We start from the raw sequence: 576,716 nt of genomic DNA, 5'->3' as shown, positions 1-576,716 counted from the left end.
ATTTATAAGTAGCATAAATTACTTATGGACATTATGAAAATACGCCGTAGTGAGGCGTGGCCACGTCTTACGGGCGAAACTCAAGATAATTCGAGTCACAGAAAAATTTTCTTTCGAGCTTCAGGAAACTTTCTGACGATCAATAAATCAAGCTATAGTAAGTAAAAGCAGAGCCAGGAGGCCTGCTGGTTTTAAAATAAAATTTACATCCAAATATGATTAAGGCTTGATTGTTTTTAATAAAATTTAAATACAAATATAATTTAGGGCAATATCCATTGAAGAGATGCAAAAAAATTAAAAGAAAAAATATGAAAAATGTCACAAAATATTTACGCTACGAAACGCTCCTATGACCTTAAGGCAGTTGGACATGGGACTACATTGTGTTAAACATCTGTAACTTAAGCATATATTTCCATTTCAAGTGCTTCTCATGATGCCATGAAATGGAATGACAAAGCAGAATCTACCAGTCGCGTGTGTTTTACCCTGAAGGCAATTATCATGGCCAAATTTTTTAGCGACCGGTTTTATTCGCATTCACTTCGTTTACGGTGAGGGGAAGGTCTCTCGAGAAACTTTTTGGCTCGTGGAAACCGAAGGATAACATAGCCATGGAACATAATAAATGCTAACGATCTCTGCCGAATACACATCATTCTTTCATCGTCATTACCACAATCATGTATGGCCTGATATGCGTTTTGTGGTTTGTCAAATTCCCACGAAAGCCTCGTGAGACAATTTGGTAAGAGTAATGCATTAACCCAGGTTTTCGTCCTAAATACGTGCATGTGGAACCATAAAAACATTTTCCGGTTCCACAGACAATAATTTTGCGTCAAGGATAAATTTTTACAAAGTTACATGAAAGTCACGCTTAAAAAACGTTGTTGGTAATGCTTTCTTTTTTAATTAACATAAATTGCTGATGAAAATTGGATATTTGGTAGTGCTCTGTGAGTTCTTTGAAGTTAAAATTAAATATTAAATGGCATGATAAAAAACGTTCCCTGTGACACTGGCTCCAACAAGTCAATATTCCTCGACAAAAAAGAAGCATTCGTGAGCTAAGCAACGTGTTTTTTTTTAATGACCGATAAAGAAATCCTTTGGTTTCCCCATACCATAAATTTTCCCGATTGACGTTCTCTTCACCTTACGGTGTGAATGCGTTTGTAACCGGTTGCTTACAAATTCGGTCACGCTAATTGCCTTCAGGGTTATCACAAGCGGCTGGAAGATTCTGCTTAGTCATTCCCTTTCATAGTATCATAAGAAGCACTTGAAATGGAAATATATGTTTAACTAACAGATGTTAAACACAATGTAGTCCCATGTCCAACTGCCTTAAGGTCGTAGGAGCGTTTCGTATCGTAAATATTTTGTGATATTTTTCATATTTTTTCTTTTAATTTTTTGGTATCTCTTCAAGAGGATATTGCCCTAAATTATAATTGTATTTAAATTTTATTAAAAACAATCAGGCCTTAATCATATTTGGATGTAAATTTTATTTTAAAACCAGCAGGCCTCCTGGCGCTGCTCGGGAACGATAGCACACAGATAAGTTGGATTCTCGGAACGTGGAATTCATGGTCACATAGCAGGATTTTTATATTTTATCCATGATCGTATCGGGAGGCGTGTCTCGTTAGCAGGATGTCGAACCGCAGAAGTCGTATGGCGTGATCTAACAACTGGTAATGAGAAGGCGAAGCAAAGGACGCGTTGGACGCAAGCAAAAGTATCACTTCTGGGTTCTAGATCATGAGATATATGTTTGAGTAACACATGGTAGGTGAGACATTTCAACGCCATTATAATTCTTAATATGGTATCAAATACAATAAAAGAGCCCATTTTTATCCGATAATTATCCATTATATGTATCTAATGAACTAACAACATCCCACCTCTTACGCAGCTGCATACACGGCCGCCTAAGTATAGTTTAGCCCGTTTCCCTCACATTTCGGGTGAATACCAGGCCACGAAGCCATCCAGTAGGAGAAGAGCTTAATACATTATTACAAGATTCCTGAAATCAAGTTCTCTGACTTATTACCAGGCAAAAAAATCTTCTTTTCCACAGACTCTTTCACACTCCACTTTAGGCCAATACATACAATATTTCAAGGATAAAAGTTAGTTCCACGCAAAAACTTCTAAAAAAAAATACACTTCTACTCTTTTAAATTCACTTTTTTTGATGGAACACTCAAACATTTTACTCAATCAACGAACAAAATGGTTTAATATTGAATTTATTAAATTACCAAAGAAAAATTCACTTTTCCTCTTACCGTGTTAAAAACGCACGCCTTGAGCTCGCCGAAAGCGAGACATTTTTTATTTTGCTATAAAACTAAAACTTTTTAAATTTAGGACGCAGAAAATTTATGAGCATAACGTTGAACATCTCTGTCGCTGTAAATGATTGTAAAATGAAAATAAATGTTTTATTTATGTAAACTATTAATTGGACTCGTATATTACGTACAAGTTACAAGTTAATTTTGATAACTACGGTGAGCAATAACGATTGTAAAGTTAGAACGTGTGAAAAGTAAAGGACTACAGCAGTAAAGCTTAAAAGCCAATCACAAAATTAATACCATGAATTGAAATCTAGTTATCAAAATAAATTACATACCCAGCGATTAATGGAAAAAAAATTACACCAGACCTCTGTAATGGAATTGCATATTTAGTATTTTTCACTCTACTTAGAATTTGAAGGCTGCTTGGTGGTTTTCCCTTTCATTGAGTTCATAGAAACTTCAAAAACCGAATAACAAGTTTTTTTGTATCGATTGAAATGAATTTATCAAGATTGAGACGAAAATACTCAAAACGTTTAAAAAAATTTTCCAAACATAATTCCGTTTTTTTTTTTGAAACATTGAGAACATTTTTTCGCGCTCTTGTAATCAATGTCTGTTCATCAAGAAGAACATGAATTAAGTTATTTATCAGATGAAACGCCGGTTGTCACGGAAAACTTAACCTAAGAAACCTAAGAAGCCTAAGAAATAATAGTCTACGGAACGAGAAGTAGCTGCACACAGTGCTCAGTGGCGTAAATACTGGAAAAATTGAAAAGACGGTAATTAAAGGTGTAGTTTCAAAGCGTACCTACTCATTTGCGAAAAATTGTATTTTATATTTTATCCGTGATGGTATCAGGAATCGTGTCTCCTCATCTACATCTACATAAAACCCTGCGAGCCACCTCTAGGGTGTTTGGCAGGGGGTGATCAATCACCAGCATGCAGCATGCAATTGGACTCCAACATGCACACCACACAGTACAAAAAATGTCACGCATACTAACAAATTATACTACTATATGCTGTTAAAAATAATAATAAAATTAAGGAACATGCACCAAGTTTTAGATAGGTTAGTTGGCTACACCACAAGTCATGCAATCTATTTATGAGTTCTATCGCTGCCGTTATAATCTCTTATCGATCGTGGAAAAATTGACATTCTGAATCTGTCTGTTCTGCAATCTATCTCTCTTATTTTATTTATATGATCTGATCTTCCGTAGTATGTTGGCGTCCGTAAGATATGGTTAACTTCGTCAGAGAAGACACTGCTTTTGAATTTATCTAAAAGGTTTAGTCTATTTTTCAATCAACGGTCCGACAGAGATTCCCATCCGAGTTTATTTAAGAGGTCAGTTACATAAGCAAGACTATCGTAACGAATACCTGGCAGCTCTTCTTTGCACGCGTTCTAACTCTGTTATTAAGCCTTTTTCATGAGGGTCCCAAACCTTGGCAGCGTATTCCAAAGTGGTCTAACGAGGGAAAAGTAGCTAATTTCTCTCACTTTGTCGTCGCACTTTCCTAATATTCTTTTTACAAAACCAATTTTACGAATAGCTTGATCGGTCATTTCTCGAATATGTTTATTCCACGATAGATCATTATTGCGTCTAACTCTGAGATATTTCACGGATTCAACAGTTTCTAATTGGGTACCCCGAATTATATAGCTACGTTGTAGGGAGTTATTTTTCTTCCAGAAATTCATTACGACGCATTTTTTAAAATTTAATTCTAACTACCAACCATCGCACCACGCTTGGATAGCAGCAAGGTCATTCGTTAGTTCATCTATATCTCTGCTGGAACGGATATGTCAGTAAAGTACAGCGTCGTCGGCAAATAATCGTAACTTACTGTGTACCACTTCGCCAATGTCGTGTATGTAAAGAAGGAATATGAGTGGGCCAATGACACTACCCTGAGGGACGCCAGAAGTGACTCTAACCTCATTGGAGACTGCACCGTCTAATACTACTCTTTGGACGCGGTCGCTCAAAAATTCTCTTATTTCGAGCGTTTCGTATCGTAAATATTTTGTGATATTTTTCATATTTTTTCTTTTAATTTTTTGATATCTCTTCAAGAGGATATTGCCCTAAATTATATTTGTATTTAAATTTTATTAAAAACAATCAGGCCTTAATCATATTTGGATGTAAATTTTATTTTAAAACCAGCAGGCCTCCTGGCGCTGCTCGGGAACGATAGTACACAGATAAGTTGGATTCTCAGAACGTGGAATTCATTGTCACATAGCAGGATTTTTTATATTTTATCCGTGATGGTATCAGGAATCGTGTCTCCTTATCTACATCTACATGAAACCCTGCGAGCCACCTCTAGGGTGTTTGGCAGGGGGTGATCAATCACCAGCATGCAGCATGCAATTGGACTCCAACATGCACACCACACAGTACAAAAAATGTCACGCATACTAACAAATTATACTACTATATGCTGTTAAAAATAATAATAAAATTAAGGAACATGCACCAAGTTTTAGATAGGTTAGTTGGCTACACCACAAGTCATGGAATGTATTTATGAGTTCTATCGCTGCCGTTATAATCTCTTATCGATCGTGGAAAAATTGACATCCTGAATCTGTCTGTTCTACAATCTATCTCTCTTATTTTATTTATATGATCTGATCTTCCGTAGTATGTTGGCGTCCGTAAGATATGGTTAACTTCGTCAGAGAAGACACTGCTTTTGAATTTATCTAAAAGGTTTAGTCTATTTTTCAATCTACGGTCCGACAGAGATTCCCATCCGAGTTTATTTAAGAGGTCAGTTACATAAGCAAGACTATCGTAACGAATACCTGGCAGCTCTTCTTTGCACGCGTTCTAACTCTGTTATTAAGCCTTTTTCATGAGGGTCCCAAACCTTGGCAGCGTATTCCAAAGTGGTCTAACGAGGGAAAAGTAGCTAATTTCTCTCACTTTGTCGTCGCACTTTCCTAATATTCTTTTTACAAAACCAATTTTACGAATAGCTTGATCGGTCATTTCTCGAATATGTTTATTCCACGATAGATCATTATTGCGTCTAACTCTGAGATATTTCACGGATTCAACAGTTTCTAATTGGGTACCCCAAATTATATAGCTACGTTGTAGGGAGTTATTTTTCTTCCAGAAATTCATTACGACGCATTTTTTAAAATTTAATTCTAACTACCAACCATCGCACCACGCTTGGATAGCAGCAAGGTCATTCGTTAGTTCATCTATATCTCTGCTGGAACGGATATGTCAGTAAAGTACAGCGTCGTCGGCAAATAATCGTAACTTACTGTGTACCACTTCGCCAATGTCGTGTATGTAAAGAAGGAATAGGAGTGGGCCAATGACACTACCCTGAGGGGCGCCAGAAGTGACTCTAACCTCATTGGAGACTGCACCGTCTAATACTACTCTTTGGACGCGGTCGCTCAAAAATTCTCTTATCCAGGAAATGACATCTTCGTGTAGACCATAAGATTTCAGTTTCATTATTAGCTTTCCGTGGGGTACTTTATCAAATGCCTTTTTGAAATCAAGAAAATCGCGTCTACTGGAATGTTGTCTTCTCCGGAGACTAAAATATCGTGGGCGAAAAGCGCTAACTGGGTTTCGCACGATCTGCTTTTCCTGAATACATGTTTAGATCTCATTAATAAGTTTTGCGCGTCTAGGAGTTTCATTACCTAGCTGACTACGATGTGTTCAAGGATTTCGCATGAGATGGACGTTAAAGATATCGGCCTGTAATTAGATGGCTGTTCCTTGTCTCCACTTTTGAATATTGGCGTTACATTAGCGATTTTCCAGTCATTAGGTACCTCGTGCTGCTTGAAGGATTTACTGAATATAATTTGCAAGTATGGGGCAATTTCTGAGGCTAGTTCTCTATATACGCGAGAAGGGATTTCGTCTGGACCAGGTGATTTATTTGGACTGAGCGATTTCAATATATTTTCTATTCCGTGCGTACTACTGTCAATAGGCGGCATCTTTCGTATGCTGAGATTGTCAACGGTCTCGGGTGAGTTCTCGGTAGGCTCGGTGAACACGCTCTTGAAGTAGGAATTTAATAAATTGGCTTTATCGCAACTGCTTGTCTACACATCTCCATTGTCGTTTCTCAGCGAACACACGGCAGATCGTTTATCTTGAACTTCCCTAACATATGACCAAAATGCTTTTGGGTTATCCCGTAACTGCTCTACTAGTGTTTTTCTTTTAAAATTCGTGAATGCATTCCTGAACGCTTCCTTCGTGGCGGCTTTAGCCATCATATATTTTTTAATTATTAACTCGCGTTCATTAGCGGATAAATCCGTGCTGACTTTTTTCATTTTAGCATGACACGCTCTCTGTCGCCTCAATGATTTTCTCACTTCCGCGTCGTACCATCTCGGTTCACTGCCTTCTTTAACTGTTTTAATAGGGATGTAGCTATTTATTACCGAAGTTACGAGCGAAAGAAAAGCTTTCCAAGAATCCTCTACATTTAACTTTAATATTGATTCTTGAAACACAGGGAAAGCATTTTTCAGACGACTCTTAAACACATCAAAACCAGCTCTTTTAAAAATGAAAACTTTACGCTCTTTTTTAAAGTTTACAGCGGTATTTAGAGAAAACTTTGAAGTTACTACCTATGGTCACTTATTCCTTCGACGGTGCTAACGTTTATTACCTGATGAGGTATACTTGTCGCTAACAAATCAAGAATTCTTTCTCTTCTGTTTGGTGCGGATGCTATTTGAAACAATGCGTTAGATGTAAAAGTGTGTTATAAAGCTTCGCAAATCACTTTATCCCTCCCACCAGGAATGAAGCTATAAGTCTCCCAATCTATAGAAGGTACGTTGAAATCTCCACCTACAATCAAGTTTCTTTCAGGATACTTGGATGCTACGCTGTTTATTTGAGTTTGAAAATCCAACATTGACGTTACATCTCAGTTAGGTGGTCTGTAATACGGACATAATAAAATAGTTTTGAATTTTGGGCATTTAATCTAACACCACACAGATTCAACGCTGGTCTCAGTTATGATTATCGCTTGGCCTACGATTGAATTCTTTACAGCTATGAAAACTCCTCACCCCACTCGATTAATTCTATCTTTCCGATAAACAGTGCACGATTTTGGGAAGATCTCATTGTCTGAATCATCATCTGTTAGCCAACTGTCGGTTCCAAAAATAACTTATAGTTCGCACCATGAATTAAATGTTGGAATTCGGGAATCTTATTTCTTAAACGACGGCAATTAAGCACAGCCACGATTAAAACTTAGGAACTAGTATTATTGCGATTCGGGACTAATTCTGATTTGCTCTTGTCGATTAGACTATTTTTAGGCTCTATACCGCTGATAAATGGAAATGCACATGTTATTGTGTCACCATTAAAATGACTTCAGCCTTGACTGCCTTTGAAATTATTGCTCGACTGACGCTTCTCATGCTTAAATGTAATACCTGTATTATTGTAAATCGGTAATGCTGATTCTGAAACGCTGATTTTTCTTTCTAATACTCTATTCTCATTTCTGGAAGAATTTTTGCCTGTGAAAATTTTTGAATTTACCCCTTTATTTTTCAACCCACTATTATATCTACACTCTGCCCTACTCTCTACTCTAAAAAAGACCTACAGTGCTCAAATATGCTACTCGCTACACGACTAGCCGACTCGGCCGTGTAATGGACTCCCGAACGGTTCAGAGGGATCCGACACGATCGGATTTGCCGGCCTAAGGTCCACGAAGGAGGCTCCGGTGTCCGTGCAGAAACGACGCACAGTGGTCCGGATCGCGAAAAAGTTGGACAAAAATCAGATTTTCGATTTATGCCTTTGAAAATTGCTCTCTTTATGTTTTTTGGCATGCTATTTTCATTTATGTAGTTATTTTTGCGAAAAAACCATTATTTTAGGCGATATCCTGGAACTTTAACTTATTAACTGGCTAATTGTAACGCTGATTGCATAGACAAACGCAAATCATGATAAAATATGAAAATGAATGATAATTAGTTATAAAGTATGAGTTAATTATCTTTGAAACTAGTCAATAAACAAAAAAACGGCTAAAAGTAGGGTTGTTGGGTTCATTGACTCACGTTAAGGAGATGCGATTTCCAGATTTCTTGAGGTTCTTCTGTATGGACTAAAAGTAATTATTAAATAAGTGTCAAAATAGTATTTAAGTGACTTTTATTCTCATATTAGCATCGTTAATGCCTTAAAAATTACAATTATGTATCATGATTATGCATCATCAGATTCTTCTGAATCCCACCCGTCCTCCTCTTCGCATTCGCTCGTAGAATTTTGAGACTCTTGCAAGACCAAGAGATCTCGAACCTTCTGCGGAAGATCTTTAAGGCCCCGGAATTTGTTCAGTCAGTTCCTTATGTGCTTATAAAAGGGTCCGATGTAAGGATCGGTCTCCGAAAATATGTATATATGATGCTCGCGATATTTTCTAATATCTTTATTGCGAGATTCCTGGGCCTCCTGCGATAGTTCTCCAACAGGAAGAAGAGCCGACTCGATGACATCTGTACCATGTATTAATACTTTGTGCTCCGTGGGTGGCATGTAAAACCATCCATAATGTCTCACAAAATTTTCCGCTGTATCCAAGCAGAACTTTTTAAATTTTACCGGATAAATCAAAAACCCGCAAGACAGAGATCTCAAAATTGTTGAGAATTGAAAGATTAACTTTTTTTCTACTCCTTAAAATTAATTGACTTCAAGCAACTTCGTTTTCCTAATTTTGGAGCGCGAAGTAAAAAGTGGCCTACCCGTTTTTATATCGGAAGTACCTGTTAAAAAGTAAGACTACTAGACCAATATCCCAGGGGACCCCATGTCACCATTAGAATAATAGGAAAATACGAACCTGAGGTGCTTGGAAGGTTGCGAAATACATCATGGAAATCAACAATTTTGTCCAACCAGGTGCCATTCCTCTCCAAAAAGAGAGATTGATCGCGAACTAGCTCGCCATCTTCTCTCGTCGGAATAAAAAAATTTCATGTTCAAAAAATTAATAAGCTCAAGTTTTGCCTCCTCATCTCCGTGTACTCTGAAACAACCCTCTAGATATGCATTCAAATTCCTTTTTCGAGAAACTATGGTTTTCTCTTCTTTCTCCAGCATTTTTTCGTGCAGTTCTCGCCGCGTAAATGTCCATGACATTTTTGACAGTCAATAATAAAAACAGAGGTTTGTAAAAAGCTACAAAGTTTAAAAATCTTTTAAAAAAGTTTTAAGTCTTCTTTCTACAAAGTTTAAAAATCAAATAGAAGGGAAAATATGAAAAATTAGTTCGGTACCTCGTCTCAGACCAATTTTAAAAAACGGAAACTAGAAACGGTAATAAATGACACATAGTACACCTGCTCATTAATTCTTATTTCTGTGGTTGTCAGGAACTAATAGCTCGCAATTTGTTTAGCTATCACAACACTATAACGTCTTTGGGAGATGACTGTAAATCACAAAAACTGTAGCCAAAATAGGACTTCTCAATTAGCGATGGGTATGTGTTCACATCGACAGAAAAGGAGAAACTGAAGGGTACCAAAATGTTACGACCGATATTTAGACGGGGTTAAAAAGAGGAGAAATCTTCGCCCATGGAAATGTGGGTATTCTCCTGGATAACTTGTAGGAGTAGGGTTAGACCCCGTAAAGAGAAATGTGAAATGTTTAGATTATGTGTGAAAATGCATACTAGCGGCGGACCTGCAATACAACCCGTCCAAAAGGAGGCAGGTGGAGGGTAAAGACCTCATCTATTAACACGTGCAGCTTCACTTGCAGGTAAGACCGCCCCTAGGATAGCAATAAACTCAAGTTGGGTGGTGCACCAAGTTATAAGATAGTAAAATGTCCCAACTAAGGACCCCTTCCCACTTCCCTAAGCTCCGGCGCGTGTTCGGGTAACGGGTCTCTTGCCACTTCGGATTGAAAGAAAGGGAAGCTGGTAGTGGGTTTTCCCAGTAGCAGTGCATGTTGCCTGTCGTATTTACTTCAATGGATTACCAAAACGCGGTTGAAGTTTTTCAGAGAAGCGATCGAAGAAAATATTTTATCTCCTCTCCCAGCGTCCTAACTGCGCTTAACCTAATTCAAATTGTTCCGAAATTATTCTATTGGTCCACACACAGATAAAGTTTGGATGATTACAAAGTATAAAATAGGTTTTAAAATGCTAAAATTCTTATTTTTGTGATTCTGGCCCATGAAACATTGGGAGACACATTTTACCATGTGCCTACACTGCGCTGATGCCAGCGTGTCGACGCTCACGTCTACCGCGGCCAGGAACATAAATCGTTGTTATTCGCTGACTCGCACAGATTTGCAGCTGATTTCTTTACTAATATCTTTATAATACTGTACTTTATTGTCACCAATAGCCGAAATTGCGCAAATCGACGTCACTTTTTTTATAACTCAACATTTATGCGAATTTTTCCGAAAAAAATTACTCCTCTTCAAATAATTCTACAGCAATTATCAACATCTCTAAAAGGTTGAAATCTATATTTTATGACAGTGTAATGTCTATATTACTATACTGCAAAGTTAGTTTACGAATATAATTGGCGGCGTAAAGTCAAAAATAAATCTAAAATACGTAATTTTCGAAAAAAACGGAAAAATCGAGTTTCCATTAGAAATAGTGCTACTTTGACGCAATATATCTAAGCAAACAATTTTTTAAATAAAAAATTAAGCATGAGAGATGATACCCCAGACATATTACTACATAACTTGTATAGTCTAAGCGAGTTTCAAGAAAGTCGGAAAAATGATTTTTGTCCACCTTTTTCCGGATCCGGACCACTGTGCGACGCAGCCTCTGGTTTATGCCTTCCACTCGGCTCGAAACCAGAGAACCACGATCGATCCTCGGGACAAGAAAAATTAAGGACAAAATCGACCCTGCCAGGCATCGATCCTGGAATCTTCTGATCCGTAGTCAGACGCGTTATCCGTTGCGCCACCGGGCATCAGCAGGATGTCGAACCGCAGAAGTCGTATGGCGTGATCTAACTGGTAATGAGAAGTCGAAGCAAAGGACGCGTTTGACGCAAGCAAAAGTATCACTTCTGGGTTCTAGATCATGAGATGCACGTATGTACTAACTTTGGTCGCAAACAGTCCAGCCTAATGGAAACGCATAGCGGACAGACAGATATCCTCTTTTATATATATAGACGAATATCTACAGCTGGGTGATGATATTCTGGGTTAGCTTTGATTAATCGTCATCGTCATTGGTGAACTGTGGCGAAATTAGTTTGCGTAAGCTCTCCATTCATGTCTATTATCAACCAACCTCATAATTTTAACGCATTTCTTCTCATTTGCATTCATCGCCTCCTACTTTTAAATATTTATAATATATTATATTCTAACACACAATCGAGACCTTCGCCATATAACCCATACACTTCTTCTTCGTCGATATTCTTCATCGATCCATCATTTTTCGCTGTGTGAAAAAAATCAGGATTCAGGAAAAAAATTTCAGGATGAAAGCTCTTTTCTCTTCCTTGGTTTTCTTCATCACCAAGTGAAACCGTTGTTTGGTAATCATTCTTTTGTACCTCCGTTGGTGGTGCAACCGAAGAATGATGAGGATACAATGGATCGACCGTGTTAGTAATAAGGAATGCTTAGAAGAGTGGGAGAAAATAGAAGTCATCTAAAAACGTTAGGGAAGAGACGGGACAACTTAGCTGGTCAGATAATGAGACACGATGACCTGATGCAAGCAATCGTCGAAGGACATGTGGAAGGGAGGAGGGGCAAGGGACGGCCCCGAATGAGTTACGTAGGACAGGCTATACAGGATGTAAAAGAGAAGAAATACGTAGCTATGAAAATGATAGCAGATAGGAGAGAGGAATGGAGAGCTGCGTCAAACCAATCTTAAGATTGTTGAAAAATGATGATGATATCCCCGCTCTTCCAATAATTCACTAATTTGCTTGACAGGCTTTCAAAATTGTTTATATTGATTTGAAATATAAGTTTCGAAACGTTCCTAATATGTCAGAATGAAATTAAATTTGTTTTTCACCATAAGAAGTTTCCAAGGGTGAATGTCAAGAACATTCACCTTTGGAAATTTTCCGACGGTTATTTAAGTTGTCTCCCCAATAACCCCGGGCATCAAATATGTCTGTAATATGCGCATGGTCAACGAGTGAGTCCAAGGAAATAGGCAGCACGAGTTTCTGTGGGACAAGGTCACCAAATTTAGCGTCCGATTCTTGTGAAGTCATCTCCATGGGCGGAGATGCGTAGGGGGGAGTGGTGGGATGTAAATGTGTTTTCGGACGGTGAGAGAAATCTTGTCTCGTGGTCCAGCCGATAGAAAGGTGATATCGCAAATATCACGGGAGATTGCTCAGTCGCCCGGTAACGCCTAGAGGAGTACCTACTAGTGTATCCACAAAAACGCAGCGTGGAAAATTGCTTGAGAAGGACATGGATCGCAAGATACACACTGTCATCGGGACACTCTTTCTCCTGGCAATATTACTCAGCGTCAGCACTGAGGAGGTGGAGCACCACGTGGTCATCAAGTTAGATTACAGCGGCGTTCGCGGGGATTCTGTCGCTGGAGTCAAACCGGGAGCGTCGTGGGCGCCACCCATAAACTTTTCCTCGCCGGGGAAAGGTTTGCTTTGCACGAAATCCTCGTTTCCCAACCAGGACGCATACTGCGCCTTCAGTCACGGTTTCGAAAACATCACGTGGACCAACATTTTCGTGAACACGACGCACGGCTCGGCGGAAGACGCGGAGTGCGTCACGCAATTTGATCGCGTCGATCCCCACGGTGACTTCGGCGTTACGGAGGAGACGGTCACCTTCGCCCACAACTCCACTGTGTGCTACTCCACCAATGGGGTTAGGTTCATCTACTCCCATCTTCACCTCGTGAGGCACTCGGTGGAAATCGGCAAGGTGGATGCCCTACCAGACGTCGACGGTCTTAAGTTCGCCATGGGAGACGTGAACTACATCATGATCGAAGGGATCAAGAATGTCATCTGCACAGACAGGGTTATCTACCGCAGCGAGGAGATCGATGGGCAGCAAGTTGACGAAGATGATGTCCAAGTCGATGACGGCGCGGTGTATTTTCCCTGGGAAAAAGCCAAAGGCGTCTGCGGCATCGTTGGCGGGAGAAAAACGGTGGTCCAGAATTGCCGGCTCGATTCCAGAGGTCGTTGCCGTCCGGGAAAGTAGATGTCTGGAACACTTGGAGCCGGTTAATTGATAGATATTCTACAGAGTCGACGAGTGTAACAGTTGCGTGTTTTAGTGTGTGTGGATAATGACGCATGTCTAATATAAAGCCATAAAAGTCTAATATAAAGCCATATTGCTTCTTTAATTTTAAGCTTCATCTTCTAATTGCTTGTTACCTAACATGTATTAAAAGGTATCTAAAACTTTTGGATTGCGGGGAAATGTATAAAGCGCAAAAAAATCACGCGCCTTTCAGAATTTAAAACTTCATCTGCTTCATATTCTTATAATCTAAAATGTACTAAAAGTTATTAAAAAATTTGGTTGTCGGGAAAACAAATAAAGTGCCATATTATGGTGTTGCTAAAAACGTGAATTTTATTTAATGCTTAGCAAATGAGCCGAAGTCTGTTTCAGAAAGTGTCGAAAAGTGTCAGAAGGAGTCTAGTTGAGTCGAGAATCAGGACCCAAGGTGGGTCCTCTGAGGGTTACAACGAACCGGGGCCGGGAACCAAGCCAGAGACTTATACGCCCGCGCTCCCGGGGAGGGGTTTGGATGGGAAGGAAAATGGAAAGAGTGGTCCCAAATCGAGAAAAGCTGGCCAAAACTCATTTCTTCGACTTTTTACGAGGAATTTTTGAATTATGTATTCGGATTCTGCAGGATATGGCCCACAATATTTCATACCTGATTGGTCTGTGTGATTATTTTGTTAACGTGTGGGAATTATGGGCATGTTTAGCCCAAAACGCCTGACACATAGATATAGTCGATTTTAGGGAAATTGAACATAATAAATGACTGTTTTAATTTCATGGAATTCATCTGTGAAATTTTATACGGTAAGCTTTAATACTTTTGCACAATATAATCGTAAGTTTTGTTCGTTTCAGATTTTTTAAAAACCATATTTAATTTTTTATAATGGTAGCAATTTTTGGCCTATTTTTAGTAAAATGTGTCAATATAGTTTTGTGCTCCTCCGTGCTCCTCGAAGATTCCTATGCAGAATCCTTAAGAAGTGTATATACAACGAGACGTAGAAAAAAATTCTTGCCTATACTTGTCTATCCGACATCTAGGAGGTTTAAAATTGAGCGGTGAACCGCTCCGCTGAGGGCGGCTGGCCGCCTGCCGGCGGAAGACCGAGTGGCATTATCGCTCAAATATTCCTGTATCGGTGGTCGAACTCTCAATGTGTATACTAAACATAATTCTACATACAGTGAGATTTCATACTTAAAGTATTTGACGCCAATCGTATGAAAACTTCTCGTACGTACACTCTCCTTCAGATATTCATGAAACCAATGAGGGCTGAGACAAATTCGGAGTGATCAAAAGCGACTACTTAAGTCACTATGCGAGATCTTACAGTAACCACTAGATGCTTTTCTCTACAAAAATTTCCTTATATTTTTATAAAGAAGAGATCCCTCACATGCTATACAGCGTTGTCTGCACATTATTCCGAATATAAGGTCTTGGCGCAAGGAGAAATAAATGCTCCCTAATCCCCTTGCCGCCCCAGTGCCGCCCCAGTGCCGCCCCAGTGCCGCCAAGAATTGTACACAGGATCATTTCAACAGCTCGTAGACGTAGATAGGATAGGAAAAATTCGTCTAAACCCACCTAGGGTGCGTGCATCTTGTAGAGCACTTTTTTCTTATATAATAACTGGATGAGGATGATGGCCTTCCTCACCATGACCATTGCATGGATGTGGTGAATATTTCCCACTCAGTTTAATTTAATGATTTGCTTAGTGAAAAATTGATTAGCTCCGAACTGTGTTAACTCTGCCAACTCGAGAAGCTTCTCCTGCCCAGATAATTGAAGCACTTGGTTTGCCTTGGCATTCAAATTTCAGGATAAGCCGGAAAATCAGAGATAACTCTATATATGTCTGTATATATTTTATTCAATTTCAACTCATCATTTCCGATTTTTTATTGGTTAAAAAAATACAACTTTTAAAAATCACATTCATCGTTTCAACCGTAAATACACCTGCTAGATTTGAATTGTGGGTGCCGTAAATAGGTACCTTGCGGTGTACAAGAAAAATACAGACAGAAAATAATATTCATTAGCAAAAAGAAGGAATATGTCGTAGAATATTTGGTGACAAGATTTCGACTGAATGAAATCAATCATGCCAAAAATATTCTGATGCGCTCTATGCGAGGAATTTTTTCCCGAAATACCTGAGAAAATGGAATCAAAGCTCGAGGACAGATGAGCATATCAAATAGACGTTCAAAAGCTGGTTGCAGAAGAAATTGAAATTCCCTCCTGAAGTATATCAATATCTCCCTCTCACATCTAGTGAGTGCAAATGATTACCATGCATGCACAGTTAGCGAATATATGCAATGTGTAAAAATAATCATTAATTAATCTCAATCATCATACTTTTAACGGTGGAGTTTTAATTCAGGATTTAATTTCAGACAAGAAATTACGTGTAAGTTTAAAATTATTATAAATTAGTAAGAAATATTGGACCTGTTTCCATAATTTTGGAAACTCTGCGAACAAATACTTTAGATGCATGAAATGCAATTAAAAATGTGATTTGCAATTTTCATGACAGGTATCGATTAAAGACTTATCCTTCGACTTTCAGTGATATTTAAATCCCTATACCGGCTATGAGATAAATAATCAAGCCTTCAGTCATTATTGCATGGAAACAGCTGAGCTATACACCGAGCTATGTGGTTGGTATGACATGCCGCCCATGGTGCATAAAGTGGACATGGTACACTCATACATGGAACAGAAATTGGCAAAGAATCTTTTTTTCCAATTGGAGTTTTAGCGGGTGAAGCATTGAAGGCCAGGAACATAGAAATGAGGAAATTCCGAGAGAACTGTGAGAGAAAATCCTCAAGAATGTTAAATAATAAAGATATCTTTCGAAGACTCTGTGCGCCGCCGCGATAGGAGCCCGAGGACGCCTCTTGGGTAGGGATAGGGTTGGAAGGGAGGGACGGGATAAACACCTCTCCGCTATAGAAGCGACGAAGGCCCGCTAAATAGCAAAACCCGGCATCAACCATTAATGTGTCAACGAGTTTGGTGGATTTTCCTATTAAAAAGAAAAACCCATGGATCAAGTCATTGCATTAAATTAAAAGGCAGTGGTCTCATGTGACACTTTCGACTAAGTACCTGCAACGGAAGAAGCATCACGGTGTTATCATCAAGAAAAAATAGCTTCTAATGCCAACAGTACTGTCAGGGACGGATTAAGATCGAAATTTTGGGAGGAGCGGCTCATTACTTTTTGTTGGTATGCAATGCCTCGTAGCAGTAATTAGTCTGTGGCTTGATATGCGTATACAGGCGGCTTTTAGATTTTCATCGATTATTTTTAAGCATTACTCAGCTGGTGAAATAAAAACGTTATAATGTAATTGCCAGTGATTCTTCGTTTGATGAACTAAAAATATTTAGCGACGTAGAGGGATTTGTGCTTTCAGCAACTGCCCCCACTGTCGGTGTCAAAATGATGTGCCACTGTATTTTGCAAATTTATATATGGGCTTAATTGCATGCTAAAATAATGTATTACACGTCGTTTTACGGAACATATTATAAATTCTAATTTATGTTTTGTTTTATGAAAAAATAAATAATGTAGACACGCCTGTACAATAAATGACTGCGCGTACCGTAAAATTAGCCGTTTTGTCAACTTAGTTAACTTTACAACTCAGCCTAGGGAAAACTAATGCGTCTACAGCATTCATCTTCCACAATGAGTTGAAAAAATTAATTTAGCTCAATAAAATGGCTTTTTCGTATTTTTAGAACGAACACTTTGTTGTTAATTTTTGGAAGCCAAGGTGTAAAGTCATTTCTTTTTCCATGCAGAGATTGATACAGAAATTAGGTGTACACAAAAAAACGAGATCAGTCAGATATTTAGTAAAGCATTTGATTTTGCACTCGAAGTCAGCACAGAATTGAGACTCATTCGTGTCCCTTGGCAACCATTTTTTGTGTATTTCTTCAAAAAATTTACTTTACCTAATTCTCTTGGGAAAAAAATCACTTGTACCCCTTGGTTTCTCACCCCCTTATTTTTAATCATTAGCAATGCTGTAGTTGGGCAGGTACGGCGTACCCCCTAAAACCCAAACACGTTATAAGCGTTCCGCTTAGACTACCTTTTTAAACCTGTGAAAAATAGCCCTACTGTAAATTGTCCAATAGATTTCTGAAAGAATAATCGGAAATGATTATTTACTTTTTCAGAGTTATCTCGTGGCACAACTTGGAACTAGTGTAAGAGTTGGAGTTTGACATTTAAATCGCGGCCGAATGTATGATACATGTTCAGCTGTTGGCAACTTTTGGTGAGTACCGCATACATTTTTTCCCATCTACAGCCCCGATCATTAGGGTTGAAGTTCAGCTTTTCTTTGTAGTCTAAGTATTTACGAGGTGAGTGCAACACATTTTGTTTTCACGGCCAATTTTGGTTGAAAAAACCTGGTATTTCTTGTGGAACATTTTCAAACCTTCCCATTTCGTCTCGTCTTCGTATTGACTTCCGAAAGGTGACGTGCTATGCGGAGCTTTTAGAATGGCATCCGTAACGGAGGTGCGTTCTAAACAACGAGCGCGCGGTGATAGTTTCTTTTGGCGGAAAACCAGGGTACCGTAGAATGGGGCCAATAGGCTCAATTTTCAACGTAATTGTGCAATAACTTTTAGCCTATGTTAAGCAGCGCAGTGAGTTCAATGCCATTTTATGTGTCTTGGCCTATGTTTCCGATTCATCTCATGAGACACGTTAATATTGTTATTGGTGAGATGTTATTATGTTTTTAGTGGTCTGCAGGGCTATTCAGTAACTCTTTACGCGGTCGCGAAGACGAAAGATTCCGTTTACGTGGTTACGCCGCGTAAACATTCGAAGACGCGTAATTTGCTATCTGTAGATAAGAAAGGATAACTTTACGGGATAAGAGCTGGTAACAGGGTATTAAGACGACGGAAAATAAGGTGAAGAACTAAACCCCTCAAAATAGATAAAAATAAGAATCTATGTACAACGGACTGTTATCATTACGTTGCAACCCTGACTTCAATGTTCACAATTTGTATCCTGGCCTTAACATTTAAAGGTACGTTTTCATAGACGCGTCAGAGGCGCACGCGCGCGACGATACGCGTCACGTATTCGCGTGAACCGTTCACATGCAAGCGAAAGCGAACCTGCGCGTAGGATGTGCTTGCGCGACATCTACGGCAAAGAAGAAATTATAAAAAAAGAAACGACACGACCGTGGTTGCAAACTAACTTTCAGATATATGAGTTGGAGTGTATTTCTGCGAAAATATTTGAAGGGAAGAAATGGATGCAGTATTGCCATTGAATCCTGTACAAATGGAATGGAGGTTTAATGCCTTATTGGGCCTTGTTTTACTAAGAAGACGGCGATATGCAAGAAAAAGGTGGTGGGTTCGCCCAATATTTGAGGAACGCAGAAGGCAGGGAGACTACCATCATCTCCTCCAAGAGATGAGGCTTAACGACCGCGAGTCATTTTTTAATTACTTAAGAATGTCCCCAGAAATGGTTTAGTTAGAACTATCGAATTCTGATGAAATTTATCAAAATTTTCGGTCGTCATATGGCTCATTGCAAAATTTAGTAACAATTACCAATCCAATTTGATAAATTATATCAAACAGGTTTGGTAATTGATACCGAAATGGCCACAGCAGTTCGATAAAAACTATCAAAATCAAAAGATAATAAAACATACGTAGCGTGCACATGTGAAATATTTTCAATCCAGAAAACACTCTTATGATTTTAAATCACAAAATTAATAGTTAAACGTAAGTTTATGCCAAAAATATACATAAAAAAGTAAAAAAAAAAAAAAACTACTGCTATCAGCATCGAACGTGGGCCCTCCGCATGGTAGCGTTGGGCGCTAACCACTGGGCTACACCGGTTGCCATAACAAGTGCCTACACAAACACAGTAATATTTTATTAATGTTCATAATTAACCTTTGCGTTGAAATGTGAATAAGATGTGATTAAACTTTCCCTTTGTAAGCTTAAGAGTAATACTTGATGCACACAATTGTACTAAGTAGTTACTCCATATCCATATCTAGTGCATATGCGCAAGAAAACTTTGTTTGTACGCTTTTTACATCGATCTAGAGGTGATTTTAACGTGCTGGGTGATATCCTTAGCATGGATTGCGTCTAGTATGACGACTTTAATCACGTCATTCAACATGATCGCGAATGATTATGCCTCAAGAATACCTCCAATTAAGGTTTTTATGTGTCGTAATACACAAACATCTCCTAACAGCTTTAATATCCATGATAATACGCTGTTCAATCATTGTCTTTGATGCACCGGCTTACGGATAACATTGCAATGTAAAGCAGAAATAAACAGAAAAATGAACGTAAATAAAACTAAAACTTTATCGCCATCACAAATAATAAAAACAAAATCATTTCTACCAAATTACCCGGGTTTCCGAAATGATAACTTCATCAACGAAACCTCGCTGGTCGGCCATGTTTGAGATTCTACGCGTCCCACGCGTCGAAAGTTGAACATATTTCATCTCGGGAGACGCGAAGCTAGGCGAACGTACGCGATATCACACGAAGAAATCCGAGCTTCTGATTGGCTGAAAATTTCGCTTTCGCGTCGGTTCGCCTGAAACGCGTTCATGAAAACGTACCTTAAGAGTTATGGTACTGACGAAATGCGCCTCAACATTTGTCGCTAACTTATATAAGTACACCTAACTTTTTAGTTTAGAAGTGACATTAAGTTCATATTTTTATTGAATAAATTCAAATCTTCTTCATTTTGTAGTAGTTTCAATTTAAGAGATACCTTGGGAATTTTTAAATTATGAACAAAGTCAAGTGAAGCAGTTTCTACCTCATAATTTTGGATTCTTAAAAATCAATCACGCTATAATATTATATAGGTAGCAAATTTGCAGCATCTAAAGTAATCAGCACACCTAAAAATATCACTTTCTTACTACCGTTCCTAAGAAAAAGGAAGCACAGCCTGAATGGGTGGCAATTGATATAAACTGAGCTATAGTGATGACTGTTCTACTTTTATCCTGAAGTACCTCACAATCAAGAAGGTTAAGAGACCCAAGCAGTGATAATTGTTAAGGGAAATTTCTACCTAGTGAAAGACATTATATGTCTTATGCAAGTAACAGAAAAATGCATGAAAAAATAATGGATGAAACATGACCCATTCGTAATATTTCTTTTCTCATTTTAGACCATTCTGATGAGGTTGGTGGCAACTACAGGGTATCCCTTCTACGAGGGATCCCATGATTAATTTTAAGGTGGAAAACCGTAGTTTGACCACCAACAAAAGCAATGGTAGGGTATCAATTGGTAATTTACCAATGCATTAGGTAACCTGTTAATAATCGCTTGTCTAATAGTTCTGGCCTTGTTTAATATGCCTCTTCCAAGAATTAGGGACTCTGCAAGAGCTGGGATCTCCATAATAATCAGCCTCATCTGGGAAGAGAAAACCAGCCCCTACACACATATTATGAAGTACAACACAAGAATTAACTATCAATCCTGATTTTATTGGTGTACACTCCAGCACTCAATGTCTCAGCAATCATCTGAACCTAGAGTTAAGAACTCCCAGGCACCTCTCAATAGACTTTATAATTTGCTTATGGGCTTCAGTTTAATAAGTTTCAGGGGTACTTGGCCTGCCACATAGTATTCCAGTCTGGGGCCAGTGGTGGTGTGGGTTACCTAAGCCACCTATTATTCATTACACTTGTTTTAATATATGCGGTGCTTAAGGATACAGATATGATATAAAAATTATTCTTTCTTTTAGATGCAAGGAGTTTAAAAAAATACTTTTGCATACTTTAAAAAAATCAAGGTCATTACTTCCAATATATTATTAATATCATACAATGTATGCTAAATTATGTACCAGATGATTATTTTTCCAAATTTATACCAAACAATGAACACTGATATCCACTCTCCCAAGCACCTTTCATTTCCCTATGCATGGCTGATTGATTCCATATATGTATCGACATAACTGATAATCTGGAAACATTGATGCTTGCAAATTAATGTTAAATAAAATAGGAATGACTAAGAAATGATACTCTCTTACTTTATTTCCTTTGAGCTTACCTGTAATTATTTAGTAACTATAAAGAATAACGAAATGCAACCGTAGTTCTGGAGGTGGTATCAGTTACCATCACGTTTCAAATTGTTTAAGAGCTTGTTTCACAAGCATGTTATTAATATGCTTCTGAGTGGGTTTAGATAGCATATGGGATGAGAGTAGTTACAAGAGACTTGAGCTGTGGATGTAGAATGGGTTTCATGATATAGCGAATATGAATCATTTAATTACAGGGGGTGGGGAGCTGTAATTTGGTAAAAGTTTGTATTATGAATAGAAGAGTGGCATTATCACCAAATTCTTTTCAATGCTACGTTTCTGATCCCATACTAATGGAAACAGCCTAGGTAAAGTTGATGAACATCCAGAGCAACATCTCCATTAATCGGTTACTTACATCATGCCATATTATAATGCAGGAAATTTAACGAAAGGAACTGGATCCTTTATTGTGAATGCATAAATACCTATTAACTGTGTTAGGCCTATTTGTAGGAATACCTCGACTATCACCAATTAATTTGAGAAGGACTGGCATGTAAGGTAATGATGATTTAGAAATACTCAAGAGAATAATTTACAGAGTCAAGGTCTAATCCATGATAAATTATTAAAATAAATTACAATGTTGGTTTGATTATTCTCCAACAGTATACATTTGTTGGAAAATGCTATGTGAACAGTAATGGGCTCATCACAATTTGTTCCAAAAATTCATGGGCATCTACATCAGCAGCAATTCATGCTCAATTTTATATTACTCTTCTCTGCTCATTTTCTATTGATGGGAATTATATATCTTTGGTCAATATGGGAGGAGAATTCTATGCTTCTGTAACCTCCTCAACTTCTCTGCTGACAGAGGGATGGCCAAGTCCCAAATTATTGTCACTACCAGTAGCTGCCATGCCCATAAAATTGCAGTGCACAATATATCTAGATTTAGGCAGGTATTCCATGTACAATTTTCACTAACTTATATAGGGATAGTGGTTGATGTGGTTTAGTAATATACCTTCAAATGCATTCGTACTACAAGAGCTCTTTGAGCTGGAATCATGTAGGGACATAAAATATTTATTAGCTTCCAAGCTAAATCTTTATCCAATATTTTCCCTGAAATACTTCTTATGTTAATACAAAAGGGTCATATACATTCATAAGTTCCCTCACACAAGACTGTCTCTTTCATCTCTCTCCTCCTCCTAAGTATTTATAGGGCTCTCAGACCAATAATTTTCAATCAGATTCGATCGTTACATAAATTAACGATACACATTCAAATGAAAATAGGTTAGCCTCACCTCACCTTATGAGAACATTAAAATTGTAATCTCAGAAACAATAAATGGTCTCGAAATGTTACATGGAACAATATATATCTATAGCACATCAAGAAGTAATTGGCTGTCTTATTTCATAGATTTACAATTAGTCATTTCACATAAAAGCATAAATCCCTTAGCTAGGGTTCTGAGTGGCTAGAATGTGGGAGTCAATTCCTTTATACAATCATGATACTGCAGCAGGCACAAACAGGTATCTGGCTCTCAGACAATATCCTCTCACCACTATCCACAATCAATATAAATAAGATGATTGACTTGCCTCAATTCTTTAATAGGGACCATCACACTAATGGCCATTGAATAAATACTCTCGCTCTCTCTTCCATAATAATCATAGTCATGCCATGGACTCATAGGCTTAATCGAAAGGAAACATCCTGTATGATAGATATCACAAAAACGACACTTGTCCCCAATGTATATACTAACCATTTTGAACAAAACAAATCTCTTATGCCAAGAAATACTTACAGTCATCTTTTGTCGCAAGACAGATGACACTGAAAACAGTAGTATACTCAATAATGACAGATAAGGGTGCCGGTAGCTACAGAGGACTTTTCGTCCTCAAGACATTAAAAGAACTCTTTTTCCATCGTGCAGTTGTTTTTTGAAATAGCAGAACCACTAAGCAGTAAACTAGGGAAGTTCCATGGGCGAAACATTACAGCTTCACGCAAACAAAGTCAATGAAATAGATAGACGTAATATTACGTCCATGGCAATCCTCAGAAGGATTAGCAGGACGTAATATTATGCCCTTGGCACGCAAAGTGTTAAGACTATTTATAGAAACAATATAATTAATTTGAAAGCTTACAAATGTTAAAACATTCATAGTATACATGAATAATTGATATTTAATGAAACATGATGCATTGGAACGATTAAAATGATTTTATTCGAGTAGCGGTAGCTGTGTTCTCCATGTTTTATAATCACATTTTGTTTCAAGGTGCTACATTGATTACAAAACGTCATTTTACTACCTATAATTTAAAAGAAAACCACAGAAAAAAATATGTAGAGGTTACGAGCACGGTATTCAGAAAATTAATGGAAGTGGAAGGGGTTAATAAAATTCAACGGAAAGCTGGGTGAGACTCGTCAAAAACTGCTACGGGCGTAAAGCAAGCGTTACACAGATGTTAAGCGAATTAGGACGGGAGACTCCGAGGCTGCGCGGTCGACTAACATTTCTTGAGCGATTGAGAATAGATATCTTTAACGGCGACTCAGAGAACATCTTATTAGAACCCATCATATTTCAAGGTCCGACAGAAACGGTACACTAAGGCAGTGGCGCAGCGAGGGGGATTTTGGGTGATAAACCTTCCCCCCAGAACTCAGAGAAATTTTAAAATTTTATCCATTTTACTAATACTATTACCAATATATAAGTGCAAGGAAATATCCCTCATATCCCTCAGAAAGCCGTAAAAATCACCATTTTGAACCATTTATCTTAAAAAATTTCTGAGGGAGGACACCCGCATCTCCCGTCTTCGTACCCTCAGTATTAGTTGCGCCTTAACCCCCCCCCCCCCTCCCCAGCCTTCCTAACTGCGCGCCTGCATTAAGAGAAATATTTTGCCGAACGGAATGGGAGGCATGGGAATTTGTTTTCCCCCCGAGAAATAAACGATTTTAATAAATGCTTGTCGTAATTTCGTTAGAGCATTACCTTATTATACATAAATGGCTAGTGTCCCAATAAACCCCGCCACACGCCTTTTTAAGCGGCTTGTGGGGTAGCATATAGATGCACCGTTTACGGCACGGACGTGGAGCATTTTCAGCTCTCACCTTAAGGTCATACAATTGAAACTGGTTTGTGAATAGGGAAAATATAAAAAAATACACTCCACCACACGCCTTTTTAAGCGGCTTGCAGGGTAGCATATAGATGTGGATTTATTTATTTGATAGAAGTCGAGACGTCTCATACCGTTTACGGCACGGACGTGGAGCATTTTTAGCTCTCACCCAAAGGTCATGCAATTGAAACTGGTTTTTGAATAGGGAAAATAGAAAATAACTGAATAGGGAAGTCATCATGATTGCGGTTCGTTGACTTTTAATGTTAGCCATGAGTTGGCTCATTCCGATTACCTGCGATTAATATGCTGTAAACATGAGTTTGAGATAAATATTTTCTATCAGCGCCGATATGTTAAGCAAGGTAAGCGAGGAGAGGAAATTTCAATGGGAGATATTCATGGGAGACTGAGGTAGTAAGGTTACGCAACTACGAAGCGGGGAGTTGGTTTTAAAATCCGAGTGCTTAAGTGACTAGCAGTCCATAATGTGCTAAGCAAACCAGACTCTCTTGTCCGGTAATTTCCACAAATTTCCATTCCTGGGAACGACGCGTCGCGACGCCTCGGTGACTAAAGCTCTCGACCGGAAATCGGGGAATTTGGTTTCGAATCCTAGCATAGACGAATATTTTTCTCTGTGGTATTTTCGCACAATTTGTGCATTCTGGGTTACTCGGTAAATTTATCACCGTGGTTGGTCCCGGAATACTTTAAATCGATGCGAGTAATTTGTCGCGAAAAAAGATCGAATGAGGGAATTCATGGGTCCTCTTCATATCGCAAGCTCCAAATAACTGAGAAGGATCCAGGAATCACAAAGACACCTGGCGATCTCTTGGGAGGGCTGTTGAAGGGCAATAGTGTGCAAAAGCAACCTCTCAATTCGAAGGAAAGGCTAGCTATCACCTCATGCAACCATGTAGTGTTGGAAAAAGTGGCTGTCAAATCGATTTTTAGCCGTAATTAGCTTGACTATTTAAGAAAATCGAAATTTGGTTCGAAAGATCGATAAATCGATAAAAAAGACCATTGTTTTTTTTTATAAAACAGTTTGTACCAAATATACGTTTATTTTACATTCGAAAAACTCGAAAAGTACCCATTTGATATGTAGAAAAACACTAATAAATCTACTTAGGATTGAATTATTAATGGTAAAAAGAACTTCGACTACGCTCATTGCCTTTAGGGTAAAACCTCCGCGGTTGGTAGATTCTGCTCAGCTATTTCCTTTCAAAGAATCATTTTAAGCCCTGGAAATGTAAATATGTGACACCTAAACATTTATCTCTAACTGGGCGATTCTACCAGAAAGTGTCAATTTGAAGATGCTGATTTCACTAAAACTAAAACTGAGTAATTTTTCACCAAAATTTTTTTGATGTCAGATATGCAATGATAAAGACACACACAAAAGGAAAAAACAGCAAGTGTCACAGAACTACCAAAATTTAATTTTTTTACAGCGTGGGAATGAAATGTCTTAACAGGGGAATGAGAACTCGGTCAATGATGACACATTTTGCCATTATTAAGTCATTTCTTAACAAATTCTTTACTTCCCTTATCATCTTAATGCCCTGTGTTAATACCTTTATACCGTCTTATTACCCTGTGTTATTCTCATTCCCCTGTCACGTTTTTGGCAGGGGAATGAAAGCCAGGGGAATGAGAAATTTCTAGGTTAACTTAAATTTAGACAAACTGGAAACAGATAGAACCCTGTAACATATGACAATAAACAGATGTATATCAATGCAATAAATACATATCAGAGCAAATAAACAACTGTGCACAATTATCTGGTTGTTGTTGATAGGGGAATGAGACAGAATAAAAACAATCACAGCATTTATTCGACAAACATGAATACCAAAATTTTGATACTTGTCAAAATGGCCACTTGTGGAGTTACAGTTTCTGAGCACAAGCCATACAACAGTAATTCCCTCCCAAACACTACTAAATGAAGATTCTTCTTCTTCGAGCGGGAAATTCAAATTTGAACAGGGGAATGATATTTCCCAGAGGGACATTGCAAATATTTTTTTTAAATAACTAAATATGTAAAAAACACATAGGGAATATGAAATTAGTAATATTTATAAGTTATAAATCATAAATAAAATATGCTACAAATATAAAAAGGCTACACATTTTCTTTTTTGGACTTAAATCTGATTATATGATATAGGGACATGGCAGGGGAATGAGAATCAATGTACATATATGTATTTTAACAAATCAGTATATGATAAAATTAAGTAATAACTACATAAAAGTGTTAAAAAATATACCTTAAAAATAAATTTAAAAAATTTTGTTTAACTTAAGCAATTTCATTACAGATCTAGAGGGACTTGAAATTGACACTTTCTGGTAGAATCGCCAAACTTCTTTTGACCCGAAAAAATGGCGGGATATTCTCAGTATGTCGAATTCCGTGAAAATATTACCATTTTTCTATCCGTGCTTGACGAGAGATTTTAGCCACTGTTGAAAACTGAAGAAATGTGTGTGAAAGTTCATTTTAAGGGTAAAGCATTGCAACGAATGCACAAAATATAGAAAATAATTCTCTGGAAATTCTTAATCAGTTACAAACTAAATTTTTTAAAATTATAGCAAGTTATATTTTCGTTATCAAAACATTACTTAAACATCTGGAGAAGACTAAAATATCACCGTAATATATATTTTTTTTCGGAATATATCAAAGATAATTTCTTACTGAATACGCTGTGTTGTTTTACATTTGTTGCCATTTTGGTCGTCAAGGTTTTCAGCAAAGGGTCAATCGAAAAGTATCGCTTTTGAATGTGATGCTCGCTGTTGCATATATAGAATTGGTCTCAATTTTAAAATATTGAGGAACAAATCTAATTTAGCCCTATATCATCGCCAAGTTACATTAAAATCATAGTTGTAACAAATATTTATATTTTTACGGCCTTTTAATAAACTTTGGCCATGAGTTGACTCATTCCGATTGCCTGCGATGAATATCCTATAAACATGAGTGGGGATGAAATACTTTCTATCAGAGTCGAAAAATTGAGCATTCTTAAAGGTTAGGAGGTGAGGAAATCGCTATGGCAGGTATTCAAGGTACACTGAGGGTGTAGATGGCGAAAGTACTAATCGGGGAGCCAGTTTAAAAATCCATTTTCAAGGGGACAGTTAGGAAAGAAGAGAAAAGGATTCATAAATGGAATGCAATTGAGTATATATTACTTGAAATTAAAGAGAGAGATTCATTATGGGGAGGAGAACATGGGAAAGGCTATATTGATTCTAAAAAAATTCCAAGTTAACCTGTCTTAACCGGTACATTAATAAAACAAATAATAATTACTTTCAAAGATTCTACTTTTCAAAGCACTCAAGTAGGAATAGAGTAACCTCTGAAATGTAATTGACACTCTATCGTTACTATTTTCCTATGAATTACTGAAACCGCACGATTCTTATATGATAACTCTATTTGGGAAACCTTTCCCCATATAAGTAGGAGTAATCGCCTTTTTTCATTAGTGGAACAATTCTTTCGGCCAGGTAGTGTGTTTTCTTTCAAGGAATTTCGTATTCAAATGCAAGTACAGTGAAAACTCTGTTCTGTGGCACCTCTGATCAATGGGCATTATTCAATTCCCCGGAAGAAGAATATGCATTTATGGAAGGATAGAAGCATGGGTGTACCCAGCGAGGGGCAGGAGGGGGCAGCTGCCCTCCCCCCTAGCAGCAGAAATCGCAAATGAATTCAAGGAAAATAATATTTCCTAGAAAAAAAGATCGGTAGATCGGGAAGGATCCGACCTCTCAGGCGGTATTTCATCCTCGGGGTCACGTGCAGGAGGGGGGAGAGACTTGCATATTAGCGCACAAACAGCGAGGGAGAAAACCAGTTGTCTTGCAACCTCAGTCGCCTGCGCTTCTTTGACCTCTGTTGACACCGGGAGATAAATTGGGGATAGCATGAAGTTTAAGATGGTGACTATTAACTCAGTACTCATACTGGTCGACCTACTCTTCGGTAATGCTGTAGAGGCGCAGGAATTACGTAAGCATGACGTGATTGTGAAGCTGGATTACAGCGGTGTTCGTGGGATAGCTCCCTCACGAGCTGAACAGGACGCTATCTGGAAACCTCCTGTGAACTTTTCCTCGCCAGGGGCCGGTTTGCTGTGCACCAAAGCTTCATTTCCTGACCAGGACGCTTTCTGTACCTTCATTGACTACTTCCCAGAAACCACGTGGAGTAGCATCTTCGTGAATACGACACATGACTCCACCAAAGACGCCGAGTGCGTCTCGCAATTCGACCGTGTCGAGACCGAAGGTGTTAGCTACGAAGCCGCAGACAATACGTTCATCTTGTCACACAACTCCACGTTGTGCTACTCCACTAAGGGGAAAAGGTTCGGAAACATCCATCTCAACTTGGTGAGAAGCAAGGTGGAGTCAGGAGAGGCTGAGTTACTTCCGGAATTCGACGGGATACGCTTCGCACTGAAAGACGTGAATTACGCCATGTTTGTCGGGAATCATGGGATCGGTCGGGATCGCCACGTGAGGTTTGGCGGAGACAGGGAAGGGATCAGAGTTGGCGAAAGCGCGTTGTACTTTCCGAGAGTTGAAGGGTTTATTGTACCATTCAGCTTTGTTGAGGGCAGGAACTTCTTGAAGGATAGCACTAACTGCGCTCGTGACTCCAGGAGAAGATGCCGACCGCAGATGTGAACGCGCTCCTAGTGTGACCTATGATTGCTGATTTTTAAGTGTTTGAATTGTGAATCGGCTCATTTTACATCTGTGGTATTTGTCCCTGGGCAACTGAAGACGCGAAGCTTTAAAAAAAAGGGTACCGGCAATTACAAATTGAAACCTAGGAAGTGAACGAGTGCCGGCCTCGGTGTCGGTGAGGTAAAGTCATCGCTCACCAAACCTAAGGTCGAGGGTTCGACTCCCACTTGGGTAAGTGATCCCTACCGGGGCACGGGTGTTTGTTTTGTGCATTCTTAGTGTTGGAAACAGCATTTTAGAAGAACTTAATGTAGTCTTTACGGGAAGGTTGGAAACAAATAAAGTAGAATCTTTGAAGCTTTATATTATTTGTTTTATTAATGTACCGGTTAAGATAAGTTAACATGGAAAATTTTTTTTACGATCAATATAACCTTCCCCATGTTCCCCTTCCCATAATGAACCTCCCTCTTTAATTTCAAGTAAGATACACTCAATTACATTCCATTTATGAATCCTATTCTCTTCCTTCCTAACTGTCCCCATGAAAACGGATTTTTAAACTGGTTCCCCCTTTAGTACTTTCGCCATCTACACCCTCGGTGTCCCATGAATATCTGCCATAGCGATTTCCTCTCCGCTTAACATTTAACAATGCTTAACATTTCGCCGCTGATAGAAAGTATTTACTCCCCACTCATATTTATGGGATATTCATCGCAGGCAATCGGAATGAGTCAACTCATGGCCGAAGTTTATTTTTTAGTATTAACCGGTTCCATTCGCATTCACTTCGTGTACGGTGAGGAGAACGTCTATGGAGAAAATTTATGGTTTGTGGAAACCGAAGGATAACCTCGTCTTGAAATAAAAATAATGCTAAGGATCTCTTCCTGATATACATTCTTCTCTCCTCATCATTTCCACAATCATGTATGGCCTAGTATGCGTTTTATCATACATCAAATCATAACTTAAGCCTCGTGAGACCATTTGGCAAGAGCAATGAATTAAACCAGGTTTTCGTCTTGGATACGCACATGTGGAACCATAAAACATTATCATGTTCCACTTTCATTAATTTTACGGCAGGAATAACCTAATAAATGTTTATCGAGATACATGAAAGTCACGCTAAATATATCTATGCAATGCTTGTTTTTGTTAACTAACATAAATTGCTGCAGAAACTAGAAACTTGGACATTTGGTAGTTCTTTGCGAATTCTTGAAAGTTTATGACTACGTAGATTTCCGCGGTGTTCAGGTTCCAATTTCTCCATATTTCCGGTGCAACCGCGTCGGTTTGTTGGTGATGCTGTTGTCATCACCAACAAACCGACGCGGTTGCACCGGAAATATGGAGAAATTGGATCTTGAAAGTTTAGTTAAACATAAAATGCTTGATGACAAGCTTTCCCCGTAACGCTGGCTCCAACTATAATAGTCTTAACTTAAAGTCAGTATTCTTCGGCAAAAAGTAAAATTCGTTTGCAGAGCGACGAGAGTTTTTAATGACCCACAACTAATTTATCTGATCTCCCCATAAGATTAATTCTCTCGATAGACCTCCGCGATACGATATTTACGACCGTTCGCGGGAACATCAAATTCCAAAATCAAATCGTACTCCAAGGAAAAACTCTTTTTTAATCGATTCTGTAAGAACTGCAGAGCTCTAAGATGATGATCGCTCCCAGAAGTATTCGTTCTTAAAATCGGAGGCAATTAAACCTGAATCACAAGATCATTTTTTCCGTCCTCTCAGAATGATATCTCAAGCGATAGGTTTTCATGGACGAAAAGAGTTATTGCTCGAGCCATCATTTTCTGAATCACTAGGTCATTCCCACCGTCCCTCTTTCCATCCCTTATTCCGTCATTTTCCGCATTTACAACTGCCATTCAATTAAAAGCCAAGCGTGGCGTTGCAATCGATGCTTTCGGCCGTGCGTTTGGATTGTTTGAAGGACGCCGCAAGTCGACCGGCGTATAAAAAAGGGATGGGATTTCCAACCCATCGAGGCATTACAGAAAATAATTTGCGTAAAACAGTCATAATTTCCGCCATCATTGGTGGATCACAGGGTGTCCAGCGACCGAGAAAATCGGAAATTTTGCGTGAATTTTTTGTCCCTATAATTATCCATGAACTATTCATGGATTTTTTTTCTCCAACCGGGATTTTCGAAATATTTTATTTCAAAGTCATTTCGCATAATTTTTTTGCAGTTCAACGCCCATTTTATGGCCTAAAATGTATTTATAATTTTAAGTACAGTTGCTTCGTAGAATTTTTACAACCGCATCGAAACGTGGACTGTCAGACAAGACAACAGAATCGAAATATCCAGCACGCTTGACTCAAGTAAGATTAAAAAACACCAAGGAATAGAATGCTAGGTGACGTCAATATTAGATATTGACGTCACCTGGCAGCACCTTATGAGGTAGAGGCAGCGTTTTGGCTTGCGTTGAAAAATTTTAAGTTTGAAATGCAATGTGCACTAACCTATTCATTGTCCTTATAACTATGTACATGTAATATAATTTATCATAACATAAACAGTATGTAACAAGAAAAGTATGAAAGTCACACTTGGTGTTTTAAAATTCTTATCTATCGCAGTAATCATGTAAAATTAAACTGGAATTTTGTAAAGTTTCTCTGGAAAACCGAGATTTATGCGTGCATTTTTCTGCTTTGATTTCCTTGATATCCTGAACACGCTTGACGAATCTTAACTTCTTCAAAGGTCTGCCAAAAATATTTCTTACATTTGTTCCCCACGATTAGTTGGAAGTTTATTTAAAAATTTATCCCGAAGTGGGCTGTCGATAATGCCATCAATACCCAATCTCCGATACGAGATCGTGGATGGGAAAGCGAAAGTTACCGCGTTACCGCATTTACGTGAAGGAAGCGAGGGCTCTCTCAACGGTGAGAAATTTCTCCTGCACGCATTCTTCTTAGACTTATATTTCAGTACATTAGTTGCTTTTCATAGAAAGGCCTCGGGATGTTTATGGATAATATCCCTCAGCCTCTTGTTCTCTCTCCCTGGCGTAAAACCCTTGCTCTTTTCTAAACATCAGAGGTAGAAAAGGATATAAGACGGGTTTGGGGTGTGACGAAAAGGGCCGGGTTGGGAGGAAAGTGGGGCGGTGCCCTTATTAGGCAGGGTAGTGGCAAGGGAGAAGACGACCCGACGCCGTTGTTGTTATTATTATGAAAAGAAGGGGCCCCTCGGGGGGTTTAACCACCCCTTGCATCTTCCTTGCCCCGTTTCCTGGCTTCCCCTTCCCTCATCCAACTCCGCCTCATGGCCCAGAGGCGTTTTTCCGGCATCTTTTTGACTTCCTTCAGCCTCAACGAAATGGTTAGCCGGAAATTAAAAGGCCTTACTCTCCTTCTCCAGGGAGACGTGAGTTTTGATCCGCGGCCGCGATTCACGTCTCCGGTCGTTCCTTGTCTTGAGAACATCGTAGGGCGAAGCGTCTGACGAAGAAAAAGAAGAGATTACGGCATTTCTTTTTATGAAGGCCGTTTGACACGTTCGAATCGAATGAAAGAAAATATCCGGTGAGAGTTATGGTATCGTAGGGAAGATTCGTAATGAGGATGGTCAAATCAGGCTCGGTGGATCCTGTTATGTCAGTATTCGCATTCGCTTACGCTATCATGTTGTAACTGGTATTTCGTCTAGATTTTAATTTTTACAAATATAAAGAAATTTAAATCTGAGAAAATTAGAGTATGAAAAATGTCACCGGTGCTGTTCCTGTGTAATACGGAATTATTTTTGTGGACATCTCTCCATTTCCAGGGTTTTCGCTGCGTTTTGTTGTCAGGGATGACGACGGTTTCGCCAGGATTCCACCTGGCGTCTTGAGGTCGAAGGGATGATTTCCGTGTTTTCGCCGCGTAAATATATTTCTCCTTCCTCGCAGCCGCGGTGTAATTGGCCGGTTACCCTTGCTGCCGCGCCGTGATTGGCCGGATTTCTGAGAACTCTCTTCCAGGCGTTGGTTATGTCGAATCCGTATTTTCTATTGAAATTCTCGGGCGTTTTAACGATCTCTATTGCCTCCCTTATCAGCCGTGGGTAACACCTCTTCCCCTTTGCGATGATTTTAGCTCCGTCAAATATTATCGGTGGAATCCTGCCGAAACTGTCGTCACCTCTGACAGCAAAACGCGGCGAAAACCCGAAAAACGAATTTTGAACGCCACGGAAGACTACGAGTATTATTTTTGGGTTTTCCAGAGTCATAATTGGGAGGGTCGAATATAATTGGAAAAACCGTGAAAATAATCGTATAGGTGACAGAGAAGATTGATTATGAGGAAGGGATAGTAATATAAAGGAATTTAAATCTGATAAAATTAGAGAATGAAAAATTTCACCGGTGGTGTTCATATGTGTAATGCAGAATTATTTTTGGGTTTTCAAGAATTATAATTGGGAAGGTTGAATATAATTGAAAAAACGTGAAAATAATCGTATATGGAGCAGAGAAGATTGATTATGAGGAAATAATAGGAATATAAAGAAATTTAAATCTGAGAAAATTAGAGTATGAAAAATTTCACCAGTATTAATCATGTGTAGTACAGAATTATTTTTGGGTTTTCTAGAATTATAATTGGGGAGGTAGAATATAATTGAAAAAAAAACGTGAAAATTATCGTATATGGGACAAGGAAGATTGATTATGAGGAAGCTCAAATTACGCTCGATCGGCCGGTTTTGTCAATATTCGTATTTGCTAACGCTATCACGTTGAAAACTTGAGGTTATATCGACCGCAAAGTAGTATCCTAAAAAATATCATTCATGAGATTCACGTTTCCGTCCGTTCGTTGTCTTGAGAACATCGTGGGGCGAAGCGTCTGACGAAGAGAAAGAAGTGATTACGGCCTTTTTTTTATGATGAGACGCGCTGCGGAAATGCGTTTGTTTGGCTCGTGAAAATATTCGAGTGATGTGGGATGGGTAGGTAGGAGGAAGTTAGAATCCGATGGAAAAAAATACCCATGAAAATTATCGTATCAGCGTCAGAGGGGTTCGTTATGAGGACTCGATCGGCCGTGCTTTGTCTACATTCGTGATTGCTTACGGTATCATGTTGAAAATTGAGGTTATTTTATGTGGTATTTCGCCTACATTTTTATATACAACAAATAAAGAGAAATTTGCATATGAGAAGTTCAGATCATGAAAAATGTCAAAGATGGTATCCGCGTGTAAAATAAAATTATTTTTGGGTTTCCCCGCGTCAATAGGGTGGTTTCCTATTATTTTTTATTGCCTAAATCGAAAGATTATTACTCCTGGAGTACGTATTTCACGCTTTTAGATTTTTACATGACGATATCCATTTTTCGCGATTAAATGAAAAGTGAAAAATTTCAAGCGCGCGAAAACGCGACGCGTAAGTAGGAATGATGGATGCATGCATGCATGCATGCATCCATCATTCCTACTTACGCGTCGTTCCATTCCTATCATGCATGCATTGGTAACCTCAGACGATGTATAACTCCTATCCTTTCGTGTAGAAACTAGGTCCCTGTGACGTCACGTGGAGTGGAATCGCATGGACGCCAAACTGGCCTTTTTCAAATGAGGATAAAATTTGACCCTTGCCATTCCTCTAAACTGGAATTTCAAAAACCAAATAATTTGTGTATTATGAATGCACTAATGGTGGGTAACGAATCGCAATCAATACCTTTCGTTTTCTTTAATGAAGGAAACTACCCTATTGTGAGGACGGCCAGCGTTTCATATCCTATTCCGGAGACCTCGTCAGGGATCATAATATCGCCTATTTTGAGCATAAATAAGCAAAGTAATTTATTTATCTGATAAGTTGTTCACAAACAGAACTTATGACAATTCACAGTGAATCAGTAATATGATAATAATGGATATAAGTAAATAAACAACAACAAAACATGAGCGAGACAAAATTGCAAAAATACAAATAAAAAAATCAACGAAAACACGAAAGGAAAAGATATCGGAGTCCAGTGCGGGAGTTCGAATTTGGAAAATGATTTAATGGCTCATTTATTTTTCATCGTTTCAAGCTAACTTATCTATGTAATTAGTTTTCTTGGGAAGTGTTGCACTTAGTGGGTAGAGCGCGTGGCTCGAAGGGTTTCTTATTTTTATGTGGGGTCAAACTTCGGGGTTCCCCTGTATTAATCTTCCCTTTGCGAGGATGCACAGGAAGAAGACATAGCTCCGCACGTATAAAATCATTACAGGCTTCACTTGGTGGAAATGTTTTCAATTTTTCATCATTGAAAATGACAAAGAAAGCCAAAATCATGGTCGGTAGTGGAGTTTTATGCTAAAGTGTGTATATTACCATTTGTAGTTTTTATCATGGATACCTACTAGCTCCGTACACTTTACGCATGAAACTAATCCAGCTATGGTTATCTCTGGGGTGAGCTCTACTCTCACCTATCGAAACTAATCTTCGGGTTAAAAGGTCTGAGTGTGTGAAATTTTCTATCCCATCTTGATGCAGTGCCTTTTATATTCAAACCTTCACCAGATCTTGAATCACAATAATTCTCTTTATTACCCTCTCTGATGTGTGAATTGGGCATTTTCTCGCAGGAAATGATGTTCTCCACAGAGAATAGTAGGGCACATAGCGCGGAGAACATTCCAGACCCGATGTTTTTGAAAAAGCCAAGCACCTATTCGGTTCTCAGCAACTCTAAATGTGAGTTTTGGCGGGGGGAAAGCGAGTTCCAATTAGATTTCATTCAAACATACGACCCTGCGTAGCCATTGTGTATGGTAATGGGGTGATAAGTGTGGCTTGCTTCCCGGAGCGCTGGGGTATTTGGAGGCACTCCGCGTGCTAAAGGCTTCCTTATTGACCATTACGGTCTGTGGTAATGGATTGTTGGAATTCTGAAGATAGAGGGTATAACCTTCAAGGAGCATGTATCAGGCCATTCCTTTGACTGTAATGGTGGCCTGAACATTGAGTTAGCTCCGCCACTCCCCAAGTCTATATTATTTAGTTCTGGTCCTCGCCCTTAACCCTCCAATTGGTAGTCTTCCCTCCATAGTTCCATTGTTGGTCGGCAGGGCTGCGCCGTATTTCAAATACAAGTATTTTACAATATGCCCAAACACACTCAATTATTTTGGCCCCATGCCTATGAAGGCAAACCCAATCCTTGTGCACTCATTTCTACAACCGTTGTTTATTTCGAGGTCCGACAGAAACGGTTATATATTATATAAGACACACTTTCCGAAAGGATAAGTTTGGGGATTTGATTTTTCTCTGTAATGATGAAGTAATTTAATAAATGCTTAAATGAATGTGTGGGGTAAAAGATATAATCAAGCGGACTGTATAAAGGGAAAAAAAGACAATTCCCAAATTTAATTCGGTTTAGCAAGTTAAACAAATAATGAACAATTAACATGAAAAAAACAACATATAAAAGAAGCCTGAAAATACAGGTCAGGAGAATCGGAGCAGCGGTGAGAACGCGTTGAAAACCGACGAGCAGCATGCAGAGTCCGGCGGAACACTATAGCTACGCCGGGTAGGGAGAATAGCGAGACTGCCTCTCGGGCCACTTATTCGTCAACTGTACTGGTTTTGTGATGAGTCTCCGCGAAGGAAGACGCCGGAAGACTACTAGCGCCTTCCTCGGGAACACGGGGAAGCGTACAGCAGACGATAACAACTGAATAGAGAAAACTATGAGAAATAATACGCAATAGAATGAACCCACGCAATCAAACCTTTCAAAGTACTCACCTATCATTTCTTCTGTATTTTTGTAATTACGGCTGCTGTCCTGCTACGCCTCTATTGAGGTGGCTCGCGGGATAGCGTAGAGTCGTAGATTTTCTGCACTCATGCTAGTTGTAATTAGTTTCCCAATGCTGTCGTTATGTATTTAGCTTAAAGAGAGTGCACGTAATTTCCCTCGTTTATGGAACACAAAATGCAGGTCCCTACCGTAATATCATGTAACATTTTAATATATGCACTTAGAGTTCGATTAATACTTACTAATAAATGTCCGTATTACCAGAGATGAGGACGTAACCCCACCTCCAGGGCTGGGTAGCATTTCAAACACAAGTAATTTAAAGTACACATTTGAAATACATTTGTAATTTGTATTTCAAATTCATATTTTTGGTATTTTCCCATTCTTAAATAAAAAATACATCTGTAAAATAATTATGAAGTGGCTCTGATAACACCTCTGTAACATTATGCTTCAGAGATTACATCTTTTCCGTTATAATAGTTTTCTTCAGGTGTGCAACTATCCATAACGTGCCAAGGCATGTTATATTTTTTTTTAACATCTCTTAGTTTCCAAAAAAATGTAATTTGTATTTTAAGAGGTATTCTAAGTACTATTTTGTAGGTTGTTTTTCAAATACCGAAGTGAAAAGTATTGTGTATTTTGCATTTCAAATTCATTTAGAGCGGTATTTTGTATTTCAAATACTCCTCTGCCTGTATTTTACCCAGCCGTGGGTGTTGGGTATGGTATTTGGAAGAAGAAATTGACATCTGAGGTGTTTACCGTTCCCATATATAAAGGAAGAAAAATAAATGATTTTCACGATAAATATGGGATTGAAGGATGTACTTCTGTCTTATGTGGGAAAATTTTTAGTATCTAGAGCGTAATGGTACATCCCTTGTAGTACATATTTGTATGTAAATGCTTCAAAGCTCCGTCCATAATATTGGTTTTGGCTAACATAGTGCACTTCAGGAGTGCAGGGTTCATATGGTTTTCTATTGCTAATAGCAGCGAATATAGTAATACAGGGTGAGCGTAAAGTATTTCCCTGATTATAAACGTTTATTACAGAATAACTGTTTGACATAATAATTTAAATGGTTATCAAGGACCGAGTCTTTACCACACCAGTTGCTGACGTCGACGGACTGGAGGCTAGGATACAAGCTGCTGTGGGTACTGTGACAGAACGCATGTTATTAAACACCTGGCGGGAACGGAAATACCGCTTCCACATTCTCCAAGCTACCAAGCGGGCACACTTTGAAGTTTACTAGCGTAAGTGGTCTTAAAAAACTAGTATGTAACAGCATCAAATTTAAATTGTTACGTAAAACGGTTGTTCTGTAATATTTTTTTATAATCAGGGCAAGAATTTATGCTCTCACTGTAGATTTATTGATATTTCTAGTAAGAATGGAAAATTCTGACGAATATTTCGCCGGCACTATGAATGTTCCTTAGAATATTGAACTGTTCCCACATGGTCGCGCCAGCCTTAAAGGGTTGATCAGCTTTTAGGTTTTGAGTGATAAAGTGGAAGCGCCAAGTTTTTCCGGAGACGCCCTTGATGCAGAGGCTTTTGTGAAACTTGAGCATATAGGAATGAAGATTGAGGGATACGTGAAGGAAAGGAATGATAAATGGAAGCTTTTTTTCGGTGGAAGTAGTTTATCAATCACTTGGTAGTCAATATTGGCTTACGGGAAGATGAAAATTTTTAAAATCTTCAAGCTTCATTGCCATTTTATCGATCATACGCCGCATAACGGTTCGTTAGACTACTAGTTCAAATCCAGTTCTATTTATGTTTTTGTTTTATCTTAGACTTCATTACTGAATTTTGTAATTCATCTTCTTGGCAGGTAGTTTGTTCAAATGATTTGTATATATAGGATACCTGCACCCCCGAGAAAATTCTGATGAATGTATGTTAATTATGTGAAGTTAAATCTCATGAGCAACGCATTTTTGTGCTTACTTTTCCTCAAAGTTTTATTTTTCTATTTATATTTAGCCTACCATTTTTTACAGACCCTAATTTTCCTTAAAAGGCATTGCTGGCATAATGAATAAATTCTGAATACATTCTTCATGAAATCGTATTCCATTGCCGTTATTCACTCTTCGTTTAAATGCGTTTAAGTAAAGGATCTGATTTTGGAGACACTAAAATGCTAGAATATGCTCAAGAAAATCCTTGACCTGGAAGATTGAGGCACCGCTCCAATTAGTAAGAATGATCATTTGATGAAGTAGGTTAATGTCTATTAAATTCACCGATTATAAATTTATAGCAAGAGTAAATGTTCTTTCTGAAAGAAAAATATTTCCGTGGAGAAAACAAAATCTACGACTCCTGATCACCTTTTCACGTCGGTGTATAGAATTGCTGTTTCCTTTAGAACTATGGTTGAAGCCTTAAAGAAAGTTTTTATTAACGTCGGTCGTATTTTTCAGAAAAGCATTGTTTCTACAATTTGAATAAATAAAATATTTACTCGCCAATTGGCATGCATGTGCTGTGAGCTGTGAAGTGGCATGTAGCTCACTTAAGTTACCTACGCCCGAATAAGTTACATAGGACAGAGTTCACTAGTCATTCTTAACTGTGTGATGTACATCTACATCTACATAACACCCCGCAAGCCGCCTAAAAGGCGTGTGGCAGGGGGTGTTAGGACACCAGCCGTTTACAGCTAAAAAAAAAATTAAGTGCTCAAACGAAGTTTGGACTAGCGTTTATTAAAGTCCTTTATGGTTCGGGGGAAAAACGAATTCGCATATCTATCCGTTCGGCAAAACATCTCTCTTAATTTATCACTTCTATCGGACCTGGAAATATAGTGTGGCTCTAATATTATGTTCTCTGTGTCGCTCATAAAGATATCCATTCTCAATTGTTCAAGCAATCTAAGCCTAGCGCGCAGCCTCCGAGTCTCCAACGGCTCCCAGCCTAACTCGCCTAACATCTGGGTAACACTGTCTGTACGCCCGTAGCAGTATTTGACGAAACGCGCAGCCTTCCTTTGAATTTTATTCAGTTCGCGGATTAAGTCTTTCTGCACCGGATCCCATATGCTCGCTGCATATTCAAGGTGCGGTCGGACGAGAGCGAAATAGCACCTTTCCTTTACTTTCTCATCCGAAAATCAAAACGATCGATATTCCACTATAAGGCTTCTTGGTAGTTAATTTCTCCTTATAACACTTAAAAGAAGTAGTAGAAGTCAACTACCAGGAAAATACATTGGACAGGTCGAAAAAGATGTAAAAGAGAAGAAATATGTCGCTATGAAAAGGCTAGCGAATAGGAAAGAGGAATGGAGAGCTGCGTTAAACTAATATTTGGATTGTTGACCTACGTAGATTATGACTAATGATAATGATAGAAATGAGGAATTCCACTGAAAATGGATGATTATGCGATAAAAAATATCCTTCGTGCTGAAGGTTACAGTGAAAGCAGTTCTTCCCTAACCTGCGTATTATTCGTAAAATTCCACTTTGAAAATTTTATAGTAATCTTGCGCTCCAAACGACCCGTCGCCATGTTGGCTGAGCGTGACGTCAGAGCCCAGTAAACGATACGTTTAAGTAGTGCCAGTAGACTATTTGTCCCAGTTTTAGGGAAATCTATTTATCTCTCAGTACAATTAATTTTTTCTTGGCATTATATGGTAAATTCATCATCAGCCATGCGTAATATTTATCCTGAATAATTGACAGGTGTTAAGAATGTATGCATACTGGAAGATGCAGCACAGTCTTGACAAACAGCGGTCATTACTTTTTCATCCTCCTCATCTACGGTGATTTCCACAGTATGAGATTATTTTTATCACTTAATATTCTGGTGTCTCCTTAGCTCCAACAGTGCAAACGATCAAATTTAATAACAGTTAAACCTAACAAAATGCTGAAACACCGTATGTCTCTCTTCCAGGCCTAAAGAATGCTAAGTAAATCCGCCTGAATATGATCCGTTGTATTTCTCCAAAACGTTAGCTTCACCTATTCCAATAATGCACCAAGAACACATCAAAAGCAATGAGCAAATGACATTGGTTAAATGAGAGACAAACCCAGCCTTAGATTACTAGCAAACGAGATTATTGATTTAATTTATGTTACAATTCAATTTCGCGGCCTCTCAACTCCGCGCCGAGAAATCTTCATTACTGGAGAAGAAATAAGCGTCCATGAATTAATCTACCTTCAGAATTTTCCCAGAATGCGTCTTTACGAAGTCGGAGTCAGCCATTGCGCAACACACGCACCATAAAAACTTAAACTGTTCACAACTGTTTTTCACCCACCCTTTAACTTATGAATCAGTATCATGGTATATATTTTTTGCCGTCGTTACTGTCTGTTGTCTGTTTACTCGCATTTTGACGTTACTGGGCGTTCTTGTAGCGCTTAAGAATTTAGTAATTTTTGCGAACTCAATTGCTCTGTAGAAAGCAACAAGAATATTAAGAATTATGAAGCCATATTTTTGCATACGTTAATAACTTTAACTTACTTATCTAGACATGGAAAAAATTACCTTTTCAATTTTATGAGAGCACCCCATTGTATACAGTAGTGATGGAGGTTACTTACTCGAGGATTAATCTTCGGTAATTCTCCCATGTTACCATATTAGAATACAATGACGCTACAAAAATGAGGGAGATGGTAACATTGTGAGAAGAGCTAATATATACCGCACCAAGATGCGATCATAGCTGCTATCGTAACAGCCAGATGTATGACGATTACAGGACAGAAAGACGTAGCTATTCTAGAAACCCTGGCAAAACGTGTTGGAAAAGTGACTGTTTCCTATATCTTGAATCGCACGCGATACGCGTACAGTAATGTACTTACTAAAAATATCAGAAACCAGTGGCGGATCAATGGGGGAGCCAAGGGGGCTGTAGCCCCCCCCTTTGGGTATCCAATTTCCACTATATAGATTGGTAATTTTGTTCGGACCTCCACTACTACTGTGAGGTTACCCAATTAGTTCCTCCCCCTTGTTCCTACCCTGGATACGCCACTGTCAGAAACATCCAGCGTCCTACCTCGTTCAATATTTCTCATGATGCAATATCAAAGCTTCACCGAAGTAAACGTGTGAGGTGAACATGCTTTGGGCTTTAAGGCTGTAATAGGTTTAAAAGCGGGATCATGAGCGGTATAAATTCTCTCTGAAGAAGCGGTAATAGAATAATTGGATTTTTATCTCATTTTTTCACCATTTTTTGCAGGGTAGTTACCCTATTCTGTTGGCGAATTGACAATTGAAAAGGAGAAGGTGGTGATATTATGAGTAGAGCTAATTCTCACCACTCCGAGATGCGATCGCAGTTACCGTTGTAGCAGCCAATTATGTGATTATGGCAGGACAGTGGGAACGAAACCCTTAGGGCGGGCTCGCGGGATACACTCCTGGAGCAGGGACTATAAGCGATCAGCTTTTTTCCTCTGCCACCAGAAGGGGAAGGACGGGAAGGAACAAGGAAAGGAGGCGCCGCCGCGATGAGAGCCCGACGACGCCTCCAGGGGAAGGACGGGGAAGGAAGGGAGGGGACGAGGAATCCTGCACCGTCACAAGGTGGGCAGGTCCTACCATCAGCGAAACCAAGCTTATGCAATTAATATGCTACCAATTTTAGTAGATTTTCCTATGAGGAAGAAAAATCTATCGATCAAATCGGTAGAATTATGGCAGGACAGAAAGACCTAGTCCATATTATCCGCATGACTCTTCCTTTACGGCTTATGCACAATGTTGCCTACTTCCATATGTTAGAAGTGAGCCCAAGGGAACTCCATTATAGGAGGCCCAAGAACATGGCGGATAAGCGTTATATCTGCTGTATGACTAACGCCATTAACCGTGGCGGAAGTGGTCTTTTTTACTTGACAATCGTGTCCCATGCGCTGAATGTGTGGTTTATATGATTTATTGTCTCAGTTACATATTACTGCCGCGTATTTTTTACGTGAAAAGTGGAAATCGATGACTAGTGGCGCCGCGAGTGGCGATTTTGAAATCTGATTTTAATGAGAACGAAGCGGCAATAGCTCTAGGGGCGAACTTGAGAATCAGTATGTAATATTCGCGAGTGAGCCGTGCATGTGAGGCTCAGGGTTCAGCCAAGTTAGAGAGAGAACATACGTCCTATCGACTCTGGTACATCAGCGGTCAACTTCTCCTTGGAAGGTGTCCCTCTGGGAAGAAAATGAATGGGTCAAGCGGTATATATATCCGGCCCCAAGAAAGAGCTGGGGCATTTTCTTCGGTAGGTGGTGCCGCTCCACCCATCGAAGCCGCTCCTGGTCAGCTTCATCGCCACCGGTACGTAAGCTTGGGATCCTCTATTCCTACCACCCCTGTTTCAACATATTTGCTCCCTTCAACTCCCTCCTTGGTGACGTAATGCAAGTTAACCTTATTTTGTTAATTAAATTTGCTTGTTAATTTCGTTTAGGTCTTTTTAGTTCCTTTGCGGTTTTATTTTCCTCCTTACTGCCGCTACCCTTCCCGTTGCGACTGTTGGCGACACTAGGCAAAGTAGGCATGGGCGGTACTTAAAAAAGTACCGGTATTTTTGCGATGAGTATTAAAAAGCAATAATACTACTCCCCCGGTAGTACCGGCGAAAAAATACTGGTATACCGGTACTTTCGTGAATAATTAAATATATTAATAAGTTGACAATAAACGTACGCATTACCCTAAGTATCCGGTATTTCGGCAAATTAGAATACCAGGTAGAAAGAATACACTGAATAAGTCAAATATTAAATTACTATATTGGAGGCCCGATTATCTGATAGTAAGAAGGGTGATAGCGACGTAGTTGTCGTCGAAGGCAACGTCATGCAAATGATTTCGGTGCATACGTTTTAAGCTTTGGTGTTTTACTTGTGTATTATAAGTGTGAAGTTCTCTCGGGAACGCCATCAGGTGAGTGCTTCAATTCATTTCAAATAAACGCTGTCGAAGTACCGGCCATACCAGTATCGGTATTTTTTTGGTACCGATACGGTAGTACCGCTTTTAAATACTGGCTGGTACTACCGGAGTGGAAAAAAATAGTACTCGGTACTACCGAATACCGGTATTTTTTGCCCATCCCTAAGGCAAAGAAGGTTCACCCTGGAAGATCATGTTCAATCAAGCGTTGGTTACATATCCTTTGCGTGTCTCTGCATCTTTTCCATGCATGTTATTTGGCCCAAGGGGATTTTGATAATCAGCGGTACGTTCAGAAGGTTAACAATTACCGTCTCTCGACGGCAAAACCCGCGGAATCCCACGCATTTTTTAATGTCACGTTACTGACCGCAACAGCAGCTCCGGCGCCGATTTTAAGCAGGCGAAAGGGTCGGCTTTGGGCGTTTAATTATATCGGCTGCGGGGTTCCAAGGGTCCATCGCCCGAGTAGACACCCCTTTCAGGTATCGGGGAAGGTTCGGGGATAGGGTCGTGGGTGGAGCGGGCATCAGCATTGGGAAGTGTATGCCTGTTCGATAGGGGTACTACAGGGATGCTACCATGGGCCACATCGCTTTCCCGCGGTCATGTGCCCCAGGGCTTCCGAGGGATTTGCACTGCCCCCTTTTATTTCTTCGGAGCGGAAAGTAAAGGGACAGGCTTGACGGGAAAAGGGTCAGGGGAGACGGTTAGATGCGAACTGTGGAATAGGCCGGGACGTAAGGGTCTCGGGGTCTCCACTTTTGCCCCCCTTATCCCTTTAGGCTCTCGGTCCACCTTGGCTCCCATGTCCTTTGGGAATGTCCTTTCTACCTTTAAATAAATTACGTGGAATACCGTTGACGTGGGGATTGCGGGCTCTGGCCTTCATTTGTTCTCTCCCCTTCACTTATCCTTCTCTTCTTCTTCGTGTGCCATTGTGTACGCGTATTCTTCCCTTTCCAACTCCTCTCCTTTCTTTTGCATTCCTCGCCATTTTTCTCCTCCTATTTTGCACGTTTTATCAGAGCCTCAAGCATCCGAAGAGCCGTTGTTATCCTTGGCATTATTTTATTTAACGCTGTCCTGTAAATTGTCTTTTTAGGTGGTTTATACTCTAAGTAGTAAGTTGATAAAAAAGTTTTACCTTGGAAATTTCTGCTACATATTTTCAATAGTAGGGAACTAATTTACTCATACTATCGATTTCTTTTTAAGAAGAGCTTTCAAAAACGGGTTACTAGAGGGCGAAACGATAACTTACAACTCCCCATCCACCGGACTTGTACCTTCAATAGGTTCTTCGTAGTAACTGGTAGCAAATTATGGAATGCCTTATCTAGTGAAATACTTAGTTCCAAATTAAGCCAAATATTTCTCCCGCATAACTTGATAATAAAGATACGGTGATATCACCGATAGAAACACTCCACCTCGCTTTTAAACGACCGAGTTGTCCGCGTTTGAATGGCCTTAACAGAGAATTATTTATGTTGAATAGAGAAGATCGTGTCACACAACATGTATATTAAGTTCATTAAATTTTTTTATAATGCACTTAAAAATTATGGAACCTACTTTTTCATCTCAAACAGACTTGTGGTATTAGATATCGTATAGTAAGATGAGGGATTTAAATAGATAAAGGGAAAGCTGTAAAATAATTTTTAAACGTCAGTTATGAATATTGTAAATGCGATCTCACAATGAGATTAAATTCAGTATGATTTTTTTGTCTTCATACGAGTTTTTCGTAATTCCGGAGCGTATGTAACTGAAGTCCGTTTATTTTACGAGTAGTTATATCTTTCATTGTTTTTGCGTTACATTCGGAAGTGTTGTCGAACAGGAGTGTCATTTTTAATTGGGATTTTTGTGTGGATATTAATGATCGTTTTTTTGTTTTGCCGCTTATTTGATTGTCTGCTTGGTGAATTAATCTTTGTTTCGCTTGATTTCGATAGCTTTGATTCATTTTTATTAATAACAGCAGTCTCAGAACCAATTTGAGGGCATATTAATTCGCTTCCAGCTTTCATTTTGTTTTCTGATTCATTAGGGATACATTTAATGATCCCAATTCGATTTTCCTCACTCGAACGAATTTATAATATTCTGATTATATGTTCGTTTAGTTTCTATTCATAGTATTTAAGTATTTTTTAAATCTTTCATCTGATTTGTTTATTTTGTAAACGGTCGTAACTTTTGTCTAAGGTTACTTTGTTTTCCTTGTCCTCGTATGTCATTGATACCCGCGTGACTCTCGTAGAGTTAATATTGATAACCATGAAATATTATGTTAGCTGAATTTGTCCTCTGATTATTCGTTTATTACGGCATAGAAATATATTTTTTTTTATTTTAATAGTAGCAGTCATTAATCATAGCACCATGCAAAATTAACTTGATGACGTAGATCCTGAGTGGTATTTGAATTCACTTAAGAATAAAAACTGAAAAAAGTAAATCGTTTTTCATCAGTAACACATTGTGTATTAAAATTATGATTTAATTCATTTGAATTATATCATAAAATGTTGGAATATCATAAAATCGTTAAAGAGTAAACGTTATCATGAGCAATTTTGATGATGTTTTGTTACACAGCCAGTGTTCTGCCCGTAAATTATGCGTAGAATATCTAAATAGATCTTTTTTTGAGTTGTTATTTTATTTATTTTTGATATTGAGAGTTATTATAGAGGCAAAGTTGATTTTATTTATGAAAAATTATTCTTTAAAAAAATTGGAGATTTTTATGGAGTTTTATTTTGTTTTATCCAATAGGATGTACACTGTCCAATTATCCGGAATAAATCGATGGGAGCACGTGCAGACTCGTAACTTGTTTAAGTATTCATATTTAATCACTTTTATTCTACGCATCTATGCCTTTTCCTTTATTCATAATTGAGTGGTTAATTTTTTTTTCTTCCTGCTTCACTGTAGCGTTTAATGTACTTAGAAATAAATTCTCCAACCAACAGAAATTAATTTTTAAACAATTTTTATTTTCGTGTATAGAAAATTAGTGGGTGGTTGCGAGAGATATTGATCGAAATTAAAAGGTCTCAGAAATCTTTTTCAAATTCTGAAATACCCGGCAGCAGACTTGTGAAACCCTTTATTAATGAGGAAATGGTAAAAATCGAGATTCCCAACCCGTAAGATAATGAGTCTGAAAATTTATATGCTTGCCTTCGTTAAAATTGAAAATCATTATCAAATTTTCGTCCCTTTTCCAAAAGTGTTAAATGTATCCAATTAAATCGAAGTATAAATTATCCCCACTTTTGTACCAGTGCAGTTGCCACCATGTTTTACGCATAGCTTTTGTGCGTAAGCGGTGGAAAAAAATTCCATAACATATTTTCCATTCAATAGTTATATCGAGGCTGGTAACGTATTATGGTTATCAGTGGGTGGGAGTCGTTGAGAATTGTCCCGGTAAATTCCTAAAACGTTCGCACGAGTAAATTTTATTTTCTAGTTTTCCTGTGCGTTGGCCGCGTGAGAAACTTCCTGAGGTCAGGGGGCCTACCAATACCCCTTACGGAGGCTTATTTCGTTGGTAGGTCTACTATTTTAGCTATTCCCGATTGCATATTCGTCGTTCTTCAGCCTTCGTTCCGTATTATACGCTATTAGATTTTTAAATGACGATATCTAATCGACGAGTCAAACTGCTGAAAATCAAACTTCGGATTCACTAACAGAGGAGGAGAGGGAGAGAATTATTTCTGACAGTGTCAACACCAGATCTCATACAAATTTTTCTAGGTGATAGGAAATGAATACAAATGAGGTGTAGTTTTTGTTTCAGCAGCCAACGCTCAATACTTTTGGAGACATTAGCGACTGGAAAGTACCAGTATAACGCCCAAATGTATGCAACCCATAGTGCAGCAATACACCGATGCTCTTCAGCTTAGCAACGAATTATCAGGGCCTATTGTTGCGCTGCAGGTTGTGAGACGGGAACCACGACAGACCACAGTGTCTTATACTAACAACGAGTCGATAGGCGCTTGATTTCATCAAGCGGGTTCGAGAGGGGGGTGGGAACATGTTTGTGTCACGCGTATTCGAGTATTGGGTCCATAAGTTGCTTAAAAACGGAAAGAAAACACTTACAATATCGTTTTAATAGATGAAATAGACGGAGGATACGCTCTTTCGCTCTCAACGATACTTAACGTCGTCTTAGTAACCACGATGCGTTACGACCGACTTAGCGTTAAGACCGTTTTGAAAAGAATATTTACGTAATGGAGAGAAATATAAAATTAACGACGGATGCACTTGTGAAATATCTCCGATTTTTCGTATTTTGACCCTTGTCCTAGAATTGTAGCTTTTCTCTTTCTGATTATGAAGATTTGAACCCAACATACTTAAAAAAATATAACAGATTTTTTTTACTATCGGACTAAGACCAATTCAATGCACCAATACCCAGCCGATCAAGTTAATTTCGAAGACAGAAATCCAAAAAGCGCGGATCTATTAAATGTTACCACCTTTCAACCGAGAGAAGCTCAGACGCTCTGTCCTCAAAAATCCAGCATTCGCATATTCCTTGAAGTTTATTTATAAAAATTCGACAATTCATACACATCATAACTGTTCATCTATTCTTAAATATATGAGCGCGGAATAATGTGAAAGATAGCTATCGCCTGGCCTGTAAATTATTTTCACACACAGCCATAAAATTAGCTATTCTAAAACCTGCTCTTATTTGTGAGGTGGGAGATGGCAATATGAACGCAAAATATAGGCACTCAAAAGTATAAATATATATATAACCATGCACGAAAGTTTTTGTTATTAACAATACACATGGAAATAGATATTCTAAAATATATTTTTATTATCACTGTATAGATGGCGCAACCAACGCAAATCAGCGTAACACGGCTTTCATAACAGGTCGCGCAAGATTTTTTCATAATCATTACATATTCACAGCAAATTATCTTCGCCGAATTAACACAATTTTTGGTGATGGCATTCATTTGTCGTGACGCCTTACGCGAGCTTTATTAGATATCGATTCCCGACTACTTGAATCCCACATACTGTAAAACATTCTTAAACGATGAATTACGTGAGGGTGTAGTCTTCGTAACCCCAAATTTCAGCGTTGGTAAAGAAGTATGCAACAGGCATAACATATAGGCCCTACGTATGCTAGAAAACGTAATTAAAAATTTTAATAGCAAACTATCCGTAATTTCGTGTGGTTAAATAACCACGGGAAAAAGCAACCCTGGTATATAATGGTCAATATTACCGGTTAATATGATTGTAATTATTGCGCACATTAGGCAATCAATAATGCCACTGAAATGATTTGATGAAAGAATGGGTAAGGATGCGCCTTGAATATTGAATTTTTCGTATTTCAATGATGCATAATGTAGTATGTAATTTTGGAAAGGAGATACATTATCAAAGGGAAATTAAAACTATTCAAAACAATCAAATATAAAAAATACATAAATACAGTTAAGCATTTTTAAATGGTGTAATGCATGCAAACGTAATTGAAAGTAAAAAAATAAGTCAATGTTTAAACCAAAATAATGAATTGGTAACGCTTCCGTGCAGTAGAGTTGGTTTACCAGACATCAATAATCACTTCCAGCCTTAGCAACCACTTCGAAATCCTGAATGAAATCGTACGTAAAAACGATATGAGTGTATCGCCATTTACTTTACATTGAAATTAAATGTCGATATAAAATGAAAACTATGGTTGCCATGGAGCCTCAATTATAAAGAAACATTTATATTGCCAGTCAGGTACTACCCTGAAAATTACGAACAGTTACGGTCAATAGCAAAGGAGAAAATGAGGCCTATCGATATAATTTCATATCGATATATTTTCATTAGGAATCGTTACCCATCAAAATTATTTGCATGTGTGCATAGAGCATTTCTATCTTACCAATATATTAAAATTTATATGCCCGTAACTATGTAAATAAGTCTAAAAAAGGGATCTATCGAATGCACACTTGGATCGATAATTACTTCGGCTCTAATCATTCGATCCGCTTGATTTAACTTTTGTCGGATAAAACACATTATCAGCTTTTATATATTTGACTTTCATATTCAAAACTTGATTAACAAAAAAGTTATTAGCGATTAAAGCGTATCCAAGGAGATTGGTATCGATATAACTCGCACATGAATCGATCGAGCGGAATTATCACCATTGCAAAAGTTGACCATTTTAATGATGCTATTACCCTGAAAATTTCATTCATCTAGCTGAAATGGTTGCTAAGATATCAAAGAATGTATGCTCCACAAAAAAATGGCGACAATGATTATCTTGCGTTTCAAGGAATTTGTCCTGCGATTATTGCAAGTTGGTCAAAAAAAATCCTAACGTAGTGCCATAAGAAAAGCATGGGGCACTTTCAAAAATTCATAAAAAATAGTAAATATCAAATCATCGCAATGACAACCACACCAAAAAATCAACCAAAAAATCCAGTTTATGTCAAAGGAATCTCATGTTCCTCCCATATTTAGAAAAACATTATAAAAGTGAAAAAGTTTTAGTCCCATAAGGCTCCCATGTTAATTCAAGTCGATATATCTCGAAAAGTAATCGACTTTTTAAAGATTTCAGATTTTTCCTCCCGATGAATTTTTTTTTACTTTTACGTCCAATATTCCATTTAGCCACACATATCACAGTTTGGGCTACTAATTTGTATCAATCACCCAATCAGTGAATTAGTTTCTAGCTATATAGGGACTTTAATGTAGAGGGCCCAAGCAGACTAAAGCTTGGAGTTATTTTTAAACAAAATTGATAAAATACTCCACAGCGGATTTGATTGTCGGGAACTTAAAATCATCCCATTTAGAAGAGCGAATATTGGTCGAATCTGCCAGTTTAGGGATGCAACAATCATGTACATAGTAGTTATACAGATATTACGATCATCATCATGGTATATCGTGCGTGTGGTCTTTCCCAGTTGATATTTTTTTTTTAATTTGACTACTATCCCTTTGAAACATACCATATGGAAACATACGGAATGATAATAAACGTTAAAAAGAGCTTGATGGCAGGGGAGACTCCCAGATTGCTTCTCGAATACTCCAAGAAAAGCTACCTTAATCGGTAGAATACAATAAAGGTAATAAATAATTACGAATTCACCAATACAAGCATACTTAAATGACTCATCCATTATATTATCATGAGAATAGATTCCAAACTAATCAGAAAATGTTGAGTTATCGTAAATTGAAATCTAAAATAGTACGTAATCGCCTTCGAAAGCTTTTGCTGTCACTTCTCTTGGGTGCAACTCGTTCCTACTGTACTAGTTTCTTCCTGTTACTCTTTCCTGCAAGTACAGTATTCCTGCTAAAAGTTCAAATCCAAACAAGTTGAATAAATTTTTTCCATAAAATAACATCCATTTTATACTTTCCCGGCGGATAAAGACCCACATCACATCGACGCGAAAATATTATTTCCCGTCTTATTAGCTTTGAATATAAAAAAAACAAAAATCACTCGCGTAAAAAGACTAGTAAGTAAAGAAATACTCATTATAATGTTGATTGATCAAGTAAATCCAGTCAGCAATAGTAAGCCTTTAAATCCAGTCCACCGCCAAAACAAAGCAATAAATAAATAACGGGACAGAATTAAAATCCCTTTCTTGGCGAAATAAAATCGTCAAAAATTATAATACATGTGCAATGTTATGAGTTTGATTCACAGAAATCACAATCAAAATTTTTTATTAATAACTAAAACGCATAGACAAGAGCATCAGCAGTCACTACTTTCTTACCTTACGTACACTTTAACAACAGTTTAGCCTCACTTCCTCTGATCTCTCAGTTTCCTCAGCAAGACTAGGATATGATCGCCCATCTTCCTTACTATTTTCTTAAAGCGCCGTCTTCAAGCGAGTTATATTTTCGCGTGATTTACGATTTCATTTTTTCCGTAATTTTTTTTGAAACAAGGAAAGACATTATGAAATATTATGCGATGGAAAACGAGCCATAGATATTGAGAAGGAATTTTGTCGAGGGTAAAAGAAAGGCGGGAGCAGGGAGGGTTGGGAAAAGACGGTGTTCCGGGGTTGGAAAGATACCCGAGAATTGGGGATGGGGGACTGCCAAGGGAGACGGTCGCAAAGATAACGAGCAAGACGAGAGGAAATTACACTCATTGCCCGGAAGTTAAGAAAAATATATTCCACGGGCGAACAAGCAACAAAGGCGGACGTAAACCATTAAGGCGCCCAAAAGGGCATAGGAAAGGGGAAATAAAAAAAAATAAAGCTGCTTACACGAATTTATCCTTTCGATTCAAAGATGGTTACCTTCCCCATGCTTTGGTTTCATGGTTGATGGGTTGCTGGAGGGGCCAACGTAGAGTTAACAGTACATAGGAATTAAGTAACGCCTAAAACGATATTGTAATCATCTAATGTTGTAATATTTTTGGGTACCGTACATGAGTAATTAAAACCTACCGAGAAGGAGATTTTTAACTTAAAAACACATACTCAGAGCACTTAGAGGGGCGATTACACAGGTCAAAAGTGGTTTTGGTGCCGGAGATTTTAAAGCTGATTTAAAGTATTATTGGGGTGCTGAATCCAAGTATGGTATTAGTTTTTTCCTATCAGCTCTAGTTTTCAAGATACAGACATGTTGTTACTTACGTAAAAAAAATGTTCAATATGATGATATGGGATAATTGCATAAATGATAAAACCATCAAAATATAAAGACTTGATTTATTTATAGGAATGTTAAATCACCTACAATTACAATAGTTTTACAATACAATTGAATACAAATAGTAACATTTTTACTAAAATAAAACACTTTGAAAAGAAAAAAAGACGTCACTCAACACTACGGAAGCTTCTTTTGCGCGATTTTCTTGAGTGTACTTAGTTAAAACAGTCTCGTTTTAAGCACCAGCAGCAATCTGCCGTCATATCCCATCTTCCATGGTAGCGATCTTCCATTGTTTTAATTTCCTGGTGAAATCTTTCATCTTGTTTTTCACTTGTGTCACCTAAATTTTCAGGAAAACAGTCTAAGTGACTGCGTAGGTAGTGAACTTTTATGCTCATATTACACCCAAGTGATTTAAAGTTAGTGAGCATATTGTTTACTAGCTCGAGATAATTCTCTCTTTTGTGATTTCCCAGAAAAATTTTTATTACCTCAACAAATGAAAGCCAACTTTTTTTTTCAATCTCATTCATTGACTTGACAAAAGCAGTATCCTTTGTAAGTTGTCTGATATGTGGCCCATCAAAAATACCAGCTTTAAGTTTTTCTTTACTTATCTGCGGCATTTTTATTCTTATGTAGCCGAAGCATGGTCCATCATTGTCAAGAGCCTTTACAAATTGCTTCATTAGGCCTAGTTTAACATGAAGGGGTGGTAAGGTGATTTTCTCCCGTTAAACTAAAGACTCAGCAATAATGTTTTTTACCCCACAATTGAGTTTTCTCTCTTTGACCACTTCTTCTTAATCCAGTGGTTTGTCTGTCCGTGCTATCACAGAGGCACAAGAAACAAGGATATTTTGTGTTGCCAAATTACTGCCCAAAAAGAAAGTTCACCATTTTTAAATCTACACAAATCACCCAGCGATGTTCCTGGTATTTTATCTTCTGTAAGACCAATACTATTCTATCATATTCTTCTTTCATTTCAGTTGAATGAGCGATTGGTATTGAGCCAAACTTGTTAACATTGTGAAGAAGACATTTTAAAGTACGCTTGGAGCTATCAATGAACAAACGTCAATTACTAGCTTCATATTGCGGTGGTCCCATTCCTTTCAGAAGACTTCTAGCATCTAAACAAAGTACAAGATTGTCTTTTTGAGAGAGAAGGGTAGCAGATCCTTTTCCCTTGTGCGACAAAAAATAATTTTTGTACCTTCTTCCATTAAATTCTTTTCATGCATCCTTGAAGCTAGTAGTTAAGATACTTCCTTCGATAAGTTCAATGCTCTAACAAGGTTGCTTAGTTCATCTTGATTAAAAAGTTGAGGATTTGTTGATACTGCCTCGTAGTCACTGTCACTATCGCCAATAGAATCAGGAATGTGTTCACATAGCTCATGTTCATCCTCACATACATCTGGTAATGTCCGAAATATTGGGACCGGGATTTCTTCTGAATGGGGTACCGGGCGTCTAGCTGAAGGCAAATTTTGGATATGTCCACTTGTGGCGATTGTCTCGATTTCGGTTCTCTCCAAACCATTGTCACACCAAACTTTAAACTTTTCCTATTAACCTGTAGTCCACTACCGCTGATGTTCTGTACATGTTTTACACACAACATGCGGCGCCCATTTTTTACCTTAGTCACCAAGCTGAACACCAAAGTATACCATGTATGCACGTTTCACAAAGTCTGTAATGTTTTTCCTATTATCTTTTAATATATATTCCCCACAAATGTAACTGTTCCGTAAACAGAGGTATTTAGTTCATGCAACTGCCACCGGAGGGCGTATTTGTATTTTGATGCTCAGTTTTTGTGTGTGTGTGTGTGTTACGACAAGCCGTCGTCTGTTCTCGGTGTGTGTTGAGTGTGGGCAGTCAGCGAACCAAACCCAAGGTGAAAGGGTGTGGTGCCAGCAGTTGCCCCGACCACTCCCCCGCCCCCCAAGTGTGCGCACGTGTTGGCAACGACAGAGGAGGATTTACTGACTGACTGATGGGTGAAGTTGCCCCACTATTATACTGAATAGTGAAAATTATTGTTATTCATTGCCCTTTTGATATTGTTCCTTTTTGAGAATATATGTATTTTTTGGAACGTTCAAAAACAGTGTTTCTCTGGTCCTTCGGTTGAAAGTTGAAGGAACATCGTTCCTTTTGTCCCGCGACAGTAACAAAACACATCACAATGATTTACGCAGCTTCTTCGAATTGAGCTCATTTTCAGAGTTCGCTTTTCAAAAACTTTGAGAATTTGACCATTTGTTTTCGGGAATCCTTACTTTACTCCCGCATCTCCATTTTCAAAGACACGCTCTCTTTTTACCCTATCACTCTATTTTTTACTCTTCCCCCCCGTTTTCTGTGATTCTTCCCACGTGTCGTTATTCTACAGTTATGACTATGGTCCTTTTCCACCGTGGATTTCCCACATCCCTTAGTTGTATCTTTTCCCACTGTCTCCACTCAGTACGCCTGTCTCCCCCTTCTTCAAACACGCCAAATCCTCTCCAGCCCCTTTCTCAAAGGTATAAAGGTGATTTTATAAGTAAACACTGCAAAGAGGTTATGAATTAGTTTACTTACAGATTGATTTAAATTTGAAAAGTATTTTCTGAAATATATGAAATATTTAAAAGAATCTAATCATAAAATGCGCCGTATCTAAAAAAGTAGAGCTGTTACATAAAAACGGATATCATATTTGGATTCAGCACCACACATATTGTTAAAATCAGCTCAAAAACTCCCGGCAACAAAAAAAAAACATTTTTTTGGTTGGCCTGTGTTATAGATATGAAGGAAAGGTGCACTTTTCATTTATATCTATAATTTAATTAATATCTATTTTTAATTTCTTTCAATGCACGTTGCATTTAATTCGTACACTACGTAGCGTACGAATTAAATTATTGTAGAAAAGTAAAACCACCTTTCATTATAAGATGTCGAATCTACACTAAATAACGCCTGAATCGATCCAACTTGGACGATTACAGAGTTTAGGCCGACAAACTAAGCGTATGTACTTATCGTGAAAATTAAAAACTTATTTCTGTTTTTACGTACTTTGTTCTTCTTTTCTAGCGGCTATTGGCCACAAAAATGGTCCTCCCTTACGATATTTTTGGGAATTATTATCATTATAGTATTCCACCGATTAAGGTAGGTTTCCATGGAGTGCTTAAGAAGTAATCTGGGAGCCTCCCTTTCCTTCCAGCACTGCCTTATTCAATTCACTTTAAGGCCTACTCTGTTTCAATCTATCTTAAAATCCTATTCTCTTCCTTCTTCTAGGAATAAGCATCTAAAAATGCGCATCATTATACAGGTTTTAACGGCGATACTTATCATAGCGTACAAAACTTTATATTGATGATGCAATTTTCAAGTAATTATAGCAAATGAACGATGCGTTTGTTGCTCCTAAATAGTAGAGATAAATATAAAGCGTAAGTTCGTCATCGCACTCTAAATCGTTAACAAATAACTGCTGCAACTCGAATCAAATAAGAGAAATAAAAAATGGTTTTAGGTACCACTCAAATAGCTGAAACATTGTTACTTTAAAAATATACGGATTAATAGTGTTTCGATTTAGGCAATTAAAAAAATAGGAAACCACCCTATCATTCCCTCTCTTTCCGTCTCCAAAGAGACGCTAAGTAAGGACCGAAACAATAGTGCGTGCTTGTGTTCAATATTGTTATGCATCAATCGGCCACAAGAACTTTCATGCGTGCTAGATGGGACACACGTTACTCAATCTGTTTACTAGTATATTGCTTAAAACAAGATTTCCTATGCCCTCCCCTGATATCTAGAAATTTTGATATGGATAATATTAGCAAATACCCTTGCCTACCTCTCCTCCCAATATGGAATTCCCTTTTCAATTCACAATAAGGCAAACTACTTACTTTCTTACTAAAAATCCTATTAGTTCCACTTAGACCGATAAACTATTTTTTGGATAATTTTTCCCCTAAAGTAATAAGGGGCGTATCTGTTTACGTAACCATGATCTAAAAGGCGAAAGAAGGAGGGTGGAGGTAGGTGGAGAAGAGATTCCCATTAATCTCGCCCGCCTGTCCTCTGTCCGTTTCCGCCTCTCCTTCCTCCCCCTCCGCACTGTCACTCTGTGTCGCGGATATATCGATCTCAAATGCGCATTTGCCGTGGATTTGCCCTCTCACTATTCACTCTCCTTTTTTCGGTTCTTTCTACGGTTTTCTTTTGTTCCGCATTCGTCTCCCGTATCCGTCTCTCTTTCACTCCGCTTTTCTTATTTCTCCAGTGTTTCTCTGATATATTTTTTCTGCCAGGAACTGTGTTATTTTTAAAGAATTCTACCGATTAAGGTGGGTGTCCATGGATTACTTGAGAAGCATTCTGGGAGCCTCCCCTTCCTTCAAGCACTTCCCTCTTCAATTCACTGTAAGGCCTACCCCCTTTGGAAATTCACGCACGATTTGGACTGCTTGTGGCATCATATGTTCAACAGTCTATACCACCTTGTCCGGTGAAGTCCTTAAATTTCCAACGGGGAGAAGGATGTCTCAGTAGCTTAACTGGCTAAAGCACCTGACCGGTAAACGGAGGATCCGGGTTCGAATCCTGGTATGGGCGAATGCGTTTTTCTCTGTGGATTTTTCGCAAAGTTTGTGCTCTGCGGGTGACTCCGTAAGGCTATCACCGTCGCTAGTCCCGGTATACTTTAAAAACTTCTTTACCCTTCATTATTTTTTCTGGTCGCACTTCATTCTTTCACTACATATATTTTGCAAATAATCTCTCAGTAGTTTAAGGGCATAAGGAACTGCAGTAGTTGCCTTGCGCGTGGCTTTGAGTTCTGAAAATATATCCAGGGAATTTTTCTGAGTATATAAACGTCTGATACATTAAAGCTTCTCGTCTTCCGATTATTTTTCGGGAGTTGCATTTGTGAAATGACTTTTCTTCTTTCTTTTCCCGTCTCATTGTCTTTTGCAGTGGCTTTCTGTTTTCATTAGAACCTCTTTTGACCCGCATGACACAAAGCAAAGGCTTGAATCGGAGTCGGTCAAAGGATTTTGAAGGAGGCCTCTTATTGACTAGGCTACACGAGCTTGCAACACCGCCGAGTTGTAAAGGGATATTCAGCGGTGTTTTTTTAGCAAAGGATATCTGTTGCGGTTACGATGTGAATACTTTGTACTTTCTCTAACATTTTTTTTACCTCTTCTGGAAGCATCGTATCCAGCGTATTATTGCTGCAGCTTTTATCCATGTTCAAGGTTAAGTTGCGAATGGTGGCTTGAAATAAGAAAATGCAGGTGATTATCATCCTGGTAGTTTCTTACTTTTGGTTGCGTTTGGATGGGATGGAATTACTCTTTAATTCTTTGTCTCTCCTAAATTTCTACATTGTATTTTTGCCTTCTTACCGAATCTGTAGTTTTTATCCTTATAATAAGGGCACAATTGCTGAAGAGAACACAAATAAATAATATTATCCATTTGTGTGATCCAATCTTGGAAATCTGTGATTGAAATTAGTCGAGGGGTGAACAATAATTGGATTGCACTCGCAAATTTCTAGGATACATTGACAAAGCTGAAGCTATATACTAGTTAATTGATAAGTTTAAGATTTAAAAGTCAAAGAACGGTTGAAAAGATAAGTTTTGACCTAAGGAACAGTGAAAAGCATAATTTGAAATTTTATCTGCATAGCGAAGCGTCTAGTATGCTGTAAAATAGCGCTAAAATATGCGAACGACACAATTTTTGCGATTACATTTACTAAACGATACATTAAGGGATAGAGTATGAAGTTACAGTATAAATAAATAATGAAATAAATTCATAAATCGACTGGATGAGTCTGCGAAAACCCAAGAGATACGAAACATTACAAATAAACTGATTAAAAATGTATAATATACGGACGGCTTCCGCGTAACCGTCTTCAGTACAAGGTAACTTTTAATGAAGTTTCTATTACGCCTTCCCTTCTGGGTAGTGTCTCACTCGCCTGTGACCGGGTTGGAATTACATCCTCTCCCTCTATCTCTGCGAAATTTCCAAATTTTGATTCTCTTGACAGCTCAAGTCTCGCGTTTTCCCTTCGCAATACCCGTTGGATCCCAATCTCATCCTATCCAATATCCATACCAGTCTTTCCTTTTCGATTTTCGTCCGCGGAAGCTCCAAATTTCCTCTGTTTTTTCAAATCATTCCACAAAAAGCTTTACGCGCGAGTCCCAAAACGCTCACGGGGAATTCCCGCGTGGCTTACCAAAACCGGGACACAGTGACTTCCTCTCTTTTACTTTAATGTTTACACGTGTGGTGCGCTGCGAAGGCCAATGCGGTGTGGAAGGGATTGTGGGTAATTCGATAACTGAATTGAATTTTTTTTGTCTTTTTTTTTGTTACCGTAGTGAAGGTTGGAAAACGGTTGAGGGTCGCCACAATTTCAAACGTTTATTCCGTTTGCTGAGATTGGTTCAACATCAAGGGTTCGAATTTATTTTCTCCCTCTTCCTTTTTGGTAAAAAAAACTCGCTCCGAATCGTTAAAAAAAGCTACTTAGTTGCAGATATCTCGTAAAGTGTACGTGTATAAAAAGCCACTTCGATGCCGATATGTACGTGCGTAATATTCTGCCTTTCGTAACATTCGAGTCAATATTTGTGGAATGGATGTTTTATAAAATCGCGAAAAGTTTTAAAAGCTACACTATGCAAGATGATAATGAAGTTAAGTGTATCACATTGCAATGTCTTCAGGGAGAATATAAAGATGTAGCGGATTTTTGGGCTTATTGGTGATTTTACATTTTTGATAAAATTTAACTATTTGTATTACTCACAGCATGGTGTACTCAGTATTTTATTTTGTCAATTTTCTTTCAGTTTTGTTTACCAAATTAATTATTGAATTAAATTCATCATATCACGTAACACTTTTGTTATTGGAAATATTGTTTGGACGATAAGGCAACCTTTTATGAGGATCCCAAACTATTTTGGAAATGTGTAAAGCGTAAGAAAGGTGGCCACTGCTTTCTCGCCTCGATTTACTTAGATAAACGTAAAGGCCTTGACCACGAATATTACAAAAATGGAGGTGTTTTTTTGCTTGACAATAGTTTAGCATGCATTAAATCTGTGCTGTTTATGCTTCATTGTCTCTGTTACGTATTGCTGCCGTGTGTTTCCTTATGAAAAGTGGAAATTGATAGCGGGATGCGCCGTGAATGGTGATTTTGAAGTCTGATTTTGTATGCGACAACAATTCTAGCGGTGAACTTAAGAATTCTTTAATGTAATCACGAATTTTACAAAAGATAGGTTCTCAAGTCGGTCTCTAAATGTGTTGATACTCATCGCACATTTAAAAGGGTTTACCAAAGTCGCCACTAACGTCGCTGATGGATAAATTGATCCGAGTTTCACGGGGAAATAAGGTATCATTAGGGTTGTTAACCGAAATTTATATACATGATGATGTGATCTATCAAATTCATAACTTTTCAATGCTATTCCCAGCAATTGCAAACATTGTAATGCGAAAAATTGAAAAAAAAATCGGATCGCAATGCACTCATCGCCGCGCCGCGAAAATTTTTGTAAACCGATTAAAATGTGACGGAAGTGGCAACAGAAATCAGCAGTATATCGGATGGCTTTTGGCCTCATCTATGCAGTCCCCTTGGCCCTGACGATGAGAGTCTGTACACCATATTATCGGAGCATTTTTCTAGCGTTTTTGATTTTCCAAGGACACCTCAGCTCAATATTGACGTTACAAACCGCCCATACTTGACTACTAATACATTGGACGCTCTGTGAAACGAAAATTCACCATGGCGTAGCTCTTCAAAGTGCCCTAGAGATAGGCATTCCGGAAAAGACCGTGTGGCTAAGCAACATTCAAATTCTGGGACCTATCTATACACTAGCGAAAATGATTATGACTTAATCCATCCACACACCCTGTAAGGGTGACCTTGTGTGGAGTACTGTACAATGTTGTCGTGTATTAAAAATGACAGATTTGAATGACATCGCAGAAACGAAATTCTGAATTCTGATGTAACTTATTACATGACTGACTTCTGTGATATTCAGGTTTTTTTTCGTTACCATTTAATATTAAATACTTTGCACTCTTTATTCCTTCATTTGCGATTAGAATGACTCACATTTTGGTGATTATAAATCCCTAGTAACAGAGCGTCCGGGACTTAAATCGCGTGTGAAACGTAAATAACACGTGTGACCTCAGAAGTAAAACTTACTTAGCGCTGTTTTTTTTTAGGAATTCATGTTTTTTTTAGGAATGTTTGTTCAATCAGACCTGTAATCGCAAACCATTGAACAATGTTAATGGAAGGCAAAAATAATTTAGTACGAAAAATAAATCCTCCCTATTCAACCATTCCCGTTTCTCATTTAAATTCAAATGAAGGACATACAGAAGTGTACGCCTGTTTTTATGAGTTTTCAAATTAATTTTTTAGATTTACAGAGAGATAACCACATACAGCAGCGTTGCCATTTTACATTGTCCAGGTGGTAATGCATAAATTTGAGGACATACAAGTATTTTAAAGTTTTTAAAAAATAACACAAAGATGGCAATATTCCACAGGTTTATTTTCCGTACAACGCGTTTCGACCGTTAGGTCATTATGAAGTAGATAATAGTAACTTGATAATGATCTAACGGTCGAAACGCGTTGTACGGAAAATAAACCTGTGGAATATTGCCATCTTTGTGTTATTTTTTAAAAACTTAAAATGTCATTCCACTATATAACGCCTGCTTCTGTTACTTTTTAGACATACAAGTAATATAAAACGAAGAAACGAGAAAAAAATTACAAAAGAGACGATGAGAATCGGTAGGAACAAGCTAGTTAGTTGACTGTTGGGAGAGGACAGGCTTATAAGTGATTTCAATGGAGTTCCAAAGGTATCAGTGCGTGGAGGGAGCAATTTCAATTGATAAGCAATGCGGTAGAAAAACGAGCGTTTTGTTAGTGAAAGTCTAGGCCTCTGGGTTAGGGGATGAGGATGGGTGGGGTGGGGCGGAACTTTGAAATTGATAAAAGGGAGCAATTCAGGGCAGACGATGTGGAATTGAGAATCTTATAAATAAGTTTTAAATCTGCTGTGAATCTCTGGGTAGTAAGTTTAAGGATGGAGAGGGAGGAGAGAATAGCATTGGTGGATATGTCATGTAAATGCGGATATCTATGTTTGACTTTTGAGTTAGTGACGTCATTAGTTCTGTTTGATATATTTCTTCAGAGAGAGCATTTTACTAAAGGGAGGAATCCCTCAAAAAAGATAAAAAACAACGAACTACGGGAGGGCCTTGCACAAGACGTCAAAGTAGCTGAGAAACGGTGCCACGCTAGACATGAGCTCGTAACGTCAACAACTTGCCTGCGAAATGGTTAATGAAGTCGTCAATATTTCGCCGCGGATCGTTCGAGAAGAATGCGACGAATCGAGAAAAGGAAATATTGTTATCCGGCGCAGAAAGACTTAATCCGTGAACTTAATAAAATACAAAGAAAGGCTGTGCGATTCGTCAAAAACTGCTACTGGAGTACAGAAAGCGTTGCACAGATGTTGAACGAGTTAGGTTTGGGGTCATTACGGACTTGGAGGCTGCGCGCTGGCCTTGGATTGTTTGAGGCATGGGAGAATGGATATCTTTAAGAGCGATACGGAGAACATGATATTAGAACCCCACTTTATTTCTAGGTTCGACAGAAACGATAAGTTAAAAGAGATATGTTGCCGAACGGATAGGTATGGGAATTATTTTTTCCCCCGCACGATGTAAGACTTAAATGAATGCTAGCCGTAATTTCGTTAGAGCATTTCCTACTTATGTGTAAACGACTGGTGTCCTAACACCCCCGCCACACACCTATTCAGATAGCCTGCGGGGTAGTAAGTAGTTGTAGATTTAAAAAGGGGTCTCATTATTTTTCTGGCTTTAATCACAAAGGGTAGTGTACACAGGAGGCCCAATTCTACCCTATAGAGGGGTGATTTATGTTGCCGCTTCGGTCGCATTTTAATCAGTTTTCAAAAATGTCCGCGGCGCGGTGATACCCGCAAAGCGATCCACTTTTTTCCTATATTTTGCAGTATGGTGTTTGCAGTTGCTAGGGATAGAATTAAAAAGTTATTAATTTTGATAGATCACATCATCATGAATATATAAATTTCGGTTAAGACCCCTAAGTATACCTTATTTCCCCATGAAACTCGGATCACTTTGTCCGTCAGCGACGTGAGTGGTGACTATAGTAACCATGGTAAAATGCGCGGTCGAAGACTACACATTTAGATGCAGACTTGATGATCCTCTTTTGCAATACTCGTGGCCATCAAAATGTACTGTAAAAAAATGGAAGGAGCCCATAGTACAAAATTGCGTTGATATCTAAAAAAAGTTGAATGTTGAAGTTAAACGAAGATATCGTATTGCCCACAATTTATTGACAGATTACTACTCGTGTTTCAGTTGTTACACAATCATCCTCAGGTACTGATAGAAACTACAATAAAAACGAAATAGAATGAGAATAACATTGATGTTTTCATCTCCATGTATAATCGTGTACTTGTCGGAAGCCTTCAGTGCCCGTGATAAGCGCGTATAAGAATAGAAAACCTCCTAGCGTTGATGAGCGGCGGACGCGGATGCAAGTAACGTAGGCAACATTATTACTGTGCCCAGCGGAATTTTTCCGCGGTCATTTACGAATATTTATGTTATTTCTTGCTTTCAAACTCTTATTTAAAACTCTATTTCTATATCTACATCTGGGAAAAGTCCTTTGGGAGACACGCAGCCAATTACCCGATGGAAAAACAGATAATCCTTTCTGCACTTAGAGTGGGAAAACTTGTGCTCTGGGGTTTGAAACGAATGGTATGCACTGAGCTTGTAATCATGAAAACAATTTCAACATTCAAATAAATCAACTTTCTTAACAGAGATGTCGTGGAGCAACAAAGCTTACTGGAAATAAAGGAATAAAACTTTGTATGGTTCACTATTACATTAATATGGGCACGACCCAGGTTTCGTAACGTAGTTACATCTTCAGGTGGATGAAACTCTGAAGATGTAACTACGTTACGGAACCCGGGTCGTGCCCATATTAATATAATAGTGAACCTTACAAAGTTTTATTCCTTTATTTCCAATATGGAGAGGTTTCACAAAGTAAAGCCTGAAGTTATCAGTTATACATAACTAACGTTAAACGAAGATATCGCATTGCCCACAATTTATTGACAGGGTACTACACGTGTTTCAATTGCTATACAATCATCCTCAGGTACTAGAAACGGCTTTTGCCGGTTGTAAATGAGTTTCATCCACCATCTCCATCCACCTCATCCAAGGGAGAATTACCCGGTGGAGAGCCCGAGAATCTGCAAGTGATGATACTCCGAGAAAGTCTAAGATCTTACATTTTCCGCACTATTCTCAATTTAGGACGATAAATATCCCCCGCCCGGGGTGGTATGGGGCGGGGGGGATTTGGAAGGAGGGGTAAGGCGGCTCATGCGTTGCAACAAACGGCTCCTCGGCAACGCGCCCCCTTCCGACGCGAGAAATATATTCAAGGCTCATTCTTATTCAAAGAGATTTCTCCACTGCTCCACCAATCTCTTCTTATACTACAACCCTCCCCCCACCCAACGAACCACCCTTATAAAAAAGGAAGAAATGTGTATAAAAAGAGAAATATATATATTCTTGCCATCGGAAGGGAGCCCGGCGTGAGGAGATGGTGAGAATAAACCCTTTTCTCCAATCCTGTGCATGCATCCGACTCCGAATTCAATTCCACCAAATTCCGGATTGATTGTTCGGTCTTAAATAAAAAAAAGGACGCCTCTCAGCTTCCCTTCCTGCCGTGCACTAGGGTATGCAAGCATCGTGGGCGTAAAAACGATCTCGTCCGCGCGTGGCATATACGGGCACTAAAGAGGATTCCATCGTCGGGTGGTTCTTTCTTTTCGAATCCACTTCATGGGGTGCGGAGTGAAAAAAGGCCTGACTAAGCCTCCTTTAGGTGGTCGAAAAGAAGTCGATCGCAAGATTTATCGTCTTGTGTAGAAGTCATGTGGCGAAAGGGAGGTCGGCAGGGGGTGCCAAGATATTATTATTACTATTATTATTATTACAGTATTCTACCGATTTAGGTTGGTTTCCATGGAAAAATTTAATTATACCGGGACTAGTCAAGGTGATATCTTTACGTAGTCAGCCGCAATGCACAAATTTTGCTAGAATTTCACGAAGAAAAAATCATTCGCCTTGGCCGGGATTGGAACCATCTCGCATTTTCCGGTCGAAAGCTGTAGCCAATTAAGCTACCAAGGCGTTATTTTCGCACTAATTGTGCATTGCGGGTGATCCCGTAAAGATATACTGAAAAATTTCAAGATCTAACACCTTTGTGTTCGAAGTTCGGGCTTTGCTCTCCGGCTGTGTCGCAGTGTCCACGACATTGACTGCTAGTCGCATTATATGCTTAGTAGACCAGACCATCGTGTCCGGTTTATTCCACAAACTTCCACAGAGTGAAATAACGCCTCGGCAGGTTACCTGGCTAAAGCACTCGTGCACAAATTGGGAGATCCGGGTTCGAATCTAGGTCAAGGTGAATTTTATTTTATATGTGGAATTTTCGCACTTACTCAATGGAGTACCTACTTAATGTATGTATGATAGAACCGAGCACCCTCCCCTTTTTTCACGCACTTCCCTCTTCAATTCACAGTTAGGCCTCCTGCCTTTCATTCTATTCAAATTACTATTCTTTTCCAAGGTCTCCCTCGTTTACCCAAAAATATACCCTCTAACACTATTTTCAACCCCGCATCCCCTCCCCGCTAAGTACTCGCTCCTCCCATACCTTCTGTCTCCTCCGTATCTCATTCAAAAGCTGCCTCTCGTAACCCACCATGTCCAGCGCTTCGTCGTTCCTCCTCCTTTTCATCCACTTCACCTTATCTATTCTTCTCCATACCCACATCTCGAAAGGTTCCAGGCTTCTCTCGTCCTCCTCCCTAAGTGTCAACGTTTCCGCACCGTAAAGCGCTACACTATAGATCAGACTCTTCACCAACTTTTTCTTTTAACTCTGACGTTGCTATCCTCTCAAGAGCTCCTTTCTGTTCATCAGGATAAAGTAATAATAGTTCCTTCTTACCCAGTTAGTGATGGTGGTGGTCCAGTTGGTTGTACGATTGGCTGCTGATCGAAGTTCTTGAATTAAAATCCCTGAAGGAGAAGCATTGGTTCACCATGATGCTAAAAGCCCTCGAAGTGCGAGGTAGCACAAGGGAAGGATTTGGCCCAACCTTTAGGCTCTTGCTATTGTTTTTTTATGGGATTTTTGATTTCTACCTCTTAAAATATGCTATGGGGTGCAGAATGGATACCCTAAAAACTTTCAGCCCGGTGGTTTAACATTTATGGTTCACCCAAAGAGCATAAATAGGTACAATTACATTAAATTTTCCCGATTCGAGGAAATAAAATCATATTCAAGTACTATCAAATTCTAGTTTTAAGTTTCTCTTTCTCACAAACAACATTATACTCCAACAAAAGAACACGTGTGTCATTGTAATTATTATTGGAAACTGGCTGGTTGGGGTGAGCCACGACTCACCGGTACATCTTTTATGCCGTGGAAAGAAACTTAAACGTCATTGTTAATTTTGGTTCCTACGGGCATCAGCTCTCCAGGGTTAAAATTTCGTGACATAATTTTTCTTCACGCTGTATTATCTAATTTAAGTGATTCCATACACTCACACCTAAGTTTCTGCAAAAGGAGAAGGTAATTCCCTTAGAAGACAAGCTCCCATCACGCTTTTTACTTTCATATCGTAACGCAAAAACCTTTGAAGAATCCTCCAACACTTCCTTACGATCTTCATTATCCTCTTTGATACAGATAGTATTTCCAATCATTCGCTCTTTTCTTCTCTACGCCACCTCGTAAGCCGGTCCCTCAAGGTATTTGGAAATTATACCTCGCTGCAATTCGTGGTTTAATTAGGTTTCGTAACGCTCAGGTTTAAAAGTCAATTACTGGTGACCTATTTCTAACCTCTTTTGTCACTTCAATTGGGTAATAATCTTCTAAGGATGGATAACAGATTGAAATTGGTAGTTTTAATCAATAAAGAGCGTAAAGAAACACTTCAAAGAGAAAAAGCCCGTCAAAAGCGTTTTCAGATGATGCACTGAAAATCCTCTCAGCGAAGGAAATAGTAGAAGCCACCACGTACTTCAACGAGAGAGGAATTTTCTGCATGACTGTAGCCGATCATTCTTTTAAGAGCAGGGATGAGAAACTGGTGGCCTTGTACCCTTTTTTGGCATTAAATTTCAAAGGAGTGCGTGGTAAAATAGAGTGGCTGAATTATGCTAATAAATGAATAATTAAATTAAAAAATAAAGATTAAAGAAACAGTAGTTAAAAATGCATGCACCCGAGAACCGTCATATGAATAGAGAATGCATTTGGTTTATTATAAAAGCTTTTCTACTGCTCTGGTGTTCATAAAACTCGGCGAATGAGTCTACATGGTGTATCTTAACCTCTTAATCTTAAATATTGAATCAGGCCCTGAATAGCATTTTTAATCCACTATACTTATTTCTTTTCTACGATATGGTAAAACATATGTGCAGGCTCCGAGCTTCGCATTTAGTGTATCATTAAATGTCATCTGCCAGGCTTTTATTAGATCAATCTACAATGCATAACTAAGTACCAACCGTACGGAATGGAACAACAGTCAATACTTTTCTCAACAGTTTATCAGTGATATTCAGCTTCTGAGTGGTGAACAGGCAATTCCATTTCATGGTATATATGATGCTATGAAAGAGAACGCTAGACTGGAAATAATGGCACGACCTAGTTGTTGTACTAATAAAGGCGAAAGGAATAGAATAAACTAATTAGGTATCTAATATACCAACTGAAAATACCCTATTTCAACAGGAATAGCTGCTTCCTATAAAGATTCCTACTGCGGCTGTCAAAAAGTTTGAGGCTGAAAATCTTATGGGATAGATATGGAAATGTCAACGAAGTCAATTCTACAACAAGGAATTCGTTCTTCATCTCTAAAGAATCAAAAAAATTCACCGAGAAAAATTTCCTTTAATAAGGCTTTCTGTATTTCAAGAAATTTGACCGTTCTAAAGTAGCTACTACGTATACTACTTGTATATTTGAAAGTATTCTGAAAAAAGATCACTCCCGTACAATCACCATAAAACTCCTTAGATGTTTCGGGCTAGCTACAGTGCTGCCATCCAAGCGAATAATTTCTCATCAGCGACGATAGCGACGACATATGATGCTTTAAGTGCCCAGTCATGATTATTTTAAGTCCGTGATCTTAACGTATGCACTATTCCGTGACTATTTTTAGACACACTATAGATGGTCAAAAATGATATCGAATTCCAAGGCCCAAGCGGTGAGCCTTGGAATGATACAACACACCGGGGCCGGGATTCAGTAATTCAACTGATACGCCCGATCACCCGGGGGGGCATGGGAAGAAAGAAAGGATAGGAGGCGCCGCCGCGGTACGAGCCCGTCGACACCTCTAGGGAGAGGTTAGGGGTGGAAGGTAGAGGATAGGAACAAACCCGCGTTGCCATGGGGACAACGGGGCCCACCGCTAGCGAAAGCATTCGGCTTACTGTCGGCGTCAAAATGATGTGCCGCTGTACTTTGAAAATTCATATCTGGACTTCAATGCATGCCATAATAACGAAAGAAAAAATAAAATTGATAGAAGCAGTTCTCAATTAATTTTTATATGATCCATAATTTATACAAGTATTTATATTTGTGAATTTTAATAACTTCTATTAATGCCATGTTGTCAGACGGGTCCGCGCCGGGCCAGTGCCGGTCAAGGCGATATCACCTTGAGTGCCGGTTACTGGGAAGCAAAATTTCGCGCGCAAGACGTGGCAACGCGGCATTCGTTCTCTCCGGCGTATTTTTTAATGACCATATTTAATCTATACTGCATAATAATAATGTATTTTCGGGTCATATAAAAATAGCAAATAAATGAAGAAGTGTTTCTATCAATTTTAATTTTTCTTTTGGGGTCAACTGTAGGGCTAGATAAAGTTTAAGTATTTTCGTTATTTTACAACAAAATATGCATTCTAAAAATACGCAAAAGCCATTTTATTAATTTAAATTAATGTTTGCAACTTACTGTGGAAGATGAATGTTGTAGACGTAGTAGTTTTCCCTAGGTTGAGCAACAAAGTTCATGAAGTTGACAAAACGGCTAATTTTATGGTGCGCGGAGTCATTTATTACATTAGCGTGTCTACATTTTTTAATTTTTAATAAAAAAAATGAATTAGAGTTGAAAATAAAATTTCCTTTAAAATGACGTATTATTTATTATTATGGCATGTACTGAAGTCCAGATATAAATTTGCAAAGTACAGCGGCACATCCTTTTTCACGTCTACAGTAATTTACGGACGACATTGGTAGATTTTTCTGTGAGGAGATAAATCCCAAGATAATCTCGTTGGATAGGGCAAAAATTAAAGTATGATTCGCAGGTAATGCTATGATTTTGGATTGTGTGGGTAAAGTTTGAAACCATTTGTTTTAAGTGCATAAAAGCAATACCGGTCCTCTCTAATGTCTATCTCAAATCTGGGCCGATAAATGTTAAAATTGCCATATTCTATTAATTGAAACAAATTTACCGTTTAAAAATGAATTAAAATTTACTATTATCTCCCATTTTTTTTCTTCGAATCTGTGTGTTAAAACTTGTATGATTTCATTTGAAGACTTTTCCAAGATTTTTATTGCGGCGGTTAAATTAATGAAAAATTATAATTAGAACAGGAAAGATCAAGAACTTGCGAACGTCCAATCAAACGAATACAGCGAAAAGAATTAGGCGCGTAAGGAAGCAAAAAAACTCTCTCATGGCATATTTTTCTCTGTCTTCAGAAAGTCTCGAATTGATTGACGGACTTTCTTAATCATTTAAAAGTTAGTGGATAAAGTCCTCTCTGGATGATGGCCGTGAGAGAAATTCGGAAGCCGACGTTTCGTTCACTTGCTATGGCATCTCTATCAAGAATGCGACGACATTGCGAAGCACGTGCCACTCGTTCACTTCTCACGTCGAACACTTAAAAATATATCATCAGCGTGGGAAGAGCGTTGCAGCTTGTCTATTAAAAATGTGTGCCAATAATTGTGGAAGGCACTAAATTATATTAATTTTAACGCATCTACCAGGATAAAATAAGTTAAATTTTATATTTGATTCACAGTTTTGTTCTTAAAATCTGCATAGAAAACCATGTACAGTTTCAATTGAAAAGTTTTCCCAGATTTTTAATGCGGTGGTTAAATTAATGAAACCTTTTACTTATGATAGGGAAGGATAGCGGTGTCAATTACATATTGTAGGTAGAACTCACAATCAATTAAAAATGTAACAGCCGAGAGCTGCCGGTATTACCATTCTGCGATTAAAATGAATGTTTCAAACTGAACACACACAATCCAAAATAAATGCATTATCTGCAAATGTAGAGATCGATTTTCATTTGTGTTTCTAAAATAATAGCAAAAAAATTAATATCATATGATCAACTTTTTAAAATTTATTTTAGTAGCATAATCATCTAACACACAATGTGAAAATTTCATTGGAAGACTCCTTTGCGAAAGCTTTTACCTTGCTTTAGGTATATTTCCATCAATTTTATCCGAAATATTTTCTTCTTTATCATTGAATTCTTTTGACCTTAATTGCATATTATTAAAAACCTCAAATTTGCTATTGATCCCTATGTTGCATTAATTTTGACCGCCTCCAAATTACCTTCTATGGTATTCGTCGGCCTCAAATATAGGGTGATTTCCTATTACTTTCTATTACCTAAATCGAAAGATTATTACTCTTTGAGTACGTATTAGATTCACACTATTAGATTTTTAAATTACGATATCTATTTTTCGCGATTAAATGAAAAGTGAAAATTTTCAAGAGCGCGAAAACGCAACGGCTAAGTATGAATGCTGGGAAAAGCCCGTGGGACGTCATTCTGGTTCTGGCTGCCTCTGTGTGAAGACACCTTGGTGCGAGGCTATGAACGCTGATACGATGCAGGCTGCTAGCAGGTAGCTGATTAAGTATCCTATTAGCAGGTAGCGTTTAGCTTAAATAAGGACTATTAATACCCTATCAAGCTAAGGAAACTTTCCGACTATAGGCAATTTTAATAGGTGATTATTAAGAGATGTTTCTCTGAGCTCTGCGCCACATGCATGCATTGGTAATCTCAGACGATGAAAAACTCCTATTTACTCGTATAGCATCTAGGCCCCTGTGACGTCACGTGGAGTGGCATCGCATGGGTGCCAATCTGGCCTTTTTCAAATGAGGTTAAAATTGACCTTTAACATTCGTCTAAACTAGGATTTCTGGAACCAATTAATTTGATTATTATGAATACCTACACTAATGGTGGGTAACGAATAGCAATCAATGCCTTTCGTTTTCTTTGATGAAGGAAACTACCCTATTCTCATGTGATTGTAATCCCGTGAAGACTACATCCATTTCACTTCATGAAGTCCAGTTTTATTTTTAGTTTAACAGACTTAAAGTTGGTAGTACTAGCGGAAAGTTTCAGCGTAAATTTAAGAATTTTGTGTCACTGTATAAAATAACATCATGTGGGCTTACCGTATTCGGTATCAATGTGATTTATTTTTTACTAAAAAGGAAGTATTTGTTGGTTGTAATGCTTTAAATCATTGGATATGGGATAAAACAGATTGTATAATCTTAGTATGATTTTAAGATCGGTCTACGCTCGAGCCGATGTATCGGCTTGTGGGACTCGCTGCCTTGTCGCTTGTCGGACTTAAAATCCTTAAAAGACCGAATTGAGTTACAAACTGATTTTTATCATAATTTTTTATATCCTATTTATTTTTACATCTAATTAAGAGATATTATGAAAGAAAACCCAGGAAATATTTTTAATCGCGTTTTCAAGCATGTTCCCAAATGGGAACACTCCACAAAATATTGTTATTACTAGAAAAATAAATGTACACTATACCAATAAAATAAGTTTAACAACGTAGAATATAATAGAATAGAAATGAATATTTTTATTATGCTCTAGGTAAAACCTATGAGATCAAAAAATGGAAAATACAGGAAATGTTCTAAATCTTAACAAAGGCATTTTGACAAGTAGTTGATATTTATACAAAAGATGTAAAATATTCAATACTAATAACACAGAAGTATATTTTTTAACTGAGACAGTAATAAACACACACATACATATACATATTTATGTAGAAATTTTTGTTAACATTACAACTTTAAGATAATAACTCTAATGAGTTTAGGAGACTGAATTAAGCCCGGACTTCAAATACGAGTACAGCCTTCTTTTAAACGACTGATGTGATTGTGACGACTTTCTTGATGTTTTAAATAAATGAGCGTTTGTTCCTGGAGAGCGAGTTTTGGGAAATATATCGAATAAACCGCACACTCACAACAGAGTTGATGAAAACAACCAATTTTGATAATGTATAATTAACGACCAATGAATACATAAGTCATTCGATTCATTAAAAAATACTTCCATACTTTATTTACACAATAAAAGCTAAAAAAGTAATCACAGATACGATGTATAATTTTCATGAATTTTAATAAATCTGTTTCCAAACGGGACCATTGGACTATAATTGGTTAAAAACGGGATTAGCTGTCCTCTGCAAACTTGAGGTCGAAAGGAAAAATAATCTTCCCGAGGTCGAAACGAAAGGGATCTGCGTGTGAGCGAATGGTAAAGAACCGTCGCGCCGAGAATAACCAGAACGCGGGGGTGCCCGGTTAAAAACCCAGGTTCCGTGGCATCACTCATTTTCGCTCCCGTAGAAGTTATCCTTCTCTTAGCGGGTCATCAAAAAAGGAGCCCTGTCATTTTCGAGCTAAAATTACAAGGTATCGCGAGACCAGCGATCGATAAATACTGGTTTGGATTCGAGGGGGCACCTCCGTCACTGCCGCGACGGGTATCCGGCTGACACGGAAGGCCACTCTGGCAGTGCCGAATGCGCCAATGACCGCAGTGTGTAGCTCTTCCCTTAGCCTCCGCCCCCTCGTGACTTCAAAACGGAGAGGTCGGAGGATTTTCCGGGAACAAATGGAATATCAAGCGGTGGGAAAAAAGCCAGTGACATCGTTATCAAGAATTCACCATCCGAGGATTGAATGTAGGGAATAGAGTCGTCATAATCATCGTTAGTCAACAATCCTAAGATTGGTTTGACAATTGATAAGCTAGCAAACACAATTCCTCGAACCTACTCTTCTCAAAATGGAAACACGGAAACAATGGTACTGAAATGACCCATAAGAATCGTTCGGGGAATAAAAATAAAATTGAAAATGTACATCATAGCTAATAGTTATTCATCATCATCATCATTAGTCAAAAATCCTAAGATTGGTTTAACGAAGCTGTCAATTCCTCTCTCCTATCCGCTAGCCTTTTCATAGCGACGTATTTCTTCTCTTTTACATCCTTTATAACCTGTCCTATGCAACTCAATTTAAATTGTTTAATTGTCCTATGCAATTCGGGGCTTCCCCTTGCCCTTTTTTCCTTCCACTTGTCCTTCAACGATTGTATTCATCAGGCCATCATGCCTCAAGATGTGGCCAACTAAGTTATCCCGTCTTCTGGTTAAGGTTTTCAGAAGACTTTTCTCTTACTCTTCTTAGCACTTACTCCCTCGTTACTTACGCGGTCGAATAGAGTTCTACGGAGTAAAATTGATTTCTAAAAGCGTGCGGATTTTGAGGAGGTGGAAGGGGGGATCGGGGGCACGTGCCCCACCCCCCCAGACGCTGAAAAAAATTGACAAGATTTTAATATGGTTATCATTACGTTCGTTTTGTTTTGTATATTATGGAGCCTTAATCATTTAATTTCATGTAAATATCTTTTATATTAAGGTAAAGAGAATATTTCACATATTAATTTTTGTATGTTGTTTTAATCTCAAGTATAAAATGGCTTGTGTCCCCCCCGAGAAAAAGTTGGTATCCGGCCTTGTCTAAACAAGTTAAACGTTACCAAAAAAGGCAAAATACGACCGGTACACAAGGAGTGATACGTCCTCTTAATGGGACACAGAGGACTTGAAAGTAAAATGATCCACGTAGACTAAGTAGCCCAAGCGGCACAATTAAAGAAAGAGGTACACCTTGCATTTGATGAAGCAAATATGAAATTTGGTGCTGTTGTTCCTTGGATAAATCTAAGCGTTTTTGCTTGAAGAATTCTTATCCCCACCGGATAGGAGATGGATGGGGAAGGGTATAAGGTGGAGTGCCGATAAATTATTTTTTAAATCAGATTTTCGCAACAGAATTAACCCAATTTATGATTTTAACCAGATTTTCACATCAGACTTAACTCAGATTAGTGATCCTCACCGGTAAAGCACTTTTCAAATGAAGACTCAAAATGTGTAATTATTCTGCATGCCACTATGGGCAAGAGCACCGTGTGTTTGGCATCGCCGGCATAGGATATCACGTCCCCTCTGGACCTGAGATTGGACCAAGACTGCGGGCACACCGCATCTATAAGAGACGGAGGCCAGCGACGCGGGAGAATCAGTTGGAACGGCGGCGAGTAGGTCAACGAGGGCATTGAGGGTCGGAAACGCCTTCCTCAGTTGGCTGCTGCTGCAAGCGAGACAGAGTGCCATCTGCATGGAAATTGGGGAATTAGGAAACGGGCGGTTCTGAGGGGGTCGGTAAGGTGGAGACATAGGGGGCCACGATAGCCGCCTCTTGTACACCCGCCCACTATTGGTCAATCACCTCAGAGGGCCGACTAAAAAAAGAGGCGGGGTCTCGCTATTTGTCATTGTCCCACTTCGCCACAACGATGCAAAGAATAAATTGGTTGAGCTGCGGTGACTTTCGGAGGGTACACGGTTATTGGCCTAGAAAGTCAACTCCTTCGAAGAAATACATATTAACTTTTCCTTTTTAAACAAAATTAAATCGAAAAATTCTCTCTCAATACAATAAGTAATTCTACTGATATTAACCTATTATATTATTAAAATGTTTTCAATAAAATTCTGCGTGGAAAACCTCGCGCCCACCACGAAAAATCCGCAACACGAAAAGTCATTAGGCTTGATCTAGACTTGAGTTCATCATCATCACTGGTCAGCATATCTTAAGATTGGTTTGATGCAGCTGTGCACTCAATCCTCCCATCAGCTTGTCTTTCCACACCTACGTATTTCTTCTTCTTCACATCTCTCATGCCTGTCCCATATATTTTATTGGAAGTCTTCCTTTTCCGTTCTTGCCATCCACCTGTCCTTCTATGATTGTCTTCATCAGGCCATCATGTCTCAAAATGTGGCCTATAAGGTTGTTCCGTCTTCTAATTAAGGTTTTCATGTGGCTTTTCTTCTCTTTTCATCTTCTTAGGACTTCCTCAGGTCGGTTAATCCTTTTGATCCTCATCATTCTTCTGTAGCACCACATTCCGAAAGTCTCTATCCTTGCTTTCTCAGCTGCTGTCATTGTTCATGCTTCACTTACATATAGGAGCAGACTCCAAATGTAGGTTCTTATTAATTATTTCATTGCTTCCATGTTTATGTTTCCCGCTGTAAGCAGCTCTCTCTTTTGGTGGGTTGCTCTCTTTGCTTAGGCCACTCTGCTGATTATTTCTTCCTTGCTTCTCCCGTCGCTAGTTATGCTGCTTCCACAAAAAAATAATTCATCCACCTCTACCAGTTTTGCTTCCCTATTTTAATGTTAGTTTTGACTTCTTCTCTTCTGCTTCTTACTAATATCTTGCTTTCCTTTCTGTTTATTTTAAGCTGATATTTTCCCATTATCCTACCCATTTTGACCAGAATATTTTTAAAATCCTTCTCTGTATCTGCTATTACGGCTATGTCATCGGCAAATCATAGCATGCTAATTATAGTAGTCTCAAAACTTGTGCCATTGGCTTCAACTCCGACAATCATATAGGATACCTAGGCAGTAGTAATTCAAACAGCTGTTGTAATTTCATGATAGAGATAGCTCTTGATAATGATGTGTAAGCATTGAAAGCGATCGAGAAAATTTTTAAGTGTGGGAAATTACTGCAGCTGTTTGAATTATCTCTATCCAAGAACATCCACAACGTCTTCTCAACAATCAATCGGATACCTAGTCGCTGTATTTCTTTGAGTATTTCCTTTGACTTATTCCGTAGAAACAAATGACAGCAAACATCAACTTGATAGGTCACAAAAGAATGTAAAACTCCAGAGGCGATCGTTCTCCCTGGTGATAGAAATCTTTGGACAAAGGATCAAAGTGCCCGAAAAAGGCAAGGATTCGAATAGTGTGTGTTTAGTGCGGCTATAAATATTCTTCGAATGGATAGACGAACCTCCCTGCTATCAAATAGATTTCCCTAATTTTGTGGTGTCATTTCAGTGCCACACAGTAGGTCTCATTAATTGTTTCATTACTTCCATGCATATGTTTCCCGTTGTAAGCAGGTCTCTATTTTAGTTGAATGCTCTCTTCGCTTGGGCCATATTGCTGATAATTTCTTTCTTGCTTCTCCCGTCGCTAGTGATCCTGCTTTACAAATAACAGAATTCATTCACCGAAAGAGGTAGGTTTCTCAAAATGTTGTGAAGTTTGCACGCAATTCTCAAGTTGAAACTTGATCAATAAAAATAACAATTAATCAATGCAATGTTCAGGCCGGGATGCTGAGAATCAAAGATGGTGTATTGATGTAAAAAATAAGAAATGCTTGGATTTGTCATCTAGCGTAAGATTCGTAGGCAGGAATAATGCTTTATACAAAAATTAAAGGAAAGGAATACTTGCATTTCCCCTCATTAATGGTTCATCCTTGATTCCTGTCTCCTATTCACCTAAACCAAGCAAGAAAAGGAACAGCTTCATTTCATTGGAATTCTGTATCTTATGCTGCATTGTTCTGTTAACCTCAACGTCCACACATCCTTCTCTTATTCTCAAGTTTTTGAACATGCCTCCGCACCGGTCAATACCAACTCCTGCCATTTATTTTCTGGACTCTTGCCAGGGTATTCTTGTCCCCCGCCGCCTGTCTACTGTCTAGTCCTTCCTCATGCCTTGGCGGAGGGTTTCAAATGAAGTGGTACCCGGAGTATTATGATGAAGGATGTCATGGCATACGTAGTAAGAAGTTGTAAGAATAGTGTGGTGAGGTGGATCGAACAATCGCCTGGGCCGACGATCTGTGATGTTATTGCATTACGAAGAGTTTAAAGATTTGATTAATTTGACGTTGGCTGTTTTAACAAAGCATTTCTAACTTCACCATTCATTATTACATAAAATGGCACAAAATTATCTCAATTGACCGATAGTGGTGGTAATGATAAAATGACAAATAATTAAGGATGAATAATTTAAAAGCAAGTTGCAAATCATGCCATGATTAAGTCAGTGCCACTTCAAGTAAATATAAGTTTATAGTATGGGTGAAATGAGTTTGGAGGAGAATGGAGAAGGTGAAGTGGACGGAGAGGAGGAGGAGGAACGACGAAGTGATGGACATGATGGGCGAGGAGAGGCAGATTCTACATGAAATATGTTGGAGACAGAGGGTATAGATGAGCGAGTACTGAGCAGGGAGGGGATGTTGACAACTGTGGTAAACGAAGGAGAGAAAGGAAGATAATAGGATTTTTAGATAGAATGAAAGGAAGTAGGCCTTATTATGAATTCAAGAAGGAAGTCCATGAAGGGAGGGTGGGCTGCCAGAATACTACTTAAATACTCTACGCAAAATATCTTTATTGGGTGAAATACTTTCAGTAAGAGTAAACTAATTATAAATCAAAAATCATATAAAAACTTCTTAAATTGGAAATGAATATTGATACTATTTTATTTTTTTATCTTAACTAGTCTCTTGATGTGCATACATTCCACTTTGACTCTAGTTAGGAAACGTTGTGACACCGTGAAATATCTAATGATGTGCAGGATTTTCAATCCGGCGAGATGTTTTAATGGTTAATGACGAAAATTGCAAAAAACAGCGAGTATCAGTCATGCTAAAGATAGGTACTTTATTATGTGTAAAATTCCTTTGCGTAGATATTTCGAGAAATACTTATTTATATTTTTAGCTCAAGAAAAACCTAATCTAACACAATATTCCAATCCTTGGCTGTGTATATGTGTGCCTTGTACTCTGTGAACTTGCATTACTGCATCACTCTGCCCCATAGGCGAATAAAGAAAGCGGAATAAATTTTCCCGGGGTGAGTTTTATGTGAAATGTGAAAGTTTCGAAGTACTTGATGCTGTTGTGGTAATTAATTAACCCCGATATAGCTGTTGTTTTATGTATGGCACATTACCTAAAATTCATAAAAATTAATGAACCCCATTAAAGCTTGCAACATTTTAGAGGCAACGTTACGAAATCCTCGTTGGCTTCCGGAATCTCCTTGTTTTACTTTAAAAGCCGGAAGTTACGCACATTCTGGAGAGTCGAATGAAGGGAGCCACACGTTGAGGTATTGCTAACCCATAGATTTAGCTTGTTATCTACCCGTTTCAATGAAATTACCCGTGTAGCGATGGCTTTATATCGCAGGTTTTTCATGCCCCCTTCTTGTGTGGGCGTTTTCCAGCAGAGGGTTTTTTTTCCAATAAAGACGAAAGTGGATATTTTCCCACGGTTGTTCACATTTTTTTTTACACTTCGTAAATGGGAACTCTATTAACTTATAACTTTGTTTGTTGATTGAAAAGCGTAGAAGTAGTTTCTATGTATCTTTTGCCGTAATTGACTGAATGTAATTTCAAGAGCAACTTGACAACGTATTTTACTGCAAAAATGTAATAAATGACGAGGAGTAAGATGGAAGATGGAAATTTCTAGTCCCAATCTCGCCCAATAAAATCTATTTATTATTATTATTACATATATTCGTGCTTGTACCAAGCTGTGGGATAATATCTGAAAATTCACAGCTAGAGGTTGTCGACTTTGGGTTCAGCATCAAAGATTTCTGTTTGTGCGGCTATAACGCTGGTATCGCTAGGCGAAAGCTCCTGAAAACTTTTCCGAAATCATCTTTGGTCCTATACAATTCGATAACTTGGCTTAATCAAAAATATCATTTTTTAATTGATATTCAGAAACATTAAGTTAGTGGTTGGTTGCCTCGTTTTTCCACTTTTTTGCGAAGAACCTTAACAATGCCTTCAATCTAAAAATATTCTGCTCTAAAATACTAAATTAATTTTTCATTGCTTATTGTCCACATTACGAAACTTAAATTATGTATTACGTAATAATTACAGATATTACGCATGTGACTGAAAATATGAGCTGCTTCGGAAAAAAATTTCATCCATTACGTTATCTCTGAACAATTGTTTTCTACCTTCGTGAATTGATAGAATTCGGTCACATCTGTATGTATTACTCATCTACTTGTAGAAGGTTTACGAGGATTTTAATCTGGTATCATTTCTGTGTAAGAGAACAGTTCTTGTCAACGAGAGAGTAATTTTCAAACATAATTAATGACTAATAGCTTCTGTAGTCTCTGTTGTTAGACTGGAGTAAAATGAATAATATAGAAATGAAATGAAATTTACTCACGGAATAAAACGCGTACACCATTTCCTTCCATGGTGATCCAACGAGGTTAAAGATTTTCATGGCTGAGATGGCTTAGAAATTAATAAAAAAAAGTAAAGGGATAGTTTTTGTAGAAAAAAATTGAGGAGGTGGGAAAACTAAAGCTGGCAAAGGCATTCTTTTTTGCTTTCCTGAACCATTTTATTTTGCCAAATCCCTACAGATGTACGGATTCCTTGGAATCCTTACTATATTTTACGGATGATTTGTCACGCCGGAATGGAGAGATGATATTTATGGTCCTGTGTACAGACTTATTAGGTTTCATGAAATACGAAATTTAAATTAACATCCTGGCACAATTGCAAGCTCGACTGACCTGGATAATATCCGATTCTCTTTCGCGCCGTCCAGTTTTCGCGTCACAGATTTTTTTCCAAGGGATCGTCGCTAATTCTCGATCCTGCGCTTTTTCATACATTTTTCATAGATATTTCGAAGTAAATCTGTCATCCATAATAATCTCTTACCGCTGTAGCGAAATAATACAACTTCACGCCACGCTTCTGTCTCCGTGGAACGAAAATGCATAATCTGCTTAGAATAAAATCTTTCTACCCTTTTCCTTTGAATACATTTCTGGCAATTCGATAATTTTGCTTAGTCAAAAATACCAGTAGAACTAAATTAAACGAGAGTTTTGTGCGAGTATCAACAATGCGATTGCGCAATCTCACCCATTTTAGTGTCATTTTTTCAGACAGTTACAATCGCACATCTACGTTTAACCTTAATTATTTTATGCCCTTTAAAATACAGACTATTAAATAAAAATTCGAAAAGGCCGACTGCCCAAGAAAAACAGTTTTCATGGTAACTGTAAGGTTCATCCAAAAAATGTTTGCGTTGCCATAGCTCAGTGACTACGGAGTTGCGACCCAATGTTTATAGGAAAAAATGCTTAAAATTTTCTCCCCTACCACCTTCTGAAGTATTGCAGATTCCACCTGAAACACCTCTCATAGAGAGCATACGCCTCGACGCTATTTACCAATGAAACTTTCGATGAATATTGAAATTTAATGTAACAAAATAAGGGGACAACTAATGCTTCTAGATAATTACTACCTGATTTGACAACCTCTTGAGTTCGATCGGCTTCATGTGGACCCGGGTTTTGGGACAGGAAAGGGTTTGTACATGTCAATTTTTTGCCTCGCGGTGACTCAATAAATTCTGCGAGGTATTGTGAGACCTTGAAGAAATTGCGCCGTGCAGTTGAGAATAAAAGGCGAGGAATGCTGAGTAAAGGGATCGTTTTGCTGCAAAACAATGCCTGTTCACATGCAGCCAATGTAACTCAAGATCTCATTTTATCATTTGGTTGGGGACATTTTAATCATTCTCCACACAGTCACAACCTAGCGCCCCGTTATCACAACGTTTTTTTCCATCTGAAGAAACATCTAGGAGGTCAGCGTAGGTCAGAGGTCAGAGGTAGTCAACTTAGGCGGCAATTCTATGTCGACGGTGTTAAAAAATCTTGTTTTTCGATACGATGAATGTCTTAATATTAACAGAAATAAGGTGAAAAGGTAGTTAAAAGTGTAAGCTCTTATGCAGAAATTAAATTGTTGCAACATTTTTGCTAGTTTTTCTTAAATTTCTGAACGGTACTTTCTTTAAAAAACGCGCCAAATAGTAACACATGAGATGTATCTTTCCGGGTAAGTTGGAGCCTCTATAGTCTTGGGAGGACAAGTTATTCCTTTTTGTGCGTACGTCCCACGGATATTACAAAAGAGGGTCCACAATTAGGCCACTAAATATGTCGTAAACCACCGTGCATTTATATGGGTTTACAAAACTCGCCACACGCGTCGATGACGGACAAAGTGATCCGATTTTCACGGGAAAATATGGTATAAATACGGGTGTTAACCGAAAATTATATATGTGATGATGTAATCCATCAAATTAAAAACCTTTCACTGATATTCCTTGTAATTACAAACATTATAATGTAAAACATTGGATAAAAAAGTGGATCGCATCATGGGCGTACCCAGCGAGGGGCAGCTGCCCCCCTAGAAGCAAAAATCGCAAAAGTCTTTAGGCAAAATCAGAACTGAATTGAAACGAAAGTATTCAACAAATTTTCTTTAAACCCACGAAAAATGATATGTAATAGTATAGGTTACTAAAAAAACTATTTTTTCAAGGAAATAATCTCATAAACTAATAAAGCGCTGTCATAACTTTCTTAAAAAATGTGTTTCATTCACCTTTTTTCCTAAAATGTCAAAACTTAGCTTGCCCCCCCCCTAGATCATGGCTTGTCCCCCAACCCCCTACTTATGATACTGGGTACGCCCTTGGATCGCATTGCACAAGGCCATACAGGTGAAGAAGTACATTCTATGCTGAGATACGATGCATTGCGTAATTAGGTGTACAATCGACAGTATAAAGTCATTCATTCTATGGCTAAAAGAAATTAAACCATATCCTTGGCGAGTAATATGCGTTCACGTACATGCAAACATCGTCCGCTTCAGGAATCAATATGGCCGCCGGATGAGGTTGTCAGAACCTTACACATATATGGCCTTGGCATTGCACTCATCACAGCGCCATGGACATTTTTGGAAACAGATTAAAATGCGACCGAAGTGACAACAGGAATCAGCCATCTATGGGATGGATTTGGGCGTCCACTTTTCATTCTCCTTGATACGTCCCTCCAAGTTCTTCCATTTCAACTTTTCGCTCGACCCTCTTCTTTCCACTTCTTTCTTTCCCGCGTCAGGCCTTACCTTCATATCTTTTCCTCAAGGAGGCACCCACTTCCTCATGTATCAACCCCCTCGCCTGTTCTCCGCCTCTCCTCCTTCAACGTCTGCTGGTGAATATATAAAGGGTCCACGCTGAAGCAGAATAAGGTCGTTCTTTCATCAACTCTACCATCTTTCCTGAAGTTTTCCCCTCCGGAAAAATTGAAATATAGCATCTAGTAGCGACGATCGAGACGCAATGCATTATGGGAGTTTCCATATCACCTGGCGCCTTTCCGCAGAAAGTATTGACTTAAAACTCTGGATCTCTTCCTGTCTAATACGATGGAAATATACGCAGCGGAATCCCATGGGTTAAAGTACAAAGTCGAGACGGTTTCATGCTATGCATGTCGAAGTAAGACTTTCATGCCTCCATATAAATCGGAATGACTTCGATAAAATGCTACGCCTTAGTTATTTTAAAAATCGTATTGTGGTAAGTGTGGTCATGAAATAAAGTGGTATTATTTTATTATAGCCAAATACTTAATAAAAAACAGCATTATAACATATCTCCACTCGCAAAGGGAAGGAGTTTCCGGCACCTCTAGCCCACTCGACTTCCATCCGATCGGAAAGCCGGCCGATAGTAAGTGACGTAGAATCCGCGTCAAGTCTCCCGATCCGCTCGGAAAGGGAGACTGAAACACCCTGCTGGATACGTCCCTCCAAGTTCTTCCATTTCAACTTTTCGCTCGACCCTCTTCTTTCCTAGTAACGCTGAAAATAACAGAAAAATTGGCATGGTTGGAGCCCTGACTTCTTAAAGCTCACTCTATTTGATTACCTCTTTATAAGCTGGCTCATCTATCAAAGTTATTTTATTGTCTATCGCTAAACGTGTCATCAGTTTTATTCAAAACTATTATTTTTAATTTCCTCGTAGAATTCTGATGTGTTTTCTCGTAAACTACCGCAGGAAATGCACTTATTTCCAGTTGAGACGGGAAGATGCACAGTACATCAGTAGGCGATATATTGTTTCATGCAGTGGGTAATGAAATCGTGCGTTGAAATCCATCGAAAAATGAAGTAATTTACGAAATGCAGACAAGGCTTTTACCCTTTAATCTAGGATACATCATAATTAGTGACTTTAAATTGTCACTAATAAAGTTCTTGTAAAAGATTAAGTGCACCAATTTTACTAGATATGAGGAATTATACTTGATTTTATCACTGTAAATAATATGGCAGCATAGCAGAGTTATTTATTCAATTGTACGCGAGCTGACGTTGTGGAATTTTTCTCATGGTTAAATATAAGAATGTAATGATAACTTTTTCTATTCCACGCACTTTATTTGGTGCTCCTCGACCGGTTTCAATACTACCATGTCATTTTATTAACGGAGTTTATATTTCGTCGCACGTACTTTCCTTCATGCATGCGATAGACTGTCTAGTTGTTTCGGCCAATAGATTTTGGTTTTGTTGGTAAATGATTTCATCATCATCATCGCTGGCTAACAATCCCAGGATTGGTTTGACGCAGCATTCCACTCAATTCACCCATCATCTAATCTTTGCACACCTACGTACTTATTCTCTTTCACAATCATTTTTTACCTATTCTCTATATTTAGTTCGAGGTCTTCCTTTTCCGTTCTTGCCATCCAATTGTCCCTCAACGATAGTCTTTATCAGGCCATCATGTCTAAAGGAATGGATTTTTAAGGTTGTTCCGTCTTCTTACTAAGGTTTTCATGAGGCATCTTTTCTCTCCTACTCGTCTTATGACTTCCTAGTTACTAACTCGGTCGATCCATTAGATTTTCATCATTATTCCGTAGGACCACATTTCGAAGGGCTCCATCCAAGCTTTCTACGCTGCTTTCATTGTCCATGCCTCACATGCCTGTATAGGAGCATACTCCAAATGTAGGTTATTACTAATTGTTTCATTACTTCCATATTTAAGTTTCCCGCTGTAATCAGGTTTCTCTTTTGGTGGAATGTTCTCTTCGCTATGGCTATTCTGCTGATTATTTCTTTCTTGCTCATCCTGCTTCTAAAAAAATCGAATTCGTCCACCTCTACCAGTTTTTGCTTCCCTATTTTAATATCATTAACATAATGGGTTCCTCTGCGACTGCTATGTCCTTACAGTTTTTCTTTCCTGGTGTGTACCTGTTCAGCCACGCGGACCTGTATTTACTACGATCTTTGAGAGAGTTTTACACCCTGTGCTGACTTGTTGCACAGCAAATAAGGATTGAAAAATGGGATAGTTTGCATTTGATGGGAAGACTGGTCAAAAGCGGAAATTGGGCTTTTCTGTGGGTTATATTTTATTAGAAATAAGGAAGCGAAATATGCATAGATATAGACTAACCAGGGGCCCTTCATGTATTACATAAACTCATTTTTGGCCATTTATCTTCCCCATGTGAGCAAAGATAAGTATTTGCCATACCCCTCCATCCAGCTACTTGCCTACGTAAGAGTTTAAGATTTTTCTTTTTTGATTTATGGTGAGAAGCCAAAAATACCATAATAATGTTGAGATATAGTGAGATTTTTTTAACTTCGTCATAAATACCGGGGAATGCTGAAGATGAAATGGATTGACCGTGTAAGTAACGAGGAAGTGCTAAGAAGAGTGGTGGAAAAGAGAGGCCTCCTAAAACCCTTAAGCAGAAGACGGGACAACTTAGTTGGCCACATTATGCGATACGATGGCCTTATGAAAACAATCATAGGAGGACAGGTGGAAGGGAAGAAGGGCAAGGGACGGCCCCGAATGACTAATATGGGACAGGTAATGAAGGATGTAAAAGAAAAGAAATACGTCCCTATGAAAAGGCTAGCCGATAGGAGAGCTGCGTCAAACCAATCTTAGGATTATTGACTAATGATGATGACGATGATGAATAACTATTAGCTTTGATGCATATATTCTGTTATTTTTACTTCCCGAACGATTCTTATGGATAATTTCAGTACTATTGTTTCCATGTTTTCATTTTGAGAAGAGTAGTTTCGAGAATGTGTGTTTACAAGTATGCCTAGCAAATCAATTTTTCTCGCCGCGTGGGAGTCCGTCGCGGAAACAATTCGTTAGAGGGCATCATGGGTACATTGGCAGTTTGGACGAGGGGACACCAGGTGCGCCGCGGACGCACCGGCCGTTTCGATTGAATCCTTAAACCGCTCGAAGCGGAGAGCGAATTAAAAGCCATCGGGCGAATTCATCGCGGTGATTTGCGGCAGCCCGTATCCACGCGACCAGTGGAGCGTGGGGCTATTTTGATGAGGCACGGCAGCGCTATCGGGGTCCTGGGAATCGGATAAATCGAGTCCCTCGCGGTACACTGGTATTCATCGATCGATCAAAATGATTTCGTATTTCATTTCCATTCCTGTAGCCTTTTTTACCACAGTTATGTATGGATTCATCCCGCTGGCCTAAACGCGACTGTAATCCACGCAAGTGCTCGTGGTTTACGCCGGGAACCTACTGCTACTGAGTTTGTACACTCGTAAAATCATGCGGTTGGGCTCCACGTGAATTAGCCCATCCGGCAGGAAGAGACGATTCGGATTCGTGTGTGCGCGTGAGCATGAGATTTGTATGAACAAATCGCGCCGGAAATGGCTTTCACTTGTCGGAATGCACCTGTGGAAATCGTGGTTCAGCGTCATGATCCGTAGATTGTAATCCATGTCAATCAGTAAGCAAATCATTGCAAAAATGCCCGAAAGAAGGCATTAAAAATATAACGAAACGTTTGCCAAAAACTTTTTATATCATTCTTAGACCTATACTCCGAGACGCTTATAAAAATATAAAAAAATCAGGAGAAGAGAAAGAAAAAAAATCGATAATCCGTAGTATGATCTTACTATTGTGGGGATCTACAGCATTCTTCCAAAATAAATGATTGAAATCCTGAAAAAGAGACTTCATTTTGGTATGAATGCGATAGCTAATCATTAGAGTACGTATCACTCCCTCTTGACCTATCTTATTTTTTATTTTTTTCCGACAAAGTATTTGTTTAGAACCAACGCTATGTCTTGATTGTTTCAAGGTTTGTGTATTAGGTCGTTGTCGACAATGGGCTGTATCTAAAATGTAAAACAAATTAAATATGAGAAAATGATGTTGTAAAAATTTCAAATTCAGATTAAGGCAAGAGTTGGAAATAATCTACTCAATGCACTCTGAAAATTTCGAAGTGACGAATTAAGTTTTCTGCGAGTAATTGGTCGCGAAAAAAGACGTCGAGCGGAGGCGGCACTTCCCCTACAAGCTCATCGCTTACTTATAAATTTTCACACTTAATTATAAACATTTACTTCCATGAAGTATTTCAGTTATGTATTTTGAATTTGGCTTTCCTTTATGGTGAGGTTACAATTTTTTGTTATGGTATCCCAGTATTTTGATAAAATTAAGTGAATCAAGGGATAATATTGAAGTTCGAGGTGTACCGCATGCATAATTCATCATATTATTCGGAATTCGGAGCCCGTAGAACTTGTTTGGAGATGCATACGCAATCAATTTCGTGGAGCAAAGGTAAGCGAGGCTTCTTCCGGGCAAGTGGTTGACTGAGAACAGCGCTTACTGAGAACATAATATTAAACACTCAATGGGAGCTGAGTGAAGTCTTCTCACACCGTGTATTGAGCGGAGATGTGTGTTCCCATCAACATCTGTCTTTACATCCGTTGAATTATGCATGAAACACTTGATTATGCTTAGCGGGGCGTGTTGTATTGCTCGGTAGAGATATGAGTTTCTGGGTTCCATTCGGTAAGAGTTCTTAAGACACTCCCTCGAGTTAATGCCTTGAAGTGCGATCATAGCTGACTATGAAAATCCCGATGGGCTACGGAGCTAAACTGGCCGTTCTTTCATGAATTTTTAATATTCTCTTGCCATCTTTCATTTCGTGGAGTACCATTTGCTCCCTGAACAAAGCAGCCCTATAGGTCATATATACTGGCTGAGAGGGAAACTTTTGCTAAGTAAAAGATAAGAGCTTAATGTAGAAATGTGTTTCTCAAGTTAATGTGGATAACCTCATTGTGGATTGTTATTATTTTAATTTTTAAAGTATACCGGGACTAGCCGCGGTGATAACTTTTACGGGAGTCACCCGCAATGCACAATCGCGCTAAAGATCCACAGAGAAAAAAAATCATCCGCCTTGACCGGGATTCGAACCCGGATCCCCCGATTTCCGGTTCACAAATATCCACAGGGAAGAATGACGCCTCGGTAGCTTAACTAGCTAAAGCATTCGACCGGAAATCGGGGGATCCGGGTTCGAATCCCGGTCAAGGCGGATGATTTTTTCTCTGTGGATCTTTCGCACGATTGTTATTGTATTGTTCTCAAGCTAATGAAAGTAAATCCCCGATTTTCATGTTTTTTTTTTGGTATGAGAGCATATCAATAATGCAGCTGGTTGCTACCCAAACTTTATTTTTCCTTCTAATGCTCGAAACGTTTTCCTCGCACCGGTTTTTCTATGTTAACTCAGGTCCTGAGAGCATCTCTCACTTTTCTTTCCACTTTACCCCTTGTTCGACCAGTTGACTCCGGCGTGCTCTAAGCAGAGCAGATTCTAATTCTAATGTAAGAGGTACCTAGTCTTGTTATGTCAATCACATGTAACCGCTGTGCAACAAAATTTATTTCTATCAAAGAGGACTACAAAATAAGGTTCACCCTTCAACCCACGAATACTACAATAGAGGATCTTACAATCGGCCGTTACATAGATAAGTTATCACCCATAACGCATTTAAATTTGCCACTCACGTCACTGAAGGAAGAGCGACCCGTATTAAATGGGGACACAAGCTAAAATTAAAGATGTTAATCGCAATTTATATTCCTGACGTTATCATCTATCAAAATTTTAACTTCCAATGCTATTCATCGCTATTGCCAATATTGTATAGCATATTTTTAGAATATATGGATCGATCTATACTCATCGTATTGCGGCGGACATATTTCAAAACCGATTATAATGCCCCCGAAGAGGCATAAAAATCCGAGCTTTTATGTAATAGGCTCTGGCTTCATTTATGTAGGAAACATAATGAAGACACACTTTTGTATGTTCCACAGGAGTTTTAATTACCGACCCAGGTTTCGACAGTACACTATGTCATTATCAAGGTTTGACCTTAATAATGACATAATGTACTGTCAAACCTTGATAATGACATAGTGTACTGTCGAAACCTGGGTCGGTAATTAAAACTCCTGTGGAACATACAAAAGTGTGTCTTCATTATGTTTCCTGTCACCAAGTATCGCCTTCCAGCCTTAAGTTGTTCATTTATGTAGCCTCCTAGATACCTTATGTCTATCAAATGTAATTCAGCAGAGAGCCGCATATTTTTCCATACACTCAGGGTAGGGGTATAATTCCTTTCCCTGACTATCCTCAGAAGTCAAGATTTTTTAAAATGGTTATCTTAAAGCTTCACACGGGAGGAGAACACGAGAACCTCCGCTCAGTAGCCCAAAACTTTACCTACGGGCCACAGGTAAATTGTGATTAGAGTATAGGCCAGAAAATCGTTCATCCATAAGCTTTACACTTTCGCAAACTTAATCCTAAACAGTTAATTCACTTGGTATATCAGGAATGTGAATGGCATTGGTTTTGCCTCCGATTTTAATCAAAGCGAGGCGTCAATAGTTTTGACTTATCTGTGTAAGCATTATCCCTCGTAGTTTTTAGGCATTTTCAATGCAATTCATCCAAAAACATCGTCTTGAAATTGGCATTGTGTGCCGAAACGTAGGTCGGTGGAAATAAATCGGTGTAGAAAAAGACAAGTGCTTCCATTGTGTTAGTTATCAAAGATTTCCTCCGAATTACGCCGGAGGATTTTTCACGGTCATCTTTTACTTCACTTGCCTGTGGAGGTCGCTCTCCCATGTGAGTAGTTTTAATATTAGGATCTTCTTACGAAGCCATACAGTTGATTCATATGTGTAATTTAACACTTTCCCGCTCAATGGAATGAATAAACTTCTCTCGGGTTTGCGCGCTAGGAAGAAACTTTAATGATGATTGGCTGCCTTCATTTTCCTTACCCACGCTTTAACCCGAGAGAAGTTTATTCAGTTCATACCTGATTCTTATTCTTTCTGCTTCTTATTTGATTGCGTTTATTCCCTCTCTTTCGTTTCGCAACCTTGGACCAATGGCGTAGCGAGGGGGGGGGGGGGAGACGTCGCACAGTGGGGCCAAACACCACTTTAGACGGACAAAAGTACAAAACTTTTACTAACAACCCTAAAATATTCTTATATATATTTTAGAGACTGCCTTTATGTAATCCAGTATTAAGTTTTCAATATTTTCTTGTTTTTGCTTTTTTTTCAATTTTAATACTTTTATAATTTGAAAACTAACGTGATTAGTTATAAAAATAGATTAGATATAAAAATTTGAACTAATAAAAATTTAAAAAATCACTTCAATAATTCTAGTGGACGAAAAAAATCTGATATAAAATTTGCAAAATTATTTTAACAATATCTTTGCAAAAACTTTCATGCTTAATAGAAAAATAAAGATTTGCTCATAAGTTTGCATGTATTCATGGTACCATTTTTCAATACACAAAGAAATAAAATACTACATGGAATAGGTAATTTTAGCTTTCAAAAATAAAATACAATAAAATATGGTGTATTGCGCGTAAAGAGTGAAAAAGTACTAAATTGGCATTCTGGAATTGAATAAGTACACCTCAGTTGAACGGAAATAACCTTTTCGAGCACTTCATTCACGATAGGGTTGGATCCTCGGGAATGTCCTCTCTACATTCCAAAAATCTCAGCCCTTGTGTAGAAAACTTAGCCACTTGTATCTATGAGTCGACAAAATATATAAGGCATGCAAATTTGATTTATTACAAAATAATAATATCTTAATGGACACTGTTTATATTATAGTTTACCCGTTGCTATGCGGCCATAGCGGCTGGATGGATTCCTTATCGGCTTGACATGCACAGCTTATCTTTTATCGTAAAACTCTTTTTGCAACTCGATGGCAGTTGATTTCTTTTTCACTATTTAGCTCATTCTTCAATGAATAATATATCTAAAAATCACGTTACGATTCCGTCCGATTATATAACTTTTCTCTAATTAAATAAAACATTTCATCGTGAAAAATCAACGACATTTCCATTCATGGTAATTAATTTATCCACGGCTATTTTCTCCAAAATATAAATATTAAAAGCAAATTTATATTTGCCATAGTTATTCCGATGGATTGAAAGATTAAATAAATAAAATCAAAAGGACCATTGTACTGTAACCTTAGTTTAAAATCGACCGTCCATTTAGGCGTCTCCGTCTACGGGACCAGTGCCTCGCTTTTCTCTCATTTTGACACTCTTTTCTACGCGCAGGTGCATACTTACCGACCTGTGAATAACACTGTTATGCAGTTTAAACATCCTATTACCCAACCTAATATTTAAAAAAACCCATTTCAAACTTTCATTTTTGGACTTTTGTTCACTTAAAGTGGGGTTTGGCCCCACTGTGCGTCGTCCGGACCTCCCCGCGAAATATAAAAACACAGTTACTTTCCTTCATAAAAGAAAACAAAATATTGAAAAATCACCAATTTACAAAAGATTTATTTGACAAATTAAGTTGTTTCGATTATGAAAAGTGTTAAAAACTGGTTTAAAACCCTCTACTACAACCAGTACCCTGTTTTTAAAAAATTTACCCCTGGTTTTGGCCCCCCCCCCGAACGAAATTCCTGGCTAAGCCGCTACCTTGGAACAGCTCCTACCTTTTGCCTTTCCATCATTCTCTCGGTGGGACCCGCTGCCTCGGGCTCGCCATAACCATAACCGAATCAATCCCCGCCAACCCCATCTGGGATGGAGTGTCGACATCGCCACGGTCATCGCACGGAATACGATGGACGAAACAGACGACGCATTAAAGCGTGCGCCAACGCGAAGGGGGGAGGTGTAATTTCTCAAGGAGAGGGTTACTCTCGCAGTGACGAGTGGAAAAATACGCGAATCTCTGCTGAATTACGTTCGATGGACGGAGAGAAACAAGGGAACTACGTAGTTGAGAGACTGTCCCGTAGAAACACTGTAGGAACAAGCGACTTTGTACGCAGTCACGCGCACTACACAAACTAACAGTTATACAAAACAAGGCTCTAAGGACAATCACGGGCGCCCCCTGGTTCGTCCGCAGTCAGTACATACACGACAATCTCAAAATTAAAACAATCACACAATGCCTACACGACATAGCCAAATCCTTTGAGCACTCTCTGAACAGAACACACAACACGCTACTAACACCACTATGGAATTATGACAATAACCCACACTTTGTATACAACAGATCAAAAAGAGCCATCACACACCCAATACGTTAAATCAAAATTTTCACAATTAACCACCTAACACATTAACGCCAAATAACATAAACACCAAAACACCGATTATATTTCCAGCTGATGCTGAACATCGAGAAATAACTGTACACAGTTACCAAAACAGCGTAGCGTAGCACGGGTGCAAAGTTAAATACACCAACGGATGAATCTCGCCATAAAAAAATAAATGACTTAGCCGGCATTCGAACCCGGACCTCCCGATTGCCGGTCAGGTGTGCTAACCAGTTCCACCACCAAACCATTTTCTCAGAGCGAACTTCGGGATGGGTTTTACCGAACAAGATGTTGACGTCACAAGTCCACACTGTGGCACATGTGGCGAGGGTCGTGTTTACTAAGCCACTGTCGGGGTGAAAAACCCTTATTTTGTCTCTGGTCTGCGACGACGAATTTCAAAGCACTGCAGGAACAAGTGACTTTGTACGCAGTCACGCGCACGGGTGCAAAGTTTAATACTCCAACGGATGAAGTTCGCCATGAAAAATTCAACACACTTGACCGGCAATCGGGAGATCCGGGTTCGAATTCCGGCTAAGTCAAATATTTTTTCATGGCGAACTTCATCCGTTGGTGTATTGTCCCGTAGAAGCTTGACTCCTTCAACCTATTTGAATTTTCTGCCTGGTGACAAGTAATGAAGACAGCAATCCAAAGTAAAACTATTTTACCCGAGTATAGGTACAAATGTCTCAATGACTGCTTATTTGCATTTCAAATTAAGTACAATCAAAACTCATTTATTTATGGGTCAACTGATTGTAATTATGTATCCTTGATATGAGCAATAATGCCACAGTACGCCTGTAAACTAAATGTCAGTGCATTTTTCTGGTGCTGGACGCATGGATGCATTTGAATTGGTTTTAAAGTGAGGAAATCCGAACGGTCTGAAAATTGGTTCCTCGACGTATCATGTGGTCTAGGTTCGAAAAGTGACGTTTTTGAAAAATAAATTTTTTGACCCCTAATGCCCCCATAAAATAGAGGCAGTTGGTAACACTGTTATAGAGAAAATATTTAGTGTTCCGACAAATTTCCCAAGCGTTTTTAAGACGATTTTAAAGGGTGTGGATTCTATGATTTTTTTCGTTTCTCGTCTAGTTCACCCCAAAAATTTGTACGAATAAAATCCGCTCGAAACATTCCGGTCTTGCGCGACTGGACTAGTCGCAAATACAAATGAAAAAGGATCACTGGGTCCTGTGAGTAGGGCACTAAATATAAAATATTCCGCCCGTCCGATGAAACGTGAAAAAAACGTCGTGGTCCCCTGGGTGGATTTCAGTAAAAGCTCGGTAAAAATTATGGTTCGCCTTCTCTTTCTCACCGTTTCCTCATGGCAAAAATAAACTTAGTTGTCGTTCGTCTTCTTCATAAGTCGAAGGGTGTATTTCGTTGGAAACTTCCTGAAAGATAAATTACTAGATATCCTTGCTTACCATCGCCGTCCATTTCACATGTGTGTTAAAAGGAGTATACGTTTAGGATGATAATAATTTTTAACGCTCCAACTCCAATCCAAACCTGAATTACGTCATGCGGTTCGGTGGAAAAGGATTGCGGTATAGTGATTCATGGATTTAATTATATCCAAGTTAAAAATTATCATGAATAACAATTAAATGATTTATACTCACTGTAATGTAAGTCCCTCAGTTGGGTAATGGAACCTGATACTTTGGATTCGACATAAAATTTGGAGGGGGGTTCACGACCTAGGTTCGGGGGTTATGGAATATCCCTCGGACGTAAGGGAAGTTATTTAAATACTAATTTTTTTTAGCAGGAGAGAAGAAGCAATTTTTTTGGAGCCCAAAATTTCATTTTTATCCAAAACAACACATGAAATTGAACAATTTTAGACATTTAAGGATAAAAAGCAATTGAGCTAATAAAATTTTAAGAGATTGGATATAATATGAAGTGGGGGGGGGGGTTAATGACCCCTGTGTCCATTAAAATGTACTTGACCTTTAGGGGATATTTCCTCCCTAATTAGTGCATCTATCCATAATAACGAACATATACCAAAAAAGTTTTGGAATGAAAGATAGCGAAACGGCTTTGCAAAAAATTCCATTAGAACACATAAATGAAAATAGCAAAAATATATTTTCCACGAATCGGGAGAAAAAACTGTGTGACTGAAAGGGTTAAATCAGCCTCTTCGTGTGTTGATCTTTTTTTTTTTTTGAGCGATTAGATCACTTTTCCTGATTACTGCGGAAGGTAGGTATACTAAAGAGCCGAGGAGCTTTCAAAATAACGTGAAGAAATAATATCTGCGGCGAACCCTTTTTATGTCGATCACTTTGACTCGGCACGAAGATGCTCAGTCGGCCTAGCCTGAGCTCGGTACACATCTTATTTAGTTCGCTTTAGCATGAGCCAAGGGGGCTTCATTAAAAGGATGCTCAAGAACATGGTAATTAAGCGTTATATCTGTTGCCATTTCGCTTTGCATTTTATTCGGGGGCGCCAATAGTCTGCGGTATCTCGTTTTCGTGTGACCACGAATATTACAACGGAGGATCCTCAAGTCGGCCTCGAAATGTGTTGTCACCCACCGCGCATTTAAATCTGTTTACAAAAGTCGCCATTTGCGTCGCTGACAGACAAAGTGATCTGAGTTTCACGGAGAAATAAGGTATAATTATGGGTGTCAACCGAAATTTACATCCAGGACGACGTTATTTATAAAATTCATTACTCTTCAACACTGTTCCTCGCATTTTAGAAATCCATACTGCAAAATATTGGAAAAAATGGATCGCATTGTACTCATCACCACCCCGCAGACATTTTCGAAAACCGATGAAAATGTGACCGAAGTGACGACAGTAATCAGTCATTTATGGGATGGAATTGGCCCTCCTCTATGCAGTACCCCTTGGATGTAATATTCGTGAAATGAACCATGTCTTTCGGAACCGTTGCGCCGGGACTCCCTGCGCGAAGGTGTTGCTGTCCGAAACTAAAATGAGACGGTGGATGAGTGTTTTTCCGTTAATCCGTGCGGTAGTGAAAAATAGTGTGCATTTCATTCGGCGCGTGTGGTGATAAAGAATAAATTACGATTTACCTGACTGGAAAGTGCGCCAATCCATTATTTTCATTATTATTATCAAATCCATCGGCGAACGTTGTGTGTTTCAAACAGTATTCCGTTGGCATTTGAGGAGGTCAGGACGTATTGCGAAAGCGCACAAATCCGCGGCTTTTATCAACAAGAATGAAGAAAGAGTAACTTAATAGGAGTAATCCAATTATTTTGTGATATGTTTAGGGGGATAAGAGGTAAAGCCGACTCCTACCCAATCTCATGTCGGGGATAAGGGGCGTCCTGGCAAATATCACGTATTTTTTCCGCAAGAAACAGTGTAAAATTGCGATCTTAGTAATCTTAAAATAATAGTTTTAATTGATTTTAAGTATAATTAGGCTTTTTTTTAAATAAACACAACGCAATGAAGCATAGGAAAACGTATTTACACTGGAAATACGCAATTTGAATACGCTCACGTGAAATTAGAGGAAGGGTTCGAGCCAAATCTCACTAAGGGGTAAGGGGGATCCAAAAATCGCCCAAATCGCCTCACGTAATTAAACGATGACCCATAATGCATTCGAGAAGTTTGAATTACTAGAAATGTAGGCGAGAGATTAATGATGGTGACGGTGATTTTTGTACGCTAAAGAATAGGGTAGTTTCCTTCATCAAAGAAAACGAAAGGCATTGATTGCGATTCGTTACCCACCATTAGTGTATTCATAATACACAAATTATTTGGTTTTTGAAATACCGGTTTAGACGAATGGCAAGGGTCAAATTTTATCCTCATTTGAAAAAGGCCAGATTGGCGCCCATGCGATTCCACTCCACATGACGTCACAGGGACCTAGTTTCTACACGAGAGGATAGGAGTTATACATCGTCTGAGGTTACCCATGCATGCATGAGGCACAGAGCTCAGGGAAACATGTCTTAATAATCACCTATTAAAACTGGCTGAGGTCGGAAAGTTTTCTTCGTTTGATAAGGTATTAATAAACCTTTTTTAAGCCAAGCGCTACCAGCCAGCAAGGTACTCAGCTACCCGCTAGCATCCTGCGTCCTATCAGCGCTCAGAGCCTCGATCAAGGTCACCTCACAAGGCGGGAGGGGGAACCAGAAATGCGTCGCACGGACTTTTTCCCATCATTCCTACTTACGCGTCGCGTTTTCGCGCGCTTGAAATTTTTCACTTTTCATTTAATCGCTAAAAATAGGTATCGTCATTTAAAAATCTAAAAGCGTGATATACGTACTCCAGGAGTAATAATCTTTCGATTTAGGCAATAAAAAAATAATAGGAAACCACCCTATTGTAGAGGTGCTAAGTGTTCAGTGGAAATCCACCTCAATATGTAGACAACTTGATCTCTCATCATGGTCGTTTTTTTCTCCTAATGGTAAGATATTGGCTGTATATTTATGTTGGCCATCGATGGAGGAATTTTATCCCATCTAATGACTGAGGAACACTATGTGCTAAAGGTGTTTCACATTGCTAATGGCTGGCAATAAGAGAAGAGCAACATCTTATTCGGTTTAGGAGGTTAGTTTGAATTGATAGGAATTCAGTTTAGAGATTATTTGACGGATGTGTTAATTTGTAGGCTTTAATGAACAGTGGGGATGCTGATTATTCTTTGAAAACATACCTCAAAATGTGGACCACTTTTCCGCGTTTTGAAAGAAACACTTGCAAATTTTTACGATTTAAAACTTTTATTCCCTACCCATGTTTTGATGTTACTGCATCATATTCAAGGTACAGAGTGGTTGCCATTTCCTACCTTGAAGATTATTTAGCTACATCGGCACCTAGATCGGAATTAAAATTTTATAATGGTGGAAAATTGCAAGTGGTTCTTTTAAATTGGAGAAAATACCACTCCATCACGTTAGTTAGTACTTCTGATTTCATAAATCTTCAACGGTTCATGTTGATGGGCGTTGTCTTTTGCGTGAGAGCATATTGGCTGTGCATTTGTGAGAGCCATCGCTGGAGTGGCCGAAACTTACCTTAATGGCTGCTTCATGCATATGTTCTTTACGGCAAGGGCTCATAAATTGCTCTGGGCGAGGCATGAATGGAAGGAGGAGTATATAGGCGCATATGGATCCTCAAATCGGGGGAGGGGGTGTGCTCGGTCATCTTGGTCCCCTCACTTATACGAGGGGACACTCAGTCTGAAAATTGGTTTGGCTCCAATTGCAGAGCGTAACCTCGGTGACGTGAGGTCGATCGATGCAGTCAAATTACCTCGGTAATTTTCGTGAAATTCAGTTCGGCGAATTTGGCCCTTCGACCTTGCCTCCCTCTATCTCTCGCGGGTACATGGGCTAATCGTGCTTGGCAATAGGGTAGTTTCCTTTATCAAAGATAACTAAATGCAATGATTGCGATTCCTTACCCACCATTAGTGTATTCATAATAGACAAATTATTTGGTTATAGAAATACCAGTTTAGACGAATGGCAACGGTCAATTTTAACCTCATTTGAAAAAGGCCAGATTGGTGCCCATGCGATGCCACTCCACGTGAAGTCAAGAGGGACCTAGATTCTATACTAGTAGATAGGAGTTTTACATCGTCTGAGGTTACCAATGCATGCAGGCACAGAGCTCAGGGAAATAACAGCTTAATAATCACCTATTAAAATTGCCTAAGGTCGGAAAGTTTCCTTCGTTTGATAGGGGAATAATAATCCTTATTTAAGCCAAGCGCTACTAGCTAGCAGGGTACTCAGCTACCTGATAGCAGCCTGCGTCGTATCAGCGCCCAGAGCCTCGCCCCAAGGTCACCTCACTTTGCGGCAGGGGGAACCAGAAATACGTCACACGGACTTTTTCCCATCATTCCTACTTAGCCGTCGCGTTTTCGCGCGCTTGAAAATTTTCACTTTTCGTTTAATCGCGAAAAATAGATATCGTCATTTAAAAATCTAAAAGTGTGAAATACGTACTCCAGGAGTAATAATCTTTCGATTTAGGCAATAAAAAATAATAGGAAACCACCCTATTATTTAAGGTGATCGACTGATAACAGTAGGGGGGAGGGGTCAAGATCAATGGGAATTCCCACTCATTTATGTTAAGATCACCCAATGAGATTTTAAAATTATGTAAATGCGAATGCGACTGATAACAGTAGGGGGGAGGGGTCAAGATCAATGGGAATTCCCACTCATTTATGTTAAGATCACCCAATGAGATTTTAAAATTATGTAAATGCGAATAATAAAATATCGGACGGATTTTATCTATGAATGTCGTGGCCAATCCCTCGCGCATGATTTGATGCTCTAGTTGTGGCAGTGAGAAGCAAATGGGTTGTATGTGACAATAATTAAAATGTAGAGATAACTATATCACAAGATAGTCGAGAGCCCACTCTGTTTGGTGTCAAAGAGATGTTAGTGGTAGATTTGACTGGCGCTGCTATTTTGCGGCATTTGAAACAGCTACTTCGTAAAAACTGTATTTTGTTTGAACTTTAAACCAGTGTCACACAAAATCTAGCTTTGGCCACTTATATCTCTTTGCTTTTCTCTATCTCAGTTCTAAATACGGCATAAGTCCGTAATTTTTATTTTACTGCCTTCATTTCAGGGGGAAGAATGGAGAAGGTGAAGTGGACGGAAAGGACGAGGAACGAAGTGCTGGACATGGTGGGTGAAGAGAGGCAGCTTCTTCATGAGATACGGAGGAGAGAGAAGGTAGGGATGGAGCGAGTGCTTAGCGGGGAGGGCATGTTTGAAACAGTGTTAGAGGGTAGAATGTTGGTTAAACGAGGGAGAGGAAGGAAGAGAATGGGAATTTTTTTATAGATATAATGAAAGGGAGTAGGCCTCATTTTGAATTTAAGAGGGAAGTCCATGGAGGGAGGGAGACAGCCAGAACACTAAGTAAATACTCCATGCAAACCTACCTAAATCGGTAAAATACTGAAATTATAATAATACTAATTTCTTGGGAGGTGGGTCAGTAATTTTTAGTAACCCCCTTTTTCTCATAAGAACCTCAAAGAGAACCTCATAAGAGAGAGACTGAGCGTATGTGGAAGGTATCAGTATAAAAGAGGCTTGAGGTTGTGGGAAATGGAAAAATGGCTGCTTTGACAGAGAGAGCCGTGCGAGACAGATAGCGGGGGAGAGAGAACGGTGCACAGGCGGCTCTCCCATCGCTCCCCTCCCGCGCAACGGCGCCATTAAACTAGGCGGGAATGGAGGCGTCGCGTTGGATAGGAGGAGGAGGTCGCCCCATTAAACCGTCGAAGCGGTCGTCATACACGAGGACGCGCGTAAAACGGGGCAGTTAACCCATAAAATGGCGACGGTATCCCTGCGTTGCTTCTCTCTCTCTCTGTGTTCGTTGGGGAAGGAGGAGAGGTTATTGGTGAGGGGGTGAGTTTTTGGTTCTCTTAAGCGTGGGGAATGGGGTTGACACTGAGGAGTCGGGGAGGATTCGTTCATGCAGGATACGCAAGTCGGGGGGGAAGTGATGAGAATGGAAACCTTAGGTCGCGAATGAGGCAATTTTTTAAAAACTTTTTTCCCCTCCGAGACGTAATGTTTTCCTCTACATTGATCTCTGAGAGCATTTTCAATCGCCTTTTCATTCTCCCCCCTTCCCCGTAAGGACCTCCTCCCTTCGACGGCACAAAGTTCCGCTCTTCACTACCCTGGCGCTGATAGGTCATGAAATCTCTTTCTACCCACCCCAAAAGTCTTAAATCTTCCATCTCTTTCCTCTTTCAAACGACCATCGCCTTTCATTGACTGAGTTGAATGCTGTTTTATTCTTCTTCATTTATCATTTGGACGCCTTTTGCGTTGATAATTTTTTTAAACTCGTTTTTCTCGGTGGTTTCTGGATCTTGTAACTCCAAGAATGGAGGATGAGCAGCGAGATTGAGAAATTTGGGGCAAAATCTGCAGTTGATTGGAATTCCTGCGGAATCCTCGGGTTATTCATTTCCTCCGAACTGTTCGAGACGAGATTTTCTTGAGGGGCGTGTCTCCTAAAAAGTCGCGAAATGACTAGAGTTTGTGTCTCCTCTTTGCGTATCGTTCTGGACATTTTTGAGGCAACTTGAGGAGACAGTGGGCTTTTCGTGCCTGCATTTAATGATTTCCGTCTTGTATTTAATCTCTTTCCCGGAATTCCCAGATCTTATTTTGAGTGCCTTTCTCCCTAATAAAATCCCCAGCTTAAGCCACGATGATTATATTTTATATTGGACCATCAACAGACCTAATTCCTTATTTAACCGAATCCTTGCTATTTTTTTGCTCTCGCTTTTATTCTTCGCCAATTTTAGTCTACCATAATCCCAGCGTTTAAATTGAATCTGTCTCAGGCAACGCGAGGGGGGAAAAGAGGTGTCTAATTTCTCAAATGAGTAGCATTTTACAGGGGACTTATGGTTCCAACCTTTCAAAATACGTCATGAAAAGAAAAGATTGGTATTAATTAAGTATTCGCGGATGTCTTTATGCCAGTTAAGTAATGGGTTGCGGAAGGAAATGAAGGCGTCTCACAGTGGGCTGAAATCGACAAAACAGGCAAAAATCTAAAAAAAAAGATTTTTTTAGGTAGGAAGTTGAAATTTCGCATGAATATTCTCAAACAAACTGTGTATAATTTGCCTAATTTATTCTTTCCTGTGCCTTCACGTTAACAATTTATATATATTGAAAAATTTTAGCGAAAAACGACCACCCTCAAATTTTTCTGTTTCTCTCAGGAACATTGTTAACTTTATCATTGTCAACTTTAACCTCTTGCAATGGTTTCATAAATTGATTAATGAAGTGGTCATTATAAGCTAATTGAAAATTGTTTCTCTTCCGTTTGGAGGGTTTTCAAACACTATATTTCATTATTAACCATAGTTAAATGAAAAAATGGCGGAGCCTGTTTTCAGCAAGCTTTTCGTCACGACAGTGACATCCATTGTCCATAAGTACGTAGGTAGTGCACAAAAATATTCTTGTGATACCGTTTTAAAGGAGAATGTACAGCATGAGAGAGAAGCCAGGCATGTACTGTGAATACATACGTGCGATCGAGTGCAGGTGTTTTGGATGTTAAAATCGGACATCGGAATCGGACTAAATTGATTTCTTAAGCTGAGTCATTACTTATGATGGGACTGAGGAAGAATGTTGAAATTAAAATCCGGCAGGTACCTAGACAAAACCCTTGTTATCCGCGAAGTGGAAGCAAACTTTTACCTCGTCCAATATGACGGAAAATATTTTTTGAGTGTTGCTGAAATAGAAATGAAGTCTTTAACTTTTTGGTAATTGCTTGAGAATGAGCTATGGCATCAGAGCTCATGTCTCAAGGGATTCATATAACGCATTTGCAGTGTAATAATGCTCTCCGGAGATATTTTCGAGCATCCTATTTGTGCAAAAGAGGTCATTAGCTGTGGAAAATCGAGAAACTATGTAAAATATGCTTTTACTAGTAAACAATGGCAGTATTGGTTGAGTTTCTTACTGATATTAAAGATTTAATACCTAATGCACTGTAAGATTATTCAACAGAGGTTTAACGGGTGGATTTTTATCGTAGGTATACCTGATTCGGTCAACCGACGGACGATTTATTCAATATGAGTTCTGGGTTTATTTATGAATGCGGCTGGTATGACTCGTGTATACATATACATTGCTATACATAGGCGATTCCACCCAAATTCGATCAGTTGTTCCTCCCTTCGGTCACCGCTTTCGACTAAATTCGGAAAATCGTCTCATTTTGATTAGGAAAAAATCAAAAAAAGATATTTATAATGAAAGCAACGGTTAGCTCGATAAACCAATTCTGTTTCACTGCAATTTTACGGTGGCGTCATAACTTCGGAAATAAGTAACTATAAAAGCATGCAATGTCTCATATTAATGTTCTTGATTTGAGAAAGGTTATTAGTATATATTTTATGAAAAATTAACAATTAAAAATATTGTTTTTACAAATTGTTAATTTTCAAATCAATTTTTGACGACGAAAGCCTTCAATTTTTCGGAGTGTGGCAGGGGCGTGTGGCAGGGGGTGTCAGGACTCCGAAAGCAATATAACCCTTCTAAACAGACAAAAAAATTGGCATGGGTAATATGTCATTTAAGAGAGAAGGAAAATTTTTGAGTGAAGGCATTACGCAGCGGCGTAGTGGTATCAGTGGGGAGTTCTTCAAATTAGACGCCATATCTCCATTTTCTAAGGGACATAAAAATACATGTAATGTCTCATTCTAAAGGTTTTGTATCGAAAAAGATATTTAATTTGTTAATTTTTAAAAAAATATACAATTTACTGAAAATTAAAAAAAAATTCAAAGCTTCCAATAGGTTTTTGACGATTTAGCTACCCCGTGGATTATCTTCATTTCTTCCTGCCATCCCATATTCCTCAAATACCTTTCACGTTCTGAAAATATATCTATACATACATTCTTTCTAAACTTCTGTTAGAACTAAGGCATTATTACAATTTTTATATCAGGTTAGATAAAAAATAGCTACAGAATAATTATCTATTAAATATTTTTAAGACCAGTGCCATTTATTATTCCGAGGCACCTCATTATCTAGATGTTCTGTTGGATGAGTGATAATTTTTCTTTAGGAAATGAGATTCATTTTAGCTTTGGTTTGGTGTTTGAAATGAAAATCTTGTCACTCCTTTAAGTGGAGTTTCCATTTTGACTGCTCTTCACGCCTCTAGTCTGTATCCGTTGTACTTCCTCTCACATCTAATTTCAAATTACAACCCGAAAAATGTTTGATATACATTTTTGATTATACTATATAAATGTTCGTAAAATATTCATTTATTGACGTGCGTGATTTATGAATTAATAATTTAACAGCTGAAAATTTTTAGTGCGTGGTGTCTAAATAATCACGCTATTTTCCTCTTCCTCTTTTGTGTGGATATGGTGTTGATATAGTATTTCATTAGCTAAACATAATGCTGATTTTTCTGTTGCGAAAAAATTTAAAATTGAGTTCTGAAATATCCTAAATGCTATTTACCATTTCCGAGTGGTGATTTGAAGAGATAAAGTCATCACGATCTTCTATAATATTTATACTGTATAGATACCTTTTTCTCCACTTATACGCAACTAAACTCTACAAATGAGGTATCAAAATGCACAGAATTTATCAGAGAACATGCGACGGCATACCTTACTTCCTAAATATTGCTATTGTTTCCTAAAATTGGTTTTTAAATAATTAAAAAAACGGTAAATATTCCTGACGTTGACGGCGCACAGACTGATAAATTTGTTCATTTGCAACAATATCTCGCATTCTTTAAATAACTTTTATCAAAATGCGGCTGATTCCACATTCAAGTCTCCTGTTGATACGTAAGTATGAGTCATCATGTGCGTTTAACAGAGGATAGTGTAATTAATTCCAATTTTGTATTTAAAGAGATCCTCTGACCTCAATTTGTACATGAACATTCCAATTAAATTTGTACATAAGACCCTGCCTTTTTTTTCTACTTTTTAAAATTAGAAACGCGCCTATCCCTCTGTGGATCTGCATTGAAAAAAAGCGGGGGAAGCCCGCTGGGAGCGGGCGCTGCACGCTCGTATCAGTTTATTGCTCGATTGTTTGAATGGGATCCACCAAATCTGAACCTTTGGTATTGTGGCGAACCGAATATTTGCTCACCGGCGAAGAGGGGATCTGCAAATTCTCGAAATATTCCAAGTTGATGGCTTCTTGATGATCAGGACCGCTATTTTCGAACGAACGCTACACTCGCGGGGATAAAAAAACACACATCGCCGAATACGTCTGAGTCGAATGATTGGGAAGCTTTTCGTAATGCGATTTCGATCAATCGTCGGGAGATTCGCAAAGTAGGGCAACTGTTGTTCGCTCTTAAACTTTTATCCCCCGCCGCCGTTGGCGTGAGCAGCGCTGAACGATGCCCGTAACCAGAATGCAAAACAGCCGGAACCGTCGTCACAATGTCCCGGTTTACCTCGCGGAATTATAAAAAAAAGACGAGGAATCACATATGTCCTTGACTTTTTATCGGACGTAGTCCGTTGCAGGAGGGATGCTATTAAAATATACGACCGGGTTGCTCTCTTCCGGAATATTTTCTCGTGATGTCCCCAGCACTTTTCATTCCGTATATCTCTGCTATCCAGCGCTCTTTCTCTGCGAGTCATTGCGGTGATTTCCGCTGGCCACCTGGCTGCCCAATCAGAGCATTATAAAAGGTATTGTTTGGATAGATCTTTTTCCTCGATTGTGAAGGGATTCACGGAATGATTGGGCCGTTATCCATTAAATCTTGGACTGAATAAAATATAATGATGTAAGAAATTGCTATTTATTTCTGTAAGTGTGTATCTTTAGAGGGTTTCACGTTCTCAGGCCCAAACAGTTACTCTCTTTATATATTATTCGATACTACGGTTAAGATCAGCAAGATATTTTTAGGTTAAAAGTCCTTTTCATTATGATCTACATACTAGCCCGCTAGCCACTTCAATAGTCGTGTGGCGAGGGGTGTTAGATCACCAGCCGTTCTTGCATAAAAATGAAATGCTCTAACGAAATTACGCCTAGTATTTATTAAAGTGCCTCATGAAAACCTTAACAAGAAGACGGGACAACCTTAAAGGCCACATCTTGAGACATGATGGCCTGATGAAGACAATCGTCGAGGGACAAGTTGAAGGCAAGAATGGAAAAGGAAGACCTCGAACAAAATATATGGAACAAGCAAAGAAGGATGTGAAAGAGAAGAACGTGGGTATGAAAAGATTAGCTGATAGGAGAACTGAGTGGAGAGCTGCGTCAAACCAATCCTAGGATTGTTGACCAGTGATGATGATTTATTAAAGTATAATATGATGTTCCTCGTGTAGCTCTTAAAGATCTCCATTATCAATTGCTCAAGCAATCTAAGCCTAGCGCGTTGCCTCCGAGTATAGCAGCTGCCAGCCTAATTTGCTTAACATCTGTGTAACGCTTTCTGTACGGCCGAAACAGTTTTTGACGGATCGCGCAGCTTTCCTTTGTATTTTATTAAGTCACGGATTAAGTCTTTCTGCACCGGATCCCATATGCTCGCTACATATTCAAGATTTGGCAGTACGGGTGCGAAAGAGCACCTATTTTTTTACTTTCTCGTCCTGAAAATCTTCCCACAATACGCTTGACGAATCCTAGCTTCTTAAGGGATCTGCGAAAAATATTTCTAATGTGTTCCCCACGCTAGGTTCGAATTATTGTGTATGGATCGATCTTGTCCCTCGATTGTGACCGAATTCATGAAATGATTGGGCAGTTATCCATTGAATCTTGGAATGAATAAAATATAATGATATCAGAGATTTCAGTTACTTTCCTAAAGCCTGTACTGTATAAGAGTTTTACGTTATCGGCCTCGAACTGTGATTCCTCTTATCTCTTATTCGATACTGCCCAACAGATCAGCAAGATTTTTTTTAAAAGTCTTGTTGCTAGTTTTCTGCGTAGTATTCTACGTCTTCATCAGATTATATTCCACAATAATCCGGAATTCATCTAAAGAAGGTAATATTAGGCGTAGAGTTACAAAGCTATTAAAGGAATGGCGATTCTTATCAAATTTAAATAATATTCCTTTTCTTTTGGTAATTATAAATCGGAATGAGGGGAACTCAATGCATTTCTTATTGATTTGCTGAAGTGATATGTAAATTTTCATCATCCATGTTTACTTTTTTCATTTTCCTGCTTGTATCTCATGTACCAGTTTTTACGGTGAAAAAACCGCGTAAATGTCATAGAAAAATTCAATTTCATGTCTCAAACCCTAATGCTTACACAAGTTTTACGATTCATCATTAGGACTAAATATTTTGCATATCCCTTCGGCTGCTTCCGATTCGTTTTAATTTAGCATCAAATGAGTAAATGATAATAGAGGATTGTGAAGAGAAAAGAATGATAGGTTATTTTCGGTCTTTATTTATAAGCGCATCATGAAGTATTTAGTATTTGGTATAAGACATCGATTTGACAACCTGGTATTGCAAAGTAAGATCATGAGGATCAATTCGAAAAGAATTGGCAAATGACCTATAATTATTCATAATTAATGCAGCACGAAGAGTTGATTGAAATGTGCTGATTTGCATGTAATTGTGGGCCAGATTTTCGATATGTGAGTATTTAGTAGAGATTAGGTTAAGGTGAGATAGGCGGAGTGAAGATAAAATAAATTAGTCATCGGCATAATTGGTTAGGGGAACAAGTCATTGGATGAGATAAGGATAAAGCTGCGTAAGAGCATTGAGTAGTTTGTGATAGGGATATATTCTGAAATAAGTAATGCAATGTAGGACACTGTGTAAAAGGCATCGAGTAGAAAGGATAAAGTAATACACTTAGCATAGGAATGGGGTGAAGACATCTGAGAATATGTTTAACATAATAGTTTGAGAAGTGTGTAGTTAGCAGCCGTAAACCTATGTTAAAACTGACGTGTTTCACAAGACGATAGAAATTTATCTAAACATAATATCATTGATATTTCTTCAGATTGATATGAAATCTCTAATATGGCTAGCAGTTTGAAACTAAAAATGGATTTTTTTGCGATGCTACCAATCAGATAAACGAGGATGCGTGACAGATTCTTTAGTTAATTTGTATCAGTGCTTATCAAATTTTTGGCCGTGAGTAAAATTTCTGTTAAGCATTAACTATGCCTGAACAATTTATACTATGTTTATTTAGCAATTTATACTACTATTCTTAAATAAATTATGCTGGACAGGCGCAGTACTGAGGAGTAGAGTGTAAAGTTGCCCTACTCGTATAATAAGCAGAATTTAAGTTATCGTCGAGTATTGAGCCTTTATTTTATTTCCTCTTTATTAGTATTTCCTCTATGCTTTTTCTTGACGTTGAAAATTTTTGTTTCTTTTTCGTTTTCTGGACGTTGACGTTTTCGTATAATAAACACGTTTTGATTTCTCTGAATTTTATCGTATTTGATTTTCGTCACATTATTAACGAGTAAAAAAGTCCACTCATAGTATATGTTGTACAAGTAAGATACAGAGGTAAAATCCATTTGACATAATTGAGGGGTTACAGTGAGAGAAACAGATTTTCTTGTTAATTTGTCATTATCCCTGTTTTCCTAAGTAAATATATAGAGCAAAGTAAAAAAATGCCTTGAATAGAAAGAGCACTTCGAAATTGGGATTAGATTCAGCGTCTCAAAGGGAAATAAATGTTTCTTTAAGATCACGACTCGGTTAATCACGTGTCCTGCTTAGTGAGCCGACTTAAGAGACATCCCGGGAGTTAGTACCGAAGCTTTCTCTCTCTTTTTCTTCTTGCCCTCTGGTTTCTTACGCGAGGGAGTTCCGACCCTTGAAGAAGAATCCAATGCCATTAAAATGGAGAGGCAGGGGAAAGGCGGGAAGAATCCTTTTTAGCGGGAATGCGCGCGCAGGCGATGGAGCCGCGTAATTCCGGGACGCGCGCGCGCCTTTCTGTTCTTCCCCTGCGGAGCGGAAGCGAATCTCGGCTTCCTTTGTTGTCCACTTCCTACTCCCCCTCCCCTCCTCTCTGATCCCATTGTCGAGCGCTCTCTTCCACAATGGCTTCCCTTGAGCCACGTGGTATCGAGTTTTGGAAGTCCTTCCTGGCTTCCAGGAAAACGCTTCAAGATTAGACTAATTATTTCGGAGTTGCTCTGTTGAGTTAATTCGCTGCCTTTTTGTTTTCTCCTCTCTATTGTGCTTCCGTCTGCGGGGCTTAAATCGAAATGGAAGTTTTCGCTTTGAATGGCGTACATTATTGCGTCTTATTTTTTTTAAACAAAGCTCTCTCCGGCTTACATGAGCGAAGTTGGCGGATATTTAATCCTTTAAAAATAGAGGAAAACGACTTGGGAAACTTCGTGACACTGCTTGGGAAACTAGAGTGCCGGGGAATTTTTATTGCCCGCCTGTGAATCTAGAGAAATCGTTAGGTTTGTGCCGTTTGCGATGCATTAGCTCCAAGTTTCCCATTCCGAAAGCGCGCGTGCGTCAGTGCGTCAGTTGGTGAGGTATTATTCTTTTTTCTTTTTATTCTCTGCAAATGTTCAGTAATCAATGGCCATCTTTCGTGATACAGTTATTTTACAAACGCTGAGATGATAATCCATATTTAATATTATATTGCGTATTCATTGGTATGTTATTAACCAAAGTCGGTGCTTTTTTCTGAAATTAACCATTATCATAATTAACTGTCTACAATTCCAAGGCTAGTTTTACTCAGCTTTCCCATTATCTAACCTTCTTGCATTAGTCATCCGATTTTCATTCTTCATCGCTCACTCCATATATCTCATCCGAGGCTTTGATTTGCCGTTCTTTCCTTTGACTTGCTCTTCACCAATTTATTCCTTCAGACCACAGTGTGTCATGATGTGGTTGAAGTTGTCGCATCTTCTTCTCAAGGCTTTCAGAACACTACTCTTATCTTATATTATTCTTTTAAATTCCACATTACTCCCACGATCAATCGATTTGATCTTCATCATTCTCTTAATCATTATTCTATGACACCAAATGCCGAGATCTTCTAACCTTAAACTTACTGCTGCTGTCATCGTCCATGTGTCGCTACCACGAAGTAGCAAGCTCCAATTGTTATTTCCAATGAATCGCTTCCTTACTTCAACGCTTATATCACATCCTTCTTCGAGATCTTCATTTTCCATTCTTGCCTTGTACTTGTCCCTTGACAATTGTCTTCTTCAGTGAATCATGTCTCAGAGATAAATTGAATTAAAAGACCAATTCGAACTTGCAATTCACCTCACATTTGATCAAAGAATTGTACATGTTATATTGGAGAAAATTTAGAGAATTTTAGAGAAAAGTTGCTTAATCCTCGGGAATAACGGTCAAGGCCATCCACGCATTGTTGACTGCATAGCAAAAAAAATCATCGAATACTACGCATAATGTTTTGAATGCCTTTTTTCACTGCCGAATACACTGAAGGCCAATCAATGTGGCAAATGACTCGTAAGGTATGTTGTTCTGTCTTCTAGTCAAGGTTTTCATGAGGCTTCCCTTCTCATCCTACTCCTCTTAGGACTTCCTCAATTCTAATTTGTTCGATCCATTTGATCCTCATTATTCTTCTGTAGCACCGCATTTCGAAAATCTCTACCCTTGCTTTCTCCGCTGCTGTCATTGTCCATGCCTCATTTCGGAAAAGAGGCATACTCGAAATATAGGGTCTTATTATTTTTTTGAAGTGAAAACTTCTTTAGAGGCGTTAAGCACTTTTGCGGGATGGGGAAAAAGCATAGAATTCGCGTGAGCGTCCCCGACCCGACACCGCGATCGCTACAGCGAGATATACATTTCGGTCTTAAAATTCGTCTCTTAGTATCACATCCTCGGTAGTATAGAGGTCAGTAACCCCGCCTGTCATGCGGGAGACCGGGGTTCGATTCCCCGCCGGGGAGGATTTTTTTCTCAATCTCATACAATTAAAAAAAAAATTACAATGGATATTAGGTATAGTAAATGAATTGACTAGGTATGGTAAATAAACTTTGTTAATATATTGTTAATATATAGATTGTTAAAGTCTTTTTGTTTTATAAGTATTAAAATTGAAAATAAAAATCTATAGTGTATATTGTATAAGTTCATTAAATATAAAGAGCTCGAGCATGAACGTGCAGAAGAGTGTAAACGCTATAAAAATACAGGTCAGTACAATTTAAGGCAGTTTCTTTTATGTGCATAGTGAACAATTATAGGTTTAAAGCGTATTAAATAAAAGAAATAAAAGCAAATTATATTTAATATATAAATGATATTACTTTCTATTCATACACATCGTATTTTTAATATATATTTAATAATAAACAGTTTGCTGAGAAAAATAATTTAAATTTTTGTTGAAAAATGAGTATTTCTGGAAAAATTAGTTCTTTAAAAATATTAAATCTATATAAAAAATAAATGGATAGTAATTATTTCAGTTTTCACTTCTGTCGGCCAGTCCCACGACTGCCGACTGCCACGACTGCCCCGTTTTTTTCTTTACTTCCATGTTTAAGTTTCCCGCTCTCTCTCAATCTCGTTATGACTTCTTCGTTACTTACTCAGTCTATCCATTTGATTCTCATCATGGGAAAAATATGGCTACTGTGGGGAAAAAAGAACTGAAGCATCTCCGGATTCCGTAGACATAATGTGAGCGGTGAGCGTCTTCTATGATAGGAAAATAAAAAAATAAATGAAGACTCACACGCGCTTATCAGTTGCCGATCGATAAATATCCTCCCATTTTCGCACGTGGGTGCGAAAAAGAGTCGGGGCTATTATTTTCGCCCCTCGTATTCGATGACTCGGCAAAAGCTAACTAAATAATTGATCCTGTTAATTTTCAGTATCGGAAAACGATGCAGGGGAATCGACCAGTAAGCGTTTCGTGGAACCCAATTCTTTTCCTTTTTTTTAATCCAATGAAGCCGAATGAATGCCCAGGTAGGCAACAAGCCTTCTTTTCCTCCTTCGGGCAAACAGCAAATCCATAAAAAATTCAAAACCTTTAAAAAATTTATAGTTTTTATGGAGTGGACAAAAAATTGCCTCACCGTCGAAACTTATTAATGGCCATGAGTTTTTCAGATAAAATAACGGGCTAGTAGCTTCCGTCATTCAGGCAATCAAAAGCTCCAAAGCAGGGAAACTTAAATCATGCGATAAATGTATTTACTTATTGCCATATCGCCTGGGTGATAATGGCCAATAACTCTATCACAGTGGTCAATGCCACACTCACATTAGTCAATATTTTGTTCCGTGTGATCAGGGCCGGATTTTCCAAACTAGGCTTCTGCCTTGGGTCACGATATCAAAAGGAGCCAACACACACGAATTGTTAGCTACATAAAATTTACTCTATCCTAAAAACAGTGAACACTATTATTTATTTTTTATAAAATTCAGTACCATTCACATTATGTTTCATTTAACATATTCATAATGATGCATTTTATAATCTCTCATTTAATTTACAAGCTTGAAAATGGGACATGTAAGGGCCTTATAAGTGGAATAGCATAGAGCCTTTTTTCATCTACATCAGACCCTGGATGTGATCATAAATTAGCTACACTCTTTGAAGAATAGCAACCCAAAATGAAGACACTACAGATTACAATTTTCATCATTGGTCCAGCATGCAAACAGAACAAAGTCTCTCTAGTGAATAAAAGATACAGTGTCCGGCGTGACACGGTGGAAATCTTTGCTGTTCAGCTTAGTAAAACCACTTGTCTGTTTCCACACACTTTTATTTAAATACAAGTGTGTGGAAACAGACAAATGGTCTTACTAAGCTGAATCTCTATAGTGAATATTCCGAGGGACACCATTTTAGAAAAGTATCTGTACGTAACTTCTACCAGAAATTCATAACACTCCTTTTCCATTAAGTTCACGCAAGAACGTTCTAGCGATGTAAAATAATTGCTATCCACCTCTTCTTTCAAGTCTACAACCGCTAATGTCCTCTTTGATATTGCTCGAGAAATATTTTACGGCCCTTACCCCTTTCCATAGTTCCAGGCTTTCTACGCTAAGCTCTTGTACATATTTTCTGACGTGCATGTTCTCTTCCTTCTAGCATAATTTGCCTAGCTCAACTTCATTAAATCTGCAGTTACACAGTACCATCTCCGCTGCGTGTCTTAGATGTATATTCTACAATTCTTTAAATTCATTTCACAGGCCATCTCTGAATCTCTCGCATGGATACTTTATCTGTATCCGTACTAAAATATTGATTAAACCATCTTCGCCTTTGACTTGACTTCCTTGTCTGTTATCTTTTATTGACTGCTAGTTTATTTAGCTCTAATTTTACTTAGCAAATAAATTATGATAAGGGAACCAAATCCCAAAGTAGCGAAACACCAAACAAAACAAGCTTACATAAAAGTAAGATGACACAAGGCAAATTATAAACATTCGTACCCCTAGATGTAGGCATTCTACGAACTCTTTGAAAACTTGAACAGATTATCTGACCTGCATGTTCTCATCCTTTTAGCGTAATTTTCCTAGCTCAATGTCATTAGCTCTGCAATTACGCAGTACCATCTCTTATACGTGTATTAGATGCAAATTCTACGATCCAATCATTCTCGGATTTTAAATTTTAATCTCAAACACAAAATATTATGACATCGAAACAACATTTATAGCCTATTGCTTATCTATAAAGAAAATTAGTTTCTCATTCATTCTGAGTTGGAAATAAAACACATTACTCGTTGTAGAAGGCATAAAAAGCCACAAAATAAATTCAAAATGGATTGATGCCATTATTAAAAATACGTTAAAAATTTTCCATTATATTAAAATAGGTTAATTGAACTTGGTGTAAACATATGACATCTATACCCTCAAACACCAAAAATTATTAAAATATTTCCAGAATATTAAGTTTGCATGTGAACAGGAATATTTGCCGACAGTTCAAATCGGAAATGTTGAAGGCAAGAGTGATTGAAGTCCAACATGAAATTTAGGCAGTGGGTAGGCGTCAATAATGAAGATTATATAAGAAAGAATGACGTGTAACAAAAAGCAGCGAGACTGAAAATCCATGGCAGAATATACGTTTTTAATGTAATTTTAAACCATCCCTAACATAATAGAGAAGATAATTAACGTTGATAATAATTACTTACCCACATAATGGTCCCACGCAGAGCCCCATATCACCCATGCATAGAATGGATTTCCTTTGTAACGCGGAGAGGATTCTGCACTTGTTGAACACCTCAGCCTAGAAAAAAAGTAAATACTACCGTCCATCAATTAGGCTTTTGATATAAACGTTGATGGTACTTCTATGAGTTTCTAGTATCAGTAAATAAAATCGTTGTCCAATGAAATCTGTAGTCAAAAGTACGGGTAAGATATTCTAATTAAATATAAAATGACAGACATGAACGACGGAATTCGTATCATTTTAGGTTTCAAATTTCATTCACATGGATAAACCTGCTCCTAATATCAAATGCACAAATTTTACTCATAGCGCGATGAGAATGAACGCTGATGATTATAAGAGTACTTTTGGCCTACTCTCAGATATTTAAAAATTCCGGATGAAAGAATTGAGGCAGGTAGAAAATAAGAACCACGTTCACATGAATAAACAGCAAGGGAAAATTATGTTAACGTTAAGGAAATTTTGGTCAACAACTTGGTGATCAAAAAGAGAATATTTCAGCATAATGGCATGCGAAAAAGGAGTCCTAGTGAATATTCACCAATAAGGTTAGCATTAGGCGCGATTGAACCTCCTAAGAGCAAATGCACAAATTTTGCTGATAACGTGATGAGAATGAACAATGATGATGACAAAAGCACTTTTTGCCTGCTATAGGTAGGCTGATACATTTCATATCAAGTCTCTGCAAGGTGTATAACATGTGTAACTGTTCCGCATTCAGATGTCTTCAACATTTTGATGTTTCCAATTAACTTGGTTTCAACTGTCATACAGTAATTTTCAAAGGCGCATGCGTAATGTGTAATGGCGAGAGTACTTAAACTGCACTTAATTATGAATTACGCACACTATGAACGACAGCATGGGCACCCTTTTAACTTCGCGACAGGTGGGAAACATTGCTTGAAAAACTAAGATGCTATAACTCAAATGGATGAGAGTGAGTATTAAAATAAATCAATTTCCAAACTCATAGGGAAAACGTAATAAATAAAGTCAACACTAATGGTGGCTACTCAAATATCCAACTAAAATTCCCTGGCTTTTCCTAATTTCTCAAATAACTTTGAAAATAGTTTTGGCTTAAAATACGCATTCGCCCAAGTTTTTACAGTACCCGCAGATAAACTTTTGTCGAAGAGTAGAAAAAAAATATCCCAAAAATTAAGCAAAATCAGAGTATAGAAATGAATTTTTACAGTTATGGAACAACACAAGAAGGTCATCTTATAGATAGAACATTCCAATATGAATAATATGTCAATGAGCTAGATGAAGAGCAAAGGTCGCCATTTCATTTTTTAAGAAAAAACGATAATTTCCAATCTTTATGCCATTTAGTCTCACAATACATGACATTTCCGACAAATTTCGATCACTTTCCCGGGATTTCCATATTTTCAAGATGCGTGACCACTCTGATCCATCCTGGATCTTCAATATTTTTAAGCTTGCATTAACTTTATTTCAACTTTTGCGCAATAATTTCATTGTGTAATCGCAAGATACATACACTGTTCTAAAGTAAGAATTATTTACGCTAATAACAACAGAATACTCATGGATACGCTTACAAATTATGAACATAACACTTTTAGCCTTATGTGGGGCAAATTGCATAAAAACTAGGTTGCTATTCTTAATACTACAACATTTAACGAAATGTAGGTAGATATGAAAAACAAGTCCTTCCAAGAGAGCTTCCTGTCCCATTTACAAGCTTGGATTAAGGGCCTCCTCACATAATTATCCTTTTAAATATACGTCAGTTCCGTAAAACCCAATTGTTTTCATTCTAATATTGAAAAAACTCTCGAGTAGAGAAAAATAAGAAAGCGTGGTGGCCTAGAGCTCTGAAATTCAGGAGCCTGATGCAGAGGTTATTTTCCCAAATTGATCACCATTAAAGAAAATTCATCGAAGAAAAAATAGGTCCAGAGAACGTATAAAATCGTATCCGGCTCGAATTTGTGGAATTTCTTAATATCCATGATAAAAAAAGAACACAATGGTATAAAGAAGGATGTGGAAGAGAAGAAATACGCGGGAGTGAAAAAATAGGCTGATGGAAGAAATGAGTGGAGAACTGCGTCAAACCAATATTAGGCTTGTTGACCTGTGTTGATGATGATGAGTAGAGATGCGTGAAAATCGCAAATGCGATGAATGCGATATAGATGCGATGTGCGCAAATACATGCGACATAGATGCGATGACTGAACTGTTATGATATTTTTACGCAAATTTGCCTTTTCGACGGCAAAATTCGTACATTATGTACCGAGCGCAGTTTAAATGTTCCGCCGACACTCACCGCTTAAAGCATGTGAGCGACTGGCCAGCTGCTAGTTGGCTGGGACTCTACGTGGCCGCGAACTACAAGTGGGCGCGGGCAAGCTACACCTCCGTCACTATATGTCTTATTCCTTAATGTATTATAGTTCTACAACATAATTAGTTAAAGTATTCTGTATTTTTGTCATATAACTGTTTTACTTCATTTTATCATCATCTACCTCATTATGAAAATAAAAAAATAGACGCTATAAAATGCGATAAACTGTTATTGAAAGTGCGATAAAATAAAAATGAAGGCGCGATTTTCACGTATCTCTAATGATGAGTAGTCTTAATGGCTACATCCTACCATACTGAGCATGTTACGCCCCTGAAGAAAACCCGCACTCCTTTTTGCTGTCAAATTGCCACAAAAATATTCTTGAAGATTGCAATATCTCAATCCTCTCATTAGTTTATTTTTGAAGCCGGTCGAAATAAGCGCAATGACGTAAAGAGACGGGTGCGAAACGGAAATTCAACATGGACCCCTACTGTCTGTAAATTACGTTTTTTATAAAGTATTCTACCGATTAAGTTAGGTTTCCATGGAGTGCTTAAGAAGAATTCTGGGAGCATTCCTTTCCATTTCTTTCCCTCTTCAATTCACAATAAGGCCTACTCCCTTTCATTCTATCTAAAAAACTACACTTTTTCTTTCTCTCCCTCGTTTACCTAACATGCTACCCTCTATCACTGTTTTCAACATCCCCTCCCCGCTAAGTAATCGCTCCATCCATACCCTCTGTCTAATCCGTATCTCATCTAAAAGCTGCGTAAATTACGTACAAGTATAAAAAAGTAAGCAGAAAATGGAATTATATAGATTATTTTAACGTTTCTTCACTCAAAATTATGCTTGCCAATATGATTCATCCTATCAAGGTTACTCACATAAATTGAACAATATTAGATTCTGGCCTCGTTACCACCCAATTTAACTAAATGGCTACGGGTCATCGTGAAGGAACCAGTTGATGCATCATCCAAACATTTCACTGGATTCCTTAAGATGACCGTCGGAGGTATGTACCTAAATATCTTCACAATCGTAAGCAGAAAGTTATCTGGGCGTAAATCTGTTAATTACACACTTATTGATGACCCAGTGAAATTAGGAAGGAGCTCATATCCCTTTCCATTCATTTCCCAGTTTGATTATGGAAGAGTGTTATTTTGGTTATCGAAATTGCGACGATTATGCATGATTTATTTGATATTGTGTTTCTATTTTTAAATATTAATTCTGAGGAAGAATCTATAATGCGATGCGTAGTAAAATAGTCCTAGACCACATCCATCAAAAATATGAATTTCGCCTATTCCTAAGTATAGCTTATTTTACCGTTAAATTCGGATGACTCTGCTTGTCAGCGACGCAGGTGGCGACTTCGGTAAACCAAAATAAACGTATAGTGGGTTTCAAATCCTTTATAGGCCGTCTGGATTATACTCTATTTTAACATTCATTGTCAAAAGCCTCATTTGTGATGCTTTAGAATATGCGACTATGTATACGTAAACAAGTAGATTGGCGGAAACCATGGCATTGATCAAATGTGGATTATAAGTACCCAATTTTTACGAAGTTTGAAGCCCTGGATTTTGATACATCACAAGCGGACTATCAATCGCTCAAGATATCACTCAAACTTCATTTCCATAAAAAACAAATGTTCAAAAGGGCGTGTTTTATTCATTAAAGTAGAGCCTATTTCAGACGCGAGATAGATTAATATCGTGATCTGACGAAGTGATACAAATTTGTGCCTGAATTGAAAGAGCCACTCACATGAAGGTTTCCATCCGCGAGAGGCGCTAACTGAATTCAAGATTCCGGAAATAATTACGGCTTTGGATTTTGACGCTCTGAAAACTCCTCTGAGGGCAATAGAACCTGTGAAAATCGTTGTGGCTGTAAGTCGATGCGGCGTTGATGAGAACCGACAAAATTTTGGAGCTCTAGTTCAGCGAGCTTCGTAACTTAAATAATGAAATTAGTCGTCAGCTCAAGGAACACTAGGAGTGTCACTAGATTGAACAGCAATGCCTTGAACCGTCGCATCCTAAAATATACCGAGGCTAAATTTATAATCTCGGTGGTAATTTATAATATATTTTGGTGGGAAAATTAGTCTAATATATTATTACAACTTATGCGAAAACTATGGTTATACAGGAGCGTGCATGCTGCGTAAATGATTTCCTAGGTTGTTAAATTCAAGCTTAATCATTACTGTAGTCAGCAGAATAACTGTAACAAAGAGGATTTAGTACAAAGAAGAATTTTCTTACCGCTGAGATTACAAATATAGGAGTAAGGAAATAAAATTCTTCAGATGCTACATATGGAGTGTATTTCTTTATTGAAACGAGGTTTGGGCGTTGACAGCAGTAGAGAAGTCAAGAGTGGAGGCATTCGAAATGTAGAGCTACTGAAGAATGGTGAAGATAAAATAGATCGACCAAGTAAGTAATGAGGAAGTGCCGTGAAGGGTGGGAGAACAGAGAATTCTCCTGAAAACCTTACGAAGAAGACGGAAGAACTTTCTTAGCCACATTACGAGACATGACGACAATCGTAGAAGGACAGGGGGAAGGGAAGAAGGGCAAGGGAAGGACTCGAATGATTTACATAGGACAGGTTAGAAAGGATGTAAAAGAGGAGAAATACGTCCCTAGGAAAAGGAAAAAAATAGTTACGTAAACCAATTTAAGGATTGCTGACTAATGATGATGATGACCACTGTATTAAGGCACTGTTAAGTCTTCCTCGCTGATTATTTGTTACTTCATCGAATACCTTCAAGTAAGATCGATTCAGCAAATGGATATCTCTTATGCCATTAAATCTAACTGCACACATGGTACTATCTAGGGTTTATGAGTTAATAAACTATTATTACTTCTTTACTGTAGGATTTAGTGCGCCAATGTGTGAGGGTAATACCTTATTATAAAGCAGCGTTCATAAAGTAAATGGGATAGCAAGAATCGACTGGTGAGGAATTGATTCTTTGAATATAATGTCCAGCCAGAAGAAATTCGTCGCTATGAAAAGGCTAGCGGATAGGAGAGAGGAATTGAGAGCTGCGTCAAACCAATCTTAGCATTGTTGATTAATGATGATGAGAATGCGGTATTGTCAGTAGATGTGGAATCAACTCTCGCTCCATATCGACTACGAAGTCGGCTCGCTAAATACAGCCGAAACCCGGTACCTAGAGCTAGAGATTTTTCCTAGTTCACTTTGGTCCCTTTTCCATCAAAATTTGACGGACATTTGATTAAGGCCGTCTGAATATACATTGTGAACTGAATATATATTGTGGCATGAAATCTAACTGCCAACATACATGGTGCTATCTAGGATTTATGAGTTAATAAACTATTATTACTTACTTGTTTACTGCACGCCACTGTGTGAGGGTAATACCTAATCATATAGTAGCGTTCATAAAATAAATGGGACTGCAAGCATCGAATTGTGTTGAATTGGTTTTTGGAATAAAAGGTCCAGCCGAGTTAATTGGCTCTTTGTAAAATCAATATACTTTGTGCTCGCTCTAACATTTGATTAGTTAAACATTACCCATAGATGTGTTTAATCACTGCTCATGTATGCCACAGCAAAAGAAGTCAAGTTGTTAGTTGTTTATTGTTAGCTCCAATTTTTCCGTCGTATGAAGAAATTGAGGTCATGATTAAACGGGTAGAAAATAAAAGTATGGAGGCAAACCGGCTTGGAGAGAATATGCATTTTTAACTATAATTTCTTTGAATATCACCGTATTATGTTGGGAATTCGACTTTTGATGCATATTCTTTGAATGACTCGCATTACTTTTATACATGATGTTAAATACGTTATCATTCTTTTTCATTTCATGAAGTTTATTTTTTGTTTGTTTTAGTTGATTATTGATTCTTTAGTGTTTTGGATTAGTTGGTACCTTTGTGGCTGGGGTGGAAATAAATGAGTTGTTGTTATTATAGAAGTCATACTGAGATGTAAGGAATAAGGAAAAACCGTAGTGTCAAGCAATATTGGAGTTTTTATAATGGTTTTGATACGTTAGTGTGGATTTCAATATTTTCTTTTTGATCATCATCATCATTAAGCGCTGTTCCTTAAAATGGCCTGTTTATTCAAGTTTCTTTTCCCCTTAATTTTTCCCATTCCTTTGAATAACATTCAGAAGTGCTTTGTCTTCTCAGGCTCCACTCATAATGTCTTCATTTCTCAGTAAATCCGGCCAGCTCACTTTCTCCAGGCATCCCCACAACCACATCTATAAAGCATTTATTCTAGAACTCTACTTCAGTATTGATATGTATGGCCCTCCTTGTCTGACGTAAAAGGTCAGCCAACCATGTTCATTTTATCCGTCAACTAGACACTTTATTTTAAAAATCCCTCGGAATATCACCTTGTTTTTGTGGGGCATTCTACTCAACTAATCCTTACGCCATTCAACCACCTCTTGCCCGTTATTATTTTGACTCTTCGGTTACAATTGTTGTGCACTGGCACCAGGGGCGCACTAGGAATTAAGGCAAGGGGGGGAGGTTTAGGCGCAGCTAACATTGAGGGTGTGGTCTGAGGGTGTGGAATACCGGCCAGGGTAAGCGGGATAGTCGGGGGCCATCCCCTAGAAAATTTTGCAGATAAATGTCTCAAAATGTCGAGTTTTACTGCTTTCTGAGGGATATTTTATTAAACCTTACACTATTCTATATGTAATACTAATCCAATTAAGGGAAATGGATTAAACATAAAAATTTCTCTGAGCTCTGGGGGGGGGGGTGGGGGGGGGGGAGGTTTATCACCCAAACCTCCCCCCTCGCTGCGTCACTTACTTGCACAGTATCTTGAAAAAGAATATTACGAAATTTCACGGAGGAAAAATCATTCACCTTGACCAGGATTCAAATCCTAATCCCTGGATTTGCGGTTAAGTCCACAAAAAATGAATAGGTACCTCGGTTACTTAACCGGCTAAAGCACTCGGCCAAAAATCGAGGGATCCGGGTTCGTATTCTGGTCAAGGCGAACACTTTATCCTCCTTTGAAATACGCAAATTTGTGCATTGCGGGTGACTCCGTGAGGTTATCCCCGTGACTAGTCCCGGTATACTGGTTTATATTAATAATTGAAACAAGGAATTAATCAATTGTAATATTTTACTAAATATACTTACTTTATGTCCCTTTTTTCCCATTCTATTGTCCTTTGAATATTTTATATGAGGGAGTGAGAAGTCGAAGGGTACAAGTGATTTTGTTTTCTAAACAGAGTTAGGTATAGAAATTAGGCAAAGAAAACAAAAATAAGACAGTTGGTATTTAGTAGTTCCTTTGATTTTCCACTCGATATCATCACAGAACAGATACTCACACGTATACCTCGGTGATCAAGTTTTTGTTAATTTCTTCCATTAATTTCAGTACCTAGCTCTGTTCAGGAAAAAATTACTTGTACCCCTTGTCTTCTTACCCTCTCATATGTAAGAGAATCGTGAATTTCATTGGAAAAGCAATGGAAAAGTGAGGTGATTGTAAATTTCATTATGCTGGCTTTCCCGATCCTGCGGATAAAGTCAAACCGTGTTTATTATTTTACCCATCCATAAATCCTGAATCACACGATCATTTGTTTAATCCCATTCGAGGGACAGCTGCAGCGATCGCTCTAATGATGGCGGAAAAAACGACCATTCTACGCAATCATTTTCCGGATTGGGTTGAGGGTTGGATAGCAAATCTCTTTTTCAATCACTTTGCATGTCCCAGACTTCATAATAAAGAATGCGTGCCTACGTTTTACGGTATGTGGTATGATTCATAAAATGATTGGTCGAGCGATCATTTCATTGGTCTCTGATTTCGCTGTTCATGTATTGTACTTATGATTTATAAACTATAAACATTTACTGGCAACTTAACTCAATAGTAAAGAAAACAATGCACCACTTGCATCATATTTAAAAAATTACTTTTCCCAAAATAAGTTACCTATGGAGAGAAACACACTAAATTTTGATGAAATTTGTGAAGACAATTTTTCTTTGGGCATTAATGGGTTGAGACTATATTTTTAACATCCCTCCGAGAATTCAATCTTCTTTTTCCCCAACCACCGCACGGTCGTTATTGTTTTGGATCGTCGACGGTCAATATTGTCGAGAGGTATTTTCAGGGATGGCAACAGCCCTCTAAAAAGACTCGGAAGTCAGAGGTGCTTTGTAGCGGTCTCGGGGCAAAAATAAATACGGGCCAATCGTAAGTAATTCAGTTAGATTGAGATTTATGGTTTGGAGAGTGAAAAGTGGGAATTGGGGAAGGGAGGAGTCTCTCCAGCGGCTCGTGTGTTTCCCTGTGGGTGTATCTCTCTCCTCCATGGGCTCGACTGTCTTTTTTTTTCTCTCCCACACCTTCTCCCCTATCAATGTTCCGACCCTCCAGAAATCAATCTGCCGCAGAAGTCATCTGCGGACTGACCCAACTCCTCCATCAACCCTGGATTACATCTACACACTAGCCCGCCAAGCCGCCTCAATAGGCGTGTGGCGAGGGGCTTTAGGACAACAATCCATTACATAGGCGGATTTTGGGGGGGGGCACGTGTACCTCCCGGACGCTTAGAAAAGGGACGAGATTTTCAATTCAAATATTAATAAATTTTATATCTTTATATAAAAGTTATGAATATTTACATATTAATATCTTTTATATTGAAATTAAGAGTATCTCTCGTGGAGTAATGGGGTAGTTTCCGTCACGAGAGAAAACGAAAGACATTTATTGCGATTCGTTACCCACCATTAGCGTATTCATAATATACAAATTATTTGGTTTTAGAAATCCCAGATTAGACGAATGTTAATGGTCAATTTTAGCCTCATTTGAAAAAGGCCAAGTTGGCGCCCATGCGATGCCACTCCACATGACGTCATAGGGACCTAGATTCTATACGAGTAATCGGAAGTTTTACATCGTCTGAGATTACCAATGCATGCATGAGGGACCGAACTCGGAAAAACATCTCTTAATAATCACTTATTAAAATTGCCTATGGCCGGAAAGTTTTCCTCGTTTGATAAGGTATTAATAATCCTTATTTAAGCCAAACGCTACCTGCTAGCAGAGTACTCTGGAACTTGCTGGCAACCTGCATCGTAGCGGCACTCATAGCCTCGCATCAAGGTGGCCTCTCACCGCGGCAGCTGGAACAAGCTTGACGTCACACGGGATTTTCCCAGCATTCATACTTAGCCGTCGCGTTTTCGCGTGCTTGAAAATTATCACTTTTCATTTAACGCGAAAAGTAGATATCGTCATTTAAAAATCTAAAAGCTTGGAACACGTACTCCAGGAGTAATATAATCTTTCGATTTAGGCAATTAAAAAGAAATAAGAAACCACCCTATTGTTGCATGTAGTTTTTAATCCCAAATATGAGAAGGCCATTTGCCTGTCAGACCCTTGTACCCCTCCATAAAAAAATCCTGGATGCGGCCTTGACCCATTTTACATAAAAAGTAAATGCTCTAACAAAAATGCGTCTACCATTTATTAAGGTCTGGTTAGACGCTACATTAACACGCACAAGTTAAAGTCTAAATGTATGATGGCGTGAATGAACACGAAAATGCACTGTGTGACCACCCAACTTGTGCGGATGAATTAACGGAAAATAGAACCTTTTCTAACTTGTTTCATGCATTCGCACATGTTCCGTTCCACTCCACAAAAATCGTTCATCCAAACACGCATTAACTCGTACATATTGATGTACCGAGTAACTAGGTCTTTGAAGTCTTTTATCTTACGGGAAAAAAGCGAATTCTCATACCCATCCGTTTGGCAAAATATCTCTTTAATTTATTGTTACTGTCACATCTGGAAATGTAGTTGGGTTCTAATACGATGTTCTCAGTGTTGCTCTCAAAGATACTCATTCTGAATTGCTCAAGAAATCGAAGCTGACGTGAGATGAATAAAATAAATAGAAATATGTTTTATATACGCCATGCATAAAGTTTGCCATTTGGCTTTTTGACTTTGGCATTTGGCTTAACCGAGATTCGAACCTTGATCTCTCGATTGCCGGTCAGGTTTGCGAGCCATTTACTCCACTATACCTAGCACGCCTGACCGTCAACTGGAAGATCTGCGTACGAATACCGTATAATCCGTCAATAAAAAATCTAAATACTTGGAATCCGTACTCCAGGAGTAATAATCTTTCGAAGGAAACCATCCTATTGTTGCATGTAGTTTTTAATCCCAAATATGAGAAGGCCATTTGCCTGTCAGACCCTTGTGCCCCCCCCCAGAAAAAAATCAATCCTGGATGCGCCCTTGACCCATTTGACATAAAAAGGAAATGCTCTAACAAAAATACGTCTACCATTTATTAAGGCCTAGTTAGACGCTACCTTAACAGGCACAAGTTAATGTCTAAATATATAAGTACCGATATTTTAATCCGTGAAAGCGTAAAAATTCACTTATTTGATGCAGCGCTTTTTCATCCATTCACTCGAATAAATAGGTATATTTTGATAGTGGAGATAGAAAGGGATATGAATACATGACATTAAATTGACGAGGACAACGGTGAATAAGAAATTAGTAGAGGCCGAAAATCAAAGGGCGAAAATGTGTCCTGCCTGGGACTTGAAACCGGAACCTTCCGACTGTGAGTTGGATCAATGTAGATTCATCTCATTCTCACTCTCTTTTCTATATTTTTAGTTTGCACCCTTTTCCCTAACAATATTCGGGCCTCTCGGAAATCAATCTGCCGCACAAGTCATCCGCGGATCCAACTCGTACTCTTTCTTTTCATCTTCACCTCTAGGTAAGTGATATTTCGTACATAAACATAGCAAAGATGTATCAGAGCCCGATGTTTGTGAAGTAAACCGGTTTTACAATGTGTGATCTGTTAAAATAATCAGCGTATCTGCCTTTGATATCCTATTTTGGGTTTGAATTTAGTTCCGATATTTTATTTCTGGGAGGAGAATTTAAAAAAATGATTAAAGTAGAAGAGAATTAGTCAGTAGTATTCCAAAAGATTAGATCGTATTTATCTAGATAGAAAACGTCAGTTACAACGTAATTAGTGATTCATTTATGAGGAAGATTGTTGAAGGTTTTTGTATCGATAGTAACTTCATATGGACGAGAATAGGTGGAAGAAAGCTGGGAGCGTGGTATTAGCATAGGTTGACGAAAGTCGGGTGGGAAATAAGAGTAGATAGGTGTTGGAAAAAGTAAAGGAAAGCATTAACGTAAGAAATGTCATTCAAACAAGACGTGGGACATTATTCGGGCATATCCTTTGTCGCCGTGATCATTTTCTTTTAAAAATAATTGAACATCAAACAAACAGCCAAAAAAATGCTCAAAATGGCTGGATGAATAGAATGCCATGCAAATGTAAATCAATACAAAACACTGTATGGAAATTGAAAATAATATATGCTATCAGTCGACTTGGCAAGTGATTACTTTCATGTATTCAACAACTGTCGCTGATAACGCAAAGAATAAAACACTAAATCTCTTTTTTCTTAATTCTATTTCTTTTGCCTCTCTCGTGTGTCGACCGCGTGTGTTATTTCGAGAGCGAAAGCGAGTATCGATGCATGATGTCTACCCCTGTTCTGGTTATCACTCTCTTTTCCCACTCCCTATCCCCGGGTGGATCCAAATTCTCTCTCTTGACTCCTTCTCCTGAAAATGAATCATACATACAACTGTTTGGTGTGAACGAAACGAGATGCTACAAAAAATTCAAAGGATCGATCCCCTTTTAAATCGTCTGAAATACTAGAAAAATATATTCAAAACACTAAATTTTGTGTTTCCTATATAATACAGGGTTCCCATTTGTCTCTAAGCCTCTCCTTTTTGGGTAAATCTGTGGGCCAAAAATAGATTTTTCAAAAATGTTTTTTTTCCAATCTAGACCATTTGCTACGCCGAGAAACCAGTTTTCGAACCGAACGGAACTTTAAATTTTGTCCAAATCGTGCAATTTCACTATTTAAAACGTCATTTTTCGAATCTAGACCAAGAGATACGACGAGAAACCAATTTTCAGACCGATCGGAGCCCTTTAAGTTCAGGCCAAATCGTGCAATTTGAATATTACGTAAATTTATTCACCGAGTTCACAATAATATGCTTACTTTCTGGAGGATGTTTCCGTAATGTAAATTAAGGATATTCTGACACCTCGTTAATATTTTATTTTCAAAATGACTGAAATAGGATATTTCATCATTAAAAAAAGGACGTGTTTTACAATATTATTAGTTTTCCGCTCAAAAATGGAGGGATATGCATTGTTGCGTCATAGAGTGTGGCTAGAAAAGGCACTACAGGCCTTTTCCTGGGGGATTTCGGTAGCAAAATCGAGTATCGATGCGTGAAGTCCATCCCTATTCTGTATATCAGCCTTTATTCCCCACTCCCTATCCAAGGGTGGATGGATCCGAATTCTCTCGACCCCTCCCCCCCTGAAACAACACTGCGGCCCTCTCCCCTTCTATGCCTTTCTAAGCGAGATTAATGGTTGCGGGCCGTTTCGCGCACCGCCATTGGCTCACACCCCGCGACCCCAGCATCAGTCGCCGGCATCCATCGTCCTTCCTGTCCGTCTATCTTCCTCTTCTCTCCCACCCTCACGCACTCGCTCGTTCGCTATTCCAATGAAAGCAACTCGTTTTGCGTTATTGGTCGGGAATAAAAAAAAGGACTGTAAAAAAAGTCGATCCTTTCACTCGCGTGGAGGAGGAAATAAAAAAGACGTTTTGGAAGTGGCCAGGAGTGAAAGTCGTGGTTTACCTTTGCTCTTCGTTATTCGACGCGTTGAAAAAAAACTCATGCTCCGAAAATTTCGCGTCTCGAGGGGACGGTTGGGAGAAGAAGCTTTATACGGAGTGGTGAATGGTTGTCCATCTGATTTCTGTAATCATCACTTTCGCAATAATGTGCTTACTTTCCTGGAGGAAAATAGTGTTATTTTAGAAATTGGTAAAAATAGGATATGTCATCATAAGAAATTTATTTTTTTGAATTATAATTCCTTTTCCGTTCAGATTAAATAGTGGTTTTATATAGCATTAAAAAATTCTAGGCGTTTAAAAAATTAATATTCTAATAATAAAACCGCCATACAGATGCCGCTTCGTGGTGATGTATTTTCTACCAATATTAAATGTAGTGGTAAATATTAGTGTAATAATGAGTATAAATATATTCCAAAATGTGAAGCCGGATGTTATTAAACATATGAGTTGCAATTATTGCAGTTTATTATAGTTAAAACTTGAGTTAAATTATATTATGTGAGGTCTATCTATGTGCCGGACAAGAGAGAACGTAATGGGAGTCGTTATTAACTGCTTGTGATAAAAAACCCTGGCTTCATTGAAATTTTCAGGGTGTTATTATTATCACTGGCATTATGAGGAAGATTTTTTACAAAAACAAGTAACAATGGATGGAGTTACCGTAGAGGAAAACAGAAATAGAAATATATGATAAAAGAAGGCACGATCGTGGAGAGGCTCTTCAGTTTTATTATTTTTACTATTATTAATTTTCTATTACTCTTTAACAGTCATTGAGGTATATTTCTTATTTATACTGCTAGAGCAAATGCTTAACGCTGTTAGGAAAGAGAAATTTCCTAAAAAAACAAACTTACTCAGGTTCAAAACTGTTTGTCGCAAGTGTAAGAGTAAAGCTTGTTGGACTCAGTGTGGCTCAGATAATTAATTTAGAATGGAGTGGTTCAGAGTCCGTGAAGTAAAAGAAATAAGAGAAAATAAGAGGTATTAAAAAGATTTGCCCTTAGTTATACGCTCTCGTACATTTTTAAAGTAAAGTACATAAGTGCGCACCAAGCATATTGGGCATAGGAGTGAACGTTACAAAAGTTTGCCTATCTTTTCTGTTGTGCCTCTATTTTTTTTTTCAATTCCATGTATTTCACGCTTTCAATCGGTGATCTTAACAGTGATATAAAATACGGTAAAAGCAATTTATTTACTTCGCACTTCCTCGCTTGAATTTGATGATTTGATCCGCAAAATGTTTTTTATTTATGCGCGGTTCTATTTCAGATTACCATTTAGAGGACACTTAAAAGTCCTGCGCTTAAAAAAGGTACAAGCATAGGCGGATCTAGGGTAGTGGGGTGGCACGGGGGCACGTGCCTCCCCCCAGACCCTTAAAAAATATTCAAGATTTTTAATACGGTCCCATTATCATTACGTTCGTTTTGTATTACGAGGTATCCTTGTGCCCCCCCCAGAACAAAATCCTGGTTACGGCCTTGCTTGTGCCCCCCCGAGAAAGACATCCTGGATCCGCCCCTGGGTACAAGGTACAATTTGGGTGGTTTCGAAATATTTTATAGACGTTTTTTAATTAATTACGTGACAGTATATCAGCTGCAACAAATTTGTTCTATAGATGAATTTGGGATCGATAGTTCTGGGTTTTAATTTTTTTTTCCGCCTCGAATTGCATGAATCTCCTGTTTTCCCTTTCCACTGTACGCTTTGTTACTATCGTATTATTATTTTCCTTTATTATCTTATTGCCATTCATCTTTCTATATTATTTTTCTATTAGTTATACTTAAGTATTTTATTTCTAATGGTTTCCTATTCAATTTTTTATGAATTGTTTTTGTTTAGAAAAGTCGTCCGAAAACGTTTTGTGTTTAAAACTTGATCAGTTCTTGTCACGCATTTTGGACCTTTGAATTTTTCGAGGCTGTTAAAAATTCAGTAGCCCTAAACATTGGTCAAATCAATATCCATTAAAATTTACTAACAGGGCTATGGAGTTTCCGTTTTTAATTATTTTTTTACCATGCACGGCAACGTCATTACGAGTCCCTAATGGCTCCGCCGCCTTTGTAAATGAATAGCGAAATATATTTGCGCGTGAGAGAGCGAGTGGAATTCTGATGTGTGTGCGTTACAAAGGAGTCACCATACCCTTTGCGGGAACTGTTAGTCTGCTCGCGTGGATTCGAGGTATCGTATTCATTTCATATCTTCTTTGTTCTCTTATTTTGCGTTTTGCGCTACAGAGGTGAGTGGTCGAACAATCATCGATTGAATTGGTGATCAGTATTCTCACCTTGCCCGCCAAATGTTTTCCAATCGAGTTAAATCATTTCCTTTTTTCATCGCTGGATACAACGTGAAGTGCGTACGCCCACAGAAGTAATTTAAAGTAAAAAGAGCGCCTCGGTAAAAGTTGCACGAATTTGATGAAAATTTGGTCACATATATTCTATGAAAGACGTTCGAATGAGTCAAGAGAAATAGGATTTCCCACGTGCCTTTTTTGAATTATTTGACGGTATAATTAGGGTAACTTAACGTGGGCTGTAATGGAGAAATACGGTGTTTTTGAGGTATCGAAGCTGTTTGTTACAATACGTTGTTGAGACGGCACTCATTAGAAGCAAAATTTTGTGACAAATCTAAATAATAAATGTTTACGGGAAAGTTTAAGTTCATGATAAAATAAAAAAGATTTTTGCGAAAAACTGCCTGTAACTGGCAAGGTGGCGGGGAATTTCTGGTACCAACATTGCAAAACAAAAACCACTATTCCGACTTCCCCAAAATTACGCAAATATTATTAGTTTACCGGCTTTTACATACGTGTTACATATATTTTCTTTAGAAGTAAATATGTTTCTATTGGATTTGCCTCTTAGATTGCGAATAATATGTCAAAAGTGCCACCAACAGTTTAGCGTGCAAAGGTTGGAAGCAGTGTTGAAAGTAGTGAAGTTTACTACTGTAAATATCTTTAAAAAATCATTTTTGACATTTGCGTTGTGCTGAGGCGCAAAATTGCTCTCAAATTTCATTCCTAATTTTGTTTTCTTTTGTTGAAAATTTTTAACCACTTTTTTGCGTAAATTAGAGATAGCCCTTAGGTCAACTTCAAACAAACATCTTTTATGCAAATATGACTCCCAAATAGGCTTTTGCGGAGATTATGAAGTCAGGCAGCGATTCTTCCGGCTTTCCTTCCTCGTTCATATATTTTACTGGACAATATTTCGCCAACGTTCCAGTTGGCTAAATATTGGCAAAACGTTGTCGAAATATTGGCGAAACGTTGGCGAAATATGGACCAGGAAAATGGATAAACGCGGAAGGGAACTCGGAAGAATCGCTGCCCTCTGACTTGAAAGATGTATGAATATTTTTTCCAAGTTTTGTTTGGCAAGTATTTTTTAAATGAGGAACAGGGTGCGACAATTTTTGTTAACGATATGAAGAAATAATGAGGGTTACGTGATAATGGAAATGGATAATGGACGCGAAATAAAAAAATCAGAGGGTATTTTAAGAAGAATAGTGGCGTTTGGTTGTATGCGTCGTCACTCCCGATGGTTCGGCCTAAGCACTTATTAATTGTGTGTGTAAAAAAAATTGTGAAGTAAGGTAGGTGTCGTCGCACCCGATATTCTTCGTGAGTAATACCCCATGAAAATTGTGTTTAAAATCAGTGTTAATTTGATTTGTAAAGTAAAGTACGTGCCATTGCTTCCGATATCTTCGTGGATAATTGTAGGTATGCTTATTTGATTTGAAATGCCTATACCAAGTGAATATTACAAGGATTAGAATAAATTCTTCGAGTCGTTTACTTTTGAACTAATTTATTTCAATTTCAACACGGGTAATGAACTCCATTTCTATAAATTTTAAGTTAATTCGTTTTGCATAAACCATGGGTAGAGAGTTTCAAATTATGAAACTACTATCGCACGTTTATATGGTTGGTATTGGTGATGTTACGGATGTATTTTCATGCGAAACATTTTCAGTTTAATGAGTGGTGAAACGTTATCAACTTTACCTAATTTATGTCCAATCGATCCACATTTGTTCCTGGAAATTTCTCCATTTAATTTGTATGGTGTGTTAATACTGGATTTCGTGTGCAATTGACATGGATATCACAGTGTTATGTTGATTAACAATATTTTTAGCCGACCGTGGTATTTTTATTTTATATTTAAAGAGCTGCAAACGGCACCGCCTTCTTTCCTACTGTCTGTACTGGTAACCAGAGTCCTCTGGATAGCCGATAGTACACTATATAGTGATAGAGTTATGTATAACCACGAAGACTAAGCATCTATATAAAAGCTATGAGAGTAATAGCTGTACTCTCGGACATTACTTAATTTGTTTAACACTAAAATATAGTAAGTTTTATATCCAAAAACACCTCTCGTGAAAAGAATCAAAACTTGACTGATGCGCGTTTAATTTGTATATTTAACGATTAAAAATCTATACATTATTCGTAAAATGTTCCTACTAGGTCCAGAATGAGTTGATTAGAATTTCATGATCGCCCGTAGTGCTATGGTAATTGCGTATTTGTGAAAATCTAAGTTAATCTCACTTTCCCACATAACACTTTATAGAAACGTAGGAACAAAGATGGCGGAATTCTCTGTTCCCAAAGTGGAAATGTATGCGAATACTCAATTTTATGAGGAAGTAGTGTAGAGAAATGCTATCCAGAGGACTCTGCCGGTAAAGAATGAAAACACGGCGTGTTTCCTAATTCTCTGGGCCTCTCTTACCTTGACCGTGCTGTGATACTCGCTGAGTGTTCACGGGTCACACTACCCTTCAGAATGTAGCAGAAATATGCTGTTGGAAAAGTTTTTCGAGTTGTTTGGTCCAAGTTATAATTGCGTCGAGATTGAGAGAAGAGAAAATGAGGTCTTCAAATGGAGCCTTGCTTCCATTTAGCTACATTGTAATGAAATGTGCAAAACTATTTGCATCATAATGGAACGTATTTAAAGATACTCGGTTAATGGATGCTCCGGATATGAGCTTTTGAAATGTCATCATTTATTTGTTTGCCGATACTTGGTGCATTCAAATAAAGAGACCAGACTATATACTCTGGTATTCTGTGCAAAGGATGAGTGAATTAAATACGGAAGCTAGATTTTAGTACGAGGAGGTTACTTCCAGGATACAATCTAAACCTTTAATCAATAGTAGCGGGCGTAACTTGGTTGAAATCCTTAATCGTAAGAATGGAAGGTATAATTGCTTTGCTATTTCCAAGGTAACATTGACAATGTTACGCTGTAACGAAACCATGGTCGATGTTCAATAAATTGCCATGTGGAAATAGCAAAGTTATTATTCCTTCTATTCCTACAAACTATACCTATAGAAGATGATGTCTGTTTGTCTATCCGCTATGCGTTTCCATGCGGCTGCCCGGATTGTCACCAAAGTAGGTGCATCTCATGCTATCAAACCCTGTAGTGCTACTCACGATTGCGTCTGACGCATCCTATGCTTTGTTTTCTCATTAGAGTTTGTTACGTCACGTCATGTAACTTCTGTGGTTGGACGTCCTGTCGTGTAGGCACACCTTTTCACCCTCTCAAAAGAGAATTACTTCTTGAGAACCTAACAGATATAGCATCTAAAAAGGAAAATTAGATAATATGTAAGTTAGGTGTTTCTTGTGTTGAACACGTGTTATAAAACTTCGAAGTCCATTCGTACTTTTCATGAATTTGAGTCGCTAGAAGGAAATAATGTACAGACAGTCCTTTATCGATTTATTTGAAAGTATTCGGCTGACTATTTTTATTTCACTTTATGTTAATTTTAGCCATTATTTGTATAAAAATTACTACGGATAGAAATTTCTTTTAACGCCTTTGCTTGATTTTCTTGTTTCCTATATGGAGTGACGCATCTTAATTGCAGCCGTTAGGGAAGATTTCTAATGAAAGGCAGTTCTTGTTTTACCCTTACTTATTCTTCTTTTTTCCTGTATGAATTTGCGCTTCTTAGTCCGGCCATGATTGGTGTCTAAACTTAAAAATCTTTGATCCAGAAGTGTTAAGGTATAGCTTCATGTTTCTATTATTAATTTATTTTGTGTGAAACAGATAATATGTACGCGGAATAAGCACTTGGGAACATCGGTAAAAGATCTAGGAAATTTATTTAATACTAATATAGGTAGCGATGTAATTTTTAAAAATACCTTGAGGAGTGCTCATCGGTAATGAAACGGAAGTGCGAAGATGAGTTTGGAGTTCGCTTTAGCCTCTAATGAGATTGATTCCGAAAAGAGGTTGTGGATAGAGATGTAAATAGTGTTGCAGGTGTTCCAGGATCCCATTCCTTATCGCCCTCTCTTTTCGAAGCCCTTCCTTCTCTTCCATTGGAAGTGCATCATCCTCATCCCTAACCTCCACCTCCACTCTTTCCGTCGCAAATTAGATGCATCTATATCCATCGGAGACTATTACATGAAGCTGTCGCGTCACGGGGTTGTTTTATCGCACACGAAAGGTTTGCGATGCAGGGCCGGAACTAGCCTGACATTAGCAGACGAAAATGGAAACAATGAGAGACAGAAAACCAAATGGAAAAAAAGGAGAAGAAATGAAGGAGAAGGAAGAAATAAGGCAAGGAAAATCCCGCCGAAATGGGATTCTAGGACAGTGAAACGAAGCAAGAATTACGGATAGTGCGAAAAGATTGAAATAGTGAGCCAGTACCTAAGACTCGTCGTTGAGGATTGAGGTGGCTGTTATAGAAGAATAGGCGTGTATCCGGTTGGATGAACAAAACTATACCATTCCATTTGGAGTCCCACTGTACTTGTGGATTGAGGCATTAAACACTACGGCATCTATTAGGAACAGATGCCCCTCATGTGCTATTAATGGTAAGATTCCTTAGGAAATTTGGAGGAAAGAAACTATGTCTAATGATGAGTTAGGTAAGATGAAAGTGTCCGGTTGTCAGGCAAGGATAGCAATTGAAAATGGGAAACTAAATCCAAGAGGAGTGGAAGGTGTATTTGTCGAGTATCCAGAAGGAATTGAAGGTTATAGGATTTTGAGTTTGTGCCAGAAGCGTGTAATTATTAGTAGAGCGTAGTGTTGAATGAAATGGCATTTCTTCCTCAAAACACTAAATATACGGAGATTGCTTTTTTTTACATTTAGCTTCGCCGAATTCCTCATTCCGATGTCTGTCCTCCCGTTTGAACGTCGACGAGAAAAAAAAAGAAATGTCCTTCTCGACTGACAAGCTGTGAGCTTCGGTAAGAGAATGCGATTTCTGCAAGAACTCTGTCCCTGAAACTTGTAAAGCGCTCTCTACATGCACAAAGACAAAAGAAACCGTAAAACCATGACAGGCGGGAAAACTGAAGACAAGAGGGAAATTTAAACCTATGAGAATGGAATATTAAATGAGAATAGATCCGTTCCGGCCTGAACAGAAGTCTTTCGTCGCGTGGAATAGTTAGTGACATCTCTCTCTTCAGTAGAATTATTCATTTGTGCGACTTGAAGTTTTTTTTAGAATGATTTCAGTTTCACAAAAAATAAAATTACAAAAATGTATTCAATTATAAAAATTACTACCAATTGTGGGAATATCAAAATGATGGGTTCAAAATTTTCGGAGCCACTTAGGAAATATTGGAAGGAAAGATGGCGAGATGCCAAAAGTGTAATTCAGGTTGTTGATTGACGTGTCATCCTCGACACAAACTCACATTTTGGAGATCTTGCAATGATTTAAGATCTAAGATCATACATTAAAATTAGGATTTTAGGAAATAAGTTAAGTTTTTTTTACGTATTTCATGTTCGGATTTCCTGATAGTCTGATAATGTTTACGATCGTGACTACGGCTACTTCCGACGTGACTGACGGATTTTTTTCTAAAATATATCGTCACTAACACTTCAATTACCTAATCCTATTACTGAATTCTCCGAGTTGAAAACTGCTTATAATACTCTTAGTTTATACCGTTTTATGCAAGAACTGTAAATTTAAATGTCCCTCATCTTGTAATCTTAAGTCGCCCAAATTCAGTTTAAAATCCATTAAACGTAGTTTAAGTCAAGTTTCAATAAAAAAGGATCGAATGATATTTTTTTCGGTAACATTATTTAATTATGTATAATCAGAAGCTATTTCATCTCTATGATTTTCGAAGAAAACCGCTCTTTCCTTAACAGTTTTGTTTGGCTGGCATGCCAGCGAATGTTCATGGCATTAGCATAAAAGTCAATAATTTACTACAATTTTTTTATAATTGCCACTAAATTACCAGTTCTTACCAAAAAACATTATTTTCTTATGTATTGCACATTTTTTCGATTTTAGCCCACCTTGCGACGGATAGAAAACAAGAAAGGTTTTTATATTTTGTCAATTTGATCACGATCAACAAACGAAAAAAATAGTGATAATGACCATCATATACCTTGGTTAGATATTTGTCTATTTCCAACCTGTCTATTACACATTCTTTTGCGTAACGACTTCCGTTCTTTTATTGCACGCAGCAGATTCTTTTACCATGGCAAAATTCTCTACTCCCGTTCGTCATTAACGGCTATACGTCGCGAATTATGGCGTGAAAACATGATAAAAAAGGAATGGAGAAAATTAGCCTCATTTAATACCATCCTTTTTCTAAGTATTTCTGATAAATTGCAAGTTCCTACCTCAAAAAACTTCTTTTTCTATTTTTTCATTTTTTCGATCTCATCCCACTTAGTAGTAGAATGGATAGAAAAACTGAAAATCAAAAGTTTTTCTACTTTTTGAATTTAATCACAAATGACAATGAAAAAACAGTGACCATCATGTAGCATGCGACATTTTCTTTACCCGCCTGTTCTATTACATATTCCCGAGCGTTACGATTTCGATTCGTTATTGTGAGGTGTACACAAACTTGAATGTTCGAGACAAGAGAATCTTTTACAAAAGCAACACTCTACTCTCTTTCGTCATTAATGGATATTAATCGCGGGTCATGGCGTGAAAACATGAAAAAAATGAATAGAGAAAATTAGTTTCATTAAATACCAACAATTTGTTATTGTTGGTGCTAAATTACAAGTTTCTACCTCGAATAATGTCATTTTCTAATTTTTACATATTTTTTCGACTTGATTCCATTTCTCGACGGATAGTAAAACCAAAAATTGAAGGGTTTGCCTACCTTTTCTACTTAATCACAATCGACAATTAAAAATAAATAGATATCATGGCCATATTGCTTGGTACAAAATTTGATTTTATCCGCCTTGTCTATCATTTATTACCCAGAGTAACGACATCGATCCGCTATTGTGCGATGTAGGCAAACTCAAATGTTCGAGATAACGGATTCTTTTACAATAGAAAAATCCTCTACTCTCGTTCGTCATTAATGGATATTGATCGCGGATCATGGCGTGAAAAAATGAAATAAAACAAACGAATAGAGGAAATTAGTTACATTAAATAATTTTATTAAAATTATTGCTCCCTAAGTACAAGTTTCTACCTCGGAAAACATCATTTTCTAATTTTTACATATTTTTTCGACTTGATTCCATTTCACGACGGATAGTAAAACGAAAAATGAAGGGTTTGCCTGCATTTTCTACTTAATCACCATCGACAATTAAAAATTAATAGAGATCATGGCCATATTGCTTGGTACAACATTTGCTTTTATCCGCCTTGTCTATCTCATATTCCCCAGTGTAAGAACTTCGATCAGTTATCGCGCGATGTAGGCAAACTCTAATGTTCGAGATAACAGATTCTTTTACAATAGAAAAATCATCTACTCTCGTTCGTCATTAACGGCTATACATCGCGAATTATGGCGTGAAAACATGATAAAAAAGGAATAAAGAAAATTAGCCTCATCAAATACCATCCTTTTTCTAAGTTTACTGATACATTACAAGTTCCTACCTCAAAAAACTTCTTTTTCTAATTTTTTCATTTTTTCGATCTCATCCCACTGATTGGTAGTATGGATAGAAAAACTGAAAATCAAAGGTTTTTCTACTTTTTGAATTTGATCACAATTGACAATAAGAAAAACAGTGTTCATCATATAGCATGCGATATTTTCTCTACCCGCCTCTTCTATTACCTATTCCCGAGCGTTACGATTTCGATTCGTTATTGTGAGGTGTACACAAACTCGAATGTTCGAGGCAAGAGAATCCTTTACAAAAGCAAAATACTCTACTCTCCTTCGTCAATAATGGATATTGATCGCGGATTATGGCGTGAAAACACGAAAAAATGAATATAAAAAATTAGTTTCACTATATACCAAAATTATTTTTTATTATTTCTGCTAAACTTCAAGTTTATACCTCGGAAAACATTATTCTCTATTTTTTTCGACTTGATTCCATTTCTCAATGGATAGAAAAACGAAAAATGAAGGGTTTGTCTACCTTTTCTACTTAATCACAATCGACAATTAAAAATAAATAGAGATCATTGCCATATTGCTTGGTGCAATATATGCCTTGTCTATCAAATATTCTCCAGTGTAAGGAGTTAGATCCGCTATTGTGCGATGTAGGCAAACTCAAATGTTCGAGATAACAGATTCTTTTACAATAGAAAAATCCTCTACTCTCGTTCGTCATTAATGGATATTGTTTACGGATCATAGCGTGAAAAAATGAAATAAAACAAACGAATGGAGAAAATTAGTTTCATTAAATAATTTTTTTAATTATTGCTCCCAAAGTACAAGTGTCTACCTCGAAAAACATCATTTTCTAATTTTTACACGTTTTTTCGATTTGATTCCATTTCTCGACGGATAGAAAAACGAAAAATGAAGGGTTTGTCTACCTTTTCTACTTAATCACAATCGACAATTAAAAATAAATAGAGATCATGGCCATATCGCTTGGTGCAATATTTGCCTTGTCTATCAAATATTCCCCTGTGTAATAACTTCGATCCGTTATTGTGCGATGTAGGCAAACTCAAATGTTCGAGATAACAGATTCTTTTACAATAGAAAAATCCTCTACTCCCGTTCGTCATTAATGGCTATAGGTCGCGGATCATGGCGTGAAAACATGAAAAAAAACAAACGAATGGAGGAAATTAGCGCGAGTCCTGCACTTCGTGCCATATCCCCTCCATGTCTGTTTTGCTCTCGATTCGATCCTGCTTCTCTCCCTATAAACTCGCGCAGCCCTTTTCGGTCGACGAGCGATGAACGCGCCCCGCCGTGCAAACAGTAGTAATTGGAAGTTCCAATTACGCTCCTCTTCCGCCCAGGGAACGAGGTCAGTCAAATGAATGAAACCGGTGAATGGCAATCCCCCAGTCCTTACTCTCTAGGTCGCTCGCGTCCTATTCAAGTCTTCGCATCCCAATTCCCCGCCACGCTATCTTGTGTTTCTGCTGTACTCCTCCTACATTTCGTCCCCTCTCTCATTCTCTGTATGTATACTGGGTGTTTCATTTCAAATTGCGAAATGTTTCCTAGACTACGCCACCTCGCCAATAATGATAATAATATATTAATTTATTGTTCTAGGAGGGAACGTTGGAACCGTTTAAGAGGCTATTAATCAAATGAATTACTGACGTCTATTAATTAGGAAAACAAAGTTTATATTTTTGTAGATTTTTTGCTCGTTCCTTCGATATAAAACTAATACTATTTTCACCGTGCAGCTAATTATTGAGAAATCGGGAAACGGAAATTGGATAGGTTGGTGAATTGGATACAGTGGCGGGTGAATTTTTAAGAAAGATTACACCAGCAAATTGCGAAATATTTCCTAGAATACACGACCTTGCCTATAATGATAATAAAATATTTCTTGATTGTTCTAGGAGGGAACTTCTTTGGAACATAGCATTGATTAACAAGAGTGCTCATTACTGTTAATACGGGATAAGCCAATCAGGCAAAGAAGCTAAGGGAAACTGTCCAGGGAATTGTTAGTAAAAGGCATAAAAGTGGCAACGTTATCATTCAACTATCTGAAAAAAGGTCTAAATTGCTCCTTGTAACTCAAGAAAGAACATTAAACACATCAATAATCAAATAAATGAATTAACTTAGTCAGTAACAAGGTAAAAAAAACTCAGTAACAATAACAAAATTCAGTGACAAAGTAACAACGTAACAAAGGTAATAATATTGTCATTAAACTGTGAAAAAATAACAAAGTAATAATGTTTTCACTCAAGAATTTGTAAAAAGGAGTATATCGTATATAAAGAGTATTCAGGCGTTTTCAGGAGGAATTTACTGTAATTCAGGCGGTGTTTGGGGAAACACTTTTAAGCATTTTTATCCTATAATCATGGCGTCGTAACTCCTTAGTTACTGAGCTATTGCAACCCTACCTTTTTTTTTTGGATGCACTTTGCAGTTACTATGAAAACGTTTTTTTTGTATCCAAACCTTTCGGCATTTTATTTAATACTATTGAGTAAATTATGAAGAAATACTATTAGTCTTTGAGCTTAACTAAACGAGAGTGTTGGATGAGTATCAACGACACTATTGCGCAGCCTCTCTCATTTTAAGATTAATCGTTTTAGTCAGTTATAATCGCACATTTTCGTCCAATGTGAATTATTTTATTCAGATTTTAAAAATTCAGAGCATTAAATAAAATGTCGTAAAGGTTGATTACCCAAGGAAACCGTTTCTATGGTAACTCCAAAGTCATCAAATAAAATATTGACGTTGCTCAGTAGTTAAAGTGTTACGACTCCATGTTTATAGGACAAAAATGTATAAAATTGCCTCCCCTGCCACCTCCTGAAGCATTGCAGGTTCATCCTGAAACACCCTGTGGGTATAGATTAAAAAAAAACATTTCTACCTTCTTACGGTTCGTTCCTTTGGGTCCATCCTTCCCAAGGTCTTGATCGATAATCCTGGAGGAGTTTTCCCGCCCTTGCCCCACGCAAATGTCTGTTTGCACACGAAGGAAAATGGGTCATGTTGCACGTTGATTCCGGGACCGTATCACAACAATCGGCGTGAATGTGGGTCGTTAGAATATCTAGGCAACATGAGAGATGATGGGGAAAGGGTAGCTGTTTCTTATAGAAATGACTTCAGGAGATTCGTGCAAATGCTTGACAAATGAAATACAATTTTGGAAAGGAAGTATCAGCATTAATGATGTTATAAATCGAAAAAAAATCCCGACTATGACTTGGACAACATAAAGTGGAGTGTCGGGCAATACAACCTTCGGATGAAGGTATACGTAACTTAGGATTTTCCTCATTATATATAACTGACTATGCTATTTACATAAGCCGAACAATTCCAATTATAATTTGATTACTCAATCGGTTCGTCCTTTTCGGAATTTAATCCCAGGTGCTGGAAGCAATGCCAAAAATTCCAAGTGCTTTCTGCTTTATTTTGCCGAAAAATCAGCAGTTGTCCGGTTACGTTGCCGAAACTACGGTCGGGAGCAAAGATTTACAGTGGAATGTACAAAATTAATCTTCATTTCCTATTTCATATTCCGCATAGTAAAGATAAAACCTTTAAACTATAGTCTTTTGTTTTTATTCTATAAATAGGTTTCGGCTTTACTAGTTTGAAATTCATGGCTCATTGTTTTCTGAATTCATATCGAAAGGCGATAGAATTATTATTCATGTTGACGAGTCCGTTGCCAAAAACAAAACTAATTTCTATGCTGGAATTTCAAATTTTGCTACCTAACTAGAAGCGATCGAGCCGTAAAATGGAATATAATAAATTATTTGAAGCTAACGTACTGTTGAAATATTTTCTGGAATTATTCTGTTGAGCGCTGTCAGTAAGATACCTCGTACTCATCGTCTAAGAAGTTTGTGAAAACGTGAAAAATATAAATATGTAGCGCCGAATGTCTTCGAAAATTAGGAAACGGGCATTATTCTGGATCGCGTTGTTTCAACGGAAGTATAACTGCTAACATTTCGGTTTCAGTAGAAAATGAGAACAAATTAAGGATATATCTTTAACGAAATACGCAACTGCTGACAAGTTGCATATTATGCTATGGCTTAATTTATTGGAAAATTAATTCACCTTACGCAAGCTAATATTACTTACTGAACCCACCAATGAGACATATAAGAGTTAATTCATGAGCAGGATATATATTTAGTTTAAGGGTATATTCTTAGTTTAAGTAATTTGTTCATACTTGAACATTCTGTGTATCTATGTCATATCGGATGGGCAAGTGTGAAACCGTATAATAAGGTTACTTAATGCAGTAACCTTATATTATGGCTTTAGGTTTTCAAACGAATTAAAGGAGAATTCATTCCCCATAATCTCGGAAGTAGTGGAAACCATCTTAGAGCGTTTCAAACTTTAATATAAAAAAGATTCTGTACACGAAACGACCAGGCTTTTATCTCGTAGAGTTAAGTGTTCATAACAGCGGAGCCGCAATGCAGTTTTTTTTATCAGCTTCGAGAGGAGAGTGAGCACTCAGAACATTGTCCGTCCAACACACGCTACTGTTTCCCTGCCTCCCTGGAAAATATCACGTCCGTGACCGAGAGACGGAAAATAAGCCCTAGTGTTTTCCTTGTTACTTACTAGCGCACACTTCGTGGCACGAGTCGAAGCGGAAAAAATTCAACGGTGTGAAAAAGTTTTCTGTTTCCCTCCTCTAGTGAGCTCGTGTTAGGACAACAGTGGAAGGATGGTCGTTTCTTATACGTGTTTGTGGTCATTATACAATATTTTTCATGCATAATTTTTTCTGTGCTACTGAATTTGTTTCCACAGGAAAGCATTGTTTTCTTTCTGGTGTGCTCAAATCTCTGAACGGTTGTTGTTCATTTTTTCACTCTGTGAGGCTGTACCCTAGTGATTTGCGGGGATGAATTGAAATTGTAAGTATGATAACAGAATGTCTGTTTTCGAGGGGTTGGTATCCCAAAATTGATGGTTCCATGTCAATACAGAAACGGCTATTTCGAAACCGAATTCTCGTAAAAGGACAGTTCGTAAACATGACAACTCGTAACCACGACAATTGGTAACCAGACAGCTCGTAGCTGTCTATTTTGTAAACGCAACAGTTCTTATAAAAAAGGTTTTGTTAACGGAAGTGGTGAAATCAACATGGAGAGTATGAGAAATACCAAAACTACCAAGTGTCCAACATTAGCTTGAAATTGCGAATTTCAGATTTTTTTTCTATCCTATAAACACGTGTTCGATAGGGTTTTCAGTTTATCGTTGTCTCAAGCGTTTATTAATGAAGAATATTTTCTCGGGTTTTCCACCGGTTGATGTTCTCCATGTCTTCCGACGTTTTGAGCAGCGACTTGCTGTCCATCCTCAGGGGATCTTCTGAATGCCGTTCTTCAAAATTTGATAAGTATCCCCCATCCAAGTAAGACCCCATCCATGGTCAGTACAGTTTCAAAAGATCCCCTGAAAATGAACAGCAAGTCGCTGCTCGAAACGTCGCGCGACATGGAGAACATCACCGGTGGAAAATCCGAGAAATATTTCTGCATCTGATACGCCGGGGAAACCTAAGATCATACATCGTTTACTAGTGGAGTTCTTGATCCGCTGAAGCCGAATTTATAGTTATTTTTCGTTAATCTTTGACAGTTACTTTTATGCTGTCAAATCATTTAAATAATTGAATGCTTAAAAATTTTAAATATATTTAAACAGTATATATACATCAAATTGATTAGGTATATTCAGGGGGGTGGGTAACCAATTTTACATTAAATATTTGTGCCCGTATTCCATGAATTAGGCCCATGGAGAACTCATCATCTTTGAATGAATCCGTCCTCCAGTAAAACTCGTTGTTCAACCTAAATCTTGAAATCGTCGGTTAAATATTTCATTCCGCTACCTATGGCGTAACTATGGGGGAGATTGTTCCCCAAAAAGCCTATGAGAATAAAAATATATTTAAAAATATTGTCTAGTTTTGACTTATAATAACTGAATATGCTTAAAGTTAAAGCTCATTTTATTTTTTCGTCAAGATCACGGCAGTGTGAGGAGTCGCTAAATACCAACCGGTGAATAACCCCCGGACCCTCCGTACCTCCAGAGTCCCCCCATCCCCTCCGAAAGCACATTCCTAGTTACGCCATTTCCACTACCTAATAAGGGTGAGTTCACAAGACCATTGTCAGCACACATGAGAATTGAGTGTAGCGCCACCCCGTAGACGTCCAACGAACTTTTCACATGCATTTATTAAGTACCTTCCAAGAAATCGTTCGTGCTCATTCCATCGTGTGCGTTTTTTTACATCCTAGAACGGTGAGTATGTTCTCAGGGCCATTTCTAATGGTACAAAAAGCGTAAGTAACTAAAGAGAGAGGGTTGACATTGCTTCGTAACCTGGGCCGAATTTTTGCTATGTAAGACCCGTGTTTGGAGAAAGAAGTTTAGCCATTGCGAACGGAGCTAGGCATTCGGGCTCTTAGTGGAATCATATGGTCTGTACCTCGCGCGGGAGCACAGTCCTTCCAGTAAAGCTTCCCAGAATTCCGTTGCGGAGAACGACGCCTGGGGAGCTTAGTTGATTAAAGCACCCGGTGTGATTAAGAGGGGTATTGGAGGCGAATCGAGGTCTGAAGGAATGGTTTTTAACCGATGCGAATTCCAGCCGGAACTACTTCGCATATCTCTCTCCTAAAAATCCCGATCATTTTGAACTGCATGAACTTTGTGTGGATGTATATGTGGGTGTGTTTAATAACTGCAAATTCGGCTTCAGCGGATCAAAAAAAAGTAATAAACAGAAGTTTCAGACAAGGATAAAGTTAAAACAATGTCGAAAACGTGTTCAGTGGATGGAAAACATTCTGATATTCGCAAGTTCAAGCAAATGTTGCACAATTGGTAGTTTAAGTGCCTATTAATATTTTTCATATTCTCCATGGGTTGATTTCATTTCTTCAATATTTCGGATAATAAAAACGAGTGGTGCTGGAACTGATTCATTAACAGATTGTGAAATCATAGTTTTCCAAATCCATGGGGTACAAATTATAAAGATCATATTTTTCCATATCTATGGGGTACTGGCACAGATATTTAGTGTACAATTTGTTACCTACCGCGATGGATAAACCTAACTAATTTTGTATCATTTCAATACCTAGGCGGCTCGAAGTCATTCATATAAATAGCTGTTTTAATATATTTTGTTTTATAAAACATTCAATTGTTTAAATGATTTGATACTATACATGTAACAGTCAAATATTTAACAAAAATTAATGCAAATTCGGCTTCAGCGGATCAAAAATATAATAAACAAAACTTTCAGGCTAGGATAAAGTTAAAAAATGTCGAAAACGTTTTCAGAGGATGGAAAACATTCTGAAATTCGCAATTTCAAGCTAATGTTGCACAATTGGTAGTTTGAGTGCCTATTAATATTTCTCACATTCTCCATGAGTTGACTTCATCTCTTCAAGTTGCGGAAATTTTTCATACAAACTGTTGCGTTCAAGGTTCACGCGGACGAATCACGATTGACGTATTCACGTGTAACCATGAATTTTGGGTTACCGACCCATCAAGAAGCAGGCATTCAGTCATCATGTGGGTAAACTCTTCTCGGGATTCCCACCGCATATAATTTATTAGAATTTAATTTTAAATATTAATAGGCACTTAAACTACCCATTTTAGAACGGAGAATTTTACCCGGTTTAACGGGAATGGCGTCTGGGAGCTTAGTTGATTAAAGCACCCAGCGTGATTAAGAGGGCTATGGAAAAGCGAATCGAAGTCTGAAGGAATGCTTATTAACCGATGCGAATTCCAGACGGAACTGCTTTGCATATTTCCGTCCGAAAAATACCGACTGTTTTTAAATGCATGAACTTAGCGTGCATGTGTATATGTGTGTCTTCGCTTGAATTTAGGCTACACAGTGCGAAATGCATAAAATCATTGCAGCGCATTTTCGGAAAATGGACATGGCAGTTAAAGTACCGGGTAGGGAGTAATTTCGCTTGGAAAAGAGGCTATTGTAAAGATCATTGCGCAATTATGATACAGAAAATACTATGAATACTATGCGAAGTTCACAAATTTCCTCAGAGGGAAAATACACCTCGGAAATTTATCCCTTTCTAATCCAGAGCTACTTCTGGGAGACATCAAATTTCATGATTTCTCATATTAATAATGTGATAATTTTCTACTCAATCATTACTGTCGTGGCAGCTACATATTCCACCATTAAACTTTACAACATAAGAAACGCGTAGCTTTTATCTTTGCTGAAAATGTTTACATGTTTGATGTTACTTTGAAGCAACATTGGGTTATAATGAGTTAATGTGCTCTTAAGTGACAGTAGCTCGTAAGTCCGGGACCACGCCGGGTGCATTCTTCGTGTTTCTGTGTTTCAAGTAGTGATTAAAAACGAGAAATGGAGGACAGATGGGCTTTCGAATCAAATATAAAGTTTGTTGAGTTATGCAAGGACCAAACCAACTGATGAAATTGTTTGGATCCTAATAATAAGAACAGATATTTGCGTAAATTTCTCGTTTCGCTAGAACACATTCGCATGGAATTGAGTTTGAATCGTCATTGAAACTATGCTAGTGCACACGTGCTGTAACTGTCTGCTTTCACGCCAGCAACTAGAATTTGTATGACCGGGCGCAGCGAGTCGAGCTACTGTAATGAGAGTACTCAGGTCCAGTCGCTGTCTACTGTTAGGTCAGCAACTAATATTGTGTAACCGCGCCCTTAAAGAAACATCTGCACCTACTGGGTCTTGCAGACTCGGACATGCGTAGATGTTGCGAGATGGGAGAATAAACAACTGCCCAGCTGATATACGAGTGCCCCGCAATCATGAGGACTCGATATGGACACTTGGGCTCACCTTTTTAGAGCCCAGAGAAGAAAGAGATATTCCTAATGGGGAGCTCTTGGCCTTTACTAAGGACACAGGCCTCTTTGTGTGATAAGTCAGCGGAGGTTGGCACAATGGACTCTTAGGTCCTAGTGCCCTGGGAGCCTAGCTGCCCAACTTCTTATTGCAATCAATCAATTTATCTCCCAAATCATTGAATATTCCAATTAATTTATTGATTGTAAGGCTCAGCGCTAAATAATTTAAAGACGATAATTTGGGAATAATAATTGTGAAATTTGGGTCTCATTTTGTGAAAATGGCGGGCCAATTGATTTCAAACCCAAAGGGATATTCGGAGCTCGCATTTTGTTCGCGTATCTCGAATATTGCCTCCGGAAATTACCACGAGGAACTCAAATGCGTCAGTGCTACTGAAATTGACCCAGGATATTACCGTGTGAGTTATCTTTCCACCTTCTATGGGTAATTAGTGCATGTTGATGATTATGTTTACATTACTTTTCACATTATTATTACGAAGTGTGGATGTAATTTCATATATTTTCATGTGAATAAGGGTCAAATAATTGTGCTTCCAAACGATAAAAAGGCAAAAACTGTAATTAGTCCTTGAATTACTATAACATTTAATTGAGCAACCATAGCAATTTCTGTATTAATTAATGTAACCTTGGAGTATAGGTCAGGGAAATGAAATGCAAAATATTTGCCGACGTTTCGATATTTTCTAATATCGTCATCAGGGCTATGAATAATGGTTACAATAAATTAATGCACGGAGGTAAGGACTATTTTTAAAATGTCTTTTTCACAATAATATGTAATAATAAAAAACTCATTCTATTTTACATAAATCCAAACAAAATTCAAGAGTTTTCATATACCTTACTAACGTCGGCAAACATTTTTGCATTTTATTTTCCTGACATTTACTCAAAGACTATATAAATTATTATAAAAATTGGGGTCATAAAATTGAAATGGATTTATAGCAATTTATTCGAGGACAAGTTTGAGAAAGAGTTTAATACGTTGAAAAGTTATTCCAGTTCATGAAAGAGTTAGTGAAGAGCATTTTACAAACAATCTAATAAAAAATTTAATTAATATTACACGGCTACTATGATGAAATTATGCGAGGGACTAATTACTTATGCTAAAATGGGATAATTTCAAGCATTAATATGCTTAACCCATTTCATATTCTGGTTGCATTAAAATAATTGTCCCTTATAAGTTAAGTTTTTATTATTTTTATCCAAGTATAATGAAGTAGATAGAGTTGTTTTAGTTATATATTATGTTTCAAGGCTACTATCCCATCTCCTTTTTGGTGGTAACCATAATGTTACAGTCATAAATAAATAATTTGGGGCGGAAATAGAACACACACTCTGGAAAAATGGATGCAGGAAAATAGCTTTATTGGTCTTCCATTTTGAAAAAATTCATCCTGAAGAAAACTGTACTATATTTTTTACATATAGATAGATTCTATATATGCATATATTAAATATAGGTATATATAATATAACAGTATGATCCATGTAAACTATCATTGACTCTTGATGTTCATTTAATTTCCTAGAAAAAAATATAATTAAGCCATGGAAGTGTACTTAGTTTTATATCCCTTTTAGCGAGCCATGCATAATTGTATGATCCCCTTGGTTTTGCGTACCTCCATGCACCAAAGCGGTGATTGTGTGATTTGTTATCCATGCTAATGCTTCTTATCCAGACAGCGACGTTTTATGATCTATTCTGCTACCATATTGTAGCGCGAGCGCCAAATCCAGGAAAATATCTTGTTTTACGTTTCTAGCCTAGCATTGGTGATCGATGGTAATTTCCACGGAAAAAAGCTTCAATACGCAAATGTAAACCCCAATGGATTGCTTTTTAATGTTTCATAACATTGTGCGGCACAGCTGTCTGAAAAACAGTGCATCGTATTATACTGGCACTGCTGTTGCCCGGCTTAAAACTATCGTGATATTCTAGTTTAGGGGCGCAGCTAGGAATTAAGACTGGGGGGGGTTAGGTGCAAATATTACCGGGGTGTGTGGGGGTATGGAATACCCACCAGGATAATCGGTAGGTGCGAGATTAATAAATTGCGGAATTTTAAGATAAACGGTTCAAAATGGTGGGTTTTACGGCTTTCTGAGGGATATTTAATTAATCCTTACAGTATTCTATTAGTAATATCAATCCAATTACGTAAAAGTTGATTAAACTCAAAAATTTCTCTGAGCTCTGGGGGGAGGGGGGCTTTTAACTCCAAAAAAAACCCCCTCGCTGCGCCACTGTTCTTGCTAACCTATAGTGTGCAAATTATTTTGCATGAGCAAAAAGAGTCTCTCGAAATTGTGGCCTGGTATAAAACGTTTTTTTCGACAGGCTGATTGTTGCATGCTTATCAGGAAAACTTTATTATTTTAGAGGAAAAACTTTGCAAAAATAATGGCATTTTCCGTGTAAAATTTGCACGATTTCCTTGCAAAAAGGTTGATGTTTTTTCGCGAACGAAATGGCCTTCTCGAGTTCTTATTTTCCTGACATTTTACCTTTTGGTGAGCTGGTTTCCGTGCCTTCCTCAAGAAACACATTTGTTATCGCTTTCAGCGTTTTAAATTATGATAAGCTGTAACCTTCAAAGTACGCAGATATTAGTTTGCCTTAAAATTACAATCTAAGTGGAAGTTCGCTCATTGAATAACTCATGCAATATTTGGAATTCGTTTGAAATTAACACTACTTAACACGGAAGGAATAGCCTTCATTGACAAAAATCGAAAATACATGAATTTATCAAAAATAGCACAGAAATCAGTTAACCAGAGGGTTATTAACGGCAATAATTTGAAAACCTTCAAATAATCATAGCAGAAATGGGTTGGGATCATTTTCGCCCGTGAATATTGGCCTCTGACACCAACTGTAACATACGTCTTTTTTGGCAGCAGAAACTTCTTTGCTGCAAGTATACGCCATGTTGAATGTGCTAGGATAACCGTAAAAAGCTTTCAGATCCGGTGGGAGATATAAGTAAACATACCCTGATAAGTAATAGCATTATAAAGATCTCAGAGTCAGCTGATTGTTTTTTTATTCAAATAAAGAAGTCGAGGGATTGCTACACTTAAAGTAATAAAAACGAATGATTTTCAAAACACTGCATGCAAATAGTGACTTAATTAGCAGTCATGCGCACGGGTTTAGATTTTCAACAACGTTTCAACTAGTGATGAAAAAAATTATTCGCCTTCGCTGAAAAGCGAACCATAGTTTTCCGACTGACGGGCAGGTGAACTACATCTAGTTTTCGACCTATTTTTAAATTCACACATGGAAGAAGATGGATTGGTGGCTTAACTGGTAACCTGACTGGCAATCGGCACATCTGGATTCGATTCTTGGCTAAACCAAATGATTATGTAATGGAAAACTTACCTCTTGGTGTACATGACTATCAAAACCATAGTTTACAAAAAGGTATCATGATTTAAAAGTTTATTGTTAGAAAGGAGAATGTACTACTTATTGTGTAGTACATATTTATATTCACCTAATCACGTTATATAAACTGAGGATTAAAGCGCAATAATAGGCCAACGTTGCTCAGTAAGATATTTTTTGGTTACCTCCTCTACCAGACAGCAGTCTACTGAGTGTTGAAAATATAACTTGCACTTTTGAGCAGCCGCATGAAAAGAGAATCCTTCCCATTGGTTGCGCTGAATATCCCCTGAATGAATTGATTCATGTTTTCTTCCAGCATCGCCTCACCATCTCAGTTGCTGCCCTGTTAGCGTGTCGCTACATTCCCTTCCATTCCCAATACCGTCTAATTTCACTTCCGAGTCTAATTTATTACCTATTTTCCTGTCTTTGGGTTCCACTGTTATTGAGGACACCTCAACTTTTGTCGTCTACTGATTCCATTCATGAACCATGCCCTCTTCCTCTCCTTTCCAGCTTGATTTCCTTCTTTTCTTTTCGCATGATGCGGCCCTGGGAAATAACTGGCCTTTTTACTCGAAATTTTTGAAGTGAAAACTTCTTTAGCGGCGTTGGGCACTTTTGTGGGATGGGGAAAAAGCATAGAATTCGCGTGAGCGTCACCGACCCGACACCGCGATCGCTACAGCGAGATATACATATGTATAGTGTGTATAGTGTATACAATGGCATAGGTTGCGTCACCGCTATACTTTTACATACTGAATACTGGCATCTGTCTGCTTCTAGTTCTATACTGTACATATGTACTTTTTCTATACAGTGCGTATTATTTTGTAGACTGTTAATAGAGATTAATATATAAACTTTGTTAATATTTTGTTAATATATAGACTGTTAAAGTCTTTTTCTTTTAAAAATATTAAAATTGAAAATAAAAATCTATTGTGTATATTGTATAAGTATAGCATATTATATTTTAATATATAAATGATGTTACTTTCTATTCATACACATCGTATCTTTAATATTTATTTAATAATAAACAGTTTGCTGAAAAAAATTATTTAAATTTTTGTTGAAAAATGAGTATTACTGGAAAAATTAGTTCTTTAATAATATTAAATCTATATAAAAAATAAATGGATAATAATGATTTCAGTTTTCACTTCTGTCGGCCAGTCCCACGACTGCCCCGTTTTTTTAATTCATTAGTCTGTGGCGTAGTTAGGGGTGAGCTCTACCCTCAACTATCAACCCAGCTTTCGAGTTGATTCACTCTGAGTAATATGAGCTTTCACTGCAGTGTGAAGTTAAACTATACACGTTGAAGAACTAGCGAAAAGAGCAGTACATATTTTTTGGCTGAATTATTTTTTATGCTAATATTTTTCAACATTGTCAAGGTGATTAAATTGATCATGAAAGTATCACGAGTAACAACTCTTGGTTTCGAGTAATGCATTCCGTTGGACAATTTTTGACCACCAACGTATTGTTTTCGAGTACTAAGAGGCCGTTAGCACTTAAAAATAACTTTGTTTTTGTCGTAACAAGTCTTACCTAATGCATTTCTTGTAATATTACTATGTGATTGGATTACAAAGGAATTTGATTTTAGGCTTTCCCCGTGAACTACTTGAAGAAATTCGACTCGGGCAATCCACCGGGTCAAATTACCCAATGCCACGTTTCGATGCTGGGTTTGGGAATCGTCATCAGGGCAAACGAGGGTCGAGTTGAGGTTTATGATCGCCTAATACTTGTAAGCCAGGAGGCAGGTTATTGGTTGATGCAGTGGTTATTGGCTTCTTGGAAGCTAATCCGGCGTTGGGAGTGTCCTTTGAAGTGTCAGTGCTTTCAAAACGGCTTACCTGGCATCGCTACTTTAGAAACCTGTGCCCCCATTAAAATTTCTGTCATCCATTATCCAGGACCACATTATGCGATTCGGTGACACAAAAATTGTGACACAATCCTACTTGGAATTGTGTCAGAATTTTGGTATCACCAAATTGTATAATCTTGACGACTCTTAAGACGCCAATAAAGCAATGGAAATTCGACTGGAAGGCTGAAATCGATGACAATATGCCCTGATGACGATGCTCGAGTTGAGCATGGAAACTTCTGCCTCGAGTACTTTTGAGTTTTCTTGGGTATTACACTATTATTTATACCACTTCTTTTTTACGTAGCACGACCCGGGTGCAGTTTTATTAATGAATTATCATCATCATCTTCTGGAGCAATTTAGGATCTTACTCGAAATTAATTTCGAATAAAATGATTATATCATAATTTCCGCCTGAAGATGATGATAATTCATCGAAACTCGGGTCGCGCTATGTAAAACATAAGTGGTATAAGCAATAGTGCAATATCCAAAAAAATTATAATGGAATACCACAAAGTTAATAATGAGCTAATGAATCTTGTTCGAGTACATTTACCCGGTGGAGAATCCGAGAAGCAAAACTTCAATATTAGGTACCGTATGTTTTTTCAAATGTAAATATCAATTTTTCCACAAATTCTACTCAGGCTGGGCATGTTTCACCCTTACCCTTTCCCTTCCTGCCGGGTGAGGGATATCCTCCTACCCCTCCAGAGACTCAAATGGGCTCTTGATGTTTGGTTTCATATACATGCACATCTCCTCTTTCCTCCTTCCCGTATGGGCCTTCATCACCATCATCATCATCAAAACCGATACCCACAACACAGCATGCCACCGCTCCCGCCTGTTTCAACTCCCACCCCAGAATACCGACGCTGCCAAGTCTACCCCGTAGATGCCGTCTTCCGATCTCTTGGTGAGATGTTGAATCCTATCTGTGGATGAAAGTAAGTCCATAAAAGAGAGGTTATGACCTCAAGATTATTGGTAGGGATTAGAATGGGTTTTTACGCGTGTAGTGTATTATACAGATTGTTTCAGGAGGAATCTGCAATACTTCAGGAGGTTGTAGGGGAGACAACTTTTGGCATTTTTTTCCCTATAAATATGGAATCGCAACTACTTACTCTCTGAGTAATGTCCTTTCAAACTTTTTTGATACACTTTGCAGTTAAGGCAGCGAAGTCGGCAAGGTTCTCGAGGCCGTCAACATGCGAAATCCTTGCTGAGACTTATCAGCAGCAATGAAGAAAGAAGGAAAGAAAATGTAGAGGAGGAGTAGAGGAGGATAATCTTGGGCCGGGGATATTAAATTCGGAAATAGAGAGAGCACTCCGTGATATGAAGGCTAGGAAAGCAGTAGGCGTGGACAACATCCCGTGTGAGCTTCTGAAGAATCTAGGGAAGGAAGGTAAGAAAAGGTTTTTCGCACTAGTACGCAGGATCTATGAGGAGGGATGTTGGCCGAAGGGTTTCGTGAAGACGGTTTTAATTCCGCTACCAAATAAGAAGAAAGCTGTGGAATGCGGAAATTACAGGACTATTAGCCTAATATTGCACGCGGCGAAAGTGGTACTAAGGATATTGAACAGAAGAATGGAGGCGGGGGCAAAGGAGTAAGTATTTGGGCGAAGATCAGTTTAGTTTCAGAAAAGGGAAGTCAACTCGTGATGCAATAGCAGTAATGAGGTCCCTTGTGGAGAGGAATCTAGAACATGACCAGGACGTGTATGCTTGCTTCGTGGATTTTGAAAAAGCATTTGATAGTGAACTGGGTAAAGTTATTGGATATTCTCAAGAAAACTGCTATAGATTGGAGGGATAGGAGAATTATTCGTAATCTCTATCTCGTGGCCTAGACGGCGCAAGTGATGATAGCGACGGATAATCTGGGTGAGCAAGAATTGGCTGAGGAGTGAGAGAAGGCTGTCTTTTATCGCCGCTGCTTTTAAACGTATACTCTGAGGAGATGGTAAGAAAAGGGTAGGATGAGTTGAAATCTGAAGTAAAAGTGGGAGGAATGATGTTTAAATTAGTGAGGTTCGCGGATGATCAAGCGTTGATTAGCCAGTCAGCGAAGGGATTGCAGACTCTAGTGGATGCTTTAGAGGAGCGTTGCGAGGAGTATGGGATGAGGATTTATCACAAGAATATAAAGGTCATGCGGTTTTGTAAAGCATTGCGAGCTAAGAATGTGAGACTCAAGATAAAAGTAGGTAGGGAAAAAACTTGAGCAGGTGAAGCAATTCAACTATTTAGGCAGCACATTATAGGAAAACGGAAACAATAGTGAGGACATCAGGAAGAGAATGGCCATGGCAAAGGAGGCGTTCATGAACAGGAAGGAGCTTACGAGAGGATTGTTTTGTAAAAGTATTAAGAAAATGTTAGTGAAGACTCTGATCTGGAGTGTAGCTCTTTACGGTGCGGGAACATGGAGACTTAGGAAGGAGGACGAGAAAAGACTAGAGGCATTCGAGATGCGGGTGCGGCGAAGAAAGGAGAAGGTTAAGTGGAAGTTTTGCGGTTCTTCCATACAAATTTGAATCAACGGACCTGATTGCTCGCATCTTACGAAAAGCCAACGTTAATAATAGGTTAGGCACAATGAAGAAAATCAAGGGCTACCTTCTATCCGCCGTAGATGCTATTCCTTTGTTCCTAACGGAAGGAGCATACGAAAGTCCGTGCTCTTGTGGGTCTATTTAAATTAGACAGACCAAACGGAAGATTTAATCTGGTTGAAAGAGCATAAAATGGGCACTAGATGCAAGATAATAGCAGAATTTAAATTTGTACGATCAATCATGTCGGGACCAGAGCATAGGATCCTCCTGGATGAGGCCAAAGTCTTTGGAACAACATCTACGAATTAGAGAGGCAGTCGAGGTATCTAAACGAACTTCAAATATAATTAGGGATGTCGCCTATCATCCTTCTTTCTGCCCATGCATGGGTGTGATGAACCAGGGTTTACTTCTATAAGGAATGGCTGACGAGTTTACTCGGTCGAATGTTTACGGCATAGTGATAAAGAAAATTCTATTATGTATCCTGTGTATTCCTCAAATATATTTAAGACAATGGTCTGAAGAGACCGAGATAGTCGTCTGAAATATTTTCTTGGAACACAGCAACATCATTTCATGGTCGCGATTTGTATGTAAATATTTGCTTACTGAGCTGCTATGTTTGGTAGTGGGGATTGACGTCATATTTATTTTTTTAGGGACATTGCGCCCAACGGCGCCTACCTTGATAGCATAAGGCAGCAGGTGTAAGAAGAATGTTATCATCACTCACCTGGAATGAGCAGCGCGAATGTGATTAAATGCAATTGTCTCTTAATCACTGCACTATCTCAGTCTTCGGGGTGAAGCCGCGTCGAGTTGTCACTATTTACTTACCTAGCAGAGGTTTCGGAGGCGATATAGCACTCCATATTATGGGCTTACCAATTGATCGCTTGGTGTGCCCAGAAGATGGAGTGCTGTATCGCCTCCGAGACGTCGGCCAAGTATGTGAACAGTGATAACTCGACGCGGCTTCATCTCGAAGACCAAGATAGTGCAGCGATTAATTTCAACCGCGGAAGCCTGCCTTTAAGAAGTATGTCTCTTTGGCCAAGGAAAGCGCTACGCTGAGCGTCGAATTACTAACCAGCAATGGTGAGTATCCTTCTATTTATTTTGTGTGTGTTTAACTTTGTGCTATCCTAGTTTGCCGATACCTGCGTGCTCATTGTTGTCATTGTGTTGTGTGCCGTCATTACTCAATACCGTGTATCCTGAAGTCACAGCTGATCAATCAACACCTATACCTGCTAGTAAAGTTACAATTTTTTGCACGAAGGTGCATGAGTAGTTGCTATCAGCATATACCGTGCCGTAATTCAAATAAATATAGCATTTGATTTGCTTTGAATGGTAGATGGAAAAACGCCAGAAATCAGAGGGTAAAAATGCGACCTGGGACTCGAACCCAGAACCTCCTGGTTGCCGGCCAGGTGCTCTACCATTTGCGCTACCAGGACGCTAAGATTTACCGTGATTTCGGCGGGGGTTTATGCACAGGAAACTCCTACGATCTTGGGGGAATTGGTTGCATAAACCCCCGCCGAAAACACTGGAGATAAGATTAGCCTGGATAGCTCGGTGGTCTGAGTATCTGCCAGGAAAGAAGAAGGTCCGTGGTTCGATTCCCGGTTCAGGGGAAAATTTTCCATGTGTTTTCGGCCTTCATTCCATTTCCACCACACTGTGTCATCGTCCTGTATTTATGTTTCTGTCTCTTTGTTTCAGTTTCTATTTGTTATTATGATTGTGTATTCGCCTGTGGCGACTTGTGTGAATGTGAATCTGAATTTGAAATAAATAAATAAATGTCAGATATTATGTCAGAGAGTGAAAAAAAATAATCAGGAGATTCGTAAATTGACTATCGGGGTGACGTTTGGCTTAATATCCTCATTAAAGGTTTATATAGTTTTACGTAAGTAAAACAGTTAGGACATAAGTCAATGTGAGGGAATGTATGGAGTGGAGTTGTTTCCATATTCAAATTGTATTTTGTCGTCTGTAAGCCAAGAAAAATAGGGTTTCCGCGCAATAACTTGGCAATTTCCATTGAAAATCTGCCTAATAACTCAAGTTCTCAAGGCGAGTCCAATAACGTTAATTACCTGAAAAATGGCACTACTGTCAGCTTTCATAGCTGTAAAATAATATAACTTAATAATATAGGGGTTGAAGCATTAAAATTCTTTTTTGCAGTGATTTTTCTTTTTACTATCATTGGATTTCGCCTATCATTGGAAAGTCAAGTTTTCATTTAATTGGCGAAAAATATTTTTTTGTGAATCGCGCAGGCGCAAACCATCCTTCTTCAGGGGATACTAACCGCCCACTAGACGGTTATTTTTGTAAAAAATTACTCGTTTGAAACTCACGAAATTTATAGTATATATAAAATCGACCCTGCGCAACATTTTCAAATATTTCAAAGTGGAAAATTTTATCTTACTATGTTCTGAGATTTTTTGTTACTAAATTGGACCATGCACCGCTTTATGAGTTATCCTCAAACAAATGTTGCATTTGAAGTCAAATAACGTTAATTTCCTGAAAGTGGCCGTACTGTCAGCTTAAATAGCCGTGAAATGTAAAATCAGAAGAACTAAGCGGGATGGAGAGAAATTTCTCCATATTGAAGGAAAAACTTGCAATTTTCCACGGCTATTAATCATGATTATGCAGAAACACTTGCAAATGTTTTTTTTCAAAGCTGTGAAATAATTTAACTTAATCACATAAGGGTTGAAACATCCACATTCTGTATTCAATATGTATCTGTAAAATATTTTACACTTGAGAAACAGGAAAATGTCGAAAAAGCTCTACTCTATTTCCAATGAAAACCGGAATTAGCGTAAGAACGTGAATTTTATTACTTGCGACTTTCACACATCAATTCGAAATCGCCCACTCCTTCGTAATCACATCCAGAGAAGGACTGTGTCTTCAAAAAAGAGTCACTCGAACTAATGTTCATAGCACTTCCTCATTGCTTACGCGGTCGATCCATTTTATCTTCATCATTCATCAGTAGCACCACATTTCGAAGGATTCTGCTCTTGACTTTTCCCTATTTGTCGACGTCCAAGCCTCACTCCCAAAGAGAAACATGCTCTGTATGCTATGCATCAAATATCAAATATGCCTTTCTCCCAGGCTAACTTTTCTTCGAAGAGTGTTTTCATTAGACCATCTTGCTTCATGATGTGACTTAAGTTTTGCTGAGATAAGTAATGTGGAATGTTGAAAAGTTGGTGCCCATGTAATCCACGTTATTTTTAAGGCGACAAGATTTTGTGGCGGCCAAGTGGAATAAGCACACGGGAAGTTATTTTGGATATCGTTCGACTGCTGCGTGATTGGATTGGAATTGATATTATGCAAGAAAGTCAAAATAACGAAAGTATAATTTGTGGAAATTAAACAAAACTACATCATTAAGAGGACGCCTATCTCTCTCTTACCTCTCTCGTACCTCTCGCTTACCTCCGTCTGGACGGCTTTTTTTAACCTCACAATTTTCTAAGATGCGTATTTTCATTCCGAGAAACAGAAAAATGTTGAAAAAGCTCTACTGTTTTACTCTGAAAATTGCAAGGTATTTGCACTAGTGTAAAATGAGTAATCCGTCGCAAACAAGCATGATCTTGATGGAGACCCTAGCGACATTCACTCACCAATTCAAAATGGTCCATTCCTTCGAAATCACCTCCAGAGAAGGACGGTGTGTTCAAAAATGAGCCACGATGACTGGTGTAGAATGTGTGAAAGTAACGGTTGCCCCGGTGACGGCGGTCTCCCGCTCTTTTGCCTCGGAAACCGAATGTTTGAGACTTCTTCTCGGAGCATGTGTTCGCAGACGGGTGTTTGGTAGCCTTTGCCTCTCTCACTCACGAGGCGTAAGAGGCCCGTTTCCCAGCCTCTCCGTGCAGGCGCACTCGTATTCCTGGGGTCGTAAATTGCTCCTTTGGAGGCCCAGCCACCCAAACAACCGTGGAAAGCCTTTAAACGGGTCGCGGAGGTTGAGGGGAGCAAAGTTTTCAAAGTTTCAAAACGCACTCCGAAAGGGTTGACATCCGGCGGACTGCCTCGGCCTGTCAAGAGCAGAGATGCCGCCGCTCTTATGCCCCCTCCCTATCCCCATGCGCCCCGGGCGTGAAAGGGGAAGGGAAACTTCTCCAAGCATTTTCTTCCCTCCCCTTTCAGTCTGACGGTTTTGCCATCCACAACACGACCAATCCAAGACCTCTTACACTCACTCCTTTGCCTGAAGACGATCTTCACAAGTTTGCCGCCGTCGAAGCTCGAAGGCAAAATATTGTTTCCGAAGATGCTAACCATTTTTTTATTTCAAACGTTCCTCAAGTTTACCCTTCACCGCAGTGGGTAAAATGGTAAAATTCGAAGCTTGCCAACGCCAACGGATTATTGTGGTGCTGTTTTAGTGCTGCAATGCGGCGGTAATTTTTGTACTCACATGCATTGTACTGTGAAATTATATTTTTTTCTCCCTGAGAAGCGTATTGTAGGAAATTTTTTTGACGAGAAAGTGAAAGAGATGTGTTATTTAACACTCGTCCGGCTACACCTTGAATATGGGATCCGGTGCAGAAAGATCGAATCCGGTAACTCATTAACATTCAATGGAAAGCTTCGTTTAACACAGATGTTAAACGAACTAGGTTGGGAATCGCTAGAGACTCGTAGGTTAGGCACTCCGGTGATATTTCAAGTGCTGAAACGAGTTGAGTATTACAATTATTGTGGAATACTGTACCTCCCGTTTTATTTTATGTGAATCTCTATGAGATGCAAATTCCTCTATTATTTCACAGTGAAATTTTTCACGGACCTCCGGTTGTGGCTGTTTACTAGAGCCCAGACGCCTATGAGTTGGCATTTCTCGCGTAGGCGTCGTGGGCGCCTTCACGTTGTCGGCTTCTGCTCCTGGCGCCCTTTAGGCCTGTAGTGGACGCACTGAGGCATGGCTCCCGACGGCTGTAAGGGGTTCGTCTCCCCTTCCAACTCGCACGCCCAACTGGGAACTAGTGATGCGTGTTCGACAGATCCCATCAGCGAAGACGCCCTCTGCTCGCCTCCAGTCGACGCTGCCAAAGCCATGATCTTTTGATCCACGCCCCCAATCGTCAGGAATTCTGGCCCGTGTAACTCCAGAGCCGTCTTTTCGATTACACCATTATATGTTCCAATATTTGATCGTTCTATCCACTTTGAAGTATTTCTTTCGTGGATGTAAATTAAACAACGAATTCAATTTATATGATCCTAACGATACATCTACCCGACAAGCCGCCTAAAAGGCGTGTGGTAGGGGGTGTTAGGACACCAGCCTTTGCACATAAAAAGGAAAGGCTTTAACAAAATTACGAATGGCATTTACTGAAGTCCTTAATGGTTCGGAGGAAAAAGCGATTCGCATATCTCTCCGTCCGGCAAAATATCTCTCTTAATATATCACTTCTGTTGGATCTAGAAATATAGTGGTGTTCTAATATTATGTTCTCCGTGTCGGTCTGAAAGCTATCCATTCTCAAATCGTTCGAGCAATCTAAGCCTAGCGCGCAGCCTCCGAGTCTCTAGCGGCTCCCAGGTTAATTCGCTTAACATCTGGGTAACGCTGTTTGTACGCCCGTAGCAGTTTTGGACGAACCACTCTGCTTTCCTTTGTATTTTATTGTTTTCGGATGAAGTCTTTATGCACCGGATACCATACGCTAGCTGCATATTAAAGGTGAGGCAACGATAAATGTGAGTTAACTTACACATATTCAATTATGAACCTGGCGAAATCCTCGATCTTATTCGGTACTTATCAGTAAGTTATCCCGATAGTTTCCGAGCCGTGTAGCTTTTTCATTTTGTAGCTGTCATTCTTTACTAAAAACTGGGACGATATTAAGGTGTACATATCATTCAAACTCCTGCGCTGCCTTCTCGATTACACCATTATCAGTCCCGATGTTTGATCCTTCTATGCACTTTGCAAAAGTATTTATTCGGCAAATGTAATGTAAATAACGAATTTTTCTCATTTGATGCTAACGATAAATGTGTGTTAGCTCATAAAAATTCCAATGTAAATATGGCGAAATCCACAATTTCTTATTCATATGCATTTATTTCATTCATATCCATTTTTCAAATGTGTTGATTTTTGTTACTGTTGCTGTTTTTCTCCATCGCCGTCTTGTCGATGACGCCATTATATATTCCAGCATTTGATCGTTCAATAAACTTTTTAAAAGCATTTATTCCGCGAATATAAATTAAACCACGAATTCAATGTATTGCATCCTAACGATAAATGTGTGTTAGCACTTAGAAATTCAATTATAAATATGACGAAATACTCGATTTTATTCGCTAATAAATATTTGAGCTTAATTAAATGAGATCTATGAGCGGTTATCAAAAATATGACGGCGCAATCTCTCTCATTTTGAGATTAATTGTATCAGGCAATTATAATCGCACGTTTCTGTTCAATCTTAATTATTAAATGTCCTTAAAAATACAGAGTATTTAATAAAATGCCGAAGAGGATGGTTACGCACGAGAAACCGTTTTCATGGTAGCTGCAAAGGGCATCAAAAAATGTTTGAGTTGCCATAGCTCAGTAACTAAGGAGTTACGACCCCATGTTTATGGGACGAAAAAATGCCAAAAATATGTCTCCCATACCACATCCTGAAGTAATCCAGATTTCTCCTGAAACACCCTGTATACATTTATAACTGATTCATTTGTATTCCTTTGTTAAAACAAATATTTTGTACCCAGTGGCGTAGCCAGAACTTGGAAATGGGGGGTGGGGGTTTACCGTAGATTTCGGAGCTCTTCCGGGGTGTATGAAAAACACTCTAGGGCATTGAGGGATTTTTCATGCATTCCGGATACTTTTGGGATATTTGATATTGAAAACGTGATTTTTAGGACTAAAACAGAATATATGTTATCGTTATATTTATTGAGGCCATCTTACTCGTTTTTGGCGTCTCTCAAAGGCTCAAGGGGGGGGGGGAGGATCAAGGTTCTAACCCGAAAAAACCCCCTCCCCGAGGCTAAGCCACTCTACCCCTCCAACCATTATTTATTTGTTTATTAAATCATTCAAAAACAGCCAAAACAGCTTTAACATTGAATAGATAAATTAAAATATTCAGTTTTAACAAATATAAACTTTTAGCTAAGGAGTGCCGATACTTCCCAAGGCAAATCAGGGAAGCAATAGAAATTCAAAAAACACCATTGAATTTCAATAGAGAAGATGGATACTTCCTTCACAGCGCGTGGAAAAGAGTAATCCAAGAGAGAGCCAATCAGATAGAAGCGCCCAGTCAAACAGCCAATCACAATGCAGCTCCCATCCAGCCTACGGTATATAAGCGAGGCAGAAACCGACAGCCGACACCTTCGACCTGAAGACGCTGGCAGGATAGCCAGCGAAACTGTTGTCTACGAACAATCTGACGCGGAAGGAAACCCGGAAGAAATGCAGAGATATAAAAAAAACTCTAAAAAGGATATTAAAGAAGAATAAGATTCATAAGATGGCTTTTCGAAGCTGCCTCTTGAATGATCTGATGGGCATTGAAAGATCCAGGGAAGGGTGAGTAGTCGAAATGGTATTGAAAGAGGTAGGGAGTCTGTAAAGAAGTGATATCAGAGAGAGAGGAAATGGAATTGAGGTTGGTATAGTAGGTGGTTATTACGAATGGAGCGGGTGGGAATGTGGAGTGAGAAGAAAGGCAGTATTACGAGGATGGGAATTATTAATTATCTCCAAAATTATAAAAATTGCACTTGAACCTCTTGGCTTACGCGTTCCTCAATTTTTTGGTCTTTTTTATGCGTTAAATAACTTTGAGAGGGTCATATTGCATGATATTTAGGGCGTTTATTTTAGTCTTATGGTGCGTATTTTGGTCTAAGTTACATTTCGATGGAATCTTATCGAATGGGTTTTGGGTATCATTGTTGAGCATGAGCGAGCAATATCTCTCTTTGGGTGGAATCTCCGGCATCGATCGGAAACGCATCAGCAGTTGAAACGCATACTTGTATGCAGGTGTTCCATTCTCCTCCTCGTTCGCATACCTACCTTCATAATTTCTCCTTCGGAAATTATGCATCGGGTATTTAAAAAAAATTAAAATTAATTTCAATAGTATGATCTTAGGTTTTCCCGGCGTATCAGTCGCAGAAAAGTTTCTCGGGTTTTCCACCGGTTGATGTCGTCCATGTCTCCCGACGTTTCGATCCGCGACTTGCTGATCATCCTCAGGGAATCTTCCGAATGAAGAAGATCTCTTCGGAAGGTCCCCTGAGGATTATCAGCAAGTCGCGGATCGAAACGTCGGGAGACATGGACGACATCAACCGGTGGAAAACCCGAGAAACTTTTCTGCAATTTTAATAGTCTTTTATCATATTTACTATTGCAGAAAGGTCATTTTCTGTCATTCGTTTATCCTTCGTCAATACGGTACTGTACCTACAGTGATGAATGAAGTATCATTTTAAACGCTGAATCACCGAATTCCGACGAAAAATACAATCTTAGCCTCAAATTTCTCTAATTACCCATAAATTTGACTTAAAAGTTTCGATTTTCCATATCAATAACTCGCTCGAAGTAATTCGACTCCACACATTTTTTTATTATGAACTTCAAAAATATGTTTGGAAGCCCGTTAAATCCGTAACTAAACCAAAGACCTGTAACTTAAGCCCATTCGATAAGGTTCCATCGAAATGTAACTTAGACCAAAATACACACCATAAGACAAAACTAACGCCCTAAATTTCATGCAACACGTCCCTCTCAAAGTTATTTGATGTATAAAAAAGACCAAAAAATTGAGGACCGCGTAAGCCAAGAGGTACAAGTGCAATTTTTATAATTTTGGAGACGTATTTTGGTCTTCCTTGCATTTCAATGGAGCCTTGTCGGGTGGTCTTCGGGCACCACTGTTGAGCGTGAGTGGGCAATATCTCCTTCTGGTTGGGATCCCCGGTATCAATTGGAAACGGATCGGCAGTTGAAACGCATACTTGTTTGCAGGTGTTCATTCTCCTCTCCTCGTTTGCATATCTACCTTCATAATTTCTCCTTCGAAAATTAATCATTGGGTAACTGCAGCTTGTAAAAGAAAAATTAATTTGCATGGTCTTTTATCATATATATTATTACAGAGATGTCTTTTTCTATAATTCCGTTTATGCTCCGTTAATACTGTTTCTACAATGATTAATGAGGTGTCATTTTAAACGTTTGATAACCGACTTCTGGCAAAAAATACAGTCTCAGTCTCAAATTTCACTACTTACCCATTCATTTGACTTAAAAGTTTCGATTTTTCCATGTCGATTACTCGCTCGAGGTAATATCGTCTCCACACCTTTTTTTAAATTGTTAAATAAAAAAATAAATAGAAACCCGTTCAATCCATAATCAAACCAAAGAAGCGTAACATAAGCGTGTATTTTGGTCTTACTTGCATTTCAATGGAGCCTTGTCGGATGGTCTTCGGGCACCATTGTTGAGCGTGAGTGAGCAATATCTCCTTCTGATTGGGATCCCCGGTATCAATTGGAAACGGATCGGCAGTTGAAACGCATACTTGTTTGCAGGTGTTCATTCTCATCTCCTCGTTTGCATACCTCTACCTTCATAATTTCTCCTTCGAAAATTAATCATTGGGTAACTGCAGCTTCTAAAAGAAAAATTAATTTGCATGGTCTTTTATCATATATATTATTACAGAGATGTCTTTTTCTATAATTCCGTTTATGCTCCGTTAATACTGTTTCTACAATGATTAGTGAGGTATCATTTTAAACGTTGGATAACCGACTTCTGGCAAAAAATACAGTCTCAGTCTCAAATTTCACTACTTACCCATTCATTTGACTTAAAAGTTTCGATTTTTCCATGTCGATTACTCGCTCGAGGTATATCGTCTCCAAACCTGTTTTTAAATTGTTAAATAAAAAAATAAATAGAAACCCGTTCAATCCATAATCAAACCAAAGAAACATAACATAAGCGTGTATTTTGGTCTTACTTGCATTTCAATGGAGCCTTGTCGGATGGTCTTCGGGCACCATTGTTGAGCGTGAGTGAGCAATATCTCCTTCTGATTGGGATCCCCGGTATCAATTGGAAACGGATCGGCAGTTGAAACGCATACTTGTTTGCAGGTGTTCAATTCTCCGCCTCGTTCGCAGCCCCTACCTCCCTTCATCAATCCTTCTGCCATTCATCTCTCCTGGGGCCATTTCGTACTCATCCTCTGTATGCCGGGCATCACCGGATCCTCGCTACTTCCTCCCGAAATCGCTTCCCGCTCAAATGAAAGGCTCCGCTCTGCTCCCACGTCATCCTGCGCCTCTGTCTCTCGCCTATCTGCCACGTCTTACGGTCGGCGTTCATTAGCGTCTCATCTAACGAGACCAGTCTCCCGTTGCTAATGACCCCCTCCACCCCCTATCGTACCTGCCACCCCCCGAAAATGACTGGCCTCCACCTCCGATCTCCGTGTGCTTTTGTGATAAAGCCCTCCTTTGACTCGACGTTAACCTGCGGACGCACTCAATGATACTCACGCCGTTTGCGTGCTTCCAAAGTGAATACGAGCGGCGCTCCGTATATTGACGTTGCGTGGACGGTTAGTGTCGAGAAGGATGTCCGAAATTCGAACACTTCAGTGATTCAATCTTAAGAGGACTTATCACTCGTGGTCAAACTTTATTTTTACTCCTGATATGCCAACTTAAAGTATTACTTGTTTTTAACTTAAGCTCATCATCATCAGATTCATCATCAGTCAACAATCCTAAGATTTGTTAGACACAGCTCTCCTTTCCTCTCTCCAATCCGCTTTAGCCTTTTCATAATGACGAATTTCTTCTCTATGACATCCTTTATAAACTATGCTATGTAACCCATTCGGGGAGGTCCCTTTCCCTTTGTCCCTTCCACCTGTTCTCCTTCGATTTTTTTTATAAAGCGTAGGACAAGTGGAAGATAAGAAGGGCTAGGGACGGCCCCGAATTAGTTATAAAAGGCTGGCTATAAAGGATGTATAAGGGAAGAAATACGTCATTATGAAAAGGCCTGCGCGTAGGAGAGCGGAATGGAGAGCTTCGTCAAATGATGGTTATGATGATGATCTTTAGTTAAAAACAAGTAATACCTCAAGTAAATAGAGCAGAAGCAAAATTACCAGGTTGATCAGGAGTGATGCATCCTCTTAGGATTGAGGTATTCCAGCTAGCCCGTTGAATTTTTAGGCATGAAAGAGTACATTTTAATTAACAGTTTCCTGTATCCAAGAAATTATACCTCATGTAATGCATAAAATTTTGAAATGTATTCGGAAACCAAATCACCACTAGCGGCGCTGTCGTCGCTGACGTCATAATCCAAAATGGCCGTCAGTCCGGGTATACTTCTCGTGAATAACAACACATTTCAATTGCAATCTCCGTGATTCTCCTTATTGCTGTGGATTCGATTGCGCATATCGGCACCGTTCCTCGTTTTCGGACTAAATTGTATTCTAAGGAACATGAGTAGCAAAGTTTTTGTGACCTACTAAGAAATTGTGCGATATTTGGGTGGATATTGCAGCCAACGAAATATCTTTGAACTGGAGAGCGTTTTAAACGCGGGTTTGGTGATCACTGTGGGGCTTCACCAAGGAAATGGCTGTGAATTAAAAATAATGGCTCTTGTTCTTCAAGCAAGTGGCCTTACCAAGGAACCGCTTCAAATAAACGGTCTCATTAGCCTAACAATTGCTGAAAAAATCGAGATCCGGAAGTTTGATTGTTCTCGCAAAGCGGGAATTATTTAGGAATAGGTAGAACCCATTCGTAGACAACCCAGTTACATTAGTAGCTATTAATGGTTAATCATTTTATGCTACATTAATTTAACCTTTAGTATTCATGAATAATAATGCAAAAAAATGCCAATAATTTATTACTAGTTTGTGGATGTGTTGCAGTGTCCATCAAGTCAGTGGCAAGAGTACCATACAATTATGGCAGAAGAAAGCTAATATGAAGGAAAGAAATTTAACAAATAAGCAGTCATAAAGGAGAAATTTCAAGCTTCTTACTAATTTAAAAATAAATTAAATTTACATTAAAATTGTTTTTGTTGGGATATAACTGAATGGAGAAAACTTTTGTGTCAGGTACCTTAAAGAGGAGCTGTTATAACCATAGACCACGACCACTTTGGGCTACACTGACCTCTTTCTCTGGTACATATCCTTCAATTCTCTATCCTATGCCTCGAATAAAAAAAATAAATGGAGTTACAGCTTCGATCAAAAACTATAATCAAGCCGAAAGATAATTAGTTAGTTAGGTATTACCTAAACAATTCACTGGTCGTATACGACTGCAATTATACATGTAAATACTTAGATTAAGGATTAAAATTGGGCCCACTGAAAAATGTACAGAACTAACCTACCTGTATGAAATCATCAATTCATCATAGATGACAGCAATACAACCACATACCTACTCATAGGCGGATTTATCCCCTCCCTCCCCAGACCCATGAGATACCAGCAGCCCCTTTAGCTAAGACCAATTATACCCCCAAAGGTTAGACCAATGCTTTTCCATAATGGCATCTGTTTCTCAGAAAATATGTGCAGATAAAAAGAAATTCATATATTTTATGTACGCCCATTGTCCCTGCATGGAATACGTACCTTCTTCCCTCAAAAGGAGTATGGAGTGAAAAGATGTCATTCACAGTAAGCTACATTGAGAACATAAGAAATACATTCTAACATGCGAAAGACGTAACCTTGGTGACATGGACAGCAAGCAACTGGGGTCTTAAAGGAGTTAAATAAAACAAGATAACAAAATTTATATCAGTCGATATATGTTTTCCAAAGAAGTCGGAGACATCAAATGGGAGATATATACAAAGATAATACACAAATGACATGATTAGCATTGTCAACATTATCATTCATGGTACACTTGATGCGGAAGTACGTGGTTTAAGTACATTACGAAACCATGGAATAAAAAAAATATAGTACAAAGCAATACAATAAGTAAAATATGCCCAAGTAGTGTAATATCCAACAGTTGTAGTCATATCTTGGATATTTTACAATGTTCAAACTAGATTTAGATTTTAATAACAGCCAGTTTGCAAAATGGAATTAATGATATTTATCCTTCTTTATAAGGAAGGCAAAACAATGCAAAAAAATACACTTGATATGGAAGTTTGTGGTACATTAATGAAGGCAGAATGAAAAAATATATAATACAGTGCAATACAATAAGTAAAATATGTCCAAGTGGTGTAACTCCCCACAATTATACGATGGTATTATCTGGGCTGATTTACAATGTTCAAACTAGATTTAGACTTCAATAACAGCCGAGTTACACCATGGAACTAATGTCATTCATCCCCCTTTTTAAGGAAGACAAAACGATGCAAAAACAAATAAAATTACGCTTGATATGGAAGAATGTGATACAAGTACATGATGAAGCCATGGAATGAAAAAAATTATTATGTACTGCCATACAATGTGTAAAATATGTGTCAGCTCGGCAAAGGATAAGTTTAGCTTAATTTTCATGAGCGATAAAATTATTTTGCACTTGTTGTTTAAGAAGTACCTCATATTGTCAGGCTGAAGTTCCGAAAACAAAGTAACTAAACTGGCCAATTGCAGAAAGGAATCGAGGCCAGTCATCGTGTATAGGTTCCTCTCACTGACGATCATGTCAGCCACCGTCGAGTGAAAGTCACCACTAGTTACCTGGCACCCAAAATCCCTTGTCTCAGTCATACATTGAGTGCCAATACTGCATTGTACACCCCTAACATCTCCATTTCCAATGGATATCAGGGCCTCAGCAGCTGCAACCTCTTGAGTTTCCATCGAAGAATCTTTAGTGGGCTCATCAATGGGGCTTGCAATAATCTGGTGGATATCGGCCTCATCACACTCAGCAACTGCCTCCACAAACCCTCCACTTTGGATCTAAATAAAAAATAACCAGATTACAATGATTCAAAACTGTACTTGGCATTGGTAGAAAACAATAACACGGAAAAGATCCCTCACAGAAGAATGGTAAATGAAAAATGTCCTCAGTGAAACTCTTTCCAAATCTCTATGAATTCGGGCAATTGAGACAACTAAAAAGATGAGGCCAAAACGAAAAATTTCCTGTTCCCCTTCCTCATTGTTTAAGGTAAATGACGCTTTAGGGACTTTTAAGTATAAATTCCATAAAATTAACAAAAGCTTTCAATGATCATCACTTATAAGTAGAACTGAGTTTGTTACTGTGAGACACATGAAATGCTAACCATCTTTCAGTGCTGAATTTGGTAATACTTAGCTAAGATGGACCAAAGAAACGACTGAAGATTTAGTTCTCTACAGTAATATGTAAACTGATCTTTATCCAAATTATAAGAGATAAAACGATAATATAATATATGAAAACATTTTTTTAATCCGATAAGTTGATGCCATAGAAATTTGGCCAATAGGTAAACAACCAAGTGTATGGCCTTAGTGGAAACTTTATTTTTGAATAACCATAAATACCATAATTTGTTATTTTTCTAACAATTTCTCTAGTGTTACTCACGCAATAACTCAAGATTGACTGTTCCCATATTTATCTAAATTACATGCCTGTAGTTGTAAACCTAAAATATCTAAATATGGTGGTGGACTGCAAGATTTCAAATCCATATACATTTTTTTCAATAGCTGCATCACATCACGCTGATATAATGCAACCTTTTGCATGATGTATGCACTTTTATTTTTCGGCAACGTTTTTAAACATCTGTAAAAAAATAGGGCTGCACTTCCAAGCCACAATTCTTTCGAAAAAATCACAACTTACGTAGTGTCCCAATATACTACCACAACCACTAAATACGAGAAAGATAGCAAGTTCAGCACTCTATAACCAAAACAGCTAATAACCACTTCCTTGTTACTACCCAGTTAGACAGTTGGCCCACCTATGCTCGCATTAGTTTCAGCCTTAACTATGGTTGCTAATCAATGAATTTTGATTTTTAATATACGGCTGAAAACTACAAGATTAAATAATACATTCCTTTGAAATACCTACCTTAATTGGCTCTCCTCGTCGTCCATGCCGTATGTGTACTCAAACTGGAGATTTTTCTATCAACGATATTGGTAAATTCATAGACGGGACAGCACATCTCTTCAAAAATCGATGTCTTGCTGGAAAATCTATTGAGAAAGAACACGTTAAAACATAGATAGATAAACAAGGAGGTTAACATTCGCATCGACTTCACAACGTGATCTCAGCCACGTTTAAACAAATTAAGAGAAAAAAAGTGAAATAGAAAACTGTATACGTACCCGGTAATATATAATCGTTCTTTATGAAGTGCAAAGAACACACCAGCATGCTCTTCGTCACCTTTTCCCCGATTTTCAGCCGGTGGATCCACAAATTCCGTCGATCGACCTTCTCCATCTCACCTCAATCATTCCTGCGATAGAAAACATCGCCTGGATTTGGAAATTCGTGAAATCGAACTACGGTGTCCCTACAGGCCTTGGAAGAACACAGTGGCACACAGCAATTCTTGTTAGATTTCCCTTTTCTTGGAGAAAAAGTCATCGGAATATTCTCCATGGCAAGCAAACGACACTACTTCTCCCCAGAAGAACCTTTTCTGAATGAGCCGTGCGTAAAAGTATACCCGGACCAGTGATTCTACTTTCGCCCGGTAGTTGGCGTGTAGTTGGCTGGAACCACGAATAGTACATATAACAATTTGAAATTATTCCTCATTTTTCCAGTTATATTTTTTCCAGTTTCATTTGTTAAATATTATATTTTTGGCTCGTTTAAATGCTTACAGGTCTACGTTATGTGCACTGAAAATTTTAAGATTGTATCGTAGGTTTGAAGGGAGCAATACGTCACGAAAGAGGACCGTACGATTGGCTGATGAGGAGCGATGCGTCCTGGTAAACTTGCTTTCCCGTAACTGAACACCTCGAAAAAAATGCTCTTTTGCAAATAATATTTCGAACAGAGTTTACCTCGGCAGATTTTTGAAAGTAAATTTACTGAAGTTCAAAATATCACATAAATTTAATCACACACATTTAATAAGTGACTTACAAAATTTTTTGGGAAAAATGGGAGATATTTCGTTCTATCTATGAATGAAAAAGTAATGGAGTACATTGTTACTGTTTGGAGGATTGATTCCGTGGAAAATATTTGATTTTCATGTCGGTGACATATATATAGCCAGTGCGCCTTATTCGGCGTCCAAACAATTTGAAATTTTCATGCTTTGAATGTCGCAATCGAAATTGGCTTTGCGGTATTTATTACCATCATTAGTGCGCTCTTTTAAAAAATGAGCGCGATATTTCTGCTAATTATGTAATTTGTGTCGCAAGAGTTGCCTCTTTAGCGAGCGCTAACCGTGTAATTTCGTTTTGACGGGGGATGGAACATGATAATGCCGAGGTTCTTCAGTGCTAAAATATCTGGAATTACTAACGCTTGATTGTTGAATACACGATAAAAATGTTTGATGGCAATTATTTTTTAGTACTTGCTCTGTTCATGCGAACATATCAGCAGAAATTAAAAGGTTTTCATTCATCTAACTTGATTGATCTAATTTTTATCACTACTCTCCGATTCTGGTAAATATACTGACCTCTTTTATCGTTTCATCACCGAACCCATGAAAATAAATATTACCCGATTAATTTGAATATTTTTTTTGGCAATCAGTTAAAAATGACAATGATTAGGGAACCTGAATAAGCTCATCTCAATAATGATAACATATAATTACCTATCATAACCATCAGGGGAATAACATATAATTATTACAAAATTCTTATGAACCATAATCCTGAAAAATTCACTATCAAGTACCATTAGAGGAATGGTAAGCATCCTTAGAGCATTTTGGATTTCATGCAGGGGACCGGGGGGTGGATTCGCGTCGTCCTTCCCACCGTATCAAACTCGTGTTGTCCGTGCCTCTTACGTGCCCACGAACATGTGTTCCATCCAGGTGCGACAGCGTGCCAACAAGGTACCAGACCATTCCAGCGGAAAAGCGGCACCAGCTGGTACCGCAAGAGCCGAGATTGGAAAGAGGAGGCTTGAGAGGGGGTGTTGCTAAGCAACGCACGTCCTCCTATTTGGAAGGACGTGGTCATGTAGATTGTTATCCTTTACATACTCTTTATATACAAGATGTTTCAGGAGGAATCTGCAATACTTCATGAGGTGGTAGGGGAGGCCATTTCAAGCATTTTTTGTGCCATAAACATGGGGTTGCAACTCCTTAGGTACTGAGCAATGGCAAAGCAATTTTTTTTTTGGATGCAGCTTGCAGTTACCATGAAAACTGTTTTTCTTTATAAACCACCCTTAACGATATTTTATTTTATACTTAAAATTTAAAGACGTTAAATAATTAAAGTTGGACGAACATGTGCGCTCATTGTTGTCTGAAACAATTAATCTTTAGCATAATTAAACGAGGGTTTTGAGCGAGTATCAACAATACGATGGCGAAATGTCACCCATCTTGAAATTACTTGTTTCAGAAAATTGTAAGAGCACATGTTTGTGCAACCTTAATTATATCTTGTCCTGAAAAATTTAGAGTATTAAATGAACTATAGAAAAGGCTGAATAACCAAGAATAACCATTTTCATAGTGACAACAAAGTGCATCCAAAACAATGTTTTCGTTACCATAGCTCAGCAACAATTCATGTTTATGGGACAAAAAAATGCTTAAACTTGTCTCCCCTACCATCTTCTGAAGTATTGCAGATTACTCCTGAATCACCCTGAATACTCTTTAGTATGTCATACTCTTTCTTCACATTTTTGACTGACAAAGTCATTACTGTTCTGTATTTTTTCTTTTAAAATTTTTGAATGACAATGTTGTAACTCTAGTTATGTTGTTATTGAGTTTTGTTACGTTGTTACTGACTGAGTTAATACATTTCACATCTGAGTTAATACATCAACTCTATGACCTTTGCCCCCACTGTGACCCACGGAGGTCAAAAAACCAAGAACACGGACTAATGACTATGAATTGCCTAACCGACTTTGGCACACTTCAAAACCTATGTTTGACACGTTGGTTGTCATGGTGACCCGACGTTTAACTCCATGACCTTTGGCCCCCATTGTGACCCTCGGAGGTCAAAAAACCAACAATACGGACCTATGAACTGCCTAACCGACTTTGGCACCCTTCAAAACCTATGGTTTGACACGTTGGTTGTCATGATGGCCCGACGTTTAACTCTATGACCTTTGACCCCCATTGTGACCCTTGGAGGTCAATTAGTGAATAATACTGGTATTTGGACAATACCAATGACTTGGGCACCCTATAAAACCCATGGATCGACACCTTTGTTGGTATGCCATTCTTTTTGTCACCCTTATGACCTTGACGGTAACCTTACTGGGTCAACGGTAGAATTTTCGTCAATAAAAGTGTTATTTTCGGGTTTCTCGGGTCCGAAACCCGAAGAATTGACATCTTGGTCAATGAAATTCAGACATTTTTCTATCTCGATTTTTTTAACATTGAAACCCCATAAGGCAAATTCAAAATTTTGGTTTGGACCCAAATTTTGAGGTCAAAAGGTCAAAATTGTAAAATTTTGCTTACACTCAACAAAACTTAGGACCTTTACCCATAAGTGCGCCAATTTTCATGAACATTGCTCTATGGAAAGTTACTTAAATTACAAGTCAAAAATGACACACGACCGTTGGGACAGTCTGTATTCGTTTGATCGAGAAGCCACCGAGCATTTCAGCGAAGCTTTAGAAACCATATGATACCACTTTTACAGATTTTTTGGAGGAGGCGACCGACTGCTGAGGTCAGTTGTGCCGTGAGGGACTGATAGGTAAAGAAAGGTGGAGAGAAACCCGGCGTCGGCATTAGCCTGCTCTTAACAATAGACGCCAAGGGGACCACGGCTTAACGTCCCATCCGACGGACGGAGTGTGGCGTTTCAAATGCCCTTAATACAAAATTCAAGCAGGGATCGTGCAGTATCTGAAAATTCTATACATACTCAATAACTCAATATTATGAAATTGTTCTGGAAATAAAATCGGCCAGTTAAACTAGGATTTTTTTACGATAATTAGAAAGCCAGCTGAATGTATTTAAGTTCTTAGAGCCTTATTATGAAACTGTATTGGAGCGAAATGGGCGTAAAAGTGCATTAAAAGTCCGCAGTGCAAGTAACTGTGGCAAATAACTTACCGCCGCTGATGAGCTACCAATTAAACGTACATCATTTTCAATTTACGCGGGGAGTTGCCCAGGGTAGCAAGTTTATCTCTCACCATGTCTTCCTATCATTCCTCTCTATGTCATTTTCAAACATTGCAGTAGTGGATGGAGGATAAATCTATTCCATTCCTATTCATTTGTAATTCGTATAAAGTTTCTTTTGACACGTAAAAACTAAAATCATCGCATTAAAATCGTGAGCTGATTTCGTCTTCTTTCCATGATAAAGATGGAATTTGGTAGCGTTTCTAAGAACAATACCAGTAACTCAATACCGTATATACCTCAATATAGTATATACCTCAGTACCGTGGATGTATGGGACAAGCATTCCAAATATGCATGGAAAAAAGTATAGCGTTCAGGATACATCCTAGGTTGGCATTCCCTTAAATTGTATTAAGGCATTTTATGGCCTTGTGCGTTTGCTGCAGCACCTTTGGAGATGAACTTAAATTCCTATGTTATTATGATATGAATAGTTTAGATTCCCGGGTTATTGGAAATAAATAGTTTTGCATTATTACTCCGTGCAATACATTAAAATATTTGTTTCATAGATCTTTTGTGTAATAATATGTCTTTAATGTATAAATATCAATGAAAACCAAAGCAAACAAAAGCAAAGACCAATGCAAAATAAAGCCTAGTTGGATAATGTAATATATTTCTTATACGGTACCGAAGTCTAGGAACCAAATTTTTGTATTTGAATTATTTCATTCATTTCCTTGTAGAATGTGGCGCGAAATTCAATATAATATTGGATATTAATTATTCCAATTATTATTTTATATTTGTTCTCGAATTTATGGAGCTTAGTTTTTGCTGCCATAAATAAAATAAATTTTTAAAATCCCATATCCCCTACCGCCTTCTCTCTACTCAACTGAATTGATTTGCCGCCCGCCGGGGCCCTTGAATAGCTCTGCAATATTACGTGATCTGTTGAAAGAGCTTTTATCCTGTTCACAGTGTAAGTTGCCGTTGAGTTATAGTTTCGTTATAAGCAGTTTTTACTTGATTAACTTCTCGCTTTGCAGAATAATAAGACTGAAAAATGATTTCGCTTGCTTTGATTTGAATATTTTCCTCGAATTTAAAAAGCCTGTTTGTTTTTCAAAGATGCTCGGATTTTTGTATAGCGAATCATAGATTTCATTGTATCGGTTGTCGGGTCACAGAGTCCGCCTAAACGTAAGCATTTTCGTATCCAGTTTTACTGAACTACATTCTCTCCTAATGTCGCTACCGCATGTCTACCGCAGATACTTTTATCAGTCTTGAAGGTAACCTTTGATGTATCGGAAACGGCACTTTCATACATAAGCGTATTCATTATTACTTCATTCAATAAGACTAGCAGAAATAAGAAATGAAATATTTTATTTCTTAACAGGAATTGTTCAGACTGGAGGAATAGTTTCGCGAAGACAATAAATTAAAAAATGAGTACATATTTATGATTCTAGATTCGGTAAAATTTTTTTAGGGTCATTTAACATTATTTTACGTAGATAAGGATAGAAGGTGATATTTTTTCCTCTTAACCTATTTAAACGCACATTTTGGTTGACTATTTTCGAGACGATTCTTCATAGTATGATGAATTTCAAAAAAATGATCATGAGTTATTAAATTTATGGCTGATATTGTTTCAAAATTTTATGCGGCTGATATTTTTCAACCCTAAATAAAGATATATATATTCATAGTAAATTTTCAATTTCACAATTCTTATATGCCTGGATATTCCCTCGATGAGCCCTTTTCGTAGATATTAATACGTTAACACATGTATATTCAAATATGTTTGTGGTTAGCAATGATAACTTATATTTGCTTTTATCGGCAGGTATCGGCAGTTTGAAAATTTAATTTATTTATTGGTCAAAATTTCCCCATGGATAGTCGAAGGATAGCCCAATGACCACCAAAAGAATGATAAATATTTATGATAGCAGTTATTAGTTCACATTTTTACATCAAGTTTCTCAGAGCTAATATTTTACAAATACAAATTGGAAAGTTATTTTATCGGAAATATTCCTCACTCTCGTCACTCGATTTGTAAATTATTCCTTCATCGAATTGCCAATAATTAATTAATTATTAATCGTATCTGAAGTTTTATTTCTGGTGAGAAAGAGGTTGATATGATTTGGATGCTGGTCTTTTTTATTTGGCAGTGTTACTTTGTTTCGTTGTAGCATGGCGTTACAAATAATTTTAACGTTAACAAAAAGTAGATAGAGCTGATGTCTTTTACGATGTGGATATTACTCGTCAAAAATTCACTATTGTCAAGTCACTGGAGTATTTCAGGTCCCACCTCACTGATCAGCCCTTAAAATGGTATTATTGCTAATAATTAAAGGCTTTGTAAATTTTAGGTGAATATTTTCATCATCACAGGAAGATTAATAAGAAAATCATTATTAACTATAGGGATTATGATATCTATTTCTCCAGCATTATTTCGTGAATCGAAAAGCCTTAAAGTTTGGTTACAGTGATGTTTTCCTTTCATTTTCATGGTCACTCTGAAGTCGATGGATAAAAAAACGATTTGAATTAATAAAGGCAGTTGTCAAATTCCTCCTATCATTTGGAGATTTTCCCCAACAATGGTATTGTCGTTTTTATCACAATGCTAACGACCGTCGACTCGACTATGTGTAATAATTCAGTGTCGTTGATTACATAATACATATCTCTGAATTATTATATATTTTATAAATTTTTTAGGTCATTATTAAGGTTGGTTTTTTAGTGATTTACTTTATTTGAAGGCAATGTATTGTTGAACTACAGCACTGTTGCTGAATAATTGCCGAATACTGGTAAAAGAATGCTTACGATGTTACTCTGGTTATCGAATGTAGAGGAGATCAAATGGATCTTTTGTGTTGCGTAATTTTTTATTTACGAATTTATACAGTTGTCAGTGATTTTATTTACATACTTGTTCCTACACCTATACACATTGCTTAATTTACTCGGCAATTTTACGCTATTTTTTCAGTAAGTGACAAAAAATATGTTGAACATCAATGACCCAAATCTTTGATTTTACGTTTTTCCACTAGACACAGAGCTAATTTTTAAAAACTAACATCGAGAATGTTATTTTTCCTCAAATTTCCACGAAAGCCTAAAATATATATTTTTTTCGCTTTTGTGTCACTTTTACAGCCGCTATAATATTTCTTTATAGTAACGTGATTTGTTAAAGCTTCATTTGTTGGTTAGCGATTATAATTTTTATTGCTCTTTTCTCATTTTTTGTCGAATAATTTCGCGCTGCATCGCGGTGATGCATGTTTTAATTTTCCATTTTTTTCTCCGTTGCGTCTGACTATATTTTTTGTCCCCAGAATGAGTGTGTTATTTTTGTCAAAAATTTAACCCAATCTCGTCGCTCAGATGCATCGATTTTGTGCTCACTGGAGCCCCTTTCACCAAATTTGATAATTTCGGATCGTTGGCGGCATAAATTAAGCCACTTGACGACTTCCACTTGGCCAACCCCCTTTCTCTCTCAAACCCTCTAGATAACATTTTATTTCGGCGGTGGCAGAATGGGTTGAAAGCATGGCCTCGACAGATACACCTGAACACACATGCTTACAAACGCGCAGAAATGTTTCCGGGTATTCATCCGCGTCGATTCGTCTTCGTGGAATTTTTTTGTCGGGGACATAATGGGTTCTCACACCGTGGGCTTTGGGTCAATACCCGACGATGGCTGAGAATTTTCAGATACTGCACGATCCCTGCTTGAATTTTGTATTAAGGGCATTTGAAACGCCACACTCCGTCCGTCAGATGGGACGTTAAGCCGTGGTCCCCTTGGCGCCTTTTATTAAGAGCAGGCTAATACCGACTCCGGGTTTCCCTCAACCTTTCTTTAGCTATCCTTCCCTCACGGCACAATTGACCTCAGCAGTCGGTCGCCTCCTCCAAAAAACAGCAAACAAACAACGACATAATGGGTTGAAGGCATAGCCTCAGCAAATACACCTTAACACAATCAAACAGGCGCATAAAGGTTTTCGGGTTGTAGTTCAAGTCGATTCGTCTCCGTGACGACGTTTTTGTCGGGGAAATGATGGATTGAAAGCATGGCCTCGACAGATACACATGAACACACATGCTTAGAAATGGATAGATATGTTTTTGGGTTGTATTCCTCGTCGATTTGTCTTCATGACGACATTTTATGCCGGGGAAATAATGGGTTGAGAGCATGGCCTCGACAAATATATATTAACACACATGCTTAGAAAGGGAGAGAAATGTTTTTGGGTGGTACTCCTCGTCGATTTGTCTTCTAGACGACTTTTTTTGTCGAGGAAATAATGGGTTGAAGGTATGGCCTCAGAAAATACACATAAACACTCTAAAAGAAGGAATTTGGAAATTGGATATTCTATTTAAAGGTTTTCTCTCTAGAGGACAACAGAACATTTTTCATTCGATTTTACAGCACTAATGATTTTCTAGAACTCTGTCGTTTTCCCTTACATTGTCTGACATAAGAGACACAATGACATTACTCGACATTCCAGATTTTCCAAAAGAGTAGTCAGATAATGCTCAACATTCCTGACAGATTTTTTGAGTTTTTTTTCATAAATTGTAAGCTAGGATTAACACTATGCGTAAATATCAATGCGAACATTATGTAACTTATCGAGTACTATATATGTGTTCATCAATGGGACATTTGACCTGAAAGAACTGTCATATGACGAGTGTTTGAAAAGATGTGACTGTTTGTGTAGTGTGATGGGGGATTAAAGACCTACCTTTTACTCGGTAGGACATGAAAGAATGCAAATATTTACTCCTCCTTCACACTACCCAAACAGTCATATCATTTCAAACACTCGTAATATGACAGTTCTTCCGAATCAAGTTTCCTATTTATTAACTTAAATATTGAAATTGATAAATTTAATAGCGTTTGTAAATAATTTGTAATAATTTTTCGTAATTAATTACGAACGCTAAGTACCTTATTGGGTAAAAATTTTTTGTTCATAAATAGGGCACTTGACCCGGAAGAACTGTTAAATCACGACTGTTTGGATAGTGTCATGAAGGTGTAAAGATTGCATTTTTTTCATAGTCTTTCTTTTTTTCACCATTCCACGTGCATTGGTCCGCCACAGCTTCAGCCCTCAGTTTCGTGTTGGAGAAGGGCTCCTTATAACATGAGGCTGCTCCGTCACTCCGTTACTCTCCGAACGGCTTTGAGTCCCCACTTTGCGGGCCAAGTGCTTGCTTCTTTTTAACGAGAGGAGGAGGAGGCGAACCCGCAAGGCGAAGCGTTGAGTGTTTGTGCGCGCGATGTTCTGGGGCTCTTCTTTCGATCCCGCCAGAGGCAGGAGCGTGGGAGGTTCGTCTCCATAACGACCCTTTTCCAGGGTTCAACTCAGCCTCTCCTCCTCCTCCTCCAGTTCAACCATCCCTCCCTTCCCCGTTTCTGTGTGTGTTTCGTCGTATTACTTCCGAGCGCGCGTCAAAGCGCTTCTTCTAATTTGGGACTCGGGAGGCGTGATTCCCCTTTCGCCCGCCCGGCGGCGTTCGAGTCGCGGCAAAGTGGCCCAATTGACGCGATGCACATTAGCGCACGCGTGAAGCGGAACGCTGCGCGACCGTCTCTTGTTATTTCTCTCTCTTTCTATCTCCATTTCTCTGTATTCATCCACGCCACAAAACAAAATAGGGACTAAGGCGAGGAAAATACGGATCTTTATCGCTATATTCTTGTCCTGGGGCGAATATTAGCGTTAAGATTTTTCTACGCTTTGGTTCCATGAGTGATTACGAGAGCCTCTCCCCCATTTTAGTCTCTTATATGAATTTCATTAATGTCCTAATGGATATAAAATGATTAAAGAGTGCAAATTAATTTACCCGTTAATTTTTTCAAATCAACTTTTCCTCAGAAATAAACGTATTAGAAGTTACAACTTTTGCCTATTTTATATAGTGGGTTCTATGATTGATCATCTATGATTCTACATGTAATACCAAAATGTTCGGGTTTTCCAGATTAGTTTATATATTATTCCGGAATAAATATCTTATTACGAGTAACAATGTACACAATTTGTTACACACCTTCCATTGTTAAATTTTTTGCAGATTTCTTTTCTACCTAACATTGTATCTTTGCAAAATGTCCACATTATGAATGCGTGAGAATTATTCAGTATTTGATGGAATATTAGAAAAGCTGCGATGTAAAGTACTATCCGCTTGAAGAAGATGGCCGTACACTCGTTTATTATCTCTTTTCCTCTCTTTGTCTGTGTTTAAATGCCTAGCATTCGATTCAATCCTCTCCTTATGTACCTATCTGCGTTAAAAACGTATAGAAGTGTGTACAGAGGGGACACTATGAGATTCTATCATTATATTCTTGCAACCAGATGGTCACTCTTGAAAAGACTTGAATTTGAATGAGATTCATTAAAATAAGAGCACTTCTAAGGTTTGGAGTAGAAATGTAATAACCTACTTGTCCAGAGAAAATTGGGGCCTCACAGTGTCCTAAATAAGACGTATGTATGTGTGATGTATCCTATGATGTACAAAATACAATTGAAAGAATCATCATCCAATGATGATGCTTTTTCATAGAGGCCTAGGTCATAATTTATTATTTGAGTGAATATTGTGTTTTTTATGTTGCGTATGAAATGGAATTCCGAATAGCTTCAATAGGACTTGTTTAAAATGCATTTGAGTCTGCAAAAGTGGTTAGCATCGTTTCCTGTATCGAAGTATTTCGCGGATGATTGACCTAATATTGATTCTCTCACCATTGTTTCGACTAATATTTTTGGAAATACTTGTAAAGTAGCCTGCTGTAAACCTTTGCTAAACTACCTGTAGGTGCTGACGAATCATGGAATCATCGCAGAAAAATGGAAACCTTTTTCTTGTCCTGTATTCAATGTGGACCCTCGGTTTCGCATCAGGTATTTTATTACCATCGGATGAAGCAAATGGGTTTTCTCAATACGGACTGATGTGATTGATTTTTCCGCTTGGTTTCATTTCAAGAAAACTTTACGAAAATTAAATTCAGCTTATAGTCATTTGGGATGTATTGTCGTTGCCAATGTTTAGTGGATAACCTAATTTTAGAGAGGAATGTGCTAGATTCATTGGTGGCAATGGAATGAATTACATGCTTGAATCTTTAGTTAAGTTTTCCAGGTAGAAAAATTTATAAATCTTCGGTAAATAATTGCCTTGATCACGTAAGAATGAGAGGATTGTATTTTTCGTGTAACGCATAGCACATATATTACTGATGCATGAAGTAAAGCTGCAACTGCCGTTATAAATGCAATTCTTTTCTATTTGATCAGGTTCTTGTTGGTAATCATATCGTGAAGTCATTTTTACCTTAAATAGCCGGCCAAGGAATTAAGTTGGAAGTGAAAGTATTTGTTTCAAGGTTTTGTTCCTTGGTGAAAGTGAGTAAAATAGAAGCCTTTTCGATTGGGTTGGAATGAAATATTCCTTAAAACAAATCAGTAAGAAAAGTTGAATGTCGTTCTCAGTAGTTGGAAACTGCCATACATTTATTATACACATCTGAATGGAAAATGGAACAATAAATTTCATTTCAATGTAATTAGCTACTTTTTAAGACATTAATGCAGGGCAGTAGTGATTGTTGATAAATGTCAAGGTATCTTGAAGAGTAGTATATTCGATATGACTGTAGAAGTGAGGTTTCCCTTTGATTTTGGTTGTTCATTTACTCACTGCGAAGAGCAAAAGTCTTTTGCTAAATATTTGATTTAGAGTTTTAATGCTTTACATCTTTTAGAGAAATAATTGTTCAAAGCCATTAAGTATCTTTGAATAAATGATATTAATGTGATATTTTTTTTACACTGGATAATTAGTACTGTACCCAGAAACGTTGACATTACGAAATTGTTTTCTTGCTGCCCTGTGCTGCTCGTAAGATAAAATATTAAGTGACTCGTGTCTTATATCCACGACCTCAGGTAAAATGATCTGTATAGCTTTAATACTTGTGCTAACAATTAGTTACGTCCCAATATTTTTCACTTTTAATGAAAGCTTATGTGAATATTTAATGTTTTCTCTCACCCAAGATTACGCGTATTTTTTTAAAATGTCCAGTGTGAACTTATTGGAGACGATCCCAGGTTTAAATTTGAAACCTCCCGGTGCTGTGCATAATCCTTTGAAGATATCCATAAGGTTAATACATTCGCTATAGCCCGTTATTACGCTGTTAGTGTGTCCGAAATGCGAGGCAGAACGTGTGCTCCTGCAGGTTATGCGGCAATCATTTATCTTCATCAAAGAGAGCTCATGATTCATATGCTGTAGCTTTGGAAACCGCCGCGGACGGGGAAGCAAAGGGGACACTCCAGCCGGATATGTGAGCACCTGTCCCTGGCTGTTAGCGGTCGCTTTGAAGATCTGGTGGAAGGGTCCCTAGTGGAAATGAGTAAGAGGTATGTTCCGAGAGTGACTCCTTAAGTGAATAAATGAAAGAAACCTGGGATTGGTCTACCCCCCCTTTAAGACTTAGCGACAGTGACTTTAACCTTTTCTAACCCAAACCTGCTTCTGAAAGAAATCAAATTTCATGATTTCTCATATTGAAGATGTGATAATTTTCTACTCGAACATAGCTATCGTGGCAGCTGCATATTTGAAAATTAAACACTGCAACACAAAAGAACATGTAGTTGAAATCTTTCCTGAATATAGTGGGAAATGGTTTCATGCATGAAGAAAGAAATACTTAGAAGCACCATTGGGTTACAATGTGTTAATGTGCTTAGCTAGAATGTTTAAGTTTTGTGAAATCCATTATGTGTGATATATCCATAAAGTGACTATGAACAAACGTATTGCACGTGAAGGTCAGTTTTACGTGAGTTATGTATTGTAAGTTTTGATATAATTCCTATTCGATCATTCTTTTTAAAGAATTAAAATCTTCGATTCCAGACGTGGCTATCGTCGAGTGTGTCGAAAGATATCTTCAGCATTAATTCATCACTTCGAATCGAATTATATATCGGGCAAACGATAAATAGAATCTGATGAAGATTTTACCACAGGAGCGTAAGAAATTTAGGAGATAAAGAACAGACTCATGGAATCGAATTGACGTCGTGTTCGTCGTGATGCGGAACAAAAACAGTTGGGAATTCTCTAATTGTCACGTTAGTACAGTTTGAAAGGGATAATTTTCTTTAATTTGTCGCTACAGATTCTGTAAGAAATTACGTATTTATAATTTTATCACCGTCCCTTATTTTTACGAAAACTTTTTTGTTTGAAAGATTGCATTTTGTTTAAAATTTGCTGAAAAGATAGTTTTCCATTGAAAGTAAAAATTGCGAGATGCTTCATGTAGGCTAGTATCTAGAACTTTGCATCGATTTCCTCATCCTATGGTGCCGTGAGATAGGGTATAATTTTCCCATTAAATATTATTTTGAAAAAATAGAAGTGCATGAAAAATGCAGTCCCGATCCTGTTAAAACAACTAAGCAAAATATCAAGTGTCTATCGAGATAGCTCTTTAAAAAATAGCAACCTTACTCAGCTCGCAGTTATTTCAGTTTATTAATAAGTATTACTAGGTTAAATTTATTTGCTCATTTATGATTGCAATAAAATTATGACTTGTGTATTATGCCCACAGCTCTACAATATTCTGATTCTTCTCTTGATAAATAGAAAATTTATCACTACCGTAATTTCCTATGCATTCTGTCAAACCCTTGAAAATCAAAGTTTCTAAAAATCATACTTTTTCACTCTGTTCTTACCAGTATATAGTGATTTTTAAAGAAATTAGGTGAAAAGAGATGTAAGAAAATATGGATAGTTTCCAGTAATTAGATTAATTTATCGGCATTTTAAGTGAGTGAAAAGTTTTTTTTTTCGTTTGACCATTGATGGCAATGGAATATATTCATAAAATACGATGTAATTATTTCGACAGTGGGCTCATATACTTGGCATGCGTGGAATACCATTTGAAGAGAATAAAAAAATGATCGATTCCTAGTTTTTTATTCAATTTCCCAAGATTTTTCCGGCCAATCAGGAGTAACAGGATTAAACGTATTGTTATGATCGTTATAGATATTGGTGGCAGACGATGATTTAAAATAGTATAAATCATTCAAAAACGACTTCAACAAAATCCGTTTTTGTGATTTAAGTGCAACTCATACCCATAATTATCAATAATAATCGCACAATTTACAATTCCAAAACTCAAACTCTTAAATTCACTTATAAAGAACGGATAAACTAATAACAACTTAAAGGGATTGGAATTGTGGAATCTAAATGCAAACTAAGCTATCCCCGTGCGTCTAGTAGCATGGAGTGCTCCTTTATTCGAGTTGATATTTGCGTTCTCCCGTGACGTGTCGTCTGAGTATTGACCCACTTACGGGAGTGATCTCAAGATTATTCGCCTAAAGTCGGTCATGAGTCGGGCGTCTACTTTATGGGTTGCGACGACGAAAGACGTATTTGGCCGTGAGAGGGCCTCGATGCATTTGAAAGTGGGTGGGAAATGAAGGGGAGAATAAAAAAAAGAAGAATCAACCGGCGGCAGGATAAGAAAAAGTGAGCAGTGAGCAGCGGTTGGCGGCAGATGCAGAGTGGAAGTGGAAGGGTGCGAGGAGGGTGCTTTGTGGTATCGATTGCACGAGTCCTCATCGAACCGTCCTCTCTTTATTCTCTTCTGTCTCGCGCGCTGTCTCCCGAATCATTATCTCATGCTTTTTTACTCGATCAAATCCGCCATTCCAAACTAGTGAGTCGTCATAAATATATCATCATCATCATCATCATTGGTCAACAATCCTAGGATTGGTTTTACGCAGCTCTCCACTCAGTTCTCCTATCAGCTAATATTTTCACACCTACGTATTTCTTCTCTTTCACATCCTTCTTTACTTGTTCCATATATTTTGTTCGAGGTCTTCCTTTTCCGTTCCTGCCTTCCACTTGCCCCTCGACGATAGTTTTCATCAGGCCATCATGTCTCAAGATGTGGCCTATAAGGTTGTTCCGTCTTCTTATTAAGGTTTTCATGAGGCTTCTCTTCTCTCCTACTCTTCTTAGGACTTCCTCGTTGCTAACTCGGTCGATCCATTTGATCTTCATCATCTTTCTCATTAATATATACGCCCTTTTTAAGCGAAAGTTTTGGGAACCCAACGGGCGATTATGGCATGAGAGAACCAAAGCCTTTATGGAACCCCTGATGTAGGTTTTCGTGGCGTTCAGGTTCGCAGTAGGGCAGATTTCCGGGTTCTGTCCGCGTTGTCATAATGATGGCGACGTCTCATCCACTGTGCTGTAGACGTCCTAAGGCCAGGCTGAAGACTTGGCCTGAAGATTCCTACCGCACCGTAGGTGAAACGTCGCCATCAAAATGACAACGCGGACAGAACCCGGAAATCTGCCCTACAGCTATTTTTGATTTGGTGGTACTTGTTTAAGCTGAAAGAAGGTATTGATACAGCGATAGAATACGTTTTCTACAACATTGGTGGTTATACTGAGCTATAACTTAAATATACTGCACTATAAATGTATGTAATAATGAACAATCGAAAATGAAATAGATCTTTATATAAAGTCAAATACTTCATACATTTTTCCTCGCTCAATTACGCCATTACAAACAAATTAGTCATTCTTATTTCATACACTCCTTTTAACTTAATTTAAAATTTTGGAAACGGAATGGTTGCTTAGGATATTAGAGCATCAAAGCTATTTTTGGATATTTAAACGGAAATAAGTATCGGTACAGCGATATAATCAGTTTTCTACAACATTGATAGTTATACTTAGCAAGCACTGTATGTAAAAAAGAACGATAGAAGAAGAAATAGCTCTTTATATAAACTTCGAGTACTTCATGCATTTCAACTCGATCGATTCCGCCATTCCAAGCTAGTGAGTCGGTGTTGGTTTATACGTTTTTTTAAAGTGAATTTTAAAGATCATCTTCTGGAAACCCAATGGGTGCTTAGGTATGAGAGTATCAAAACTATTGTTGAATGTATAATGTTTCAAAGCCTGCCGCACGAACGGCGGTGAAATATAAAAAAATTGTCATTTGAAAAAAAGTGAAATTCTTCTGGAATTGGATACTTCGATCGAGATTTATTCTCATGGCAATTCATTCCTAATCATCGATACAGCGATAGAATTGGTTTTCTACAGCATAAGTAATTCTACTTAACTAGTACTGTATGTAATGAAGTACAACCGCGAAAGAAATAGCACTTTGTATGAAATTTGAGTACCGCATGTATTCTTACTCGCTCGATTCTGCCAATCCAAAATAGTAAGCCATTTTTAGTTTATGTGCTCATTTTAACTGAATTTTAAAGTTCAAGATTTGGTAACCAAAAAGGGTTCTCCGGGCATGAGACTATCAAAACTATTTTTGAATGTGTGAACTGAAAAGATTATCGATAATGCGATAGGATAGGTTTTCTACTACATCGGCTGTAGTGCAAAACTACCAAAACCTGGAAGATTTTGCCTTCTCTGTTTATATTTCAGTGCGTCAGGCTGTGAGTCATCACATGAATAGAAAAAGGAATAGTTCTTTATTTTACCTTCGAGCACTCAATGCAATGCAAATGAAAATTTTATCACATTTCCAACTCGTCAATTTACAGAGAAAGCGGTGACATTTTTCAGGTAAACCATTATTAAAAAAAAATACTAAGCGCAGAAGAAAATCGATAAAAAGAAGTAACTTCCTTTTCCATTTCGGAAAAGTGAATTTTACTGATGAAGGTCAACTTGATTTTTTGGATTAGTTTTAATTTTTTTTCTCTTCTGTATTTTCTCCAATGCTGTCATTTCATAAATTTCTTACTGTGAGGAGTTCAGATAAAATTTTTATTTCCGCTTCATTTGCGTTCATAAGTAAGCGTGCGCGTTACCTCTCCACGCCCCCTCTGCCAGTACTTCATCTCAATTCGCCGCCGATCTTAGGTCGCCGCGAAAACGGCGCGGATGTGATAATTGAATTCAGTCAACCACGGCGGGTGAAGCATCGTATAATTCATTTCTTGAGTTCCTTTACTTGAATGGGAACATCCTTGAGGCGCTCCGATGCTTCATTTTCTCCTCCTTTACCTGAGACTAACGCATTTTCAGAATCGTCGACTGTGACTACATAAGTAAAATGCCTACCAGGAACGAAAAATTTCGCAGCGACCTTATTTTGCTTTCCCCTTTTCTTGTCATCAAAATTTAATATTAAGATGTTTCGTTTCCACATTTTTGTCGATTCCGAATCCGATTCGGATCGGCTCTTCTTATCGTTCTTTCTCATACATAGGTGGTGTGAATATGTCAAGATGCATGTAAATGTTCGTTCATCAATTAAGTGAGGGGATTTTGGCGATTTTAGGACCCCCCTACTCCCTTAGTGAGATATCGTAAGACTTGGCTCCATCCCCTCCCTCTTATCTCGGCATCTTACGTGAGATTTTTCAAAATGTCTATTTTCAGTGTGGATACATTAATTTATGCTTCATTGCCTTGGATTTATCAAAAATACCTTGCGTTGGATTTAGTATAAGTTTTCTATTATATCGGCAAATGTTTAATCATTTTCATTTAAGAATGGCTTAGACTAGTATTTCAGATTATTAAGATGATAGTCTAGAATCACATTTTCCAATGTTTCTTGACGAAATAAATTATGTGACTCTTGCTAGGACCTCCCTCTCCCCTACGTGAGATTAGGTGATAATCGGCTTGACCTTAAACGCCTCACGTAATTAATAGATATTCCTTAAATCACGTGGATATGAAGGGCCGGGCGTACTGACGTCAGTAGTCAAGTGTCTATAAGATTCGTGACTGACCGCGATTAAAAAATTCTTGAAATTCAGTGGCTTGTGTCACTAAATGCGTGTTTTGCTAAGTTTAATTGTCATGATAGCATTATGAAAGCTGATAAAAATAATTCATCATGTTATCTCACAAGTGGTTGGTTCCTTTATATCCCTGTATTTGAAGTATGCAGTAGAAATTATGCTCGTGAAATATTTTCTTGCTTGGTTTTGGGCAAATTGTAAATCGGTACTGATCACTTTTGGCCTCTGTTTTGATTCAAGTCATAAGCTCTAGAACCGATGGAACCGCAAAGAAGCGTACCAATCAATCCTTTAATGTAATTTTATTGTTTAGGACGGTCACTCCGGCTTTACTCCGGCACCTAGCCCATAAGCAGAATTTTCTACAAGTTACAAGTTTCATTATTTATCGACCATTTGCCCACTCACGTCAATGCGAGTGAGCAGTAGTACCCATAGAAGTAGAAAACTTGGAATTCATGGTCACATGGCTGGATTTTTTGGTAAAGGAACAAAGAAGGTAAGATTATGGTATACATATGTAACAGCAATTAATGGGAAAAACGATTTATGTATACCGCGCATAGTATTAGCTGATATCCTGCTCCAAAACATTGATCATTACTTTTATCCGTATGTGCACATACCAAAAAAGTCATGTGAACTCAAACCCCTGCAAAACGGTTTGCACCAAGTGTATGTTAAATTTAGAATCCTTTCACTTGTTTCGCTCTCTGAGCTTGTAAAGAGGTGTGCCTACACGGTAGGAGGTTTCAAACGCACATGTTGTATGGCGTGACGTAACAAACGGTAATACAAAAACGATGAAAAGACCCGTCAAACATATCCTAATTTGGCACTGCGGGGTTCACGAGCATGAGGTGCACCTATGTACTAACTTTGGTTGCAATCTGTGCAGCCCTACGGAAATTAATAGCGGACAAACAAACGGACATCCTCTTATATGTATATAGATAGATTACACCGTCGCTCAATACCTGCGAGTCACGAATGCGGCATTGGAACGTATCCGAGGAACGTACGGTGCACAATGGCGTGAGTTATCGTGTTTCCGCCGCGCAATTATCGTGCTTGTTTACGACATTATGTCACGTAGCATCGTTCCAGCTGGAGAGAGGCGGAATAACGTCCTATTATGCCAGTCCGAATATCTCTACCCTTTCCCTCCCTCTCCTTGGCGGCGCCAGGAATGACTCGATGCCTGCTTCGCTCGGGCGATCTCGATGTGAAAGGTCATACCCAAATTGGCCCGCGCCAAAAGTTCTATTTCGCATTGTGACCGGGAGGTCACGCCGAGGGAACAAATTACCCGCAAACGATGAAGATGGCAACCAGCACTATACGTATGCGAAATTCCCCATGTGTGCGGGATCACTGCTGCTTTCGAGAAACAATCTCCTTGGGTAGTATATCGGAGCTGCTTATGGGAGGTCCGTGAGACGTTATCGTACGGAACTTTATGGAGCCAATGGGCATGGGATTAATTATTTTGGGGCAGCGGCGGAATCTCCAATCCAAGAGTAGGTCTCATTGGTATCTTCTTCAGGTGGACGCTAGAGTGAGGACAAAATTCAGTCAAGGCAATTCATCAGGCAAGGTCGTTAACTCTGTCCCTTAATCTCAATTAATTTAACGAATTCGGTGGATGAGGGAAATATGGGTAACAACGAATAAAACCCTCATTCAACCGTGATCTCATAAGTTTAAATGAACAACGTGAAGTTGTAGTAATCGAAAAACTGGCGGCTCCTGAAGTGGGAAAGGTATGCTGCAGATTAGTGAAGGTAAATTTTTCGGTAGCCCAGCATATTTTTAATGGAAATTAATGATTTAAGATGTGATATAAATGTGAAATCGGTCGGCATCCAGTTCATGTAGAATTACGGGCAACGTTGAAGTTGACGCAACGGAATATGAAAATCATTTTATCATGTACACGTTACTATAAATATAGCTTAGTTATAGTTTTATAAAGATAGCAGCATGCTTAACTGTGTGAAACCTTACCGTTATGGTAAATAAAAAATAAAACTTTGTTAGGTTCACTAGCATATTTAAAAAGGCACGACCTGGATTTTATGACATAGTTACATCCTCCCTTTAATTAACACATTTACTCGAAAAATGAGAACTTTCACGTATCTGATTGTGAAGAAGGCTAACTTATAAAATTTTCAAATCCTTTATCCTTAGACTAGGATCAAAATTGCAAGCTTTTTATATAGCTAATCTTACTCCAGCCAGAGTGGATGCCATTCTTTTTCGCCGTCAATCTGTTACAATTGTTATCATCGCACCAATGCGAGGGATTAGTTCTGTCCACCTCACGGTCTGTAAAATATTTCACATCAATGGCAGGCTAAGCTTCTTACTCTGATTTACCTCAACAGCGACAATAATAACAGATCACGGGATGTATTACCTTTCTGTTGTATGGAAAATTTAAGTATATCATCTAATAGTCGGAGAATAGATGTAAGCTGTGAATCGTTGGCGAAATATATTGTTTTTCTACGACCATACGTTACCATGATTATAATGTTTAGGGTAGGTTTTCGTGCGAGCAATTCATCATCATCTTTATTAGTCACCTTCCTGTTGTATGGAAAATTAAAGTATTTCAACTAATAATGGGAGACTCGTTGGCGGAATATATTCTGTTTTTCTTTGACCAAACGTTACCATGATTATAATGTTTTGGGCAGGTTTTCGTGTGATCAATTCATCACCATCTTCATTAGTCAACAATACCACGAGTGCTATGACGTAGCTCTTCATTCCGCTAGCCTTTTATAGCGACGGATTTCTTCTCTTTTATATATTTTATAACCCGTCCCATGTAACTCATTCGGGGTCATCCATTACCACTTAAAGGTACTTTTGACCTGCTTGACCAAGCCTGGCTTGCATGGAGAAGAATACTCCCTGTGTAGCATCTGATGAATTGTTCCCTTTATTCTATGGTATTGTTTTCAGCTGTAAGAAGATTGTTCTGTTTGTAGAAAGCCCTCATCGCCTGTGTAATTCAACTATGTCCTTCTTTCTTCGTTCATAGTAAGTAATTCAGCTTCCTAGGCGAGGAAATTCTTTCACCTCTTCAAGCTTTTGTTTTACCAGTTTAATATTTGTGGCAAGCGCCATTGTAGACAGATTAAATTAAAAGGTTGTAAAATAAATTCTCGGGACGGGCTTGGCTTATGATGTTTTCAAATGTGATTGTATCGGCCATCAACCGAACTCGGAAAATCAGAACCGTGCGTTGAGCGTTCAATATTGCGTGGAACAAAGAGAATGCAGTTCTGTTCCGCTGTGAATGAAGGAGCTCATCAAATCGAACAGAAATATCCACTGTATTCCCTTTCCAAAATTCCTATTGTCCTGTTCCGTGCTGCTATTCCTTTGTCTTGGTCCTTCAATATCGTTGCATACCCGTTGCTGGCATTGTTGGTGGTGGGTTTATGTTTTCGTCTCTGGCAATACGAAGGTTTATTCATAAATGTTAGTCCGACTCTGAGTAAGGTATGAATTAAAATGACGGGGCTTGTATTCTAATCTGCATAGTCGAGGAATTTACGTGCATTCTTTCTAAGTTAAACACGTACCGTCTGCATTTCAAAACTAGCTATGACTAGCGTGTGTGAAGGTGTACAAAATGTACAAATACCCCGTGAGTTGCCTCAATAGAAGTGTAGCGGGACACCAGGATTGATTGTAAATACAAAAGAAATGATAGGTGAGCGATTTGACTGCCCGGGTTCATTTATTCAGGCATTTATTAAAATATTAGAACCCAGAAGCGTTGAAGAAATCTGTCAATCAGCGTCGCGGGTAACTATGAGTCAATTTCAGTATTATTTTAAACGTAACAATTAATTGAAATACGAGTTTCCCAGTTTGGTGGGGGATCAGAACCTTTTCGGCTTTGTGTTATTATAAAAAAAATTCTCAAGCCTGGTTGATGCAAAAATACCGTTAATTTTTTAAATATCGAAGCTTACCTATTTGAATAAATCCAAGGAAAATATTTTAATAGTGTAAAACGGTTTGGGATTAAAATAAATACGTTCCGTGAATATTGAGTATATGGGAGCTTTTCTTCTGTAGTACATCAGTCATTCCTCTGAGTACAGGTGAGGGGTGTTCAAGTTATTCATTATATCATTTAATGCGTCATTTTCTCGTACCGACTTCTCCTTCTCCTCTCCTCCCAATTTCATCCCCATCTCCTATTTCCACCTCTTGCTCCATTACTTTAAGCACTTCTCACCCATCGGGCCGCATAGATATCGCCCTCCATAAATATGCAGATAACATCTTTTAGATGTAGCTGTACCCTTGCCTGAATCACGTAATCTCTCTCTGATGTCGTTGATCGATTGTTTTGTCTCTCTCAGGGATATCGACCCGTCGCCCTTCTGGAAATTTCAAGTGGAAAAAACAATCCCTTTAAAATGGGTGTAAAGGCCGTTTTACACGGAGCACGGAATGCACGGGTTAGAACTGCATTAATTTCTAAAATGGCTCGGAATTAGGCGAATGCATGAACGAAATTAGAACGGGGTTTATTTATCATCTCACGTCCACACATTTTCGCATGTGTTCTTACATTTCACCGCTTTACACGACGCAATTTTGACTGCGCCTTCATACACACGTCAGATTGTGCAATACGTGCCCCGTGTAAAACGGTCTTAATAGTCTCACAATGGGGTAACGTATTTTAACAAAGGTTTGGCGCCCGATAATTATTATTTCTTCATAAAGATATAAAGGAAGGGCTTCAACGCTTAGCATAAGAGGGCCTCCGAGTTTGCCGTGAAATATATATCTTCGCTTAATTTTTCATGGAGTTGGTTTAATTGAAGAGGGTGGAACTGCAAAATACAACATGTTCTAGAAAAAATTTTCACATGAAAAAGGAATTATGACTTTTCATATATTTGCCTTCATGGGGATTTTCTATCTTTTAAAATTAAAAATACCATTTAAATTTCAATAATCCGTTAAAGTCATCTAGTTATTATTTTGTAAAATTTAGGCGTTAAGTAATGATATTTATTGCTTACAGGACTAGTCATTAACAACTCCGCTGCCCAGTTTTAAACAAGGGAAAAGTATCGTACCATAGCATCTAATTGTAATTCCGACGCTTCAATTCCCCGTTCAGATGTTTTTCTACTCTCCTCCTCTACTCGTTTATGATCACTATTCTCTGCTGAGCCAATGATTTGCTATGAATTCATTACCATATCCAACGTCTTTCCAATTCCCTTTTCTTTAGCAAGAACGACATTATCCAATATCATCTAATATCCATGTTTGTAAGATTCACAATTCTCTTCTATATCTAAGTACCATACTACTCCCTCCAATTTTCTCCATGTGCACTTACTTCTCTGGCGAACCATGAAAACGACTTTGGTCAACCTACAGAGTTTTTCTGTCTAATTAACTGCCCCTCGTAGGATTCACATTATGAATGAACGATTAAAAGCCGTATAAATAAAACTTTAAATATTTTAATGGAGCTTTTTAATAATAATACCTGTAAATTTATACGACTGATTTTAGCTGTGAGTAGGGATTTTATCACCTTAATCCCGTAACTATACCACTCTGTATCTACTTCAGATCCAATTTTTCCTTAGGACAAGGAAAGAGACATATAGTCTTTAACATTCACCCACGTACATGCTACAATCACTATGTGCATTTCGTACTATTTTCATTTTTGTTGTCAGTTCCCGCTGATAACGATAGGGTTGTCTCCTATTATTTTTTTATTGCCTAAATCAAAAAATTATTACTTCTGGAGTAAGTATTTCACGTTTTTAGATTTTTAAATGACGATATCCATTTTTCGCGATTAAATGAAAAGTGAAAAATTTCAAGCGCGCGAAAACGGGACGGCTAAGTATGAATGCTGGGAAAAGCCCGTGTGATTTCATTCTGGTTCCGGCCGCCACCTTGGTGCGAGGCTATGAGCGCCGCTATGATGCAGGCTGCTAGCAGGTAGCAGAGTACCCAGCTAGTAAGTAGCGCTTGGCTTGAATAAGGATTATTAATACCTTATCAAACGAATGCAACTTTCCGACGATAGGAAATTTTAATAGGTGATTTCCCTGAGTTCTGTGCCTGATGCATGCATTGGTAATCTCAGACGATGTAAAACTCCAGACTACTCGTATAGAATCTAGGTCCCTGTGACGTGGCGTGGAGTGGCATCGCATGGGCGCCAATCTGGCCTTTTTCAAATGAGGTTAAACTTGACCATTAACGTACGTCTAAACCAGATAATTTGTAAATTATGAATACTCTAATGGTGGGTAATATCAATAATGTAATACACTATATTATCAACAGGGACATTATCAAACTCTTGTGATATCATACTATAGGAGACCCCTTTTTATTGGAAGCGCTTACCAGAAATCTATAAGCTTCCTTGATGAAAAGGAACAGGACTTTTTCAAATGAGGTTAAAATTGACCATTAACAGTCGTTTAAACTGGGATTTCTAAAACAAAATAATTTGTATATTATGAATACACTAATGGTGAGTAACGATTCGCAACCAATGCCTTTCGTTTTCTTGGATAGAGAAAACCACCCTATTCTTGTACACTTTTAACACGATATTTTTCTTTAAATTCCTTACACATGTTTAATATTTTTGCCTGCTCATATTGCGTTTCTTTGGTTTCGTTATTTTATATGGATTTTACAGGTTTTTAAACATTTTTTATTATTTTAGAATAAAAAATGTTTAGAGTCGATATACCTCGAGCTAGTAATCGAGATGGAAAAGTCGAAACATTTAAGTAAAATTAATTTGTAAATAGGGAAATTTGAGATTAAGGTTGTATTTTTCATGAAAAACCGGTGATTTAGAGTTTAAAATGATGCGTCATTTATGACTGTAGGTGCTGTATCAACGATATACGAAATGGCAGAAAAATGCCTTTCTGTAATAATTATAGGATGATATTGACGCCCACATCGGTGTCCTATTATTATTGCTTTTGCTGCTGATAAGTACTCATTATTTGGTCCCCCCTGATATCGAATTTCGGTCCTTACAGTTTGGCAGATACCATTTTCATCCCCCCGATACATGCGCACAACATTTGCTCATTTTTTATCCTACTCAAAATGGTAGCCATGTCGAACGGGTTCGGGAGGCGAAATGAAGATAAGAGCTGAGATAAGGTGAAGGTAATTATACGAAAGTCAGATTTCAAGCGACTGGGCATCACAATTGGAGTATCGGTCTTTCAAATCTCAAATCGCTGAACATTATCCCCTTTATAGCATTATATTTTACGCAACGTCTCTCTCGGATATCACATTGAAATATTTAAAGTGTGCCTGATAGGGTTCAGTATCATTGCGATAATCACCACCCTAATTAATGAGCTCCATAGGTACCAATTAGAAGGGAAAATTTTCTGCGACAGCATAGACTAAAAACTGGGGCAATTATTCATGAACTCTACGTAATTAGCAATTACAGTTTTGATGAAGTTCATTTTTATTGTTATACTTACTTGAGTATTAGTGAAAAAGTCGTAGGTGAGAATGGAGGTCTTAGAAGAAATCCTCTTCTATGCACCGACATGCCTTTTCTAGAGTTTTAAATCATCTGAAGCACTGTGTCAATGGCATCGCGTATCATAATAGTATGCATTTACTGAAAATGTGAGCTATATGGCTCAGTAGAAACGCCATATATTTTTGTAAGCACATTGTTAAAAGTTGAATATCTCGCCATCAAAATATTGATACAATCCTGCTGTTCTTTCCCAAAAATAATGATCAATAACAGCCGTTGTACTATGCACTTCAAGTGTCTGTTAATTTTTAAGGTGGCATTACCCATGTAGTGTGTTTAGGTTTTCACGGTGGATGTCATAGATAAATTATTCACGGGTATTACACCGTGTTAAAAATCCCATAGTTGCCGACGATTCTTTAGATTACTTATCTGAGAACATGAATGGAATGATTGATCCAAAGGAAAAATATCCGCTGAGTAGGTATATTGAATTAGCTTTATTTTGATTACAATTATGGGCGTAGTTTAGACCTGCAAGGCTCTGCACATAAAATTGATTCACTGTGGCGTATATCATCCGGTACAGCATTGTCTCGTTCTCGAATAACACTTTGGAATTCAATATGGAAAAGGAAGCCTTCATACCTGAAAAATACGCCTCTATGTCAGGAGATCCTGGCCCTGGTCAAGGTCATCGATTTTTTCCATTGTGGAATTTCTCTTTTGATGTGCTCCTGCAGGGAGCCACACACAGTGGCGTACCCACGGGTTTTTTTTCCGGGTTACAAGCCCCCCCCCTTGAGCCTGTAAAAAGAGGCGTAAAAAACGAGTCAGATGGCCTAAATAAATAACTTAATTAGTAGTAATACAAAATTACTGGTTTTGAGTCCTAAATATGACGTATCCAACATCAAAAACCCCAAACTTTTCCGGGGAAGGACCCCAATTTGCTCTGAGGCGTTTTCCATACACCCCGGAAGGGCCCCGAAATCTCCGGTAAATTCCCCCATTCCAAAATTCTGGGCCCACTTAAGCATTAAACCACGACACTGGCGACACAAGCATTAAACTGTGTCTAGTTCTTTCTTGTTTATTAAAGTAAAGTGACCCATTTTAGTCATAGTCGCACGCCTTACTTCATACATGCATAGTGTTTCAATCCTAGAAAATAGTTTAATGCAGTTCTCCATTCCTCCCTTGTTCATATGAGCGTTTATTCTTTTCGTCCCCATAATATCCATGACTTGGATCCCGGTTCTTCTTGGGCGATTATCCATCTATTCTTCAGGTAAATATTTCTCCAAAGTAAAGTGATCTTTCAATAATTTTTTTTAATCATTAACTGTGATTGGGTATGAAAAATAAATATAATCGCATTTCTCCGTTTTTATGATCCTTCGCCTAATTTTCGAACTATTCTCTGCGGAAATTCGACGGCATAAAACCTTTTTCAGAAAAGATGGAAGCGTTTGGTACGATGGCAAAGCAGATCACTGCTTCTCAGCCACTGATCCTTCCCTTGCATCGGACTAGTGTGGTTCGTTGACATACAATTGAGTGATTCCTCTTATCAATGGGGATTTCTCTCTGAAAGATTTTTCCTCCCTTATTCAACTACTTGGCCATCATATTAGAGGATGACGGATACAGTAGTGACGATATCAGGAAGACAATTGCATTAGCGAAGGAGGCGTTCATGAAAAGGAAGGAGCTTGTGAGAGGATCGTTATGTAAGAGTTTAAAGAAAAGGTTAGTGAATAGTCTGATCTGAAGTACAGCGCTTTACGGTGCGGACACTAAGGAAGGAGGGCGAGAGAAGACAGGAGGAGTTCGAGATGTGGGTCTGGAGAAGGATGAAGAAGGTGAAGTTGTCGAGAGGAGGAGGAACGACGAAGTACTGTCCATGGTGGGTGAGGAGAGGCGGTTTTTGGATGAGATACGGGGGGGACAGAGGGTATGGATGGAACGAGTATTTAGCGGGGAGTAGATGTTGAAAACAGTGTTAGAGGGTAGAACACTGGGTTAGCGAGGCATAGGAAGGAAAAGAATAGGATTTTTAGATGGAATGAGAGGGAGTAGACCTTGTGCATTGAAGAGGGGATGTACATAAAGGAAGGGAACTGCCGGAATGCTTCTTTAGTACTCCATGGAAACCTATCTTAATCACTGGAATACTTAAATAATAATAATAGATATTGATGAAGATCTTGTACTCTAATGACGTCACAAACTCATGACAAATGGGCGGCAGCTTTCGCAATTATTTACTCAAAAAAAGCATCAAAATAGTTAAATGAGGGAGGTGTTTTTTCGTCGTAACTTATCTTTTCCTCCCATCTATAGGGTTATTTCAATGGTTTATGACCGCATTGCTCTATTGTATGAATTAGTCAATCCACCGAATCCTTTTTCTGCTTATGGTAGTCCACAATACTCCGGTGTACTCAGTATGGTAGTTCTCAGTGCAATTATGTTTGTAAGTTATATAATACTGGACTTATATGTGCTGAGGAACTCGTCGTGTTCGGAAAATATTTCATGGAACATTTGTATTTTTTGTCTTTTCCTGAAAGATCAGAGATAGAATTTTTTAGCAAAATTTATTATTATCAAAATTTACAGGTTCCGTTATGCTTGAGTACTCCGGTACAATTTTCTGATTTCATTTTGGTCAAACATTGCATTTAAAGTTGAAGACTTACACTCCAAGATTCAAATTTGACGTATAATATTTGTATTGTCGTCAATTAATGTGAAATAAAGGTAAATTATTTATGGTAGTAGACCTGACCGGAACATGATGTAATCGTTAACGCTATACTTTGAGGGATCGTATTAAAAAATTTAGCACTTAAAGCTCCCATGTGCTGATGGACTGTCCAACTTCATCGCACGAGCCACTCTGAATGGCGAACATCCATTTCTCGTTTTGATTGATATCAGCAGCTGTTAAATTGTAATGAAAGCTGTTATTCCGTTGGGTAATATCGGTGGCGTGGGAGTCGAAATGCGTCCCTGGTTTCACAGCGACGATTTCCTTTAAAGCCTCTTTACGTTGCCCTACTTTCTGGGGAGAGGCACAATTGGTCGATAGGGCCGTGATATTTGTTACATCTGCCCCGGAATTACTTCTTCCGTACGTCACGGCTAGAGCTCTTCCGAGGGCTTATATCTCGCGCTCACTAGACGGTGTTATTCGTACATTTGGGACGGCAAAAGAAAAATACCCCAGGGATTTTTGTATTCGTCCATTCAGGAATTCACTTTGAGAAATCTCACTTCTCGATTGTGAAGGGATTACTTGGGTAAGTGGATTCTTAGCTACTTACACGCTTGGGTTTCATTTAATTTGATGTAAAGATTCTGTTATTGTATTGGAATCGTTTTATGTATCTTTACGGGCCCCTTAATACTCTGATAATATATCATGCGAAAGGTTTTAATTCCAGATATTTTTTCCTGATGAGTCTTCTGTATATATCTTATTCTGCTATTTTGAGAACATTTTCTACTTACAAAGTAGCTGAATGGTATGGTATGTTATTTGGAGGAGGCGACCGACAGCCGAGGTCATTTACCCCATGAGGGAAGGATATGGAAGGAAGGATGGAGGGAACTCTGGTCTCCTTGGTGCCGGCATTAGCCTGCGCCAAGGAGACCAGAGTTTAACGTCCCTTCCGACGGACGGAGTGTTGACCTTGAATTGTCTTCCACAAAACACTCAAGCAGGGAGCGGGCAGTCACTGAGAATTCTCTTCTACTGTCGGGATTTGAACCCGAGCCCACGGGGTGGGAAGTCAAAACACTACCTACCACACCAATCCGATCCCCAAGTAACATAATCCTCTACAAGGAATTGTATTGTATAGCTTCAAATTTCCAGTTCTCTCAGTTTTCCAGTCTTACCCATTGCCATCTCATTAAGCTTCTTGAATAATCTTAATCTTACGTTAGTTATTTTTTTCATCAACTACTTTTATTTTTTTATTACTTTAGTTTAGTTCTTTTGAAGCCTTAATTATGTTGCTGGAAACTTGGTATTTCGAAGGGACACTTAGAATACCGTGATAATATTAAATGCACACTATTGATTCCGGGTGTTGCTCATCTAATAAGTCCACTGCACATTCCTTATTCGATCATTTTGAAAAAGTTTTTTGTGTCTAAAGTGACTCACTCATGTCTATTGGACTGCATTTACATTTGAGACTTGTTATCATTCAATAATCATAGTCATTAATCGGTTTAAAATTCAACTCTTTTCCTGAAGGTTGTTATACAGAAGGAAAAATCTGATCGGCGCAATGAGTGCTATTGATACAGTGACTGGATTAAGAAGCGGAAGCCTAATTACTAGAATACTAATGTTGGTCATCTATTTTAGTGCCAATTTTTCCCGTACCCGAAGTTGTTAATGCCCTTACCAAGGTAATTTAAGACCTTCACCCCCATGAAGCGGAAGTTGACTTAGAACATTTAATTTTCAGCTGCAATTTTTCATCATTAGGTGTCAGGGCTGTAATGAATGAGACTTGAGTTGGGTAAAAAATAAAATGGAATTCATTTTCTGTAAATATTTTGTAAACTGTCGTTGCTTTTTGCATTGAATGAACTAATAATTGTAATAGAAACTTTGAGATATTGTGTGCACATAACGTGTATTTAAGAAAGTCAAAAGGCAGTCATAATAGGTAGGTGTATACCTACTTCTGTTTATTGTTTTGTATCTTAGGTTAGCCGGATAAGTAATTTGGTGGACGAATCATAATCTTTTTTGAGTATTCCGTAATTACTTTCATTCCGATATGAAAGAATATTTACGCAATTCTACAAACTCTGGAAATTCAAGTTAAGAGGAGAATAAATTATTGAATGATGTTGTCAATGTACGGCATGGATATAGAACTGATTCAGATTCGAAATTCCACGGTTTTCTGCACCAAAATATCTATGAGGATTTTGAGGATCTATTTGTTGCATAATATAGTGACATATATGCTTATATCGTGACTGGAAATTAATATAGTTAGTGAGCAAAGGGGGTTTAACACTCGGCGAATGTCGGCAATTTTGAGACAGCTAAACGATGGAGATCATGAAAAAAAAACAATCGATCCATTAAAGAGTACATTGTTGGAGAGGATAAAAAATTAAAATAAAAGAACCAGTGAAGTGTGAATTGATTTATGACGTATTTGACGATTAATCAAGTGGTGAAGAGCTTAGTATTGAAGGGAAATGTTCATCCCTCGCGGTAGTTCGTTTGATTACCAGAAGATGAAGTTTCCGTTTTTCACTTCGACAATTCATTCATCATTCGTGTGAAATCCTCGAAGCGCTAGGTGACCCAGGGAAAAAGGAGCTGGCTCTCCAACCCTGGGTGTGTGAAATCCAAACGCCTATGGCGTATTTCGGGAAAACTCAATCTTCACCTATCCAAAGCTACTTTCGAGTTGAATAACTTTGTGGGTGATTCTTACCCAACCAACCCAGGTTTCCCATATATTCTCTAGCCATTAACAGGGTTGCTGATTATGTACAGTACCAATGAAAATCAGGTTTGTCTATATAAATAACACAGGCCAACTATGAAAAAAACTTTTTTTTTACCGAAAATACCTCATTCTTACGTTTTTTAGGTTGCTGAATCCAAATATGATGCTAAAAAGTTGTATCACCCAACATCTATTCATATTTTATAGTTCAATTTAATAAATCAAGCAATATTTTAGAATTTAATAGCTTTTTTATAGTTAAAAGTAAAACTGGAAAAGTAGGTCTATTGAACGAAGATGATGTAATAATATGATAAGTAATTTAATCGTAAATAAAACCATTTCATGATGTAGCACAGTGTTTCATTGATTTCCCTATATACCGTATAGGGTTATTATACTATATAATAAAATACATATTGCTTGGAAACTATGGGTGATACAAAAAAACAAAGGCCAGTTTTGGATTCGGCACATAAAAATCTATAGAGATCGGCTATTAAAATAAGAAGTTTTCAAACAATTTTTTTTTGACTGTGTAATCCGTGAAACGTCTGATAAATGTCACCAAATCTTTACATTTTCATGTCGGAAGGTTTTAAGTTTTTTTTCCGGTGGATACGTTGCAGATTATTATATTTATCGGGTTGTCAACTGAGTGAATTTTTAATCTCCTTGAGAAATGTAGAAAATCCTCTATGATTTTCAATAAAGTGAATGGCTCTCCCGGATATGGTCTGTGGCATAGTCAGGGTTGAGCTTTACCCTCACCAATGCAAACCAACCTTCGAGTTTGATTACTGAATGAGTGATTCTTACCCAAACCAACCCAGGATCCAGAATTATGGTGCCAATAAAAGCGTTGCTGTTCATTTATAGGACAATTAAAAATCAGGTGTGCCAATAAAGGTCTCTGAAACGTCTCATTAATGCTACCAAAGCTAACTATTTTCATTTCCCAAGATTTAAGGTTTTTCCTGTGAATACTTTCTGATTATCCTCTCGGGTTGTCAAGCGGGTGAATCTTTAATCTCCAGGAGAAACGTAGACATTGCCATCGTATTTTTCTATATGGTGAATGGTTCTCTTGGAGATGGCCTGTGGCTTAGTCATGGTTGAATTCTACCCTAACCAATCCAAACCAATCTTCCAGTTGGATCACTGAGTGAGTGATTCTTATTCAAGCAAACCCAGGATCCAGAAATACTGTAGCCATTAAAAGCGTTGCTGTTTACATGTAGGACAATTTAAAATCAGGCTTGTCATTAAAAATTTGTGAAACATCTCACATTCCTCTCTGGTTTTTAGTAAGGTGAATGGCTCTCCTGGAGATGGCCTTCGGCTTCGTCAGGGCTGAACTCTACCCTCACCAATCCAAATCAATCTTCTAGTTCGATCACTGAGTGAATGTTGCATACATGAACTCCATCGATCAATGACATTGGAGGTCAAAAACAGCAAATCAGTTAAGGAAGAGGTCATCTTTTCAGTTGATATTTGGGTCTGCAACACAACACCGCTTCTGTCGAGGTGAATTTCTGCATATTCTCTGCTTTCCCAGTCGAGTTGAGTTCATCCCTGCCCGTTGGTATTTACACCCACACTGTTTATCGCAATTCAAATGCACGCACATCCCGGCGATGTGGGCACTGCCTCGTGTGATAGACTCTGTCCGCCTTCTTCACTCCTGAGTCAACACCCACCCACTTGCTTGCTCGAGTTCCCTTTAAAATTATTGATCAGCGCTTACTCGACCTGCGTGAAGCAATAGAGCAAGCCGAGAGGCCTGTGGAGATATTTTTCCGAAGCTCAATGTAGCTCCTATCCTAAGCCTAATATCATAATTGCACAAAGTTCTTTCCTCGTGGCCAATGTATTTATGATTGTTGCATTTAAGCATGGATACCGTGTTAAGGAGATATACAGGGTGAGCATAAAGCTTTGCCTTGATTATAATAATTATTACTGAATAACCTTTTGGCATTACAATTTAAATTTAAATGACTATATCAAGAACATAGTCTTCACCGCATCAGTTGATTACGTCGACGAACTTAAGGCTAGGATGCATGCTGCTGTGGGACTGTGACAGAGTACATGTTACAAAAAACTTGGGGGAAACTAGAAATCCGCTTCGACATTCTCCGAGCTACCGAGGGGGCACCAGTTGAAGTTTAAGAACGCAAATGGTCTTTAAAAAACTAATAACGCTAACTTATGCAACATAATCAAATTTAAATTATTATGTCAAACGGTTATTCTGTAATAAATTTTTATAACCAGGGTAAGACTTTATGCTCATCCTATATGTCTGGCACTGTGTATTAGAGTTGTTTTTATCTTAACCACCTCAATTTCTGCGCTGATTTTAGTGAAAAAATTACTGTCGGCGCATTACACATCTGAATGTTGATTTTCATCTGACTTAGGCTTCAAAGTCCATTGGAAATGGTATGTGTACATGATTATAGTTTTAATAGCTGTGTTTCTTTCAAGTCACATGGTTAAAACATATTGTGAAGGATGACACGTAGCCTTGCAGTTTTCAAAGTTTACTCACACTCAACTGGCCGAAAAGAAGTCCTCCTATTTTTGCTACGTATATCATACAATGTATCATTAATTATAGGGTATGTGAATTTAACTTCAGATGAGAATTTGAAAGTAATTTGTTTTAATTTGGTAGGTTTTGTTTTGAAATTTAGAAATGACTTGTATCATTCCATGTCTGTGCCATGTCAGAAGAAAATTATTCATATACCAATGTCAATTCATATTAGAAAATGCCATTGGTTCACTTATGCCAAATATGCATGCATCCATTTTTTTGCTGTTTCTTATTGCATATATAATATTAGCATATTTCGTGAAAAGTTAAATCACATGTGTTTTCTAAGAATTTCTTATTTGCGATTTTTCAGGTATCTTAGTAGAATTTTACATTAACAATGAATGCCGTAAAATGATTACGAAGGCCACATAACTTTTAACTCGTGGTGGATGGTATGGGCAATTGTCGGTTAACTTTTTAGCTGCAAAGTGAATTGAGGATATTATACTAAGATTTAAATATTTTGTCAATTTTTCAAATATCGGTGATGCCGGCAATATCTATGTGATTAGTATAGACGTGGCAATTCCTTAAAAAAAATATGTGAATATTTAATTAATTTCACACGCATGTATTTTTGTGATTTTTATTATAGTTGTATTGACCTGCGTTTTTAACTGCCTTCGATAACTTGCATACGTGACAAGAAACAAATGGGTCCTTTTTACTAACAAAACGGAAATAAAACCCCTTTCATCGAAGATATAAATGTAGTAGGGAAAGTATTTCTCCCAGGTGTAGGCACGAAAAGAGAGCAGCGCTCAACAGATGGAGAAAAGAAATCCATGTGTTTCCTTCCGCTCGTTGGGCCAAAGATTTCAATACGAAAATCTTTATAAAGACCAAGGGCCTCTCTTGACTCACGCGAGTACCTTTTGAGAACGAAACCTGCGAAAATTTTGCTTTATGGGGTTATTTGCCTTTCCACCATTCATTAATAACACAAAGAGATTATTAAATAAAGACCGACGGGGTCTGGCTTGCAATGGGCCGCTCGAAAGCAAGGAAAATGCCCTCTGCGGCCCCGGTGCTTGAGTTTAAAGTGTACTCACGGATGCTAGTGGGGCTGGCGTCGCTATTCGTGGTTCATGGAGTGAACAATGCCCGTGGAGATTTTTTTTCGTGACGGAGTGAGCAGAGCGTAATGAAAAATGGATATCACGAATTGTTTACCTCGGCTCTATTCAAAATCTGGATTTCCAACGTCATCTCTCACCTCTTCATTCAAAAGGAAATATGAGCGTTTTCCACACTTTCATCTTCGTGGTCAATTCTTATCTTAATCTATTGCAATAACTGATTATTTTATTATTGTTATTAAAAATTTCTACCGATTAACTTAGGCTTTTAATGTAGTATTTAAGAAGCATTCTGTCAGTCTCCCCTCACTACATGGACTTCCCTCTTCAATTCAAAATAAGACCTACTCCTAATTTTTTAATCCAAAAATCCTACAGTCGTCCTTCCTATCCCTCGTTTACCTAATATTCTACCCTCTAGCATTGTTTTCAACATACACTCCCCGCGAAGTACTCCCTCTATCCATGCCATCTGTCCCCCCCGTATCTCATCTGGAAGCTACCTCTTCTTATCCACCATGTCCAGCACTTCATCGTTCCTCCTCCTATCTTACCACTTCACTTTCTCCATTGAGTCCGTGTTCCAATTGACTCCAATTCACATTATGGCCTACCTCCTTTCATTCTATCTAAAAATCCCATTTCCTTCCTTCCTCTCCCTCGTTCACCGAAGATTTTACCCTCTAACAATTTTCAACATCCTCTCCTCTCTCAGTACTCCCTTCATCCATACTTTCTGCCTCTTTTGCTTATCAATAACTAAATAATGAATGAATTTTGATCATATTTTGATTGTTTCAGTTCGGTTACGTACACGTTATCAGGCAATTATATATTATAAAACCGTATAAATTTTTCAATGAAATACTCCAATTACCCCGTGCTAGTTCCATTACATGGCGTTTTATTTCGGGTGTAGGATCATTACGTAGCCTTATAACTTTTTAAAATCTGGTTTACCATTTAAAATCGACTTAATAGAGCAGCAGTTTGAATTGAGCGTTTGAAAAGCCCTTGTAGTTACCACAAGGTTTTTGGAGATTTCAGAACATCGGAAAACAAAAATTGAGCATTTTTATTCTTGAATGTGTGAGTTAAATCATGGGAATGAACACGATAAGATAGGCTAATTGAATTGTTTTTTTAATAGCTTTTATTTTATCCACTGAATAAATTTTGATGTTTTATTTCAAAGCCAATCAAAATTATTCGTGGTATATGGTTACAATCATGATTGGTGAATATCGCTCGTAACAAATAAGTGGATCACAAGTGAGATCTTGTATATTTGGGTTCGAATCCCGGACAACAAGGGGAGTGCCACAAAACTGGGTCTCAGATTTCAATCAAACTTTTTAGTGTCGCAGTCCATCGGGAACTGTCCACGAATCACTCTCCATATGGGCTTATATAGCCAATAGTTTCAACAAAAAATGCAGTTAAACATTTACAGGTCTATTATATTCCCTTAGAAAGCGCTCCCAATAATTAGGACCGGCAGCCCGGTGGTCACCGTATTCAACTCCTATCCAGAGTCCTATGATGGATTATTGGATGGTGTACTTTTTTGACACTCCCCTTGTTATCCGGAATTCGAACCCAGATCTCCAAATTGCCGGTCAGGCGTGTTACCCACTTGCACCACCAGCCCATCTCCTCAGAGCCGACTTACTGACCGACTATTGGGAGATCCGGTTTCGAATCCTGTCTAAACCATATATTTTTTTCATGGGGAACTTTGGTGTATATAACTTTACAGCCGCGCGCGTGACTACGTACGAAGTCACTTGTTTCACACAGTGTTTTATACAAATGTTGCTTCTTATAATTTTATAAATAGCTGGTATTGAGTATTCGAAAGAGGCTTTTTGAAACTGAAGTGGGTTTCGTTGTTTCCACGAAGGATAACAGTCTGGCGCGTCGCAAGCGTTAAGGGATTGGATGCTGCGGAAGCAGGAAGCGGTGAAGGTTTTAGAGGAGCGAAGCCCCGCGCTGGAGGATAGGCATAATCTCCCGTGAATTAAGCGCCCTCTCCCTTGCCGAGGGAGAGAGGAAATTAAACTAGGGACTATCAGCAAGCCAGCTGCACTCGGAACTAACCCCGCGTGATCAGTGTTGGAATAATTCGTATCGGACTGGGTGAAGTGTGCAGAGCTTCCATGCTGGAGGAGAGTGGTTAAGGTCTCTACATTACTTTGACTTCTCTGAATTACGCTTGCTGTTCGACGGCTTTTATCTTTCAGTTCTCCTAAAAGTGTCACGTGATGTGATGTTGCCTTTGGCCACTTATGTTGCTTACTCTTGAGACTTCTATTGGGGTTTGTCCATAAAAAATGAATAGAATTATTTTCATTTCCAGAACGCTTTCGAGAGCAGTTTAGCATTTTCTTGGAAATTGTATATTTCGTTATTATATCAGAACAATTACGCTTAGTATCTAATGTTAACACTAAGAAAAACGCAAAAGTTGAGAGACTCCGCCTGAGGGTTGTCGCTAAATATTGAATAGCATTATTTTCATGGCAATAATGACTTCGGGATCAGTTTTGTATTTTCGTGGATACTCTGCATTTTAACAATTACACTTAAAAGTTAATGTTAACAGCAAGGATAAAACGCAAAATTCGAATGTCATCGTTACCGACGCCTTTATCGGTATACCCTTGTGCCTACGTTTTGGAATGGGTTTCAAATTGTTTCAAACATGAGCTCAGATAAAATACGTCTAGACGTGTCTAACTCTATGTCCAAGCTCATTTTGCTATCAGTTTTGTTGTTTTTTAGTTAAAAATGACATGAATATTCCTAACTCCTAAGTTTTTGTTAAGGAGATATCTAAAACGTGTATCAATATGGAAGTACTCCAATCAAATAATTTTCCTCTGAGTCTTATTGTGACCTCGTTACTCGTATGGTATACGTATTACTCATGATCTAAAATGCGAATAATATGAATAATCATAACATTTAAATATTTTTGACCGGAGAAGTGTCACTCATTATCCAAGTAAGGTACAAATTCAATCGAAAAATATATATTTTGATGAGTCTGAATGAGCATAATGTATCATCATCATCATCACTGGTCAACAATCCTAGGATTGGTTTGACGCAGCTCTCCACTCAGTTCTCCTATCAGCTAATCTTTTCACACCTACGCATTTCTTCTCTTTCGCATCTCTCTTTACTTGTTCCATATATTTTGTTCGGGGTCTTCCTTTTCCATTCTTGCCTTCCACTTGTCCTTCGACGATTGTCTTTATCAGGCCATTATGTCTCAAGATGTGGCCTATAAGGTTGTTCCGTCTTCTTATTAAGGTTTTCATAAGGCTTCTCTTCTCTCCTACTCTTCTTAGGACTTCCTCGTTACTAACTCGGTCGATCCATTTGATTTTCATCATTCTTCTGTAGCACCACATTTCGAAGGCCTCTATCCTTGCTTTCTCCGCTGCGGTCATTGTCCATGCCTCTCTTCCGTATAGGAGCATACTCCAGATGTAGGTTCTTATAAATTGTTTCTTGACTTCCATATTTAAGTTTCCCGCTGTAAGCAGGTCTCTCTTTTGGTGGAATGCTCTCTTCGCCTGGGCTATTCTGCTGATAATTTCTTTCTTGCTTCTCCCGTCACTAATAATCTTGCTTCCCAAATAACAGGATTCATCCACCTCTATCAGTTTTTGCCTCCCTATTTTAATGTTGGTCTTGAATTCTTCTCTTCTGCTGCATACTAAGATCTTGGTTTTCTTCGTGCTTATTTTCAGTTGATATCTACTCATTACCCTACCCATATTAACCAGAATATTTTTCAAATCCTTCATTGTTTCTGCTATAACGGCTATGTCATCGGCACATCTTAGCATGCCAATTTTTTCTCCATGGATATTCACTCCCAATTCCTTTTTTTAAATGTATAATCGAGAAAAATACTCTAGATGCGAAGGCATGAGAAGGCCGTTTCCTTGTTTCGTATGTGGACTCTGAATTTGGCTGCCGTTGAGTCGAAGGAAGAAGAGGGTAGAGCCAAGCAGGGTTTGGTGATATATCAAGGGAACGAGGGGTTGGGAGGTGGAGTAGGTGAAGGGAGGGTGGGAGGAAGAGTTTGAAGGGAGGGGGTGGGAGAGAAAAAAAGAGTACTGCAGAGCGATCGAAAGAATGCGCACGATTTCGTCATCGTCCTCTCTCTCCTCCTCTTCTTAATCTTTACCCTCTTCACCTCACTGCCTCTCCTCCGTTTCATCCCATTCATTCCTTCCCCATGCATCCATTCTCCTCGTCCTCCTATCTCCGTGGAGAGGGAGTGAATGACTCCAGTAAATGTTAATGGAATTTTTTAAAAACTGGGTTATTTTAAATGATGGACCCATTTTCAAGACATGGTAATTATTGGAGTACATATCGAAATGGACAAGCGTTTTGCTAATTAAAAGAGGAAGTTTCAAAGATTTTTTAAATATTTTATATTAATTTAATTGAATAAATTTAATAATTTTTAATGAATAATGCACATGAACTTTTGAAAATAGGTTCATCATTTAGGAAAACCCTGTTCCTATTTTTTCATTCTCATACCACCGGAATCACCACGCATTGACCTTATATATCGGAATTTTTCAACAAGATAACAACTATACGTGCACGAACAACCATACTGTGAATAGGGACAACCTACCCTGGCGGGACTTGAACTCGCAACCTCTTGTTTGGCAAGCGACGACTTAACCCGCCGCCAACGTGGGAGAGGCTAAAGAAGGAGCCGCAAATGAGATTGTCCTGGGACGTCGCCATGGCAACCAAACACCGTAACCACTACATTACGACATGGTTACAAATAATGCATGTTTAAAATAATGCATTTCAGTGGGTGCTTTACATTCGTTGATACCCGTAGACACAAGTCCACTTGTGTCGCGGTTTTTGTGTTCCATTCTGCGTGTCGCTGACTGTTGTGAAACATGTCAACAAACTATTATGTGCAGGAATTTGAGAGATAACTAGTTCCCGTGAGTCGACACTAGTCGACGCGCGAGTCGCATAATTGGAAACCATCCAAAGAGGACCACTGCAAAAAAAAAATGAATTTCAATAAAGAACGCGTGATACGCCGCCTTGGTCCTCCTTTCATGGTATAATGGCGTTCTTTAGTAATAAGTTCTCGGGTTTCCCACCGTATGTACAATGGATACTACACGATGTTTTGATGACACATTCTTTATTTGTCTTCATGGTTGATTATTTGCAATAGAAAATATCTTTAATTTACAAATAGTTTTGGCTGTAATTGGCCCTCTGTTCTCATGTTGGTTTTAACACTAGTTTTCAAGCATTGATCAGCTGTAAGCTTTTATCTCGCTTCTTAGCCTTGTTTTTCCAATATAATTTCTACAGCTGTTTTCATGAGCCGGTCCCGGTATCCTATGCTGGAGCTGATTTTTTTGTTTCCTGGGAGAGAGTTGTATGGTTCTGTATTTTAATATAATTTTCGTTGTCTGGTGAAGAGTTATGGTAAGTTAAAATTTATGCTCCAATCCCAATGATAAATGCATTTTAGTGTCGTTTATTACTTCAAAAATATTACTGAATATTTTCGCAATGACTTGCTGCATCGATAATTAAACATTCATTGAATAATTGATAGTAAGTTTTGATATGAGGTTTAAGTTCTTAATTGACTATTCGGGGATATATTTACACAACCTTTCCTGGGAAAGACGGGATGATTGGCTACTATTTGCAAGGAGTGCAGTGTATTCCTTATGCGTTATGTTAGAACACTAAGGTTATGGTTACCGTTTAGATTTTTCTCTAGGTATCGTATTTCGAAAGAGAAACGGTTGCCCTCTTTAAACCTTACATAGCCATAAAGTTAATCACTGGTGTGAATAATTTGTTCTATAATATGCGAAATACGTTGAATTTCAATGGCTACCCTCCGCTATAAGACGATGCCGATCATTGGGCATGCATGGAAGCGTGATCGATGTATTTGTTTCCTGAGAGTTATGCAAATTAAACACCTTAAAATATGCATGGTTGCTTATCTATCAAGGATAAATTCCGAAATGCTACGAATCCATGAATCAGGAAGGAAGGTATGTTGTCTAACCATTTTATCCTTTCTTACTTATCTTGATTTAGCTTATCATGTATTAAGAAATCACTATGTCCTTTGTAGAAATTTTCGGTACCTTTTTCAGTTTTCGATTGAAGAAGTCTTCCATCATTTGGCGGGAATGTACATCTTTCGCATCACATCTCAGAAATGCGTAGCCGTCGAATTCATTATTTTTACTGGAGAAATAAAAAGAGCCAACATATTTCTTTTGTTCATTCATTACATAATAATTGAGTCTTGGACTACCCAGAGTCGTCAGCGTAGGCCTGTCACGGTAGGTTTTACGCGTTTATCCTTGCCCTTGCTTCGATTTTCCCACATCTACGTTCACGCGTTTAAATATTCAATATCGGGGATATATTTTGTAATTTTATCGAGTATGGGTGGGGAAATGGAGGAGGGAGATTTTTCGGAAATATATTTTTCTCTCTATTTATCGAATTCATTCAAAACAGATCCGAATGAAGCTCTTCAATATGATTTTTCGCAGCCATACAAATTTCTTTAGAGGAAAATGGCGGGCAGTGCTATTATGGATTCCTGAAGTTTCCACGAGATTTTATCATGATTAGCGTCATGAATGTTGTGATAGCATCTCATCTTGATAGAGTGAAAGTAGGCAAATCCTGCAACGATGCCCGAATCCACTTCATTCTTGAGTGCCCGTGCGTGATTGGGCTATTGACAAGGATCTACTAACGTGGAAGATTTAATTTTAATTTTCATTGAGTTATGATGCGAGAAACAAAATCTGTTTTATCAAATCTGACTCCATTATTACTCATTAAAGTTTTATAGCTGGCCTAAGTAATAGGCGTGAATATCGGGCTTCAACAGACAGTTTGATTTTAATAATTGTTTATAACGCTTGTGCTGCGGAATTTTATTGTAATATGTGGTTTGTTTTCTCTACTAAATTACATTGATTTGATTGGTGGGTCATTTATTAAAAGATTTATAGGATAACTATTCAAATTTTATAATTCGTAAGATAATAGTCTATACTAAACATTTCAGTTTCTCCGTGTAAGAGGTTGATTTTTCGAGGGTGAGTTTTAACAGCACGCGCATGATGTTGCTTCTAAGAATTTCCCTTGGAAACGAATCTATTGACTTTGACAATCACAGGCCCCTCTCTGCGGACGACGGTGAGCAGTGCGCGCTTGGTATGTCGCCCGTGCCATCTAGTGCGCCGTGTGCTTTCCGCCGTGGCGGGAACGGGAGTAGAAGTAGGGGGTCGTGACGGTTGCCGCTGCGCCTCTCTGAGAGTCTTGTCTGTCCGTTTCTATGTCCGTGTGTGCGTGTGTGGTGTGGAGAGAGAGAGAGAGAGAGGGAGCATGTGCGCGCCGCCGCGAACGCAGCGCCGGAAGCTGTAGCGGCGGCCGCCCCGGGAACTACCCGTTCTTTATCGCACGCCCACCTCCACGGCCAGGCTCCTCGATCGGCCGCCGCTGCCGCCAGTTGTCGCTGCGGGAGGCGGGGAACGCGCTCCGGGGTTGCGCGGGAAAGGGAAGGCGAAGGGAGTTACGGAGTGGGGCGTAGAGGGAGAGGAGGAAGCGAAGAAGAAACGTCGCTCGTTGTCGTAGACGGGGCGAGCGTTGCGCCGGCAGCTCGATCGGCCCTGGCCCTGGGATCGGGGGCAGAGTGAGAGAGATAGATAGTGAGAAAGAGAAGACGGGTATTGAGAGAGAGGTGGTTGTCGTAGCGGAGAGAGACAGATATACGTCAGGGGACAGCCCGTGTCTGCTCACGAGGGAGGTTGGTGAAAGGGGTGTACCGCAAGGGTGCATCCCAGTGCCGTGCGAATGTGAGCCCCGCGCCGAGAAGGGATCCCTTTAAAGGGGACACCGTCCGGGGGATCGTGAGGGACACGCCGCGCTGTTCATCGAATCGTGTGTGCTCCATGAGGTTCCCTAAGTGAGTGTTCATGCTGTACACTTGGATATAGTGTCGATGCGACTGAGTATTGGTGTGCTTCCGCCCCACGAGAGTGTCCTGCGCTATTAAATACCGAGTTAATTACACTGTTCGCCACCGGGAAGCAAGTATCGTTCTTCTGAGTGGAGAGTACAGACACGAGGTTACCCTTGGATATTATTCTGTCGCTTCCCAACAGTGCCTCCCGTATGATTCCTTGTAAAGGTGGATGGCTAGCGGGTGAAGTTCTTGTCGAGAATATTCATTGACCTTCGGGTGTCTTCTCTTGCTCGCTGTGTCTTTTTGATACTCTTCACAGCAGGTTATTTATGATTTGTCAGTGACAGTAAGCCAAATGCTTTCTGTGACGTGATCACTTTAATCTAGTTCGCCCGCATTGTGTGGTTCAGTGAAAAGGTTTATCCGTCTGCTACGCGGTGCTGACGAGTTTTGCTCTTGTGTTTTTTCGGAAGATTTTTTCGAGGAAAACTCCACCTTTATTTGACCCTCATCAGCACTTTCGGAAACTGTTTTCTGTGGAGGAAAAGATGGTGTAAAAATATTCACCTATATTCACACTTCACCCCCAATAATCCAAGTTCACACTACTCGAAGTGAAGTTTCCTCGAGGGGTGGTCACACAATCGCCTGATACCTCCCTCCCCCGGAGAAAGCTTCACAATCTGCTGATGCGAACCTTTGCGTGATTTGGGATCCTCTTCCCGCTGCGGTAGTCGGTGGTGTCAGGCGACGGGGAACCCCCAGCAGAATTCCGGAGTCAGACACCTCACCCCTCCCCCCCGATATCGCGGCCCGGCTAGACCCGTTTCAGATTCCCCCCTATATTCCTCTCTCAGCGTATTGGGTCACCCCTTGTGTCTCCGCTCCTTTTCCTCCTTCACCTCAGCCCTTCCCGCACACGCTCCCAACCCTTTCTGCTCTCCGTGCACGTCAGAAGTCGGCGAATTGATTCCACTCGCGGCTGAAGACACGCGCCCGGCCTCGACTCGTCCGCTCTTAGGACGTCAACGAAAGTGCGCCTTCTTCTCCCCCACCTCGGCGAACAGGAAGGAAATCTAGGCCCCCCTTCCCGGCCCTACTTTTTTCAGGCCCTTCCCCTCCCGCGTGACGGACTGGGTACGGCACTGTGAGGAGACAGCGGCGCCTGGCGTGGATTCTCGTCTCCGCCAGCGAGCGGCGTGGGCGATCCGTGCTCCACTCTCTGCTCCCACTCCTTCGTCACCTCTCGTCTCCGTTGCCGAGGATACCGCAAACTCCTCCTCGCCACGAGTGGGGATCGTGATCTTCGTGAGCATACCTCCTCGTGCCCGCGGTCTAGTGATAGGCGATCCGTGGAATGATGTGCATAAACTGTTGGCAGACTGTGATGTCATGTACGTTCCTCAACTAAGCTAGATTCCCCTGATCCCTTACACGCACAAAAAGATGGTTACAAGCCTCGGTGTGTGAAGAAAAATAATCAGAGGAAGGGATTTGTTCGAAAGGCTCTAAGTGTGTGGATGTGTTTTGTGTTAAGTGCGCGTGTTTTTGTGTCTTGAGAAGCATTTATGATTCATTACCGTGGGGAGGATAATTCATATGAAAAAGTGAATTGAGTTCTGTGTCACAAAATAAGTTTGAGGTGTACCCCAAAGGTCATACCTGGAGCCACTATATTTCATAAAAAAGTGTAGAGGGATAGAGGAGATGCACGGTCATGTTAAATATGCATGCTGACTAGAGTATGTGTGCTGTCTATCGAATCTAGTGAGTGTTGCTCGGGTTTGAAAGGGATAAGAGAGAGAGAGAGAAAGAGAGAGGGTGTGGGGGGAGTGTCCTTGTGTACGGTTTGGAGTGGGTTGCAAGTGGTGTTGTGAACAGAGCGTCGTTTAAGGTCCTTTGAAGGAGGTTGTTATATCGAACCGTTGGTGGGGTGCACTTGCACATAAAAGGGGAAGAGATTCGGAGGGGGGGAAGTAAGATAAGGGCAAGGGGTTCTTCTTTTACAAGGGTTAAAAGAGCCAAGGAGGGAGGATAGGGAGAGGAAGGGGGGAAAAACCGCGGAGACAAAGCAGATATACAAACATATTTTTGTAAAGTTTTGCAAATTTTTGCGGGTAGATTTTTTGTCTTATTTCTTCTTTTCCTTCGTCGTCACCATCACTATCACCTTTTAAAAATATAAACCAAATCGACTATAAATGAAGTGTGTATCAAATGAAACGAGAAATTCATTATTCGGTCACTGATGCTCACTTATTGTTTTTCCCCGTGAATTCAATCCATTGGTAAAGTAATAAATAGGGAAGGAGAACGCGGCTCTAATTTCTATTCGACTCGCAAACTTCTCTGGGTCATTTCTTGCATCTTACCTCGCGCCAATTGCAGCGGCACTGTCTCACCCGCTCTGCGATTTTTCGCGTTGCGGAAAAGCGTGCCTATTAGGAGAGGAGAAGACCACCGTTAGCGGCCTCGTGTGGGCTTGCGTGATCGTCCAAAAGCTTTCTCTCACATCATCTCCCTTCCTTTTCTTCAAAGCTCTCTACACTCAGATTTTCCTCGGGTACTTGGATTTTCCCTCATCACGACTCTACTGTAGTGTCCGAGGTTCTTTCACGGTCACTGTTTTTAGACAAGAATGCACGGGTCTGAGAGAAATGTGCCCTTTTGTAATATACCTGAAGATTTCGAAAACCCCGACGACGATAAAAAGAGATTTATGTTTGGAATATTGATTTTTGAACACATGAAGCACATTCACCGCATGCTACAGTCATCAGATACCATGATGATAGATAAATCTATGTTTTGAAAAGTCTATGCACGTTACGTCTCACTGCCACAAGTCTGAATCCAGAACACTGTTCCACGTTTTCAGATGCCTTCATACACACAAGAAAACACAGGTGTAGGACGACTTATTGTGATTAATAGGAATTAATAATACTAACAATAATAGCTTGAAAATATAGGTAGATAAAATTGAGATTTTTTTCTTTGTAATTGAGTTAAATTGGGAAGAATTTTCTGATTGACCAAATAGTTTTTTCAAGGTCCAAATGAGAAACTTGAAATCATTAACCCTAGTGTGTTACATTAAATCAATGAGATTCTTCGGGTAAAAATTAACTTTACATAGGTATAAGGTACATCAAAACAAGAATTGAATTGTACTTTACAGAACAGTGAATGTTTTGAGTGGCAGATAAGAAACTGTTTCAACGAGGAGGCAGATATTTTAATTTATGACTTAATACCACCATTCTCTCTCACTCCACCTCAATAACTAAGCCTTGGTGTAACCTGGCTTTTTCTCAATTGTTGAACTAATTAACCGGCTTACGAGAAGAAGGTGTTGAATTTCTGTTGGCTACTTTTCTTGCATTTACCCTATATCGAAACAATAATAATTTAAAGCCCCCTATTTCCAACTTGATTTGTGAGTCATAAAGCCTTAACAGCTGTATTTCTATCCGGAAATGTTAATAAACCTAGAAGGATCCCGTAGATTTGTCTTTCACTGTCCGTGGATGAAATGTGTGGTCTGAGTGTAAAACCCATCCGTCGATTAGGCAAAGAATATTCGGCTGGCGTGGGATGACCCGCCGCTCCATTTTTAGTTCTGCCTTAAAGAGGGAACAATTTAGAACGTCTTGGGAGTTCTAGGCTCCTGGCGGGGAAAGAAGATGCCTTGGAGTTGGTATCGTGTTTATCTCCACAGTGGGCCAACGTTTTTAACGATAACAATATGGATAGGTTGAACTAAGAAAACAATTAAATATATATATATATATGTCCCATCATCCAATACATTACTTATAGTTTCCTTCACGGTTAAGTCAGTTTTTCGAATCTTTCACTGCAGTGTAACATCCATTTTTTCGATCTTAGCGTGTCTTCGGAGCATCTGTCTGCACTTTTGAACTCTCTTGCAATTATATTTAAGGTCGACTGTCGATTTGGTGGCTTTTCTTCTTTTAGATTATCTCTCTTTAGAAGTGGTGAGGTGTTCGTGATAGTTTCTAGAGGAATAGGTATTAATTGCTTAGCAACGATTCGCATCGGCAATTCTCTGAGCAGAGCAGTGCTGACGGGGCGAAATTAAGTTAGCAATCAATCGATTATCACTGTCTAATCCTCTCTATATCTAGTTTCCTCCATCGTTAATTCAGTTGATGCGATCTATCATAGCAGCATTGATCATTGGTACGCATTTTCCTCCCGCGGTTTGATTTCATCTCGCGTTTCGTGGGCAACATTCCCTTCACCCATCATTTGTCCGTATATTAAGGGTAAGCGGTTTCTCCTTAGGGTTTTGACTCGGTCTTTCCTAGCTGGTTCTTGACACAAAATCACTCTCATACCCTGATAAAATTTGTGATATAGGCACCGTTGCGAGGTTTGTGGTCAGAAGGAGCGCGTACATCTGCACGTTTTTCGTCAGAAGGCGGGTGTGTATACTTGACGCACGGTAGAGGGAATAAAGGAGAGGAGATAGAGGGAGGATTTGAAGGCAGATGGGTTTTCCTCGGACCGGAGCACGCATGGCCATCGATCGGGCTCCAAACTCCGCATGAATATACGCCTTTAGTACTCTCTTCTCCCTTCGCTGTTGCCACTACCGACTCACGCATTCTCTCTCTTCCTTTCTTCATCTCTCTCTCCCTCCCCTCATTTCCCTACCCTCTCACCTACTTCCCCTCCTTACGCACGCACTGTTGCCTTCCCCGCGAACCTCTCCCCCTCCTCCTGCTCTCTGACCCCTCCGTTCCCAACACTCGGCAATTTTGAGGCACGCGTGCTGAGAGGAGAGTATTAGTAAGGGTAAGGGGTGTGACGTTACTCACACTACCCCTATTTTCTCCCTCCATCTCCGCAACCCCCTCCAGTTCTTTCTCCTGTGTCCTCCGCATTCTGTTTTCCTTATTCAACTTTTTCCCTCCCGCTTATTTTTAAAAAGAAAAACTTGGCCTAACTCCTCCCCGACAACTTATTATAACCCATTGGTGTGCCCATCTTTCCCCATATTTTTTTCTATTGGAACTCCCAGTGAAACCGATTCTGCCCCCCAAAAACTACTCCCCTGCCACCCTCAGCCACTTCTGTTTTTTGTCGAAACAAAAATTAAACTTCGAAAAGGCAGCATAAATTTGTCGCGAGTCGATATTTGTCTAAAAGTTCGTCCTCTCACCAGGCTTGCATTCTGCTGTCTGGGTTAGTGCACGTCCCTGGATTTTTCTTCGTGCGCCTCCTTTCTAAATCTGCATCCATCACTTGGGTCATCTATGACATGTATTTTTATATTTCTCATGTGGTGACACCATTGACAGGGGTGAAACGTCATTTCGTTGCATCGTAACAGTCGAGAGAAAAAGAGAAGCAATAATATTTTATTTTTCTTTCTTCCTTCCTCACCGTATCCACCTGTTGGGTTTGTATCCATCAATGAAATGAAGATTACAAATCTGTCATTTTCATTCCTCTCCTTTTTATTAATAAGATGTTTGGTGCCATCTAAACATTACTGATGATCGATCACCACCCATACAGTCTTTACTCCTCTAATCACGTATCTCTTTTTGCATGCCGTGAGTAAAGCAAAGTCATCTATTTATCTATCTTTCTCTCTCTTTCTCGCACATCCTTTCGCACTCTCCTTGTGCCCGCGAGGTTGTCGAAACCTATCTGTCCAGACATAAGGGAAGGAAGAGCAAAATCGTCGTCACTAGAAGAGTAATAATAACAACCGAAGTAATTGTTCATTGAAATAAATAATACCTAATTGACTTTTTTCCGTAAAGGAAGGAGGGTGGGTTGAGGTCGGATCTCTTTGCTTCAATTCTAAGAATAGAATTAAATGCACTCAGTCGTATTTAACTAATAATAATTAGTCTCATTTTATGTCAAGGACAAAAGCGATTTACCAGGGCAAGCATGCTGTCGAAACTCTTTCACCTCAAATCTATTTGAAGTTTGGTTTTCTCAACCTTCTTTACGGACCTGTACTTTCTACAATTCAGTGAGCCCCAAGTTGATTTGTTGCGCCTCGGATATTCCGGTGTAGAAGTCTCTCTGCCCTCACAAGTATCTGTATTACTGTGCAAGCCCTTCTGTATCCCTCTTGTCTCTGTGCGCTCATGCACATCCTAGTGATTTTGGTCTCATAAATTTTTCATCTCCCGAAAGAACCCCATCCTTGTGACATTGAATCAATAAAGTTTTCATTATCCATTCCCATGTGATGGAAAATTCTTCGTACGCTTCTCCATGAGTGATCGTACCACTTGGAATATCGCTTATCACATGTGACCTCGTTAAGGAACAGAGTGATGGATTTCCCAGTGGTTTCTGACTTTAAGCGGGATGTTTTCAGTCTAACGCTGTGTTCTTGTGGTGTTGGATGAAGAAGTTTACCCCTTCACCTGAAGAACGTCCGTCGAGTGACTTGAGTTCCTCGAGGTTCGGCGCGAGGGGAGTTTGAACTATAATTTTTGAGATCCCCTCTCCACATCGAGTGATGTTGGTGATTTCCGGCCTATCAGTGAGTTCGCACGGATTGCATTTGTCTAGCGATTGTTGACGAGTGAGTGTGAGGGAATTCTAGGGAAAGTGAATCGATTCTTTCCTTTCTTTGCCTCTAATCCTGGCAGTGTTCACAGTGATACAAACAGAGCCTACGCATTGACCTATTTTCGCACGTTTTGTCGGTCTTAAATCCTGGGTCCAAGAAATTACGAGAAGAATTACCGACTATCGCGCGAGGTGGACTGCCAACCCATGAAATAAAGGATTACGTCTTGCGCAGAACTCTTTCCTATCGTGATCTGAGTGCGCATTCTGTGAAAGTTGATCTTACGTTCTCACTACTCAAGGCGAGGAAGGAGGAGATTTAAATCGGTTATTGTATCAGGGGGGATAAAGGACGCCTTCCCCCTTACTCAATACATCTGTGTCGTCTGCTGAAATCCTGGTCGTTTCGTACGCATATTTGGTGAAAGAAAAATCGGAGGACCTTAAGTGAGCATAGCAGAGGTGAAAAAGTCTTTCCCCAAGGTCCCTGACCCTACCCCGACCCCAAGCAATCCCCAAGGAGGCAGCTTGTCAACCCGCTTCCAATCCTTGCCCTCCTAGTCTCTGGAATTCCCAACCCTTCCGTAAGAGAGAGAGCCGCTCCACAAAGCTACCCAAGAAAAAACACCTTTCCTAGCCTCCCAACAATCACGACCTTAGAGCTAAGTGTGGCTAAAAGATTTAATTAGGTCATTGGCTTCGGTACTCAGCGGAGACCCCTTGTCGTACCTTCTAAGATAAATCCCGAAGAAATCTCCCCCTATTTGTTAATCCTGACTTCAAGTCGTCTAGATAACACCTTTTCTATTCCCCTGGCGTGTAAAACCTAGAAGAAGACCGCATTCTAAGAACGCTTTGAAACAGGACATTGCCACCTTAGAGACACCTTTCCTAGCTACTTTATGACATTACTCTGGAGCAAAGGACTCTTCCCAACGGACTTCGGTTTTCCTACAAACCAGTTTTCTTAGTCACCTTCTCCTAATCTCCTCACGAGCACTATCATAGGGTTGCAAGTGTGGTTACAAGAGGTACACCTTTTTCTGTAGCCAACGAAGACCCATTTCTAAAACTTCCATACGAATGCACACTTTGGGTACATCGTCGTTGGAATCTCTTAGAGAACAATTGCGCACTGTTTTTGCAGAAGTCTCGTGAAGTGTACCTTCTCTCTCTTCCTGGCAGGACAGTGACTCTACTCCACGCGGATCTTAAAGGAGAGGTGTGGGGGGTTTACCCGTGAAGACGACCGTTGTTCCTTATTGTCACGTCCGCCGCGGTGGAGGAGCTGGGGAGGCTGGGCCGCGAGGAGGACGGGGAGGAGGAGGAGGAGGTGGAGGAGTTCGTGCGGAGGCGGGGGGCGCCCCAGGGGGGCGGCGGCGGCGGAGGCGGGGGCAAGTGGTGGTGGCGGTGGCGGCGGAGCCTATGGTGGCGCCGGGGGCGGGGGCGGAGGATGTGCGCGGGCAAGGGGAGGATGAAGGTCCTGCCCCCGCCGCAGAGGATCCCATCTTCGCTGTCCGTGGCTACCACCGCCACTTCCTCCGCGCTGCACCACCATAAGGGAGGAGGGGGCGGCGGCGACGGGCCCTCCTCACCCCTCTCCCTGGTGAGCGGAAGGCGGAGGCAGTGCGGAGACCCCTCCGACGGCGGGTACTTCTACGACCACCTGGGCACGTCGCCCCCGGAGGAGGCGGGGGGCGGTGTTTACGACGAGGAGGAGGGGGGCGGAGGCCCCCGGGAGGAAGAAGACGAGGACGAGGCCCCGAGGAAGGGACTGAGGAGGCTCGGGGGCGGTGGTGGGGCCAAGGGAGGCGCGGGAACTTTGGAGTCCGTGTGTGTGGTGTCGGAGGGCGGCGGTTTGGAGGTGCCCGGGTCAAGTGCCTGGGGGCACCAGCGGCTGGGACACTCGGGAGTCAACAACGTCAATGGACCCCAGAACATCTCATATGGTAAGCGATCTTCTTTCTTCTTCACATCTTTACGCATCCTTTGTTTTTCATCCTGACTACAGTGAAACCTCAGTTGAGGACTCCTCAATTCTGTAGCCTCCTTAATTAGCGGCCAATTTGGATTCGTACTCATTTCCCAAATAAGAACTCACCTTCCTCCCCTATTCAGCGTCCAATTCCTTTTAGCGGCCATATTCCACATACTTTTTACACGTGTAAGAGAATAAATTAATTAAATATGCCCAAGCGGCTACCTCAAAAGCGGAAATACTTTAAGCGAATGTTGCCCAAGGAGCTACTCCTGATATGGGCTACTTTTTCCTGGATTCAAGCGTCTTTCTAAAAAAACCTGAGGACGGAGAGATCATGAGATAAGCTTGACCTAAATATGACAACATATTCTTAAAACTTAGTTATTAAAGTTAATTACCTTTATGGTTTTGTGAAAGTAATTACAATGAATCCATTTTACCATCAATTGGCCGTTACAATGACTGTGTTGGGGAAAATCACCACACACTTTATGAAAGCCGTATTAGTATTATTTAGAAATATATTAATCATTAATGCTTGTCAAGTCAGCATTCACATGGGTATTGGATGCTGTGAATAAAAACGGAAGAGATGTATTAAGCCGTGGTCTTCAGAGCGGAGCATTAGCTCTACATAGTACTCTGATGAAGTCGTGTTTTCAAGCATCCGATAAAGAGTAATTTTTTAAGACTGATACATTATTCGAAGGAGGAATAAATTTTCGTAGCAATACTTTTTACCATCGTTTCTCTATAAAGCTTAGTCATACATGCATTTAGGAATCCGTCACTGTCATCTTACGTAATCAATGCCTGCTGAATTATAAATCCTTTACGTGAAATCTTCAAATTGGGGGACAAATTTTCCTTTACAATGCTGAATAATACGTAATTAAAGTAGATTCTCGTCCATGGAATACGTTTTTTAAACAGTAAAATATTCTACGAGTATATTTAATATTAGGATCTTTTCATTCTGGTAGTTTTTAAAAATTGGGCATGTTCCGCATTCTGCTGGGTTTATGTATTCTTTTACTTTGCTTAGTTGAGTTATTTGATATGTATCGTATAATAAGAAAGTATCTTCTAATTTAAGGAGAAATATTTGAATATGGTGCGATATTTATGTATTCAAGGGAATAGGCCACGATTGCACCACATCTTCGCGTCCAAAAATGAGTGGCGTACGCTAAGGTGCAGAGAAAAGTCATATATTTACTTACCTTGGGCGTGTACAAACAGTGCTTCCAAGCATTTTCACTGTTCGTGAACGTCATGGTCGATTTGCAACCTACCCTCCCAATTTCGTGTCCTTTAAATTACTTTAAGTTAGTAATGAGGAAGTCCTAAGACAAGTAGGAGAGAAGAGAAGACTCATGAAAACCTTAACAAGAAGACGGAACAACCTTATAAGCCACATCTTGAGGCATGATGGCCTGATGAAGACAATCGTCGAGGGACAAGTGGAAGGCAAGAACGGAAAAGGAAGACCTCGAGCAAAATATATGGAACAATTAAAGAAGGATGTGAAAGAGAAGAAATACGTAGGTGTGAAAAGATTAGCTGATAGGAGAACTAAGTGGAGAGCTCCGTCAAACCAGTCCTAGGATTGTTGACCAGTGATGATGATGATTAAATTACTTCATGTTTTTTTTATGTAACACTTAAGCCTCTGATAGTGGGGTACCCAGGAATTTCGTTCGAGGAGGGTCAAAACCCACGGTGGAAAATTTTTGAAAAACAGGGTACTGAGTAGTGAATTTTAAACTAATTTAAACACTTTTCATTTCATTCATTCCTCAACTTCATTTGTCAAACGAATCTTTTGTTAATTCACGATTTTTAAATATTTTGTTTTATTTTATGAAGGAAAGAAATTGGGTTTTAACATTTCGGGGGAGAGGGGGGTCCGAACCCCCCGGACATCTCCCCTCGCTACGCCACTGACCTCTGAGATGCTACTTGAACTTGTAAGTTGGCATTGAACTGACACCCCTAATATTGAAAAACATAAATGTACCGGACCATTTGTAATTTTGGTGTTCAGTCTTATTTGCTGTCTTCAAATTCGCCGATTTTGATCGTAAACTGACGATTTTTTTAATAATTCCCGTTATTATTTTCAAGTTATTAGTTTGCAGAAAAAGAGAGGAGGCTAAAACAAACATCAACCTAGGAAAGCGTAAGCTTGAAGAGGTGAACGAGTTCTCTTACCTGGGAAGCCGAATTACCAGCGATGGACGGAGCAAGAAAGAAATACACAGTAGAATAGCTCAGGCGAAGAGGGCTTTCTACAAAAAGAAGAATCTTCTTACAGCTGAAAATACCAGCATAGAAGTAAGGAAACAATTCATCAGATGCTACATATGGAGTATGTTTCTCTATGGAAGCGAGGCTTGGACGTTGACAGCAGCAGAGAAGTCAAGAGTGGAAGCATTCGAAATTTGGTGCTACCGAAGAATGATGAAGATAAAATGGATTGACCGTGTGAGTAACCAGGAAGTGCTAAGGAGAGTAGGAGAAAAGAGAAGCCTCCTAAAAACATTAAGCAGAAGAAGGGACAACTTAGTTGGGCACATTTTGAGGCACGATGGTCTGATGAAGACAATCGTTGAAGGACAAGTGGAAGGGAAAAAGGGCAAGGGACGGCCCCGAATGAGTTATATAGGACAGGTTACAAAGGATGTAAATGAGAAGAAATATGTAGCTATGAAAAGATTAGCGGATAGGAGAGAGAAATGGAGAGCTGCGTCAAACCAATCTTAGGATTGTTGACTAATGATGATGATTATTTTAAATGACACATGTCGTTAAAAGCCAGTTTAAAGTAATGTTTTTTGGTTTGAACCATGATATCTTACCCTGGATTTGGTGTGAAATTGTGCAATCGCAGAATGTATTATCTTTATCAGAGGACTAGAGCAGAGGTGTCAACGCCGTTTTGGCACTGGTTAAAAAAAGGCATTAATACATGGTCAAATAACACTTTTAAAAACTTTGGTGCCTCAAAATTTATATTATTATTTATTCGTGGCCAAAATAAAAATATTTTTCAGTTTGTTTATTCTATATTTGCTGAAACAACTGAAATACACAGAGTAGTATTTCACTTGTAAAAAAAGTTAAGGAATGCGCGTTCCGGCACTGCTAATTTTGCCATGACGTCAGTGGACTTGAGACGTTAATCTAAACTGTGATAGCAATTTTTAAGGCATTGACATACTTGCTTTTAAATAATGGAAATATTTTTTTTTATTAAGTTGCCTTTAATTGTCCGAGGTATAATAGCTTGTTGGAATATTTCGTTTGAAAATTCCAAGTGTTTTCTTTCATGAAATTAAGCATTGCAAGCAGAGTATATTTTTCTTCAGTTTTCTTACTGTAAATCCTCAATTAAGGTGATTGATGATCTCATATGTGACTATTGACTTTTTACATAAGAGTGAATGAATAGGGTACTGAAATAGTATTAATTTTTCTCGTGTGTAGTGAAAACCAATGGTTTTAGAAAGCTTTTCCAAAAATGCTGAAACTCTGCGGAATACTAGAATCAGTGGCGTATCTAGGAATGTGCTTTGAGGTGGAGATGAAGAAGTCTGGGGTGATCTTCCAAGGAAACTGGAAAAGTTTTGGATAATGACATGCCTGAAAATACATTTTAAACTATTTTGGCACTTAAAATTGGAGTTTCAACCGTAATTCTGCGGGAAATCATCACAGCAGGGAAAACACTAGTATACTTATAAAATAATATGAAGATTTGCAGGGAGGGGGGAATCTATCCTCTCATCCCCCATAGTTGCACCACTGACAAGAATTTTGAATACTTTTTCTTAGTAATACTCATAACCATCATTTCTCTATAAAGTCTACTCGAATATATATGGAAAAATGTACGAATCAGTCTCTGTCTTCTTACCAAATCACTGCCTTCTCGCTGATAATTCCTTTGCGTGATATCTGTGTATTGGAAGACAAGTTTTCTTTTATAACGAAAATGAATTCTGAATAATTGGACATTAAATAAGTGCTCGTCCAGTAGAAATTTTGCAATTGCGGAAGTACTTGAAGCTGAAGTGAAGTCAAAAATACGTAATGTGCTTTTGATATGCACAATATGGAAACGAAATTGAAGATTGTCATCTATTGGCTAAGCTATTGGTGGTGAATGTACCGAAGATATGGATTCTATTATACTAATTTTGCTGAGTGTGGAGGAACAAGGAAGAGCTGAAATAGAATGAAATTTTACAGAGTCAAAAGGGACATTGTTCACATTGAATTGAAGCATATTCGGGCCGAATGAAAATGGAGATCAAAGGAGGTATGAAAAGCAAGGGAAATTGTGTTTCACCTTTGATATGTACCTGGACTGAGTGTCAGCGATACCTATCCATACTATATGCGTAATCAGATTGTAAAAAAAATCTCTCCGGGTACGGGCTGGATATGTTTTGCTTGAAGTTTAGCTGTGATGTATTAATATTATTGCATTTTCATATGACTCTCTCATTTTTATCATATCAATATAAAATATTTCAAAAGTTGGTTATATGCTTTCTATAGGGTATAAACAAATAGAATATTTTATTATCCCACGTCTTCTTTATTGACTACGCAGAGAGCAAAGCGATCCAAGGTTTTTATCTTTGAAGTTCAGCAAAGAACTGTCATAATTTGTATTTTCTCTCACCGGTGTTCAGATGAGAAAGGAGGTTTGGATGAAGGGAGTACTGCGTGGGGTGGGGTTGCTGGAAATGGTGTTAGAAGGTAGAATGTTGGGTAAAAGAGGGAGAGGATAGAAGAGAATAGGACTTTTAGTTAGAATGAAAGGGAGTAGGTCTAATTGTGGCCAATATAGAATTAAAGAGTGAGGTCCATGGAGGAAGGGGAGACTGCCAGAACACTTCGCAAATACTTCATGGATACCTAATTGAATTATTTAGAAATTTATTTAATTATTGAAGTAATCCATTGACAACATTCACAGATTTTTCTCTCCAGTTCTATTTTATTGGGTTCTTTTGCGCTAATCATATTTTACTGTTTCCGTTGTGGAAATACGTATCCTGATGAATATAAGCTTTCCCCGGAGAATAACTTGAATGAACTGCTCTAGGGTTTCCAACTAGGCCAGGGTCGACATGATGTTGACCGACGTTTCGTTGGGAGACTCTCCCAACATCCTCAGGACTAATGACGATGAATAAAAAAATATCTTCAATAACTTCATTCGTTACAGTCAATTGTATGTCATTGGTTTCTCATACATTTGACATAGATGCAAGAAGTTATGAAATATGTGATGTGATAACTCATCGAATGCCTCCACGATTCATAAATCCGTATTTATGAAGTGGTGCTTTTTGGGGGGGGGGGGGTTTCTGTGTTACAACCCCCTCCCCTTGAGCCTTTAAAAAAAGAGGAGCCAAAAAGGAGTAAGATGGCCTCAATAAATCAAACGATGATATACATTCTGTTTTTTAGTCCTAAAAATCACGTTTTCAACTTCCAATATCCCAAAATTTTCCGCGGGAGGACTCCCGGACCCCTCTATGTCCTGGGGTGTTTTCCATACAGTTTGGAAGGGACCCGAAATCTCCGGTAAAATCCCCCCATTTCAAAATCCTGGCTACGATACTGGCCACACAAGCATTCAACTGTGTCTAGTTCACTCTTGTTTCTTGAAAGTAAAATGACCCATTTTACTCATAGTCTTACTTCATACTTAAATAGTGTTTATTCCATTAGTGTTTCAATAGTGTTGAGAATGGATATCTTTAAGAGCGACACGAAGAACGTAATATTAGAACCGCACTATATTTCCAGGTCCGAAAAAAAGCGATAAATTAAGAGAGGTGTTTTGCCGAACTGATAGATATGAGAATTCGTTTTCCCCCCCGAACCATAAAGGACTTAAATGAATGGTAGTCGTAATTTCCTTAACACTTCCTTTTTATGTAAGAACGTCTGGTGTCCTAACACCCCCTGCCACACGCCTTTTAGGCTGCTTGCGGGGTATTATGTAGATGTAGAATCCTAGAAATAGTTTAATACCATTCTCCATTCATCCCTTGTCCTGACTACGCCACTAGGTGATGCTAACATTTTTCGTGACTGTCTCATTTAATTTTAAATTATTATAAATGGTCCCAATGTCCCCAAAAGTCTCCCACCGAAACATCGACCAAAATCATGCAGACCCTGACTTGACCCTTGGAAACCCGACAACAGTTCATTCAACACGTATCCTTCTCTTCATTACTTTCAGAGCTAGGTTTATTTATCTTCGTGTGATTTTGGGATTCACAGCTGTGTATTCGTTTCCCTTATTTCACAACTCTTGATTTTGCACTTGAGACGTCGGAAGCCGTAAGTTTGGATGTTTTTCGTGAGATTCAGTCTTCATGGACCCTCGGCAGAGTTCTCCATAAAAAATTCACCTCTGCCATCTTCTGCGAATCCTTGATATCTGATGCAGGTCATTTTTCAAGTCTTAAGTTATGTTTTTTCCCTCTTTGTAGTCATACACCTCAAGAGATCTCCGAATAGTGGATTTCGCGTTTTAAATATTTATAAGTTCATGAAAGGTATAACCGTTCCTTTATGTTATCCGTTCTCTGGATTTAGTTAAGGTTCTGCGCTTCAGTCTTGTACGTGAGATCAGGAAATTGCAAGTGGCAATGGCTACTCTGTGAAACCTTTCAAACATGTTCCTAAGCTTATAAACGGTTGTAAATGCTATAAAAAATCTGTTGAGTTAGTGATTTCAACACGAAGCTATCAATGTTTTGTGAGATACATATATTAGGGCTAGAAAATAAATTTAGGATTCATTGATCTTGTTGTGAGAAATAATATGAGTCTTTATAGGACTATTCAACTTCTTCTGTTTCATTTCGGCCGAAGAATTTTTCCATGGCACTTAAATGAACTTGATTTACATAATTCAAGGCCATAGGCAAGAATTTTATTGTAAGCTTTGAGGTATGGTCACCGTTTAGGTATTGAAATTAGAACACTATTTCACTAGAGTTATATTTTATAATCTTACTAGCTGACCCGGCGAACTTCGTACCGCCTAACAATCAATGAACTTACAGTTTACTTACACCATTTATAAATCAAGAGCGGCTGTATCGTTTTTAATCATGTTTAATTTATTATAATAAAATAAGGATACAAATTCAATAAAACTACGTAAATGAGTACCAAAATTGCTTGTCAGAAAGACATTTTCTTTAGTGAGTCTACATAGGGTGAATCGGAGCACGTTTACGCGGATTTTTTTCAACAAATTTTCTTACGTTTTAGCTTAAGAAATTTTGGGCATTGTGGTTTAATAAAGCAGTTCATGAAATAAAAATTATACGCATTCAGTTGTTGGCTATTTGCGTTATTAGCTGTAAAAAAATGTTTTTAGGTCTAAGTCTGTTGCAAACACTTGGCCCATTCAGGGGCCAGGTTGACACGACCCCAGACCGACGCTTGACTGATGCTCAAAATCGTGCAAGAAAAACCCCTATGAAGCAGCATTCGCATTAAATGACTTAAGGCGCGCCAGTTTTAGTATCTCTGTTTGGAAAAAATGCACTGCGTAAACGTACTGCATGCGTAAACGCACCACGGTGAGCCCTACACATTCGGGTTTAATGTCTTGCGTCAAGCACCTTCTGAGAAACAACAGTTTTTGTTTTGTTATCAGGTGCAAGATGAAGCGGATGAAGCTAAATAAATATAGCGAAGCAAAGCAGTGACGCAGCGAGGGGAGGTTTTGGGGGATAAACCCCCCCCCCCCAAGAGCTTAGAGAATTTTTTTATGAAAGATTTTGTTATTAATATTAGGGGGACGGATGGCTAACAAACAGAACATATTTAAATATTCACACAGCCACAAAACCCACTATTTTGAACCATTTATCTTAAAAAATGTCTGGGGGAAGTGCCCCCACACTTCCCGCTTACCTTAGCTAGTTTTCTATACCCTACAGACCCATGGTATTAGCTGCGCCCAAAACCCCCTATCCTAGCTACGCACTTGGCGCGAAGGAAGAAATACAGAGGATGGTTTATCGACTCGTGAACATAGCACGCTAAATTGACCATGAGAAAATCATGAGTTTTCATTAGCACATGACCACAAACAACACAAAAACTGAAAGAATGACCATGCGATTTTTTAATCGTTATCACGAATGCAACACGAATTGTAAATTGAATGCGTTTAAGCTCAAATGGGCATATGAGTTGAGATCATGGAATCTACGGAGTAAGGACTTCCTCACCTTTGAATTTTCCTTTGAGTAAAGTTGCGTGAATCACATTAATTACCAATTATTTTAATCACCAAACACGTTCCGTTGGGTAGTTATGGTTGGTTTAGGCTTCGAAAGATCATGAACACAGAAACTACATTTTTCTGTAAATCGTGCCTTGGTAAGCCAGGTACGTCCAAGGACTTAAAATATTCAGATAGATAGTTGGTTATTTCGTCTTCGTTTGTTACATATTTAAAAGATTCGAATTCATGCAGAGTACGAACTATTTGAATTTACCTCGTTTTAGTCATCCACATCTTCGTTCTTGCTCGCTAAATCAACCATCTTTGATTCTTTTGGTGATCAATCATATTCTGGAACTCTTTGTTGATGAGCTCACCTTTCGCTGTAACTAATTTGCAATCGAAATTTTCAAGGAAATGAGTTAAAACTACTCGATTCCTTGACAGGAACACGGACATTACCGTTTGTCAACAATTGCTTGGAGATTTGTTTACAAACACGGTAGTGAAGGGTCAACTCGAGCTGGGCCACGGCTGGGCTTACAATCAGCTCGAATTAAATTTAAAAAATGTAATTTCAATTTAATTAATATTTTGAACATATTTAGTAATTAAAATGTTATATTGTTACTAAATTCAGTTATTAAAGTGGTAAAAACATAACAAATTATTTAATTTGTAGTTTTGACCGACTTATCAATTGTTGTGTTACTATAACTCCTAAAAGCATGTCCCAAGGAAAGAGATGAATTTTTTTGGTGAAATTATCCTTTTTTTAATGGCCTATATGTTAACCCCGCCTGAGACGAATCCAAAGAACCAAATCTCATTGAAATCGGTGCAGCCGTTCTCGAGTTATAAGTGTTCTAACTAACACGATTTTCGACTTTCTTTTATATATATAGATTCCCTAAATAATTGACGGTAAATTCTTGATTCTGTGATAAGTGATAATCCAAAGAAATTTTCTTTGAATATTGATACTAAAGATACCATTTTTTACTCACCCTCTTATTTCCTCTAGATTCCGATATTTACGCCACCATATTACTAATACCAGTTTTCGCTGAAGAACCAGACCTCATATGCACGAATGCCTCCCATCTATATTTTTCTAGTTCTCGGGGGAGTTTCTTTCCAATCCCAATGCAAGATATAAAATTTAATTAGTCTATAGTCAAGTCAATCAAGAATTAATATAAGCATGACCAATGTTAGCACCACTTTTTAAGACGGATTTACGAATCTTGGAGGAATTCCGAGTTAATCGATGTGTTACCACGTCACGTATTTCATAATATCCGTCATCATTGTCAAATATATGAGAAACGGATGAAAGAAAATTGGCTTTTTGCGAATGAAAATATTGAAGACATTTTTGTCGGTATTTATTGGGTTGGAGACCATGAATCAATTTGGTCCATTACAGATAAAGCCACTGGTATGATAAATGGTTTCATTTCTTTTGTCAAAAGTGATATTTTGATTGAAAATAATCTTTATTGCAAAGGGAATTCAACTCCCTTAGAGCATTAATGAAAAATAACGGGCATCCAACAGCATGTGGAAGTGATGGCAATTGGAGCACAAATTGCACTGCAGTGAATCAAGCTTTCATACGAGAATTAACTGAAAATATGGCAATACTAAGCGAATTGTAACTAGCGAAATAAAACCCTAAATGAAGAATAGATCGCGGTGTTAAGGTTAAGCTGATAAGAGCAACTAATGTTGAAAAATTTAGAGCATATGTAACACTATTAAACTGGAGAAAATACTGGATGCCTTTGAAAATTTGTCCGCCATCTTTTTCAATGAAAAAATAAAAAGGCCGCTTCGGAAAAACAGCTTAAAATATGTAAATATGGTTGGATATTTATTTTTAATCACGAAGAGAAGTGACATGCTGATAGCAATGCATACCAATAAAATAAGAAAGTATAATAGAATTCCTGCAGTAACTGTTTCTAAGTGCCGATTTAAATTTTCACTCTTTTGAAAAAATAAAATTAGGAAAATTGATAAGGGGCTAACGAGGGGGCCACAGCTTAGCATCCAATCCGATGCACGGAGTGCTATTCTTGAAAATGCATCCGAACTTCGTGTGCCGAATATAAAATTACGCAACCCCATATTACATTTATACCCACTATAGACATTTTAGAGATGAAAGATGAAACATAATGAATAATTATTATTGTGTTCACTGTAATTCAAACTTGTACGATGAACCTCGCAGGCAGGAATAGCGTTCATGGCCTCGAGGCGATAATGCAGACCTTTAAGAAGCAATTGCTCTGATGGCGTCAGTTTGCTTTTCAACGTTTCATTGTAGTGTTGCGTTTGGGTAACCAGGCTCCTGCGCGCGACAAAACACGTCACGTAAAATCTTGGCCTCGGTGAAATTGCCGGGGTTGAACTGGTGTGCAACGTTTATCACAGCATTACACTACCATAAAAAATTGATAGGTAAAAGAAAAACATAGCACTACTGTTGAATGATTTATATATAGACTTTGCGTGACTTTGCGTTTATTAATTAAACAGTCATCGACGTGACACAAGCGAGAAAAGAAACAGTTAAACTTCATGAACACCAACTTATTTACTGGTTACCAACCAGACCGCACCGACAATGAACAATCGATAGTATCGATCAAAGGTATCAATACACCCAGTATCACAATTACATAGGAAATACATACATCACCAAATTTATGCATTCATATTTTCCAACAACTACCATAAAACATTGATAAGTAAACTGACGCCGTCAGGGCTGTTATTTCTTAAAGGTCTGTACCAACTGTCTTCACCCGCGGCCCACGGGCGCATGCGGCCTGGCGGCTAATTTGTTGCGACCCATTGAGGCTAAGGATAATATTTTATCACTCCACACAATATAAAATATACATAAACACACTCGTCAAATATAAGCAATGTCAGAAATCGTTAAATCGAAACTTGAAGCTTTTACGTGGTGGAAGGGCTCCATATTAATAATGAAATACACTTTGTTACTTCCACAAAATTCACAGAGTTTGTATTTATTACCGGTTTCGGCTATTACACCACTTTCAAATACATACATTTTGCATACAATGTATTTGAAAATGGTGTAATAGCCGAAACCGGTAATAAATAGAAACTGTGAATTTTGTGGAAGTAACAAAGCGTATTTCATTATTTTAAAAAAGTCAGAAATCGTTTTGATTGCTTAAACGTTTTAGCAAATAAAGATTATTGCACTTTGAAATTATGTTTTTTTATTTTATTGATGTTGTGATGAAGTGACATAGTGTATTGTGGCCTTCCGAACGATGAAAAATCGATTTTTGGCCCTTGCATTAAAAAAGTTTGAAGAACCCTGGTCTATACTATCGCCTTCTACAGCAGGGTTGGCCAACTCAATGACCGTCTTCATCGTTTTTTCCTGCCTGCCAGATTCATCACACGTGTAAAAATGACGGTGACACACAATAATAATAACTTTGTCACCCTCTCCCGAGATGAAAGTTGTCATTCGTCTGCTGTAAACGGTTCCGGAGCGGTAGGTGGAGGCTATTTCGAAAGTGGTACGTTCAGAGGAGCGGTGCGAAAAAATCGATGGTCGTGGGTGGGATCTCGCGGCATCAGGAGTTGTGATGAATGGGAGAGTGCTCGGCTGCCGGTGTTATCGGACACGGCGGCGTTCATTCGTCTCCGGATATACATATATGCGTCCGGAGCGGGCGATCGATATGTGCCTGTTTGGCGCCACGTCGGGCGAACGAGGAAAGCGGTCCCTGCCTGTGTCGTCCGCGTTGTCGTCATCTTTCCACTCTTCCCTTTTGCTGGGCCTTCGTAGGGTGAGCGGTACAATGTGCCGCAGCGAATGCGGTTGTAAATATCACTCAATTTTCTTCTTCATCATCAGCTCGAGTCAACAACTCTAACATTGATTCGATGCAGCTCTCCACTCAAAACTCGAATGAGATATTCTAAAGGCCATTTTACACGGGGAACGTCATTGCGCAGGTTAGCACTGCATTAATTTATCAAGCTTTCGTGCAATATTTGTCGCGCAGACTGATGTGTTTCCGCTTTACACGGTTCTCGCAATCAAGCATTCATTCACGAAATTTCGTTGTCTGTTAAGTGGGCGAGTAGTGAGTTACTTAGAACAAAGAACAGGGTTACTGGAACAAAGAACAGGATTACTAGAACAAAGAACAGGATTACTAGAACAAAGAACAGGATTACTAGAACAAAGAACAACGAAATTGTTGACATACTGGTCTGTTTCGTGTAAACAGTTGTTATTGCGATACCATAAATTAGAGTAATACCGTTTAAATAACGCATATCGTCACTCATTGTCAGCTCCTCCTTTGACTGCAACATCTATCGGAAAACGTTGTTGAAATTGCGAGAATGCGAGGTCGGAATTAGAGCAGGGGATATTTTGCCGTCTCGCATCCACGCATTTTCACATGTGTACTAGCAATTCATCGTTTTACGCGACGCAATTTTGTTTACGCCTTCGTATATTCGTCAGATTGCGCGATGACGTGCCCCGTGTAAAACCGCCTTTAGAACTCATAAGTAATTCAGTTCTCTCCATGTTTTTTTGGGTTAGCTGCGTCAAAGTTGTTAAAATACGTCGGGGAAACTAAAAGAGCTATCTAAATCCTAACCAACATCTCAAAATTCTCAAAAAGAAGCATTTTTAACTTTCAGCAGTGTCAGAACCTGTGTTATTGCCAAAGACAACCTTTATTTCGCATCATTCGAGAGGCTATTGAAATTGAAAAATCGGCGGAAAATTTCAATGGAGATGATGGGCATAGATTTAATACCACTTGGAAAAGACTCGTAAGAAAAAGCACAAAATCGGGGTCCTCGACGCTGATCGGTCCCGCAGCCGGTAGGCTACGCTGAGGATGGTATATATAGAGGGCCATTTCCATCTGTCGGCATTCATACCTGATCTGCAGTAGTCGCCAGCATAGGCCACGAAACTTCATTTTGAAAACAACCTCCACGCAGCTAACCTGAAAAATCATGGAGAGAACTGTAATCCAGCGCTGCGATAGCCTCAAGCAGAAATATCAGCATAATTCTTTTGCTTAACATCCCTCTTCTGTATGTATGTCATCCGAGGTCTGCTCAAGGGGACTGCATAGAGGTGGCCCAATTCCATACCATAGATGGCTGATTTCTGTTGCCACTTCGGTCGCATTTCAATCGGTTTTGAAAAATGTGAAAGGTGATGAGCGCAATGCGATCTACTTTTTACCAATATAATGCATAATAATGTTCGTATTTGCGAGTAATAGCATCGGAATGGTATGCATTTCATAGATCTCAATGATCGTATGTATAAATTACGATCAACACCCTTCATTTTACCTCATTTCCCCTTGAAACTCGGATCAATTTGTCCATCAGCAATGCGAGTGGCCACTTTTGTAAACCCATTTTAATGCGCGGTAGATGAATAAACATTTAGAGGACGATTTGAGGATCCTTTTCCTGTCATTTTCGTGGGCGTGCCTGTGCCGATCTTCCTGTACACCTGTCCAAGACGGCTATGCAGAGGAGGCTACAATTCATCGTATAGCATGTTTATTTCTGTTGCCGCTTTGGTCCCAACAAAAGAGTGCTGAGCGATCCGAGTTATTCCAGTATTTTGCAATGAAGCGATTGTAATTGGGAGCAATTATTGAGAAGTAATTTAGTGTCACAGAAGCACGAGTATGAATATCATTATAGCCCTAGTTATAGCTTATTTCTCCGTGGAGGATCACTCTGTGATGCGATCGGCGGCATTTTTTTGCCCATTTAAATGCGCGCTGGGAGACAACACATCCCAATTCGACGATTTTTGGTTAGAATGGCGCTTGATGTTCGAATTCATTCGAGAGTAAAATTCAATCTTTTCGCTTTGTCTGGCTGGCGTTTCGAAACCACTATCGGTTCGACAACACCGCCTCTCTAAGGACGTTCGTATCCTGCGCTCTGATTGATTAACTTCAAATCGCGAATAGCACGGAAACGGTACAACTGAACAAAATATTTTTAGTTAATTTGTTGTTAGGAAGAACGTACTCTATAACGTTTATGGTTGCGCATCAGTGAATTCACGACCACCCTGTGTGCATGTATGTTTTAGAATCAGCGGTTGGCGTTTCGAGCCTTCTTTGCTTCAGTCCTGCGGACAAAAGCCGCCGCATCGACCGCTGTCCGCTGGGTCGCATCACAAGGACCCCTCACGGCTCCTTCCGCTATAAGAGGCAGTGGAGGTCGGAGGCTTGGTGGCAACACACTTTAGACTCTCTAAGAAAACACGGGACTTTCTTGCAAGGAAGTTCATCCTCCCGCTGATCTCCTTAATATCCACGGGCCCCTCGGTTGGAATGCTTCTCTTTAAGAAGCCATTCCTCAGATGGAAGAATCATCAGTACGAGTTTGATCTTCCCTAAAGTAGTCATTTCCAAATTTGGTCAACGTAAGCCAGTGAGGGTGCTTTCATAGCTCCAGGTGTCGAAATTCCACCAGAGTTTTCTGAAAAAACTAAATTTCAATCGTACAAATGGGCAATGGCGTTGGTAATTAATTATTGTTGAGAACATCCGTGCTAGGATCCATAGCTAAGGGATCTTTCAATATTCATTCTTCGAACCTAACGTTTGGGATGCCTGGTTTCAGGAAGTTTATTTCTCTATAGCAGACCTAGCTACAGTAAAACAGCGGAATAATTTTGATTTTCCACGAAAATAAGTGTTTCTAAGGATAGATTCGTGCAATTTCTTGCAATTTGTAGGTGTTTGAAGGTAGGTCTGCCGCATTCTTTTTAATGCATTTTTTCTTGGTGGGATTTGTTTTCTTCATTTTCATTCCTGATTATTTTTCTTTCCTCGTTAGATGGCCCTTTTTCTTATGATGCTCCGTGCATCTTTGATATTTGAATTTTGCAGCTGGCAATCGCACAGTTATGCCCTCTCTCTTATCCTAATGTTGGAAAGAGTTTTTCCGTCACAATGAAGCTTAAAGTTTTGCCATTTATCTTGTGAATGCAACCATTTGACCGGTTAGCGATGGAATAGCGTCATTAAGGCAAGAGAACCTTGCATGAAATTAATCGGTTACATGTCGCTACCTTGGTTTGACAAGGTTCTAACTGACCATCAGCTGGTTTTGAGGAAAACCTTGTCAAAGTTTTAAACTGCTCTATTTCTATTATAAATTAGGAATTTATTTTTGATTTTTGGCACCTACACTAATGATCCACTAGATACACTAGTAATTATAACTTTAAGAAAATATGTTATTTTTTTATTTTTTACGTGTTTATACGAGTAATAAAATAAGTAAAATGCAGTTAGAACCTTGTCACACCAAATATTAGTTTTTTCTCCTTGCAGTTGGAACTTTGTCACTCTTCTAAATCTGTTATTATTTTACATAGAGGAATAAAAACCGGTGCAACACATAGAGAACCATAAACTTAGTTATCTTGAGTGAAAACACCAAATGTTGCAAAAATGTCAGTTAGAACCTTGTCAAACCAAGGTAGCGATGTGTCCATATATGAATTTGTAAAATCATGAGTAGACATTTTCATTTAAAAAAATCTATACCAGTTATGCACCCTGGAACTGAGGATAGGTATTTTGTTGGCTACCTTATTCCAGTGTAACTCAATGTAAATTCATCTGCTTTTCACTTTTTCCCTTAATACTTCCCCTTACGTTGTGTAAGCCCTGTCAATTAAATCTCCATTCCGAACAGTGAAATCAGTGAACAGGTGAATTTCATCGTATAATCATTAATTCGCAGTTATTATCCTCCTTCTCTAGCTGTTTAGAATAAACTGTAAGAATTGTTTTATTTAGTCTGATGCTAATTTTTAGAAAATATCTTTCAAAATTTTTTGATGCATCTCAGTGAAAATAAGTATTCATGTGTCTTACATGTTTATTCATGTCAAATAATATATGAACATGGCAAGATTTGAAGCATTTTTGAAGATATTTCGGGATAATATTTGAGTAAAAGCGGTGTAATTTTGAAAGAGAAAATTTTGCGACTGCATTTACCGGATGTTTCGTCAAAAATGAATTTTCAGCGATCTGTTTGCCAAACATGGCGTTAATGCTAGATGTTACGGTTTTTAGCAGCAATCATTTCTGGTTTGCAAACGATTAATATATTTGAGCGCAAGAATTATACGTTACTCTTGTTGAATAACAATTTTTACTGAATTTGAAAACGTTTTTCAATGGGTATTGATTGATCTGAATGACGTCATGGCCATCTCATTTCAGTGTAATTAGTTCTTCCCCTTCGAATGAGTCGAAGCTATGTTCCAATTTGACCCACCCCCCCGGGAAAAAGCGATAATTATTCAACCTGGTTTCCATTTGCTAATTTGTTCCAAGGGCGTTGATATCAAATTATATTTATGGAGTTTTATCTCGAATACTTTGACCTATTTTATCCTGACCTTGACGAATAATTCTTTCTAGTTGTTAATTTATTATTAATTTTGCTTTGTTGGAAAGTTTAATATCGTTTTTCTCCATACAAATTTCACAATTAAGTGTTAAGAGCCTGTAAAATGTTTTTCTCTCGTACCTCGAATAATTTGGGCACTGCATTCAGTTAAAATATTTGCTTGTCACTCCCAAGTTCATTAAATAAAACTTTAATGTAAAATAAATAGCCATTCATCTTGTGGAAGACATTGTTAACACTGGAATTCGGGATGAATGTCGACGGGGCAGTTAAACCATAATTCAAGTATGAATTTAAATATTTCCCTAATTAATAGCGGGGAGTACCGGGAATTTTTTAATTGGCCGCGTGGGTGGATTTCGCTACATCCGGGCCAAGCATTTCGTTCCCCCCACGGTTCCGTGCTCGTTCCGCTGTTTGGCATTCATTTGTTTCGTCCCAGCGCAGTCGCATGCTGAGAGCGCACGCGTTTGTTTTCATTTTTCCTTCCGCCGAAAAGGTTTTCGCTCGCATGATAATTTTCAACCTGTTGTTTTCCACGTCCCAGAAACCAAAACAGTTGACGATCGTATCGGATGGGGGGGGGGGGGAACTATAAATAAAGGGGGGAATTTAGGAGGGAGAGGTTTTGGATGGGGTGGGCGAAGTATTCAATTATTTCGTCAAAACTTTGGTATAGCACGTTTGACGTGTAGAGGAATATAACGGGAGAGCTCTGACCGGAACGGAATTGAAAAGACAAGGAGAATGCTTAGAGGAGGCCCAATTCCATTTTGTAGAAATGGTGATTTATGATGCTCTCCCGGCAAATATATTCGAAAAAGGCTCTTCGGGCTTCCATACGGGTGGTCTCTCTCCATTTTGACGACGTTTCGGAACACTAGTCGGGTTCCATCCTCAGGGCTAATGGTGAGTGGATGAAGTTTGCCAGCTTATGTAATCTTCATCGGCTGGAAGGTCTAACTTGATTGGCCGGGTGGCAGTCGATCTAAACTTGAAGTGGGGCCAAGTGAAAATTCTATGGCGTGAGACTAAATTCTGGGAAAGACTGATTAAGGAATCCATCGAGATCCGGCTGACAAGTAACACCCTCAACCGTGACGCCGGGTATTCACTAAGTAATGTATGGAGACCCGCACTTAGGAAAATTAGATTGGCTGCCTCCCGGCCAATCGCGCTAGATCTTTCAACCGATGAAGACTATATAAGCTGGCAAACTTCATTCAATCACCATTAGTCCTGAGGATGGAGCCCGACTCGTGTTCCGAAACGTCGGCAGAATTAAGAGAGACCACCCGGCTGGAAGCCCGATTAGCCTTTTCCGAAGATGATTTCTGTTCCCACTTCGGTCGCATTTCGTTCAATTTTCAAAAATGTCCGCGGTGCGGTGATGAGTGCAATGCGATCCAATTTTTCCAATATTTTGCAATATAATGTTTGCAATCGCGAGGGATAGCATTGAAAAATTAAGAATATTATAGATCACATCATCATGTATGTGAATTTCTGTTAATACCCCTAATTATTCCTTATTTCGTCGTGAAACTCCGATCAATTTGTTTGTCAGCGACGCGAGTGGCAACTTTAGAAAACCTTTTTTAATGCGCGATGGGTGACAACACTGTTATAGACCGTTTTGAGGATCCCCTTTTGTAAAATTCGATGGTAGTCGTTTGGGCACGAATAACATCAGAGGATTCTCAAGTCCGCCGCTAGAATTGTTGTCGCTCCAGGCGCATTCAAATCAGATTTCAAAATCACCACTTGCGGCACTATAAGTCATCCATATCCAATTTACACAAAGAAATACACGGAAGTAATACGTAACTGAGTCTAAATCGTATTAACCACTCATTCAACGCATGCGAGACGATTATCAATGAAAAAAATTCCACTTACACTACACATTCCACTTACACATAATGGCGAAGGTCAAAATGTAGAAGATACAGCTGCCCAGTGGCGCCGTCAATTAAAACGCGAGCGAAACGGCAGCGAATATAACGCTTAACCGCCATGTTCGTATACCTCCTTATATGGAGTCCCCTTGATTTTGGGGGTGGGGGAGAGTATTCCATTATTTCGTCGAAGCTTTGGTATATAGCACGTCGTTTGATGTTGAGAGGAATATATCGCGCAGAGCCCCTGACCCGAACGGAATGGAAAAGATGTCGTTTAGTTTGCAGGTCATATTTCTGGATTGCGCCGCGAGAGGGTGGGCTGGTGGTTGAGTTGGGGTGGGGAGGCTATCTCGTGACAAGTGAGCGCAGGTAAGCGCGCGCGGAGACAAGGCTATGGAGGCCCCTCTTCGCATTGTCTTCCGTCGATCAATCATCTTCGATCTCTTTTTCTCTCTCTATCTACCTTTGTCTCTCTCTCTGTCTCCATCAAAAGGGAATTTCATCCGCCGCTGTCCCTAATTTAATCTCCCAAATGGGTTTGAAAGCCGGCCACCGTCGTTTCATTTGTTTTTTTCTTTCAGTTATTATTTCTTCCACGAATACTCGCTCTGTCTCTCTCTTTAATCCTCGCGAAGATTCAATCGCCTCATTTTTGTAAAGTAGTGCACGTGTGTGGTTTCTGTCGGCCACATTCGCAATTAATCGACTATATGAATCGAACGGGAGTAATGCCCTAATACAGCTGGAATAAAGGAAGGGTTGTTTTGAAACAAGTAACGAGTGCATCGCTGGCTAATCATTCAATTTACCAAAATCTATTAAAAATTCAATTGATTGCGATTTAGCTAAAAAGCGATTCTTTTGATATCATGTTACAGATTGTTTCTAATTTACTCCAACCCTTTTCCAGAATGGCTATGTACACTAATTCGTCAGCGAAAAATATTATAGTTTGAAGAGATAAAGATAGTTTCTGTTCCAAGTGCAAAGGGATGCAAGAAAAATGGGTGCTCAACACCGACCTTTCAAATAATTTCGAGGTGTTTTTTGCTGCTAGCTGCTTATTTAAAATTTGTACTATCACATAAGCAAGCGATGTTGAAACCTTGTTTAGTCTCATGGTTAGCAAGTTTAAACCCACTGAGAGTCGTCACTAAATGTTCAAATAAAATAAATATCTGTAGCATTTTCTTTTTCTTTAAAAATCGCATGGAGGCATTTGCTAAGTTGTAGTTTGAACATATTTTGTCATCCAATAAATTATGATTCCACAGTTGTATTATTACTGCTGTCAAGTCATTTTCTATAATTAGTTACTTTAATAGGCCCTGTTAACTTTTTTGACACAGTTGATGTCAAATCATTAGATATTTAGTTTCAGTCCTTACGATCGAGAAATTCGTGAAAATTTTTGCAGATCATCAGCCAGCGATGCAATAGATTTACATTCTTGAAGAATACCGTAACAAAATTTCACATTCTTCCTAGATGATAATTATTACCAATTATTATAATAATTTTATTTATCTGTGGAATCAAAATTAAAAGCATATTTTGCATTTCAAATAAACAAGGATGCATTGGGAATCCCTTTTAGGCATTGCCTATATTGGGATACCTCATGACAAATTGAAATTGAAAAAATAAGTAAACTGAGACCAGATACGAAGCATAAAATAATCGTACTATCAACAAATGAAACATCTAGATTTTTACTAAAAATCTAAGTAATCATTTTTTACTCTTTTCAAAAAAGGAGTTTGACTATTTGAATCTCTTATACTATCTGAAAATCTAGGAAAGAATTTTGGCTAAAATCTAATAAATAAACGAGCGTTTGAACAGAGTCAAAAGCTTTGGCGGAATATACATTTTTGTAGAAATTCAGTTGTGTGCATTGGCTTTTGATTCTTTTTTAGGGGCTTATTATCACGTCTAAGGTTTAGATTTTAAAAATCTTGTTGAAGTTAATATCATCATCATCACTGGTCAACAATCCTAGGATTGGTTTGACGCAGCTCTCCACTCAGTTCTCCTATCAGCTAATCTTTTCACACCTACGTATTTCTTCTCTTTCACATCTCTCTTTACTTGTTCCATATATTTTGTTCGAGGTCTTCCTTTTCCGTTCTTGCCTTCCACTTGTCCTTCGACGATTGTCTTCATCAGGCCATCATGCCTCAAGATGTGGCTTATAAGGTTGTTCCGTCTTCTTGTTAAGATTTTCATGAGGCTTCTCTTCTCTCCCACTCTTCTTAGGACTTCCTCGTTACTAACTTGGTCGATCCATTTGATTTTCATCATTCTTCTGTAGCACCACATTTCAAAGGCCTCTATCCTTGCTTTCTCCGCTGCGGTCATTGTCCATGCCTCACTTCCGTATGGGAGTTAAGATAACGTAGCTATAATTCAACGAATACAGGGAGGGACGATTCAAATCGACGTTTTCAAGCAATCAAATTCACCATTGCATTTTGTAGAGTGAGAATCGGATTGATCGAATTTTTATATCCGTCTTCCCAACAGATTATCCCGTAATTGAATTTTGATCACACCAGCGAAATTTTATCCGGCCTCGGTGGCGGCGTGGGAAAGTACTCGCCTGTCTAACAAGAGGTCGCGAGTTCGAGTCCCACCTGGGTAGGTTTCTCTTATCCAGGGCACGGTTGTTCTTGTACGTTTGATTGTTAAATTTGTGGAATACTCTGATATACTTTGTATTTATTCAAAGTGCTTAAATTGTTTTTTGCCAGAAGTGGAAATATGGCGAGTGTAAGTGACAAATATAAATATAATTTAAGGAATGAGTCATTTATAGTTGCAAATAGACCCAAGTTAACTGTATATAAGCGCTGTTTTATTTAGATGGGGCCAAAATTATTTCATCTACTGCCCGCTAGAATTAAAAAAAATAAAACCACAAATGTCATGTTGAGACTTGCTAAAGACTGGCTCTTCTCGCAAGAAAAAGTTGAAAATTTATTTTGATGTTATTTACATAAAACTTAATGTATCATGTACTGCATTATTATGTTATTGGCATACATGTTGTTAGTTATGGTGGCTCAATTCTGGTCCTATGACCTTCGAGAACTCCTAAAGCTCCTTCTATTTTTTCATTGTATTAAGATGTAAAAAACAAATGTAGGAGTAATAAATTATTATTATTATATATAATGGCCAATATGAGCTGTGTTAGGTGGTTTGGGAATGAAATAAATTAAAATTAAATTAATAGCTTTAATAAATTGTCGGGGATATTTATTTCCAAGGAAGAAAAACTTTGCGTGGATTTGAGTCGCAACCCTTGTTCAGTCCAACCCTTGTTATCATCAGTGCATCAGTGTCTAACACCTCTGCACTGTCCTTCTACTTGCTTTTTCTCTTCCTATAATCCCTTCCCCACGTGGCCACCTAAAAGACTGACCTTCCTCTGTGATCCACTCGATGGCCTCTCGACCAGCGAGCGCCCTTGCGGAGGCGACAAGCCTTTTAAAGCGGCTTCCTCACCCGAGACTATTCATTCTGCCTTTACCGCCGTCCAAAGGACCTCTCGGACGGGCAGCCGTGCCTTTGATGGCATTTGTCAGGTCGGTGGGTTTCCTATTGTGACTAGAATTTATTCCTGTTGGAATGGGAAAAAGTTATTTGGTTGTAGTACTGGGACTTTTAACGGCTCTGTGCATTTCGATTAATTGTGACACTTTGAGAATGGTACACTTTTCCATAATCAAGTGCTAGACTTATTAATCCGAAAAATTCCGTGTATTATTTTATGGAATGGGGTTCAACCGTGCGTATAAAATGAGAATTCTGTTTGTTTGTCCGCTATTCTTTTCCATAAGGCTACACGGATTGCAATAAAAGTTGGTACGTAGGTGCATCTCATGTTCCCAAACCCCGTAGTACTAGATTCGGTTGTGTCTGACGCGTCCTATGCGTAATTTACTCATAATAGTTTGTTACGTCACACCATGCAACTTCTGCGGATGGACATCCTGCCGGGTAGGCACACCTCTTGACTCGGTCGAAGAGAAACAAAATCAAAAACCGTACACGTTCATGAAATCAAATTTCTAAATGTCCCATTTCTTTGGGTACCATCCTTCCCGCCTGCTAGTTCAATAATATATTTGAAGTTGATTCCTAATGCGGATATTTTGGAGAATTCATCCGAAGTGTTTGAAATCTTTGTTATCGATTTTGAATCCCCACTAAAGGTGTATCGTTATTCTTCTGTTGACTGTGTAAGTTAAATTTGGACACTGCCCCACGTATTCCGGTGCCGTGGGCAGGCAGTCAGCAGTAAGACGTCTTAGAGAATTATTGTATCCATTCGAGAGTTCTTCCTTTTGTTTCTCTATAATGCATCAATGTGATGTTAGCGTTTTAATTACAGTAATCCGACTGGTCCCTCGGAAGTGAATCTAGTACCTTTCGCATATATCAAGTGATGCTCTACGTGCTGCCTCAGGGTATATCTGTAACTTAAAGTACAAAAAGGCAACATGCTGAAAATAACACAATACAAATTGATACCAAATAGGAAACTATTTATAGAATAGAATAGAATAGAATAGGATTTTATTGTTCGAGGACTAGTGTCCTATGGAACAGGATTACAATTTACATACATATACACTTATATAAGTGCACTTTCTTATTAATACAAAAGGTAACACACATACCAGAGTATACCCAGGTAAACATTAACAAAAAATAAATTATACACGTCTTCAGAAAATGAATAGTTACAAAATATACCAACATAACATATATACACTTATTATTATACATTGGCCAATGAACCAGATGGTTTTTCATTAAGGCTTGCGCGGAAAATTTGATACAGGTGAGCTGTCATAAGCCTTTTAAACTGATTAATGTTATTAGCCTTAACAATATAATCTGGGATATCATTCCATATTCTCATAGATGTATTTAGAGGGGATTGCAGGAACGAGTTTGTTCTGCATTTTGGTATTTTAAAACGTCTCCGCGCCCTAACAACCCTGTCACAATTGCTAATGTTGACCATTATTCTTTCATATAAATAATCAGGAGTCTTGCTTGACAATAAATTAAACATAAAAATAGAATACTGTAACTTTTTTCGTTCTTCAAGTTTTAGCCACTCGATCTTTAAGTAGTAAGGAGTAATGTGTTCATGTAATGCCACATTAAATATAAATCTTACACCAGCGTTTAACAATATTTGCATTTTATTAGACAATTCATTAGTTAGATCAGACATTACCAGCGAGCAATACTGAATATGAGGAAGGTACAACGATTGAATTAACTTTTTGCGCAATTCAAGAGGTATTAAATGCTTAAAATGCTTAAGCTGTGCCAACGTTATATAACACTTATTTGAAATATGTGCTACTTGTTCCTCCCAAGTGAGTACATTGTTAAGAGTAACTCCTAAGTTTTTAACAGACTGAGAGTATTGAATTTCAAAGCCGTCAACACAAATTTTGGGTAATGCATCAAAATTAAGTTTATTAATAAATTGTGGGGCGCCAATTATAATCCCTTTCGTTTTTAGAGGATTAATTTTCAACAAATTTTCACGGGACCAATTACAAATACGGCTGATATCGTCATTTACTTTTTCAATGCCTTTAAGCAGGTGAATTGGATGGCAGCGGAGATATATTTGTAAATCATCCGCATATAATTGATACATAGAATGAATTAAGGAACAAGGCAAATCCTTAATAAAAATCGTGAAAAGTAGGGGGCCAAGGATTGACCCCTGCGGCACACCACAAGATACATTAGAAAAACTAGAGAGTTGGCCATCACTACCTTTAACTGCTTGTTTTCTCTCTGACAAATAAGATTTAAACCATTTTAGAACAGGTACAGAGAATCCAAGTTTTTTCATTTTGAATAGGAGGAGGTCATGATTGACACAGTCGAAGGCCTTGCTAAAGTCAAAGAGTACCAAAATAGTAACTTCCTTATTATCTTTGCCGACACGGATATCTTCTGTTACTCTTATGAGAGCAGTTTGAGTACTGTGGGTGCTGCGAAAACCAGATTGATATTTATCGATAAGATCGTAGATAGAAAAATATTCCGTAAATGCAAGTCTATTTGATACATTTGATTTGTCATCGATTTGATACACTGTATTAATGAAAAAGGCTGAAATTATGAAAAACTCAATAATTATGAAAAATACTTCAATAATTAACAACTATCTGAAAATGCTAGTCGATCTAATATGAGTGATATTTATATCGGACGATACGCATGGGAATGCACACGGAGTTCTTCAACAGCGGTATGGGAGACCGAGGAAAAGAATATGAACTCGGGATTAGTGAAATCGAGAGGGTGAATGTGCACAATTGGTTACCAATATTAAATAAGCTGCATATTCTCTCCTATGCATTGGACAAATACCACCGATGCGTTTACCTTTTTAATGGTTATTTTTGCATCGATTTACCTGGAAAAAGTTGAGACAATTTTTTCATTGCAATTTTCCCAACTATACTGATTCAGTAGCCTATATAACCGCTATCTACTGTGATTTTCTTTTTGACATGAATCGTAATTTGATTGGCGACTTGGTTCATTGTGTTCGAAGGCATTCTTGTCATTTCCGGTGTAGATGCTGCGTGGAGAGTGAATGTCTCATTTAAAAATAATATATGCACCATTTAACGCGAAAATTACCGATTGATGGATTGAAAAACTCATTTTAGATCAAAACCACAAAAATTGTTTAACTACAGCCACGAGTTGCGAAATATTTTCTTATTTTGAATTAGCCGTTATGGGTAATTTTTAGCATGTTGACTTTTTGTACGTGTAGATATATCTTGGGACCCTTAACGGAGCTCTTTAAGATAAATTCTCGGGAATATCCGTACTAGGAATTGACTTCAAATATATTAATGAGTGAACCTCATTCCCTTTAATCTGTATTTTATTCAGCATTTTGGTGGTGCGAAGTTATATTTCTCCTTTCGTGATGGCAGCTAATTTTTATGTTTCGGATTTTCCTGATTCATCATGGTTTATTTTATTTTTGTAAGTAATTATTATCATTATTATTTTTTTTCCTCTTCTATTCTTGACCTTGTTAAATACATTTTATATTATTTCTTGGAGTTTAGGTCAATGTAAAACAAGTTATAGCCAACGTTTCAATTTATTTAAAATCATCCTCAGGGCTATGAAAGAGAAAACATGAACAATATAAAATACAAAGATGACAACGATATACAATATTTTTACATAAAAATGTTACGATCGCGTTTTTTATACAGTAATATAATTTAAAGTATACACATATATACATAAGAACAGAATAGAATACACAAAAAACTTTGACATACCTCTTAACTTTGTACATATTTATTGATGTTGTGTTACTAAGGTATTTTGTTATTGGCCATACTTTTGATTTTGACAACGCCGACATTTTAGATCATGAGATTATATTGGAAAAAAGACTTTTCAAAGAAATGGTTCACATATCAAAAACAAAAAACAGTTGTAATAAAAAAACAGACATTGATAACCTCAGTAAAATTTATTTTTATTTAATCAATCAAAATTAATGTTAACTAGGTGTGGCAATACCTTAGTAACACAACATCAATAAATATGTACAAAGTTAAGAGGTATGTCAAAATTTTTGTGTATTCTATTCTGTTCTTATATATAAATGTAGCCCTGAGGATGATTTTAAATAAATCGAAACGTTGGCTATAACTTGTTTTACATTGACCTAAACTCCAAGAAACATTATAAAAAAATATTTTTGTAAGTATTTAATATTTATACATAATTCATTGCCAAGAATGTGATTATAAGATGTTGCAAAAATTTATGTTTTCTCAGATTAACTGGAGCTTTAACACGTGTCAACAGCCTAAAGTTGAGCAATTGAAAACTTTTTTCCTTCAATGGCTTCTTTCCCGGAAAGACGCCACAAAATACATTCCCACACACTTGGCCTAGATGGCGCACGTTGCTGGGGGTTATATTATACTTTGATGGTTACCAAGGTGGCTACATTTCTCTCTAACCAAAGGAATTATTGAGCGAGAGCTTTCGTCTTTCATCTCCTGAAAAATTATTTACAAGGTACTTAGAGTGGCAATTTTCCTGGATTATGCATTATCCTACGTCACTTTGAAGAGGCTAGATACGAGAGCGAAAGAGAGAGCTGCCAAACCCAATCTTAAGATTGTTAACTTACGGTGATGATGAGCGTATTTTCCTTAATTTCTTTTTGAAACTTTTCAGTCTAAAATTATGGAATTGTACTGTTCAAGAAATTATGTAGTAATTATTTTCCGTCACTTATCGGTTTTAAAATTGAGGAAATACGTTCCTCAAGGAATCGTGGCATATGCTTAAAAGAATGCCTGCTCAGGGATTGAATTTGTCGCCCTTCAGTTTTAAATAACTAGGCAATGAACAGCGTTTTATGATGCGTAATAGAACAGTAACCGAGGCGTGGTAGTCATATTATGACCTTGGTTTTTAACAGTAACAAAAAGTGATGTATGATCTTAGGTTTTCCCGACGTATCAGTTGCAGAAAAGTTTCTCGGGTTTTCCACCGGTTGATGTCGTCCGTCTCCCGACGTTTCGATCCGCGACTTGCTTGCAGATCCCCTGAGGATGATCAGCAAGTCGCGGATCGAAACGTCGGGAGATATGGACGACATCAACCGGTGGAAAATCCGAGAAACTTTTCTGCAGTAACGAAAAGTTTTAAGCATCTTCACTGAATCCGTAAGAGTGAGAAGAAAATACTTTTGGATCAGCGAGCGGATATTTAATGCGCTTAAAGAGCATTTCTTATAAGGTATGGTATTTGAAGTAGGTGACCGACTCAGGTCATTTGCGGTGGCTCAGGTCATTTGCGCCATGAAGGAAGGACAGAGAGAAACGCCGGCATTAGCTTGCTCATAACGAAAGGCACCAAGGGGAGCACGGCTTAACATCCCATTCGGCGGACGGAGTGTTGCGCTTGAAATGTCCTCCTCACAACATTCAAGCAGGGATCGGGCAGTCTCTGAAAATTCTCTGCCACCGCCGGGATTTGAACCCGAGCCCATGGGGTGGGAAGCCAATAACTCTAGCCACCACACCAACCCGATCCCCCAACATTACTTGTTTTATGTAATGAGGTAATTCAATGTCGTTGTCCTTTTTCTCTTGGTTGAAAAATATTAGAATTGATATTGAACATTGAATGGAAAACGTGTAAAAGTCACTAGCATGTAGGATTTTAAATAGGTATTAAGCATTCGTCTGTTTAATTGATCATTAACTGCTAAGCTGATAGAAAGTTACGCCAGGAGGAAGATGTTACTTTTTTGCTTCATTTATTAAATTAATTATTCTATAAAATTTTTGATTTTCGTGGGTGCTTCATCTTGGTCTGTCTTTCGTGGTCTGAGTCTATTCCTCACGTTTCGCTATGATTAATGTATGGTTATAGATGTTATGGTGTTCCATTGTTTAACCTTTAAATTAATGTCTGAAATTGTGATTGGTTGTAGCTCTTATTCATACGCGCCTGCAGTCAATATTTCATGCCAACTTATTGAATCAAACGAAAAGTTCAACTCTTTCGCTTCTTGGCTATACTAAGTCACCCATTAATGAGGAATACATATCGTGAAATGCGTATGGATTTGATCTGATTGGGATAGGACTGGACGATAAAAAAAGCAGTTAGACTTTCATTGACGGTGTATCATCTTCCATTGAAAATATCTCATAATGAACTATTCAAAACATTTTTCCTCGGAAGTTAGAGGAACGTTTTACATCTAATATTGCTTTAATTTGTCAAATTTTGTTATTGGCCATAAAAACGTACCCGTAATAAATTTAATTTTTATGTTAATTTAAATATCTATATGTTTTCATGTATTTTTCGTAGAATATTTCTTGTTTGGTGACGGTGCATCCGTTGACAAATGTTGTTATTATTAATTCTACTTTAAGGTTTGTCGGCTGCAAATTGCATTTTACTCTTATTACTTAAGTACCCTTAGCCTAATTATTTTATATTTTTTTCCGTGGTAACAAATGCATTAAAACGGATCAAATTAAGAATTCGCCGTTAACTTGGAATTAAACTGAGCCTCTGGTCTCCATAATTTGTTTTCGTGGATATCGAGTTGTGTCTCCTCGCCATATATAAATGGATTAGATAAAAAATTTCCAGAATTTATCGCATACATTTCGGAAATTCGTTGTAAGTCATCTTGAGATTAGCAACCAAGTGGATCGAGATATGTTATCTATGATGTGATGAAAATTCTTCGGGCTAATAAACACTTATCTCCGCCAAACACGCGATCAAGTGATCGATGGCACAATAAGCCCTTGGTAAACCATCATTCAACTTAAAATATTAAGGTTCTATATGATACCGAAAGTGATTCATGGCTCGTCAGTAATTATCTGGCGTTAAGGAATAACAATTGAAGTATTATTTTTTGCAATAATTCCATCACGATTTATAATCATCACATTAAATTGCTCCACTACTAACAATTTCATTTGATTCCCCGTTCAATTCTTATGAATTGGACTTGCTAAATCGGAAGAAAGTAAATTTGTACTTCCGGCCCCGGTGGCGGAGGGGTAAAGTCCTCGAGTGCCAAACCATAGGTCGTGAGTTCGAATCCCGCCTGTGTAGGTGATCCCTATCCAGGGCATGGATGTTTGTGTTGTACTTTGTTAATGTTGGAAACTCTCGTTGTAAAAGGCCGTTATGTGCTGTTTACGGGGAAATTGATAATAAATAAATACATGTCATATTTCATTGACTGTGAAATATAGTGTTATGTAACTCAGCAATAACAGGATTTTCAAAATCACAATTTCGGTATTTTTTTGGTAAAAATAAGAGAGCAGATATTAATTTGTTTTCATAGTTTAACTTGAATCACATGAAAGAGACTGATAATGAAGTTCTAATCGTTTATATAAACTAATTTGTTGGTGCTGGTGGCGGCTGGGTAAAGTTATCGCCTGCCAAACCGAAGGTTAGTCACCTAAGAGACAAATCTCGAGAGTTCGAGTCCCGACTGGGTAGGTTGCTCCTATCCTAGGAATGGTTGTCTAAGCACGTGTAAATACTGCCTTGTTGAAAACCCCGATGTTAAAGGCCAATGTGAATGGTATGAGAATTAAAAATAAAGTTCAGTTGACATTACTTAAAGGACATTGATAACACAGGCCAACAATGAAAAAACTTTTTTTTACTGAAAATACTTTATTCTTATGTTTTTAAAGTTGCTGAATCCAAATATGATGGTTTTAAAGTTGTATCACCCACCAGTTATTCACATTTTACAGTTAAATTTATGAAATCAAGCAATATTTTAAGAATTTAACAGCTTTTTTATAGTTATAATAAAAAATAAAAAAATAGGTCTAATGACGAAGAGAATGGGAATTACTGTTGGTACTTCACCGAGAAGTTCAGCAAGCGATTCATCGCATATATAGCTACACAAGAAGCTTCGAGGAAAAAAGGGAAAGAAAATGTAGACCAATTCCAGTTGACAAGTGAACCCTGTATTACCACGCTGTAGTAAATACAAACAATTTTATGATGTAAACCAGTGTTTCATTGATTTCCCTGTATACCGTATAGGGGTAGTAGACTAAATATTAAATACATATTGCTTGGAAACTATGGGTGATACAAAAATCTAAGGCCAGGTTTGGATTCGTCACATCAAAATCTATAAAGATCAGCGATTAAAACAAAAAAAGTTTTCTAACAAAATCTGTGTAATTTTTCTAGTCCCTTTATTTCGACGTTGGCGTCGCTCACCTAAAGCATAGGGTGACCACCTAAACTTGCCTCTATCTCAAATAAAAAAACAACGGAATATTATAAAATATTTGGGAATAATTTCAAAACCTGAGATCCAGTGAAATATTGAAAATGGTCTACTTTGTACAACATAGACATTTTAAGGTGATAGGATTACTTTTTAAAGATCAGACCGTGACGAAAAAAGGGAGATCAAGATGGAGCGATGGGTCATCTCAGGAAATCGACCGGTCAGCAGATCCGATCAGTGGTGTTTCGACTCCTAGAATGGAACACCAGTATCGTCCTATTTCATCCTCCGCTGCCGCCCCTTATCTCCCACTCCCTTCATTAATATTCGGGACGCAGAAGGGGGTGAGGGCGGCCCTATGGGTGTGGCTCCGGCGCGCGAGTCAGCCAATCGGATCGCCCGAGGATGTCAGCCAAAGATTAATCCCCCGCCATCTCCAGCCGGTCACCGAGGATAAGTCATTCCGATAAGATTATGGGACCTCTTGAATATTTTAGCGACCTCCTTCGTTGTGGCACGTCTCGATGAGGAAGGGATAATAATGCTAAACGGAGTTTCAAAGTTGAATAAAGTTTTTCCCGTCCCATTATCTTTGCCTCGCACGAATCGCTCGGCGAGGGGGTAGACCTTTCTCCTATGCGGGTAACGATATTCTGCTGTTTTTTTTTACTTCGTATCCGCCCGCCGGGACTGCATTGCGTAAACATGGACGGTTGGTGGACGCTCAACTCAGGGCACGTCGCGTCGCGGCCGAGAAAGCCCGTAGGGCTGACCGTGTTTTGACTCGGCAAATCTATGTTTGGGCTGTCATCGGCTTTTTTCAAATGTTTGACTTTTCCATGCTGGCTGCGAAGCGTCGCCTCCCGGTGTCGGATGTTAGAGACAGGTTTAGAATTGGTAATTTGACCTCGCCAGCCGCGCAAAAGGATGCGAAGTAGGGTGGCAAAGCGCTAATTACATTTTGAGGTTTGGACAGTACGTTCGGTATGACGTGAGGGGTCTACCAAGTGCACGGATTACGCGTTTATGCGTGGTTTAAAAAATAGTATAATTAGTTTTTTTTCCTGACCTTTATATTCAATATCAAATTAGAATCTAGGAGTGTAAATCTTTAAATAAAAATGCCTTTTTTTGCCGAAGTTTCGCTTTATTTATAAATCATCATCAGGGCTTGAAATGAAAGCGGATATGTATTTTTAATACGTAAACATAATAAAGGAATCCTAGCAATGTAAATGAATGGTTAGTTACCATTGTTAAACACTGAAAAGAGGTGTGTCAAAATCCTAGCATCTTCTTTTTTAATTTACAACTAAATGTGTATTTTTAACATATTATTATTTTATTATATTATAAAATTGTTGTAACCCTGAGAATGCAAATCTATCCAAAACGTGATTCAATTTCAGTGTGCAGAACTTGTGCATATTTATCGATCAAATAATATTGTAAAGCTACGGACCAGTAGATTCTGGAGATATTGACTGCATTGATACCAAGAGAGGAATTTCATCACGTGATATGGTTTTGAAATTTTAGTAATTTGAAAATTAGTATCGAGATATTATTTAAACCTCCTTATTTTCCACAAAGACAGGAAAATGTAATGTTTGCGGATAACGTTATAACTGAATGATACTGCCTTAATTTTTTTTGCAATCCAAGGAATTATTTCTGTATTATTAACCAGCAAAATTGTGAATACGCTAAAAACAAAACTAAAACTGGGTACTCAATGTTCATTAATCAGAGTAAACGTGAGCTCAAGGGCCGTTTTACAAGGGCCCGTAATTGCTCAATTTGACGTGTGTCAAGGCGCAGTCAAAATTGCGTCCTGTAAAGCGATGAATTGCTATAACGCATGGGTATGCGGTGGAAAAATAGTCCCTGTTCTAATTTCGTGCGTGTATTCACGCAATTGCACGCCATAATGAGAAATTAATGCAATTCTGACCTGCGCAATTACCTTCCCCGTGCAATGCGGCCTTGAAAGTCGTTATGAAATAGGATTTACCATGATGCAATGCAGGCTTAGGGAAGATTCTGTTGTGATTATTTTGGGAATACTTAGTTTAAATTTTTTTATTATTCGAAATATTTATCTATGTATTTTTCGAAATATTTATTTGTATCTTTCGATAACTGTAATTTTTGCGTCGCCAATATAGGCATTTTGGTTCACTTGTTCGGGATCGTATCTCTCGACTGATGAAGAAAAACCGACCACTTTGCATTTTCACGCGTCCTCCTGACTGCTAGTTGCCCTCCGACCTCGCATTTCCCGGCGGAAGGGATCAAAACGTGTGCCTTTAAGTTTGCTCGTAAGATACCGGGCACCCGTCCCTGCAAAACCTCGGCACAAACAAGAGACTGCCTCACGCCGCAGGTCTCTTTTGTTCTTGCGCTATTCCGTTAAACGCTCTTGGCTGAAGGCATGAGGTTTCCCGCGGCTATTGCGATGGAATCTGTTCCTATACCCTCGTCATGCATTCATTTGGGGGTATGCCCTATTTCCTTCGACGCAAATGGCGATTCCCCTGATTTGAGGACGTGATGGTACAAGATGGCAAATTTTCCTTGTCGGCCGTCGATGTTGTCATTGAGCTGTAGGTATTCGTCTAGCGTTTTGACCTTGCTCTTTGTGACGGAAAATGATAAATGAACTCGCTATAATCTACAATTCAGTGAAAAAATTAATCATCATCATACGTGAAAAATCCTAATATTGGATTTACGCAGCTCTCTTTTCCGCTTCTCTCTCCGCTAACCTTTTCATATCGTCGCATTTATTCTCTTTTATAACCTTTATAATAGGTCTCTGAACACCTATTTAGGTAAAGACGTTTCTGAAAAGTAGGTGTAATTATTAAGCTAAAAGTTATAACAATATGGCTGTAAAGTCATCTATTTTTTTATTATGAGCATTTAAAATACGTCTTACAAGCCATCAAGGAAAAACGTAATTCGCACCGCCGCCATCTTGAATGACGTCAGCTCATGCAATAGTGTTGTTCTTAACCACCTTGACCGTGCACATTATTGAAGTTTACAGCGGAGATATTGTGGTTATTACGCCGTATTTTTCGTGTCGTAGTTATTCCTCGATATGTCGCAGCGTATAGCTTCAAGTACTGCATTGTGCCTAAGTGCAGAAATACGACTAGAAATGCTCCAAATAAATATTTTCATACGGTCACCCAAGACGTAGAACGAAGATTGGTTCGGATGAGAAAGTGCCGACGAATGTGAATGAATGAAAAAAAAATAATTCTAATATTAACGCATTGTTTATCGGATTTGACACAATCCTATACCTACTCATCTTCACCAGTGGAAAGTTTTTTCACTAGCTGGCTTTATCCACTTCGAGGGGATCTCTGTCCGACACTTTTTGAAAAAATTGTATTCCTCAAGGAGACTAATGCAACCATATAGAGCAACATTTGAGAAGTTTTACTAAAAAAAAAAGAATATATATTTTTAAAACATACCTTTCTCGTGTACTATTTGTAACTATCCTTACGAGCAAAAACAGGTTAAATATTTTTTAAGATATTTTAGTTTCCATAAGGTGAGGTGGGGTAAGTGCGACTGCGGGGCAAGTGCGACTCCCCTCCAGGAAAATCGTATTTCCGTTCTCGAAGCAGGTGGCGGTCGTGCAACATATTCCACACATTGTTATGAAACCAGAGCGAACGACTTTGTAATACTTATCCCTTAATTTCTCGTTCCACATGCTTAGGAAATATATCTGTCCGTTCATCTCGTAGTCTTAGTTGGTTGTGTCCCTCTGAATCAACGCATCGGAGGTGTTAGGTAAGAACTATATCTTGTTTTCTCTTCTTCATGGATTGGTTTTCCTTGCTTTACTTAAAATTTAGGAACTTGGGTCATTATATTTAGTTTAGAGGGGGGTGGCACTTTCCCCGTCGTAACCATTCATTCCTACCTTCCGGGGCAAGTGCGACCCCGTTACCTGGGGTAAGTGCGACCCCGTTACCTGGGGTAAGTGCGACCCCCTGTCGCACTTACCCCAGGCTACGAGGTTGAAGTATGGATTGAATTTTTAGTTTCTGTCTAAAAGATCTTGCGTTAAACTTTTAGTTTCTGTTTGGCAGTTCTTGCGTTAAACTTTCTTAAATAAATGTTGCAAAACACCGAAGTTTATAAAACTAGGTCTTTTAATAGAGTCCTCTCATTAACTCTTATTTTGAAGGTTTATCTGATAAAGATAGCTTACTTCAGTTTGTTGATTGATTATGATAGGGCATGGGATATCATGTCTTCTGACGAGAAGGATGTAGACGACATGGTATTAATGCCTGAAACAAGATAGCATGAGTCGAAAAAGCTTAACAAGTTCGGTGACTAAATATTTTTTAAGATCTCTTAGTTTCCATAAGGTGAGGTCAGTGAGGTGGGGTAAGTGCACTTACCCCACCTCACCTTATGGAAACTAAGAGATCTTAAAAAATATTTAGTCACCGTGACTCCGTAACATTCAAAGTGGAGATTGGATTCTGGCTAGATTCAGCAGCAAAAAGTCAGTTGCTCACTATGTAGGGAAAACTCTGGAGATTAATGAATAAGGTGATGCCGTGGTTTGCTTTTTGAGGACATTTTTTGGAACAGAAATAAGTTTCACCTGTCCATGGAATGAGGATTCCAGCGAAATACCTAGGGAAGGTGTTTTAAAAATATTAACGAAGACCTCTGTCGGCCGTCGACCGGCCGGCTTACAAATGCTTTTTTTTCAAAAAGTATTTCAAATACTGTTTTAGATTTCAAACTCCCAAGTCACAGGTATTGTGCATTTCAATTTTGCCCAGCCCTACTTACACAATACTTGAACTGCTCTCAGAACTAGCTATGCAATCATTGCAAGAAAGGCTGTTAACTTCCACCTCACCGTCTTCCTCAAAAACTCGTGCCTCCACATAATAGGTTGTGCTCGGGGCACACACGAGCTCGAACGATACATTCGTTTTCATTGTGCATAATTTGCACGCAACCAATGGCAATCTGAACATATGTTTAGATTATGCGAATGGCGTCGTCAGCGTAATCTTCTCGTCCGACCCTAATAAATGGAATTTCATTGTTAAATTTCATAAACACACTTAATATGTATTTTACAAGAGCCGGTGATATTATATTTCCATAGCTATGCATATTCACTCCCCGGATTTCAGCATGCATGTAGCAATTTCTGTTGCTTATGTAAGTAAACATTGCTGCCGTTGTAATTTTCGGCTAGTTTCCGGTGTCAGCCTTGGTGAAACCGGGTTCCGAGGCGTTTGTTTTTTACGATAAAACCTCCGAAAGATATATAAGAAATAAAACCTCACGTTAAAGTCGTTAAATAAACCGAGAAATTCGGTGACAATGCGCAACGCCACTGGATTTCCCACACGATTGCATGAGCTGACGTCACTTCCCGGCTGGCCAATGGAATTACGTTTTGAAGTGGGTGTGTTTTTGGAACTGTTTCGGTCATTTATTTTCTAAATTCTTAAGAAAATATGTGAAATGAGTGTGTTAAAGTGGCCTTTATGACAATTTTACTATATTTTACGATTTTTAGTTAGTATTTGAAGGGATATTGAAATTTTGTCCAGAGACCTATTGTCCGATGTGACTCATTCGGCGAATTACTTGCCCGTATTCGCTTCCACCTCTCCTTCCACGATCGTTTTCATTAGGCCATCATGCCTCTTAATGTGTGGATGAAATTACCTGTGCGAATGCATATTGTTGGTATCCCAGGTTTTGTGCAGTGCACTGCAAATTTTCGTGTACCCCTACCAAAGTCTATTTATTTTACTTATCCGTTATTCCTCCTTGATTTTTCTGTTTTTTTTTGATCAATAGGGTGGTTTCCTATTTTTTTTATTGCCTAAATCGAAAGATTATTACTCCTGGAGTACGTATTTCACGCTTTTAGATTTTTAAATGACGATATCTATTTTTCGCGATTAAATGAAAAGTGAAAAATTTCAAGCGCGCGATAACGCGACGCTTAAGTATGAATGCCGGGAAGTCTCTCCGCGTGACGTATTTCTGGTTCCCGTTGCCGCCCTGCGAGGTGACCTTGAGGCGAGGCTTAGCGCTGATACGACGCAGGCTGCTAGCGGGTAGCCTAGAACCCTGCTGGCTGGTAGCGCTCGGCTTAAATAAGGATTATTAATAACTTATCAAACGAGGAAAACTTTCCGACCTTAGCCAGTTTTTATAAGTGATTGTTAAGACATGTTTCCCTGAGCTCTGCGCCTCATGCATGCATTGGTAACCTCAGACGATGTATAACTCCTATCTTCTCGTATAGAAACTAGGTCCCTGTGACGTCACGTGGAGTGGCATCGCATGGGCGCCAATCTGGCCCTTTTCAAATGAGGATAAAAATTGACCATTGCCATGCGTCTATACCGGTATTTCAAAAACCAAATAATTTGTATATTATGAATACACTAATGGTGGGTAACGAATCGCAATCAATGCCTTTCGTTTTCTTTGATGAAGGAAACCACCCTATTGTCACATTTTCAGGTACTTTCAATTTTCCCTCCCCTGTGGATTCCACGATTCGTATAACGATAGTAAACTCGCTGTGTTTTCTTAAGCACAATATCCTTCCTATTCCTATTCTTGCACGTACCTACTGGTTTGTCACTTAAACACTCCATTTTATTTTTTGCATCCTTCCAAGGCACCAGGTTTCGAAGCTATCAGTTTTTCTCTATATATGCGTTATATATTTCTCAATGATGATTTTTTCTAATCCTAATAAAAGCACAGAAATTATAGCATTGCATTGTTAAGGAAATTGTGCCATTAGCACTGAAGTATTCTTGGTCTGGAATTTTTCATGTTCCACTTGCCCTTTGCTTCAAATAACTAGGCCTTGAAGAGTTTTGAATGATGTCTACTTAGCAGTTATCGAGGTATTTTAGTATTTTGAAAAATATACTTTTCAAATTCTCTAGTAAGCCATCTTATTCGAGCCGAGTGTGAATGTTAGGATAGGAGCAAATTTTTCGGACCAAAGGCACGGTTTTTTGTGTGCTGAACCGTAATTTCCTTTCATAGTACATGCACTTGTAAGAGACAGAAACAGCAAACTCAACTTCCGGTCCCACCCTTTTCACGCCCCCAACCCATCACCTACACACTCCATATTTTTCCCGAGTCATGCGTTTCTGTCACTGCGAAGAGTCGAGTCTCTTTACGCTCGTCTTCCATCCTCCCGTGGGAAACTGCAGAGCTTGGCGAAGGAATAAGACGATGGCTGAGGATGGAGAATAAGGGGAGGAGGGGAGGTCAGCGGAGGGGGGCTGTTGAGAGGCGTTCGTCGGTAGTCGGACGCGTGGCGGCGGAGTATGTAACCGAGGACAATAATAAAATCATCTCTCCGTAGTCTATGAGTTTCCTTTCAAAAATCCCTGCCAATTGATCGGCGACACCCCTTAGAGCATCGGGGGTCTTACACACTTTTAATTACGCTAGGTAAATGAAATTGTCTTCGTCCGTTTTTTTTTCTTTGTTCTATGTTTTAAAAATATTCGACATGATATTTGGAATTGAAAACATGCACGATTCATCTGATATATTAATATGTCAGACCTTGAAATATGGCTATTTTCCTAGTGATACAGCTTAATCCAACAATCGTTTTTGGCATCAATGTTTTGGGCGTACTTAATGGTATGAATATGAATATATTGGTTAAAAACCGAATGAAGGGGTTGATGGGCAATAACATATCTAATGCATTGTCTGCGATTTTCTTAATCTATTTTGGTCTAATGACGAGAGACAGACAATTATCAAGGAATTATTGGGAATTCCTAATAATATTCATGATTTTATCTTACCTTTAATACTTATTTTAAGCTGAATTCTTGCATTAACGGGAAATAAATTGATGATTGAAATCATTAATACAAAAACGTGAACCTTTAACCACTGTCTGGGATTAGCTACTGTCTGTTTTTGTATCCATTCCTTCCAACCTCAAAAGTTCATCTGGTATCGCAAATCAGAATGGTTTGATTAACTTGATTTAGCGATCATAGTGATAGTGACTTTGCCGTGGTCTGTCGGCTGTTCTCACGGCGATGCGCGATCGTGCTTAAAGTTAAATCAAGATAAATATTTAAAATTATAATCCAGATAATGAATCTTGATTACGTTTATGTTTTAAGTTTATCTTTTTCCAAGTCAAGGCCTGCTCATTAATTTAAAAAAATATCGTTTGCTGCGATCTGAAAATATCTATTTGTAGTAAAGGTCACCGGATGTGTTTTTATGATCCAATTCCACATTTTCAGCGAAAAATATACTTCCGTTATATTGCCCGCGAGAGAATTTTTTTTATCGATATCCGATTTTATATTTTAGAAATCTTTCACGGAGATGATGTTGGTTTTCAATTTTCGTTTTGCGACGTGGTGTTCTCAGAATAGAAGCTTGCGTGCTGGTGTAATCCCGTGTTGGCGATATTGATGTTGGAGGGGCGTCCAATGAACTTCTGGTGTTTATAGGTAATATTTCCATCTTATTTTCCAATCCCCGACCTCCGCAACGTGGACAATTTCTTATCGCTCATCATATTACTTGGAGAGCGAAAATATACGTGAGATCTCATTTCCTATTAAAGATGGTGGCATAAAAATTTCTTCGACCAGCAGTTCTCTCCTCAAGGTTTAATACGAAGGTGTTGGTGAAAAATCCATGGCTGTAGCACGCAGAGACATATTATTAGTTACAAGTAGTATCAATAGCTTTACACTAACTCATTGGTTACCGTATTTTCGATTTTGATCCTAAAATTTTGAAACTTATGTTTTTAGAGCCAGCACCATTTTTGCAATATTTGGAGTTTTGTCTGACCTCTGTAGCACTAATGGTTCTAGAGATACAGAAGGTGATCTAAGAGGGACATTGGGAACAACAGTACCAGTAATGTAGTCTTATTCTTTCCAAAGTCTTAAAGTGATTAATACTGTATTGCAGCCCAGGCAGATGGAAGTAAATTTTGACCCTTCCTTCTTTTCAGTGAAAAATGTGATGTTGCTGTAAAGGAGGAGGGATACATTTTTGTCACTATATTATCTGTAATAAAAGCAACTTTTAATATGCGGTGAGCAAGTTAATGCTGACTTTTTTATTATTCTTTTTAATCCTGTATCATAACTTTTTTTAAAGTTTCAATTATTTTCTGCAAATATTAGAATAGGAAAATAGGGAATAATTTTTTTTACGAATAATTATCACCACCCGACAAATTGTCATAGTTTATTAATGAAAAATTTCTCCAAATTAGAACGTAAACTTGCGTAAAATCTTCGAAAAATAAACACAAATCGTGAGCACGCACTTCCAATCCAACGCTAACCGGGAACAGGTGGCGTTGAAAATATCGTACTCTATACGGGACGATGTTTCCATAAGGCTTTATAAATCATTTCTGACGGGTCTAAAATATTCCACGCACTTGTACCAACATGTTTTAAAAACAATTTTCCGAGACTTTTATCAATGTCCTACACGAGAGAAAAAAATGCGAATGTTGGTATGAACGGTCATGTAGTAAAAAAGCCAGGATCTCTCAGTTACGAATGTTGTAAGTAGTTTTAGATACGCCAATTAGGTCGCAGCATGATACAAACCGCATCATATGTACTGTCATCTATGTGAGACAAAAATAATTATACGTCCAGTTTTATTCCCGGGTCTTTTTATCTCCGTTTTAAACAACGTCATCTATATGGGACTATGGAGCGAATGGGCTGAGCGAAAATCACGGAATTAGGCAGTTTAAAAATTGCAATGAAAGTGTTATATTTTCCAAAGTATCCGTGGTATAGTCGCGTACAGGGTGTAGAAAAATCGTGTCACGAAATTTTAACCCTGTATAGCTGATGCCGGTAGGAACCAAAATTGCTAATTATTTTTAGGCCGAAAGTGCACTATTGATTAACTACAGAAACTTTGCCCCAAGCGCTCCGATTGGCCGCGAGTTAACACTATTGCCGGATGCTCTGGACAACTCATAATCTAATACACTGCCACTGAGCTCTCTTGAATACATCGTGATCTCTGGGAGGCAAAGTATTCGACGTCGTGAGTTAAGAGTTCTACAATTACTCACTCACTGTGTGCTTATACCTGGCGGTTGTTTTTAATAGGTGAGGGTGGAGTACACGAATTGTTTGCCAAAGAGGAATGAATTAAACCTGTTAGGGAAGTGGGCCATTTCCTTTGTCTGGGTTACCTCTCATTTCGAAGATTTCCTTTGGGAGCGTAGTAATACTTCAACTAGTTATTATCTCTGGTACTTTCTTGCTTTATGGATCAGCAGCTAATCACTATATACACCAGCCTGCAACGTTCCTCTTAGAATAACGAATTGACGCATCTACTTTAAAGCATGAAGATCGTTATGGTATTCGAAGAAGGCGACCGACAGCTGAGGTCATTTGCGCCATGGGGGAAGTGTATGGATGGAAGGGTGGAGGGAAACCCGGCGTCAGCATTAGCCTACTCTTAACATAAGGAGTCAAGGGGGCCACGGCCTGACGTCTTATCCGACGGAATTGTTGGTTGCACTTGAAATGTCCTCCACACAACATTCAAGTAGGGATCTGGCAGCCTCTGACAGATCTCTGCCACCGTATCCCTATTATCTTCCTATTAATTACTGAAACCGCACAATCCTCTTATGATAAACCTGAAGCATAAAATATTAGTAATATTATATTTGGAGGAGGTGACCGACAGCTAAGGACATTTGCGCTATGACGCAAGTGTTTGAAAGTAATGATGGAGGAAAACCCGGCGAGCCGGGTTTATTTCTACCTTGAGCTTGAAATGTCCTCCATACAATCTTCAGGGAAGGATCGAGCAGTCCCTGGAAGTTCTCTGCCACCGCCGGGATTCGAACCCGAACCCTGGGAAGACAACACTCTAGCCACCACACCCACCCGATCCCCTCATAAGGACTAAATTCCTTTGAACTAAGGGGTATAAGCAATTAGGAATATCAAGTAAATTGTCAATTTTTCGTCGGGACTAAATGTGTTTCGGCCGTCGTGCATGAGATATTTTAGCATTATCACGCAAGCGTTTGATTTTGATGCCGACAGCGTGATTGTCGGAGCGAAAGGGGAAAAAACGCGTAATTGCTGTGGACATCCCGGTCGCGAAACCAGTCACGGTTGGTTGCCAGCGTTCACGTAGTTTGCTCCTTTAGCGAACCGCTCGTCGATATGTAATCTCATTTAGTGTCGCTTTTTTTTTAACGAAGCTCGGCCGCGAAACGCAAACATCTGGGCGGCTGTAAACTGACGCGGTCATTTCGCGATGTCATTTTCTCCCTACACCCGCGAAAGGCGGAGGAAAATAGGGGAGAAAGGGGGACGTATATATGTATATATGTGTGTATGCATGTGTTTTGCTCGGTTGTAATAGTTGGCGTGCAACGAACAGATGGGCACCCTGGCGTGGTATGGTCCAGAGGAACGGAAGGGCGAAATTGCGTCCAGTAGTCCGGTCATGTTCATTGTGAAGAGAAGGGGAAGAGATGACCTGCAAAGCAAAAAAAAGTAAAAAAAAAAACGAATCCGAGAAAAAAAGCACAGCTCCCTCCCAAAAAATAAGTGGCGGCGTGCCGTAATTGGTACACGGGCCGCAAAGAGAGAGAGAGAGAGCGCGCCCTCTAACGGCAGAATGCATTTATTCATGTGCCATCTGTCGGCCAAAATTGGAAAACGTGCCCGACTGCATTTTGTTTTCCACCTCCTTTCCCTCCCTCCTACCTCTCTCTTGCGTCACGTTTCTCTTTTTTCCCAACCAGCCTTGCTCTCTCTCTCCCTTTTTTATGAGCCTAAAGATTAAAAAATGTCATTTAAACTATTGTTCTGAATAGTATCTTACACCATTCTGTAATCAATACGGAGGGAATTAGTATATATTTGTGTAGCTCCCAGCGCAGAGGTGAAAGGTGCATTGCAATTACATAGAAATTCACGCGAGAAAATAACCTAAATAATTGGTACACAGAATTTTGGTTTCGGCGTAGCAGCTCCCTAACTGTTCTGGTGGTTCTCCAACTCACCTCGTAAGCAGCAATCGTCTGTTTCAGTGTTTTAAACTTTTTATTATTATCATCAAAGTTCCAATTCTACCGATTGAGGTAGGTTTCCAAGGAGTGCATGAGAAGTATTCTGCTAGCCTCCCCCTCCTTCATGTAATTTCCTCTTCAATTCACACTAAGGCCTACTCCGTTTTATTTGGGGGATCGGTTGGCGTGGTGGCTATAGTGTTGGCTTCCCACCCCGTGGGCACGGGTTTAATTCCCGGCGGTGGCAGAGAATTTTCATAGACTGCCCGATCCCTGCTTGAATGGTATGTGGATGACAGAGACTATGAGGGTTCTAGGTGAACCCTCTTAAGGGTACAACGCACCGGGGCCGGGAACCAAGCCCGTGGCTTATACGCCCGATCACCCGGGGAGGGGGAGGACAGGTGGGAAAAAGGAAAGAGGCGCCGCCGCGATAGGAGCCCGCCGACGCCTCTGGGGGAGGAAAGGTGCGGAAGGGAGGGGACGGGGAAAAACACTTCAACGCTATAGAAGCGGAGAAGGCCCACTAAATAGCGAAACCAAGCACACGCAATTAATTTTCTACCAATCCTAGTGCATGATCCTATGAGGAAGAAAAATCCATCGATCGAATCGGTAGATGGTACGTGGATGACATTTCAAGCGCAACATTTCGTCCGTCGAATGGGACGTAAAGCCGTGGTCCCCTTGGCGCCTTTCGTTAAGAGCACGGTAATGCCGTCGCCGGGTTTTTCTCCACCCTTTCATCCATACCTTTCCCTCATGACGCAAATAGCCTAAGCTGTCGGTCGCCTCCTCCAAATACCATACCTACTGTCTCATTCTCTGTAAAATCATATTCTGGTTCTTCCTCTCCCTTTTTTACCCAAAATTTTACCCTCTAACCCTGTTTTCAATTTTCAATCCTTTTCGCGCCAAGTACTCTTGCGGATAAAGTTTGACACTTACTTTAAGGCGGGAGAAGAATAGGGGACATTGTGTCCGGGTTCAAATCCCCGCGGTGGTGGAGATTTAATCAGACACTTCCCAATTCCAGCTCGAGTGCTTTGTGGTAGGAACATTAATTACTGCTCTCCGTCTGTCGGAAGGTCGGATGCTGCTTGCCCTTCAGAGGGAATTTAAATGAAATACCATTACATTTTATACTCCCGGTGATAACGGTGAATACTTTTGACCTTAACGCTGTTTGCCGCCACTCCGTGCGTCGCGAAATTTACGCGAGAACGAAATGTGTCTTGTTGGAACACAAAATTTTGGTTTCGGCGTAGTTAGTGGAACAATATTATTCTTATTAAAGTATTCTAACGACTTAAGATATGTTTCAATGGAGTAACCAATAAGAGACTTTTTTAAGAGCACGCTGACACGTTATGACCTCCCTCCATTATGGTTCGAAGGACCTTAGCTGTCGATCACCTTCTACGAAAGCATGCCATACCAAGAATGAAGAAGAGAGACTCCTAAGTAGTTATAACACTTTACCAGGCTCCAAAATCTCTAAGGACGCCCCTGAGTTTTAGTATATGTTTGGTAGGGTCACTCCAATGGAGTAAAATCATGTTAATGGTGTACATAAATTAGCATGAGAAAAAATTAATTGATCTTGGAATCAAATGGCAGGCCTTAGGTTTCGTGGCTTCCGCCAAGACCACCACGGTATTCAGGATACATGTTATTTTTAACTTTTATCGGAGTTCATGCTACTCGGTGTTTCTTTCTTACATCAATAATGGTAGCGCAGGAGAGATATTTTTTAAGGATGGAGGCTATTGGTAATTAATTCAGCATGAAAATCATGCTGAGCTGGGTGATTTATCTCAATTCTTCTCCTTCAACACTGGTGCAAATAATTTTTGTGCAATTTAATGCACACGATACGATATCAAATTCGCAATGTCTCATGTAATTTTGCTGCAACGTTCCTTCACGAGTTTATTGTAACGATACCATTGTTTGTTGGACATTGGATTATTTCAGCCATTCCATTCACAACGATACTAACATTCATCTATATTCCGCGTCGACAAGGATTGTGAGATAAGCTTAGACCACAATCCAAGTGCTCCTTTTATTCGTTTCATTAACAAATTTTATTTTCCGGTCGTTGTAGCGATAGATGACTGTGGTTTGAAGTGACTGCGGTAGTGTGTTTTTTTGTTGTACGTTGCTGTCCCTCCGAAGAGAGACGAAATGGAATACCATTGCATTTTTTCTCCCTGTGATAAAGGTAAATACTTGTGACATCAACGCCGTTATCAGCCGCTGCATGCGTCGCGAAATTTTCGCGAGAATATAAGGTGTCTTGTTGAAACACAAAATTCCAGTTTCGGCGCACAAGGTGTGACAATATGGGCGCTTAGTACTTGAATCCAATGCGGATGTGTCGAGTCAATAAATTGGCTGGCACGCATGGTTTTTATTCTGTTGAAGCTTCATTCGTACGTTTCAAGGCCTGTGGAGCTGTGGTAAGGATCACATCGCGGTGTGTCCTGGAAGGAGAGGTAAATGATCATTAAATACTAGCATCAGTGGTGCGGAAACACAGTTCGATGTCTTTTGTTAACCGATGCGGGATTTCGGGATGCGGGATCGGTTAACGAAAGACATAATGGTCAGTCAGCCAAAAGGCATAACAATCAAACATAGTAGAATAGAAAACTTATAAATTCTGTTGCCTCAAAATTTCTAATATAAATATTCGTAACCAAAACAAAATTTTTTATAATAAAATATAAATGATAACCTGTAATAATAAGCACTGTGTAATATTTCACTTCTAAAAAAAGTTAACGAAAATGCGCTCCGGCACTGCTAATTTTGCCATGACGCCACTAACTACCACCGGCATTAATTGGGAAGGATAGTGCGCTGGGAAGTGGGAAAGTTGAACTTGGAATTCATTGTCGCACGACAGGATTTTCGTTTTATCTTTGAACGTGTCATGAGGCGGCTTGCAGGGCATAATGTGCACGTAAATGTACACAATAGGACAAATATTTTGTCCTAGCAATGAATTTACACTTTACATGATCGAAGTTCTAATTCTGTTGAACTGCAAGTAAAAACGACTGTAAAAGGTCTATCTCCATTATGGTTTTGTGAAAGAGTAAAATAAATGTTAAGCGTTATTTCGTTATATCATTTCTTTTTTATACTTTAGTGGATGATTCCCTTAACACCCTCCGCCACAAGCCTGTTTAGGTGGTTTTTGGGGTAGTTTGTAGATGTATACTTCCAAAGGTTTTCCTTTTTAACCCCTCCTGCACCCTTATTAGCAATCTGGGGCCCGCCCTCCTCCGGGCAAGAAAGCACAAGGGTGGCGGCTGGGAGGAGGGAGTAACCTAATCCCTTTATTATATTTACCCCAGGGTTTCCTTCAAGGGTTTTGAGGGGAAGATTGAAAAGGCAAAGAAAAGGAGGGAAGAGTCTGAATGAAATTCCAACCCATTTCTCCTTATTGCTCACGAAAAGCGTTAATCTCGGGCCCTCTAATACATAATTGAGAAGGGTTCCCCCCTCGAGGAAATGTTTTTTTTTTGTGTCCTCTAAGTGAAATAAAACCTCTTTTCAATCACGCTCCCTTAATCAATTAAATTTCACAAAATTCCTACCTTGTTAGTCTGAAGAACCTTTGAGTTATGCTAATATATTTCCAAGCCCTGGAATTATATTTCAAATGAAGAACTTGGAACTCTTTTGCGGACGAAAAATGAGGTAGGAATTATTTTAACTTTAAATTTTGAATGGTATGTAATAATAATAATAAATATTTAAACTTATTCTTCTTTATATATGTTCATGCTATACGTGTTATATGGTATGAACATAAGTATATGTTAACTTGAGATTTCTTAAATGCTTAAAATAAAAACTTATTGCCAAAACTACTCAATGCCTTGAAAAAATATTGAAACGTATATTGTGTGTAAAAATAAATTCAAAACTATACTGACTGAAAAATGAATAGCAACAAAGACTGTATAACGCGTACGGATTTAAGCATTATATATACAATACACTGACCATTTGCAATAACATTTCTGTATAACTTTATAAAGGCCTTCAATGTAGTCGCTAAACCTAACGTTTGAATTATTTGATCTGATTCCCCATAATTTGAGAGTTGATTTGCAAACAAACAAGTCCAAGGCTATGTCAGCAGCTTTATCCTAAGCGACAACTAAAGTCTTTGAATTATTACCGTGTAAAGAAAATATAACAGGACGAATGCAATGGCAAACGCTTGACATGCGCTCCAGAAAATATGGTTAGAAGAATCCTTATTTTCAACACCGATCCTGTGGATTTATAAAGTAAAATGAATTGAAATGCTCACATTATCGTCCTAAAAGGAACTGCTTCACTAAAACTAAAACCCTTGACATTAAAACACTGCAGAGGAACATTTTTTAATATAATTTATGAGAAACCCTTTTCTGCAGTCAAAGAAAAAAATTAATAATGCCACATCCTACAAAATCGTTTGATGGTACACCAACACTGAAACCTGCAGTTGGACATTTTTATTACGAAGATTATAGGAAGCTCCCTAACTCCTTACACACTTGAGCTCACTATTTCATTAAAAATTATTGTGGTAAACTTATAAGGATTCATTCCACCTCGTTTCTTCGAATATGATTGCAAAATTAAAGTAAGTTTGTCGGGAAAAAAGAAACGTTGACTAAACCGGTTTAATGATTAATATTTGGATGAGGAAGGGGCGTTGGAATAGCGATGGCAGACATCGAAGAAGAGGTGACAGTGGAATTTTGCGGAGAGAGGTGTTAAATGACATAAAGAGAACAAGATGGAATAGAGAAGAGAAATAAAACGAAGGCTTATTCCATATCTGTGTGGCGGAGAGAATACATTGTACCTGGATGAATTTCACAACTTTTTGTAAAACCAAAGAAATCGTATAAAGAAATATTCCATAATCTCTGTATTCATTCTGCTTCCCGCGTTAAAGCCCATTAAATATGCTCGCACTGACTGGAATACTACTTTTCCCCACCGTTTCAAGCATAATTAAAAGAAACACCACTGGCGTACGAGAAAGATCAAAGCAACGATGTCAAAGGAATTTTTACAAGAGAGAATCCTCTGATATGGATAGCATGGAGTCTGAATGGTATTTTGCAGCGTGACATTTGAAATCATGGACTTGTAAGGAGAATGTGCAGGGATGCAGGCAGGTGTCACGTGAAACTAAGTTTCTCTCGTCGACAACAAGGCTGCGAGTGTTTGTAAAGGGGTAAGAAAGTTTGACACGCACATCACGTCATGAATAGATGATATATCTTCGAGATCCCAACCGGCAGAGTTACAAAAGTTTTAGGTCCTCCTTTCTCAACAAAGGAAAACAAAATGGGTCATCTTTGCCTTTCAAAGCTCAACACGATAAATTGCTTGTAATTTGTATTGACCTACGAAGAAAGGCATTCCTGAACCGGCAACCGTAAACACTGCAACCATTAAATTGTGAACATTCATAACGTGGAAGTTTTATAATCAAATAGTGAGTGGAAATATTAATTGGGGCGAATAACGACCAAATTATCGTTTGCACCCCGAAAAAATCATCACTTATGGTCGCACATGGGCAATACATTAGAGATGGAGCTATCATTTCCTCTGGTAATAATGCAAAAAAATTCATTGTTTAATATTGAAATGGCTAATCTCCCATCTATAAAAAAGATGGACGCATTTTACCTCGAACTTTTTGTCTTCAATGATGAATACGAAAATCTATGTATGTAAAAGAGGATGTTTTTTGCCTGTCCGCTATCAATTTCCATATGGATGCACGTATTGCGACCAAAGTTAGTACCTAGGTGCATCTCATGCTTTTAAACCCCGTTGTGCGTCTTTCGTTTGCGTTCAGTGTGTCCTTTTCATTGTTTTCTCATTAAAGCTTTTTACGTCACGTCATACGACTTTTACGGTTCGGCATCCTGCTGGGCAGGCACACCTCTTGATGCGGTCGAGGAGAAATTATGAAAATCCTTTTATGTGACCATGAATTCCAAGTTCCAAGTTTCCCAATACTCTGTCTTTATCCTTCCCGAGCAACGCCAGGTCGCCTGGTTGTAAGTAATATTCATTTACCTATCCTTCGATGTGAGCCTCACCACAGCTCCACTTGCCTTGAAACGCAATAATAAAGCTTCAACGGAATAAAAACCATGCGTGCAAACCAATATATTGACCCGAGATATCAGCATTAGATTGAAAAGTAAGAGTAAGCATGTGAATTTTCCAGTTGTTAGCATGATGAGCGGTAGGTGGTTAGGTTTCGAACTACTTTGCTATGCATAGGTTCCATCCATTGCTTGTTCCATTCTTCCATTAGGAACTGGTTTCGAGACTGAAAGAGGAAGTCGGGCTTTCCCAGGTTTGACGGCTGTACCGAGGTTAGGTTTGGAAATACATGTCATGTTCTTGCTAGTGGTTGGGGAGTAAAAGGAAAAAGTCTCTAATAGAGCTCTTTGGATACTTACACGAACCCTCCCGTCTCTTCAAGGATTGGGGGGAATTTGCAGCGGATGCGAAACTTTAGTAAGTCGGTTACTTCATAATGAAATAGAGGTCCGGTCTTATTTCGTCCCTTCAACCCTCAAGTTCCCAAAAGCAGATGCTTTGCCCCCATTCAGGGCGTCCTAAGTGACATCCTTAATGGGTTTGGCGAGCGCTTTTGATGGACCATGTTTGTTTCTAACCCCCACAATATTTGCTGTCCTGGAGGAAATTTCATTGTACACATTTTTAATTCGTCTGTAATAATTTATAGCTATGAATTTTTTATGTGTCAAGAACAGTTCAGAACTACAAATCAATTTAAGAATCAGCTAAGACAAACGCGTTAAAAATAGGGAACTTGCATGAATTTTTTTTACTTAACAGACGGGCAGAAAATTATTTTCTGAATTCAACAAATAAAACCGCATGTAAATCTTAGTTTTCCTTCGCGAGGTAATGAATGATAAAAATAACGAATGTTAAAGCGCGCCGAAAACTCCCTACCCCCCAAGCCACCGCTGAAGAATGACGTCATGTCCACCCGATGACGTCATCCGTGCCGAAACATCGCTCGAAGCCGTCTACCGCTGAGCTACTAGTGCACCAACACGCGTGAATCAAGCGTACCTTATCAACCCAAACCTCCGATATTTAATAAGGATAACTAGATTTTTTCTCCGTGTCTTGACCTCTATTTTTTAATGATCATGAGTATCTTGGAGCTCAGGTCAAAATGGTGCAAAACTTTTATGCCGACGTTTAGGTTTATTTATAAACCATCGTCAGGGCTTTAAATGAAAAACGAGCGTACAATATTGGTACATGAACAAAATTAAAGGTTACAAACAATATTTTTTACGATAATATAATGATAAAAGGGAAGACACAAGAATTTGGATATACCTTATTTTTGCACAGGGTAGTTTATTGATAGTAACTAAGTTATTACCTAACTTAGTAGCCATGAATTTGGATTAATTAAATAGAATAACTACTAATTAGAAAATAAGTATAACTATATTTCCAAGGGAAAACTACAGCAAGAACGTAGATATCACGAAAAGTAAAAAAATACTTGGTAATTCCACATAAATTTATTGCTTTTCGACCTAGGTTTCGAAGTGGCACTTCATTATCTGGTGACTATCGCCATATTATCCATTCCACCTCCAGACATAGTTTTTCACAAACATTTATTTTCTTTTCCAGATGATTACGTGTCACGGTGAAACTTAGGTCATACGGAATAAAATATATGTGGAGTTACCAAGTTTTTTACATTTCATTTTGTTAAATCGATTCCATGAAGTCACATCCGACATGACGAAGAGCGGAGATTTCTGCGGTCTGCAACCGAAGAGTTCCTGAAGACGCTGCCAGTAATTCCAGCGAAACTGTTGTCGTAACCACAGCAACCGACGCGGTAGCAACCGAAGATGAAGAATCGCAAGACTATAATATCCACCTGGAACCTAGTGGATGGTCGAAAACGGAAATTTTTGTTAATATTATTAGTGACGCCAAAAATGAGTAAGATAGCCTCTATAAATAATTTTTAGTTAATACCCGTACAAAATTACTGTTTTTGATCCCTAAAAATCACGTTTTCAACATAAAAAGTACCGAAAATTTCCGAGGCAGGACCCCCATTGACCCGTGAGTGTTTTTCATACACCCCGGAATGGCCCCGAAATCTCCAGTAAACCCCCATAACAAAATCTTGGCTGCGCCGCCGTGTTTAGCCGGGATTTTTCGGTGCTGTTGGTGAGATAGACCAGATAGGAATTCGAATAACTTATAGCTTTGGTTTTACATGTGATAAATTGTTGTTAGCAAATAGGCACATATGGTGTTATAAGTTTGAAGATTACCACTATTAGTATTCAAGCACCGCGTGGAGATTTTAACTGCAAATTGTAGTAGCGTTTGCACACGTGCAGTGAAATGGGGACATTATTAATGTCAGAATTCGAATTATTTATACTATTGACTTTATATTGACTTTACATTTAAATACTCGTTGACTTTACATTTAAATCCTTGTTGCGAATAGGCGCATGTGATGTTATAATTTTGAAGATACCACGAGGAGACTTGAATCGCAATTTGAAGTAGCAATTGCACACGTGTCGTCCGTATGCACGTGTGCAATCGCTACTTCAAATTGCTAGTGCTCGTGCACGCAAAATGGAGACATAATTAAAGCCAGAGTTATACCCGGCATTGCAGGTTCAAAGGGTGATTTAAACAGCTTGCGACACAAGAAATGAAGCCAGTGATGAACTCCCATGAAATCTGAGGCTTTTAAGTGGATGATTAATGTAGCAAAAACAGGGGAAACCCTTTGTTCAAATAGAACTCGAATCACTAATTCCAACAGACTTCACGGAGCAAGTTTTTTTCTCCAGTTTGATGTGGGAATTAACTCCCTACTCTGCATATCGTAATTGCTTTTATCTCTCTCTCTTTCCCTGTACCAATCAGACCTTTGAAGTCTAATGCAAGGTCTACTTCACCGAAATAATTTATCTTCAGAAAAAGGTGATCAGCAGTTAAACATACTCGTAGACTGGGAATTTTAAGTCGTCTTTAAATAAAGATAACTAAGTTCTAAGCATGTTAACATATTGAGGCATTGAATGCGAGAAAATCTTATGGATACTACTTTAATGATTCCCTAAATTCTCCCACTAATTTATCCATCAATTTCGCAAGAGCTATAAGAAGCAATTTCTTATAGCTCAAAATACTGAATAAGTTTTAACTTTTGTGTTGCTTTAGGTCTTGACGTAAACTCATGTGGGAATTTATTCAGTATAGAATGTGATTTAAGGTATTATAATTGAATAATTTATTTTATAAATATCGCTTACAAAATGTTGCTCTTAATGAGTGCCGTCTTAAAAATTTCATGTTGCAAACAGCTTCGCTAGCTCGGGTAAATGGGAAAAAAAGGAGGAATAGATTAGCATTTAAGGAGAGAATGAAAATAGAATAGGCCCTCCTGGGAATTTAATAAAAATGTTTTGTATCAAATTTGAGGAAATTTATCAAAATATCAATAAATCAAGTATGAAAAATTTATGTAACATTTGATTTCTTCCAAGTTCTTCCGAAACAATTGAGCTTCTCATGATTCCAAATTTTTTAAATCGATAACCCCCCTTCCGTTATTTTCAATCTTTTATCAAGAGGTAATAGTTTTTTTAAACTCACCATTATCGTCAAGCTATCATGGCTGTTAGGCTCAGTTAACTAACAGTTTGATAAAATCGTCCACGGTTTGGCACCCGGTAAGGCTGTTTAAGGCAAAAGTTTCGGTGAGAAACTCCCTCATCGTCATCAGGGCTAAGACTGACAGTCATCGAAACGTTGCACAGTGGGCTAGAATCGAAAAAAGCTGGCCAAAACCTCAAAAACGATTATTTTGAGCTAGGAAGTTGAAAATTCGCATACATATTTTAAAATAAATTATGCATAACTTTCCCGATTAATTCTCTCCTATGTTTTCACGTTAACATTATATGAGAGGTCAAACTTGAACAAATTATGCGAAAAACGACCACCATCGATTTTTTCTGAAAATTGCCAACTTTATCCTCAGGCAGTGGTTTTATAAATAGTTTTATCGATTAAATTGTTATACCATCTTAATTGGCACTTCTTATTCTTTCATTTGAAGGGGTTTTCAAGATTTTGTTTTATCAATAACCATAGATACATAACAAAATGGCGGAGCCTGTTTTCAACCCATTTTTTTACATAAACGTAGAAAAAAAGTAGACATTGTCACCGGCTTACACTAAGTAACTTATATCATGTCGTTATTTGAAGCTTCTATATTGTGAATCTAAAGTCAAACCTTGCACCAATTTGCAACCCCGAATTTTAAATCGTTTTTTTCGAACGCACGGACGACTCCGGTTCTGGCCGGCAACGACGGAGAGTACGGCGACGCGGCGAGCGTGTGGATGCAATATGGTCTCATTCACTTTTATATGTGGATAATAGATGTAATAGTGATAGGAAATAATCAACAGAAAGTAAAATTAATAAATATTGCTACGAATGACTCTTATTATGCAATCACTGGGCACTGCAAGAGGTGCACTGCAAGGTTTCTTTCTTGGGGTGCACTCAATATACTACTACGGAGAATGGACTTAAATTGTTTGCTTAATGTAGGGAAACGGGCTCTTTTATCAACAAACAAACTCTATTTCTAGGCAATAGCCGATCTTTTAATTACACTTTTTTAGTGTAACACATTAAATTCCTTTGTAAAGAAATATTAAGTGCCTTCCCGGTGAATGGAATTCGTAAAATGTTCTCGAAATCGCCACCGGGTCAGGCACTACATAACTGCCGATGTTTTGACGTTCGACTCGGCCATCACCCTCAGGGCTGTGAAAGGTTTCACCCGACACTTACTCGAAACTCGTGACACTCGAAAAATCTCGCTCGACCCTCATAGTCCTGAGGACGATGGCCGAGTCGGACGTCGAAACGTCGCCAATTATCCAATTCTTGACCCGGTGGCGATGTCGAGAACATTTTACGAAAACTCCTTTGTATTATGAAGTAATTGACATCATAAAAATATGTTCAATGAAATATACAAGAAGGTACTGTATTGTGAAGGATACATGATTTTAAGTCTAAAGTCCAAGAGATGGGTTCGATAACTAACTCCCTTTATTTCTATTATGGATTATCTCCTTGCATTTCGTATGAATGTGTGCCTCGAAAGAATCATGATATATGGGAACACGAGTACCATCATTTCTCAATCAACGCGGTTTTTCGCGAAGAAGAGGCTTGCGTCACTGCGATGACAAATCCCTCAAAAAGTTTCATCGCTCACGGGAGCTTTGGCGGAGGCGAAACTTTATCGCGAAAGGGATCATTCATTTTGCCATCAAGGGAAGAGGGAAGAAAATGGAAAGTTTCCGCGCCACCTTGCTCCGAATAAGGAAAAAGCTGTGAGCCCAATATTGGAACAGTCGCTACGGCTCAAATCAGGATAGAATGGGAATCTCACCGAGTTATTTACGTCACACGGCCGTTCGGAGTTCATGTAAAAATCTCCCGGTAGCCCTCTCTCTGACGCGGCGCAGCGCCGGATCGAAGCGTATCGTAATATTTACTCTCTGGCGGAAGATAAATCCCCCTGCTCTGCCTCGGCGGAGATAAGGACGGCTCGTCTCTGACGCGGAAGGATTTATTCAATTGTTTTTTGCGCTTCGTTGGTGTTTGCTTTGCCAGAGTCTGCAAGAAAAAAAATAACTCGCGCGAGGGAAAAATATATGCGTGCAGATACCCACATGGGCAGTTTTGGCCTCGAGATGAAAGTGACGCCAAGGATGTTTACGGCAGTGTGGTTTCCTTGCCAACCAGTAAAGGATGAAGTAGGTGCATCTATGTTTGTACATCAACTTTCTCTCAAGTGTTTGGGAATGCAATTCTGTGACCTAGGGAAAGTTAGAGCGGTGCACGAAGATGTAAGTGCTTTGCGTTTGGTCAAATCTGGTGTTGTATGGATCTCTCTGTACAAAATACTGAAAAGGATAAATAGGAACTAAAAAGAGGGCAGCAGAGACTAATTACATTGTTTAAGTACATTATCAATATCAAATTAAAGGTGATGCATAAGTTTGAAGAAACCACGATATTTTCACACTACAAGTATGAAGCCATAAGTAATGTTACCATTTGATTTGTCCGAAGCAATTGAGCTTCTCATAATGCAAGTTTTATATTGATAAGACCCTCTTTGTTATTTTCAATCTTTGATCATGTAGTGAACTAAGTTTTTTTAAAAACTCATTGTTTCCGTCAAGTTATTATTATGCTTTTATACTCAGCTTACCAACACTTTGTATTGCGTGACACACGTGGACTGCCTTTCAGTATCCTGTTACCTTTAGGACTTCGCTGCATGGATATAAATGTAAAAAAATAAATGGCGCCAAGTTCTGAGGTGATTAGAACAAGCAGGGTTTTCCACATGGTCGGAGAGGTTACCGATCTCTACATGAGAGTTGGTAAATGCATATTTGTGTGTTGTGAATGCGAAAATTTAATGGAAAATGATTAACTTAAACTTTTAACGTTGGCGGCCGTAAGTTTTCACCAAATCACTGCATTAATTGATTATCACGTGTTCTGCTGCACTCTAACTCTTCTGCAGCAGCTTTAATTGCATGCTGATTTTCTTGAAGCTCATCAACGAATTTTTCGCGACTTGTTTTCGTAATGTAAATTTATTTTGTATTATTTTCTTTTTCATGTCTGAATTTTGCGGGTTAATTTTTTTATTGAGCTTATGACCATTACGACGATTCAACTTGGCATTATCATTGATTACCATTCATATGATCGCACTAAAGGGGTTTTTTAGTAACCTTATTGCAATTCCGAATAAAAATAAATCATGTTGACTTATATGCGTATTTTTTGCGGCTATGGGTATTCATTACGAACCATCGGATTTTCTGGCCTGGTGAGTAAGTTCTCCCAGCCAAACGGAACGTCGCGTTTTTGGATTCCTTATGGTTAGGTTTCGCCATCTAGGGCAAGGGTGTTTGCGATAGTCCATTATTTCTGTTAGATGGGTTCCCCTGTTGAAAAAGGCTTAAAATTAGATAACTTCTGGGAATGGTAGGAACCTTCAAAGACAATTTAGTATTTTTATCGATGTGTTTACATTTTATCATACTTAAGACTTAGTAGATTTCCATTTTCCCGGTTTGAAACTAATTTCGCCGGAAAGTTTTGTACTGCTGTCCATGTCCTGTAGGAGCTAAGCTGATAATTGTTTCTCAAAACCATTACAAACTTCTAGTCTTACTAGTAGTTACCAAGATACGCACCTTGTCCTCCTCTGAGTCACTATCTCCTGTGTTGGTAGCCATTTAACTTCCTTCCCTCTTATGTCCACTAATGTGCTTAAGATACAGTTTATTGGTGAAACGTTTACAGTCGTTAGCATCAAAATAATTTTTCTGATTTTTATAAGTATATATCCATGGTTCCTAGATTAAGTGCCTTTTTTAATAACTTCAATCTACTGCAATCGGTTTTAATCTTATTAGGCTCGATAGAATAACTTTTCTTCACCATAGAGTGGGGTCATTTAAGTGAATGCTTTAAGTGATCTAAATGTATACATTTTTAAAAAAGGTATTGCTTCTCGCGTTAAATATACCGCTGCCTACTCGTGGGTGAAGTTAGTAGATTAGGGAAACATATTCTTAGTAAGTTTTTAAAATATCTTTGTTATGTGTCCTTCGATTTGGACTTCTTATGCCATTTGCTGAATTACATTCACTTCTCAAAGCGATAAGGATGACATTAAATGTATATTTTCACTTGGTTTTTTTCGTACATAAAATCCGATTGATTTCTGTGTGGCTAGATTTATGTAGCTTATAGATGTTTGTATTTATCACTTTGTAAACTTGATATGTTAAATATTAATTAACTATTACTAACAAAAGATTATGATTGTTCGAAAAAAATCTGAATTTGTTTAATTTGAACTTTTCGAAATTTTTTTTGAAACAATTCAATTTACCTCGCAATATTACTTTTGCTTCATTATTTGCTGACATATATGGCTACAGAAAATTAGCACTTACTGGCAGTTTTCAACGATTTAATTTTCTTTACACGACCGGTTTCAACAAACTTTTTTTACTATCGTGTGGTAAATTGACATTAAGTTTGTTTTTCGCAGATTAGGCAGATTAATCGCAAAGAAACTATAAATGTAGGTAAATGCAATATAGGACTTCTTGAGTGGTAGGGCTTACCCTTATTGAGTTGCGTTTTGTGAAGTGAGTCTGTGACAATCTTATCCACATCACGAAAACGCATACTATGATATGGTATCCAGCATTGTCCCTCCTCTAGCCCTGGGTAAATTGCAGAGCCCCAGTGCCAATACATGGAAAGAGATTTTACTGATCCCAAGGAAAGGGAAATATGCATATGCATGTATGTACGTGTATGCGGGACGGTGTGACTGGAATGTAAGATGAAGGGCACCCTGAGCTCCTTCGATTAATCCAAAGGGCAAGGAGAAAGGCTCAGGTTTTTCTATCTAAGCGAAAAGGTATGGAGTGGGAGGGACATTTTGAGGTTTAAATCACTATCTAAGTATCAGTGGAAGGAGGTTTTAATAGGTAGATACAAGAAAAATTTATATACCGAAATAGGTCCACTTAGTAGCATATCTATGTGAATTTTACAAGCAAAGCATGTCGATTTCTATGCATAGTGGTACCCCGGGTTTTATATGAGGTGAAAATAGTCGCTCAAGACTTGAAATGAAATTATAGTGATGTAAATATTTAAGTGCTCGTGGTATTTTTTATTCTAATGGTACTGCTATCACCCTGTGGAGATGTACGAGATTTTCAAAATTAAGATTTTCAACGCTTCAAGTAGTCTAACGGGAACTTAGTAACACCTAATGTTAATTTTATGTTAATTTCAGGAACGAGTTCCTCTCATCACTCTTAAAATTCTTACATGGCCTTATCATTGAACTGAATATTTACCTAAACTCATGTCCTTACCATAATAAAACATCAACGTCAACTATGTTTTTTTTCATTATGCTACCAGGTGAAAAATATTTGGTATGTTGGTTTTTCCTATTTCTACCAATTACAACCTCGTTTCATTGAATGTTGATTTTAAATAAGCCAAAAATCATGCCCTAGCGATAATATAGCATTATTGTCAAGCATATTTTTCTCCAAAGTAATCCATAATATTTTGAATATCTATTTATTATATTTATACATTGCAATCCAGATACTGATTCAAAGTTACATAATTATCTGATAGTTTTCTGAGTAAAGTCCTCTTATACGACTAGCACTTGTGCCCCTTAGAAAGATGATTAACATGTAACACTTTTTTATTCTAAATTTACGTGTTCATTGCCATTATTTTGCTCTCTTCGAAGGGGATCCCTTTGATAATTAATGATTTGCCTAAGCTTCTACTACGATGAATAAGGTTATTTTTTATGACCAAAAATTAAAGTTATTATGGCATTTACCACTTAGCTGTTTCTGCATAAATGGAGAAGACCAGAATCCTGTGCGCAATATTTTTTTGTGAAATTTAAAGGTTGACGTATAAGAAAATGTGGTACCAAAGTACTAAACGAAAGGAAATGTAGTTATTTTCAGGTTTATATAATATTCCAAGCAGGAGCAGATTCTGCATCAAATTTGGGGGTGTCATCCTTGGGTTCGGAGTATGGAATATTCCCCGGAATTGAAGGGCATTCTACTGTGTTAAAGTAAAACAAACATATTTTTTACGTACCTATTTTGGACCCTAGAATTTCATTTTTATTCTTAAAAGCAGATAGAAATTGAACAATCAGGCACATTCAAGGACGTGAAAAACAATTAAAATGATAAAAATTGAAACCATGGCAAAAAGTATAAATGGTAATTTCCACACTGTAATACAAAACTCAACTACCGACCACGGTTTCGACAATGTTATGTCATTTTTATCCCTTAAGCTGCGGTAGTTCACGATTTTAGTCGCCAGTCATTGCAGAAGAGACCCCCTGTGCAGGAGGCACCGCCTGCCACGATGGATGGTCTGGTGGAATTAAGCCCCTCAGTCCCTCTTAAGGTGGGGGAAATTGTTCAAGTGCAAGATATTTAGGTAGCAATAAAAATTTTGGGTGAATTTCGCAGTCGGCGTGCAAAACGTATAAAAACGTTCCCGGACTCTAAGGCTTAAGGTGATGAAACAGACTTTCACTCATGTATTTATACCAGAGCCAAGGTAAGAGGAGGGAGTATATAGAAGTTTTGTGAGGGGAGTGGGAGGGGGAACAGTTTGGATGAACAAATGAATGATGGCCGATAACAAGAGACGGACTACAGTTGTCGATTGGGACCTCGATTAAACAGGGTGTCCAGCGACCGGAAAAATCGGGAATTGTGCGTGAAGTATTCGTGAATTTTTGCTTCAACCTGTAATTTAAAACTCTTTTATTTCAAATTCATCTCACATAAAATTTTCGCAGTTCAACACCCAATATCTGGCCAAAAATGTTTGTCGTAATTTTAAGTGCAGTAGCTCAGTAGAATTTTTATAACCACTTCGAGGCGTGGAATGTAAGACAAGTTTACAGAATCAAAATAACTAGGGAATAGACAGAGAAATATTGTATTCATAGCCACAGAAAGATTTTCTTGACTCAAGTAAGATTCAGAAACACGAAAAATAGAATTCTACGTGACGTCAACATCTACTTAGGAGCTCGAAGCAGCTTCTTAGCTTGCATTGAATAACCTATTGAGTAACCTATTCCTTGTCCTTGTAAATACCTAAGTATAATTTTATTAAAAAATATTGAAGTAATTTTGGGAATTATAAAAGGCTTATCTATCGCAGTAATCACGTAAGATTAAACTGGAATTTTGTATATTTTCCCTGGAAAACCGGGAATTATGCAGGAATTTTTCTGCTTTGATTGGCTGGACATTCTGTAAAAGCAAAAATTAAAAATGTTTGTTAAAAATTTAGGGGAAGTCATTACTCCTGTAATTCCACCACTGATTCCGCGTTGGCACCGCGGCCATTTTCCTAGAGACCATGCGGTCCGCAACACACTTAGGATGGATACCATCACAGTATGGGTGTGGTTGAGGCTGCAGGAGCATGATAGTTTAGAGGAGGATGGTGCGGAGAGATCGTTGGTACGCAGGCGTTGGTACGACTGCGACTCTGCGGAAGGCTATCATTTCGGAATCGGCAGATCGGAGGCGGTGGATGCACGCGGAATAATGATGAGAGAGCATCATAGGGAGCAGAAGAAATCGGGAGCACAGCGGGTTGCATTGTGCGGGAAGAAGGCGCAGCAGCGGTCGGAGTTGCGGAACAGAAATGGAAATGATAGCATTCCGAGTCAACACGCACAAGAAGGAGGACAATTCCGAAGAAACCATTGAAAATCACGCTTTTTCCAACGCGCATAGTCATGCATGATAGTACTGCTACTACACGAGTCGGGTGGCTTCGGATTCCCAGAGAGTATCCTTCCTACCAGATTTCGGTCGAATACCAAATTTCGTGGACTCCGAATTCGTAATCCGAATTCTATTCACTATCGAATACGAATTGTATGTTCGTGACAAAGTTAAGAGTTAACCCTATCGTTTTCATCAAATGTGAAGTTTTATTCTATTATTAAGATTTATTAATAAGAAATAAGAAGTATTTATTAATATATACTTCATCCCTCATCCATCTATTTAGAGCCAGTATATGCTAAACACTTGCTAACGTAACCATTATGAAGAATCCACAATCTTTATTTTAAAAAATCACAGTTTAATTGCTTAGCCTGAATATTTTTTTCTGCAGATTATGGTAGAGCTCATCTCGCTAAGCTACTAGTATGTGAATTACTCAAATTACCTTAGGTCGCCAGTTACTTTCCTTGAGTGTCCTTGCGGGATTTCCGTATTGGGGATGGCCAAAAGAGCTTTACTCGGGAATCGAACTCAAGACTGTTCGATCAGTAGCTAAGCGATATACCCACCAGGTTCCTGCGCTTCGAAATAAGAAAAATTTTAGGAAATGAACTTAGAAAAGGGATTGCAACGCTCTTAACCTTAGCACGAATGTATAGGTATTGAAAAATGTATTGAAGCCGTCTGCTGAACGCAAAAACCAAGAAAAAATGCTTGCTTGGTACATATCTTTAATCTTTTCAAAAATGAATGGCCTAGTTACCTGAAGCAATTTTTTCTGTCAGAAATATTAAGCCCAACATTTTGACTCGAATGGCTCGTGATTTTCTCAACACCCGCCAACACAGAGCAACCACTTATAAAAGATCTTTCTCGGTTGTCGAAGCACGATTATGGAATAGGGTTCTAAAGGATGTGAAAGATCTCTTTGTCTGTTTTCAAGAAAATACATTTTCGATACATACAGACCCTTGAAAGTAAAACTTATTTTGGTATTTCTTTTCTTTTATAATCCTATGTCATTTTTACCTGTACTTTCCTATTACGTATCCACCTATACTTTTCCATTTTAAATTCTTTAATCTGTCTATTGTGAGCCTCTTTGTATCGTCGAAGTTAAGTGTGTATCCATGCTCATGTTTTTTATGTTTTCTTAATTGAGAATTTCCAAGAATGATGAATCATATTATTATTATAATCATTATGTTGAGAATGATATGATAAAAGATAAAAGGGCTAAAAAGACTATCTTAGATATTTTTTGAATAATGCCAGTGGAAAGGCAAGTATGAGGAGAGGGAGATGTTGGAATGAATAGCCCACCGAAGGACAAGCGAAAGTTGGTATCCTTTGTGGGGAGGAGATCCTGAGCGAAGCGAGCAAGTGAATGTGCGAGAGCGTAGTGCATAATTCAAACGAAGAGAGATGTTTACCGTATTCTGATGTGAGCTGCGTAGCAGCGAACAAAGAACTGCGTTAAAATTCTTGCAACCCATAAATGAATGGATGAACAGTGTAGGACTACTTTTTTCCATTTTTCTTTGTACTGGCCGTGTATTTAAAATGCCTTAACATGATCTTATCTAGCTGTTAATAAGACATTCCTAAGTATGCTCTAAATGATTTTTATCTTTTCCTAATATACCATGGCTCATATTGTCTAATATTTCATTTCATTTGTTTAATTATTTTATCGTATTGCATTTAGTTCCATGAAAATGGTTGTATTTGCTTCCCTCCCTCTTTGTTATTAAGTCCAGCCATAATTTATCATTAGCACTAAATCATGTGCATACATGTTGGTTGCCTCGTAGACTGTTGACTTCATCCTCTAGCTGCTTTAAAGAACCTATTTTCAGGGAAAATATTTCTATCCTGCATTTTGTATTATCTGTACGAAAATTAAAATGTTTTTATTTGTGTCCCCTTGGCAGCTCTGGAGCAAAGATATAGGGTTAGAACTCTAGCCCACTCCTTGGAATTTATCGAAGTTCAAGTGTACGTTCGTGCGAATCTATAAGTGGTATGGCAACGAAGTGACGGAAGGAATAGTTTCTTAGTTTCATTAAGAACTATGCATAGCTGAGATCATTAACGATCGTTAGGACTCGTAGACGGAACGTTAAGGGAAGGTCTCGTAGGAAGGTCAAGGGGTTTATTGTAATCTTTCATAATTAAGGGACTCAAATGGGTCAAAGATATGCTAACGAGCTCGTACTTAGCAAACCAATTCATTCTGGTTATCCCATCGGGTGAGAGGAGAGGCGGATTTTGGTGCAGTCATCTCTAAGGGATAAGTACCGAGCACGCTACAAAGGTGGCAAAACCCTGTTATTTAACACCTCAGGGTGTGAATAGGGTCTCCTATTTGGAGGAGCCTTTTTTGTTTACCATCTTTTAGCACAGCGTCTCTGATGGTCATTGTGGTAGCTTGGTTAGAGACAAAGGAGACCCCTTCACAACTCGGCTAGCGTGTGAATTATCCCTCATTGTGCGGAGGGCCGAAGAAGAGAACAATTAGTGCATAGTTAATACGTAATTTAACCTATGTTTTTATTTGAAAATTGCTATGCTGAAAATGGTAAATGAAAAAGAATAGTCATCCAAATTTCTTGAATCGATGTTCGGTACAACTTAATCATGTTCCTTGTCTCCATTGTTTTCGGGTTAGCTGCTTTTACTTGGCTAGGGATGTAGACATAAGTATTATTAGCATTACTTCCCGGCAACAATAAACATGTGCACCCAATTTTTCGACTCGAGAAACACCTATCAACGTCTTGGCAGAACTCGCATTGCGTCCGGCTGTGTGACGAACGGTGCTCACATTGTGCACTATTGGGTTTTTCTGTAAAACCATTTGAGTTTCTCTTTCTTTTAGTGTAAGATTTATAGCTGTGAGTTTAGTAAAATAAATGTTACAAAGCGTTAAAACTCCACCATTCATTTGGAACACCCTGAGTAAAACCTTTTATTAATATAATTAAATATTGTATCTATTATAAGAAAAATAATAATTTATTAATGTATAAATAAATATTACATTTTGTTGTTTTTTGTGCTTGAGAGAGTAACATATAATATGCATATTGTAGGTTATATTATCAAACAAGGTTCTAAGCTTTGTCTTTAATGATACCACTTTTAACAGCAGTCATAGCTACTGTGGGGAAAGCCTATGATGTCACGTAAAGTAGGATAGGGCCAAATAGGAGGTAAACTACAAACAAGGAAGGAACGAGCGAGCTTGTTGATCAAAAGAATGGCTGAGCTGAGCTAACACTATCGTTGCTATCCTACGAGAGCACAGAGTACGCAGTTAATCCATCCGTTCTCATTTCGATTCTCACCCTCAACAGCGCCGATGGCAGAAACCTTAACTATTGGAAGCGGAAAAGTAAAGCAAGCGGATGACGGAGAATTGACGAAGCGTCGAGAAAACAACAAGGACTGACGACAGCAAAACCAACAACGGCTTTCGCTCGCGCTGTAAACGGGACGTCACTCGAGTTGTTCGCGGAAAGCACTTCGATCGCAGCGCCAATGGGTTGCGCGGCGGAAGGTTGATGCACTAACAATATCGGGGATTCTGGCTTGACGATCGGTCGGCCAACTCCCTTTTTCCAAACAATAACCGAGCAATAACCCAGCCACACCCGCAGCAATACGTAGAACGGAGTTTTACCTCCCAGTTTTTTTTGCTACTCTTGGTATTCATAGGCCGTCCACTCGTGGCCGTCAATAAAAAATGGCCGCACCTCGGTACGAAATACTCGCGATTTGTTTTCGAGAATAAACGACAAATATTAATTGAAAAATGGAAATTAAATGTCAATCTGAGAAGAGAAAATGTCGTCCTTGTACCTATTTTTGCACAAGGGTGAGAACCGAGGAACGCAGAATGAAGCGGTACACTGACTTCATAGCTATTTCCCACTGGGCATCATATTGAGGTCAAATTACGTGCATTACAGCAGGGACGGATTCAGCATCAAATTTTGGGGGGTCATGACCTCGGTCCGGGTATTATGGAATACCCCCTGGAGAAAGGGGCATTCTCCTGTGTAAAATTGTTTAAATATCTACGCTCTACAATAAATACAACTCAAACTACTCTCACCTTTGGGACCAGTAGCCATGCATTTGCGTATTCACTCCCTATAATCATTTACAAGGATACAAAAACTACAAAAATAATTTATTAAAGTATTCTAACGATTAAGGTAGGTCGCCATGGAGAACTTAGTCCTTTATGACTCAGAGCTGCTTCTTGGAGAAATTAAATTTCAAGACCTATCATTTTAAATATGTGATAATTTTGTACTCAATCATAATTATTGTAGCAGCTACATATTTCGCCATTAAACTTTACAGAACAAACGAGCACTTAGTTTAAATCTTTCATCAACAGAGCTGAAAACTTATATATTTGTATGTTACTTAGAATCAACATCGGGTTATACTCATGGGTTAAGAAATATTCTCGCAGCCTACCCATACTTCCTCTTCAATTCACAATAAGGCCTGCTCCCTTTCATCGCATCAACAAAATTCCTGTAACTCATCGTTTCTCTCCTCCGTTCACCTAACATTCTACACTCAAACACTGTTTTCAACATCCCCTCTCCACTCAGTACTCACTCCATCCATACCTTCCATCTCATTCGTTTCTCATCTAGAAGCTGCCTCACTTCATCCACCATAGCAAAAATTTAAAAATTAAATAAACTCCGGGGGGGGGGGGTCTTGACCCCTCCTGACCCCCTCTTAATTCCGCAATCGTGAGAATAAACGGCGCACCGAAGTCGCATTTTGCCGCAAAGGCTCGCAAGAGGTAATGAATCGCTTCGAAGGACAACAAAGACAAAGGCAAGTGCACTCGCTTCTAGGTTGGCGGTCGAGTTCATTTTCCTCTCCGCAATTACCCTTCCGCACCTTTGGAGGCCGCGGTAGTAATGCGCAGAGTGAGTCACGATTTCCACGACTATCAGAGCGGGATAAACGGCGCCGCCTGGTCATGAGTCATAGCGTACTAAGCCCTCAGAACGGCTCCTATATCTCACCGAAGGTAATTGCGGAATTGATTGGATCACGCATGACGTCGGTTAAGGGCACAGGTGAGGTACTAGTTAAGAGTACGGCATATGCCAGGGTTTTGGAATAAAATTATAATCACACTTAATGAACCAAATTTTACGGGAATGGCGTAGTAATGTAGATGAAGATTGCAATTTGTGGCTATGCATTCATCAATAAGAATTCTCCAAATGACAAAAAATGAGTGGTTAGCAGTAGCCGTATAATATTTACTTTCCTCCTACTCTGTAATTAACGGCGATTAGGGAATTTATTCATTGTAGACAGAGAAAACAAAGTGTTAAGTTTTTGCTGCGCACGAAATACATTCACTCTTTGAGTACAAAGAATCAGCTTCAAACTAAAAATATAAATTAATTAATCGTTCATAAATAATGAAATTTCTCCTGAAATTATAGGAACAACAAGGAACATTTGATGGATAAATTTTAGATTTAATCCACAACTTAAACAAGAAAATAAGCATCCGCATCTTTTTACTTCTAACTCTTAAATAAATGGAAGTATATTCTTAATATTTCCTAACGATGGTTCTAATTATTGAATTTAGGGTCACGGGAATGCTATGTGTTTTTAAGAGCAAAACATAGTTAAGTTGAGCGAAAAATCCACAGAAAAAAATCACTGCCGCATCATATGCTCAGGAGTCTATACCGCCTTATCCTGTATACTCCTCAACTATAACCTCGGTAACTTAACTGGCTGAAGGACTCGATCGGAAATCGGGAGATACGAGTTCGCATCCCGGTCAAGGCGAATATTTTTTCTGTGGATTTTTCCCACAATTTGTACATTTCTGGAGACTCCGTAAAGATATCACCGTGGCTAGTCCCGGTATACCTTGTCACATAGGCGGCTCTAAGGGGAGGCACGGTGGCACGTGCCAGACGCTTTAAAAATATGCAAGATTTTTAATACGGTCCCATTATCTTTGCGTTTGTTTGTATTACGAGGTATCCTTGTGCCTCCCCAGAACAAAATTCTGGATACGGCCTTGCCTATGCCCCGCCAGAAAAAATCCTGGATTCGCCCCTGCCCTGTTACCCGGTATACCCTATACGGTTAAGGTAATATACCCTGTGCCGACAGGTGTCATATCTAATAAGGTTAAGAATGATATATTACACAAAAAATGGCGAAATTAAAATCCAGAATTGAAATAATGGCATACTAAGTGACACATTGAGAGATGGCGCCACCCGAAGTCACCAAGATCCCTGATCAGTCGTCGCGTATGCTAGAGAACTCGCTCATTTTTTTCTCGTATTCCCCCACCACGAGTCTGGAAGTAACGAGTCATTGCGGGGCCGTGTTGCCTCGACGAAGCACGCAATATGAAGGCGGCAGGCACGAATGTCGCAGGCGGGGAACACGCAACGCGGCCATCAGCGGTAAAAAAAAATCGCCACATCCTTTGCTCAGTACAAGGGACGTCCAATGGCTGATTACAGAGGGCGGGTGGGTAGACGGCGGCGGCTTAAGGGAGCATAGACCTCACTTAACATTAAAGGTAGAACATTCGATTACTTGAATGATGAATCTTAAATCAGAAGTCGTGGTACTATTATCGTGCAAATAAAAAAATGAATTAGCATAGACATTTAAGTTGATTCTTCTTTATGCGGGTTAGGTTAGGGCATAGACCTCCCTTGGCCTTTAAGGTTGAACAGTTTATTACGAAAGATCATGAATCCGTCTCGAATATTTATCTTCTATCAGAAATCGTGTTACTATTTTCGTGCGCATAATTATATGAATTAGCATCCACATTGAAGTTAATTCTTCTTTGGGCGCGTTAAGTAGCTATATTGAAATTATAAAATACACGGTATCCGTACACAAAATTAAAAAAGCCTTGGCCATTAATAGCTATGAGTAGTAATTTGTATTTTTATTAAAACGTATTTTTTTTCTAGTATTGAAGTTTCTGACATTTTATAGATTGAAAATTATTGAAACATATCTTGTTGAAAACGGTACTTCATTACAATTCATTGAATGGGAAATAAAAGCATACATTAATGAAAAGTCTTCCACAATAACCCCAAACAAGTCGTAAACTTCCATCGGTAAGTCCCCAAGGACTGTGCGAAAATTCCACAGAGAAAAAATCATTCGCCTTGACCGGGATTCGAACCCGGATCCCTCGATTTCCGGCCGAGTGCTTTAGCCATTTAAGCTACGTTTAAAAAGCATTTATTGCTTACTTTGGCACAGTACAATATATAAAAATTTACATATTTACATATTTTTTAAATATGCTTTAAAATCACTTACAGTTATACAAATATTTAGAATAGTTATATGGCACACCTTTATACATGCATTTTTATAAATATTTATATAAAAAAGAGAGTGAAGATATACATAGGCAGCACTATATAATAAGAAAAAGAAAGAGAGAAATGAGCCAAAGCAGAGATCACTTACTTTTTTTTTTAATTAAAAAACATTTTGCAACCACTCCTTCTGTTCCTTTGTAATATTTACAGTTTTGTTTAGAAATCTCACTTTTTCAATTAAACTATACCTGATGTCTCCTCTATAGTGTTTGCTAAAAACATAAGCAGCCACAAGTTCAGTTAAAATCTTTTTCTTCGTGCATGGGAAGAGTTGGAAATTCAATTTTAATAGATCCTCATCGTTAATTCTTCCCGTGCCGAAAGCATCGAATTCTTTATATATGTTTTTCAACGTTTGCCAAAATACATCGTGCTTTTCTTGACAACCAAGAACAGTGTGCGGTATGTCGTCATGCCTCCCACAATCCGGACACTCGTCCTCTGCTCGTAGACCTAGTCTCTTTCTCATGGCATTAGTCACCAGGCAGTCCGAACATATGCTGAACATTATGCCCGCCTCCCTCGCACCACTTCCCAGCCTGGAGTAATTTTCCCAGGTTCTGCTTGACCTTGGGTAAGGAGTCGCTTCCAGCTCCTCCTTTAGCACGCGCTCGTATATTTGTTTAGTGGACTGCAGAGTATTGTTAAATGCATATTTGTTCCCGAAATTATTTGCTTCGTGCACGATTTTCTTAAAGTACCTCAGCCCCCTTGTTTTTTCCATGGAGTTAACCAATAAACGTTTTCTTTCGTTATCATCTACGTGTAAGATCTTAGCGATATTTTTAATAGCTATTATCCGTGCCTTTATTGCTGTGTTGATTAGGTTTAGACCACCCAGTTTTGGGGGCGCGTATAGCCTTTTCCTTGAAACTTTTTGAAGGAAGCCGCTCCAAATAAATTTGTTCGTCATCTTTATAACGCTAGCGTTTACTCTTTCAGGCATTGGCCAGACGTGAGCCACATACCATAGGTTTGGGAATAGAACTTCGTTGAGTAGTTTTATTTTTGATGTAATCTGCGTGTTGTATTCCGCATAGCCAAATATGGTTTTCCGAATTTTTGCGGTTGCCATGTCCCAATTTTTATTAATGGTGGCGGCAAGGTCTTTCTCCCACCATAGCCCTAATATATTTTGGCCATCGACTTTGTTCCAACCTTTTGTATCAGAAAACTCTATCCCTTTAACATGGATGAGAGCGGATTTGGACATGTTAATTCTCATGCCTATTGAGGTGTATTTTCCCATTATTCCACTTATTCTGTCTAGTTCTAAATTATTTTTTACAAAGACAGTGATATCATCGGCATATATACAGGATGCGTAACTTTTTCCACACCTCCTGATTCCGATGCTGTGTTTCAAGTCTATTATAAGTGGCTCCATTGCCAAAGAAAACAGCAACATAGACAACGGACACCCCTGCCGGACTGAGTTTTTAATCATAAAATGATCGGATAATTTGTTCCCTATTTTAATTTGAGATGTAATCTCATGATAAAGCGTTTTAATCATGCTTATAATTCCTTCTGGAAAATGTTTTTCTCTCATAATCTTAAAAATCCATTCTGTTCTGATGTTGTCAAAAGCCTTTTCTAGGTCAATAGTTAAAATATATAGTGAGTTTTCCTCTTCTGGCATGCTACTTAGAACAATGTCCCGGATTAAAATACAAGCGTCAATTGAGGATTTCCCTTCTCCCACTCCAAACTGATTCTCTAGGCCTGCGCCATTCATTATCATGGTCATTTTTTGGACGACAATATGGGCTAATATCTTATAGTCTGTATTTAACAGAGAGATTGGCCGAAATTCAGTAAGGTGCTTCGCGTTTCTCTTTTTGGGAACCAGTGTGATTAATGCATTTTTCATCCGCTCACACATTTCCCCATTTTTTAAGATGGCGTTAAAGACTGCACATAGAATAGGTTTCATTTGTTCCCAAAATGTGAGATAGAACTCATTAGGCAAACCGTCCTCCCCTGGAGCCTTTCCCTTTTTCAGCTTTAGCTTCACATCGTCTATTTCGTTTACTGTGATCGTTGCCTCGAAGCTCTTCGTGTTTTCGGGGTTGAGCTTGGGGAGGGGGGGGATAGGCGGCCCATCTCCGTCTTCCCATACCCCGTACTGATTATAAAGTCGACTGTAAAAGCTCGTCGCCTCCTCGAGCCGCTTTTCGGAGTCAACTAGCCCTCCCACTTCACCTCCACTCGCATTTTTGATTAATATCCGTATTTGTTCCAAAGTCAGAGCTTCTGATTCACTCGTATCGTACCCTCTCTCCCATTCCCTCGGGGCAAGCTTTTCCACCTCCCGTCTGTAAATTTCTTTTTTTAGTTCTTTAATTTCGAAATTTACACTGGGTGTCCTGCAATTTGAATCTATCAGCTGTTGAAGCACCTCTCTATAAAATGCTATTCCTTCATTTTTCTCTCTATAATAATCACTAGTTAGTTTTTTAAGTTTTTTTATAATACCTGCTTTAAATATCTGTTCCCACCAGGTTAAAATGTCTTTTTCGCTAAGAGCGTGGTTTGAGAGCCTTAATATTTCATATTCAACCTTTTTACAGAATGTTACATCTTTTAGTAAGTTGGTATTTACGCGCCAAATTTGTTCCTTCTTATTGTATGTCCTCTGTGTAACAAGGTCCAGTTTAATTTTAATGTGAATTGCGTGGTGATCTGAAATGGCAATAGGGGTCGTACTATATTGAATTAAATCATTTTTTAGTTTCTTTGATATAAATATGTAGTCGATTCTGGTTTTCGAGTGTGTACCTATTCTGGTAAATTGTAATCTGTTTTGAGCTGTATTTTTACCGGTGTCTATTGCGTCCATATTGCTGACTAGAATTTTAAATGTCTTGTTTATTGGGTATCGTATTTGCGTATTGTTTGCCGAGCTGTCCTCCCTCCTATATATAGCGTTGAAATCTCCCCCCATTATAGCCTTGTCCTTGAAAAGGCATGCGTAAGGCAGAATTTCGCTTGCCAGGAACTCTCGCATGTCCTTCCACATCCCACCTCCTGCAGGGGCATATACGTTAATAAAGTGCGTGTCCCCGATTTGCAGTGCAGTTATCCTCCCGGAGGCATGACGACGCACATTCGTTACCTCTAAAGACTTTTTAGTTAAAATTGCTGTACCTAGAGAGGAGCCATCAGTATTGCCAAATATACAGTAATGTTTGCTCTGCCAAGCAGTCGATTCTTTGTATTCTTGGATGAAGATGACGTCTGCTTTTAGATCATTGTACATAAAATTCTTAATAACATTGATTTTTAAGTTATTCGTAATACTGGCCACATTCAGTGACGCCACCGTTATCTCTCGTTTACTTGGAGAGGTACTCATTGTTTTATTTGAAAAAAGTTCTTTCTAATGTTGGGGAAACAAATAGAAACCGTTTGCATGACAGCTTCGGTATTTAAAGAAAAATATTCAAGAGAAAAAATGATCAAATTTATAAAGTAAGGAATGAAAGTAAAGTCTGGCCCTCGGCATGGTTCATATAAAACAACTCTGATTATCAAAGCAAGGGTTATTTGACAATTTACATGCATAGTTATAATCAAAGCAAAGCAAGAGCTATTTAAATTAATTAACGTTAGATTTACAAAGACTTTGGAGGAATTATTATCCATAATTTTTTATTTTTTTTTAATTGGACGATTTTTTTATTCCTTTTTGTGCTCACCACCCTGGATTCTGATGCCTCGTTTTCTAAGCCTGTCATTCCACTTCTTTTTCTTTTTCTGTGTGAGGTCCTTCCCAAATAGTTTTTTCGCGACTGCGGCTGCAGTTCTATTCGTTTCGTCATCCTCTGAGGGGGTGAGGGCCGCGTTATCACTAGAGCCCATCTCCTCGTCGTCTCGCTGCGACCACAGCCTGCTTGGACCTGGTTGTGTAAGAAAGGAAGAAAACACTCCCTCCCCTCCCACCCCCCCAACGGCCGAGGACGTTTTTTCTTCTTCCAGCACTTTCATATTGTCATCACAACCTCCCTCCCTCAAATCCATGATTTCGGTCGAAACCACAGTGCCTGAGGCATTCATTAGAACATTTCCTCCCTCCCCTTCACTTATGATTTCCACAATTTTACTATCGGGTTTTCCCCCCTTCACTACAACATTTCTCTCCAACACTACTGCTTCTTCCGTGTCCGTCTCGGTTGAGGAAACAAGCACATTGCTGTCGTTGTTTATGCCGTTGGATATATTTTTCTTACGTTGCCTATTTCTCTTTTTCTCCTTTTTCTTCACTTCCACCCCCTCTGTTGCACTCACAGCACTTTCGCCGTTATTTTGCGAAACATTGCCCCCACTTTCAACCAATTTGGGCGTCTCCTCCGCCACTTGTACTACCCCCCCGTCTTCTACTGGGATGTCCATCCTCTCCTCGTCGTTATCATCTTCTCCCCCCCCCCCAGAATTTTTAAGTGCATTAGCGTATGACGGTCCCGCCTTCGTTTTGGGGCACTGTAGCCTCAAATGATCTTCACTCCCGCATCTTGAGCACGTTAACTTTTGCCCGTCGTAATGAATGACAGCGCGTTCACCTTCAATACTAATGACACTTGGTATATTTTCAGTGAGGGACATCTTAACGGTCCTAGTGCCCGTCAAAGTGCCCTGGTGTAACCCATCGCCGGCCCACCTATTTTCCACATACGCGAATATTTTTCCATATTTGGACAATGCAGCTTCCACTTGCTCACGTGACACCTCGAAGGGTAGTTGACACACTTTAACGTATGTATATCTCTCGGAAATAGACTCGCACCACCAAGAGAACCTTTGGGGGCCCTTGGTCGGGAACTGGAATTTTTCACCCGCTTTCACCATAATCCTTTCGAAGGTAGTCTCTTGCTTCACTTTAACGAAGATCGACTTCCTTGCCGGACCCAGCCTGATTCCGTATATTTCCTCTGTCTTCAGCCCGAGGTCTCCACCGAGCAGTTGGTGGACCTCAAGGACTGATGGCGCCTCACTCACACTCTCTATGTTGACACGGAGAGTGTTCTTCTTCTCAACTGGCATTGTGACGGCTCGCTCTGCGTACACCGACACGAAACACTGTCCGCACACCCCTGGTACAGGGGTGCGAACCCACAAAAAACAAAGCTTTTGCCTTCAACCGAAAGGCAAAGCACTCCACCGGGAACGCAAAAACCACGTTCCCGGCGATCAAGGGCTCGATCGCCGGGAAAAAAAACCTCGGTCGCTGACTCACAGATAGCTCTGAAACACGTCCACTCCGTCCGAGCTACCGAGGCGACATTCTTCCCTGTGTAGCTTAACTGGCTAAAGCACTCGGCCGGAAATCGAGGGATCCGGGTTCGAATCCCGGTCTAGGCGAATGATTTTTTCTCTGTGGAATTTTCGCACAATTGTGCATTGATGGTGACTCCCGTAAAGTTATCACCGTGGCTAGTCCCGCTATACTTAAATTCCCCAAGGACTGCCATATTTCTTTCTTTGGCGTTCTGTTACTCTTAATCGATGATCATCGTGCGATCTGAAATAGTATTTATGACTAATTCAGAATATAAAGCAGTGTTCATATAGCAATCGCTATCTGTATTGCCCTTTTATCCTAACGCCAAATCATTATATCTGACGTCGCGATCCGTTTTCCTCACTGCGAATGCTTCATAGCAACTAAAGGGTGCATTTATAGTGCATAAAAAATTAAAAGAATAAACTATTTCTACGGTCAGCCCATTGTTATGCACAATATTATGTTTAGCACAATCTCATTTGGTGACAAAAAAATTTATACACTTAATATCATGCCACATTTTCTCTCCGTAATATACAGCAGCAGGCCATGCATGAGGTCTAACTAGTTTATAAAAAGTATAAAACGAATTTAGATGTTTTGAAAATTGAAAACAACTAAACTTCGCAGATATAATTTTTGGTTGTTTCCCGGCGAACAATTGCAGTGACGTTTTCTCGGGTTTCACACCGGGTCAGGTCCTCCATTTCTCCTTCCAACGTTTCGATGAACAACTCGCCCATCGTCTTCAGGGATTCAGGAATCCAATACCAATTCCTCAAATTCTCGGGGTATACATACATAATTCTGAGGTCGAGATTCTTATGTATATATACTCCGAGAATTTGAGGAATTGGTATTGGATTCCTGAATCCCTGAAGACGATGGGCGAGTTGTTCATCGAAACGTTGGAAGGAGAAATGGAGGACCTGACCCGGTCTGAAACCCGAGAAAACTTCACTTTAAACTTCGCAGAGATCATTCTATTCATTAAACGGAGCCGAGTCGCTGGAAAAAGGATCTGATTCGGGTGTGAAAGGGATGAAGTCCATGTCCATCATCTCTATTGAAATTGCATGCTACTTTTTCAATTTCAATTTCCTACCGGATGATGCGAGTGACCTCCTCCATGCAGGAGTCTTTCGCGAAGTTATTGTATTCATTATGCGTCGCGATAGAATTCTAATCTTGTTAATTGCGACGGAATATTTTCTTTGGACATTTTATGGTACTTCCGTTGTGTCGAATCCAGGGAAGCCTCTGTGCGTGTCCTTTGGTCACACTCATCCCTAATACTTTGCGTTTTCTGCTGCCAGGAATACCCCCACCCATTTTATCCCTAACCTATGAAACGCGTAGAAAAAATGGCCACGCCCAACCATGTCAAATCTCTCTGTCGACTACTGTTCGCTTCCGAGAAATAGCGAACCCTCCATTATCCTAATATTTATGTTTTTCATTCGTCACTCCAGGATCAATTAGGCGTTTAAGTAGGCTTTCATGTTCTCATCCGCGAGGGTTTTTAGGAAGAATATATCTGGAGTTTTCGTTCGTTGCTTCCCATTTGGAGAATAAGTGATGCCCTACCAACACTGCTGCGAAATACTTGCACATATTTTTACCTTATTTTGAACTCACAAAATTTTAAGCATTTCAAACTTTATTTTAAGTATATGAATGCAATTTTACCTGATTTTTTTAATAATCTGCAAGATATTTTATTGTTATTACATTTTTTTACCGAATAAGGTAGGTTTCTATGGAGTACATTAGAAGAATTTTGGCATCCTCCCCTTCATTCATGTATATTCCCTCTTCAATTCACAGTAAGCCTTTCTCTTCCTTCCTCTCCCTCATTTACTTATCATTCTATCCTCCAACACCGTTTTCAACATTACCTTCGCGCTAAGAACGCGCTCCATCCATACCTTCTCTCACCTCCGTATCTCATCTAAAAGCTGCCTCTCCTCACCCACCATGTACAGCACTTTGTTGTTCCTTCTTCTTTCCTTCCACTTCACCTTCTCATTCTTCCCCACACCCACATCTTGAACGCCTCCAGTATTCTCTCGTCCTACTCACTTAATGTCCACGTTTCTGCATCGTTATGAGCTACACGATGGATCAGACTCTTCACCAACGTTTTCTTTAAACTCTTACGAAGCGATCTTCAACTCTCACAAACGCCTCCTATTCTAATGCAATTTTCTTACTGATGCCCTTACTACTGTATCAGTTTTCCTCTAATTTGCTGCCCAAATAGATAAATTTCTCTATCTGCTCATTTTTCCCCACCTACCATTTTAATGTGGAATATAAATAAATATTATTTTCATACAAAAATAATAAGTGCTTAAAATGATAAAATAATGTAAACACCACGGATGAAAAAATATTTGGCTGAGCCGATATCTCCCCATAAGAGGTCAGGTATAGCTAGCCTGTTACACCGCCAAACCATTTCTCAGAGCTAACTTCACGATGGGTTTTACCGAACCAGGTGTTGACGTCACAAGTCATCACTGTGGTATTTGAATCAGAGGCCATGCTAACTAATTGTAAGACACTACCGGAGAAACAAACCCTACTTAGCCGCTATTCGGCGACGACGAATTTCAAATCACTGCATGAAACTGATGGAAGTTTATTATATATCCATGATGAAAGAACACAAATGGCAATTTCCACACTTTTTAATTCCAAAACTCAACAACCGACCGTACATCTACATCTACATAAAACCCTGCGAGCCATCTCTAGGGTGTTTGGCAGGGGGTGATCAATCACCAGCATGCAGCATGCATTTGGACTCCCACATGCACGCCACACCGTCCAAAAAACGTCCCGTATACTAACAAACTATACTACTATATGCTATTAGAAATAATAATTGAATTAAGAAACATGCATTAATTTTTACATATGTTAGTAGGCTACACTGCAAGTCATGCAATCTATTTACGAGTCCTAATGCTGCCATTATAATCTCTTATTGATCGTGGAAAAAATGACATTCGGAATCTGTCTGTTCTACAATCTATCTCTCTTATTTTATTTATATGATCTGATCTTCCGTAGTATGTTGGCGTCCGTAAGATAAAGTTAACTTCGTATGAAAAGACACTGCTCTTGAATTTATCTAAAAGGTTTAGTCTATTTCAATCTACGGTCCGACAGAGATTCCCATCCGAGTTTATCTAAGAGGTCAGTTACACTAACAAGACTATCGGAACGACCTTTCAAATACCTGGCAGCTCTTCTTTGCACGCGTTCTAACTCTGTTATTAAGCCTTTTTCATGAGGGTCCCAAACACTGGCAGCGTATTCCAAATGTGGTCTAACGAGGGAAAATAGCTAATTTCTCTCACTTTGTCGTCGCACTTTCCTAATATTCTTTTAACAAAACCCATTTTACGATTAGCTTGACCGGTTATTTCTCGAATATGTTTATTCCACGATATATGTTTATTACCGTAGTTTCAATACATTGTGTCGTTTTCAACACATTGTGTCTATAACTGTAATAACGAGCTAATTTGGTCAACTGCATCATGCTTTTTGACGCTATATGACGTTAGTTTCGGATTTTAGTCTTCGCGAACTTTCCCTCTCTTCTAGTATCTTATGTAAAACGGGTTTCAAAGGAGAACATGTTTACCCATTCCTGTGCGAAATACCATTTAACCCGTTAACGACTAGCGGTACCAAATGGTACCACCTGGTAGTGCAGTGCTAAACGTAACTTTTTTGTCATTTATCGTAATTTATTAGGATTTTTGAGAGTTTTAAATTGATAAGAATATTTAAAATAACATTTTTCCGAAAGGTTTGCTATTTTAAAGTTGTAATTGAAAATTGAAAACTATTGAAAATTGAAACATTGAAAATTATCAACTAGCCCAAAAAATGGAAGTTTTAGAGCAAGCATTTCGATTTTCTTTACTTACGCCTTATGTACACTTAATGCGAAGTTTTTAAAATGTAATTATCATTGCTATAGCATGTATATCTAATGTAAAGTATGGTTATTTAATGTGAGCCTAATATTGGGGATGCTATATTACAAAACATTTTGGTGTTAGCATATTGTACCGCTAGGCTTAACTATTAGTTGTAAAAGAATAAATTTTGCACCTAATGACTTAGAATTCCATTGGTATTTGGATACATGATTGCCACAAAAATTGCAGAAACCTTTTAATTCAGGCTCTACCGGGTTAAGCGACTTTTTCACTTCCACTTGAATGTTGTTTCTGTATCTCGTATCCCTCCCTCGTTCCTCCCTGCCACTCTTACGCCTCTTTCTCCCCACTACTCAACGAACTCTTCCCATCTACCGTTATCCTCGTCTCCTTAGTTTTCCAATCAGCGCGGAGTGGTCTTCCGGGAAGTGGAGGCAAGGTGCCCAGATTCCCATCACCCCAAACCCCTGCGCGCGGGATGCCTTTCTTCTCACCCCAGCTGGAACCCTTTAACCCTTCTCACCTCTCTCTCTCACCCCCAAAACTTCTCACCAGACCCCTTTTACCCTGAAAAAAAAAAACCTACGAGGAAATTCCCCAACCGCGATGGAGAGCCTAAACGATATAGAAGAGTCATCCATATTGTTCGAAATTTTGATCACATTACACACGGGTTATTCCACCTAAACGAACGTTTTACCCTCAGGGTGTTAGAGTTTGGTAAAGACTTATTTTTTGGGTGTAAATTCACTCCAATGTTACTACACGAAAACGGTTTCGCTAAAAACACTTCGATGTGATTTAAGTGTACCGGGGTGAGTCACGGTGGTCACTTTACGGAGTCACCCGCTTTGCACAAATAGTGCGAAAATTCCACAGAGAAAAAAAATCATTCGCTTTGACCGGGATTTGAACCCGGATCCTCCGATTTCCGGTCGAATGCTTCAGCCCGTTTGGCGCTACCGACACATTATTCCCCTCTGTGGGAATCGGGGTTCGAATCCCGATCAAGGCGAATGATTTTTTTCATCTGTGAAATTTTCGAACAACTTCTGTGCGCTTTTGTCCATTTTTTTCACGCATTCGTCAAATAAGTGTCTTAAATAATAAAATTCCGTATTTCATCCACCTGGTGGCCGTAGAGCCATAATATGACCATACTTGTTACAGATAAAAGGTTAATTACGCTGATAAATAAAGAGGGAATTGATTTTATGCTGTTTACATTCATTGTTTAATTTAAATGCATAAAGGACAATGAAGTAGCTTTTCTCAAATTTAATAATTGGACAGAAATTGTATTTTGTAATTTGTTTAAAGATGCCTATCTTAACTTTCCAAAAATTCATTTTGTGACAACTCAAGGTTACCCTTAAGATAATATTTACAAATGTTCACTTTTCTCCGGCACGTTGCTCCAACTCCTCTATTAGAAATTCATACAGTGTACAAGTCTATGGATGCTCTTTTGCCTCCGGAACGTGTCCGGGGCCTACCTAGTAAATTGACCTATATCTTAAATAATTAATTATGAGCATCTTCTATGTATTATTAACAAAATGCTTTCGTCGAAATTTACGCGAGAGCTAAGCTGAATATTTTGGTTTAAATTATGAATGCATGACGACATTGTAGTTGGCATGCAATAATTGTATAGGGTGCGTTCCGAAAGTAATGCAATTATATTTTAAAAAACATATTAACAATATTTTCTCAATCACTGTTAATAACTCGAAGTGCTGCCCTTGGGATCCTACGTATTTTTTTCCAGTGACTCTGCCATGACCGCTACAGGAAGAATTCTTCGGGGACCTATCGCAATGTCTTCGTCACGTCTGATTGTGTCTCCCCTAAGGATGAAAAATGGGTTAGTTTCAGGGCTGTCTTAATCTGAGCTAAAGGAATGAAGTCTGCTGGGACTATAATGGTTGGGGCAGCGTTTGAACGTCGTATTTTGCCAGGAACTCACGTACTCGTAGATCGTTGTGGCAAGGTGCTTTGTCGGGATGGATTTGCCAGGTAGTGGAGATGTCTTTTCTCGTCCTGATGACCATTTTTCGGCGTCTTTCCAGCGCGTACGTGTAATAGGCAGCATTAGCCATCTGTCTTTGATATAAATATTCCTTATGGACCACTCCTTTGCTGTAAAAAAAAACCATGAGCACTGTTTTCACTTTTGATTCGCTCATTATTGCCATCTCAAATCCCCCCCTCGCTGCGCCACTGATCACGAATGTTTGTTTGTCTCCTCAAGAGATATTTACAGTTTTGCACAAAACTTAAACTTTGCTCGATTGTCAATCCCATTATTTTCGTGACACAGGTGACGTGCAGAGGTTTACAATAACTGACGTCATGCCGGTTTCAAAGCTTGGAAAACAGTGAATCTGGTTTTGTTATATAGCTTAGTGTTAATCGCACTTACTCAAAGTTTTGATCCCACTCTAACCAAAAGAGCGGCGCAGGAAATTCAATTGCATAACTTTCGGAATGCACCCTGTATAAATACAAGTAACCAATCAGCGAAGGGGAATGTATGTTGGCATTGTGGTTTCCACTGCTATTTATGTAGCGACTACTCATCCATGGCTTGTAACTGCTCGAAAGCCGGGTATAGTCATAAAGGTTTTTGGCCATTAACGGAACACCCGCAATTTCATAGTTGGTTTGAAGGGACGCATAATGTTATATGCTTATTGATTCCAATGCTAAAAACAATCTACCATTAATAAAATCGTAATTCAAACTAATAGTAGATAAATCCTGGTCTGATGGAGAGAATCGTTGAAGGATAAGTAGATGGCAAGAACCGAAAAGTAAGGTCGCGGATAAAATATATAGAACAGGTAAATAAGGATGTGAAAGAAAGGAAATACGCAGGCGTGAAAAGATTAGCTGATAGGAGAATTGAGTGGAAAGTACGTCAATCCAGTCTTAGCATTGTTGACCAGTGATAATGAGTAGATAAAGCATACCTAATAAAACAGTAGATAACTTGGGACGCCTGAAATAAATCAATATTTTTATCGGAGGAGTTCAGGATGACGCAAAATAATAAACAAGTAACAATAATTGACGGGGAAGTCAGGAGAGTTAAGATTAAAAAATGGCACGCGAAGGATAAAAAAAGGACAAAAGTCGTGAAATAAAGACGGCAGGAAGCGGAGATTAGGCGGTATCAAGGTGACGAAAGAGGAACCAGTAATTCATAGAGATGCCAGGAAGCAGTAGTGTATGAGACCCGAAAGATAATCCCAGAAATAAGAAATTAAGGAGGGAAACATACCGCGAGCCCGTACTTGCAGCCGTAGAGGTGAAGGTAGATATCTAAGTGACCTATAAGTGTAGGCTTTAATGAGAATGAATGAAAGAAGTACATTAACCTGCGACACTAAAATTATTGCTGCCTGAAAAATGACGAAAATATATTGAAACTGGAGAATAGATATTAACATCATAAATTTGGCGCAATATGTCTCTAAAAAGCTCTAAACATTGGTGCTGCTCATGCAAAAGTTAATTTATCAATAAAGAGAGTGTTACACTATTTTTATGATTGAGCAAAGAGTTTTCATTTATGTGTTGTATAATTATAGCCATTAATCCCCTCTGCAAGGAGGTAAGCTCTTTAAGTGTTGGTGTGATAGCGAAGGTTTATTGAATTTGCTTTAAAGAAGATGGAAAAAAGTACCCTGGAGTTGGTTACTGAGGTTGATGTAGATTTTCATGAAAGTTATCACAGTTTGGTGAAATAAGCTACTTCGAGTTTAAAAAAAATTAATTCTCCTGATACTTAGATAAGGGTTGCGTGGTAGCTTAGTAATCAGAGCTCCAGAGGGAACCTGGGTTTGGATGACGACTTTGAATACTCCCAAATTAATTACTCGAAGTTTGAGTGGGCCATGGGAAAGAAACTGCTCCCTTCTACTCTGAATGCGTGATATTCAAATGTCAGTGGCTTAGTATCGGGTGACCTCTACCCTCACCTATTGGAACCTACCAACGTGTTGGAATACTGAGTAAGTGACTTCTAAATTAACAAAATCTATTATAAATGACACCATAGTAATACAACATTGAGAATAAAGCCATTTAATCAGTACTATGCACGAACAAACCAATGAGTGAAGAGAAAATTATTACATCACTGTTGTAATCGCTGAAAATGTTTCGAGTTTTTGCGCACTCCGGAATATTACACAAATAGTTATGCACACATTCGCTAACAGTCCAGCCAGTATACAGAATGCACTTTCATTCAAACGCTAACTATATGCATGAGATATTTCCTTTGCATGTGATGATGTCATGATACTGTGAAATTTAGTTGTGGCACTACTAAGAGCCATGAATCAATACAGCCTTGCAATTTGGCAACTTTTAAATACTGCAATGATTTTGTCTCAACGGAGAGAAACGTATTTGACACGCTATTAAGGGCTACATATCGATGTAAGTTTTAGACTCGGGAACTAGGTTTTGTCTTAGTGGAGTGGTAAAAATGAATTGAGCTTATTGGCATCCCTATAATGTGATGGTGCTTTACATTTTTTGCTTTTCTTCTATTAATTCTATTAATATTAGTCATGTGTGAGGAAATATTTCTTGAAGGAAGTGATTTAACCTTGACTGGCAAGCCTAATTATATATGATGTATTCTTGGAGTACTCTTGGATTGCTGATAAAAATATTTTGTTTCCCCTATTCGTAAATTTACTATCAAGTTACCAATGAAATATATATCTCTCTATCATATAATGGGTATTACAGAGTCGTGGGAACTCGTTGACCTATGTTGTGACATATGTGCTACGTAGATATTACATCGGTTTATAATTGTAATGTAGAGGTGGAGGACGGAATGTAGTTCAAACTGCGCTAAATAAGAACTTAAAAATACAGCATAGCAGTTTCCATGCAAATCGGAAATTTCCCGCGAAAGTTTATTTCTTCATGGAAAGGGTCAAAACTGAGCCGTAATCCTGAGCTCTTTGAGAATGGTCTCTATTCATGGAACTCTATCGTGGGTAATCCCCTCGTATCCCATTAATGTTCTTGGAAATAGCTATGGTGGGTATTTTTTCGTGTCGTGTGTTCTGCTACCTTGCCACGAAAATAATCCCTTGTATTCTGTGGGAATGGTTTAGTTGAGCCGCAGGACAATTTAAAAGTCGGGGAATATTGGGACTTGGCACTTCTGGAAAGTAAGATTATCTTTTTATTTAGTTCACGGAATTAACTTTTTTGACTCTCATTTAGCGTGAGGGAACTTTGTTTCTTATGGCTTCGCAAAATCCAAATTGAGCGTTCTTTGGTGGTCTTTCTTGGATTTCGCATCATGTTCGAATCAGCCCGAGAAAAATGCGAAGTACTTACTGAACGTGGAGAGCAATTGATAAAATTCCTAGAATGTAATTTAGTATGTGTTCTCGTTTATTTTCTGAGGAGAAAATTTCTGGATTGGGATGGGGTGCTGCAATGAAGTATAAATGAAATTTATTACCTCATGAAATATTTCGGTTAGTACAATGTAATTTTTTTAAATTATCCCTTATGCATTTCGTAAATCAAAATGTTTTGGGGGTAATGATGTGCAATTTTTCGAAAGTGGGAATGGACGAATTTACTTTATAAAATCAAATTTCAACACATCCCGGATTTCAGTACATTGTAACATCATGTATTCCCTAGAAGCCATTAATATCCTTACAACATTTTCAGCGTTAACATATTACATCCGTGCAGTATCCATGTTAATCCAGTTAATATTATATGGATATCTGTCAAATATACAAAGGAAACGCCAAACAACGTTGCAGCGATGTCGAACAATGGACATAGAGATCCATATTACAACATCTCTTGGATATCTTCTCATCATCTAATGAATGGATAATGAATGTGCATATTATGGGTTTTGGTAATCCTCATGCATACTAACAATACATCTGTGCTCTTCAATTCTATATTGAACATTTGCTACCTATGAATACTGCTTGCATTAACAATTTTTTAATTTCACGGATGTGACAACTTGGATATCTATACAACGTTGTGAAAATATTCATTGTGTTATAAAAACGTGTTTTAGATACATCAACCTTATTTAGATATCCGACGTCCACGGAAAATATATTTATATTCTTCATCATGGCGAGTTCTTTGATGGGTTAATGCTTCCTTAAAGCCAGAATGTTCTGTCACAAAATTCGTCGTCGTTAAGTTCATTTCACTAAAAGAAAGAATCCGTAAGAAATTTTTCAATTACATTGCTATTTCTATGAGTTATTTCTCTGTGCCATGCAATGATATGACATAAATTGATGAAAATGTCCATGAAAGTTTCATTAACTATTATTTTTCAAATTTTCATTCGTCCAGGTAATATAGAATGACAGTGGATATGGAGTCTTAAATTTGTAATTTTCAATGAAACACTGCATAAATACATCTGACGAATTTATAGAGTCATAAAATGAAACAAAAACCAGAAGATCGTATTCGTCTATATTCTTTTTTTTCCAGGAAATCCCGCCGGGAGATAGATAGCTTCTGGTATCAATTTCAGATTCTTGTTATGATATCATTTCCGTGATGTTTTCCCGTTTTGATTCCTGATAGGGTGTTATGGAAAAGGTCCCAAAATACACCGGAAACAGCTTAGTCTTGCCAAATTAAGCTCTGCAGAGACGTGGATTAAGCGGAGTGATCAATAAAGAGTGTATTTTTGGGAGTTTGCGTAGGAGGACCGCGTCATCGACCAGCATGCGGAGACCTCCATCCCGAACCTTAGAACAAAAATAGTGATCTCTTCATGAACCTCAAAGGGGCTTTGCAATTCCCGGGGACTCAAGTATTCATTTGAGCGTCGTTCAGCTAGCCAGTGCTATTTTCATTGGCTCAATTGTACTTTGCAATGGGACGTTACTTGCCAGGGAAATCGGAAAATTTTGATTTTAATGAAGGTTGATTTTATCACTTCCTATAATGGAACGTCGCGTCGTTATACAAACTGTCGCATTTACGAAATAGATACGAATAGTCTAGTTACCAATTGTCGCGGTTACGAACTGTGCGTTTGCGAAAATTTTACGAATATCTAGTTACCAATTTTAGAACGTAGGTCTCCACGGCGATGGTCTGATCTCTGCGATTCTTCAGGGTTTTCTTCCGCGTCAGCTTGTTTATAGACAACAGAGGAATGCAGAGATTAGTTACCAATTGTAGTGGTTACGAACTGTCGCCTTTGCGAAATAGTTACGAATTGTCTAGTAACCAATTGTCGTGGTTACGAACTGTCGCGTTTAAGAAATAGTTACGAATTATCTTGTTACCAATTGTCATGGCTACGAACTGTGCGTCTACAAGTTTTTTTCTGATTGACGCTTCAGAGTAAATCTTCCCTAAAGAATGTTTTCGAATTAGCATAGGGTTTCCATCAAGTTTTCCAACGGAGCGCTCGAAGCAAAAACATCCATCCACCTTGAGTTTTGCGCCACCTGAACCCCAATTGTAGTTTACAGAGAGCGCCGGTGGGCGTTGGTGATGCGGAGACAATCAACGCGGTCCCTGACCTGTTCCGGAATCCGAAAACCACCAATTGTCCGCGTTCCGTTCACTCACTCTCTCTCTGCCGCTATAGTTCTCCCTTCCCCGATCCCTCGAGTAAGAGTTGAGGGCCGTGGTCCATACACCTGTCCCCAGCACTCCGGGCACATCCATCACGCTCAGATCGCCTGCTCCTCCATCTACTCTCCGCGTCGAATGGATTTCGGCGGGAATGGTTCGGAGAGGAACTGTCGGGGGGAGTTGAATGGGGCGGAGGGATAAAACGATCAAATCTGGCGGACCCCGTTTGACACGTATCCACGGCGACCTTTTCATTCTGACAAGGATGTTTTGATTGTCCCCTTTTCCCGCCCTACTCACCCCCACCTCCTTTTCTTCCTGTCCTTCGAGGGGTGTGTGGAGGGGGGTGACTACGAAGGGAGGAAATGCCGATATGGAGGTTAGGGTTCACAGGGTTGAATGACGCCACCACAAAGACATCATTGTCATACACATTCCTGGCTACGAACATATATCCAGCGTGGTCACGTGACGATCGGGCGTTCGATAGGGACTTGCGTTATAAGGTGCCTTTTGTTCCGCATCACTTAGCTCTTGTTTTCGGGAGAACGTTGGGTCATTTGCCAGGGGTTTGGAAAGCTTGTAAAGCTTGCCTTAGAGCTTCTTATTTTCGTTGAAATATTGTGATATGTAAAATTGAACGAGCTATCATCGTGCTATCTTCAAACAGCTAACCAATTGAAATCAAAGATTGCCGAAGTTATCATCTATGGACATAAATACATTTTACCCATTAACAATCATGCATTAAAATTCTTAACATTTACGCGCCTAACGTATAAGAGAAAGAAAATTATTAGTAATGGAGGAAAATCAATTGAATTTATTCATGAAATATCAGATTAATCCTTTTTGGATACATGTTCGTGGAAAAAGCTGAAATCGATGACGGTAGTTAATCGAATTGTAATTAATTATTTATGTTTATGTTTTAGAATTAATACTTTCTGCGCTGAGGTCCATGCATTGTCATGCTTAGATGGACAGAAGTGGATAAAATAATCTTCATTTGGTAAAAAAAAAAAATTTTAAAATTTTTAATGTGAATTTAAATGCACAAAAAACAAAAGGAAACGGCGAAGATGCCACGAAATCATAAATGTGAGCATTTTGAGGTAAGGCTGAATTAAACTTATTTTGAATAAAAATTAGATTGAATGTGTAAAAAGTCGTAGAATTTTTAAAAATTTGTGCGTAAAAAAGTTCTGTGAGGTGAATGCTTTTCCCCCTTGATTAAGTTTAATCTCGATGAAAATACATTATCTGAAACAGCTTTTGGTAATAAATCCTTAAAAATTATTTTTATTTTTATTTAATTATTGGAAGGAGGAATTTATTGCAAAAATATTAAAGATGGAAGTATAGTAAAAGAAATTTTTATGTAATTTACAGTAAAATTAATGTCAATTTCCATAGACTTAAAATGAATATGAAACGTAAAAATTCTATATTTATCGATAAAAGCAGGTAGTATCGTTTTTCTAAAGGTAACTAAACAGAATGCTATTTTTGCTGCTAGTGTTAGTTAAAAATTCCATATTTATCTCAAATGCAGTTGCAAATTGAGGAGATTCTTATGATAAAAATTTCCGTGATATACTTTTATCGACATTACGAAATTGATGCTATCTAGAAATAGAAAGCTATTAAACCCCTTGCGCTGAAATGAAGAGTCTAGTTCGTTATGAACTCCCGGTGCCAAATCGCACAATGGCGAGTGTAGCTCGTCATCATATTTTCATAATTTCAGCTCTACTTAGGGGAACAATATAAATATTTTGAAAGTTTAACAACATTAAAACATCCATTTTATACATAAAGAACTCAAATTTCATGAAACATGATGCATTGGAGGTATTAAAATGATTTTATGCGAGTAGCGTTAGCCGTGCTCTCGATGTATTTAACTAGATAATTAACAATATGAAATAATAATGACTTTGCATTTCACTGTTATTCGTTGATTACAAACTACAAAATATCATTTCAATGCCCATCATTCCATTTGAACCCTATGAAACCCAGAGCTGCTTCTGGGAGAAATCGAATTTCAAGATTTTTCATCTTGAAAACTTTAAAATTTTGCAATAAATATTAATTAGCGTGACAGATAAATATTTCCCCATTTAAGTTTACGTCACAAAATAGTGCGTAGCTTAGATATTTCCTAATTATAGCAGAAAGTTCAAACATTTTTTTATGCTGCCTAGAAGCAAAATTGGGTTATAAAGGGTTAAAAGAACCACAAAAAATAAATAGAGGGTAGGATCACGTTGTTCAGAAAATAAATTAAAGCGGAAAGGGGTGATTCCAATTTAACAATTTTGGTGGTTTTAGTTTTATGTTGATTGATGTACTTGGTGTTGATCAATTCAGTACTTCCTATTGATTTCTCGATGTGTCGGGAACACAGAAAGCTTTAGTGGCTTGAGGAATTTGGTTTGACCCTGCGTATAGTCGTACATTTCTGAATCTGACACATATGTGCCTCGTATTATATCCAAGGTATGTGATATCTACCCCTGTACATATATAAATGAGCGTGTAGGTAGCCACCCGTTTCCATCGGTTGCCGAGTGCGGTTGACAGCCGCAAATATCGCGAGTTTTCCTGCGATGACGTCCGACGACAGAAGGGAGGGTTTGCCGGCGTGGAAGCGGGTTTCTACCCTAGGGAGAAGGGCGAGCCACGCCCTTCAAATGGTTTTCTCGTAAGTGGACCAGTGTCTGACGCCGTGTTGAGATGATTGAGGGCGAAGCGCCTCGAGAAATATTTCCTTAGTGTTCTCTTGAAGAATAATATACACAGTATACGAACTCTGTTACATTAATAATATGCGCAATAATATGATAAACAACGCTATGGCACTGCCCAATAATTTAATTTAACAGCTCTTAACACGTACGTATTCATCATTAGGTACTTGATGTACATTTATTTTGAGTGAATACGCAGGGTCAAATCGAATTCCTCCAGCCAATAAAGGTTTTTGCTTTGCGGACACATGGAAATCATTAGGCATTAACAAATTGATCAATGCCAAGTGCATTAAGGTAACAGCATAAAACTTCTGGCGGCAAAATCACGAGGTTGGCATTGAATATCTCGATATTTCTCGGTAACATCAATTTCGTTCTGCCGATAAAAATACAAAGCGGAATATTTTTAATCTCACAAGATCCTAAGAATAATCTTGATTTAACGACTGCATTTGAGATAAATGTGGACCTTATGATTAATACTAGCAGTAAAAATAGCATTCTGGTCAGTTACCTGTAGAAAAACGATACTAGCTACGTTTATCGATAAAAATAGCACATTTTTGATTAATTATTATTTGATGTCTCGATGATGATTTAAAGCAGTCGAAACACATGTTCTGATCTGTCAATTAAAATTAGTGGGTAGTACGATATCTTTTATTACCATTCGATAAGTTGTTCTACGATATATCTCCGGAAAATTTTGACTTTAATGCTCTACTTTTATTACAATTGCTCTTATTTTTCGAGTCCAGTAAATGTTTTACTAATGAATCAATATTTAGGACTTTAATCTATCTTTTTATGATTATTATTTTTATTCCTTAGTAAGCCAATAATTGTGGATGAAGATTTTGGTATTTATAGTTTTTGGCTCATAGATTCCAGTGTAATTTATTAAAATCCTGTATCTGGAAATTTTGCTGAAAAATACCATGTATGTGAGTCATCGCTCAGAGTATAAATATTTCCTTCGAATTAAAAACTCAGTTCAGTTTTGAAATCTGCGCAAGATGAAAAGCATATTTCATTATTAAAAAATCGTTTACATACATATGAAATAATTTAAATACCTATGTAATTAGTTGTAGAAGTCGCCTCCTTGATTAAAAATATTAAACGATTTTATAAATTATGTCCCGGCCAGGTCTGTTGCGTTTTCAATACTTTCTTTATTGGTGCTTCGAGTTAATAAGTATGTATAGGACTCAAAGCTATTTTTATTTATTTTTTTAAATTTTAGTACGGTCGAGGCAAGTAAACAATATAATTTTCTGTCAATGTGACACTAAAACACTGTGGTGAGCGCGGTGGAGAAGTAATATTATAGTTGTAAATATATAATCAAGAAATTGTAGCCACGATTTTTGGATTCAAAATTAGGGAATTGCAAGAATCGAAAACTATTACTCATCAACGAATGCGACTGTATTCTCTGGTTTATCTGGTTTAAATCCATTATTCCTCGATTTATGTTTTAGGCACGTCAGTTGTTGGGAAAATATGAAGTCGTTTCTCATTTACTAACGGTTTTATAATGAATTAATTTGGTACAATACGAGTGCAAAGTTGAAAGTAAATAATTTACCGCAGTACTGAATGTAGTGGTTCGAGCAATGGCAATTGAAGTTTTCGTTCTCAGTATTTACATGCTTTACCTTCAGAATTAGTACGCAATTGTATGTTTTTCGCCTTATATCGAATTTAGAACAAAGCTCTATCTAAAAAAAATCATGATTTATGTTTTTTTTTTTTAGTCTTTCAGTCCCATTAGTCATCAATATGAATTTTAACTGAAAACGAAATTCACTCCAATTGATTAAAAATGTTGGCTTGAGAGACTATTAAATACCATTATAGCAGGCAAATTCGTGAAATGTATACACGACACAGATATAATTGTCATGCTAATGAAAATTCAAAGCTCTCGCTTATTTTAAGCAATTCTGTATAATGAACGAGGAAAATGTAGCTGTAGGCCAGGTTGGGAAAATAGAGGAAGTGCTTTCGTTCCCAAAGCACCTCTGACCGTTTTTTGCAATGGAAATGAATTTATATTTATTACCATCAATATATGTTCATTTGCGAAAATTGAATAATTAACTATAAATCAGGTACGATGCGATTTTGCCATTGCGTTTCGGAGTTTTATTTTGTTGTCCTCTTCCATTCAAGTATCACCTTGTGAAACTCCCTGTTTAAACACGTTCTAAGGAATTCCATCAATTGGTTTTGGGAATTTAACCATTTAGTATCTACATCTATAAAGGACGCGTCATTCGTATAGTTTTGACTGACGTTGTACATCTTCATAGCTGAACCCATCATCCTGAAATTTTCAAAATATATTGAGTGGACCTTTTTGCACAGAGTATTTTGTATTGAAATGTTTCTTCTGAAAAAATACTTAAGAAATCTTATGTGTGTTACCAATTGGTTAATATTGATCTATTGAGTCTTACTCTCCTCCCATAATCCTGCTATTTTAAAGATTATAAAAAAAGATATTAAAAAATTAATTACGTTCACAAATTATTCGCCGTGAAATCAGTACTATCGAGCTATTTCTATCTAATGGAGCTATCAGAACTATCGAGAACTATTGAGAATAATGAGCTTGTTCAACAGGATCATAAGTATGCACTGGTTCAGGAGACCACAATTCTATTACTCACATGTGGAAGTAGAAGATTGGAATTTGGTGACGGCATGGATAATAAAATGCTTATTCATGTCCTGAACTTTGAATTTGATTTTGAGGTCATCTGTTTGGTACAAAAAATTGTCAATCCAGCTGAAATGTCAGTTAGGACTCAACAGTCATCATCATTAACCCTACTGCATGCATGGACATGTGTGGAAACAAAATTTGTTAATTTTATAGTAATTGGATTTTAATGCATTTATCTTAGGCATGTTTGTTTACAGTAAATCCCAAATCATGTATTTATACCCGAGGGAAAATGTTTATAATGGAGAGAAGGTAAAAAAGACCAGGGTCAATTATATGCTACCTGGGGAGTGCGGATGCTTGACGATATTATGACAATGAAAGTATGGAGTTGTCGTACGCTAAGACACCACCGGTTTCAACGTATTTAGGCCATTTTTTAATGGTAAAGTGTAAACTTTAATTTAGAGTTTGGATTCAACAATATGTATTTATTGTCATAATTTCAACATTATGACTTAGGTTTAAATTGTGAATTAATCAGGCATATTTAATTTCAAACAATTCTCAAAAAGCAAACTCTGGTGAAGATTAAGTGCTCTGAGCTATATTCAATTTTTTCTTCCTTTTGTATACCATCCTATCATTGTCTTTAATAAAAATAATTGAATCCTGTGGTAGTCCTTGGCGAATAATGCCGTTAACTATCACAGGAGGTGCGAAAAATCCACTGAGAACAAATCGTTTGCCCTGACCGGCATTCGAACCCAGATTCCCCTAATTTCCGGTCGACTGCTTTAGCCAGTGAAGCTAACGAGGCGTCATTCTTCTCAGTGGCAATTTGTGGACTAAACTGCCTATTCCGGTACATTCCACAAACTTCCATAAATAATAATGGCTCCTTGTAGCTTACCTGGCTAAATCACTGGACCGGAAATCGGTGGATCCCGTTTAGAATCTCAGTCAAGGCGAATGATTTTTTTCTCCGTGGATTTTTCGCGGAAATTGTGCATTGCGGATGACTCCGTAAAGTTATCACCGTGGCTAGTCCCGGTATACTTAAAATACCACATGAGGGTTTTCTGGTGTTTTGTTTGTTAGCTTGACAATTGGTGTCAGATTAAACGACAATTGGAGACCACTTTCTTTATCTATTATAATTGTCTTGTCTTTAATTTCGTTTGTATAAATATTTTTCTTGTGGAAGTACCTGAAAATATTTCTCTAGTGATCGGTCAAGTAGGAGATTAGTTAAGAGATTAGTCCTAAACGGTTTCGATAAAAAATGCCGCAGATAATCTTTTCTCACGGAGTGATATTACCGAGTAGCAAAGCAAATATCAATGAAACGTTACGTGCCTTCGCAAAAGTTCGTTTCATCCGAGCCGTCGCTTGCAGTTGGGGGGCCGCAGAGGCAACAGCCGGCGCGAATGAAACCATCACCTCGTATATGAAATCCGGCCGAGAGCCATCGACGTGAGGAAACTTTAGGGATCGAACCGTAACCCATGTTTCCTTTACTGCTGGCTGCGCCAGGGGTCCAGATTTTGACACCCGTTAATCAATATGCATAATTTCGTTTTTACTGGAAATATCAAATGCAATTGATAGGGATTTATTTTTGATTTTGGAGGTTTCTGACGGACTCTGTTTCTGTTTAATCTTCAAGTATTATTTTGACTATGAAATCGTCCTCGAACTGATTACGTCCGTTGAAGGAGCGTTGGAGCAGTATGGCTATCCCGGGCAGTGGCGCAGCTAGGGGGGGGGGGGTTAAGTTTCATCCATTTTACTTAATTGGATTGATATTACTACTAGAATAGTGTAAGGATTTATAAAATATTCCTCATAAAGCCGTGAAACTCACCATTTTGAACCAATTATCTGAAAATTCCGCAATTTATTAATCTCACACCTACCGTTTATCCTGGTGGGTATTCCATACCTCCACACACACCGGTATTAGTTGCACCTAAACCCTCCCCAACCTTGCTTCCTAGCTGCGCCCCTGATCCCGGTAGTGGCTTATGCTTATTTTTCCAATATGATCATCAAGCTTATCACAAATTGGTGAATTATAGAATGCTCTCGTGGAATAAGTTATCAATTTTTTCCAACCCCTCTTGATAGTACTTGTATTTCAAATTCAGTAGAATATTTTACGAAATGTAGAAAATAGCTTTTTTATGTATCTCAATGTATAGTAAAACTCGCCTACGCATTCAACGAAATTCCACCTATAATGAGGTGAGTTCCTGGTCCCTTGGACTTTCATATGATCGCCAGTGTAAATTTACCCGCATGTAACGATTTCGGATGATTCAAAATCCCCGCTATTACTAACTATTGATTGGTGCCTTGGGGAGACAATGAGGGTTCTAGGTGAACCCTTTAAGGGTACAACGCACCGGGGCCGGAAACCAAGCCCGTGGCTTATACGTCCGATCACCAGGGGAGGGGCTGGAGAGGAAGGAAAAAGGATAGAGGCGCCGCCGCGATGGGAGCCCGCCGACGCCTCTGGGAGGGGATAGGAGCGGAAGGGAGGGGACGGGGAAAACACCTCAACGCTATAGAAGCGAAAAGGGCCCACTAAATAGCGAAACCAAGCATACGCAATTAATTTTTTACCAATCCTAGTGGATTTTCCTATGAGGAAGAAAAATCCATCGATCGAATCGGTAGATATGGTGCCTTGGGGAATTATTTCCTCTTTTATAAAGAAATTATCGCCATCTTCCCTACTTAACCCTTCCTCATCTTATCATAAGTTTTTGTCACGTGCGACCATCACCACGTAGTTCTACTGTTGATCTTAAAATCTTCCCCTTAACAGCCGTTAGATGTAAAGGGTGAGACGATGGTTAATATATACGGATCTGCTGCTTAAATAAAGACGATTTACGGAATATTACCCGGCAGTCCTGTGATGTATGGGGAAAAATATTTTATTATGGATATAACGAAATCCTGTATGTAACAAAATGGAACGATTGTCCCCTGAAATTCGTTATAAGGTACACCTGGGTAAGTGGAACCGCATATTCATATACTTGGTTGATATTTCGTTAAGTACTGTAAATTGAGTTGACATTCAAGTTCATTATTATTCTGCATTCTATTTAAGAAATATATGCTCCAACGTCAAATGAATAATAATGCACACATGTGTCAATGGTATCCTTTCTCGAACAAAGAACTGGAATTTTAGTCAGTATACACTTGCCCCGATGATTGGGGCAAGAGTAAACCAAGGCTTGTTCTTCCATTATAAAGCGATGAAATATCATTGAGAGAGAGAGAAGTATCTTCGTCTTTTTACTTTTTTTCGCCTGATTTTCAGAAATTTTTATCTAATTTTCTTTCAGTTTTAGATATGCCTTCTCTGAGGAGATAACTTCTGCCCCTCTACATATTCTTTTTCTTTAACGCCCAACCCTTGCTGCTTGTTTTACTTGCTCCAGAAGTAACTACTCAAACGAGATCCTACACGTGCATGATGTCGGGACAGCAAGGTCGTTTGAATCGGCAATATCGTTGGAATTGGATGTTGACTGCAAAGCTGGATGAGGTTCTTCATGGGATACTGCCAATGGCGGAGCTTGGGGGAGTTTCTACACTAGTCTCTTCTGATGGTGGAGATGGAAGAGCTCGTACATGGGTCACTGTTGATGATAGACGATGAATTATTTCGTTTTGGCTTTGTTGCAAATTTAACCATCTCGTATACACCTGTGGTTCATAGCTTTGTACAGGAATTATCCCACTGCATATTTTCTGAAACAAATTATTTGATTACTTATATTTGATGGGAGAAGTGGAAAATAATGGGTTACACTTGCCCCAGAGGAAATATAACATAGGGCAAGAGGAACCTATACCGTTTTTGCTCTTAGTAACATAATTTAATCTACTACACTATAACAGCATGTTAATATATTAATAATAATGATAATAATTGTTTATTACTCCAAAAAATAAAAAGTACAGCATAGAATTAATTACATAAAACGGAGTAACTTCAGGAAGCCATTAAGGACAACCTGTTTTTTGGCTATCATCATTTACATAGGGTCATGCTGACATATAAACATTTTAAGCACAACATTTGAATTGAAGCAAGTGCGTACATGTATTACATGGTGTTATATCATAGAAGAAAATCCTCCACACTTTGCATTCTAAACAACCAAGACTGAATATTTTTCATAATTGAGTTATTATTTTTTGCTTTCAAACATGAATCAGGTAATAAGTTGTACACTTTTGGGCCTATAAACAAGAAACAACGTTTATACAGCGTAAGATTAGTCCTTGGTAAAGTAATACGTGATCTTCGTAGGGTGAAGGAAGGACGGTTGTATAATAATAACCCCGTATTTCCACTTCTCATGAAAAATCGACGTAAAACCTTGTAAATAAAAAGATGTCTCAAGGGAAGCAAGCCTATACTACAAAATAAAGGAAAGGAACTTTCAAGACGGCTCTTTTTTAAAATTACACTAATAAGCCTTTTTTGCAGTATAACAATGGATCTTATAGAATTTTTATAAGCTGCACCCCAACTATATACACCGTAGTTTAGCCTGGTATTTACTAGAGCGTTATAAATGAGTTTCAAAAAATATGTTGGGCATTATTACGGATGAAATAAAAATTTGATATAGTTTGCCTCATACTATTTGCTACATTTTCAACATGTTGACACCATTTTAAACACTCATCCAGGATTATTTCAGGATACTTGAAACTAGACACCCGCTGTTAGGACAAAAAATCCGAACACTCATTCATGTGACAATCCTTTGAATGGTATTACAAATCCCAGTCATTTTTATACCTGTGACAAATATTGTAGCAAATGTATTTAGTTTTATTTACATTCATTTTTAATTTTATTTAACTCATACTTACTGATTTAATCTCAATGTAATCCCTAAATTTCTTGGTGTGGTAATCGTAAAATGATGTACCGCACTTGGTCACTACATGAACAGATATGATGCACTTCCATTTAATAGTGTATTTACGCACCTCTACGAGTTTTGGGTAGGCATCGATTCCCGCATATTATCAAAAGTAGAGTAATGAAAATCTCGCTAAGAGCGCCTCATTAATTATTTTATCTACGCGACGATAGCCATAGGTTCCAATTCCCCCAAATTTACACTTACCCCGGTGTACATTAAGCGAGTTTTACTGTATCTGGAATTTGAAACTTGACTCGATTCCAAATTAAAAATCTGGAAAACTGGAGTTATCTGCGGGAGGGAGAGTGTATTCGTCTGCATTTGCAGAAGATCCGAATCCTGGCGCAATGAAGTTGGCATGTTGCGCTAGTATTCACGGCTGAGGTTAATTCAACTTGAGTACGTAAGGAATTGCCAAACTTTACTCCATCTCGTTCCGAAGGAAACTCTCGTGGCCACGGTTGAGGAACTACGGCAAAAAAAGGAGGCATTCGAAAAACTCTGCAGCCGTCTGCCTGGAGCACTGCGGAGGACTTTATGCTGACCGTACGCAATGCCCAGCGATCTCTTCCTCACTGGTCTCCCTCGGGTGGCCTGTTTAATCCTTTTAATCCATTTAACTAGCATCCCCGCCTCGCCCCGGGCTTGAAAACCGTGGAAACTTGAGCTTTTTTGTCAGCCACGTTTTATATGAGTAAGAATAAAATCGTATCACCGTTGCAAGGAAAAGGAGAACTTGTAAAGTGAGGGTATTATTTGAGTTTGATCAGCTTATTCATTAAACAGATGAAAACTATTATGCATAATAACAATTTAGGTACATGCATCTGGGAATTCTAGAGTACAGGTGACGAAATAATTCATCAGAACCTACAAATAGAGTTCAAAATTGAAGGCATTCGTAATGAGTTGCCACCAAAGAATGCTATTTCTGTTAGCTACGTTTTATATGAGAAAGAATTAAACCGTGTCACCGTGCCAAGTAAGAGAACAGCTTGTAAAGTGAGGGTTTGACTTGAGTTTGATCCTTTTTTCATCATGGAAATACAATGAGAAAAATCTAGTTACATGTAATGGGTGTACGGGCAACAAAACAATTCAGCAGAACAGACACATAGAGGCCAAAACTGTAAATAACCGTAATTTGCACCCCCCAAAACTCCGCCCGTCTGATTTCCTTACGTATTATTTGTTTAGAAATTTAGATATCATAAAAATTTCAGTGTATACTAGCAAACCCTTCCAGACATTCAAATGTGCTACAAAGTTCAAAGAAGAGTTGACGTCGAGATAGCCAAGTTTCACAACATTTCTCATAAAGTATGGATATAGTAACATCATCATTACCTATCGGAATTTAGTCTCCATGGCCTGCTAACACTTTTGAAAGAGTACAAAAAAAGCATCGTCGAGTTCCCATTGTAGATCATGATATCGTTATTTATACCTGTACCGTTAGGTAACGCCAAATTTTCATGGGTCTACAGCCTCCCTCTCATTTTTTCCTCTCAGCGTTGGGGAATTACTGAATCGACGGGCAGGTTAATAGGGTCGCGTTGACGCATAATGAAAAAAAAAGAAAAACGCCGCAAAGCGCGCTCGCACGCACGCTCACGCGTTCGAACGCACAAACTCGCTTCTGTACACACGCACGCTCGCGCCTTTTAATTCCGAAGGCCGCCGCCGACAGAGAGGAGGGCGCCCTCATCTCATTTTTTTTTTCCCTTTATACCCATCTCGACCTCCGCTAACAAATGGCGCCCTTTCGCGCTAAATAGGAGGCCATTAACATATCATAATTGTAAATATTTTTTTTATCCTCCTGTTCGCGGTTGGATGGAGATGAAAGGGTTGGGCAGTGCCGGTGGCGGTAAATAAACGGAGCGCAATCCCGAAAATACAAAAAAAAAATAGAAAAAAATGAGATTGTTTGGTCCAGGGAAAGAGGGTGGAATAGGAGGAGATGCTGGTGGTTTAAATGGATTTCATCATACACTGGTTGTATAAGCTGGCCTCGGCGGTGGAGGGTTAAAATCCTCGCCTGCTCAACAAAAGGTCGCGGGTTCGAGTCCCGCCTGGGTAGTTACCCCTATCCATGGCATGATTGTTCGTACACGTGATATTGCTAATTTGTTGAAAAACCCCGATATCAAAAGCCAGTATGTGATGTTTTCGGTGGTATGGGAATCTATGGAAAGAGGATGTCTGTCTGTCTGTCCGCTACGCGTTTCCCTACGGCTGAAAGGATTGCAGCCAAAGTTGGTGCATGCGTGCATTTCATGCTACCAAACGCCATAGTGTTACTTTTGGTTGCGCCAGACGCGTCCTTTGCATCGTTTTCTCATTACCGTTTGTTAAGTGACGTCATACAATCTCAGCCATTGGTCATCCTGGCGGTTAGGCACACCTCTTGACACGCTCGTTGGGAAACAAATAACTCAAAGGATTTAACACTTACAATTAGCTATAAATCTTCTCGGTGCAAACCTTTTTTGCTCGGGTATGCGTTCACAAGACGTTTTTCGTCTACGCACGTACGGGCACACAGAACGGCCAATGTTGTGGAGCGGGTTACTAGGTGATCCCATACGCGGTATACGCAAAACATTTTTTCATTGTTTGGTTTTCAGCGTTTTCTGCTCACCGTCTTACGTCAATTTTGAGTGAATCGTGGGGTATATAGGGTAATTCCGAGTTTCACACTTCTTTAGGTAATATTCATCCTGAGAAAGGCCGGGTGGCATGCTAGTAAATAAAAAAATAAGCTTCGTCATATAGATGAAATAATTAATAGCCGTACTATATCTGAATTAGACTATATCTGGAATGGAAGATGCTTTAAAAACGATAGACTGAGCAAGGAATCAAAATGAAATATAAAACTTAGTCCTTTTACTTATTCAAACAAGATGAATTCATAGATGAGGTATCATTCCGCCTCTTAGAAGCTTCGTTTCTGCTGCTACTACGTTTTCCAACCACCCACAGCGCGGAAATGACCGCAGATCGATTTTTTCATTCTCAATATTTGCAATATAGCATTTTACATTGCGAAAATTAAAATCGATAATTTCTACTTTGGAAAGTTTTGTATCCGATAGATATTATCAGTGAGAAATAAATTATCAGCGGAATAGCCCAAGCGAAGATAACATTCAACCACAATATCTACTTACAGCGTGAAATTTAAACAGGAGTAAGGTAACGATTTATCAGAACTTAAAATTCAAGTATACATCTCTACGGAAGTGAAGCATACTATACAATATTCTTAATTTCTTTGCGGCTGTCATTTTTCATGCCTCAATTCCGTAGTGTGGCATTCCCCATATCGATGGCTAAGTTCTAACAACACGTATCTCAAAATTTGGCCGGTCTGATGTAGTATTGCTAATACTGTTAAAAAATAAAATTCAAGCAAAAGGCAACTCTTTGTTCGCGAATGTATGCTTCTTTTTCAGTGTTATGTATTTTTGGTTTTTAATTTCAATTAAAATTATATAAAATTAATCGTTTTTTGCTCATAAACTCGATTGTTTCAGGATTTACTTTGTGAAAATGCATTTTAAACAATAAATAGTTACGGTGCTGAATAAATAAATTATAAATAAATTAGTTTTCTGTACCTGATGATGTCGCCTCTGCGACGAAACCGGTCGTCTTGAATAAATCGTGCGAAAAAGTACCATAACTATTTATTGTTTATTGGTTTTATACTCTCCTGAAAAGTTTCTATTTTTGAGATACTTGTTGTTAGAACTTAGCCATCGATATGTAACTTCTGATAAATTGTTCTTTACTCGCTTGGCTAATTACTAATTGAAGGCTAGTTCGCATGTGTATGTATGCTTGCATTAGTTGTGAAAATGTATCTGTATTATACAAATGCTGTCATATATTTTTGTGATGTATTGGAACCCGCTGACAAGTCATTGAGACTTAGCGGGGCCTAGATTGTTATATGTTAAAAGACATGATGGAATATGTATATATTGTTATTAATAAACTATATTATTCAACTCCTATTTTTAAATTTACGGCTGTACGCAGATCTTTATTTTGGTGAAATGCTCAGCTGTAAGTAACTATGAACCCTGTTTAGTGTATAAAACCTTGGACTGTGTGGAATAGTTTAGTCAGACGTTGGGTGGATGCGCCTAAGTCTTCTCAATCTGCCAGCTTTTCTTCCTATTCCCTCGCGGCGACGTAGGGAGGCGCTGCCGACGCTCTTGCGCAGCAGTGCCAGTCGGGATACGCGGGAAGCGAAGGGTAACGGGCTCGCGTGTAATAAAACGCGAATCAAAATCTAATAGTGCAGACACGACGCCGGACCTTCATCCTTCTCCCCCTCCTCCCCGCGCAATTTCTCCGCCTCCTGTGATTCCCCTGGGATATTAATCCGCGGATGAACGCGATATAGCTCGCTGCTTTCCAACTCCCCACCCGTTACCCTCGGGTTCTCCCCCCTTTCCCATGCCAGAGCCATTCCCGACACCGCTCAACACGCTTGCCACTGGTATCCTTAATGAAAGTTTTGGATACAATTTCGTCGGTATATCACGTGGATAATTTGTGTCCGCTACAAATAAAGTGTACTGCTGCACTATTTGTATATTTATCGTGTGGCATGAGAGTAATGACCTTGATCGCTAATATTTTTTTACTGTTGAATAGGATTGAAAATTGGATGAAATAAAATGCACAAAGATAAAAATCTTTTTCCAGGATCATATTTAAGTGCACTATAATTATCATCACTCTGAGATAAAAGCTTGTTGGCTGATTTAGTGTATTATAACCCTGTGATAAGGAACGTTAGAGGCTAAGAAGGATTTACAAGCAATATTAATATCTTTGCCTTATTAGCAACCAATATTTGTTGTCAAATTGATGGATAACGTATTTTTTTACTCGTGGTAAATCATTGAATCGTTGAAGCCGGGGCTGTTAAAGAAATTTCTGCCAAAAAATTATAAGTAGCGGAATTTATGGAGAAAATTTCAGACTATTTTCCATATGGAAACTTAGCCATCTAGTTAGAACACAATGGAACAAAATTTTAAATTTTGTGTTTCTTAAATATTTTTGCGTCATCAGAAGCAAGTAGGTGTGCTGAATTTCAAGGCCATCGGACAATGGGAAGTGGGTTGTAAATCAATATCAAGATTCCATCGATGAAACAGAAGAAGGAACTTAAGAAAAGCACGTAAAGATTAAAGAGACTCGTGTTGTTCTGTTTTCTACCGGTCACTTACGTTTCGAGTTGTTCGCGGTGCAGATCTGACGTGACACTGATGTCAATATAGAAAAATAAGACCAATCCACTTGTGTCCCAGACACCTCAAATTAACACCAATATATGACTGTGAAAATAATTGGACTATTGGGCGAGGAACTGTAAGCTTAAGGAAGATTTTCATAACTTAAAACCAATCATTCCATCGCTTCTGTATTTATCAAATCAACCGACAAAGATTAAAAATAATGTATATTTTGTCGCCTTAATTCTCTGCAAGTGTCTTGATCAATAAAAATTAATTACAGAATTCTGGAGATAACGTGCGTTCTGCTATTGTTAACTGGACAAAAGTGTACGGGCGGTAAGAGATAAAATTAGTGTGTATAGAGACAAGTAAGACCACTGCAGTGATGTTCCAGACACCTCAAATTAAGGCCAACATTTGACTGTGAAAAATAATTGGACCATTGGGCGAAATTCAGGGAGGTTTTCAGAACTTGAAACGAACCTGTCCATCGCATCATCGCCATTTTATCAAAGCTACGGTTGAGTGTCCGTAAATAAAGAATTTCCTCCCTCCCAGAAGCATCGTATGGCATGTGATTTCACCTCTCCCTTTGCGTGTAGTTCCCCCAAAAATATTCACCGGCCAATAAGCTCTCTCTCTCTCTCTCGGCGTTGAAGTGCTTGTTCTTTTCCGTCGGTCGATTAAATCCGTCGAGCTGGTGGACCTTTTTCCTCGGCTCGCCAGCACACTCTTTTGTACTAACGTCAATTTTTTCCCTTCGCATACGAGAATAGTTTCAATTACAATAATAACACCTTTTTCAATGATTTTCGCAGCTTTTGAGTTTTGCTACTTGCCATCTTCCCTATTAATCTTTCACGGGTTCAATCGTCAATATTGTTCAACTGTCGATTGAGATTGGAAATAGGATAAAAATTGAATAAAAATAGGTTTTTCTAAAACACGCTTTTTCCTGCAACAGTGTAAAATGCACTATAAATAATAAAAGAAGTTCATCACTCGGAGTTTGAAGCGTGTTCTGATTTCATTAAATCAACATATATTTATTATAAACTGGCAGACACCCTGCGTTAGTTAGAGAGTATTGTACCAAGAGGAGTGGGAAACTTGGATATCAGTATCACAGGGCATATTTATGTTTACTCTTTGAGCATGGCAAGAGGTGTACCTACCCGGCAGGATGCCCAAATGCAGGGTTGAATGACGTGACGAACAAACTATAATAGGAAAACGACGCAAAGGACGCAGCCAAAAGAAGCACTACGGGGTTATGGAGCATTATATTCACCTACCTACTAACTTTATTTGCAGTCCGTGTAGCCGTATGGAAACCCATAGCGGACTGACAGACATCCTCTTTTATATATTCATCACATGCTCCTCAATTTTAATATTTTCTCTTTCTTGTACGTGGTTCAAATAATTGTCTTCGTATTCATAAACAGAGCAATTTCAGTGAGAAAATTCCACTGAGGAATAATTGTTTATTTCGTTGGATACTCGAACCCGGATTTCCTGAACACGCCCGAAGCGGTAGCAGATAGCTTGGTAGTGCAACACATAGGAAACTTGGCGTAAATTCGGGAAATCCAGGTTTGAATACAGTTTAGGGCAAACAATTTTTCCTATGTGCAATTTTGGCGTTGAGATGTGGGCCTGGAGAAGAATAGAGAAGGTGAAGTGGACGGATAGGAAAGACGAAGTAATGGATATTTACGGTGAGGAGAGGTAGATGAGATACGGAGGAGACAGAAGGTATGGATAGAGCGAGTTCTTAGCGTGGAGGAGATGTTGAAAATTGTGTTAGAGGGTAGAATGTTAGGTAAAAGAGGGAGAGGAAGGAAAAGAATAGGATTTTTAGATGGAAAGAAAGGGAATAGGCCTTACTGTGAATTGAAGATGGAATCCCATACAGATTTGTGTAGAAGAACCTCATAGGTGAGTAAGGGTTTAACGCAGTATTTATACCTGAACCTAATCACCCTCGCTTTATTCTACCAGTGAATTTTTTTCCTCACAAACGAGAATAGTTTCAATTACAATAGTGACACCTCTTTTTTCAGCTATTTTCGCCGCTTTTGAGTTTGAGCTATTTGCCATCTTCCTTTTTACGCCTCCGCGCGGGAAGGAAAATAATTAAAAAAATAATAATATATCGCATTGATCTCGGTATCGGCACGAGAACAGAAAATCATTCGTCCGAAACGGAGCCTTTCAGGTTCAATAAAAATCAAAACACCAGTTGCTATCGAGTGTTGGAATTTTTCAGCGCGTTCCGGCATTGATAGAATCTTCACCCCTCCACTCTTCCCGCTCTGTAAATTGCCGGCCTAGAGACATTAGCCCAGCGCCGCATGTGTTTACCCGCAATGTGAAGACAAAAAGGCGAAAAAAAGGAAACACGAGGCCAAACTTCACGATATTGATCCGGCCTCGTGTAAAATGCACGCGTGAAAAAGGCCAAAGCTAGGAGACGGACGTGCTGCTCCCTTCTGTTTTGAAACTCATGAACAAGTGAATTCCTTCAGCCTGCAAACTAATCGCTTCTCTCTTTATGGATAACTGAAAGCGGCAACGCGATTTTCGTCGTAAATATCCTATAAATTGGATTTATTTTGTATTTGCATTGTTCTAATTTAATATTCTTGAAATTTCTTTTCTCTATACCGCGATTGTACAGCACACATATTTTTAATATTAAAATTTTTTGTGTGCTTTTATATTAATTATTTTAAACGTTTATAAATCAGCACCAGCCATTGCTTTAAGACATGGTGATAACCCCAATTCAGGTTTACTCACGGGGTACCTATATTCCACTTTACTGTTTTATTTTAACTGTTTTTACTGTTGTATTTTGCGGTATATGAGTATGTGGAATAAATATTATTTTATTATTATATTCTTCACCACGATAAAAATATAAAAAAGCTTGCCACTCCCACTCAATACTGGGAGGATACATTTTAAATATTTGATGCATTGCTCGCCGTTAGTACAATTATAATTTTGCAGCCACGAAAACATTGACAAGACTTGGAGGGAAAATAATTAATTATGCAAAAATACCACCCTTAACCCACTGCAACAAAATGTTGCTTCTAACTAACATGAAAAATACATACATTTTCAGATCTATTTAAGAAAAAAATGAAATACGTGTTCTTCAGTGCTGTAAAGTTTAATGGTGAAATATGTATTTGCCACAGTAATTATGATGGAGCACAAAATATTCACTTTTTTGAAATGATTAGTCTTGAAATTTAATTTTTCCCCGCGGTATCTCGGGGTTAAAAAGGGTTAAATTATTGCCATTTATGCGTGTTTGATATTATTTTCCATGAATTTTGCATGAATTCCATTTTTAAATCAACGCAATAATATGCCTGCGTTAAACGCTTCAAAAAAATTTATAATCCTTTAAAGTATAACGTTATGTTTCTACTTAAGTCACACTCTAAATGCAAATGGTGCAGGACAACCAAATTTAGGAATTGCTTTACATTTTCAGGTCAGAACACCTCCAAATCCTGATTATTGCTGCATTTTTTCAGCTTGATTCTGATTCTGTTCACCAATTTGATTTGTAAATGAATATTGAGGTGGTTTTTCCTGTTTTTTTCAACCCTTGTTATCTGCTCTAAGTGTGTGTCTTTCTTCAACAAGCACTCGGTCTGAGTTGTCTTAAGTTAATATTTTATATATTATAATGATCACACTGACGACAAATTGGATAGTTTGGCAAATAGATTGTATGATTTTTTAAGCATACGTCTTCTATAATTTCACATTCGTGGCAGTCAAATATTTCTTTTAGTCGGAATATCTTTTGGTTTTATCTGACCTGCAGGTGATAACTTTTTTTAACAGGCAATTTTTGGAATTGATTTATTGTATGGTGATTAAAAAGTTGATACATATTAACGAAGTGAAAAACCTTTGCTTTAGTCCACCAATGTATTTGAGTGCATGACTAGTTTCGTCATCATCGGATGATGATGTAGCTGTATCGAAATAAGTCATGCCTTTAAATGAATTGGACTAAAATAAAGTTTTTTCGTTTTATTATTAAAATTAAATTCCACAAACTTGAGCCTTAGACGATAGAGTTAATTTAACACTTGTCTACTCTTCTCAGTACCAGTGGAGCGTGGCCGTTGGTAGTATGAAATAATCTGTTTTAGCTTTCTTCTCTATGGTGGGATTAGTATCACGAGACACTCACAGAGCGTTTCATTAAGAGCTTTTTTAAAAAGCGTGCGTGTGTCTGCATTTTTTACTATTCCCTAGCCGCTGGCACGCCACGGGTGATTGCGTGAATGCTTCTAGATAATGCAGCATAGGTCGCTACGACCGCTGCTTAATCTCGTTCCAAGGAATAAAACTTCCCATCTCCCTCCACGTGTCATTTTGCTATCCTCCTCCTCCCATTTTTTCCATTCCACCTTTCCCTAGCCCTCACCTTCGACCTAACTGATTATCGACCCATGGTTGCCAACATTGCCGCGAGTGGTCGAAAATTTTATTCACCATCATTATTAGTCAACAATTTTAAGATTATCTTGTATGTTGTTGGGCACGATATGGTGGAAGTTCTTAATATTATTTAAATAAGACATTGCAATATTTCCACTGAGTTTTATTATTAAACTGCGCGTTTCGTCGTTACAAACACTTGATAATGTTGTTTGTAATGCCGAAACGCGTTGTGTAATAATAAAACTCAGTGGAAATATTGCAATGTCTCATTTTAATAATAGCTTTAAGATTGTTTTTTGCTGATCTCCATTTCTCTCTTATCTATCCACTAGCGACGTATTGATCTTTTCTTTTGCATCTTTAATAAACTTCTGCTATGTAACTCAATCGGGGCCGTTCCATGCCCTTCTTCCCTTCCACCTGTCATTCTACGATTGTTTTCATCAGACCATCATGTGTCATTGTGTGGACGATTTAGGTGTCCCGTCTTTTAATATGGTGTTCATAAAACTTCTCTTTTCTCCAACTCTTCTTAGCACTTCCTCGCTTTTTATTCGGTCGATCCATTATTCGTCATCATTATTCGGTAGCACCACATTTCGAATGCTTCCACCCTTTACTTCTTCGCTTTTGTCAACGTCAATGCCTCTCTTACATAGAGAAACATGCTCTATATGCAGCATAGAAATATTTTATTCCAAAATATTTTTCATAGCTCTCCCGTTCATAAACGGACGTCTGCGTTAATAGATTGGAATTGACATTTTAATCAGTCGGCTGCTGGAAAACGTATGATCATTCTATCTACGTCGTATTCATATGAATTGAAGTCTAAAAAATTGATAAATACTCGTGAACATATTTGTGACGGAAAAAAATATGGATATCCCTTTTCTGATTTTAAAGTACAACGCGACCCGGGTTGCTGTACTTTTTATCTTTATCGTATTAAGGTGATATGAACGATTCCTTCCTCTCCCTTTTCCTGGAATTTCTTATACCGTGGCATCTGCATTACCTGATTAGAAGTTTAGTTGTTGTTATAGACTCTAGGATTGTGAAATACGTGATTCAGATAAAATTTAAAAAAATTGGTTGTGGGTACTTTTGCTATCTTAAGTTTGGGCTTTATATGCAGGGATCACTACGAGGACAGAAAAAATGTTCTCATGAATAATATGTTGATAATATTAATTAGTGAAAATGCGTTAATACTGGATGATAAAATTTAAGAAATTGTGATGATTAATTAGAAAATTTACATGCAAAATAAAAATACAAAAATCACCAGGGAAATCTTAATGGTATGACGGTAATGTAAACTTACACTTGTTAGTCGGAAAAATTAGTAATTTGATAACAGTGCATCAAAAATAATTTTTTATGGAAAATGGTTTTCCTGTGACAATTTTGCCATAAACTTTGTTTAAAAAAAGTGTTATTATGATTGTCTATCATTCTCCTTACGTTTAATGATCACAGCTCCGCCATCGGATTTTTGTGGCCATTTTTCAAACTTGTTTCCACGTTTAACTTAAAATTCTGAATAAAAGTCGAGATACAGTTCCAATAATAATAAAAGTGTTAGAATATTGTATGGTCACCTGGTTCTGATTTCTCCTGAAACATTCAGCCTGATAGCTATTCGGAAAGAGAGTTAAAATTGAGTTTTATGATTTGACTCGGACGAAATGACAAGCAATAGATTGAGTTAAAAAAACATTGTAAAATGAACCAAATAATTAAACATAGAATTCCTAGTCATTCACAATGATATGAATTTTCAACAAATACGTTAGAATATGTTCTATCGATGTTCCTATGTTTATAGCGAGTTTATTAAAAAGTTTTAAAATGGCAGGCAAAGATCAGCAAAAGATTTTCTTCTTCGACTTATATGAGGGGAATATATCCTATCCCTTATGGAACCGCTCCTGCTTCGCACAAAATCGCAATCGCAAAATCACGGTTGTGCTGCATTAGACAACAATGTGCCACGTCACCCGAGAAACCAACCAGTGGAAGCCAGCAATCGCGAGTGAGATGTGGCTAGGAATCTGGATATCTCTTCTGGCGTCCTCAAAGGGAATTTATACAAGAGCGCGAGCGATGACTTCGCAGTAATTGATTTCCAACATTGAAACCTCAATCTTCGTATTATTATTGGAATCAGTAAAACAAACGTCGCGACGTCGGGCTCATTATCGCTACTATGCCACCATTTCTCTGCGTAAGATTAATTTTCGACTTAGGTAGAGATGAAAATTTGTTCCAAGTTCTACATTGATATGAATTGGTTACCTCATCATTGCCAATGGAATTATTTTATTGGATCTTTTATTTTCTCTATATTCCTAAACCAGACACTTGCATGACTGTACGAACTATCCATCCTCCGCAAGGGAGTTACTGCGATGTCCACCAGTTATTATTCTGACCTTCAAATTCCTCAAGCCTGCACTAATATGTATTTAAAATCTTTTCAACTCACCACATCTAGATTCTTGAATTCCCTACTACTAGATATCAAAACATCAGAAACCTTTTAAATAATTTAATGAGAAAACTGTACTCTTATTTGAAGGCTAGGATTTAAGTTCGTTTATCATTACTTTTTTGTCGTTATCAAAACTTTTATGAATGTGTTCGTTAAGATTTGTATAAAAACTTATATTTCTGTGTTATAGGTGTTGAATATTTAATTTTTTTGCCGCCTATACATTTTTTCTTTGTGATTTCTTCAAAAGCGGAAGTTTATATTCTGTATTGATGACATGGTATATTTTGTCAAAATGGTATTTGATTTCAGAGCAGAGCATTATGGATATATTTTTTTGCACTCATAGGTTATTATAGAGCATTATAAACATTTTCTATTCATTCTTTTATAATCCCTCACCTCAACACTTCTTGACGACATCGGCTGGCAAAGTCTCGGATTGGTAGACTAGCCTCGGACCAGGACAGTAGTCTAACCTCGCGGAGCTGAAAAATTTTGTGAGAACGGAGACTCTCGCGGTATAAGATGAAATCAAATTAATAATACGATGAATTCATTAAAATTTTTGGTTACTTCCGCGTCGGTTGCTGTGGCGTAGACAGCATTTTTTTGGCACTAGCGTCTTCAGATCAAATACGATTTATAAAACTTTACTTCACCTTCTCCTGTGATGCTATTCATGAGGGGTTCTGTGCAAGAGCCTAGATGTGGGTTTAGTAAACAGATAGTTGCTATTCTTGATGAGTTAAATGCAGACTATAAGATATTTTATATCAAATTATGAGGAAGTAAGACAATAATTGAAAACTTACTCTAACTGGCCCACTTATCCACAACAAAAGATTATAGGGGAGTTAATTGGTGGTCTGGATATAGTGTAAGAAATGGTTGTCAGTGGCGATTTATCAAACACGCTTAAAAAAAAAGCCATCTCTAGAAGAAAGACTGAAGAAATTGATCAACAGGCATCCACTCATGGTCATGGTGAAACAAAAACCAAGTAGGTACTGTTCCACAAACTTTTTTTTATTTGCTGTCAACTAGTTTCAACGTCAATACCGTCATTGTCAAGGCAAAGGGACCTGTTTGTCTTGATAATGACGGTATAGACGTTGAAACTACTTGACAGCAAATTTAAAAAAAAGTTTGTGGATCAGTATTTGGTTTTTGTTTCACCATGAACATTTCATCGTTCCACCAAGTAACGCCCGAATCAGTTGATTTTATTCATTCGTGGTGCTCATGAAAGGAGTCATTGGTCGATTTGCCAGGTCGTTTTGGAAAACTTTGTTTCGCCTGATTAATGTTTCTGAGCTCCACCTTAAAGATGGAAGACACAAGAGCGGGAAAGGTGGCTGTGCAGTGACCATATGCGAGGGCCAGAATTGAAACCTTGACAATATAGCCATCTACATACTTTTAAATGGTATAACTTATAATCCAAATACTTTAACTTGCAATGAGTATTGAATAGTACAGTGAAAAAAATTTCTAGCGAAGTAAACTACAAAAAACGGTAATGTTATATCCTTAATGAAGAACGAAAATGGTAGTTTCAACACTTTTTTAAAATTCAACATTCAAAAACCGACCATGGTTTCAACACATTTTATCATTTTCAATTTTTTACCTTGAAAATGACCCAATGTGTTTAAACTATGGTCGGTTGTTGAGTGTTGAATTCAAAAAGTAAGGAAATTACCATTTGTGTTCTTCATTATGGATACAGCGTACTTCCACAAAATCAAGCCTGAAACCATTTTATGCGGTAATGTTGTATTTTAGGGGTTACCTGCGTCAAGACTTAAAATGGCCAACGTTTTCTCTCCTGTGCCGGAGACCTCATTAGGGCAAATTACCGTGTCGCTTTAATTGATTATAAATGAGCACCAACCCAAAGCAATTAATATTGGCAAACATGGATCGCGAAAGTTTTAATAAGATGACGATATTGTTGTAGTTCGACAATCAAATCCGTCCGATCATCACTTGATATAGATTTTTGCCATTTCCAACTTTGCGAATAAGCCTATGCGCGCTTTTGTATATGCTACCTCTTAGGTTCCGCGCGAAGAGGGATGGGAGATCGTATCCCATATCAAAAGGTCGGAGGAATATGCGGGGGCCAAAATTGAAACAGCAACTAAATAGACAAGTATAGTATGTTTACCGTAAGGTGGCGCACGGGCCCGCCAGCTACCTGAGTCGGCCCTTTCCTCCCTCCCCCCGGCGCTTGCGGCTCAGGTAGCTAGCGGACCCGTACGCTTCCTATGGTATACAGGCTATAAATACTTATAAATAGTATCACTTAGAATTCAAATACTTTTCCTTCTTCGTAAGTATTGCGTAAAATGGAGGAAAATATTTCAAGCGAAGTCAACTACAAAATAAAAAAACTATATTTTTGTAGTGCGCCAATCGAATTCGTCAGACCATCACGTGATCTTGGACTAATTCAAGTATACCTTAAGACTACTCACAATGAAAACTTTACGTAGTCACCCGCAACGAACAAATTGTGCGAAAATTCCAGTGAAAAGAAGTCATTTGCCTTGACCGTTATTCGAACCCAGATCTCCCGACGTGGAAATTCCTTTTCAAATTTCCACTTTGAGGAGAGACGAAGAATTGACCGAAGCACGTAATCGGATATCGGGAGAATCGGGTTCGTAACCCGGTCAAGGCGAATGATTTTACTCTGTCGAATTTTAGCATAACACGTGATGTAGGTTTTTGGCATTTCCATCTTTGCGCCGAAGCCGATGTGCGGTTTTGTATACGTTTCCTCGTGGGTTGTGTCGCCGCGCTATGAGGAATGGGAGATCGTATCCCATCATCTCCCCTCGTCCAATGGAGGCTGTTGACCCAATTAGGTTTTGGCCATGAGACGACGGACGACGAGGGGCAGGGAGGGGGAACGAAATGGCTGTCAGCAAGGGTGCGTGTTCCTCGTGGTTGTCGGCGGGATCCTAGCAACCGCCTTCCGCCGACGACCGTGCTATTCCTATTCCATACCAGTCCCCATTCCATCCGAAAGATGACGAATTTAAGCCTCGTAGCCATGGATACGGAGCGAAATTGCCTTTTAACCCAACCCAGCCTCCCCACATTTTCCCCCTCCTCCACCCATCCCGTTCTCCATATAGGCCTCTTATTTCCCCACAGTCGAATCGACGGTGGCTGGATATATGCTTGCGTCTCGGGGAATTGGACCGGGAAAGAGAACCTTTGCCAGCGACGGAATGGGAGGCGGAGGGGGGGTGTGATCTCCGAACTTTCCGTGTCGAGGGAGGACAACAGCTTGCGTTCATTGTGTTGAGATTGAGACAAGATTTTCCTCCTTGTCAGCTAATCAAGTTCCAGTTTCAAGTGTATTATATGTATCATCGCGAACAGTGGTCTAGCATGGAATATGCTTTGGGCGAGGATGGAGGACTGGGGGTCGACCCCCCCAGGCAACGGGGGTCCGGGGAAAAAAAATAATATGCCTTGAAACAAATTTTACATCATTTTAGCACTAAATTTAACGTTAAGCATATGCAGTTATTGCATATCAAAACTAGAAAATAGTTTTAAATATTTTTTTTATTTCTCTTAGGCTTTGAGGGGGAATTATCCCTCTCACCCCCCATAGTTACGCCACTGATCGCGAGCAATAAATATGGGGCTCAAGATGTAATAAAGCGGTTACAGGCTTGAGCTGGTGGAGATGTTTAACAAATTGGGCAGCACTATAAGGGAGAACGAATAATCCTCTAAAGACATCAGCTATAGAATGACGTTAGGAAATAAGTCGTTCATGAATAGGAAGGAGCTTATGAAAGGATCATTCCCTAAGAGGCCAGAAGTAAGAGTAGGTAATGGAGAGCCTGAATCGAAAACGGCGGTGCGGTGCGGAAACATGGGCACTTAGGAAGGAGGACAAGAGAAGACTGGAGGGCGTTCGAGATGTAGGTCTGGATGAAAATGAAAAGGGAAAAGGGTGAAGTGGACGGAGAGGAGGAAGAACGACAAAGTTCTCGACATGGTGGGTGAGGAGAGGCAACTTCTAGATGAGATACGTAAGAGACAGACGGTATGGATGGAGCAAGTACTTAAAAGTTCGCGTTCATTGTGTTGAGATTGAGACAAGATTATCCTCCGTGTCAGAAGACCAAGTGACAGTTTCGAGTTATAATTCTGTAACACCGCGAGCAAGGAATATGAGGCTCAAGATCACAAACTTGAGCTTGTGGAGCAGTTTAACTATTTGGGGAGCACAGTAAGGACAAACGGGTACTCCTATAATAACATCAGGAAGAGAATGGCGTTAGAAAATAATGCGTTGATGAATAAGAAGGACATGATGAAAGGAATGCCATGTAAGAGTCCCAAAAAAGAAGGCTAATGAAGGACATAATCAGGTGTGAAGCGCTTTACGGTGCGGAAACATTGGACGCTTAGGGAGGAGAACGAGAAAAAACTGGAATCGAAATATGGGTGTCAAATAGAAAGGATAAGGTGAAGCGGACAGAGAGGAGGAGGAACGATGAAGTGTTGGACATAGTGGGTAAGGAGAGGAAGCTTCTAGATGAGATGCGAATTAGACGGGATAAATTGGATAGAGCGAGAATTGAGGTGGGAGGGATGTCAAAAAAAGCGTTAAAAGTAGGAATTCTTTGTAAGGGAGGATAAGAAATGAAATGGAGTATGATTTATTTGTACATTGAAGAGTTAAGTAGAAACTGGAATGGGGGACGAGCCAGGGTAAACTGAAAAATGTTCCATACAAAACGTACTCAACCGATTAACAAGCTTTTCGACCTGAAGACGCCTGCTGGAATGCAGGAGAAACTGTTTTCTCTACCGCAACGACGACGAGATGAAACACGGAAAATGCAGCCTTCATTATGTTGACGAATATCTTTGGCGCAGTTTAAGGTGGTAGCAGTGGCGCAGCCAAAAGGGAGGGTTTGGGGGATAAACCCAGAACTCAGAGAAATTTTTAAATTTAATCCATTTGACTTAATTGGATAAATATTACTTATAGAATAGGATAAATATCGATAAAATATCCCTCAGAAAGCCGTAAAACTAAAAACCATTTTTAACCATTTATCTTAAATATTTTCTGAGGAAGGGCACCCGCACCTCCCGTATTCCATACCCCCAGGATTAGTTGCTCCTAAAACCCCCCTAGCCTTAATTCCTAGCTACGCGCCTGGGTGGTTGGGAGTGGCATTACTGGCCATTTACTTATCTCGCGGGGGGCACCTGTTCCATTTCTTATGATTAGATTGAGAAAAGACCCTCCTGTTCCAGAAATAATTGGTTTTAAAATTATAAATACAGCTACAATTGGTGCATCCCACGGGGGTTAAGGAGAACGGTTTGGTTACCACAATAATACCCAGCGCCTCAAATATTGCAATTTATCGTTTGGTTTAAACTTAAGGGAGAAAAATTGTGGAGCTCTTATTAATTTTGTGATAAATGAATTATTTTTCACAATTTTTAAAATATCATTGACACTGTTGTGAGCTAAAAACTGTTAAATAATTCTATGCATTTATATTATTTCATTCCTATTTTAATAACAAATATAATCGAAAATGTAAAAAGTTTGCGTAATTAATATATTAGTAAATTAATGCTTGTTGCAATGGCCAAGGGAAAATTATATTTTTATCCTATGATTCCACCACATATTACGTATTCCACTAATACCCGTTATGATAAGCTTTGGTACAAATTTTCCCCTGTGCATTATTTGAAACATTAATGTCATTTACAAAATTGTAATCCATAATGTCAGTATAAGCGGTTTTCAATTTTTTTTGCTATCCTTTTTCCTTGGCGTTAATAAAACACGATCCGGTTACAATACTAAAGGCCTGTGACTAATTCATAATATCAATTTAAATATGCTAATGAGTACATATTACAACAAATAATAGTCTGACGCTAATATCAATAAATGCTTGCTTTTACTTACCAGGCTTATAATGACAAATGCTGGTGTAGACAATAAGCCCCTCTGGGTTATTCACTAAACTTTGGGGTTTTCAACCAATGGTTAGAAGCCAAGGAACTCAATATCAGCATAGTTACTGAATGGATATTTGTGTCAATAACTACATGAACTATTTCTCTGATTTTAACCTGTGCACACATGTAAAATTGCGAAACCGTATAAATTTAAAAAATAAATCAATGTTATAAAACCATGGCTCTTTTCCCACAATCGGTCGAATGAAATAAATGATTTTAATCAATGGACAAAGGTTCTCAACATGTCGGTAATAAATTCATATTTTTCTTATTTTCCTATCCTTGCCACCTTACGGTCGGTTGGGACTTGCAGTTTTAATTTGGCGCGCGGAGAACCTTCACTCAGCCCTGATATAAGTGACACCTATCGGGTGAGTAATGAAGTGCACGCTTATGCATCTCCAGGGAGAATTAAATTGACCTATTAATGGTTGTTGGATACATTTTCATTTTGTTTCAATGCCTATAGCATTGTCGCTGAGTAATTCAAGTTTTCAAGTTACTCATTTCAAATCTGAATTATGCCGTACATGAATTTGAGTGTTATCTTTCCTTGCTGAATAGCTTGCCGTAGATTATCATCGCTGAAAATGATACTAATTCGCTAAAAGGCTGAGTGTGCACTTCATTTGCTCCAGCATAGGGTTGGTGATGTTCTCACCTTCCTTATCTTAAGCTTGCAGGTACTTGTTTTGTAATATTTAGAATGTAGTGCTTTAAAAACATGGGTATTATTTATTTTTACATGTTCTAATGCGCTTGCATACGATATTATGAATCTTCTCCTTTTATGCATGGGTTTGGTATATAAACTATGGCTATTTTGAATCAAAATGTAACTCAATCGTAAGTATGCGCCGTTTAACGTCCGCTATTTTAGTTGACTTTTTTAGTCTTCTATTTTAGTTTAGTTTTTCAGTTGGAGCATTATTTCTATATTTAAGGAAAACTTTGGAGACGGTACCTTACAACAAACTTTTATACAAATTGCAGGCATGCGGATTAAATGAAACTGTGGTAAACTGGATTCGCGACTTTCTGAGTGTTCGTTAGCATAAAGTAGTTCTGGACCGAATTAGCCTGGGTGTAGTTAAAGTAACATTAGTTGTCCCGCAAGGAAGCGTAGTCGGCCCCCTTTTGTTCATTATATACATTAATGACCTCTGATACAGAATTAGCAGTAAGATACTTTTTTTTCTGACGACGCTGTTATCTATCGCGAAATTAGTGATCACTTTGGCTTTGAAATTCTATTATCAGATTTAAACAACGTTCATTTGTGGAGCTAAGAGTGGGGACTCAAGCCCTGAGGAAATGCATGGCGGTATATTTCTCCGGGATATTATCCAGCCATAGCCAAGTCGAGGACTCCTGTTCAAAGCCCGGGCGTGGCAGAGACTTTTGATAGACTGCCGAATCCCTGCTTGAATTCTGTGTTGAGGATAACTCTAGCTCATCATTCCGTCCGTCGGATGGGACGTTAAGCCGTGGTCCCCTTGGCGCCTTTTTTTTAAGATTAGGCTAATGCCGACGTCAGGTTTCACAAGAACTTTATAACATATTTGTGTAATCTTTTGATAAGATATTTGTGTAATCTAATAATTTGTAAATTCGAACTTTATAGCTTTTTTCACTGAATAGATAGCATAAAATGCTTAGTGAACCTACTTAACCGTCATGCAGCACCTTCTAAATACTGAGCAATTAAGTTTTGTCAGCTCACCAACTGGAATGCTAGGAATAAGTGGATATGGAGCTGTTTTTATGTTGTTTTCCTTTGAAATCAACGATCGGTTTACCGTGGTTCTCAATTTCCAGAAGTTCACCAAACATGTTTTTTCATGTTATCTACTGAACGTGAGCATAAATCTTCATATAGTCTCTATGATAGTGAAACAGGCGTCGACTGCCAGGAAATCTTTTGTAATGATCAGTAAACCAAAATATATTCAGGAAAAAAAAGTGTTCTAGCAATTACTTCTTTGAGAGCATAAAAATTTGCTTTAAATGGTGTAAAAAAGGTTTTGATGAAACTGATCGAGATATGAAGTATGCTATGAAGTATTTGATGATATTTGCATTACGGTTTGATCGTCCAACCCTCTGATCGGTATACCCTCTTTAATTACTACCTTTAAGCTCACCGAGCACGTTACTACTTCTATAATGATGTAAAAGTTGGTACGATTCCATCCTCTTACTGGTTGCAATTGACAGAGATTGCTTGAGTCCCAGTTATACCCCTTATCGGTAGTGAGCGAAATGTATTTGGAATGGAACTGAATTATGTCTCCTCATTGGATTGATTACAAGCCTGGTAAACTTACTTCACAAACCACCTGTCGATGTCATCACCTTCCTGTATAACGTGTAAATCCTCGATAGATCCTTCCACACCTCCTTGTGATGTCTAATCAGTCGGAATGCAATGCTTTTGGGGGTATATGTCCACATATTCATGTCGTAGTCCTTTGAGATCCACGATCGTGATGGAGTTCGCCTCACTTGCACCATACATGCCTCTTCTCACCCGGCCGCGTTCAACAGAGCGGGGATGCCGCGTGTTTGCCGTACCGTTCTGTCTATAGGACGTCCCAGTGATTGAGTTGGCTGACCGTGGTCCGTCCTTTTCAAACGCGGCGACAGATTCCGCTCTCCCCCATTCACCGGACGCTAATCCCTGCATACGTACGTCGTCTCCTTCCGCGTGAGAATGGGCGCCTGGGCCCCGAATACCTCGGTAGGCGCCGTTTTCGGAAGGGGATGAGCGTTTTCGGGTTAATTCATTTTCGGGGACGTTAAACTTCGTATCTGGGTCATATTGGGGCTAAAGGAGGGTAAGGGGCTGAGTGAGGATTTGGAATGACCTCCTTCGTTTCCCTTCACCGTACGGTCATGCCCCATCACTTCTCTGTGAATTCGCGAATTGGGGAGACCTCTAGTGGGAAATGTGGGTGTGATCGCTCTCCGGTCCGTTGAGTGCCGTGAGAGGGAGAGAGAGGGGGGTTGTTCTCGGCAGAAAAGACCTTTTATATATACCTGGAATCGCTCTTTGCCGAGTTAATCCTCGGGGAAACGCGACAATATGCTCCCACATTCGGGAAAATTCGTTGGAAAAATTGTACGCGGAGTAAACTATGTTTTTATTCAACGTCGACCAATGCGACTGAATTAACCTGGTCTATAGCCCGAGAAGAATTACTGAATGTCATTCACGAGGAATTATTAAAATCGTTTATCATGTTTTTATGTTTACTACAAAGACACCTGCAGCTCGATTCTGTAAATGTCATACCTGTGCTTCGCGTGGTTCGAACCACAGTGGAGTTCTCACGCCTCTCACCGTGAAAGACGTTCAAGCGATCCTGTAAGCCTGTGTCGTGAGATGTTTGACGGATTGCGAACGATCACTTCAGTTTCTTATGTTGGTAGCTGTGCGGACGCGAGGAACGAATCAGAATCTCCGATACAAACTTACTTCAGCGGCCAACTGCAACCACAGTTACCATAGAGAAACATATACAATGCCGTGGAATATTCACTCCCAAAGTAAATAATACTTCTTTACTCAATTTTGAGTGAGGTCTTTTCTTTTAAAAGTACCTATTAATGATAATTTACGGTTGCTTAATTAGTTTGTAGCTATAAACTGTATATTACCTCTTTTATATGTTGTCAAGTGCTGCGTATCGAAGTCAGTTATCACGTAGCGGGCTCGTAATTGCACAATTAGCTCTTATTTCCTCATTGTATGGAGCTAATGCTTACGCGGAATGATAACAAGTGTTATTTTATTATTTAATAATGGTTCATTCTCGTATGCGTTTGAGCTGTTCTCATCATTTCAGTACATAATTTTAAATGCGCTGTGGTGCGTATACATATGGTGTCTGATTGTGCAAGCACATGCCACTATTCACGATTTATACTGATGAAAATGTTTCTGGCGCGAATACGAGTAGATTATTAACAGTTTCTGCTAGAGGGCGAGATATTTAAATGTCTTAGTATTTCTATTGTGTCAACAGAAAAACGAATCATGTTGGTCGTGTGACTGAACGGCAGCAATAATGCATGGAAGAGATGGAATAGATGATCAATGTTTATCTTAACGTACTAAAGTATGCCCCGGCAAGCCATCTAATCGTCTACGAATTAATCGTGGTGTGAACTCAGTGATCCATCGCCAATCTCGCGTCTCGAAGGGATTGTTGATATCGCGTATCTGCCGCCGAAGTATGTGCATCTATTGCCTCCGTCGACATTGATGCTCATGCAAAAGTAGCGGAGGTATGTAAAGAGCCTCCATTCTCGTTAATAAAAACAAATCGAAGGCTTGAACTTACGAAACAAATATTAAATAAATCTGTTAACATTCAGTACCGCACAATACTTTTACCATTGGTTCTACTCCAAATTATTATGAACATTAAGTTGTGAGTATTTTACTTGTACATTATAGAAGATGCACAAATATAAGATAATTGTCAAACCCTCAGCGCAAGGTTTAACTTCCCACCAACTTCAATCGCAATGAAGGCCAATCAATTTGAATAGGACGCGAATGTAAATTTAACTTTACGCATTTCTTTTATTTGTTTTTAATACGTATTACTTATGGGAAGTGACAATATGAAATAGCCACCATCGTAATTAATGAATAATGTGCTATTAATTATCAATCACAGCGTAAATTCATAATGAAAAATTATAGCGCATTGCCGCGACGAAGCTACCACGGGCCCTCTTGGGCGTGAATACTTTCACGGACGCGGCTGTGAGAGTGACGTCATTAAAAAGTTTCAGAATCGCTCCAGCGTCAAAGCCGTGAATACATTGACGAAATCCGCTTGTGACGGCCATATCACATTTACAGAATCGAGCTGCTGCTAAATTGTATTTGGATGAAAGGGGTTTGTACCTGCGAACATGTTAATATCGAACAATTTTTAGGCCTTCATTCTATATATTATTTTCTCTGAAATAACTATGGGTGATTGCCCCTCAATTCATCAAACGTTTTACCCATAGGGTCCGAGATTTTGATTCACAGGTACATATCAACCTCAATATAAATACCATAGAACCTTTTTGCGGTAAGAAAACTTGTGCCTTTTGTGCGCATTTAAACTTTATCGCACTTTTACATAGAAGTGCCACAAAGTAAATAACAAGTGCTATAAAAAGTTGAATCAAATAATTCCTTCTATTTCACCACCGAATTGATATTATTGATCAATGTATTGACACCAAGATTTATGTAATTCTTATTTAGTGTAAAAATGTATTTGCTTACCTCTGCTATTATTGTAATAATTACATGATTGAAGAGACAGGTCGTTCTCGACAGAAAATACCTTTATATAAATTGAATGCCGTGTTAATCCACGGAGGAATGCAACAATGTAATCCTAATTTCTGTAAAATTAGTTGGAAAAATATTACAAACGCAACTACTACCTGTATTTGAATTAATTGGGTTCGTACGTGCGAACAACTTAAATAATTTTTAGGAAATCATTCTATTTAAATATTTTCTCCCAAATACCATTGAGTCATTCCTCCTCAATTCAACGAATGTTTTTCCCTCTCAACAAATGTTTCAAATGTTGTTGGAAATTTCTGTATGGATGAATATCAAACTCAAAATAAAGATCCCGGGACCTTTTTGCGGAAGAAATTTGGGCGTTTTATGCGCATTTTAACTTTTTCGAACTTTTGCAAAATATGATTCCTTCTGAGATTATATAATCATATGTATTATAATATAAAATCACTTCTATTTGAACATCAAATTGTCGTAGAGCCATGATGTATGCCTTATAATAAAGGTAAGACTTTCCAAAAACTTTAATGAGTGTAAAAATACATTCAATTGCTTTTCTGTAAATTTTATATTTAAATGTTTGAAAAATTGTAAGCTGACTTTTCTCAAATATTCTATCTCATAATTAGCCGAACCTTTTATGATGATGTAATGAGGATACACCTACCTAAGTTAGTATTTTAAGAGTAAAAGAGGAAAGAAAAGTCTTCAAAAAACTGAGAGAAGATGAGGGAACACCCTAGTCAGCTGAGATATGATGGCCTAGTGAATGCAATCGTCGCTCGCAGGATCAGTGGACCGAAAAAAAGGCTAAGGGAGGCCGCGAATTATTCACGCAGAGGTTGTTCTCGGCAGAAGAGACCAGGAATCGCTCTTTGCCGTGTTGATCCACAATGTGCTCCCACGTTCGGGAAAATTCGTTGGAAAAATTTTACGCCGAGTAAACTATGTTTTTATGCAACGTCGGCCAATACAACTGAATTAACCTGGTGTAGAGCCCGAGAAGAATATCTGAATGTCATTCACCTGGAAAAATTAACATCGTTTATCATATTTTTATGTTTGCTACAAAGACACGTACTGGTCGGTTGTCAAGGATGTGTGAGAAAAGAAATACGTAACTATGAAAAGGCTAGCATATCCAAGAATGGAGTGGAGAGGTACGTTAAACCGAAAATGACTGCAAAGAGGAGGGAAGGGAATTCCATCCCAGGGAAGGATGATTTCTGTTGCCACCACGGTCTCATTTTAATCGGTTTTCAAAAATGTCCGCGGCGTGATGATGTGTGCAATGCGATCTACTTTGTTCCAATATTTTGCAGTATTATGTTGGTAATATGCATGGAATATCATTTAAGAGTTGCGAATTTGATAGATCACAGCATTTTGAGTTTTATTGCATTAGAGCGTCAAAGGCGCGATGCTTTTCGAATGGTACCCATTTGAGAAGGCGGAAAACGTGCTCCTCTCCGTGTGCAAACATGTATGCAAATTTCGGTTCAAACCCCTAATTATAATATATTTCACCGTGAAAATGGGATCACAATGTCCGTCAGCGACGCAAGTGGCGACTTTTGTGAGCCCATTTAAATGCGCATGCCCATTGATGGCTGCACATTTAGAGGCAGACTTGAGAGTTCTCTAATGCAATATTGGTGGTTAAGTTTTCTTTGAGCCGTGGTATAAGTGATAGTATAATATTGCTTATAGCAGTGGTATAAGTGATAGTGTCCAAGTAATAATATCCAAGAAAACTTATAATGAAATACCATAAAGTTTATAATGATTTAGTGAAATTTATTCGTGGTTAAACCAATATTCGGGTTGCTAACCTATGGTTAGGCATTGATTACCGGAAACATCTTCCGTAATTTTCCTCCTATGCGAATTTCACTCGAATGTGAAGTTTTAAGTATTCCAAGCAATGGGTCCCATTCCATACACCCGAGCTCTGCCACCAGCTTCACGGCAAACATAGATAGAGAAATTGTGAAACTGAGTTATTATCCGCATCCTGTTAGCCCATTCCACAATTGGATCAGGTGTCGCTATGGATATATCACACTTGAGCATTTTATCCATTAAGGGCTTTTAAGTTCTTGCGTTGATACGTGCCCATGAGAGCGCTATAAGCTCATTTCGTGTAGGCTTCCTGAGTTACCTCTATTTGTGAGTTTTATTGCATTAGAACTTCAAAGGCGCGATGCTTTTCGAATGGTACCCATTTGAGAAGGCGGAAAACGTGCTCCTCTCCGTGTGTTGTTGCTTTCGTGTTCCACATTTCACCTGAGCACTTCGCAATACGAATTTCAAGTGAGTTTCAGCAGTTTTTTTTTTCAACAGAAATGACCACATAATGATGAAATAAAACACTTTTTGGCCTTATCATATAGTCATCATGTGACTACTCGTTAATGATCCTCAAGCTCCAATCATGGTAATTGTGAATTATAGTTTCCTAGCACCATGACTTCCATAGAATATCCTAAGTAAGGATGAGATTGATGGAGGTCATTTTTGGTACATTAAGTGCGAGTTACCAATGTATAGATATATTTATTTGTCGCGAGTTGTTCTCGTCAACATAATTATAATATTCTGTATTACCAAACTTTGCTTTGGGTGAGATGAGATAACGTAAATAATGAGGATTCCCTTTTCCGAAAAATTGATATTTTTGGTAAAGTTACTTTAATTTGTTGAAAAAAACTCTTTTTAGGCTTTGCTTGTTCCATTTCTCCTGTAGTAATTGAGCTTAAGAAAATGAAATGTATTTTAAAGTTAGTCTTGAATACTTCCTTATACTTTTTGAGCTGATAAGGGGTATCCTTGGTAATTTCCGAATATTATATTTATTTTTACATGAGTGTTAAGTTACTGTTAATATTCCTAATAGGAGGTTCACAGGAGCCATTTTAATTATCCTCATGTTCTTTCAAATTCTAAATTACTGCATTTGGTAAAGGTTAATTGTTGATACTAATGGTAAAACGATCCTGAGACAGTCAAGCTTTGAGTTTTTTTAATAAGTAAAATATTATTACTCCCTAAATGGCAATCGAAGATCCCACTGTGACGCGTTTGATTGTAAAATCCATTTTCGTTAACGTAAATTAGGACGTAAAATGGAGATTTATTCTGGGCCCCTAAATACTCAAGACTAGATTTATTTGTGGTCCATCAATTGGACACAAATGCTGATTGTACTTACTATCGCACTATTGTGCGGTGGCACGATTCTTGAATCATTTTAGGCCTTAAAGAAATATCTACCTCGTTTCTCCACTATTAGAAATTTTCCCATTTCCGTTGTTGATTTTTAGAATTCCGTCAGTGCTACGAAGATGTTTCGCCTGATTTTTATGACATAAAGGTCTACTAGTTTTTGGTCCATTACGCCTTATGATCAGGATGATGACTACTACTACTACTTTGAAGATTCAGCCTCTCCTCCTTGACTTCCTGCCTCGGAAGGAATCTTAGACTTGTAAATCAGTTTACGGAGCACTGCTTCCTAAGCACTGTTGCGGTGCAAACTAGCAGTTTGCTAATGCCTTACCTCGTGTGTAGTTTCCCCGGTTGTCCCGGGCCGCAATTTCCGCCAAATTACTCCCCGGATTCGCTCAAACGAGGTCTGGTATGTCTCTGGCACACACTCTTCAGCGCACGTCCTCCCTTGTTGTGCAAACTGTTCTCGATTCTGAACCCTTACTCGAGGCTGCGGAGATCATTACTCGCATACTCAGGAAGCCATCTGCTCCAGTTTCAGACAGGTGAAACTGGGCCCTGTTTCCTATAAACAGGGGTAAATTGCTGTAGTGTATCGTTATATTGAATGTTGATGACATCATAGCGGGAACACAGATATGGTTCTGTGAATAAATTTTGGAAAACTTCTTGAAATCGTGGTGCTTATATGATAATTTTCGTTCATTTTTTTATATGCTAGAAAAATCATCTTAAATGATTTAAAGTTTTCTGTCCCTGACAAAAACATTATTGCGAAAAGAAATATCACCTAAGCTGTACAATACGTTTTTAAAAAGTAGTAATATTTTCCAAGGTTTCGACTTCTGTCTTCATTTTTATAATAAATGGTCCAAAAATGGTCATGGGTTAGGTTCGGTAGGCCTGAGTTAGGTAAGAAAAATTGCATTCTTTAAGTTCTTTTCATTTTCCTGGGATGGAATGTCGTTAGAATGCCACTATCAAATGATGACTGCGCTGGTGATTGTGAAATTTTGTAAAAAATATTTGCAGAGATATTTACTCGCATACTCAGGAAGCCTTTTTATCCAGTGTTCAAGATAGGTGAATCAGGGCCCTATCTCCTCTAAACAGGGGTGAATCGCTGTAATGTATCGTTCGATTGTATGTTGATGACTTCCTAGCGGGAACATATAGTATATGGCTCTGAGGATGAATTTTGGGATCTTACATTTCTTGAAATCGTGGTAGTTAAATGATTATTGTCGTTCATTTCTTAATAAACTAGAGAAATCATCTTAACTATTTTGCAATTCTCATTCTCTAAAAAAGAAACAATTGGTGTGGAACAAAATTTCAACCAAGCTTGCAAGCTGCAATATTTTTTTGTAAAGTAATACCACCCACGGTTTTGCCTTTTTCATCTTTTATTTTAAATTTTAGGACCCAAAATAGTATTGTGAGGTTTTCACTCTACTTGTAATAGGTAACACTATGGTCAGTGCGATGAAAAAATTGTATATTTTAAGGTCTTTTTATTTGTTGCAGATGGAATTTTAATGTCAATAATATCTATGATGTTGATAAATGTTTTAATAATAAAAAAATGACTTTGTCATTGATTTATCCGTTAAGCCCTGTGCCTAAAGTTGTCCAATGCTTATGGTGATTCCACAGTACTTGTACTTCCTGTCCACTCACGGTAACATTTGTAACACTCCAGCTGCTTTTGTATGCAGTTGTGTAGTGACAGTTACTTAAAAGGAATGCTTGAATCTATGAGAGTTGACCGTCTTCTAATCAAGCGGTACTCTTGTGTACCTGCAGACATTGCTGCCAATGTATTCAACGTTGTTCGGCGAGATGTTGTGGAACATATTGAAGTGATAGTTGAAGATGAAAAACTTTGTATATGTCCACGGTATTAATTATCGCACGACGCGTTTCAGCGAATCACCTTTCGCCAACTTGGCCAACTTGATCACCAACTTGAAAGCATCCTGGCTTAGTGTTAGATATCACGGAATCTGTGTCCCCCTAAGATCAAACAAAATATTTATTTCTCTTAATCTGAAGGTGATATATTGAGGGGCTTGACCCGTGATGTAGGTGTTCCTCTTTTTTTTACTCCGGTAAAATCGATGGGAAAACGAGAAGAGGAGAAAAAAGGACTTGCCGATTGAGGTAGCATGACCTTCCCGAAGGCATTCCACTTTAGTGTTGCGAGGCATACGTGAATGAACTCTAGCTTGTGTCGACGGAAATACCACCGAACTCTCTCTTCCAACTTCCGGTTGTTCTGACCTTGGTGACCTTTTATATCCCTTGAATCCATGTATAACTGTTGACGTCTTCAGAAATAGCTAAAATTATAAATGTTTTTGTTTTAATCAATGATGTTGGCGGATCATCAGGTATTGATTGGCAAATCAGCGAGGGGTCATCAGGCTCTAGTGGATACGTTAGACAAAAGTTGCGAGGAGTATGGAATGAGGATTTATCACAAGAAGACCAAGGTTATGCGGATTTGTAAAGCATAGCCAGCTAAGAATGTGAAGTACAAAATAAAAGTTGGTGGGGAAAACTTAAGCAGGTAGATCATTTCAACTATTTGGGAAGCTTATTCGAGGAAAACGGATATAGCTGCGAGGACATCAGGAAGAGAATTGTGTTAGCTAATGAGGCATTCATGAACAGGCAAGAGCTTATGAGAGGATCGTTATGTAGGTGTTTAAAGAAAAGGTTAGTGAAGAGTCTGATCTGGAGTGTAGCGCGTTACGGTGCGGAAAAATGGATACTTAGGAAGGAGGATGAGAGGAGATTGAAGGCATTCGAGGTGGGTATGGAGAAGAAGGTGAAATGGACAGAGAGGAGGAGAAACGACGAAGTGCTGGACATGGTGGGTGAGGAGAGGCAGCTTCTAGATGAAATACAGAGGAGACAGAAAGTATCTACCTTAATCGGTAGAGTGCTTTAAAAGTAATGAATGTTTTAATAATATTTGACATCTATGTATCCTTATATCGAGAAAAGTGTTTCGTTTGACCATAAATCTGTTTTTCTGCCACGAGGGTTTAATTCCCATTTTGACGGTCGTTGTTCGATATTAATTTCATTTATGTATTTCCTTAGGCTTCTCAATTTCCAACTCGTTTTGGTACATAGTGTGGTTTGCCGTGTTTCCCTTGTTCAGGGTCAGTGGCGTAGCCCCCGGGGGGGTTTAACAACCCCCCCACCCTCGAAGCCTTAAATAAGGCACCAAAAACGAGTAAGAATAAATCTTTCATAATAAATCATTAAGTTTCAATAAATACTCGTACAAATTACTGTTTTTGAGTCCTAAAAATCACGTTTTCAATATCAAAAATCCAAAAATTTTCCGAGGGATGACCCTCTTGCTCTGGGGTGTTTTCCATTCTCCCCGGAAGCTCCCCGAAATCTCCGGTAAACCCCCTCCATTCCCAAATTCTGGGTACGCCACTCTTCAGGATTATTTATATGACTCACTATCGAGAAAGACGGGACACCTCTGGGGAAAATGGCATACTTCATACAAACGATTTCTCCGTTGGAATATTAGCCTAAATCCTGATGGTGCAATATGCATAGTACCAGGAGAATAGTTACTTACGATAAATACTTTAAATCTCATTTGTAATGAGTATATCGATATTTTTCTAAAGAAGAACGTAAATGAATGAATTCCTCGGTCGAAAATACATTTACCTCTGTGAGGTGAACGCATGTCAGGTGATCAAGCCGGTTAAGCCATTAGCCGGTGATCGGCTAGCTTCTTTCGATGGTTACTGGGGCTACTTACCTTGGATTTTGTCTCTTGACTGCATCACGAACGCCATGCTATTTTATGAAATGAATTTACCGGCCTACGTGCCAATTACATGCCTGATATAAAACTTGTAAAAGAGCCCAGGCCCGGGGGAAGAAGGGACCGGATTGTGGTCTCATCCGGGTCAGGTAAAATAAATATCAAGTCAAGTCAAGTCAAGTCGGATTAGGGAATGCTAATAGTGGATGAAGATAATATAATCCATAATAATGGATTTGATTGTTCCTCAGTGTCGTGACTTTTTAGTAATTGTCGGAAAGCGACACGCGCTGGGTACCCAATTGTTCCTTATCATTCGTAATGTAGGAAGAATGGAGGTAGTGATTTGATAGCCGACCTTTGGCTGGAAAGCAATTCGATATTTTATTGTAGGCAATATAACATGCAATAAATAGCACCGAGGTCAGTATCGATACTCCTGGTCTACTTCCTATGATTCTGCTTCTTTTTTATTCTCGGTTAATGGCCTATTATTTATCCAATCGATAAAACTTGGTTGATCGTCTTCGCATTTTGAATTTCTTCTTCTTTGATAATGTTGGCCAAAATGTATGGGTCGACGTCTCATATAGTAATGGTTGGGAATGAAAACGATTTTTTAAATAAATTTGATGACCTACGGCATAGTAGAGCGAAATAAAATTTGCTCTCAAACCCCGTTGCAAATGCTCTCAAACCCCGTTGTGCTACTTGTGGCTGCGTCTTACTCGTCCTGTTCTCATTAGCATTTGTTACGTCATATCATAAAATTTATTCTCTGGGTACTATCCTTCCCGGGTGGTCTGCTAGTCTATATATATAAAAGAGAATGTCTGTTTCTCTGTCCGCTATGATTTTTCAACCACGGATTGCGACCAAAGTTGGTACATAAGTGCATATCAGGTTCCCTAATCATGTAGTGCTACTTTTAGTTTGGGTCCAACGAGTCCTTTGCACCGTTTTCCCATTATAGCTTCTTACGTCACGTCATACTACTTTTGCGGTTGAACATCCTGACGGCTGGGCACACCTCTTGGCACAATGATAGCCCATATGATCTTGAAATCCCTGTTCCAAGTTTTTCACTTCTCCGGGTACTATCCTTTCCGAACAACGCCGGGTGTCCTGGTGGTATTAAATTAACGAGGGAGAGGAAGGAAGGGAATAAGGAACGATTTTGATACTATGGAGCCTTCGATAGAGATATCTATGGCTCTCCCTCCCCTTCCTTGAAATGGCATGGTTTATGGTGACCGGCAGCTGCGGTTATTAGCACCGTAGAGAAGGGTAGTGAAGGAAGGGTGGAGAGAAACCCGGCGTCGTCATTAGCGTGCTCTTAACAAAAAGCGCCAAAGGAACCACGGCTTCACGTTTCATCCGATGGAAGGAGTTCTGTACTTGAAGTGCCCTATTTAAAGGGCTGAAACAGAAATCGGCCAATCTCTGAATATTATCCGCCGAACCCGGGATTTAAACCCGAGTCCACGAGGTGTGAAGCCAGCACTTAAGCCACCATAGCCTATAAAGGCTTAAGCCGTGAACTGAATAAAATACAAAGGAAGGCTCGCCAAAAACTGTTACGGGCGTACAGACAGCGTTACCCAGATGTTAAGAAAATTGGACTGGGAGGCGCTGGAGACTCGGAGGCTGCGCGTTAGGCTTAGATTGCTTGAACAATTGAGAATGGATATCTTTAAGAGCGATACTAAGAACATAATATTAGAGTTATTAAAATGAGACATTGCAATATTTCCACTTATTTTAAACTAAGTGGTAATATTTCAATGTCTCATTTTAATAATATTACGAACTTCCACCATATCGTGCCTAACTTCATACAAGATATAATATTAGAGCCCCACTATACTTCCAGGTCCGATAGAAGCGATAAATTGAGAGAGATATTTAGCCGAACGGATAGATATGGGAATTCGTTTTTCCCCCGGACCATAAAGGACTTAAAGAAATGATGGTTGTGATTTCATATTTCTTTTTTATGTGTTAACGGCTGGTGTCCTAACACCCCCTGCCACATGCCTTTTAGGCGGGTTGCGGGGTAGTATGTAGATGTAGCAGTACTAACCAATGTTAGGGACAATCCAGCTTAATTAAATTCTGAAGATAATTCAAGGAGTGCGCATGGCACTGATTGGGTTTATAACGATCAGTTGATTCCATTGATGATTGGTTTCACAACGATATCGGTATTTCTTGCATTTGTAATTAACATTCTGATGACGAAAAGAATTCTCGTAGTGAGTCATCGGAACGAAAATTTTCAAACAAAATGAAGTACGATTGCTTTGTCAACCACTCGGAAACATCCGATCCTCTTGGGGACCAATCGGAATACTTCCGATCAGTGTCAAGCACACACCCCCTCGGGGTCCGTATTCAGTAGATAGGCTAGACCACTAATTTTACGAAAGAGGATCTTCAAGCCGGCCTCTAAATATGTTGTCACTCACTGCGCATTTAAATGGGTTTACAGAAGTCGCCGCTCGCGTCGCTGTCGGACAAATTGATCCGAGTTTTACGGAGAAATAATGTATAATTAGGGGTATTAACCGAAATTTATACATTCATGATGTGATCTATCAAATTCATTACTTTTTCAGTGCTAATCCTCACAATGACAAACATTGCACTGCAAAATATTGGAATAAACTGTATCGCATTGAACTCATCACTGCGCCGCGGATATTTTTGAAAACCGATTAAAATGCGACCGAAATGGCAACAGAAATTAGTCTTCTACGGGATCGAATTGGGCCTCCTCTATGCAGTCCCCTTGGGTTAGACGTTATAAATCTTGCTGCGAGTTTGTCTCCTAAAAGTTACGACATTTCGAATGCCACTCTTTAAAATGAGTTCCTCGAAGGAAGGGAGGAGTATAGAGACATCCGGCATCGGCATTAGCCCTTTGTTAATAGAACACATCTCTTCCTTTCGACTGGTTGTATTTTGTCTTTTTATCGTAAAATATTATTTCCGCATAACCTCAAAAACATGATATTTCCTTGGTTTGAAGAGTTAATCATTGTCAACATTTTCCTGTATCTCTTGTATAAAAATTTTCCTAGCAAGAAAATAGTGAGTAAAATATTCGAGATACTGGTATATTCTGAAAAGGTTCTTCTGTATATATCCAGGAAACTTCGAGATGATAGCTAAGGTTTTGAAAAAAGCAATAAGGCATGAAAAAAGACTGGTTGAGCAAGCGTTAGCCGTCAGCTTGAGCAAAGATGGCTGGAAAGCCTTAGATAATCATGACATGAATGCTTTCTTACTGCAAGTGCGCTCCGCTTAGTACCTAAGCAGTGAGGTCTTTCGAAACATTGCATTCAGCGAGTGCATTTAAATGCAAGCCTTCAGAATTGCCATTATAATCGCCGTACCAATCTCATCCTTCTTACAATATCAACAGATACACCGCATGGTAAAGCATGAAGGGGAGGCATGAATCAAAGTTAGGCCCACAAATTGGAAAATACCTGTATTCAAACGATAGGAATCTCTCAGATAATTTCAACCCATTCTTACCTTCCCCCTCTTAAATTTGAGACCATGCATTATTTTTACAACACGTTCACAGCTTCAAAATTGGAGGCGCTAATCTCTTCATTGACATATTGTGAAAGGGTTCTTGTAATACGGTCAATGTAATGTGTCCAGTTCTGGTCAGATAGATTGATTCATGAATTACAAAACAGAATAAATATATATAATTCTTACGCAAACATTAAATAGGCAATTATTATTCAATTTATTTATTTTCGTCTACACATAATATGCGGGAAATCGTGTGACTTGACCTCAACGTGAACCACCATCTACTAAACTTGGATCAGTTGAATAGTGCGGTGGCTACTGGTTCGACTTGAGATAAATTATTTCGGAATGTGTAGACTCCGTTGAACCAGTGGTTGGGTCCGTGAAGGATAACTGGCTCCGTAATATAATTTTTGTAAGCGTAGCTTTGCCCATCATTCTGGCCAAAATATCGTACTTGTGCGCTTCAATTCCATTTTCGTGTTTCCTTTTGTAAATACTGTTTCGTTTTTATCTTTGGGTAATATTCAGATTTTCTGTCTATCATGTATGTATATTTTATGCTAATCGTATTTTGTATGTTTTCAAGATTGTATACATGCACATGGACAAATGTTTCTATGAAGGACTCATAGAAGAGCCACTTTTGTTTAAAGGTTATTATAAAATGTACTGCCGAGCATTGCCTTATTTGTATGTAATGGCAACCCCTAATCAAGACTTATCTTAAGGGGTGTCTAATTTCACTGTTAATGTATGCATATGTTGTAATATTTTGGGGCAGTGAAATAAATATCTTTATCTTTATTTTCTGATGACTATACTTTGCTTATATTAACATTTAAGATCAGACTGTTTTAAAGCAATGAAAACACTCGTAATATTCGAAAAAAAATGAAATATTTTGGAGAATGGTTCTAGCTTCGTTTTTAAATACTGTCTCATAGCTATATAAGGAATCATTACCAAATAACTCTGTAACTTTAATGTATTTGTTCTTCACCATTCACCAGACTCATTTTGTTTCGATTCAACCTTCAGATTCCTTACTCATTCTCAAGAACGGTTTTTCTTTTTACCGAGCCCTGTCCGTTGTCCTTTATACATCCCCTACCTTTCTCCCGGGCCCCTCTCTCTCTCTCTTTTTGCGAGCGTGACAAATGTTTCGGTAAAATAAAAAAAGCACGGTTTGACCTTTGCCTTACGATCGGGTCACCTTTAAGTCCTACGCGTCCGCGCGCTGTGACGGGGAGTCCTACTCAGGGCCGTCTCAAAGCGTGAGGCACGGAGTTGAGAGAGGGCTGGCTGACTCGGAATGAGTCGAGATGGTAAAGTTGGGCCCGGAGGTGGTGGCCGTCCTTCCTCCTCGAGAGATGAGGGGCTAGTGGAGGAAAGAAAGAGAGGAGAGTGAGACGTGGAGGGCCAGTGCCCTTAGCTCTGAGCCTCAAAAATTCCACCCCCGCAGGAAGGAAAGAGAAAGGAATGGTCGAGAAGGAGAAACGAGTAAGGGGGGGAATTTGGGGAGAGAGTGAATTTCTTATTATTCCCCCTCTTCTTCCTCCATCTCACTCACTCCGTTTTCTTCGCGGTGTCGTTGCGAAAAATTACCATTGGAAAGTTTTACATACCAAGGAACCGCTATAGTTATCAAGGGGACTGCATAGAGAAGGCTCTATTCCATCCCGTAGAATGGTGATTTCTGTTGCCACTTCGGTCATGTTTTAATCGGTTTTCAAAAATGTCCGCGGCGCGGTGATGAGTGCAATGCGATCCACTTTTTCGACAATATTTTGCAGTATTTTTTTTCTCATTGGAAAAGCATGGATAAGTAATGAACTTGATGTATCACATGATTATGCGTATAAATTCCGATAAATACCCCTTATTATACCATATTTTCCCGTGAAACTCGGATCACTTTGTCCGTCAGCGTCGCGAGTGGCGACTTTAGTAAACCCATTTAAATGCCCCGTGGTTGACAACACATTTAGAGGCTGACTTGAGGATCCTCTTTTGTAATATTCGTGATAGCTATAATCACGGCCGCATTTAGGATTTGGGTGCTGATATTGGTGGGAGCCGGTTTCAAGGTGTTTCAACTTCTAACGTAATAACAAAAATTTCAATGAACACAATTTTCAGAAATTCCTCTTAACAATATACCAAATAGCTCTTCGTCTTCTTAAATAAACAAAGCTGCGCGCCTAACTCGGGTTTCGACGACACCGATTGTCATGCTTTTGACTTCTAGAGCTTCTTAAACAACGTCAATCGGATAAAGTGTTTTTATTAGCAGCGTTAACTATTTATTAACGTCAATGTTGACGATATCATGTCAATAAAAATAACCCAGCTTCATTTTGAATCCCCTCATTCATGATGGTTTTTTTCTGTTTTTCCGATACCGTGAGATTTACCTCTATATTGGCAGAAGACTCATGCTTGGTAGGTGTCCCTGGGTTGGCGAGTTACCCAGGGCGCGGGCCTCTCAGTCCCCCCCTTGATTTGTCCCTGGTTGTGATGAAATTGAGGCTGTCTCAATATTAAATTAGAGATATTTGCAAATGATTGCTGCTGAGACTTTTGTCGAATTCCAGTTTCTGTGTAAAAATTACTCGAGGAACGGCTTGCAGAGCTTAATAAAAGGATTGTCTAAAAATTATTTTTCCCCATTTTGTTTATTACATATATAATTATCGATAAATTAATTTTGTTAACGTCAGTAGATTTCATCTATGAAGGCAAACATTTTTTGGACAGTAAATGGGAAAATTATTCGTTTAGAGTAGTTGGTTCGCGGGAGGAACCTCAGGTATAGGTCCTATTTTGTCTTTTTTCAGACTTAATGTTTGATCATAAATGCTGAAATTATTAAATATTAGTGTAGAATGAAATGCAAATGAAAATGTAGAGTGAACCCTGCCAAGGGTGCAGCTAGGAATTAAGGCTAGGAGGGGTTTTATGCGCAATTAATAGTGGGGGTGTAATATTTCTAAACCTGCCGCGTGAACGGCGGTGAAATATACAAGAATTGCCATGAGAAAAAATTCCCCTGGACCGGGAATCGAACCACGGACCTTTGGCTTTCCGGGCCACTGCGCAGACTGTTAGGCCCTCGCGTTGCCATCCTTGATGGACCGCGAGGGCCTAACACCTAGTACCATGAGCCTCGGTATAATTGCCATGAGAATTAAAGAACCTGGATAGCGTAGTGATCTGCGGAGTGGTCCGTGGTTCGATTCCCGGTCCAGGGGAATTTTTTCTCATGGCAATTCTTGTATAATACTGGGAGGCCTTGGTGGAATGAAGTACCGTAGCGTGTGGTGCGGGGGCCCTCCCCAGAAATTCTTTAAGATAAATGGTTCAAAATTCAGAGTTTTATGGTTATCTGAGGGGTATTTTATTGATCCTTACACTAGTCTATATAAGTAATATAAATCCAACAAAGGAAAATGGATCAAACTTCAATTATTTTATAATAATAATAATCATAATAATAATAATAATAGACAAAGTTTAAAGAGATTTGAAGTAAAACTATATTATATTGTTACAATACCTCAGATAATATTTATTTAAATCACATAATTTTAAAAAAAATTGTTAGCTTTAGGGGGTTTATCCCCCAAACCTCCCCTCGCTGCGCTAATGGACCCTGGTCAACATATACATGCATCTCGAATTCAACAAATATAATGAAGGTCGAGAGAGAAACGTGTAGGGTGGGGTGTTGGGGAGAGAGTGAATTTCTTATTATTCCCCCTCTTCTTCCCCCATCTCACTCACTCACCCACTTCTCCCCGTCTTCTTCTCGCCGGTGAGTGTGCGCTCTTTGGGGTGATGGTGGAATCAACCCCGCTACGCCCCTTCCCCCCTCCCCTCACTCTCCTCCTTCCCTCTCTCCCATCCAGTGACGGTGGCGAGCACTGCCGACTATCGATCCAGCCGCCCCTGAGAGCAGCAGCGGCGGCGCTCCGGCAAAACCAACTCCCCCTCCCAAAACCAACCCTTCTCCTCCCCCGCCCTCTCCCTTTACTGCTTCTCTCTCTTTACCTCTCTCTCTCTCTCCTCCAAACCTCTATTCTTTCGCGCGGGGACATAACCTAGGACCTTGGGGTATCACGCGATAAATATAAATGTATCCTCAATGATAATATGAGGAGTCCCTCAAGGATGCTTGATAGGTCCAATTTATTTTATTCAGATTAAATTTTTTCAGACTTAATTATGGAGTGGATTTAATTCGTCTTAAAGTTTAATTTTTGTCATCATCATTGGTTAACAATCCTAATATTGGTTTGACGAAGCTCTCCACTCAATTAGCCTGTCAGCCAATGTTTCACACATTTATTTGTCTTAGAGTAAATTTTAGGGTGAATTTCTTTCGTCTTTTAGTTAAAATTGTGTCATCATCACTGATCAGTAATCCTCAGTGTGGATTGACGAAGTTCTCCATGCGATTCTCCCATCAGCTAATCTTTTCACACGTACCTGTTTCTTCTCTTCATCACTGCTTCTGCCTCTGTCTTCCTCTGTCTCTATCCTTGAACCTCTATTCTTCCGCGCGGGGACACATCCAAGAGTGTCACCCGATAAATATGAATGTGTATATAGTATACCGGGACTAGCCACGGTGATAACTTATACGGGAGCTCATCATTGGTCACCAATCTTAAAATTAGTTTGACGCAGATCTCCTCTCAATTCTCCTATAAGCCAATCTTTTCACACCTAAGTATATCTTCTATTTTTCATTGCTTATGTCTCTCTCTTTCTCTATCCTCGAACTTATGTTCCTTCGCGGGGGGACATACACTAGGCACGTTAGGGTATCACGCGATAAATAAAGTGTATCCTCAGTGATAATCTGAGGCATCCGTCAACGTTGCATGATCGGTCCAATTCATTTTGTTCCCATAATATTTAATTTTAGGAAGAATTCGTCTTAAAGTTTAGTTTGTGTCATCATCACTCGTCAACAATCCTAACATAGGTTTGACGCTATTCTCTACTTAATTCTCCTATCAACTAATCTTTTCACATCTACGTTATTCTACTCTTTCACATCCTTCTTTACCTGTCTCATATATTTTGTTCGGTGTCTTCCTTTTCCGTTCCTGCGATTCAATTGTCCCTGGACCGATGTCTTCATCAGGCCATCCTGTCTCAAGCCTATATGGCCTATATAGTTGTTACGTCTTTTTATCAATGTTTTGATGGGGCTTCTACTCTTCTTAGGCATTCCTCATTAATAATTCATTTGATCCATTTGATCCTCATAATTCTTCTGTAGCGCCACATTTTGCAGGCCTGTACCCTTGATTACTCCGCTGCTGCCATTGTCCATACCTCACTTTCGTGAAGGAGCATGCTGCAAATTTAATTTGTGCAACAAGTTAAATTTAAAACTGAAATTTAACCGTGTTAATTCATATTGTTCCTTACTCAGAGATATCCCATCGGGACATGCATTCCTATGCGATTAATGTTTGAAAAATATAATATCATAAGGGGATTCCTTAGGGGGCATGTTTGTTCTCCTCCATTCATTCAATTATATTCCAAATTAAAAGAGCATCGTATACATCTTTCCCCACCAGAGATATCTCGTGGAGCCGTTTGACATCAAATTATAATGATGCATTCTTTGTGATAAGAGCAGGCGTCCCACGAAGAGCCATTGTCGAATGTCTGTATCTATGTCAAGTCAAAAGCGCACTTCTCATAATAGTCACGGTAGTCCGACTAAGAAATTGAGATCTAATCAATATTACATTGCAGTATTTTATCTGGTATAAGCTCGGAATTATCATATCCCTTTAAGTTAAATTATTTTACCCAACTACCTCGAAATAATTGAAAATTTGGAAATAAGTCACGCAAAACGGTTTGAAAGTTTCGCCACGTGTCTCAGACGTCGCCTTGAGAGCGAAGTGAAATTCAAGCTAAGGAAATATTTAGTGATTGGTTCTGGCGATTTCACTGAGTGAAATAGAATGATAAGGTCAACGACAGTCCAAATCATTGCTGGTGTAACTACATTAAATTTGTTTTGATAAACTTAATCTTACAACCTTTAAAGGTTTTTCAAAGGAATTAAATCTTACTTCTAGCTTAAAAAAATTAATATGTGACAATGTGATTTAGTAGACTTAATTGCAAAGGCATAAAAGTACTAGCATTAATTGCATTTAAATTAAATCTTATTTCTCTGTCAAAATAGAAATCATGTGCGAAAAAAATTAAGTTGCTACGATTAATGAGTAGACAGTTCGCGTGGACTACTATTCTAACATTTTTAATTAGGCTCTCAGAGATGATATTAGCTGCCATGGGAGGTTGATGAAACTCTAACCTTGTCAGGACTATTTCAATGTGTTAAAATTTATTTCTTTCCTGATCATGGTTGTTTAAATTATCACTCTTGCTATAATGTATGAAAATATTTTGGAATAAATTTCATCAATCCAAATTAATGTTATTGCCTGGTGCGGTACATGCATGGTTGGGCCTCATACAATACGTTTTTTATATTTTATAAAATATGTTACGTACGGCTTGTATGCGAGAAAAATTTTATTTCAAGGGAATGACCGTTGAGAATATATTAAGGTCAAACCATACACGTGCAATATTTTTCACCTTGTTTTGACAGAAAATGGTATTAATTGTAAAAAAAACTCCTCTTAATATTTCTAATTTTTAATCTTGTGATCTTCTGTATATCTTTTCCGTACAATGTCCAGGTTTTTTTTTACGTATAATAAAGTGTAAATTGAGGAGAAAATTTCACTCTAGAATCTCATCTTAGGCAATTAAAAAAAAGCCACCTCGTTGGGAAAAATTATTTTCCTATGAAGCCCTCTCAGAAAACAGGGTGCGCTGAAAACATGAGGGACACAGGTTAACAGCACAGTTATAGCATTTATTTTAGTACTGATGTGGAATTATGCCTGGGGGTGATTTTCCTTGCAAGTAATTTTTTCAAGTGATGATGTTAACCCTCTGATAGACGCAATTAATCTGTAATGGACCACAGAAGTTTGAGAATATTTTTACTGGCTGAGAAATATTTGATCTTAGTAAATGGTATTACCTAGCTGAGTGTCAAAGAATCAGCCTAAAAATATTTAAAGAAGTCACAAATTAATAAAAAATATTATAATTTCCAATTTTTTAATTTATAAGTACAATTTTGTATGGAAATGTTGTTTAAAAACAAAAATTTACACAAGTATAATGAAAAGTTTAGTATTATATGTTATCTCTTAAGCCTACACAAAAATCACATAACTTAATCTGACAGATGAATTTGTCTGAACGTGGTAGGATTTGTGTTTCGTCTATCAGAAGGTTAATAAGTGAAATCAAAAATCTAGCTTTTCTCGAGTCGAAATACTATTTTTTCTCCAATTTAGACCGACGAAGTCCTAGTCAAAGCTATGCGCATCGCAACTCCCGGAATGGATGTTTTCCGAAGCCAATGGGATGGCGTTTTTCAAGGTTAAGTGGGGTTAGATGCATGACATCATGGAGGGAGGAAGTGGTTCAGTGACACGTGTCACGAGGAAGATGAAGTAGGGGAATGGGTGAGCATAGGGTTTTGGGTGAGGCCAAGTTCGGTAATGATCTAGGGGGAGGGATAAACGGTTGCCTTTAAGGGTGAAACTGGAGATCATGAACTAGCCCAAGGTAACCGTTAAATTTCAACAGGTAGTGTAGAATAAAATATAGTTTTCCAATTATTAAGGCAGCTTTTTACTGTACACACTGAGTTAAAGTAGAAGCAGTTTTAATTTTGTATTTGCTTTTGATGCATGCTTACTTGTGATTGTTATGGTTAAATCTTAATATTGAAATTTGAGAAAAATGTAAGGGTAAGAAGAAAAAGAAGCATATTGAAAAATGAACCAAGTAACCAAATAATAAACAAAAACGGCTGCACGGAAGCTCTGTCAAAATCTTTGATAAAAATTGTGGCAATTCTGTTAAAGTTTACTCCCCTTACCGTGTCATATTTTAATTCCTCATTTTAACCACAGCGTCTATAATTTTCCGCTCAATACCACACTGCTACATAATTATTTTCTGTCTGATGTCAGTGCCATCTTCTGCGTTCTTATCCTACGTACTGTGTTATAATAAATAATACAATATTGTAGAAGTAATAGTAGTTTAATAATACAATATTGTATTATTTACGACCTTCGGTATTATGCACTGAGTCGTGGCCAAATCTCAAATTGTACTCCTAGTATCATAGATCATTTAACTTTTATTCTCTTATTTCCTTCTGCCTTCTTCAATTTATTCAAATTAATGGATTTGACTAATAAATATACCAGATCTGGTTGAGGTCAACAAAAGAAGTGATTTATGTTACAAGGACTGTGAAACGCACATGTGAAACACTGTTGAGCGAAACTATCTTACATCGAGGAATACGGAGATTTAAAATTTAGCTTTGTGTACGAAAGCTCGTTACAGCATGCTGAGGATTACATGAGATAGACGTCTCACAAGGCGGCGTATGCGAAAAAAATAAAAATACCCCAGAAATTTTGTTTCAATTGCAGCCTCAAATGTTTCTGTCTCGTTACCCGTGCAGATAGAGGAGGTCATGTGGCGTGTCAAGAGTGCAATACAAAGGACATTTCCGCGTCTAAAAAGAGCATCGCTAGAGCGACTGCCAGTTTGCTCTAAAACGTCTGCTCTCCTCACTTTGATAAAAAAAGAAAGAAAATCTCGCTAACGGAACGTGGCATTAACTTTTTACGTTAGAGCTCTCCATTTTGCTTGCGGCATCCTCTTTGTGTTGGCCGGATGTTTTTCCAAACAGATCCGTGTCTTTTTACTCTGCCCATCTACCCGGACATTGCGACTCGAGACTCGTCATTTCCTCTCATTTCACGGACTGCGGATGACAAAAGTATTCCGAATCAGGCCCGTGAAAAACCAGCGAAAATGTCTTTATGTTTTAACTTGTCTCATCTCACGGCATGAAACAAGTTAGTTTGTACTCAGTCAATCACTCAGGTATGCTAAAGTATGTACTCTGGTATGAATTCAAAATTAGGGAGTGGAAGCCATCGAAATGTGGTGCTACAGAAGAATGGTGAAGATAAAATGGATCGACCGTGTAAGTTATGAGGAAGTTCTCAGACAAGTGGGAGAAAAGAGAAGTCTTCTTAAAACATTAAGCAGAAGACAGGACAACTTATTTTTTCGCATTGTGAAGCATGATGGTCAGATGAAAACAATCGCAGAAGGACAGGTAGAAGGGAAGAAGGGCAAGGGACGACTTTGAATGAGTTACATAGAACAGATTATGAAGACTTGACTTTAGTTTATTTAACCTGGATTGGGTGAGGCCAGGTGGCCCATTTTCCCCCAACCCAGGGCTCTCTGAACAGAGTTTCATGTCATGGCATAGGGGTGGCTCGCGGGCCGGTAAAATGTCTGGCTCCCAACAACAATTTAGGTTTCATTTCTGGATCATCTGGCGATTAGGAGTCGAGACTTTCGGGAAATGTGGTGTTAAAAAAAGTTCACTAACTCTTGGTTTATTTGTGTTATTCCATTTTATCCTGGAAAAACTCAACGTGGTGTTGCCGTCGCCGGAAAGCCCCAGTTTTGGCCATATGTAAATAGAAGGCATTAGTGAATAAATAAATATTTGAACATATAAATACACAAATAAATAATAATTCGTCTGAAAACATCAAAAGAGTTAGCAGAGAGGGATGAAACGTTGCATAAAACTTTGTAAAACTATAGATAGCTAAAAACATAGTGACTAATAAGAAAAGTATAAAATGTATAAAAGGGAAAAACAAAATGCCAATAAATTGATGGAAAAAAACTATAAAATGAAGGATGTGAAAGAGAAGAATCACGCAGCTATGAAATGGTTAGAGGATACCGGATAGGAATGGAGGGCTGCGTCAAACCAATCTTAGGATTACTGACTAAAGATGGTGATGAATTCAAATAGAAGGTAGATGGTTATTTAAGGTGGCATAGTGACTTATAAGCAATTATTTAATAATAGGGTGGTTTCCTATTATTTTTTCATTACCTAAATCGAAAGATTATAACTCCTGGAATACGCATTTCACGGTTATAAATTTATGATGACGATATCTATTTTTCGCGTATAAATGAAAAGAGAAAATTTTCAAGCGCGCGAAAACGCGACGGCTAAGTATGAATGCTGGGAAAAGCCCCTGTGACGTCATTCTGGTTCCCGCTGTCGGCGTGTGAGGTGACCTTGGTGCAGGCTTTGAGCGCTGATACGATGCAGGCTGTTATCAGGTGGCAGAATACCCTGCTAGCAGGTAGCGCATGGCTTAAAGAAGGATTATTAATACCCTATCAAACGAAAGAAACTTTCCGACCTTAGGCAGTATTAATAGGTGATTATGAAGACATGTTTCCCTGAGCTCTGTGCCTCATGCATGGATTGGTAATCTCAGACTATGTAAAACTCCTATCTACTCGTATAGAAACTAGGTCCCTGTGACGTCACGTGGAGTGGCATCGCATGGGCGCCAATCTGGCCTTTTTTCAAATGAGGTTAAAATTAACCATTGCCATTCGTCTGAACTGGGAATTCTAAAACCAAATAATTTGTATATTATGAATACACTAATGGTGGGTAATGAATCGCAATCAATGCCTTTCGTTTTCTTTGATGAAGGAAACTACCCTATTGTGGTAAAGTGCATCCACATTTTATTTCAATACTCTTTCACAGTATTGCGCCTGAATCAGTTGAAATTACCAAGGATGAAGTTCGCCGCGAAAACAAATTTTGACTTAGCCTTATTCGAACTCGGATCTCTTCGTCGAATAGCTAAAAAGTAAAGTTAATTTCTCCGACAGTAGCTTAGTAAGCCCGACCTCGTCACATGCGCCACAGTGTGAACTCGCTTAAATAATTATTTTATGCCCTTTATATTCTCCACATCTTGGAAGCCTTGAGTCGTTTCTTGTCTTCCTTCCTCAACGTCCACGTTTCCGAACCGTAAAGCGATAGTTTTAGGCTCTTCAATATCCTTTCTTTTGAAGTCTTACGTAAAAGTTCTCTAACCAACTCTATCCTATTCATGAACTCCTTTTTGCTGACTCAGTTTTTTCTTTATGCCCCTACAGCTCTGTCCATTTTCTTGGGCGGATGAAAAAATTGGATGGACATGCCCATTTGTTCCTTCTAGAAATCACGCGTTATGGAATGGTATTTGGAGGAGGTGACAGTCAGCTGAGGTCATTTGCGCCATGAGGGAAGGATATGGAAGGAAGGTTGTGTAGAAACCCGGCGTCGGCCTTAGCCTGCTCTTAATGAAAGGTGCAAAGGGGACCACGGCTTATCGTCCCATCCGTGGGACGGAGTGTTGCGCTTATAATGTCCTCCACACAACACTCAAGCAGGGATTGTGCAGTCTCTGAAAAATTCTCTGTCACTGCCGGGAATTGAAGCCGAGCCCGCTGGGTGGAAAGCCATAACTCTAGCCACAACACACCAACCCGATCCCCCTAGAAATTGTTGCTTGTACCTTTTATTAATTAACACCACCAGGTATGAAGATACTTTACCTCTCTTCTGGAAGGATTTTGTTTCTATGCCGCGTTGCTGCGAATAATATTCTAGTTTTCTCTAGTGATCATCACTATCAGGAGCTATTCTCTGTTTCGCGGTGATAATGCCAGTCAACGGTGCACCGCGGTGTAACAATAACCGTGACGACCTGGTCGAATGCGAAAATGCTTTTCGGAGAGCATCAAGAACGCCACGGAGATTGCTAATATTACTAGTAGTATTCACAACTTTGGCGATTTTAAGCGTCTAAGAGACAGCCAACAGATGGAAGTTTTTACTTTCTCAATACTGCTGCTACAGTTCTATTAATAGTGTATCGCAGGACTACTTCTTTTCTTTGAAATATATCCTTATTTGACTCAATTATATCAGCGTATCTGGTAACTTGTTTAAGAAAGGTAGAAACAGTGCCGTGGTAATGCCTTTTCAAGCAAACCTTTCGTATAACTTATAACAAAGTTACGTTTTGACCCTTAATAATTGAATCCAACTCAGTGTAAGTGGAATTTTATTGCATTGTCTTTGAAAACAGTTGACTAATATACTAGTAATGAGCCGAACTGTGATATTCCCATTACTTCGTCACCTGTGACTGCTAGCTATCTTCACCGAATCCACTGTCACAGTTATTTCGATTATCAAGTCACCGGCAGTGACTGCTACTTTTCAGCAACGGTGATTCTTAACTAAGATTACGATCACCTGCGAGAATCACTCTTAAAATTTTGCCGTGATTTGTGGCGCTGCTGCTCTTTAGTCCAATAGCTCTCCGCAAAGGTACGGACAATTATCGAAAATTGCACGATTAGGCAAAATATTTTTTTTTGGAATAGTTCCGATTCTGAGTTTATATTTATTTATCCCGTTGGCATTTTTTAACATGCTTATTATATTCAAACCGTTAGCTGTATATTTCGTAACGTTTATATGCGTATCTATAAACGTTAAATACATGCCGTTAATTCAACCCGTATAACGTTTATATACTTAACATTGCTGCAGTTGATAGCAGTGGTAGCAGCCGAAGCTATCTTTACCGTGTACACAGTCGCAGTGATTTCGAGTATTTAGTGATTCAGTCACTGGCAGTGACGACTTCTTCTCTTGAAAGTGGCCGTCACTTGGAAGTAGCCTGAGCTATCTTCACCGAATCCACTGTCACAGTTATTTCGATTATCAAGTCACCGGCAGTGACTGCTACTTTTCAGCAACGGCGATTCAATTACAGTTGGAGATATAACGCTCATCACTACAACTGATCGCACTGATGTTTTTTGCTGACCCGATAGTGCATTCTGGTTTCGCCCTAAAACCAATCATATAATAGTTGACTAATGATTGTGATAATTTTTACGGAGTCAAACAATAAAAATTTTAAAACAATACTATTATTTCCTCGGTTATCTTGAACTACCTATTATCGGACTAAAGAGTAGGAATTACAGCTGACTTTTAGGAGTGATTCTCGTAGGTGATCGCATTAATAGTTAAAAATCACTGTTACTGATGAGTAGCAGTCACAGGTAACGAAGTAAGCTAACTGTAATTGAAGTTCATGATTCCAATAAAACCGTTCACGTCCTGTACGGTACACATTTGGTGAGCTATAAGTTGTCTAACCATGAATTTGGACACTTTCTGGTTTTACAAATTTCTCAAGTGATTTCTCGAGGTTTACAAATTTCTCAAGTGCTTGAACAATGAGAAAATAATATCAAGTGACTCCTGAGGATAATGATGTGTCGGTCGTGAGCGACCGACTTGCGTGACCGTGATTTTGTTTACCGTGATTGATCAACGCGATCATTTCGACGAACGACTCAATTTTTTTAACCGTTCGTGACCGACGTCGTTAGTCAGTCATTCGCCATCTAAGTCAATGTCAGTCGTTCGTGATCGTGAAAAGGTGTTCATAATTGAAATTTTGCCGAAAACGATTTCTGGCGAATGGAATTCTCCATCAAATGCCTTACATCAACTGATGGTTACCATAATTCGCATTACGTGCAACTATATTATATGGAACAACTAAACTTAAAAATCCACATTTTTACGCTAAATCTTATGTCCGTTCCTGCGCAAGCAAAGAGAAAATACCGATTACTGATTTAAAAATGAAATTCGTTTTGACAAAAAACTGATATGATGTTCGTTATACCATAAAATACGTGTTAAAAATATAATTTCGACCCGTCACCGAATAATTTTCGAGTTATTCGCGACTGAATGCTGTGGAAGAACAGAAAATACGTTAGTTATTTGGAAATGGCCCGAAGTTCAGCTCCATTAGTTGGAAACTTCTTGAACTCTAAAGTATGATCATTTAACGTATGCGATTTCTAGGCACCGTAAATTAGTTTGCTAATTCTAATTTTCTTTTCCATGGGCGTCGTCTGTGATGGAAAATCCATTTTCAACGACATACGCTCCTACGCCTCGAAAAATCGCGGTTTTCCCAAGTTTGGGATTCAGCGACTAATTATGGAGTTCTAATCAATATACATGTATGAAAATATAAACAGGAAAAGGTAGTAACTGACATCGACCATGGATGACGCTGGTAGTTATCAACCATCCATCATTCGCGATTAGCACACTAAAGGTGGTCTTTGTGATCGGCGTCAGTGGAACGAACGAGTTGGCCCATCACTACCTACGGTGATAAACTTCTAAGTACAGTGACGACATTGAAGTGTATGTATTGTACCCCACAAAACATTTCCATAGTAAAACCTAGTCAATCTGCCTCAATAAAATTCCTGGTCGTAACTAATTTAACCACTATAGAGATATTGTATAGTATAATGTTGAAGTTATCGTTACGTTTTTGATGAATTAAAGGCAGCGGAGTGCAGCTAATAACGCTCTTGGCACTACACGTGGCCTTAGCATGAGTTGGATCGCGCTTACTACGCAGTGCAAGAAGATAGTTAAAGCGTATGCGATATAAAATGGTTTTTCATCATAGACGACGCCCATCGAGATAAGAAAGATAATTTAAGCTACACAGAATTTGCATACGCTTATCAATTATACTTTTAAGTGAATTAAAAAAAAATGTATGAACTGAACGCTGCCCCATTTTCATGCAAATAACGTGATCACTGCAGTTTCACACCATTCATTTGCGAATAACTCCATAAATAATTCGGTGACATGCCAAATTTTATTTTATAGCAATTTTAAGGGTGCAACGAAGATAATGTAATATTTTTGTGAAAATGAAATTTATATTTTCATATAATTGAAAAAATGCAATGCTTCACCGGCGAGAATTTTGCACAAGTATGAAATTATAATGATTAGACTTTTTAATTCAGCAGGATGAGGATTATTTTCCATTGGATATGAGAGTAAAACATCGATGTGGGCCGGCATCTTACCATCACGAATGCTTTTTCAATCAATATTTTATGCAAATGAGATTGCGAGCTGTTTTTTTTTTAATTTATGGATACGGAGTCTATAATGAATCTGCCTCAATAAAATTCCTGGTCGTAACTAATTTAACCACTACTAGAACTACGGGAGAGGTAATAGTATGCAAATGAAATTACATTGGAAGCAATAGAAGTTAGGTCATAACATTGGAGCAACCCTTATGCGCTAATGGGATATCGATTCATTGATGCTTTATTTTAATTTTTGCCAAGCTGAAGGGTGAATATGCGAATATTCCAGAAGACTGGAAACCTAAATTCAAATTGCAGTTGAAAGGGAAAAATATCTTCGAAAGCTGTTTTACAATTGTTTTAGGCAACGATTAACTGGGAGAGAACATCTGTTATCCCACCGAGGCTAAGCTAAGGGACAAGGGTTTGATTCTCGTCCGACGGTTATATGATGGCGTCACGTTACAGGAGAGTGTAAAAAAAGAGTTTTACAAATTGTTTACTACGCACAGTAAGATCGAAAAGCGACTTTGATGTACACATAATGTCAATAGATTAATCCATGTATCGATGGCTGAGTTACAACAACACGTATCTCATATATATATAGCAACTTTTCAGGAGACCACAAGAACGATTCATTTTTTGATTGTATATAATTTTAATTGAAAATATAAACCGAAAATACATAAAACTGAAAAAGAAGCATACATTTGTGAACAGAGAGTTGTTTTTTGCTTGAATTTTATTATTTAATGACAGTATTACCAGTATTAACTCAGACCGGCCAAATTTTGAGATACGTGTTGTAAGAACTTAACCATCGATATGTTTTTTAGTTTATTAGTATTCCAGATATCTGAGCCGACCGTTTTGACTTTTTTCTTCAACTAACGTGATTTCAGTTTCAAAATTATCGTCGGCAAATAACTAAAAAAATAGGTGACGTGGCTACATTTTACTTTTATTACGATTGTTACGGCGAAGCGAACGTTGCATTAGTGTTTTTTTTACTACATAAAGTTTATGTTCAAGGAGTAATCAACATTTTCTCTATGCTTATGCAAGTATTGGAGAGACTGTATAAAAGTGGTATTTCCAGATGATAATTTTGGATTTTAAGATATTATTTTCTGTAGCGGGGTTAAAATGTACGTAATAAAACGAAGTTGTTTCATTGAGGCATATCTAAAACTACGTTTTACTAGATTTTTATCTCGAAATATTTTTACTTTGTTGAATAACATTAACGCTGCGGTTAAATGCGATGCAATTTGATGTAAAGGAAAACATCTAACATTGGTGTAAGTCTTGTCAAGTTACTAAAATTTCACAAGAATCCAGAAATAATATAAAAATGAATTTGATACTGGTATACCTGTCTAATTTCTAGTAATGTGAAATATTTTATTCACTATTAATTGATAAAATTATTTTGCACGGTAAAAAGAACTACTTTTGGTATTCTTAGGCGTCTAAAATATTTTTTACAGCCAAAGTTGTAGAATTGGTATCGCATATTACTCAACCATTATTATATTTAATCATTCCATAACAATTGTGTCATCTTGAGGAAAGCATTTTGGCACAAATTTACATTAAAGGATATTTTCATATGGAATGAAAACGTAACGTAAAATTGTAACGTAATTTTACCTCAAAAGTTTACTTTTATTTTTTATTTGCCATAACATTTCCTCGGCGAGGTACATTTCTTAAATTTTAGGACAGTGATTTTTTACATAATGTTTTCGCAATCGGTGAAATAGGTTGATCCCATTACTGAAGTTCTTAACTGAAAATCAAGTTATACTGTTAAGCTTACCGCAAAAACTTACTCCTGAAAAGAATGTTATGGTGCTAGATATTCTTGAAAGTATATTCTCGTACACCTGTGAACTGTTTTAAGTGCTCAATAATATCCTTTCAAATGAAGGACGTTGACATGAGAGGTTAGCTATCGCCTTATGTTTTAATGACATTTTATGACATTTTAATGACATTTACGCCTAATGATGTTCATGATTTGTTTTATTTATTTATTTCCACTACCCCATAAACAGCGTATTTACGGCATTTACAATGGGGAATTAACTATTAACAATGAAGGACATTCACACACGCCCACGCCCTGGATAAGGGTAACTTACCCAGGCGGGACTCGAATCCGCGACCTTCGGTTTGGCAGGCGAGGACTTTACCCCGCCGCCACCGAGGCCGGCCGAGGCCGTCGAGGCGGTGTTTAGAGGATGTTTATTTTTTTCATATTTTTCATCATAGATAAGGGTTTTTTATGATATTATAAATCTTATCCACGCCTTTTTTGAGGACATATATAACCCTTTCTAGCCCAGAGCTGCTTCTGGGAGATATTACATTTCTCTTTCAAAATGTGGACATATTTTACTCAATCATAATTATTGTGTCAGCTATATATTTCGTCATTAAACTTTACAGCTCAAAAAAACGCGGAGTTTAAACCTTTCCTGAATAGAGCTGAAACTGTGGACGTTTTTTATGATGCTTAGATACATATTTGGGTTATTATGGGTTAAATGAAACATTCTTCTTTTTATTTGCTAAAATTGCATAAAAATGCTACGTGTTCGAATGAAACATGAATAATTTGAATTGAAAACTGTCCAGGTTTATTTTTAGATGCATTTATCGATCTTCGGAGATTTTCGCAACTGAACCGGATGTGTTTATTGATTTGGGATATGCGGGTTATTCTCTGTTCTCTTCCCACTCCCCAAAGTGCGCGATTCCAATGAGTCAATTATCAGGCGAAGGGAGTTTGGAACGATGTAGAGCGATTCAGGCTATTAATGCAATCACTTTGCGAAAATAACGATGGCCCAGACCGCACAGAGAGAGAATTAAAAGTTCTCTTGGGGACGCTCCGATGGTCATAAGTCTCGGAACTGTATTGCAGCCATAATTTTCATCCATCATTCCCTTTGAAATCTAGGACACCGGCGATTTTAATACGACGGAGTACATATACCCATCTCGTGATGTTAATTACCTTTCGGGTCTATTGGGTTGTTTGATTGTTGCGCTTGGAGAAAATAATCAACGCTTTATTTGGATCTGGGTTTGTTAATGATTTCTGGGCATTGAATTTTCAATTAATTTATATACTCTGATGCCTTTCCTAGACTTCAAAGTGTGTCTTTTTATGACAAAGAGAGAAGAACATCACTTCTATTTTTTTTTAACTTGATATCACTGATATCACTGATAATTTTTCTCTCATTCTTAAATGCATTTATTCATGTGGCATTTTCCTGCTAATTATATACACGATAGGGGCGTCCCGATAGCGCACTTGTTTAAAATCACACCCATATTCACCTGACATCATTTATTTGTAAAATAATGGGACAAGTTTCGTAAGTATTTGGTTAAGTTGCTCAAATTTTAAGTAATTAATTATGTATATTACCGGTCTAATAGTATGATAGTCTATGCTTAATGGTCTAATATACAATGGTCTAATAATATAGATTTCAACAAGTTTAGGGTTAATAATATTATATTTCATGACTAATACTTTACTTTTTTGTCATTCTAGGTAAGTTCAACCTGCCTTTGAAGATTTCCTACTTGATACTAACATTGCTGGAAGCATTGGCGTATGTCCTGCCTTTGGATGGGGTATTGTTACTTTTCCATTTGGTTTTAGTTTTAAGACGGGTATAATATTTGCATAAATGCGAAGGTATAGGGTGTATGCATACCTATAAGTCCACATGAATAACTTCATTTACAGGGGATACTTTTAATGATATAGGTGTATTACCTACAAGCTCTCATAAAAAATTCACGATCAGTGCAAATATGAGCCTTGAACGCCTTCGGGGAGAAACATTCATTTCTCTTAATCTCTTTTGCCGCTGTGAAAGCGAAGAAAATGATTAGATTTAGTATACTGGGGCTATCCACGGTGAAAACTTTACGGGAGTCTCCCGCAATGCAAAAATTGTGCGAAAAATCCACAGAGAAAAAATAATTTGCCTTGACCGGGATTCGAACTCGGATCCCCCGATTTTCGGTCGAGTGCTCTAGCCAGTTTTTCAATAAATTATTTATTTCCATTTTTTCAATACACAACAAGTTGAGTTATACAATTTTAAAATGAGATTTGAGAAAAGAGAAAAAACAGTAACTTAGAAGTTTTTGTTTTGCATCTTGTAGCCATAAATAAGTACACTGATAAAAGTTTTTACAAAGGAATCAAAGAAAAATTCAATAAAGAAAAAAATGAAAAATTGTATTACTATTGTCCCTTATTATCTCTTTCCCTTTTTCATTGCTAAAAATGTCAGTTAATTAGTGATTAGCCCGGACCAAATTCAAGTATGTTGTTGAATACGTTTGTAATGAAAGCTACCGAGACCTCATTCCTCATTGTGGGTATTTGTGGACATAACCGGTCGAGGTGGTATGGACTACTGAGCATATGTTGCTAAATGCGGTCCAAATCGTGCGCACGGCGCCAAAGCCAAAGTAGAAGCCGGACTAAGAAGTATAATTCGGTGGCTTAACTGGCACTACAGTCCAGCCGGCGAGAGTTGTCCGATGACACTTGAAAAGGAGGGGCGGAGAACCCTGCGCCAACATTGTTTGCAACCAATCGCTGTCCCCCAAATGCACCTCACACCCTTGCCTAGTCGCACAACGTTGTCGCATGGATATGAAGCACTGAAACAAGCCTGACCCACCAAAACAGGCCCTTTCTGCGAATCGCCAAAGCAAAGGATTCTTCCTTTGGGTCCTTCACGCTCGTCGTCCCTTCTGGCTGCTTTCTTCACGGAACCCTTTTGTTTAGATGTGATGTGGGCGTTTCCCTTACTTACCTAGCAACCTTGCCCCCTACCCCTTCTAGCCGTCAACGGACAACTCTCGGCGGCCGGACTGTAAACTTGAAAGCACCCGACCGGAAATCGGGGTATACGGGTTCAAATCCCGATCATTCTATGTGGAAGAATAATCCAACGATCAAATCGATAGATAGTCTAATTGACACTAGGAAAATAATTTAAAAAATTATATTCATCAGCGCGTAGGTACTTCAGTAAATATGGTCACTAAAGCGGCTTTTAATGTTCTTCGTGCCGAAATAGGGTGAACCCAAAACCTCCTTTGACGGGCTCTTTTCTTCCGTTTTTTCTAACCTGGTCTAGATCGAATGCTCGAATTGCACTTGGAAGTATGACGCTCTTCTACCTTGGCAATCTATACACAACTGACATTGTGTCGGACGCGGACGACTTTCTTCCGCGCCTATGTGAAAAACGGCGGCCGCTCTCCGCGCCCCGCGAGCATAGCGCGGAACGCGGACCGTCCGTGTCCACGTAAAACGGGCCTAAGTGTTCGTTTACACTAATAATGGTGGTTTAAACTTGAAAGGTGTACCACTAAGCCATGCTTAGAGTTAATTATGTTTCTTCACATCTGTGCCTGTCAAGCTCATTGCGCCTGAACTCAGCAATTCAAATATTGCACCTGACGGAAGTCTTTCTCCTGTTCTATCCGTTCTTCTCGTAAGGCCGTTTTACACGGGTCACGGAATTGCGCAGGTGAGAGCTGCATTAATTTCTAAAATGGCGCGGAATTGCGCGAATGCATGAACGAAATTAGAACAGGGGCTATTTTTCCGTCTCGCATCCACGCATTCTCGCATGTGTTCTAGCAATTCACCGCTTTACACGACGCAATTTTGATTACGCCTTCGGACGTACGTCAGATTGCGCAAATCCGTGTACCGTGTAAAACGGCCTTTATAGTCTTCCACTGAGAAATGTCGGCGGGGCAGATGCGAGGTTCTCCTTTACTCACCCCCTTAGTACCCCTCCACCCTCTGCCCTGAATCTCCACTCCAACTTCCTCCCCCAAAACTTTCGCGACCACTCTGCTTTTGGATCTTCCGAATTCTTCACGTTTCTCGTCACCCCTCTATTGTTTCGGCAGAGAAGTATCGATGTGTCTACTGCTACTATTCGATGTTACGAGGGCAATTTATCATGGCATGTGGAGTTGACCACATTATACCTGTGTACATTGTATCTAAGGTCAGCAAAAAGATAAACTAATGTTTCATGATTGTTCTGTTCAATTTGCGATATAAATAGTATGTACGCAAAAGGGTTACCTCTATGTAAAAATATCAGTGAATCTATTTTCGCCCAGAAAAAAATCTGCTAGATATTTAGAAGTTATTTAGGTGTTCCGATTCTAATGCCTTCGTCAGTAATCCTTTTAAATACTTAGATGATGAATTAATTGAAATATTTTCACAGAATGGCCAAATAACTACACTGGCCGGTAACAGCGTCAACATTTCATTGAATCCATTTTCTACCAGCAAAAAAAAGGATTAAATCCTCAGAGGTAGCATAGTCTTGGATTAAGGGTTGTTACAATCTTCTTTTCAATGTCCTTCTATTTTTACTTTTATTGGTTTGGTATTTTGAGGAGTTATCCGACAGCTGAGGTCATTTTCACCATGAAGGAAGGGTAGGTAAGGAAGGGTGGAGAGAAATCCGGCGACGGCATTAGCCTGCTCTTAACGAAAGGCGCTATGGGGACCACGTGTTAACGTCCCATCCGACGGACGGAGTGTTGCGCTTGGATTTTCCTCCAAACAACACTCCAGAGAAAGGACAGTCTATGAAAATTCTGGGCCACTGCCGAGATTTGAACCCGAGCCCTTGGTGTGTGAAGCCAACACTCTGGCCCTCACACCATCCCGATCCTCTTCCTCTTCTATTATAGTGCATCCTATTTGTAGACATTAAAGATTGGAAAGTTCAAATCAGGGAATCTAAACGTTAGAAATATCTTTCCTGTGTCCATCTATCTCTACTTCTATTTTACTGCATCTTATTTGCATACAGTAGGCGTCCATGTTGAAATTTCGTTGAGAACCCGTATGTTTCAGCAAATGGGATTATTTCTTCCACCTTTATGGATAAAATAATTGATGGATTAGGTTGACAAAACCTTAAGTAGCATGTTAAATAAAAACGTTTGGGCTATGCTGCTGCGTCAATTTTTGGGTGACCCCAACGTAATCCGACTCTTCTGTTCGTAAATTCGTAAATGTTGGGGCCACCCAAAAATTGACTCGGCGACGTAGCCCAAAAGTATTTCCTTAACATTACGAGTACCCGCAAAAGTTTTAACAAATACCTATGCAGTATATTTGCGAATATTTTAAAACAAAATAGTCACAGTTTTCCATCAAGAGATTTGCCCAGTACTGTAGGCTGTAGCCACATGACTGCAGTGGGCGAAAATGGGTCAAGAGGAGGAATAATTTAACGTTTACGTAAAGTAAAATACATAATTATGACGTCACCCTTTTACTACAAAAAAAGGCTTAATCTCGTAAAACATACGAAAAATATAAACTACCGTATCATGATTGTTACCTTTGATGAGCAAAAATAAATTTTGTATATGAAAAGGAGTGCTCATAACGCTAAAAGCATGTTTTGTAATTTGATGTTGTGGCCATGTCTCTTACTTGATAACTAAAGATAAAATGTCCATCTCATGCGGAACCTTGAAATATGTAATTCAACTCAAAATAAAATGGAAGAATATTAGTTTCCCGTTCATATCAAATACAGATCATATATCTTTGTTAGTAGAGAGTATGTAAATGATGTAACTTTGGGACACTATACGTTTAAATCTCGTTAACAATAAGTGGCTGCTCTATTTCGTGCATCTCCATCGTCATCGACGGAATGGTATTGTCGTTTAGATTGCGTATACATGATGCTCATTCGGTGTATTGAGATCATGGCTGAACAAAAGTTAATGCGGTGGAAAATATAAATGTCTGTGCTCGATGATGCTGCTATTCTACTAATTTAAACTTGACTCTTCCCTGGATATGGGTACTGTTCATTTCACGTCGAAATCACTGCAAATATAACCAACTCATAGATTTTGTCATAACTGCAGTGATTTCGACGTTGTTTGGATCTTTGGCTCCGTAGCAATATTTTTCAAAAAGATAGTTCAAATTTGTACTCCATCCCGGGAAATAAGCTTTAGTTCTCAGTGATAGGTGGCAATATAATTGCAGTGGTGTGGAAGTCGTGAACGTGCAACGCGAAGAGTTGTAAGGGGAGTGGGGTAGTCTAGAAAAACCGTTGAAAGAAAATTAATTCCCCAAGGCCGTACTCTTTGGTGGGCAGATGGAAGTGGGAAATTATAATGCTAACACGAGGAGTAATGGACAGGGTAAGACACTAACAGATAATACAATATTATGTCGTATTATCTGTTAGTGTCTTACCCTGTCCATTACCCCTCGTGTTAGCATTATAATTTCCCACTTCCATGTGCCCACCAAAGAGTACGGCCTTGGGGAATTAATTTTCTTTCAACTTTTTAACGGCCGTAGTTCGTGCAATCACTTATAGAAAAACCGTATTGACGTGTGTCATGTTGTTTTTCTTCTATCCTTCTGTATATTTTCTGACTGCCATGTTCAAAACTCCCATCTCACGGTACGTGTGGTGAATGAATGATTCTAAACTGGTACGTATTTCCTACGGACCTCATTACCCAAACAATCCACTAAACTTAATAAAAGCAACCGCATATTATAGGCATCCTAAAAACATAAAGGCTGAAAGCATGCAGATTTTCTAGCTACTTATTTATATGGGCATTCTAGGAATTTTCCTTGCCGCTTGTGCATATCGTTCATCTCATGTCATAAACTCATTTCGTATTCGACGGAAGAATTTACTTGCTAGTGCATCCACTATTACTGCTTTAAGATTTTTATTTTCATTTATTACCTATATCTTGGCCGAGCGCATTTAATTGTAACATTTTCTCACAGAAGAGGTAAAATGGATGCACGAAAATGATACTCCCTCAATGTTCACTGTTCATCACTTTTAAAAAAGAAAGATCTACTCGCAGCAGGAAATTTGAGCGTATAAATAAGGAAACAGTTTATCAGAAATTACATTTGGAGTATGCTTCTTTACGGGAGTGAGGCATAGACAAGGACAGCCGCAGAGAAATCAAAGTAAGAGGCCTTCGAAATGTGTTGCTGTAGAAGGATGATGATCATCAAATGGATCGACCGAGTAAGTAACGATGAAGTCCTAAGAAGGGTAGGAGAGAAGAGAAGACTCATGAAAACCTTGACAAGAAGACGGAACAACGTTTTAGGTCATATCTTGAGACATTAGAGCCTGATGAAGACAATCGTCGAGGGACGGGTAGATGGCAAGAACGGAAAAGGAAGACCTCGAGAAAAATATATCTAACAGGTAAAGAAGGGTGGGAAACAGAAGAAATACGTAGGTGCGAAAAGGTAAGCTGATCGGATAATTGAGTGGAGAGCTACGTCTAACCAAAGTTAGATGCGTTGACCAGTGATGATGATAATCGCATTAACACACTTTTCACGCCCTATTCCAAGGTCAACAAGGAAAAAAGAATATGATGATAATTAGTTGGATATTCATGATGAACAGAGACCATATTTTTCAATTTTTTGACAATACATTATCAAAATGAATTTTAAAATGTTACGTATTTACCACCTAAACTGAAAATGGCTGGCTAATTTGGTCCATCTCCACGGTAATCCTTTTCAGCCAAACTGTCTCCATCTTCACCATCCCTTAGAAATGGACATCCCATGCGGGAGTGGCCACCTGTCAATTTCGGACGAAAGTGGCCTGGTAATCGCGCCAGCGTCCGCCTTTGTTTGTTTTAGCGCCTATTAAACGTTTAACGGCTCTCCAAGTGACGGAATCGGCTCCTCCCCTTGCGGAAGTTTCGTGAGTGGTCTTTTTAGGAGAGTCGTCGGCTTAGTTTAAACTCTCTCCTCCTAGTCGCGGCTGAAAGAGTTTAATTTTGCTGAAAGGTTTCGGCCGGCCTTTCCTCGGATGATTTATGAGGGTGGGTAGTATGTGGGCGTTCCACCTGGCACGAGGAGCGCCTTATAATTTATCGTCGGTCCATAAGAGAAGGAGAGAGCTCTTACTTTTAGAGAGGTTTTCATTGCCTGATAGAAATCATCCAGAAGTGGATTGAATTGCCGTGGGTCTTTAGGGTGTCTATATATTTTACACATCCACGTCTTTTCTATCTTTATCTTTTCTCATAAGAAATCAACACATTTACTTGAGCCAATAACCAGAGCTAGATTTGGATGAAGAGGGCCCAAGTAGCGGAGCCCAAGCAGATATCCATCGGATACTTAAATAATATATCCACACCGTTAGGTAATATCCTATATGTAACATCCATAACGAGTCGTAAAAATTACGTGTCATAGAAACCCAAGATGTAATATCCATGGCATTAAAAAGTTGTCACTCCAAATGGTATAAATCTCTAGTATATGTACTGTATGGAATTGAAGGGCAGAATTTTTTTGGTTTTCATGTATCGAGATTGCCATAATCCATAATAACACACCAACAATCCTCTCATTAGATGTTGTGAAGATATCTAAGATATATTGTAATGTTTTCCCTCCTTAAAATATTATTAAATCAGTGAACAGTAAATCACTGAACCGAAAATAAGGAGAAATTATACGTCCACTGTTGGACATTCCTGTAACGTTGTTCGGCGGGTCCTTATATTTACAGATATCCAGGCAACGTTAATTGGATCAACATGGATATTCCACAAATATCATATGTCAACGCCGACAATGTTGTCTGGATATTGCTGGGATATTAATTGCTTCTTTGGAGGCCCTAGTCACGTCAATTTACACAACGCTATGCAATATAACATGATTTCGATGGTGGTTCTAAATTTGGTATGGAATGCTATTTCCAAAAACATATGTTGATGCCCAGTTCTCGAATATACGACCTTAGTTTGAGGCTTTGTTTGATTAGACATATTGAATTTTTTGCGGCTTATTTCTTGGGGCCTCTAGAGGCTAAATAAAATAATTTATCGTGCCACGCAATATAAAATATATATGGTCACACTGGTAAAAAATGAGCAATGGCAAAAATCGCCAAAAAAATGTTTTTGCACTTTGAAATTATTTGTTTTTTTTAATGTCATTGATGTGGTGGTAAAATGGCATGGAGCATTGTGCCCTTAACGACTTAAAGCATTATTTTCCTGACCCCATTTTGGTTCACGAGAGTTAATTGCTCAAAACCCTCCTCCATTCATGAATACGTCTGTGATTTGTCTATGCTTTTTTTACTATTTTAACCCAAAATTGACAGCTGACAATAAAAAATGGAATATCCAATACAATAGTGAATAGAATAGGTAGTAAGTTACTGATTTGAGGTATCGCCTCTAAAGGAAAAATCGTAAAACCTGATGCTGACCACAGAAATACACTTTTGGCGAAGAGTAGCCGAGATGTAAAAAAAGAAAACAATGAGTAACATAAGGATCAGAGAATTAATGAGTATATGTAACACAACTGTGTATGAAATAGAAACAAAGCAGCTGAAGTGGTACGTGAAATGAATGGGAAACGAAAGATTTAATTTTGTCAAAATCTTGCATAAAGTTCGTTCTAGAAATCACCTATGCATGTTCACAAAGTGGCGCCCAAAATATCAGATTCTTATGGCCAATTTTTCCGTGTTCACCCCCAGCCGTCGGAAGACATGAAGCTTCGCTACAAAAACTTGGTCGGCGGATGCATGTCTCGGGGAGCGTGTGAACATAATTTGTTTCCGTTGTGCCTGGCGCTTGGTTAGGCACCCTGGGAGGCGTACCACAAAAGGCTCGTAATGACGAGAAGGTGAGAGGAAGCCCCTTTCGCGCCCTGAAAATTCCGACGGGAACAGCGCCAGCGCACCTAAGCCTCGCCGGCATCCGAACCCTCCTTCACCTTAGTGGTGCAGGAGACCGTGCTCTGGAAGAGGGCCGAGAGAAAGGGTCAGAACAACGGATATGGAATCTGTAGGCTTCCAGGCGAGCTCCCCTGGTTGTGGATCACCATCCAGGTCAACTTGGAAATTCCGAATATGTTATGGATCGCATTAGTTAGAGAAAAACTGTGAGACAGGTAACTTCTTATTATTTTGGATATTTATGTATGATATTATTTAATAATTTTAAGGATAGTTAGAGATAATGTATTTAATAAATTATCTCTAACTTACGCTTAAGAATACATATTTGTTAGGTGCATATCTTATGGAATGGTTTTATTTTTGTAAGTACGCAAGCTAAGAAATTCGAAAAACGAATTCCTGGTGTTCAAAGGCCTCCCACCACACGCTTATTGATGTGGTTAGCTGATTAAAATGCAGAGTTTCGTTTTATCATTAAGTAAACCTATCTTCACTTACAACAGTCAAATCTTTAGAGCCTATATTTTGCCATTAATTTAGATTTTCATTGAGTAATTACTTAATTTATTACATACATTATTTCTAACTTTCTTAAGCGTGTGGTGGGAGGTCTTTGAACACCAGGAATTCGTTTTTCGAATTTCGTAGCTTTTCATACTTACAAAAATAAAACCATTCCATAAGATATGCACCTAACAAATATGTTTTCTTAAGCGCAACGAATTTTTTTCCAGACCTCATTTTTGTTTAAGAGTATTAATTGCTCTAAACCGTACTCCATTTTAGACTAAACACAATCATTTAATTTAAAATACTTGGTCTAAAAATCTATAGATTTTAGAATTCTAGCAGCGTTGTGAACCACTGCCCAATCCACTTGGAACTCCTGAATATAATTTGAATCCTCCTTATCGCCAAGAGAATCAAGAAAATTAAGTTGCGCATTGTGAGATATTCGGTTACCTAAGTTCGACCTAGCATAGTTTTAACTTCTCTATGGTTCGGGTGATAAACGAACTCTCATTCGGGAAAATGTCTTTCTTTTAACAACGATGCCGACGTTAAGTCATATTTACTGCCAATGAAGTGTCTTATAATTTAGGAGAGTGGTTTTATTTTTTTCTCCTTAATAGTTAGGAATTTTTGTGATGCTGGCCACTCGGTACGCGAATTTTTAATGTCTAATAAATTCGCTCTGAGGGGTGACTAAATTATGCATATTTTTAAACTTTGATTAAGTGAAGAACAGCCATAATTATCACTTAACATCCGAGCTGCGAAACTCTTCCCTCATGACCGAGGGATATTTAGTTCCAACCGACATTTGATTGGTGCGCTATATCTACGTTTCAAGATATTTGCTCCATTATATAATTGATGTTTGAAGAATAAATTTTCAATTCATCCTTGGAAACTGAATATACTACATAGAAAACCAATAAATAAATAAAAAAATATATATATATATAAATATGTGGCCGATCGAGGCGAACGAACAAAAATTGTACTACTAAAACATAGACACACGTAAAAAAAAGGGACACTCACAAATAAACGTTCAGACGTTTCAGCGGATTGATCCGCTATCCTCAATGCTGAAGGTGAACTGCTGCAGGCAGGGTAAGTTCCTCCAGTCGCCCTCCTTGGTGAGGTAGTGGGGGTGGAAGAAGGGGAAGGGGAGAGGGGGGGAGGGAAAAGGGAGGGTAGGGTTTGTTTTGGCTTTTAGTGGGCGATGTTTAGCCCGGGCGTTTCAAACGCCTTTTCAACCCAGATGTGGGCCATCTCCCTCGTCCTCACCTATATATATATATATATATATATATATATATAATGTTTTGGAAAATATGATATGCACGTGGCACGTAATATAAATAGTTCAAGTTAATAACGATAAACACAGAGACACAAAAAAGAAACACTCACATTGAAAAAATATTTTCAATGTGAGTGTTTCTTTTTTGTGTCTCTGTGTTTATCGTTATTAACTTGAACTATTTATATATATATATATATATATATATATATATATATCATACACCTCTCCCCTTACCCCTCTTCTCCCTCTTCCAACCCTCTCCTTTCATCACCATTCATACTTCAGCTGACGAAGAAGCCTGAAGTGCTTCGATAGCTTCGACGAGTTTATTTATTCAATGTGAGTGTTTCTTTTTTGTGTCTCTGTGTTTATCGATATTAACTTGAACTATTTATATATATATATATATATATATTACTTATGAAGGACACCACAGGTGATATGAATATAAATAAATGCCATGATAGGCCACAAAAACATAGACACAAATAAAAGAGAACTCACACGTTAGTTTCAAATTTTCGACCTCTTAGGGTCTTCGTCGGGAAGGAGACAAGGAGATACTGAGGAGGAGGACAGAGGATGCCCAAAGGCTGAGGGGAATAGGATAAGATAGGGGAAGGGAGAGGGTGGGGAATGGGGGATGGGAAAGAGGAGAAGGCTATGGAGATCAGTGGGCCCTGTTAAGACCAGGCGGGTTGAAAGCTTGGTATAGCCAAATGGAAGACTGCTCAAGAGTTTTCAATTCTAGCGGTGAGGCGGAGGGTGGGCTCATGTAAACGTTTTATGGTAAATAAAAGAACCGCGCGAGTAGTGACGTTTGGACGGTGGACACCTGTGGTGTAGGCAAATTCAGGGAAGTTAGGCAGGTCTTACTAATGTTTTAATTGAGTTGCGCTGTAAATATGAATTGGAGTAAAGGAGAGAAGTGAATCGTTTATCCAAGATGTCGTTAGTTATTCGGTTGTGCCAGTTTATAACATTTATTTTGAGTCAATGTTATTTTCTCTATAATTTTATTTTGTTATTTATTTCTTTAGTTATGTTGTTTTCGTTAGCAGATTAAACACAATGTCTTATATTGGGGCGAGAAACGTATCCCGATCTCCGAGCGCGAGACTGAGGAACAGTGACTAATGAACGTAATCTGTATTACTTAGGATTCCAGTAAAGCTAACAATTTCTTAAAATTGGCAAGGTTAGTCATTATTGCGTGCACGCTTCAACCATAGTACATCGACGTCATATGAGGGTGTGAGAAGCCTGGGGGCAGTGGCGGGTCTTTCATTTATACTATACCGCAATTTACACTAGATAGAATCGTCATTTTGCTCGGACTCGCAATACTGTTGGGAGGTTATCCACTACTAAGCCTCCCCCTTGTCCCTATCCTGGATCCGCCACGGCCAAGGGGTTCTAGTGATTTTTTTTCTATACACAGTTAGGTAGAGAAAACAAACGAGATCGGCTCTATATTAAGTGGAGAATTTGATTTTCACTCGATGTCCGCTCAGAACAGAGACTCCTTAGTACCCCATCGTCACTAGTTTTTGTACGTTTGTTCGAGGGAATCTGCCCCTAACTTTGTTTAGAAAAGAAAATCAGTTGTACCTTTTGGCTTCTCACCCCCTCAAATGAAAGTATCTAACCCTATCGATTTATAGGATATAATTTTACTGGTATTCCAAAAGTTCCAAGGCTCACGCCAATTAGACCAAATTCTTTATTCACAAAAAACGTGCTAATTGCTACACTTCCGTATTTTGAAAACAGTGCACGTAGGCCATTTTCTAAAGACGCTGAAAGGCCAAATTTTCCACGGGCAATAGGGGAAATTTATAACATTTTCGTCTTTTGGATAAGGGTAAAGTAAGCAGGTCCCACCATGAGATAAGGTTGCTCCTTATTCAGGAATTCAAAGAAAGGGAAATTTACTGGAAGACCACAGAACTCTCTCTTGTTATTTTATATTACCCACCACGCTTGAAGAGAATGGCAATAATACTCCTCGAGCACTAATTATTCTGCTGCATCTGGTGCTAGTATACTGGTATTTGGGAGATTTAAGGCATTACTTAATTCCCCGGGAAAGTAAAATGCGTCACTTTCCGTGAACTTACGAGGCTTTTCCCCCCCGCTCCAACGCCCTCTTTTTTTCTACGTAAGAAAAGACGACTGTCGCTACGTGTTCTCGGTAAGGACGACGCGCCCGCAACGTTTACGTACCTTGTTTCAAGGAAACCATGACGTGAATTTGATAGTGGGGCGACTCCCGCCGCATAAGAGGCGGGGTAATGAATGCGGCGCCCAATAAATCACCACCCTCTCGCCTGAATACGTCGCTGCGCTTGGCGAGGGTGAAATTTCCTCTACCGCGTTTAATCAGCGACCAAAACCTAGGGTAAAAAAAAGAGACAGGTCTATTTTTCGTGTCTCCCTCTTGGATGGGAAGTAAAGGCGTTTCGAAGGAATGTCTATTGCCGTCTTATTTATTGCCCACCGTTGCTGGGCAGAGGCCCTTCGTCCTCAATACATTCCTCGAAGGGGCAACAAACTTCCACCCTATTCCCCCGGTACCGAAACAATGCTTCTTATAGCCCAGGAGGGAATCTGAATTGATCGTGTTTTCGGAGAGAGGGATGCATGGGAATGATGGAAAAAAATCAATATCAACAGCACACACCAGTGGCATTAAGCTCACTAAAATGCAGGATGTTCTTACAGGAGTGTGAACAAGTTTTATGAGCTTCCTTATAATTTATTCAGACTGTTACCAGTCATTCGGTATTCTACCGGTTATGGTAGATATGCATGGAGAATTTTAAGAATCTTCACGAATTTTGAAAAAATTGCACGTTTTCCATTTACTAAATACATTGAAATGCAATATTTTCACAGGCCATTGAGAATTTTTAAAATATGTTTCAGCCGTCCAATCTAATTAAATACTTAAGTATTATTTATTACCCTCAGTTGCTAGGCAGAGACCCTTCGTCCTCAATACATTTCTCGGCGGGGCTAAAACAGACAGCGTTACCCAGAATTTTAGCGAATCAGGCTGGGAGCCACTGGAGACTCGGACGATGCGCGCTAAGCTTAGATTGCTTGAACAATTGAGAATATATATCTTTAAGAGTGACACGGAGAACATATTACTAGAGCCCCAATGTATTTTCAGGTCCGACAGAAGCGATAAATTAAGAGTGATGTTTTCCGAACGGATAGATATGGGAATTCGTTTCACCTCCGAATCATAAAGGACCTTAATAAATGCTAGTCGTAATTTCCTTAGAGTTTCTTGTTATGTAAGAACGGCTGGTGTCCTAACACCCCCTGCTACACGCCTTTTAGGCGGCTCGCGGGAAGTTACGATTACGTAGATTTGGATGTAGAAAACTTCCACCCTATTCCCCCGGCACCGAAACAATGCTTCTTATAGCCCCGGCGAGAATCTAAATTGATCGTGCTGCCGGAGAGAGTGATACAAAGAAGAAACGAGGAATGGGGATGATGGAAAACAAATCAACATCAACAGCACGCACCAATGACATTAAGCTAACAAAAATACTGGATGAACTTCCAAAAGATTGACAAAGTTTTGAGCTTCTGCAAAATTTATTCTGACTATTGCCAGTATTTCGGTATTCTCTCGGTTAAGGCATGTTTACATGAGGTATTTTATGTTAAAATAGTTCTTGGAGTGTAGGCCAATGTATGTAATGCAAAAAAGTCTTAGCCAACGTTTCTGTTTATTTTAAACTATTATCAGGGCTATGAAAGAGAACATAAGAAAAATATTAAATCAAAGATATGCAATATTTTTACATAAATTAATGTTACGATAGCGTTTTTTTTGCAATAGTATGATTTAAAAAAATTATGTATTAGAGCAGAACACACAAAAATTTTGACATACCTTAGCTTTTCACACATTCATTGATATTATGTTACTAAGCAACTACCACACCTAGTTACCATTAATTTTGATTAATTAAATAAAAACATATTTGATAATTGAGGTATTTTACGAATTACCCCGGTTGTACCTTCTAACAAATCCGACTTATGTGTTTTATTCACAATTTTGTCTACCCAATTTACTTCTATACCTAATCATGATCTATAAATCCTTTTCTCTTCCTTCTCCTCGGCCGCTTACAGCATTGCTCCCTCTAACACGTCTTTTTGCATCCCATTCCCAATCAATAATCGCTCTATCTATATAATATATTTCACTCCTCCGTATTTTGACTAGTTCTTTCCTCTCCTTTAACTCCAAGTGTATGTTTTCATCGTTCCTCTTCCTGTTTGTCCACTTCAGCTTCTCCGTTCGCCTTCGGTCTCACATCTCAAAAGCCACAATTAATTTTTTCCTCCTTCCTCCTATGCGTCCATGTTTTCGCACCGTAAAGTGCTACACTTTAGTTCGTGCCTAACTCTAGTCTTTTCTTTTGAAGTCGTAGAAAACGATCCTATAATCAGATCTTTCCGTTTGGGAAACGCCTTTTTACCTAACGCAAATCCCCTCCTGATGTGTGCGAACGTTCTACAAAGGAAATTATCATTCGTCTTGACCGGGTTTCCAACCCGGATCCTCCGATTTTCAGTCAAGTCCTTTAGCCAGTTAAGCTACCGAGTCGCCAATTCGCTCTGTGGAAAGGCCTCATTACTCTCACACACACAGTGAATTGGGGTATGTGGGTTCAAATCCCGGTTAAAGTGAATTAATTTTTTTTTCGTGAAAATTGCGCACATTTTGTGCGTTGCGGGTGACTCCGTAAAGTTACCGTGACCATTGTTGTCACCGTGGCTAGTCCCGGTGCACTCAAATTAGGCACCCACTTTTTATTTACATTTCATATTCCTTGATCAATTTCTGTCACTTAAAAATCTCGTGGATTTGCTATCTTAGCTCTCCACTCATTTCTCTTATCCGAGTACCTTTTCCCGTTGCATGCTACTATCCTTCGGCACCATTCATCACCTTTACTACGGGGCCAGTCGAGACATTCCTTTGCTGTTCTTCCCGCCCACGCGCCTTTTATCTGAAGTTTATATCAGGCTATCATGCCCCATGATGTGGCCCATTTGTTCTTTTCTTGGTGTGCTCAGAGAAATTCCCTTTCCACTCTTCTCATCGCTTTCTCAGTACTCACTTGTTCGCTGTATTTTATCTTCTTCATCCTTCACTAAATCCACATTTCGAATGTTTACCATTCCAATATCTCATTGGAGATAAACTTATGTCAGTATAAGGTGCTTGTCACACTTGGAAACATAAAAATAGTTTATAACACAATGGTTGTCCTCTCATGTTGTTACGGATAAATTTTTTATCCTTGATATCTACTATTTTATACAAGAATTGCCATGAGAAAAAATTCCCCTGGACCGGGAACCGAACCACGGGCCTTTGGCTTTCCGGGCCAGTGCGCAGACCACTACGCTACCCAGGTTTTTTTAATTACTATGGCAATTATACCATTGCATTTCCGGTTAGCGTGATGCATAACATCCAAGAGACAAACGTGCAAGCGCGCCGCGCTGCTTATGGTCACTGAGATGCTTTTTTAAAGTTATATTCTACCGATTAAGGTTGGTTTCCATGCATTACTTAAGAGGTGTTCTGGCATAATTAACTTATGTCAATATACAGTACTTGCCACTCTGGGAAACATAAGAAATTTTTAACATGCAGGATGTCCTCTCATATTGTTAGAGATAAATTTGTTATCCTTATCGTCTACCACTTTATATTACATATGTGGGCAGTGTGATGCATAACATCCAGGATATTCGTGCAAGCGCGCCACTTATGGTAACCGAGTTTTTTAAAGTTATATTTTACCGATTTAGATAGGTTTCCATGGAGTACTAATGATGCATGCCAGCTGCCTCCCCTCCCTTCTTCCCTCTTCAATTCACATTAAGATCTAGTGCCTTTCATCCTATCTAAAAACCTATTCTCTTCCTTCCTCTCCATCATTTACCTAACATTACCTTCAAACATACCTTCAAACACTGTTTTCAACATACCCTCCGTGCTAAGTACTAGCTCCATCTCTACGTTATGTCTCCTCTTTATCTCATCTATTTGTTGCCTATCCTCACACACTATGTCCTGCACTTCGTCGTTCAACTGAGTTAAGTAAGTGTGTGGTAATGAAAGAATCAGCGAACCCTTATTACACGTCAAGGATTCGTAGCGAATAAGGTGATGGAAAATGTATTTTCATACACCGCACCCGAAATAAATTCGTAATCACATGATGAATCGGTGCAGGCTCTCCAACTTCATGTGCAGCGGGTCGAAGGTAATAAATTCGATGGCGGTCTGAGTCCAGGAGTATTTTTGGAGGCGTGCGTATACGCAGACGTTTTCTACTACGCTTAATGATCATTAATGATTCAAACTTGAGTTCCAAGAATTAAATGCAAACATAGTTTCTGTATCGAGCGTTAAACGTGGTTCTGAGAATATACAGAGATATTCGTTTCAGCGCTGCGGAGACTTGTTTCGGTGACTAGGCTAGGCGCGGATTTCAGTCCAACATGTCTTTAAGTGTTACATGGAGCAAGACTCGGAAAACAGTACCACTGGGGATTTTAATTCATACTCTATTTTACCAAAGCGTTTGATATGTTATCGCACCTTTTGAATTTTATCATTAAATGCTAAAATTTTCAGAAATGTAAAAATAAATGAACCCCAATCCCTTCTTTTTTTTTCGAGAGACCTTAGTGATTTGTTCAACTTCTTTCGGAAACGTGGTTTTTTAATTGTATTTCCCTCTGAAAATTAACAGCTTTTTGTACTCATGGAATCCTCTAAGTCAATAGCTATAGGAGCAATAAACATTTTTCCAACTCTGATTTGTTACTAGGTTACATGAATATAAAAAGTGTAGTGAAGCATGTGTGGATAGTCCCGGTAGTTGAAGAGTGAGCACTACAGAATCATTGAGTCTATATAAAAAGAGGCGTGTTTATTTCCTGGAATGAACTCACGAGGGCTAAAAGACCCTTAAATTTCAGGACTGACTGAATTAATCACTATATTGTGTACTACCATAGTATATATTATCTCTATACCTAGTAGCTACTATATTACCTACCTCTTTTTTCCCGTATAAGAAAATCAATACCATTTGAGCTACGAGAAACCGGAATAAATATGATGTTAATTGAATGCAGTTCGATATTATATCTTAGCCGAATAAATTTCCTTCAGAGTCATCAGCTGTGAGTTAGATATGCTAATGTGCACTTGGGTGTAGAAAAATCAGTCTATAATATGATTCAAACTTAGAGATATCATGAAGCGTATAAAAATAAATGATTAGATGCATGTGATTGGTGATGGTGGATTGATGTGCATAAATATATGGTTGACTACTCTTCCAGGAGAAAGTATAAGAATCGAGATTAAAGTGTAGAAGTCCGGTGATAGAAGAGTGATGTGCAAATATAGATTACAAGAGATACGGCATGTGGTATCACCATTTCTTTTTTCTCCGAGTGATAAAAAAACTTATTTTTAAATTTTAGTGCACTTCATACTTTTTTTTGGTAAATGCTATTTTTGTAATCTGTATTATTTTCTTTTATAAACAGAACCTTATAACATCCCCTTAGCATATAATATTTATGGATTTTTGAGGTACGAGGTGATTCTAATTGAAGTGGCCGGGAGAAATGTCATAGTGATTGGATGCTGTGAGATAAATATATTGCATCTATGTGGAATAAATATCTCTGATTTTGTATATGCGAGTTGAGATCACATCACACTGGAACGGATAAAAAGACGTGTAAAATTAGCCGCTCTTAGAACTATTCTAAATCTGATAAATATAGGAGATTCTTATGACGGAGAGATAATATACGGATATAGTTCTTTGAAGTTCAGGGGTGGAATATCGTAGCTTTCTTTTTATTATCTTTCCGTCACTGAGGATTTGATTTTACAAAAATGGGTGGATATCAACCTGTATAACCATTCGTTTTTGAAGATGTCACAAAGTTAATGAGGGTAATAAATGAAGTGTATGAGCACTTAATGGTAGTTGAGTGATTTTAGTACGGCGAGCAGGACCAGCAAGGAATAGTATAACTGGAGAATGAGTTATACAATTGTTAATTTATTGTTTAAAAAGAAAAATTTTATGCGTAAATATTGTATGAAACACCTAGGTGTGTAATTAAAAAGTTTGTTCAATAAACATTGTAATGAGGGGGTGAGAAGCCGAGAAGTACAAGTTATTTGTTTTCTAAACAGAGTTAGGTGCAGACATTGATAGAATAAATATACAAATACTCGGTGGCAAAGGGATACGAGTGAATCTCTGTTCTGTACTGACATCGAGTGGAAAATCTAATGCTTTACAGAATATCTAGTTGATCTCGTATGTTTTCTTTGCCTAATTTCTGTAGCTAACTCTCTTTAGTACAAAAAATCAATGGTACTCTTAGGCTTCTAATTCTCTAAAATATGGTTTACGAGACTTACAGGGCATCGCCCATATCATATTTTTTTCTCGCCACCGCGGAGTATTCATAGTTCATAAAAAAGACGAGGCGCTATTTCCTCCAATGGACCCACGCCGACTACGGGATTCGCAAAGGTGAACCCTGGATATTTATACACTTTTATTTTTTTTCTTTCTCTCTCCTCATGGAACTGGGTCAATCTCGACTCATCCGTAGCGCACCTTCGTCCAAGGGCAGCAGACAGAGGCGTTGGCTGAGATCGCGGTTATATTTATAGCCGCTGAATTTTTTCCGGACGAGGGGCAAGTGTGTCGGCATCTATTCTTGTTTTATCCTGTCTCCACCCTACCCGATACGCGCCGCGTACTTTGTCGGTTCACTTCCTTGAGCTGTTCAGCCATGCCTCGATGCGAAGGACGGCGAAGGTCACGTGAATTTCGGAGATGCTGGCCCTTATTCCAGCCATATCTCGCGGGATATTTTGATCTTCTCATGGTGTTTGCATTTCATCAATGACTGGCCACGTCGTTCCCTATGGATGCTTTCTAAAATTGAATAGTATTAACTCTTAGTACAGCAAATTTTTATTCATTTAAGTATATTTGACACATTGGTGACGATTATCAAAACAGATTAAATGGATCTTGTGCGAGGGACTACGTTACTCTTGTGTCATTGCTTTCAACCAAATGTGAGTAATTGCAAAGCTTATTATTTTTTGTGACGTTTTTGTGCAATAAAAGCATTGGAGAACGACGGAGAGGTACATTATAAAAATGCGTTTAGGAAATAGTTGAAAAACAAATGTTACTCCAATGGGAAATTATCGAGCATTAGGTATAGAGGACGAGACGAAGGTCTCGTAAATTTCGAAGATACCGCACCTTTTCAGTCCCCTCTCTTATTCTAGCCTAATCTCGCGGGACATTTTCATCCTCTCATCGTATTTGGCTTTCCTCAATGACTGCCCACGTAGTTCCAAATGGTTACTTTGTACAAATGAAATATTAACTCTTAGCGAATTCAGAGTTTCTGAGCGAAAAGTCCTCGTGGCATTTTTTTAAAAAATGAACGACTACTGCGCCTACATAGATTCAACAATGGGTTTCAAAGAAGCTTCCCTAATAAGCCTCACCCGTAACAATGTTTCCCCCATGATGTTTGGCGACAAAATTACATCATAAAGTGAATTATATTTCTTTTAAATATATCTGAAGCATATGTGACGAACATCAAAGCAGTATAAATCAATATTAAAAAATAAAATAATAAAAAAATATTAGACAATACCAACTACAAAGATTTGTTAAATGAGGCAGGTTCTGTACGTTCCTTGCCTTCATTTTATATAGGATGTATTCTTCCTGATAGTGTAGATTCGTTGAATATTTGTAATTTTTTGAAAGTGTCTGTTCGTTACAAAATAACATGTAATAAATTTTGCTTTCTGAGGAAGAAATATAGAAAATCACTTATAATTTACAGGTGTGTTTTATTTGCACAAAACAAAATCAACCTTCCCATAAATAAAACTAAATATAAATGGTTTTGCATTGAAAATCGAGAGCCTTTATAATATTGGGGTCTTATTAAATGTAAGAGTGATGCATTGTTCAGGGAACCAGTGATCTTGGTCGGTAAATTTTCTCAGATAAGACCTGCCCCTCAATTATTGTTCGATAACAAAAGGAAATTGCTGTTTGCTGTTGCTCGGACACAAACCCTATATTTATATTCAACTCATTGAATTGCTCGTTTTTTGAAACTATTTGAGAGGGTGAGAAGCCGAGGGATACAAGTGATATTTTTTTCAACAGAGTTAGGTAAAGTTAATTGTTGGAAGAAAAACACAAAAAACTTGGTCGCCATGGGAAACGAGTGAGTCTCTGTTCTGTGCTGACATTGAGTGGGAAATCAAATTCACTACATCAATATCTAATTCATCTCGTTTTTTTTATATGCCTACTTTCTGTACCTATCAGTGCATAGAAAAAATAATCCCCTTGGCTTCTCACCCACTCATTTCTCATAATCATCATCATTAGTCAACAATCCTAACATTGGTTTGACGCAGCTCTCCATTTCTCTCTCCTATCCGCTAACCTTTTCATAGCTACATATTTCTTCTCTTGTACATCCTTTTAAACCTGTCCTATGCAACCCATTGGGGGCCATCCCTTGCCCTTTTTCCCGTCCACTTGTCCTTAAACTCATTTCTCATTCGCGGTAATTAAAATATAATTAAAATACGAGTACCACTCCCGTGTAAAGATGTTGCAATGTCATTGTTTTATTTCACTTGTTTTGAGCGAAAAGTCTTTTAAGCGTTGATTTTAGATACAACCGACTCCTTTGCTTGCATACAGTCAATATTGAGTTTCTGAGGAACCTCTTTAATATTTATCTTATCCAAAACAGTCTTTTCCCCGTTGGTGAAAAAGTGGTAGTAAACAATTCCGATTCATCCCAAAAAAAACACTGATGAGGCATTAAAAATATACCGAAACGTTGGAAAACGTTTTCATTTACAGTTCTTAAATACAATGAATCAATGATAAACATAGAGGTCAAGAGAAAGAAAGAAAATCAATTTGCAAAATGATAACTCAAAAACATCATCATAATGAACAATCATGATAATCAAATTACAGGAATATAGATACCCGCTATTTTTAAAGGGAGCACATATTTAATTATAGCTCTGCGGAAAACGCGTGACTTCATGGGTTATTTTGGAATCATAGTTTTTCAGCGAAAATTTTTTGTGGCGTTGATCTGTGATACAACCGACCCCAAGGCCCATAGGATATAGGGGGGCACGTCCCCAAGACGCTTAAAAAATAGACAAGATTTTTAATACGGTTATAATTACGTTCGTTATTTTGTGTATTGTGGAGCCACAATCATTTAATTTAATATAAACAACTTTCATATCAAAATAAAGAGAAAAATTTCTGGTTCCGCCCCTGTCTGTGTCTACATAAATTCAACATTGAGTTTCAAAGGAGCTTCTTTAATAAGTATCATCCGTAACAGTATTTGTAGCATGATTTGCTGGTGATATAAAAAAGTAAAAAAATCAACATAATGAACATATAAAACGTAAAAAATAACATCGCATTGGCGTTCAAATTGAAACATTAGTTCATATTTCTTTCTTATCAGAAATAAATCCTCGACAAAGCATTTGAATTGCGGCTCTAACCCAAATACGAGGTAGTTATGAACGATTGAGAGAATTCGAGGAAGCCAGTGTCTGTTCAGAAGGATAATTTTCTTGCTCCTCTGTTATGGGGATTTTTCTGCCTACATTGTATTAAATCTTAAGATGAATGTTTTCAGAGTGCCTCGCCGAATAAATAATTTTTTCTTAACTTGAATTGTTTTCGTTCTCTGGAAGATGATTTGGCGCGACCTCGCTTCTTCGATTTTCCGCCTGCTCGATCGTGAGTCGGCGCTACCGTAGGTGTGAAATCTTCGGTGGAGTTTGATCGAAGCCCATCGCGGAGCCCAAATATTTTCCGAAAGGGTTTTCCCAAAATGGATAAACGCCGTGGCGGATCTTCTAGTTTTGGACTGTTTGTTTTAGGATAATTGTATCAGTTCCCACGGCCAGCTGTTGGATAACTTTGTTCCCGTGGTGATTCGTGTTGACCTAAAAACCTAGAGTCCACCTTTACCTCCGAACAGCCTCTGACTTCCTCGCATTCTCTCATTCTTTCATCACTACTTCTTGTTTGGATTATAGCTTCAATTTCATCATGTTCTTTAAAAATTTATTTATTATTTAAAAATGTTCTTTAAAAATGTATCATTATTATATAATTATATTTATGAAGGAATATTGACTACTATTTCAACGCTACCAGGCTTACCCTTAACGATAATATATTTTACGTAATTTTTTCGCGAACAATTTTAAGGGAAAGACTGTTTAGTTGAGACAAATATTGACTCTATGTGGGCGAAGTTGTTGGTTGTGTCTAAAAACAACGCTACAAAGACTTTGCGCTCAAAACCATAAAAGTCCATAAAAATTGACCCGTTTTTCTGCTTTACTGTAATTAAATAAGCAATCCCAAGGAAAAGAGGGGATCGATATTCATTTCATATTCGTTTTAAATTTCCAAAGAATCTCTTTGACGAGATTTTATTTTTATTCTTTGAAATTCATTCGAAAATAGCATGTGATGAGAATTTCTATTTTCAGGGTCGTGACTCATTTTTTCTAAGCCCGCAAACTTTTCAGTCAAGGATTTCATAGTTCCATCCCACACCCAAGTCATTTTGTGTACTCAATATTCTTTCGAACCGAAATAATAAAACAAGGTTCATGCGTCTGAATAATTTGATAGAAATATTTTCCTTCCCTTGTATGTAATTGCTACCGATGAATGATGAAGATAAAATGGATTGACCGTGTGAGTAACGAGGAAGTGCGAAGAAGAGTGGCAGAGAAGAGAAACCTCCTAAAAACGTTATGCAGGAGAAAGGACAACTTAGTTGCCCACATTTTGAGGCACGATGGTCTGATGAAGACAATCGTTGAAGGACTAGTGGAAGGGAAAAAGGGCATGGGACGGCCCCGAATGAGTTATATAGGACAGGTTATAAAGGATGTAAAAGAGAAGAAATATGCAGCTATGAAAAGATTAGCGGATAGGAGAGAGAAATGGAGAGCTGCGTCAAACCAATCTTAGGATTGTTGACTAATGATGATGATGATGATATGTAATTGCCGTGTGTGTCACATGGCATTATTCACCATGGATCGTTAGCACATTTAGTTGAAAACGAGACTTCTTTCCATGTATTCATGTTGCCTTTAATGCAATGGTTTTTATTCATGAAATCTATAATTCGATTTTCATCATTTATTGTCGTATTTTCTTCCCCTGACCCCGCTCCTGAATCCAATAGTCTCTGGTAGAAGAAGAGTTACGTAAAATCCCTTCACAAATTCCCTGGAACTCTGCAACCTCATTGCACCGTCTTTGTACCATTTTATCTCATTTAAGAGATTTTTACAAGCTTACTGTTTTTTTAAGTTGCTTATTTTTAATTCGGTGTGGTTTATTTTAAGGCATTGTAAAAGGCATCGGGCTCAATATAAGCATTCATGTTGATAAACAAAATTGTTCATCATCATTAGTCAACAATCCTAAGATTGGTTTGACGCAGCTCTCCATTTCTCTCTCCTATCCGCTAATCTTTTCATAGCCACATATTTCTTCTCTTTTACATCCTTTATAACCTGTCCTATATAACTCATTCGGGGCCGTCCCTTGCCCTTCTTCCCTTCCACTAGTCCTTCAACGATTGTCTTCATCAGATCATCGTTCCTCAAAATGTGGCCAACAATAAGAAGGGACAACTTGTCCCTTCATCTTCATAAGGTTTTAGGAGGTTTCTCTTTTCTCCCACTCTTCTTAGCACTTCCTCGTTACTTACACGGTCAAGCCATTTCATCTTCATCATTCTTCGGTAGCAAACAACAAAAGTGTTATCCGACACAAAATTGATAATGTTATCATTTTCAATTGATCGTTGTATGTTAAGCTACGGTTTAGGTTCCTATCGCAGTAAGAATCAGAAGAATCCTTGTTGCAATTGGCCACGTATCACCTTTAAAGTAAGGAAAGACTTGAATATGTTATCCTGAACTCTCCACAACCATTATTTATTTTTCTAGCATGTCCTAGTATTTTAGGGTAGATATTTTATCGGTTGAGAAACTATACGATTCCATTCGAACTATCGATCAATTCTATTAAACCTAAATTGGTGATAAAAGTTATAAATCGTTTAAGTTGAAGGAAATTGCATTTACAGAATATATCCTTAACTTATTATTCTTAGTATATTTTAAGTCTTAGTCAGTAAATCCGTAAGACTTTAGGTTTTGGGTGTGAATGAGTGGAATGAGCATTTATATTTGACTTCTTTTTTCTTCGTAACGTCCATTGCTGTAATTTCAGTGTTGACGTGACGTTTTCAAGAATCTCGCGTAGTTGGTCGATCTTTCTGATGGACTTGAGAGTTTATTCGAGCTGGCAACACCGCGGGGAGAGAGAGAGGAAAGAAGGAGGGATAGGTAACTTGGGCGAAGTTGAAGGAAATGGGAGGGGGGCCTCGTGGAGAGAGGCGGGAGTGTTGTAGGGGTAGAAGAGGCGAGGGGAGGGGGGTTAGCCTCCCCAAGGAAAGGGAGGGAGTCAATGAATAAGTTAAGAGGGACGTTTGTCGGGAGCAAGTCGACTCCCCTCTGTTTCTCTTGCTTCCAGCCTCCTTTTGTGCCCGTGGTGTTTGTGTTTGTGCACGTTTGTGTGAGCAAAAGGAACTCGTGTATGCAGGGATGGGTGGCAGGGGGTGTAAAATGAAAAAAAATAGAGAGAAGAGGTTTGGAATGGCCGGAGGAGGAAGGAAGAAGGGAGGAGTGAGTGAATTCTCTTATATGGCCGGCCGCGGTTGGTCGTCCGACCCTTTACTCGGCGTTTACGTGCGATATCGCTGCTACCTTCTACTCACCGGTGTCTGAATCCACCGCCTTACTCTCGCAACGCTGCTTACAAGCTGTTCCGAACATAGAGCTGTATGGTAGTTAAAACATTTTTTGCTATGTCACCGTAGCAGTGTTCTACATCTACTTAATACCCCGCTAGCCGCCTAAAAGGCGTGTGGCAGGGGGTGTTAGGACACCAGCCGTTTACTGTACACAGTAAAATGAAGTGCTCAAACGAAGTTAGTACTAGCGTTTATTAACGTCCTTTATGGTTCGGGGGAAAAACGAATTCCCATATCTATCCGTTTGACAAAGCATCTCCTTTTAATTTATCGCTTCTATCGCACCTGGAATATATTGGGGCTCTAATATTATGTTCTCCGTGTCGCTCTCAAAGATATCCATTCTCAATTTTTTTTCAATTTCAAGTGTTCGGGTGTCCCAAACGTTTCCAGACCAATGCCGGTCGCTTCATTAAGGGGGTGAGGTGTGAAAATCTATCTCACCAGAAGCTTGGTTTATGTTCTCCGTCATGAAAGCGTGGTTAAAGCCATACTGAAATTTGCACTATAGGGAATAACCATAAGGGCAGACCTAGGCAAGACTAAATGGAATAGTTGGCGAAGGACACCTTATGAATCAAGGGAATAGCAAGGGAATCTGGTGAGGGAGATTTTACTACCCCAAATGATTCTCTTGATAAAGCGACAAGCATCGGTCAGGAAACGTTGGGGCCATCAAAACATCGACACGGTGACATATCCCAAAAATATTTTAACTACCATGACGAGCACCCGCGAAAATATTTGGGAAGAATTACATACGGCATAATTTGGTGGCATAGTCAGGCCAAGTTCACCTTCACATGCCAAAATAGCCGTCTTTAGAATAAATACTACCGCTGGCAACATTCATTTAGGGATAGTGGAAGTGCTAGCTGGGGCGTTTGTACGGAGCGTCCTCTGAGGCAGTAATCACTGGACACGTGGCAAAAGAGATGAGGAGATACTAGAGGCATTTGAAGTGTGATGTAACAGGGAAACGCTGAAAATACCCTGGATTGCGAGTGTTACGAAGGAGGAGGTTTTGGACTAATTAGAATGCATAATAAGAGGAGGATTACTTGGATTTGGCCATAGTCTCTGTCTTAAAAGCTTGGTTAAAACCATTCGAAAAGGTACCGTATGGGGAAAACCATTTGGACAGACCTAAGCAAGACTGCTAGTGATGGCTGGTGAAGGAACCTGGATGCCGATCGTACAGAGGAGCAGAAAGATTCACCCACGTCAATACAGGGGAAAACAGGAAACTAATGCATACCTATTCTAGTATTGTAACCGGAGAAGATGAAGTCAAGTTCGAATTAGGGATGCAAAACTCCCCCCAGAGCTATAGGTAGTAACTTTGGTGATCATATCAAACTGATATGTGTTAAGAAGCCGAAAGGTCAATATGGTGGAAGGTTTTTGTCGTGATATGGTAAGGTATTTTGAGGAAGTAACCGACAGCTGAGGTTATTTGCGCCATGATGGAAGAGAAGGGAAAAATGGAAGGATCGAGAGAAATCTGGCTTCGGCATTAGCCTGCTCTTATCGAAAGGTGACAAAGAGACCGCGGATTAACGAACGGCAATCCACGAACGGACTGCTGCAGTTGAAGGGTCCTCCACAAGACACTCATGCGGGGAACAGGCAGTCTTTGAATAATCTCTGCCACCGCCGGAATTTGAACCCGGACTAACGTGGTGAGGTACCAACATTCAAGCAACCGCACTAACCCAACACCCTTGAAACTGTCTATCATCTTCTGATGAATACACAATGAAGGTGCATTTTTTATACGTTTTACAGAATTACTCATCGATATAACCGGTTTCGAATGTAATGCATCATTTTACTCGAAATAGGTCGCCTGCAGTAATAATCGTTTAAAAAGTTGAAAATTGCGTCTTTTGTACCAGTAGATGATACTAAATTGAGATTTCTCTCTCATAAATAATCGGTCATATTATGTATGAGAATTTTTCGAAAATTTTCAACCTTCATTCTATAATTTCAAATGATGATTCAGTGCATTAAGTTTTTTCACAATTTTTAAGCGTCTGTTAAATTCGAGGTATATTGATGCTTGTTAGTTGGTCGTAGTATTCTTTGGCCTATGTTTATAGGTACTGAAGAAAATGTTTGAAACTAGCAGCCTTTTGAACTGAATAATATTGTACAGCGAAGAACTGGTTGCGTTGAAGTTATAATTATGAAATTTGCTAAGGTATTATTACGCAATGCGGCCTTTTCGGAATAACATGTCAAGAAGCTTGATGGATGAAGTTGAAACGCTGCAGCTTGGTAAAGTGAACAAATATTAGCTCATGTACGAGTGTCATCATTCAGTAATTGAGGTTTGTCGCCATTTGACTCCATGCAATAATTTTTGGTGGCCGAATAAAATAGTTAATCAGGTTCTACTTTACCCACGAAACTTCGTGTTTTACACTAACTATACAATGCTAGAACCCAATTACTACGTATGGTAATCTATAGCCACATCATTCTATTATTTTGTCTCCTAACTTACTGGTTACTTTAAGCGTTGTTCTCCGTACGCGGTTGGAATCAGTTCGTGACAAACAAACGCATTGATCTTTCTGAGAATCACCTTCCTCATGGTATTTTTCCGAATAAAATGTGTTTAAACATATCTTTTAACATATCTGACCTCTTATGATAGGATATATTGGTTGGAGAAGGTTTCTTGTCTAAAGCGTAATTTGTCTTTCATTGAAGGAAGTCGATATTGGAATGTAAGGTGACGTGCGTAATTCTTGAATGTGCCATTCTGAGCAATAACTTACATTAGCAATTGATTTTGCTCCTCTATAACTTTTGAATGCCAAAATGTAATTTAAAAGCCATGTATATTGGTAAAATTTAAGTTATAAATGTATTTTGAAATGAAGTGGCGTAACTAGGAATATACTTTGGGGGATCCATGAACAGAGAAGGATTTGGAAAATATTCTACTTAATATGGGCAGGGCATTGGGTAAATATCAACTGAAAATAAACACAAAGATAACCAAGATATTAGTGCGAAGCAGAAGGGAAGAAGCCAAGACTAACATTAAAATAGGGAAGCAAAAATTGGTGGAGGTGGATGAATTCTTTTATTGGGAAGCAGGATCACTAGCGACGGGAGGAGCAAGAAAGAATTTATCAGCAGAATAGGCCAAACGAAGAGAGAATTCCACCAAAGGAGAGACAATCTAACAGCGGGGAACTTAAATATGGAAATTTGGAAACGATTTATAAAAACGTACATTTAGAGTATGCTCCTGTAAGGAAGTGAGGCATAGACTGTACCGGAGTAAGTAAGGATTGAGTCTTTCGAAATGTGGTGCTGCAGAAGAATGATGAGGATGAAATGGATCGACCGAGTTGGTAATGAGGAAGTCCTAAGGAGAGCAAGAGAGAAGATAAGCCCCATGGAAACCTTAGTGCGAAGGCGGAACAACCCAATAAGCCACATTTTGAGGTGTGATAGCCTTATGAAAATAAATCGTGGAGGGACAAGTGGATGGCAATAGCAGAAAACGAAGACCTCGAATGAAATATATGGAACAGGTGAAGATGGATGTGAAAGAGAAGAAATACGTAGGTGTGAAAAGATGATAGTTGATAAAGGAATCGAGTAAAGAGCTGCTTCAAACCAATCTTAGGATTGTTGACCAGTGATGATGATGAAATGAGTATTATTACCGTTCATGCGGAAAGTTTGAAATACATTTCAGTGTAGCGCGTTTACTTAAGGCATATTTACCTTTCCTATGCAAAGAGCTAATTTGTAATGCTATTGACTATTTCAGTTTTGACCTTCACCTCTTTGTGTAGAAAGTGTTTTTATAGCAAATTTACGAATTATTACCTATAATGTTGTGGAAAATCCTGTGTGTTTGGTTCCGCTATGCCTGAAATTGCTTCTCAGCAGCTACTTCCTTCTTCCCAACGCCAGAAAAATACTTGCGGTTATCTATCGACGACTCGTTGTGGTATGATAAATTCTTCGTATAATGTGCCGTCGCTTACGCTAGGTACAATGTCTCGCTAATTAGAAGCAGTTAGTCATTTTCTCTTTTGCACTCTCGACTTCGACATCTAAGTGTTGCATTAAAAGAGCGCTGCTCGAATTCCCCCTCTTAAACCGTCAGGAGAATCGCGTTGGATCAGTGCACTGGAGATTTTATAATTCTCTTGAAAGCGATATTGCTTTCATTAAAAATAACTATATACGGAAAGATTCTTCTTCTGAATTTCACCATTGATGATAGCAGCGGTAGCTAAACTTTTAGGAATTAATTTCTTCGTCGCAACCGTCACGCCCAAAAAGTTACCTGCGGTTATCCGTGCTCCAATCGTTGTAGTAGGATAAATTCCTCGTATTATGTTCCATCGCCTCCGCTGGGAACATTGTCTTGCTAATAAGAGGCTGCTGAGGCATTGGAACCGAGCACTTTCTCTTTCGCACTCTCGACTTCGACTCTTAAGTGTCGCTCGAAAAGAGCACCGCTCGAACTCCCCCACTTAAACCGTCGGGAGAATTGCGTCAAATAAATTTTATCGGGGGCGTTATCTTCTCCATCTTGCGCGGGTAATTGGCGTTCTCGGGGCTTCTGCTTAATTTATCTTCCCTCTCCTTAGGGGCCCAATTAATTCGCTCGAAGGGGGCGGGGCCCTTGAAGACCAATTCGGGTGCCTTGAAAGTAGATCGCGCTTCCCAAAACCCCCTTTCCTTTCACTTGACGCTTGGTGATTTTTAAGAAATTTTTATTTAGCGCCCGCGTAAGGCAACCGGATCGCCATGTAAAAGCCTGCATCTTTCTATCCTGGCTGCTGTTCCTCGAGAAAATGAACGGGAGGTATGAGGTGGAAATAAGTATTCTCGGCTTTATGGCGAGCATTAATTTCTGAGGGGAACATTTATACCCTTCAGTCATATCTATAAAGAAAGGCGGTGATCGCGTGGTGAGAGGGCTTATTATATCTGGGGAGAATTTGATCTCATAAGTTTGACAATCCTGCTTAAATTTTGTATCGTAAGCGCCCATCATAAAATAGAATCGTTCCTTTAAATTTATTACTTAATTTATATTTATTTGAACTCGAGATAAATTGGATGTTCTGATGTATTTTCCAAAGACAGCAGCAGTTTTACCGTGCTATACCGTGGGCCTACTTATGGTAGAGAACAGTTTAAATCCTAAATCTAGTTTAATACCTCCAAAATCAAATTATGATGGAATGCAATGGACTACAAGGTTCTTATGGAATATTATACACGTGGAAGAGTCCCGGGAATATGGGGAGATATCAGTAAGGATATCTCATTGTAAAAATACAACGTTATATTAAAAAGAATTATGGAAATTAATAAGGGGAGTTGAATGTAGATGCTCTGAAGGGGAAAATGAGGTGAGAATATCAGCGAATAGTGGAGGATAGTATCCGGGTGATTTAAAATATACAGACTGTAAAGGGAGGGATGGATAATTAAAAAAACTGTAATTGTGAAATCAGGTAAAAAGCCAATTGGCTACGTTGACAGAAGAAGGATATAGAAACCGTGGAAAACCTAGGAAAGTTACAGAAAGAAACAGAGGTAGGCCCGCTGCAGGCAAAGGTAGAAAAAAATAGGGCAATCTATGTCAAAAATTAAGGCTAAAGATGGAAGGTTGCAAACCGCGAGTATATGGAAGGAATACGTGAAGGAACTGTATGACAGGAGTAGGGCGAAGAGATTGAATTTAGGGGATGAAAGTGCAATTCAGGGGGATAATCTTGGGCTGGAGATTTTATGACCTGGTTACACGATACATTAACCTGTACGAGTTAATGTCGAAATGAATGACCGTGTGAGTGATCACGAAAATGTACCGTATAACAACCCAACTTGTGCGAATTCATGAACAGAAAATAGAACCTGCTTTAATTTGGTTCACGCATGCGCACATGTTCCGTTCCGATGCGCAAAATTCGTTCATACCAACAGACAGTAACTCGTGCGTATTATAATTTATCGTTTAAATAGGTCTTTATGCGCGGAAAAGGATCCTCTCGGGATATGTAGGCTAGAAAAGACAGTAGGCGTGCACAATATCCCGTGTGATCTGCTGGAGAGTCTAGGTAAGAATGGTAATACAAATACTCATATTTATTCCGAACTGCTACGCGGATATACGAGGATGTTGGCTGGAAGCTTTCGTTAAAACGGTTCAAATTCCGCTAAGGAAAAGGAGAAAGCTAGTTGAAGTATTTGTTAAAAAAAGTAATAGCGGCTCAGTTGGCTCGCGGCGGGAATACTAGGTATCTTGAGAATACCGAAAAGACTGGCGTTAAAGAAGGTAAAATGCTGAGTCGTTCTGGAGCCTTTTCTTTTCTTCTCGTCGTCTTTACGGTTGAGCACCCAGTCGCTTCTTGAGCCCACCCAATGAGGGCCGGAAGTAACAGAGGGAGGGGCGCAAATGGTGAAAGATCTTAATCCTCTGACCTCTTTGCCCCTTGCACTCTGCTCGGGAGAAATTGGAGAGGAGAGGACACACTGTCTGAGCCTGCCTCGTGGGACTTTCGGGCCGATTTGAAGGAGAAAGAAACAATGACATACAAACACGCGGCCACCTGGGCATTAAGGCGATGGCAACCTGTTCCTCCGCTCTGCAACAAGTGAATAACTCACGTGGCTATCGAAACCATAGTGAGAGATCTGTCCCCAACGCTAACTTTTTATCACGAAAGCTTACATTTGGCCCCAATACACAAAGAGAACGAATATTACGAAAGAGGATCCTCAAGTCGGCATCTAAATGTGTTGTCAACCACCGCGCATTTAAATGGGTTTGCAAAAGTCGCCACTCGCGTCGCTGACGGAGAAATTGATCCGAGTTTCACGGGGAAATATAGTATAATTAGGGGTATTTATCGGAATTTATGCAAATAATCATGTGATATATCAAGTTCATTACTTATCAATGCTATTCCTCGAAATGACAAACATAATACTACAAAATATTGGAAAAAAATGGATCGCATTGCATTCATCACCGCGTTGCGGACATTTTTGAAAACGATGAAAATGCGATCGAAGTGATAACAGAAATCACACTTCTGTGAGATGGAATTGGGCCTCCTCTAGGCATTCCCTTTGACTAAGAGCATTTACTTAATTTCTCATGGAATGAGTTTGTGCACAATTTTTAAAAAAATTGTGGTTTTTGATAATCAATAAAAAATAAAGGGAATCATATTTAACCGTATATCTACACTTTCTCCTCCACTTAATGTATATTTGATTAAGGAATGATTTCGTGCAAACCTATTTTTATATTGTTTATTTTAATGGTCAATAAAATATAAATTTTCCGTTTTCTTAGCTATACTATCTTTGCTTATGAATAGATTTCGTATACAATAAAAAATATAAAGCGGATTATGATGGCCAATAAAAATATATAGAGATCTTTTCCCTTCATAAATTATCAATTACTTTTATATCTCACAAACTCCTCTTATTGCTTGTACCCATTAACGGCAGGCTTGTCTACCACTATTTTTGGATATTATACCATTTCCTATGAGAAATTATAAATTTTCGTGTGTTGAGAAAAATTTCGCACCTTTGCCTGCTGGAGCCTGTCTTTCACTTAAATCAGAGCATTGTTAATTTTCAATTCGCATGAATTCGATCATTTAAGAATTTAGCCTTTACTGTAATGGTCTAATTATTTAAATATTTCGTAACTGGTTTGATTGGGAATAAAAAGCAAAAATCTAATATCCGTTACGGTAATCGAAGGTTTCTTTCAGAAATTTCTTCATTGTGGATATCGAATGGCCGCAAGTGGTCCTAACTACTTGTGTGAACAACTCGGATCAATACTTTTTTCGTTTGCAGCTTCAAATTGCATATTTTTTCGTGTTGTTATATGATTTTCCCTTGATAATTTGACGATGAAGTGATGACTCGCGAATCGCAGTGGATCAATGCACTGGACATTTTATAGTGCTGTTGAAACCGAGATTTCTTTCATTATAAATATTTCTTTTCTAGGGAAAGATTTTTCTTTTTCTTCTTCTTAATTTTACCATTGATCATAGTTGTAGTACCTAAAAGTTTCAGGAGTTAATTTCTTCTTAAAGTCTTTCAGATGCGAATTAACTTCCTACTCCGTAATGCGATTCTTTTGAACTGAAGTTTTACTTTTGACGTTTGGTGGCTGGAAATGATAGTAACTTTGCTCGAAGAGAGTATATTAGGCCTTAACAAGTACTTTGTGAAGTCTCTTCCCGCTCCTCGTGTCAAAAATTCCCCAAATATTAAGTTGCAATGATACGTACAACATAAAAGAAAGAGTATATTTTGTTGCTTAGCCAATAGGTGCTTTATAAAAGTTCGTCGTTTCTGTAAGTTCTTGGAATAGAAGTAGAAAATCCTCTTGGAGAAATACGAAATATCCCAGAGGTTCCCTCTGGTCTGAGGAACATCATGAAGAACGAAATTTTGGATTCCTATTTCTTCACTGATGAATCTCTAGTGTGTAAGTGTAGCATACTTATCAACTTATAATTCCCTAATCGGAAAAAGCGAAAACGGATTAATTTGTGGCCTGAATGAATTAAATGTGTAGTCTGAGGTTTCAGGCGAGAACGAGTGGAAACGTGACATAATGAAAATGAAAATTTCCTATTTAAGCGTAGCGCACTTGATACTTTTGTACCTGATGATGCTGAAAAGCGAAACTGGTAGTATTAATAAATGTAAAATTGTGGAAATCTCCTGCTTTTTCATTTTCATTAAATGAACTGTGAATGGCGTAATAAAAATTGATGGATTAAAAAAAATGTATGCTCCCATTCACATTTCAGTTTTTTTCTTTTTCTTTGGCTCTTTATCCCTATATTCTTCTTCGCCTGACCTTAATGTTTACCTTTTAGCCGTCCTCTTGGCACTTCTCCTTCTGTTTTGTTTTCCAATATTTTTCCTATGTTATTTCATTGAGTCATGGTCTATGTTATTGATTAATTGAATACAATGTCTTGTACATTTCTATACAAAATATCTATATTTTTACAACAATATCAACGCGTTTACATTCTGTATTTTATTTTAAATCTCTTGCTTTTTCAATATTATTTCAAACTTCCAAATAATTTATTACTCTTAAGGAATCTAATGATGAACATCTAACGGCTGTACAGGAACTGAATTAATTAAATTCTGTAGAGGGCGTACTATTTTGTAGGAAAATCAAGGGATAGGATTAAGGTAAGGACTGAGATTCAGAAGGAATTCTCCCAATATATTTCTTTGGCCAATCCCCCGATATGCCTATGAAAATGTAAAGCATTTGTAGAGATTATCATATAAGAATGGTGCTGTGTTGAGCGTAATTTAAATGAAAAAGAAATACTTACTTTTCATGTATTGTATTTTTAGAATTCGTCGTTTCAGTTTTTTTTACACAATTAAAAAATTTTCATTGTTTCACTTGGTTGCTCGCCAGAAGAATAGCTGCGTCGACATTAGCCTACTGCTAATGAAAAGTGCCAAGGGGACCCTGGCTTAACGTCCCATCCGACGGATTGAGTGCTGCACTTGAAGTGTCCTCCTAAAGGCACTCAAACTGGGATAGGGCAACCTCTGAAAAATCTCTGCCACCCTATCCCTACTACTTTTATATTAATTACTGGAAATGAAAAAAATTAGATGAAGAGAAGAAATGAAGTCTAAACTAGGAGTTGAAGGGATAACAACGTTGCTTATTGTGATTTAGTTTGTTCGACCATGGTTTCGTCACAGCGTTAAATTTTCAAAATGGTTGAAAATGCCACCTTGAAAACGTTACGCGTTGGGGATACCTTGGTCGGGCAAGATAAATCACCGTGTGGAAAAAGCTACGTTATTATTCTTTCAACTCCTACGATAAAGGATCTCCACAAAGTCGCTCCTGCCTATTACTTATAAGTCGAAACTACTTGGTTAGTCTGGGTTACGTTCCACGGTGCACATTCCCTCTGGGGTGCACCGTAGCATGTTACCGGTTTGGTCTTCGCTGAAATGGTTACCCACCGCTGGGAAATAATTCCAAGCTGTTGGGATGGAAATATAGTGTCCCGGCTGCGCGGATAACTCGATCTGCTCGGCTTTCACGGCCGGCGGCGGCGTGACAACCCCGCTGGCGGTGGCTCTCACTGGGGTCAATGCGGGCTGGGATGCAGATGTAAGCAAAAACACAGCACGTTCGGGGTTTGATGGGTCGACCTCCGAACAGGAAAGTGAAATCGTATTAACGGCTCCATCTGTCGCCCTCGGAACGAAATTATCTGCACTCGCCCGCGAGGGAAAGGCGGAGGAGAACAAGGTTCGGCTGGTAGATGCCTTTGCCTTTCACTATACTCGCTTACTCCTCCCTTGAATCACAACGGTATTCATCATCTACTATAGACTTAGTACTCAACATTTAAATTCAGTACCTAGTTTTGTTTCTTTTTATAACGTTTCCGCCGGTGGACAAAGTACGATGGTTATGAAAAAACGTCGCTGCGGTCTCTTGTCTCTGTCAGAAATCTAATTAAAAATAAATTTAGCGCCGAATGTGAATGTTAAAACCCCTAATTTAACGCATATATAACAAAATTTAATATTTTTGTGTTATCTTTATGAAAAATATAAAAAATAACTTAATTAGTGGTTGGAACTGGTTGAATCACAGCTTATCGTACCCAAACGTAAAAAACGGAATTTAATTTTGTTGTGGTCTAAATTAATAAACTCTGAATGGTGCAATAAATAATGATGTAATTTAAAGAAGTACATAGTCTTGCTTCAATTCGCAATCGAGTTCCTTTATTTTCCTTCGGTTATTCTTCCCCGTATTATTCTCCATTCCTTTCAAACGTTCCCAGGTCCTTTAATCTGGTATAATTTTCCGGATCGATGTATCACAACTTCCCGTGGTGTTTGTGTCGTGGACTATGTTGGCGCAAACTTTTCAATTTTTTCCTCCTCCTTGCGATACACGTGATTAAATTTCACATGGCATGGAATATTAAGGATACTTCACCTTTATTTTTCTCCAGTGCTCCAAATTCAGTCATTTTTCGAAAAATATGCACAGCAGTTTATCTTTATACTGATGAAACACTTGGAACCTTTGCTTTTGATGCACGATAGAAGTATCACGCAATACGGCTGTTTTAAATTATTAGCAATGCTATTTAAAAATAAAATTGCTGCAAATGGAGTAGAACAATTCATTCCCTAAGACTCGCTCGATGTAGCTATGAAAGGAAAATCAGGAGCAATATTTTTTCTTCCATTTAAATTATTCCGTGACTGTGCGGGTAACTCAGTTACCCCAAATTATGTTAATTTTGTATAACTTTGTTATCTTCATTTTGCCCGTTTGATATTTTTTTTATTTGAGCTCGACCACTTTGTCGTTATTTATGCGACGAATGATTTTTTTTTAACTTCAATTTTTATTGGACGGGTAACTGAGTTACCTCGCACAGCTGTTGGCGAGAAGAAAAAAACTTGTTTGTTGAATGGGTGTAGGGATAAAAGTTGAATACAATAAATTTTACCATACTATTACTTCATAAGCGCCAACATTCTACATTATTGCACCTTTTGCTCTTGTTTTTTCATAGAATGTTCGTCAATGTACAGTTGCAATTGCAAAATATGAAATATTCCTGCCATTTCGCACAAAATAAAAAAAAACTTAAATGTAGCCTTGAATGTATTTATGAATTACACAAAACAAGATATTGTATCATTAAAAGAAAGAGCCATAGTGTTGAATTACAGGAAAGACTGAAATACAACATGTAATTTATGAATTATGAATGGGGCACATGAGATATCCCACACAGTCGTTCACTTAAGTTTTCTAGGTACAGTCACGGAAGGGGTGTAACGCTTCTTTTAAAATATATTCAATATCAAATAATGTACTTTTTCGTGTAAATTTTCAAAGATTCATATTTAAACCATGTATAGAAATTGAATGAATATGGTTATGTTTCCTTTGAATTATGGGGATACTCTCTCGTATGTCTGTGGCAATGAAAGATCGGTGTTTAAACTTTTCATAACGTGTGGACTTATGTTTTTTATTGTTTCTCTGGTAATTTCTGCCTATAATATGTTTTTTACATTACTTTGGCGGGCATAGTGCCAAAAAACATTTTTTTCAAAATAATTACGGTGTCATAAGAAAGGACGATTTCTAGTAATCATGCAAAACCATGTATATTTCGGAACTCAATTTTATAATGAAGTAAATAGCAAATTAATAGATAAGCGAATAGATAATATTGAATGCACTGTTGATAAATGAAATTCTACTAAATTTGCAATAATTTTGATGCCTGACAGTTACATGGAAAACGTTTGGCTTTCATAAGCGTAAGATTTCTGTCAGCAAGACTATATTCCCTATAAGGTTTACCCTTTGAATTCACTTATGGTACATTTTATTATGAAGCGCGCGTAAGTTGGCATCATTGCTAATGGTTATGCACTACTCATCCATATTACCTCCATGATATTGAGCATTAGGTAATAATGTATCCCGGAATTGTTACGGTAATTTTGAATATAATTCAGGTATGTATTACAGTATTTTCTATGCTTTTCAGGAAGGAAGTTCGAATGAAAAATAACTTATTGTATCTCTCACGTATTAATGCTTCAAGAATGAGTGATTTCTTGACTCCATATCACGGTGTGCATGGATTGAAGAGTAACCCCACACATAGATGTCTGCCCAAATAGCTGGTGATTTTCCAATCCAAGTCCACCGTGATATCTTTTTTTCGGAAAATCAGTTGTGGCACAGATTTCGGTTGAATACGAGCACATTATGGGAGGAATTCTCGGAAATTTTGCAGTGCCTTTGATGCCTTTGTGGATGTTATTTTGAAGGAAAAAAAGTTTTCACAACACTCCCTCTTGTCGATTCATTTCCGTCGGCTTTGGTAATATCGTCGCGTCGCCACTTCCGAACCGTGAAAGAGAGAGAAAAAGAGAGAGGAAGAGTAAAAAAAAGAAGAGCGACCGCCGCACCACCGCGCTGGAGAACAAACGACTCGCGCGAGCAGCTTATTTACGTTCCCTACGTACTCGCGTCTCTAATTAATGTTCCGCACACCATTCTCGCCAACCAGCGTCATAAAAGTGGCCGGTATTCTTTTATATAGAGGGCTCTATCTCCCTTCCGTCCCTTACTATACTCTGTGGGGGCGTTGATGGAACGAAAATATTTGTTCTATCGCTACTCGAAAATATTATCTCGGCTTCGACCGATGGTAAGGGGTGGTAAGGGAATTGGGGCGGGGAGAGTTGGCCAATTTTATCTCAATCCCTCTCTCACTCTATTTCCCTCGCTCTAATATCATCGGCATTGGATGTCGGGTTGATCGCGTCTCTCGTGACGCATTCATTCAGCTGGCCAATGAGCGGCGAGGATTTCTGATGCCCCGATTCCGCAGGGTAGGTATATGTGCGAAAATTTCACAGATATAAAATAATATATCCTTGCTGTGATTCGAATCCGTAACTCTAGAATGCGCTAAAACCTCACCGAGTCAGAAAATGCATTGCTAAGTATTGAGAAATGGCGTTAGCTATCTATAAGGTGGAACAAAAAAAACATAGTACAATTGTCACAGAATTTATGGTGCTGACGACTAGTTCCGACAGCTACAGCGTCATTCCCAAGAAAAAAAATGGTTGTCTTGAGAATGGAGAGCTTGAGCAGCTAGAGCAATTCAACTATTTAGGCAGCACATTAGAGGAAAACGGATACATGAGTTAGGAAACGAATTGCATTAGCGAAGGAGGCGCTCATGAACCGGAAGGAGCTTCTGAGAGGATCGTTATGTAAGAGTTTAAAGAAAAGGTTGGTGAAGAGTTTGATCTGGACTGTAGCTCTCTACCGTGCGGAAACCTGGACAACAAGGAAAGAAGAAGGGTGAAATTTGGAGGCATTCGACATGTGGGTATGGAGAAGAATGGAGAAGGTGAAATGGACAGAAAGGAGGAGAAACGACGAAGTACTGCACATGGTGTGTGAGGAGAGGCAACTTTTAGATGAGTTACGTGGGAGACAGAAGGTATGGATGAAGTTAATACTTTGCGTGGAGGGATGTTGAAATCAGTGTCAGAGGGAGGATTGTTGGGTAAACGAGGGAGAGGAAGGAAGTGAATATGATTTTTAGATAGAATGGAAATGAGTTGGTCTTATTGTGAATTGAAGAGGGAAGTGCGTTAGGAAGGGGAGGCTGCTAGAATGCCTCTTAAGTACTCCATGGATACCTTCCTTAATCGGTTGAATACTAAAAGCGTAAAACTTCATAGTCTTAAAGGGGCGTGCATACACGTTTATCATCCTGAATGTTATGCAGCACACTGTTCACAAGTGTAATGAATAGTGGTGGACTTTAAGGATAATAAAGTAGGCTTAAGCAATATCAGAGAACAACCTAAATGTTAAAAACAATCCTTTTGTTCCTTAGTGTGGATATTTCTGTCTGCTGACATAATTTTAAACGTACCATTATCGGTAGATCACTTCAATAATAATTATAATAATATTACTAAGTGTGTCATACTAATATTTTTTAAGTGACTCATATCCATTATTACGTTACTGTTTCACTTTAAACTGGCAGAAATGCAACATGTGAAATCTGGTTTTTTAGCAGCCAAAATATTGCAGGCGATATCTCATAGAAGTATTTTATATCATATTCCTTCTTTTAATTTCGTTAATTTTATTTTAATTCCGTTGTTTTTTCTATGCTGTAATTTTACTTTGTTTGGACTAATCAATTTTGATTGTCTTGATTGTGTTGTCACTAAATACTTGTTTATTCGAGTAATCACCTTAAAATTTTTATAGAATATAGAGTATATGTCATGATATTTTTTATTCTCAAGTATAAAACTATATCACACGGTTTTAACTATCCGAATTCGAGATTCAGAGAAGCATTATCAAGGGCTTGTTTTTTTTCTTCTGAAAATTTCAAAATGATAACATAGGTTTTAATTCAGTAATAATGGAAAAATGACCACAACTTGGAGAGGTACCATGGAGGTTCGATATGTTCTCGTAAAGAAAAACGACAAAGCAATCAGGGCTTAACCTCTCAAAGTTACGCGCTGCCCGTTAATCGACATTTCCTGAAGTGTAGCTTAGAAGTCTCCTGTCCATACCAAAAGAATAGAGACCCGAGTTCGAACGCTAAAAAAAACCATACCACTTCAGTTATTTTCACGATATATGTGCCATTACTTTCCTTGTTTTATTGTGCGTTGATTGACATTGTTGAAATTGCTTTATCGCACTAGCTAAATATAGATATTAGAGCAACAATAAAAAGTACCAGCTTTTTATCGCGTATTTATAAGTAAATCTCTCCTTTAAAGGTTAGCAGGCGTTATGCGCGCATAGCCAACTTTACCATATTAATATATAGTATAAAGCATGGCTCTAATAGCATTATTCAGAAGTATTATACATTTCCTGCAATTAGAACAATTGTTATTGTATTTTCAATGAAGCAACATTTTCCAAGAGACCGTTGCCCATACGAGGTAAATTTCGGCACTTTCGTCATTGGGTAGCATTCCGCATCTTATAAATGCGTTAGAAATCGTGTATAGGTATGCGTTGATTTTATAACGGTTTTTCATTTTTACCGAGGTGATGCGTGACGAACGGTAGAAACAGCAGCTGCCTCCACACTGTTGCAGGGCAATACTCGGGCAGATTTGGACAGAGTAAGGTTTTTGTATTTCAAGAAAAGAAATAGTACAAATATCATGAAAATAGCTTAAATGGTATGGTTTTTATAAGCGTTCTAAGTCATAGTCAGGGCTACACTCGGGCAGATATGGACAGAGTAAGATTTTTGCATATCAAGAAAAGTAGTGGTAAAAATATCATGGTAATAGCATGATAGGTATGGTTTTTGCGAGCGTTCAAACTAAAGTCTTCATACTTTTGGTATGAAAAATAGCACTTGGTATTTCAGGATGGTAGTCCTACAATAAAGCATCCAAACCAACGCGATTCTCTTAGAATAAATTTCACATCCAGCTCAAATGAAGAAATTTATGGCAATATGCATCACGTGGCTGCTGCCTGCTTCGAAACAAAGTGATGGTGGATTCATTTTCTTAATGGACACGTTGAACATGGAGCACAAGGGTCCCTTAATGGAATGTAATCCGTCACAGTGTCCTTTATTTAATGCGTGCGTGTCACTGTGATTAGCTTTGAAGTGAGTCGAGTCAATATTTTGGCGTGATGAAGCCCCGCCCGAGTCTATTTTCGTATTTCCGCTGACTAGCTGCTTTGTAAAACAGCTCGAAATCCATCGTATCAGATCTGCATTAACATGGGAGAACAAGGTGAATTTGATAGAACTTTCAGGGTTATCATTAAATAATAGTAGGATTTTGAAAGTGGTTTACAGGAGAACATAATTACTTACTAAACGATTTAAATATTTCCTTGTGAATACTTCTGACGAATATTCCTCGGGTTTTCAGCCAGGTTAATGCTATTATACCAGCCGACGTTTCGGGAGACAAGTTGTCTCCCATCTTCAAGGCTGTGTTACTTTACGGAAGTCCCATTTCACACTGAACCGGATCGACCGTTTCCCGAGGACAACAATGCGGCTCAGGTGTCGTCTGATTGGCTGTAGGTCTTTTGAAATCCTTCACGTTCAACCCTTATATTTAAGGCATATATAAGGCTGCGATTTCACTCACTGACTGACTGATTCATCACAATTCGCAGAAGATTCCTATTCTATTCAAAACGGTCTTAACGCTTATATCATCGTGGTTACTAAGACGACGTTAAGTATTGTTGAGAGCGAAATAGTGTATCCTCCGTCTATTTCATCTATTAAAAGGATATTGTAAGTGTTTTCTTTCCCTTTTAAAGCAGCTTATGGACCCAATACTCGAACACGCGTGACACAAACATGTTCCAACCCCCCTCTCGAACCCGCTTGATGAAATCAAGCGCCTATCGACTCGTTTTGTATACAGCTGATTACAGGTCTCCATGTATTGCTGAGATGGAAGCCGGTGTCCCGATTGAAATTTTTGGGATGGAGGTGGATCTCTATTGCTTCCTTAATTATGCGGTCCCAGTAACGTTGTGCGTGGCAAAGGATTTTTGTATCTTCCCGTCTATAACATGATCTTCATTAATGCTGTGTTCCACCACGGCCGACTTTTCTGGTTGCGCTAATCGGAAAAATCGTCGGTGTTCTTTCAGCCTCTCCTCAATCGTTCGGCCTGTCCCTCCCCACATATATTTACCACATTCACAAGGTATTCCATAAACCCCCGGTATCTTCAGGCCGATCGGGTCTTTCACCCTCACCAAGCGGTGCCTTAATTTTGGTGGTGGCAGGTGGATGGTTTTGATGTTCTACCGTCGTAGAATGCGGTGGATCTTACCAGATATGATTGACACATGTGGGATTAAGGCTTTGGACAGCGGTTTTAAAGTAACACGGCCTTGAGGATGGGAGACAAATCGTCTCCCGAAACGTCGGCTTGTATAAAAGCATTAACCTGGCTGAAAACCAGAGAAATATTCGTCATAATTACTTACTGTTTATGTTCTTTATTTTCGCATTCTTCGTTCCGAAGTTTTTTTTCCTTATTTATAATTGTCAATACGTGCCCACTTAGTCGCTCGACAAGAGAGAAACCTGGCGTCGACCCTAGCCTAATCCTGAAGTGCCGACTTCCCACCCATTGGTTCCGGGCTCGCATCCTGGCGGTGGCAGAGATATTTCAGAGGCTTCGCGATCCCTTGTGGAGTGGCCAGAGGAGTGCACTTCAAGTACAGAACTCCGTTCGTCGGCTGGAACGCTGAGGTGTGGTCCCCATGGTGGTTTTCGTTAGGAGAAGGCCAATGTTGACTCCGGGTTTCTCTTATGTAGAGCGACTAAGAGCGCACGTATTTAATTTTATTTATTGAAACGTGGACAGGATAGTATGTTACTAAATGTGAATTTTATGGAGACGAAAGAAAGAGGATATCAACATTGTGAAGCTTATATTAGTGTGCAAACTTCGTCAATCGTAACAACTTATATTTTGAACCAATTGACTTTCTACCTTATCCATGCGATTGGCATATGCATGTACTACCTTTTCCATGAAAAAACAAAGTTTAGACTATATATGACTTACTACCTTTCCCATGTCAACGCTTCAATTATGTAATAAAGGTGATTGAGACGACATATATTTCAAACGTGCTCAAAACAAGCCCATTCTTTTTTGTCAACCCTGTATATTCATAATTCCTGTTCCAGGATAACCTATTCTCTAAACATTTTTATTGATCAAATTGATTTTTAAGCTAAATTGCTGGAGGAAATTAATTTAGAAATTATTGTTTCTAGTAAGCAGGTGGTAATTTTTCGGGATACCTAACAGCTGGTTTATTTAACGTTAACTGGAAATTCATTTTTTCTCATGGGATACTCCGACGTTTTGCTTTCTATGAAGTTACTGGACCAAGGAACGTCCATGGCTACTAGCCGCAAGCTAGTAAATATTTACGCAAGAAATTTTCAAATCGTTATTTCCCTTATACGATAAAATCAAAAGATATTTTGTATTGGTAGAGAGTGAATCAAAAACTTTTACAGATTATAATTAATTTACAAAGCTCCATGGGTTTGGAAGTGAAGGTTGGTTTACAGCTTCTAAGAAAGTAAAAAAGGTAAAGTATCTGACGAATAGCTCTAATTATTTAATTTTATAAGTTGGATAATATTGAATTGCCAGATATATTAGGTATTCATAGACTAGGTAATTACGCAAGATAATTGGTCAAATAGCTATGAATGTTTTTTTACTGTTATTTATAAAATGTTTAATCGCAATTAAAGTTTCCAGTGGGCTACAATTTTCCCATCATTAACGAAAGGAGAGCGAATCCCGAAGGCGAATGTTATACTTTTTGGGTTTTTGTTTATCGATGAAGTCATGAGCTTTACTGTGTAGACTATGCATTAGGGATGGGACGTTGGAATAGTTGAATCACTGGATACCTCGAATAATGATTTTTACACTATTCGATGTCAAAAAGTTATCAATTATTCGAATTTCGAATACACATCACAGATCATCCGTGATTCTATAAAATCGTTTTGACAATGGTTTCGTCTTACATGAAGGTTTACACATTGGGTTGATTCAATTCTTTAATAATATTTTTATGAAAACTTATAATTGGAATTAAGCATTAAATATGTATAATGCTGATGAATCCGTGAGAACAATATTAGGAAGAATGTATGTATACTTTCAAATGTACACGTGATTGGCCTTTTCTTTTATCACACACTGTGCGTGACGAAATTTAAGTTTTACATATTCTAATTTTAAAGTAATTGTCAATTATTTATTTAATTTAAGGTTTACAAGAAACGCAGTAAAGCATTACTTATAATATAGTCTTTAAAAACATGTAATAAATAACAAAAGAGTTACTGTGCTCGCCATGCGCGCAAGGTTGATGTAATCGTGGATGACAATTGCATTCGATATAGGAGCCGTGTTTAAGTTGAATGGCTTCCAAAGTGTTCAGCATTTTATATTTTTAATACCGTTTGTATTTAAAATTGTTGGAAAAGTTACATTCGGTATTACAATTCAAAGTTACATTCGGTATTCAGTAAAGCAGCATCGGTATTCGAGTGAGGTATTCGGGGATAAAATTAGGTATTCGAAATTCGAATTAGAGAAAAATGCTCTTCGACCCATCTTTACTATGCATCTTACAAATCGGAGGGGGCCATCGCCGACTTCACTGCTAACTCTGAAGTTTTGTGTCTACTCATTAACTTCCCTATTGCTTCTTCTAATGCCTTTGAGGCAATGAAAAACTTCCACCGTTAGCCTTTACGACTGCAGCTCAACATCATTCACGCAGATCATTCTACGCACTCAATCCACCCTGTTTTACGTCCGCTCGTCTGAAAGCTGATTTTCCTCACAAGTTTTCCCTCGAGGCCAGTTAGCCCGACTCCATTCACACTTGTTGGTTTTTCTTGATGGGATGACCTAGTTTTGCACCTTAGACTCGCTTTGAAATCCTTAACACTCATGCAATTTCACAACAAAAATTCTTATCATCCTCCTAATTAGCGGGTATCTTGTGAGAAATCTTCACCGGATAAACCGGATCTTAAAGGGCAAATAATAATTTACTAACTAATAAGCATGGAATTGAACAGATAATAAATAGAAGGTTTTGCGGCCTCCATTTAATTCTAAAAAGTGATACGCCACAAGCAGTTTAATCGGTTTGGTGTGAATCATATTTTTTTCAGATGTAGTGCTCCTAAGCGTGGTGACATTTTCTTTAACGCCTGTAGTACTGCAATGTGAAGGTAAGGGGAAGCCGCCACATTATTATCTCGAGAAGTCGAAGCTACTAAAATTTTTAATTATCATGCATGGTGGCATTCTCTGAGATAGAATATTCCTAAGGTAAACTAGTCCCACATTTAGATCTCCGCGCGAGGACTACTAGAGACGGTACATCGGGCAACTGTGAATAAATTACAACAAAAAGACTAGTGAACAGGACAGTGGAATGGATATCTGCGTCAACCAATCTTAGGATTATTGATTTAAAATGAAGAATACCCAATAGATTGGAGGATTTCCGTTGCGGGTATTTGTTGTGGAATGGCTTACCGCGTTGAAATACTCGCGATGGCGACCGGTTCTTCGGTAATATTATTGGAATCATTGGGCTTTGGTCACCTGAAAAAAATGATAACCTGAATTCTTAGTGAATGATATAATTTATAATTACAATCGTTGATAATTTTCGCGTAAATTTCCGCTTTTTCGTTTTGCAATAAATTGGGCTCTCAATTTGCGATGCGTTCATTTCAAACGCAGAGATGCAGCTGAGTATTAATGTTCGATTTTTTTTTATCGGACGTGTACGTTTTCATGGAGCAATTTTCGTGCCATACTGCGTGTTCCTACTCCCCATATTGAACTTCCCTCTTCAATTCACAGCACAGCCTTCTATTTGCGTGTATAAACCGTAATCTTTTCTTTCCCTTTCCCGATTTACCTCACATTCCTCCCTCTAACTCTGCTTTTAACATCCCTCGCTGCAATGTACTCCAGTCTATCCTCTTTCTTCTTCGTATCTCTCCTTGAACTATCCTCGCCTGTGATGTCTTTCTCTTTGTCCTTCCTCTTCCTGTCTTTCCTCTTAATATTTCCCATTATCTTCCACACCTATATCTCGTACACCTTACGTCTTTTCTGGTCCTTTTCTTTGGCATTCACCGTACAGCGCTACACGCCAGATAAGACACATTCTTAGATTGTTTTCTTTACGCTCATATATACATACATACATAGAAATACTTGCCCTCGATGTACGAATTTCTTTAGTAAAGACATTAGTCTTCCCTCACCTGAATTATTGTGCTGCCTCATTCACAAAACTAGACAACGAAAACAATAATAGACTCAAAGTGACTACCCTATGAATTCAGCTGTAAGATTTATTTAGGACCTAAAAAAATGGGACCGTATCAATAACTCTTACAACCGCCTTATAGTGTATAAAAACGTGCTTTTTTCAAACACTGTATAAAACGCACTAAAATGTAAGGCAATAAGCTTTAAATCAGTTGGAGAATAAAGGGTGGGTGCTGATTAGTTTTTCATATCGATAATATGCGCCAATCTTTAATCACCTATCAGGCTCTTATAAACTCATTCCTAATTAAATTAATTAACTCCCGTGATTTTTATTCTGCGAGTGATAAAACGCTAGTTTTTTTTTACTTTTTAGTGCATTTTAAATGTTTTTGTAAAAATAGTGTTTTTTAACTTTTTTATTTTACTACGCCTTTTCATCACGCTCATACGTTATGCTATCCTCTCATCTGCTATTTTATATAAATAAAATTTTCTCCACCTTATATAATGTAATCCCCTTCTCTATAGCCTTACTGCTGTGTTCGATTTCCTCTTAAGTGATCATTGATGGCACACAAATATTTTGCCTCCTGAATTAAGAAAAGGATACTGATATCCCCGTCTTCTCTAGCGCTGAAGAACATTTTTTTACTGCGACCGCGATAACAAAATTTGTGCACCACTCAATTCTTTCCCCTCTTCGGAGACCAATTTTCGATTCAGTGTAGCTTTTCCACCACGAAGAGAGAGAGAATATGCACTTTTTCTAATGCATTGCAAAAATAAAAATAAACTAGAAAGCCGATTCTGCCGCAGATCCGTGACGAGGTAAAAAAAGAGAATCCTAAACCTATACTCTTCATTTGTGCACTCGTACTCTGGCTACTTCACTGTGTACCGAAAACATTGGCGAAAAATATTCCCCCCCTCCCCCACTAAGTTGCCCTCTACTGTTTCGACCCCAATACGCTTGCCGATTCCCGAGGGAGTCGCTCGGCCAAAATGGGGCAAATCCTTGGCCTCCCCGAAATGGGGTCAACTCCAAAAAGGAATGACCCGGAGCTCCTATTAAGGGCACCGGGGTAACGCGTTTCCCCTCTGCCGCTTATGCTCCGTACGCTTCTCCCCCTCATCTTCCCGCGTGGCGGAGGCATATATATAGACGCACTGATCCTTCCATAATGGAAGCGTTGCCTTCGACCATAATGCACTTCTGAGTGAAATATGTTTTTCTTTTGTTCCAACCATGGCTGTCGCTAATTGAATTTTCTCTCTCTCTCTCTCCGATTGTCATTTCAGGTAAGCTGACCTCGCCACGCTGTCCTACCTTTTATCACGCAACAAATCGAGGGATTTGTTCGTCGTTTCCAGAGGCGGATCGTTCTAGGGTAAAGTTTTTTTTTTAAGCTTTATTTATTCTCTCTTAAAGTGAGATGGTCGTTACATATCTGCGCTGAAGTTGGTGTTGCTCTATTAATTGCCTATGGGATAGTATTCGGTGGAGGCGACCGACAGCTTGGGGATTTGCGCGGAGTGAAGGAAGTGTGGAGAGAAACCCGGCGTCGGCATTAGACAGCTCTTAACGAATGGCGTCAAGAGGACCGCGGCTTAACGTCCAATCCGGCGAAGTGTTTCGCTTGTAATGTCTTCCACATAGCATTCAAGCAGGGATCGGGCAGTCTATGAGAATTCTATGCCACCGCCGGGATTTGAACTCGAGCTGACGAGGTGGGAAGCCAACACTATAGCCACCAAACCAACCCGATCCCCTCTATTAATTGATTGTACATCCGTACATTATAAAACCTGGCAGAGTAACCACGAAAAGGCCCAGGCGGGGGTGACAGGGCCCACCCAGTGAGCGAAAGCGAAGCGTAATAAAAAATTCTCATTTATCTTAGTGAGTGGGACTTGTGGTGATAAAGGCAGAAGAACGTCAAAGATGGCAAAATTACGATTTTCGTATTGGTTTTTTTTAAGTTGTAAATATTTTATCCTATCATACTCTTCATATGCGGTAATTGAGAAATTATTTCCCATAAATTTGTCCTCATGCAAGATCGATGCACTCGCCACTTAGAGCTCGACAAATAAACTGTTTATAGCATACAATGGGTACGAAAACTTTATTTTCTGAATAGATAAAATCCTATGATTAACATTAAAAAGAAGAACTCTATACTTTCACATTAATACTAGTATTCATTAGTATTATAGTATTATAATATTATTATTAATGTGAAAGTACAAAGTTCTTCTTTTTAATGTTTATTATGAATCGCTTTCACCAAGTTACGCCTCAAACAATCAATAAATTCTATGATATTATTTTTGATTCATGAATTTATCTTTGTTGCGTTACTTTTACAGTAAAAATTTCATTTCGTTGTTTTCAGTGTTTTCTGTATGTGAATGATTGCTGAAGTATAGAAAATAAAGGCTTGGGTGGAAATTTTACTGAAGATCAAGAAAATTTTGATTCATAGGAAATAAGTTTGGGCAAATGAAGGTGGAGTAGGTTGAAGACAGGACGTGTGCATTTGATAATTTCAATTAAGTCGGGACGAAATGAATCTAAAATATTTGAGCGCTCCATTGGATTCGAAATTTAAATAGAATGAGGAAATGAAAGATAATGTGGATGGAGTACTACTAATTTATATGTCTTTTAGATATTTTAAAATCTTATTTCGCCAATGTACAGAAGGACTTGCATTTCAAATAAAGTACTCTACAATGGTGGTCTGCATAGAAAGCTAAAGTAGGTTCAGTAACTTACAAAAATAAGTCAAATTAATTTCAGCGTCATGAAAACTGAAAAATTATAAGAAACTTCAGATGATATTACGATGAAAAGGAACCCTGAGTTATGACATATTTTCCAGGGTGGTAATAGGATGTTTTGACGAAGAAGTAGTTATAATCGGAGGCAGATAAATATAAAAATAGCTCATTAGTCTTCGGCATTTCGGTGTTAAGGGATTTTTTAATATATCTATCTAAATTCTTAACGTGGCGGCTTTGAAAGATGTGAAACACGAAAGCTTATTTTATAAATAAGAGGCGTCTTAGCATACATAGCCTTATTGAAAGAGAAGTAGAGCATGATAATTACATATGGAGGCTTATTTTCACCTAGTTTAACGAAGCCAAGTGTCGCTAAATCTCAAAATCGCGAGGCAGTTCAAAGAAAAATCAATCGTATGCATTTAGTAGGCGGTAGATGCGATTTATACAAACAACTAACGCGATAACGATAACGCCAACACTGAACGGTGACATGAGGGAACTAAGAAGAGAAGATTGACTAATTTTTATTTGGAGGCGAAGGGGGAAGTGTTGCAGAATCTGAGAGCTTTTTAAGTCGGCCTATAGTAAAGGCACCAGAGTGGGAGAGAAGGGCTTGCTGGCTGCCTGAAGAGAAAGGGGAGGAGCAGAGAGGCTGGATGCGTTTCCAAGGAGACAACTCGGGAGGCCGCACATGCAGATGAGACGGTGGCGCCGCTCGTGTGAGTCTCGGCAAGCCTCTTAATGAACCCTAAAGGATAGGACGATGGGCGGGAGAGGAAAATTTCGTAGTTCTATAATTCCTCCACGGCGGAACGAAGATAGATCGGTAATCGCATCTACGCTATGGGTCTTTAGTTACTCTTGAATTGACGACATTCCATCTTTTGGGAGTGCTGGCTCTCTACGTGTTACAGAGAGAAGTATTTTCATTTATTTTATTATTGTTATAAGATCATTATTCTCTCAGCATGAATACTTAGTGGTAAGATGAACTCAACTAAAGTTAAATCATTTTTTTATAACAAATTTCAAGACTAGCCGAATAACTATGATAAAAAATTAAGTCACCTGCTTAGGCTTTAGCTGCTCTTTTGTTATTTTACTTCGCTGCAACTAGATACTTCAATTTATTAGGAAAATATTTTAAATTAATTATGTGGTATACTAATTCTGTAGTTCATCGGCCCCAAGTTTAGTGATTTCCGGCCGTGAAATTTCGAATAATGTTAAAAACGAAACATATCATACTCAATTCGTAGAATATACCTAGTTACATCTAAGTGTGCGAGTTATTCAGGCTGAAATATTTAATAATTTCATTGTATCATGCCATGGATGGATTTACCAGGATATGCATCTTGCTCATCCCGAGCAGCGGGGTTCTATTCCGGGATCCGGAGCAGAAAGACTTCATCCGCGAACTGAATAAAATACAAAGGAAAAAAACTGCTTTGGACGTACAGACAGCGTTACCAAGATGTTAAGCGAATTAGGCTGGGAGCCACTGGAGACTCGGAGGCTGCACGCTAGGCTTACATTGCTTTAATAATTGAGTATTGATACCTTTAAGAGCGATACGGAGAACATAATTATAGAGCCCCACTATATTTCCAGGTCCGATAGAAGCGATAAATTGAAAGAGATATTTAGCCGAACGGATAGATATGGGAATTCGTTTTTCCCCCGAACCACAAAGGACTTCAATAAATGCTATTCGTAATTTCGCATTTCCTTTTTATGTGTAAACGGCTGGTGTCCTAACACCCCCTGCCACACGCCTTATAGACGGCTTGCGGGGTAGTGCGTAGATGTAGACCTTTCTTGGGCCAACTCATACCATGAGAATATTTCTTGGAGGCACTCTTAGTCTTCGTCCGGTACTGTAATCCTTCATGCTTTATTATTATTATTATGTCCTTATTTTAACAAGCGAATTTAGGACTACATAGTCCTCTCTTACAATTGACTTGTTTGACATTCACATACATCCATGCCCTGGATGGTGGTCAAACCACCCAGGCGGGATTCGAACCCGCGACCTTCAGGTTAGCTGTCGGGGACTTTACCCCGGCGCTACCCTAGTCAGTAGATTAACACATACTATACTTCTCTGCATCCCCTTTCCACGAAAGTACGAAAAGGGATTCTTAACAAACATTCATGCATGAATATATACTCCAGAATGAAGATCGCCGTGAAAAAAATATTTGGCTCAGCCATGATTCGAACCGTATCTCCCGATTGCCCGTCGGTTCGCTCTGGGAAGATGGATTGGTGGTGTAACTGGCAAAATGTGATCGGAGGATCCGGGAACGAATTCTCCCACCCAAAGTTCTTATTTAATTAAGCTCAAAAATAATTGTTTCGGGCAATTATGGTCGCACGCTTTTGTCCAACTATAATTATTTAATGTCCTTAAAAAAATCCAGGCTGTTAATTTTTTTTTATAAGAAGACTGAAGACTCAATAAAAACCGTTTTCTTGGTAAATAATCTCTTCCCGATCAATAAAAAAATGCTCAAAATTGTCCCTCCGGCTCCTCCCAAAATAAAGTCAAAATGTTTTATCATTTGACGTAAACAAACTTGTTTACCTCTGTTCCTGTTGGTGAAACTTTGAAGTTGATGCGGATTATGTTGATTGATTTTTCTATCAATGCAGTGTCTGCACATAACAAAATTATTTTTTATTCAGTAAACAATTTACGCTCAAGAAGATGGATTTCCTACGGGGTCATCTTTGTCTCCACTTTTACCAGAAATTTTTATGGACCACCTTGTGAATAAGCTATTTCAGTCTAAAGTTCCCCTTTTTATCCAATGTATTTTACTGGTACAGGTATGTGGTCGACGTTTTATGTTGTTGGACGGGCAGCCAACGGCAAGCATACAAGTTTTTAACTATCTTAAACTCTTTACACCCCCGAATTAATTTTACTATGGAGACGGAATTAGGTGGAGTTTTAAATTTTCTTGATCTAAGTTTATCTACTACAAAGAACAAGCACAAATTTGCTGTCTTCCGAAAATCCATTTTTAATAACCATGTTTTACCCATGGTCCCACAAAACATCAGCTTTTAATCACATGATCAACAGAGCATTGAGCATCCCCGTTTCATATAATAATCTTCTGAAAAAAATAAATATTATTAGACAAATTGTCAAAGCTAACGGGTACAATGAAAATTTAATCAGTAAATTATTAAATAAGAAAACAAAGATTCTGGGCATTAAATAACTTTTCCTTTTAGAATCTATTAATGATGAGATGCAAAAATGGGTAAGGGTTCCTTATTTGGGTAAAATTTCATTAAGTAGCCAAAGCTCTTCCGAGAGATAAGTATAGCGTGGGATTCTATTCACCTAGAACTTGAAGAACTTTTTTTAAGAAATAGCAAGGACTCTCTCAACCCTATGCGTCAATGTCGTGTTAATCAACTCAAATGTGACTCGTGTGGGGAAGGGAAGTTTATCGGCCAAACTGTCGTGTGTCTGAACATAAAAGGTGCTTAGAGAACCGTGACCCAGAGACCTAATTTGCCAAGCACCTGATAGAAGAAAGCCTTGTATCCACTTTTACCGTGAAAATCATTCGATTATAATAAAAGGGTCAAACATTAGATGCGGCCAAACAGTGGGAAATTGTGAAAAAGTAACGGAAGAAATTTGACTTACTAAACGAAAATTAGTTTCTTGATTTAAGTTTTCGCGGCTTATTGTGATTTTAGAGAGACATACGCGTGTATACCGCGTGATGGATCGGAATTGCCCCTACGTTTCGTGACCGAGTGCATGTCACTTTTTTAAGGGAATGGAACCATTCCCTTGAAGAAGTGACCAGCAGTTGGTCACGAAGCGTTGGAGCAATTCCGATGCATCTCGCGGCATACACGCGTATGTCTCTCTTGAACGAAAATGAGTGTATTCGTCACTACGCTATTCTCGATGTAAACCCCTAACTGATGTAACCTCACTTCCTTACCTTTGAACTTGTGACATCACGCAAGTCCGGAGTTTTTGCTGTCTGTATGAGTAATATCCAACTATGTTTATATCCCTACTAAATTCCTTCCCATTTCAACCGTCCCCTTTCTCTTTTCTCCCCCACCACATTCTTCCTTTTGATATTTTACCCCCCTCACACTCTTTTTTAGACATATAATTCTGTCGGAAATGGAATTTTTTGTTAGTTTCTGTTAGTACCTCATGACGATTGTGTAACAATTTAAACACATGTAGTATTCTGGTAATGAAAATGTGAGCAAGACGATATCTTCGTTGATCATTACTCCTGAAACATTTCCGATTGCTCCTGCAACACCCTGTATTGCGCGACTCTACTATTTTCCAGACTTTCACTCAGAAAAATTAATAATATTTATCAAGTTTTAATTGCCCCACGTACACAGAGCGTCAGTCATCTTTAAAAACCTATTTCCGATCAATTTAGCCTCACCCGACTGGTGCATCCATAAATAATGTTTGTATTGCCATAGATAACTATGGAGTTTCGGCGCTATATTTATGGACAAAAATGCTACAAATTGTCTTGCCTACCACATCCTGAAGTATTGAAAATTTCTCCTGAAATCTCCTGAAAAGAGAGCATACGCGGTGTCTATTTTCCAGGCTTTCTTTCTGAAAAATTAATAATATTTATCCAGTCTCGATTGCCCCACGTATACAGAGCTTCAGTCACCTCTAAAAACCTCTTGCCGATCAATTTAGCCACACCCCGCTGGTGTCACTTGGGATTTTAAAGCGAGGGGGGGGGGGGGGTTTAACGGTCGTGCGGTCCCCCCTGAATCTGGGGAGGTTGGGTTTTCAAGGGGCTTCAATTCATCCCCTCTCGTCAATGGGCCTGGTTTCGGTGCGACGTCGCGATGAAAGGAAGTCAAATGAGGGATAGGATGGCTGGAGCCCTTGTTGTGAAGTGAAGAGGAAGCCTTTTCGTGGCTCATTCATCGGTCGTGCCGCACGCGAAGGAATCACTACAATCCCATCGCCCATTTGTAATCCGAGAGTAAACCATTCATGGCATTGGCGTGGGAGGAAACCGTTTTAAATTCAGTTGCTCCTCCCTCAATACCTTCATAACAAGATGTATTATTAGTTGATTTGAAATGATTTGCAGAGTTTTTAACGAGTAAAGGAGTAAAATTGAAGATTTGTCGATATTCGGATGGACCAGGAAACAAGGAGTGAAGTTAGGTTAAGTTTTATTAGTCTTTGAGTGAGGTTCCATTTCATGGCTTAAATATTTGACTCATATTAAACGATTATAGTATTATTATTTATTATCAAATTCAAGATCATTATAGTAATAATTTGCGTGGAAAGGTGATGATTAAGTAGATTAGTGAATCCATTGAATATCACAATTTTTCTTTCGATTCCGTTTTTTTCAAACAAAGTGGCACAGTAGTAGTATTGCGTCATTCATCTTTTATGGCTAGGGAGGAACTATTTTAACTTCGTTTTTATTTCAATAAAGTCATAATAACCAGTTCTCGTTGGTGACATGGGCCTTCTGGGGTCATTTAAGGGTATTATTATGTGTGGATGATGGAGATCAGGGAACGTTAGAGGCCTCATGAATGACATAATTTGATATTTCAATAGTATTTTTGTGATAGTAATCCATAAATTGAGCTATAATTTGGTGAAATTTCATATTGCATGTACTTTATCGCTGGACCAATAAAATTATTCTTATTTTCGTCGAGAGATTATGCATATAGATAGTGGTCCCACCGTTTAGTTCGCTAGTCTCATTCAAGGTGGCATTTCTGATTGGGACGCCATCGAATCCAACCAACCGCTCCCTTTATCTCCTGGGTGAAAATCCGTGGATGTTGTCGCATGCACTCACGGGTCGATCTCTGTAATAACGAGCGTCGTGTGTTGGTCGGGGGAATCCAAACCGCAAATGCGTGATGTCCGTTCCGACCGACGGAAGAGAACCTGCTGGCGATGTCCGCTAATGACGTAGATCAAGTGGATCCGTTCTGCAACAAGCGTCACTCTGCCACGGGCACTCCACGCCCTAATCGCTGCTAGGGGACCGAAAGATTTTGCTCTGCTGCGATGGCCGAGCGTAATAGAGCGATCTTCGTGTGGCTCGCGATAGATTCTGCGACCGGACGTTGTCTTTAGGGTATCCACATCTACATCTACATCTATATAATACCCCGCAAGCCGCCTAAAAGGCGTGTGGCAGGGGGTGTTAGGACACCAGCCGTTTACAGCTAAAAAAAAATTAAGTGCTCAAGCGAAGTTGGGACTAGCGTTTATTAAAGTCCTTTATGGTTCGGAGGAAATACGAATTCGCATATCTATCCGTTCGGCAAAACATCTCTCTTAATTTATCACTTCTATCGGACCTGGAAATATAGTGTGGCTCTAATATTATGTTCACTGTGTCGCTCTTAAAGATATCCATTCTCAATTGTTCAAGCAATCTAAGCCTAGCGCGCAGCCTCCTAGTCTCCAACGGCTCCCAGCCTAACTCGCTTAACATCTGGGTAACACTGTCTGTACGCCCGTAGCAGTTTTTGACGAAACGCGCAGCCTTCCTTTGAATTTTATTCAGTTCGCGGATTAAGTCTTTCTGCACCGGATCCCATATGCTCGCTGCATATTCAAGTATACTTGTGGGCAGATTCAATTTTTTAATTGACTAGACCATGGGTATTCAAACTATGGCCCGCGGGACACATCCGGCTCGACAATAAAAAAATTGGTAAAAATTTGCCTTGAAAAAATAATTAGCAATAATCGGCGGTATCATTAGTCACACTAATTTGGTCGCATAAAACTAAAGACAGGAATCTATGTAGTTTACCATTATTTCTTCCACAGTATTTTTTAATTTTTCCATTTCTATGCTCTAATTTTTGAGGATATTAAATCACTGGCTTTGATTTGTTTTTTATTTATTTATTATTCCTTCGACCCGCATGAATGTGGGAATTATATGATGCGGCCTTTTTATTGAAAAGTTTGGAGACCCCCGGACTAGACTGAAACTGCAGTAATGGAGGTACATGACAAATCCGCGGCTTTATGCTCTTAATGAAGTCAATTTTTTTTCCAGAAAGATATCGTGGAACATCATATTAAATGATACACAAAGATAGTCTGCTGTCCACTTAATTTTATCCACTCAAACTATACTACACGTGTTTTAATTGCTGAGCGTAACAAAGCGATCTTCGTGTGACTCGCGATAGATTCTGCGATCAGATGTTAGCTTTAGGGTAAACTTATAGACAAATTCAACGTTTTTATCGACTACATACCTGAATCTGCAGTAGTGAAGGCGTATGTCAAATCCGCGGCTTTATTCACTTAAAGAATTCATTTTTTCTGGGGAGATATAGTGGAACAGCATATTAAATGGAACATCATATTACATGATACACAAGGACACCATACTGTCTACTTAATTTTAATTTCACAGACTCTACTACTCGTGTTTCGATTGGATTACAATCATCATCAGTATCTGATTGCAAGCCAATCCGAATTAAGTGGACTGTACGATATGTTTGTGAATCATATTTTTATGTTGACACCACGGAATTAAGATAAACATATTTATGTAAGACCTATTTAACTTAATATTTGCGTCCGTATACGTGATGTGCATATATGTTCATCCTCGAATTCTCAATATTATTTCTGTATATGATATAATAGTAAAGTAATTTTGGCCACTGAATTGCAGCTAAACAAATGTTTTTCATCGTATATTTTTGAAAATCGTGATTCAGATCTATGCATTCCGGTGTGCTCAGCTGCACTATGTTCTTCGTTAAAAGATTAGTTCTCATTTTTATCTTGAAATCGTTGATCTAAAGAGACAAATCAACTAAATTATTCCTCAGCCATTATTATCCTTGTGCATGGCATACTTGTGACTTTATATATTTCCCAAGAATCACGCTAGTAAAATGTGTCAATGATTGTATTTGGAAGCTCGCCTGAGCTTTATGGTTGAAATGTTGTTCAATCCATGTCGAGAAGTAAAAACAATGCCAATTTTTCTATAAAAAATAAGTAATTCATCCATTTTTACTGTGTCAAGTAAGCATTATTTTATTCATTGAGGTAAGTGTTAATGTAAAGTGCGTTTTAATGGCCTCCTGGATTATGAGTCGAAGAACCTTCTCTCAGATTTCGTGTCGAGTAAATGGGTAATTATTTTCGAACGCTTCGGCTGCAGACTAGGGCTTACGACTCTTCAGGGAATGAGAGGACAAGCGTACTCCTTATATTTATGCCAGAGTTGACGCACAAGCGTACGTTTCGTTCACGTATTAGTACTTTTACAGTTCCAGTGTTGACATTCATACACCCTTAAAATGAGCTAGTTTACGATTGTTCCATACGTATATGCAGCACGCTTAGGCACCCCGAACCAGTTGTAATTCTCATGCTGTAAGCTTTGTTAACGCTATCTGCACATCGGGAGGGTGACAAAAAGTGTACGTTTCCTGTACGTGCACACCTTTTTGCAGGGTAGGGGAGCTCTAGATAGGTATCTTAGTAGTGGCGCAGTATGTGGATACTGGAGCACTTATACTCATGTTCATTTGGCTCACTCCTCGTATAGGGGACGGAGAAAATCGAGCGTGTCATCCGCTCACTCGTTCATAATTGGAGAGGCGCCGGCGCCTATTCCCTTTCCCATTCTCCACACCCTCCCCCAAGGGCCCTTCTCCCGGAGATCAATGCGCTTCACTGCCATCGGAGCAAGCGAGTCATGAGAATACATTCGCATTCGCGCATTACTCGCCCGCCGCGGGGTTCCTCAGGGCAGCGTCGAGGGTCCAGTTTTATTCCTTGCGTTGTTATTTACGACCACATTGACGAGGTTAGCTCACAGCCGCAGCTTTTTATTGGTGACGATCATCGGGAAATCCACCGCTACACGGATGAGTGAGTGTTAACGCGTTGTTATTCGAGCGACCTGCGGTAGCGTCCACCAGATCCACCGAATTTTGCCGCTGCAGGAGTCAACCTATTTAACCATTTAGGTGTCCTTCAAATGAAAAAGTCTGGAGTTTCTTTCAGTGATGAATTACAGTACCGTATTTGGCTCTTCGTGTGAATGTCTCTTCTTACAAAAAGGACGAAGTAGTTGAATGCGAATAAAATAGGTACGATATATGATGAGACATATTTGATTAAAATAAGTGCGTAATGAGATACATTTTCATCAAAAAATTTAATTACGAACCTTTGGAAGTATTTAATTCATAAAAGATAACGGTTATATTTAATTATTGAATAATGAGCTCGATGCATTGTTACCCTCTTTATTAGCTGCGTTATTAGCTACAGATGAGAGGTGTCTTTTGATATTATTACCTAGTAGAAAAGGAGCTTTTGTTATAGCATACGCTTAGATGGAGTGACCTATTTGAGGATAATAGTAGAAGAAAATAATTGGAAATAAAACAACAGTTAATATTAAAATTAAAAAAACTTTTTTATTCCACCAATTTTTAATGGTATGACCGATGGTGCCGATATTCGTGGGGTCTAATGATGCGTCGTTACTAGCCATACCAATAAAAAAATTGGTGAAATAAAACAAAGTTTTTTCATTTTATCATGAAAATGAACTTCTAATAAGTCAAGCCTGAGACTATAGAGATAAAAACAACAGTTTTTTTAAGATGCGTTAAATCATGGTTGCTGTGTGTGGGGTGAAACTTTTCTTGACCTGAAATTTTCGATTAAAAACTCTTACTCAGCAAACGAATCGTAATGAGAACAAACAAACAAAATAGTCGTAGTAAGTAATACTTGTGTAATTGTGTTTCACCGAATTAATAGACTCTACCCTATTCGAGCACCGTCATCATGAATAATTTAACCGGGATCGACATCCCTGGATGAAATCCTCCGAAAAGTAACCTTGTCCCACTTCTTAACTCCACATGTATTTAAGAAATGGATATTGGTGCTCAGTGAGGGAGAAAGTGAGGAAAGAAAGTCATTGGAGCATCTCCGAGAGAAATTCCAGCGAGAAAATATTCTCAGATGTCTTTCTTCGTGCGCGTGGGCTGGGCTGCAGTCATCGTCCTCTTTGAGACGAAGAGAAAGGAGAAGGATTTGGAGTGCACTCCATTTCTGCCCTTCGTGTCCCGCTATGCTTTTTAAGTTGCCTTGTCACCACCGGCTGTGACTCGATTTTCACAACTCGCTCTCGTGTGTTTTTCGAGAAACTTTGCCGTGCGATGACACACCACGCTGAATGTCCGGGAGGAGCTTTTGGGAAAAGCTTTTTCATCTTTTAAAAAAAAAGTCAAGTTGATGCCCTGCCATGCTTTCACTTTCATGTTCGCCTGAATTACTGCCGTGACCTGCAGTGATTTCTGTGCTTAAAAATAGCTTTTTAACCACCGCTATCTGCATAGTTATTTATTTGACTTTTATATTTCAATTCAAATAGTTGTTTGTTCCAATGTTCCTATTTTATACCTCAGAGCCGTTAAGCAAACAAAATCTCTCAGAATAATGGCAACTTACCTATATTTTGAATTTTGGTGTGATGAAAAATAGTGTTACTCATCCATTATAAAGCCTCTTCCTTATTTAACGAAATATTTTATTCTCCCACAGCAATCCCATATTTTTTATACTAGTTTACTGCTAAAAATGATCCATGCACTAATCACTTAAAATCAAAGGCACCCTAAAGGAATTAATATTTTAGCTGGTGTTGGTAATGAGCTCTTAAATATTATTTTCATCGTATCAATACATTTTTCGTCCTGAGAAAATCATCGATTATTAACAATTGTTATCTCTAATAAAACTGAAGATGTGTTATCAAATTTGCCTTTTTTACCCTGCCCACCATTCTTAGCTTAATGTTAAAGTTTTGTGAAAAATATCGACTTATATTTATTTTCAGTTTTATTCATTCGATAGTATCAATTTTTAATGCTTCTATCGACATGTTCAATAGGAGTACCTACTATATTTAGGTCCTGTATCGTTCGTGTATTACTCATGCTCAGCTATAGCCTCTGGAAGTTTATTCGTCCCAATTGGAAGAGAAACTCGTGGAAGTCTCTGTTGAAGCGAACGTTGTAAATTCAGTCCGAAAAATGTTTAAAAAAATCAGCAACATGGTAGACTTTGGTAACATTTAATGCATTTTTATCAGCAAAAGTATGCCTATATTTTTGGATATTCGTTGTCGGTGCAGTCACCAAAAGTATCCATTGAGACTTTTAACAAATATAACTCTGATATTTTAAATTTATTTTTACACTGGAGATAGATATCTTAGAACTCGTTGATTTTGCACGTATTTGAGATTGCCTGTTAAAATATTCAAATAATGTGGGCTTAAGTGTCTTGGTTATTTTTTTGATAAAGATGTAACCGAATTTCTTTAAGTTTTCTGTTAAATCATATTTTTATTGTAATTTTATTGTGCTGCATTTATTTTTCACTGTGGAAATAAATATTTAATCTCGAATAGGAATTGTAAAAAAAGGCCTGTAAAATAACCTTGTCGTCCGATTGGAAACACATTATAATTGGTAATTTTCACAAGGTGTTATAAATAAAAAACTTTACTTCCAGTGATAAAAAATCGTCACATAGATTGACTATTCGAAGGAACTTATCTCCATGCATGATGAGGTGGTGAATTGAATTATGAAGCCGTGGATTATTACCATATTCTTAGTCTCACTGTGAATTTCAATCGCAATAGATCAATGACGAATGCTTATGTATGTTTAAAATTGTATATGAGATCAGTGAAATTGATTAGCCTTAGAGGTACCAAAGAAGTTTTGTAAACTAACCTTCTTTATACACTATAAGCCAGCGCAGTGTTATAATAGATTTATGTATGAACGAGTTGAGTTTTCCTAATACTGTATTATTTTATGGGATGTTCCATGTTTGATTGAATAGTAACCACAGGAATCCCATATAATTTCTTCACTGGAGACGCGTATTTTGCGAAGTGTTAGCTATTGTAGTATGACTTAATTGCATATTATCAAAGTGCTTTTATTTCTCTTTTTTCACACAATTGTCCCAATAATATGTGCAAATAAAATTAAAATACTTCTTGAAGGAGTGGGGTCAGACATTCATTCGTACGTAGTCGCTATATTATTTCGACCGTCCAAGCGCATTAGCGAGTTTAAACTCGTAAAGTCTTTACAGATAGGATTTTTCTCCTTAACGACGTAATATATTTTAAACGATTCCTCGATATCAAAAGGCAAAAAAAAACTGTTTTCATTTTATTTAGGACTCGGAAATTCGAGCTGTTTTTCTTCCCGAATTGATTATCGCTATGTTAGCCAATACCCATCTCATGTTTTATTCGATTGAAATTGTAGAGGAGAGACCCTAATAATTTGCTCTCAGCAGACGCAAGGAATCGGCGGAATCCGGCGAGGATATTGGAGCGCGAGTCAGATATTTACGTTTGATTCGCCGGCGGTGTGGTGGAGCCTACATTGGGGGAGCGGAGGGGTCGAGGGAAATAGATAGTGAGAGAGCGAGAGATGTAGAGACAGAGAGAGGTTGCGTATCGCCCCCCAACATATTAGTCGGGAGGCGCTTAATATGCCGGCGTCTTGAGATTGGATCCTCCAAGAGCAGGACGAGTCTCCGGGGAAACGGGGAAGGGGTACGGTGCATTTCTAGTCAGGACGAGAATAAATGGTCCTCAAAGGGCTGCCAACCGTCCCAGTTAGTCATCAAAGAATCTACTCGGAATTAATTTCAGTACGAATTACGAAATTCGTACTGAACCTACCACTGATGTTTCTTTTATCAATATTTTTGGTATGAAATTTTAGCTTGAGAAAAGCTCCATTCCTAGTGCTAAACAATGCTAACAACTAAGGGCAAACAAAGGACTACCAACCGTTCCAGTTGTCGTCAAAGAGTCAACTTGAAATTAATAGTGGTACAAATTAAGAATAAATTTCTTGTGCCACTGTGCGCTTGTACAAATGAATTTTTTTTAACTTGCAGACAAACTCTAATATTTTAATAACTAAAAAATCTTAAGTCATCGATCAGTCCACTCAAAATCAAAATTGCAAAAATCTTCAATACTTAGTGCGCTTGAAAATTTGGTTGCTTTTTTACTATCGCACCCAAACAACATAGGAGTTAGAAATATTCATTTGTTTCTTTAAATTCAGCGAAATATGGTAAGTTTTCCTTTTTTTCTTTTGAAAACTCTGTTTATTTTATAAAAGTTAACTTTTTTTGACCAGTAATTTTAGTTCAAATAAACCTTCACCACAGTTTCATAAAATTGGGCTATCATAGACTTTACTCCAAATGAAGGTATAATACGAAGTTAACATACATTATTTGGGTGGCGCGTAATATGATGAGTCCTTGAATCCTTGGAGAGCAAGACGAGTCTCTTGAGAATGAGACAATGGGAGAGTGCATTTCTAGACGGGCTTTGAATAATAGTCCTGAAAGGGCAGCCAACCGTTCAAGTCGTCATTTTAAGAGCGCACTTGAAATTATGGCAATGCTAATTTCTAAAAAAAAAATACCTGCTACTGTTGTTTGTTAGATAATACTGTGTTTTAGTCTTCTTGCCTGGTAAAATATAATCAGGTTTCAAGAAGTGCCCCGAACAGACGAACATATTCTTTGAGATCGGATTCCCGATTCTCAAAATCCGCGACCTAGCCTTCTTTCTATCACACTTTTCCCTAACATTAAATTTATTTTCAACCGAAAACAAATTCAACCTCCGAAGGGAATTTGTAGAACCGGAGCTCAGGATTCAAAAAAGCCACCGAAGAGCATTGAGGAACGCAACAGTTCCTCCTCGTCGTTGTTCATGTTTTCCATGGCCCTTGATGAGTTGAAAATACGACAACTGTTGAGTGAAAAAGTGTACCTACCAAATACTGAAGATCCATGGTAGATAGACGTGGAGATACGATGCTTTCCCACTCCGATGGATCTAAAAGGAAACAAAACGGAGAAAATATCACAATATCAAACGAAGAGCCCGTCGCTACCTACTCAAGCAATGCACTTTATCACCAATATATCCGACATATTGTAAAATTACGTCACCGACAAGAGCGCCGCTAGTGGTGATTTGAGTCGGCAATACTCATTATGCCTGAAAATCTGGTTGTTTTTCTCTCAAATAACTTATGGGTCAAACAAAAATGAAGCTGTGTCTTTTACTTACTTTGGTGAGAGATGGTAGGTTTTCTTTTGTTTATTTTTGTGACTATGATTTTTTGTTTTATGAAAATATTTTATCCAAAATTTTATGAAGTACAAGATACACTATAAATGTAGTTATAAGTCCCTACATGGTACTAAAGGGATACCAGCATTTCAATCAGTCCTCAATGGCTCAACTAATACATAATATCAAATCAATTAAACGAGCTTTTTTTTAATGAGATCAATTAAAAATCTTTAAGACCCATTTTTGGAAGGTTTGGAAATCTAGATATTCGTTGACTCTCAATAACCTAAGGGGTTTTAAAACTGAAAACTCTTATAGTTTGTTGAAAGATTGTAACTGGAAGAAAACCTACAATAAATGCTTGTTATAATAAAACTTTCTGATCCGAAATTATAGTACGAGTTACGCTTTACGTGAATTGAAGAGGGAAGTCCATAAAGGAAGTGGAAGCTGACAGAATGATTCTTAAATACTCCATGGAAATACTCCATCGGTAGAATGTTCCACTAATACTTTGCCTGTTGGGCCCTTTTGACCACATTTTCGCCGAGGATCTTAACACTACTTTTTGGTTACAGCATGCAGTTGTTGTAGGCAAAATACCATTTACTTCTTTAAATCATTCGCGTGAAAAATACCTAACTGCACTAACGTAAAGATCTTTTATGTGTATGCAAATTCACAAAAGGCATATTCATTAAAAGAAATTGGTGAATATAGTGAAGAATTGAATTTTACTGAAATAAGCAACCAGTCCTCTCCGGACCACAATGGAAGGCTTCCCATGGAACTCAAACCCAAACCCTCCTATTAGTAGCCAATTGCTCTTGGCCATGATGACGATGGACGACTCGTGCATCGAAACGTCGGCCGTGTTGGAGAACCAGACCCGGTGGAAATCCCGAGTAACCTTCCACGATTGCTAACGCCGGGAAATTCCGCGATCATTCTTCGAGTGCTCTTTTCCCTCATACCACGAGTTGACAAGCATAGTGGGCGCTGGAGGGAGAGTGAGTACTATGACTTAAGTGGGGATTTTCTCCTCGTCGCATCCCAGATACCCTCAAGTTCGTCCCCGATTCTTTCCCTCCGCTGTTATTTTCCCGAGTGTGGGAAGGGGATATTATTTTTCGGCCAAAAGCTGCGGAGGGAGTTCCGGAAGATGAGAAGCCCTTCTTTATTTTCTCTCTCATCCGAATTTTTTAAAATAAAACGGACTCCGATCCGTTCGAGCGGGATCCTAAGACGGTATGGGCGGAGCGGCGTTGCCAGATCTCAAAGCCTTTCGTCGTGAAGCGATGCGAGCGCCTCTCGCCTTTGAGTGGGCGGCCTATTTTTTTCCTCTGGAACGGAAAAACGAGGTTGTGAAAAAAACCGTTAATCCTTCACGAGTAGAGATGAGCGTAATCCAATTTTCTATAGCGGATTAAAAGTATCAGGAGTGTTTCAAAGAAGAGGATTCGAAAAATTCTTACTTTCGCAGGCCTGGGCTAGAGTTCCCAAATGTTGTACAAATTTGATGATTAAAACGTAAGAAGATTGCCTTTATTACAGCATGCTAATTCTGTATCTTCTCATTTAAGTACAAAATAGGTCAAGATCAGGGTAAACTACGTAGTGAAGACTATATGAAGTATGTCCCTTGTATAAACATAATTATTATGATCACAATTTTTTCTGGTGAATGATATTCAGGTTTCCTTCTTGGCTCATTATCAAGGCGTGTTATAGTCTTAATGCAGTATACATATATCAAAATAAACTTAATTGACCGTTTGACGAATTAAACAATTTAATCGTGATACTGGTTCTCAACTTTCATCTTGGACGCCCGTGACCAATTGCATGAAAAACGTAAAGAATTTATAGAATATATTTCGAAAAAATCACCCAATCAGACGATACCTGTTGTGTTCTTGAAATGGTCAATTAAGTTCAGTGTGGAATCCTACAATGAGATAGCAACTCGCATTGGTAATGGAAAGAAAGACGTTTTCCGAAACATATGCATATATGACTGCAAAAACCTGGAGCAGAGCCCTATAAGAATACCATAATAATTTATCTGTAAAATTTTCCAAGGTTTGGCACAATTGAAACTTTTGAAGGCCAACACTTCGTTGAATAAATAACTCCCACATTGCAGGGAATCGGGTTGATGTGGTGGCTTGAATGGCTTCCCATTCGATGAATCTGGGTTCCAATCGCGGCGGATGCCAGGGATTTTTCAGTAAATGTCCGATACTCATCTGAATAATATGTGGAGGCAATTTCAAATGCAGAACTCCGTCCCTCGCAATGGACGTTGAGCAGACGTTCGTTTTGGCGCCTTTCGTTGGGAGAAAGTAAACGCTGACCCGGGTACTCTCCATTCTTTCTTCGTGTGGTACGGTATGGTATTTGAGGAGATGACTGACAGCTGAGATTATGAGGGAAGGGTATGGAAGGAAGAGTGTAGAGAGTACCGGCGTCGGCATTTACCTGCTCTAAACGAAAGGCGCCTAGACGACCACAGCTCAACGTCCCATCCGACGGACGGAGTGCCTCGAAATGTCCTCCACATAGCATATTCAAGTAGGGATCGGTCAGCCTCTAAAAATCTCTCGGGATTTGAACCCGAACCCACTAGGTAGGAAGCCAGCTCTCTAACCTCCACACCAACCCGTACCCGTACACAACCGATCAATCAATCAATCAAGTCCAATCATTATCATAATCTAGTACACCATGAGGTATGTTAAAATTAACCTAGAGCTCCCTTACCCAAAAATATGTTCGGATTGGTATAGTGGCTATAGTGTTGGATTATCACTTCATGGGCCTGGGTTCGAATACGGGCGGCGGCGCAGATTTTTTAGACAGTCCGATCCTTGCTTGAGTTCCTTGTGGATAGCACATCAAGTACTCCGACGCTATGTTTCCCTCTTTCATTCCTATTTGACCCTTCCCTCACGGCGCCAATAGACTTTGCTGCCGATCGTCTCACGTGTCCATATTGTAGTGCGTTGATTGGGTGATATTTCTACCTTAAAAGTGTAATTCGCTTACATAATGACCTATCAGTTCTTATAGCAGTAAAACAACAATATTATAATAATATCAATTATTGCCAATATCTTCCATCTTATTTTAACCATTTTTCCAAAGGGTATTCTTAATGGGTAGTTCATGGGCTGATGTTAGTCGTAGTCGAAGAAACGAAATTTTAATCACTAGCATCAAATTTTATTCAACATATCTATAGTAATTTTTCATACAATCTTAGAATGATATTTTTTTATCCTTTTCTCCGATTTCGGGTCACCTACAGCTTTTTTTCGCAGTGCAAACTATGGGAGAATGATATAATTTATATTTTCGGTGGTTTAGATAATTTTGCTGCTATCAAATTTTGTGTCACATACTTGTAGTGATTTTGCTTGCATACAAAATCTTGGAATGTTATTTTTATCCTCCTCTCCAATTTTGGGGTCTCTGACCGCTTTTTATTCAATGCTCAAACTGTGGAAGAAAATTCCATGATTTATAATTTCAAGGAATTTGGATAATTTTGAGCACAAGAAATAAAACGAGTGGGTTCGAAATAGCTTTCGGAATGCAAAATTAGCTCGTGCGATCCTTGAATGGGAGTAAATGAAAGGACTTGAAGGGCTATCGCGAGGTTCCATTTTCTCTCTTTATTTCCGTTTGGACTCGATTCAATTGCGGGGAATGGGGGGGAGTATCCGTCGAGATGAGAAGATTCCATTCTCCAGATTTCGGGGCGAGAGTGTCGCACTGCGGTTCTTCCTACGCTCCTCGGGATAATGCCCCCTCTTCCCTCTCCACGTGCACGATTAAAATCCTTCCAATTTCGCTTTCGGATACTGCGGTCGCAATACTCGATCCACGTGAACACGAGGGAATCATAGTTCCCGGCATTCCACGGCGCACAGTGGTGCCGAATCGAAAAAAGCCGGCCAAAAGTCCATTTTTCGATTTTGTGCCAGGAATTTTTGAATGTTGTATTCGGATTTTACAGTAAGTATATGGTAGCTAACGATTTGATCGTTGGATCATTCTCCCTCATAGAATGATTCTCCAAAGTCGTTAGAACATTAATAGCTTTGCTCGGTTTCGCTTATAGTAGGGCCCTCTTCGCTTCTATAGCGTTGAGGTGTTTTCCCCGTCCCGTTCCTTCCGCTCCTATTCTTATCCCAGAGGCGTGGTCGTGCTCCTATCGCGGCGGCGCCTCTTTCCTTTTCCCTTCCTCTCCAGCCCCTCCCCGGGTGATCGGGCGTATAAGCCACGGGCTTGGTTCCCGGCCCCGGTGCGTTGTATCCCTGAAGGGTTCGCCCTGAACCCTCATACTCTACTGCAGCGTTTCCCAACCAGTGGGTCGCGGCGTGGCTCTTGAAAATGTACCAAGTTTAACTGATTCACCAGATAATTTTAATTTTATGTATGTGTCATTTTTATTATTTTTTTAACATAAAAAATCTTGGTGCAATGCTTGCCTATTACATTGAAACGAAAACAATAGCGTAAATACCAATTAAGTGTACAATATGCATACATACGTATTTGTATGTGTGCGTGTAATCATGGGTGGGGTAGGGGTGGGTCGCGAAAATGGAAAAAATTAAAAGGTGGGTCGCTAGACACAAAGGGTTGGGAACTACTGCTCTACAGGATATGGTCTACTAAGTAAGCCATTTATTTAAAAAATTTCGATGATCTGAGCGGCTTCAGGGACCCGTCAAACATGGTGCATTCATCATAAAAATGACAATTGCGTGAACTCAGACGATTTCGAAGATGCTCAGCTTCGTAAAGGACGTAATAGGAACATATAATGGAAAAAGGACGAGGACAACGGTGCTGTGGTAGATGCAAAAATGTCAGAAATCAGAGGATAAAAATGCGGCCTGACTGGGACTCGAACCCAGAACCTCCTGGTTACCGGTAGGTGCTCTACCAGTTGAGCTTCCGGAACGCTTAGATTTACCATGATTTCGGCGGGGGTTTATACACAGAAAACTCCCTTTGCTTTGGCCAACAAGAGTAACCAATAGATGGTACTGGGGCAGCTCACCACTCACCAACAGAATTACATAATACAGTTATTATTACATAAGCCATTTTTACTTTTATTGCCAGTAATTTTTCAAGAACGTATGCAGCGTTTTGAATTTTGGAACGTTTTCCTGGCCAATACCCTCCTTTAATATTTTAATGCTTTAATGCATAAAGCAAATGGTATAATCCTTCAAAATATATAATGGGGTATGTTGGGTGATTTTCAACAGGCATTAACCTTATCTATATTCAATGTAAATGCTCAATGTATATTATTATGCATAGATAACACTAATATAACCCAGGATGGTTACTTACAGTAAAGATCAGAATGAAATACACTAAAGATACACGGCTATATTTTCGGGGGCACTACCACCTTCCTCGGAGGGATATAGGGAATCCTGACACCGAGGATGGTCCGAAAATTTAGTCGCGTGAGTCTTTTATGTCTTTCATAGTGCTCTGGGTTATATTTGTGTTAAATACCTCATTATCTTTGTTGTCTTTAAAGTATCTTTGATATCCGTAGATGTGTTCATAGGTAAGAGTTAGTAGAAAAATGTTTTCAATCGCACTCTCCAACCCATATACAGTGGAACTTGTTTATAACGTCATCAAAGGGACCAGAAGATTTTTAACGTTATATCCGAGTGACGTCATAAAAAAAGCAGCCTTAAATCTGAGTGACACCACAACTTAACATTGCACAAACAAAACAACTAACGACGTGTAAAACAACTGTCAACATACGCGATGCTCACAAGGAGGTAGGTAGTGATGTGACTGATGATCTACCGTAACTAACGAAACAAATAATACAATACAGTGTGCCTGTGTCAGTGACCTTGTAGAGTGCTGGGGTGGGAAGGGATAAGACCCAGATATGCGGGACAGCCCCCGCTCCCTCCAGACACCAATTAAACAAAAGAGTTGCATCCCGTCACCTGCTCAACGTCCATCTTGTGACCTGTTTTTGCTTATGATTCTTCTACACATGGTTTCTATGAACTTTTGAACATAATACAATCACGCTACCTCTTTTGCAACCTAAGAACGGCAAAATTTTTGACGCTATACCCGAGCGTCGCAATATTTGTTGACGATATAAACGGGTTTTCGTACGACATAAAATGTTCAATTTTGGCTGGTCTGTATAAAATGTGACGTTAAACCCGAGTTGACGTTACAGCCGATGCCGTTATAACCAAGTTCCACTGTATATATTCCCGCCTGCTGCTCCAATGATTTTCAATCCGTCTCGATTCATATCGGAGGAAATATAGGTCTCTATTCCATCTTCAACTCTTCAAACGGACACATTTATGGGAAATGATGAAACTGATATAGACTTTTTTTCTAATCGCTGCGTCCGGGGAGGAACCTCAGGGAACCGTGAGAATCGGGAATGATGGACCATCCAATCAGCGGCCACCCAAACGGCGAGCGAACCCCCCCTATCTTTTCAATCCCATCCCCACCGACGTGATAATTAGTTCTTCCGCCGCCGCCGTTGCGTGGAAAAAGGGTGGATTTGGTGGGACCCCCCCCCCCCTAAAAATGGGGTGCGCGCGCCAGCCGAGTGTGATTCCAGCCCCTGGCTCTCCCAAAAGGGAGAGGAAAAGCTTTTTGAGACTGGACGGTGACGATTCTGACTTAAGCCCTCACACTTCTTTCTGCCTCTCTATCACTCGCTACTCCCTGCATTGGAGAGAGGGAGGGAGAGCCGCTCTTACCCCCGCCCTGCCGGTGGAGGCGCGAACTAATCCGATTAATTGGCCGCCCGGACGCTAGGAGCGCTCCAATCGCCTTTTCCCTTTCTTTTCTCTCATCTCGGTTTTTTTTCGATTCTGCCCGTTTTATTTAGTTCCTTCCTTCTCCAATTCCATCATGTTTTATTCTCGGCCGTCTGTTTCTCTGGATACAAGCGGATTTCTGGGACACAATTGGATATCATCTATTGCGTTGCAATCCTAATATTGCTAGCCTCATGTTTTTATCTTTACGAAGATAGTTTCTTCAAGAATTGAGGGATCGGGTTGGTGTGGTGACTAGTGTGTAGTCTTCCCACCCCGAGGGCTCTGGTTCATATCCCGGCGGTTGCAAAGAATTTTCAGAGACTGCCGAATCCCTGCTTGAATGTACTGTGGAGGACATTTCAAGCGCAACACTCCGCCCGTCGGATGGGACGTTAAGCCGTGGTTCCCTTGGCGCCTTTCGTTAAGAGCAGACTAATGCCGATGCCAGGTTTCTCTCCACCCTTCATTCCATAATCTTCCCTCAAGCGTAAATGACCTCAGCTGTCATTTGCCTCCTCCAAATACCATTTATCTAGTCTGTAGGATGCAAGCAAGTCTCTGGGTCACAACTGAATGTCGTCTATAGCGTTGCAATCCTAATGTTGCTAGTCCTCCATTTCTCCAATAACAAAGCTAGTTCCTTCCGTTTCCTGGTTTGCTTCTTCGTGTGTTCCGCGGGAATATTCATCTCTTCTTCTTCCTCGGGGGAGTTTTCCTTTTCTTCATTATATTTCTTACGTAATCTCCATATTTTGATGCTGAATTTGATGTCTGAAGTGAAATAAAAATGTAGAATGTAATTGTTTGAAGATGAATAGGGTAGTTTCCTTCATCAAAGAAAACGAAATGCATTTATTGCGATTCCTTACCCACCATTAGTGTATTCATAACATACAAATTATTTGGTTTGAGAAATCCCAGTTTAGACGAATGGCAACGGTCAATTTTAACCTCATTTGAAAAAGTACAGATTGGCGCCAATGCGATTCCACTCCAAGTGACGTCTCAGGGACCTAGTTTCTATACGAGTAGATAGGAGTTTTACATTGTCTGAGATTACTAATGCATACATGAGGCACAGAGCTCAGGGAAACATCTCTTAATAATCACACATTAAAAATACCTAAGTTCGGAAAGATTCCTTCGTTTGATAGGGGAATAATAATCCTTATTTATGCCAAGCGCTACCTGCTAGCAGGGTACTCAGCTACCTGCTAGCAGGGTACTCAGCTACCTGCTAGCAGCCTGCGTCGTATCAACGCTCAAGCCTAGCCCCAAGGTCACCTCACAAGGCGGCTGGGGGAATCAGAACAACGTCACACGGACTTTTCCCATCATTCCTACTTAGCCGTCGCGTTTTCGCGCGCTTGAAATTTTTCACTTTTCGTTTAGTCGCGAAAAATAGATATGGTCATTTAAAAATCTAATAGCGTGAAATACGTACTCCAGGAGTAATAACCTTTCGATATAGGCAGTATAAAAATAATAGGAAACCACCCTATTTTGACGCTTTCGTTGAATATTAATTTCTGTAATTATACTCCTAAACAATTGGATATTATATAGTTGCTATTGTCTATTTTTTGAAAGTGCCAACTATGAGTCATCACCATGAAGTAAGATATTGTGATCCTGAGATTTGTACTCGTTTACTGCAGCTCTACATTTCCTTTATGTAATTATTACTTGGACTTTCTCGTGGGACTTGTCTTTGGATTTTTTCCCTCTGTTACACTTTTCACGTTATCACCTTGTGTGGTAACACAACTACAATTCACACTCTACCATTCATCAGCATTGTGAAATTTGCGGGTAGGAAATGATTTTTTTGTGGATAAATTGGAGACTTTATCCGCGGAGTGATATTTATCTGAGTTCCAGTCTGCTTTTTCTTTAAGTATGTCAGTTACGGAAATGTTTTAACAAGCCTCTTTTCCGTTAACAAGCGGATGCTTATGTGTGTCTCAATATAGCAACTGGCTCCTGTCATACGATTAAGCATGTCGAATAAGTTTCGGAATAACCCATATTTGCAGTCAAAAAGATTGACTTATTGTATTAGTGATCTAGTAACAAAGATATGTTACCAAAAATAATCCTTAAGAACATGTTCCGATGTTTTATTTCATACTCTTCGTGGTGGCCTTTCCTACGCTTCTCTTTAGATTTAGAAAGAAAAATAGCAGTACATGTTAGCATATTATTTAAAGGACTTTTTTGTGTCCTAAGAAGACTATGAATTATACCCGGTGCGGCGTCTTCACATTCTACCACTAAATTTTGAAGAATATTTCCGGGATTTTTATGCGGAAACAAAACCTACCCGATCACCAACACCACGAACGGCGATTTTTGGCAGTATAGAGTAAATCTTCCGTTACCACGTGGAGAACGATACATCGATGTTACTCTTCACTATCATAAATTAAAATATCAATGTTTTCTACCTTTTTCAATTTATATTTAGACATCAGTTGATTTTCAGTATTCTAAAGGCATGCGAATTAAAGTAGGCTACATGGTAAAAAATGCATTTTTTTACTTTCTAGTCAACAAATAGTATTGCGGATAAGTCGCCACTTCAAGCGCATTTATTCATTTTACAGTAGTGAAGGTCATTGTAGCTGTTTAAACTTTACCGTGTCCCTTGTTTCTTTTCTTAAGTTCTATAAAAATCGTCAACAAGGGTAGCAGCATTTAAATTATTTCGTTTTTCAAGTGCTCGGCCTTAGATGAGATACAAAGGAATAGCGAAAGTTAAATATCTTCCGAGAGAATAAGTATAACTACTCAAGTTTGTTGGAGAAAAATTCAGTTTAAGGACACTGATATTCCCCATGCTGCACCTCTTACTATTATTCTCTTTGTGTAGTTCATTAATTAATGGGCTATAGTGATTGAACCTATAGCCATAATTAATGCGATGCCGTACCCATTTCATTACATTATTTAGTTTTCAAACGAAATAATGAAATAAAATCGGTATTTAACTAAGGAAATGATCTTATTTATTATTTCTTACGTCTTACTTGGAATCATTGTTAACATAGTGGTAATGTGCTTATTGGTTCATAATACCTAGAGCCTGACCACTGATACTAAAAAATTTCGCGCCTCTAACGTAAAGTTTGTGTAATGGAATTTACGATAAATTTTAAAGTGATTGAGACGCAGTTCATATACTGTCACAGTCGTTACTATTAATAGATATGCCGTTTTTCCCAAAAAAATCCGTTCTCAGTATTTGAAATGATCCATGAAAGCCTCAACCAATGATTAATTGATGTATTTGAACGTATTAATTTGTAATAATGTGTTAATATCACAGTGATACCTTCAATTAAAATCACAATATAATTAGTTTAAATAATAGGTTATTTATATGAATAATTGGTTTCATTTTGAACGTTTTCAGCTTTTACTGCGTAGGGCAAATATTATAATAATTAAAAACTTCCAATCACCGTTTCCCAAGATTTATTTTGATTCAAATTTAAAAACATATAGATCGTGAATTTTGTTGTATCATCTTAATTTAAATAATTAATTATTGTAATAACGAGGGCCGTTTTTTCCCACCTCCGATCGCTCATAAAAACAAAAAACAAGCGACAGGCGAGTACTGCGCGGATTGGTCTAATGCGCATCCTCTGTACCACACGCTCAAGTCATTTCTGACCGTAAGTTGTTTGTTTAAAGTTAGTAGCAATCTCATTAACTACTCTGCCTTAGTTTATTCTCCCGCCAAGTGTGCATTGCGGAGCGGCAGCCAGAAAACTCGCCGAATGGCTTCAGCATTGACATGTCTTCACCTTTATGAGAATAAAAGAGAATTTCTGCGTTAATAAAGCTGCTCAGTGTGAAACATCACGCCCATTCCCATTCCAAAAAAATAAGGTACATGCTAACTCCTGGTAGTGTTCTGATCCATGACTAAGGCCGTCATCTCAGCGCTGATGCAGCTCAAACGCTCCTTGAGCAATTTCAATGGGACATTTTCGATCACCCGCCGTTCAGTATCCACACAGTGCCGTATGACTTCCCTATTTAAGCTGCAGTAAAGAAGAGGCTCGAAGGGAAGCGTTTTCAAACGGGCGATGAGCTTCTGGGTAAAGGCTAAATTCGTAGGAAGTCATTGGCGGCAACATCCTATGAAAAAGTATAGTAAAGCTGGTCCACAGGCACGATCGATTCTTCAATTGCCGAGGCGATTATGTCGAAATGATACCACAATTGTGCGCAACATTTTGAAATGAAAACTTTTTAATAAATCACTTCTTCTTCTGTTCATGACGCATCGGAGGTTGAAAAAAACGAGCCTCGTATTTGAATGAAAATAGCTATCATAATTATTCAATGGGACCCATTTTTTATTATTTGGAAAAAGCAAGAAAAAAATAATGAGTCAAGCATACCATTATCACATAAAAAACGTATGTACACTAAATAAATGCGAATTGTTTGTAGAAAAAAGTTTTTACACGATTTATTGTCGTAATTTACAATAACAGAACTGAGTGCTACCGTGTGTCGAAATGGGGTAATTCTTCACCATTCTCATTTGAAATATGTTTTAAGAAATTTGTGGGAAATGCAACTTTATGTTCACATTGCCGACGACGCGACGTTAGGAAGCTGTGAGTGTTTCGGAACACCCAGCTGTATTTCGCTAGACGGGTTGGAGAATCATTTACAAAAAAAGGATAAATGAATTGTAATCATGGCATGGTCTTCAGTTAAATATTGTACTCGTTAATGTCGAGAACCTATCTCATGTCCTGCATTGTGAATTAATTCGTAATAAACATTCCACGTTCCAAAATTCAAAACGTTCGAGGGATCAGGTTGGTGTGGTTACTAGAGCGTCTGCATCCCACCCCAAGTACTCGGGTTCAAATCCCGGCGGCGGCAGAGAATTTTCAGAGACTGCCCGATCCCTGCTTGAATGTACTGGGGAGGAAATTTCAAGCGTAAGCGTCCGTCGGATGGGACGCCAAGCAGATGTCCCCTGGGTGCCTTTTGTTAAGAGCAGGCCGAACGCTGACGCCGGATTTATCTTCACCCCTCTTTACCTACCTTTCTATCGTGGTGCAGATGACCTCAGCTGTCGGTCGCCTCCTCAAAATATCATGCCTCAAAACATTCCAAACCTTCCTGAAGAACGCACTGGCACAAAAAAGTGAAAATTGTATATCTGTAAGCAATATCTATATAACATATGCTTGATGTTGACTCTACGTAGTTTTATGCCGATATAGATTTAAACTATAAATTGCCTAAATTTTGACAGCTGGAAAAAATTTTGTTTCATTTTTCATATGCATTCCGTTCATGAAGATATGAATTCTACCTGGTCTGTAATTATTGCTCATAGTTATACGAGGCTTAGAAATAATTATTTTATTAATTTGAGTTCAATAAATTTCAACTGTTGCCGTCTAGTATGGCGAATTTTCATCAATAAATGAAAACTAAGGGATGTATAGATCCACGAGCTAATAAATTTCAATTTTGTTATTTTCTTCGATCTATCAATATATTTTGTAGGGATTTATAAACTAATAACGGTTGGTACGGTCAGTCAGTACGGGGCAGTAAAATCGTATAAATCAAATGCATATACAAATAGAATTTAATAGCATGATTTTAATTTGATAAGCGTTCTGTAAGAATCGCCTTTTGGCCACGGTCGATACTACCTCAACGTAGTCGTTATTTGCTCGTACGTGATGAGCGCGACGAAGATGAGTTTTCATTGAAAATTTGGTCATCAAGCAAGCAAGGCAATCTAGCGATGGAATCATCGCTCCCGTCGCAAAAAATCAACTTCTGCGTCGTCCATCTATTTCATTTTACCCGGTGTGCGCTCTCTGAAAGCAATTGCTAATGCGCTGAGCATGAAGGTGGCTTAGCGGCCCATCATATGAGTAATTTAACTCGGGCACTCAAATTACTCGCCTGGCGAAACTATGATTGCGGCATGAGTGCCCACCGAATCATTTTTACTGCCTCCCACCCATCAAATGCAACCGCGCTGGGAGTTGGAACCATCATGTGGCAAGAGTCCAAAAACCCGTTGCCCTATTTTCGATGGAATTCCTTTTAGAAGCTTTTTTTACGGCGTGGAAGATGCTGCCTTCATTTTTTTAGTGTTTAAATAAAACTAGTTGGCTCTCCGTTGGCCTAGGAATTAGGGTTTAAATTTAAGGAACGATATCAGAAAGGTATGTGCGAGTATGTCGTGATATTTAAGGGAGAGTTATATTGTAATTTTGTAGGGTGAGCGTACCATGAAAATATATATTATTCGATCGCATTTTTGTTTTTCATTGGTGAATATTCCTTACTTACGATGTGAACGAGATATGACTGGTCTTCTACTCCTCTGAAAAGATGAGCGTTGAGAAACTTGCATAAAAAATACGAAAGTATTTAATTATGAAATAGTGCAGCGGCTTTTTTTGTCCCACAGTTATAACTTAATCTACCTAAGCTTCGCCAGTTCCGGCATAATCGGGAATAATTTCAACCTATCAAACAATACAACTAGTAAAGATTGCTTGTTTTCCTGACCATTTCTACGAATAACAAAATTCATAACACCCCAACGCTATAGAAGCGAAGGGGGCCCTACTATTAGCGAAACCAAGCACAAGCAATTAATGTTCTAGCGATCCTAGTGGATTTTCCTATGAGGAAGAAAAATCCATCGATCGAATCGCTAGATACCTAATTGTTTAGCCAGTAAGACACAAAGTTAACGATAACGTTTACGTCGAAAGGGCACCATTTTTAAACTACAGAAACTTTGAGCCAAGCGCTTATATTAGCCGGGAGTTTTCTGCATCATGTAGTACTTCCACCGAGTGAGGCTAGGAATTATTGTTTTTGACTACTTAATTAATCTATGTGTAATGTAGCAGGTCATCAAGTGATTCTTGAACTGTAGTAATCCACATTTTATTCCTATTGCTTGTTGATCATTATGAAGACAGTTTTTGGAAAGAAAAAAGGCCTCAGATTCTGAATAAAATGTATTTGTTTTGCGCTGCAATCACCATGAATTTATTTTAGTCCTTGTGCTTTTAATTTCCAATGCCGTAACTCAATAAATTCTATCAGCAAGAGCACGAACGCTCACGGTAGATTATGGGCAACTTAGTTTCTGACATACGACAGTCTTTCTAGTATGTATCGCCTAGATTCTTTCTGTTTCGGTGACCACGGCTTTCAGGGCAGTCGACCGACCCTGATTGCTTCAGACCGTCCCTGAGTCAACTCGCCGCCCCTAAAATCGCGTAATCTAAGCTCGGACAGTAGAATAATGGATTCGATTTGCGCTCCCACAGGGCCGAAGTGAAATTCTGCCTCGCAGGGAATTCAGATAGGAAACCTCGCCGGTATAAACGAATTTACAGCATACATTTCCGAAACGAATTTACCCTCTTGTCCGCGGTTTTCTCGGTATCAGCAAACGGTGTCGTAAAATATGAATAAATTATCGTTGAAAATGATGCATACTCTTAAAATACCTATTTTATTTGTAGTAGTCCCGTATAAAAGCACCATTTAATCGTGAATTTCTGCGAAATTTTTCGCAATTACTCACTACTTCTAAATATGGGTGAAGTGACTAAGATATCTACATCTGCATAATACCATGCGAACTTCCTCAATGGTGTTTGGCAGGGTGTGAATATAAACCAACATGCAGCATGCAATACGAGACGACTTCTTGGCCAAAATTCTGCATGAATACACGCAGCTCCAGATACTATTGCCATCAAGAAATGTAGAGGGTGCGTACCTATTGTTACGCAAATTCCATAAACGCTTCAGGATTGAGAAAATGATATGTGTTATTAAATTCAGTGGTGTCATAGCACCGGAACGCCGTTCCGGCACTGCTTAACAAAAGGCATAATAGTCAAATAAAGCTTTTATCAATTTTGTTGCCTCAACATTTCTAATCTATTCATTCGTAGCCAAAAAATTGCAAAAATTGTAAATAATACTTAGAAAACAGAGTAATACTTCTTTTCTAAAGAAAGTTAAGGAAAATGCGTTTCGGCGATGCTAATTTTTCCATGACGTCACTGATAAGTTTATGTAAATTTAAAGTAAATTCAGATTGTTGATCTACACCCAATGGCGGCGTGATGTGGAATGATCCTTTTTAGTAGGGCAGGTGCATACGCTCCATTAATCTTGCGACATAAGATGCGAGTCAAGAATTCGGAAAAATATACTTCAATAGTAATCGTATGCTTAAATTTTAGTCTCGTTTTTGTTATTCACTTTGTCATAATATCTTCGAATAATATCTTCTCGGTATTACTTGAAAATCGCTTCATTGGTTAAATGAAATATTAATTTTATATTGCATTGGAAACCATTATCAGTAACTTAATCTTAAAAAAAGAGGCATAATCTTAAAATACCTATTTTGTTGGATATCTCGGCATTTCTTATACGTATTTACATATTGAATATACGGGTATTCATGAAGTAAATAAGTAAGCCAATTATTTACCGAGTTCTGCTAGCTATTCAATTTGTAATTTAGAGATAGATATTGAGCGCAGCTTTTGAATTTTAAAAGACATTTATTCTTTGAAATACTCATAATATTACCACTGAGTGACGTGTAGCCGTTTTAGGAGCTGGTCTCTCTGAATCCTGTGCCTTTTTCCCATAATCGGAAAAAAATGGAAAATAAACCCTCGGTATTGATTTGCAATCGAAATTTATGACAATAAAGATTCCAGATATATATCAGCTCCCAGAAATTGTATTTTTCCCCATTGATACATATTTTTGGTTTTATTTGATCCCATGCAATCAAATAAATAGCTTGAAGCAATTCTGTAGCTGGTAAATCTTATTTTCCTTCATTATCTTTTTATTGCAGATGCTATTCACTCAAAGGTTATATGGAATAAATAGTAAATTTTTGTACTTAGATTCTCTTCTTAAAAAGATTTTTTCAAACTTAGTAAGTGGATACCTTTCTAAAAAACGTGATTATCATTCTCAGTTGTGACAACGAGTCAAAACTTTTGGACACACCTCTTGTTAAGCGGTAATTTTCTCGTAGATAAATAATGGACAGACAAGTTTCATACGTACATAAATTAGCGCTGCTCTTTAGTGATGAATTTGAACTGTTAAATAGTATATAATTTATAGGAGGAGTTCCGATACAGACTGCAATTTCAGGTTGTCTATAGGCCATTGTCCGTCTAAAATTCATTTCATGATTCCCGTCTATAATTCGTTATTTAGAGTTGTGTATGAACGGTTTGCAACATCAAAAATTGAATAAAAAGTCTAAGATTTTTCTCCGTGGAAATTTAATTAACCTCTTCCGTGGCACGTTATTTCTCAGGGGAAGAATTCATTTCTTTTACTTGCATAAAATTAGACTTCGACTAAATCGACAGCGCTGAGTACTTGGAGGAGAGAGTAGAAAGTGGATAAAATATCAAATATAAGAGAATTTAAAAGAAAGTAAGTTCCATTTACGGATGAAAAACACATAATTAATTGGTATGATTTTTACTTTATGTATGTCATGTTTATACTATCAATCCTCTGCTAACGTAATTACCGATAGATTGTTGTTATTACTGAGGTAACGAATAATATGCCAAAATATGTAACTGGTAACCTCGTGCCCACTTAAATAACAAATATTCAATACTGAGTTTTTTTTTAATTGTTCTGTACGTTTTGAAAAAAGTGTCAACATTGGTTTGACGTAGCACTCATCGCCATCATGTCTCAAGATATGGCCCATCAGTTTGTACGTCTTTTTGTTAAGATTTTCATGAGGCTTCTCTTCTGTACTACACTTCTTAGGTCTTCATCATTACTAACTCGGTTGATCCAGGTGGACTAAAAATATACAGCCAAAACTTTCTTCTATAAGCTTAAATTCCAGTCAATTTCGAAACCTTAAGGCTTCTAGAATGGCCGAGTTGTCGGGCAAATACCGCTCTGTTCTTCTCTTTCATGCGGCTTAATGGTGAAATCGGTATAATTTTAGATGGAAACGATATTTCACCAGCCAAAGGTGAAGATAACCTGTTTAGAAGATTTCAGGTAAGCTACACAAATAAAGACACCTTTTCGCGCTTTTTTAGAGAGAAAAATGGAACTTCTTTCACCTCTGATGATCATTTCAATTGATTTCATAACGTAAGGGTAAAATATATTTTGAAGTGGCTAATGAGGGAAGAAAAGTCGTAATTTACTCGTACAATCAGCAATGTCATACTACGCCTTGGGGCAAGTTTCCAACGGCTACAGTGATCACAATGACGCTTATTGATCGCGCTGAGTTCAAGATATTATCGCGTCAAGGCCAGCAGGACCCCTATTCACAGCCAGGAGCCAGATGATGGGGAGATAGAGGAATTTCAGGCCATGATGACTGAGTGGATGTGGGATACCAGAGGTCATCTTGAAGTGGGGAGCTACTCGCGTGAAAAAAGGGGAGAAGGATTACGATGGAAGAATGGCATTCGAAAAAGCTGAGGAAGCAATCTCCCGTGAAGAGATAGGATGAGTTAGTAGTGAGATAAATAGCAAAGGAAGGTACCTGAGAAGTTAGGAGCCTTTTACTTTTGTGGAAGAAACCTTTAGCCACATAAATCAAGCTGTAAAAACTATAAAAATTCTAATATTTTTATGGAAATGTTCGAGTTGGTTAAAAACCTAGCCATTACTTCTGGCTTTTTATCTCAGCTGCGGTGGTTGTTCAACAAAGCTCTGAGCCAAAATTCGATAACTATTTGCGGAGCACTCTAAATTATGAATATCTCAACGTAATGAATAAGCTAATGTTGACGATGACTTTCTCCACACTCTCTTCGCCTCTTGTGCACACATATGCCTTTCCTTCTGAAGTGCTTTAAGTTATTTGCAATGAAAAATTTTAGTGATTTTCTCGCGTTTAAGCACACGAGTGAAATTCACCATCAAATGATCAAAACCTATATTTCATATTGATCAAAGATGAGTTAATACTATCATTTCAATCTTAAAGAGACCTCTAGTGAACACATAGATTGGCGTCCGAAGGTGCGGGCCAGTGAAAATGGGGTCAGGGAAAATCATTTCCATAAGCGAGTCAAGATTTTCAATGATTTGATTCATTTTATAATTTTGTTCAAGGATTCCATAGTGTACCGGAGATGATTTATGTAGACTACTTTCTCCACTTAAGAAACCTTTGACAGTACATACCATATGAATCCGTTAACATATATGTTTCTTTGCTTTGCTTTAACAAGTAACCGTTTAGCTTGTATAACGGTGATTACCGAAGTTATTTTTAACTGAGGAAAAAGACAGTAAAACTGCATGAATACGACAACGCATAGTGAATAAACGAAGTTAAAATTCATGAATGCGTCTTTTAGAAGAGAAATACTTCAATCGCTTATTAAAATTATTCGATGCATTATTTCGTAAATTTTTATTTTTAATCCACTAGTAAATATGAGTATAATATCCATGATAATATGTGTAGTAATATCGATACGTAAGACTCATTCTCAATATAACTTACAAAATGAGCCTTGGAGTAGTCGCGTATAAATGACCACATTTTGTGAAGGGAGCTCAAATACGTACTTTAAAATCTGGTTGAATAACTTGTTATGAAGCGGTTATTTTATCTTAATGTAATTGACCTTTTTTGGGAGCTTTCCCAAATTCAACCGAATGCATGCCACTAATGTGTGCCGTGAACCACGTTTGACGTCATTGTTTGTACCCTACTCAGCGAAATAATATACGGCTACTCCTAAAGTATTAGTTTTCTGGACAATGCACCTCACGTATTGTGACCGGCAGGATTAAAGTTTTTAAAAATTTGGAACATTAACAACATTTGTTTCCATAAGTGACTAACGGAACTCCGCAAAATTACTACCATGGCAAGGCATGAGAACAATACCTCGAACAATATAATTTGTAAGGTTGGTGAAACTGGCACTCAAGAAATGTCTCATTAAAATAAGATACAAACAGCTTTAGTAATTTTCCACAAAATAGTGTGGAAAATTACTAAAGCTGTTTGCATATTTTTTACAATTAATTTACACAGAACGAACTCGTCAACAATCTATTGAATATCCAATTGGTGGCTAGCACGGAACCATGGAGACGTAGAATGTAAGTGTGAGCGCACATATGAGTGAATGGGCCAAAGAGACCAGCGAATAAGATCCATTAGAAGCCCTTTAGAAGCCGTTATCGGCTTTCGGTTTTTGCCTTAAAACGCTTAAGGTACCGATATATCTGCCCCGTGTGTAAGCCTATTTAAATTTTTATATTTAGTAATATTTTTAATTATATTTGATAACAAAAATTTATGTATTTTATCAAATTTATATTAAATTAATTTGTAAACGAAAAATATATTTTATTATTTTTATGAACAAAATAATTTGTGTCTTCTTTCCAAATGCCTGACGCGTACTTTAATCGGGCTTGATCTTTCTGGGAGTGAACACGGAAATTGCCGTAAGGGTTAGACTCCTCACACCTACAATTCTGTATACGGCTTCTCTCCCGGAACCGTCTTTCGCTCTGTATCTCTGCGTCATTCTCACCTGGCGCACCATCGTGAGAGATAGATGCGGGTGAAATAGCGGAGGAACTGGGAAAGCCTTATGACCAGACGTGAGCATAAGGGTCCCGCAGCGCTGGATTTCGCACAAAAAAAATATCTGCCACGAAAATGCCGGCCCCGTCCCAACCCTTATTTTTTTCCGTGAAAGCAAAAAAGACTGCAATCTTTACTGTTCCCATATTAGTTTACTTGAACACGATGCACGAAGAGTTTTTATTTGGAATAATTGAAGTTTTTTCAAATTTACAAAGATCACAATCATTAGTACTTCCACAAAGTACGATCATTGGTATCCTAGAGGTACGTATCACTAATTATGTTCTCAACAAGACAGAATTTAACGGTAAAATTATATGATTTTCTGAGTCAATTTAAGGAGCATTTTTAAAAATAACCTTAGGAATCATATTTTATAATCTTGGTGACTTCTGCCAATCAAAAAAATCCCACTTACAAGAAGTACCACCAATTACTTATGCTTCAAACAGTCCCTAACTATTAAATAGACCCAGCATTTGTCGAGTTCCTTCTAATTTTATAGGGTTTTCTTCCATTGATAATTTCCTTATAAATGGAAATACTGATAGAAAGTTTTACAGCTGCGTCACTTAGCTTTCATGACACTTTTTTCATGAGATCTTCAGCCAATTCGTATTGTAAGTCAGTATATCAGCTTTACAATCATTGTTGTTATCATTTCAAGAAGAAATCGGCTTCGCAGTTAATGCGAATCTGCCAGTGTGCTTATTGCTAGGGTATTAGTGGATTAGTGGATGTCAAGGAAGCGCATTTAAAACGTAATTCTCATATATTATTTGATAATGAAACTATGTGATGAATGCAAATAAGATTGAAATCCATGGTTTCCCATTTGCATGTATGGATAACCTTTTGAAAGAATTCGTACAAACCTGTGAATGTGTTTATATGAATATCGTGTACTCGAAAAAAATCTGTAAATTAAGATCCATAGTTTTATGATTCAGACTATAAAGTTATCAAAACATTCTTGGCAGCAATTAATAACTTAATATCATAATACCTCCTAATATTGTAGATGGTGTTATTGAATGTAAGTTTTGAATCGAAGAAAATATTTGCAGTAAATTATTGATAAAAACTGACCAGTCGTTGCGTTATCTCTAAATTCAAATTCACTTTTTATTTTGAGAGCATTTCATAGTCAGCAGTAGGAGGTTATGGATAGTGGAGTCGCGCTGAGATGCAAGCTAGAATAGCCCTCTCTTAATAAGCATCTTGACACGTAGGCATTCTCACAATTCATGCGTTAACAGCCAGCCAAACCGTAAAGTTTAACTGCTCCTCCGAGCTGGACACGTGAGAATATGAATATTTAGCGTCTATGTGAAACTCTATTGCGAATGTAAGCAGGGCCATGACTCGAGCTCAAAGCTAGAGCGTGAAGTCGCGCAATAGAGATTCCCTGGTAGGAACAATACAAAATGAGATTGCACTTTCATGAAAAAACAATGACGTCGAAGTGATATATTTTACACAATCGCGATGAATATAAAAATAATTAAAGAGAGATTATTTTTAATTTTAATATATTAATAATTTAAAGAGAGAGAAAAATAATTAATGAGATGAAATCTATGGTGTAACTCAATACATTTCGATCGAAATAGAATTTCATGGGATTTTCAAAAATTTCATTAAATGCTTTGTGACCAGTTTTTGGACCCAATTCCGAAGATTTTTCCGCGATGGTCCATTCCTTTAAAGGAACCGATTACCGTTAATATTATATTGTTATTTGAAACGATAAATTGAAAGAGATATTTTTTCGAATGGATAGATGTATGAGAATTGGTTTTTCTCCCGCACGATAAAGTAATTAAAAAATGCTCGGCGTAATTTCGTTAAAGCATTTCATTTTTAAATGCATACGGATGGTGTCTTCACATCCCACGCCAAACGCTTATTTAGGTGGCTTGCAGGGTACTATGTAGATGTTTCTAAAACCATACAAGAAATGTCTTGCACTCAAATTTACACATTAGCTGGTATTTTAGACCCAATCTACCTAGCAAGTTCCCAATAAACCATATATGTCCAGCAGCATACCCCATATGCTTCTCTAAACTTAATACCGTGAATTTCATTGGCATAAGGAGTATATTTTGGTATGCTTCAGATGACTTATTAATAGGTACCATAATTGTATTTCGGCTGGTTCACTGTGAAGGGATTGCTCTTTGAAAAATTAACCATAATCATTATTCAATCAAGAGCTTATAAAACTCTCTGGAAGCCATATGAAGCACTTTATACTGCCACGAGTAGCTCCACTTCACATGTCGTACAAAGCACTTCGTGAGTCGCTCAAGGTAACGGTCATTATCTCTGTACAATTACAGAGAGCCTCTGCTCAAGCGATTTTCTTACTAACATCCCTGTTACCGCTTCTGCTATTCTCCATTGCACTGCCCGGATAATTTGATGCATAATCAGTTTATATTTGCCTTCTTATGCACACTCTAGTTTTCTTAATAAATTATACAAAGAAGGAATTGATTATTATTCGAAACTATGAATTGGTCTTGAGATGCTTTCATAGGAAATAATTCATAATCATAATTCAATGAAGAGCTGATATAGCTCTCTAGAATACTACAATAGAGAAATTATATCGTTTCCCATTTTTGTAAATGAAATTAAAGGTTGTCATTGATTTGTCCAAAATATTTTATCACATTTACATTTTGGTTTTCAAATTAAAGATTTATCGTGGCTAATGAAACTGATACTTCATCCAAGATTAAATACAGGCTTTAGAGACAAAAAATATCAATGGCCATATATTTTGGAAATCACCAATGCCTTTTTGATATCGCAAAAAATAAAGTGTATTACCCCGAGGTATTTCAAATACTGAAGGAAAAGCTGATCGACCTCGGTTGCATATATAACAGCTATAATCGGTTGCTCTGGAAGGTTCGAAATTCATGGGAGACTTAGCGTGTGTGAAGCTCATGGAAATATACTCCTAACGATGGGAAGGTGAGTTTTTGGCGAAAGAAGGTTTTACGCTGAGTTACCTCGTGTGATGATATATTCACAATCGATATCCCAAATCGTGACTGGTGAATATAAGCTCTATGGCTATTCGCTAGGAATAACAACCCATTACCCTCATGGCACGAAGGGCATTCCTGTCAATACCAACACGGATCCAACCCTTTTCTGAGATTCGTATCTTCACACTTCCGTGTCCTTCCTTCCTCAAACAAGCACGGACGGCCAAAATGGCGCTTGCACACTCATACGATTTGTTTGGACCTTACTCAATGGCGACTGCGGTGTTCTGTTTTTAATAATGAAATCAACCTTCTCGAATGTTAGGACTAAGGAAAAAAATATAAGGAAAAGTGCCTCAAAATGTGGCTAAATAAGTTGTCCCGCCTTCTGCTTTAGGTTTTTAGGAGGTTCCTCTTTTCTCCCACTCTTTTTAGCACCTTCTCGTTGCTTACACGGTCAATCCATTTTATCTTCATCATTTTTCGGCAGCACCACATTTCGAATGCTTTCACTCTTGACTTCTCTACTGCTGTCAACGTCCAAGCCTCACTTCCATGGAGAAACCTACTCCATATGTAGCATATGGTGAATTGTTTCCCGATTTCCATGCTTGTATTCTCAGCTGTAAGAAGATTCTTCTTTTTGTAGAAAACCCTCTTCGCCTGCGCTATTCTACTGACTATTTCTTTCTTGCTTCGTCCATCTTTGGTAATTCGGCTTCCCAGGTAAGACAACTTTTTGAGCTCTTCAATCTTATGCTTTCCTAGGTTAATGTAGGCGTAAATGTGTTGAAATACATCGGAGTCGGCAATTTTTGAAGGTTCAGAGCGAGCTTCAGTCTGCTCCCGTCCTCAGCGCATAGCGACCAGAATTCCATTGTATTCGGTGCAGTGTGGCCAATACCACCATTATCCTCTGTTCACAAGGGAAGGTATGGAAAAAGCTTTTCCTCTTCCTTACTTGGCTACAACATTCACTTGCTTCTCGACTCACTAAAGTGAGGTGGGCCTTACCTCGTTGGAGTTTAAGCAGACAGGGTCGGTCTTCGCACATCTGGGTCACCAGGGCCGTTTCGTCACGTGCCCTGATTCACAAGATCCTCCGCCAGTGACCATACGATGTCCAATGCTTATGTGCATCAGTCTCCTGGAAATATTACGCTTAGTCCCTCCGTAGGGGGTCTTAGCCTTTGCAAGGGATGTGATTTGGAACTGTTCAGTGCGAGTGATCACGTTCGTCTAATTTCTCGAGTAAGATGAATGAACTCGCTTGCGGAAGGCGAGATGTAGTGAAACATGCTTATAACACTAGTATAAGATTCATCATCATCGGTCAACAATCCTAACATTGGTTTAACGTAGCTCTTTACTCAGTTCTCTTGTCAGGTAATCTTTTGACATCTGCGTATATTTTCTTTTCCACATCCTTCTTTACCTTCTCCATTCTAGGTATTCTTTTTCCGTTCTCCCAGTCTACTTATCCATCAAAAACTGCCTTGAAAGTTCTGCAGAAACAAGTGACTTTTTACGCAGTCACGCGCACGAATGCATAGTTAAATACACCAAAGTTTTTCTCTTGTCGTGCGACTAGGGGATCATTATTGAAATTTGTTGATAATGCAGGAAAAAACATTTTGAGACGACAAATTCCACAAAAAAACATAAACTGTAAGTAATTCTGTTTTCATTTAAGCCATGTTCGAAACCACACCATTCTTTTATGACAACCCTGTACTGTTAGGGTGGGGAAGAAGACCGGGGTAAATCATAAAACATTCCTTGTAAATCTGGCTAAACCGGTAGAATGCTTTAATAACGTTAGCTTGTGCGTTTGGATCCTGCCCCATATTAAAATAAAGGGTAATGCTTTTGTTAGAAATGCAAAATTAAGACCAGTTTGTATTGCGATGTGCAACTTAATGGTATCGGTCTATTAAAAGGAGGCAATAAGAACAATAAACAATTTGGACTCTGTAAGCACACCTTCCTTTAATAATCCTTTGGTTTATAGCTGAGCCACTCGTTTTAAAGCCTTCATTTCCTCTGATCGCCTTTCATGTGATTATCTAATTGCATTCCGTTGATTGGCTGTAGAGTAATTACGTAATTTCCGTTATCCTGCCACAATGAAGCATTTTAATCTCCACCATTTGCCGCATAGGGTTCCACCTGTTCCGCGCAGCCCCTTGTTCATTTGAGAGAATTAATTAATACTTTCTGAGGCTACGGAGAGATGGTTACGGACACGTACGTAATTGAGATTTTCGAATGTCACTCCAATTATTAGGGAACTTGAAATAGAACCTTTTGCAACGCTGCAGTACCGCGAAGTCATGCACTCCCTAGCGTTGAATAATTACGGATAATCACGAGCACACATTATTTACGACCTCACGTAAACAGGGTGTGTGGTAGACGTAACATTTTTTTGTTCTTTAATTGTTCATGATGAATTTCTCCAACGATTAATTTTTTTACGTCTCTCGAATTTATCCAAATTCGTTAAAAAAATATCTTTGCACATTTTTTCTCTATTTCATCCATCTCGATTGTCATGTGAATTTCCAAGTGTCACTCAAAAGTTTCCGCGCGATGAATATCGGAAAATTAAACGGACTGCGTTTCGGGATGAAATTTATCGCTGGGGTTAATCCTTCCAATTATCCTCTGATGCCATCTTAGAGGATTTGGGTCCTTTATTGAATTGACATTTTTATTTTTTTAAACATCTTGATCGCCTAATTTCCACGTAAAGCCACTAGGCACACAAGTCCTTCTTTTAAACTCCCTCAAATTAAAAAACATGAAGTAAATATCTCCATAGATTTCTCATTGACACCAAAGTACTTACTTACATTTGAATTATTTTTGGATCATTCTATTATTATATTACTACATTTATTGCTATTTTCCAAATGAACTTCAAGCTTAGAAGGCTCTGGTACAGTGTAAAGATGATATTGATCGTCAATTCTGAGAATCATAGCGGCATCATAACCCTAGTAGTTTACTGAGACCGATGAAGGCAATGTAAAGACAGTTCGCTCCATACGTGATGGATAGACAATCATAAATCAGATTTTAATTTATGAAAAAAATGCTTCGTCTAAAATATTTTTCTTACTATTGCATTTTTTCTTTAATTTGAATACTTTCCTATCTGAAGATTGTTGATAAAAATTGGTGATTCATTTCCGATTGTATTTTCATGAGCCTGAGATCTTTTTCTTATTGAAATATCGTTTATAACGTACTCTGGTTGTAGCTTATTGAAATTTTCTAAGGATAAAATTTCTTAGGAGCAGCTAAAATCTGCTAAGTTAGCAACGAAACTAGTCCCTTAAATTGCGCTTTTAACACTAAAGTTATGGATGGGGCCGAATGGCTGTACATACTAGGCTTTCAAGGAATAAACTGCCCACTATTTTATAAAAACTAGTAGGAAACGACGGCCAAACTACCTTCGTCCACGGCGAGCCATCGAACATACGGAGGTTTCCTTTTGCTTTTGCCAACTTGGAATGGAATAGCACACAATCGCTTTGAATATTCTCTCTTCACTACCATTCACGGCTGGTGTACCTCCGCTCGCGGCACGATATCTTCACCAATGCTTTCGGCTACTCCCACTCCCTTCTCGGACTTTCCTCTTTATCGCCTTGAGCCTGGCACCAGGCTCGCCACTATAATCGTGCGGAAATGCTCATTTGATGGTCCCGCGGGATAAAAGGGAACTCTACTTTCGCTCCAGTAACCGTTGCGAGCGCTCAGGAGATCCAGTTTTATATGGGCTACCAATCTGTAACCATGGCAATGGGATCGTATCAGCTCCCGTGATGGTGGTGGCTATTATACGGTTTCTCCTCACAATTCCTAGCGGTTCCCGCTCATTTTTACGACCCCTGGATTTTTTTCTTAGCCCTCCCTCGCGAATATCTACGAATATTTAACGCCGATCCTGCGCTGTTCTGTTTATTTTTTTTTTTCATCCACGGTTACGATTGCTATGCTATACGTTTTGTGCCTTTTCTATCTCCCTCTCTTTAATTCTAGTCTGACCTTTTATTCGACCTCTGTCTCACCCCGTCGGCTGCCTTTGGTGCAATTACTGATTAAGATCTCAAAGCGGTTGAGTGGAATTATTTTCTTGAATTTCGACCCAGGTGCTTTAAGCCGACGAGTTTCTGGAAATGGAAGAACTGTCCTGGTTTGTTTTACCCTCACGATATGGGCATTAAGAAATAACGATTCAAAATTGATGTAGGTATTATAGGAAGGTTTGCATTTATTTAACGCTTTTTATATAGGGAATATATTTAACTTGAGGACCAAGGATTTAATTTACCTACAGTATGATCGGGCCTGCTGCTAAACTGCACGCTACAATATCTGTCTTAATCTGTTATATTTGCGTGTTATTATTTCTGTGATTTGATATGACTAACATTAGTTTGATGCCACAAAGAGCTCCTTTAGAAAGTAATATATGAGACATTAGCAGAGGTTTAGAGCCAAGATGTGAAACCATGTAACATTGTAACAATGTAACATGAATCACCATCTGGAATCATAACTTATTATCTCGCAAATATTGTCGTGTGTAGTTTGATTCTTCCAGTGTAACTGTTTCGAATCGCTTTGTATAAATTTATAAACATCCAATCTTCCAATGAGAAATTTATAACAAAGTGAGATTGTGACAATACTCAGATTTTTATATTTAATTATTTTTATACTCATACTGTGACCGGTGATAGCACAGTTCTCTTAAGTCCTCTTTTTCGATTTAGACAACCCCATAAACCCATATTTCTGACCCATATATTTCTCCATAACTAGCGTGATCTAACTTCAATTTTATTTCAATATTAATAACTCACTTTTTAGTAATTTAAGCATATTTTTTGTGGCCTACGTGTGTGTGGTTTTTATGAGAATATTGCGTTTGGAAATTCAAGTCCAAACTACGTGTACTTTGATTCACCAATTTTCTTCAGGTAGACTATGCCTTGGTTTCAGAAAGGCTTCATCGAGTCTAAATCCTTCATCTTATCTTTTACTTACCGTATTTTTCTCCCCCTAAATTTCTTTGCGATGTGATTTGGGCAAAACGTAAAATCGGGAATGATTCGAATTCATAAAGAGAAAAAAAACTAGTCATTGGCTACCCCAGAAAAGGGAGTCCTTGCGGCCCATAAAAGGTTTTCTCCCTGCTTTGAAATAAACTCCCCATATTCTTTCCACTCTTGGGCACGTATATATAAAAATATGTGCCGTGTGTGTTGAAGGGAAAATAGCCTTTTTTTCTCCCTCTTATTTTTCCCCTGGCGAACATGAGACGTCAAGGGGGAGAAAAATAACGCTCCGTCAACCTTTGGACTTATAGAAAAAGGTAGCGGATGAGAGAAAGGAAAGGTACGAAATCGAATAATATGCAAAAGAATGGAGGGAGCCCTCTGAACGGAGTGTATATGCAGCTCTGTTAAGGATCTTGAGAGTCTCTTTTTCCCCTTTTTTTCTAAACTTTTATTTTTCTTCCTCTCCTGCCTTTTGGTCCGTCTCTTTCCTGCTGAAACTCACTCAATGACTCCCTCTTCTTTATTTATGGAACTCGTTCTTTGAAGACTGTAAAGGACAGTGGAACGTTCGAGTTAAGGGAAAGTGTTGAAGTGCCATAGAAACGTGGATTTCTTTTCTCATAATTTTTGTTTCAAGCATCAATACGAGGTGAATTTGGGCTAAAATCAATTTTTAAAAGTATGTTAACCGTTTTAATTTAGGAATGCATACACTCTAGTTTATCACACGACCTACCTTAAGTATGTTTCAAAATGAAAACTCAAATTTTAGTTGTAGGAACTTTTAAAAATACTTCATAGTCTCTATAGTCTGTATACCGTAGGGCGGCGCACGGGCCCGCCGGCTACCTGATTTGGTCCCATAGTTTTTATGGTTGGTCATTTCCTTCCCCCCCCTCCCGGCGATCGCGGACCGACTCAGGTAGGTGGCGGGCCCGCGCGCTATCTATCCTACGGTATACAGACTATAGAGTGCCTCAACAATCCTGAATTTTCATACTTATAGAAATGATGGTGAAGATTTAGTTAACATGCAAAAGAGCCTTAATAAAGAGCCCCTTCGGTCTGCTAATATCATAGACTTGGACAATAGCTGCAAAGACAGCGAGCAAAGTGATGTGCATCACACCTCCAGATAAATTCAACTGTCACGTAAAAGGCGGGTAGAAAATAGGTAAGGGTAACTCAGCCTTGACGTTTCCATGCCATAACGAAAAGCGCCAAAGAGAGATTGACTTAAAATCACATCATACGAACACCGTTCTGGATGCCTTCTTTATGTGAGTGGAAGATAAGTTTAATAAACATCCTGCTTTTCCTCTATTAATCATTTACTTATCCTTTGAGTCCTCACTGACTTCATAGTGGAAATGAAAAGAATAAATCAAAGTTATAGTATTTAAATTCATGATCAGGAATACTTTGGCATGGATGAGTGATTTGATGCGCTATCTTCGCCACTTACTCCTCTTTCGAGGTGATCGATTCGAATGGTAACTAGGGTATTCAATAGGTTTTGTTATTTTCTCAGCGAACGCAGTGAATGAAGGTTTATTGGACTTCCCTTATGGCCAAGTCTTCTTCCGTAGCCGACGTTTTGAAGAGGTCAACTCGTCCTTCAAAATGGCGGACGAAAACAGATTGGCTTTGGAGCGCCTCTAGAATAAAACAATTGACCGTCGAAAGGTCAGCCAAGGAAAAGTTGAGTTCGATTGAAATCGAAAATCAAGTTTTAATAGCCGGAGATCGAAAAAATTGAGATCGAGTCGTGATATTCGACCTTCGATCCTAACTCGATTTTTCAACTTCGATCTTTACCATTTCGTTAGAACTCAGCAGCTCACAACCACCGTTCCGTGATAAAGTCATCTGTCCCATGCTCTTCTTTGATGCCGGTAAAATTCGAAATCATCTAGAGAGTTCAATTGATTTTTCTTAAAAAATTTAGGGAAACAGAATGGGTACAAAAGATGATCCCAAAACTGAAATGTGAGCGGAAATATTCGGAAATTTTTACGACTAACAATCGAACCACATATTCTTAGCTGACTCATTTGTATATATTGAGTGTTTTCCAATTGAATAATATACATGTTTTTGTACAAATAAAAAACATTCGTCGATTTTTTCGGCCAATCGCCCATTTGGTTCAAATTTCCATATTTGTTGAAAAGTCAATCTTTCCATTTCGATTAATATTCAATTGCTCGACACATCGATTTCGACTGACATTTTTCCATCTCGATCTTGATCCCGGCGGATTACTTCTAAGATATCTCGCTTCCTCGCTGGGTATCATGGCTTTTGATTAAAGCTTTTCAAGCTCAGCACCCTGTCCATCAGATGTGATGCCAGTCATTTTCTCTTAGGCGTTTTTCGTTAAGACAATGCCAATATGAACGCTGTGTTTCGCATACCTCTTTTCTTCCATCATTAACGTGACAGTTTAATTTATTGGCGGGTGTTAAACGAATTACCTTACCCACTGTATTTTCAAGTCTCGTCCCAGTCTACGATAACAGCTGGATGAAGACGTGACACTAAGGCTCTTCTGCGTGTTAACTGAAAATATCTTTTCTGCAAACCCTTATTAAATTTGGAATTTTTTTAACGCATATATTTATTCTTGGATGGCTTATACAGGAAAAGTGCCACTTCTAATCTCATTATTAGTAGTATACATTTTCACTTTTGAACAAGGGTTTGCCTTAAAGTGGTGAATTCGCCAATTTTACGGTGGTGAATTTACTATCCTTAAGCATAACGGCGATTTATAATTATGTGAAAGTGAGTAAATCATAGCCTTCTAAGTAGGCCGTCAATATTTGAACTGTAAGAAAATAGGTCATAGGTTAATAACCATCCTCATACCTTTTTACATTCGCAAAAACCAGATAAAGGGTTCCAAAAACTTAGAGCATGATGAAAAAAATGAAGTTACTCAATGAACGTGGTTTCTTGAAATCAACTAAGTTTTCAAAAGCGGTGGAAGCTACCACTAGTAATTAATATGAATGCGTTCCTTTTTTATTTTCGCATCGGTGGATTTTTAATCACGATAATACCCTTGTTTGAAACTTTTTTCCTTTCATCCCCCTTGAGGAGATTAGTGGGGAAGTAATTATTTCCGCTAGCGGGCAATGTCACATGATGCATGCGTTGATGTCAAATCTTCCGCCTTTTAAAATCTCCGTAAACCTTGCGACACTGGTACTGCAATTTATATATTAGGAAAGGAATATCATTTTTTAAACCGTTGTGTTTACGGCTGAGTTACCCTGGAATTCAATTGCGCAAGTGAGGTCCTGGAAATTAAATTTATTTTTTAAGTTAAAAAAGTTTATTTCGGCCTTCTCTTTTAGAGGCCTTTGAAGTCATAAATGTTCTTTATGTTACTTGCGAGGAGACGCACGTATTCAATTTTCTTGAATTTCAGTTTCTCTGCAGCATATTAGTGGTGAACTTAAATTGCCAATTTAATGTAAATTGACCAATTAGTTTACAAAAGTCCTTTACTGTGCTCAAAAATATGTTGGTATACATTCCTTACCAAAACTGAAATTCCACATGGTTTAGCGAAGGCTTCGATTGGTTCTCATTCCTTTTGACGATTTTCTTTTGATTCATCACGCCATACCTATTGGCGGAGAGTTTTTCTCTCAAGTTCCCGATTTATCTATTATCTATTTTATACACAAAAGAGGATGTCTGTTTGTCTGTCTGCTGTGCATTTCTATACGCCTTCACGAATTGTGTCCGAAGTTAGTACGTAAGTACATCTCATGCTTCCAAATCCCATAATGCTACTTTTGGTTGTGTCCGATGCGGCCTTTGAGTCGTTTTCTCATCACCGCGTGTTACGTCATGTCATACAACTTTTGCGATGGTGAATCCTGCCGGGTAGGCACACCTATTGACACTATCAAAAAGAAAACCTAACTCAAGGATACTTAACTTAACTATTAATCCCCTAGGTGCAAAACATTTTGCTGGGGTATACGTTCACACGACGTTTTAGGTCTAAGCACTTACGGACACATAACGATCAATGTCTGGAGCTGTAACATAGTTATCGATACCGTTATCATCGAGGCCTGCTTTGTTCTTTTACCCAAATATGACCATGAATTCCATGTTCCAAATTTTCCATTTCTCTAATTACTATCCTTCCCGAGCCTGGCCTGCTAGTAGTCTACATAATTATTAAAGTGCTCCATGTAATGAGATATGAAATGGTGTCTAGGCGATAACTTCTTGGTTTCATTTCTTCTAGTTCTAAAATGTCTATTTTTCTCTCTAGAGTATCTTGAAGGGCAGAGCAGCCTTGAAAGTATTGGGCGTTTTTAAGGGGAAAGAGCGATCAGAAAGCCACTACAGTGGATGTGGAATTTCCCCCTGATTGCAACCGCTACGTAGCTAGCTCAGTGTGAGCGCTGAGTCATTTATCTTTTCATTAGTCATTTTCGGCCATTACTTGCTTGATCACTCGTCGTTGATTAGTGGGAGCTCAAATAATAGCTCCAAGTGCGCTCTCGGGAGTGCAAATATTATCTCCAATGGTGTGTTGCTATATGATTTAACAGGTCTTATGTGGCGCCAGCTCAAATTTTTAGCCGTCATATAATAATAATTGTAAATAGTCACCACCATATTACCAACATACCTCCTTTACCTAAAACTCCTGCTATGATACCATGAATTCCAATTTCTAAGTTTCCTTCTTCTCTGTAATTGCAGTTATTTTCTTTGTCTTTGATGTAGAAATTGCCATTATCCTGCCAGTAATAATAGTTATAAATACATAATTACCAGAAATATGATTAATTACATTCTCGATTTTCATCGTAATTTTATTAGTAGGACTATATTACGAGTGATATCAAGGAGCTATTGAATGATCAACTTCCTAGTTCAACTTCAAATTCTTCCTAGTTCTACGCCATATCATTCAAGAACCCCTCCCCGAGTAACACCGGGCATATCTGAAGACGAAAAAATCCAACTAGCGATCAACGCCCTGAGGACGATGGTAGAGTTAGCCATTTAAAGGTCGACTGGAGATGACTTAAGCTGGTTGGAAACCGGAGAAGATTTCACAGGTTTCGCCGGGAAAGAACTGAGTCCAGTCGTAGTTTTAATATATTATAAAAATTAACTTCGTATTCTACATTTCCGAGACAAAGAAGTATTTAAGCAAGTTTTTATAAAGTCAATATTCTAATTCCTTTTTCCTGCATTATTTATTTCATTATTTTTTCAATTGCATAATTGCTGCTAGTATGACTCTCATCTTTGCTATCTTGGTATTTTCGCTATATATTTTATGTTAAATTATTGACTTTTTGATAATGTACCATAATCTCTCAGGAGTTTGGAAAGCCAGAATATTAATGTTTAATGGTGGATATCACATGATAGGCATCACCGTAGCAATTTTACCTGTGATCTCTGCCATCTTGTTTTTTTGCTGTTATTTCATATTGATTTATTCACTGTTTTGAAAATCTATGTTGGCAACATATTTTCTCAGGAGTTTGGAAAGCAAGAATTTTAATGTTCAATGGTGGATATTACATGGTGGGCATCACCGTAGCAACATTACCTATTATCTTTAACATCTTGTTTTTTTTTGCTGTTAACTTATATTAATTTATACACTCTTTGGAAAAAATACGTTGGCAACATCTCAGGAGTTTAGAAAGCCAAAATTATAATGTTTAACGACGGATATTATGTATTTTGCATTACTTACCATACTCTCTTCGTTCCCTGTGCGTTAGAAGAACGAAACATCTCTCTTGAAAAATCACAAAATAGTCTTAAGGTAAATTAATATAATGGTGAGCTTTCTCTTTCTCGGATAACTTGGAAGGGATGAAAGCTCTGACGTAAATGGTGGCCTTATTAGACTTCGCAAAGCAAGACGACTCGTAAATGGTCTTCCTCCGTTTGCCTCTTTTCTCTGGCTTGATGAGAAAGCAAAACTACAGCCCTACTCCGTAATAAGAATTATATCTCTTCGAATTGTTTTTATTTCTTTTAATATGCCTTCTCAGTGAAATGTTGTTGCCGTGGAAAAGTCCTTCATCATACTCTGATATTCTAATTAGTTCTTGATTTGTATTTTCAATGAGTGCAGTAATGAAACGCCTCATTTAGGATCTCTAGTTTTTATAACCGGTCGTGAACTTTTGGGCTGCCTGTTGCGAGTACCATTTTTCTCTGGAACGCTGGTCGCATTGCACTTTTAAATTAAAGTCACATCCCAGGAACATTTCTCAGACTCTAGTTTTACAAAGTACCAGAGAAATAACGGTTGATTCGCACTTTTGAAAGTTGCTCTTGTGACGGAAAAATGCTATCCCTTTGGTCTTCTTATGAAATTTTATTTTTTCAACTTTACACATACAAATGCCAGTTTTGGACGTCATTATCGAGTTCAAACTTCAAATATCTTTGAAATTTCTACAGAGCCATTTCCCACTCTATTTTTATTTCATGTAACTTAATATCGCGGAAGCTTTTGACTGCACTTCTAAGATTTTTTTCTAGTTAATGCCACTCTATGTTAAGAATTTGCTGGTAATTACGACAGAACTTTCTGATCCAGGCACCTAAATGATAAAGGAAAGAAACTTAGAAACTTCACTTATATTACGATTGAATAAAAGTAATATTTTTTTCAGAATTAGGGAAGTCCAAGTCATTATGAAGCTTTCTTAGACAACGGGAATGCGTATCCATGGAATATGTCAACTCTACGGAGAAGGATCGTTCATGGTCCTTCGTGGAGATACTTATTAAATACAAGTAAGCCGGGAAAGGTGGTACCCAAAGAAGTAGGAAACTTGGGATTCATGGTCACATGGCAGGGTTTTTAGGTAAAGGAATAAAGCAGGTATAATGATGGTACACATATTAAATACCGAACAATGGAAAAAATCATTACCGTATACTCCGCACGGGTGTGTAGAATGTGTGTGTGGAATCCAATTATTTGTAGAATCTATTCGGTTATGTTTAACTTCTGAGCGTGTGCCTACTTGGCTGGATTTCCAATCACAGAAGTCGTATGACGTGACTTAAGAAATGGTAATGAGAAAATGACGCAAAGAACGCATTGGACACAACCAGAGGTAGCACTACGGGCTTTGGGTGCATGAGATGCACCTACGTATGAAATTTGGTTACTATCCATCCAGCCATATGGAAATTCATTGCGGACAGACAAACAGGCATTATTAAATACAACCAGGCCACGCGGCGTTAGTCGGGAACCGTTTTACCCAAAGAAATAGGTAGCTTGGAATTCATTGTCACAGCCGGTTAAGCCGTGGTCCCCTTGGCGCCTTCCGTTAAGATCAGGCTAATGCCGACGCCGGGTTTCTCTCCACCCTTCCTTCCACACCCTTCCCTCATGGCGCAAATAACCTCAACTGTGAAGGAACAAAGCGCGTATGATGATGGTCATGCATGCGTAACATAAAACAATGGTATAAACGATTTCCGTATACCGCGCATGACATCAGCTCATACTCCCATCCAAAACACTGATAATTATTGTATCCGTCCGTGCGTAGGCCAAAAACGTCGTGTGAACGTAAACCCCAAAGCATTAATAGTTAAATATAGAATCTTTTGAGTTATGTTTTCCCTTTAAGCGTGTCAAGAGGTGCGCCTACCTTGCAGGATGTCAATCCACGGAAATGTATGACGTAACGTAACAAAAGGTAATGAGAAAACGACGCAATAAAGGCAACGGACACAACCAAAAGTAGCCATACTGGCTTCGGGAGTAAGATATGAACCTATTTACTTACTTTGGCTGCAAGCCTGTTGGTATTTTCAGGTAATTGGAAATTTATCGCCTGATTTTCAACGTTTTCTTCAATTTCAGCTACGTCATTATTTTTACGCTGTCAATAAGCGCTGTTTCACTGTAAGTCGGTGTAGAAAGGTGAGGATTGAGCTCACTCTAAAGTAAGCTTAAAGGACGTGATGTCTCCTATTCAGGCTGTGGACGTGTGACGCAAATTCTCGTAAATTAGGCGCGTCGACTTAAACAATTTTAGAGCATCGTTTAGTGTTTGTTAGTCGGTTTTTAGTTGTTGTCATTTAATAATTATGAATGGACCTATCGTTATATTTAATTTGGTTAAGCTATTTTTTTACTTATCTTTTTAACAGGGTGTAAATCAAAAACAGTTCTTCCAAATTGGCACACATTTTTCATCTACCTTCTACGCAGGCGTGTCGTTCCGGGGGATCGGGTTGGTATGGTAGCTAGAGTGTTGGCTTCCCACTCGGCGGGCTTGGGTTCAAATCCCGGCAGTAGCAGAGATTTTTCAGGGACTACCCGATCCCTGCTTGAGTGCTGAGTGGAGGACATTTCAAGTGCAACACTCTGTACGTCGGATGGGAGGTTAAGCCGTGGTCCCCTTGGCGCCTTCCGTTAAGAGCAGGCTAATGCCGACGCCGGGTTTCTCTCCACCCTTCCTTCCACACCCTTCCCTCATGGCGCAAATAACCTCAACTGTCGGTCGCCTCCTCCAAATACCATACCATACCATAGGTCGTTCCTCTGAATTTACATATAATCTGGTACACAACGTGTTAAAGCAAGAATTCAAGCGTATTACATACCCGACGCTATACATTTTTGTAATTTGATTCCTCCCGAAATGTACACATTTAGAAACGGAAGACATAACGTACCTTGGTTTTAGGATTCGAGTAATAATATCTAACCCTATTATTAATCCTGTTTTTTCCTCTACCTGTAATACTTATGTGGCACACCTGGTATTCTGCAGACCCAAAAACCCTTCTTGGATCAAACCACACCCGGCTACCTGAGCCCAATCAATCGCCTTATCTTTCTTCACTTCCAACACCCACTCCCCGAAGTCTCTCCGTTTTATCTCTAACCCCTACATCTTTCTCTCGCTTACATTCATGAACGTAATGTAATGTTTGGTTAGGGTAAGTTACATTTTAAACATTAACATTTTAACAATGTTTAAACCAAAGGCAGTTCACCCAAATTGACACATATTTTCAATCTCAACACCTGCACCCAAGTACGTCATTTTTCTACATTTAAATACTCCGGTATACTGCCTGTTAAAAACAAGTATTAAACACATTACATATAAAAGTTTTATAATAAAATACATACAAATCAGTGGCATTTGGGGGGCTAAGGGGGCTATAGCCCACCCCTTGACAATCCAATTTACACTAGATATAATTGTAATTTTTTCGGACCCCCACTACTGCTTGTAGGTTAACTCCCACTCAGCCCCCCCTTGTCTCTATTCTGCTTCCGCCACTGAATTACACATGTAGAAACGGAAGACATGACGCTCCTTGTTTTTGTAGGATTTGAGTAAAAATATCTAATCCTACACTCTATTCTGTTTTTTTCTTCTACCTGTAATCCGCAGACTCTGAAATCTTTCTTCGTTCGGAACACGACGTTTCTTGTTTTTAGGATTCGAGTAATAGTATCCAACCTTACACTTTATTCTATTTTTTCCCTCTACCTGGAATACGTAAGTGGCTCACCTGCCAGTCCGCAGGCCCCGAAAACCTTTCTTGGTCCAAACTACCCACGGCTACCTGAGTCCAATCAATCGCCTTATCTCTCCCTACTTCCAACACACACTCCCCGGAGTCTCTCTATCTCATCTCTAACCCCCATTCCTCTCTCTTTCTTCCTTTTCCAGACAAAAAATAGAAATTCCCATCCATTTTGTCCATAAACCATCTCTTTTTTTATACCCCAGCGCTCTCTTTGGCCTTACCCCTGTCCGGTCTTCGAGAGGGGAGGTGCATCCTTCGCAAAAGGGTTCCTTTTACCTGCCCCCTCCCCCAGTCTCTTCGAACTATCTTTCCACAGGTCGACTCACCTTCATTTATTCCCCTTGAGACGACTTCTTTTTTCCCCATCGCACACGGACTCTGCCGGGTGGCTGGGTTATCGGGGAAAAGTAGAATGGGTTTTCGTCGCTCCGTAAGCGATTTCAAACGGGATATACGAGGGATTCTCTTTCTACCACCACCCCCGAGACTCCCTTAGTTCTCCTTCCTCTGAATGAAAAACTATCCTTTCACTCCCCCTAGCGGTGATGTTAGTGTCCACGAATATTACGAAAGGGGGTCCTCAAGTCGGTCTCTAAACGTGGTGTCAACCACCGCGCATTTAAATGGGTTTCCAAAAGTCACCACTCGCGTCGCTGACGGACAAAGTCATCCGAGTTTCACGGGGAAATATGGTATAATTACGGGTATTTATCGGAATTAAACCAATTTATCATATTATACATCAATTTAAATACTTATCAATGCTATTCCTCGCAATGCCAAACATAATAAACTACAAAATATTGGAAAAAAATTGATTTCATTGCACTCATCACTGCCCCGTGGATATTTTTGGAAACCGATTGAAATGAAATGAAAAAAAAAACGAAGTGGCATCAGAAGTCAGATTTCCATGGGGAGGAATTGGGCCTACTCTATGCAGTCCCCTTGAAAAACACTTTCTTCACTCCCCCTAGCGGTAATGTTAGTAGTGTAACGTTTGATATTTATGTTTATGGTAATTAAATACGTTTTTTTGATTGGATGCTTTCGTTGAATTTGATGTTTACGTGGAATGAAGCGGAATGGAAGGTTTCCAAGTGGTTGTTGTGGATGGAAAGAAGGATTGTTGTGTGAGCAGCGATTAATAAAATATCGGGAAGGAGGCGAGAAAAGAATGTGTATTTGGAAAGAAATAAAAAAGGTTTTGAAAGGAAAAAGTATCTGATGCTACAGTGGCCTTATCTATTCCCTTGTTTTTGACGGGAAAGAGGGCTGCATAGAGGGGGCCTAATTCCATCCCAATGAAGGTTGATTTCTGTTGCCACCTCAGTCGCACTTCAATCTGTTTCAAAAATGTCCGCGACTCGGAGATGAGGGCAATGCGATCCACTTTTTTCAAATATTTTGCAGTATAATGTTTGTCATTGCGAGGAATATCATTGATGAGTAATGAATTTGAAATTTGACATCATAATGTGTATACATTTTGGCTAATACCACTAAGTACACTTGATTTCCCCGTGAAACTCGGATCAATTTGTCCATCAGCGACTCGAGCGGCGACTTTTGTAAACCCATTTGCGTGGGCGACAGCAGAAGTAATATTCGTCCTCCTTCTCTTGAATGAAAAACTCTCTTCTTTCCTCCCAGCGGAGGTTTTAGTGGCCTTAGCTCTTCCTTTGTTTGTGACGGGATTCGATCGTTGAGAGAACCTCTGCCCGCTGCTATCTTCCGAGCCTTGATGTCACAAAGGGAGATTCTGTCGTATGTCGTTTGTTTTTTTTCCGCGATTCCTGCTCGACCGAGATCCGTCAAGATTTTCCCTCATGTACGAATATTACAAAAGAAGATTCTCCAGCCGGTCTTACAACGTGTTTTCAACCACCTCGCATTTCAATTGGTTTAAAAAAGTCGCCATTCTTGTCGACGACTGACAAATTGATCCGATTTTTTCGGGGAGATAAGGTATAAATGGTGGTATTAACCAAAATGTATACACATTAAGGTGTCAATTTACAAATGCATTACTTTTCAATAATATTCTTCGCAATGAAAAATATTATACTGCAAAATGTTTTTTTTAAGTGGATCGCATTGCAGTCATCACCGCGCCGCGGACATTTTTGGAAACCGATTCAAAATGCGACCGAAGTGAAAACAGAAAACAGCCATCTATGGCATGTAATTGGGCCTCCTCTGTGCAGTTCCCTTGATCTCATCTCTCAAATGTTTTAGCGTCAACTGTAATGGAATCGTACAAAGCCTAAGCGAACGAGTACTTCACGAATTCGATGATTGAAAAACCTGTTGTGGTTCAGTTTTTATACCCACCATCTAATTTTTCCCTGTAATTATTACTGTTAAAGTTCAAAGCCATGACCGATGCGTCTCTAATAAAAAGCTGGCGTTAATGTTTAACTTGTTGTTTTTAGATATCTTATTTTCTCAGTCATATTTTATTCTCAAATCCAACTGCCGTTTCGCCTTAATTTATACGTCTTGGCTATGGCTGTGTCACGTTTTGTGAGTAGAAAAATTAAATGCACTATTTATTGGATATCAATATGTGTAATTACTAGAGTCAGATGTCATCAAATTATGGTGGTAGAAAATGATTTCCCCATAAACATAATTTGTTTTTCTTGCAAGATTTTTTGTTCTCGTATAACTTTATGTTCTATAGTAATTATTTGCCACTTAACGTTTAAGGGCATTGATAGTTAACTACTTAGATAAAAACTAATAATTTCTGTCGTCTTATGCAGTCATATGCTGAGTTAAATTAATAAATTGGTCTTTCACTCTCTTTTCTCGAAATAATTTAACTTCCCGTGTTCACAACTCGGAAAGTTATTTCGTAATTGAAAATTAAATCGTGTTCCCCTCTTGCTAATTGGAAAGCAGTTTATCTAAAAACGTTCTAGAATTTCTTTTAATTTATCTATGTGAAAATAAATCAATGGTTTGGTCATGTGGTCGATGCTGCTCGGATTAGTGATTTAACTGATGTCTTTTTTATATTACTGTGTATTAACGAGATATTCCAATTGACCAGATGTGATAAATACAATGGTTTAAGCGTTTTTTTCTGAATAAGTCTTTTTAATTCTTTTTCATGGGCATTGTGCTGTTTATTTTTTGTATTTTTTAGTCACAAATACTTCCGGAAAACATCTATGGGAAGTTTTATTACGTTACTCGATGGTAAACTCTATTAAGTGGGTTCCAAGATTTTATCGTAATTCTTAATCTGTTTTATTTTTCAATTAAAGCATATGAGATAAAATTAATGCTGATAAATTGTAAAAATACTATTTTCAGTAAGAGTTTTAAATCTGCGTCCAGTTTGTCAGGTTGGCACACTAGCACATGTTTTCGTAGTCCGGAGTATATTACCAAGCCTCTATCTCCACCTTCCTCAACTGCAACACTCTATTAAAAACGGCAATAATTGTTACTTGTATTGACAATTTTACTTATCCTAATGAGATTTTTTTCTTGTCTTTTCAGGTGAGTTTACCTGGCAGTGTGTTTTCTCATCAGCTGAAACTCATTTGCATTGTCGTTTGCCTGTGGGTAATGTATTGATTCATGCCTTATGATTTACGTAGTGTGACGAACTTGAGAGCTTTTCTCTCACTTAAGACTAATTATAACAATCTTTTTCCTACAATATTTTGTAAATTTTGCATCATGGCCGAGGTAGAAATAGCCCAACAAGCGGAGAATTTCTTTTGTTACACGTTCATTCATTTTCCACCTCCTATGGCACTCATACTAAATATTTGCTAGATATTGCGACTACGGCTCCTAGTAGTGTTCTATCGGTTCTTTCTCTTTTGCCTCGAGTGCAAGGAAAAGTGTTTTTCTTCTCATATCTAATGCTACGATTGAAAATTTCCGACAATATCTCCGTGAATTTAAGAGAAATTTTAACAAACGTCGAGAAGTTGTTGCAGTAGCAGTTAAATATTTGTTTTGGAAGAGTCGACCGACACACACAGTATAGGTCATTTTTGTCGTTGGGATGGTTAGAGAAGTGTGGAGAGAAACCTAGTATTGGCATTATTTTCCTTCTATTGAAGAAAGGCGCCGAGGGGATCCAGGCTTAATTGACGGAGTTTTGGTGTCTAAATACTTCCCACTTATAATATATTCATTTTATGCTTGCGGGTAGCTTTCGTGAGAGTCCGGACACTCGGAAGGTTCACTAATGGGATAGGGGTAGTTCCAAGAGAGAGAGAAAGGAGCAGCGAACTTAACGTTGCCAAATGTATACAGCCACCCAACATTGTCACTGAAAACGTGTGAGTCATGGGAGGGCACAGGTATTTTTTTATATATACAATATACGTAATCATTTGGAAGGTATTGAGGAAAATCCTTTCACAGAATCCCATGACATTGTCAGCTACAACGATGAATGAGGCAATGTTGGTGAAGGGCACACTTAAAGGTGTACAAGGAGAACGGATGAAGTTTGGCAACACTGCTCCGCGGGCAGAATCACGATGTTAACTCGGCGTAGGTCTGATTGCGAGAGCGACTGACTGAGGCCACACCTGCTGTTCTCTGATTGGCAAAGGGAAAATCACGTGTCGAGAACCTTCCCCTCCCTTAACCCCCACCTTCTTTAGCCACAGCGGCTCGCCTGCAAAGATGAACTGAGCAGAGAGGAGCAGTCTCCAAAAAAGTCAGCGCCTTCGCCGGGTTATGAACGCGGGCATACGGGGCGGGAGGCCGACATTCTAGCTATCTGACCAATCCGTTCCTCAAAAACGTTTACTAGCAGCGCAATACTTGCTTTACCGTCGTATCACGCAATTGAATGCGTACTTAATAATCTACTCACTGGCTCAATCGGGTCTTCAAGAAACCCTTTCACTGAATTCATGATTTTTAAATATACTGTAAATTTATCAATAATTTAGGATGTAAAATTTTATCATCCCTTTCCCTGCCACTGGATTTGTTAGCAGTTGGATAAAATTTTCAAATTTTTGACGCAACTCTCGTAATCACGATAATTTAAATCTGTTAATCCGATCAGCTAAAATAAAAGGATATCCGAGCGATGTTTTGGCCATTTTATGGATTTAAAGTTCAATATTTATTCATGGTAGGATCACAGCCATTGAGCGTTTTAGCTTTCTCTTGGCTGAGACCGACTCGTTCCCGTAAAAAGAGGGTGTGAGGTTGCGTATTCTATGTATGGTCAAGTTTATTTTTCCGGTCTGCCACGGCTCAGTCAAAAACACCAAAAATTATTGCAGCCAAAAGCTCAATTGCATGAGTTAGTATAAAATACCAATAGTAATTGCCACGATTATATACAGTACTACACCACCGACATTTGAAGTAGTTCTCAGAGGAGAGATCCTTGAGAACGACATAAGAGTGTCGAAACTATGGTCGGATATGGAGTTGTGTATTAAACAGCGGAAATTACTATTGGTGTTAATATTTTATCATGGAATAGCAGGCCACCTGGCGCTGCTAGGGAAAGATGGTACCCATGTAAGTGGTAAGCTTGGAATTCACCGTCATATAGCAGGATTTTTATGCGCACTGAATAGAAAACAATCGAAAAACCTATTTCCGTGCAATGCGCACGGGATCAGCCTATACATTGCTCCATAAAATTGATTGCTAAGTGTGGCCGTACCTGTATAGATCAAAAACATGTTGTGAATCTATATCCTAGGAAAAAGGTTTGCACCGCGTGGATTTATAAATAAGAGCAGTATTATTTGAGTTTTGTTTTCCCCTTGAGAGAGTAAAGAGGTGAGCCTACCTGGCAGGACATTATACTAAAGAAGTTGTATGACGTCACGTAACAAATGGCAATGAGGAAACGACGTGAAGGACGCGTCGGACTCAAATGAAAGTAGCACTACGGGGTTCTGGAGCATGAAGTGTACCTGTGTAATAACTTGGGTCGCATGTAAACGCATGGTGGGCAGACAAACTGATATCCTCTTATATATATATATATGGTTTCGAGGAAAACGTTTCTTGCGGCAACACTTAAGTTTAATTAATAAATTGACGCAGGGGCGCCGACTTATAAAAATATTGGGGGGGCCCATATCGGGGGTCTTGCCCCGGGAAGAGTTTATAATCAAAGTGTGTCGCAGCACCGTAACACTATCATAATTCACACCACTTGTTTTCAGTTAATCTGCTTACTGTCTTATAATTATTTTTTTAGCACATTGTTGAATGTATCTTAAAAGGTAACTATCGTCAAACATGGGAAATAAAAAATACCAATATATTTTTGTGATTTCACCAAGCATAATAATTATTATCTTGAGTTATTGAGGGGGCTCTGCCCCCCTTAACGAAACTTTGAGGGGGCTCGGGCCCCCTCAGGCCCCATGGAGTCGGCGCCACTGAATTGACGACTACACATAGAAACTCAGAAAAGGGAGGCACACAAAATGTTTTGCACCGACGCACAGTGGTCCCAAATCGAAAAAAGCTGGCCAAAATTAATTACGCCGTTGTTATTATGTATATATTTGACCTAAAGGTTTATTCTTATTGTTTTTGACCCGCTTATTCTGAATTTATAACTATTTTTTATTTATTTGCAATAATTTTATTGTTATTTCACATTTTGTTTAAACAATTAATGTTTTTAACATTGGAATTTGAGATTATACTGGTGATAGTAAATTAAAATTATACATATCATAAAACAGAATTAGTTATTTAAAACATACATAAATGCATATAAAATGACTGCATTGTTTATTTTTGGACAAATTTTGAACAACTGATTTTGAATGAACCAAGAGAACATTTTCTACTTTCTCATATGTTTGATCGTATTTGATACGAAAAATAAGTTAATATTAACTGTAAATTTATATTATAAGTATATTATTAGTGTTATTGTACTACATTAATTGTTTAAAAATTATAATATCTAATTCTAATTAAGTAGACAATTTTATAGTTCCTTGTAACGTGCCAATGGATTTGGAAGCAATTTTAAACGGGGTTCCTTATTTCACAAGTTTCAACGGAGGCATTATTACAATCATTGAAATGTTATAAACAATATTTCATAACTCCTATAACTCAAGTTAAACGCCAAATTTATTGATACGCTTGCAATAAGCTCTTTACGCAGTGAGGCATCAATTTAACGAGCACATGATTTGGTACGAAAAATTAAATGAGATTTTCCATTAATTTGGGCTTTTTTAATTATCAAAAAAATAAGTTAACATTTCTCCTTATCTTTGTCAGTCATTGTTACGAAAAAAATTTAAATACATTCATAATCACTATCCGACAAATCCTCATCACAGTCGTCATCCACTCAATTCTTCCAGGATTAATAAACTCTTTACCTCGACTGGTAATTGAAGTAATTTCCTTCTTTGAGCCTTAGAAATACTTGATATCATTGCATCTGAAGTTAGGAGTAATCTTTTAAATAGGTCTTCATTCGTTGCTATCCAGGAAAATTTCCTTGCATGGTGCTCCCTGAATCTTCTTATGTCCTTATTCCTCGCCTCCATTGCCTCCTCGGACAAGTGGACAATAGGAAGGGCAGCTTCTTTAGATGCCCGTCGGAGGAGCAAGTACTGATGTTTCGTGAAATTACCAGAAACGATCATGGAAAGGGCTTCTTCGTGGGAGATTTTACTTTGCCTCACATCCTTGGCTCTCCATTTTGATAACACTCGCCGCGCTCTTGAGAGAGTGGTTGTTGTCACCTCATTTATTATTTTCGCCACGAACTCATCACCTTTGCTTCGATAACTCATGGATGGCTAGCTGGCTACTGGCGATGTGCTAGCTCTAAGATCCTCCGTTTTCCTTCTCTAGGCCCTTTCACTGGACTTCTCAAATTTTATTTGGTCGATCAATTTCAATAAACCTGATGAACCTTCAAAAGTAGCAATTTTGACGAACATATTGAATTAAGTACAATGAATATCACTCTAAATTCATCACAAATTCCACATTAAATACTTACTGGATGTAATGGGCTGACGTTTAAATAAAGGTGGAGGAAATTTCAACTTCACATTTCGGCAATCAGCGAACTTTCTTCTAAAAAACCTGTCATTTCTTTTTCTTTCCTTCCACCGGCGAAGATAATTTGAGAGAAAAAACACTTCTCCGCAATTTTTTTAGGATAACTTTGAATTAACGTCCTCATCTAACTCTAATTTGTTGCTGCAGCAATCCAATAAGTATTGGTTTTTAAATGATACGGAGCCTTTCCATTTTCAATAAATTTTTCATGCATCTCAAGACGCGTGAAAATTTTCAGAGTTATCGAACTAAAACACTATGGGCACTCTTCTTCAACCCCACAAGTCTTCTTTAAAAAGTTCGAGGATACTCGACTTTTTCTAGACTCGATCTTCACGCTTAAGGAAACTAACTTTCACGTCTTTCGTTTGGCAAAATCTGACTAAAACAGAGTTTTGGCGGGAAAATTTCGGGCAAGCGATGTCTAGAAGTAATTTGGGGGTTCCACAATGTGAGGTTCGCGATGCTATTATCTCCATTTTCTAGGAAATATCACATTTAAAGGGTGAAAAGGCTTACTCCGTTCATCCCCGGTGGCCAAAGTGCAATTCATAAGAAGTGTACAGAGAGCGGTGGTTTTGTTTTCCCAATGGGCGCAATATATAGCCTAGGCCTTTTCGGCCGTCGTTTGCCCTGCATGCGGTTGAGGAGGCCGCTAAGGAGGCGACAGAGGGACAATGTGCCGCGTGAGGGCGAAAACTAACCCGTCTAACGGAAGGAAAGGGTGGAGTAGCATTTGAGGGATTCTTTTTTGTTTTGAATGCATTCAAGTTTTTGAGTATTACTATAAGCATAGCTGCGAACTTTCGTTCCATAAATATATCCTTCCGCTCGAGTCCTTAAGCAATTTTTATGAGAGCATGGGCACGCGTAAATAAAAGGTAAGGTCAAGGGGAAACTATTAATGATAAAATGTTCTACGTATGGCAAGAGATGTTTATTCATGGGGTAAATATTTTTTGTAGAAATAAAATATCCAACAATGTTGAATAACACCCAGAAATACTGGATTTCCTCGAGCCCTACCACGCGCCAGCCAGGCTGCCGCCCGCGTCAGCGCATTGCATCATTATAGTTAAATCAATGCTGACGTCGGAGTAGCAACTAGTAGCAAAAATTTTGTTCACTACTGCGTTGAATATACTTTTCCCTTTGTATTGGTGCAAAAGACACCGTGCATTCACGTGCCTCTCTAAACGATATTGTACATTTTATTTGAAAATTCGGGTAAAAAACACTAAAAGTTACTAAATATATATTGTGACGAAAAGCCTCGTCACGGCGCATTCTGCGTCCAGCTCTTCTCCCCGATTCATATTGGCGCGCGGCAACAGCGAGTGATGAGCGACCTTCTTTTCTTTTTCCTATGTTGTCTGCTAGAATTTAGCATGTCTCTTGTTTTGTAAAGGGTATATAAGGCCCGGTATTGTGGGATGTGGGGTTGGATTCCTGAGAAAGCGGCAGTTGATCCGCTAGAGAAGACGGAGGTCAGCTGTGACAGTGCCAAGGTGGGGCGACAAGACGGGGCTGCGGTAGACGAGGGCTACGGCAATTTCGGAGGTCGGGCAACGCGACCAGGGGAAGGGCGTGCGGAGAGAGAAGCGTGGAGTACAGCGAGACACGAGAAAAGTGTCCTTGCTTTTTCGTCAGGACATCACGACATCGTCCAAGCATTTGCGGGAGGTGGTTCCCCGCGATCGACGCATCGTGACCCGGCGGCCAGGATTCGGACCCGCCGTCTTTGACACTTAAGTACTCTAAACCCTCTCCCGGGACGGGGAAATAATCCCGATCCCTCCCCCGCTCCAGCCAGCCCACGCGCCCTGTACGAAGAAAGTCCCCCAGTGTGCACGTGTGTCATCCTAATACTCATGTGGCTTCTGACCCAAACTCACGTCTCTCTTTCTCGGTCTAAAGACCATTTTTAATTGTATCACGATTCTCCCGTTCTCGTCATCCCTTCTGGTTGACGTCAGACTCATTTTTGATTGAACAGAACGTGGAGCATGTAACATTTGAAAGTAGAACGACGAACATTACTCATAATTGCCTTTGAAGTGCAGCAAGATTTCGAGTGCCCGTGTCATAGCAATCTCTGAGAGTATACAGTGTTATTTTTGTCCATTTTTGTTCATTTACCCCAATAATCATCTCATCCCTCATTTATTAGATATAAGATTTCTCTTTCTTTTTGTGTATGGCATATTTGCTTCATTTTTATTTCTGCAAGTGTATCATTGATGTCTCGCCCAATTCAGCATCACTATTCCATCCCTCATTAGCGTTTAAGGACAGAAGTGTTCGTTTATTTTTCTCTAATAAATTTTTGTATGACAGTCATTCGCTGTGTACGAGGTCATTCATCCCCTTGCTGTGCCATTGTGTTTAATGCCGCGAGTTCCCATCTTGACCGCGAGCCCCAGAACCTACGAAAAATTAAGAACTCGGATAATAATCTCAGTTCGACGGTGCATGGCTCACGGGAGCGTTCCGTCACAATATAAAATAGTAAACATAGTAAAATCCTAATAAAATTTATGTCCCACTATGTAATAATGTTTATATTTGTAGTTAAAAATATTTTTTGGCCAAATATATCGCGCAAAGGTTGTCCTGCATGACGCTGAACTCCATCAAAATCGACCGATTTCACGCAACTGTGATTTTTACGGTGAATGCTCCATGTTTGACGGATCACTGCAGCCGCTCTGATGAACAAAAATACTAACTTAATAGTGTAATTTGTAGACCATATCCTGTAGAATCCGAATATAAGGTCCAAAAATTCCTTGAAAATTTTCGAAAAAACGACTTTTGGCCAGCTTTTTTCGATTTGGGACCACTGTGCGACGTTTCTTCGGGGTGACCCACCATTCTCAATGAGTATACAAATATACACAATGATGTGGAAAATTGTTGCATGTAGCACATAATATCAATGGTTCAAAAGCGAGTCACTATCACTAAAACACAAACACTTAAAAAATCCCGTGTGAGATTTTCTTTTTACGCATTTGTGTTAGATAGATAGATATATCGTATTTTATCCACGTGAAGTTTGAAACGATTTAATACGAATTTGAATTTTGGGCTCCAAGTCTGTTGTAAAATCAATTAGTAATGTTATCAATATTTTTTGCCAATGTCACAAGATGTCCGAACTACCGAAGGTGGTTATATTCTCATACTCATGGCACATCACTACCAGAAATGGCATCTTCATGGAGACGCTAGCGTCGTATAAGGGATGATCGTGTAAAGGGATGTTTCGAAAAGAACGATCGCACTTTCGTTCCATACATCGCCTTCCCCCTCGTCCTGTCGACGTCTGTCGCGAGAACACCAGGCGCTCGCAACCACTTCACGACGCAGCGTCGCTTGGAGGGCACCTGTCAGCGCCGCTGACATTTTCCCGCCGACCCGGGAATGGGAATATCACTTGGCGGCCATAATATTTGGCCTCCTCCTCCGCCCTTTAAGAAAATTTCATTTTCCCGTCCGCGTTGATGAGAGCAAATGGGATGGAAGTGTGAGAAATTACACTTAAGTTCCGTATTGGTATCAGCAGGGCCAGATTTTCTTATAGGCTAACTAGGTTTCAGCCTTGGGCTTCAAGATCAAGAGGCCTACTTTCAAATTGTTAGTGAAATTTAAGTTAAAATAACACTAAAACACAGGACCGAAAACAAAGAGAAATTCAACGCATGAGACTAATGAACGAACATAAAAATATAATGGGTCAAATAATGCAAATTTAAAAATAGGTGGTTTACGAGCCTCATAATTGGAATAGCCCTATCTGTGCCATATTGGAATAGGGTAGTGTCCTTCACCAAAGAAAACGAAAGGCATTGATTGCGATTTGTTACCCACCATTAGTGTATTCATAATAAAAAAAATATTCTGTTTTAGAAATCCCAGTATAGACGAATGGCAATCGTCAATTTTAACCTCATTTGAAAAAGGCCAGATTGGCGCCCATGCGGTGCCACTCTACGTGAGGTCACAGGGACTTAGTTTCTATACGAGTAGATAGGATTTTTACATAGTCTGAGATTACTAATGCATACATGAGGCACAGAGCTTAGGGAAGCATCTCTTAATAATCACACATTAAGAATACCTAAGCTCGGAAAGTTTTCTTCGTTTGATAGGGGAACAATAATCCTTATTTAAGCCAAGCGCTACCTGCTACTAGGGTACTCTGCTAACTGCTAGCAGCAAGAATCGCAGCGGCGCACAATATCCTCGCCCCAAGGTCACCTCACCCGGCGTAAGCGGGATCCAGAATGACGTCACACGGGCTTTTCCCAGCATTCATACTTAGCCGTCGCGTTTTCGTGCGCTTGAAAATTTTCACTTTTCAATTAATCGCGAAAAATAGATATCGTCATTTAAAAATCTGAAAGCGTAAAATGCGTACTCCAAGAGTAATAATCTTTCGATTTAGGCAATAAAAAAATAATAGGAAACCACCCCACTCTCCATATCTGCGCCTTTATTTCTAATCCAACTCCAGGAAGACGCCATCATACTCTTTCTTGCATCTGGTCCTTCCTTACCTCAGTTCTATCTCCTTCATGTGGAAGAGTTTGCGCCTCTGTTTGAAATAGACTATGACTCAGCCTTATAATATCGAAAAATACCATGCATGTTAATATTCACTACTTCATAAGCACGTCGATGGGTGAGAACAAATTATATTAGAACCTGGTAACCGCCAATGGATGTTGTTATATTCTGGCTCTCAATATGCTATAGGTACGATATTTTGGTGGTTTTCAGCGTCACTTGTACTGGAAATCTTCTACACGAAAAATAAACGTGCATAGGATACAACCTTTTCCTAAATTCTATACTTTACGCGAGGGGATATTTTTTTCATCAGGATATATCAATTTTTACCTTTTAATAGATATTCAATCGAAAAAAGTCATCCTTAAGGACAAATATGTTTGCACCAATGCTTAAGTGCTATAAATATTTGATTAATTTTTTGGCTTAATTGAACTGTCTCAAATTTGATCCACAGGAAGGAATTTTCAACGCAAATAAATTCTCGCTAAACATCACTCAAATTCTTTTAATGTTGAGAAGAATCAGTCGGAAAAATGCCTTAAGTATACTTGAAAAATCCTTACAAGTTATCTTCTGAGGTAACTTCTGAATTTGGTAAGTTTTTTGCATAAAATATATATAATGCCCATAAATAGAAGTATGCGAAATTTTTCAACCTTCGCCGATATAACAACCTGGGCCCACGGGTCGGGAGGCCAATATTCTAGCCACCTCACCAACCCATACCTTAAAAAAGTTTACTAGCAGCGCAGTACTTGTTTTACCATCGTATTACGCACTTGATTGTGCACTTAAGAATCTGCTCTTTGGCTCAATCGGGTGCTCAAGCAACCGTCGTACTAAACTTATAATTTTTGAATATACTGTGCATTTATCTAACAACTTAAGATGTCATATTTTATCATCCCTTTCCTTGCCACTGGATTGGTCTTCAGTTGCTCATACTTTACAAAATTTTGACGTACTAGTATATCTGAAAATCATCAAAAGTTGTCTTGTGAGGCCACTTCGGAATTTAATATGCTGTTCTCATAAAAAATATATATAATTTCCCATAAATTGAATTGTTTCAATAATTGTTTTCCCCGCAATCTTCTAATCAACAAAATTCGGAAGTGGCGAAAGTTTTTCACGGATACGACCTCGGACGTAGGGAATGCGTTCCCATTCAATTTTGGAACCGACTGACCTCAACTTCGTTTGTAGAGCTGACCCCTGGAAATGAGTTATCGCGGGCAGTGGGGGGTTTTAATTTATTCCGTAATTGCCATTTGGCGGAATTCGGCTCCCAAGCGGAAGTGTGCCTAATTGCAAAAACCAACAAAACGCACGTCAGCTATTCTGTTTGTCTTGGGAGTCTGTTTCCAACGCGGGACCTCATTTCCATCAATTTTAATTACCTGGGAAAAACCACTATGAAATGCCCCTCCGACCCAAAGCTTGTCCAGACACCTATGTGTCGGTACTTTCCCTGACGTCCAAAGTATTGAATCGGATAGGTTTTTAGGCTATACAATAGTCTATTACTTAAATTCCTTTCCGATCATAGCCCTCAAGTTTTGGAATTCACTACCTCCCCCTTCAATAAAATGCTCCTACACCCTGGAATCTTTTAAGAGGAGACTGTGCGTATATTTATAACATTAGCACTATTGTTTTAAAATGTAAGTATCTTTGTTCTGATTGATTTGGTTTTTTCAACATTTGTATTAAATTACTCTCGTGTTTATGTTTGTCTTGTTTCATAATTACTGTATTCTGAGCAGAATGCTATCTGCAAGTGCTTAGGTTTTTTGATCTTATGGGTTTTCCAGAACATAAATAAAACCATTCAATCATCTATCTTTTTAGCGTATTGTCCCCCATACAGGTTGCTTCAGCAGCAATTTACTATAGTTCAGGAGGTGGTAGGGAAGACAATTTTAAACATTTTTAACCAGAAACATGGGGTCAGTACTCCATAATTACTATGCTATGGTAACACAAACATTGGATGCACTTTGCAGCTACCAGAAAAACTGTTTTTCTTGGGTATCCAGCCTTTTTTACGTTTTATTTATTACTCTGGATTTTTAAAGGCATTAAATAAATACGCTTGGGCGAAAATGTGCGAGTATAATTGTGTAAAACAATCAATTTCAAAATGGGTGAGATTTCGCTATACTCTGCGTTACCATAGCTCAGTAACTAAGGAGTTAAGACCCCATGTTCATAGACAAAAAATTCTTAAAATGGTCACACCTATCTCCTCCTGAAGTATTGCAGAGTCCTTCTGAAACAACGTGCATCTTTTTGCAGTCTTGGGTTTTAAATTATTGTCAATCAATCGAGTTCCATTCTTGTTTGCCATTTTTATTTCATGGCTGAAATTAAAAAATTCGCCCCTGTCTCTCGTTCTGTCCGCAATTGGGCGGAATTCGAGTGAGCTATTGATAGGCCGGACATTTCATACTTATTACGGAAAGAAAAGTGGACTGTATGAAACAAAAATTCGGATAATATGATAATGGGCCTGCAGGAGAGCAGTGAGTGACTTACCCCAGGCTTCCAGGCTAGCAGCTCCCCCGTCAGACGTCTGGATGATAATGGCGCTACCTTTTCGACGGTTCGTCCGTGAGTGAGACCGGGTTCGTCGCCTCATGGTCCCAGGAAAGCAATGCATAACAACGAAATATTCCGACAGGTGTCGGGATAAGGGGCAAGTCCCTCACTGCCCTCTCTAGGCCAAAAAGTAAAATAGACTTGGGGCGCGAAAACCAAACAGCCCCAAAAAAGCTGATAAAAAATGTACTGTATTCTGAATAGGAATAGGAGAGATAGAGAACGCCCCGATGTCCACCTACCTTTCGCTGCATGCCTTCTCTCCTCTCCGCTGATGAGTTCGGCTCGCGGTCCTCGACACACCACGCAATGCACCGTACTGCTTTGCCCACACGACTATACTAACTGTCAGTCAGTTGAACTCCCTCGCTCCTCTATACTCTGGGAGCTCTTGTGTCATCCATGGAAGCAATTATGTGGTAGGCCGACACCTAGCGGCGTCTCTCTCAATTGTTACCAAACAATGGCATCACGGTGGCTCATTAAGTAGATTTTTAGACTACTGACCGGTTCAAATACAGGGTGAAATATTTGCTCTTCACGAAACAGTTATCCTCGAAGTGTGGAATGACCCAGATAATGTTACCTCCGACCTGAATGTGTGTCAACAAACGGCTGTAGCTTAGTTTGAGGTGAGTTCTACACTAGCCTATTCAAACCAATATTTGCATTGAATCACTGTGGGAGTGATTGTTATCAAATGTTTATCTAGTTCATTGCGAAGTGTACAGGAGAGGGAAGGATTTTCTAGGAGAGGGAAGCAAAGGAATTTGGTTTATATGTTTGGTGGAGAGCCGTTAGATTTACTCAGAGGTAGAGAACATAAATATTGATGAGCTCATTCATAGAGAGGAAACATGACCCAAATTCCTTTACAGCCAATCTTTACTAAAATAAATTCTCATAGACTCTGATGCTACAATCTTACGAGGCCTTTTCCCACTTCTATTTTATCTACGCCAGTGGTGTGGCCAAATCAATCTGGAGCCAGTTTCTCGGAAAATGGTCTATCTATGAAGCTTATGTCCCAATCGTGTAAACCCAATTATTAGGAGCATTTCTATTTAGAATACTATTTGTCTTATGCATATTAATGAACTCTCAGTCTTATTTTCGGTTGGTAGATACATGGAGTGGAATTGCAACGCGTACTGGCATCATACATTTACGATTTTTTGCACCACGTTCCGTATTCAGTGGAAAGCTTAAGATGACGCATCGTTCTTGCTTGATTGGTCTGATGTCCGTGTGTATAGCTCGTGAAACTCAAAGCTATCATACTAAAAACTCAGGGTTTATAAAGTATAAATCCAAGTAAACAATTGTATTTCAAGAATGAAAATTTCACCACAGGGGAAGTTCTGATGTGAAATGATCATACTTGAGGTAAAGGTCAATATTAAAACGTTCATATCAGGGGTCTCCAAAATACGGCCCGCGGAGGGCTTTCATCCGGCCCGCGCACTCGTTTCAAGTATTGAATATTGTATATTATTATTATTATTATTATTAAAATTGTTACAAGTAGGCATTTAGCCTGGTGGTAACATGTACATATGATGAAAAAAAACACTAGAAAACATTGAAAAAAACAATAGAAAAATTGAAAAAAACAATAGAAAACATTTGAAAGAACAATAAAAAACATTATACAAAGCCCTTGGTCCCTACTTTTTCAGCCGCTTTTTAAAACTATGTAAATTTTTCGGGAAGGACTCAAATAGTTCTGCTGGTAGGTCGTTCCAGTCCCTTATGGTCCTATTTAAGAAGGAGAACTGCTTCGCATTTGTCCTTTGTGAACGGCACTTTATCTTGAACTGGTGATCGTTTTTACCAACAAAGCTGGGTTTTGATATGTCCTTCCCAAATTCTTTCCATGCTTTTTCCCCACTTATAATTTTAAACATGCCACATAGCCTGCTTCTTTTCCTCCTGTCTTGTAAATGTATATAAGAATTGAAAATTGTAATCGGAAAATTTGCTATCCGGCCCGCGGGGCGATTCAGAATTTGGAATGTGGCCCTCGTGGCCTAGTTAATTGGAAACCCCTGTCATAGATAATTACCGTAAAAATTTCAAGATGTCTACTAAAATTGATTGAAAATGCTTTCACTTGCTGGAAATCCTTGCTGAATGAAGACATAAAACCCTTAAAATTCTCAGATTTTTATTTGGTGCGACGCGTATCTACGAAAAGGCGCCATTCTCGATCGCAAAGGATTTCACCGGACAAACCCTAATATAATTATATTTGTTAGGGACGAGGGAGAAAGAAAATGGAGGGAGAGGTTGGAGTGGAGTAGGAGGGTAAGTGAGGTAGTGGTCGGATTGGTAAGCGAACATAGCAAAGGAAATTGATTGCCGAATATGTCTTCAACCCTATGTTTTTGCTCCAGCATCCTCTGTCAATTTATTACACCTTTTTTGGAAGAAGGAGAGCATGTAATCGTGGGAAACGTACCAACATGAAATATACGGAATCAGTCTTGGTGGAGTTAGTGTTATTTGAGTAAACGTTTGTAACGTTTTTAATTAATTTCTCTTTGCTTCACTTCACTTACAAATATTTTATTGCACTTTGAATAATACAAACTCGGGAGCAAGGAAACACCCGTCCGCCATAACTATCACAATCCGACTCCCCCCTTTTCACTTCCTCCTGCGCCGTCAACAGCCACAACAATTACCTCACTCCACCTCTGCTGCTTATTATTGCCCGCTTCACGTCACACCAAAATCCAAAACAAACAACTCAAAATTAGGTGTTACACGTTAAAAAAATCTGTGAAAATTTGCGATGGGTATATATCTTCTCTCATATTAGAATAAGTTGTAAATGTCGTACGTCGCGAGAAATGACTAAGCGTAACGATGCATGTTCTTAGCTTAAGCAGTGAACTATCTTTCCCTAGATGAGCTTCGACTTATCTCTCCATTCCAGAAGAGGACATTCGTTTTTGAGTGTATCACTCTCCTCTTTCGCGCGTAAAAAAAACTACGAGTGCCACCACACTCCCCCGCTCAGAACTCTTGACAAACGTGCCCCTTTCGTCGCTGTGTCACAGGGCGGCCACCTTTTGAGCTTTTTTCGTGTGCTCGAGTCCTTATAGATTGAGAGGAGAAGATAAGAGAGGAGAGGGCTGATCGCTCAGCCACGCGCAAGACGTGGGAGAGGGAGGGAAGGAGAGGGTCCTCAAAAGAGAAATGCCTTCGAATGTCACCACCCTTACACGCCCCCCCCCCTCCCAAATCCACTCAATCTTCTTCTACCCCTCCCCCCCCACAATGTGGAAGCAGGGCTGCCAACCTCATCTCCTCCTCCTCCTCCTCCTTTACCTGTTGACAGGTGGAGTGCTCTCCCAGGATGACGGAAACAAAAGGGAGAACCCGAATAAAAAAAATGACGAGCAAACACCGTCTCCCGGGCTTCCACTCATTGTTTACCGGATTATCCAAAAAAAAAAAAGGAAGCTGAGGAAATGTTCGAGTGACATAGCTGTCTCCTTCCAGGTGCTCCTTGAAGAATCAGATTACGCACGAGGGTAGAGGTGACAATTGACTGGCGAAAATGTCGTGAACTCAAGTTTTTTTGTTGATAGAATATCCTCTGTTGATCTATCACTCCGTTTGTATGGAAAAAGGAGAGCATGCGAGCGTATGAAACGTACCAGTATGAAATGTATGGTATCAGTCCTGGTGTAGTTAGTGTTATTTGGTCGGTTACATTAGGTTTACCTTAAATAAGTATAATTGGATCCTTTACTTTTTTGCTGCAAACATAATTGCGTCCTTTGCTTGCGGCTATTGTTAAACGAATTATTGAAAATATGTGATGCAACTGGAGAAATATTTTAGTGTCTTACTTGTGCCGTGTGCTCCGGAAGTAATTGTATACAATGGGGGACTTAGACCGAGGTGATAGGTATCCAGAATAAAAAAATGACGATGAAACACCGTCTCCCTGGCTTCCACTCATTGTTTACCGGATTATCAAAGAGGAGCAAAAGGGAGCTGAGGAAATGTACGAGTGACATATCTGTCTCCCTCCAGGCGGTCCTTGAAGAATTAGATTACGAATAAGGGTAGAGGTGAAAATTGACTACCGAAAATGTCGTGAACTATAGATATTTTTTTCTCCTGCGTCCTTTGTTGATATATCACTTCATTTTTTTGAAAGAAGGAGACCATGCGAACATAAGAAACGTACCAGTATGATATGTGTGGATTCAGTCCTGGTGTAGTTAGAGTTATTGGGTTGGTTACATCAGGTATTCCTCAAATAAGCATAATTGGATAATTTATTTTTTGCTTCAAACATGATGGCTTGCTTTGATTTCGTCCATTGTTAAACTCATCAATGAAAATATGTGATAAAGCTGAAGAAATATTTTAGTGGCTTATAGTGTCGTATTCTCCTGGAATAATTGTATACAATCGGAGACTTAGACCGAGGTTATAGGTTTCCCGAATAAAAAATGACGATCAAACACCGTCTCCCTGGTTTCCACTCATTGTTTACCGGATCATAAAAAAGGAGCAAAAGAAAGCTGAGGAAATGTTCGAGTGACATATCCCTGCAGGTGCTCCTTGAAGAATCAGTTTACGCACAAGGGTAGAGGTGACAATTAAGTGCCGAAAATGTCGTGAACTCTAGTTTTTTTGGGCCTAGCCCTTTTTTGATCTATCACTTCGTTTTTATGGAAGAAGGAGAGCATGAGAACGTGAGAAACGTACCTACATGAAATTTACGGCATCAGTTCTTGTGTCGTAGATTTATTTGGTAATTTACTTTAGGTTTACCTTAAATAATAATAATTGGACCCCTTTACCTTCGCTCATTGTTGAACGCATCGTTGAAAATGTGGGGTGGAGCTAAAGAAATTCTAGAGTGGCTTAGTTGTGCCAGGTGCTTCAGGAATAATGCGCAATTTCAAGAATAATAATGCAGGCGTCATCTCGCAGTATTAGATATTCTCTTGGATTGCTATTTTATATAATTAACGAAACTTTCTATTCTAATGCCGTGTGAATAAAGCCAATATTATAAATGCTGTGAAAATTCATCGGTGGACTTGATGGCTTATTTGATTTTTAGCATGATGTGTAATATTTCTAAACCTGCCGCGTGAACGGCGGTGAAATATACAAGAATTGCCATGAGAAAAAGTTCCCCTGGACCGGGAACCGAACCACGGACCTTTGGCTTTCCGGGCCATTGCGCCTAACACCTAGTACCGTGAGCCTCGGTATAATTACAATGAGAAATAAAGAACCTGGATAGCGTAGTGGTCTGCGCAGTGGCCCCGAAAGGTCCGTGGTTCGATTCCCGGCCAAGGGGAATATTTTCTCATGTCAATTCTTGTATAATTCAGCATGATGTTTTGGGGCAATCGAAATGATACGATCGCACGAGAAAATATTACTCGTGTGAGCGAGAAATAGGAAGATTGTGAACATTACTTAGGTACAGAAGGATTGTTATATTCAATCGGGGACTGAGACCACGGTGATGGGTTTCCAAAAATTGTATCAGTCTGCTCGGCTTTGATACTGAATCTTACATTGCCATATTTCCCTATACTTCAGTTTTAAATAAGTATATAGTTGTTTTATTTTCTTATTTTATATTAATATGATGCATTTTTCACTCATTATTTTTTCAGAGATTAAATTGCATTTCATGTTGACGCTACAATGTAGATTAAAAGTTTTCGTTCTTCTACTCATTGCGAATTGACATGTCTTTCGAGGGCTTAGTAATTTTTTTTACGCTTTAATCCGGATAAGCCCATTATAACCCATTGTTTCTTCTAAGCAACATCAAAGCTATATACATTTTCAGTTCTAATCAGGAAAGATTTAACATACATGTTCTTTTGTGCTGTAAATTTTAGTGGTGAAATATGTAGCTGCCACAATAATTATGATTGTGTAGTAAATTTTAACATTTTAAAAATGAGGAGTCTTGAAATTTTATTTCTCCCAGAAGCACTTCTGGGTTAAAAAGGGCTAAAACGTTATTTTATTCGTAAGCAAATGCTTTCATATTCATAATATACCGTAAATTGGTATATTTATGCTTCACTGCTGAAATGTTCTATTTTTTCTATTTTAGCTAAAGGAATATTTCTGAAATGTGGGTTGATTTGGATGTCAAGGACCACTTCCTTCCATTTTTTGTTGGGTAATAATATTTAGAGATCTAAAGCACTTTATCTATATTAGAGAGTTATTATATTTATTACTTCGGGTGTACGCTCTTTTTAGACTTTATTGGCGTAAAGAAGGGGGAGGCAGTCCCGTATTCCGTCTAGTTTCATGCGTCATTAATCATTTATGTTATTTTTTACAATGTGCGGAATACGAATACATGTTACCAAAATAATGAATTCATTTCATTCACCTAATGTGATCGCTTTTTTATCCTACAGTATTTTAAAATCATTTTAAAGCCATATCTAAATTCCCACAGCTTAACTGGCTAAAGCACTCGCCCGGAAATCAGGGGATCCATGTTCGAATCCCGGTCAAGGCGAATATTTTTTTCTCTGTGGGTTTTCTACATCATATTAATGTGTTGTAACATGAATATATTTTTGATTGAACCCTCAACTTATCCTAATTAACGTAGCTCGCATCTTAACTTAACGGACTTAATTCGCATCTTTCTAAGGTATACCTAAGTTAAAGTCATTCATGGCAGGAAATATTTTAGAAATAACTTTTCAACTGAAAAAATACTTTTACTAACCACAATACAGTAGGCGTCAGCTCGTAGTATTAGATATTTTCTTGAATTGCAATTTTATTTCACTAGCAACTGCTACACTTCCAATTTCTTGGAAATAATGCCAATCGAATACAATTAAAATTCATCGGTGGAATTGATAGCTCATTTGATTTTTGCCATGATCTTCAGGGGATGATTAAAATGAAGCGATCACACGGGAAAATATTTCTCTTCGCTGAAATGGAGTTAGGAAGTTGATGAACATTACTTAGGTACGGGCAATGAAATTCCGTCTCAGAATCCATCTATTATAAGTTTTGAATAATTATCGACAGTGGATCCACATTTTGCAGTATATATGCCCCATTAAAAGATATACCTGGGATATTTTCTGTTATTTTGGTCTCCCTGGTTTCGTGCTTTGTATTCGTGACGAATTCAGCTCTGTAACTCACCCGGAAGTCCATTAGGAAGGCGTGACGGGTAGCCGGATGAGGGTATATTTTTGAATTTGTAATGTATGCTGATGATAATCGGGTCGTTCAATTTTTTCGGGCTATTTCTGTTTTTCAGCGATGGCGTGCCGAAAATGATACGGGAAATCTATACATTTCAAACAGTCTCGTGGTAAACTGGATGAGACTTTTATGGAACTTTCTGTATAATACACTATTTATTTTTCGAGACAACAGGGCTTATGGTCGAGCTCTTAATTAAAATTATAAATTACATTTATAGAAGGATCACTATAAATAAAGTAAGCATTAAAAATGTCAGTGCGAAAAATTGAAAGAGAAAAACATTATTCGCCTTGTCCAAGGTACCACCTCGTCAGGTATAGTCCTCAAATTTCCTCGGAGAAGAATGACGCCTCGGTAGCTTAACTGGCTAAAGCATCTGATCGGAAATCAGGGGGTCCTCGGGAAAGGTTCGTATCTCGGCCAAGGGAAACGATCTTTTCTCTTTGGATTTTTCGCTAAATTTGTGCATTGTTGGGAACTCCGTAAATTTATCACCGTGGCTAGTCCCGGTATACTTAAATTAAAATAAATAAAATTATGTGAGCTTTAATAAATGTAACTGATTCGGGCGGAAGTTTATGTATTGAAATCAAAGTTAGTTTTCCACAACTGTGGTAGAACAAAAAAACACAGTACAGTTCCACAAACTTAATGGTGCTGTCAACTAGTTTCGACGGCTATAGAGTAATTCTTAAGACAAAAAAAAAGATCAAATGCAATATTGACAGCATCATAAAGTTTGTGGAACTGTATTACGTTTTTAGTTCTACCATGAATATCTCCTCGTTCCACCAAGTCACGCCAAAATCAGTTGCTTTCATTCCACAATTATTTTAATGTGTACGACTCTATTAGGCTCATATAGCTATCATCTGGTACAAGACATCAAAAGACTTGAGAAAATCACATTTATACATTTGAGGAAGAGGTGGGGGAGATTTGACAAGTTTAAGTAAGGGGTGGAAAACGTACGAACAGAGGGTAGACAGTGAGAAAAAAGGCATACATAGAGATAGGGAAAAGCCCGTGGGTTGATGGAGCACTCTAGTGATAGCTGTAGAAGTACGACACTGGAAAAATAACTAAGGAAGCGGGAAGGACAAGAAATAGAAAGGGTAGGATGAAAGAGAGACCGTACGCAGGGCTGAAAAAAATACAGGCAGAGGAGAAGAAGAGAAAAATACAAAATACCTTTGTCTTTGGTATTTGAAAAAAAATCACCAAATAGTATTCTAAATACCTTTTAAGGTGCAAAATACATTTATATGCAAACTAAGAGATCTTAAAAATATATAAACTGCCTTGGCATGGTATGGATAATTGCAAACGTGAAGAAAACGATTATAATGAATACGAAGTAATCTCTGAAGCTTGATTTTACAGAAATCTTATCTGAGCTACTTCAAATGAATTTAAAAAATTTAGAATGTGAAAAGAACATAAATCCGTATTTAAAATGCAAGGTACAATCAGGTCGTGAATTTTAATACCAAATACAAATTACAAATGTATTTCAAATATGTATTTAAAAATAGTTTTATTTGAAATACTGCCCAGCCCTATCCGCATGTTATAAGGAAAATGGGGAGGAGGGAGTAAGTATGCGAGGTAAGGAGGAGGGGGAGAGACACTTTCGAAGTGGTAACTGAGAAATAGAGGCCGGAGAATTGTTATGACTACGTTGCAGCGGAAAGTGGAAGCATGTGGTAATTTTCATACTAAAGCAAATGTGTGAGGGAAACTCTCTAAATTTTGAATTGTCGAAGATGATAGATATTACGAATAATGTCGATATTTATTTTTAAAAATATGATGGAATCTTGCGCGAGTTGTTATAAGCATATAATCACGTAATGGAGTTGTGGATAGAATTTTTCTTTCTTTTAGCGCTCCCCAACAGCGCTTTAGAATTTAATCTGACTGCAACTTCTTTATATCAATAGATTTTGTATTTTAACTCTATGAAAGCCTTATTTTCTAACGGTTTCCATTTCAAGTTTCGGCTAGATCCCCGCATATTTGAAAAATCACGCACTTGTTGCGGCTCCCCGAGGTTAATGCCCCCAATAGAAGAAATCTATCTATATATTCGAGACTGCAGTTGTTGCTCTATTGGTGTGCATTTTCCACCTGGAAAATTTAATTAATTAAGACTTTATTCTTAGCACTACTGATTACATGCTTTCTCTTCGGTTTCCTGAATTTAAAATTATCGGTTTCTTGTGAAGGGTAGGATGTTTGATTCTTACTCTTTGGTCCTTACTTCAAATCCCAAGGAAGGTGTAAACACACAGGCAACCACATTCCTGCTTAAGTATTGTGTGAGGGTACCTCAAGGTCAGCCTTCATTCTGTGTTGGATGTAACGTTGGACGTGGTCCTCAAGACGTCTTTGAATAAGAGCAAGATACTTCCGAAGCCGGGTTTCCTTCCAATCATCCTTCTCTCCCTTGATACAAATGACCACAGCTGACGGTGACTCATCCAACTTTCCAGATATCCAACGCACCAGACTTTGCGCATTAGTAGAAGGCTTTGCGTAGTTCGCAACTTGCAGTGGTATGCGGGGTCGCTAAATCAAGATTAAATGTACCCTATTTATCATTATTCGTCGAAAATGGTTCAAAATAAGCTCCCTCCATGCAAAATTGGGATCCTTTTTGGCATATTTTTGTGTTTCTTAGTCCAAGAAGCACTGCTGACCTACTGGAGTGGTAGATTACCATAGCAGACTTAATTATGCTCATTTAGTTTATTTGAACTCACAATATTTTCAACCCCCTTGAGCATATTTTGGTACACTTGGTTCTCTTTAACTGGTTCAGTAGTTATTATTTGTCTCCAAAGCCATGAATGAGTTGATACAAACTTGAGATGGAGATGAACTGGCAGCATAGCCGAGATGCGCTCTTGAATTCATTTGCATCGTGATGAAGTTCCTTCAAAGGGCTTGGTGCCGTAATCTTTTTGCTGCGATGCCACATCTACTTGTCTTGCTACTCCCCAACTCCGTGCAAGAAGCACTCATGCTGTCGACCGAACCGCGAAGCCTGATACCTTAACATGGGGGAGGTAAAGTACCCACTCTCCTTTACCGAAAAGCCAATCTCAAAAGACCACGGCGGTTGGGGCGACGCGCGTTAACAATGACCTTCCAATAGCTCCCTCACAACCGACCCTCATTTCAACCCCTATATTTTTTTTTCTTTTTCCGTCCTTTTTCAGTGAGTGAAGGCGAAGCCCTTCCACAGCAACCATTCAATCCATTCGAGCAGTTAGAAGACCAAGTCCTGGCAAAAGGTTTTCTTCGAGTGATGTGGGGATCTTAACGCGTCAATGTCTCTAACAAATCTAAGCACCCCACGCGTTGCGCCATGCAATACTTCCCAACATTTTCATCGGCCTATTAATAAGTCGTTTTTCAGCTTAAAAAGGTAACAACAAGAAGTGCTTATCAGAGTGGAAGGAATGAGAAGTCTTCTAAAAACCTTGAAAGAAGACGGCACAACTTGTTGGTCGCATTATGAAGCGTGGAGGCATAATGAAAATATCTTAGAAGAACAGGTGGCAAGTAGAAAGGTAAAGGACGGCCCCGAATGAGTTCCCTAAGACAGGTTATGAAGGATATAAAAGAGAAGAAATAAGTCGCTATGAAAAGGCTAGTCGCTATGAAAATGTCTATATAATCACCAAGTGTGCGGTAACGCTGTGGTTGGACATACAAATATAAGGTTCATGGGGTTTAAAATCAGAATGATCCCTTTGGATACCCCCAGATATAAATTCCTAGCGGTGCATGGTATTTCAGAGAAAGGAGCTGGTTCCCATGTCCTGATTTAGTGAAAGTTGTTCGCCTGTAACTTAAGCTTTGTGGGTTTTCTTTGGTCTGGCTATTCCAAATTATCCTTCAATCAATGAACGAGTATTAAATGCCAATGACGTCTCATATGGAAAGTAAGAACGTCTTTTTTTTCCTTCTGGAAGGTTTTAGTTGGACCTTAGCCTTTCAATGAGCACAGCAGCCCTAATTATAAAATGTTGTATTTAGCACCTTCTACAGTTATTTTTGATGTAGAAAAGTTCGATTGATTTTATTAAAGTTAGCGGGTAGTCGTAAATAGTTTAGAGTAAATATTTACTCAAATTGGACTGTCAATGGAAATAGCTGCTGAAGCATTGAAATGTAGAATTATAGTAACCAGCTTAGTTACTCGTGGATATAGATATAGGACTCCCAATGTTAGGAAAGTTGAGCTCGGGATAGAGGATAAATTTGAATCCGAAGTGTTGTTTAAGATATTTTGGTTTCATTTCTTAATATTTCCTATAAAACTAGCAATATCCTGTTTTTATCTTCCCACCGACGCAATTTGGTTCTCCGTTTCATGGTTACGCAGTTGAAAACCTAAATATCCAGACGTGGGGAGAGCAAATACTGCTCGCCGGTGCCTCCAAAGTGTGGTGTAGCATATTATGGTTTGCTTCCCTAATACGTCGTGTAATCCGAGCCACAACTCTGCGCGATGAATCGGTGGTTGTTATGTTTGTGTTTTACGATTGTGTTTGTTTACGAAACCACAATGCCCTACCAAGAGGGGAACAAACAATGCTTTTTCGTGCTCAGTGGTTTTCATTTTTTTCTTTTACGCTCTGGCTCAATTTGGTTGTTTATTTCCTGGGTTTGCAATTGAAACCCTCTGTTCAGCCCAGAGGAAAACAAACACTACTCGCTGGTGCTTCCGGAAAAGCCCAATTGACCATTACGGTGGTCTCTCTATGTCAATGTGAATAGTGCCGCGGTTTGAAAAGTTGTATACGCCGCGTCCCATTTAGTCATCCGGGGAAGGAGAGAGACCCAAACGTCGGCAAATGAAGTAGGCGAGTTATGCGTAGTTCAAAGCGTAGCTATCTGCTACAACGGATGCCGGTTTTCTCCTGAATTAAGTCCTTTAGCACCGTTACTCCCTCCATCGTAACCCTATGACGCAACAGCGTATCTCCTTACGTTGTTGAGGAAATAATTCACGAAATGGTGACGTTGCACAGTTTAATTAAAACTTACAATATTGCGATCGGTCCGGAAAATTGGTCTCTTGACGTAGTACAGATTCGAAAAATTACAGTTTTGAACAATTGATTTTTAATCCCCAAATGCCCCCAAAACTGTAATAGATATAAAATAAGAAATAAATTTTTCGATAAGTTTCCTAGGGTTTCAGACTCTTTTAGAGGGGATCGATTGTATGACTTTTTGTCGTATCTCGTCTCGTTCACCCCAAGCATTTGAATGAGTCAGTCAGTTCGTGGTTGGAAGTGGGTTTTATAGTACTAGGTACAAGAACAGCAGCCCTAATTATAAAATGTGGAATATGAGCACCTTCTAAAGTTATTTTTGATGCAGAAAATTTCGATTGAGTAAGATGAAGTAAGCGGGTAGTCGTAAATAGTTTAGATTAAGTATTTATTCAAGTTGGACTCTCAATGGAAACAGCTGCTGAAGCATTCGAATGTAGAATTATAGTCACCAACTTAGTTACTCGTGGATAGAGATACAGGCCTCCCAATGTAAGGAAAGTCGAGCTCGGGTAAAAGATAAATTTACTAGTAGTAGTAATATAGTAGTATAGGGTTTATAGCTTATTTTATAGTATAGTTTATTTTGTAGTAGTGAGTAATATTATATAGATTCTACCCGTGTTCAGTTTTTTGTTTATAACTTGGGTTTATAATTGTATTATAACAAAAGAATGATGATCATGTGGACAGATGATGTGTGTAACGCGGACGTTCTTAAATCAGTGGGAGAGATGTCTTTCGGAAACCTCGGGTAGAAGCCGGGGCAATATCATACACCACATCATTATACACGACAGTCTGAAGTTATCGTTGAATAATAGGTCTAGATAATTCAAGCACGAGATAAAGGATATAAAACTGAATTATGTGAGTGTTAAAAGATTATCCGATTAGAGTAATATATGGAGAGCTGCATCAAAGCAATTTTAATATTGATGACCGTTAAACATGAATCTTGGGTTTAGCATGAAAAACTCAGCGGGAAACCAAGAAGAGGCTAAAAAATGCTTGTTATTGCGGAGAAAGCAAGGATAGTGGCCTTCGAAATGTGATTCTAAAGAAGAATGATGAGGATCAAATGGATCGGCCGAGTTAGTAACGAAGAAGTCCTAAGAAGAGTAGGAGGGAAGAGAAGTCTCATGAAAACCTCAACAAGAAGACGGAACAACTTTTTAAGACCACATCTTGAGGCATGATGGCCTGATGAAGACAATAGTTGAGGGACAAGTGGATGGCAAAGTCGGAAAAGGTAGACCTCGAACAAAGTCTATGGAACAGGTGAAAAAGGATGTGAAAGAGAAGAAATAGGTAGGTGTGAAAAAATTAGCCGATAGGAGAATGGAGCGGAGAGCTGCGTCAAACCAATCCTAGGATTATTGACCGGTGATGATGATGATGATGACGTCATTGATGATCCAGCTGGTCATTACGGAGAAATCTCAATAGATATAGGAGGAAGACGGAATTTCAAAATGTTTGGTGGTGTCTCTATATTCGCGACAGGAGATGAGCCCGCTGTAACGGAAGAAGTGAATTGCGTTAAGGGCGAAAGTAGAACTCTTATTGAAAATGGATGTCACTGCTCACAAAGGTAGTTGTTTTCAGTGTCCCCTAAAGGCTTTCGTGCATAATTGGAACAAATCAACGGTGGATGAACAAGTACGGGAGTGACGCTTAGGATAAGTATTCCATATAAATGCGGCGTGCCCAGTAGTATATGTGTTTCGGGTTGCTTTTTAAATCGGGTGTTTTATCCTAACAACCAATGCGCCAATGAGTCAGTGTTTTATTTTTATCTTTTCGGTTCCTCGAGTGTCTTCTTTTTTTTGGGTATCGATAAAAAAATTTCAATTTCCCACCAAAAGGAAAGCGACCGCTGCTTGTTGTTATGTTAAAAAATTCCAGTTTCCCACCGCGAAGCTTGGTCTATATTCGTAGCTACAGTGGTTTTAAAACTGCTTTTTCAGCTTCATCTAACGCTAATCCCACAAAGAATATAATGCAGTGGCTCGGGCTCCAAACCGGGCAAGTAAGTTACACTTAGGGAATAGCCTAAATATAAACGCAAGTTCGCAGACGTAGATGACAGTTTGTTGCCACTGAGGGTCCTTTGAGTGCAACAACCACGGTTTAGTCATTAATAGTGGTGTTTTCTTTTCCATTCTCCTCTCGTTGGAATTTGTCGGTATATTTTGTGGTTCTGCAGTTCAAAGCATCAATTTTCAGCGACGGGATAAGTAAACACAACTAATTGGCACACTTGTATGAGTCCAGTTGACGGTTGCGCTGAACTCTCTTTGGAAATAACTGCTGCGTTTTTTTTTAAGTAGTGTTTCCTCTAATGTCTACAGGATCGCCTGGGAAAAAAGCCAAAAAAATTAGGAATTGCTGAGCGAGTTACGTCAAGGATAAAGAGTAAATATTATTTCACGTTCGACTCTCCCAAAGGAATGGCCGCCACGATTTATTGCAGCATGTAGTATTTTAAGTGATATATACAGGTTATTATGCAAGAGAAAAAGCTAACCGAAGCGGAACAAATAAGATGGTTACGTTAAGGTCAATGTGTAAATATTATTACAGCTGGTACTCTTAATAGAAGGGACTGCCTGGGATTTCAAAAGAGGTATTTTTAGCGAACTCTACAGGTATTCGTGGGATGAAAAAAGCCAAGCGGCGACGAACAAGCAGACCGGTCTCTCGAGGTAAACCTCAGGGTAAGGTTCGTGGCAAAGCATAAATATGAATGCAGCGTTTGCTACGGGAGACCCTGGTTTACTCACGTAATGGGTCTAGTAAGCCCAACAACCACCTTATGCTATGAATCTGTGGTTTTTATTTTTTATTTTTACGATCGTGAGCCGTATTTTTTCTTTATTTCGTGGATTCCACGCTGTAAAACCTCGATTTGCTCAAGGGTGTATTTAGGGGGAGGGTGGTCGCAGGGGTCATAACCCCCCTAAATTTTGTGAATTAAAAAAATATTTATTAGTTTGTTTTTTTTGTCCTCTAACGTCTAAAATTGTTCAATCTCATATGTTGTTGAGAATAAAAATTAAATTTTAGGGTCAAAAAAACGTCAAAAAATGGATATTTTAAAAACTTTAAGGCGGCATAACGCCCCTCTCTACCTGAAGGGCATATTAAATATTCCCCCGACTCAGATCATGAACCCCCCGCCAAATTATGTGCTGAGTCCGACCCTGGACTTGCGACCGTGAGGTACGCGTGGAGGAGTTCAGAGAGCGGAGAGTCCTTGAATTTCACCCGCGTGACCACGAATATTACAACAGAGGATCCTCAAGTCGGCCTCTAAATGTGTTGTCACCCACCATGCATTTAAATGGGTTTACGAAACTCACCACTCGCGTCCCTGACGGACAAAGTGATTTGAGTTTCACGGGGAAATACGGAAAACGTGATTATTAGAATAATCTCTGTGCTCCATGTTTTATGTCCAACAAAAACATTAGGAAGAACCTAAACTTAAACCCTTCTTAAATATTTTCTTCCTCGATTCAAAAAAATTTTCAAGTCAACGAACAACGAACTGCTGACTTTCCTTTGAGATTACACCACATCACCCTCAGCCAAATATAAAGTTCCCGAAATTGCCATTGACCCCTCCCAAATTCATACTCTTACGTAATTATATTGATTCTACTATACCATGACTTCACCTTAATTTTATATATTCGTGAAATCATCTTTGACTGAATTTCTCAGTAGGTAGCTGCAAAGTTGGGAACTTGAGTAATATAAACAACAGCGATATTCAGCTCATCGCAAGTTATAAAGGGATTTTAACCAAAATTTATTTACTTGATGTTGTGATCTATCAAATTCTTGACTTTTCAGTGCTACTCCTCGCAATTACTAGCATACCGCAGATATTCGAAAAAAATTACCTAGATCCCATTGCAATTTTCACTGCGCCGCGGACATTTTTGATAACCGTGGATGAATGTTTCACAAGATTCCCACCAGGTGACGTGTTCTATCAAAGCCGACGTTTCTATGGCTAACTCTGCCATTGTCCTCAGGGCGTTGAGTTAGCTATTGTAACGTCGGCTTTCATAGAACAGGTCACCTGCTGGGAATAATGTAAATCATTCATCCACATCGTGCGCTGGGAAAGTCGGAAATAACTGTTTAAAGCCATGTAAATGTATCAATAATAATCTATACTAATTGTAATGATTTTTTCTGTAGCATTAAAAAACACATTTTATTTTTTACAACGAAACAAACACAATTATTTTCCATAATAATAGCAGAGGGCGTAACTTGGTGGAAATCCTTAATCGTAGGAATTGGAGAAGTAAAAATCTTAGCTTTTTCCACGTGGTGATTTATTGCGTCCGACCAGGGTTTTCTTTACAGTGTAACGTAATCAAGGTCTATGACTACCAAGGACGATTATCACTATCAAGGACTTTGATAATGTTATTATTATCCAGGTACTTGATAATTTTAACATTATCAAGGTCCTCCATAATAATAACGGTGTCAATTATTTTCATTTGTGTCATTTGTTTAGGTCCTTGGCGGGATAGGAAGATGACGCCCGATTTTGATATTTTTTGGTTTTCTTGTACTCACGAATCGCAACTTTTCTACGCTATAGCGACATGAAATTTGTAACTTGAATTTTTTCGCACCATCCAACTATACAGACCCCATGTGCATGACTCGGGGGGAAAGACAAGTGCTGCTCGCGGTATATCGCTTCCCTCTAGCGGGAGGCACCAGAAATAGAATCCACTTAGCGAGAGGGCGGGAACCCCACACGTGCGGGCGTGTACTCCGGCCGAACAACGGTGTTTGCACGAGGTAACGAGGGGCTTTAAAGTCCCGGACCACTCACTATCGCCATCTCTCTCTCTCTCACTATGCTCTTATCTCTCGCGGCCGCATGTTTCCCTCCGCCGCCGCCGACTCTTTCGGGGCGCGAGTGTCGCAAGCCGTGGGGTTTATGTCGGTCGCGTAACGTAAATATTATGCCGCGACATCCTCCCCTCACGATGTCTCCGCAGGCTTTTCGGGAGGGGTCGAAGGAGTGATATGGACACAGAAGGAGAAGGAGTGTTGGAGTGGATTTGAAGGAAGTTGGTTAGTGAGAAAACAGGGTCACCTTGTCCCCCAGGATTAGGAGCAGAAGTCATGCCCGAAATCCTTTAGTAATGGGCCAAAAAAAGGATATTCGTTGTGAATTTCCATGCATTTCCAAAACACATAGTGCGCGTGTCTTTCGATCTACTGTGCGATCTCGGTAACCCGACGTACATGCAGCCATATTATCGAAAACGCTGAATTAGTGGAAGCGTACAGGAAACAAACACATTGCACAAAAAGTTTTTTAAGGCATAATATAGCAATTAGGTACATATAGCGACGCCAACTATCCTTACTGCTTAGGGTGGGAGTCGAGGTGGATGACCAAATTAATAATAACGATTATGGTCGATAAAGGCATAATAAACCCTGGACCTTACTGTGACTCTGCAAGGCAGGGGCGCTGCTAGGAATTAAGGCTAAGGGGGTTTTAGGCGCTACTAATACTGGGAATACCTGCGAGGGTAAGAAGGTGGCATGACATGACGAAAGCCCTTATAAGCATTGGATTTTTTTAATGGTAATGTTTTCGGACAAATTATCGCGGAAGTACTAGATTTTAACCCGATGTGGAGTTTGCATTAATCCATAGCGTGCGATTCAAAACGTATTTTTTAATCGCGGTTCATGAATATTTTCTCTCAATTTCCTTGGAATTCTAGTAGACTATTCGATCGTGCTTGAAACCAAAGGGAATTGAAACTTATTCCTATTAATTCCGAGAATTCTTGACTAGTACTTCATATTATTTCTAATGGTTTGAGAAAAGATTTATTTTATTCTATTTACGTACATAATAATAATATTTATTATACGGGCTAATGTCCTTTCATAAATTATTAAAGTAGACATAGTAACATTAGAAAAAATACGATAATCAGATATTTTGATGTACAAATGTTTTGAATGTATTTTATGATAGATAGGTATCTATTGATTTACAAGTCTATTGAAATCTCTCATCATTCTAAAAATAGGTCGATGATATATTTAATTCCTTTTAACTTGTGGAATATAAAATTGGTAATGAGACCTGGATATTAGTGTACTGATAGTTTTTCTCATTTTTTATTCAATTATTTACGGGTAGACCATAATCACCACCACTCTTCCGGACATGAAAATATTTTCTCCCCATTGAACTCTTCAAGTAAAATATAGAAGAGAAATAAATGGGTCTCGTCAAAATGTGGGTATATTTTTCCTATTTCTCCTCTTATTTTTCCTCCCACGGGATGAAGCTCAATTCTACGAAGTTAAAGGACCGGGGCTGGACTTGGAGAGATGTCTTTTCCAGCTTTTATTTCCCCATTCGACACGAAGGCGACCCTGTTTGCCCTCAAGAAGAACGCCCGGAACTTGGAGCACCGGTGGGTTTCTCGCGGCGGGGGGGAGGGGTTGGTTGATGGTTGGTTGGTGTGGAGACAGAATTGAAGGAATGGGACACATTGTTGGCAGTAGAGAATCGAATGGACCCTCGCCTTCCAGCTCTCCTCCCTGTGGGAACGAGGAAGTAGTGTTCGAAGACTCTAAGGAAACACTTAGGAAGTATCCAGCGCATATAATAAATAAACAGAGAAGCTACGGGAGAAGGCGGGGAGGAAGTAAAAGTGGAAAAAAGGGAAGGACATGTCTGGTTGCAAGTATATCAGTGCGTGTTTCTTTCTGGCAGACCCTTTCTCGTCTAAGTGAGAGACTTTCGTCGTGAAAACAGAGACATCGGGAATACGTTTGTGTTTTCTTAACTTATAGTATCTTTTAATTCGAGTATCGCTATTTTCTTTGTCTTAACGAGGAGAAACCTTTCATTTTGAAGGATAGAATTGAGAAAGCACCTCTACTCTCGATAAGGTTGTATTGTCATCACTCATGTTCTTGTCACGTGGCTGCATAAGGACGTAGATTTGTGACTGCATAATTCAAAACTTTATCGCAAGTAAAAAAAATGGTTTTGCTGTCGTGGTCGTAATGCTATTCGTGTGAAATGTTGTCACAGAATCTATGGATTAATTAAACCTTACTTAATTAAATGCTGTTTCTTGCTGTAGGTTCGAAGATTTTCGAGACGTTGGTCAGATGATCTCTGCATTCTCTTCGGGTCTTCACCGCGTCCGTTTGCATTTGGCGATAACAGTTTCGCTGTCATTACAGTCGGCGTTTTCAGGTCGAAGGTCGAGTCACCTTCGACCTAAAGACGCAGACTGCAATGTCAGCGAAACTGTTGTCGCCAAAAGCCAACGGACGCGGTGAAAATCCCAAGATAATGCAGAGATCAGCTGTTTTTAGCTATCTGAGGGTCCTGTAGCGCCATTTTCTTAAACGTAGTTTGATTGTAATTGCACAGAAGCTAAGGGAGAAAGTCGATTGAGGTGAAAGTGAAAAGACATGTCTGGTTGCAAGTGTAACATCGCGTGTTTTTCTCTGGCATTCCCTTTTTCGACGTTTGGAGAGTCTTTCATTGTGAAAACAGCAAGTGGGGAGTAAGCTTTTATCTCATTTCCAGGTGTTATTGTTAGCGTCTGGTATTTTCCTATCCGAGTTTCGCTTTATTCATTGTTTTGGACGATGTGAAAATCTTTCATTTTGAAAGAAATAACTAAGGAAGCACTTCTACTCCCATTAATGTTGTTCTAATCTATTGTTATCACACCCAATAATCTATTGTCAATACACACGTTCTTGCCGCATGACAATTAGAGATGAAGATTTGCGACTGGATGATCGTATGTTATCGAAAAGGTATCGTGAGGGTTAATCGTATGTTAAAGAAAGGTTTTGCTATCGCGGTACCCATGCTATTGGTGTGAAACGTTGTAAAATAAACTATGGATAATCAAGTTCTTATTTAATGAAACGCTCTAGCTTTCTAAGGTCACTTAAGCGCCATTTTTTTTAACGTAATATGACTTCAGTTGTAGCATCCATTTGCTAATAATACAATATATACTTATTTTATGAGTCTACGTGTTATTGTATTATTTGTAAGCTAAAAGTGACACTTTTGGTGTAAACAACAGTCAGTTATTGTCATAAGGTCAAATAAATTCTAGCATAAGGTCAAATAAATTCTAGCAACAATCAGCATTTTTTGACATGCTCAGACAAGTATTGCCGTAAGTATCTTTATAAAAATCTGAATTTTAAATCGTATTTCCAAAATTTAAGCGTTGGGAACCTTTATCTTAGAGTCAATTAAGTACAATTAGAAGAGTGTATTTTGAAATATTTATAAAAATTGCGTGCCCTTCGGCCAGCCACCTTTGAAGTAACGGTGATCATGGTTGATGATAATACCGTCCAAGGAATAGGCTTATAAGTAGGAAGTCATTAAGGACATTGCAGTTTTAATTCAATTTATCTTAAATTTCATGGTCCTTTGATTATTGGGACTAATGACATTACACGCATAGCCCATCTATGAGTAGTCTACAATTTAAAGTAATGAAATATGTAGAGCACATAGTAAGTAAATATGGAGAACACAAAGGAAAGAATAAACTTTTCACCACTCGGAGAATAAATCGTGGGTACTGATTAGGTTTTGAGATAAATATTGCGTGCCAATCCTTTCTCATCTATCTGGCTGGCCTACTTTCATTTCTAGTCAACTTAATCGGCACCCACGATTCATTTTTTGTGTGTTGAAAATTTATTTATTACTTTGTAGTGCATCCTATGCTGTTTTTGGCAAAACCGTGTTTTTCTGAATCTCTTTAATTTTATTGTGTAACTCTAGCGAAGAGTTGGAAACGGTTTAGAAGAGGTGAGATTCTAGAAGGTTCTCATCTTCCTTTTTTTACGTGGGACAACGAATATGTGCGTGTGAGATGAACCTTGGTGAATTTACACTCGCAGTGTGAGTGACGCCCGCACATACAGCACATAAGAACGGGCTAATTCCACGTTTCCCGGGTTACCTACAGGAATTCCTCTCTCTTTATTTGCCCTCCTCCTAGGGGGTCTAAAATTGTTTTGCTAGTGACGGTCACTTGTTATAGCTTTGTTGTAGTTAATTTATCTTGAATGCATGCATGAAAAAGTTTCACATTCCATGCTCTAACAATTTTATTTTGATATTAAAATAATGCAATGATGATATCAATTTTTTGCCGGCCTCGGTGGCGGCGGGGTAACGTTCTCGCCTGCCAAAGAGGTCGCGGGCTCGAGTCCCGCCTGGGTAGGTTTCCCCGGTCCAGGGCATGGTCGTTTGTGTACGTTTACTTGTTACATTTGTTGAATACCCCGGTGTAAAATGGCCAATAAGAGCTGTATCCGGTGGTTTTAGAATAAAATAAAATAAAAAAATAAAAAAATTACCCCAAATAGCCATAGCCAAATACTTAGTATTTGATACACTGTCGTAGACACACAAGCACTTTTGAGATTCGAAACCGCAAGCTTCGGTTTAATAAGTGAGGACCTGACCCCTCTGAGACTGAGTACTCTGACAGAAAGTTTATCCTTGCGGAAGGTAAATATTCTAGGATCCTTTGATGTAAATAATTAATGGGGAGGGCGATTATTAGTGATTAACGAGGAATGATAAATGATAAGGACCGCACGTGTTGAAAAACATGGCGAAACTGCTGTTTATTATAAGGAACAACCTCCAGTGACGAACAAAACAAGTGAACACAGAAATACGATAGTTGGGAAATTACCACCAATTCAAAAACAATCACAACATCCTTTCCATCTAGGATCTTACCTTCTCTGATGCAGAAAACTACAAATTATGTGGGAAACGTTCCTTCCGTTCCATCCATGAGTACAATTCATCCTACGATATCCTAGTTTCTTCACAACAGCTAGAAGAACTCATATACGATATCCTATAATCTTGATCCTAGGATAAGGGTTTATAAGTCTACTCGCGTCAGTCACCCAGGAAATCGGCGGTTGTTAGGAGTATTGAGGACAAAATCTCATTGTTTCTTCTGCTGAGAGGAAAGTATGACTACTATGTAGGAGAGGTTAGACACCAGCCTCTTTTCCTTCTTTTTTTGCGTGGGACAAAAGGAAGAATTTCGGTGGATTTTCACTCTCACTGCGTACGCGGGCAAACACGCATTCTCCTAAACACTCTTTGGGTACAAAAGGACAGGAGCTCAATGTGTATCACGCTCCTTCAGAAGTCGCCGGGAGGAAGTGTCGCGTACAGCCGATACTCGAGGAAGTGACTGTGAGCAAACATGAATCCCCCTTCATCTCCCGAGGGAGACTTTGAAGGGGACCCACACATCATCCCCTTCGATAACCACCACGTGGCCGCGTACGTGTTTTGAGGAAAAAGATCCCTCTTTTATGCTTTGAATGCCTCCGAAGCAAAAGGGATGGAGGAAGATGGGTTCTTGTTTGGTGAAGCACGTCATGCTTTTGAAATAATACGAGGACCTCCACACAAAGCAATATTTGATGATTTGCTACACGCGCTTCTTCTCTTATCAACGCGGAAACTGTGTATGACTCATCGTTAATCCTCTCTTTTTCCATTACGGTCACCAAGTTGTAACATGATATTCTTCCATGTATATAAAAGAGGATGTCTGTTTTATGTCCGCTATGAATTTCCATACGGCTGGATGGATAGCAACCGAAGTTCGCACGTAGTTGAATCTCATGCTCCCAATGCCCGTAGTGCTACCTCTGGTTGTGTCCATTGCGTTCTTTGCCACATTTTCGCATTACCATTTCTTAAGTCACGTCCTACAACTTCTGTGGTTGGAAATCCAGCCTTGTAGGCACACCTCTTGACACGCTCAGAAGTAAAACATAACCGAATGGATTCTACAGATAATTCGATTCCACACACCCATTCTACACACCCGCGCGGAGCATACGGTAATCATTTTTTTCCATTGTTCGGTATTAAATACGTATACCATCATTATACCTGCTTTATTCCTTTACCTAAAAATCCTGCCATGTGACCATGAATCCCAAGTTTCCTATTTCTTTGGGTATTATTTTTCTCGGCATGCTTGTAATTAATAAATATCTCCACGAAGGACCATTCTTCTCCGTAGAGTTGACATATTCCATAGATACCCATTCCTTCTGTCTAGGAAGGCTTTATAACGACCTTTTCAAAGCTTTTTACCTAAGATTCCTACCATGTGTCCATCAGCTCCTAATTCTAAGTTTCCCTCTTCTCTTGGTACTGTCCTTCCCGAGCAACACCGGGTGGCCTGCTAGCGTGAAATATAACATTTAATTATTTCCCGGCGAATTATCTGGGTAAAATTTTGTCGGTTGCTCACTGGGTTAAGAATGTGCCATAGAAACCAAAAAACAAATAAAACGACGAATATTTATCGGGTTTTCAGCCAGGTTAAAGCTTTTATGTAAGCCGACGTTTCGAGAGACGACTTGTCTTCTTTTTCTTCACGTTCAACCCTAATAATTCAGGAAGCAATAGAGATCCGCCGCAATACCAAAAATTTCAATCGGGACATCGGCTTTCATCTTAGCAACACATAAAGGCCTGTAATCAGGCGTATAAAGAACATAAGGGTTGAACGTGAAGAATTTCAAAAGACCTACAGCCAATCGGACGACACTTGAGCCGTATTGTTGTCCTCGGTAAACGGTCGATCCGGCTCAGCGTGAAATGGGACTTCCATAAAGTAACATAGCCTTGAGAATGGGAGACAAGTCGTCTCCCGAAACATCGGCTTATATAAAAGCATTAGCCTGGCTGAAAACCCGAGAAATATTCGTCAGAAGTATTCACCAGGAAAAATTAAAATCGTATAAATAAAACGAAGTTCACCAGACATTGAGCCCCGAGTCGGAGTTCGAAACGTCGGCATGGAGTTTTTAACCCGGTGGGAATTCCGAGAAAGGTTGATCAGTTTGATATTTTTATGATGCGAAGGTCTCTGCTGTGCGATGATAATGAAGGCTACACTTTTCGGGTTTCACCGCGTCAGCGTTTTGTTATATCAGTAGTTTCTCCTACATTCCCACAGGCGTCTTCAGATCGAAGTGCGTCATGTCGTGCCATAAAGTACGCGCGGTAACAAGCACTTCGACGTGAAGACACTTGCTGGAATCCATGAGAAACTGTTGTGTCTTACCCAACGACGACGCGGTGTAACCCTAATAATTCAGCCTTCATGTAATCATATTTTCATTTGGTTCCACAATCTTAGCAGGCCAACAATAAATATACCTCAATGCTTTTTTTAACTGTTAGTTGTAAGGTTCAATATTTTTGAGGTTCTAAATCCACGTCGGATAGCCACACTACCTGATTAAATTCAGTTAATAATTGATATCTTTTCTTCACCCACTATGTATTGCCTTTTCCCTTTTTTGTTATCGTCCACCTTTTCCAACCTTATTTATACCCACATCACGAACGCCTCAATCCTATTCTTAATCAATGTTTCCTTCGACTTTTCTGCCTTTTTCGGCGCTACCCACCACATCTGGCTCGTTTCAGGCGTTTTATCGCTCACATAGCATATTTATTTTATTATCCTATCCATGCTCCCATTTATTACTTATTCTTCTTATTTACTGCTCAAAGAATAATGGTATCCCATAAACTCAGCGTCATGCGATTAATTTCCTTAATATTGATCCTCTTAATCTTTTTCGTATTTTTTTATAATATTTTTTTGTTATAACAATTATATCATGATTTATTTCTAATAAGCCTTGTTTATAATATTATAAACTTCAGCCACGTACATTCTGTAAGCCAATCCCTTGTAAAATCTCCCGAAAACTTTTTTTCCGGCGCAATGGTGAACGTCTTGCAAGCAGCAAACGTCACTGTCTTTAATATCAAGGTTGACTCTCAGATTGTAATATTTCGTGCACGTGTATTTTCGTTGCCGGCGTATCTGGGCGCAATTTCCTTCATTCCTACTCCGGAACATCGCCAATATTATTTTTGCTGTTTTTTGCATATTTTTATTTATTTTTTTGAAAATAAAGGTTCGCAATTGCCGCGGGGCCTCACACAATACCAGTGCTGCCGTGATAAGGGCAGCGGTTGAAATTAGAATTAGAGTGGAAGGAGAGGTGGCGGAGTAGTGGGAGTGATTGCAAAACCCTCTGTGGAGAAGGTGGCGAATTGTTCTCCTCCGGCGCGAATCGCTTGGAGTGCTTTTCTTTTTCGGTCCAAAGCGCGACCTCTCTTTGTTGGGTTCGGTGAGACTCTATATCGTCTCCCCAAGCCCTACACCTCGGCCTCTTTGTCTCCCATACGGTGGAAAGTGTGAAGACGGATGGAGAGTAGAGTATATCTACTGCGAATACCCCGGTGAATCCCTTGCGAGTAAAATGAGGTATCTCATCCACGCAGTACGCTTCTAGTCACCTTAAACGAGTTTTACTAGGAATATGTCTCACCCCGATGTCCAATTTTTTTATATTATGTCATCATAAACAACTGCAATCCAAAGATTCGTTTGACGCAACTATCCAATCAATTCTATGTGCTAACTTTTCTTAAATAGTTTTGACTCTATTATCATCTCTAAATATTTTAATTACTTTGTATAGACACGTCTGCCTATGATGCAGAAATTTCTATTTATCCGTTATTATCAGTTAAAAATCCGTCTATTCATTCGTTGCAGGTCTATGCTCAATACTGCTATTTGCTAACTTATCTTGGGGAGTTTTTTTTATGAATACATCTTTCCCCAATGCACAAATTTCTGTAAATTAAGCCGTCATGATCATAATTGTGAGCATAAATTTCGGTCAAAGGCCCTAATTGTTGCTCTTTGTGCCGTGGAATTTAGATCACTCTGTTGTCAGCGACACGAGTGGCGATTTCTGTAAACCTATGTTAGTATGCGGTGAGTGACCAAGAGAAACCTTTGGAAGAAGCATTACTACCACCAGTCGTTTTACGTCACGTCTATGCCTATACACCACGAACGCTGTCTTCTTGAAATGTTCAGTACATACATCTAGAGTTGACGAGTAGACTCTTTTCAACCTTTATATGTCTATTTAATAGGACAATTTTATCTCAGAGGTGATATTCTGTTGGTGATATAACGTAGAAATAGCCGTAGTATATTCCACACATATTTATCGCCACCGGTTTCAATGTTTATACACTCGTCAAAATATATGCACGTGTGTGTAATCATTGCCTAACCTGTTCCATCCCTCTACATTCTAAACTGTGCCCTATTTGTAAAGTAAAACCCAGAAGATTTCCCAGCTCACCACAAAGTACACTCCTACCACACTCGTAATCATAATAACATTCACCTGCCCCATTATTCTCTGCCCTCATCTCAGCACGGTCCACTTCACTCAGCTTCAGTCATCTACAATAGCTTACCACCGAACATAAAATCCATTACATCCATATCCAATTTTAAAAAATGTCTAAAGGAGCTCCTAATTAAGAAAGCATACTACACCTTAGCAGAATATTTTGATAATGACTGTGATTGTTGTAAAATGTGACCCTCTATTTTATGCCTTGTATATATTTATGTATGTATGTATACCTGACGATTTCTATGTTGCATAATGTAACCAACAGAAATAAAATTATATTATTATTATTATTGAAACCGGTTGAGATAAATAAATGTAAAATATAATTACCACGGCTGTTTATATCTCTTTACCATGAATTTCCACAAGTTAACTCGTCTAAAATCGATCGGGCTCTGTTTAATCTTTTTTGTAAGCGGTGGGTGACAATACAGGGTGTTTCAGGAGGAATATGGGAGTTAATCTCAAAATGGTTGAAAATGAGCAATCGTGTATTTGATACTCACTGAAATCTCTCGTTTAATTAAGTTCAAACATTGTTCCCGACATTTATATTCGCACATTTTCGTCCAACATTAATTATTAAATGTCTTTAAAAATTTAGAGTCTAAAATAAAACGTCAAAAAGGGTGGACACTCAAAAAACCGTTCATGGTAACTGCAAAGTTCATTCTAATAATGTTCGCGTTGTCATAGCTCAGTTACTAAGGAGTTCGACCCCATATTTATGGACAAAACGATACCTCCTCTGCAAAAGCGCTCAACAATCGCCAACCGAATCAAATCCGATCATCTAGTAGCCCAACAATACGAATCCGCTCAGCTGTCAGTGTTCGGAGCATAAACGCTCATCTCCTATTCTCCAAGCTTGGAGGTATGAGCGTTTATGCTTCGGACACTGCCAGCTGAGCAGATTCGTATTGTTGGGCTACTAGATGAGCGGATTTGATTCGGTGGGCGATCGTTGAGCGTTTTTGCAGTGGAGGTATAGAAAAATACTTTAAAATTTCTTCCTCCGCTTCCTGAGGTATTGCATATTCCTCCTGAATCACCGTGCATGCCTAGTGGCCAACTGCAGAGTCCTCTATAGTAATATTCGTGACTTAAGGCTCCGATATCTTGTCTCCGCATTCACCCCTCCTCGTGTCTCCCTCACCATCTCCACTCCCGGAGTCCCTCGCCGTTTCTCCCGAGGTGCGTTAATTTAGATCGACCAACCCTTCCTCCCCCCAGATGCGCATTCTCCCTCTTCTTTGCTTTGCGGAAGAAGCAATTTAAGTTGGAGGAGAGGGGATGGGGATGGCAGATTGCTCTCTCGCACCCCAGCACTTCTTTTTCCACTCCTCAATCATCTGCCCGGCTGCTACCAGAGTGTTAGAATAAAGGGGAATATTGTTCTGCAGAAAAGGAGGCGAATGTCTCCCGCGCGAACGGCACATTTTTGTCTCTTGCCTGCCTTTTACTTCCTTAACACTTGCGCTCTCTCCATGGAATTTTCAATGCGTATTCCTAGAAAGGAAGATTTTCATCGGATGCTACTTATGAAGCATGTTTATGCACGGTGTCCCATTTATCTTGACCACCCGAAATAACTTTTTGTCCAGATGCAAATTCAAAAATGTGTGAAGCAAATGTTCATTAGCCGTCAGGGGGACATTAATCAGCATGACTGCCTTTCTTGTAGCTTTATTATTTACAAAGATATGAACAGCGGTATGTCTTTTTTAAATGTTATCCTATATTTTTTTCGGCAATTAATTTCCTCTCCTACAGACTTATTCAAAAATGTTGCACAGTGGACCATTAACTCGTATTGATGTGATGTACATGGTGCAGTTTTTTACAGCAGTAAACATACAGCAGACGTATTTTACAGATTTATTTTACACAGTCCTTATACAACAATTTATCAAGCATTTCTTTGGAAGATGTCTATTTCATCAATTGTTTCACTCTGCCCAGCTATAGGGGAGATGTGCAAGATGTGTTACAACAGGTTTCATCGTCGTCCTTGTACTACTAAGTTAGAAACTTAACTAGAGTGGTCCAAGAATGGCTATAATCACGTTGACTCAAATTTTACTTATCGCGCGTTGCTTTGGAAGATGTCTGTTTCATCAATATTTCTTTGAAGCACTATAGTGGAGAGATTCAAACCATGTAAGAAGTTTCACAATTTTCCAATTACTACTAGTTTGAAAACTGAACGTCAGTGGTCAAAGAATGGCTATGATCACGTTAACTCAAACTATTTATTTATCAAGAAATGCTGTGGAAGGTGTATTTTTTATCAATATTACTTAGAACAATAATAGTGGAGAGGTCTAACTCATGTAAGAAGAAATTTCACCTTTTTCCATGAACTGCTAAGTTGGAATCTCAACTTTAGAGGCCGAAGAAAGGCTCAAATCTCACCAACTAAAACTATTAATTTATCAAACATTGCTTTATAAAATGTCTATTTCATCATAATTAATTTTGAACAGCTATAGTGGAGATATCCCACCCTTGTAATAGGAAGTTTCACCCTTTTCCGTGCATTAGTAAGTTAGAAACTCAACTTGAGTGGTGGAAGAATGGCTAATTTCAACATGAAAATGGGTTGGAGGATGACTGGCTAAGTCGGTATGCTTACATAGTTTGAGACCATCCCTCGGCGGTGTCTTCCCATCATCCTTTAAGCTCAATGGAATGACAAATGACCCAGCGGCTCGTTAAGGGGAGCGTGCTTCCTGTGGCGAATGAATGGCTAATTAACTGGTTGGATTATCCGTTAATTTAATCCCAAGTTCCCAGTCCCAAGGGTTTTGGTGTGGTGAGGCAGCCTTCCCTGTATAACACCCAACACTTGCGGTTTTCATGGCGCAGGTTCGAGGAAACCATGGGCGCGAAGGTGTAGGGCAAATGTGACGGAAAAGGCTTGCACTTCACTCCGTTCCTTGTGCCCACATCCGCCTCGTAACCTTCTCTTCCCTTTATTGGAGAGATGAGCGTATCTACGGCCGTGTTATGAAATGAACTCCCGAAAAGCCTGACGACCGTAGCTAAGCTTAAAACGGGAAGAGATCAGCAGGGACGCGGGGTAGAAGTGATGTCAAAAACTTAACAGGATTTGACACTCACCTTGCTGGTGCTTGCAGTTTTCAATACTTTTGTGTTATTTCTTAGCAGCCAACCTTTGCTGTGAGGAATAGGTGTTTGGTATCATTTTAAGAAAGAATTTTGATTTTGTTATTTTTTCATTCGTTTATTTACAGGTTAGATTTAGAGGTTTACCACTTTGTTAAAAAATTATAAGCTAGGATTTTTCATAAGGCCCATGGTGTAATATTACGCCCGTTGAAAATAAAATCCAAGGATTTCACATGACGTGATATTACGCCCATGGTACGCAAAGCATTAAATAATGTAGAGGTGGAGGACAGCCATTGAAAGAGAAAAAACTTAACGCAATAGGAATTCTTTACTTAAACTTATTCTTAAACTTTCTCTATACTGAAGAGAAGCAAGCCCCTCAGTGTGATGAGTGTAGGTGCCCTTTGAGTATCCGTCATATCCTGACAGAGTGTGATAAATACTTTTACGCACGGATACGGTTCAGTACAGGGGAGACCTTAAATACCTTCTAGGGACCACCTTACTAATTTAAATAGTAAAATTTTAATTTTATGGAAAATATGTATGTTTAATAACATTTAAAAGTTCTTGTTTATTTTATGTAAATAAATTATGCAGTAACGATCCTCTTGCTACACGATTTGAATCAAATGATTCAGTGGTGGTGCACAGTAACCTAGCCGTCGACGCACCCCAGCGTTCAATTCTACTACTACTGCGCAATAGGAATTACTTATTATTCAAACGGTCCATACGCAAATTCAATTACCAATGGTAACCATAGTTCAATATTTTTGTTCATTAAAAATTAAGAAAATAATTGAGCTCTCGCACATTTCTATCCTCCTCTCAGGTTGCGAAACAATTTTTCTCGGAATCTCTTGAGATAGATGGATTCACATCATCGGAAGAGCGATCAGAATTTGACCTAGAAATAAGATAAAATTGGTGCCGTTAAATGAAATTTAAATTCCTGATGATGTGATTTGTCGAATTAATTACTTTTTAATCTCATTCCTCGTTATTGCAAAAGTAAATTGCAAATACGGAGAATCAATGGCTCGCTCTGCACCTAATCTTCATTTATCAAATGCCCCTCAGGCCGCCCCAATAGGTATGTGCCGAGGGGCGTTACGACAACAGCCGTTCATACGAAAAAAGGAAATGCTCTAACTGAATTACGCCCAGTATTTATTAAAGTCTTTCATCGTGCGGGGAAAAACCAAATTTCTATACCTATCAGTTCGGCAAATGTATCTCTGAATTTGACGTTCCTATTACATCTTGGAATGTTGTGGGTACTAGTATCATGTTCTCCTTGTCGCTCTTAAAGATAAATATATTCAATTCCTCAAGCGATCTAAGCTTAGCACGTAGCATCCGAGTCTCGAGCGGTTCCCAACCTAATTCGTTTAACATGTCCGCAACGCTTTCTCTGTACACCGGTAGCAATTTTTGACGAATCGTGCAGCTTTCCTTTGTATATTATTTATAATTATTGAGTTTTTCTGCACCGGATGCCATATGCTCACTACATATTCAAGGTGTGGCCGACGAGTATGAAGTAGCACCTGTCATTTACTTTCTCGTCCGAAAATATTTCCATAATACGCTTGCTCGCAATGCTCCCAAACACCGTTGTTCTACCTCTGGTTGTGTCAGGCGCGTCCTTAGCGTCGTTTTCTCACTACCGTTTATTACGTCACGTCATACAACACCTGTGGCTGGATATCCTGCAGGATAGGCTCACCTCTTGACGCACTCAAAGGGAGAAAAAACCCTATTACTACTTGGTGCAAACCATTATGCTAGGGTATGCGTTCACATTACGTTTTTTGTCTACGCACGTGTAGACATACCGATACTTCCACTGAACAAACGCTCAAAAGTCGCCCACCGAATCAAATACGCTCATCTAGGACCCCATCAATACGAATCCGCTCAGCTAACAGTATCCGGAGCATAAACGCTCACCTCCGAAGCTAGTTATAAATGAAAGTGAAAAAACTTTGTGAATGTCCACAGTATTTATTCAAGTACGACGCGTTTCAGCGAATCATCGCTATCATCAGGTACAAAAAAAATTTATTATTTATAATTATTATTATTATTAAAAATTTTATTATTACACTACCTGATGATAGCGATGATTCGCTGAAACGCGTCGTACTTGAAAAAATACTGTGGACATTCACAAAGTTTTTTCACTTTCATTTATAACTGCAATATGTTCCACAACATCTCGCCAGACACCGTTGAATACATCCGAAGCTAGGATAATTGGAGGTGAGCGTTTATGCTCCGGCTTCTGCCAGCTGAGCGGATTCGTAATGTTGGGCCACTAGATGAGCGGCTTTGATTCGGTGGGCGATTATTGAGCATTTGTGCAGTTGAGGTATCGACACATAATGATCAATGCTGTGGAGCAGGGTATAACCTGATCCCGTGCGCGGTAAACGGAAATCGTTTCTTCTATTGTTTGCTGTTACACATGTATGCCATCATCGTACCTACTTTGTTCCTTTACCTAAAAATCCTACTATGTGACCATGAATTCCAAGGTTTCTACATCTACTGGTAGTGTCCTTCCCGAGCATCGCCGGGTGGCCTGCTAGTAATACATATCAAGCAGCGCATTTCGAAATAAGCGACGAATCAACAGGGTGTCGATCAAATCCGAGGAGGAATTTGTACGCAATAAAGTACGCATTGATGCGAAATCTTCCTGAAATGTGGAGTATACGGTAATAATTTTTCCATTGTTTGTTATTACAAATGTGTAGCATCATCATACCTGCATTGTTCCTTTGCCTAAAAATCCTACCATGAATAGGGTAGTTTCCTTCAGCAATGAAAACGAAAGGCATTGATTGTGCCCACCATTAGTTATTCATAATATACAAATTATTTGGTTTCAGAAATCCCAGTTCAGACGAATGGCAATGGTCAATTTTAACTGCATTTGAAAAAGGCCAGATTGGCGCCCATGCGATGCCACTCCACGTGACGTCACATGGACCTAGTTTCTATTCGAGTAGATAGGAGTTTTACATCGTCTGAGATTACCAATGCATGCATTAGGCACAGAGCTCAGGGAAACATGTCTTAATAATCACCTATTAATACTGCCTAAGGTCGGAAAGTTTCCTTCGTTTGATAGGGTATTAATAATCCTTATTTATGCCATGCGCTACCTGCTATCAGGGTACTCTGCTACCTGATAGCAGCCTGCGTCGTATCAGCGCTCAAAGCCTCGCCCCAAGGTCACCTCACACGCCGACAGCGGGAACCAAAATGACGTCACACAGTCCTGGCATTCATACTTAGCCGTCGCGTTTTCGCGCGCTTAAAAATGTTCACTTTTCATTTAATCGCTAAAAAAAAGATATCGCCATTTTAAAATCTAAAAACTTTAAATATGTACTCCTGGAGTAATAATCTTTCGATTTAGGACATAAAAAATAATAGGAAACCACCCTATTTTACCCTAGTCCTATTCCTACCTATCCCTACCTATCCAAGTTTCCCACTTCTCTGGGTACTATCCTTCCCGGACAATGCCGAGTGGCCTGCTAATATAGATGAACTCTGGCCCTCTCTATTTAGTCTCCTTGGTTTGCTCTATCACCTGCGGCGAGAAGGCGATTTTACTTGCTTTAACCGCGGCCCTCGAGTGGCGAACAGATGAACTAGGAGTGATTGAAGGCGGGCTGCTCTTGGTCAAATCACCGACATGCTGACTAAGTAGCTCTTCCACTTCCGTTGGAAATTTTCTCACTCTCTCTCTCTCTCTCTTCTTATCACGTCCATCCATCTGCGCCGCTAACCGAACGGAGAAAAAAATAAAAAGTGCGCTCCTTTTCGTCGCCGCGTCGGAGAGAAACAAAAGAATCGCTGATGCGCACTTTTTTTTATTTCCCATTTTCCTTCGCTCAGAGGTCCAATTTATATTCCTCTCTCTCTCTCTTTCACTCTCTCCGTCCATTTCGCTTTCCTTTTGTTCCCCGTCCCTTTTTAGAATTATAATGATGATTTATAAAATAAAAAAACACGGGATAAGGACCGGTGCTATGGTTGTACTCTCTCTTGATCCAGCCGAGTGGACGGAATGTAAATTTCATGCCTCCTCTTTCCATTCCCGGAATTGTTTCCGCTCGTTTCGCCAACCCTCCCCGGAGTCTTTTCCACCCAAACCTTCCCCTCCCCTGGACCAGATTGCAATTTGCTCCCATTCATGTGTGCGGTCCGCGGACGGTTGGAGAGAAAAGAGGGCCAATTAAGAAGTTTCGGCGAGTTCCCTTTTGCTGCCAGCGGTGCAGTCGGCCGCAATTCGGTCCCGGAGAGAGCTGCTCAATTTTGTCACGGCCAGAAACCTCTTAAGAGTCTCTCTAGAGATTTTATTTGTGGTCTCATCAAGTCTAAAAAGAAGTTTTCAACGATTAAAAATATTACGTAAATATTTTTACTAGGTCAAGGGATAAAAGCGAAAGTTAATCACACCCTTTCGTACAAAAGTCTTGCAAGGTTTATTGAAATAAAAGTCAGTTGCGCGTTTCCACGATTATTTTACCCCGTACAATGTGTTTCGGTTCACAGTGCCATCATCCGAAGTTCCCTCCCTGAGAACTCAATTTTCTCCTTCAAATGGCTCTCAATATTTATTGAAATAGAAGTTCAGACATGCCTATAAATATGCCTAAAAAAATAGCCCTTGTTTCACCACGAAGACGATGGTAGACAGCCATCGAAACGTCGGCGCTGAAAACTCTCGGACCCGGTTGAAACCCGAGAGTTCTTCCTCCATTATATGAGAACATCACAATTACATCACATTTGAGGAAAAAGGGGGGGAATTTGTCAAGTTTGAGAGAGGGAATGGAAAACAGCCGTATAGTGTAGAGAGAATGAGAGAAACAAACAACTTAGCAGATACGGAAAAAGCCGGGCTCGTAAGTAGGATCCTCGTAATGGTCGTAGACGCGAATGGCAGAGGGGTTCAAAACCAGTTGGTACAATTAATGACATTTGGTGGCCCTTTCCACCTCGTCAATGTGATTTCGTTCCATTGGAACGGTCCTCTGCCTCTCTGAAGTGAGGCCTCACGTTATTGTTGCAAGGTTTCTGGCTGAGTGGTGCAAAGTTATTTCACTGCACTAAAAGTTTAAAAAAAGTTGAAATATGGATTTAAATACGAAATTATATCTAACCTCCAAGGATTTTTATCAATTCACCATGCAATAAAATAAATAGTAATTAAAACAACATAATAATTAAAAATAAATAACATAGCTATTATTTCGTCCTTCGGATGAGGCGGGCGGATAGGTAATTGTATAGGTGTTTTCATAGCCTCCCAGATCGGTTTGTAGTTGGCATCCGTAACGAAGATGTTTTTTTACTAGCAATAAGTCCACAGCTGAATCCTTAGGCACATTTTCAGATATTGCAATTTTTTCAGCAGAAAATAAATGTTCTCCGTCCATATTTCCATAAAAAAATTCATAAAATAAGGAAAATTAATGAATTACTCAGAAAGTAAACACAAAAGGTTTCTTTGAAATGGAGACGATTGACCTCCCTTCAGTGTAGGCTGCAGACGTGTGAATTCGACAATTTCATGCCAGTGGGGCTACCTCGTTTCCGCTTCCCACTTTGATAATTATCGAAGTGGGAAGCGGAATATTATAATATATTTGTTGGTGTACGAAGTCTGTACCCAGGATTTGAAGTCGGGATCCTTCGATCAGCTGCCAAGCGCTGAACCCACCAGGCTACTACCACAGTTCCTACTTTAGTAGAAGTAGTAAATAATATCAAAAATTATAGACTATATGATTGTTTCCACTCCCGAGAAACATTCACGGCAACGCAAGACAACCCTGAGCGTTATTGATAACTAGCTAGCTCCCGCAGGAGTTTGTTATTTTACTATGAAGAAGCTGAAAAATTGACCCAGTTTCCGTACTTAACTGTACCAACGTTTTTTCGACGTTCTATTGGAAGCGAAAGTGATCAAGCTGTTTGTTGTCGATGTCAAGTGAAAGACTACTGAAACACTTCATTAATTGTTAATTATAACAAGAACTGTTCGATATGCCTTGATAAACATACACTGGACCAGCAATATGTATGAATGAAGGTCACCTTGAATAGTGTACCCTTGTATTGCCAGTCCCTTTTCAATGTTTTCCCGACCTCCCTTGCTATATTCGTCTCAACTTTTCTTGTGATAAGTTGCAGAACCTAGCGTCGAACAAATGGAATTCGGAAAGGCTTTTAAGAAACCGTACAGGATACTACCCGTAAACAACATTCAAACTTTCTTTAAAATCCAACGCAAAAGTTTTCCTTTGAGTTTTCGCTCTTACCTTAAAGCTCGCATTCGCTAATTCCCTTCGAAGATGAAGGGCTGTTGTGGAAGTTCCCTTGCTCCGTTACCGCCTTGCTGAAAAGGCCCCTCTTTGCAAACAGAATCTTTGTTTTAAGTTTCAGTCATCCGCCATTTTTATTTTGCACTCAAGTTAGTTTGACTATACCTTTATTTCCTGCGTTCAATTAACTTAGGCAGAGCGTAGGTAATGCAATATTAAGTATCCGCTCTTTTGTACGTTGCTCAATGTCTCGGTTATTATGGGCGATTTATTTCTTCGGGTTTTATCTGTATTTCTACCTCAGCTTTCTCATTTTTTATGTGTTAATTGCTTACGGAGAGTCATAACAACCAAATACATATGCTTTTCGGCTATGATTATGTTTAGAAAAAATGACCGTATGGAAATTCTGGAGAAAGATTTGAATGGATAGTGAAATGAAAACTTCGGGATAAAGATAAAAATAGTGATAATATGTACACCTATAATCAAAATGATGACCGTTAAAATGATCTATATGGTTCTAAGGGAGTTGATACCTTACAATATGGTTTATAAAAGATACATACTACTGAAAACCACGTGAAACATTAAATTTTACCGGTAATTTTTATTACATTTTCGACTTTAAAAAAATATGTTTAGACCCAAGGAATTTAAGGTTCCAATCCCCGCCGTCTGTTACCGCAACAACAAGGTTGGTGTAGTATCCAGGTATAGTCACTGCGTTGGCTTTCAATCTGGATTATAATTCCATACCGTCTTTCAAAAAAGAGCCTTATTTTCATGATGAAACACTAGTAAACGTCTCACTTAAAAAGGACAGATCTGAGTTTCGGCAGCTCAATGCCATGTCATAAGTTCTCTATCGTGTTTCGCTATGATGACTAACAACTTCTACTAAGTTACTCCTGAAACGATTTCTTATATCTACATAATAGTTAACTTTCATAGCGAAACGGAGAATATCATCTTGAAGTCTCGCTATGCGTTTAGGTACGACGAAATTATAAATTCAGAGAGATATTTTGCCGAAGATTTAGTTATAAAAAGGTTTCTCTCATAGATCTGAGAACCATGGTCACTGCAGGAATTGTTAATTATTAGAAGAAATGTTCGATATGCCTTGATAAACATATATTGGAGCAGCAATATGTATAAATAAAATCTCACCCTGAGTAGTCATCTTGAATAGTGCATTCTTGTATTGGCAGTCCCTGGTGGCTTCTCTCAGAAGCAGCTCTGGGTTAGAAAGAGTTAATTTTTTTTGTTGCTTGGCGACATTGCCAGGAAAAATTTTATGCAGAAAAATAAGAAGTCGAAATTCTACATATAGTATAAAATCGTATCCGGCTCGATTTTGTGGAAGTTCTTTATATACATGATAAAAAGAAGAACACAATGGTAATTTCCACACTTTTATTGTCACAACTCAGCAACCGACCATGGTTTCAACACGTAAGTGTCATTTTCAAGGTGAAAAAACCCAGTACTCTCTCGGTATATATACCCAGGCCAAGGTAATTCCATATGCCCCCACCTCCTACATTGGCCTGGGTATATATACCGAGAGAGTACTGGGTTTTTTCACCTTGAAAATGACACTTACGTGTTGAAACCATGGTCGGTTGCTGAGTTGTGACAATAAAAGTGTGGAAATTACCATTGTGTTCTTCTTTTTATCATGCTTCTACATAGGTATAGGATTTAACCCTCTTTCCGATTAGCTATTAACCTGAAATATTCAGAATAAATCAGAACGAGTCGGACATCGAAACGGTGGTCGTTGCATGATTTATATATATAATTTAATTTTAAAATCACTCCTATGGCAGTTACATATTAAGTGCATAGCAAAATTACTTTTATCATATTTGCTGTTTATGGAAGCTCATAACTTCTCTTTCTTCCTCATACCGAAGTTTCTTCCTGTCTACCCCACGTAGAGACCATTTCAATTGTTGCATTAAAATGAATATATATTCCACATGTCTAATTGATCTATCAGAATCTTAAATTTTACAATCAGTCCCAGAAGAGTGGCATAATGTCTAAAAGCCATGCGGAAATCGTCTCTTGGTAAATTATGAGCCATATTCAGAGAAACTGCAACCAAGATCACTTTCACTGTGCACCACTGATTTTTTTAAACTCGTCCGCCGAAAACATTTGGTCGATAGCCTTAGCCCTTTATAACCCAATATTGCTTCAAAGTACCATCAAAAATGTACACATTTTCAGCTCTATTCAGGAAAGATATCAGCTATGCGTTTTTTTATGCTGTAGAGTTTAATGGCGAAATATGTAGCTGCCAGAGTAATTATTATTGATAAAAAAATTTACATGTTTAAAATGAGAAGTATTTTAATTTAATTTCTCCCAGAAGCAGATCTAGATTAGAAAGGGTTAATTTATTGCGGTTGCTGAGTGACATTGCAAGAAAACATTTTATGCAGAAAAATAAGAAGTCTACATTCTACACATAGGACTTTAACCCACTTTTCGATTAGCTGTCAAGCTGAAATTTTCAAGATAACTCAGAACCAGATGGCTATACAAACTTACAGCTTTTTTATTATTATTGGAACTGAATCTCAATTTTTATTCGGAATTTAAAATTAAATATGAAGGTTAGAAAGGAATGGGGTAAAATGGAATACTATAGAGTAACAAATTAGGTAATAGATTTAATATTCTTTTTTATGATTGGAACACTACCTCGATTTTTATTCGTAATTTAAAGTTAAATATGAAGGTTAGAAAAGGTTAAAATGGGATACCACGGAGTTAAAAATTAGGTAGTGAATTTACTTTTCATTTTTTTAAAAGGTGGGTGTCCCAACACCACCCGCAAAACGTGTATTAAGGCGGTGTATTATGCAATGTGGATACATTGTGGCTCGAAGCATTTCGGCCCATCATGTGAACCGTTGATCGATGACTTAGATGTGGCCGTTGGTGAGGGGGAGAAACGTGAAGCTAATGGCAAGAGCGTGGCAGTCTTGTGATTTCATCCTTTTCTTCGTCGCCTTATAATGCGGGAAGGAAACCCTTTGAGAGAGGAGCACAGCTTCAGCCTCGGAGGATGATGATGATGGTGATGATGATGACGGAGGCAACTGTCTTTCGAGAAATCCACCCGTGAGAGGAAGATGTTCGATACGAGGCGAGTGGCCGCACCAGCCGGTGAGCGATGAAGATGAAAGTCGTTTGTGAGCGCGTCTCCCTCGAAGGAAACAGTTTCGATTGCCATTAAGGGAGAAAGTGCGCACCCTTACAATCTGTGCTGCGCGTAAGGATATCTGAGTGCGAGAGAATACACGTGGGGAAGACGCGGGCAAGACGCATATATTAAGGGAAAGCGTAGACAAAAAGGTAGGAATATATGATCAACAGAACTTTCTTCATTATTAATCAGTAATTTGTTTCACAAACTTTGGACTGAGCTACGAGTATTAAATTATTAAAAAATCTCTCGTATTAAAAAAATGATAATTTAAACGGTAACTTCTACCAAAATCACTTAAATAAAAACGTAGCAATTATCCGTTTTGTCGGAACTCTACGGGCAAAACGGATACACCATAAGGGTAAAATGGATAACTTAAAAAATGAAAATAGTCTTGGCATCATTTCAGATGTAGCTACCTACTCCTGTATATGATGTGCAGTTCTCGTGTGTTCATCCTTGGTATTGGCTGTACTATAGCCAGTCCTCAATAATCGGCTCGCTGTATTTTTCAGTTCACACCAAGTAAAATAAATCTGATGTAGCATTTTTATTCTTGGATTCTCTGTCTTCCTGCACCTGTTGGGTCCTGAAAATTCTGTTATCTTTGTCTTTTTTGTTTTTTAATCAATCATACCTTTTAGCTTGCTCAACTTCAACAGAAGTGGAGATCAAAGTCTCGGGTTGTTGCCTCTTGTGTTTACGGTTTGTTTTGAGAGCGACCATAGCTGGTATGGGTCTGATTTACTGTGGTATGAATATAGCCGAAGATGCTGGCGCTGAATGTCCTTCTGTTTGCCGTAAAGACAAATGAAGTAAAAATATGTTAAAACCTTTGCGAAACTTTCGTATCAAAACAGAAACCGGCTGCATTGCAGAAGCATGTAATAGTGGTTAGTGGACCCTTTATGTACTGTTGACTACTCCGAGTTGGCTTTTGCTTTTGATAGATAAAACTATTGATGGTGGAAGTTGCGCTGCTCTTCACACCTGTTTGGCCATGTTATATATGGTAGTCACATCAAAGATGTGTTTCTCCTCCTAAGCTAATACAGTAGATTCCGTTTAATGGGTCCACCGGTTACTTGGGGCAGCCGCTTAATTGGGGCAGATCTTGAAGAACAGAATCTAATAGAGCAATATACCACAGTACTCCGCTTAATTGAGACAGCATGCCGCTTTATTGGTCCATGATTAGGCGACATAGACTCTATATTCACGACGAAATAAAATTTTTTGTTTGCAGAATACTATTTTTTTTATTTTCCTCCTTTGATTTACTCTTATTTTTCACAAATTTTCCTATTTTTGCCCTATTTTAGTCTTCTTTCTATCATTTGAACGTTTGTTTATGCCCATATACAGGATAGTTCGCTTAACTGGGGCAGCCGCTTAATTGGGGCATAGTGCCCAAGTCCTGATGTGTCCCAATTAACCGGAATCTACTGTATCTATCCGTTTAGCCCATATCCGCCATGCCCGAAGCCACAATATAAGAAAGATGCATAAAACTTTCTGATATCTTTAGCGGTCAGTGGAAGACTTCAGCCACAAATTAAACTTAAAGAAACGTGCCACCGAATAAATAGAAAGTATTATAGATCACTAGTCAATTAGTATAATAAATACATACAAGACTTAGCGAAATTTGTTAGAAAATAGCAGAAATTGTTCTTATTCACTATTGTTATTGTTTTTTTTTTTTTTTAACTGCTATGGCGTCGCCAAACTGATCAGCTTACCCGGCCTACGATCATCGTGACGCCATCCATTGGTAAAAAAAAGCCGCTTATTCTTCTTACCCGCACTGTACTTCTTCATTAAAACTTTCATAATGACTATGCTTCTTGCCCGGGCCTCCCCTTTTTATCCTAAAACAATATGCATCTCATGGAGTATTGGATCAGGAATAAGGCTACATTTTCAAGCGAAGCCAGGGTTTTGACATATCCACTTACCTACATCCATGATGAAAATTATTTTAGCAAAAAGATAACAAACTTGTCAAATGTAACTCATTCATGGGCGTACTTGGGCCTTCTTCCCGTCTACTTGGCCTTCGATGATATATCATAACCATAATTAGGCCATTAAATATCTGATAATGAAAATGAATTCAAATTATCTAACCTTAATGTTTTTTTACATTGTAATCATAAAATAATTAACAATATATTTGTTTAACCCTGAATTGGTCGTGACGGGTCATATCGACCTGAATAGATTTTCTAAGATGATTATTTAAATAATTGTCTTTCGAAATTGGAATTTGTTCTAGTCTATTATTTCTTGCGATTTTAACGCTGAGTAAAGTTGGATTTTCAAGGTATTGCTTTGTTTCGCTGCAACCGATGTTTTGGCTCGACGAGACCGTGAGCATATCAGATATTTTCCACCTGCGACCCGACGCTTTATTCTGTTTTAGTCTTATATTAGTCTGTTCTATATAGCACGCTGATCTATTCAAATGTTGTAAAGCCCAATATATTTCCCTTTTTTTACAAATTTGATGTTTCTATATATGTTCTTTACATATATATTGATGCCGTTATCTATGCATCGTCCATAGTTTATGCAATGTTTACATCTACATCTACATAAAACCCCGCAAGCCGCCTAAGCCCTTTATGGTTCGGGGGAAAAACGAATTCCCATATCTATCCATTCGGCAAAACATCTCTCTTAATTTATCGCTTCTATCGTACCTGCAAATATAGTGTGGCTCTAATATTATGTTCTCTGTGTCGCTCTTAAAGATATCCATTCTCAATTGCTCGAGCAATCTAAGCCTAGCGCGTAGCCTCCGAGTCTCCAGCGGCTCCCAGCCTAATTCGCTTAACATCTGTATAACACTGTTAGTACGCCCGTAGCATTTTTTGACGAAACGCGCAGCCTTCCTTTGTATTTTATTCTATTCGCGGATCAAGTCTTTCTGCACCGGATCCCATACACTCGCTGCATATTCAAGGTGCGGTCTGACGAGTTTGAAATAGCACCTTTCTTTTTCTTTCTCATCCGAAAATCTTCCCACAATACGCGTGACGAATCTTAATTTCTTCAGGGCTATGTTTATTGTTTACATAACTGCAAATTTAACAATGAAAATTTATGAACCTTATTCGAACAACTAAATGGATGAGTAGCAGTAAAATAACACCAATATATTGAAAAATGTTTGTAAATCGCATTAAACTCGTCTCGGGTAACAATGATCCGACGCGACCAGTTACTTAAGTTTTTGGGGAGCTAAGAGGCCGGTTTAATGGTAAGATTTATCTCGCGTAGCTACACATATCTTTAATCTACTCAAGACTTGGTATCTATTCAAATATTGATCAGTTCCGTCGACTTATTGCTTCAAAAGAAAAGACAAGGAATCAAAAGTTAAGCCATTTTTGCGATCAGATTTATTCGCAAGAAACTATGTTTTGAGAATTTTGCAGTTGAATCACATAATATAATTCTATGGTCTGCAACTGAATTTCACCTTCGACGGTTGATTTAGTTCGGTGATGCAACGATCACACTTGTGAATATTAGGAGATATAACAACGATAAATTAGTGACTTCTAAATTTTTCTCCTCATATGAACCTTCAAATTTTTCCGCGATATTTATCGGACACGAAAATTTTAATATTTTTTCAGCATTATGCGGAAATCTTCAGGTATAATGGTTTTAGACCTTTTGCCTCTTCACATGATTTAAGGAGATCTAATAGCCTAAAATACTACTTGCATTCCTTCTAATCGAATATCTAGCTTGAAAAATTACTTTAATATCTTTCTTTAAAATTTCTATGGAGATGGAATCTCTAATCATCGGGCTAGTGTTAGAACTTGCCGAAAAGGTTTGCGTTCATAGACGAATGCGGCTGGTAGCAAAATTGAAAATAAATGGAATACATTTTTCTCAAGATGATCTTTGTGAAGCATTGTATGTTGGGCCATTTTACTGGTGTGACCTTATTTCTATTCGCCATTCATAACTATGCTACAACAAAGTCACAGATTATTTAATGTACTTCATTCACAGTTTATTTTTTATCTTATTTTCCCGTCGAGAATATATTTCTGCATGGGGTGTGGAAAGTGTAGAATTAAATTCATAGCATACATTCTGGATTATTTTATTCGACTATCTTCAAACGGAAGTCCTTTGTTGCAGTCTATAGCTTTCTAATAATTAAATCGTAGCAAGTGAAACATTTTTATAGGTAAAGAGTTTAGAAGATAAATTTGTTTCTCACATCAAATTGAAATAATAAAATGTGAACAGTGTGAAAATGTTCGGAACAACTTTGATCTTAGAGGACCTAAAAATATGCTGTGCGAAACTGAAAGACTTTGTAAAGGTGAATGGACGTAAGGAATTCAGTGGATCTCGAGAAATGATCCACTCCGACCATTGGGAGAAAATGGAGCGGCATCAAAAGGAGTGTCCTGAATTTATCAAAGAAGTCCGATCAAATGGACGTCATTTTTGATCAAACTTCACTCATATGCTCGAATGATATTGATCCTGCTGAATCTCTAGCATCAATTGAATGGTCAAGAAACGATGAGGATCATTTTCCATCCTGGATGATACGTGGGGCAGGGAGGGCGAAGAGTTCGCATGGGGCAACATTCCTTTTCCTAAATAGTTCTCTCAATACGGGGATGATGCCACTTGTAGTTAATCAGTTTCATTTACGCGATCGAATGTAGCAGAGGGGTGCTTTGAGTGGAATACAAAGAACGATAGAACGTGATTGTTTTGTAATAGTATTTCATTTTTACGCACCGTTTATATAAATTGCAAGACCGCGTAATTTTTATCTGTGCTTTGTTTCCACTTTGTTTTTCTTTCACTTTTTTTCACTTTCATTTTGATGATTAACAGAAGTCCTTTATTTTTCATGAAGCATACGAAAGATAAGTATTGTAACACATGTAACGGTGAACAAATTTTTTAAAAATAAAAACTATTTTTTGAACCTGAATGTATAATTTTTATCACTGTTTGTTAGATGCGTACTCTTGCCCCTCATTCCCCTATATATTATAAAAGTTAGGTTTATTTACTCAAGCTCAGAATTAGTGGTTGAAAATATTTAGTGATAGCCCTCATTTAAAATCTAATAAAAATGAATCTAGTAGTAACTTTCCCAAAACCATATTTTATTCCTACTAATCACTTGACCATTTACCAAATTGTATTGAAGGTATCTTGGGCATCACCCCGAGTAAGGTCCTCCATATCTCCTTCCGATGTTTCGATTTGCACCTCGCCCATTATCCTCAGGGATTCAGGAATCCAACCTGAGGACCAGTTTTTTTTATCATGCTTGCAATATTTTTTTTGAGTTTTGAAAATAAAGTCGTAAAAATATTACTTTTGCGCATAGAAATGGAAAGTCGTAATTTGAAATCGAAAGAGCCTCAGCTTGAATTCGAAAGAAGCGTAATTTGACATCGAAAGAGCCTCAATTTTTGACTTCGAAAGATTCGTAATTTGGCATCAAATGAAGTGCATTTTGATATCGCAGCAACCAGTGGCGCAGCAAAGGGGGGGTTTTGGGGGATAAAACTCCCCCCCCCCCAGAGCTCAGAGAAAATTTTAAGTTTAACCTATTTTACTTACCTTGATTAGTATTACTTATAGAATAAAGATAGGATTTATCAAATATCCCTCAGAAAGCCGTAAAACTCGCAATTTTGAACCATTATTCTTCAATTTTTTTTGGAGGAGAGCCCCCGCAACACCTGCTTACCATGGTAGTTATGCAATACCCCCACATCTTTAAGTGTTAGTTGCGCCTAAAACCCCCCCTAGCTTTAATTCCTAGCAGCGCCCCTGGCAGCAACCGCTACTTGACATTAAAAGAGCCGCATGGCTCGCGAGCCATAGGTTGCCGACCCCTCTCTTCGGCGATCGAGTTCATTCTGATAGCAAAATGGCAAATGTTTTGTTGCGCATTCTTTTCGCGTTTGTCCTCTTTTTCTCTCGAGCAATGAACTCAAAAGTTGAGCGTCCAGAACCAAGGAAGAACGCAAGCGAACGCGAAAGCCCAGTTGAGCGTCAACGAGGGTGACCTCCATAAATGTAGCAGTACAGTTATCTGGGTCAGTGGCTTTTTCTTTCGGCTGTTGACCTTTGGCCTTGGCCCGAACGCTTACCTGCCGTGCTCTTCCTCCGCACCCTCTCCCCCACTCGGCTTCGCTTCGGGGAAGGGGGAGGGGGGCGGGAATGACATAAAAAAAGGACGGCCACATTTCTTTGTCACCCGAAGCTCGGGAAGAGAAAGGAAAAATCCCGTGTCCCACGGCTATCATAACCCTCCCCTCCGAAAAACCACCATCTCTCTTGACTCTTTAGAGGCATTATTCTGCGTGTTGTGTCGCTGTTAACCACCTTATAACCTGGGAAAAAACTATGGTGATTACTTGAAATATTTATAGATTTCGAACCCTTAAAACGTCCAATCAGATAGTTTAATATTAAGGTTCCTAGTTTATTAAGGGCGTCATCAGTATTTACTAGTTTGAACTGATTCTTAGCAAGAACTCTGTCTGAGGGTTACATAATCTCCCGTAGATGGCTAGAATTCTGCTATTTCAATGTGACATTCCGATTCTCCGGTTAATACGCCAAATTGATTGGAGGAGAGAATCGAAGTAGCATTATGAGTATTTTTTCCTTCTATTTTCAAATTTATATTACCAAGAGAGTCAATGCAGTTGCTATCAATTTTTGTCTTCAAAATTAAACATGTTTCTCTTACGTGTGTTTCAGTTTTTACTGTCATGAAACGCCTTTTTTTAGCTTGCTTGGTGCGCAACGATTTTTACTCGTGACTCGGTCATACACATTGACGACTTGAGGTGACCTGCATATTGGGGCCAAGTAAATGTAGATATAAAAATTGTAAAACTAACGGTACTTTAATAATGAAATAAATTTTCATTTCCGAATAAACATGGTGTTTATTTAGTGAAGTTCTATCAGTGACGAATCTTCTTTAACGGGTGTAAAAGAATGCATTTTTTTACACTATCGTATTTTGAATGATTGTGCTACTCATCAACTTATACTTTCATTTCCCCAGGTAGCTTTTAGATGATATACGGAGGAGAGATAAGGTATGGATGGTGCGAGTACTTAGCAGAGTTGTTGAAAACAGTGCTAGGGGGTAGGATGTTGGGAGAGGAAGGAAGAGAATATGATTTTTAAATAGAATGAAAGGGAGTAGGCTTTACTGTGAACTGAAGAGAGAAGCACTTGAAGGGATAGGAGACTGACAGAATGCTTCATTAGTCCTCCATGACCTTAATCGGTAGAATAAATTAATAGTAATGGGCACTTATTTAGTTTCCTGAATACTGGGGATGCAATAGGGTGGTTTCCTCTTATTTTTTTGCCTAAATCGAAAGATTATTACTCCTGCAGTACGTATTTCACGCTTTTAGGTTTTTAAATAACGATATCTATTTTTCGCGATTAATTGAAAAGAGAAAATTTTCAAGCGCGCGAAAACGCGACGGCTAAGAATGAATGATGGGAAAATCCCGTGTGACGTCATTCTGGTTCCCGCTGTCGCCGTGTGAGGTAACCTTTTGGCGAGGATATTGTGCGCCGCTGCGATTCTGGCTGCTAGCAGGTAGTAGAGTACCCTGCAGGCAGGTAGCGCTTGGCTTAAATAAAGATTATTAATACCTTATCAACGAAGAAAACTTTCCGACCATAGGCAGTTTTAATAGGTGATTATTAAGAAATGTTTCCCTGAAGTCTGTGCCTCATGCACGCATTGGTAATCTCAGACGATGTAAAACTCCTATCTACTCGTATAGAAACTAGGTCCCTGTGACGTCACGTGGAGTGGAATCGCATGGGCGCCAATCTGGCCTTTTTTCAAATGCCGTTAAAATTGACCATTGCCATTCGTCTGAACTGGGATTTATAAAACCAAATAATTTGTTTATTATGAATACATTAATGGTGGGTTACGAATGATAATCAATGCCTTTCGTTTTCTTTGATGAAGGAAACTACCCTTTTACATTTATGACATCGTTTCTGGCTTTATTTTGTCAAAGTTCGATACATCCATGATGGAAGAACTCAAATGGTAATGTCCACAGTTTTTAATTCCAAAACTCAACAACCGACTCAGGTTTCAACACATTGCGTCATTTTGCTTGAAAACGAAACAATTCGTCGAAACCTGGCTCCATTGTTGAGTTTTGGAACTAAACAGTGTGGAAATTACCTTTATAAGTTTTCTTGAATATTACACAATTACTTATACCATTTCTTTTTTACAGAGCGCGACCCAGGTTTCGATGAATTATCATTATCTTCAGGCGCAAATTATGATTTGTTTATCTAATAATAATTATTTATTTGTTTATTTAATTTGCGCCTGAAGATGAGGATGATTCATCCAAACCCGGGTCGCGATCTGTAAAAAAGAAATGCTATAAGTAATTTTGTAATATCCAAGAAAACTTATAATGGAATACCACAAAGTCAATCATGATTTAGTAAATTTTGAAATTGCCATTTGTGTTATTTATCATGCAATTATATTTGTTTGACAGGAAGAATGTATGTCCACGAATATTCTACTTTTCTAAGAAATCCTTATTATCAGCAGTGTAGCAATACGTATAGTGGTTTTTAAACCCATAGAAATAAGATTCGGAGCCGCAGAGTATGGTATGTTAAATCTGTGCGGAAAATTCGATGTCTGTGAGATAGGTGAATCAGAGCCCAACCCTTAACGGAGGCTTGCTAAATTTTGACCGTGTGAATCGGAACATCAATCCAGGTGTTTCGTCGAAAGCAGAGGCTTTTGTTGCACTTTTGATCAATTCAACTCTACATTGCGTAACTGTTTTACACCACCACCCGCCTTTTCTTTCCATTTACGAGCGGCGTTTTATGCGTAAATTTCTGTATTTATATTACTAATTGGTTGTCTAATTGGTCCCGCGTATTTTTATATTTTAACCTTTTTAGCTCTTCCTTTGGAGGACTTTTTAGACGTAAATTAAGCGCTTTTGTCATCCAATCAGGACAGTATTTATGCTACTTTAAGTCCGTGGAATAAAACTGGAGAGAGGGATAGTGGTTCGACAAGCTTTTCATCGAATTATTAGCAATATTTTTCGAACGGTGGAAGTTGAGATAATTGTAAATTTGTCCGTCATTTGTATGTAACCTTCCCATTAACGTCGATGGATATCGGAAATATAATTTTCTGCTCAAATAATCAGTCAACGTTGGCTCTAAATTCTATTTTAATGCTTAATTAAGAGAGCTATTACATTTATTGGCCTATTTTTGCTTTACCAATATTCAAATATTATTTTTTGTTTATTGTTGCCATAGATTGGACTCGTTTTAACGTCGGGCATCATGTAGCCAAATTAGTCATTTATTTCACGTGAGAGGAGTTGACGATGTTAAAAACATTTATATTCTCTTGTTTTAATTTTTTCCACAAATTATCTCCAATTTTAGCGTTGTTTTTTGTGAAATTGTTTCAAAATTGCAATTTTATCGTGAAAAAAAAACTTAGAATAATCAAATCATTTTGTTGATCATTAGGTCGGTTCATGAGTAACGTTTGGCTACCGCGTGTTACGTGAGATTAATTATGTGATGGTGAGAGGCTGCTCTAGCTTCGTGAATTTGATAAGACTACCGACAGCGTATTTTATGGTTCAAGGTGTAAGAAAACCTTACATTTTAACAACTACTTTATCGCAAAAAAATAACATGAATCCAACAACGAACTTAAGCCCTCAATCCTTCCAAGCACTACCAGCAGCTCCTTCCACGGACAACAACATATAGGCCATATCTTGAGACATGATGGACGGATGAAGACAATTGTCGAGGGAAAAGTAGATGGCAAGAACGGAAAAGGAAGGCGTCGAACAAAATATAGGAAACAGGTAAAGAAGGATGTGGAAGAGAATAAGATCAGCTGAATTAGCCAGAGAATTGAGTGGAGAGCTTAGTCAAACCAATCTTGGGATTGTTGACCAGTGAAGATGATTTTACCAAGAATAATTATAATTGCCTTGTTATTAGTTACTAAGGTATCTTTTTCCTTCCTTTTTTTGGATGGTGGAGTTTGTTTTTTCCATAGTTTCGAGTTATCTAATTTCCCGTGTGCATTTTTACTACCGCGCGTTTGCTCTTGCTGCGTGGAATGACGAGATAACCCGCTACATATCTTGTAGTTCAAAGTCAAATAAAAACTTCCCAGCAGCATTTACTTTATCGAAATAAACAAGCAATCATACACGGTCTAAAGTCCTCAATCCTCCTAATCTTTATCAGCGGCTCCTGTCTCCGACAAATATAAGGTAATCATTACTACACCCTAAGAATAATTATTACTGCCTGTAATGAGTTAGTAAAGCAACTTTCTTCATCCTTTGTAGAAAGATGGAGTATTTTTATATAGACTTCGAGTCGTCTAGTTGCCCATGTACATTTTTAGTACCTCGCGTTTGCTCTAGCTTCGTAAATTGGCGAGAATACCGACAAAACATCAAATGATTTAAGCTCAGAGCAAACATTTTAAATTGATATTGACTTTATCAAAAAAAACAAGAACTCATCAACGCTCAAAATTCCTCAATGCTTCCAATCACTAACAACAGCTCTTCAGCCTCCAATCCTTCAATCAGCGGCTTTAGCCTCGGACAAATATTAGGCACTCGTCACCTCATTCCAATAATCATAATTTTTGCCTAGTAATGAGTTAATAAAGCAACCCTCTCCCTCCATTTTTGGATGGTGGTGTTTTTTATGCATAGCCTTCGAGTCGTCTAATTGCCCATGTGCAATTTTTAATTCCGCGCCTTTTTCCGGTCCCTTCATTTCGGGGGGTGAGGGGGATAGGGGACTTTTTAAGGCGTAAATAAAGTGCTTTTCTCATCGGACCGGGTCGGTCCGGGGTCTTTGCCTCCGTGAAAAGGGGCAGGGGGCCAGGAATTGGGGGGGGGAGGGGGGGGGTAAGGGAAAGTGGTTCGGCTGCCCTTTCATCCCTTCCCACATTACTTTGTTCACCAAACCCCTACCCCAACTCCACTTGGTCACCCCCCTACCCCTTGTTCTCTTGAAAGAGCACCACACCTGTTGAGTCCTGGGCAAAAACCCCCTTCCATTTCCATCACCCCCTCATTCCCAACATACATCCCAACCTTGCCGCGTACTCATACCCATGTATGCCAGAAATACCCCTACTCCAACTCCTGTATTCGACCTCATAATACCCTTCTTTTTACCAATTCTTTCTCTCTCTCTAGTTTTTTTCCCTTTTCCCCTTGGCCATGCCTTTTTGAACTTTAATTACGCCCCTATTACCTCTGCTCTCTCCTGCCGACTTTAAAACCGATGGGCTCTCGTAGTCGAGGAGTTGATTCATACTCCCCAAGGGCGACTGGATAGCTTTCTCTCTCTCTCACTCTCACTCACTCCTCTGTGGAGGGTGTTCGAATTCCTTCTTTGCTTGGGTATGTGGGCTGTGCCGCTCGAGAACCCCAACCTCTCTCCGGCGATCTCTTATTAACAGGTGGAATGCTCCCCGTGAAGTGGTCCTTTCGCCTTGTTTACCATGCTGGTCCATCCGTCGAAAGTGTCAAGCAAAGGCTCTTTCGTAACAAGTTAACTTGATTCACTTTGAAATATAATTTTAAGTATTCTAATGTAAAAATGAATGATACTACGAACTCACTCCGACACTTTCTTATCAACAGGTCAAATGATCCCAGTGAAGTAGTCCTTGCGCCTAGTGTACCATGCTGGTCCATCCGTCGAAAGTGTCAAGCAAAGGCTCTTTCGTAACAAGTTAACTTGATTCACTTTTAAATATAATTTTAAGTATTCTAATGTAAAAATGAATGCTACTAAGAACTCCGCTCTCTTACCAACAGGTCAAATGATCATAGTGAAGTGGTCTTTGCGCCTTTTGTCCTATGCTTCTCCATCTGTCGAACGTGACAAGTAAAGTTACAATCTTATCAACTTAAATTGATTCATTTTGGACTATAATTTTAGTACTCTGCTATAAAAATGAGTAATACTACGAATTCCCTCCTTCGCTATCTAATGAACAGGTGGAATGCTTCCCGTGAAGAGGCCCTTGCACCTTGTCTTTCATACTCGTCCATCGTTCGAATGTGACAAGTAAAAGATCATTCGTAGCAAGTCAACTTGATTTATTTCCGAATGCAGTATTTTCAGCGTTCAACTAAAATAATGTATTACCATGAGAGGGGTTTATTGAGTTAAAATTGTTTATATTCTCTTCTTTTATGTTTTCCATAAATTATCTCAGATTTTGGTGATGCTTATTTGTTGAATTGCTTCAAAATTTCTATGCTGAGCAACCTGGAATTATCGAATCATTTTGTTTTTCATGAGTCTGTTCATGAAAAATATCTGGTTACCACGGGTTATGTGTAATTGTGTAATAGTGAGAGGCTGTTCTAAAGGTCTGACTCGAAAGGTGCGTCAATTGCTGAGATTACCGTCAAAAAATCTTCCGGTCGTTGCGTCTTTTGTTTTATGCTTCTACGTCTAACGTATATGACCAGTAAAGGCTCATTTGTAGCAATTCAACTTGAATCATTTTGTTGTAAAATTTTTAGTATTCTACTCTAATATTGTGTAGTACTACGACCTCTCTCCTCCGCCCTCTGATGAACTTGTTGAATGCTTCCCGATTCTCGCGCCTTATGTGCAATGCTAATTCTACGAGGTATCAAGCGTACAAAAATTATGCCAAAAACTCTCTCCGCCACTCTCTTATGAACTAGTCGAATGATTCCCGTGAATATGTCCTTGCGGCGTGTGTACCATGCTCATCCATCTGTCAAATGTGACAAGAAAGGGCTTATATATAGCAGCTTAACTTGATTCATTTTAGAATACACGTTGAACTCTTCAACAGTAATATTGTTTAATTCAAAACGTTTGTTCTTGAGTGTTGATTTGCTACTGGTGGAAATTGGAGCCATAAGCTCCTAGGTATAAATTTCAATTGACTGCAATGAATAACACAAGGAGAAGTGATTTGGCGTACAAACAGATGACATGAAGTGGATAGTTTCGTATCATTTCACTGTTTCATTTTCAAATTTATAATTTCGAATAGTGTTCCCTGCTCATCCACGTGTTTAATGTGACATGTAAAAGCTCATTCATAGCAACTTATATTTTATTTATTATTAGTTCTTTGAAATCTTTTAAAGCAATAGTCCACGGTCTCAACTCTTAAGCATACAATTTTATGACTCCACGAGTTCATGAATACCTATAATATAAATTAATTACATAACCAACGTTATTTTTTCGATTATTATCGACACGAGTACACGCCACGAGTTCATGAATACCTATAGTATAAATTAATTATATAACCAACGTTATTTTTTCGATTATCATCGACCATTGAGAGAAAAACTCTTTAAGACTAAGAATAAGACTATAATCAAAAGTAGCTGTGATTATTAGAAGTCCAAATCCCCAGTTAGAACTACGACAGGGCGAGTTTTTTAAGTAGCACATGTTCTGACTTCTCCTGCCAAATACCTATTTATATAGTTTGCGGGTTGGTATTTGGATTTTTAAGTCGGGGTCGAAATACCGCAGATAAATTTTCTTTCACTTCTGTCCCGTATATGTTAAGTAAGAACCTCATCCTACGAGCTATTCTAGTACTCTGTAATCGGATTTATACTTATCCAATTGATCTTTGTGAATCTCTGATGCTACCTAGTGTCCAATATGACAAGTAAATGCTCATTCGTAACAACTTAAATTGATGTATTTGAGATAAGTCTTTGAATTTTTTACAGTAACAATCGACGTACGTATAGACATACATATACAAAAATCATTGAATTTTCCGTCCGGATGTTGAAATAACAATATTTTTTGGATCGCGTGAATATTGACCAATGCCTTTGCGTGTCACTGCCTTCTACAATTTTTTTCAATTCTCTAAGTGTTCTTTGTCGCGATTGCAGTAACCTCTATCCCCTCCTTTACCCAACCTCTCCACCATCTAACCCCCTTCCCTCTACAATCCTCCTTTTACCGTAATTACCACACACTCCTTGATGGAGGTAAAAAAAATTAAAAATCCATGAAACCCGCACGGAAACCTCATCCATGAAACTTCGATCCAATACTTTCCCCAAATAGCCTCCCTAAACCATGAATTAACGGATATAATGGGGCTTTTTCACTATCAATTTTTTTCGTCGCTAAGAAGTATTTTTAAGTGGTATCTTTGAGTTAATATTCTGAAATACCCATGGCACTCCTGAGAGAATTAAAACCGAGTATAATGTAAACAAGAAGTTTCTTCCCACGCCAAATGTTTCTAGGAAAAGGAATTGATAACCTTCAGACTTTAATAGCTTCACATTTCGGAGACTTTAGGTAGGTGGATGGTATCTTCAACAATTGTAAACTATTTTATTAACAATAGCTAATAAATAACCACTCAATGCATAACCATAATATTTTTTATAAATAAGTAGTATTGTAGTACTTTTTCAAGTGTTTAAGGCAGTTGGCCGCTTACAAAATCCGTGAGGATAATTGGAATTCGCATTTCTGATGGAATGAACCATAACATGTTTCAATAAGTTATGCCGAAATCATATGCCTATGAAATTATACCATGCATAATGCGTAATAAAAATAATTTATTTAAATGTTAGTTTATCACAGCCCACCAAGCGCAATTAATGAATTTACGAGCAAAATTCAAGCAATCCAGGTAATTTAACTGTTAATTTATTTTACCATTCGAGGCCCTTTCTTGCGGTTCGAATTGCGAAATTGTTACAGAAGGATATTTAACTCCGCAGAGAACATGTTAAAAGAATACTTATAGAAAAATTAGGAAACAAAATGGCGAAATTTACAACAAGCGTGAAATATGTATTTAAAAGATAATTTAGCTCACTCATGCAGTGCTTTGGAAAACGTCCGTCGCTGAATAGCCACTGAGTAGCCCACACAGACAGTGGCTTTGAAGTGAGGTATGGACAGGCCTTCGAAATGTGGTGCTACAGTAGAATGATGAGGATCAAATGGATCTATCGAGTTAATAATGAGGAAGTCCTAAGAAGAGTTGGAGAGAAGCCTTATGAAAACCTTAATAAGGATATGGAACAACCTTAAAGGCCACATCTTGAGGCATGATGGCCTGATGAAAGCAATCGCCGAGGGACAAGGAGATGGCAAGAACGGAAAAGGAAGATCTCGAACAAAATATATGGAACAGGTAAAGAAAGATGTGAAAGAGATTAAATACGCAAGAAATTAAATTGAGTAATATTCTGATTGGCACCGGTCTCTTTCAGCAAGTGAGATTAATTTTACCAGTTTCAAAAATAAAATAACAGATGGGATATGTTGACAAAACCTTAAGTAGCACATTTGTGACATTTTAAAAACGAAATAGTGCACAATTTTCAGTCAAGATCCTCATTTTTCCTGCACGGTAGGGTTAAGTCACATGGTCATGGTGGGCGGAAATATGTTTATATCGTAAAGAAGTACTGTAGTGTAGCACAGCTTTTTTTAGCTGAAAATGTTTATAATATTGATAAGTGTGGCGACGCTGTGGTGAGGCCAAATGATAATGGTGGAAGGAAATGAGTTAATATCGTAAAGCGATGGACTACCGTAATTTAGTACAGCTAAAGTTGAAGATGTTTACAATGCTGATAATTGTGGCGAAAACGAAGAAATTAATATTTTAAAGTGCCATGTGAGGAGGGGATTCCTTTCTTAGCACACATCGCGTCACCCGTGCCAGCAAAACGTCAACCTCTTCCCAAAATCCCATCCCCCTCTCTCAACCTCACCCACACCACCGTCTCCTGCGAAATCCCGGAGTGATTGCCGCATAACGGATCGATGGCGCGTTTTTCGGGGCTTGATTTCGGGTAGGGTGGGTAGCAAGGAAAGGGAGTTATGATTTTCCTCGGGGGAGCCATGGAGGCAAGGCTGGATTTGGAGTGGGGAACATCCGGGAGATGGAAAGAGGAAAAGGCGGAGGAAAGTTTCGGGGATCGAATTATAAACGCATTATATTCTCTTCTTGCGTGAGTTGCGCTTCAATTGCCTTCGTTGGTGTGCACCGGGATAGAGTTTCTTTTCTTCCAAAACGATACAAAAATCCCATGCCGCCTCCCTCCGTCACCTGAAAGTATTTCATAAAAGGTATAACCTCACACTCTATCCAACGATCAAGTCCGTGTTCATAGTGACAATGTCCTAATATTGGTACACTTAACCCGGGAAAGGGCGCGCGGGATGTATGCCACCCCAAAAATATCTGGATACTGGGCCCCTCGCCGCGTTCAAGCTTCTAGTTCCGATTTAACGCCGGACGTTTATTTCGTTTCATATCCTGTTAATTATCTTAAAGATTTACAGCTTCTTTTTCCCTCCGTACTTCAGGCAAATTTCATTTTTTCCTCTCTCCTCAATCACCCCCCTCTCCCACCATCAACAACTCCCTAGCAACATCAACATAAATAATCAATGTTAAAATAGTTCTTGGAGTGTAGGTTTTAAACTATCATCAGGGCTTAACTTTGTACATCATCATCATCACTGGTCAACAATCCTAGGATTGGTTTGACGCAGCTCTCCACTCAGTTCTCCTATCAGCTAATCTTTTCACTCCTACGTATTTCTTCTCTTTCACATCTCTCTTTGCTTGTTCCATATATTTTGTTCGGGGTCTTCCTTTTCCATTCCTGCCTTCCACTTGTCCTTCGACGATTGTCTTCATCAGGCCATCATGTCTCAGGATGTGGCCTATAAGGTTGTTCCGCCTTCTTATTAAGGTTTTCATGAGGCTTCTCATCTCTCCTACCCTTCTTAGGACTTCCTCGTTAACTTTGTACATATTTGAACGATTTTACATATTTATTGATATTATTAATTAATATGTAATATTTATAAATATGTATTTATCATTATTATTAATAAACATGTAAAATCGTTAAAATTTGTACAAAGTTAAGCCCTGATGATTGTTTAAAATAAACAGAAACGTTAGCTAAAACGTTTTTGCATAACATACGTTGACCTACACTCCAAGAAATGTTTTAACATGAATTAAACGAGGTCAAGATAAGGAAAAAAAATAATTATAAATTATCAAATATGGGATATTATAGCATACAACTATTCTGTTTTTCTTCTTAGTAACTTTCATTTTGTATTCCTGAAAGACTCATTTATATTCTGTAAGTCGCTACGAGCTGCGATGGTTCATCATGACGATGCATTTTGATGTCACCTTCATTTATAGCGCGATCTGTGGTCCAATTGGCTCGTTGGATGTGTGCGCTGGAATAAAGCTCTATTTCCTTCAATCGATACAAGAAACCAAAGGCCGCCCATCTCTACCCCTTGGAGATACTGCACACCATTGAGGTATTGCCTCACACCGAATCCATCCATCCATCCAGTGACTCGACACAAATGAAAACTCGGATGGCAAGCCCGTACAGCGATCAATGGCTTCTCTTTTTTCCCCACCCAAGTTTTCAAACTCTGTCTTTTATTTCCAACCTGCCTACGTCATGCTGGAGGCGCTCGATATGTAGGTGCGGAGAAGAATGGGGAAAGTACAGTAGACGGAAAGGAGGAGGAACGACGAAGTGACGGAGATGGTGGGTGAGGAGAGGCAGCTTCTAGATGAGATACGGAGGAGACAGAAGGTTCCCATCCCGTGGGCATTTCAAGCGCGACACTCCGTCCGTCGGATGGGACGTAAACCGTGGTCCCCTTGGCGCTTTTCGTTAAGAGCAGGCTAATGCCGACGCCGGGTTTCTCTCCACCCTTCCTTACCTACCCCTTCACTTATGGCGCAAATGACCTCATCTGTCGATCGCCTCCTCCAAATACCATACCATACCAGACAGAAGGTAAGGATGGAGCGAGTACTTAGCGGGAAGGGGATGCTGAACACAGTGCTGAGAGGGTAGAATGTTGAAGGATTTGGTGCTTTCCCGGCGAATCTTGTTGATGAAGACTTCTCAGGATATCGGCCGGGTCAGGATGGACATTGCTGCCAACGTTTCATTGGCCTTCTCTGTCCGTCTCTGACCGTCCTACAAAAGAGGCCATTGAAATAAGAATCGCAAATAATAAAATGAATAGAGACGCGGGTTTCAATCTCAGCAAATCATGGAATCCCATGATCAAAAGAATGAGTAAGCTAATAGGAGGAAGGACACCTAAAAATGACCAATCACAGACGACTTGACCGCCCCAACTGTGTATATAAGCCAGGCACTAACCAGGTCCATAATTTGCCCTGAAGACGATGGCATAGAAGCCCATTGAAACGTGGCAGCAATGTCCTTCCTGACCCGGCTGATTTCCCGATACCTTTCACTTTTCCAATATTTACGAGGAGTGGATTTTGTGTATGAGTCGTTCGCCCATGCATTTAGCTTGTTCACTAATGAACTCTTGGGACTGTCAAGAGTTAGTCGTGATTTCCGTATTTTTGCCGCGTATATATAGTTCTCCTTCCTCGCGACCGCGGTGTTGTTGGCCGGTTACCCTTGCCGCTTCGCCGTGATTGGCCGGATTTCTGATCACTCTCTGAAAAGAGGTATTGCCCCAGGCTGATAAGGGAGGCAATAGAGATCATTAAAACGCCCAAGAATTTCAATAGTGGAAGGTAGAATGTTGGGTAAACGAGGGAGAGGAAGGAAAAGAATAGGATTTTTTAATAGAATGATAGGGGAGTAGGTCTTATTGTGAATTGAAGAGGGAAAAGCATGAAGAAAGCACAGGCTGCCGGAATGTTTCTTAAGTAATCCGTGGAAACCTACCTTAATCGGTATAATACTTTCGTTACAATAACTTGGAACCTTTTTTTGTGTAATTTGAGGGACAAAAATTACACGACTCTATGCTTTACGGTCTCAAGCGATGTTTTATTACGAATTTAAGACATTTAATGCTCTGAATCACTTATCGACGGTGATCTGAGAAAAAAACGCCCACTCACGAATCCGCGACCCGTAACCTTTGGGAAAAATTTATCCCGACTGCCACCGAGTTTTACTATGACGAGTAAAATTTGAACGAAAAAGCAGGCAAGAATCTCTTTCAAGTTTGGAATGCAGCACGTTGTATATACAATCTTGGCAAAAATCCAAGCATGTCATTTATTCGTAGGAGTTACACGAAGAAAGAAAATGCAAATACATTTCTCGGTGAGGATCCCGGACGAAATACGATTTCCACTGAAAAGAAGTGAAAAGAAATAGTGGACCCAGAATCTTATGGTGAAGCGGTACTCCAATAATCTCGCGGGTGTTCAGCTAAAAATATCTTTAAAAAATCTTGGCATTGCTATGTGATGAAGATGAAGCTGATATACGAGAAAAATATCTATTTGAGCGGATGAAGGAGCGTGTGAAATCATTTGTGCAGACTAATACTCCGAGTGTTTCGGAACTCAAGTACGGCTAGGAAGTCGGCTCTCAAAAGGAGTTTTAGTAACTGATGGTCATGGGGACAAATCCAAAGGATAAAATGATCTCTTCAATTTAGAATCAAGGAGGTACAGAGACTGAGTTTCATTTCTGTTTCAAACTGTGGCTAGCGGTTATTGAGCACCTGTTACATTCCTATACAATTTTATAATTCAGTCCTTACACAGATTCAAAAATAGATATCGAGAATGCTAAGATGTATATTTTCTTTAGTTGATATTGAGGTATTCTCTCACTCACTACTTCAACCCCAAAGTTTTTTTATTAGTGAGGGTAGAGCTCGCCACATTATAAGCTATAGGCGTGTGAATTTCAGGCATCCAGGGAAGGAAACATTCTTTCATTGGGCATCCTATTACAGCTTAAAAAAAAAGAACTAGTTTATTACGCACTCACTCACCTATTTTTTACCTCATACTATTAAACGAATTTCCACCACATGATCTATTATTATTTAACTAATATCATGTGTCATTAAGCTCCTCGATCCTGAGTCAGATCAAAGGCAAGAAATTATTTGTGCTCTCAAAAATGTTTTGAGGAAAAGAAGCCAATCAAGGCCGAATTTGTTTAGTACTGAATTACGGTGTTGTGATCACATTGGTTCAAAGTCTAATATGATGCCGAATCTTTTGCCTTCACTCGTGAAACGCCGTAGAGTAACCAATGTCTTCATTTTTGGATAGGCTAGTAATATTAACAAAAAAAAGGTGGAGAAATAGATGACGTTAATAGCATTTACGACTTCTTTTATCATATTTTCTGAAGCCTTAGGTAAACGATCACACGAAAACGATGATTTCTTTGAAAAATACACATTTTAGACTGCTGTACAGCCATTGAAGTAATATGCATCTGCTTCATATTTCCATTTTATCTTCCATGCATAATTTAAATCTCAATGTGTAGTTTCCTCATGCGAATGGTGTAGTGAATTTCCAAATATATCCCAAGGGTAGAGTTTCAGTGGCTCACTGAATAAAATGTGCTCTTTCAGTCTAATTTTTTAAGGCTCTTTCGTTGTTTTTTCAATTTTTATTTGCTAGAGTAACACTTTGCCTCCTCTAAAGATTTAACGATAGCATTTGTTGCCTTAGAGAGCCTAGTGCTGCCCGGTTACCGTTTTATGGCCCCATAATGCTTTCGACGAGTAGGAGTGTTACTCGACGGGCCTCCTTTCGGAGTATAAATAGTACTTAATGCCACGTGCAATCTTGTTTGGTGCTTTCAGTTCGAGCGATTCATTTTCTTTCTCTGGCGCATGCTAGTGCTATGCTTGCATTTTTTTTATTTTTTATATTTAGCTTTTCTATGGCATGCATTTGTAAATAAAATGTAATGTAATGGGCGGCAATAACTAGTTAAAATGTTGTTACTTTGAAACGGTGAACATCCATGATAAAATTCAAGCAACATAAAGTAATTACTTACTCCACTTTAAATATAACTCCGCTAATGGTTATGGTTTCGACGTTTTAATGACGTTGAAAATGACGTAGAGTGACGAAGCCATGATCGATAATGGATATATATATTGAAGTGTGGAAAATATCATTTGTTGTTTCTATTTCATCATGCATATATCACATTTAAATTACGTCAAGCCTGAAACCATTTCACACGATTAAGTTAATGTTTCATTCAATGAATCATATGAATAGATACCAAGATATATGCTACGTAGTTAAGTTTTAGAAATATGCCAAGTATGGGCAAATTGACAATTCTTTAAATAAGAAATTCATCTCCTAACTGAGAACAAACTAATTCCCATCATTTTCTTTCTCACTTTTCTCAGGCTTCATAGCAAATCTTTTCTTATTTAAACGTTAAGCAAAATGACGTGACAATAATTTTTAAAAGCACCCTCTATTCTGTTTTCCCTCTGATTTCCTCTTCCACCTTCCTATAGCCTTCATTATCTAAATCACCTTTAAAATTCCTACGAATGATTTTGAATACGTGGATTTCATAGAGTACACGTAATTCGAATTTTTGTTACGAAAAAAATCCCTTATAGCAAGAATTGAGCCGCGGGCATTAAAAACAATAAATACTTATTTAAAACTCGCGAATTTCAGAAATGCAGTCATCGCCGTCAGTAAGCAAGGGGGACAATTGCAAGAATTCATGCTCTTAGAAGCAAAATACCCACCGGAGATTCGAAACTGCAACCTTCGGAAACATTGCATTAAAAATTGCCGTAGAATGCAACAAAGTTGCACAGCTTATGTCTTATGCAGAGGCCTAGAAAGGTAAAGATCCTTGGTTCTGACTTGGTTCTGAATATCTCTCCACAAGAATTTTTCCCGTGGCAGTTAATGTGACATCCACCCCCGTGCACTTAAAAGGTTTAATTTATATGATACGTAGTCTACCAAGTGATGGCATTATTGCCAAACAATGCCAGTTGTGCATGTTGCTAGAAATATTTAATGATATTTTCATCTCCTTTACTTTTAAACTGACTTTTTTACTCCATTCAGGTAATCCCTTCAAATTATATCGATATATTTGCTCGGTGAACAAACTTCAGTTAATAATATAAACCTCATGATGTGTGTGTGTGTGACTCTAGTGTGGAGTTGGCGGGTGTTGAGTAAATCAATCATCATGATCGAAGACAGTTTTGAGAAAATAAGACTTTAGGGCCTTCTTGCATTTTACAATATTTTTGTTGCCATTTTCATTTTAAGCTATCATATTAGGCAACATTGTTTTAGTGCCTTTATGCTGTATGTATCAACATTATCGCCCAAACCCGCCAAAAGTTCAATGGATAAAAATGTATTCGTAATTTTACGAATCTCGAGCATAATTTTTTTGTTAATTAGTAGGTGCTCTTGTCTTTTTTTTTACCAATATCGCGATCTTGGTTGCTGAGCCTCCATATTTAGGCCAAAGGCAACTTTTGTAAGTTACCACCCCATATTTATATTTAATATGTCTCGTTAATTTTGTGTTGAGCAACTCCCTAAGTGCGTGAAAATGTCAACTCTGTCAACTTCGAATGGACTTTTTATGTGAAAGACTAAGGGTTTAGTGCGTTCTTCTGTTTTTCGCTTGAAGGTGATCCATCATCCTGGCGGGACATATCAAATGGCCCTCGCTATTCACCGCAGATACCACCAACTTTCGATCCTTTCATCGATGAACCTTATAACCCTTTCCTAGGCTAAAAAAAGAGGTCAATTTTAAAATAATGCTTCAATATCAAATGTCTGTACTTGTGATAAAATTAAGAGCATATTAGATTCACTGCCTTTTTCAGATACCAGTTGCATTGCGTAGTTTTGTGGATAACAATAAAATTGTTTAATATGTTTCTCTCGAATAAGGTGCACAATAGCAAGTCAATATTTAAGTCTTGACGAACTACGAGGCATGACCTTGACCTTTACATGTGGTCTCAAAGGTCACTTGATAAATTCTTTGAGTAGCAATTAATTTTAACCTCATGTTAGGCGCTAGTATGTGAAAATATGATGTGACTATTGAAAGGTTAACAGCATATTAAAAGTCGGTTTTATGAAACTTTGGACAAGTATGTTTAATTTAATGAGGCTACAAGATATAATTAAATCAGAATTTCTCTCACCAGTTGAACTTTAATAAGGAAACGTTTGTTTGACCGCAACATTATCACACCATCTCGGAGAGGCAAGGTGCGACTTCTTGAAGACAAGTATTGCGATGAGTGGGGAAACAGTGAGTCCTAACCTAATCTGCAATGTGTGGGAAGAAATCGTATATTGGATAAATTTCTTCGGAGTACGCAATGAGGGCATATTGAATATTTGTGCATTGCGCCAAAAATTAGGGGGGTTGATGACGGATGCATCCTCCGGTGAAGCGTTAGTGAAGTGCAACGTTTTCAACCGGCGGAAATCCCGGGAAGACTTCACGTAAAAGCCCAATCCTGTTCCTGAAAACATTTTTCTTTCCCATTCCTTAGATACCTCTCCTTCGTCTCCACACTTCTAACCAGGGATCATATCATCCCTTGGTTGAATTACAAGTTGCGTAATTCAAGGTATGAGTAGTATTGAAGAGACAGAGTTCTCTCTGTTGAGGTTTTAACTTAAAGGGTGCATAGCACTATATCACTGCTATAATCGGTTGTGTTCTGCAGTTTCCAGATAACTCCCAAAGTTTAGCCGATGAAATACTGGTATACTTCAGCTTGGAGATCTTGGACGTATAGTTATGGTAATAGTTTAAAAATAACTCTCGCTGTATTTAAGCCCGTGATGTAATTTGGACTGTAAAATCTCATATAAAACACTGATGATGAGGTTTTCGGTTAATTCAGTATATACGGTAATCCGCTAATCCAAAAACCCTTATCGGGGGCTCAAATTCTATTTACAAAACTAACAAAAGATTTTTAAAATGCCAAACCCCCACTATCGTCCAATGTTTCACCTCAAAAATAGAATCCAATCTTATCGACACCGATTCTTATGACGCAATTTATAGCTTAACAAAGGAAAGGAGAGGAGATTTCAGTTTTTCTCGGCCGGAGAAAAAGTAATCCATTTTCTGCCTCATCTTCGAACATATCCTTTTTTCTTTTCTGGACGCTGTCTCTTCCAGGGCCTTTAAGATTTATAATTCATCCTTTTCCCGAACTTAAATGCTTTAGCTTTTCATAGGGTGTGATAAGATTCAAATTGGGTTTCTTGGTGCAGGTGGGATTGGGGCTTCCCACTTTTCCGCTTCTGAGACCAGGGAGGGGAGTTTTATTCCAATCCATCCCTTGTGTCAAATGAGGATAAGGCGATCGTGTAAAAGGTTCTGGCACAACGTAGGTAGCGGGGTTTCATGCGAGGGAATAATTCCGAAGCGAAATAAAGAGAATGCTCACGTTGTAGGAAGTATTTATCTGTAGTGAATGCCATGATATACATTAGGTTTCGTCGTCATTCACTCAGTACTTCGAGGTATGATATGGTATTTGGAGGAGGCGACCGACTGCTGAGGCCATTTGCGCCATGAGGGAAGGGTATGGAAGGAAGGGTGGAGAGAAACCCGGTGTCGGCGTTGGCTTACTCTTAACGAAAGGCGCTAAGGGGACCACGGCTTAACGTCCCATCCGACGGACGGAGTGTTGCGCTTGTAATGTCCTCCACACAACACTCAAGGAGGGATCGAGTAGTCTCTGAAAATTCTCTGCCACTGCCGAGATTTGAACCCGAGCTCGCCGGGTGGGAAGCCAACACTCTAGTCATCACACCAACGCGATCCCCTCAGTACTTCGACCCAGAGGTTGGTACGTTGGGCAGGTTTGTTGAGCTCATCCTAGTTTTAGCCACGAGTGTGTGAATATCACGTATTCAGGGTTAGGGGCTGGGGGCACTTCCTTCCCCAGTGGCGGCTTGCCCTTAAGGACTCTCGCACGCCGCCCCTCCCAAAGAATTGAAAAAGGAAAAAATATATAAATACCCATTCAGTTGTAATTATGCATCTATGAACCAAGGTGCTTCATCAATCGCATGCATCGAAAATGTAGCAAAAACACGCAAAAATATCGCGTGAAGTTCGCATTTGTAGCCGCGGGATGCTGGCCAGCGTCCCAATCCATTAACATGCAGTTATATGAAGAGTGGTAGTGGTGGGGGGTGCTGGTGCTATGACGCGTCTAAGATTGTGCCTTATGGAAGTCTTATGGAAGCCGCCCGAGCATGCGCAGAGCGACGTATATAGTGAGTTGACATCGCCGCGTCGCCCGGCAGCCGTATAACCTTGGTGTTGCAGTGTTGCGGAATACCTACCTTGTTTTGGTGACCAGTTGACCTATGTGTAAATTGTTTTAATGTAAAGTAGGCCTAGTTGTAGTAGAGTTAATCGAGTTAGTGATTGTTAGTGTTTTAGTGTTAGTTATTGTTTTGTGCATTAGTAATCTCTAGATTGCCTGAAAAACTCACTAGAATAAACAAAATATTCAAAGATTTTGACCCTCCCACCCCCCGCTGGAGTGTGCCCCTCCCAGCATTTGACTCACGAGCCGCCACTGCCCTTCCCCTTAGCCACATTGCTTTGAGAGGATTTTATTTGGGGGCATCCGAGAGCTTAACAAGACTTGAATCCGGATCCTCTTTTACTTCTTTCCAATTTTTTCTTTTACTCCCTGCATAATCATTCAAATTTCTATGTTTTGCTAATCCTGTTCATAAACTAATTGTATTTAGAATTACCTGTATGCTATTATATGTATTTAGTATTATATTTCATCATTAAGTGAAATATTTCATTGCAATTAAGAATTAAATCGAAACTTGAAGCTTGTACGTGGTGGAAGGGCTCAATATTATCAATAATAGACACTTTGTTTCCTCCACAATATATTCAAATGCACAGTACTTTCTGTACTTATAATGGTGTAACAGCCAAAACCGGTCAAAAATAGAATAAAAAATGTATTGTGGAATTAGCAAAGTGTCTTATCGGTAGTAATTAAGAATCGTGAATGATTAATTTCAGTTGTGTTGCAGAAATGGATCCTCAGTAGATAAATGCGTTGCTATTCAGTTGTCCATGGTGGCTTTGCATGCGATAAGTGTTTAATTATTTTTTCCCATAATTGTCAAGGAATATTGAGATAGGAATCAATAAATCATTGGGAAACTTTTATTTGTGGTACGACTCATTATTTGCTTTGGATTTCAAAGGATGTGATGATGTAGAATGCCGAGCCATGATGTCTCTTCGGTTATCTTTCATTCCCTCTGATTTTATACCTCCGTGATTAGTTTCAACGCCAACGTTGCTTCTCGGTGCAGATACACCGTCTAACCCTCAGTCGCGGAGCAGCTGCTGCAGCTGTTTGTAGTAGCGCTCCGTCATGAATAGCTGATGATAGTGCCTTGCTTCTTGAGTAGTACTGCGCTGCTTTCAAAATCTTTCCGTCGACTGAACGGCTGAGTGAGGAGTCATGCGCTTTAAGATTGCATACGTTTGGATCCCCTTGCAAACTCATCTTCGCTTGAAGCTGCGCCGGCGAAGATAAAATGGAGCCTCTTGGTGAATCTGTCGAGTGGCAAAGCGGAGATTAAATATCTCAGCGAGGGTAAAATCCTATTCCCCTAACATCTAGAGTAAAAGGAGAATGTTTAGAGTACAAGTTGATGTTGAGCGCTCTCTGTAAGGTTCTATTGCCTGATTGATTATTCCTCTTCATTTTGACATCTATATTTGCCTCAAGAAAATAAAATATTTCTTAAAATAAAAATTACAGCTGCAATTAAATGAAGCTTGGCATCGTATACCGTCGTTTGATATTTTTTCTATTATTACTGGGAGTCAGCATCGTTCTATATTGAAAATAGAATAGATGTGGCACTATCCATAGCCATTAATACTTATAATTAAGACCTTCCTAGTTTTGTACCTCGGTGACTTCAGTTATCTCAATATTTGCGTGTGACAATCGAGTTTTTTTCTATTCTTTTCAAATTAGAACTTGGTATTCATGATTCACGTTCAAATTTTATCACACCTTTTTCAGTAAATATTTCCATTATTTCCTCTGGTACTTAAGATTGTGTTATGTACCTCAGGTAAAACATTTTATTTAAACTCTTTTATTTGAGGCTTCACTGCTGAATTTTTCCCATCGCATTTTTTTCGCCCCATCGATATTACGGTACACCAATGTCTTCTTACCAATAAAAACATTGAAACAAACCGAAAAGAAGTACTAAAATGCGTATTTAAAATATTCTGGTACAATAGTTGTCAACTGGGTCGATACACATGTCGTTAATTCTGCAAAATATAATTATAATTTCATTATTTCAGTTTTTTGAACCAATATTCTTTTTCTTTGATTGAAATCGGACGTAGTATCTCATTACCTAACATTGCATAAACCTATAGCATTTTCATCAGACAGCGAGTCTGAGATGGAAACCCCCTAGTTGTTATATTTTTATAATGAAATTGAAACTTGTTCCTTAAGGTAACATTTAGTTTCAACAATGTACTCGATTTTTGTAGCAACACGAGTTCAATGGAAGGAAGATATATATTTTAGAGCAATAATATGAGACGAAAATTTTTTTGCCGTACTTCGTGTCTGGATAGATCCAAATCGCGTATTTTTATGTTAAAATCAATCTTACTCGAAATCTGTGGTGGCGATGTCGTAAGATATTGCTGTATCCCTACTTTGGACGTACCATTTTTTCCCCTTTCCTCATTACATTGGATATATGCTTACAAAAAGTAAATCATGCAAAGCTATAAAGCGTACAAGTACATGAACTTGCTCCTTTTTACTTGGTATTTTTTCTTGGTATTTTGGCTATTTCTCCTGCATGTCTTATTTTCTGTTTATGAAGTAGTCTCCCTACATTACATAGACGTGGGAGACTGCTGATGATATTATTCTAGGATGCATATCTCAGGTATAAATGTGTTTTCGCGTCATAACACCCGCCCGTTGTTCTGGAGCTCTACCTGTGAGGCAAAGGGAAGTATTTCCTTGCCTAATTTTTCGGTTGGTGTGTCGTAAGAATTGTCTTCTGCGGAGCCATTTTCTTTTCTCTTCAGCGGGGGAATTATATAAGAATGAGAATCACGCCACCGTGACATTGAAGGGTGGAAATGATCCTTTTTTCCCCCTCTGCCCAGTCCCAGCGCAGTCTCCTTTTTAGGGGCGCTTCTCAACCTTTCGGAATGAATGGTAAGGCGAACAAGGGAAGACTTGTGATCACAGCTCATTTTGACCCATTAATTACTCATAACCCACATTTGAACCATATACTTTACCGTGCGTAAAATAAGTGTGCCCTTACCACAACCAAATTTGACTTTGTTTAAAAGATTTTTTAATGTTTTTTTGTACGTAGGACCAAAGGTTTTTAATTTTTTACCCCAGTCATGCTTTATTTCGAAGTCTTTGAAAACGTTTTTGCCAAATGCACATTCTTGGCTTCTCACTAAAGAAAGTGTAGAACAAATATTGTTATAAAATATTGATGTAAATGAATTATAAATACTACTTTAGTTGTTTTTTTCATGCACGCACTTGAGCTTTGTTAGTATAGATTATCAAGGTAACACAAAATGAGCTACACTATATGTAAAGCATAATGTATTATTATTGTGGATGGTAGCCTCAAACAGGTTATCCTTCGCGGCTACCTAAAATTACTCAATTTTGCCATTGTCATGTAATTTGTGTGTGGAGTAATAAAATTATTATTTATTTATTATATTATTTAATTATTTATTAATCTCTTTCTCGAAAGGATCCGTTCTTAGGGAATCGTAAAAAATTGGCCTCCTGCCCTCAAATCGTCATCACTCCCGTCTCAGTTGTGACTGCGCAATTCATACCTGGACGGTACACGGAACACGTTACAATCAACGTTATGGAGCGGGGTATAAGCTGATCGCGTGCGCAGTGCAGTAGCGCAGCCACGGGGGGCGGAGGGGGTTTTCGGGTTACAACCCCCTTTGAGCCATAGAAAGAGGCGCCAAAAACGAGTGAGATGACTACATTAAGAATTACTCGTACAAAATTACTGCTTTTGAGTCCTAAAAATTACTTTTTCGACATCAACAATCCCAAAATTTTCTGGGGAGGATCCCATTTGCCCTGGGGTGCACACCGGAAGGACCCCAAAATTTCCGATAAACCTTACCCCTCATTTAAAAATCCTGAATGCGCCACTGGCGCAGTATACGGAAATCGTTTTCTCTATTGTTTGCTGATACATATGAATACTTTCATCATACTGCTTGGGTTCTTTACCTAAAAATCCTACCATGTGACCAAGAGTTCCAAGTTTCCTACATCTCTCGGTACCGTCCTTCCCAAGCAACGTCGGGTGGCCTGCTAGTAGTTAATGTAAGGAATTTCGTTTCGAATGAATTTATCTTAGTAGCATGGTTTGGAAGTATGTTTCACTTAAAATATGTTTTTTATGAGAATTATCTTCACGCTCGGCGTCAAACCTGAAGATAAAGATTATACATTCATGAGAGTTATTCAAACTGAAATTATTTATTTTTACTTCGATTTAAAATCGTTTCAACCTTAACTTGATGGAAATTACCCGCAATTTGATTAAATACTCGAACGGCACTATGAAGCAAAAAATCAGAACTGGCACGGAACTTGTAAAAGCTGGCATACGAGTGTTTCCATTCAACCTCCGTTTGATTCGCACAACAATCAGACATGCGGCAGGTGGACGTGATGCGTAGTAGTTCTTTGCGCATCATTCCCAGCACTGCTTAAGTCACTGCCGAGTTCAAGACGCCATTCTGTGTTGAGCCACAGTCACGGAAACATGACTAGCTCAATTGATTTTTCCGCAGTGTCAATGGCGAAGTGTTATTCACACGAATATTGCAAAAGAGGATTCTCAAGTAGTCTCTGGATGCGTTGCCACCCATCGCGCATTTTAATGGGTATACAAAAGTCGCCACTCGTGTCGGTGACGGACAAAGTGATCCGAGTTTCATTGGGAAATAAGGTATAATTAACTGTTTTAACCGTAATTTATGTGCATGGTGATTGTATCTATCAAATTTATAACTTTCCAATGACATTCCTCGCAATTACACACATTATAATGCAAAAAACTGTAAAAAAAAGTGGATCACATGGCGCTCATAACCGCACCGCGGACAATTTTGAAAACCAATTAAAATGCGACTTAATTGGCGACAGAAATCAGCCTTCTATGGGATAGAATTGGGTCTCCCTTGGTTATTCGTTTCTTGCAAGCAGAAGGAAATAATGCAACAGAAATATCGTACTTCTAGCAGCCGTACTCCAACCACTGAGAAACGATGCTCGTCTCAACTTGGGACAGCTTCATTGAGGAGGAAATACCCTTCATGGATCTGCGGGGTCCTCTCTCACCCACTCAGGGAAAGCAGCAGCAGCCGAATGATCGCCCTTACCCATTCCCGTAAATTATCCAGTCCCAACTTTTTCACATTCTAATTATGTATTACGCCCTCGCGTTGAAAGTTTCCCGAAGACTCCGCTCATAATGGGAGGCGCCACTTCTGCTTCAAGGATTTTGGCTCATAATTCAGAGCATTAGTTCCGGGAAGTTATGGAGGGGAATTTTGCGGTGGGGGAAGTTTTTATGGTGTTCTGGCCCGTTCCAAGAATAGGAGAACCTTGCCTTTATTCCGAATTTAGTGAAGCTAAAGACTCCATTATCCTCGCAATTGTTATAACGCTGCAATACCCCATGGGTAATGTAATGAGAAATTCCCTATCTAGAGGGTAATTTTCTCTGTACATGCAAAGCGACCACATTGAGAAGTGTATTAAAAACACTATTAAGTTACATGAGAGGAGCTCATCCATGAATATTGCCTATTCTAATCTCCATTTTTATCATTTTTTGTAATTATATTTTTGTTCGTGCTCTTATACATTAATGCTGACGCCACTGATTATTCAAATTCCAAGTAACTCAATGGCGCTTTTCAGAGCTCTCATAAATTTAACGATTCGGTTTGCAGTTGATCTTAACGGCTCATTGAAACACATAAATTCCGCCATCATCTTGTTCAAGTATATTCTCTAAGAGTCACTATCTTTTAAAGGTACTACAAAATATTACTCTCAACAGGCTCTAAATGCCACCATTAATTCTGCTGTTTTCAATACGCTTTTCGAACTTCTACAATAAGAATATTGTAATCCCATTTTATACTTTATTTGAGAAATTCCATAGAGACACTCCACAACAATTCCGGAAGGCAAAAATCTAATTTTCAAGGCTTTTCAACTTAAACCTGTCTTTTTATTTTTTTACAAAAAACATCCTCGCTGAAATTAGTACACCGACTATCTAATTTAATATCTACGTGGGAGGTTTTTTAAAATTCTCATTTTTTAATGATTCAAGAAATTTCTATGGAAAATCCTCTGCTTAAATATAATTTTCCCGAAATCACACGCATTTATTATACTTTGATGGAAATATGTTCCCAAATTCTTTGATTTAGCCATGTCTTTAAATCTAATAATGATTTGTATATGTTCGTGTTTCATTTTTTTTCCTTTTTACCAACTTTTTCCCCCTACAATATAAAATATAAGGTTTCCTGGTCAAAAAAGTCCTACCTCTATCTAGTTTTACAATTTTTATTTTAACTGCCTAACTTCTCTGTCGCAGTTTTTTATTTACTTTATTTCAAATAAATCCTATCTGACAGTCTCTGAGAAGTCTTATATCTGAAAGTACTTCAGCTCCTTAAAATGAAGCTCTTCCATTTTTTCCGTTTCATAAGTTGTAGTAAGTACGCGAATATTTTTTCTTAGGCGACTAATTTCGTTGTAATTTCTTTTTATCGCCGTTTGTTTTCCTAGCTTTTCCCTATCTTCTAGGTATTACTGAGGATGAATATTCTATAGTGGATTCCTTTCTTTATTTACTACTTTATGCAGGCAACGCAACTCAAAGTTGATGTTCCGAATTTTATACTCGAGAGATATCCCCTGGTCTGTTTTGCTGCATTTATCGTTTCAACACTCGTGCATTAATCTCGCGTGCGTCATGAAAACATACGCCTTTTATTTCACCTTGCTTTGCTCTTTTCGTTTCGTCGCTCGCGCTGGGAGCTAGATCCCGTCTCCAAAATGCCTCATTCTCCTACACCGCCTACCTCTTCCTTCAGCATCGCGTGTCACACCACAGCGCCTGATTAGCGATATAAAACGTAGTAGTGTGTGTATGAGTCGTAATGCTTCTTCGCTGGTAACAGGTCAAATACTTAGCTCAGATAAGTCGTACGGTGTTCTTGGTTTAGTCAAAGAGGGTTTATTTAAATTATTTATACTTATATTAATTTAAAAATTGATTTTATGAATATTTATCTTCTATGTACATCTTTATGTATAAAATAGGATGCCTGTTTGCCTGTCCGCTATGCGTTTCTCTACGGTTGCATAGATTTCGACCAAAGTCGGTACATAGGTACATCTCATGCTATCGAACCCCATAGTGCTACTTTTGATTGCGTCCGATGCGTCCTTTGCGTCGTTTTCGGATTACCGTTTGTTACGTCATGTCATCCCACTTCAGCTGTAACATATCCTGCCTGGTAGGCACACATTTATACAAGATCGAAGAGAAAACATGAAAGTCCTCCTATGTTCCAAGTTTCTCACTTCTAAGGGTGCTATCCTTACCGAGCAACGAGGGGGTGGCCACCTAGTGTGTATACAAAAGAAGTTGTCATTTTGTTTTTTCCGCTATGCGTTTCCATACTGTTGCACGGATTGCAACCAAAGTTATCACGTGGGTGCATTTCATGCTCCCCAACCCCGTAATGCTAGGAAACATAATAAAGATACACTTTTGAATGCTCCACTAGAGTTTTAATAACCAACCCAGGTTTCGACATTACACTATGTCATTATCAAGGTCTTCATTATGTTTCCTGTCACCAAGTTCCACCAAGTATCGCCTTCCAGCCTTAAGTTGACCCGTAATGCTACTTCTCTTTGTACCCGATGCGTCCTTTACGTCATTTTCTCATTACCATTTGTTACGTCACATCATAAAACTTCTTTGGTGCACATCCTACCGGGAAAGCACACCTATTCACTAGCTCGAAGGGAAAATATAACTCAAATAACACTACCCTTACCTATTAATCGTCACAATGCAAACCTATTTGCTGGGATATGAGTTCTTATTGGTATACTCACGTACTAGCATGCATAGCGATCAGTATTGAGGGGCGGTGTATCAGCTAATCCCGTGGGCGTCATACGGACATCGTTTTTACATTGCTGTTCAGCGTGCCCAAAACTCCTGCCTTGTGACCATGAATTCCATGACCCAAGTTTCTTACTTCTCTGAGTACTATCTTTCCCAATCAACGCCGGGTGGCCTGCTACTATCTCATAAATATTGAGTCGTACTGGTGCCTTTATTTTTCAAGTTTTTCAACACCACAACCCGTTGCTTTCATCGCTAAAATTCATAGTACTGTAATCTTAAGATTTATACTATGCGTTTAACCCACCATTTATCCCTTTCCCAATCTCCATGCATGCATACATAGCTATTTAATTCTGTAGGGTTGGCATATAGTAGCCCTTCATTTCTCCCTATTCACTGCTAGTTCTTTTATCCTCCCGAGGCTTTTCTTACATTATTCTTGTTCTGTCCAAGGTACTTGTCCCTTGTTCTCCCCCTGGGGACTTTTTCATAACTTTTTCCTTTATGTTTCCCACGAAACTATTCAGTGTCATTATGTGGCTAATCCACCGTGTTCTTCTTTGGCGTTCAGCAATCGATAGTTCATTTCTTCTACTATTCCTCCATAGATCTCATTTCTCACCATAACCATATATTTTATTTTAGGTATCCTTTTCCAACACCTGTTATCGACGGCCTCTTTTCCCAGCCTTCCTTTCCTTCTTTTTTTCCCCTAACGCTTTTGTTCCTCTTTTGTACACAAATAGATCGCCTCAAGATCGTCAACAACTTTTAATTGCCACAATTGCGCGATTTACCAGAAACTTCTTTGAGCGGACGGGGAGAGTTACACAGATTTTTAACGAATTAGACAGGAAGCCGTCAGAGACCCGGAGGGTTCACGCTAGATTTAGATTGCTTGAGCAATTGAGATTATGTATCTAAAAGAGCGACGCGGAGAACATCATATTAGAACACCACTATAATTTACAGGTCTGACAGAAACGATAAATTAAGAGAGATATTTTGTCGAACGGATTGATATGGGAATTTATTTCGCTCTCGCACGATGAAGTACCTCAATAAATAGTAGGCGTAATTTCGTTAGAGCATTTCCTTTTTACATGTAAACGCCTGGTACTCTAACACCCCCCGCCACACGGCTGTTGAGGCAGCTTGCGGGGTATTCTATTCTTGTCGTTTTCATCTTTCCTTTTACCTACGAAGTACTTATCGCTTGGGATTCCTAGGAGAAATGTTTGGCTCTATTCTTCTGTCCATTATACTTCGCATTTACTTAGTTATAGTGTCTTATGATAGTAAAGCATCATCATAAAATGGTGGTAATTTACCCATTACAATCCAATGTTTCCACTAACTAACATAAAAAATGTATACTTTTTTTATCTCTTATCAGGAAAGATTTAAACTCCCTGTTCTTTTTCGCTGTCAAGTGTAATGGTGAAATATGTAGCTGCCACATTAATTACGAATGATTATGTAGAATACTTTTCACTTTCTTAAAATGGTAAGTCATGAAATTTAATTTCTCCCATTAGCAGCTCTGTGTTAGAAAAGGGTTCAATTAAAAGTACAATACGTATTTTCCCTTACACACTTTCTGCGGTATATCGAGCCTTCTCGAGCAACATAAATAGAACCACACTTATGGGGCTTGTCTTGAGATACACAGTACAATAGAATTATTTTCTGTATCCCCCAGAAAAGTCAAGTTAGAATTAATCTATGGATGGAGACGTATTACAACAAACGAGAATACAACATGTGCAAACCACATTTATGGGATTTATCTTGAGATCAAGGAACAATAGAAATATATTTTTGTACTCACAGAAAAGTCACCTAAGAATTAATCTATGAATGAAAACGTATCACAACAAACGAGTATACAATATGTGCAAGCCATACTTATGGAACTGGTCTTGAGATACACAGTACAATAGAGGGTATTTTGTTTTGGATTCCCCAGAAAAGTCAAGTTAGAATTAATCAATGGATGGAGACGTTATACAACAAACGAGAATACAACATGTGCAAACAACATTTATGGGATTTGTCTTGAGATCAAGGTACAATAGAAATATATTTTTGTATTCACAGAAAAGTCACCCAAGAATTAATCCATGAATGAAAACGTATCACAGCTAACGAGTATACAATATGTGCAAGCCAGACTTATGGGACTGGTCTAGAGATACACAGTACAATAGAAGTATTTTTTTTTTATTCCCCAGAAAAGTCAAGTTAGAATTAATCTATGAATGGAGGCGTATTACAGAAAAGATGTGCAAAAGAAGATAAAAATGTGCAAACTTTTCGCCTCCTTCGGTGAGCCCCGTTCATTGTTTCTCTCGAAAGCGTTCCCCTCTTCAATTCTCAGTTCTTTCCCCTTTTCATTATTGCTCGCTTGGCGCGTACGTTTCATTTGGAGGCCAAGGCAGTCGGATTGTCCTCATCGAGTGATTCAAGGCAAGGCGTATATCGCACTGCGGAGGCGCTAAAAGATATTGGCCTCGCAGAATGCCAAGAGATGGGAGTAGGGTCGGCGCGATGGTGTCCCCGCCTGACGGTGTCCCTCCGCACCACCCTAATTCCTCTTCCCCATTTTAAAATTGCTCCTCTCACACTTCCAACGGCTCGCCGCTTCTCCCTTTCTTTTGTTTTTCGAGTCGTTATAGCAGTATACTTCTCTCACAGGATGGGCATCAGATTGTTTCCCATTGTTTCTTTGCAGGAACGAAAATGTTGAGTCCCTTAGTCCACGCTAGGACATCAGCTCATTCTCTTAAAATACGATCTCGTAGGCTCACCATAAGGGATATCATGGCTTCTCAGTGTTACTCATAATACATGCATTGTCTTTCGCCGCCATGTATTCTTCCCAAGGGGACATCATTAAAGCAGGCCCAAGAAGATGGCGGTTAGAGGCAATATTTGTTTCCGTTTCGCTCGTATCTTATTCGGCAGGGCCACTAGCAGCAGTATCTCGTTCAGTGTGACTTTCTCCGTTAACCGCAGTGGAAGTGTTCTTGTTGCAACATATATATATAATGCTTAACTACCATCTTTTATTCTTTTGGTACTTCGTACTTTTCCACTAATCTTGAATTACTTACCTAAATTACTTTCTGCGCTTTAATTATGCAATCTTGAAGCAAATTGGGTGTACTGAAAGACCCTTAAAATGTCAAGAAGTCATCATGAAGTTAATAATATAACTCTCTTGACTTATCCATATCTCACTAATTATTTTATAATGTCCTATTTAGTGAAAAACTGTTTTCAAAAATACACTATCAAATGAGTCGTCGTCTAGCCCTTAATAGCCCAATTTTGCCTCTGAGTAATATTCAAACTTGAAAATTCTTTATATAAAAAAGATGTACATTTTGAGGCCCATGAAATGTTAAAATGAATATCGAGTCATTTTATGTTACAAAATTAAATGACATGTATGAATCTATCGAGATAATTCTGATTGGGTTTTGGTGGAACACATTTTTTATTGACAAATAATAAAGTGACCCGGATAGCCAAAGGTCCGTGGTTCGATTCCCGGCTCAGGGGAATTCTTTCTCATGGCATTTAATGTGTCTTTATTTACGTATGCGGCCCGCTGAGTTGAGATGCTGGTCCAAAGAGGCCCGCTAGATCATTTCGACTATCCAACCCTGGAAGGTTCTTCTGTACTTTCGAATTCGGGCTCAAATTCGGAAGACGTCATAGATTTAACCAAATATGAGCATTCTTTCGAAGTTTAGTACCTAAATCTCGCGAGTAACGGCTCACTTAAGGCGCCTTTTTTCACAGGAATGGTTCATTTCCATCGTGATATTATTTTTGCCTCTATCAAAAAAAGACTAATGGAACGATTCATTTGAAGATTCAGTAGCTCTCTAAATTCGGTCAATTCTTTCGTCAGTACAAAATAGCCCCTTACATTCTCCCGGCGTATCGGGTGCAGATAGGATTATCGTATTTTCCTATGGGTAATAGGGTCCATGCCTCCCGAAGTTTCTAAGAACGACTTGCTTTTCATCCTCAGGGGATTTTCTCAATAGAAGATAGAGTCAGAAGATCGCGGATGAAGAGCAAGTTGTTCTTCGAAACGTCGGGAGACATGCAGCCAATTACCCGGCAGAAAACTCGTGAATACTTTCTTCACAAAATAACCCCCCTGATCTAGGTCATCTTCAAGGTGTCTTTGTCCATCCCCTTTACATTCATTCCATCACATGACGGTGAAGGTACCATGGATGCGTATGAAATAAAAAAAGAGATGCCTCTTTTTCATACTGTGCCCTCATTAATCTTTCAAGGGTGGGATCAATATATATTCTCATCACTTATTTACGCTTACTTTAATATTACTCGAGGCCGGGGGAAAAATTTAGTACGTTTCCGGGAGCAGAAGGCAGGTGAGTTGTTGCGAGGGATCTATTCATTATGCAACGTTGCACTCGAGCTGCGCAATGAATTTGAATTCTGAGAGCACCCCTAATATACAATTCGCTTCGCTGTCATTTTTGGACTCCACTGGAGGAAATACTGATGAAACTAGGAGGCGAATTTTCCTATTAAGATAAATGGTTCCCGTAGCTTTTATTTGATGACACTTTTATCCCATTACATTCCGTATCCGTCTGGATATTCATGGTGTGATCAAATTTGTGCATATACTATGGAAAGCTCTAAACAGTATGCATACCTTCCGTTTTAGAATTGAGAGGCTCTCTCTGTGTATAAATACAATTAGGAAAGAATAGAATCGTCCGTGCCTGTCCGGATGGTATTCAAATGCAATGCATAGCACGTGTCGAGACTTATTTACAATGATCTCAAATTTTATGTGACAAAAATATGGAAAGACATTCTCAATTGTAGTTGATTTCACGCCCATCATGGGGTAACACATGTGGACATTTTGAACGTGATGGGAATAGAATGAATAATATTTCTTGTATTGATGGGAAACCAAAGTAAACAGCATTTCACGATTTCTATGCATGCTTGAAATACTTGGTTTTCACAAAATTGTTTTTCTATTCCACTGTTTTCGAAGATATATTGCGTCATTTTTACGACTTGAAAGTGTATGAAATCCTAGTAGTAGAACTTTAGTAGCACCCATATATAATCTTATTGTCATTTTAACTATTGCAACTAATACTTTGTAACGTAACTGATACAGAATATGGATTTTGAACATTTCTTTGTTAATTTTATTTTGATAATCTCGTTAAAATGTCATGTACAATAGATTGCAGTAAATTTTCAACGCAACCTTTTGTTAATTTAGTTTGGCAAAGGAAATCTCATCTGTGAAATGTTTTTACGGACCCTCCTCTCAACCTGGAAAACCAAACTCACTTATAAACGCATGTACACACCGACTCTAACAAACGAGCAACCAAACCATGATCAGGTTTGTTTGTTAGTTAACTATAACTTATACCACTTCTTTTTTTACATAAAGCGACCCAAGGAACCTTATAATGGAATACCACACAGTGAAAATGAATTCGTGAAATTACAAACCAAAATCCTTGTCGAGGGCTGTGGGGGACCAAACTAAGGTCCCTACAAACCCTTGGTCTACAACCTGGGATTTTTTAAAGGACTAGAGAGACCCATCTAACGTTGCCTAGTTGTTGGTAGATGTGCACACTCGCACTCAGGAAACAGTCACACACACATTAAATCACCCACGGATGGCTACCAACATTTCAGGAGAAATATAACTCAAAGAAGATCGCATTCAAAGGTCAGAAAAGGGACGAGAAACAGGTCGAACATTTATTTGGGCACACAATGTGGCCCTTCTCAGCGAGAAAAGGCTCTTCCAACACGATTTCAAAAATGAAAAGGACGGAAGGACAACCTAACTTAATAGGAATTGGGGGGGTAAAGGATTCCAGTAGAGTGCCTGGGGCTAGGTACCAGCGGTAAGAAACTCCTCTTTCCAGCACGCCAACACATGTTTAATTGTAGCAAGGTGGATGAGTATTGGGCGATATACAACGCCATTTGAGTTTTTTCTTCCCATATCGCGATTTACTTGGTGTTCGGTATCAAAATTAAACAGAAAATAACGATTAAACTTTTGTAGATTTTGGCCGATGAATTAAGATTACCAAATAATCCGAAATCCTACTTATCTGTCCTAAGTTTACGAGGTCCACCCGTGGGCCCTTGGAAAAAGAGTCAGAAGGGTTTCCGAGGGTTTTTGGACATGCTTTACCCTTCTCGGCAAAAGAAAGGTAGTGGCTTCATTAGAAAATTAAGTCATACAGAACGAAATACTTGCGACCGCAGCTTAAGGTTTGATGACATCTTATTATAGAGAAGTACCTATGAAATAGGATATTTGTTTGTCATGGATTTCCATAGAGCTGCACGGATTGCAACCAAAGTTATTACGCTGGTGGCTCTCATGCATCAAAATCCCGCAGTGCTACTTGTGGTTGTGTCCAACGCATCCTTTGCGTCGTTTTCTCATTACCGTTTGCTACGTCACGTTAAAAAACTTTACTTCCATTGTTTGCTGTTACTTATGTATACATACCTATATCACCATACCTTCTTTCCTAAAACCTTCCTTTACCTAAAAATCAAGTTTGGTAACTATGAATTCCGAGTTTCCCCCTTCTCTGGGTATTATACTTCCCATGCAACGCCGGGTCACCTGATAGTGGCTTATAAAGCAAGTTATTTGTTTTAAATTTCCTGTGTCTATCTTCTCAAATGCACCATTTCATTCCTTTGCAGGGAGTCCATCGTCCCGAATGATCGCAGACCGGCTCAGCTCGTCGGGCAACCGGCTGGACGCGTCCCCCGGGGGCGTCGGGGGCGGCGGTGGTGCCTTCGTGGTGGGCGTGGGGGCCGTGAGCGGGGGCGTGGTGAGCGTCGGGGGCAAGAGCAGCGCGGAGAGCGTCGTCGCGCGGGCCGGGGGCGGAGGGAAGTCCGTGTCCAAGCAGAGCCTCCTGGACCTCGTGAGCTGCCGCCTCGGCGTCGGAGGCGGCGGCGGTCTGGGCGGGGGCAACCGCAAGCGCTCCGCGGCCTACGTGAACCGGGCCCACGTCGCCTCCGAACTCGACCTCTCCCGGAAGACCCGCGAAGGGGGAGGCGGTGGCGGGGCTACCGGGGGTGGAGGTCGGGGGCGGAGGGGCGGGGGCCCGGGGCGGTTGGACGCCTCGTACGCCTCGTCGGTGGGGGCAGCGAGCCACGGCGGCGGGGACGCGTACCGGCACCACAACCAGCAGGTGGCCGGGAGGCGGAGGCGCGGTGCGGTGAGCACCCAGGGGGCCCTGGCGGGGACTCCCGCGGGAGGCGGGACTTTGGGGGGCGGCGGCGTGTCCGGCGGGGCGAACCGCTGCCGCTGGTCGTTCGTGTTCGACCCGGCGGGGAGGCTGTGCTACTATTGGTCCATGGTTGTTTCGCTGGCGTTCCTCTACAACTTCTGGGCAGTGATATACAGGTTCGCCTTCCAGGAGATAGACAGGGACTCGCTGGTCGTGTGGTTCTGTTTGGACTATCTGTCGGACTTCCTTTACCTGGCCGACATTGTGTTTCACTTCCGTACGGGTTACCTCGAGGACGGCGTCCTTCAGACGGACTCGGCCAAACTCAGGTCCCACTACATGAACTCGACGACGTTCTACATAGACTGCTTGTGTCTCCTTCCCCTGGACTTCTTATACCTCTCGGTCGGTTTCAACTCGATACTACGTTCCTTCCGACTGGTCAAGATATACAGGTTCTGGGGTTTCATGGACCGAACGGAGAGACACACGAACTATCCCAACCTCTTCCGTGCCCTTTCCCTCATACACTACCTTCTGGTGATCTTTCACTGGAACGGGTGCCTCTACCACATAATCTCCAAGAACAACGGCTTCGGCAGCAAGAACTGGGTGTTCGACGGGGGGGGGGGAAGGTAGGGGCGGCGGTGGGGGCGGGGGAGGAGGGGGGGTTGGATCGGGAGAACACTACGGGGGTAACCAGCAGCCGGACGTTGCTAAGCAATATTTGCAAAGTTATTATTGGTGCACGCTGGCTCTGACTACGATAGGTGACCTCCCTAGGCCCAGGTCGAAGGGCGAATATTTATTTGTGATAGCGCAGCTGCTCTTCGGACTGATGCTCTTCGCTACGGTGCTGGGTCATGTGGCTAACATAGTGACCAGCGTCAGCGCCGCGAGGAAGGAGTTTCAAGGTAGGAAAAGTATTTGTTTATTCCTTCTGTCTTCTTCCCTTTCTCTCTCTTTCTTTCTTTTAGATGTGTTAACGCCATCTTAACAGCCTTGAGGCCGCTTTATAGATAAGATAAGCATTAAATTATCCAAATTGAGCACTTTTCGGGAGATTTCAATGCACATGCGTCAATGTATAGCCAGCCGAATATAATTATCCTGGCATATGTTTAAGTTTTTGATATTAACGAAAACCTTTTAGTCCCGTAAGGCTCCCATGTTAATTCAAGCGTTGAACAAATCGAATTTTTTTGTGTTTTCAGATTTTTCATTCCGATGAGTTTTTTCTTTTACTTTTACGTCTCAAAGGCCATACCCATTTATAATTTAGGCAGTTAGATAGTCAAAATGCAGCTTTATACAGCAGTGTTCTTGGAAAACATCATCGCGGAATGCATTTTTATACCATAATTTTCCCGCCAAAATTATCGCAATAATCATGGTGGATTTTGCAGTTTTTGAATCAACATGAAATATTGGGTGAAACTACGTTTTACCGTAGTCATTTGTTCCTCGCACTTTTCATCCTTGATGTGGTAGCTCTAACACAGAATCATAGGTGAAGACATCTCAAGATTAGAAGTGGCATGAATATAATATGGATGTGAGAGTAGCCTTCGGAAAAGGTATCTATTCGGCTGCAAAACAACTCAACTCAATTTCATTAAGCTGTAATCATTGTGTAGGTTTTCACGGTGTGGTGAAGATTCTGCGGATACGTTTACGGGTTATGCATCGCGTGTGTCCATCTTCGAAGACGACAGTTTCGCCGACATTGCAGCTGGTATCTTAAGCTCGATGAAGTTCAAAGAAATTGTGTAGGTCGTTTTTAATGCATCCGTCGGAGTCGGGATATTATGTTACACCACTACTTCCCGACTACGACGGATTAGTATAAAAGACGGTCGAAACTATCACTCTGCACTTCATCGACCTGAAGAAGCCAGCTGCAATGCCGGCGAAACTGTCGTCCACGAGCATGGACACGCGATGCATAACCCCTAAACCTCTGAGCTGAATCTTCATTACCTTGCGAGATGCAGTTTGCTGTTAGTTCTCCAGAAGAATGATAGATACCGAGACTAGGTACGGTGAAAAATTTACGGAGTCACCCGCAATGCATACATTGTGCGTGAATTCCTCAGAGAAAAAAATCATTCGCCTTGACCGGGATTCGATCCCGGATCTCTCCATTTCTGATCGAGTGATTTAGCGAGTTAGGCTTCAAAGGCGGACTGCTCATATGCTCAGTAATTTACACCATCTTGTCCGGTATAGTCCACAAATTTCCACAGAGGTGAAAGACGCCTCGGTAGCTTAACCTGGCTAAAGCACAAGACCAGGAATGGGGAGATCCGGGTCCGAATCCCGGTCAAGGTGAATGATTTTTCTCCGTCGAATTTTCGCATGATAGACGGCATCGAGTACGCGTTATTTTTTCTGAAAATTCCCCAAGGTTTTGACGCTAATTTTTCGCCAAGTGCTCAATTTAAAATTATTGCTCATTCTTCCTATGAAACGGCCTGAAGGCGTGCGCTAGGTCAGTGAGGTGAGTTCCACGGGGCTCTCGCTATATTTTTTTACAAATATATAGTGGGCTAGGAGATGGATTACATATTATGGAGCAGATAGTTGGCTTGCGACTCTTTAGGCCAACTAGAATGAAGTAGCTTTTTCTTGTATTAAAATATCCAGACTTACTTAAAGGTACATTCCTTAATATTCGCGACCTAATACCCCGACTCCCACCTTCCTAGTCGTATGATAAGGGCTGTAACTTCCGGAAGTACGCTATTTCTGCATATCCTTATTGAACCCACAAGAATCTAGTTATTTTCTTGCTTACATAATTAACATTATTTAGCTACTTTGTGTGAAGGCAAGTTGGATTTCCATTTTACTGGGCTATTGGATACAGGATTAAAATGCATTCTAGTTAAAGACGCAAGCTCATATATTTTAACCTTGTTATTTAGCTTTTTAGACTCATTTCACGCATCAGTAATAGTTACGTACGCTTCTACTCACAGGAGAAGGAGAAACCGCTGAATTCTCTAGAATCTTCATTTTTTTGACGAATGCTTACCTTGTGCGTCTTAAACTCCAAAATATCCTTAGCTATTCGATAGATGAATGAATTACCCAGATCTTTCAGGATCTCGAATCATTTTGGCTATTCAGAGCTTTTTCCGATGATAAAAATTATTTTTGCTGCTGAGACTTGCAATTGAAGCAGTTATATTTTGCTCAAAACCTTACATCAAACGTCAGTTTAATGTTTTGACAATCCTCATTTGGAGCTACATTAAGTTTTACTGAATTGGTCGATTTTTATGATCATTTTCACCTACCATCCGGGTTTACAAATAAATTTATTGAATTCTTATATCAAGATACAACGGCAATAGTAGAAAAGTAACAGGCTAAGGGATTTAAACTTCATAAAAGCTATTTTACGATATTATTAGGGCTTGTTTTCTATAGACGAAATATTCATTTTTTGTTTTAAAATTCCTGGAGGATATAAAAAGTGTAGTTGTATCATACCTTAATGCAACTGACGTATAAAAATTATCACTCCGTTGGCAATGTAAAGTTTTGTTGTTATACTTTGCACTTTTTCGTAAATTCGTAATTATGTCTTAACTAAAATCAAAAGTTTGTTTCAAAGTCAAAATGATTCGGAATTCTCAAGTGTGACAGGATATCCGACAATTATTATATCCAACTCATTGTTTGCGCTGGTATACCCTCCCATTCTCGCTCTCTTCATACATGCCCCATCAAATCGGTGGAGTTTTTCCATTCTGCTTTCACGTTGCACGCAATTTACGGCGTTGATATCATTCATTTCAGGATTCAGTTCTTGAGCCACGAAAGTAACAGGTTGGTTTTCAATCCCACTAGTGAATGTTTCTGATACTCGCAGAGCACATACTCAATTCAGTATTAGCTTCAACGCGGACAGTTCTTTTCCGGAAAATTATTACTTTAGAAATGGAAGGTAGTACTTTAGAAATGCTTAGGAATTGAAGAATGTGGATTCAAAAGCTTTGGTTAACAATAGTTTACCCAAGTGTGACTCGTACTCGCGACCTTCTGTTTTGCAAGAGAACACTATCACTCATTACTGATATATATTTTCAACAGTATCACTGAGTGACAACCAGAGATGAAAATGCTGGCTCCATTACGGCTTTCATTCACTAATTATCCATAATTTTCAATGCACAGCTAATTACTAAACGATATTCAGTTTGTGATAGGTTTTAGATCGCTGTCAGTCTCTCTCATGAATAACTTATTTATTTGCTATTTGTCAGGACAAAACCGTGAAGTTGACTGCGTCCTTTTTTCCGTAGAATGTATGCGTTATTTTGAATGTGATGCAATTAAATATCATATCCTTAACCAAAGTCATACATTCGACTAGAGTCATTGTAGAGGAGAATTACTTAGCACTGATGGCAAGTTAGTGTAATTTCACAATTTTTTTCATGACATTTTCTTTAATGTAGAGTATCGTTCTCATGTGTCGTATTTCATTGCTATTTCCTTGGTAATAAGTTATTTCATTTTATGAGTATTTAACTTTGTACGTGACTTGATCGTTGTTTTAGATGTAATTTTAATCGTCAGGGGTTATCAAAAATAAAAACGGTGAACCAGCCGTTATCTTCACTTGTAGAGAGATTCTATAGAAATCCATTTCCTCATCTTCGGGAAAAGATATAAATATCTCAAATCAGAATGCACAAGTTTACACACGAGACGATTCCTTAAGCTTGATTTATTCTCGCCATACAATATCGAACGTTGAATTTGCGACCCTCCAACGAATGAAAATATAATCTAGAAATGGTATAATTCGTTATTAATTGTACTCCAGAGTACTAACTTTGTTTCCCAATAAAGTATCATTTACTTCATAAATCATTGAGCACATAATACAACGAATGATTTAATCATTCTGCGACCAGGAACCTAAGTAGGAAATTTATTGTCGCTTCGCGAGCGTGACCTCTGGAGGCAGATTGGAAAAACTTTGTCCTACTACCCAACCTATTTCCTAATTGATCTTTTACTATCCCATCATTAAAATTATAACGAAAATTTTCTAAAGAAAAGGTTAAAAAAAATTAAATCCGTAACTTCGATTTGCATAAACTCTTATAATTAAACTCATCAGCAACGTAAAATTGGCAATGCGGACTGCATAAGACGTTAACTTAACAGAAAATAATGTTTGCGCTCCAAGCCGTTAACTTGGTGCTAAATTTTTGTCATAACGTTTTTCATTGAAATTTCTATTCATTTCTAATCTTCAACATCATTGATAGTGCTTGGTTTCTGCATCTTTATATTTTAATCTTCGTTTTTCTTAAGTATCAGCATAAGCTTGGGTGTGGCTTATTTTGGAAGCAACTCAGGAATGAATATACTTCATTCCATTCATACAGAATCTAAATTTATTTACTTTGTGAAGTTATCTGAAAATTATCTAACTTTTTTCAGCGGTTATTACAACCATGGAAATTGATGATTGAGCTGAAAATAAGAGCGTATTTTTATGTGTGTTGGAAGCGTGGTCATTTGTGTTGGGAGATTGTTAACTATTGCTATTATTTTCAGGCGATAATATAATATTTTTAAAAGATTAAAGGGTACCTGCAAATGGACCATAATCAAAATTCAACGTAATAGCCGTCTGAGAATTAAACATTATTCGTATATTTACTGTAACCATATGTTCTTTTAAGATAAAAAGGTTAAAATTATCTGGGCGATAGAAATTTTATCCGTACGCTCTATACGTCACAGTATTCTTTTCTTGCTATAAATAGACTGTAGCACTTGAGGTCACCGGATACAAGATGCATGAAGAACTCTCATTAAAATTCAGACCCCGCACTATTGGAACAGCATGGGCTTATCAAGTGATTTATATACCGCAGCAAGCTTCCGTTTTATATGTTACCACCGTTATCTCTGACAAGTATTTAATCTGTGTTACACTCAATGAATCTTCTATTGATGGGTCTATTTTACTTTGCGATGTTTCATGCTAGAAAAGTTTTTTTCCGGTGTCTTTAATCGTCAACATTATCATTGAAATGTAATTTCAATCGCAATATTGTCAATGTACCATGGGGGCCACGCGAGTACAAGTAATTGCACCATCGTTGTATTCTTGCGTGAAACATGACATTTTTATGTGTACCATTCATTTTATCGTAAGCTAGCAAATGCCATTCAGCAAGGCACCTATCTAATGTTTTTCTCATTTTCCTTATTTCAAAATATGATCTTCTGTTCTTTCCGTCAAGATGTTATGGTTTATTCGTTTTAATTGTAGGCTTTGATGAGTAATGTAATAATGAAGACACTTGGTTATGATAAAACAAAGGTATTATTCTTACATACATTTTGTTCAGTTTGAAAATGATCTCATTCATCGGTATCATTTACAAAAAAGCCAAAGGAAGCATTTGCTAGTGGAGTACCGCATCCTTCGTGAAACAAAAAAATCTTTCATACAACCCTGTTCAAGGAACATCTAGGTCGATACTTCACGGTATGTTATGGTGCAATATACTTCAACTCTAGGTTTGGTTATGAAGCATTTTAAAGTATTTCACCTACTTCGCTAAGAAATACGGCACTAAAAATTTTAATTTTTGTTTTTTTTTGCTGAAATTTTCTTACACATAACACATGTAGCCTGCTATGTAGACTGCAGATTCTCTCAAGACGTCATTCTTATCTTAAAATTATCGGAAGTTGATACTTTTTTTATATCTAATTATTATTTAATACCAAATGCCTTTGAATTATACACTTATTTACTCTTATTAATTATGATAATAATTTTTTAAACGATTAATCACAGTAAGTTTTGCTATAAAGCGTTTTATTGAAATCCAATGAACAATTGTATGCGCAAATTGTCGCCATAGTATGGATTTACGAAAGCTTAGTGAAAATTTGTTGAACGGTAATATAGCATCCATTCCCTATACGGTACTATCGGTGTCATCGACTTATAGAATATAAGTTTTGGATCTGGATTTATGGCTGACCATCATCACCACCAATTGATGATACTGATGCTCAGTAAACAGTCATATTGATAATTTCCTGGTACCTTTATAGTATTTATATGGATTTTGTATTAGTGTATGGACAGGGTCGGTTCTTAATGCCAATCGACATGTTCTGATTTCTATCCTCCAAGTCTCTTTGTCCATCCATCGGTGTTACGATCCTATCTAACTGCTGTCTTTATCCATCTTTCTACCTGCTCTTTCGTCTTCCTCATCCTATATTCTCTTGGAGTGTCAGCTCCTCGTGGTCTTCCTTTGAAATCTACTCTTGTTCTTTCTCTTCATATGACCGTACTAGTTCAATTGCTTGAATCCTGTTTTCCGTTAAAACATTCTCGGCTCTCATAATCAGGCATAAGTTTTAAAATGATATCATTTTAACGCTTGTAAATTTAAATTACCAATCTACCAATATATTCGTCATGCTGAATCAGTATTCTATTAATAGGTCTATCTCGTATTTCTATGTGTCATTTATGTGCCCTTTGTAATAAAGGTACTTGAAGAGGATGGTGTAAAGGAATTATTCTTGGGTTAATTCTCACAGTAGTATTGGGTTCATGGATGCACGGAGAGCTTTGCACTAGCATCCTAAGGTTTTTTTATGATTTTGTTCCTTTAATGATATATATATTTATTTATTTATAGTGAAATTCATGATTAATATGAAATTTTTTCATTCGAATCTGTGGATTTTATTAATTTTAACGCTCCCAAAGTTAAATTACCAATATATAAAAATTCTCACATTATTGTTGGGTTAATAGATGTATCGGCAGCTACCACTTTAAGATTTTTTTATGATTTTGTTTTTACGATGATATGGACAGTGAAATTCACTATAGATATGAGATGATTTCGTTCTAACCTTTGGGTTTTTATCGTTTCAATGCTTTTAAAGTTAAATCATCAATGCATCAAGTTTCTCACGGCATTATTGGATTGATGGATGCATGGAAGGCCACCTTAAGTTTTTTAGTATTTGGTTTTTATGATGATAAATATATCGAAATTCACTATAAATATGAGATGAGCTCATTCGAATCTGTGGCTTCCAGCTTAACCAATAAGTATTCCGCCCTAATTTCTGCTCGGAAAGGTGGCACCCCTGCATGGAAACGAGGCCACCGCCCCCTCATACTCCCTCGTCACCCCGGGATTCGAATTTTGAGAGAGTCGACAGGAGAAGCGAATGTCTCCCACGCTTGAAATTGATTGATCGGTGTATGCATTTTGCTCTCCCGCAGCGCAGGAGACAGCCCCCGTGGCGTTTATTGACTTATATATGCTTTGTTTACTCGCGGCTATCTCCCTCGGGACACAAGCTTCCCCACACTCCCTCATGCTGCGTGCGAACCCCCCCGCCTTGTTTGTTTGTGTATATATACAACGCTCGTAGCTGCGCGTCGTTGGAAAAATAGCGGATAATATTACGGGGACGCTCGTGCATGGCTTCCAGGGACATTAATAACCCCTCGACGTAATACACGTAGATTCTTCATGGAGCCAAAGCGATAGTGTGGGCAATAAATCATGATGAAATAGCTCCCCACCGCGTGGCGTAATTGTTAAGTAATAAATTTCCCGGCACGCCATGAGTCATTGTCGCGTTTGTTCTTCCCATCTTTTGTGATTTGACGAGTATATTTTAGCCGATCTCGGTGAGACAATCCCTGTATTTTCACTCTCATCATGTCTATATGATTGTATTATCCATCTCTTGTCTGATTGGACATGTGTAAATATGTTATTTTTTTGTGGTATTTTTTTTCATCGACGAAAGTGATTGATGGAAATATTTCGCGGTCTAAGAGGAGAAAAATATTTTTAAAAAGCATGCTTATCATGTGCGACATCAACTCCGGCCTATGTTATGTCCTCTGTATCCATTCCAGTTCCTCCCCATGAGCAAAATTCGGACATCTTTTGGAGACTCGCCCGGTGTTGTTTCAGTGGGGAAGTTGATTGACAGGATTGCCAAGATTTTTCTTCGGGCGTGATTTTCATGTTGAAGTCAACGTTTTTGGGACAGTTCAGTGTAGATTATCTGGGCAGGAGCAATTTGATTTCTACATGTGTATTCACGTGAAATTTCTTTGAATTAGGGAATTTTATTGAAAAAGGGTTGTTTATTTTATAAAGTAAGATTAGCTTATAAATTAAAATTCATAGGTGATGAGAATAAGGTTTCCATTTGGTTTTATAATATATATCAACACAATAGAGTCATATAAGTGAATTTTAATTATTTGAAGAATAAGAAAGATTTAAAACACTACCAGAGAATTGTTTTTAAACATCTTTTTGGAGTTTTATTCGGGATTAATGGAAATAAACACGAGTATTAAAAAAGAGGATTCTCAAGCCGGCTTCTAAATGTGTTGTCAATCACCGCGTAATTTAATTTAATTGGGTTTGCAAAAGTCGCCACTCGCGTCGCTGACGGACAAATTGATTCGAGTTTCACGGGTAAATAAGGTATAATTAACGGTTTAAACCGAAATTTATATGCATGATGATTGTATCTATCAAATATCTACCGATTCGATCGATAGATTTTTCTTCCTCATAGGAAAATCTACTAGAATTGGTAGAAGAAAAATTGCGTATGCTTGGTTGCGCTAGGTAGGGCCTCCTTCGCTTCTATAGCGCTGGAGTGTTTAATCCCTATTTCCCTTCCTTCCATTCCTTTCCTTTCCCTGGAGGCGTCGGCGGGCTCCGATCGCGACGGCGCCTCTTTCCTTTTTCCTTCCTCTCCAGCCCCTCCCCGGGTGTCCTGGCGTATAAGCCTCGGGCTTGGTTCCGGGCCCCGGTGCGTTGTACCCTTAGCAGGGTTCGCCTTGAACCCTCAGAATTCTTGTATCTATCAAATGTATAACTTTCCAATGATACTCCTCGCAATTACAAACAGTATAATGCAAAATAGTGGAAAAAGTGGATCGCATTGCTCTCGTCACCGCGCCGCGGACATTTGTGGAAACCGATTAAAATGCGACTGAAGTGGCAACCAAAATCTGCATTCTATGTGATGAAATTGGGCCTCCTCTATGCAGTCCCCTTGAGTTGATTTTCCCAAAACTGAAACCTGAGAATGTCTTGGAAGTCTCTGAACGAAGCTTTCAGTATCTTGTTCTCGGAGACCTGGCCGGAAAAAAAGAAAAAGAATATCGCGACTCTTGAAGTTATTTTGTCCTCAGTTATTGAAATATTTGTTTTGTCAATTTCAAACTGCTATCCCACAATTTCCTTTTATTGTTGTTTTATTATTTCAATCCGATTTCATAATACCCACCCTTTTTTTCCTTTGCAATATAAAATCAAACTTCACCCATTGAAATTCGATGACGTATTTTTATGTTGAAAATAGTAGGTTAAACCTGTATCTGTAGGTATTTCCATTGCTTCATATATGACCAAATGAAAAAGAAGATGCATCGCAAATCGGAAGGGAAGAAATGTGATATTATGCCTGTTATATATTTCCCAAAATGCGTTTCAAATATTTCATTATTTTTTTAAGAATAACATGACTTATAGTCAAACTTTGTTTAACAAAATAGTTTCACTCAACACAGTAGAAAAAACTCGTTTTCATATTTTTAAACCGTTAATTTTATCAGTATTTTGTTGAAGAATTGTAAATTATACCGTAGGACTACTTTTTTATTTTAAAAACATTGCAAGCGCGGTTTGAATTTGACGGTTTTATTGAAATTGAACTCATTTTAATAAAATGTATTGAATAAATAATTTTTCCAAAATATTTACCGTGAGAAAATGGCTAAAATTACTTGCTGGCACATTAACTGATTTCATTTTTGCTATTATCGCGTCTTCAGAAATGGCAGCGCAGTTAGAAGTTTAAATTTGACGAATAGGTTGATGCCATAGTGCCCTATTTGCCAGTCTTTTCGATTTCAGGTTTAAAAAAATGTATTTTTTGATTCTATGACGCTGTCTTTAGACTTTATCTGTGCGAAAAAGTGCTACATAAATGAAATGGTGACCGTGAATAACTAATCGATGACGGAGGACTATAACATATCGTAAATTAATTGGTTCGTCCTTTAGTTAAATAATGTTTCTATTGACTTTAAGGGTAAACTCCCAGATTATATATTTTTTTGAGTTCGAGATGATTATGATGGTGGAGTTCGCTTGTGCCATATTTATGGTTAACTTATCTCCCTATCTTGGAATTTTCACGTCACGACATGTTAAAGACCTGGCCCATCAGATGAGATGAGACGATATTTTATTAATATGCCTCACTTCCTTACTTAGTGTCAAATACTTTCCCTCTGGATGTGTCAATGAGCTTCGCCGCGAAAATTAGGACTCTCTCAAGTGAGCCTTTCTCCTCAGTTGGTAATCGGAGTATGAGTGGCGTGAAACTTCGGAGTTATGACAGAAATGAAGTGTGCAAATAATTTCGGCCTCGGCGAAAAAATATTTTTTGCGGAATTACGCGGTCTGGAGAGTATGATTTTTACCGGAGCGCAGAAAGGCGAGCATAACGATGTCCTTCAAAGTGAGCAAATACAAAATTTGGAACCTAAAAAGGGATGAATATTCGAAGAGAGAACGTGGAAAAATGTTAATTTACACACTCTCTGATCCATACAGTTCTCCACACGTTTCCATACTCATACACTCGCTAAGAAAAACTTTTTTCACCCAACACCCAAATTTGAGTCCTCGAAGTGGACCGCGTTCCAGAAGGCGAATCATCCGTAGGAAAAAGACGAAGCCGTAATAAAAACGGGGAATATCAGGAGGGCATAACATATTCCCGAGGGCAAATTATAATGGAAATAATGATAAAAGAATATCGCGGAGCCCAACAACATCCGGATGTCCCTCAATAGCCCTTGACTTCTTCCAGGCAAACGACCGTGTTTCTGTATTTTCGTACCTAATGACGCCGAAAAAGACACTAAAAAAAATGAAGAAACACGAGAGATAAATAAGGGAGCAGCGGACTTCATTTGTCTCTCCAATTTTTTTCCGGTCGGAGAAACCGAACCCGATCTCTTCTTGATTTGACTCCTGTCCTTATGGGGGACATCGTAAATTCGACCGATTGAACTGGAAATGAATTTTAAAATAGGAAAAAAATATTTGGGAGACAAGACAAAATTAATGACAGTCATCTCATCGCTTAGTGCATGGTAATTTTTTCATATTATCCCTCTTCCATTTCGAATTTCGTTTCGCATCTTTGCATTCGCCCATTCAGTGCTGATTGAGAAACTAACAGATTATTGAAAGAACAGTTAGAGTCAAAAAGAGGATGAAACATGTACACTGACGCATGAACATAGTGCCCTATTTGCCAGTCTTTTCGATTTTAGGGTTAAAAAAATGTATTTGTTGATTCTATGACGCTGTCTTTAGACTTTATCTGTGCGAAAAAGTGCTTCATAAATGATATGGTGAGCGTGAATAACTTGTCGATGACGGAGGACTATAACATATCGTAAATTAATTGGTTCGTCCTTTAGTTAAATAATGTTTCTAGTGACTTTAAGGGTAAACTCCCAGATTATATATTTTTTTGAGTTCGAGATGATTATGATGAACATGCGTCAGTGTACGTCATGCTAAAAGCCAGTTTTTTAATCTCTGGATACTGATGAACGGGACTTGCTATTGCCATATCCTTCCGTTGAGAATATTTGAAAGTTTCGGCTAGGTAAATTAGATCGGAATAACACTTATAATTAGTTTAAATCATCGTCCTTAAGAATTATTACCTCCTCGAAACTTAAACTGGGCATCATGCAACCGACGTTAAGTCATGCATATTTATAATGCGAGATACTTTGACCCTTACACTGCCTAATAACGATGGAAAACGAACGATATATTCTGTAAAAACCGGGGAAATAAATTAATGAGTACAAAATTG

At 38.7% G+C, this 576,716-nt stretch overlaps 1 protein-coding gene and 1 long non-coding RNA gene across 2 annotated transcripts; both read left to right on the top strand.

The window, feature by feature from the left end:
• Nucleotides 1-20,480: 20,480 nt before the first annotated feature.
• On the top strand, nt 20,481-21,199 carry LOC124160588. The gene is made up of 2 exons (XR_006865201.1): nt 20,481-21,047; nt 21,150-21,199. It is a non-coding gene; the product is annotated as an uncharacterized LOC124160588 (long non-coding RNA).
• A 197,913-nt stretch (nt 21,200-219,112) lies between these two features.
• LOC124161378 (loricrin-like) lies at nt 219,113-570,071 on the top strand. The gene is made up of 5 exons (XM_046537693.1): nt 219,113-219,183; nt 219,275-219,978; nt 563,218-564,367; nt 564,441-564,664; nt 570,058-570,071. The coding sequence occupies exons 1-5, from the start codon at nt 219,113-219,115 to the stop codon at nt 570,069-570,071; spliced, it is 2,163 nt and encodes a 720-aa protein (XP_046393649.1).
• The last annotated feature ends 6,645 nt before the right edge of the window (nt 570,072-576,716 follow it).

This window comes from Ischnura elegans, chromosome 6, assembly GCF_921293095.1.
Source record: "Ischnura elegans chromosome 6, ioIscEleg1.1, whole genome shotgun sequence".
Classification (NCBI taxonomy): domain Eukaryota; kingdom Metazoa; phylum Arthropoda; class Insecta; order Odonata; family Coenagrionidae; genus Ischnura; species Ischnura elegans.
The sequence above is the reverse complement of the archived record's forward strand: the minus strand, read 5'-3'. Positions and strand labels throughout refer to the sequence as shown.

What these genes read in the sequence shown, in the direction of transcription:
- LOC124161378 (XM_046537693.1), top strand. Translation starts at nt 219,113, where the DNA reads ATGCACACTTTGGGTACATCGTCGTTGGAATCTCTTAGAGAACAATTG. An exon ending in ACCCCAGAACATCTCATATG is followed by an intron (nt 219,979 to 563,217) that starts GTAAGCGATCTT and finishes ATTCCTTTGCAG; the next exon opens with GGAGTCCATCGTCCCGAATG. An exon ending in GGCAGCAAGAACTGGGTGTT is followed by an intron (nt 564,368 to 564,440) that starts CGACGGGGGGGG and finishes GGGAGAACACTA; the next exon opens with CGGGGGTAACCAGCAGCCGG.